This window comes from Urocitellus parryii, chromosome 13 (assembly GCF_045843805.1).
Source record: "Urocitellus parryii isolate mUroPar1 chromosome 13, mUroPar1.hap1, whole genome shotgun sequence".
NCBI classification, from domain to species: Eukaryota; Metazoa; Chordata; class Mammalia; order Rodentia; family Sciuridae; genus Urocitellus; species Urocitellus parryii.
In genome coordinates, this window is record NC_135543.1 from 63,191,039 (window position 1) to 63,659,400 (window position 468,362).

Consider the following 468,362-nt stretch of genomic DNA (forward strand, 5'->3'; position numbering starts at 1 on the left):
TCAGGAAAACATTACATAATTTGAATGGCAAATTCAACAAAGGAAGCCTCCAAGATCTATGGGACACCACTAAGTTAACAAATATTTACATTATAGGTGTTAAAAAGGAGAAAAAATGAAAAGGCGGAGAATACCTACTTAACAAAATAATAACTGAAAACTTCCCAATTTTGTGTATTACTTCATTTCCTCCTGCTGATAACACATAGTACAGACTAGCTAATTTATAAGGAAAAGGTTTAATTTGGCTTACAGTTCTGGAAGGGCAAGATCAACAAACTGCACCTGGTGTGGGACCTCATGATGGCAGGGTCAGGCCATCCAGGGCATCACATGGCAAGAGGCAGGGAGTGCATATGTGTATGTGTGTCCGGGCTCCTTCCCTTTTCTTATGAAGTCACCAGAATTCAAACATGAGGGCTTTATCCTAACGACCTCATGTAATCCTTTCCAAAGTTGCTGTCTCTAAACACCACAGGTTGATTAAGTTTCCACCCCTTTCATTCCTGAGGCTTCAGGAAACATTCAACCATATCCAAAGCATAGCATCAACATCCAAATCCATGAATCTCATAAACCTCAGTTAGATTCAATGCAAAAGGGTCCTTTCCAAGGCACATTGTAGTCAAACTATCAAAGTAAGAATTCTAAAAGCACTAAGAGACCAACATCAAGTCTTATGGAAGGAATCACCGTTAGAGTAACAGCATAATTCTCAACAGAAACCTTGAAAGCCAGAAGAGAGTGGAATGATATATTCCAAAGTACTGGCAGGAAAAAAAAAAAAAAACTTCCAAGAATATACTGAGCAAAGCTATTCTCCAGAAGTGAAGAAGAAATAAAGCCTTTCCCAGATAAGCAAAACCTGAAGGAGTTTATCATCACTAGACCAAACTTGCAAGAAATTCTTAAGGGATTTTTACATCTAAGAGCAAAAGGACAAATACCACCATGAAAACACAGGAAAGTATAAAACGTAGTAATAGAGAAGATGTACAAATGAGAAAGAGAAATATAATCATATCATTGCAGAAAACCACCAATCTTAAAGATAATCAATGATAAAGGAAGAAACAAAGGATACACAAAACAATGAGAAAATAACAAAATGGCAAGTGAAAGTTCTCACCTGTCAATAATAATAATCTTGAATTTAAATGAATTAAATACTCTAAGTAAAAGAGACTGGCTGGTCAAAAAAGAAGACCCCACTAAGTTGCCTATTTGAAAATCATATCACCAATGAAGACTCACACAGGCTGAAAAGAAAGGGAGGAAAAAGATGTTCTGCACAAGTAGAAACCAAACAGGAGCAGAAGTGGATATACTGACATCACATAAAATGGATGTGAATCCAAAAACATAAAGAGAGACAAGGTCTTGCTGCGAATTCTTTTAGCATTTGTTTATCATGAAAGATTTTAAAAGCAATTCTAAGCAGGAAGTGTGAATCTGGAGGTATAGCGATACCAGAGTTCAAACTGTACTACAAAGCAATAGTAACAAAAACAGCATGGTACTGGTACCAAAACAGGCGGGTGGACCAATGGTACAGAATAGAGGACACAGAGACTAATCCACAAAGTTACAACTATCTTATATTTGATAAAGGGGCTAAAAACATGCAATGGAGGAAGGATAGCATCTTCAACAAATGGTGCTGGGAAAATTGGAAATCCATATGCAACAAAATGAAATTGAATCCCTTTCTCTCACCAGCCACAAAAGTTAACTCAAAATGGATCAAGGAGCTAGATATCAAACCAGAGACACTGCGTCTGATAGAAGAAAAAGTTGGCTATGATCTACATATTGTGGGGTCGGGCTCCAAATTCCTTAATAGGACTCCCATAGCCCAAGAGTTAACAACAAGAATAAACAAATGGGACTTACTTAAACTAAAAAGTTTTTTCTCAGCAAGAGAAACAATAAAAGAGGTAAATAGAGAGCCTACATCCTGGGAACAAATTTTTACCCCCCACACATCAGATAGAGCCCTAATATCCAGAATGTACAAAGAACTCAAAAAATTAAATAATAAGATAACAAATAATCCAATCAACAAATGGGCCAAGGACCTGAACAGACATTTCTCAGAGGAGGACATACAATCAATCAACAAGTACATGAAAAAATGCTCACCATCATTAGCAATCAGAGAAATGCAAATCAAAACCACCCTAAGATACTATCTCACTCCAGTAAGAATGGCAGCCATTATGAAGTCAAACAACAATAACTGTTGGCGAGGATGTGGGGAAAAGGGTACACTTGTACACTGCTGGTGGGACTGCAAATTGGTGCGGCCAATTTGGAAAGCAGTATGGAGATTCCTGGGAAAGCTGGGAATGGAACCACCATTTGACCCAGCTATAGCCCTTCTCGGACTATTCCCTGAGGACCTTAAAAGAGCGCACTATAGGGATACGGCCACATCAATGATTATAGTGGCACAATTCACAATAGCTAGACTGTGGAACCAACCTAGATGCCCTTCAATAGATGAATGGATAAAAAAAAATGTGGCATCTATATACAATGGAGTATTATGCAGCACTAAGAAATGACAAAATCATAGAATTTGGAGGGAAATGGATGGCATTAGAGCAGATTATGCTAAGTGAAGCTAGCCAAGCCCTGAAAAACAAATGCCAAATGTCCCCTTTGATATAAAGAGAGCAACTAAGAACAAAACAGGAAGGAAGAGCATGAGGAAAAGACTAACTGTAAACAAAGACAAATGGGGGGAGAGAAAGGGAGAGAGAAGGGAAAGGATATGCAAATGGTAGGAGACCTTCAATGATACACAAAAGTATAAGAGGTTATGATGGGCAAGGGGGAGGGGGGGAAAAGGGAGAGAACTGAACAACAGCAGAGGAGGCAGAGAGGGAAGGTGGGAGGGGAGGGGAGGGGGGATAGTAGGGGTTAGGAAAGGTAGCAGATCAAGACAGTCACTAATATGCCATTATGTAAAACTGTGAGTATGTAACAGATGTGATTCTGCTATCTGTATTTGGGGTAGAAATGGGAGTTCAAAACCCAATAGAGTCAAATGTATGAAAGATGATTTATCAAGAGCTCTGTAATGTTTGGAACAATCAATAAAAAAAAATTAAAAAAAAGAGAGACAAGGTCATTAGACAATAATAAGGGGATCAATTCAGCAAGAGGACTATATAAAAATTATACAGAAAAAAAATATATATATAATTATTTTGGCCCACCAAATATTATTAGATTTAAAGAGAGAAAGACTCCAAAACAATAATAATTGGGGACTTCAACAATCCACTTTTAACAATAGAGATATGAGCCCTCCAGGAAAAAAAAATCATATTTTTAATATATTGTTTTAGTTGTAGTTGGACACAATATCTTTATTTTGTTTTTATGTAGTGCTGAGGATTGAACCCAGGCAGGGCCTTGCACATGCTAGGTGAGCACTCTACTGCTGAGCCACAATCCCAGCGGCCCAAAAATCATATTTAAGCTATACTATAGATCAAATTGACCTAACAGACATTCACAAAACATTTTATCCAAACAGCTAAAGAAAATACATCTTCTTACTATCACACAGAACATTCTTCAGGACAAACCATATGTTAGGCCTAAAAAAAAAAGAAAAACTCTCAACAAAACTTGAAATCATTTATCTTCTCTGAACACAGTGGAATAAAACTAGAAATCAATAATTAGAACTTTAGAAACTGTACAAATGCATGGAAATTAAGCAACAGGCTCCTCAACCTGGGGGAAAAAATTTAAAGTTGAAAATTTTCTTGAAACAAATGAGAATGGAAACACAATATAGCAAAACCTATGGATACAGCAGAAACAGTATTGTGAGCAAGATTCATAGCAATAAATGCCCTACATTGAAAAGCCAAAACCATTTCAAATAATGTCTTAATGATGCACCTCAAGAAACTAGAAAAGCAGGAACAAACCAAGCTTAAAATTAGTAGAAGGAAAGAAAAAACAAAAGTCAGAAAGAAAAGAAATGAAATTGAGACTTTAAAAAATACCAAAAATATCAACAAAAGAAAAGTTAGGTTTAAAAAAAATCAAATCAAAATTAAAATAAATTTAAAAAATCAAATCTACAAACTTTTAGCCAGCCCAAGAAAAAAAGAGAAAATAAATAAATAAAATCAGATATTAAAAAGATGAAATTACAACAGATAACACAGAAATACAAAGGATCATTGGAGTTATATAAACCAATAAATGCCAATAAATTAGAAAACCTAAAAGAAATGGGTAAATTCCTGGACATATGCAACCTACTAAGATGAAAGCATGAAGGAACAAAAAACTCAAACAAACTAAGAGCAAGTAACGAGATTGAATCAGTAGTAAGTGTTCCACAAACCAACGCCCAGGACCTGGAGGTTTTACTGTTGAATTCTCCCTTTAGGGAAGAAAGAACACCAACACTCCTCACACTATTCCAGAAAAGTAAAGGAAAAGAAATTCTGCCAAACTCATTCAAGGGGCCAGCATTAGCCTGATACCAAAACCATATAAGAACACACAGACACAAACACAAGGAAACTATAGACAAATATCCCTGATTAACACAGATGCAAAAATTCTCAAAAAAAAAATTAGTAATCCAAATTCAACAATAAAACAAAAAGATTATACACCATGATCAACAGGGACTTTTACCAAGGACATAAGGATGGCTCGACATACACAAATCAATAAACAAGATATACTGCATTAACTGAACAAAGAGCAAAAATCATGATCATCTCAACAGATGCAGAAAATAGCATTTGATAAAATCAGCATCCCTTCATGATTAAAAACTCTCAGCAAATTAGACAGATTGTACCTCAACCCAATAAAAGTTATACATGACCAACCCACAGCGAACATACTAAATGGGGAAAAGTTGAAAGCATTTCCTCTAAGACATGGAACAAGAGAAAGAAACTAGATATCCATCCATATGCAGAAGGATGAAACTAGAACTTTATTTTTCACCATATACAAAAATCCACTCAAAATGGACTAAAGACTTAAATGCAAGACCTGAAACTATGAAACTACTAGAAAAAAACATTCTGTGATTCTGCAGTACCACGGAAGGTCATTGCTATGAGGGCAGGCATAGAAGTCATTCACAGGTTTACGGTCAGTAGTTAGCAAAGGACAAACAGGAACGTCTGTGGTCTCTCCTCATGCTGGAAACATTTGTAGGTTTGAAGAGGGAAGGTGCCCAAGAAGACTTGCTCAATGGTTGGTCATATGTGCTAGTTGGCTTCCTGCAGATGGCTTCTGATTTCTCATGGGCCAGCAGCGAGCAGCCTTGCCAAGCCCAGGGCAGCGGGTGGGACTCCAGATCCCCAAGGTCCCCTTCAGCACAGACAAGAATGTCTACACCATGTGACAAGCACTCAGGGTCTGAACACCCAAACTCTATGCACAGGCTTTCCCTCCCAGAGCCTGACCTGGGAACACGTCTGTTTCCAGGACCAGTCAGTGTCCCAAGACCCCAGGGCTCTCAGTGCAGGGGGGGGACAACCCTAGAAGACCCTTCCTGCTCTGTTTCTCAATGACATAGCTTTTTTTTTTTTTTTCCTTTTTCATTTCTTGTGCTTTCTGATTACACAGAGTGGCACTGAGCCATAGCCAATTGCAGAATGTTTTTCTCACCTACCACAGCTTGGCCGTCTTTCCATCTTTGTATTTACAGACTGTGATGGGATTAATTTTTTTTTTGGTCAACTTAGCCAGGTTATGGTGCCCAGATCTTTGGCAGAATACCAGTCTAGAGGTTGCCATGAGGTTACTGTACACATGTGATTAACATGTACAATCAATTAGCTTGAAGCAAGGACCTTATTCTTGGTAATGTGACAGGCTTCCTCCAGTTAGTTGAAGGCCTTAAGAATAAAACTGGGGTTTCCTGGGGAAGGATTTCTACCTGGGGAGTGTAACCTGGAAGTCCTGACCGAGTCCCCTGTCCACCCCATTCATTTCTTTGGAGAACACTGATGGACACACAGACCCACCTTCCAGATCCACCATCCAAACCCATCCACCGTCTCCCATTTTTCCTTCATAACTTCCTCATGTTTTCTCTCCTCCTTGAAGAAAATAGGAGGTGATCAGATGCCATTAGGTGAAAATAAAGCCCGAGGGTAAAGAACACACTGACACACTGTCATCAGATTAGAAGGGACTAAAAGGCCTTAGGGTACCAGCCAGTAGACTTCTTTCTTTCGGTATTTATATATTTTGATGTCGAGAATGCCTTTGTATAAAAATACAGAAGGTATTTCCATATTCATAAGAGACTGGCGTGGGTTTATAATTTATTCAAGCTGCTGCGTGGTTTTCCCAATATCAACTCTCTCCCTCCTGGTGGACGTTTAAATTATTCTTATCTTTTTGCTATTACCAACTGTATCAATCAACTTTTCACCGCTGTGACCAAAATACCTGGCAAGAACAACTTGGGAGAGAAAATGTCTATTTTTCTCATTTCCTAGGTCTCAGTCCACAGGTGGCCGACTCCATCACTTTGGGCCCAAGATGAGGCAAAACATCATGGCGGGAGGGCACCAGAGAGGATCGCTGCTCGGCTCATGGCAGGTTCAGGGAGCAGAGAGGGCAAGGGGCAGGCGCTGTAAGGAAGCTGACCCCTCCAGGCAGCCCCCAGTGACCCACCTCCTCCAGCCATGCTTCACCTGCCCCCAGTTACCACCCAGTTTTAGTGCATTCAAACTAGGCTGGGCTGACTGGGTTACAGCTCTCACAATCCAATCGTTTCACCTCCTGCATCAACAGGAGCTTTGGGGAACACCTCATGTCCACACCATAACACCCCATAGTACTTCATTTTAAAAGACCACCATAGATTGGGTGCTAAACACCCCTCAAAGGGCCCTGGGTTAAAGGCCTGATTCCCACAGCAGCACAGGGTACAGAGACATCTTTTCATGATGTCTTCCCATTTTTTATATCTGAGAGTCCCACTCACCTCAGGAGAAGACACTGTGTGCAAGTTTCAAGCCAATCCAGACAAATTGTGTTGTGCATGTGTGAGGGGTGCTGCCGGGGATTGAACCCAGGGACTTCCACGTGCTAAGCACATGCTTGACCACTGAGCTACAGCCATTGCAAGACAAATGCTTAACTCATCTGTGTCGTTTTTACCCTCCAGAAGTGGCTGCTGGCTACTTGGGTTGATGGACTTTAAATGACACCCCTGTGTGTTATTGTTCGTGACAGAAGACAAGTGCAAGGTCATCCCTTTCACAGGCCAGTTTTTATTTTCAGCCCTTTCTATGAACCACAGAATGCCCTGGGACTTCTGACCCTGCCTTTAGCAATGGGCTGTGGCTCTTCTGAATGTGACTCGTGGGTTTGCCTCTTTCTCATCACCACCGTCCCAAGTATCACTCCCAGGGTCCTCAGTACAAGATACAGGACACGTAAAAGAGGGCTCGTGAGGCCAGATTCACTACCTGCCTGCCTGGTTTTTCTGTACACAGGTGAGATATTCCTGCACATCATCTGGGGATCCCAAAATGAGGGGGACTCGTTGGTGGATACTCTCAGGCTTCACATCCAGTACAGGCTGGGTGCCTGTGGTGGCCACGCCTCCTGCCTGCTCGATGATATAGGCCACGGGATTGCACTCATATAAGAGCCGGAGCTAGGGAGAAACAGACCAGTTAGACAAGCTTTGTGAGCAGCCAGACATCCCAAGTCACATCCCTGAATCTTAAAGAGGAATTCGAACCAATGAGCTTCTATGTAGCTCACCTCTGGCCAGGTGGCTGACCCGGGTATCCACCTATCTGGTGACCTTGGTGCCTATAAGAGACTTGTCTCTCGATTTGGAAATATAAGATTTAGGGCCCACTTCTTGCTCTCGGTGGCAAACTGATCGTGCGCATGTAGTTAGAAGCCTCTCCATGTGAGGACTCATAGCTGGTAAGATGTCAAGCTTGGGTGAATTTTAAGGTCACTAGAAAGTGCAAGGTGACCTCTCTGCAGACGATCACAGTGGCTGGGGCGGTACTGCAGGAACTCTGCATCTGGAGTGTAGATTAGATGGACAGCCTACTGGAGCTCACACGGTCTTTTCTTTTGGACCCTGAACTAAGGGAAATTCTGTTGCTCACGCTCTGATAGCGCCCTGCACCTCCCTCATCACAATGAGGTGTGCTGAACCCGACTGCTCCCCACACTGCCCACCCTGAGGGCAAGGATGGCCTCTGCCGTGGCTGGTCATTGTGGTATCTCCATTCCCAGCAGTGCCTGATGCACAGAAAGTGCCCAAGCAGGCTACTGGCCATCCTGCATGATGGTTCCCAGCTGGGGACAGAACTGGGGGTTAAAATCAGCCTGCACCCTGCTTGCTAAGTTCTGCACAGGAACCTGGGGCTGAACTTATTTGGAGGAAGGTGTGCCTTCTACTCTGTCCACAGGCATCCTGAAAATTAGCTGGTTCCTACCTTGTGTCCCGTAAATAGATGGGGAATTGAATTGATTGAGGTTGGATCAAATGTCCTCTTTTGTTCCATTTCTGTGATTCTGTTGTAACCCCAACCACCACTAGACACATACACACACACACACACACACACACACACACACACACACTCTGCATTAGATTCTGTGTGACGTTCTAGCTGGAATCCCTGCTACCATGCCCCCACTCAGTGTCCTAATATCTTCTCCTTCCTTCTCCTTATTGATGCAAAATATGTAATTTACAAAAAAGAAGAAAAAGTTCATTTCTGTAATCAGCTTGCAAAATGTTGACCTGGCTCTCTGTAGCTCTTTTCTTCTTCATTCTTTTCTTCAAAGAAAAAACCACTTTAAGAAATATGTCTTGTGCTGATGATTATTGCTATTATTATTATCATTATCATTATCATTACTGCTTCAAAGGAGAGAAACAAATTATTTTAGTCAGGACTGGAGGGCCAAGCATTCAAGAGACAGAAGGTTAAGACTCAGAGGGCATTTGCTGCCATTTTGGTCAAACAGTGCCCTTACCTTAGGCCTCTGCCCTTAGAGTAGAGGGCACTGGGCAGGACCTGGAGAAGCCCTGGTACAGGTGGGTGCACCCAGTTGGGCCAGTTTTGTTCCTGATCAGGGACACTGGAGGCCATGTTGTCTCACAGACAGTCTGGGCAGGGACACTCTTACCTTGGCGGCTTGCAGAGCTTGGCTTTTTCCTCCCCTTTCCTTTGCCCTGGGGACTTGAGGGCAGGGGAAATTTGGGGTGTCAGACAAGAAAGTCTCAGACTTTCAACTCGCCTGTTGAGTCACATACTTAAGAATAAATAAATAAAGGCCCAGCATTGGCATATAATGTACTTGTCTGGGGGCCAAGTTAATTTTGCCCTGTCCTCAGATGCCCCTGTTGTAGTTGACCAGTCTTAAGAGCAAGAAATGCCCAGGACTTCATGGTACGTTGCCCTGTGGGCCACACAGTCTACTCATTTTCAGCAATTAAAATCTACATGGCTACACAGAGACAAGCACACATGAAAGAAACACATGTGCATGCGAGTGCACACACACATGGACGTGATCTAAGAGAAACATGAAGATCTCAGAAAGATGAGACAGGGAGATCAAGAACCAATGGTGGGGACTGGGGTTGGGGCTCAGTGGAAGAGCGCTTGCCTAGCATGTGTGAGGCCCTGGGTTCGATCCTCAGCACCGCATATGAATAAACAAATAAAGTAAAAAATCCATTGACAACTAAAACAAAAATTAAAAAAAAAAAAGAACCAATGGTAGGGCTGGGTGTGGTGGTATGCACCTGTAATCCCAGCAGCTCTCTGAAGGCTGAGGCAGGAGGATCACGAGTTCAAAGCCAGCCTCAGCAAAAGCAAGGTGCTAAGCAACTCAGTGAGACCCTATCTCTAAATAAAAATACAAAACAGGGCTGGGGATGTGGCTCAGTGGTCAAGTGCCCCTGAATTCAATCCCTGGTACTAAAAAAAAAAAAAAAAGAACCAATGGAGTGTCAGGGGTTGTGGCTCAGTGGTGAATGCCCGCCTAACACAGGTGAGGCCCTGGGTTCGATCTTCAGCACCACATAAAAATAAAATCACTGTGTCCATCTACAACTAAAACAATTTATTTTTTAAAAAAAGAGTCAATGGTCCCTCCAGTATGGCAATGGTCCTAGGGCAACGGGTATAGGTAAACACAGGGGATGACACGTGCTCACAGGACTCCTTCATGTAATTCTGCGTGGGTATTTTCTGACTCATGTAGAATCATTTTAATACTCAGTAGTAATAACTCTTCATGCTTTCTCTCCTGGATCTGAATATGCGGCAAGAGTGGCTGTGTTTCAGAATTTCCACATCTGCTGCTTGGTCTCGCTTCCTCTCCACTGCACTTCTCTGTCCTTGGGCACCTCTCGTGCAGACTTCTCTGTGCCTCTGAGTTCAGCTAAACACTAAACACTCTCACAAAGAAAAATGCCCAATACACCGACCTGCACATTAAAATCTCAGTCTCACGTGCTACGCTGGATTTCTTACAATGGCTTTGAGTCTGGCATTCCACTCACTCCAACCTCAACGGCCAATCAGAATGGCACACAGGTGAGTGGCCAGCTGTTTGTGTGACAGAGGGAAATTTGCGTCTTCATGTGATTGACCAGTTCCTGGTGATTTCTGTGACTTGCTAAAATTCAGAACCATTTCCACAGAAGGTTCTATTATAGATAAATTTGGGCCATCAGATATGATTCTCACTGGGGAACGTATTTTCAAGATTGTATCATAAAATTCCAGCTACCCTGCTAGAAATACTGAGTGAGTTTGAGCCAAAATTTTTATTCTGAAGCCTGGGAGCTCCCTAAAAGTTTCTTGGGTAGACTTCAGGGCATCTGTGAACCCCCCAAAAGTGAATGTGAAGTGTGTGATTATGTGTACTTTTTCTGGGAAGCAGGTTGATGGGGTTCACTAGATTCTTTAAGGGGTCAGCAATCGCCAAGTCAGCTGGCACTGCCACTAGAAATGAGACCCGGCCTGTAGAAAGTGGGAGATGAACACAGGGGACTCACGGCAAATGACCCAGAGGCAGGCTGAGACACAGAAGCCCAGGAGCAGCACCAAGCCCTAGCAGTTCACTGACAGCACACAGGAGAGTTACCTTGCCCTTGGGGCTCTTCTGGTTGGCTGGGTACAAGAAGATCCCTCCATAGACCAGGGTTCGGTGCACATCGGCCACCATGGAGCCCACATACCTGGCCCCATAGGGAGCACTGCCATCCTGGAAGGCAGAAAGAGACAAGATCCAGAGGGTTTAGCAACTAGCTTGCCCCATTCCCAGGCCCTGAGTCCTGCTGGCACAGCTCGGCCACCCTTCCCTTAGCTTAGGACTTAGCAGAGGACTTAGGGAGACTGAGCACTTCAGTCATGGAGAGCTCTGCAAACCTCAGCCAAAGACTGAACCCATTAAATGTAGGGCTACTTAAAGTAAGTGTCCTGCAGCAATCTTAACTGAACAGCTAACCTGAAGGAGCACCATCAGTCCTATTCATTCCCATTTCCCCACCAACAGGTTGCACTTACTTCAGATGGGAAACATTTTTTTAATTGCATCTGTACTGAACATATATGGACTTTTTTCTTGACATTATTCCCTAAACAATAACAGCATAATAACTATTTACATTATATTAGCTATCATAAGTAATCTAGAGATTATGTAAACTATATGGAAGATGTGCATAGGTTCATGCAAATACCATGCTGTTTAATACAAGGGTCTTGAGCATCCAAGGATTTTGGTATCTGAGGCGGGTCCTGGAATCAAACAGATGCTGAAGGACAACTGGATTTCCAACAACTGCTGTGTGGTTGTTGACTCCCTATAGTTCACGGTACTTCCGGTTTCCAAGAACCAGATCTCCTTGAACAATGGCAATGATAACTTCTGTACTTCCTGCAAGCAGTCTTTCTCCACTGGACAAATCTTAAACACCTCTAGAAACTGTTTAAAGATACCATCTAACAATGTATTTGTAAACCTCAATTTCATTATTGACATGTCATGAAAGGAACGTTCATGCAGAGAGAAGTAAGTCAAAGATCGTGATTTTTCTCAAAGAAGCACATAACAGCAAAGCATGGCATGTGATTAAATCCTTCCTTTGAGTGGATTTATTTCTTCCCAACCAGACTCCACCTATGATTTCTTTGATCTAAGGAGTCTCTGGCAGTGTCACGGGGCAGCCAATTCTCCAGTGAGGTGCCCAGGGCAGCCTCACACCTTGTGCACCCCAGCAAAGCTGGGGATCAACTCAGCAGGGTAGTAATGGTGAGTGATGCCAAGCTGCCTTCAAAACAAGTACTTGTCAAAGACGTACAGACTTTAAAGACGTGAACACAAGCCAGAGTGAGTCCTGGGTCAAGGCTGCACTAGAAAACAGAAAGGGAACCGCTGTCAGGAATTTCCTGCGGATGGTTCTCACTGAATGCCTACATTAATCCTTTGAGTTAGGAGCTGCCAGGATCCATCGCTTCGCAGCCTGGAGACAGGCGCACAGAAAAGGAAGATCCTGGTGAAGCTTGGAGATGGCAGCCACATGGCAGCTTCTGTTTCTCTTTCCCAAAGTTATTTCCATCATCCTTTTTCTGCAAACAGAGTTCCACTGTGACCACACTACACTGTTCCATCAAGCAGCTCCTCTTTATCTGAGCACAGCGCAGACTCTGGAATAATTACCGTATTTACCTCTCCCGTGCTGTGTGACTCAGGGCTCCTCCCCACCCCCACTCGCTGGACCCCTGTGGTCTGGACACTCAGTTACTTCCTGTCCTTCATTAGGAAGAAAGGGTCTAAACAACAGGACTGCCTCCAGATCAGCAACTACACCAGGCCAGACCAGAGGGCCATGTTTTCATATGCCGCCTTCTAGATTTACACCATGCAGTACAGTAGATGCAGCCCTCATGTGGACTTTTAATGTTTTTATTTATTTATTTGTTTGTTTATTTATTTATTTTTATTTATTTTTGGTACCAGGAATTTAACTCAGGGTGCTTAGTCACTGAGCTACATCCCTAATCCTTTTTATTCTTTATTTTGAGACCCACTTTTGCTAAGTTGCTTAAGGCCTCACTAAATTCCTGAGACTAGCTTTGAACTTGGGATCCTCCCTAGCCATGGGATTAGAAGCATGTACCACTGTGCCCAGCTTAATTTTAAATTTCAAATAATTAAGATTAAGAAAGATTAAATTTTGGTTCTTCAGTCAGATGAACCACATTCCAAGCCCACATGTGGCCAGTGGCCATTATAGTGGACAACACGGATACAGGATGTTTCTCTCATTGCAGAAAGGTGTTCTAGACATCACTGATGTCAATTATGAGATTCGAGAGCTTCAGCATCAGAGTTGGGATCTGCAGCCCCGGGTCTGCCTCCAGAGCCCACACACCTGACTTCTGTTCCCTTCAGATGCCTTGGCTTCCAACCAGTTGCAGTGCCAAACGGGGCTTCCTGGGTACACAGCCCGCCTTACTGCCCTGCCCTCTGTCCACAGTCTTAGGGGATCCCAGCACTGTATCAAGAACATCCCCTGTTTATCTAACGCCAGAATTTCTTCTTGTATCTATAGATGGAGCTTCTCAGATCCAAGGATGTATTTCTGGGCTTCCATCGAATCTCTTCTTATCAGAGTCAGAATTGGGCCTTCACAGGGCTTCTAGGCCCTCGGTCAAAACTGGCTTTGCATCGATAAGAAAAACCTCTCCCAGGACTCTCAGGCATTGCCCGTGGGAATTAGTAAGCATTCATACAAGTCCTTCAGGGTCAGATCCAACTGATCTGTGGTCATAGGTCTGTGGAACTTTTAAAACAAGTGAAACCAAAATCTACAGAAAAAACAATTCCTATGTTAGAGCCAGATTAACATTAAACCTACAACTCCATGTTAAGTGACAACCAGAGAATTTTAGAGCCTTAATTTATGTTAGGGAATTAGCTAACTTGCTTTGTTGTTTAGAATTTCTTTTATTAATAAGACTGGCAAAATGCTTAAATTAATACCAACATATTGATTCATATATTAGGCTTATAGGCTAATATTTTTACAACTTAAGTGATGACCAGACTTCCTGTTTTCTAAGAGTGACCAGAGAGTCCGGGGGCTGGGGGGAGGGCTTTCAGTTGGCAACCTGGAGTTACTCCATGCAGACAGATTTTTAAGAAGGAAAAGGAGATTAAAACAACCTGCTTTTTAGACTGTCACTACACAAGAGCCCCCTATTCAGTATACTGATCACATGCACATGTCAGCCACACCATCCGTTCCAGCTAACCTCTTCTGTACCCAAGGAATATATGGCCCATGGTTTTAGTTTACTGCTTCTACTCAGAATATCTAGATTAATTTTAAGATCTGGTGGAATGTCTAAGACACTAAGGTAACACTTATTCACACTGGATGGAAATCCACTAATAAAATGGAACCTATACAAAGGGAATAGGTTGAACTGGAACAGAATAGAATGGAAACAGAATAAATGCAATAAAGGAATGAATAGAATAGAATAGGTATTTAGGACTCATGGAGAAACAGGAAACTTAACTTGATTGAGTTGTGTTTGTGTGTGCGTGTATATGCACGCGTGTGTGCATTTACATGTGTATACGTGTTCTAGATGTATAATATATTTCTTAAGAGTGATCACAGTTGAAAGTTTGAAGAATGCTGGCCGCTAGACTCTGATTATTCCTTGGCATCTCTTGGAAAACTCTGCAGATGCTGATCTGCTTAAGGCACCTTCTCGGCTATGTAAAGCTGCAAAGTGCAACTTCATTCTAGAACTTGAGTGTCCTTCTAGCCTTGTCAAAATATTTAGGCTGGGCTGTGAGAAAGGATACAAGAGAAAAATTGTTGAAAGAGCAGAAAGTTTAATTTGGTTGTTTTAAGTATCTCCTAGGGACTCCAACTTTACAGAAGAGTTCTTATTGGCACAATTTGTTTCTAGAAAAGGCTGGAACCCAAATCCCCCAGGACTCTTTCTACTGGGATAATGGACTATGTGCAGAGCTGGGAAAATCTCCCTGGGGAATCCTGAGCCAGGAGGATCCACCTTTATTCTCAAGTCCATGGAAATTCATGTGTTAAGGAAACTGGAGATGAGAACAAGGTGAAAAGAGAAAGGAGACTTCTTTTGCAAAACGGAATGATCAAAATAACACATGATCACTGCCCGTAGCACAGTCAGACCACACAAAGAAAGTAAACTACCCTCTGTGTGTCCAAAACCACTATTAACAAGTTGACTCATCTCTGAAGACTACGGACATACTCACACACATACATACACATGTGTCTATATAAATACATAAACATAGATGCTGTGAGATCACAGTGAGTTCTATAACCCACACATTTCACTCAATATTTTGTAGGCACGTTCCACTATCAATAAATGAAGATGGGCTTGGCTTTGTTGCTGGGGTTGTCTGGAACCAGGGGTGGAGTTCAGCACACCTTGTGCGGTTAAGCATGCTCTTTATACCAAGGCTCCATCCCTGGCTCTGGATTTACTGTATAATGAAGACCAGGTGCGTGGCACAGTATTTCACTGTGTGAACATCCATGATACCTTAACCAGCCCTTACCAAAGGATGCTTCAGTGTTCCTTCATTGACATCATAAACAATGCAGTGATGGCCTATCTTTGTACACTTATCTTTTTTTTTATTTCTTTGACCGATGAGCTCCTTAGGATAAATTCTAAGGGGAATTCGGGATAGACTGCTGAGTCAGAAGATAGGAATATTTAATATTTGAAACCATATGGCGAGACGGCCATTTGAGAAGCCTGCCACCTCCTGCTTTCTCTAACCATTTATAAGAGGCTTTTCTTCTCACACCCGAACGCTGTGCTACTCAATATTCCAATCTTTGCCGTTCTCATGTGCGGACGTGAGGCAGCAGCGCTGTTTTAACTTGCATTTCTTTCTTCACCAGCCCCCTTCATGCTGACCAGTCACATGCACTTCCTCTGTGACTTGTGTGGTTACTGCCTGGGTTCCTGGCTGGGGACTCAACAGCATCCTATTGAGTTATAAAGCATCACCACGTAGCGAGACTATGCACCCACCAGTAGTCACATCAGCAGTAAGTAATGTCCCCTGGCTTTCGACTTATCCTCCTAAACATTCATTTTGTGCAGAAGTTGCATTGGTTTAGTGGTAAAATAGATCTCTTCTTCCACGTGTTCCCGAGGGGACAGTTTTTAGCCTACAAGTGGAACCACTGTGAAGCCATCTTCAAGATCGGGCTCCAGGTGGAAGTACTGAGACTTCACCAACCCTCACAGGTCCTAGCTTGTTCCTTTTGCTTCGAGGCGTCTGACAGGTTTGGGTGAGGGAATAACATCCTACAAAGGAGCAGAACAGGAGACTGCACCTATGGGAATTTTGCTTAATTAATTAAAAAGAGAGAGAAAGAAAACTCCCAAAGCCTCCACCTGAGTCAGCACAGGCATCCTTGAGAGAGTGCCACCTGCTACCATGAAGTCTGGGCTCTTGTCCTGGGATTCCATCTGCCTCCTGGGACGCCAGGCCTAACATGTCACATCGTTGCTTTTGCACCCCACCCCCCAGGACTGGCAAGGAAGGACCCACCCCCAGATGGGCATCACTCTGCTTCCAACCTGGGCTCCGCCTCACACCTGGCCTGGGCGTTCCTCGATTCCAGCACACAGCTGTACCATAGATGTCCTTAACGGACTGTCCAGCTGGTCGTCGTCGGTGACATCCAGAGCTCAGTGATCAGGTGGAGAGCACAGCGCTGCCTGAGACTTGGGCTCAAGGCAAAGCTTGGCCAGTACAGCCTGCCAATGCGACTTTCAAGTGTAGTTATTCCGTCTAAAAGCAAAGATAGCTGAATAGCCACAACTTACAGGTGGCAGCTCAGCAAGTGAGTGCCTGGGAAGAGACTCTGGCCTGAACCTCTAAATACTGCCAATGTGGCCCTGCTTTCTTTATTAACAACTGCTCCTGGAGAGACTCCACTGAGGAGTGTTCCTTTAATAGGAGAATGTCATTGACAAACGAGACTGATTGCTTATGAAGAATGCAGAGGCCACCAGACTCACACAGACCAGAGCCACTAACAGTGGTGCCACCCTCTTTCACCAAGGCCCCCCAAAGCCCCATCCAAACAGGACCCCGTTGGGACAGCTGCTCCCTGCTCCAGGGGCCTCGGCCTCCCTCACTCACCTCGGGGAATTTCTTCTTCTGCACATACTCTGTGGTGGCAGCGTCAAAATACTTGGCATAGCCCTCGTTGAGGCTGTAAATCTTCCCTTTCTTCTTAATCCTGACATCCTTGTCCACAAGCACGAATTCCCCAAGAGCCTAGAGAGGTGATAAGAGACATCAGGGAAGAAGAGAGATACCAGGAAACAGAAGACAACAGCGCAGCTCACCACCATCAGGGGCAGGAGGACCCAGGGGTCAGCTGTGGGCACACTAGAGCTGGCCTGTGGTGCTTTCATGAGTACTACAAAGAAGAGCCCTGAGATTGAGCCTGCCCTGGAAGCTCTAGCAGTAATAGACTAAGAGGTCAAACAATCCCAAGGAAATGCGGCCCCCGGCCTTCTCTCTTTACCTTGGTGTCTCTAACGTCAGCTAATTTTCAAGGAGTCTCGTTGCATTTACCCCCAAGTTCTCATCCCTGGTTTAATGTCTGCAGGAAGATTTGAGCCACCAACAACAAGAGACAGAAGTTACAGACACAGGTAGGGGTGCAGCTTGGTGATAACCTGTGCTTTAGCCATTCTGCTCATCTTCATGAGTCTCTCTTGGAAACCATTAAAGGCTCCTAATAACCCAAACACTGCTGTCTGAAGAAGGCCTTCCTTCCATGAGATCCTGCATTCACTCCGCATAAAGAAACAGGTAAGCACACATTCCAAGAGGCCTCAGAGTTACTAATAAGATGGTGCCCGTGGCCCCATGGGTCCCCGTGGCCACCGGGGTCAACATCTGCAGGGCGTCCCTCAGGCAGCTCCACCTAGCTCTGCCCCCATCGATCCCTGTGGAATGAGATCGTCCTGATGGAGATACCATCTTAAACGCTCACGTCTAAGGTGCTAGGAGGAAAACCAGGGCCTGGAAACCAGCCCATTTGGGTGCGTCTTGAGAGTGAGAATGTGGAAAGCTGAAATGTAGCCCACAGCTGGCCGCTGGACTAGGGATGTCCAAGGAACATCGACTTCATTCCTAGAATAGAGAAACAAGGCCACACTGAGCCACCTCATGAGGCAGGGTTGTTTTCTCTCTTGCTTATCTGCAAAGAGCTCAGTAGACACAATTTTTTCTCCAAACCAGGATGTTCATGAGTCAGGGGAGGAGCAGAGCAAGTGCTGCGGGAGGTGAACTTGCTTCTCTGGCCCTGGGCCTGGGGCTGGGGACTCTCAGGTCTCTGCCGTGTTGTTCCCTAGTGTGGGGCAGATGTGTTTGTGAAGCCTCTCCACAACCCATTACTCACATGGCCTCAGAGGCACCGAGATACGAGAGTTCCTGACAGCAGGGCACCAGGTCCTTGTCACCCTGACATGGAGTGATTTCTAAATGACTCCCTGATGTGCAGTTTAGCCCCACAATTGAGAGTCTGGTTAAAATGCGGTTGTCCCTCTGTGCCTGAGCAACCTGGGTCCTCCAACACAATTAAATCGACGGCCCTGCAAATCCCCACCCCCCATCAGACAGGCTCTGGCTGACCCAGGAGGGAATTCTGTCCCCTCAGGTTCCTACCTCAGTCACTGCTGACACTCTCCACAGCTCCTTCAAGTTCACACCCTCACAGTCCCAGAACTTCCTACACCAGGATTTTGCTTAAACGTCACTTTTAGAGAACTAAAAGTCAACACACTATGGAGATGCGGGCACATCAACGTTTACAGCAGTGCAGTTCACTGTAGCCCAGTCAAGGGACCGGCCCAGGTGCCCGTCCACAGGTGAATGGATGAAGAAACGGGGGTATAATACACAACGAAATCTTACTCAGCCATGAAGAAAAATGAAACGATGGCATTTGCTGGTAAATGGCTAGAACTGGAGAATATCACGCTAAGTGAAATATGCCAGACTCATCAGAAAGCCAAAGGTTGAATGTTTTCTCTCATATACAGAAACTCTAGCAAAATAAGGGAGAAAGTGACTGAGGAGGAGCCCATGAAAGAGAAGGGAGATCCGTGGAGTAGAGGAAGGGGGTGGAGGGGCTGGGAAGAGGGATGGAAAGGGGGGATCTGTGGAGTGAATTGACCAAGTTATGTGATGGGCATTTATGAATAATCCACAGTGAGTCCCACCTTGATGTGCATCTAGAGAGCCCCCGTTTAAAAAATCAATCAATCAATAGAAGGAAGACCAGGAGAGGACGGGGAACAGGGGGAGGGTAGAGGAGGAGGAAAGGAGAGGTGCTGGAGCACATTACATTCCACACGTGCGCGATTATGTCCAGATGAGCTCCTCGGATTGTGGATGATTATAATGCAAGAATGGTAACTGCTTTCGAGTTTCACTTCTAGCAGGGTGATGTGACCCAAAAGGTTTCAGGCTAATAAAGAGAGATGGGGAAAGATTACGGTGTTGTTTGTCTCTCCTTCTGACACGTAGACAAGCTTCCCTATCCAAGCTGCGCCTTCTGTTGTGACTGGAGGCACAGAGCAGAGGCCCCCAGTCGGATCCCGAGGCCAACGTGCCTCAGAGGCCTTCAGAACCTCTTCAGAACGCCTGGGGACTGCTCTGCCTGCAGCCAGCTTTTTTCAAGGTTCTGTCTGGCTCAGCACTGCTCCTGACGCCAGGGTCACCAGCATGACCCTGGGCAGGTCACCTGCTGTCACTCACTCCCTGGGCCTCACTAGGAAGTGGGAGAGACTAATAGGAGCAGGGCCCCCGTGTATGTGCACCTGTGGGCATGAATGGCTTGGCAGGACTACCCACATTTCCCTGGCACTATCTGCAGCTGTTACTCCAGAGGCAGAGTTAATGTCTGATGGTCATATTTGTGTCCCACAGGATTTCTCAGGCTTTGCCTGCTTCTTTGAAAATAAAGGGAAATTTGGGCATTGATAAACGGACACAGCAAGGGCCTGGTGTAATGAGTCTATTTAGGTAGGTGACTGGGCTTCCACACTGCAAAAGCTGTGCTATTAGCTAACTCTATTCTGTTTAGAACTGTGACAGCTCCCTCCTTCCACATAAAAGCACTGACAGGAGAGCTCCACCAGGGCTGAAGTGTTTGTGTGATCAGTGCTGTATTGCTGCTGCCCGGAACAGTACTTGGGATATAGTAGATGCTCAGTAAGCACTTGTAAGTCTGAATTAAACTGAAGTGCTGAATTTTCCCCTGAGTGAATGCTGCAGGCTTTGAAATGGCCTTTAGTCAAAACTGCTTTGTTTTCCACAAGACCTGATGGTATCTTGCAAAGCAGTTCATAAGTGACGGGCAAAGCATCCAGAATTTAAAGAAAACGTTTTACAATTTAGAAATAGGTTTGCAAAATTTCTCCTTAGCATTTTTAAGTACACATGCTGTGAAGGCTGAGCCTTATTTTTTAAGCTCTCCTTCCGGTATCCAGCTATTTCTTCCCTCGGTGAGGCTCGCTCTGTGACACCGTTCATCTGCCCAGAGGTTCCCCTCTCCCTCTTCTATCACTGAGCATTTTCTCAGTGTGCAAAGTGTGGAGAAGAACAGAACCTGATAGAAGAGTATTCTACCAGTCGCTCCCACCACGGGGAAGCACGTGCACATCAGTAGAGTCCTCCAAGCCTGTGTTGCCCACTGCAGTGGCCCCTGGTCACCTGTGGCTATTGACATGAACAGAATGAAATAAAATGTAAAAGGCCCAGTCACCCTGGCCACGCCTCCAGGGTCAGCAGTGACAGGAAGCTGGTGGTACCTGTCCTGGGCAGCTCAGGTGACAGAGTCCACCCATCACCAGAGCCTTCTGTTGGTCAGTGACGTCCAAGAATCCATGACTCAGTCTGGAAACTTGGTCCTCAGGGACAGTGTCCCAGGAACCGGAGGGTATACACACTTTTGGAAAATAAACTCCTTTGGAAAAGCCAGACAAAAGGAGCTCGAAATGTTTTCATCATCAAGAAATCATCCATGTTTGGGGGAACAGATGTGTTCAACCTGATTTCAACACGACACGGAATACCCACATGGGACCCCACAAGCAGGTACAACTTGTATGTTTTTATGAATCAGCTTGAAATAAATTAATAACAAAAAGAAGAAGAAGAAAGGAAGCTCCTCGGGGAGTTGATCCACCTGATTCTACAGGACCCCCCACGGATGCCTGGCGTGCACAGGGGTCCTTACTGCTTTTCATGGTGATCTCGGGTCTCCAAACGAGGCTCCCTGACCCCAAAAACAAGGATCGGGAATTCTCCCAGGGGAGGGAATCCAAAGACAGACCCACGATGTCCCCACACACAGAGGCCTCGGTGTTTGGTACTCACGGGGTCCAGCATGAAGAGGTCCACACCTTGCCCCGTGGAAAGTGCCACCAGAGTGGCGCTGCCGTAGAGCGCGTAGCCCGCAGCCACGATGTTGCGGCCAGGCTGCAGGGCGTCCTTTTCTGAGGGCTCCCCCTCTGTGGTCTGGAGAAGAGAGAAACGAAACGTACCATCTTGTGGTCACCCGAGGGCACCCTCCACCGGGGACCCAGGCTTCTGATCTCTCAGAGCAATAGCAGAAGCGAATTCTCACGTGGGAACCTGAGAACCTGCCTCACCTGCTCTCTGCTGACCTCCAGTCCCCTCCACCTGTGAACATCCCCAAGTCCCCTCCCTGGGGAGGCAGACTGGAAACTGGCCCTCCGGTCTCCACACGCTCAGCCACCTCATGAATACACTTCATCCTTTGCAGGAATCCTCTGTGCAGCAGGATAACAGGCCTGGTGGAGTAACAATTTCCAGCAGGTGTATCCGGAGGAAATGAGCCGCCAGGTTGGTGCCCAGTTCCCGCTGAGCCACTCTATTAAATGACAGCCAACAGCCATCAAGCAAAGCATTCTCCACTTGCTTTCTCCCTGACTTCCAAGCCTAGGTGTCTACATTCGGCCAGGGACAGCCCTCCGGGATGCTAAGGCCACATTCCTTGGCACTGTCCTGAGCCATGCTTCTAAACCATAATGACAACCAAGACCGCTGAGCTCTGGTTCTGGGCAGTACCTTCTTCCACAGCCTCACCAGCCCTCTGAGACAGCAATCGGGTGACGGACGGGAAACCTGAACAATTAGACAACTCGTCCAACATCAGGAAGCCATGGAGCTAGAATATGCTGGTGGAGGTGAACCTAGAAGCCTTGTAAACTAGAATGTTCCATACCCAGCCTTTTGACCACACAGATTGGTGACATAAACATTCAGTGCTGAGTTTCAGAAAATGCCAGCATATTTTCATAAATGTGCTTGACATCTGACTCTTCTTCAGAAATATTATTAGAGGAAATTCCAGGTTATTTGGGCTTCCCTGTAAAGCCTGTGCTTTATTTAAATTTGAAGGCAGAAATCTCTGCTCAAGTTCGCCTAAACTCAGGGGTTGGTAGCCTATACTGTGATAAGAACATTCCTCTTTGTTTTCAGACCAGTTGGCCTTAGGAAGAGATTACAAACTTCCAGGAGGGAGTCAGAGGGAAGTCAGCCACTTCAACTCCCGTGCCGTCATTTGGTGTGCGTTCAGCCAAACCAATTACCTTCTCTGTACTCCTACTTTGCCTCAGTCAAAAAGCGGCAATGATATCTGCACCTGCCTCCCGGGCAGAGGTGAGGACCAGCCCAGGGCTGAGAGCCCCAGAGACGAGCTCAGCCTGGGCCTCAGAGAGTCAGCCAAAAAGGACACTGAGGTTCAAAGCCACCCAAAGATACCACCAGCGTCTTTCTTCAGAATTGCATGGACATGACACTGCTTCTTGATTTTTGGAGACAATCTTCTCTCCTCACTTCAGTTTGGCTTAATCCTTCAGCTTTCCCAGACATCAAAGTGCCTGTGTCATTCCCTCCTGTCTCCCCCAGCAAAAGTCTCCTTCTCCCTCTGCATAAGAAAGAGAGAGACAGAGACCAACAGGGAAAGCAAAGCCCCCTTGCAGTCTCGTCCTGTGCAAGCTGGTGGGGCCTCCGTTCTGTCCCAAGCATCAGCAGGACCCCACATGGTCACACTAATGTGAGTATCTGTAGCCCATTCATCAGGCCAGTGACCTGGGCCACAGCCAACCCTCCACCGGGCTTGCCATCTGGAAGAGACACTCAGGGGAAGTTCATGACAGCAATATCCCTTCTCCACGGGTTTCAGTCACCCACAGTCAGCTGTGGTCTGAAAATGTCATCACGGCTCCAAGACCCAAGCTCACCCCAAGCAGGTAATCATTCTCCTGGGGTCCAATGGAAGGTCAGCCGTAGCCTGACCCTATATCAGAATGCTTATGCCATTCACCTCATTTCTTGTCACATGGGCATGGGGTCATCTCACATCACCACAAGAAGGATGAGCACAGCAATTAGACGACCCAAGAGAAAGAGACTGCATCGACATAACTCTGCCACTGTTATCTTGTTCAATTTTAATATTAATTATTGTTGTTGATATCTTCCTGTACCTAGCTCGTAAACTTCATTGTAGTTATGTATAGAAAGGGTCTGGTACGACCCCCAACTACAGGCATCCCCAGATGTCTTAGAACGTGTCCCCAGAGGGTGAGGGGGAATGACTCTGTAGAACCATTATGTTACTGGTGCCAAGTTGGTAGTACAGAAAGCAGAGGCATCTCCACACGTGTGATCATAGACGGTTAAGTGGAAAATGAGTGTTTGCAGCCAGAGAGATCAGTCTCTAGAACCAGTTCCAGGGCAGGTCACCCACTAAAAGGCCATGATGCTCCCCAGCACCCGTGGTCTCCTCCTGCCTGAGTGCTGCAGGGGACGAGGCCCAGCCTTCATGGCTACAGCAAGAACTGAACCCCAGCGAGGCCCCGCCAAGTGCTCAGTGGGGATTACGTGGTCTGGAGTGGAGTTTCTGGTCACGCAGGATGGTCACAAACCAACCTCTGAGATCCTCTCTGTTGCGACGTTTATGGGGTAGGCAGAGCAGCCCCCAAAGATATCCTAATCCCCAGAACCTGCAGATATATTGCCCTACGTAGCTAAAAAGGACGTGGCAGATCTAAGATGGGTTTAAAATAGGGAGACTTTCCTGGGTTGTCCCGATTTGATTTGCACAATCTAATGAAATGGCCTCCAAACAGCACATAACTTCCTGTGGCTAGAGGCAGGGGAGACGAGGCGAAGGCTGGGGGGGGGGGCACTGTTCCAGAGAGCAACAAGGCCTTGGCCAACCTTTGCTGGCTTTGAAAACAAAGAGGTCACCAGCCAAAGAACAGAGGCAGCCTCCAGGGGCTCGAAAGGACCCCCAGCCATCTTCCTGCAGAGGGAGAAGACCTCCATCCTACAGAATGGAACCCAGTTCCTTCCATAGCCTAAAGGAGTCGGGAAGCAAATACTCCCCACCCCTAGTCCCCAGCCTCGTAGTAAAAGGTCAGACTGGCTGTCACCTTGACTTTGGATTTACCAGACCCCTATAAGCAGAGAACCCGGCCAAGCCTGCTCAACTTCTGATCTACAGAGCCGGGAGGCCAGCAATGGGAGAAGTTTTAAGTCTCTAAATATGTGGTATATTGTCAGGGCAATGACAGAAAACTAATAGGGTAGGGTTGGGATGCACAAAGGAGAGAGAGAGGGTGCACCTCGAACCTAACATGGTAAGCATCTCTTATCCAAGTCTAAAATCTAAAATCCTCCAAAATGTGAGACATTTTGAGGGCCAACAAGATATCATGTGTGGAAAATTCCACACCTGAACTCCCGTGACAGGCCTCAACCAAAACAGTACACAAAAGCCCTGATCACACTGAGGCCCTGTGTACAGGGCGTACATGAAGCAGAAGGAAACTTGGTGTTCAGATTGGGGTCCCATCCCCAAAATACCTCCTTATACAAACGCAAATATTCCAGAATCTAAAAAAAAAAAAAAAAACAAATCTGAAATCTGAAACACGTCTGGTCCAAGGCATCTGGATAACCGGCCATCAAATGCACCACATCTGACATTTGTGTTCCGCCCAGACCTTCAGAGCCAGGTGACTCCCAGGAATGCTGGGAGGGAGGTAGAAGAAGAGCCATGTGAGGAGCCTGAGGCAGAGAGAGCTCCCAGTGTGCCTTCAACCGTGTGTCTGGTTAGTGGGGAGTTGAAAGTTAAGACTCCAGACTCAAAGCTCTCGGCCAGGAACCTTCTGGAAACCGCCCCAGGGAGGAAGCAGGAAAAGTCAGCCATCTACTCACCTTTCTATAGATGGCAAAGATGGTCCCGATGGAGGCCAGGCAGTCGATGTTGGAAGATCCATCCAGGGGGTCAAAGCAGACGACGTACTTCCCCTAAATCACAGAGGGAAGAGCCCCCCATCAGCACGTCCTACCAGCTCCAGGGCTCTATGTCAGGGCTGGGTGGGGCAGACGAGTCTACACCAAAAAGGGATGGAGAGCCACGGGCGCATCCTCAACAAAGAGGCCATCACTTGTGGAGGACAGAGGGGACCTGCGTGACTCCCACAGCTCATGCCAACTCTGCCCTATACAGATTTAAGGGGCACACAGCCCAGGACAGCCCACCCACCCCAAGTGGCTCTCTTTCTGCTTGCTCCTAGCTTGCCCTCCCCTCCCATCTGGGTCCCCAGGGCTAAGAAGTGGCTATGATGTGACAGGAATCCAGGTTTGAAACTGCCCCTTGCAAGAGCAGAGCGGAACACGACCTGCTGCCGGGTTTCCCAGGGCCATCTCCACTCACGTCCACCGAAAGGGCAGTTCTGGGATCACACTTTCCGGGTCTCTCTTTCTGTTTTGTTTATCTGGCATCATTTTTGACAAAAGAGTTCAGAAAAATCTCCAAACAACATTCCCATGGCCTCTTGGTTTGTCTTACTGGTCGACAGGCCCAGATCCATCAGGAGAATAAAAATGGATACAGTGCACCTGTCCCAGGTACAGACCAGGAGATAGAATGAGCGAGTGGGGTCTTGAGAGCCAGGGTACCCCAACATTCCATACAAGGAGAGCCCTCGATATGTCATACAGGCCTCCCAGGTGCACAGCACCGAGAGCCCTTAGTGACAGGTTTGGGTCTCTGGCTAATTAAACATCAGTCGCAAAACATCCAATAAAATAGGAGTTATCTGGAACTCCCCGGGCCTCCCTGGGAGTGATCCTGCCTCTCCCACTTACTCTCACACTCAAGAGATAATTGCTGAAAACATCCAAGGAGGTGGGTTTGGGGGCAGGATCATCAGCAGGCACCAATTCACGCCCTGTGTTCCCCACATTCCAGTGGAAAACAGAACCTTTTTACGCACATTCATGGGGGTATTATGGTTTGGACACGAAGTGTCCCTCAAAAAGATCATGTGCTAATGCAGGAATGTTCAGAGGTAAAATGATTTGATTATGAGAACTACAGCCTCATAAGCAGGTTATTCCACTTGATGGATTAATAATTTGAATGGGCTACTGGGTGGTAACTGTTGGTAGGTGGGGTGTGGCTAGAGGTATGTGCCCTTGAGGATCAAATCTTGTCCTCTGCTCTCTCTCTCTCTCTCTCTCTCTCTCTCTACCTCTCTCTCCTCGCTGCCTGGCCACCATCAACTGAGCAGCCTTCCTTCACCAGGCCCTTCTGCCATTAATGTTCTACACACAGCAATGGATTCATCTGACCTTGGACTGAACCTCTGAAACCATGAGCCAAAATAAACTTCTACTCCTCTAAGTTGTTCTTGCCATGTATTGTGGTCACAGTGACAAAAAGTTGACTAATAGGTGTGGTAAGTGTTCTAAAGAAAATCTAAGCAGGGTTGGGGTTATAGAGTGGGCAAGGAGACGACATTTCATGAGGAATATTCAATGAAGAAATACAGGCACATGGAAGACAGAGATCAGCAAGTGCTCCTGGCCTGGACAGCAGGCATGTAGAACTTTCCAGAACTAGCATGTAGACCCATGGAGCTCAAGCCAACTGGGGAAGACAATGGTAGATTAGACCGGAGAGTAAAACAAAGGTTATATTCATTGATATTGAATATTACAAATAATAGGTATGAGCTTAATTTATGTGAGACAAAAGCAAAAGTTGCATATAACTGTACAATACCTGGCATGCAGTGTTTAATAAATTTGGCTTTCCTTATCTGCTCTATATTCTGTCCTTCCTGCTCATCATAAAGAAACAGCCCCTCATTACCAATTTCTAATGTATAAAACCAGGGCCAATAGTCCCAGCATCTATCTTATATTATTACACAGAAGCAGAGCATTGGTTGAGACTTTTGGCCACGAGAAAACCTCACTGTCTAATAAATGTGAACTAAGTGACTCAGACCGTCTCCAGCCAGGCCCGGTGCTAACCAACCGTACCATTACATTAAGGCGAGAGCACAGGGTCTGTATGACTTATTTTCTGGGTTAGTCTAATAGTTTGTCAGGCACCAAAACAGCTCTGCTGAAACCATCACCCTATGAGGAATTGTGGGGTTGAGGGCAGAGAGGAGAAGCAAAGTAAGGAGGAACCACAGGCTGTACTGTACAGCGCTTCCCAGAAGGAAGAAAACTTCCCCCAATGTAACCTCTGCTTTTTACTGGACTTTACAAGTTCAAGTCCCCAAGGGTACCCTGCTGTCACCCGCCTGCTAAGGCACATCAGGAAATCACCCTGATTTATCTCACTGCCCTGTTACAGAGGTTTATTTCACCAGGCAGCCTAGGATTTCCAAGGGCTGGGGATGTGGCTCCGAGGTAGAGCACTTGCCTGACATGCCTGAGCCCTGGGTTCGATATTCTGCTAAACAATTGCTAAGAAATAGAAGAAAATCCCTGCAACTCAAGAGGCGGGAGAAGCCTCCCGCCCAGCGGCGCCCCCTACTGGTCAGCAGGGCCCAGTGCCGGGCCGGACGCACCCGCCTCTCCTTGGCCGTGATGATGGCGTCCTTATTCTCCTCGGAGACCAGGACGCACGTGCTGTAGGACGACTGAAGCATGTTGATCACCAGGGAGTTGGACAACACGTCCAGCTTCTTCACCTCGTCTCCAGTCACATTCACGCTGCCTGCGATGCCGTACCTAAGAGGACAAGAGGCCGACTGAGGTCACTGGGCGAGCCCGGATGGCAGCAAAGAACCCCCCAGCCAGAGCCAGCGCACCCCCACTTCCTCGCATCTCTGCGGCCTCAGGTTCTGCACACTCAGGAGCACACGACGCCTCGTGGCAGCGCCTCTCGGCCTTGCCTCCTTTGCATCTTGGGCACATGGTCATGTTTCCTTGGTCTCCCCGGGAGACAACCTAGGCTCAGCACCAGGGGGTGGGGAGGATGGGGGAGCCCCAGAGTCAGGCACAGTGCCATACTCCAGGCCTCCAAGAAGTCAGGGCTTGGCTTCCGGCACTGAAACTCCACGACTGGGGTGATCCTCCACTAGCTCCTACTGGGTTGAAATAAAATGGCCCTGTGGGAGCTACTTGAACTAAGGAGGAAATTTGGGGACAGACTTACTTAATTTAATTTGCTTCTCCACGACTTTCCCAAGCACTACAAGAAATATCACTGCTGTAAAAATCTATCTAGGGGCCCTGGGGATAGCTCAGTGGTAGAGCAATTGCCTAGCAGGAAGGAGGCTCACAATTGCATCCCATCACCACCAAAAAAGAAAAGAAAGTCTATCTCAGGGCTTTGGTTTTAGAGTATTAAAAGGCAAAGCTCTCCCCACTCCTGCCCTCTCCCCTCTAAGCAAAAGAAGTCTTTCTGAAATGCCAGGCACATCACTCCCCTCACCCAGAGGCAAAGACAAGAGCCCAGGGGAGAGTCAGGCACACATGTTCCCACACTGGCGTGGCCTCCTGTCCCTCTTGTCTCCTTTCAGCCAGTCTCTGCCTCCTCTGGAACCTACCAGGCATGCAGCTGCCCTGGCCAACTGACAAGTGGCCTGGCTGCCCCCCTCACCTTAGCATAGCCCTCCAGGAGCCACATGGCTGTCACCCAGTTCCAGCCTTGACCCACAGCTCATTTCTCAGTGAGGCTTTCCCTGACCACCAGCTAAACCAGCAACTCCCAACCCCAACATCTTTATTGATTTCTTCCTCTCCTTAGCCCTGACCACCATCTAGCATTGGTTTAATTAATTTAGAATGCATCTTTTTTTCTCTGTTTGGATGGCAGCTGTTCTTAGTCTGGCCACCCGCCCACCACTGCAGTGAGTCACATGCTGCATGGATTGCTGGCCTTCCACCAGCCTCAAATGTCCTGTGGCCTCAGCCCCAGCAAGCCTCTGCCCTTTCACCTCTGCTCCTGGTGCGAGCCACATGGCAATGCCTACTGCCCAGCCTCCTGACACCCTCCAGGAGACCTCCTGGTTCTCTGACGAGTCCCCACCATACAATAGCATATCCTGTCATTCTCCCACAGCAGCTCAGTCTGTTCCTGGGACACCCTCCCTGCTGGATTATCTGCTTGCTGGGACAAGAACCGTGCCTTGCTCTCTGGCTTTCCGCCATGCTCAGCACAGAGGAAATGCTCAAATTACGTTCCCCAAGTTATGAAGAAAGGATGGCAAGAAAGCAATGTTTCATCTCATCCTTCTCATCCTTTAATTCCATTGATGTGTGAAAAAAATCCTCAGGTGGTCCTAAGAGGCAGCCAGAGTTGAGAACCACTGATTACCCTAAGCCAGGAACAAACACATCACCCACCCTCCTGCCTGACTGACAACTTCTCTCCCTTCCACGCTCCCCACCCCCCGCCACTCATCACTGGATGTTTGCTATGATAAGGCAGCTGGCAGTCTGACCAGAAACCCTGACTTCCTGGTTCAAGACAAAAACAAGCAAAAGAAATAACAGCAACAATCAAAATAGGTGATTTTTGCATGGGCATTTAAAGGGACCACATGCCCAATCCTCTTGTTTAATATGGACTATTGAGCTGCTGTTGTGGCATGAACAGCTGGAGCATCCAAGGCCTGTGTGGGCAGAGGTGAGAAGCAGGCTCTGCCCATCCTGTGCTTTGCAAATTCCCTCAACCTGTCCTGTGCACCCTCCCTCCATGCCCTGTGCAACACCTCTCCTTCCAGAAAGACGAGGAATTCACAACCAGTCCTGTTTCAACTTAGGTCAGGCAGGAACAGTACCTTCCAACCCACAGGGCAGTATCTTTTAGCATTTTAACTAGCTCTGGAGCTCACTGACAACTTCTAAATGGGATGGTCTACCGTGTGGGCACAAAAAGTCAAGGAGAGACTTCTAGGATAGCACTCCAGCATCCTCCTTTCCATAGTAAAGAGAGGAGAAAATATAAAGGGGGAAAATAATAACCTCTAATAACTTATCAATTGCATTGATGGATCCTGTGCCTAGAAATGTCTTCCCAAGGGGGAAGCAAAGGAATGAGGGGCTTGAGTTCCCCTGAGTGGGACAGTGGAAGGAACATGGCCCAGTCTTTTTTTTTTTTTTAAAGAGAGAGTGAGAGAGGAGAGAGAGAGAGAGAGAATTTTTAATATTTATTTTATTTTTTTTTTAGTTCTCGGCGGACACAACATCTTTGTTGGTATGTGGTGCTGAGGATCGAACCCGGGCCGCACGCATGCCAGGCGAGCGCGCTACCGCTTGAGCCACATCCCCAGCCCACATGGCCCAGTCTTACAGGCATTAGAGTGGCTGCTCTTCTAACAGAGGGTAAGGTTTCTGCTTTAGGTCCCCTGAGATGCTGCCATTGTAGGGATCCAGGCCCTCCTTCACAGCAGCAAAAAAAATCATTGAAATCCTGACACTTTTTCTAGGGCTGTGCCTGCCACCTAGTGGTCAATTGGCTACATAGGCTAGCTGGCAAATTTCTCCAGATCTGCACTTGCAACCTGCTGGAGCGTTTAGGGAGCATTTATTATGGGGCTGGCACTGTAGAAATCTTCAGCACATGGACCTACCAACCCTTATCACAAGCCTATGAGTTAGGGGTAATTAGTATCCTCTCCGTTTTACAAATGAAGAAACTGAGTTCCAACAAGAGAAAACCATTGCCTGTGATCACATGGTAGCAAAAGCCAAGTTAAATAATCATCCTGATTCTCCAGTTCCTAGAACCTGTTTGTCTTGACACTAAACTACCAGCAAGCAGATAAATAAGAACTCAGCCAAGGCAGCCTCAGACCAGCAGAGTCCTGCAGTGAGGAGGAACCCCACTAGTGTGGACAAATAGTGTCACTGAGGTGGGGTGTCACTGAGGGCATCGCTCGAGTATAGCAAGCAGGCCTTGTGTGTGGGGAGAGACAAAGGTGCTATCCAGTGTCATTCAGGAGGGCCCATCACCTGGCAGTAGCAGGATAGGGGACCTCACGTTTGAGAAGGCCTTTAGAGGAAGAGGTTGGCCATTATTGCCAAATGAGATGATAATGCAGTTATAGTGACTCACAGGGGAAAACAAATGGATCCTAATGTTTCTTTAAGTAGGGTCCTATTACTGGGTCCCAAATCCTTACTTAAATAAAGTCTGTTATAATATTATCATAATTACATCTTGTAATATAATGCTATTGTTGTAGGGACAGACAGGCAAGGTACCGAAGATAGCAGGAAACAGTTTTATTTGGCTGCAGCCAGGTTCAGAGGGCACAGCTTTTGCTGTAATCAATCAATCCCCTGAACCCCAAGTTCAGATTTTATACCCAGCATGTAAGGGGAGGGACTCACAAGTTCACAGTCTGCAGAAGTTCACATAAAGCAGCTTTTTCTTTCACTGTTCTGGGCAAGTTAACCCTTCAAGGACAGCACCCGAGAAGGGGAGAGCTTCTCCTCCCCTTTCTTCCCTCCCCTGCCAGCTGTTACCATGGAGCCCAACTAGTAACTTATCTTATCTTAGAAATGTAGTCATCTCTGTGAAGTGAAGCTCAAGGCCAGGGGCCTTGCTTACACATTTCTACAAACTACTGTACTAGATACGTGTTTGTGAAAAACTAGTAAGGGGGTGTCCAGCACCTGGAGTGCTGATTTCTTCTTGGCCAGTGGCCAACTAAAACAGGGCAACACAAAACTAGGAAGTTAATCCACATTGAACTCTTTTGTGGAGACTCTCTTGCTGACAGTCCTAAAATCAGCCATGGGGAAGATTTCTGGAGAAGCCCAGTTAAGACTTTCTGTGGAAGGGCGGGGGGGGGGGGGTGCCACTACATTATCACACTTTTTTCATCTTAAAATTTCTACATTATTAATAAGAAATATTTGAAATAATTAGACTTTGTTAGCTTTTCATTTGGGGTTTGCTCTCACCCCAAAAAAGCAGGTCCCTCAACTTCTAAGAGGACCTCTCCTGGAATCATGACAAAGAAAGCGAAGCCCCAACAAAAGATGGATTCTTTTCATCAAAGATTTGCATCGGACATTTGGCCATGACCCTCAGCAGCCTTAGCATGAACTTGGCCTCATTCTGCACTTGGAAAAAATCCTTAGCAAGAACCAAGGGAAGAGAACCCCTCAGTCACCTCCCAGGCCAAGCACCCCCCACCTTCCTGCACGCCAAGTGGAGACAAAGACAGAGAGTCACAGAGAAGACATTTGAAAACATTGCCTGCAAAGACTCCTTCTATGGTGAGGGGAGAGGTGAAGGACTGGGAGCTGTGGAGTTTTCTATTTCGTGAATGATTTCTAGCTCCTGGCTGTCCACCAGGGTCATGACAAACCCTCAGATCTGCAAATGATGTGGAGAGCTGTTTCAGGCTGCCTGTGAGAATCCCCTTCTGCAGACACAAGTCCTGAGAATTCAATATGCTCTGCAGCAAGCCCCTGCCTGCGTTATTGTTGTAAGTAGTAACTGGAGAGATTTTATCTATTTTTCCCTGCAGGGCCTCAGAGTCCTTCATTCCTTTGTTGAAACACTTTAAAGCCTCCTTTAACAAAGCATGCAATTTGATACACAACTTCCTTCTGGAGCACATGAAGCAAGCAAAACCCGATTTCCAGCCCAGGCACCTGCAGGACGGCACCCACTGGCCTGCTCCGCGCATGCGCCCCGACTCACAGGTGGGCCAGGCCGGCCTTGCGCACGGCCGAGGAGATGGCCTTGATGGCGGTGAGCATGGAGTTCAGCAGCTGGGTGAGCTCCCCGGTGCCTTTGGCCTGCCGCCCCCTTTCCATCACGTAGCGGGTCAGGGTGAGCATGTCGGTTTCGAAGGGGCTTCTGTCCGTCATGGTGGCCGAGGGTGCTTCCCACCTTCCTCCCTGCGGTCCCTGGCTTACCCCGAGGGGCTGCGGCTCTGCAGTGTGGACGCTGATGCGGAACCCGCGGTGGCAGTGCCAGCACCTTTAAGGCAAAGGGCCCCGACCCACGTGACAGAAATGACTGGACAAGCCCTCAAGGAAACCTCTTGGCCTCCCGGGTGGCAACAGCTGCCAAAGCGCCACCTGCAAGCTGTAAATAGAACTGGGCTGCGCGGAAACCCAGGCCGCTTCCCTTCCCGAGCTCCCCTCTTCCAAGATCCTTAGATGCAACCATAAAGTAATGGGAGTGGGGTGAGATCCAGCTAATCAAGAATGACCCATCAAAGCCTCTTATTCAAGAAGACAAGGGATTCCTCACTGGGACAGTGCAGAGCCTGATTCCCCCCATGGTTAGGGCTGGCAGATTGGCAGAGATCTTATCTGGGGCATAGGTCACATACTAACATAATGCCAATTTCGGGATCTCCTTAGCCAGCTTCTTTCAGATAAATGGGCTTCCAGAACTCGTGTGTGAACTGACTGAATGGAGACCTAGACTCCATATCCAAATCTGGAAGAAAAAAAAATCATATTCCTAGCATAGCACCTAGCTCCAGTCTTACTCTACCAATTTTTCAGGATTGGTGTTTTGAGAACAAAAATAATACTCATTCGAAATTATACTTGCTAAAGAACTGTATAAAGACTCCTCACCGACATTCTCTGACCCCTCATCCCACTCCCTAGAAATAATTGTGCGGGAAGCTGCTGGGGGTCAGTGTGGCTGACAGGCACTGTGGTGATCCCAGGTGCTGGCCAGAGCTCTATGTCTAGGGACAGACCTGGCTCAGAGTACCAAGCTACTTTTCTGCTAGTTGTACAGTTTGAAATGTTACTTAACCCCTTGAAACTTCAGTGAGCTCACTTGTGAATGTGTTTAACACAAAATACCCACCTGAGAGAAAGAGGATTAAAAATGACAAGATGTAGCTGGGCAGGGTGGCACTGGCCTGTAATGTTAGCCACTCAGGAGGCTGAGGCAGGAGGATTGCAAGTTCAAAGCCAGCCTCAGCAACTTATCCAGGCCCTAAGCAACTCAGCAAGACTCTAAATAAAATATAAAAAAGGGCTGGGGATGTGGCTCAGTGGTTAAGTGCCCAAGTTTAATCCCTGGTACCCCCTCCAAAAAAAATGGTAAGTTGCACTCAATACTTTGTTAGCAATCTTTCCTCCTCCGGTGTTTCAGTGTGCCTATAACAATATATATACAGACATAACTAAGAATTTACACATTGCTCTTCAGTTTGATATTTTCTGCTTGACACTTATTTAGAATGTTTTTAGCTGCAAGTAATAGAAAACACAGAGCAAGCTACACACAGGTTTGCTTGGTTTTTTTTGTTTGTTTGTTTTTTCTCATAGTGCACTTGCTAGGCAGTGGCTGTGGCATGCTTTCAGCTCTTCAGAGGTCCTGTTGGGAACCCCTCTCTGTCCCTTCTCTGTCATCCTGGGTCTGCTGGCATCTGTCTGCCTGCTTGTCACCTTGTGGTCACAAAGTGGCCATCACTCTGACTACTTAGCCCACACTGAAGACTCAAAGGGGCAGAAAATAAAAAGGAAATGTTAGTTCCCTTTTATTAAGAAAGAAAAATCCTCCCCCAACCCATCCATCCACCCCCAGGAGATTTCCACCTTACAGAGCATGGCCAGATTCATGTCCTACGTGGACGCCTGAGGTGGGAGTTGGCCACTGGTATTGGATCAACTAATCCAAAGTGTCCGCCTCAACCAAACATCCTGGGGATACATCTGGAGTCAGTCACAGAGACTTCCTGTGGAAGAGTTTGTTCTTCAAACACGCCCAAGCAGTGTCCTCATATTTGCTGCAAGAGCTTCAGTAAGACACGGGCCTCGAGGAGGAACTGCTGGGTCAGAACATTTCAGTGTTGATATCACCAGGATCCTGGGAGCTTCTGGGGACTGAGGACCACAGAAGGGAGCCTTCTCTGATCCTCACAGGCCACTTTGCCGGTAACAAATAACTGTGTTTTGCCTTTCACTTGAGAAGACTGACTGTGATTCTGACATAATTATAGAAAAAGCAGTGGATGGATTTTTGGAGCTCTGGGCCCAGTTGATGACTGAAAGATGAAGAGAGAAACCTTTGAGTGGTCTTCAGGTTTCCTTTGCAATCGGACATTGTCCTCTGAGGATTTCCTGGGTGATGGTGCAAAATAACACCTCTCAAGGGGACCATCACATCCACCCTAGAAAAGGGAAATGTGTCCTCACACCAACAGCCCTGTGGAGATGTTTACCTCAGCTCTATTTTTAACATTCAGGAACTGCAAACACTCAAAGGCTCCTCAGCAGCAGATGGGTAAACCCACTGGTAGATCCTTGGAATGGAATACTGCTCCGCAAGGCAAAGAACTGTTGTCACATGGATCTCAACAGCATTGTGCTGAGTGAAAGAAGCCAGTCTCAAAGGGCTTCATAGGCATGATTCCATGTGTATGATGTTCCCAAAAGGACAACATGACAGCAGTGGTTGCCAAGGTTTCCAGAGTTGCTGGAGGGGGAGGTGAGGGTGCAGGAAGGGCATCAGCCAACTGAGAGTCTTGCATGACCAAATTGTTCTGCATCCTGATTATGGAGCGATTTGCCTAAATCTGCATGTTGTGTCAAATTCACTCTGTATTTTTCTCAAAAGTCTGTTTTACTTTCGAAATACAAAGTAGATCATAGACAGTTCTGCAAACCCTATTGGTCTACTAGTGGATCCGTGGAAAAATTAGAAATGACTATAGCAATTTTTCCACATTATTATGTTTGTTCTGATTATATTTATTAAGATGTAATTTAACTGTAACGATGAGTGCCATTCAAATTTAAGAAAAGTTACAATCTAATATTATTTTTATGTATTTCTTTTTCATGTCATTTTTCCAGTAATTCTTTTTACCATTTAGATCTGGGGGGTGGGTGAGGGAGTGCTGGGGATGAACCCAGGACCTCAAGCATTAACCACTTGTAAGTGCCCAATTCAGTGGCATGAGCACATACATCCACACGGTTGGACAACCAGCCCCACCATCCATCTCCAGAACTTCTTCAGCTTCCAGAGATGAAACTCCATCCCCATTAAACATGAACTTTTCCATGCCCCCCACCCCAGCCTCTGGCAGCCACTTTTATACTTTCTGTCTCTACGAATTTGGCTACTCCAGGTACCTTGCATAAATGCAACCCTACAACATCTGTTCCTTTGTGACTGCCTTATTTCACTTAGCATAGTATTCTCAGGGTCATGCACAATGAAGGCTGTGTCAGAATTTTTCTCCTCTTTAAGGCTCAATAATATTCCACTGCACGCATATACCACATTTTGTTTATCCATTCATTGGTCAGTGGACATCTGGGTTGATGGCACTTTAGGGCTGTTGTGAAAAATGCTGCTTGAGCAATTATCTGTTAAGTCTCTGATTTTAGTTCTTTGGAGCATATATCCAAAATAGAATTTGCTGAAGCACGTGATAACGTCATTTAATTTCTTGGGATGCTGCTGTTCCATTTTCTGCCAGGGCCACACCGTTGCACATTCCTATCAGCCATGATCAAAGTTCCAGTGTCTCTGTATTTTCACCTACACTTGTTGTTTCCTTTTTCCTATAACAGCCATCCCAGCTGGTTTGCAGTGGTGTCTCGTTGTAGCTTAGAATGGCATTTCCCCTGTGATTTGCAATTTGGAGCATCTTTTCATACGCCTATTGGCCATTCCAGTAATTCTTTTTATTATGTTTCATAAATGTAACTATTCACAACAGATTAGCAATGAGACAGGGAAACCAACAAGCCAGCATTTCACAGAGAGCTGCAGAGCACCGGCGGCTGGGCACTCTGCTATGTCAGGAATGAGAAGTTTGGGTAATTCAGGGTTCAGGGGGAGAAACATTGGCTTGTGCCATTTATAAGCAGTCAACTACTGCCCTGTAAAGAGTGAGGGAGGCCTGCTATCTTGCCAGCCTCTAGCCCAGGCTGACATCAGGCGTGACAGTCATACCCTTTGCAGCTACATTTAAATGTTACAAGTTCAAGTTACCCACATGGCCTGAAAGTGCAGCTGCTGACCTTTCAGCAAATGCCAAAGTTCTTCCAGGGCAGGCGCACAGAACAGAGGGGAGATAGAGCAACTGGTGAAAGCCCGAGGGGTGCAGGGGGGCTGCATTCCCTCACCGTGATTTCAGTGCCACTCATCCATGGGTGACCACAGAGCTATTTATGACCTGCTGGACTTGGTGAAAGATGCTCACCAGTGCATCAGGACATTCAGACCCTCCGGGATCCTCCCAAAGACCAGAAATGTGACTCCAGAGTTTTAACTGGGAGATCATTCTTTGCTGGCAAAACCCTGCCAAGAAGCTCTGGTGCACCCTCTCGTGTGGTTCCAAACATGCTCTTTCATGAAAGTCAGCATTCCTGCCTGGAACATGGTAGACAACTTTGGGATATGCCCTATTCATGGCCACATTTATCTTAAGTGACTATGGTTTCTGGCCACAGCTGATTGGACCAGAGGTGGACACTTGACACATGCTGAGCCAATCAGATTTTTTTTCTCCTAGAAACTTAGGTGGGACACAGAGATGTCAGTGAATTGGATGAGGATAATGGAACTAAAAGAAATGTGACCTCGCAGGTAGGAAAGCAAAAGATTCCGAGTTTCACAAGATCCCCCTGAGATTCTCCAGCAAATTCCCTTTCTAATTTAGCCCTAATGAGTGGGTTTCTGTTACTTACAGTGAACCTGGCCTTGACTATAACAATAGCTATTACAATTAATATAGCAGAGCATGTTATCACAACCAACATTTGCAAAAGAAGAGACTGAGGCTCAGTGAGGTTAAAAAGCATCACCAAGCTCAGCCTTAGTCAGTACAGCCGAGGTGGTGGTACAGTGGCATGGCACAGCCAAGAAAGGTTCATTCCTCCTTCATCTCACAGTCTGAAATAGACTGCGGCTCAGGCTGCTGCCATGTTGCACCACCATCATTAAAACACACAGCTTCAGAGGTGGCCAGGAAGGAAAGAGAGAGGCGGAGCCATCCTGCACTGCTGGCCAACCTCTCCACCCCCATCTCACTGGCCAAAACCCTGTCACATGGCCCTCATCTAAATGCAAGGGACGCTGGGAAATGTAGTCTTCTTGGGGGGGGAGTCCTTCTTTGGCTCACACAGCTGGTAAACGGAGACCCAAAACTTGAGCCTGCATCACCCTGACCCCAGCATAAAGGATCTCAAGGTCATCCCGGGGGCACACTGCCTTCTCTGCAGCTTGCCAGGACACCCAGCAGGGTCCCAGTTCACCCCCATCTCCACCCTCACCAGCCGGTATGTGGAGTCACAGGGAGTCCCTGCAGCTTGCGGCTTCAGGGAAACCAAAAAGAGCATCTCAATGAAAGGGAAGGCCACTCTGGGTTTAATCCTTCAAATTCCCAGAGTGGTGTCACAACAGCCCGTGCGCCCAGCACCTATTTGCTGAGAATGGCCACGTGAAGGAAGAGCGTTCCCTGTCGCATGAGGGACCCTGAATTACACTCCTTGGGGAACATGAATAGGAGATGTTTTCTAGGACTACCACAAAGCAGACTGATCAACACCAGAAGCCTGAAATTAAGGCAGTGACAAAGCCACCCTCCCTCTGGAGTTAGGGTCCTTCGACACCTCTTCCAGCTTTGGGGGGTGTCCTTGGTTGCCTGGGCTTTGGGCACATCACTCCAACCTCTGTCTCAATCTTCACATTGCCTTCTCCTTTGGGTGTGTCTTGGAAGGACCCCTATTGGATTGAGGACCCACCCAGGTCTTCTAGGATGAGCTCATCTCAAAATCATTTCTTTGATTACATCTGCAAATACCCTTTTGCCGGAAGAGTTCACATTCACAGGGCAGAGAGATTTGGGCATGGACGTGTCTTTGTGGGGGACGCCATTCAACCCACCATAGGCATCTTGAAATAATTCCCGACTCTGAAGTTGGGGCCCAGGCCACAGTCACTGTGGCGTTTTGGGAACCAATGAACTTTCGCCTCTGTCCCCACCTGGGCATAAGCCATGTCTAACCTGCCCACAGTGGCAAATCCAGGGCATATGTGGCTTCATGTCACAATGGAAGGACATTCTCTTCACTTTTAGCAAAAGACCCAAGCAGCAAGTATGCTCTTGTGGAGAAACCCTCTGGCTGATTTGTATTAAAATACTTAGAATGTAGGCTGCAGGCCAACGGTGACCTTGGAAGTTGAGAGTTATGCTTATGAGACAAACCTCCAGCAAAAATCAGACCTAAGAGTAGGAAAGGGGAAGAGGGGCCAAATCCTGCTAATGGCAAAGCTGAGAAAGTCGAGAGACTTAGCAGCCAACTATTTGCATCGTGAGAGGAGGCACTTTCCTTCATGAGGGAACATTATGCGTTTGATCAGGAGGAGAAAGAGTCTCCCATTTTAGGAGCAGTGTGACACCATGGAGCCCAGTGTTCTGTGCATCTCTGTGTGACTCTCCTGTAAGTGTGACCCTTCGTAGCCTCTGTCCAAGGGCAGCAGCCAAGAATCTCTGAGGTCGCATCCAACTCTGAGATTCTAAGGGTCATCAGTGGAGAATCACTATTTCTCCGTGTCCGTGTCCGTCTTTCTCAGAGCAGATATGGGGAGATGTGGGCACGCCCACAATAGGATGCAAATAAGCATCCATTGAAAATATCCCATAACTCAATCGAAAGACACCACACAGAACATGACAGGGGAAATGGGTCTTCTAATTATTTTGCTCGGCTTCCTCATGGCACCAGGGTGGGGAAGAATTGTTTCCAGACAGCTGTCACTAGCATAGGAAGGGGCCCCCAGACTGCTACATGTCCTCCAAAGCTTTGAGAACCCGGCACCAACTGAGCTCGAGGGTTAAAACTCAAAGGTGCTTTGTGAGTCCAAGGACTTTCCTGAGCAGGCCAGCCACAGCTGGAGTCAGGGAAATGCTCGGATTGGGGTCCAAGCAGAATGAATTAGGAGTGTTTGAAGGGCAAGAAGCAGGATTTACACAGACACATATTTTAAGTTCACAAGTGAAAAACTACATATTTTATGCACACACACACACACACATACACACACACACACTTAAATCTAGAGCTCAAGAAAGGCCACCAGTATTACTTGATACCTGATATAAGTGGCCATGATTTTGAACTTCTGGTCCAGAAAGACCCAAGCTTAGCTAAGGGGTGGACTGTTCATAGAGGAAGATTGGTGCAATACACTCTCGCTTGCCCTAACTTGCATTTCCTTAAATCTGGATCTTATGACAAGTGCTTTTCCTTATGGTAACTGGACCCTTGGAATTATTGGACTCTATTAGTTTAATAAAGTATTTATAAAACACTCTTATAGAAAATCACCACTGAATAGCAAGGCACACCTCCCCTGGTGACTCAGGCAGCTATGCCCATGGTGGAGGAAGCCAAGCCTACACAGTTACCCCCATACACAGCTCCTGAAGAGTGCTCTCATTTCTCGTTCTGGTGGGTTGGGACTTCATGGGACAATACATAGGAGAAGCAAGATACTTAAACCCAGGTTTTAGTGTCCAGAATATCTGGGTTCACATCCCAGCTCTGCCACTCACTGGCTGAGTGACAGCTCAGTCTCCACTCACTGGAGACCTTGGGCAGACTTCAGCTCTTGATTCTCCATCATCCCCTGTAAAGTGGGTCACTCCCGTGTTTATGCACAAGTCAGTGTGAAGACTGAGTCACCTAAGGTTGTGTGCATGTTGCTGTCACCATCGTCCTAACTTGACACAAAACAATGAAGAAAGGAAGGAAGAGAAGTTTATTTCTCCTCTTTCCACTCGGAATCGGGCTCGCCCACGGGGTTAGGTGAAGGTGTCCCGTGCTTTCTGTGTGCTGCCTGGGAACGCACAATCAGGCAGGGTGGGGACAGTGCGGAGAGGGAGGCCATTCCTCCAGGTGAGGGCAAGGCGGGCTCCTCACTTGGCGGAGTGCTTCTTATAGATCTCCAGGAACTCGGTCACGTCGTCGGGGGACCCCAGGATGACCGGCGCCCTCTGGTGGATGTCGGTGGGAACGATGTCTAACACAGCTTCCTTCCCCGTGGTGGCCAGTCCCCCTGCCTTCTCCATGACGAAGGCCATCGGGTTGCATTCATAGAGTAGTCGCAGCTGAAAAACAAGAACCCGACACTGGCGTCCTCACACCAGAAGGCACTGAACAGAGAGGGGGCTTATTGCCCAGCCCAACGGGGCCGAGCTGCGGGGAGGTCCCAAGGTAACCCATACTCTTCCCCTCCTCCGGGTTGCAAAACTTCCCTCCCACCCCTGGTTGCTACGGAGACAAAACCGCCAACCATGTGGTTAAATGGAACCAAGGGCCAGCAACAGACGACCCGAAGCAACTTTGAGGCCGACCACCTGGAGCCAGGACAAAATGACATTTTGGCAGCACTGATGGCCCCCTCCTCTTTATAGCACAGAAACTGGACTTAATGACTGATTCTCTGTGTGTTTGGGATGGAGCTTTGCCGAATCTAAAAGCATTTTTAAAAATCCACAGTAGTGTCTGGCTGCAGACATCTGGAGAACAGACCGGCTCCTCCAAACAGTGTGACATTGTTTGCAATTCTGTGTTTCCTTTTACGATCCTCCCATGGCTCCAGGGCTGGGGTTTAATGTGTTACACATCTTGGCAATTATTTTTAAATATGAACTTTTTTTTTTCTAATATGTATTTTCTTGCAGTCTGCCTTCTGAGCAGACAGCTCTGTGCAGATGTCTCCTGACTTGATTCCCATACATGTGTCAGCTCCAGACTCAAAAAATGGAAAAAGAGGAGGAGCTTCTATGTTTGTGTTCAAGAGCAATTTTTGAGGCATTAGAGCCAAGTGCTAGAAAGCAGGCTAATCACACAGGCTGGAGTGCACCTGTGGCCCCAGAAGGCTGGGGTTTCAAGTAAAGAAGAATGCCGTCGGGTAACTGGCCGCCCAGTGCCATACACAGAGATGTGAATATCGCAATTGCTAACTATCCTAAGGGGATCTTTCTTGCTATTCATTATTGCACATTAAAAGAAAAAAGAGGGAGCTGGGGCTGTGGCTCAGTGGTAGAGCGTTTGCCCTGCATGCATGAGGCACTGCATTTTTATTTATATATCTATATAAATAAATAAAGGTCCATTAACAACTAATTTTTAAAAATGTTTTAAAAATAAGAGGACATAATCCTGGGGAAGGAAGCCATTGTCACTTTGTGTAGAGAAAGGGGTATTCCTTGGCCAGCATAAGAAAGCCTGGCCCACCCCATGTCTCGTTAGTACCAGTAAAGTCCTGGGAAAAGCTCCATGTTCTCCAGAGAGTCTATTCTTCCCTAAAAGTTCTCGTATTTAAGGCAGCAAATGTCCGGCTCACTGGTTATTTCTATTTTATGCCTTTTGACATCGATCAAAGACCTCTGATATATATTTGATTTGCTTCCTGGGTAATGAGACTGGACCATTTTGCTTCACTTTATGAGTGAAACTCATTTTGTCCAAGCCAAACCATGTACCCACCAGAAGCTCCAAGCCCTTTCAGTCCCCTCCTGACCAGAACTCCATCAATTTTATTTTTATTATTGTTATTTAGTTGAAAATGGACACAATATCTTTATTTTTATTTGTTTATTTTTATGTGGTGCTGAGGATGGAACCCAGTGCCTCACACTTGCAAGGCAAGCGCTCTACGGCTGAGCTACAGCCCAGCCCCATCAAATCTCTTTTGCTGTAGCCCTGGAAGGGCTCTCGAGAGAGTGTTTGTGTGTGTAGTTGGTGTCATCTGGCTTTACCTTGAATCTAGTAAAGAATGTGCCACAGACGTTTTCAGCAGCAACCAGAGGACCTCGATCTGTCTGAATCTTTCTTTCTTTCACATGAAGTCGAATACCCCAGGCTAAAAATGAGATCTACTCCTTCTTGATCACTTTTTGGGGAATTTTCTCACCTTTCCATTAGGGCTTTTCTTGTTCGCAGGGTACAAAAAGATCCCTCCATAGACCAGTGTGCGGTGAACATCGGCCACCATGGAGCCCACGTACCGGGCGCCATAGGGCGCTGAATTATCCTACAAAGAGAGAACAACAGTAACCAGGGGTGCAGAAAATTAAGGCCATTCTCTTTATGTCTCTTATGCATATTTGACTCCAATCATTTATGGAGCCGCTATGGAGCTGTGCTAAGAAATGCAATGAAAAATCCTGTTCCCAAGAAGCAGAAAATGGAATAACAGAAACAGCCTCCCATCCATCTCCCCACAGGTCAAATTACAGGAAGAAGCCCCCAAGTGAGTGTGGTTCCTTCTGACCAAGGTGTTGGAGCAAGCATCACAAAAACTGTTCCATTGAGCAGCACCTCAAGGTCGGGAAGGATGTGAGCAGGCTAAGGAGCTGGGCAGGGCCACACTGTATGTTTCATGGCAGGAGAATTTGTACAGCTCTCTGCAAAGACCAGCCACCCAGGGCCTGGGGGAGTGTGCAAGCCAGGGCTGGGCACCAGAGGGCATCAAGGAGGGTACAGAGAAAGGGGAGAAAGCCTGGAGCCGCTCTGAGGACCCTGAATGTCATGCTGATGACATTAGGGTTTCATCCTGAGAAAATAGCAGTTGTCAATGGCTTTCAACCAAGTACCACAAGTTCAATCCCCAGTACCACAAGATGAGCGATGCCCACATGGAGCCCGCTGTATGGCCTGCCCTCCTTCTCCTCTTATTCACCAACTGTAAGCTCTTTAGAGAGATGCCAGGAAGCACACACTCTGTCTTGGAATGACAGAAAGAAGCCCATCTCAGACATGGGCCTGGAGGACCCACCACGTGGCAGGTGCCTGGGTGGAAATACCACATTTTGTACCCTCTGTACCCACAGGTAGAAATGCTTTGTCACCTGAAACACATTCATCTGGTTGACATTATAATTATCCTGATTTTCTTCAAAGAGCAAGTGGCAAAGGCTGAAATAACACTCCAATTCTGACATCTCAGGGCAAGAACTCCAGCTCCCAGCACCCAGGTGAGAGAGCCTAATCACAGATCAGCACAGACTGAAAGCCAGTTTGCTTCTGAACCTGCCTCCTTTTGCACCAAGCAGGGTAAGTCATGAATCAGTAGGTTTCCACATAAATCAAGAGTCCCAAATAAGATCCGGGGCCCTTCTCAATCCCAGAGGTCACTTTTTTTCTTCTCAGGGGACACCCCTCCCCCAAGAGCTGCCCCTGGTGCCAAAGGCCCCAACACTGTCGCAGCCCCACCCCTTGCCCCTTACTTACAGGCGGGAACTTTTTCCTCTGGACGTACTCAGTGACGGCAGGGTCGAAGTCCTTGGCGTAGCCTTCATTGAGACTGTAGATGTTACCTTTCTTTTTGATCTTCACATTCTTGTCCACCAAAATGAATTCTCCAATGGCCTTTGAAACAAGAAAGGAAAGGTAGAGAGCCTTCAAGCAGCCTCCCCCTGGAAGATCCAGGTGTAAAGTGGCCAGGCCGGGCTGAACGGGGAGGTGCGTGGCCTATGGTCATACCTCATCCCTAGGCTACCAGGGACTCCTGCCAAATGCCCCCAAGAACTGCAGGCAGGGTGAGAGAAGAGAGAGTGGTGAGAATGAGTGAAAAGAAAATGGGATCCCAGTGACCGGGGAGGCTGAGGCAGGAGGGTTGCAAGCTCAAGGTCAGCCTGGGCGAATGAGCCAGACCCTGCCTCAAAATAAAATAAAAAGGGCTGAGAATGTACTTCATCAGCAGAGCAGCATGGTTTCAATCCCCAGTACTGCAAAAAAAATAAAATAAAATAAAAAGTCAGGCACACACCTGTGACCCCAGTGCTAGGGAGGCTAAGGCAGGAGGATTGCAAGTTCAAAGCCAGCCTCAGCAAGTTAGCAAGGCCCTGAGCAACTTAGCAAGACCCTGTCTCAAAATAAAATGTAAAAAGGGCTGGGTATGTGGCTCAGGGGTTGAACACCCCTGGGTTCAATCCCCGGGAACCAAAAAAGTAAAATAAAATAAAACGAGAGGGAAGGCAAAGGGTTGCTACAGAAGTCAACAGGGTGGTAAACAGGGCTTCTGACTGTTTGCAAATGATTTCCGTAAAATAAGAAAGAAGCCATGCAGACACAGGGCAAGCAGAAATATGTAAAACAGCAGCAAACCTTGAGAAAGAGGAAGAATTGTGTGTCCAAAGCAATATCAGATATGCCTTTGTACCCACTGCACTTGAGCTGTCTCAGAGGGCAGCTGGGATTCAGGAAGACAGACAACAGCAGAACCACAGTCTCTGAGCTGGCATTTCATTCTGTCTTGGCTGTCTGTGTGTTTCTATTGAACAAAGTGGAACCCTGAGTTTTGAGTCCCAGAATATGCAACTTCGGGCACCTTTGCTCACTGAGGTGCAAAATTTATCTCAGACACCTCCTCCCACATGCCCGGCACTGAGCAGATGCCTCTGGGGTTTTGGTTCTTCAAAGGAGACCTGAACTGGGTTGGGGGAGTGCCCATAACTCCTGCTGCTCTGGATAAGGATTGTTATGGACGCCTATGTGGGAGAAGATGACCCGGGGAAGGAGGGGGGCGGGGCTCTGCCCACTTGGAGAGCAGGTGCTCTATTGAGGTGAGTTAAGAAGCGAGGCCAGCCATTTATTCCCATAACAAAGATTGGTTCCTGTTAAAACTAGAAGGAAGGGAGGGAGAATTCACAGTGGTCATTGATAGTATCACTACAGATGACTCTTCCTTTTTACTTTTTTTTTCTTTTTTACTTTTCCACTTCCAAAAATTTTGACCATAAATATATAGGAACATTCTTTTATAATCAATAAAGCAAAATAAGTAAACAAATATCTTTTTTTAAAAAAGCATCTAGAAAAGGAAGCACGACAGGCAATAGGTGCTGCGTGCAAAGCTCAGTCACCCTGTCCTAGATCTAGGCTGAGGAACCAGGGTGCCAAGGAGCGGGAAACTCCCAGGAATGGAGACCAGAGACACAAAAGCTCCTCAAAAGTCAAAGCCTGCTAGGAATGCAGTGGTTTTAGCAGAAACCCTCAGCCTGTCCTTGCAGCAAGTCAAAACAGGTGGGCAGCTTGCCCTCCTCAGGCAACAGTGAGAGGAAGAGTACAAATCAGGTCGCAGGTGGCAGCCAGCAGTACACTCTCACAACAACCCACCCTGTTCCTGCAAACCTTCAGACCTAAGGAGGGAAAAGACCATCAGATACACGGAAGCCTACTCCTGGAGACCCCATCTGCAATCAGGAAGCAAGAAGAGATTTGATTTCCCTACATGTCCAGGACTCAAAGGTAACAGAGAGAGCACCAGAAAGACACGTGGGGAAGCCGTGGATGCTGGCCAGGCGAGACGAGAGCTGGGTCCTGGACACGGACTGAACTCTGCTCTGGTTCCGCCACAAATTCCCCCTGACGTCATCTCATTTGTTAACTGGTGCTATCGCCCTGCCCTTGTTTATTTATTAAGTGCCATGCTTCCAAGGAGGTGAAAGTCCAGTTCTGTTAAGAGTGCATGGATCAAAGATGGCCCTGTTCTGGTTAATACCACCTGCCACACCCACCCAGACACTACCCCCATGGGCCTCCCTATCAACAACGGGACCCACAGAGGTTTCCAGTTTGCACTTCATACCTTGTTTTTAGTGTGTCAACACAAAACACACTAAATGTCACAGGAAGACATTTCTAAAATTAAAAGAAACTTATAAATCCAATTTTCCCCCCTGGCACCCTAGACCAAGTGCATAGTGAATATGTCAATGCATGGACAAGCAGTCCTGTGAGTGCAGGGTTCAGTGGTGGGCTTGGTGGCACCAAATACTTAGAGATTCCTTTCCCTAATTTTATCAGTCCTGTTAAAAGTATCATCTACTTGACTGAATAAATGATGGGCAAATTTATGGACACGTAGAAGCAACTGTCCATAAATTAAAGCTATGAGTGAACATTTTTCAGAGCTGCACCCTGGCCTCTCTATAATGTAACTTTTCTCTGTGTGGTAGACAAAGGGGTTATCTTCATTCTCTTCATTTATTTTCATTTCCTTGAGTTCATCAAAGTCTTATCAAAACTGCAAGGGTGAACTGAGATTTGGTACACATACACACACACACACACACACACACACACACATATACAAAACCAACTCCATTTGGGAACTGCTGTCCCCCCCCCCCTTTTCACAGGACGGGGGATCAAACCTGAAGCCTCACACCTGCTAGGCAACCAGTTTACCACTGAGCTACACCCCCAGCCATTTTTATTTTTTATTTTGAGACAGCATCTCACTAAGTTGCCCGGGGTGGCCCTGAACTTGCGATCCTCCCTGATGGCTATTTTCGAAGAAGCTATTTTGAAGAAGGGGTATCCCTCTGTTACATGACACTGTGGGGTACCGCTTCCCCTCATGAATTCCCCTCCCGGTGAATGAGGTAGAAATACTAGCAGTGGATATGGTGGGTGGCCCACAGACCCTCCACAGGCCCCACCTGTCCTCCCTTGTGTTTGGGTTGGCTGGTGCAGTGTTTACACATCTAGAAACATGACACTTTTTCAAAATCCAGTGTTCCTTGAAAAATTGTACAATTTGGCAAGACCCGGGGCTCTGTTCCCAAATAGTTACAATTGCTGTTGGACCTCTCCAGTCCACCCCAGTCCCTACCACTGCCCCTCACCCGCCCTCCCCTGCACACTTCACTGGTTTATCTGACCTTCCTGGGCACGGCGGGCTTTTGAGTCATTGGAATAATGGAGCAGTGGCCGTTTGAAAGACTTCATCCTGGAACAAAGACCCTGCTTGTGCTCTGGACAGACACCATTTCGCACCTCCATAATGTTCCCGTGTTCATCTCCTTCCCCTTCCCACCCCACCCTACCCTCTCCATCCCTCTGGCCCACACACAGTGTACACCAACTTGCAGCCACGACCCAGCACCCAGCCTCCCCCACACCCTCTCACCGGGTCCAGCATGAAGCAGTTGACCCCACTCTCGGTGGCCAAGACCAACATGGTGGCACTGCCATAGAGCGCGTAGCCAGCTGCCACCAGGTTCCGGCCTGGCTGCAGAGCATCCTTCTCGGAAGGCTCACCGGAGGATTGCTAGAGAAAAAAAAAAAACACACATGTTTTTGTTTGGTTTTATGGATCTTTTCTCTGGATCCACCATTAGCAGGATGCATTGTCCAGGTATTCTCCTAATGAAGCAGGCCTCTTCCCAGAGGGACCTTCCTCCACATCAGTCACATCCTTATTACATTACCACGGCAGCCTTCCCACCAGACCCTGAATTTCCTGCATCTGGATGCTTCTTTCCAATCAGGGGCCTCCTCCCATTCTTCTAATTTGATAATCCTTCATCTCTCCATTATCACTTCCAAAAAACAGCATGCTTCTTGCCAGCTCCCTCTAATGTAATCTGATTATGGGCATCAATGTCCTTCACCTGCCTACTCCATCTTTATTTAAACCAATTAACACCAGGCTGCAGGGCAGGGAGTCTGGGAGGAAATCAATTTCAAGAGCTCTTGCCAGTCACAGCACAGGCTGTGTGGTCATATCATCTCGTGTCCAAGAAATACTCAGAGTTTGCAAAACCTCCCCAGAGTCACTGCAGGGAAGGCAGGTGCTGCCCAGCTTTTGACCATGACCCACAGTAAAAAAAAAAAAAAAAAAAAAAAAAAAAAAAAAAATTTTAAAGCTGATCTCATAGAGGTTGAGAGTGGGTAGTGGTTACCAGAGGCTGGAGAGGAGGGGAAAGGAGAGCAAGACAGGTTAGGCAGTGATACCGTCCCAGTTAGACAGGAGAGGCAAGCCTCCTGTTCTCCTGCACGGTAGGGTGACTACAGATCATGATAATGGACTGTATATTCCAGAAAAGCCAGCAGAAAGGATTGTGAATGTTCTCACCACAAATAAATGTCAAATGAGGAGAAAGACACCCTTGCCCTGCTTTAAACATTACACAATGTGTGCATGTAGCAGGCATCACATGATATCCCAAAGTAATTGTGGTCAGTTTTGAAAGAAAAAAGAAACACATTTTACATCAGGAACCAGTACAGCCCACATGCATATACCAACAATACCTACACTTAGAATGTGACATAGACTCTATTTTTTTTATTCAAAGCACTGAGTCATGTGACTCAGTTTATCTAATAATAAGAAAGGGAATGACTTAAAAGGAGGCTTCTAATCTGTGATTTCTTATTGATAATTATGTTCCGTCCTCAAAATAGCCCTAAACAAACTAAGTTTGATGCTCTCTGCCTGAACTTTTTTAAAAAAATTTAAAATGGCCAATTTCCTCCAATTTCCTTTACTCCTTCAGCAGCTGGAGATCCCAGAAGCTGAGAGTGTCTCTGCCAAGGAGCTGAAGAGCAAGGCTCCCAGCAGACACAGTCCAGGTCATTTCTTCCTAGAGCTTTTTAATGTGTGGCCCCTGGACCATCTGCATCAGAATCACCTGAGATGCTTGTGAAAAACGCATTCTCTGCGGCTATAGCCCAGACTTACCAGGCCAACTTGTCTAGGCTGGGTCCTGGGATCTGCATTTTATTACATGCCATAGGGGACTCTTGAACCAACTACTCAGATAAAAGGAAAAAATAAAAACAATCCTCTCCGTCAGTTCTGCCCATGGTTTTCACCTGGGTGGGGTTGGTTGGTTAACGGGTCCAGTTACTTGATTTAATTTGGTTTGTATTCACCAGATAGTGCAGACTCAACCCAGGATCCAAAATTTGAGTTGTTTTCCCTAAATGGCAAGTGTTGCCAATATCCCACCTTGAAAAAAAGAGATTAATGGTTTTGTCAATGTGGACCACCTGTCTGAGGTCAGAGGTTAACAAATAACTGCTTCCCTTGAATCAGTGACACAGTGGAAGGACCCGGGCCTCTAACTATCCTCTCCTTCCATTCAGGTTGAGTCCTCTGGAGAGTCCCCTGGCCCAGAACCCCCATGTCTTCCTGCAGTAAAGAGGCAAACATAAACAACCAATTCCCCAAAACACTGTCACCGAACACTCTCCCACGGGGCCTTCCTTGGAGGGACTAAGGAACCCAAACACTTGTCTATGACACCCACATACCCAAAAGAAAGAGGAAATAAACACATGGAATCCTAGTTTGGGAGGAATTCTCTTCTAGCCCATCACCCTTCCCAGAGCATGAATTTGCTCCTCCAAAGCCAAGCACGGCATGTCTTTCTTGTGTAGTCCATCCCCTTGCAGATGCCTGGGGAAGAGGGTAATGGGCACAAAGTACTTGTAAAAATTATAAAGTTTTAGTCCCTACCATTGTCTACCCAAGGTTCCATCTGCTGTAGATGTTATCTCCCATAAAGAGTACAGGGGAATCTCAGCGGCTCTGGAGGCTGAGGCAGGAGGATCACAAGTTCAAAAAAGCCATCCTCAGCAATTTAGCGAAGCCCTGAGCAATTCCCTGTTTCTAAATAAAATACAAAAAAAAGGGGGGGGCTGGGGAAATGTGGCTCAGTGGTTAAGTGCCCTTGGGTTCCATCCCTGATACCAAAAATAAATAAAGAGCACAGGGAAGACGCCTGAGGTGGCGAAGGAGAAAGGCAGAAATGGGTGGGGGTAGGGACTGTCAAAGGTGTCTTTCCTCATAGTGAAAACCACTAAGGCCTCCTTTGGAAGCTCTGCTTTCAGTTGTGGGGACTGAATAGTTTCAAGGTATGTTGCCAATTTGGGTGTCCAGGAGCGGGTGCAGGCTAGAGGGAGATCGAAATCGCCTCCAATAGAAAGATGAAAGGTGTTTAACTCAAAGAAGGAAAAAAAAAGGCAGGTAGGAAAGCTGTTTCCAGACACATAAAAGAATCTCATGTGATGCTCCGAAAAGCCAAATGAGCAATCACGAGACAGACAACTCAGTATTTGGACAAATATTCTAGCTGTAGTGTGGCCTGACACCTTGAGAGAATTTGTCCTGTGCACATGTCTCCAGCCAGAAGCAGGGTGAGCTAGAACAGCTAGAACCTTGGGCCACATGCTGTCAAGGTCCTTTTGAGCCTCTTTCCAGTCATCACGTGGACAAGGCCTGATCCCAGCTATGGGTGCTCTCCACTGAGCATGTGCACCAAGGAGCTGAGTCCCAGCAAGAGCCACCTCTGCAGAAAGCAGGATAGGTCTCCCTGAATTCTCAATCACCAACCACAGGTCTTCCTGCACGTGGAAGAGCTGCAGCAAACCTCTCCTGCTAAGGTACAGACCTGGTGCCCCGCAGGGAAAAATCTCATCTCTCCGTGTCTGATACTGAAGTGCACCTGGCTGTCACCCAGGGCAAAGGAAAACTCATCCAGTGACCCATGACGACTGTCCCACGGTGCTGCTACCTTCCACGTGGACGGAACGGGAAGCCATGGGCAACAGTGGACAATGAGTCACTTTGAGAAGCAGAGGGGACTCTGGGTCTCACGACTAAGCTCCAGCCTTCATTACCTAAAATATGGCTCAGCGGAATGAACCACGTCATCCACGGAGATGAAGAAACCGGATGGCACAGCTGCCACCTGTGAACCGTCCTATTTCTAAATAGATAAGAGCTGGGCGGGGGCACAGCTCAGCGGCAGAGCACTTGCCTAGCACACAACTAGCCCTGAGTTCTGCCCCCCACACTGCAAAACTGAGAAATAAATAAGACTGAAACCAAGAGGGCTTGTGGCCCATTTTATACTGTCTTACAGTGGCCACACAAACACTCTTCCTATGCTTCACTTTCTCTATACTTGAGCATGCTCTCTTCCCCCCTTCTCTCCTCTATCTATCTCTCTCTCTCTCTCCTCTCTCTCTCTTTCATATACACACAGACTCTAAAGAAAAAGAAGGAGAGAGGCTCTTGGAGGTGGAGTGACTGCCCAGATCAGGCAGTTCCAAGACTCAGGGAGGGACCCGTCCTGTGCTGCACACTGTGCCCTCCAGGACCACAGCAGGGGGAGCAAGCCCTTCCTACAGACAGAGGAAATAGTTCAGGCTCTACAGGTCACCCAGCCTCTGTCACTGCCACTGCCCCCTCAGTATGCCCAAAAGTCAGCCAAAGACAATATGTAAATAAATGTGCCGATGCCAATTAAACCTTGTGAATGGTGGAAAGTAAATATCATGTGAATTTCATGGACCAATGAAACAATATTCTTTAGATTTTTTTTCAACCCTTTAAAAAATGTAAAATGGTTATTCTTTGGTCATAGGCCATATAATTTCAGCAGTGATTTACAGGACTTAAAGGATGATTTTTACATAAATAATCTCAGTTGCTGTCAGACTCTCAATTCCCAATTCACACAGTATCACCATGAAACTTTTTTTAAAAAATGTAATTTTCTAACATAAAAGAAAGATATAGGTAAAAGAGTGAAATATCTTTCTGATCCAACTCACATTTTACTATTATATTTTTTAGAAAACAACTTCATGGATTTTTATTATCCAATTAATGTTGAAAAGCTAGAAGGTGACTTGCTAATCAACTCAGGCCCCAGACTTTCATCCTGTAAATTCTAGATGCTTCCCCTAGTGAAACAGGATCAGATTCTCCACCTTAATTTTTTTTTTAATCTAAAACCAGGGGCTTAATAGATCTCATTTTACCTTTCTGTAGATGCCAAAAATGGTTCCAATGGATACGAGGCAGTCAATGTTTGAAGAGCCATCAAGGGGATCAAAACAGACCACATATTTACCCTGAGCAGAGAATAAAGATAAACAATTAAAATAATAATGATAAATAATAATAATAAATAAAAAGAAATACTTTTTAAATACTGTAACAAAATTGGGAATTTACACCAAGCAGTCAAAATGGGCCTGTAGATCAAGCTTAAGAAATGGGAATCATTTATTTTTACTCTGTCAAGGAAGACATGAGAGGAGAGAGAGAGAATTCAAAAGAGAAGGTACCATTTAGAATAGGAAGTACACAGGGAGGCCATAGACTACAAATAAAGAAGTCATAATTTCCTACGTCATGGATAGAGTTTAATTATGATTTTGGATTGAGAGTCCTGGTAGCCACAGAAAAAGAGAAGCAAGATTAGAAATAATTTCTTATTTGTAAGGGGGAAAAAACAATTTTTTAGGTGAAACAAAGACTTTCCTAGCATTCAGATCTATAAGAAACTTCCCATGCAGATCTCAAAATGCCATGTGAGGTTGCAGTTGTCAACAATATCCCTAGTGTAACTCCCAAGGGAGATGACCCTCTGTTGTAATGGGACCACCAAAGATTTATTCTTTGAATGGGATTTTCAGTGGTATGCTGGAGCTGACTGGTATGGGCTCTCAAGAGCTAACTGTGCACATCTAATTCTGCTTTCAATGATGTCATGGTGGTAGCTTAAAGTCGGTCTATGATTAATGTATTTATATCATTGACTAGTAAACATTACAAATCAGATTTTTTTTTGAGAGACAGCCAGTTTATCAGCACATCACTGGGAATTTTCCTTCTTCAAATTAGCCTCCTTAAATGTGGTTTTTAAATGTCCTGCACCGGATTAAGACAATTTCCTGGCCTCTTGCTCTTCACAAATCACCTCCTGCTAGTGGGAGAAACTGGGAAATGGAAATGTGTCCCCTGTGGCAGCCAGAGAAGCTTGGGGTGACTGATGGAGAAGGTTCAAAAATGAATTCAATCCATATGCCCCAAACTGCCAAAGTCCATCAGAGAAAACACCAACTGAGACTCTGACATGTAGTGCTGTTTTAGGAATGATGGAAAGCCAGTTAATAAGACGTGTCCTCCACCCTCTTAATAAAACGGAGACAGGCAGTCTCTTTATCTTCTGATTTCCTTTTCTAGTTCTACTCCATGTTCCCAGTCATCTGGGGGCTTGGGGGCAAGGTAATAAGTCCATACAACTGTACGTCTGGTCCCCAGGGTCTTTTTCATCATAATCACTATTGTGTTGTCAAAGCTGGATTTACTCTTTCATTCCACAATCTTTTCCATCAGTCATTTGGCACTGACCCCCTGCTAGGTGGCAGGCCTCGGGACAGATGCTGGGATACAGAGAATATGATTTGTTCCCTCCCTTGACCAGTAGGCATCCCATGATTCATTCCAATGCACAGATCAGTGAGGGAAATTCGGAGGGGGTTGCGTTGGCAGGAGGGTCAGGAGAGAAGGCTGGGGATTGGATGCACGGAGATTCCCAGAAGAGGCAGTGAACAGAAGCCAGACTTGGAAGAGCTTGAACCTGCCCTGGAGAAGTGAGGACCAAGGGCAAGTCCATGGGAGAGAAGAACCCACATGATCATAGGACGAGTGCACATGGGTGAGGGAGGGTGGGCCTGAGATTGGCAGTAAGGTGGAATGGGTGAAAAGACCACAGGAAGGAGCTAGAGTGGTTCCTGAGGGTCCAGTCTGAATAAACAGGTAGTCGTTTGTGCAGCTCAGAAGAAAATTGGCTTCATTCCATCCCTGAGCAGGAGGTTCCAGACCCACCCTTTTCTCTGGCTCTACGATTATGGCGTGTTTGTCTTCTTCGGACACAAGAACACACGTGGAAAAGGACGACTTTAGCACGTTCATAACCAGGTCATTGGAGAGGACATCCAGCTTCTTAACTTGGTCACCTGTCACGTTGGTAGAGCCAGCGATGCCATAGCTAGAGGGAAGAAAGCCACAAAAAAATAAACCACAGCCACCAGAATCCGAAGATGTATCCACACACCCACTGAAAGGGAGCGTATAGCAAGATTTAGAAGAAAGAAAAGAAGATAGATGCACGGTGTGGAAGAGCCAATCCAGGACAGATGGGAGCCCCAGAATGACTCCGGGTCCGATGACCATCATTCTCAAGACCAACTCCCTGTCACCCACCCTGCACACCTTTGTGGTCAGATCCACATGCTTCCATCTTTTCTTTACTCACATCGGGTTGCCCATAAGGAGCCTTTTAAAACATTTTTTCCTGATCGCACTCCCCCATGAAATACTAATTTTAATAATATAGAGGTGCATCCATTTATTACTCTATGTGTATCTATGTATTATAACAGAAAAGGCTGGAGGTTTTTGTACTTTTGTTTTATCCAAGAACCCATTTTTATCCCCACCTGCACAGGTTAAAGGAATCAGCAGAGAGACACAACAAGCAGGAAGCCTGGCTCAGAGTGACCCAAGGTGTCTGCTGACCAAGAGGTTCTACAGCTGCACAACAAATAAGGTCCTGGAAGACAGTGGACATCGACTGGTTTCACCGCCTCATTTTTTACACCACCAAACAGATTCTGAGGCAAGTATAGGTCCCTCCAGACCACCCAGCCAGAGCAGAGGAGGGTCATTCCCTCTGGCTTGCAGCCTGGGTGCCCTTGGTGGCCCCTGTGGCCCCAGAAGGCGTCCTAGGGGATAAGGGAGCCCAGAGCTTTTGCTTTATTTTTAAACTACCTGCAAGCCAGTAACTGTAGACTTCCCAGAATCCAAGGGGCTTGTCCCAAGTGCAGCCTGGCTGGTTAGCATGAGAGAAGACGCAGGTTGTCATGGCCTGAGATTGAACCCAGAAGGAGGCAGAGAAGAGACAGGAGCCTGGGTGAGCAAAGACAAAGAGAAAGATGAAGAGAAGCAGCACTGAAGATGCCCAGCAGCTGCACATGGAGGTCAGGGTCCAACTGCACCCTTGGGGGATCAGGAACAATTGTCATACTCCTGTGACTTCGACTGCTTCCTCTCCTGAAGACACATTTTCCCAAAAGATAACTTGCTTGTGTCTGGCTTGGCAAAATGAAGTCCACCCTGAAAACCATCCAAACCCAAATGCCCAGCCTGGGTGACGGTCTCCAGGGGGTTTCCCCAGTGGTCTCATCAATCCCCTTATCAGTGTCCTCCACTTTCGGCATCTTTCCAGCCTGGAAGCAGCGTCCACCCTGGCCCCTACTGGCCTCCTCTCCTCTCTTTTCACCTGTCGCTCTGTGTCAGGAGCAAAAGACCCAGTGTTCTTGCCGCGTGTCTCTGGGCTCTGTTTTTCTTTCCACATTATTTCTTTCTGAACTCGATTGTGAAGCCAACGGTGGTGGAACAGAGCAGCCCAAGTCTGGGTGGACCAGAGGGGCTGTGCCAGAGCCACCAACCCAAATACCTCCCCCTCGCTGGCCCCACTAGTGACAACCCCCACCCCCCGGCCAGCCTGGATTTCCACCCTAACGTCACTGTTGATTCAGAAGGGCAGACAGTGCTGACCGACGAGCACATGGGCCTGAGGGCAGAGAGGGGTCCAGACCTCAGATCCGCAGGTCACTTTCCTGTACTCTTTCAGAGGGTTTCTTAATGCCAGGGCTCACTGGGACGGCCCTCCAGCCACGCGTCCTAGGAAAGTTACACAGTGAATGACTTTTGAGCTTGAGGGGCTCAGACTAATCTATCTCCAGAAAGCTCTCTCCGTGGGTACAGAACAGAGACACTTACTGGGGGAAAAGGGTTCTGAAGAAAGCTGGAAGAACCGGCCTCTCACATTGGCCACATTAACACTTCATCACCCAGTGGTGCCGGGGAAACCCTAAAGGCAGAGGACCTGAAGAAGCAGCTGGTTGTTGGCCGTGTTTGGTGAAGAGCCACTTCCATGAAGCCTGTGGTGAGGGTCCCATAAGTTGCTGGTGACTGGTGTCTCTTGTGGCTCACATGACTGCCATCGTCGACAGGTTGGCCACCCTCTGGGACCCTCCGTGGCCTCTCTCTGTGGGTAGGAGCCCTCTCAGGATCTTGGAGCAGCAGTGAGCAAACCTGGCCCATGTCCCCTTCCCCAACACTGAGCATGACCTTCTGTAGCCCAGGGAAAGACACAGGAGAGACTTTTCTGGAAATAAATTAGTCTGAGCCCCTCAAGCTCAAAAGTCATTCACTGTGTAACTTTCTAGGACGTGTGGCTGGAAGGACCTTCCCAGTGGGCCTTGGCATTAAGAAACCCTCTGAAAGAGCCCAGGAAAGTGACATGAAGGCAGGAACAGGGCTCAGGAGGGTGAACTGCTACACTGCCAACCAAAAATGCTGCCACGTGGGTAGGAATGACGTCTGGGTTTGTGTCACGATTTTTGGACACTCTGTGACTCACATCTCAGCATTTGAGGGCGACGGTGAGCTGAGCTTCTCGTTTCCCTCACTGAGCTCCATTCGTCTGATCAGGGAGCCACGGCCACATGGCAGCTGTGGTTGGATGAATGCTCACCCCAGCTTCCCCCCCTACATCTCAGTGGGACCCTCAAAGGGACTGCAAGAAGTCTCCAAGGCAATGCTCGTCCTCGTCAATAGAAAGCTGAAGCAGGTGAGGCTTTTGCGACTTAGCAAAGAGGGAAAGCCCTTAGAAATATCTTCCAGGAACTCCTAAACTGAAGGGCACATGGAGTTATCCCCTTAGAAATAATCCAATTGTGCAGGTTGATCAGTCATCATTCCTCAAGGGTCCTGAAGGATAGATTTGCAAGGGCCTCCTCTCCACATCCTAATGACCACATGGACAGAGCCAGAGGAGTTGCCTACAGAGTCAACAGCAGGTACGGCCTAGGCTCACACCTAGCGACAACCTCCAGGGCTCTGCCTGACCCACTGAGCCAGGGCTTTACGGACAAAGCAGCTATGTACCCCAAATGGAAGTTCTAGGCAGACTCAAGAGGCCAAGAGCCAGTCTTGGTTTGGAAGGAGTTTCCATGCCAGCCGTGAACCCCAGATGAGAGGAAGCCGTCTTCACGCCACCTGGGTCTCTTTCAGGTCAGTTCTTTGGGGCCAGAATGAGGCAGCAAATGGGGCTGCAGGGATCTGGGGAACCCTGAGCAAACGATCTTTCCCTAGGGCCAACCGTGCCTTAACAACTGGTGGAGAAAGAGAAAGAAGCTGTAACAGTGAAGGAGCAGGTGGACCTCAGTACACTGTGCACCCCTGGGATCCGCCACCTCTCCAACCCCCACCCAGAAACGCGGTCTGTAGCAGTTGATCCCACTGCACGGTGGCATCAGCCACAGGAGTTTGTCCTAGATGGGAGTTATTATGGCAGGGAGAGACCACATCGTGAGCTTCTCTTCCTTGGGCCTTTAAGCAGAAATGTCAGAGTTTGAGAGATGGAAGAAGAAAAACTACTTGTGGCCTCCCGCAAGGTGCAATGAGAAGCAAGCAAGAGAATCGGGGAGCAGCCAAGGCCCAAGAGCCTCTGACCACTTCTGCAGGCCATGGAATTAAATGTCCTACACACCACAGCACAAGGAAACCAGCTGAGCACCCAGGGCCCTGAACCAGGGTACAATGTCACAAGATTCAGCTATTCAGGCATGTGCGGCTCACAGCTGGCTTTCAAAGCTTGAAACATCTGGGGCATGCGTTTAAATTGCATTATCCCAGAAGGCCCAGGATACTCGCTTCCCAGGTATCCTCATCAAAGTGATTGGAAGAGAGAACAGTGGACGGCGCTGAGCAGGTAGTGATGGATGTATTTTGGAAACTCTCTCTGTTGGATTTCGATTGAAGTTTATAAGATGAATACATAATTCCACATCATCTTTTGGGTAATTTTAATTAAAGGGGTTTTGAAAATAGAAAGAGCAGAGCTGATTGACGAGGGACCTATTCTTGCTCCTGATATGTATGCGGTAAGTTAATAGGTACAACTGTGGGGTGGAGGAAACTTCTGGAAGCAGCAGGGAGGGGTTCATCCACTTCTCTGGTGTTTGCCTTGAAAATGGAAACCTGTTCGTGTAGGTGGGTGGTCAGCACGGACCACCAAAAAGGTGCGGACGGACAACCACTCGAGGATCCCAGACTGACACTGAGGACCCCCGGCTCCAGGAGTGTCTCCCTGATGTCAGGAGTCTGGTGACATCTCCAGGAGTGGGCCACCAGCATCAGGGACAGCACATGACCGCCCCCCAAGCATGTTAGGGCGAGAGGGCCTCTTCTCCACCCCACCTCCCCCAGTCAGAGAGGACCCAGAGAAGCCACAGGCTGGGAGGAGCGATCTCTGGTGCATTGGTCTCATGGCCTACGAGAGCCCCTAGGAGCGGGGGAAAGATTGGCTGCCAGTCCTGGAAGCGCCGTCCTAACCCCGATTGCAGAGGATGTGGCCAACCTGCATGGGGCTGCCAGGGGGCAAGGCCTCCGGCTCTGGCGCTCCCGCTGGGCCAGTCTCAGGACGTTCTCTCCCACACACAGCTCTCTGCTTGGGGATGGGCACAGGGGCTCCTGAGATCACTGTTTTCATTTATTTGGTTTATTTTCTGGTGAGGCCTAAACCTGAAGCCCAGGCACCAGGTGAATGATCTCTGAGGACAGAAACTCTCTCCCAGAAATGGTACATTTGAAGGGGCCTCTGGGAGAAGAAAGGCCTTCCAGTTCCTGAGCCTGGAAAAGAGAATATTTTGCTCACTGTGTATCCTTAGCACCTGGAACAATGCCCACACATAGTAAGTGCTCCATAAACTCTTCTGGAATGAATGGATTAATTTAGAGAATAATGCGGGATCCAAGGACATCTAAGGTTGCAAACTCCATTCAACCCAATGGCATCGTCAAAACCTACCATCCAAGACCCCCCATCTCTGACACAACCACTGCAGATTAACACACCTCCTGATAAAAGGCAGGCAAGTGGCCCTTCCCTCCGGCCAGTGCACCAGGAGACGGCAGGACACGGCAGTCAAGGCCATGTGCAGCCTGGGACTAGACAATGGGAGGTTCAAATCCCAGCTCTGTCACATGCTTGGCAGCCCTGTGCAGATCACTCTGCACCCCTGACCTTTGGTGCTTCCTCTGTCACATGGAATATGGTGCATCTGCTTCGTGCTTTTAGAGAGAAGTGCATGAGTTGACAGAGGTCAAAGTGTAGGTAAGTGTGAAAGAAATACTACTGTTCCATGGCCATGCCCAGTTCCCTCAGCATTAACACACCCACAATGAGAAGCAAGGTAGGATCCTAGCAAGACGCAGCACCCCAAAGGTCTATGTTCAGATTCTGCCTTTCCCTCTTCCCGATTATGGGACCTCCACCAAGTTGTCCAAACCGTCCGACTGACGGCTTCTGGCCAGATTTGTAGGCCTGATGGATAACACCTGCAATGCCCCTGGCTCAGAGAAGCACTTCCTCCCTAAAGTGGCATCCACCATTGCTCTCAAACCTCCCAGGCTCTGCTGAGGAAGTGATGGGAGTGACACCCCCCAAACCAGTTTCTAGGCAACTTCTGGGGTGACAGCCAGTGCAGAGCTGTTGTCACAAGTAATTGACAAAAAAAACAAGTGTGCCAAGTTTACGTACAAGCTCTCACTGAGAATAATATTTCATTTGAGATGTTTGTGACATTTCACTTCCATTTTATTCAAATTAGTTGGCACTATAGCCCAACTAGTTAAAGTGGGGAAAGTCCCCTCAGGAGTCAAGCTTCTATGTCATGACCTTTCCCTTTCAAATTCCTAGAGACAAATTTAAAAAAAATCTCTTCCTGGAACTTTAGGGGCCAAAATTCAATTTGAGAAGCAGTCCTTAATATCTCATCTTCTACTTTCTCTGTAAACTTCACCAAAAAACTTGAAAAAGTACTATAAGTCACTGAAATTCATAGAATAGGGAATTTCTTGAAGCCTAATTTGCTCAGTATTTTGAAATCCTTGGAAATTTGGATTAAATGTTAGCATTGATTATTGCATATGGTTTCTACAATAGGATGTGCTGTTTCTGGGCCATGAAAATCTGTGAAGCTTCACAGGTGATTTCTGATGACCAAGGAAAGCTGCCTTTCACAGCAATCCTGAAGACAGTACTGGACATGTGGACCAGAGCCAGGGCCTGCCTCACCTTGAGACAAGCTCTGCAGGACTTCCTTGGTTGGTGCACGGACTGAGGACCATTTCCTCCTGATGTCCACAGGACAACGTAAGCAGCAGCAGCTTAGACAGTGAGCACAAGAACCAAGCTCATCTTCAGAATTCCCAATCCAGGAAAAAGCAAGGCTTATGATTTAATCCTTATCACTAAAGTCCAATGTAACACTGGTTTATTATTGATTGCTTCCATGGTAAATGACCAACCACTCACCCAGCCAGGAGCATCCAAGGGTTAGTTCAGAAATACGTTGAAGAGGTGCCGACCAAGCAGCTTTCAAGGTCATCAAAACAACCTTTGCTTGTGTTCACGGAGGCTGAAAATGGGCAAACAGGACAACGTGGGGCTGGCTGTACTTTCATGGAAAGGAAGTCATAGTTCACTCTCTGGTTATGTGCAGAAGATAAGCCAAGAAAGAGAAAATAAATCTGATAAGGTCTCCACTAGTTTAATGTCATCAACACTGCAGGTGTGAAGGCAAGCTTAAGCATGTATAAGCTGGCCTGTAATTCCAAAATTAAAATGAAATTTCATAGTATCTTCTTCTCTCACCTGAAGAAGACCCTGCATGCAAATGTAACTTGTGAACCCAACAAAAACATGATAGGAAAACATTTCCTATTGCAAATTTGTTTTCCCACTTGGTGCTCTAGCCTGTATCCCTACTGCTAAGAAATGAAAAGCAATATATAGAGAACAGTCCTCCCCCCAAGAAAAAAATAGCCTTCAGGAAAATAGTTATAACATTGGTATCTGATTATAAGCTCACCTTCACACAACTCCCTGAGTTTGAAAACACAGCTGTCCCAATCTCACAAGTGGGGAAACTGAGGCTCAGGAATGCTATATCGACTGCCCGTATTCTCAGAGGAATCAAGGGCCAGGAATGTGAGAAATGCACTCCCAAGTTCCTGCTGTGCTAACTCCAGTCCTGATCTCCTTTCTTCTCTGCCTCAGAGAAAGTGTGCCAAAATCCAGTGGCCAAATCTTTAGTAGGCACTTCTTGTCCAATTGGCACATCTGACTGTGGGCTGGACATATCCAATGGCATAGCTCTCCAATACCTCAAGTTCGACATTTTCAAAATGTCAAAACCATCTTTTCACCCTTCCCCAGATCTAAAAGCAGCTCTGCCTTGAAGGAGCTTGTGTTTTTATATAGTTGGGTCTTGTCGTCTGTATGGCTTTGTTTTGTTGTTTTACTTTGTTTTGTTTTGGGGAGGTGGGCACCAGGGATTGAACTCAGGAGCACTTGGCCACTGAACAACATCCTCAGCCCTACTTTGTATTTTATTCAGAGACAGGGTCTCACTGAGTTGCTTTGTGCTCGCCGTTGCTGAGGCTGGCTTTGAACTCATGATCCTCCTGCCTCAGCCTCCTGAGCTGCTGGGATGACAGACGTGCATCCCTGCACCCAGCTGCTTTGGTTTTTTGATGGTGCAACTCTGCTCTCAATTGCCAGAACCAGCTCTTTGATACCCCCTCCCTGCCCTTCTCATCTGTCCATGCTCAGACCTCACCTTCATGTGCGTTCTCCCGGCCCCTCCAATGCCACAGCTCTCATGGCCTCTTACACGAACCCCCTTTCTCACTGGTTTTCCAAATGTCTCATCTGCCAACACCATCCTTATAGCCCTCTTCTCCCTAGATTAATCTCCAATAATGCCACTGCCCAACTCAAAAACCTCTGCCCTCTCCCTTTCCATAATCTCCCAAATGTGTAAAGAGGCCACTCTTGTCACTGGATGCTCCTCCAGGACACCCCCAATTTCACACCACAAATGCCCCAGCCTGTGTACTCCAGGCCCTGGTCAAACTGAATGAGCAGCTTTCCCAGCAACACTCTCCCCACTCAGGACCTTTCCTCACCTGACCGCCCAGTCTAACTGCTCCACAGCCATCCAGCCTGTGGCTGCCCTTACTGTCCTCACAGAAGCCCACCTTGATGCTCCCCAATCCCTCATGCCTGAATCATGGTCCTGGCCCCTCTGTGAAAGCATCTCTCAGAAGTCCTCCTATGTTCTACAACAAATTCTTGGCTTGGCTTGTTCTTCTGGTGGTAAGATCTGTGCTGTTACATCTCTCCATCTCTTCTTGAGCTTTGTCCTTTGTGGGTGTGCAACAGCAGTATGTTAAATGAAGTGGAGCCCAGGAATTCTTCAGGTGGTGATTTGGAAACATGTTCAAAGGGAAACCAACAACATCCGTGCCACAAAGCCACAAAGCTTAAGGCTGTGGAGGACCACTTTCTCCCCAGGAATGCAAACAAAGAAGTGGGACAACAGTGACTTTGTCACTTGAGCCATGAATTCACCAGCTCTTCTTACAGGTTACTGTGAAGGACAGAAGGCTCGCCACCTCCTGCACAGATCTGTATGCACTCTCCCCTCAGGTGGGTGGAGAGGAGCAGAAGTGTACAGATAGATAAGGCTTCAAGGCCATGCTTGCCAAAGGACGGTGGCTCCTTGGGATATAATTCTTAATTCACATCAAAGGTGGGATGAATGAATGAGATTTAGAATTGGGTGAGCTTTAACTTTTTAACTTTTTTTAAAAAAACTATTTTTTAGTTGTCAATGGATCTTTATTTTATTTATTTACATGCGGTGCTGAGAATCGAACCCAGTGCCCCGCACAGGCCAGGCAGGTGCTCTACCACTGAGCCACCACCCCATCCCCACTTTTTAACTCTTGTTTTGTTTTGTCTGGGTTTGGTTTTTGGTGGTGCTGGGGTCTGAAATCAGGGCCTTGTACATGCTAGGCAAGTGCTCTAACATGGAGCTACACCCCAGTCAATCTTTAATGGTTTCTTTAAAAATAAACAAATAAAGCATATGGTATACAAGAAGATCCCCATGCTGGGTTCTGGGAGACCTGGGCCACAAGCCAAGTCAACTCACCTTCCTGGCCTTGGGGTCCTCAGCTATACAGAAGGGAACTGGACTAGGCAGCTCATGAGTCTCCTTCAGTTCAAAACTCTCTTACTGGGAGCAATGAACCTGACTTCACTGGCAAACTCAGGTTGGCACAGAGGAAGAGCATGTGGCCATCAGGCTCCAACCTTACACTCCTGATGATTCCTAATGGGTTGTTATCGTGAGTGAGTCCACAAACTGTGCCCGTGCGTGCACCCACTCCCTTGAGCATATGACCTTCTAGAGCAAATCTTCAGCACTAATAAGCTCTTTGAGGGCTTGCTGGCTCCCCACCTAACACATCAGAGCCTCTGATGAATGTAATTTGGAAACCTGGCTGGAGATCTTGTCGTATTTTTACCGGTCTGACCACATGTCATCCTGAGCACAAACTTATTTTCCCACATCGTGTCGAATGAAAAGGCAAACTGGACACATATGTTAAGAATGATCCCGTTGTGTTTGATATTTGCATATAGAAATATGTAAACATGTGTTCATGCGTAAATCTGTATGAGTGTAAAGAAGTATCTGGAAAATACTAGGGAAACTGTCAACAGTGGATACCCCAGGAAATGGATATGGGGTAGTTTCACTTTTTCCTTTGTGTTCTTTTGAATGGTTTGATTTTTTTTTTTGTATAAATTAGTGCAACTTACTAAGTAGTTTATAACAACAGTGATTTAAAAAAAAAAACTCGTGTTCACATCTATCAAGTCTGAAGTACACATCTTACGTAGTCATAATTAGCAACCCTTTCCCCAGGTACTGTTATCTGAGGTTGCTTAAAAGGTAGGACACCTCAAAGCAGATCTTGTGCTCCTGAGTCTCTCTTGGGTTGTAAAGGGTACTGACATGTTTTTAAAACAAGATAAAAAAAAAATGGAACTGCTATTTCTTACAAATCACCCTAGTCCTTAAAAAGGGCTAAAGCCTTGAGGCCACCTACACTTGTCTTAAATTCAATCTGTTTGCTAAAGCAAAGAATCCTTAGAAACACATTATTAGGAGGGGCTGAGAGTACAATAATAACAGAGTAGTCACCTTTCTTAACATACCTGGCCCTGTCTCTCCTACAAGGAAGGCCTGGCCCTGCCTGACTTCGGAAAATAAATGTGACCATTCGCTTCTTTCTTAAGAATTGGCTCAACCAACCCATTCTGTGGGACCAGAGCTTGCCAGAAAACAGAAGCCAGGTCACACTGCTGGGGAGCTGTAACAAATCTAGGGAGGCATTCCAAAGTAGCAGGATCGGCTATGGGCATCCTGTGTCATTTTGTAGTGTTCACAGGTGTGGGAAAAGTCAGGAAGGGGTATGGACAATCTGAAAATCCAGCTATCCTTCAGGGGAAGTAAGAACCCATGAGATTTAAAATACTTGTGCACACCAGAACAAATCAAAGGGTGTTGTGTGGCTTACCAAAAGGGTTGCAAGGAGGTACCCCTGAGTCCCCATGTTCCCTGACTCCTCACCACTCATAATGGTGATCAGCAACCCCCACCACAGGAGGACTACTTGGAAATGCAGAATCCGGGGCCTCACCCCAGACCTACTGCAAGAAGGGCCACCTCTGAACAAGATCCACAAAGGACTCCTGTGCACACTGAAGTCTGAAAAACACTTCCTAGCTCATTCGAAACCATTCTACTGATATACATTTTTAAAACTATTCACTAACCCAGAAAGGGCCTTACACACCATTATTGTAAATGGGTAGAGATTTTGAAGCTCACCGGGTGAATTTTTTCTGCTTATGAGACAATGTGGCAATTGCCCTAGACAGGGGTGGGCCAGTGGAGCACGGGACACACCAGGGAAAACTTCCCAGAGAAAGTGATAGTTGTGTTCTTAGGACCTGGGCAGACAGGCTTCCTCCCAGCCTGCCAGGACTTTTGGGGTCTAGGAGATACTGGATTGGGACCCCGTTCCAAAGGGAGTGAAGGAGGCCAAGGAGAAGAAGGGAAGGAAGCCCTGAGCTAGCACTTTCCTGAGTCCCTGGGGTTTCACTAGGACGTTGAGCGCTGAGGCAGGTTCCTTCTGCCAGAGGAGAGAGGTGCAGGGTGCGCCTGGGAAAGAGGCCCCAGGTGGCCACCTCTAAGGCCAACAGACAGGGGAGGGCTGTGTGCATCGGGGCAAGCTTCTGGAGAGGGAAAGAGATGCTCAGATGTCAGAGTGGCAGAACAGCAGGAGGACCCGAGGGCCAAAGGCGGGATTGCCAGGCAGATCCCCAGGAGGACAGACAGACAGGACGCGGCCCCAGGCCTGAAGCCCAACTCACAGATGCGCGATGCCCGCCTTGCGCACCGCGGAGGAGATGGCTTTGATGGCGGTGCAGAGCGAGTTGAGCAGCTGGGTCATCTCGCCCGTGCCGCGAGCCTTCCTGCCCTCCTCCATGACGAAGCGGGTCACGGTGCTGATGTCCGTGTCGAAGGGCGCCCGGTCGGCCATGCTTGCCTCTCGCTGGGCGGCAGGTGCAGGTGACAGGTGCAGGCGGCAGGTGCTGGTGACAGGCACAATCGGCCACACGCAGCAGGACGACGCGCCGATCCACAGATTGACCTCAACGTGTCCGCAAGTCTCGCGGGTTAGCTGGCCGGGGCCGAGTCCCCTGGGAGCCTTTAGGCGCCGGGTCCCGCCCCGCCCCGCCCCGCCCCGGGAACACCTCCGCGCTGCGCAACCGTCGCCCGCTGCGCTCCGCCCGCGGGAACTTTGCTGCAGGGTCCGGATCCTCCTCCTCGCGATTTTCCTGCCTCCTGTCTGCTTGCAGCCCCCACGCACCGCACCGCGCCGCGCCACCACCTCGACTTCCCCCACTGTCGCCACCTGCTTTGTGGGGCATTACTCTGGGCGACATGTACAATCTCCTACAGTCCCACGACAACCCCACCCAGGAAGAAGGCGTGATTCAACCCCGCCCCCTAAAATAGAAAACAGAAGTTCAGCAAGGTCACGACTGACCAGTCAGTCGGAGACACCCACACTCCAGCCCACCGTGGCCTAGTTTCAGCACTGGGATTGCCCGCTTGGCATCATTGCCTGTCCTCTGCTGTGGTCTTCTGCCCACCCTGTCACCTGACTCTTCTGACCTACATCAGGAGAAGTGCTTTCCCGGTCCCTCACTCCTCTGGCCTCCCAGGTCTTGATCCTTAATCTGAAGCCTCCTCTTGTCAGGACTCCTAGAACTGAAAAGCTGGGGGTGAGTGGATTTGGTTTCCAGTAGGTGTGTTTTGCAGGGAAAATAGTTGCAGACGCAAAGAAGAGTCTCCTGGGGCCTGGAGGCTCCACTAGCCTCCTCCTGACCCATTTGTGGCCAGGACACTGCTGTTTCTCATGCTGATTTATGGAACTATGGTTATTGCATGCCAGACCCCATCCTCCACTCCAGAGATAGAGTCTGAAAACACAAAACTCCTGCCCTCCTTAAGCTTACATTTTAACAGACGACTTAAAGAAATTAATAATAGACCCATTCATTACATAAGCCTCAGTGCTATAGAGAAAATGAAATAGACAGAGAGAGAGAGAGAGTGTCCCCATGGGGGCAAGGAGGGGCAGGAAGCAGAGGAGCTCAGGAAAACTTCCCCGAGAAAGTGATGGTTGTGCACAGAACTGAAGATGTGAGCGAGGAACGGGTGGGAAGGAGGAGAGTGGAGAGGTTGGAGCTGTGGCAGCCCAGGCAGGGGAAGCTGAATTAGAGCAGGTACGGAGGGAGGCAGAGGATGTAAGGCCCAGGAGGGGAGGAGAGGCAGGCTCAGGTGTAGAGCCTGGAGGCCCAGCAGGGCTTGACCCTGGCTGGAGAGACCTCTGCAGAGTGTCTAATGGATGCCGCATGATCTGCCCTGAGCTTTCACACTCTGGCTGCTGACTTAGGATGAGACTGGACAAGGAGGACAGGTGCTTGGAAAGCCACTCAGAGTGACGAGCCACAGTGACCCGTGGGGGTGATGAGGAGTTGCTGGAGCAGGTCGTTTTTGAAGGTCCACATACAGACAGGATGTGCGAGAGACAGGAGTTTGGAGAGATTCAGGTTTGAGGTTTGAGAAACTGGGAGGATAGGGTTGCCCTCCACTGCAATGGGGAGGACCAGGGAGGAGTCTGATGCCGGCAGGACTGAGAATAAGGGGCTAATTCAGGACTGGCTGCTGGGCATCCTACTGACACTCAGGGAATGTCCAGGAGATGGTCAGATGTAGGTGTCTGCAGTGGAGAGGAGAAGACCCTGATGGACGCATAGATAAACTGAATCTCACTGAAGAATGGCTTTTCCAGCCACGAGTGGACGAGGTTGCCACAGACGGGTCAGCTGAAAGCCAACAGGTATGACCTGCAGCGTCCAAGTGCACGTGATTGGTCAAACAGGGGTGACTGCGTGCCACAGGCTACAGACAGGCAGGCAAGATGAGATTTCAAAGTGATGATGGGGTTCCATTGTGGGGACCTGGGTGGTGACTGGGGTGGTAGGTGGGGGAGGTCTGAATGTGGAAAAGTGGCAATGCCACCAGGGAAAATGGGGACTATCTCCTTGATGCTAGAGATGAGGTGCAGATGCCACAGCAGAGAGCAGATGCTGTCTGCACTTAGCCTTTGCTCCTTGGGTAACTTTTTAAGAAGAACAATGCAGTGCGTTAAAAAGAAAATAAATAAATAAAAGCAAGAGAAGAGATGAGAGACATATCCTAAATAATAAGTCCTGAGATGTGTTGCCCAATGTTTGGGCCCACCAGTGACTATCAGAGAGTTCCCATCAGACTTTCAGTCTCTCGGAACGTTGGATTGGCCAGGACCATAAAAGTCATCTAGTCCAACGTGTCCTTGGTAAGTCCCCACCTTTCCAACACCAGGCCTGATACGAGGTGAAGAGCTCGAGACTCGTTGGGCAGACCTGTCTGAGTCTCAGCTCCCAGCCTGAGAACTCAGGCCAGATTCCTGATCTCTCTAAGCCCAGTTGGTTCATCTACAACGTGGGACAAGTGTTCTATCTGGGTGGCCCCATGAGAATCACGTGAGATGGCATTAGCAGGTCCTTAGCTCAGAGCCTTCTTCTCCCTTCCCCTCCTGGGTCTTTCCTCCCTGTCCTCGCCTCTGACTTACTCTCTTTCACTCCACCAGGCTGGGCCACCACACGCCCTCCCACCTCAGGCCTTTGCACCTGCTCAGGGGCTGAACCTCACCCAGCAGACATTTGCTCACCTGTAAATCGGGGCTAATGGTTGTAGCCATCACAGGGTGGCTGGGAGAGTGACACAGGTGATGCAGCTGTTTAAGGACAGCGCCCGGCATGACATGGGCTTCATCCTATGGATGGTGTTAACTTGCTACCATTGGAACAGAAAGGAGAAAGTTCTCTGGCCATCCAAAGGGGCTTCAGGGACATGGGACCGGGTAGCCTCAGCTGATATTTGCCTGCTGTGCAGTTATGCCCTCTCCATCGTGGTGGCCAACTGTGACTAGCTCTGAATCCTGTGAGGGAACAGCAGTCCCCCACTTCCTCATCTGGTTCCCACAGCCCAGGTCAGCTCTGGTTTAAGTCAGAGACAGGAAGTTTGAAGGAACAGTCTGGAAGGCAGCTCACCACCCCCGCCACCAACCAGAACCCAGAGTACTACTGCTTACTTTGCCCCCTAGGAGAGCAGTCGGTTTGTGTCTCGGGGAAATAAAAGCCAAGGGGTGCTCATGAGAGGGGAACTTTGGCAGCATGGCCTTTTCCCAAGTGAGTCCCCAGCTCTTGCAACCTCGGGACCTCAAGCGGATAGTAGAAACAGAACCTGTAATCTCCTGAGAAACAGAAACGAAACAGTCACACTGTGCAAGGGACACCAACTTAGCACTTGCTAAGTGCCCCCACACTTACCAAGGGCTTCAAAGGCAACATTTAATCAGCCCAGCACCCTGATAGAGTGGCTTCTACTCAAACATATATTTATAGATGAGGAAACTGGGCTTTTCAAGGTCAAATAGCTTGTCTGAGGCCTGTGGTCAGCCAGGAAGCAGCAGAACCAAGATTCAAATGCTGCCTTGTCTGAATCCAAACACAGTCCAGCATTGCCATGGACTTCAGGGGCCTGCAGAGGGGCAGGCCCGGCCCTAAGTGTACCTCCGGGGACCACAGGGCTCACCTACTACAGCTTTGAAACTCCACTGTCCACGTTTCCCATTAGCTCCAGGCCCTTGCGCAATCATTCTTTCACTCAGCGAATAGGTGTTGGGCACCTGCTTGTTACATGCCAAGTCTGGAGCACGCAGCTGGGGTTACCATGGTTACAGGACAAATACATGTCCGTCGTCTCGTCGTCTCAAGGTTTGTGCTCTTTGTGGGGAAGACAGGAAATAAAATCACATAATCAACAACAGAATCATTTTGGGGAGCCAAGGAGCTATGAAGACCATAAAACAGGGTAATGAGATAGAAATGACCTTTGTTCCAACACTGAACAGCACAAAGCATGGAGCAAATGAAGGGATTACAGAAGATCATATGGAACAAGGAGCAAAGGGTACAGCAGGTGCAAGGGCCCTGAAGGGGCTGGTATATTCAAGGAACAGCAAGAAGGCCGGTGTGGCTGGAAGGCAGGGCAGGGGAACAGCCCTAGGAAGTAAAGCTAGAAAAGGATCAAGGACAAGAGGCCTGGCAGGTCCCAGCAAGATGCTTCTGTTCTATTCCCAGTACCGTGAGAAGCCATGGGAGGGTTCAAAGCTGGAGAGTGACTGCTTGATCTAAATGGTATGAGGGTGGATTGTAGAAGGTCAAGAGCAGAAGCCAGGAGACCCAGCAGAACAAGTTTCATGCAGCCTTTGCGTGATCGCCTGACCAGAGATGAAGGCTGCTGTGATAGTCCTTGAGAATCTATATTTTTTTTAGACCCAGGGGCATTTAACCACTGAGCCACATCCCCAGTCCTTTTTATTTTTTATTTTGAGACAGGGTCTCGCTAAGTCGTTTAGGGCCAGGCTAAGTTGCTGAGGCTGGCCTCAAGCTCACAATCCTCCTGTCTCTACCTCTGAGTCACTGAAGTTGAGGCCTTCTGCCGCAGCACCTGGCGTAAATCTGACTTCTTCACCTCACTTTTCAGTCCCCTCCACTGTCCCTCGTGGCCTGGGTTTGAAGCTCTTCCCCCACTGTGGAGGACCCACTGCCCACCCACACCATGCTGTTTCTAGGACTCCTCCTCTTTACCCACCTGCTCCCCCCATTGCCCCAATGGTCCATTCTCCTAAGAAATTAGCTTCATTTTCTTGCCTCTGCAGATATTTCCCTAGCCCTGATTATTGCAGCAGCAGTAAGGGACAAAGAGAGGTGTTCCGCCTTTGCGATAAAGACCTCAGATGGTCTTGTGGGAGCTCTGAGGCTGTGACGACATTCCGGAGCTGTCCTGAGCGGGGCCGAGGAAGGCAGGCTGCTATACCCCCAGGTGAGCCTGTCATCAGCTCCTGGCTGCCCTGGAAAGGCTGTGACATGGGGGAGGTGGCATTCTTCACAGAGGCAATCCCAGAGAGGGCTGACAACTGAGTGCTGCCCACCGCAGCAGTCCCAAAAGCTGGGGGAGAAGTTCTCTGTCCTCTGTGAGGACCCGGGTGGCATCTCACACATCCCCTGTCATCACAAGGAAGACGGGGCTGTGGAGAGAGGCTGGGGCCTGTCTCTGCATCTCTTGGCCTCCCTCTCCTCCACATCATTGCTGTCACACTCTCTCCCTTCGTGTGGCAGGCATGGCAGCTCAGCTGCTGGTACTGTGGGCCCTCCCCACATTTCGAGCCACTTCTCTGACCTCTCCTGTGTGCCACCTGCCCTGCCCAATGTTCCAAAGTCACATCCCCTACACTTTGTCTGCCTTCCTCTGCAGCTCATCCTGTGATGATGAATTTGTCCCTGTTGAGTTAGACAAATGCTCCAAGTCTGCTTGCTGCTGTTTAATCCGCTTTTGGTATTGTGGGTGCATGGAGCTCTCTATTTCTGTTTGAGTCAGCTTTTCACTGCCATAACCAAAAGTCAACTTTAGAGAACGACTTTGGAGGAGGAAAGGTTTATTTGGGGCTTAGGGTTTCAGAGGTCTCAGTCCAGAGATGGCCAGTTCCATTGCTCTGGGCCCAAGATGAGGCAGAACATCGTGGCGGAAGGGTGTGGTGGAGGGAAGCAGCTCAGAACATGGCCACCAGGAAGCAGAGGAAGCGAGTTCCCCACAACAAGGACAAAACATCAGCTCCAACAGCACACCCAGCAACCCACCTTCTTCAGCCCACATCTTACCTGCCAACAGTTACCACCAGTTTATCCATTCAGCACTGATTGGGTTAAAGCTCTCATAACCCAATCACTTCACCTCTAAATTTTCTTGCATTGTCTCCCACATGAGCATTGGGAGACACCCCACCCCTAAACATAACAGTTGCCATGCACCATGGGAGTTGTCTGCTCCCAGTGCAGAGAAATCTTGACCATTTCACTAAAGGTCTAAGTGCTTGCCTGTGGCCTTGCTTCTGAGTGATGCTTCATTTTGAGATTGTGTCTTAGAAAACAACAGGAAGTTTAAGGGAAATGGTGGTATAAGGCTGGCAAGTGCCTACGCGGGGTTTCCTGCACCTACCTGTCCTTACTGGCTTTCATCTAATGTAATGGCTGTAACAACCTATTGAGGAAGCTTTTAGCTCCATTCACAGCAGAGAAAGCCAAAAATTAACGCAGTTTCCTCTTGTGCATGATGACATAGCAGGAAGAGGCAGAGTCGGGGTGAACTCAGGACTCTGACTCCAAAATCTGCTTGTAGGCACTAAGTACATTGCCTCTGTATCATCAGAAGAGACTGGGCAAGAGAACACACGATTCCAGGACAGGCTTTGCTGAAATCCTGATTGCCCTGGGGACGTTGCTTGAATCTCTTTGGTTTCCCATATTCATATATGAATTCACCACCCATGGAGCTCCACACCAGGTACAACCACAGGAATGAGATCCTAACTAGTATAAGTTATACCCATGAAGGTATATGTGTCAATATACACTCTACTGTCATGTATATCTAAAAAGAATGCATGAATAAATAAATAAATAAATCTATATCTATCTCTTTGGGCTGAGTTTCTTATTCTGTAAAATAAGAAGGTAGAACTAAACGTCTTGGCAAAATTCCTTACTTGTCTCACTATTTGTAATAATCGTAGCAGCTCATATGCGCCTAACCTGGTGCTAACACACGTTGAAACACGTCATCACATCCCTGTCATTGAGGGCAGTTAGGATTCATTCCCCCCTTGACAAATGGGCAACCTGTGGTTTGGAGAAACCTGGAACCTTCCCCAGGAAGCCAGGGTAGGACACAGGAACTTGGACTTGCTGACTCTGGAGTCCGTGTCTCAGCCTGTCTGGCTTCCAGGGTCTCAGAGGCCGGTCTTGCTGGGTTCCTACCTGAAACAGCCAGGTGCTCTCCTGGGGTCCTGAGTAGTTCCTGGCAGGTCTTGAGATGCCCAGCTCCCCAGCACTGGGCCAGCCACCTGCTGTGGCTAAGGCCGCCCCCAGACACACATTCCTGCCCATGACTTTCCTGCCCTTTGTGTTCCGTGGGTGTAAACTCCACAGAAGCAGGGAGCTCCCCCGTGGCCCCAGGGCACAGAACAGCACAGCATTGTGGAAGGGAAACCTTTTCACTCAGAGCAGCACTTGCCAAAGAAACACCAGAACGGAATGCCAGACCCACGCTGCAGGCTTTGTGGTCCCAGAACAACGGGACTTTCAAACACCGGCCTTACAGACTCCACCTGTCGGACCCAACCTGCGTGGTCACCCTTAATACCAAGAAACTATTTTTTCCCCTAATTCTTTAAATAAAAAAAAACAACAGCAAAAAAAAAAAAAAAACAGATGACAATAACCAAAGAAATAAAACTTGAGCTTTTTTTCCTCCCAGCAAACCTGTCACTGGGTTTCTTCACTGTCCTGTTCCCCTGCCTGGCAGGGAAATAAACTCAGCATCCTTATTGTCCCTGTGGTTGTGTGCACGTATGTACAGTTCTGATGACATTGGTTTTGTTCTGTGACTGTATACAGCAAGCTCACTAAACATTTGTCAAGTATCATCAACAATTTAAAGGATGACACTCCCATATAGATGCCAGCAGGAAAGCACTGTCACTCCTCAAGGTCAGCGGGAGGCTCCAGGGGAGGATAAAGTCAGGTTTGGTGTCATCCTTCACCTTTGTCCTAATCCCTCGGCCCTCTCTGTCCCACCCTCCTTGCCAGTATAGATCCCATAAGGTGTCCTTCAGTGGTTGTCTTGACAATGCCCTCAGATCCCTGCCCTTTGCCTTTTTAACACCCCCAGGATAGTTTTTGATCTTCTCCCTCCCTGTCTGTACAAGCACCACAGGGCATGGCCGCACAGAGTGACCGCACCGTCGAACAGGACTCACCGTAGATTCAGGAAGCCACAATTTGCCCTCGACACTGTTGGGCATTTCTCCAATCAGCTCACTCACTGATTCTTCTCAAATCACCACCTTCCTCCTACTTCACTGATTAAATAAAAGCCACAGGTAGGAGCCCTTCCCCTGCTGCTGCTGCTTGGCTGGAGATCCTCCTCAGCCAGTCACTGAGACCACCCACTTGCTTTCTCACACCCACTGTGTGCCTGCCTCCTTCTTGGAAATTCACCTACCTCCTCTCAGCTGGATCTGCTTCAGGAACAGTCAAATACATTTAAATCCTTCACATCCTAAAAGAAAAACAAAAAATGCCCTTCTCTTGGCCCCTTTATTCCTCTTCTCCATTTCACAGTCAAATCAATTGAGAAAACAGGGAAGGGGGTAGTCATTGAGTATAAATCCTTGCATTTCCTCATGGCACTCCAAGTTGGCTTTGACCCTGACATGCCCACTGACATGGCTCTCCCCGGGGTCACCAAGGACTTCCATACTCTAAATTCTAAGACATTTTTCAGTTCTCTTGACCTCTCAGGAACAGGACACATGGTCAACTGCTCCCTTTTTCTTGCAACATTCTCTTTGTCCCCTCGCTCTACTTTGCTTTTAACCCTTCTGGAAGTCTTCATTGACCTTCTCTGTAGGCTGTCCCCCAGGTCTTTAATTACCATCTGCTTTCCTATGGCCACTACACTCCAATCTCCAGCTCAGATCTCTCCCTGTAGTTCCAGACCCGTGCATCTAATCGCTTCTTGATTTTTCCATCTAGATGTCTCAAAAGGATACATCAGACTTAAAACTGAACTCATGGTGTTCCCCACACCGTCCACACCAAATCCATCTTCTATAAGCATTTCATTTCTAGGGAGATACTATCATCAAACAGCCAAAATCCTGGGCTTCTTTTCTCCCACTCTCTCATCCTCTATGTCACCCCCAACGTTCTTGTTCTTTTTTAAATTTATTTACTGAGTATTGAACTCAAGAGTACTTTTACCACTAAGCTACATCACCAGCCCTTTGTTTATTTTGAGACAGGGGCTCACTAAGTTACTTAGGGCCTCACTAAGTTGCTGAGACTGGTCTTAAATTTACAATCCACCTGCCTCAGTCCCCTGAGTCGCTGGAATTACAGGCAGGTGCCACCATGCCTGATTTCATTTTTTATGAAATTTCATTTTTTTATTTTCTTAACACATTAAGTCCTAAGCATTCAATTCTACAAATATTTCAATGAAATGGTTACAGGTGCATTAAAATAGGTTGGCAATCATAATCATGATGTTAGTTAATATTATCATATTATATACTTGTACTATTGTCATCATTATGTATCATATGCTGTATTTAACTTTTTCTATGTGTTCCCCATCTGGGAAGATGGAACAATGGGTCAGTGTCTTTTGGACTGTTCCAGTTCCCCCCATCTCCTCTGCCACATTCTTGCCCAAGCCTATTTTTGGCTCAGATTTTTGTCAAAGACCTTCTAAGTGGTGCTCTCTATCCTAAGGATTCTATTCCATTTTCTGTTGCAGCCAGTGTCACTTTCAAACCTTGAAATCGCCATGAACTCCCCTTCCATTTTAACCATTTTGACTTTGTAGCACAGGCCTGTGCCATCTGGCCCCCGCCACCCCTCCATGGCCATGTCCCCTATCTCCACCACCCAACCCCTCCTTCCCTCTTCTGCTCCCTCTGCTGTTGCTTCCTCCCTCCGCGGGCCTTCGCCCATGACCTCTCTGCCTACCCTCCACCAAGCCCAGGTCTACTCATCCTTTCATCTAGCACTGTGTCCTCTGCAAAGCATCTCCTGATCCTGACGAAGACCGAGTGCTCTTCGTCCCGAGCCCTTACATCAGTGAGCAGACACACCTCTATGGTGCAGCAACATGATTGATGTCTCTCTCCTCCAATAGCCTCTTCACTCTCTGAAAGCAGGGGTATGTCTATTTTCCTCACTATTTTAAGCCCAGATATTGTTAACATGACCCCCCAGAAGACTGTGGGCTCTCAGGAAACACTCATCAAATGATGATGGAAGGTGGAGAAAAGAGAAGAAATGAAGCTTCTGGTGGCCCAGTCTCCCAAGGAATGGACTGTGTTGAATTTGCCAACACACCTTTGACACCTGGGAAATGGCTGGCTTTGTACCTCACCCATAACTAGGCCTTAATAAATATTGGTAGGCTCTGACCAGCTCCACCTTGAAATACGTCTTGAGCTATCACTTGCTGAGCACATAACTGTGTGCTCATGGTGCTGAATGCTTCTTGTGTGCTACACCATTTCATCCTGAACACATCATGAGACAGGCATGTTTCAACTTTTATAAATGAAGGAAGTCCATGGGTCAGGGACCCTGTGGGAAACAGTTGACACACTTGAATAGTATGGTTTCAAGAGAATTGCACAAAGAACCCTTGACAAAGCTATAGGTGGAAAGAAGTCAGTACAAGGGAAAAGGCTCATCCAGGGCCAGTCGGACTGCTCAGGGCCTCATCACTATTCACAGGCCTGAAGAAATTTGCCAGAATGTTTCCACAAAGAGGACGGGGTGGAGGGACTACTGCCAGGACAGTGGAGTAGGTGGCCAGCCACTGTGATCCTGAGGGACCCAGGAGACACTGCCCAGCTGTCAATTTCCTCCATATCTCGGAAGCTTTGCATTGGGAGTCTTTGATGCTATCCCACAGGCTGGAAACCCAGGGACTTGAGCAGGTAGGGGAGGATGTAAGAAGGACCTGGAGGAGCACATTAAAGACCAGTAGGAGTCCCCAGTGCACAGTCCTGAGAGCCAGAACTCCCCTGCAAGGTCCAAGCTGCTCCCTCCGCGGCCTTCAAGGTGTTCAGGCTATCACATACCCCCTTCTCGGAACAGAAATCAGAGAGTCCATGTTCTGGAGCAAGAGGAGCAGGTACAGAGTGGTACAGAGAACACAGAAAGGACAGAGGGGAACACACCAGTGTCATCACCAGCACAGTGACTCCTCGTCACCCATGGCATGAAGGATCCAGCACTAGGGAGGGAGGAGAGTCTGTCCTGGCCCTCTTAGTCCACAGTCTGGTGGTGATGGGGAAGCCGGGCACTCGTGGCTCATGCTTATGGGCCTAATTCTGAGCTTTAAAACAGATCATCTGAATCAGGCCATCTCACCAAAGGTCCATCTCATCCTGAATTAAATATGGTGACTGTGTCTCTGATGACCCTAAAACATTCGGCTACAGGCACTCTTCCCCTAAGGACAGCATGGAATGAGGATGAGTGACATGGACACATCCCAGCACTGGCATGATTTTAATAACCCTCTGCAAAGCATCATGATGATCTTAGTGGACAGGTTCCTGGGAGCATGATGAGCTATTGTTGTCTACTGTGAGCATCTTCCTCCTATCCTCAGCTGCAGCTTCTTAGACTAGCAGCTAAAGGAGGAATCCAAAAGTCACTCACCAGGGACACTGATTCTGGCAAACTCAGTAGTGACAATTACTCCCCCAGCCCCCGGCTTTCTTAATAACTAAACCCCACTCCTTGCCAGACAGACCTTTTGTTTTGTTTTAGTGACTTAGGCTGCTTGAATTTTTCCTTTCTTTGTGTAGTTTTGCAAAAATTTGTCGCCAATAAGTTTACATCCCAAGAATGACTATTTCTTCCACTGTAGCAAAATATTGAATGTATTTTTGAGATGAAGAAACATATATCCCAGGCAAGATGAGATTGTCAGACTTGGTCAGTGCTATTACACCCCTCAGTGTATAAATCCATCTATCTGAAGTTTGTATCAAACAGTAACATCTAGAACAAAATATTTAAAAATATTACAACACTGGAACCGAAGGGTCCGTAGTAGGTTAAATGGCAAACACACAGCATGCCACCCAGAACCTACGAGTGTGGCCTTCTTTTGGAAAAGGGTCTTTGCAGATGTAATTAAGTTAAGGATGTAGATGAGACCATCCTGGACTAATGGAGCGAGTCCTGAGCCCATTGACAAGCATCCTTTTAAAAGCAAGGCAGAAGGACACTTGGGACTCCCCCAGCAGGAGGTGATAGAGGACCAGATGCAGAGACTGGTTGACACGTGTCATTCTCCCAGTGGAGCAGAGACAACAGAATGTGCATATAATTGTAAAGGGGGCTTATTAGATAGGTTTGCACAACAGTATCCATCTGCAAACTAGAGAGAATGAAAACCAGCAGCCGCTCAGACCAAGCAGCTGGAGCCTCAGAATAGGAGTGACAGATGCAGCCCCAAACCCAGGAGAAGGCCTGGAAGCCCCCTGAGGGGCGCTGGTGTGAGTCTGAGTTTAAAAGAATGAGGAATCTGGAGTCTGATGTCTGCTGGTGTTAGCAACAGCAAAAAAAAAAAAGACCCACTCAGGAAGAGGCAAGACTGCGGTGTGCGTGAGCCCCCACCCTTGGCTTCTGGTTGCATCCAGATCCCCAGCCTGTTGGGTGACACTGCCCACATTCAGGGCAGGCCCCCTCACTTGGTCAATGATCTCTGGAAACACCCTCAACAGACACTCCCTGAAGGGTGCTTTACAAGTTGACAACCAAGGTTAGATGTCACAGTGTGGCCTCAAGCCCAGGATAGTCCCCAGCCCTAAGAGCTGTCGGAGGGAGAGCAGGCCTGCCACGCCTTGATTTCAGACGTGGCCTCCAGACTGTGAGCGAATGAGTTCCCGTTGCTCTGAGCCAGCCAGTGTGTGTGCCTTGTCAGGGCAGGAACAGGACACTGACAGGGACCAAGCACATCCCCTGATTGAAGTCCTTCATTCCTCAGATGAAACAGCATTGCAAGTGACGTGTGACTTATGAAAGGTTTGCACGCAGGTGACTATGTTCAGCCCTCATAGTGACTCTGCAAAACAACTCCTGCCCAAGAGGAGGACCCTGAAGCCAGAACCGTGGCAGCAGATGGCTCCTTCTTGCAAAGTCCATGGTTCTCCCACCACATCTCTGCAGTTCAGAGAAGTCCAGCAGTGCATCCTCCACTGATGAGAAATAAGCTCGAATTCAGCTGTTTTGTCTGCCCAGGCAGGCTTTAGGGCTCTGCCCAAGTACAGCAGACTCGTCTCAAGGTCAGAACTGCTGAAGATTACAGATGAGTTCAACAGGATGACTTCAAACTTCATAACCTCCATTCTGAAGCTAACTAAAACTGAGTCTCTAAGTAGAGGGCTATTAACTTGCAGGTAATTTGAATGAGCAGCACTCACTATTTATTTGCTTACAGACTGTGCTTTAATATTCTCCAAACACCCAGAAAGCCAAGATGATCAACAGCTCTCTCAGGCCATGTTAGTTTGAGGACCCTCCAAAGCCAATCTATCTTGTAAAATACCATAATTTATGTGCTGTAAGGGGCACTACATTAAAGTCCCAATGGCTCTAGTGGTAATGAGAGAATAATCCAGTTGAGCAAGTAATCAAAGAACAATAACAATTGTTCTCCAGACACCCACCACCCCCCCACACAGTTTGCAATTACTTAGCAGTTTAAATTCCCTTCATTTGGAAGACTGCCTCTGAGGCAGACTGAGGCTCCCATTTAGAGGCTAATTAGATTAAATTAGGAGTGACACAGGCGCTGGGGTTATTTGCAGCTTTAATTATGATCCACACACAGCTAGAGCCAGCCTTTGGAGCCTTAGCTTGTCTCAGCAGACGCAGCAGGTGACGGTGACGGTGACGGGTGACGGGACTCCTGGGAGTGGTGTGTGTGGCCCAGGGAACCACCCAAGGCTGCCCTAGGCTCATTCTCCCAGATGCAGTGGGAGAGTAACAGGATGATAATGTGAGGAATCCAAACATGGGCTTCCTTTTTTAAAAAACAGCTTTATCAAAGTATAAATAATAGACACTAAACTGCTCAAATTCAAAATAGACAATTTGATAAGTTTCGACATGTCTGTAATTGGAACTAACACCACAACCAGAATCATACACAGCTCCATGCCCCCAAGTTTCCTCGCGCCTTTCCTTCTACGCCTTCCCTCTCGTATATACAGGGCAGCCTAGACTGCTTTCCATCACTATAGATTAGTTGGTATTTTCTAGAATTTTATATAAATGCAAATAATACAAAATGTGTTTTATTTATTTTTTTCTTGCATTACAACATAATTGTTTTGAGATGCATTCATGTTGTTGTGAGTTATCAATAATTAATCCCTTTTATGGCAAAATAGGCTTTATCATATGGCTATATCACATCCTCCTTATCTATTTAGCTGTTGAGAAATTTGGATGGCTCTAATTAGCATTATTTCAAATAAAGCTGCTACAAACAGCTGTGGGCAGGCTTTGGGACTCCTGCTTTCATTTCTTTGGGAATAATACTTAGGAGTGGAGTGACTGGTCATATCATCCGGACAAGAGTAACTTTCGGAAACTGCCCAGCTATTTTCCAAAGCTATTGTGTTTTGATTATTGTGGCTTTAAAATAAGTCATGAAATCAATTAATGTTAATCCTCCAGGTTACTTTCTTCTAGAAGTTTTTTTGAACTATTCTAGATTCTTGCATTGCTGTCTGAACATTAGAGTCAGTTCATCAATGTACTATCTGGCAAGAATTTTGATTGACATTTGACCCATGAATAAGTACAAGCCTCAACTTACTTAGGTATTCTATTATTTCTCTCAGTGATGTTTGTGCTTTTATGACATACCTGCCTTGATTGTCTTCTGTTAAATCTGATCCCCAGCATTCCATATTTCCTGTGCTATGGCATGCTTTCTTGTTATTTCAACCCATGCTCACTCATTACTAGAACATAGAGAAATATTGGCTTTTATATTGAACTTGTATCCAGCCACCTTATTTTTTGTTTTTTATTTTTATTTTCTGCTTGTCTCGGGTGAAAAGATAAACCCACCAACGTTGGCTGGAGGCCAAGTCCCACCTCTTTGGGAAAGTTCCTAATGAGAACACTCCTTCCTTCCCCTTCATGACTTCACCTCTCTCCTAGCACCTGAGCGCCTTTTTCCTATTCAGTGGTCCTATTACAACTATCACGATTATGATCATTATTAAGCATTTAAATGTGTTCTAATTTCTCACCTGCTGTAACTACCTCCTACAGCCAGGGCTGATGATAAGCAATGAGAAAAAATTGTCAAACCCAGAAAGAGGTTTAGTTTTCTTTTGTTTTATTTCTCTTCTTATGGAAATTTTCTTTAAGTTTTTTTTTTTTCAAAGTTCTGGTATGCATCAGAGCTACCAGTATTCTAAAAACATAGATTCCCAGCACACCCTCTGCCCAACCCATTGAATCAGAATCCAGGAAGTCAGAAGTGTGTTTTTAAGCCACTAGGCAGCACATCTGGACATATACCAAAATTTAGAGGCTTCTGTTGTGGAGAATTCTCACAGAGCACGCAGTTCAGGCACTGGGAGTGACTGAATTGTCAAAGTCCCTTCCTCAGAATCCCCATTCTTCCTTCTTCCCCTACTCAAGCTCCTAGGCTCCTCAGTTCTCTTCCTAGCAAAGCAGACTTTCAAATTTTATTTCCAAATGTTCTCCTAGGTAAATCACATTTGCACTTTCCTTCCGGGAAGAATTACACAGTCAGCAGCCCCTCCTGCCAAGGAGGCCCTGTGACACTGCCCAGCTGGCCCCAGCCTCAGCTCGTGGGTTCAGGTGCAGAGAGCCCACACTTAGGCTGGAGCTGGCCCAGGCACACCAAGCAGTGGCTGCAGGGTGCTCCCCACAAGAGCAGTGTGCACGCTGGGCCCGTGGGATTCCCACATGCTAGGTGGGACATGCAGAATAGGTAATTATGTGAATTTCTCCTCAACTAAAGGATGAGAAGGTAGGAAACTGAGGCTGCAGTGCCTGTGAAGCCCTAAGAGCCCCCCAGAGGAGCCTGATCTGCAGGGAGCCTCAGGAACACAGCCTCTGCAGGTAGGGCTGAGGCTGCGAGAGGACGTCACTGCTCTGGGCTCACTGAGAGCTGTGGGGGACGACAGAGTCTTGAAGCAGTGGAGGCTGGATACTGGCACCAGAGGTGAGAGGCAGGAAGGGCGAGGTCCTATAGTACAGGCAGGTCTGTTTCTCTTGATAAGAGTCAGAGAGTAAATATTTTTGTCTTTGCATGCCAGACTGTCTCTGTGGCAATAGTCAAACGTGGCCATCCTGGGGTGAGAACAGCCAGCGACAGAACCAGGGAAAGTGACGTGCGGGGGTGGGCTCCCCTCATGGCCAGCCACCTCTGGGCACAGCTAATGGCCAAAATGAAAGGTTTGGACTTTATTCCATTTGCAAGAAAGCTAGCACCAGGTCATTATAAATTGGGGAGATATAGAATTTTATTGAATTTCAAAACTTATAATTTCCAAGCTATTACAATACCATGATACTAAAGAAATACTTTAATCACTATGGAAGAAAGTCAAATTGTAAGCTCTTGGGTTCTACCAGGGTAACTTCCAACACATATCTCCACCATCCTCCTCCCAGGCAAGGATGAGATGGTCATTCTAGCATCTTACTGTGGAATTGTAAAAAATAATTAAAAAAAAAAAAAAAAACCACAGCTTAGTGAAGGCCTCAAGAGATCACCTAGTCTAACCACCAGGCTCCAAATAGGTCCATCTCTCAATCATCTCAGAGAGATAAAACCCAAATTACATGCCAGTCTTGGACACTGGTTCTGGCAACACTCATCACTACTCTGATGAAAGGGTTGAAAATAATTATGTTTTTGTTGTTGTTTGGTTGGTTGGCTTTTTGTTTTGTTTGTTTTTGTTGATGTTGTTGTTTTGTTTGTTTTTGAGGATTGAACCATATCCCGAGCCTTTTTTTATTTTTATTTTGAGGCAGGGTCTTGCTAAGTTGATTAGGACCTCCCTAAATTTGCTGAGGCTGGTCTCCAACGTGCAATCCTCTTGCCTCAGCCTCCCAGTTGCAGGGATTATAGGTGCGCCACCACACCCAGATTAAATCTGGTTTTTCCAAAGAGATTGCACAACAAGAAACAAACAAAACCCAACAAATTAGGAAAAACTTGAATGGCTTTAGATATTCAGAATGTACAATCGGCCTGAATTCCAACTCTGCCTGTTCAGATTCGCCATTTGCCTTCTTCCATACAATGCATCAATTCAAGTCCCATCCACAAAGGTTGCTAGAGAAGTTAGCAACTCACAGCAGTCCTATGAGTGCTGAGGGGAGTTACCCAAATGAAGATCTGCAAATGGAAAATTCGGCCTCTTAGGAATCACATCAAAGGAAACACCATCACTCTATATAGCTAAGTGAAAATAGTAATGCTCTGTCTGATCATAATTTTTTTGCCAAATAAAATAAGAGAGAGATTGGAATGATCTTGAAGTTAAAGATTTAAATGCAAACAAAAAAAAATCAAGATGTATGAGATGTACTACAATATGTGCAGCATTCTCCAATTTGTGCTTTAAAAAAACGGTGTTTAAGTGATCAGAAAATCAAATCACAGGCCATATTCTAGCAAACATAAGGGCACTTGCTGTATCAAGAAATGGCCATATGGTAACAAAGAGTGAGACCCCAAAAATTAAAATAAAAAGGGAAGCCGGTCTGTGGGGACAGAAAGACTGAGGATAATCTTGCACGATGCACCTCATCCTGTCCTTCTGTTGGATTTACAAATGTCGTCCCAGCAGCTTGGCCATCTCAGTGGCACATTGACAAATGCTGCTAATGGGACCCTTTCAAAGCAATAGTACTCTGCGGAATCCAGCCAGCTTTTAAGTGTGGTTCCATTACGGGATTACAAGGCGCCACCGAGTCCAATACCCAAGAAGAGAGGATGGGAAATGTGACCCAAGGAGCCCAGGCGAAATGACAAAGGAGACAGTTCGGATTCTGTGGCAGCTGATAACGCCTTTCTCCTTCCAAAGAACCACAAAGCTTTTTAAAAAGCAAACGGAATTAGGGTCCCTCCCTGGTATAAACGGAGTGGAAGAAAGAAAATGAAAAGCAGGTGAGTGGCCTGAGAAAAGGCAGACCCGTGGAAAACACCAACATTCAGGAGTTCACGATGGGCCACGCTTCACAAATGAGAGATGAGAAATCGGAAATGCTCCTTTAGTGGAGGCTGCGCAAACAATTCTTTCCCCAGTGGCAATGAGAGGGAAACGAGCGACTTTAAACGCTGGCAATTATGCAGATGGCAGGAAAAAATAAAGCCGAAATTTCATTCCCCGCGTAATCAGGGAGCCCATTAGGGAGACAAAAAACGCAATCTGGAGTGTTTACAGCTTGGGCGAGCCCGCAGCCCCGCGCGCATTCAGAACCTGTTAGCTGAGCTCCGTAAAATCACCCTCAGAAATCACGGAAATTAATCAAGAAGTTAAACATTTATTAACAGCGAGCTGAGCCCGGCAACCGCGGAGTCAGCGAGTTTGTGCTCCGCGAGGCGCGCCGCGTTGGCCCGGGAGCGCAAGGTTCAGGTTCAGGCGCAGAGCGCGGCTGGGGGGCCCCGCGGCGAGGCGGGGCGCCGGGGAAGTAGCTGCCGGCGCCAGGGGTTCTTGCGAAAAACCCTTGGAGCAAGTCCTGAACGATCGGGGGACCCTTGACCCCTCCATGACGTCGGTACCCAGCTCGGATACTTGGGCAACATGTAAAATTAAACACAGTCCCCAGTTGTTCCGCCCGGTTGCCAAGGTCTAGACTCCAATGTCCAAGCACACCCAGGGCTTCGCTGTGAGCTGCTGCGGGGTTCTGCCCCTCCCCCTTGTCACACAGGGCAGGAAACTGGAGTCTGCCTACGTCTGTCTGAGAGTCACATGGGCTACTTTGGGAGGGTTAAGGTGGAAAGAGAGGCTTCTCCTGAGGATGCTGAGCTTGGACCACAGGTTCTTCTGTTGTGTGGGGCAGGCGTTCGACTCAGCAAGCATCACATCCTGAGGAACTTCACCAAAACCTGGACCCAGAATCTCAGGGGATCAAGAGGATAAAATGAAAAGGAAAGCGGCCTTTCCTATCTTGGTCGAATTCACCTTTTCGAGAGTAGCCATTACTGGTCCCTTTTCTTAGAATGTCTTAATTCCATGAATTAATGAAATCAGACATGCATAAACATTTCACAGGACCAACACTTTCACACAAAAAAAGAAATGATATTTTTAAAGAGCCAAGCCCTTAGCATCCTCTGGTGACCCTAGAATTGTCAGTAAACATCCTAAATTTCTTAAGCCGGCATGAAATCCTACCGTCCGACTTTCTCATGTGGATACTCAGCGGGAGAAATAAAGATGGCCTGGTTAGGAGATTCGGAGTCAAAAAGGTGTGCATTCAAATGCCAGCCTTGTCACTCACTAGCTGTGTGATGCTGGGCAAGAGGCTTCATCTCACTGACTCTGGGTTTCATCCCCTGCAAGATGGAAATGGCGTCTACCTTACAGGAACATTGGATTCTGTAGGGCATGTGAGATATTGCACTCAACAAAGGGATTGCGGCATTGAAAGAGTTCAATAGATAGAAGTTATTATTTATTATTATTATTATTATTATTTATTTTTAAACAAGAATTCTGAAATAAATTTTGTCTCTGCATGTTAACTTTAAACCTTTGTGTGAGTTTTAACATGGACCACTTTCTGGGCCCAAAGTGCCACATGAATGAACACAAGCCATCCTGTGGTGAAGTTAGAAATTAGCCAGCATTAGAGTTCCTGAGTACAAACATGAAGAAGAAATAGGAAGACTTTCCTTCCTCCAGTAACATTTGCAGTCAGGCTTGTTTGATCCTCCAAAAGCACCTCTGTTTGGAATTGAACGGTACCTGGGCATTTTTCCTGATGCCTCGAGTTTGGAGGTATGGCAGCGTTTCCAGTCTAATATCCTGCAGTTCAGGAAGCTTAGAAGATAACGTAGGTAAATACCAAAATAAGAGCACGTTGTGAAAAGCATCTGTGTTTCAGATACTGTGCACTAGCACTCAGTGAGAGCAGGCTAGGGGGAATGCTCTTCACAGAGCTCCTCTGAACTCATCGTTTATTGTACACTTAGGCCTCCCACTTAGGAGGATGCAATGTATACCCAGTCAGGGTTTAAGAGCAGAAAACAAAGTTCCCTAGATGTTTTAAGCAGAAAGGGATTTAATCCTGTGAGTTCCATGACTACAAAATCAAAGCAAGTGTAAGAGGAGCAGATGCTGCTGTCTCGCCCTGGTCACACGGAGATGAGAGATGAAGTTCAGAACCACATCTCATGTCCTGCATCTGCATCATACAAAAAACTGATTCCTTCTGTGACTCTTGACACCCATAGTCCATCTCTATGGCCAGGGTTGCTCACTTCCACCCTCAAACAGCCTGGAACCAACCCAAATAGCCTCCATAATTCTAACTAACATAGGAGAGTCTGGAAAAGGAGATTTCTGCTTGTGAAGGAAGTGAAGGAGATAAAGGAGGTGCAGGAGGTGAAGGAGGCAAAGGAGGTGAAGGAAGTGCAGGAGATGAAGGAGGCAAAGGAGGTGAAGGAGGTGCAGAAGGTGAAGGAGGTGAAAGAAGTGCAGGAGGTGCAGGAGATGCAGGAGGAGCAGGAGGTAGAGGAGGTGAAGGAAGAGGAGGAGGTGAAGGAGGTGGAGGAGATGAAGAAGGCAAAAGAGGTTCAGGAGATGAAGGAGGTGAAGGAGTATAGAAGGTGCAGGAGATGCAGGAGGTAAAGGAGGTTAAGGAGGTGCAGGAGGTGGAGGAGGTGCAGAAGTGGAGGAGGTGAAGGAGGTGCAAGAGGTAGAGGAAGTGGAGGAGGTGGAGGAAGTGTGGGAGATGCAGGAGCACACTGGAAGGAGCTGGAAGTACCCTCCATCATGGCCCCTTGTGCAGTGAGGGAAGCACTGGGTTTAAAGCTGAAGACCTGCATCTGACCCCGAAGCTGCCACTTGCTACATGAATGTGCTCAACGCTCTTCAGTGTCTCCTGTGAAACAGGATGCTCAGCACCATCCTCTCTAAGGAGTTTGCTGAAACAGAAAGATCTTCCTATATAAAGCAAGACAAAGGAGCATCTCCCACAGCACCCTACTGGCCCCCCACCTCCCAGAGGTGTCCCATATTGTCTCATGGCCATTGTCCTTTTTCAGATTACTCCACCTACATGGCAACCGGGTTATGGCTCTTCTCAACTTAGAGGATCTCCTTCCACGCCCCCAACCTGGCCCCATGGAACTTCAGAACACACTGGAATGGCTGCATTAGAAGTAAGAGCAGGACAAGGAAAGTTGGTAAATCTAAATTCTCTGGTTCCCCCATCAAAACTTCTAAAGAGACAGGTGTGGTGGTGCACACCTGTCCCAAAGACCTGGGAGGCTGATGTAGGAGGATGGCAAGTTCACCACCAACCTAGGCAACTTAGCAAAACCCTGTATCAAAATAAAAAAGGGTGGGGATGTGGCTCAGTGGTAAAGCACCCCTGGGTTCAATCTCCAGTACAGAAAAAAAAAATACTCTAAAAGAGCCATGGACAGAGTCTACTGTCAGCCAGTCTTCACTGAGCCACTTTTGTGAGCATGAATGAGCTGGAAAACCTGTCTTGTGGCTGATACATGGAACTCATCCACACCCTAAGAAAATCTTTCTTCCTAAGAAATCTTCAAGCAGTGCCTCTCAAGCTGTACTGGGCACATGGGTTCCTAGGGATTCTGTTGAAATGCAGGCCCAGGATCAGTGGGCATGAGATTCCACGTGGCTAACACTCAGGTGCTGCTCTTGCTACCTCTTGGACCATCCTGACAGTGGCAAGATCTACACTGGCTCACACCTCAGTTCTGCCCGGCTTCACCCTAAGTGGGTGGATTAAGCACAAATGGCTATGGTAGAATTTCCAAAGTCAAGGATTCCTACAACAAGGGAATCACAGGTCTACTTTTGTTTTGTTTTTTTTTTGTTTTGTTTTCAATAAATATTAAGTTCCCATCCTGGCACTTCCAACGTATGTATGCTCAGAGAGACAGACTGCCAACAGGACTGATATATGGGACTTCTCCCCCTCACATACCAGCCCTGTTTCCTCACTCACTCCTTCTGAAACAGGCTTTTTGGATGTGGGCTGGTTTCCTCAAGTGTATAAAACAGGGATAGAAGTATCTACCCATGGCATTGCTCAGAGGAAAGAATGAGATTCTGCAGGTGTCCTACCCCAGCTTGGGCCTGTTACTTGCTTCCTAGGCCATCATCATAATCTCGGCTGCTCCACCCTGCTCTACCCAGATGCCCCTTCCTTTGGTGGCCACGGTGTAGGGGGGTACTATTCACATGTTCTTCCTTTGTCTCCATCTCAGGAATCCCTGCTGTCCACCCTTGAAGAGAAGTGGGGCATATGGAATGATGACGGGAAGAACTTTAAAAGCTTGCTAGTCTCTATGCTACAACGGCACCCCGTTCATTAGTAGAACTGTTGGGCACAAATGATGATAAGATAAACAAAGTAGGCGACCAAAAAATATGAAGAAATGGAGCAAGTAATCCAAAAAGTGGTCACACTTAAGTTGCAAACAGCCTAAGGGCCTGACATTCTAGATTGAGGGAGTTAAAGCAGGCACTCTGATGCGTGGAATATTCTGGAGCCTTCAAATGCTTTGTTTAGATTTTTAGTGGCATGAGGAATACTTAAGGCATGATGTTTAGAGTTAAAAATCAAGCTACAAATTGCTAGGTAGGGAATTGATGTATACAGAACAAAAAACCCAGGAAGAGGACACGCCACAGTGGAGACAGGGGCTACACCGAGTGGCTGCCTTCCGTACCCTTGAATCCTGCAGAATAATACATTACACGCACAGGTCGGGGCCAGGCTTGCTTTGCAAGTGCTAGCTGATGATCATGTCATCACTAGCACTCACTCATATCATAAAAGAAAAGAGTAGAAACCGAGGAAGAGATGGAAGATCAGAGGAAAGCGCTTGTAGATGTATTAGGATGAGACTTGTTTGAAATTAACATTTTATTTTGAACTCATTTCAGATTTACAGAGACGTGGCAAAGACAGATCAGAAGGTCCCCATATGCACCCCTCTCTCAGTTTCTCCTGCTGCTGGCATCACCTCAGCACACGTGTCAAAGCCACCAGGGGGACACTGGTGCATTCCCATCAACCCCAGACGTTATTGGAGTTCACCAGTTTTTTTGTTTGTGTACTTTTTCTATTCTGGGAGGATGAGATTTTTTAATGTTGACGAATGTCTCATTTTTTTAACATTTTTATTATGAAACATATATAGAAGTTCATGAAACCAAAATGAATGGTTTGAAAGGAAACAGTAAGTTTGACCAATCGACTGTCACAGTTCCTTACCATCCCTCCCCCACTTCTCCTGCCCCCAAGTTATTGTCACCTTGACACTTAGGCATCGAATTCTTGCTTTGCTTTGTGGTGTTTCTATCTGCCTTCTGATGTCCCCAGTGAGATGGCTCCACCTGCCCTTGACCTTGGAGTGCATGGATTCACACTGCAGGCCTTCGCTATCAGTCTCTGTGTTGCTCTTCCGCATTGCCACACAGGTTTCAACAGATGTCCCTGAGGCTGCCTCCTGCTCCCTGCCCTCCCCTGACTAAATCCACCCCTGCTTCCATGCCCCAGGCTGGCAACAGAACAATGGAAGACCAGGCTGAATCGCTGTGATTATTATTTCAAAGTAAGACCCACAATGATTTCAAGCTTAAACAAGGGATTAATAACAGGCTTTCCCAGCCCCCTCTCCAACAGTACTTTAGACCAAAGACCGCCCTGCATGCAGTAGGATACTTAGCAGCACCCTGCATTCTATCTGCTAGACAACCAAGAGCATTCATGGTCCCTTGGCTGTAATGGTCAAAAAAAGGTCTTCAGACATGCCAAATACCCTCAGGGCCAAAATCACTACCATGGGATTTAGGAGAAGGAGTACAGTACCAATATGAATTATTTCAATCACAAGAAAATTCTCCAGATGAGACATTGAGTCCTAATGGAACATAAAGCATGAGCTGTTAGATAATACCTATAAGAAGAGCTCCTGTGTCAGTCAGCTTCCCATGACTATAACAAAGTACCTGAGATAAGCAGCTTAAAATGAGGGAAGGTTTATTTTGGCTCACAGTTTTGGAGGTCTCAGACTGGTTGATCTGAAAACCAGTTGGTCCCATTGCTTTTGGGTCTGAAGTGAGGAGCACCTCATGGAATGAGTGTGTTCACCTCATAGCCAGGAAAAGAGAGGAAGAGACCCAGGTTCCACCATCTCCTTCAAGGGTGCACCCCTAATTACCAAAGACCTCCCATGAGGCCCCACCTCCTAAGGCTCCACCACCTTCCAGTGGCACCATTTGGCCAATCCTTTAACACATGGACCTTTGGCGAACATTCCAGATCCAAATCCTACCCCAGCCCAGGGCCAAACCCTGGTGTTCGGGGTGAAGTGACAGAAGCTTGGTGCTGGTTGGGGACCCCAAATGGAAGAAACACATGATCCTCGTGCCAAGGGAGAGCCCAGGGTCCCCTGTGCCCAGAGACCTGGGACAGCCATGCTTTGTTTACACAGACGGATTCAAGACAGCCTGAGCAGAGTCCCTCCCAGCCAGAGCAAACTGAGAGCTCCTGCATGTCGGGTGAGCCTCTGGGGCACGGGCAACATGGCACCCGGCCAGGGAGGACACGTGACCTCTGTGTACCGGTGGACGCAGGGAAATGAGAGCAAGTGAGCATGATGGCGCACCAAGGACCAGGCACCACCCTCCCTCCCTGACCCTAGAAAACTAGTCACAAGTCCAGGAAAAGCAGGGCAGAGCCCAGGGGACCAATGATTGTGATTCTGTGGCTTGGCAGGATGAGACCTTTAAATTTATCAATCAAAAACACCAGGACAATTGCCAAGAAAAAGAAAATAAAAGGTATCCAGATTGGTAAGAAAGAAGCAAATTCATCTGTATGTTCCAATGTCATGATTTTGTGTATAGAAAATCCTAAGGAACATAGAGATCAAAAGTACCCATTACAACCCATGAACGAGTACAGCAAGTTTTCAGGATGCAGAATCAATGTACAAAAATCAATTCACTTTTTAATACTAAAATGGGTTTATGCAGAAAACAGCACAGCAAAAGGATATCTAAGAACACTAAGTATCATAAGTTTCAATCATACTTATTTTTTTTTTGTATGGCTTAGTGTTAGTATTTTTCTTCTACTTTTAATTTATTTGTTCTTTTTGGATATATATGACAGTGTATTTTTGACATATTATACATACATGGAATATAACTTATCCTAATTAATACCCCATTCTTGCATACAAAAATCACTTCTGTTCTAAACACTAGTAATGAAGAATACAAAACTGGATTAGGATCCCATTTAAAATGTCCAGAATAGGCAAATTCATATGGAAAGAAGTAGCTTCATAGTTTCCAGGGCCAAAGACACAAAGAAAGGAGTGATTCCTCATGGATATGGAATTTTTCCTTGGGGAGAGGAAAATACTCAAGAATTAGACAGTGATGATATTTGCACAACTTGGTGACCACACTAAAAACTGCTGGCTGTACATTTTATTTGTTTTTGTTTCTTTCTTTTTTTTTTTTTTCAGTTTATTGCTTTGAGATGGAGGTCTCACGCTATTGCCTAGGCTGGCCTCCAACTCACAATCCTCCTGCCTCATCTTCCCAAATGGTTGGGATCACAGGGGTGCACCACCACTTGACTATACACTTTAACAGGTAAATGTTACTGTATGCAAGTCACATTTCAATTATTCTTTTCTCAAAGTAAGCATTAATATTGATTTTCTCACCCTCAGCATCACATAAAAATAAAAAAAAATAATATTAGTTTTCTCAAAGTCAGATGAGTAAATAAGGCACAAAAACAAAAGAGACATAAACAAATACATCACACTTGAGTTTATAATCTCAATCCCAGGCTGGCTAAATCTATACTTGTTACCTATTGCATGTCTATTTTCATTTTTGAAGTTGCTCTCTCAGTGGGCTGAGCACTACTGCCCAGCCCCAAGGTTCATGTACTGACCATTCTCTTCCACCTCCATCTCTGGGCTTCCCTCAAAAAGCACAATATGCAAAAAGCACATTGAGAATGACATGTACCCTGTCCCCTAGTTCTGAACTGCATGCATTGTGGTATTTTTGTATCAAGACAGACTCTTTTTAGCCTTCTTGTGAAAAAAACAAACAAACAAACAAAAAAACCAACCCTTTCTACTCATCTCTCTAAATCTGTATTTTCACCCCAGCCATGGAGCTGAACTCTTGTCTGTAACTGCCCACCGCAGCCTTCAATGAGGCCCTCTCCTACCACTTCACATGCAGACACACTTTCTAGACTTTATTTATTTATTTTTTTTATTGGTCATTCATAACATTACATAGTTCTTAATACATCATATTACACAGTTGATTCACGTGGATTATGAACTCCCGCTTTTACCCCGTATACAAATTGCTGTATCACATCAGTTTCCCTTCCATTGATTGACATATTGCCTTTCTAGTGTCTGATGTATTCTGCTGTCTGTCCTATTCTCTACTATCCCCCCTCCCCTCCCCTCCCCTCCCCTCCCCTTTTCTCTCTCTACCCCTTCTACTGTAAATCATTTCTTCCATTTGTATTATCTTGTCTTGCCCCTCCTTTCCTCTTATATGACATTTTGTATAACCCTGAGGATCGCCTTCCATTTCCATGCAATTTCCCTTCTCACTCCCTTTCCCTCCCACTTCTCATCCCTATTTAATGTAAATCTTCTTCTCAAGCTCTTCGTCCCTACCCTGTCCTTGTTTACTCCCCTTATATCAAAGGAGTCATTTGGTATTTGTTTTTTAAAGATTGACTAGCTTCACTTAGCATAATCTGCTCTAATGCCATCCATTTCCCTCCAAATTCTATGATTTTGTCATTTTTTAATGCAGAGTAATACTCCATAGTATATAAATGCCACATTTTTTTTATCCATTCATCTATTGAAGGGCATCTAGGCTGGTTCCACAGTCTTGCTATCGTGAATTGAGCTGCTATGAACATCGATGTAGCAGTGTCCCTGTAGCATGCTCTTGTTAGGGCTTTAGGGAATAGACCGAGAAGGGGAATAGCTGGGTCAAATGGTGGTTCCATTCCCAGCTTTCCAAGAAATCTCCATACTGCTTTCCAAATTGGCTGCACCAATTTGCAGTCCCACCAGCAATGAACAAGAGTGCCCTTTTCCCCGCATCCTCTCCAGCACTTATTGTTGTTTGACTTCCTAATGGCTGCCAGTCTTACTGGAGTGAGATGGTATCTTAGGGTAGTTTTGATTTGCATTTCTCTGACTGCTAGCGATGGTGAGCATTTTTTCATGTACTTATTGATTGATTGTATGTCCTCCTCTGAGAAGTGTCTGTTCAGGTCCTTGGCCCATTTATTGATTGGGTTATTTGTTATCTTATTGTCTAATTTTTTGAGTTCTTTGTATATTCTGGTTATTAGGGCTCTATCTGAAGTGTGTGGAGTAAAGATTTGTTCCCAGGATGTAGGCTCCCTGTTTATCTCTCTTATTGTTTCTTTTGCTGAGAAAAAACTTTTTAGTTTGAGTAAGTCCCATTTGTTGATTCTATTTGTTAACTCTAGCGCTATGGGTGTCCTATTGAGGAATTTGGAGCCCGATCCCACAGCGTGTAGATCATAACCAACTTTTTCTTCTATCAGATGCCATGTCTCTGATTTAATATCAAGCTCCTTGATCCATTTTGAGTTAACTTTTGTGCACGGCGAGAGATAGGGATTCAGATTCATTTTGGTGCAAATGGATTTCCAGTTTTCCCAGCACCATTTGTTGAAGATGCTATCCTTCCTCCATTGCATGCTTTTAGCCCCTTTATCAAAAATAAGATAGTTGTAGTTTTGTGGATTGGTTACTGTGTCCTCTATTCTGTACCATTGGTCCACCCGCCTGTTTTGGTACCAGTACCATGCTGTTTTTGTTACTATTGCTCTGTAGTATAGTTTGAAGTCTGGTATCGCTATACCGCCTGATTCACACTTCCTGCTTAGTATTGTTTTTGCTATTCTGGGTCTTTTATTATTCCATATGAATTTCATGATTCTTTTATCGATTTCTACAAGATATGCTGTTGGGATTTTGATTGGCATTGCATTGAACTTATATAGGACTTTTGGTAATATCGCCATTTTGATGATGTTAGTTCTGCCTATCCAAGAGAAGGGTATATTTTTCCATCTTCTAAGGTCTTCTTCTATGTCTTTCTTTAGGGTTCTGTAATTTTCATTGTATAAATCTTTCACCTCTTTTGTTAGGTTGATTCCCAAGTATTTTATTTTTTGGGGGGATATTGTGAATGGAGTAGTTGTCCTCATTTCCGTTTCAGAGGATTTGTCGCTGATATACAGGAATGCCCTTGATTTATGCGTGTTGATCTTATATCCTGCCACTTTGCTGAATTCATTTATTAGCTCTAATAGCTTCTTTGTAGACCCTTTTGGGTCTGCTAGGTATAGAATCATATCATCTGCAAATAGTGATAATTTAAGTTCTTCTTTTCCTATTTTTATGCCTTTAATTTATTTCGTCTGCCTAATTGCTCTGGCCAGTGTTTCGAGGACTATGTTGAACAGAAGTGGTGAGAGAGGGCATCCCTGTCTTGTACCAGATCTTAGAGGGAATGCCTTCAATTTTTCTCCATTCAGAATGATGCTGGCCTGTGGCTTATCATAGATTGCTTTTACAATGTTGAGGTATGATCCAGTTATCCCTAATTTTTCTAGAGTTTTGAACATAAAGGGATGCTGTACTTTGTCGAAAGCTTTTTCTGCATCTATGGAGATGATCATATGGTTCTTATTTTTAAGTCTATTGATGTGGTGGATAACATTTATTGATTTCTGTATATTGAACCAACCTTGCATACCAGGGATGAATCCTACTTGATCATGGTGTATAATTTTTTTGATATGTATTTGAATCCGATTCGCCAGAATTTTATTGAGGATTTTTGCATCAAGGTTCATTAGAGATATTGGTCTGTAGTTTTCTTTCTTTGAAGTGTCTTTGTCTGGTTTCGGAATCAGGGTGATGTTGGCCTCGTAGAACGAATTTGGAAGTTCTCCCTCTTTTTCTATTTCCTAAAATAGCTTGAAAAGTATTGGTGTTAGTTCCTCTTTAAAGGTTTTGTAAAACTCTGCTGTATACCCATCCGGTCCTGGGCTTTTCTTAGTTGGTAGTCTTTTGATGGTTTCTTCTATTTCCTCTATTGTTATTGGTCTGTTTAGGTTGTCTATGTCCTCCTGACTCAGTCTGGGCAGATCATAAGACTTAAGGAATTTATCTATGCCTTCACTATCTTCTATTTTATTGGAGTATAAGGATTCAAAATAATTTCTGATTATCATCTGTATTTCTGAAGTGTCTGTTGTGATATTGCCTTTTTCATCCCGTATGCTAGTAATTTGGGTTCTCTCTCTTCTTCTCTTCGTTAGCATGGCTAAGGGTCTGTCAATTTTATTTATTTTTTCAAAAAACCAACTTTTAGTTTTGTCGATTTTTTCAATTGTTTCTTTTGTTTCAATTTCATTAATTTCAGCTCTGATTTTAATTATTTCTTGCCTTCTACTTCTTTTGCTGTTGTTTTGCTCTTCTTTTTCTAGGATTTTGAGATGAAGTATGAGATCATTTATTTGTTGGTTTTTTCTTTTTTTGAGGAATGAACTCCAAGCAATGAATTTTCCTCTTAGAACTGCTTTCAATGTGTCCCATAGATTCCGATATGTTGTGTCTGTGTTTTCATTTGACTCTAGGAATTTTTTAATTTCCTCCTTAATGTCTTCTAGAACCCATTGATCATTCAGCAACCTATTGTTCATTCTCCAGGTGATGCTTGATTTTTCCTTCCTTCTTTTATCATTGATTTTCAGTTTCATTCCATTATGATCAGATAAGATGCATGGTATTATCTCTACCCCTTTGTATTGTCTAAGAGTTGCCCTGTGACATAATATATGGTCTATTTTTGAGAAGGTTCCATGTGCTGCTGAGAAAAAAGTGTAATTAATTGATGTTGGGTGGTATAGTCTATATATGTCAATTAAGTCTAGGTTATTAATTATGTTATTGAGTTCTATAGTTTCCTTATTTAACTTTTGTTTGGAAGATCTGTCCAGTGGTGAGAGAGGTGTATTAAAGTCTCCCATGATTATTGTATGGTGGTCTATTAGACTCTTGAACTTGAGAAGAGTTTGCTTGATGAACATAGCAGCACCGTTGTTTGGGGCATATATATTTATGATTGTTATGTCTTGTTGGTGTATGGTTCCCTTGAGCAGTATGAAGTGTCCTTCTTTATCCCTTTTGATTAACTTTGGCTTGAAATCTATTTTATTAGATATGAGTATGGACACTCCTGCTTGTTTCCGCAGTCCATATGAGTGGTATGATTTTTCCCACCCTTTCACCTTCAGTCTATGAATATCTTTTCCTATCAGATGCGTCTCCTGTAGGCAGCATATTGTTGGGTCTTGTTTTGTGATCCATTCTACTAGCCTGTGTCTCTTAATTGGTGAGTTTAAGCCATTAACATTTAAGGTTATTATTGAGATATGATTTGTTCTTCCAGCCATATTTGTTTATTGATGTTACTAAACCTGATTTGTTATCCTCTTTGACTACTTTCCCCCCTTTACTGTCCTACCTCCCATTGTTGGTTTTCAATGTTATTTTCCATTTCTTCTTCCTGTAATGTTTTGCCAAGGATTTTTTGAAGAGATGGTTTTCTAGCTGCGAATTCTTTTAACTTTTGTTTATCATGGAAGGTTTTAAATTCATCTTCTATCCTGAAGCTTAATTTCGCCGGATACACGATTCTTGGTTGGAACCCATTTTCTTTCAGTGTTTGAAATATGTTATTCCAGGATCTTCTAGCTTTCAGAGTCTGTGTTGAGAGATCAGCTGTTATCCTGATTGGTTTACCCCTAAATGTAATCTGCTTTCTTTCTCTTGCAGCTTTTAAAATTCTCTCCTTATTCTGTATGTTGGACATCTTCATTATAATGTGTCTAGGTGTGGATCTCTTATGATTTTGCACCATCGGCGTCCTGTAGGCTTCTAGGATTTGGGATTCTGTCACATTCTTCATGTCTGGGAAGTTTTCTTGTATTATTTCACTGAATAGATTGCTTAATCCTTTGGTTTGGAGCTCTGTGCCTTCCTGTATCCCAATGACTCTTAAGTTTGGTCTTTTGATATTATCCCATAGCTCTTTAATGTTCTGCTCATGGTTTCTTAGTAGACTTGCTGAGCTATCTATGTTCTTTTCAAGTTGAAATACTCTGTCTTCATTGTCTGATGTTCTATCTTCTAAGTGATCCACTCTGCTGGTAGTATTCTCAATTGAGTTTTTAAGTTGGTTTATTGTTTCCTGCATTTCTAGTATTTCTATTTGTTTGTTTTTTATTACCTCTATCTCCCTGTGAAATTGATCTTTTACTTCCTGGATTTGTTTGTCAATGTGATCTTTCATTGTCTGATTTTGCTGTCTCATGTCTTCCTTGAGACTCCAGATCATCTGAAGCATATATATCCTGAACTCTTTATCTGATATTCCATCTGTTGCAGCTATTACCTCTTCTAAAGTTGAGTTGACCTGCATTGCTTGTGATCCTTTCTTTCCTTGTCTTTTCATACTGCACGCGCTTCTTTCTGCTTGGTGCAACTGTTGTGTTTTTGAAATTTACTAGCCTGAAATCACCTCTTCCGTAACTGAATGAGCTGTGATCAGTAGAACATGGGGATGATTACATCATCTCTTTGAAATGGCGGCTGCTGTCCTCCTCTGTGGTCCGACCAGTGTCTGGAACCAAACTGGACTGCTTCTCTCCTCTGTCTCAAAGCTGAAACTCAGCCCTAAGCGCTGCCAAAGTCCTAGCGCCAATCCGCTAGAGGCCGTTCACAGACTCAGGCCTGCGGGGCCCAGTCCAGCCGCCTCAGTGGCTGGCGGGATTGTGTCCCTGCTCCGCGTTGCTCCAGACCGGCTAGAGGGGGGTGGGGTGGTAGGAGTGTGGATCCTAACGCTGAACCACCAGAGGCAGTTCGCAGACTCAGCCCTGCAGGGCCCAGATCAGCCGCAGCCGTGACCGGCGGGATTGTGTCCCTGATCCGCGTCGCTCCGAACCTGCTGGAGGGGGGTGGGGTGGTAGGAGTGTGGATCCTAGCGCTGAACCGCCTGAGGCCGATCCCAGACTCAGCCCTGCAGGGCCCAGATCAGCCACCGCCATGACCGGCGGGATTGTGTCCCTGATCCAGTCATGATCCAGTCTCTCTGTGGCCTCTATTTCTATCATTAGCGACAACTTGTATTTTCACAGCTTCTCATAGTTGAGGTTGATATTATTTCATTGAAGTCAATATTATTTCATTGAAGAGTTTGTGCATTCCTTTAGTGTGAATCTCTGTGCCTTCCTCTATCCCAATAATTCTTAGATTTGGTCTTTTGATGCTGTCCCATAATTCTTGGAGGTTCTGCTCATGGTTTCTGACCATCTTCGCTGTGTGGTCAACTTTATTTTCAAGATTGTATATTTTGTCTTCATTGTCTGACATTCTGTCTTCCAAGTGATCTAGTCTGTTGGTGATGTTTTCTATTGAGTTTTTTATTCGGTTTATTGTTTCCTTGTTTTCAAGGATTTCTGATTTTTTTTCCGGAATCAATCAATCTCTCTCTCTCTCTCTCTCTCTCTCTCTCTCTCTCTCTCTCTCTCTCTCTTTTTAATATTTATTTATATTTTTAGTTATCGGCGGACACAACATCTTTGTTTGTATGTGGTGCTGAGGATCGAACTTGGGTTGCACGCAGGCCAGGCGAGCGCACTACTGCTTGAGCCACATCCCCAGCCCCAGAATCTCTCTTTCTTGAAGTAATCTTTTGGTACCTGCATTTGCTCCCTTATCTCTTTGTTGGTGGTATCAATGGTTGCCTGTAATTGCTCTCCTATCTCTTTTTTTTTTTTTTTTGAGCAATCGATTTTTGCATGTATTTGCTCATTTAGGTCTTTCTTTAATTCACAGATCATTTTAATCATGTACATTCTGAACTCCTTCTCTGACATTTTATGAACGGCACTGTCCATAGATTCTATTATTGTAGTATCCTGGTTTTAGCGGGGGACACTTTCTTTCCTTGTCTTTTCGTGTTGTCTATGTGATTTCCTTTCTTGCAGTGCAGATATGCATCTGAGGTATTATAGTTTCTACCTTATAATCTTATAGGGTCTGTGCAAATTATCTGCACCTCACTTTGGTGTTGGGCTTCCAGACCCTGCTGGTGTCCCGCAATGGATGCTACTTCAACTAAAGATGGTAGTGGTGAGGTAAATCGAGATAACAGTGGGGATGTCCCAAGATGGATACAACCACTTTCAGAGATGTTGCTGAAAGGGTGGGCCTTACAGTGGCTTTGGCCTTACTTTGGCCTGTTCCAAGATGCAGCTGCTTCTAGGCCCTGTTGTCTCAAGGTGGAGGCTACTGTGTGGGGAGGGCTGGTGCTGGGCCTGACCAGGGGGTGGTGCTTGGCCTGACCTTGGCCTGGGCTCCTGCATGGGCGGTGGAGGTAGTTCACTCAACTGCTTCTTTTTTTAATATTTATTTCTTAGTTATAGATGGACACATATCTTTATTTTTTATTTTTATGTGGTGCTGAGGATCGAACTCAATGCCTCACGCATGCTAGGCAAGCATTCTACCTCTGAGCCACAATCCCAGCCCCTCAACTGCTTCTTTATCTCACGAATACCCCTGAACCTTATCCTTGGGCAGACAGAATTGAAACTGGTTTCCTGTCTCCACATTTGGTCACCTCATGAAAAAACTCCTTCTCTTTTGCAAAACTCATCATATTTACTATTGGCACATTGTGTAGCAGACAAAGAGTCCATTAGGATTGTGCTAAACCCTTCAAATTATTGTCTCAGTCCTCACACTAGCCTCACAAAATAGCCATTCTTAACATCCCAATTTGTATAGGTGAAAATTGACCCTGGGTAGGTTGAATTAGTTGCCTAAGGTCAGAGTGTTTGTTACTGATGGATAAGGACTTGAACTCAGGAAGAAGTTTCAGGCCAAACTGTGAGGCACCCCACCTGTTATGCAGGAAGAGTGCAAAGAGAAAGGAGATTCAGTTCTCAGACCCACAGCCTGGCTGGGGAGGAAGCCGGGACCACCATGCAACGGTGGAGAACGGGTGACCTGTGGCACAGCTTGCAGGGCCAGGCATGGGGGTAGGAGCAAAGACTGGTGGTTTTCCAGGTGTGGCCCCAGGACCAGCAGCAACAGGGTCACCTGGGACTTTCTAAGAATGCATATTCTCGGTTCTTACCCCAGACCTACTGAAACACCCCAGGAGTTGGGTCAGTGCCTGTTGAGAGCCACAGCCGAAGGGGCCCCAGCAAACTTCCAGCTGCCAGCAAACTTCCAGCTGCCGGCTGATGATTGGCTCACAGTGGCCCCAGCAACATCTAGCTGATTGGCTCCTCTGTGGTGATGCTCATTGGAGATGCTCATTGAGCTGTTTCCCTGCCCTTCAGACTGCCAGCTGATGATTGGCTCACAGCGGCCCCAGCAACATCTAGCTGATTGGCTCCTCTGTGGTAATGCTCATTGGGCTGTTTCCCTGCCCTTTCAGACCACGGAGCTGCTCATTGGGGGCCTTCTTTGGCTCCGCCCACGCGACCCAGCCAATCGGCCTCAAGAGCAGGAGGATTGTGGGAGTGGGAGAGGCTTGTGTGTTTGTGAGAGAGGCTTGTGGGAAGCCGGTGGTGGTATTTGGGCTCTGAGGGTTTTTCCTGAGGAGCTGTTTTGTTTGGCCTGTGAGGTTCTAAAAATAAAGTTCATTTCTTTTGACAAGTGGCTCCTGAATCGTGCCCAGCCAGACTGCGGCAAGTGCCCATTCACAGGCCCTCCAGGTGCCACTAAGGCTGGAAAGTCACCTAGTAATGGCTGTAGAAATGGAAATTGCCAGCTGCTAATTTGACCAAAGAAGAATTAATGGAAGACCCTATCAGTGGTCAACATTTATCAGCCCAGCCCTCAGGCTCACAGCCTTGGAGACTGGTTGTCTATGTGGGAATAGAAGAAAGGGAGGAATCAGCATTTCCCCAGTGGTTTTGGGTCTAGAGTAATGAGGACAAGGACGGTCCCATGTTCATCAGTTGGCCCCTGGTTTAGTGCTGGATCTGTCACATCCTGGCTGCATTACTTCACCTCTTTGAGGCTCAGTTTCCTCATCTGTAAAATGGAAATAGAAATAACAGCAGTGCCACAAAGATCTCATGGAAGTGAAATGAGATGGTGTGAAAAAAAATGACAACAGATCTACACCAAGGCACATTATAATGAAAATGCCTCATATATAGAATAAGGATAGAATCTTAAAGGCCGCAAGAGAGAGGAATCAGATCACATATAGGGAGAGAGCAATTTGTATCTTAGCAGATTTTTCAACCCAGATCCTCAAAGCCAGCTCTGAAAAAAAATGGATGCCAATCAAAAATCTTATATCCAGCAAAATTAAGCTTGAGATATGATGATGAAATAAAAACCGTTTATGATAAATAAAAGTTAAAAGAATTTACAGCCAGAAAGCCTGCTCTACAGAACATCCTTAGCAAAATATTCCAGGAGGAGGAAATGAAAAACAACAATGAAAATCAGCAAAGGGAGGAACTACGCTAAAGGAAAGGCCAATCAAAGGAGAAACCAAGTCAAGTTAAAAACCAAAAATAACCAAAATGTAAAAATTATATTGCAATAATAACTCTGAATTGAATGGCCTACACTCACCAGTTAAAAGACATAGATTGACAGATTGGATTTTAAAAAACCAAACAATATGTTAATACCTTGAAGTGATTTATCTCACAGGAAAAGACATCCACAGAGTGAAGGTGAAAAGATGAGGAAAAAACATACAATCACATGGTCCATCCTCATATCAGGTAAAGTGGACTTCAAACCAAAGCTAGTGAAAAGGGACAAAGAAGGACATTTCATACTGCTTAAGGGAATCACACATCAACAAGACATAACAATCATAAACTCTATGGCTCAAACAATGGGACACCTATGTATGTCAAACAAACTCTTCTCAAGTACAAAAACCAAATAGAACACAATACAATAATACTGGGTGACTTTAGTACACCTCTCTCCCTGCTGGATAGATCTCCCAAACAAAAACTCAACAAAGAAACTATACAACTCAATAATACAATCTGTTGAGAGTCACAGCACCAGCCGCCAGCTGATGATTAGCCGCCCACAGCGGCCCCAGTAAACTTCTAGCTGCCAACTGATTGGCTCCTCTTCGGTGATGCTCATTGGGCTGTTTCCCCGCCCTTTCAGACCACGGAGCTGCTCTTTGGGGGACTCTTTTTGGCTCCGCCCACACGACCCAGCCAATCGGCCTCAAGAGCAGGAGGAGTGGAGGAGGTTGAGAGGCTTGTGGGAAGCTGGTGGTGGCAGTTGGGCTCTGAGGGTTTTCCTGAAGAGCTGTGTGGTGTGGTGTGTGTAGTTCTAAAAATAAAGTTCGTTTCTTTTGACAAGTGGCTCCTGAATTGTGCCCAGTCAGACTGCGGCAACAATCAATAATTTGAACTTAACAAACATATATAGACTATTCCACCCATCAACAAGCAAATATACTTTCTTCTCAGGAGCACATGGATCGTTCTCCAAAATGTTATGCCACAAAATAAAAAAATAGAGATGCCACCCTGCATTCTAACTGATCATAATAGAATAAAATTAGAAATCAATGATAAAAGTAAAAAGAGAAGTTACTTCAACACCTGGAGACTAAACAATATGCTATTGAATGACACATGAATAACAGAAGACATCAGGGAGGCGATAAAAAAATTCTTAGAGGTCCATGAGAACTCTGATACAACTTATCAAAATCTCCGGGACACTATGAAGGCAGTGCTAAGAGGAAAGTTCATTGCATTAAGCTTATTTATTAAAAGAAGAAAAAAGCCAACAAATAAAAGACCTGATGTTTCATCTCAAAGCCTTAGAAAAAGAAGAACAAACCAACACCAAAAGTAATAGAAGACAGGAAATAATTAAAATCGGGGCAGAAATCAATAAAATTGAAACAAAAGAAACAATTGAAAAACTGACAAAACAAAAAACTGGCTCTTTGAAAAAAATAAATAAAATTGAAAAACCCTTAGGCACCCTAATAAAAAGAAAGAGGGAGAAAACTCAAAATACTAAAATTTGTAATGAAAAAGGAAGTATTGGGACAGACACTATTGAAATGCAGAAGACAATTAGGAACTATTTTGAAAATTTATATGCCAGTAAAATAGAAAACCTCAAAGACACCAACAAATTTCTAGAGGCATATGATCAAACCAAACTGAGTCAAGAGGACATACACAGTTTAAACAGATCAATTTCAAACAAAGAAATAGAAGATGCCATCAAAAGCCTACTAACCAAGAAAATCCTGGGACCAGATGGATTCACAGCTGAGTTCTACAAGACCTAAAAGAAGAAGAATTAATACCAATACTCCTCAAATTATTCCATGAAATAGAATAGGAAGGAACCCTTACAACCTCATTCTACAAAGCTAGTATCATCCTGATACCAAAACCAGGCAGAGACACATCAAGGAAAGAAAATTTCAGACCAATATCCCTGATGAACATTAATGCAAAATTCTCAATAACATTTTGGCAAATTGCATACAAAAACATATTTTAAAAGTAGCACACCATGATCAAATGGGGTTCATTTCTGGGATGCAAGTTTGGTTTCAACATACAGAAATAAATAAATATAATTCATCACATCAATAGACGTAAAGATAAGAATCATATGATTATATCAGTTGATGCAGAGGAAAGCATCAATTGACAAAATACAGCACACTTTCATGTTCAAAACACTAGAAACACTAGGGATAATAGGAACATACCTCAACATTGTAAAAGCTATCTATACTAAACCCAAGGCCAACATCATCCTAAATGGAGAAAAACTGGAAGCATTCTGTCTAAAAACTGGAACAAAACAAGGATTTTCTCTTTCACCACTTCTATTCAACATAGTCCTTGAAACTCTAGCTAGAGAAATTAGACAGATGAAAGAAATTAAATGGTTATGAATAGGAAAAGAAGAACTCAAACTATCATTATTTGCTGACGACATGATTCTATACTTAGAGGATCCAAAAAAACTCCACCAGAAAACTTCTAGAACTAATAAGTGAATTCAGCAGAGTAGCAGGAAATAAAATCAATACCCACAAATCAAATGCATTTCTATACAAAAGTGATGAATCCTCTGAAAGAGAAATTAGAAAAACTACCCCATTCACAATAGCCTAAAAATAAAATAAAATACTGGGGAATCAATTTAACAAAAGATGTGGAAGACCTCTACAGTAAAAACCACAGAACAATAAAGAAAGAAATTGAAGAAGACCTTAGAAGATGGAAAGATTGGGGCTGGGGTTGTGGCTCAGTGGTAGAGTGCTCACCTAGCACATGTGGGGTGCTGGGTTCAATCCTCAGCACCACATAAAAATAAAATAAAGGTATTGTGTCTAACTACTACTAAAAATATTTTTTTAAAAAAGAAGATGGAAAGATCTCCCATGCTCTCAGATAGGCAGAATTAATATTGTCAAAATGACCATACTAGTCAAAACACTATACAGATCCAATTCGATTCCAATTAAAATCCCATCATCATTCCTTACAGAAATAGAAAAAATAATCACAAAATTCATTTGGAAAAATAAGAGACCCAGAATATCCAAAGCAGTCCTTAGCAAGAAGTCTGAAGCAAGAGGTTTCACAACACCAGACCTTAAACTATATTACAAAGCTATAGTAACAAAAACTGCATGGTATTGGCACCAAAATAGACATGTAGACCAGTGGTACAAAATAGAAGACACAGAGACAAACCCACATAAATTCTCATACTACATAAAAGCACCAAAATATACAGTTGGGAAAAGATAGCCTCTTCAACAAATAGTGCTGAGAGAACTGGAAATCCATACGCAGCAAAATGAAAATAAACCCCTATCTCTCACCAAACACAAAACTCAACTAAAAGTGGATCAAGGACCTAGGAATTAGAGCAGAGACCCTTTGCTTAATAGAAGAAAAAGTAGGCCTAATCATGTCTGATTAGGCCCCAACTTCTTTAACAAGACTCATAAAGTGCACAAGAATCAATAAATAGGATGGATTCAAACTAAAAAACTTCTTCTCAGCAAAAGAAACAATCACTGAGATGAACAGACTACAGTTTGGGAGCAAATTTTGTGCACATCAGATACAGCACTAATCTCCAGGATATATAAAGAACTCAAAGAACTTAACAACAAAAAGGCAAGTAACCCAATCAATAAATGGGCTAAGAAGCTGAACAGACACTTCTCAGAAGAAGAAATTCAATAGATCAACACATATATGGGAAAATGTTCAACACCTCTAGTAATTAGAGAAATACAAATCAAAACTAGTATAAGATTTCATCTCATGCCAGTCAGAATGGCAGTCATCAAGAGTACAGGCAACAATAAGTTTTGGTGAAGATGTGGGGAGAAAGGCACACTCATACATTGCTGGTGGGACTGCAAATTGGGGCAACCATTCTGGAAAGCAGTATGGAGATTCCTTAGAAAATCTGGAATGGAACCATCTTTGACCCAGCTATCCCACTCCTTGGTCTATACCCAAAGGATTTAAAATCATCATACTGTAGTAACACAGCCACGTCAATGTTTATAGAGACTCAATTCACAATGGCTAAACTGTGGAGCCAACCTAGATGCCCTTAAATAGATGAATGGATAAAGAAAATGTGGTATATATACACAATGGAATATTATTCAGCATTAAAAGAGAATAATATTATGGAATTTACAGGTAAATGGATGAAGTTGGAGAATATAGTGCTAAGGGAAGTAAGCCAATCCCAAAAAACCAAAGGCAGAACGTTCTCTATGATAACTGGATGCTGATCCATAATGGGGGTGGGGGGCCTGGGAAAAATGGAGGAAATTTGATAGGGCAAAGGGGAGGGAGGGGTGGGGAGGGGAGCTGGAGGCAGGAAAGATGGTGGAATGAGATGGACATCATTACCCTAGGTACATGTATGATAGCACATATGGTGCAATGCTACATCATGTACAACCAGAGAAATGAAAAGTTGTGCTGCAATTGTGTATAATTATTCAAGATGCATTCTGCTATCATATATACCTAATTTTAATTAATTAATTAATTAAAAAGCAGTTGACTTAAGGTGAAGGGAAAAGCAACGAGATAATCAACCAGCGGCCTACCCACACGTGATCAAACTTCATGGCTCCTCATAGGATGCATGTTGGGAAAATGGTGGAATTAGCATGATCTGAGGGTGGAACTTTCAGATCCCCTAAAATGAAAAGGGCACATTGAACACCTGTGCAGGCCCAAGGGAAGAGTCAGTTTGTTGTTGAAACAAAAGCAGACCTCAAGTCCCCAAAGAGTAACTGAGGCATCCATCATCTACAGCAAACCTAGAAGGAGACTAATGCTCTATTGGTAGGCTGCATGATCTCCCAAATTAGCAATTTTTAAAATCAACTGAAAGCAAGTACCTGAAAGCAAATTAAGCTACAGGGTTCATACAGGTTTTCTTCTAGTTCCGCTCTCAGCCCCTTTCAAAATCCACCTCTGGTCTCCACCTCCTTTGGATTGTCCACTTATGCCCCCCTTTTCTCTCTTTCTTAGACTTGGAGACCTTGGCCATCTCTATCAGTCATTCACCAGAACCACAGACTTCCGTATAACAGGCAGCATTAGTTAATACTGTCACTTATTTTTAACCAAATTGTAAGGTCATTGAGCACAGGAAGCTCACAGAAGGCTTGCATATTAACATCCATGTCCCCATCTCAGATCTCAAGGAATAGTTGTGAGCACAAGATTGTGTCCTTAAGAGATTCACAAGAGAATTAAGGTATTCAGTTGCCATAAAGGAGTAACAAGCAGTGTGAGAACATTTTTAAATGCCTTGGCTTGGGAGTTTAGCTTGGCTGTGTTAACATTGGATCTGTTTTCAAAATGGTTTGGGATGTTTTTCCTTCAGCGTGAATTTCTTGGCTGAAAGGCATAAGTGGGGTTGCCACTCTGTCGTGAAACATGTAACTATACCACTCAAAATATGAGATCTCCTTGGAGAGCGAGTTGGGAACCAGATCTTGGATCTATGATTTTCTTACCTCCCAGATTTGAAGGAGTAACTTGCTCCACTGAGACAACAGATGGAGATGTGAACTTTTGCTCTTGGTCTACAAAGTTGCACCACCACCCACCCCAAGGTAGAAATAAGGTGGAATACATTCTCTGAATTCCTGGGAGACTGTTGCAATAGATATTTTCCTGAGGAGGCCAAGATAAGTCATTGTATTTGGCCATTACTGGAGTTGGTGTTTCCCCCCTAGTGTTATTTAAATTTGGCTTATTATCATTACTGCAAAATCGGTTTTTAGATCCCATGTTTTCTATCCACCCTCATGAATATGGTTGAAAAAACTGCATGTGACTATTAGACAAGCTTCCAAATCTGGCATCACACTCAGATGTCCCCACTGTTTCTTTGTGGTCGATCCTGAGTCCCTCCTTATTTCATAGATAAAGAGGCACCCTCTGGCCCATCACAGAGCACCTAGAACACCTTTCATCTTTTCCTTCAGCAATCATTCACTTGAATACCAGAAATTGATAGGATTTTAAATTCATCATTCTCCTTTAATCCTCAAAACACCCCATCAGGGAGGTCACATCATTATGCTCATTTAGCAGAGGAAAGAAATGAGACTTAGAAGCCACCAGGGGTGAGAAGCACTTGGCTTTCTAGGGGTGCATATGGACCATTGGGACCCAGGAGACAGGAAGGACAAAAAGGAAGTATTTGCTGCTGGCCTGGAGTCACAGCCCTTCTGGAGGGAGCCCCCTTGTGGAGTGGATGTCCAACTGCACACTGCTGATGCTCTGGGTGGCTCTTTGGGCTACTGTCTTGTGGATTTGCAAATCTCTCTGCCTGCAGTTTTCTCCTTCTGCCTCACTGCCCTTGGTTTTCACCTCCCAAATAAAATACCAGTGCTTTAACCTTTGACTCAGGATCTGCTTTCTGGAAGACTTGAATTAAGACAGTTATTGTAGGGCTGGACTGTGGCTCAGTGGCAGAGCCCTTGCCTACCACATGTGAGGTACTGGGTTCCATCCTCAGCACCACATAAAAATAAACAAATAATATAAAGGCACTCTATCTGTCTACCACTACAAACATTTGTTTTAAAAAAGTCAGTTATTTTGTTTTACAACTTGAAAATTTTGGTTATTGTGTAAAAAAATGGCTCATGGAGCCATGAAGAGAAATACAAGCATAATAACATAAACTATAATTTAGAAAAATGTTCAAACGTGAGCCATGACGGAAATCTCTTATGAATACAGAATATGGGTCTGTGTGAGTCAAAAAAGTGATTATTTCACATAAGAAACAAAAAGAAAAGTCAAGTTGGGTGCAGATGTCTGTGCCTTTTCTTCTGTGAAACTTTGTCAAACTTTTGCTTTACTACACACACACACACACACACACAAACCCTCAACAACAATTGAACTTTTCACAGATAAGCACAAAAGAATTCTTTGCACTGTGCAATCTGGTTGCCAAGACCACAGAGCCATTCTTCAAACTCCCACGCTTTATACTAAAAACAGGTAGTTTGCCCTGCTGCCAAGAATCTCATAAAACCAACCCCAAATTTACAAATGTTATGCCTGGAGAAAAAGCAGAAAAGTTTATTCACAAAATTTCTTTACAAAACATCTCTGTGTGGACATCACGTAAAATACCATGGCTCTGAATGTGGAAGAGCCTTTGTTATCACACTGGTACAAGCAGACGTTGTAACTTATGGGTGGAAACATGGCCTGGGTCCAAAGTATGAGCTGACTTGGGGCCATGTGTAAGTCATGCTTGGCCAGGCAGCATGGAACAACAGGCCTCGAGTCAGAGTTTTTTCAAGTCTGAGGCAGCTGGGTGATTCTCTTTCCACGAGAGCTCAGCCACATAGAACAAATGTCCCCAGGTCACTGCAGCATGGGAAGAGGTGGAGGAGGAACGCCAGTTCTTAAATAGCTTAGCATGGAATGGCACTCTGAAGCAATGGGGGGGACAACGTCACATCATCTTTACCATGTGTCTTGGTCAGCTTTTCATCACTATGACCAAAGCACCTGACAACAACTTAGAGGAGGAAATGTTCTTTGGGGGCCCATAGTTTCAGAAGTTCAGTCCATGGTTAGCTGACACCATAACTCTGGACCCAAGGTGAGGCAGAACATCATGGTGGAAGGGTACAGCAAAAGAAAGCCACTCCGCTCATGACCACCAGAAAGCAAAGAGGGAGAGGGGGAAAGAAAGGGGAGGGAGGGAGAGCACACACGCTTGAGGAGCCAGAGATAAGATACAATCCCCAAGGACACGCCATCAGTGACCTAATTCCTTCAGCCATTGCCCACCCGCCTACAGTCACCACCCAGTAACTGAGTTGGAATCAGATTAATTCATCAAGTGGATTAATCCATGGTTGAATTTACAGCTCTCATAATCTAATAATTTCAAATCTGAGTCTTCCTACATTGCCTAACACATGAGCTTTTGGGGAGAGACCTCATATCCAATCCCTAACACCATGTCACTTGTATAAGGAAGAAGTATTAATGGCTTTGTCATTTCTGACTGTCAAAAAGAACCCACATATGAGACAATGATTTGTGCATGCTTGATTAAACAGCAAGAAACCTGAGTGCAGTGACACAAGCCTGTAGTTTCAGCTGTTGGGGAGGATGAGGTAGGAGGCTCGGTTGAGCCCAAGAATTTGGGACCAGCTGGAGCAACATAGCGAGACCTCATCTCAAAAGGGGAAACATGTAGCTAGGGAAATGAGGTGTGTGCCAGATGAACACTTATGGGATGTGTGCACAAGGGGGCGTTGCTGGGTAAATCAAAGCCGAACCATCTGCACATCCATGCTTATCCTGCATTATCCTCAGGAAACAGCCAATGGTCAAGAGCATGTTCCCCTCTTGATTCAGAATTTAAGAAATGAAGAAAATCACATGCACTACCAACGAATGTCCTTCTCTTCAATGTGTTGTGACAAGAAACTACGACAAATACAAGAGTTTCCAAAATGAATTAAATGAGCTGTCCCAGTACAGGGCTCGCAGGAAATGAAGTGTGATCATTTCAGTGACCACAGTGAGGACTGCAGGAGGTCTGTTCACGTGGCACCTCTCAGTGAACCACTCAGTGCCTTGAAAGACCTACAGTCAGTTGGGGCCCAAACCATAAGAATTCTTAGCGATGACAAGGGCTCTCCACCTCTCTTAAGATGGCCACACGGTACTGGGAAGGGCTCAAGCCCCAAGAGCTGGACCCTTCCCAGCCCTAGGTGATTTCCTTTGTGCATTGGTGAAATAGATCAATGGCATGTTGTTGGGAAGATTTACAAAATCATGCCAGATGGTGCAGCAGAGCATGAAGAAATTGTTTCCAGGGATATATGCAGCCCAGGAATAGACCAGCCCCATATGCCTTCCCCACCGGCTCCCAGGATGGACCACTCCCTCGCTCAGCTGTGGAGCAAAAGCCATCAACGTCACAACAGACTAGATGCCAGGAGGGGTCCTGAGAAGAAAGCTCCCCAGAGTTACTTCCAAAGTCACCAAGTACGTGTCACGCCCAATGCCCTGAGCCCTCGAGGTGGACTGCTCAAACTAGAAACAAGAAAATAAATGAGTGACACAATCATGCAACGATCCATTTGCTCTCTAGCCAGATATACATACCTCGGTAAAATTTAACAACACCAAAAAAAAAAATCATCCCTATCATTAGTATGAAATAGATGGCCCCAGATTTATGGAGGTTTGACTTGCAATTTTTCCACTTCATTGTGGTTCTGAGGCAGTGATGGTAAAAACCTGACTTAGAGGATGATGTGTGTTCAGAGGAACCGTATATTTTTACTTATGATATTTTCAATTCACAACGGGCTCATTGGGATGGACGAACCCCCATTGTCAGATAAGGAGTGTTTTAACTAAGGTTGATCAAAATGTTAAACACATACTTTTTTAAAATATTTATTTTTAGTTGTCAATGGACCTTATTTATATGCAGTGCTGAGAACCAAACCCAGTGCATCACATATGCTAGGCAAGAGCTCTGCCACTGAGCCCCAGCCTCATACTTTTATTTAAAATTGTGAGAATGTTTTCCTGCAATTACCTGAGTGTGCACCATACACCATTAAGAGGTACATAAATGAAACAAATTTTCTAGAAACACCCTTTCTTTTCCTTTAAACAGGCTTTGAGGAGTCAGTAGAATTGTGGGGGTGCAGATCTCCTGGCTTCTATTAGCTTCTAGGCCCAGGGAAGACTCAGACAAGGGGAGCCGAGCACCCGTACAGTCCTGGAGCCCCCCTGGCCCCTCTCCTTGCTTGAGCTCCTTTTCACCTTAGTTTTCAGCTGGGAGCCAAAGGGGACATTGTCAGGTCCATCAAGGAGGCTGCATCTTGGGGTCTACATGGCAGATTTCCATCCAAATGGGAAGCAGTCATTAATCAAGGGTCTGGAGGACAGTGGCCACAAAGAGGCCTCCACTCCATTGCCCACGTCCCCCAGAGGAGAAATGAAAGAACAATCAAGGCTTGCCCATTTATTGAGGAACAGCTCTGCATATTTATAGAGCCAGGGCCAGGGGTGGTCTGACAGTTGGCATGGGGTGCTTTTTGATTGGTGGGTAAGGATCATGTGAGCCAGCAGGGCTAGTCTGATTGGTGGGTAAGGATCAGGTGAGCCAGCAGGGCTAGTCTGATTGGTGGGTAAGGATCAGGTGAACCAGCAGGGCTAGTCTGATTGGTGGATAAGGATCATGTGAGCCAGCAGGGCTCACCATTGGATGGCAGGATCATGTGAGCCAGCAGGGCTCACCATTGGACAGCTCTTCTTGGAGGATGGGGAAGTTAGTCTTTGGAGCCGAGGCGACTCCCAACAAGAAATGTCTTACTGATGATTCCCCCTAATATCATAGTATTTCTCATATTTTTCCCCAGCAATTCTCCATCAGAAATATATTTTATTAAAAAAAAAGGACACACACTACATCTACATTTACAAATAATAGAACAAAAGTTTCCCAATTGTATTTTCCCTGCTTTGAAATGCACTTTGGTGTTTTCTCTTATGCTTCATTCTTCTCTATTCTTCTTCTTCTTCTTTTTTTAAGGGTGCTCAGTTCGAGAATAGATCTGTAGATTCCAGGCATTCTGGACAGGATGAGGAGGATATCTCTTTGGCAAGGGAAGAGTTGTGTATCTTGATTGTGGAAGAGGTGGTTGTGAATCTATGCATGTGATGGGATTTTAAACACACATGAAAGTGTGTATGTTGAAACCGGAGGAATCCAAGTCAAGTCTGTGGTCTGTAGTAGTGAAATGTTTATCTCAAATTCCTGATGTTGATCATGTAGATACATAATGTGTTCCCCCTGGGGGATCCTGGGTGATGATACATGGACCTTTCTGCACCATACTTGCAACTTCTCATGCATTTATAATTTTTTGAGGTTTTTAAACCATTGCTTAAGACTGCTATGCCAACATAATAAAGACACGACCAATAGTTTCCATCTCACCAGGGATGGGCACGGGGCCAACCAGCAGTTCTGACTACAGGAGCTGATTGTTCTGCAGAGGTTGCCTCCATAGACCAGCACCTGAGCCTGCTGAAACTCTGTGACCTCAGCCCCTGCTAACCACTCTGCAAGGCTGGACTGCAGGAGAACTGCATGGAGTGGACAGGCTTGCGGCCCATTGTGCTTGTGTGCTGCCCTTCGAATACCCTGTCCTAGCCAACCACCCATTTTCAAAAGGACGCAGTTTCTCCTCATTCCGCCACTCAAGGCACCAGAGCGCGGCTTCCCAGATCATGTTCCTGGGGGCCCCTGAGTTACAAAGAACATTGCTGAAATTGCAAGTTTCCTTAGATTCTTGGGAGGTGGAGTTTAGAAATTAACATTTTAAACAAGCTCCCTAGAAATTTTCATACTTAGAAACTCGGAAAAGCTTGCTAAACTCCGATGCGTGAAAACGTGAGGTGTCAATGGCAAAAGCCACTGGAAGTGAACCTGAGTTGAAAAGTTCCTCTGTTGTGAGAATACAATTTCAGAGGGGGACTTTCTTTCCAACTTACAGGCTCCTTTAGCAATAACATTTTCAATGTTGACATAAGCCAAGTTTCCTGCCTTTTATAGCAAAAACATTGGTGACTCAGTTTCTCCATGCATGAGGACAAAAATTCCAGTAATCTCCCTTAATTGGTAGCACTTCCGTAGATAATGGCTGTTTGTTCTCAGATGGAAGTAATTTCATTAACATAAATGGATGCATATTTTGTAAACACGGGCGCATGTGTTTCATATTCCACTCATATTTATTTACACGTTCTGTAAACACATGTGTACACAAAGCCACACGGACATTTTTAGGGGAGCACAGGGAACACTGTGCACATGTAAATACCACAGCTGTTGCCTCAGGGTGTTTGGTGGTGAATTGGGCACCACTCAGAGCTTTTGCTGACCTCCTTAATCTACCTTTCTGGGGGGGGGGGGAATATGCCCTGCAATGAGTTGGGCTCTGGAATTTTCCTCAACCTCCTTCCTCTCCTTAGAATGTCCTTCCCTCAAAGGACACTCTGATTTGTTGGAAATATAAATTTTACCGGTGATTGAACCTAGGGGCTAACCACTGAGCCACATCCTGGGCCCTTTTTTATATTTTATTTTGAGACAGGGTCTCACTGAGTTGTTGAGGGCCTTACTAAGTTTCCCAGGCTGGCCTTGAACTTGGGATCCTCCTGCCTCAGTCTCCTGAGCCACTGGGATTACAGGGGTATCACACCGCGCCTGACAGTGTTCATGATTTCTAATAAGTTAATATTACAGCCTTCTCAGATGCCATATCCCTATGTCCCCGGTATCAGAACTTAATGAAGGGCAGTGAAATCAGGTTGTTGAGGTTGCTGCTTCTGCCAGGTGGATCTGATGTCCCCCTCTGTTGATGCTGGAGAACTTGGACGCTCTTGAGGTCACGTCAAAGTGAGCCTGATTCTGGAAGTCAGACCTGCAGAGTGGGGAGGGGGTGGGAAAGCAGGAGACAGATGGGCTGACATTTAAACTAGAATATCTCTTTGTGCCTCCCCTTGAAACAGACAGAGACCCAAATATCCTCTCTTGTATATGAGACCATCAGTTAGCTACAACCTAGTTTCTCCTGAGCTAAACTGCATTTTTTTTAAGCAAGTGCTCAATATAATGTGAGAAGGAAAAGAATGTCAGGTAGCAATTATTCTCCCCACTGTTCTCTTTATTTAAATAGTCTGTTTTGATCCAGGGACTGTGTGATCCTTTTTTCTCTCTTTAAACTTTTTTTTTCCCTAAGAGTAAAAGCAAAAATAATAGCTGGCTTCTGCTGGATTCCCTCCCCTGCACCAGGCACCTGCTAAGGACTTACATGAATCTTTACAAAAGGCCCATGGGGCTGTGTTCTTGTCCTCACTTTAGATGAGAAGACAGGCGGTCAGGGTCGATCAATAGCCGGCTTAGGGCTCAACAGCCAACGAGCGACTAAGCCAAGATCTGAACCCACAGCCCAGGCACTGGGTCGTGCTCCTCAAATGCTCTAAGAACCTCAGAATGGGGCCTTCTTTGGAAACAGAGTCATCACAAACATAAATCGTTAAATGAGGTCACAGCTGAGCAGGGTGGGCCCTAATCCACTTGGAAGAGTGTCCTTGAAGAGGAGGATTCACAGACAAACTGAAGCAGGCCACCTACTGTTGGAGGAGGCAGAGATTGGAGTGCTGAGGGCCATTGAGAAGGCCCAGAGAAAGTCCCTCTCTGAAATTGTACAAGGTACCCAGGATCCTGTGGTCTGGAACGGGTCACTATGGTCTCCTTTGCTTCGCCTTGAGCGGCCGGCCTCTTGGTGTATTTTCTTCCCTTCTGTTGTTCCATCGGCTCTGTTCTTTGTGGGATGTGTTCTCAAGGCAGTGAGAAGGTCTGCAAACCCCAGCATCCTCTGTGCTGTGCCACCCCCAGCGTCCCCACTATCCATCAAATAGGTGCACCTGAGACCGAAGACCCATCTTTGGTTTGAAGCTGAAAAATGGAACAGCGGACGGAGTCGCCATCCCCAGAAGAGGGCAGTGTGGCTCACAAAACCGCGCAGTCTGCGACTCCTTCCAGCACCGCCCAAGCCCCAGGGCTCCTGGGCCTTTGTGGAGGGTCCTGGAAACAGCAGCCAGACCGGGCACTGCACTAAGAACACTTGGGGTGATCGTTTTCCAACTTTGCAAGGTCCCTTCTTCTGGTTTAAGAGGGAAAAATCCTATTTCTGAGCTCTTCATCTGAAGGAGTTTACAGTTCAGACCGATTTTCGTTACAGATATGGCAACATCTCAACTCGAATCTCTGCATATTGTGCCCTTCCAATCTCTGGATTTCAGACAGGCATTTCGGCTCCAGTGTGCATCGATTATGGATAAAACAGGAAGGGGTGGAATGGAGACAGCTCAGAAGTAGCAACAAAACAAAGCACCTGGATCTACTCACTTAATGTGTGGTCCTGGGGTGCTCCCTCGACCTCTGACTCCATGCATCCTGTGGGTTTTGTTTTATTTTTCTTGAGTATCATATCTGCTGTGTTGATCCTGCACTGTCGTAGTGCAGCTCTAGTAGAAAATAGGGCTTGGGCTGGGGCTCAGGGGTAGATCACTTGCCTAGCAAGTGGGAGGCACTGGGTTCGATCCTCAGCACCACATAAAAATAAATAAATAAAATAAATGTATTGTGTCCATCTCCAACTAAAATATATATAAAAACTACAAAATAGCATTTCTGTGATGAAATATTTTCATGAATAGTCTAGCAATGATTCTCAAACACTGGCTTAGTGCAAAATTACCTGGAGGGCTTATCAAAAAAAAAAAAAAAAAGTGGATTGCTGGGCCCATCCCAGAGCTTCCGTTCAGTAAGTCTGGAATCGGGGCAGAGAATTTGCAGTCCGGTCAGCTTCCCAGGTGCAGCTAGGGCCAGAACCTCTCTTCTAAATACTACAAAAAGGTGGTTGTGAGGGAGGTCCTTGCTGGATTGCAGCCCTTTACCCAGTTCCATTTTTTCCCCTCCAGTACTCAACACCTCCTCACATATTATTTTCTTGGTTTTTAGGTTCTTGTGTACTGTCTGTCTAAGCCCATTTTCCTTTGCTATAACAAAATACCTGAGACCAAGTAATTTATAAAGTGTAGAGGTTCGTTTAGCTGGTGACTTTAAAGCTGGGAAGTTCAAGAGCACTGGCTCAACATCTGGTTAGGGTGATCATTTTCCAACTTCGCAATTGGAAATGGTGGGAGTCTCCTCAGTATCCCACAGAGGTACAGGGTATCACACAGCAAGACAGAGTCAGTCTGTCAGCTAAGGTTTCTCTCTTTATAAAGCTAGTAATTGTATAATGTGCACTGTACCCTCCTGGCCTCATATTATCCCAATTACCCGCTAAAGGCTCCACCTCCAAATGCCATTCACACGTAACTTTGGGGGATTGAGTTTCCAGTATAAGAAATTTACAAGGGGCACATGCAAACTACAGCATCCCTATCTTTTTCTGCTCCTGGCAAATATAAAGACCAGGGTGTTTCATTCATTTTAATGTTGCAAGAACAGTGTCTGTCAGTCAAATAATGGGCACACAGGCACGCTGTTGAATACATGGAGAATGACCATGGTACACTTGCTTCTTGCCAACCACTTCAGATTTTGTGAAGTGCATGCATTTGAGAGGACTCAACACCTTCCAGAACAGTATGAGGAACACCACAGCATCTCAGTAAAACACACACTGACCAAAACGAACGATAAAACTCAGGTATTTGGGGAGGAGGTTCCAAATCCCTGACCATATCTTCGACCAATCAAATCACATAATTCCATCCAGGGTAAACAATCTCCATGAACATGGAATTGTAGAACCAAAGAAGCCAGTGCTGGATGAAACCCAGGGCTGGCCTCAGTCCCATACTCGGCACAGGAAACAGTCCCTCCCGGCTCCCATGCTTGGCCGGGGATCAGAAGAGGAGTAGCGAGTGAGAGACTGGGTCTTCTCTGGTACGCCAGAAGCTCAGGACCTGAGGAAAATAGGTGTGGACCCCCCAAGAAGTGCTTTAAAGACCATACCCCTTAGAAGGCTGGCAGCATTGCCACCAGCCAAGGGCTTCACCCTCAGTCACCCCCCCCCAACCAAGTACATACTAGGCAGAGCCACACAAAAGTGCATTTTCTAAGTCAAAAGTGGATTCATAATAATATCATTTGCCTCAAACTAAAAGTTATCATTGCCATTCTGTAGGTAAGAAACCTGAGCCTTGGAGTGGATCTATTTGGCTAGAAGATAGTGAAGTAGGAGATTTTGAAGCAAATCTCATTCTCTTTCCCCTACACCATAGGGCTGGAAAAATGCTTAAGCACAGGAAAAACCATGAGCAAACAGTGTTTGTGTTGTGCTAGCAAAGATTTCTTTTAATAACTTATAGTTCTTTATGGTCATAAATAATGCACTGAAAAAAAAAAACAAAACTAAGTACTAGCTTGAAGGAGCCCTAAGTACCGAAAGAACCACAAATGGCTGCTTGCAGGTTATCAAATTTTAATAGCACTATTTTGTTACAGTATGCAGCTATCCTTTTAAAGAGGACATTCCAAGAACTCATTATGTGATTTTAAAATAATAAGACATTTCACAGAGCAAGGGACAAAGGACTGTCCTTTCTTCTAGCCACACTCAGCAGACCCGAATTTTTTAAGATCCTGAGCAGGCAGCTGGACTTTTCAAGCAGGAACAGGTAAGGAAGGAAACAGAACATGGCTCAAAACTGCTCTGACACGTGACAGTCCTAACAATATCCCCGTGTGATATTGGTGTGATAAAGGTTGGTGGTTCCAAATGCAACAGTGATGAAGATGACCTCAGATGACCTCTCCAGACGACCAGGTTGAACCTGAGACTCTCTCCCTCTCGCACTCTGTCATTGTTCCAGGATCTCTGTTGACAGGTTTGCCCCTGACATGGCTGTTCCATACCAAAGGCATACACCTCCTTGGCACTTAGTGGAAGCTTCATAAATACGAGACAAATGAGTGATAATAAAAGACCAAAGTCTTTGGATCCTTTCAGCAGATGGGAGAGTCAGCGCTATGCTGAACACTCCGCCTCACCAGGTGGGGACAATGTGGTAGTTGGACGTGATCTTGTAACAAGACTTCTGCAATCTGACACCGATTGGTGGGTGAAGTAGGGACAAGAGAGAAGCAGCTTTGGATGCCAAGAGCTCTGGGTGCTGTAGCATTAACCGGTGAAAACGCAAGGGGATATGGGTTTAGGTTTCCTCTCCTGCAAACAATGGGTGGGAGACGCAGCCATGTCCACAATCCCAACAGCTACTGTCCAACTAACTGGCTTTCTCCAAGGATGGCAGGTTGTGACAAAACACAGCGTAGGCATACAAGAGGCCAGCTGGAGGTTTGAATCTGTAAAGAATGGGGACTTCTCGTTCGTTCGTTGGATTAGACAAAGGGGAACGAGGGGCAGGGAGGAGGATGGGAATGGGAAAGACAGTAGAATGAGTGGAACGTCACTCTCCTATGTTCATATATGAATACACGAACAGTGAGACTCCACATGCACAACACATGAATGGGAAGTTATACTTACTTCATGTATGAATGAGATGTCAAAAAACATTCTACTGTCATGTATAACTAAAAAGAACAGATAAAAAAATTAAAAAAAAAAAAAAGAATGAGGACTTCTTATGCACAACTTTGTTTAGTTAAGGGCTTGGATCAGAATGCAAAAAAGAGGGTGCTTCCTTGCTGCTGGTGCTTGGCTTCTGGGTTGAGTGACTCCTGGGCCCCCACTCTCCTAGGAAGGTGTCACTTCCGGGGCACCTCCCACCATTGTGTGAGGTCTAATTGCCCTGAAGGATCCCATACTCCAGAACCCCTGCTGGTTCTGTTATCTCAACTGGACCTTGACGGAAACAGCAGCCACTTAATTTGTCATCATTTTTTTTTATTTTAGCACATTCTCATAATTTAAAAAATCAGGCAATTCAGAAAAGTACAATGAGAAAAACAAACAAACAAACAAATCCTCTCCATCCCCCACCCTGCAAATCCCACTTCCTAGGTCTCACCAGATAAAGACTTTTTTTTTTTCCCCCTAATCTTCCACATATTGACCTTTGGGATTCAAGACGTATTGAAGCTACTCACAGAAAGGAGGAGAAAAGGAGTAAAATAATTCAATAGTTGTTATTTAATTAGGATTAAAGTTACTGGGTAAACAATTACATTTTGTATCTCTGCTACCTGGGTTCTGTCTGTGGGTGTTTTGTTTTGTTTCCCAGTGCTGGGGATCAAACCCAGGGCCTTGAGTGAGTCCAAGCCTCTACCATTGAACTACATCCCCAGCCCTGGATTATCTTTCAAATTTAAAAATAGGTTTATTTCCAATTTCATAAAACTCCATATTCATAGGCAGGTATGTTAATGAGAATTTTCAGTGGCATTTCTCCCTCATTTTAATTAGGACCCATAGAAAATATGTTTGCTTTGGTAAGAACTGGAACCTCACACACCTCCCTGTCTTGACCCAAAGACACGGCTGGGAGCCCTTTGTGGCTGCTCCATTTCCAACTCCAGCATCGACACATTTTTTCCCAGAAGAGCAATCTCTTGGGGGAAGAGTCGGGATACTTTGGGCAAGATGTCATAGCAACTGCTTCAGTGGAGAGGGATAGCGGGAATACGTCTTTCCAACTTTCCAAACCCAGACTGCTCCATTCATGCTGTTAGGCATGAAAAAACCCAAATATGACATGAAAAATGAGGATAGCTTTTTTTTTTCTTTAAAAGCATCCCCTAAGTTCACGTCTTGAAGACATTTTTTAAAAGAAAATTTTTTACCTTTTGCCCTTTGCCCTAGGTAGGTACAAGACCTTCCAGATCCTCAGGTTCTCCACGATGTGCCTTCATAACAGAATATCAGTGGCTGGGCTCACCCACCAGCCAAGGGGCTCCCTCCTCAGACCAGCCCTCCAGAACTGGGGATTCTGGGTGGTGATCAGAGGGTCAGATTCCTGCATTGGTTGAAGTCCTCAAATAGCTGAAAGTTCAGCTACTGAATCTGTAAAAACTAGGCATAAGGCTTGGGGGTGTGGCTCGGAGGTAGAGTGTTTGCCTGGCATGTGTGAGGCCCTGGGTCAGATCCTCAGCACCACATAGAAATCAATCAAATAAAAGATCCATTGACAACTAGAAAGTTGGAAAGATGTATTCCCGCTATTTATTTAAAAAAAAAAAAAAAAACTAGGCATAAAGTAGTCCCGTATTTGACTTCCAGTCTGAAGTGTCAAGCTCAGCCCTGGCCTTGCCCCTTATGTGATTTTGGGGGGAAATGACCTAACCTCTCTGTAGCACGGGTGAAGAAAAAAATGACATCATGTTAGTGAAAATGTTTGGCCGATTGTAAGAGCCACATGAATGAACCATATCACAGCAACCCAAGTGACCCATCTCACAAGGGACCGTGTTAACACCAAAGCATCAAGTTTCCCAGCTACTCCCAGGACCCTGTTTTCTCAGGGTCATCCCTGGTCCTCTCCTTCTGCTTCCAGTGAATTCCATTTCTGTGTCATCTCAGAAAGCGGACCATGCTCCTTAATATGTCAACCTAAGTGTGGCATGTGTGCCCTCTCCCCCGGTTTTCCTCTGCCCCCCCCCCAAAATAACTTCATCTAAGGCCTGTTCAGCTGGGAAACTTGGCTAAGGATTTTTGAGGAAACAGGACAAATGACTTTGAAAAAAAAGCTTACAGCTGGATTTGAGACCCATCTTCTCGGACAAATCCTTTGGCATTTCTGCCCTCTGAGTAGGTCCCCTCACTGCCACTATTTACTTGTCTAAAGCCCTCACTGTAGCATGGCTATCATGAAGCCCATGAAGGTCCCACCCCAGCACTCTGCTCCAGGAGAAACCCAGGGTTTCTGTTGCCAGCACAAGCCCTCAGCACCGGAGAGATTTCTCTTAGCTTCGGGCAATGGGCCATTAAGTGCCAGGAAGCTAATGTTCCCAGGGAGCAGCTCTCAGCCAGTGATGGATGGGAATTGAAGGATAAATTCTCCATCTTCCTCACCCCTGGGGAGGTGGAGGAGTGGAGAGAGAATAACTTGAAGATGTTTTTCTATTTTATCTGCCAGATTTTCTCAGCGGAATTGACTCCTATTGCCCACAGTAGCAATCTGCTTCATAATGTACATTATTTTGGCTTCTTTACCTTTTTTCTCTCTCTCTTCCTGTTCCTCCACACCCCCTACCCCCACCAGACCTTCCTAGAATCACCCCTCAAGTTAATTACTGCTCCTCAAATCTTTGTGTTTGAGCTATTGCTGTAGGTGCAAATGTACCCCGACCACTCCCCCAATAGGTGAAATCCTAATTCCTGGCACCTGTGAATATGACCTTACGTGGAAAGAGAGTCTTTATGGATAGAATCGAGTTAAGAAGAGATCCCACTGGATTAGGGTGGGTGGGTCCTCATCTGCTATGGCTGGTGTCATTTGAAGAAGAGTAGAGAGAACCTACCATGTGGACAGACCACGGGCCATGTGACAACAGAAGCCTGTTGAAGTGACATGTCTCCAAGCCTATGCATAACAAGGATTGTGGGTCACTTGAGAAGCTAAGAGAAAAAGGCATGGGGAAAATTCTCCCTGGAGCCAGCACCTTGATTTCAGCCTCTGCCCTCTGGAACCAGGAGAATGCAGTTCTGCTGTTCTAAGGCACCTTGTTGGTGGCACTGTTTTCTGAGCCCCAGAGAACGAATCCAGTTCTCTACCACCATACATGGCAACTTCTTCACAGCAGGGACAGAACAAACATTGTCTTTTCTCCCAGCTTCCTGGGTCAGGAACGTGGTGGGCAGGGCTCACCTGGGCAATTCTTCTGTCCCATGTCGTGTCAACTGAAGTTTATCAGTAGGGTTCAGCTGACAGCTGGGCAAGTGTAGAGGACCCAGGACAGCTTGGTTCGTTGTCTGACACCCTGGCTGGGTAGCAGAGATGGCTAGAAGGTGGAACTCACCTGGACCAGCACCCAGAGAGCCGACATGTGGCCTCTCCAACATGGCAGACTTAGGACAGTGGGAGCTCTTCCATGGTAGTTAGGACTCCCAGAGGGATGTTCCAGGAAACTCCTAGGCTTCTTGTAGCTGAGTCTCACAAGTTCCAAAATGTCCCACCTTATTGGCCTAGCAGGTTGGGACCAGCAGGTTGGGAGTAGGACTCCCCCTCCCAAGGGGACAGCAACAATGAGCTGTCACTTTGCCTCAGGGTCAGCTTCTGGGGACACTTAACCTAAGACTGTGGATGGAGGACACTCCAGGATCTGTCTGTGCCTGTCCCTGGCACTTCACAGGAGCATTCACCTATGATGCCCGGTAAACAAGCTCCTTGCTGTTTTTCTAACATTCCATGCTCCATTTTGCTTCCAGTCTGTATTTCATTTCTTCATTACTTACAAAGGCAAAAATAATTACACAGGAGGTGCTACGTTAGAGACATGCATGCTCTTCTCCTCCTAGAATGCACTTCACCTTGATCCTCGGCTACCTGGCAGGGGAGTCCATCCTTTCCGACCTCTATGGGGCTCCAATTCTCAAAATCATTTGTTCCCCTCCCCCTGCTTCTGCTACCTAGACTTCTGTTTACTTGTCAGTCAATTCCTTGGGAGAATTCCTCACTGTGTTCTCGAGCCTGTGGATGGATGAATGAATTATCTGGCTCTAAGAACCTCAAGGACAAAATCTAATCAATAAAGCAAACTGATACATTTTTACCTCACTGTCCTTCTGCCATTTGGGGGTGATTTTCTTAATATCAACAAACTCAGGGTACAAGCTGATAGATTAGCATACTGTTGTGAAGCAAAACAAAAAAAAATTAGAAAAATATTATTCAAAGAATAGTGACATTTATGGGCTGGGGTTGTGGCTCCGCGGTAGAGCGTTTACCTAGCATGTGTGAGGTCCTGGGTTCAATCCTCAGGGCCACATAAAAATAAATAAATAAAGGTATTGTGTCCAATCACAACTAAAAAATAAATATTAAAAAAATAATAATGACATTTATTTGGGAATAGCATTGAAGGGGAGTGTGCCATAGTCAACTATGAGCATATTCAAAGAAGTCAAGGCAAGGGCAAGTTCTTAAAGGTAAAAATGAGGAAGATTACATAATATATCTTGATACAATAATCTCTGGCTACAATAATCTCTGGCTTATGCATTTTGATACAATAATCTTTCAATATAATAAATTTCTCCAGAAAGTCTGTAACACCCTCCAGGGGACATCTGAAAATGTGCAAAGGTAGTTCTGGTCAACCGGTGATCTCCCAGGAATGGATTTTCCAGAATGACACATATTGTGCAATTTACAAAATAGACCCACAGGATGAAAACATGCCCTGACCAGGCACCAGTGATGTCCCCCTGAGAAGCACTGCTGTCGAGGCACACTGGTGTCCCTGTGCTGTTGGAATGGGGAGAGGAGACACAGCCCCATTACCTTTAACTCCTCATTTCATCTCAAAGATGTTTGCAAAAGTCACTCATCACACAAAAACCTTTCATGCAGCTGGGCATGGTGGTGCATCCCGTCATCCCAGCGGCTCAGGAGGCTGAGGCAGGAGGATGGCAAGTTCAAGACCAGTCTTAGCTGAGGCCCTAACTTAGTGAGACTCTGTCTCAAAATAAAAAATAAAAAGGGCTGGGAATGTGGTTCAGAGGTTAAGCACCCCTGTGTTCAATCCCTGGTACCAAAAACAAAACAAAATCTTTCATAGGCAAATGTTAGAATACATTGTTCTTGCTACCAATTTGTCCTCAACAATGGCTCCTGAGTGTAATGTCCTTTAAAAAATAAATAAATGAGATGTACCGAATGTGCCGAGACGTGCACGAATCTTCAGGGACAGCTCAATGGCACGTGTGAACATGGCACCTCCCAGATTGAGATGCAGGGTGTTGGCCTCACCCTAAATTCTCTTTCAGGCACCTCCCTGTCACAGGGGCCTCCCAGGGGCCAGCTCTGCTCGGAACCCTTCATGGGTCAGTGATGGCTGCTCCTGGACTTCCTGTCATGAAGCTTCCAGAGGATTCCATGCAGTGTCTGTGTGGGTCGGTTTCTCTTGCTAGACCTATTCTTGAGATTTGGTGGCACTGTCACTTGCACCAGCAGTTCATCCCTTTTTATTGCTGTGTCACAACATGTCGTCTTCCACGGGTGTAAGGGAATTTTTTTTTTTAATCTCACAATTATAGCAGCAGCCACCTAGAATCTCTCCACCGCTCGCGTGATGTCTGAGGCTGGTCCCTTTCCCAGCCTCTCTCCCACGATTGGGGAATTACAAAGTCAATTAGCTTTCAGCTGCGCTGGGTTAGGACCAGCCTGTCATTCCTAACAAGGACGAGGTCTTTGTGGGGGAAAAGGCTTCTGTTAGCTTAACATTTATTAGTCTACTTATCTGCTCTTCAAATCGAAATTCTGCTGGCTTCATGCTTAACCCTTCTATTTACCTAGAAAGTAGAAAGACTGAAGTGCAGAGAGGCTTTTCAACATGGGGGCGCGGATGGCGCTTTAAGACAAAAGCACACTCTCTGCCGGGGAGACGGTGTGGGTGCAGTGGAAAACTCCGCTGAGTGCTTTCCTGGCCTCCTGCCACCCCGTGAATACTTCACCATGCATATATTTTTAAAGGCAACTGTTCTCACATTCAGGCCAATTTTTCTTTTGCTAATACGGTCTTTTCTTGCCTTCGATCCAAAACATATTGAGAAGGGAGAAAGACAGAGTCTCCCCACAGTTCTATTTCACCAGTCCTCTGCTCATTTCAACTAGCGACAACCATTTACAGGTCTTTAAATATTAGTGTTGGTGCCAAAACACACAAAGCAAACGCACTGTTCGAAGCCCCAGATTGATTCAGAGTTCCTAGGAGGTGCGGGCCAAGGGGAAGTGGCTTCATGTTGGTGGAATTAGTCTGGGGACGTCCACGGCTGGAGGTGCCCGGGGAGGGAACAGTGTCGACAGTCTGTAGGTTTAGGAATATGGTCAGGCAAGTGCCTCAAATGCTTTCTTTCGTTGTCAGTGGGGCTGCATGAAGCGGATTCTGAGCTTTCTTAGAAAATGGAAAGAAATTCATGGAGGAATGATTGTACCAGCTCCCTTGATTCATCACATCTCAAACATGTTCACCATTATCTGTCAACCTTAGCATCCCACATGCTCAGCCTTGCCCACTGCTGCCCCTGAGCTCACCCCTGTTTGGTTCTTAGATTTGCCCAGGAGGTGGTCAAGGTCACGGCCACTCTGAAGCAGAAGAGGGAGTGGAGCAGCCCCACCGCCTTGACCTATGTCTCCAGGTCACACACACAGCCTGCTGCTCTAGGAAACGCACCAACATAGGCCCTCTGGGATGCTCTGCGCAGGTTAATTAAAAGTTGGAGGGTCTGATATAATTAAAGGCTTATCCATAGAAACAGAAGATAATTGCATCGTTGTCCCAGAGGATTGACTAGAAATGACCAGATTATTGTGGCTTTTTGTCGGTCTTCCTCCTTCCTCCTGCTTTAGAACCAAAGTCCTGTGTAGGGCCAGGACTAGGTCTGTGCAGGGCCCTTACCTCCTCGCACCCAGGCCGGGGCCCGGCCCCCAGGAGGCAGCCTGTAAACACCTGCGGAAATAATGAGGGATGAAGAGTGGAGGAAGGAGGGAAGGGAAGGACGCAGGTCAGGAGATGGTAGAGGGGATGCTGAAGCCACACAGCCTGGGTGACCCTGGGCTCTGGTGTGACTGGTCTGAAGGACTTCTGCTTTACCAAATTGCTTCACTTTTCTCTTCATTTCCTCTGGCAGCATTCACTGTCCTCATGGGATGAGGGCAGGGTGTGAAGAAGTCACCATTTTTCTAGAGGTGTGCTTAAGTCACCTGTCCCTCAAGAGGGAGAGAGCCAGCATGCTGCCCTAGGTGAGAGGCGGGTGGCTGGCTGGCCCACCGTTGCACACAGATCACAACCCGTCAGAGGCTGTGTCAAGGCGGGAGGCGACCCTGACTGAAAGGAAAGGGAGGAACCAGGGGACAGTGAGCAGGAAATGAGACGGAGCCCAGGCAGAGATCCGCAGAGGTTATCTGTCAGAGCTGACAAATCAAGGCCATCTCTCCATAGACAGAGTGGGCAACACAGGCTTGGGGTCCACTTGAATGGGGGCAGGGGCAGGGATTAGAGCTGGGTGGGTCCTAAGGCGGGAGGTGAAGGGTGGGATTGGTAGGAGGGAGCGGTGGGCCCTTCTCAGAAAGGCCCTTGGGCAGGAAAGTGAAAACTTTTCTTAAGATGGCAGCTATCACTTAAGATGGCCATCCAGATGCTAAGCAAGGACCTTATATTCCTCCCTTTTTTTTTTTTTTTTGTTTGTTTGTTATTGGGCCCCTTAAGGGACAGGGCTATAGATCCATCTTCTGTAGCTTCTTCCTGCTGGGAAGGGGCGGCATCTGGATCCTTGTTAGGGGCACAGGGTGTCATGGAGGCAATGGTGAGGGTCAGGAAGTGCTGGGCGATGCTGAGTCTGGACAGTCCAATTTGGGTGAGGGGTTGGAGGTCATGCAATAGAAGCTGGTTCACGGTTTGGTTAGAGAGCCTTTGATTCTGATCTTGGATAAATCTAGTGAGCAGGGGGCAAGCATTAGCAAAAGGCCTAGGACAAGGAGAGGGGTCAGGAAAGGAAGTGCCCACTGCAGAAGGGGGTTACTTAGTGGCCATCCTTCAGTTCTAGTGGCAGTGGGAAGCGCTGAGGCCCAAATGAGGCCAGAGTGTGGATGAAGAAGAAGAGCCTAGGTGAACGGAAGAAGGTGTCGTCATTGTCCTGGGCCCTCAGGCCAGGGTCAGTGGAAGGAAAGTGGCCCAGGACGAGTCACACACACCCCTGGGGTAAGAAGCGGGTTTATTGCCAGGAGCCCCACAAGGCTGCTCTGCAGAAGGAGAGGGATGGCAGCAGCAAGGGGGGACAGCAGGGACTGTGACTGGGCAGAAAAGGGAGGAGGCTTGAGACGGATGTGAATGGGCTCCTGGTGTGAGGCGACAGAGGACTTGAAACACCCCAGGCAGTAGGGTCCACCTCGGAGCCGGTAATGGGAAGGCACTGGCAGACGGAATAGGGGATGGCCCTAAGGTAAGGGTCAGGATCAGGGGAGCGGCAGGTGAGCCTGGATGGGAGCGTATAGGAGGGGAAACGGAAAGCATGACCCCCAACTTGGTAAGAACGTCCCTTCGCATCAGGGGAACAGGGCCCTATGGAATGACCAACAGGAGTGGGTGAAAACTAGAGAGCCAAAGGCGCCAACAGGGCTAGTGTCTGTAAGGGTTGGCAGTAGGCCCCCAGAACTCCTTGAGGACTGAACGTGTAGCCCCGGGTCTAGGAGGAAGGAGGCAAGCCCACCTGAACTCCGCAGTTACCCTGGGATCCCACAGAGTGATGGTAGTGGTCGGGTGAAGGGGACCTGGGCCTCTTCAGTCCTCCACAGCCAGTCTTAAGAGTTGGAAAGGGGAACCAGAAGGGTCAGATGGCAGAGGGCGCAATGGGCTTGGGGACAGTCAACGACCCAGTATCTCTCCTGATGGCATTTAGGACAAGGGCCTGGAGGTTTGCAAGGTTTGGGACATGTACAAGCCCAGTGACCCATCTGACCACATTTAAAACAGGGTCTGGGGGGTCCTGAGGGACCCTTCCATGGGCCAGTGGAACCAGGGACAGATGCCGAGGCTGGACGGATGGCTTGAGCGAGCATCTGGTATTTCTGCTTCCGGGCCTTTTCTTTTCTCCTGTTATATACCTTAAAGGCCACTCCCAGAACCTCAGCTTGGGGAGTTAGGGGCCCCCTCTCAAGGCACCTTAGTTTGGCCTTAATATTGGAGAAACTCTGGGAGAAAAAGTAGGTCATTAGTAGTGGTCTCCCATCTGGAGACTCGGGGTCCAGATTAGTATATTGTAATAAAGCCTTGGTCAGGCGGTCTAAAAATGCTGATGATTTCCTGGAGCTTTTCATAATTGATAGCCTTATGGGCTGCCTTTCCAAGTCCTTCCGTGAGACAAGTACTAGTTACTCCTCCAGGAGAATTCTAATCCCAATTGGGGTCCTGATCAGGGACCGCTTCAGGGCCAATTGGATGGGCAGCATAATTTCTAGCTTGCTCCCAAACTCACCTGTGCTCCTCGGACAGGAGGGGGTTGACAAGATCATATGGACATCATGGAAGGTCAAATCATATGATGGAGTCAGGTATTGAAACTCTTTGATATCGGTGGTGGGACTTGAGGTATAGGGGTCAATCCACTTTTCTATCTGTGAAAGATCTGAAAAAGAAAAAGTCACATGAACCCAGATTACATCATCACCCCAGCCACCTCGTGTAGAGGACACAGAGAGGTGGGTTGGGCAATGGCAGCCCGTGAGCATGTGGCAGGAGGAGAGAAGGGTGGAGGGGCCGTGGGGACAGTTGCTACGGAGGCTTCATTAGAAAGAGAATTGTGGTGTGGCAGGGGCTCATCCACTGGGCCAAGGGAGGGGATAGGGTCTTCTGTCCCTTTGGAAGCAGGCACAGGGGAGGGTAAGAGCTAAGAGGACTTGTGTGGGAGACCCAGAGTTGCAGAGAGAGGGTTTAGAATGTAGAAAGGAGAAGGGCTGAACATTGATATGATATCTCTCTCCATTTTCCCAAACGTTCACAGCTCACAATAGTTGAAAAGATCTCTGATAATATTGGGATCTAGAGTGCCATTAGGCAGCCATTTACAGTCCAAAGGATATTGAGGCCATATCTGATTGCACAAATAGATAAGTTTTGGGATTTCAGATCAGGGTAAGAGAGAATGAGACCTAGGTTAGCCAGCAGGCAGCCTAGGGGACCATGGGAGGGAATGGATGAGGAGCTGCCCGTGGTGAGACGAAGGAGGTGAGTTTAGAGGTGGGGCATCCCCCAGTCTCTAGTATCTTCCGGTCGAGAGGACGGTTATGCTCCGGGGTCGTTATCACCACTGGGTAAGCATCCGAGGCAGGGCCTGGAGAGGCACTTGGGCCCCTGGCTGGGGCTCCACAGGGAAAAAGCCATAGAGATTAACCCAAGGCAGAGAGGTCTCACCAGGAACAGCTCCCAGTCACCCTCGGTGGTTTTTCTCAAAATCCAGGACCCAAATAAAAGACCACCTATAGATCCGGTAAACACTAGGGATCAGCTATAGCTGTAAAAGCTATGGCTAGGGGTGCCCCTGACCACACGGTAACCCTGGGAGTGCCAGATGATCGACAGTCACTTCACGGGACCCATAGGTCATTTAGGTCCACTGGAGACAGGGGTCTTACCTGGAATGTCCAGTGTTGGGTGCAGAGAAGGCGTTTGGCAGAATGAAGGGCCTGGTCCCACAATAGAATTCAGATCAGGCCCAGGGATGCTCAGTGACCCTCGAAGAGGGGAGTGGGCACACCAGGGAACCTGATCCCAGGTTTCGGCACCCATGAAAGGAAAGCAAGGAACCAGGAGATGGGCAAGCGAGAAATGAGAGACGGAGCCCAGGCAGAGATCCACACGAGGCTTTATCTATCAGAGCTGACAAATAAAGGCCATCTCTCTGTAGGAGAGAGAGGCAACACAGGCTTGGGTTCCAGGACTTCCGTGGGTCAGGCTCAGGAATCAGAGCCGGCCAGGTCCTCATGCAGGCAGTTAGGGGTCGGGTTGGTATGAGGGAGTGGTGAGTGAGCCCTGAGAAGAAACACCCTTGGGAGGGAAAGCAAAAATTTTTCTTAAGATGGTGGCTGTTACTTAAGATGGCCATCCAGAGCTAAGCAAAGCCCTAACACTGACCCCACCCAGGGTCACCTCTCCTCAGAGCTCCACCTCAAGCCTACTTTTTAAAAAGTTACATCCCCTAAGGTGACATCCCCTCTTGTGCATCACAAGGCATGCCCCTGGAAAAGGTAAAGCTGATGCGGCTGCTCTTTTTCCTCATGCTCAGAGCAGACTCCATAAATATATCTGCTCATGAATATGCAAATAATCTATTTAAAGCCCAAGTGACTTGTAAGAAAAGTCTTGAATCACCTCTTGATGTTCTAGGAATTCAGTATTTCTCAGTGCAAATATCAAACTCCTACTCAGATGTACCAGATGGGGACTTGACTGCTTTTGAAGCATCTATTTACTCAGAAGATTGAACCCCACACTCAGCAAAAAAGGGACCTGATCCTATCAGATGTTCCAAAGGCCTGTTCCTATAAAAGTTATTCAGCAGGGATGTCACTGTAGACAGTGCACCCTTGTAGTGAGGAGTAGGCCCAACTGAGCTCCATGTTCCTTATGTATATTCCACAAAGTTGGAAAGTTTATAGCAAGAACAGAGGAAAACCAGTGTAGAAGGAGCTCTGGGAAAAACCAAGATGGTGGATGGTACCATGTAAGTATATTCTAATTCTTGTTGGGAAACGTGTGTGTCCCTTCCTTTCTCCTTGGAGCCTGTTATTTTGAAGATAGAGAGTCCACTGCAGCCTTAACAGTTTTTCTACTAGTAGAAAACTTGCAGGAACCCCGTGTACCTGCTGAAAGCTTGTAATATTCCTGGCCAGCCGTCCCTTTCATTACGTTAAGAACAGAGACTAATTAAAGTAATTGGGGCTACAGTGGGCCAAATTGGATTTTTCTTCTAGCCTCCCCTTCATCTCACAGAGTGATGTCATTAAATGTTCCGGCTGTGAAATGCTAAGCACAGCCTGTTTCCACTGTAATAGGGTCATGGAAGAATGCAAGGGAAACACCACAAAATGTCATAAAAGCTTTAAAGATTCACATGTCGTGGAGGCCAGGCTGAATGTAGGCTTCCTTTTTCCTCTTTGTACACAGACTCCATGCAGCTGGTGGGAAGAGGTGAGGGAGACCATGACATGACAGCATCTCCAACTCACCTGCCGGCTGCTCAGTCAGGGGATTCTCTTGAATAGCCAGTCATCACTTGGAGGCTCCTCGTAGGGCTGGGCACTGGGGCCACCAAATTGTGCCCCTGCTTGGCAGACTTATTGGGACACAGGCATCTTTGGAGTCACAGGACTATATTATATGGCTACCTGATACCTGCTTGTGATTGAGAAAGCTCCCTGGCCAAATAAGTCAATTTCATTTGTTTCCATGAGTCCTGGGATCTGAAGAGTTAGGAGGTTTCAGGCCACTCACCAGCTTTGTTTCACAAAGAGGTGGTTTTCTTACAGCAACATAGGCCCATGGATCCTCAAGTGAAAAATACGTAGCCAGACCCTCCCTCTGGTCTGTTTTCACGTGCCTAAGTTGAACTGGAGTCCCTACCCTCACCCGGACGTAACCATTAGTGTTGGCAGAAGCATTGCTGTTGCTAACCTCCCCACATGCAGTCCTAACACCTAGGTGGAGGGCATGGTCTAGGTGGTATGAGATAGACAAGATCTTCAAGCTGTGAACCTGCTCTCAGAAAGATAAGCCGAATGCATATGAAAGTGGTTAACAACCCAAGATGGTCTAGGGAAAGGGTAAGAAAGTACAGCAGTGATACTAGTTGGAAGAAGATTTTGGAGAGAAACAGAAATAGAGCTTGGAAAGATCAGGGAAGATGTAAAACACAGATCAAGGAAAAGCAGAATTTCAGAGAGTGACCTTTAATTTTTTTTTTTCAGTGCTGGGGATTGAACCTCGGGCCTCATGCATGCTGTACAAGCACCCCACCACTGAGCCACATCCCCAGCCCGAAGAGAGTGACCTGTAAGCAGAGATAAGCAGTAAACAGGGATAAGACAGTGGGAGAGTTTGACTAGGATATGAAAGGTTCCTGTGTTCCTCTTGTGTACTGTCTCAAATGCCACGCTATGGAAATTAACTGTTTTAATTTAAAAAAAAAAACTTTATTGAGGTATGAATGACATATAAAAAGCTGCATATACTTAATGTATACATTTCAGTGAGTTGGGACACAAGTATACCTGCAAAGCCATTGCTACAATCAAGGCCATAAACATTCCATAAACTTGTTTTTATAGACAACAGGGATATAAAGATTTTCCACATGGGACCTACATCATTCAGGGTTATCTGTCATAAGGAACACAGTATCCAACTTGACCTGACAATACAGTGAGTTTCTTCACTTATGTAATGAAAATATCATATCAAGCAGTACAAAGAAGGATACAGAAAGTGGGGAGTCCAGGCCCTGGTTCCTCTCTTGTCTCAGCTTTGTCCTCAGATACCACATTGCTCCTCCTTCCCATCGCTGTCTTCACCTAGGCAACTCCAGGCTCTCCACTCGTGGTGGCAAAAAGGCTGCAGCAGCACCAGGCCACTGGTCTCCTCTCTACACCTTCCAGAGGAAAAAGTGAGCATTTTAAAATTTTCTGGTAGCACATGCGGAAGATGGTGGAGACTTGTTTTTGTGAGAGGTTCCAAAAGGCCCCAGCACCTCTAGAGTCTAACTGGGTTACTGGTTGACCTGGGAACAGTGGAAGAGGCAGTACTAGGTAGATGGGAAAAGCTGGGGGGTTTAGGTCAACCAGAGTCTACCCCAAGAGCAAGGGATGGGGCCAGGCCCTCCCAAGCCACAGGGCAAGGATGAGAAGGAAGGTTTTTCTGCAGGGATTTCCACGTACTCTTTTTAAAATAACTTCATTTTTATTTATTTTTTGTGTGATGCTGAGGAGGGAACCCAGCCCCTCACCTGGGCTGGGCACGTGCTCTACCATTGAGCCACACCCTGGCCTCCAAGTACTCTTAGGAAGGAAGAGCTGCCACTGGGCGGCCAAACTGTAGCAAATGTCCACTAGAGGGAAGAGCATGATAAAAGAAGGTCTGTGTAAAAGTCAGTTATCAAGCCCTGAAACTGGAATGTGAGCTACCTACCCAGTCACCTCCCCAGCCTCCACCTGGCCCCAGGTGCTGGCCTCACCCCGGGTCAGAGTCCTTGGCAGGCATCTTCTTGTTCTACACAGACCCAGGGATGATCTTCTCAAACAGAAAAATTCTTAATTTTTTAATTTACAAATAAAGAAATTCTGTTTCTGAAGATGCTAGCACTTTTCAGAAATCGTGTTCAGAGATTCCAAATTCATTCTGTACACTGATCAGCCAGGAGACGGCAGCAAGCATTCAGAATTCATGAGAAAAGTATGCTTGGCCTAGAAGAAGACTGTGTGTGTGCGTGGTTGCATGGTGTGTGTGTGTGTGTGTATGTGTGTGTGTGTTCTTTTTTTTTTTTTAATTGTTTGGCTCCACCCTTTGGCTCCTGCAAAAGCTAACTTGATGTTGACTTCAATGGGAAGAAGGAAGAAGGGTTTTCAATAGAAGGGCCTCTTTTTCTTTGTCTGGCTCCAATCCCTAAGGCCAGAGCCCATTGTGAACTACAAAGCTCTCTGCACAAATTAGGAGCACACCCACCAGGCCTTACCAGCTGTTTTGCCTTCTCCAATGAAGTCACAACTGTCTTTACCACCAGAGTTCAATGCCACAGAAACAATTGTGAAGGGCTGAGTGTCTGTACTGCTCAGTCTGTGGAGACAGGGAGAGAGGCAGGTGTCCTCCACCTGGATTCTAAAGTAGGGGGCTTGCACTGGCCGCTTCCCCCCCACCACACAGCAACCCTTTAGCCAGTGCCCTTGCAAATGAACGCGGCCCTGGGATGGCGTGGAACTAGGCAAAGATGGAGGACATCCTTGAAGAGGGAGGGTAGGCTCAAGAAAAGACGTGGGTTCAGAAGAAGATACCGCGCTTGACGTGACTCCCTGACCCTGGCAAGGCCTCCTTTGTGCTCAGAAAGCTGTTAGTTCTCAGGAGCAGGCTGGGCCATCGCAACTCTTGATTGGGAAGGAAAATGCACTTTCAGGTTGGAAAGAGAGCAAAACAGGTCTCCTAGCCTCAGCGTGCATGGTTTGTATGCAGCTAAAGTTGCACCATGAGAGATGTGCTCTCGGTCCTGGCTGGCAGGGGACTTCCTCAGCATGAGCAATTTTGATGGGTGCTGAAACCAAAGCTCCAGGTTTAAATACAGACATTACCCTGTCTCTTGACCCACGCAGATGCCATGGACCCACCAAAGCTAACATAGCAGGCTTGGAAAAACCTAATTCAGTGGAAAGTGAAGTGAAATGAAAAATAGTAGATGGTTTAGTGTTGGATAAACAAGTCCTGTGGCGAGAGAGAGGCAGGGAATAGGAACTGCAGGAAGCCAGGAAGATCTAGAGGACCTGAAAGGTGACAGCATATTTCTTCTTATGTAACTAGTACTTAGGTTAGTACTTAGTACTCAGTACTAATGCTCTTGGCATTTAAACCTAGGAGGACTGATGGCCTCAGGAAAGTTGTCTTGGACCTATTTTCTTTCTTCTCTTCCTCTGGTTCCCTCTCCTAAAAATTGTCCTTTGCTTAGTGGTTTGAATTTTTCCAAGTCATTTCTAAGGTCCTTGAAACACAAAGTAGTTGTAAACAATTCCAAGTCAATTTTCTGAAAGCTCACCAAACAAATAGTACTGAGGATACTGCTCCCTTTTCCTGAAGAGAGGAATCTGGCCGGGTCTCTGTATCACGATAGCACTGTCTTTCTATGGATTTCTTGTTTTTGAAATCAAGCTAATCTCTGCACATCACAGGCTAATCCTCAGAACATCTACTGAGACTCCTGAAGAAACCAGCAGCCTTCCCCGCTCCCCTCTCCCATATCTGTTCCTAAAGTTAAATATGTCTAGGGTTGGGAGAGTGGCTGGGGGAAGGATTTGGATTTTCCCAGCATGCATTAAAAAAAAAAAAAAAAGCCTGTACTTAGTCTTTCTTAGTCTTTCTGGTGGTTTCCATCACATCACTAATTTAAATTTCTCTATTTCTTGACTGAACTTCAGATTGTTTGCCAACTCTGGTAAGAAAAGTGGTGTTTTAGTTTACTTCTGTGTATCCTATTTCTTTGTCCACCTTCCACCTCTCCTCAGTTAAATGAGAATTTAAGATCTTCTACTGATTATCTTTGCAATTATAAATAATATAGAGTTGGCCCTCCATAACCGTGGGTTTTAGATCTATGGGTTCAAATAACTGTGAATAAAACATTTTCAGAAAAAAAAAAACAACCCAAACTGCATCAATATTGAACATGTACAGAATATTTTTCTTGTCGTCATTCCCTACACGATACAGAATGACAGCTATTTGCATAGTATTTACATGTAGTAGGTATTGTGGGGACTCTAGAGATGATTTAAAGTATGCAGGGAGATGCATCTAGGTCTATGCAAATACTAAACCATTTTTATCAGGGACTTGAGCATCCATGAAGTTTTCTGTCCTCAGGAGGATCCTGGAACCAATCCCCCTCAAAATGGAGGGACCACTGTCCCATCCTAGAATATTATTATAGTATCATGAACAATATCACGGACCCCTGAGTTCTGCTTTTGGAACTCCACCTCTGCCAGATGAGGATACTGGCCACTGGGGCTCGACTCCACCTTCCTCCCACCTTCCTGCCCCCACCCTTCACTCCTGTTCTTACCACTACCTGGTCCCTAGATGCTGTCCTGCACCTCGGTCACATCAAATCTGTGCATTTTCGGATGAGCCTGTTTCTAAAAGTTCAGACCCAGCACCCCACTCGGTCACTCCCGGTTACCAAAACCAAAGGCACAGCAGAGGCACGTGAACACCGCAGAGGTGCCTGGAATTGAGAGATGGCAGTCCTGGCAGAGGGACTGGCAGTCTTCTCCCCTGCCCAAGAGGCTGAAGATCTGTAGAACTTCTTTGAACCTTGCTGTTTCCATCATTGTGTTGGCGTAATTAGCACCATTTAATCTATGAAAAAAATTTTTGTTTTTTTAGCAAATTTTTTGGGTGCAGAGAACAAAGAGTTGAACTAACTACAAAAGCTCAGAACCATATGGCAGGCAAATGCCCCATTCTGACTGTTAATGGTTTAAAAGTGTGTGGATCAATACTGATGATGCCACTGGAGAGAGTTTCTTAACAGGGAGGACTCCAAGACATTAGTCACAGATCTAAATGCGACTCCCCGTCAATTGGAAAATAAATTTGCCTTTTAAAATATAAGCTGAAAGGTTCTCATTGCAACCGGACATTTCCTGATAATTGATAGAAAACAATCCTTGTATTTTACTTAAAATAAGTTCAGAAGTATAGCAATTGAAAACTTTTTTCTTTTTTAGCGTTTATTTTTTAGTTGGACACAATATCTTTATTTATTTTTATGTGGTGCTGAGGATCGAACCCAGGGCCTCGAATGTGCTAGGCGAGCGCTCTACCTTTGAGCCACAACCCCAGCCCCTGCAAACTTTTTCTAAGTAGACACAAAGGAACCAACTATCCTAGCTGGCCTGAATAATTGTTTCCAGTTTTAGTACTGCAAGACTCATCTGATACCTTCTTGGTCCAGGATAAACCTCGATGACTGGTTTCCCTACATTTGACAGTACGGGGACAGTAATATTATTTGTCCCATGTGTCTGGGCACTATGCCAACTGATTCAGCTAGGTTTTGTTTTACATTTAATCTTCCTCCTCCTACTCCTCCTCCTCCTCATCATAATACAAAGTAGGTATTATAATGTCCATTTTAGAGTTGGGAAAGTTACCTTCCCAAAGTTCACCTAACCCAAAAGTGGCTAAACAAAGATTCAAATCCAGTTGTCTGACTCCACATTTTCTCCTGTATCAAAACAAATTCCATTACATTTTGCTTTGAGGTTGTCAGATAAAATTCGGGGGCACCCGGTTCAATTTGAATTGCAGATAAGTAGTGAATGATTTTTTAGTGGACCTCCCAAATATTGCACGAGACATACTGACACTGAAAAAAAATATTATCTATCTGAAATTCAAATTAAACGGGCCATCTTATATTTTTATTTGCTAAATCTGACAACTCTAATTTGGAGCACTCACTTTTTTCCAATAAAAAGAAATTTTTTTTTTTGAATGTTTTGTGTGACGAGTGTATTCATGGGCCAGTGAGATGGAGAGAAACTCAGCATTCCTATTAAAGGAAGTCAAGTAAATTATAGAAAAAAAAATACCATTCACATGTGGTTTTATTTGAGAAACCTGGTTGACCTCCATAGACTCTTTCTGGAAACATCTCTCTAATCGTTATATCTTTGGGAATAGGGGACATTCATCCGTACATCCATTCATGTGTACTCAGTAGCTACTGGGTGGTAGGTATTTCCGTGGGTATTCCATTACAGGCACACAGAACAAAGTCCTGCCCCTCATGGAGCTTCTAGTCTCTAGGAGGAAAGGGGACAGTGAATGAAGCAGCAGATGACATAGTTTCTGAGAGTGGTAAAGCTATGAAAGAGGAGTCCACAGTGTGGGCAATAAAACAAAGGCAGTGTCATTTGAGCCGGGAATAGTCAGGAAAGGTATTCGGCGAGAAGCAAAATCCCAAATGCAGGGAGCAAAGCCACACGTGTATCTGGAAGAGAAATTCTAAGCAGAGTGGAACTTCCAGTGGGTACAAAGAGAGACTGGAACGTGGCTGGCGTGTCCGAGGCACAGAGTAAGTTGCAGAGTCAGAGCAACGAGGCCGGGGGAAAGAGATCCTTGTCAGGATCCTGGGTTTTATTCTAAGTGTGACAGGAAGCCAATGAGGGATTGAGAACAAGGCAATAAGTGGTCCGATTTATGCCTCAAAGATTCACTGTTTACAGAGGCGGGTGTTGCTTCTGAGATCAGTTCAGACGGTGGAGCCTAGGCTAATGTGACATTGACACCCACCGAAGGTGATTTCAGTGCATCCCCAAGATGAAGGTGCTCCACTGCTTTAAGTCATAGTCGGTGATTTGGACCATTAGTTCAGTGCTTCTCAACTTTGGCCGCACTTTGGAACCACCAAAAGGACTTTTAAAAAAATGTTGATGCTTTGGTTCCACTCTTAGAGACTCTAGGAGTGCAGCCTGTGCAGGGGAACTTTTAAAATCTCCTTTGGTGATTTGTCCATGTGGCCATGATTTCTGGCCTTGAGAACAGAACAGTGAAAGTCCTGGTATATACGGTGGGTGATATTTCAGGGCAAAGAGGATCCTGTCTTAGTCTATCTTGTGTTGCTATTAAAAAATACCTGAGACTAGATACTTTATAAAAAAAAAAAAAAAAAAAAAAGAGGTTTCTTTGGCTCACAATTCTGGTAAATGGAAAGTCCAAACAGCATGGTCTTGCAAGAGTCCCTGGGTGTGTATTGCAACGTGGCAGACAGGTGGGTGCCTGCAGGAGAGGGAAGTCACGTGATCAGAGAGGAAGAGAAAGAGCTGGGAGAAGCCAGCCTCATTCTTCTATCCCCTTCTTGGAAATAAACTCACTCCTGTGAGACCCAATCCATTGGATGAGACCAGCACCCATCCCCTTCAAGAAGGTGGGTGGCCTTCACCGAACCATCTTCCACTAGGGCCTGTCTCTTAATGGTGCCACCACCTCTGAGCACTGTGACACCTGGGGACCCAGCTTCCAGCTCACGAACCTTTGGGCCAAATCTACAAAATCCAACAAGGTCTAAGAACCCAGTGGCCATGCCTGCTTCTAAGGCCAGTCCTACTGAGAAAACTTAGGCCTGACCGTCCACGCTCTGGGTGCCCAGGGCCTCTGGGGCTGGCGCAGGAGAGGAGGATGGTGAGCCCAGCTTTCTGCCGCCCTCGAGCAGAACTGATCATCAGCGGCCACCTCATGCGGAAGGCCAGCTTCTGAAGCCTACCCCGGTCACAAGGGTGACCTGACTTTCGACGGTCACCTCCCTCACCCGTTTTTCTCTGCACCGACTTTATTTCCAAGGGACATGAAAGTCGTGGAGACTGCAGGATAAGAGAGGAGGTGACCAGACAGTGGTTTGCTTTGGTTCCCGTCCTCAGAAGCCATCTGGCAACCCTTCTCCGGTGCTCTCAGGAGCAGCCCTGAAATTCCCTTTCAATTGACGGGAAAATGCAAGCAAAAAATCAAAGTCATAATCAATGTCACTTAGTGAATTAGTGATGGAGACAGGAACAGAATCCAGGCCTTCTAACTTGGAGAGCCCCGCTTTTAAGTCTAAATGGCTCTTTTTATTTTAATCCAGCTGTGCTGTGTTAAGAAGGCTTTGACGAGATCCAGCTCTGTATTCTGGAGAGTTAACAGATTGGATATTTACCTCGGCTATTTGTTGTCTGTTTAATAAGTTGTGTTTGTCATCCCAGATGCACGTTATTTGGCAGTGTATGATCACATACAATTGTTTACACCATTTACCGTTTGCTTTCAAGTCTTGCCGAGAAGGACTTGGCGTAAACTAGCTGTCTGCGACAGCCACACTAAGCTAAGCCTTTAAAAGGTCTATTCAGGCCTATATAAATAAACACGACGATATGGAAAATGACTCTATAGACATTTGCTGCACTGCTGGTCGGCTGGGAAGTACAGGGACCTTCTCTCCTATGGAAGAGTGAGGATTAAATGTTCGCCCAGCAGTCAGCATCATGATTACAAAGGGATATCAAACTTTCCATCTAAAGGCCCATCTACCCCTATCTGTCCCCCCCACGCACCAGAAAAATCCTCTCCGTGGCAATCAGTTTCAATCCCGAGGCTATCGAAGCCTCACTCTGGCGTTTATTTTTGAAGAAAATGGTCAGTGAAGTAAATTTGTGAGCAGCTCATTATAAGATAGCTCATGATACCCGCAGAAACATAGGCTTCACACCTTCCAGACAAAAGTGATCTGCAATCATTCGCCAAATTAACTGCTTAGACCTGGCACGGTGGCACACACCTGTAATCCCCATGGCTCCAGAGGCTGAGACAGGAGGATCATGTGTTCAAAGCCAGCCTCAGGAACTTAGTGAGGCTGTAAGCAACCTAGTGAGACCCTGTCTGAAAATTAAAAAAAATAAAAAAGGGATGGGATGTAGCTCAGTGACTAAGTGCTCTTGGTTTGTCTCCTAAGTACAAAAAAAAAAAAAAATTAACTGCTTAGGTGCAGGAAAGAAACTAAAGCAATAGGAAAGCAGAATCTTCTCTGAAATGTTTAGCACAACCCCTCCCAGGAAGGGGACTCACTGCTCACCTCCTCCTGGTGGGAGCTACAGGGTTCTGTGGCAGAGTCTTTGTAGATGAAGATACAGTACCATGTAGGAGGTTTAGGACTGGCTGAGACTTAATAGTAATAAGAACTTGAGTTAAAAGTGAACTTTACCTTCATTTCTCTGATAGATGCAGATTACCTGTCTTATCCACAACTGTGCAAGTGTCAGGGGCCAGGGCAGGAGATTAACCAAAATATGAAAGGCCTAGTCTTTGCTCTTGAAGAATAAATGATTGAGGGTATTTGTCTTCTTTATGCCTTTGTTCATGAGGACTCCTCCAGCAACATGCCCTCTACCTGAGTGTAGACAGAGGTATTTTCAAATTCTTTTCAACTGGTAATTCTACCTGGATCCTTACTTGCGGATAAATTCTGTTTTGAGTCCACTTAAACCTGTTCATTGTTAGAGTTGTTAGGGCAAAGAGCCAGTCTTACTGATCTTTGGATCCTGCACTTAGCAAGATCCATATCCAATAAACATCTGTTGATTCCACAAATGAATGAGCAAACAATACTTATATTTATTTGAAAAATGGCAAGGTATTTTCACAAACTATGGAGTTTTGAATTTAGTTCTGAAAGGGTACAGTGTTTAATTAACACCAGAAAGGTTTGGGTTGGCTAAAATCCTGTGAGGTCATTTTTGTTTCATGTAGTAAATTTTATTTAAAATGCCTTCTTGGGGAATTATTGTTGATTTTGGAGTATGTGTGTTTGAGGGTATTACAGTTATGTTTAAAGGACAGAGTCCTTGAATGTTAGAAATACAGACTGAAATATTTAGAGATGAAGTTAGATGATGTCTGGAATTTGCTTCAAAATAACCCCAGAGAGTTAAGGAGGAGTGGACATGAAACAAGCATGACCATGAGCTGACTGTTTTTGAAGTTGGGTGATCAGGACATGGAGGTTCATTACATTATCCCCTGTACTTTTTCCTGTTTAAAATTTTCCATACTAATACTAAGAATTTATTTGCACTTACAGAAGACTCTAATGCAAAAGCCACAACTGAACAATAAATACAAAACCATGGGCTCGAGTTTCTCCTGTTCAGGACTCCTACAACACTGCACATTTTGGACCAAGTCAAAGTAAGAGGGATGCACATTTGCTCCCCCTGATCTCTTTCTTAGCCCTTAGAAATTGTTCATTATTTAGCCAGGTGGGTGGCGCAGGCCTGTAATCCCAGAGGCTCAGGAGGCTAAGGCAGGAGGAGCATGGGTTGAAAGCCAGCCTCAGCAACTTAGCGAGGCCCTAAGCAACTTAGCAAGACCCTGTCTCAAAGTAAAAAATAAAAGGGTTGGGATGTGGCTCAGGGGTTAAGCACCCCTCAGTTCAATTCATGGTACTAAAAAAAAAAAAAATGTTCATTATCTTCCTGGAGGCCACAATTCATTTTCCAGGATGCAACTTGACCATTTTCTGTTGCAGATACATTGGCCATAACTGTTGAGGGCATTCTTGGGGGAGTGGAGTGGACAAGAGTGGCGTGATACCAGGATCTCACTCTAGAAGTATTTTCATGAGTCCTAGTATTTCTTGGGTAGGGTTGCTGTAAAAAATACAGGGTGCAAGTTAAATTTGAATTTCACACAATGCATACTTTTTTTTTCAGTTTGCCTCAAATATTGCAGGGAATATAACTTTAATTTTTATTTGGTAAATCTGGCAACTCTATTCTTGGGGTTATGTGATATTTTCCAACCGTTAGATTAGTTGAGTAACTAAAGGGTTATTTTTCATATTTAGTTGATTTGATCATCTTGAAAGCCTCATGCAGCTGTCTTTCACTAGACTGTTGAGCTAAATAAGGCTCAACTTTATTAAAAAAAAAAAAGAAACCTGCTATTAGAATACCTGTATTTTCAAGTCTAATTTTTTTTTTATTTCAAGCAAAATAAATTACATGTTGTTAAAATAAAAGCAAATAATCCTGGAAGGCTGACAATAAAAAACAGCTGCTATGCCCCCTCCTCACCTTTAGGTCCACCCAATACTGACAGCCACTTAGTGAGTAGAGACTGCCCTGGAGCTAGCAACCTTCATATCATTAAAACATAGTTTGCTACAATTTTTGACATTACATATTGAGTTTCTTTGGATAGATGGAGATTTCGTTCTTTAAACGAGTCTCATGCTCCCTTTCAAGTTTTATTACTGTTTTTAGTGAAGATGATATTCTCGTGTTTGCATCACGACCATACATATGCTCACCAAGGAACTGCATGGTGCACTATGATTCCATTTCCTTTCTTTTATTCATTTTTTAGGAATTAAGAATTCCATTATTTTTTCATTTGCATGAAATTTGCTATTCACATAGCCTTAATTATTTGCATGTGTTCAATTACAGTGCAATTCAAAGTCTGCCAAAAAAAACCAGTATCACCTGGGAGCTTATTAGAAATGCCAGAATAATTGGATACCCACATACCAGGAAAAAAATCCTCAAATTTCAACCCATTCCTCACACCTTTCACAGAATTTACTTCAGATGTGGAGTGGGTTGTAGAGGCCCCAGACCATGATTAGTAGAGCAGGTCACTAATCATAGTCTGGGGCCTAGGTTCAATCCCAAACATCCTCCCAAAAAACCTAACTTCATAGATCCAAATGTAATACTTAAAGCCATAACAATTCCAGAAGAAGGCATAGGAGAAAATCTTTGTGACCATGGGTTAGACAAAGCCTCCTTAGATATAACCTCAAAATGGTTCAAAAATGAAAAAGAAGAAGAAGAAGAAGAAGAACAACAACAACAACAACAAATTGGACTTTACCAGAATTAAGAACTTAGACTTTTTTTGTGGGGGTCAGGGTGCCAGGGATTGAACCCAGGTGTGCTTAACCACTGAGCCACATCCCACACCCTTTTATATTTTTATTTTGAGACAAGGTCTCACTAAGTTGCTTAGGGTCTCACTAAATTGCTGAGACTGGCTTTGAACTTGTGATTCTTCTGTCTGAGCTTCCTGAGTTGCTGGGATTACAGATGTGCACCATGGTGCCTGGCAAGAATTTAGGCTTTTTGGAAAACATTTTAAAATAAGGAAAATACAAGTCATGTACTAGGGAAATATTTTCAAAGTACATATGTGATAAAAGACTTGAACATAAATAAAGAATGCTTAAAACTCAATGATAAGAAAGCAACCCAATAGAAAACAGAGAAAAAATTTCAACAGATACTTCACCAAAGATCTATGGATTGCAAATAAGCACATGAAAAGATACTAGATATTATTAGTCATTAGGGACATGCATATTAAACACAATACCCCTTATAAGCTTATTAAAATGACTAAAATTTAAAAGACAGAGTGTACTAAATACTGGTAAGAATGTGGAGGAAGTGGGAAATCAAACTCTTATGTGATGTTGGGGGGCATTTACAAGGGAATGACCCCTATGGATAGCAGTCTGGCAATTCTTTAAAAAGCTAACCATGTAATTTAGTCCTTCAACTCCTAGGAATTTACCCAAGAACAATGAAAGCATATGTCCCCCAAAACACTTACACATAAATCTTCTTGGCAGCATTATTTGCGATAGCACATACAAAAAAAATATATATATAGGAAACTCAAATATCCTTTAGTAGGTGAATGGACAAACAAACTATGGTGTGTATCCATATAGTGTAATTCTTACTGAACCATGAAAATGAATGAATGATGGGCCGGGGAATGTGGCTGGAGGGTAGAGCACTCACCTAGCATGTGTGTGGCACTGGGCTCGATCCTCAGCACCACATACAAATAAATAAATAAAATAAAGGTATTGTGCCCAACTTTAACTAAAAAAATATTTTAAAAAAAATTTTTAATGAATGAATGACTGCTACACCCTTCCACCTGGATGGATCTCAAAGTAGGTATGCTATCAAAAAAAGCCAGACTGAAAAGAGAAAATATCATAGGATTCCATTTATATGAAATTCTTGAACAGTTAGGATTTGGATAAGTGTCCCCCAAAAGCTCATGTGTGAAGCAATGCAAGAAGGTTCAGAGATGCAATGATCAGATTATGAGAGTTGTAACCAATCCAGTGGATTAATCCATCAATATGAATTAAATGGGTGGTAGCTATAGGTAGGTAGATTGTGGCTAGAGGAATCAGGTCACTGGGGGTGTGTCTTGAGGGTTCATTTTGTCCCTGGTGAGCAGAGTCCTCTCTCTGCTTCCTGGCTATGGTGTCCTGAGCTGGTTTCCCCTGCCATGACCTTTCACCGTGATTTTTTGCATCATTTCCAGCTCAGAACTATGCATTTGGCCAGTTGTGGACTGAACCTCCAAAATCATGAGCCAAAATAAGGTTTTCCTCCTTTAAGTCCTTCTTGTCAAGTCTTTTGGTAACAATGATACAAAAGCTGCCTAAAACCATAGGATGTTACAGGCATATACAATGTCAAAAAATCAAATTTTACACTCAGAGTGTGTACAGTTTATTGTCTGTCACTTATACCTTGGTAAAGCTATTAAAACATTAAAAGAGAGATTCATAAGCCTGGGTCACATGGGCGGAGGGCACAGGAAGTAGGTAAATCCTATCTCAGGCAAGTTCACAGTGGAGGGGAGGGTGGATTGTTTTTCTAACTATAAGAAGCATGGTTGCATTGTCAGAAGAGTAAAATACCAAACAAAGTTCATGGAAAGAGCAATGTACATTGAGAAATGTTAGTTGCTAGTTTATTTGGTCTATGGCAATTTAAAAGTTGCAAATTTTTCATCAGGATAGAGAGAGAGAACTTGGGGCTCTTTGTGTGTTCAGTGGGTGGTGACAGTCTTTGCTGGCAGCTAGCCCTGGTTCCACACTCCCTCGTTCGGCTTCTTCGGTGCATGTTGCCACCTATGTAGACTTTCATCACCCTGTGCAAAGTTATTAATTCTTCTGTAGTTCTGGAACTTGAACTACAATCAGTTGTAGCTTCTTTCCCCGAAGCGTCTCTCCATTGAATGTGACGTCAACAGCCAATCTTTCCTTGCTTCACTCAATGCCTCTCTCTCTCTCACAAGCATCTCCATAAATTGTTCTTGCCTATCTTCCTTCTAGTCACTACCTCTTGCCTGCAATGATCTGGGCTTTCCAGAAGAGGTTGTGTAGCCGGGTTCAGGGCCACTGATTTTGTGCCCCTTGTCCCACACACCATGCTATGACCCTTGTTATGCCCCCAGAATGTCCTGTTTAGCCCCATGTTGCTGATTCCAGGAGACTCTCCCCAGGATCCTCATGGGGCACTAAACTTTCCAGAGTCTGCCTTACAATTGGTATTTTGGGGTAGTTTGAGAGGACAATAGTTTCCCTTCACTTCTGAGTGCCCCAAACCCTGCCCTGTTATCTTATGAGAATTCTAGTGAATTGCACATAAGAACTGATGACGATATTCTGAACATTCTAGAGTTCGGTATGTTCACACACAGACCAAATCACACAGATACAGTTCTAATTAATGCTAGGGGGTTTATTTCAACAAAGCTTAGAAATCAGTGGAAATTAAGGGCTATCATAGCCTAAATGTCCTCAATTAACTATGAAGTAAACTCTACTTCTTTCTGGAATTTGGCCTGTGTCTTTATCTGTTTTCTGTGACTATAACAAAATACCCCAGATTGGGTAATTTATAAGGGAATTTCACTTTTTTATCACAGTTCTGGAAGCTAGGAAGTCCAAGAGAAAGACACTGGCATCTTTTTAGCATCTGGTGAGGGTCTCTCGCTGTTTGTAATATGGTGGTAAGGCAGAAGGGGCCACGTGGTGAGAGAGGAAGCAAAAGAGAGCAGAGGAGTCCATATTTGCTTTCAAGACAACCTCCCCATATTGCCTCTCACAAGAACTCACTCCCAGAGAATGACATTAATCCCTGCTTGGGGAGGGACCCCCAAGGCACCAACACACCTTTAAGGTCCCACCACCCCTCAACACTGTTACATTGGGGACCACATTTCAACCTGAGTTCTTTGGGGGACAATCCACATCTAAACCAGGGCAGCACGGCTCAGGGCCAAGCTACCTGGCATTCCCTTAGGACCACAAGCTACACTCAATGCACCTGGAAAAGCAAAGTATTCTTGCAAACCATATGAAAGATTCAGGTAGAAATGTACATTTTGTTATCAGACTTAGTTGTTTTTTTTTTTTTAAGCCATGGTATGTACGCTGCTTTTAAAGATGAGAATTTGTGCTCAAAATGTAACTTGAGGCATAAAGTCCAACCACGGTGAGTTTGCCAATATTATGGCCTTTTAAACTGAAAATGTGAAATGAAAGATGTTGAAATTATTTATGACTATAGCTAGAGATTTGGCAAGCTTTACTTCATATCTTGATAAATCATCCAAACACTGAACAGCATTTGTGTTCAACTAAGATAGAACTGGAATTAATGGGGTAATGTCATCCAAAAGTGTGTATTACTAATTCTTAATGGCATGGCATTATTTTCCCTGACAGAGACATTTAATATCCTGGAAGAGTAATATATTAGGAAATAAGTGCTATTGCTCCATCATACCCCTGGAAAGGGCCACCTACATACAATACTGTCATCTTTCCCTGTCACTTATTCTTGTTTCCCTCTTTGGAGTTGCCACCTTTTGTCCAAAGTAATGGACCCAAAAGGTGTTGTAAGTGGCTCCTTTGTTCTTGCTGGTACAGGGCCATGTACCCATTAAATGCTCATTAAACAGATCTGATAACAGGGAATATTCTGGAAATTTTCCAACCTCTACAAAAAGAGGCAATAGACTCTATTGGTTAAGAGCTTTCTTAGTTTGGGCTCCCCTGAAAGCAGCCCCTGAAACAAAGATTTAGATGGAAATAATTTATGTAGAAGCTGATGGCAGGAAGCACTCGGGAGGAGTCGGGGGTCTGGGACGCAGAAGGGAGAAAAGTCAATAAGAAGTAAATTAATGACCAGGTTACCTCTGTGGGCCACCGAGCCTCGAACCTGCTGGGGACCCTGCAGGAGGCTTTATGAAGCATACCTCAGAATCAATTTGGTGGGGGGCCAGGATGTGGGACTCTGTTTCCCATCTCTTGCCCTCATTGATTAGTGTCACTTCTATGAGGTTAAATCCCTGTGTGTAGGTCAAACAGATGCCAGCAGCCAGAGAAGGGCTTTGTGGGCATGTAGTGAGACTCTGCAAGTGGCCTCTTGTGTGGGAAATGGGTAGAACATGAACTGCGACTGCCCTGGGGACCCCGACTCTAATCAAGGAGACCTCACTCTGAAGCTCGCTAGCCGTCTAATCCTAGTCAAATTACTTAATCTCTGCCTTGGTTTCTTTGTGTGGGTGAACAATAACAGTACTCCATACCCTGTGGCTGCCCTGTACCCAAGGCTGTTAGAAGGCTGCACTTTAGGGCTGGCCTAGAGCACATTTCCACAGGAAGCACACCGCTCTTTTTGTCTCATAAAGTGTACACTTACTTGGGGTGGCTGAAGGAGATTGCAGGGATGCTGAATTTCCCCCAGGCTATCTTCATGAGGCCATCACGGTGCCTACACTGCATTATAGAACTGGTACAGGCGGTAGTTCTTTATAACTTATGAAAATAAAATGTCTCGCTCCTCTGCTTGAACCATCGCTTTTGGGGAAAAGTCCAACATCTTTAACACCAGGTACAAGACCCCGGAAAATCCAGCCCCACTGTAGTGTCAAAATTTCTTTCCTGCAGGTACAGAGGTGCACGTCTGTAATTCCAGTGGCTCGGGAGGCTGAAGCAAGAGGAACATGAATTCAAAGCCAGCCTCAGCAACTTAGTGAGGCCCTAAGCAACTCAGTGAGACCCTGTCTCTAAATAAAATATTTTTTGAAAGGGTTGGGGATGTGGCTCCGTGGTTGAGTGCCTCTGGGGGTTCAATTCCCACTACCCCCCCCAAATAAATAAATAAATAAATTCTTACTCTGTAAGTTCCTCATACATGTCATCCATCTGTCTGCCACAGGATCTTTGCTTTTGCAAAGAGAATGCTCCTCAATCCTGCCTACAAAGGTGAATCTGGCCTTCCACCCCAGGAGTACCCTTCTGCAGGATAAGATTCCCCTCTTGTCCCTGTTTGGGCCAACACTGCATCCACCCACTGTCATTCCCACCTGCCCACCACCTGTGACCCTTCCCAAGTGGTAGGAAAACCAATTTCTAGGCACCAACATAAAGCCATTCCTACATTAGGAGGTGAAAATGCAGACTATGAAGTCTTCTCTGGACAGAGAAAGAAAACTGCTCACATTGAGCCCTGCAGTAGTAGGAACAACCACAAATGAATATTCTTCCAGTTATCCACCAAAAGTTGGTTATCTTATCCTTATCCATTATCCATTCACAGTTAGCATAGATAGGAGTTTATCCCTTACATTTCTGCTTACATGTGTTATCTTTAGATCACAGTCTTACTACCTTTATGACAGGTGACTACACATCCCCTCCAATTAAAATGTCATCGTCACTGTATGTCTTGGCCACAGTCTTCTCTGGGTGCACTTCAATCAACGATTTAATAATCTCTCTCTTGTTTAAATTTATTCAGAAGAAAATATAGAACAGTGCCAACAGTTTCTCTTAATGAAACCGAAAACACTGATGGAAAACAGGAGACATTTTGGGTTGTTGTTTTTTTCTGTGATAAAAGAATCTCCCAAGACCTCCACGGTGAGCCTCCTGCTCTTTAAAACTCAGCTGGAGAGAGTGAGCTGTGTGATTTTTAGAAGTAATGTTGATGCTGTCCCACGTGCCCCCTTCATGGTAGTCTTCTTCCTCCAAAAAGGCTGCAGGTAAATAGAGAACGATTAGGATTCTCCTTGTCTGATTCCATCCTTTCCGTACTTAAAAGCAAAAACTGTGTTTCGCTCAAATTAGGTTTTAATGACTCAAAAGAAACTGAATTCATGAGAAAGAACATCCCAGGTGCTCTGACTCTGCAGCCACCATGGATCTCCTGGAGTAATTAATCACACTGACTTTCTGGCAAGAGCAGGGCTCAGTACAAGGAACCTTCCTGGAACTATTCTGTCAGTCATTCTTAACTAGATGCCACAGCTATGCACATTCTAGGAATATGCAGGCATTGAACTTGGGGATCTCATCTGTTCATCTGCAGATTTTAATTACACTTTTCCAGGGTTGCAGGAAAGCGTCAGAGGCAGCAGTGCCTTTGAGCTGCCAACATTGATCTTTGTCATCTCCGCAAGCCAGCATTCTCATGTGGCCGTGTGCCCTGCCACCAATAACCCAGAAATCTTGCATCGTTAGCATGGGAGTTTGCTCCATCTGCTGGATGGGTATTTCCACACTCCTGTCATCAAAATAGTAGACTCAGGAATCATCCCTTTTCCCAGCCCCTTCCAAAGAAGGGCACTCAGCAACCAAAATCATGTCATCTGACCTGCCTCCTGATCACAGCTGAGTGGATTCAGGGTTCACACTTGAGCTAAACTGGTCTTCATCATATTCCTTCTCTTGGTGATTTGGAATTGGAATCAAGAAATCTGGTTGGTATCTCTTAGAAGGAGGAGATAGAAACTTGAGTATTCCGAGCTGATTGTCTTTGCCTATTGCTTGGCTAGAAGTTCAGAGAATGTAAATGTAGTAAGAAAGAGTCAAGCAGAAATGCTTGAAAACAAGAGATGGGAGGACAAGAGAGAGTCCTAAAGGCTTCCCAGGGCTCTTTGGACTCAGCTACCTTCCTGCCCTTAGGGTCTGCATTTTTATCCTCGACTCCTATTTGAAACCAGAGTTCCAGCTCATATGAGCATCCAGCCAGTGGAAGCCTTTAGTCACGTTTATCAGTCCTGGAAGTGTTTGTACATTAAGTAGATATAAAGTCAGAATCTTTAAAACGTTGTTAATGGCAGTGATGGAATTGGAAAAGGTCAGGGACTTTTGAAAGGCTGAATCCTGCAGTATCTCAGCAGTAATGTCTTTCCAGGTTGTGACAAATAGCAAGTTTTTGCTGCTGCTTATTAAGTCACTGGGGTTTTGGAGGATAAAAGGACAACAATTCTTCCTGTTTCCAACACCATCCTCAGTGGTCAGTGAGATGAGCTTTCATCCACATAAACATCTGCATGTTGGTAGAAGGAGTCTTCCTACAGGGTGACTGCTCTGGTGGCTGGGATTCTGGTACATTATGAGGGGGCCCATCAATAAGAGCTTTGCTGGCACCTTCTCAAAGTTATGCCATTGGGTCTGCAGTTGGGTGAAAGTCTTTGTTGAGCTCAACCTCTGAATGTAGCCAGAACACGTGACCCCTCAGTCCTACTCATGGGAAATAAATATATTTTCATGCGACTACTTTTATCCCTCTCAAAACCATGGAAACAAAATCATATACAGTCTTATCTTTCATTCAGCTGTTTTTTAATAAATTAATAAATATGCACCAAGCTCCTTCAAGAAGCCAGTCTCAAGACTGGCTGCCCTATAATAATCCAAGGCTATCAAGTCCCTTAGCCTCTCCAGTCTGCCAACCAGAAAGGCTACCCTGGGAATACCAGACCATCTCCTTTGACCTCTTCCACCCCACCTTGTCTTCACCTTTGTTTCCAACACCCACCTCACTTATCCCTGGCTTTGCTATTTGGTCCCATGTTCAGAGCTCTGATCCCTTTTGTAATAGGCCACTTTCATCTCCACAGTAGACTGCAAGTTCTTTGAAGTCAGGAACATATTTTTTCATCTTTGTATCCCCAGAGCCCAGATGTGTATCTAACAAATGGCAGCACCCAGTCAATGCTGCTGAAAGAAAAAAAAATGAATGAGCATATGACACACCTTTAATTAGCAGGAATATATTAATGTTCCGTTCTGCACGTCTCTATTCCTGTTGAATATGCTTGACAGAGCTCACTCGTGTTACAGAAGAGAAACTAGAGATAGCAGTAGAGGGAGTGACCCTCTTCTCTGGGAGCCGGAGGCTCTGCACTGACCAGGGCTGAACACCTTCTGTGTTGACTTTCACCGGGATCCTTTGAAAGCCATTGTTGCCAGGTTCCCTGGTTCCAGTGACTATTTTATCACGAATGCCACTTTTGTTTCTTTTGGGTATCCACCTCCCAGCCTCTTCTGTAACAACACCTTGAATTCTGCTCATGTCTCTTATTTTCTACTCCTTGGTAAAAAGAGCATCATTTTCAGCTCCGGGGTCCTTGGCAAAGACTTCCTGTTGGAGCCAGAGTCTCCTTCCTCTTTATTTCTGGCATGAGCCACTAGTACGCTCCCCAGTGATAAGACCAGGAGCCTAACCTGACATGCAGCTCTATATGAACCCTACCGTGACCCTCCGACCCACATTGACCAAGTCACGGAGATGACGTGTAGCTCATGATTGTAAAGCAATTGTCACAGTCATCTTTCATCTCCACCTCTCCTCCTCGAGTAGGATTTTCTCCAGAATCTTGCAAATATTTCAAATCCTGCATTTTTATTGTGACATAATCATCCCTCTTGTCTCTCAGCAACCCACAGTGAGTTTTAGATTTTGCTTTTTCTTTTCTTTTCTTTTTTTTTTTTTTGCCACTGCTCTCACCTTAGGAGATAGCTATGCAAACCTAATCTGAGTTTTGACATGTTCACTGCCTTTGGTATGAAGTGTGGGTGGCCTTTGCTGACATTAAGTGGGTCAGAGACATGGTAGGCAAGCTTTAGACTAATTTTCTTATTTTTTTCTTAAATATTTATTTTTTAGTTATAGTTGGACACAATATCTTTATTTTATTTGTTTATATGAGGTGCTGAGGATCGAACCTAGGGCCTCACACATGCTAGGCGAGCGCTGTACCGCTGAGCCACAATCCCAGCCCCTAATTTTCTTATTTTTTTAATATTTATTTTTTAGTTATAGGTGGACACAATATCTTTATTTTACTTTATGTGGTGCTGAGGATCGAACCCAGTGCCTCACACATGCTAGACAAGTGCTCTACCTTTGAGTCACAACACCAGCACCTAATTTTCTTATTTTAAAGGAAAATTTGCTAAGAGCTTAAGGGTTTATGTGACTATATTTTACATCTGGGGGTAGTCAGAACTGTAAAAATTTGAAAATTGTCTCCCCCCAAATCCCATAAAATGACATATTGATTGTACGAATGAGAAAAATACACAAGCTTGGAGAAGTTGTGTGGGCTGCTGGGGCCATGTCAATAATAGAATAGTGAGGAATTATTTTGTTACTTCCTTTAGTGGGTGGAGATTTGGTGGCCCACAGCCACCCAGAAATTCCAGTGCCTCTATAACAGCTTCTATTGAACATAAATATCCCTTTCCTGTCTGTGAACTCTTTATAGTTCAACCTAAAAGAGTGGGACTAGCATACCAAAAAACATATTGGGATTAGAGGTATGCAAAAAAGTTATTTTAAAGATAGTTTAAATCCTGTTTACAGTACAGCAAATCATGGTAAGAGTCTCTTTAGCCCATCCATAAGACAGTAGCCACAACGGAAACAAGAACAGGAGGAACAGTAGGAGCACCAGCAATTTCTATTTAAGCATGGAAAACAAGGCTCGATATGGAAAATAGTGAAGAGGGAAATCTGCCTTCCACTTTCCCCCAAATTCTGGAATTCTCTTAAAGTCATAAATAGCAGCAACAAAAAAATTATTTCAAGCATCAACTACCAAAAGCCCTACTAAGAGGGGCTCAGACTGGGGCCTGGCTTAGTGGCTTAACTATGTGAGCAGTGACTCAGACTGTCCCTCACCTTCTCCTTCCTTTGCTTGTTGACTGTCCCCCTCCCACCCATCAGCTTTGCTCACAGGATGGCTGCTGGGCACTAGGAGCATGGCTGCTCCGTGCCGGAATCGCAGCAATAAAGAAAGGAGCAAATACTGCCAGAAAACAAAGGCCTGTGGGATACTTAGGACCATCTTTTCATAAGGAGAACACATCAGAATCCCATAGGCACCTCTCCTTCTGGCTCAGTGGCCAGATTTGGCCATGTGGCCACCATCAGTTGTAAGAGAGCTAGGACCATGAACATGGAGTAGTGGGGAATGGGATTTCATAACCGAGTTCAATTTATTATGATTTATCCACTGGGCTGGAGAAGGGCCTATCTTCTCTGAGGTCAATGGGTTTTCTTCATTGAATCAGGGTTCTGTTAGTAGGGAAACGTGGGGATACCGGGGAGGCTCTGATGGATGGGTCTAGAAATGGTCAAGTGTTTGCATTATTAAGAAACTGAATTTAGGAGTTACTGCCTCAGGCAATCTTTCTTATAGGCCAATCAATGTGTGTCTCTATCTCCTTCAAGAGAACCCTGTTTCTTCCTATCAGGTCTGCATAAAAGCTGCAAATGCTTTTCCTGTTTTTTTTTGGGGGGGGGGTGTGGGATGCCTAATCTTTATATCAGTTAGATTTAGATTTGATGGAAGAAACAGACCCCAAAAAAGTGACTTCAATAAAAGAGCAGCTTATTTCTTTTGGAAAATACAAAGGCAGATAATTCAAAATTGGTATGGTAGCTGTTGTAGTTTGGATGTGAGGTGTCCTTCAAAAGCTATATGGGAGACATGCAAGAAGGTTCTGAGGAGAAATGATTGGGTTCTGAGAGTCTTAGCCCAATCAGTGAATTAATCCCCTGATGGGATTAAGGAGTAGTAACTGAAGTGGTGAGGTGTGATCAGAGGATGTGGGAATTGCGGGTGTGCCTTACGCCATGTGGTTCAGCCTCATCTTGAGCTCCAAGGCATGGAGTCTGCCGTCTGTGGATTGAGACCTCTGAAACCATGAGCCCCCAAATAAACTTTTCCTCCTCTGTAGTTGTTCTGGTTGGATCCTTTAGTCACAGCAGTGAAAAAGCTGACTTAAACAGTGACCCTATTCAAAAAATCCTCAGGGACATACTTATTTCATTTAATGGAATGAAGTGTTGTCTGATCCTAGAATTCAAAGACAAAGTCTTTTTCAAAAATTTTTTTAATTATATATGGACACAATATCTTTATTTGGTTTATTTATTTTTATGTGGTGCTAAGGATCGAACCCAGGGTCTCTCACATTCGAGGGGAGTGCTCTACCACTGAGCCACAACCCCATCCCCAAAGACAAAATCTTTAAAAAATTTTTTTTAATTGAAGATGGACACAATACCTTTATTTATTTTTTATGTGGTGCTGAAGATCAAACCCAGTGCCTCATACATACTAGGCAAGTGCTCTACCACTGAGTTACAATCCCAGCTTGTCAAAATCTTTAAACAAAACAAAACAAAAGTCCTCAGAGACTAGATTTTTATCTCTCCCATAAAGCTCTGAAAGATGGCATATGATCCATGAAGTTGACATACAGCTTTAGAAGTAGCTGGCACATCTGCATCCCAATCAAAGGAAGGAGGACGAGAAGAGAAACTGATGTTTTTTAAAGATAGTCATCATGACTTGCCACATTTCTTTTACAGCCATTAGTCAGATCTTCGTCAAAGGGCCACAGCTCAAAAAAATGTTTTTCTTCTGGATATACGACAAGCTAAAATAAGGCCCTTCCATTACTTAAAGTTGGAGGTTTGCTACTAGGAAGAAGAGACTGGATATTGAGGGACAGTCAATGAGCTTTGTCACTCACTCCTCTAGTGGACTCATTCACCTGAGCCACATCAGAAATTCTTTTCAAATGAAATCCAATCCACCAAATCACAGGGGGGGTGGGATATCAAGTCCAATCTTTCCAGTCATTCTAGTCACAATATCCTTGGCAATGTCATGGATGGAGAAAGACCTCCTCAAATTCTAGGCAACTATTCTGATATATTTGGTGACTTAATTAAGCAGAATTTTACAAATGGATCAGATCTTAGGAATGATCTAGTTCAATTCTCTCATTATAAATGAGAAAACGAAGCGTAAGGAAGTCAAGGAACTCACCCCAAGAAAGGTGTGAAAAGGGCAGGGGTTAACAAGGACAGAGGTGCAGGACAGATGCCATAAATATGGGATGGACTGTGGACGAGCGGTAAGAGTCTGGGATGACCCTGGATTTCAGAATGGGCACTGGGTGGGTACTGAGGAACTGAGAGAATAAATGAGGCATGGGAAGAGGATAATTCAACTTTTCAAATGTCAACTAGACCTCTAAGTGGAACTGGGGTATTTGAATAAAAATTTTTTAGAAAGCTTTGGGTGGAGTGAGTTGAGAGTTGTCAGCTTCCTGGAATCCTCACAAAAGAACAAAGTTATCACTCTGGAAAACTATCCATTGAGAGGCAAAGTTGTAGCCTGCAGGCTTCATCTGGCCAGCAGATGTGTTTTGCTTCATCCACAACAAAAGTTTAACAAAATTTGAGTTACTGAGAAAAGTTTAAAATTTGAAAGATTTCATGTAGATCTCTTTATAATCATTTCTCTTAAAAAATTAGAAGACCCAACATCACTGGGCTGGTATTCCTGGTTGGCAAAAGTCAACTAGAGGTGAGGAGATCAAGAGCTTCAATTCTTCTGTCTCCATCCATAGGCTTTGTTCCTTCAGGCTAACCTCAAGGCTGCTGAAGGATTTTGATTTATAGGCTCTGATTAGCATAATACCAAGGGGGAAAAGTGTTAAGGGAAAGAAACTGAGGGAGATGGTCAGAGGTAAGAGGAGAAGGAGGCAAAGGAATTAGGGTTGAAAGGAGGAACAAATCTTGTCTGTATTGTATGATATCGCTATTTTGCTCATCCCAGAATTTAGGAGTCATTTCTGACGCCTTCCTTTTCTTGATCACCTTCATCTAATCCATCTCGAGCCGGTCATATATACCTATTCCAAATTATTCCTTAAACTTGTCCATCTCTCTCAATGGCATCTTTCCTGATCTTGGCAAAAGCAACTTTTCTTCACCAATCATTGCCTCCCAGCAGGTCACCAGACACACACACTCAGCAGATAGTCTTATAATGCTAGATCCTGTCCCTCTCACATCACTAGCTTCCTGCTACATCTGAAATAGATGCATGCTCCTTACAACAGCCCAGAACGTCTCTGCATGATGAGGCCTCTCCTCGCCTTGTTGATCTCATCCTCTGTTCTTCCCTAACTTCTTTCAGAGGCACCGACTGAAGGTGGCCTCCTCCCCATACTTAACACACACAGATCCTTCTGATGGCTGCTCTTCCCTCAGATCTTCGCAGAGCTGGTTCCTTCTCATCCCACTTTAAGGAGCCTCTTTAGAAGGCTCAGATTAAAGAGGCAGCCGCTCTCCTTCAGCTTCTGCGCAATTCACTTTTCCTGGCACCCAATTATCTCTAAGAACGCATAAATAGAGCAAAAATACTGCAGCCACTGAAAGTCGGCTTCCTCAACTAGAAGATAATCTCCGTGTTCTGTCTCGAACCCCTCCGTGTCCCCGTGATCTCTAACAGTGCTTGCGGGCACACTGTGGGGCTCAACTGCCCTGGAGCGCGCGAGCGTGCACCACCACTGCACGCGGCGGAGGTGACCAAGGATTAAGAAGTGCACACGAGTATTTAAATAGCGTTTTTTTCTTAAGTGCTCAGGAGATCCTGCGGTCAGGAGCAGCCAGGCTACAGGGGACTCCGACGCCCTGAAGCACCCAGATCAGCCCGCACAGTCCGAGCGCTAGGCCGCTCTGCGCCTGCGCGGACTCCGGTAGTGCTCCGCCTAGCCCCGCGCTTCCCGGGGGGCGGGCCGGGCGCGCGCGGATGACGTCACGCGGCGCGTGCCGGGTCGCCCGTGGTAACCCCGGGACCGCGGAAGTGGAGGCCGGCGGGCAGGCGGTCGAGCCAGGTAACCTGTGCGCCCGGGTTGGGTCCCCGCCTTTCTCTCGTCCTCGCCGGCGATAGCAGCGCCCTGTCCTGCTGGCGGCCGGACGCCTGCCCCTGCGTCGCCTTTGCTCTGGCAGCAGAAACCCCCTTCCCCTCAGCTCCCGGGACTCTGGGGGCGGTAACCCGCCCTGGGCACCCCAGCGGACCCCGCTTTCCCGCCGCCTCAGCCTCATCTGCGGCCGCCTCCTCTCCCCGCGGGCCCGCGTCCCCCGTCCCGCGCGTCCCCAGCCTGGGCTGAGCAGACCGGCGGGTCCAAGTCGGTTCCTGCCACCTGCGGCGAAGCACGCCCTCCCGCCGCCCCGGGACCCGGGTCGGAAGCGCCGAGTTGCGAGTTGGGTGTCGCCGAAGAGCGCGCCTTCCCTGGCAGTCTGGAGCTGGCGCCCTCGCGCACGTCTTCGCGGGGGCCGGGGGCCTGGCGGTGGCGGCGGTGGCGCAGTACTGTGCACGTCTATTGTGACAATGATCCACATGGGAGCCAATCAGCTGCCGAGGTGCATGAACAGTAAACAGCATTTCATTAAAATGCTCCTTGCCTCTGGGTTTCCTTTTGGTTTTCAAGCAATGAGGACAGTTACCTTGCAAAGGTAGCCCCCGAAAGAGTGACAGACTCTCTAGGAATGTTTAGATGGTAACCACGGGATTCATATTGCTCGACAGGAATAATATAGGCTATTACAAAACCAACCGGAGTAGGTGTTGGGTTAATGAAGTAAGAAGCAGAATTCTGCTATTCTTGGGCTCCTTGATGGTTTTGTTTTCTAGTACCCTCTGTATGTTCCATTTTTGAAAGGAGTGTATCGTACTTCTTAGCATTCTGAGAAGTCTGCCAATGATTTGCTGATAGGTAAAATTAGATTCTTCTAATATTTGGGGCACAAAGTAGAATAAGGCAGAGAATAATAGTTCTTGTTCATTGTCGGACCATCTGCTGTTTCCCAGGGACTGTGTCCATCACTTTGTGTGTGTTTTCTCTTTAGCTCCCACAAAAGCTTTGCGAGTTAGGAATTTTTATCCCCAATTTACAGAGGGAAAAAAAAATCTGTGAAATTGACTTGTTGAATATTTACAGCAACTAAATAGCAGAGCCAACATTAAAATTTAGGTCTACTTATGACTTAAAGGATTTTTTCCCCTTTTGATAAAAGGATTTTTTTCCCCTTTTGATACCTGGGATTGAACCCAGGGGAGCTCAACTACTAAGGCGCACCCCCAGCCCGTTTTTGTATTTTATTTAGCCCGTTTTTGTATTTTGTATTTTATTCATGGTCTCACTGAATTCTTTAAAGCGTCCCGAAGTTTCTAGGCTGGCTTTGAACTCACAATCCTGCTGCCACAGCCTCCTGAGGCACTGTGATTACAGGCATGTGCCACTGTTCACTTTTTTTTTTTTTTAAAGAAACTCTAATAGTGATCAAACACTAGATTCTGTGTAGTGTTTTTTTTTAAAATAATAGTCACACACAATTCTATGAGTTTATTCACTCAAATATCCGAATGATTTGACACTTTCTAGTATCTTTTATTAAGTTCTCATATTCCTGGAATTAAAACACCTGGATAGTTTAATTGGTGAACCTTCTGTGCATGCATATGCAACACACACACACACACACACACACACACACACAGACACACACAATGGCAACCTTGGTGGCACATGGTTGAGTGACTGGGATGCTGAAGCAGGAGGATGACAAGTTGAAAACCAGCCTGGGCAACTTAGACCCTGTTTCAAAACCAAAAATAGAAAGGGCTGGGATGTCTCTCAGTTGGTAGAGTGCTTATCTTCCACATGTGAGCTCTGGGTTTAATTCTCAGTACTGCAAAAAACAGACAAACAAACCCTGGGATAAAGGGTGAAAAAGATTGCTTAGTAAATACCTTTTGTATTTACCTTTTGTGTAGAAGTGAAAATCATTGGCTTTTGGCTACATTTTTGTTTTTTAAAGTGCTAAACAGTTTCTTGTCTTAGACATTAAGTGTACTGCACAGACTTCACCTTCCTTTATGCAGTCACGAACATCATGTGTTACCCTGTGTGGCAATCTGGTGGTTTCTTTAGGACTTTTATTGTATTTGACCCCCAAACTGCCTTGTATTTTGAGTTTGCTTATACTTGTGATCCATCCCTTATTATTGTCATCAAGAGATAATGAATAAGTGGTTAAAATACACATGGCAGAACCACACTTCTAGATTTTTATGTTCTGGTTCTCTCTCGTTACTAGCAGCTCAGTGAGCCCATGCAAGGTATATGTCCCATGTATACCTGACCCTTATACCTCAGTTTCATCATTTGTAAAATAGGAATGAGAAGAATACTTAGAAGATGAGTTGATTATATATAAAAAGCTTATAGGCTGGGATCGTGGCTCAGCGGTAGAGTGCTCACCTAACATGGGCGGGACCCGGGTTCGATTCTCAGCATCACATAAAAAGAAAAATAAAGGCATTGTGTTGTGTCCATCTACCAAAAAAAAAAAAAAAAAAAAAGATATTCCCTCCCCCCCCTCTTTAAAAAAAGCTTAGAATAAAGCTAAGCATATTTAAAGGCTAGATGAGTGCTGCTTTTATTATCAGGCTGGTCTTGCCTTTAGGTCTTTGGAATTTACATTCTAGTTCTTTGAAAATTATTGTTCTTTGAATGATATTTGATATGGTAATTACCAGTTTATTATATAGTTAAATTATCCTAACTATAATCCTTCATTCCAAGCCATTCTGGATAGATGTTAATTTATTAAATTCACTTTTATTGTGTCTTTGTTATCTTACTTGAGGTATTTGAAGTGGAGCTTTATATTGGCCTTGTGTAAACACGGTGTCCTCAATATAGTTCTCCTTCCCTTTCTACCTTTAAGGAGCTAAAAGGGTTACCTAATCAACAAAGTGAAATAATGTTCCATATGAAAATTTCAGGGTATGTACTCATCTTTAGGTGTGTACTTTAAACCAAGGTCAGTTAAGAGTTGATATTGACTCCTTTTGGTGTCCTTAGTTAGGAACTTAAGGATGAGTAGTTTGTCCTTTATATTAATACCATTAAGGCTCATATGTGTTTTATGTGCTGTACATTTTTAATGATTCTTTTTATTGTAAAATATACACATCGAAATGTACAGTTTTAGCCATTTCCTAAGAATACAGTTCAGAGGTATTAAGCATATTCACAGTGTTGTGCAATCATCATCATCCATTTCCAGAACATTTTCATCATCCCAAACAGAAACTCTGTCCTTGCTGGGCATGGTGGTACACACCTGTAATCCCAGCAATTTTTGAGACTGAGGCAGGAACATTGCAAGTTCAATGCCTGTCTCAGCAGTTTAGCGAGATTGTCTCAAAATAAAAAATACAAAGTAGCTCAGTGGTTAAGCTTGCCTGGATTCAATCCCCAGTACCATTTTAAAAAAAAGAAAGAGGAAAAAAAAAAAAAGAGGGCTGGGATTGTGGCTCAGTGGTAGAGTGCTTGCCTCGCATGTGTGAGGCACTGGTTTGTATCCTCAGCCCCACATAAACAAATAAATAAAGGTATTGTCCATCTACAACTAAAAACAATATTTAAAGAAAAAAAAAGGTCACTTAAAAAAGAAAGAAAGAAATTTTGCACCTAGTAAGCATTAAACAGTTAATTCTCATTTTCCTCTTCTCTCCTCCTCTGGCAAGCTCCATTCTGCCTTAAGTTTCTGAGTTTGCCTATTCTAGGTACCTCATGTAGTTAAAGTAGTGTGATGATATTTGTTTATCTGTGACTGGCTGCTTTCACTTAGCATAATTTTTTCAAAGTTAATTTGTGTTGTAACATGTGAGAACTATATTCCTTTTAAAGGCTGAATAATTTTCCAATGTATAGATAAACTGTATATTGAATTATGCTTCTTTATAGTTCTCATCTTCTATGATATGGTCTTGGTGATTTGATTACAAGCTCCTAGAGGATCCAAGTGGGAGATATCAGCTGAAATGATATCATTTTTGAACTATGAACAAAATTCCCGGTGTCCAATGTTAGACTGGAGTCTGGGCATATGCTGTAATTTTCCCTCTCACGTAATATACAGTCCAAAACTAGTAAAGAAACTAACACTACTGATAGCACTCCTTGACATCTCTATAGTGTTTACAATGAGTCAGGATTGTCCAGCCCACTTTACATAGGAAGTTGGTACTGTTTTGTTTCTGTTATACAGAATGAGGAAAATGAAACATAGGTAAATTAAGTGAACTATTAAAATGACAAGATTGGTAAGTGGTGAAAGTGAAATTTGAACTTGGGGTCTCTGGCTCCAGAGCTCATTTATCCCTAGGGTTTGTCAGTATCAACTTTGTAGTATAACTTGTTTTGCCTGACACTCTCTTCTTATACCTTCTCCTTTTATACCTGCTTTAAAATTGAGAATTACTTCAAGCTTAGTAGACAATGAAAGAACTGAACTCAAACTGTCAAAAGAGTAACAGGTGCCTCTCATTTGATTGGGATGATAGTATTCAAGTGGAATTCAGACTGCATTTTTACAGCTTAGTTCTTATCCTTCTCTGAGAACCTGATCTTTGAAGAGCAGACCCTGAATCTTTTTATGATCTCGTATTGCATATATATTGTGCTGTATTTGACTTTCACGCTATGGGAATTCTCTGGTAGGAAGAGCTGTTTTCATAATGTTAGTGACTGTCAGAATGGTTTATGGCACTTCATTTTACTACTAACTCATTACTCTGTGTTACTTGATTCCTGATGAAATTATTTTGAAATAGCATACACACACACACACACACACACACACACAATCAATTTCATCATGATTTTTCTTGGCTTTTGTTTTTTTTGCTTACATTTTATTTCTTTGACATTTGCAATTGAAGGTTTCCTTTTTGAAAGTGATGGAAACCAGGATATGCCTGATATATTTTGGCATCAAAGGAGACAAATCAGCCTGTGCCTTTTGGCACCAATAATATCTTGCATATGTCACAAGTATAGCATATATTTAGAGGTATGAACTATCTGTAATGTCTGTTAGAAATAAAATCACAAAATGAATGTTATGGCTCTCAGGTCCTTTTATTTATCTCTTTTACTCTTTATTGGGTAGTTGGGAATCCCAAGCCTGGCTGATTAAATGATCTGTCTAAATTCTTTTGGTATAAGAATTCATTCTTTAAAAATGAATTCCAGGGTTCTGTGTTCCTTTGAATCCTATGTCATTGTATTTGTGTAGCATTCTTGCTTATAAAAGGAACCTCCAGTTTTTTTACTCATGTGTATTTATCATTCTTCTTAGATGTTCTGGATGGGAGATAATGACCTGTATTAGGCAGGTTGCAGAGAGAATGATCTGATAGGTCAGATCCCAGATACATGGATTATAAACTAACATGACTTGGTTGTATGTGTGAGAGTAAGAAATCTGGGAAGGTTGCAGTATTCTGGGAAGGGGGTGGTGTCATTGGCTAGGAAAACTTGGTTAAAAGAGGTCAGGATTGGGGATTGGATTTGAAGCTACTGGAGCATGGATTGCACAGTCTAGTCATGAGATTTGAAGCCAGGCCTGCAGGACACCATCATCTAAGAACTGGGAGAAGGACTAAAGGGGAGCATGTAACCACAAATAGTAAATGAGAGAATCTTAGAGAGGGCTTGGCAATCTGCATTAAAGCTCCAAAATCAAGGATGGAAGAACCCAGAGTTGACTAACAAGAAGTCATTTGCCTCTGCTGTGGAGTTCTACTAAGCAGCGGGCAGTGGACCAAAAGTGGTGTGGAGTAAGGAGCAAGAGTGAGGGGGAGGAGGAATTAGGGGAGGCTTTGTTCATTCGTGGGCTTTTTGCCCCAGGAGGAGTTTGGAACATTTACTTACTGCTCAGGTGAAAAGGGCTGGCAAGAGGAGGAAGTGGAGGTAGAGGGTGATTGATGAGGCAGGGACCCAGAGGAGGCCAAGGGAGGATATCCAGAGGATATCCTCCATGGTCAGGTCTATACGGGGACATGGGGGACACTTCTACTCTCCTGGGAGGGCTGCGCAGAAGGGTGGGGATAGACAGATGAATTTGTAGGATGGTGGAGAAATGTGTGGAAGATCTTGTCTGATGGAAGCAAAAGTTCTTAAATGAAGGAAATGAGTTTGCTGACGCCGAGTGTTGGTTCTGTTGGGCAGGGATTGAGGGAAGTACTACAGTTTAGAATAATCATTGAGGAGAGCAGATAGGAGTTGAGGGGAAGACTGGAGAGGCACATAAAGGGTTACCTGTCTGGTGATGTTAAGAGTCCCACCAAAGTTGGAATTTGAATATATAGAGGCAGCCATTCTTGTGGCTGGGTGATTTATTTATTTAGCTTTTGTTGAACTTAGTAGGCCAAATTGAGAAGTAGAAAATTTGGATGAGTCAGTTGATTGAGGTTTTGGTTTTATGGAACATTTTTGTCAGAAAGATGAAAAGACAGTAGAACTAAGGTTAAACTGTTCCAAGAGTCACTGAACAAAGAGACCATGTTATAGAAGAAGGCCGTGTGGAGCAGGGCTTCTCAACGTCCAGAGCATTTGTAATTCTTGCCTGTGAGGGAGCCAGCCTGTGCACTGTGGGATGTTCTGCAACACGTCTGGCCTCTACCTTCTAGATGCTGGTAGCAGCCTCCTCCAGTTGTGAGCATCAAAAATGTCTCCAGACATCACCAACTGTCTTTGGAGAGGCAAAGTCACCCTAGCTGAGAACCACAGTCCTGGAGTCAGGGAGCAGATGAATGGGTACAGTGGAGAAGCTCAGGGATCAGAGTCTTCAGTGGAGTACATGTCGGTAGGTAAGCAGGAGATGAAGAGGGAGACAGGAGGTCTTGTCTGAAGTTGGACTGTTGAAGTGGAATATTTCAGAGGTGGAGCTGTTCCAGGTAATGAAGATGTCAGGGGCAGTCTAATGGCCTTCCCTCTGTTTTTCGTTTTATAAATAGAGTCTACCAGTTTCCTCGAGATTGCAGAGCAGCAGCCTGGGCCCAACAGCAGTCCTGTCCACTTCCAGGCACACTGACCACTGTTGTCTGGCCTCCATGAACTTGCTGAATAATTCTGTTGAAAAGAGTTATGTTTTTTACTTCTTGACTCAAAGTATTGTTAACCTACATGCTGTTTGAGAATAAACCTCTATTTTTTACTGAGATTCTATACCAAATGGTGAAATACAGTATCTCCCTTTTTCTCTCTGGACAGAATGAGAATGAAACACTTTTTTTTTTTTTTTTAATTCTTAAGTAAGATTTTTAAAAAAAAACAATTAAAAGGGTAAAATAACTACTCATTTAAATGGCATAACTCAAACATTTCAAAAGCCAATTTTTAAAAAATTTTTTAGTTATAGATGGATACAGTGTCTTTATTTATTTTTATGTGGTGCTGAGGATCGAACCCAGTGCCTCACACGTGCGAGGCAGGCGCTCTACCACTGAGCTACTGCTCTACCACTGAGCTATAGCCCCAGCCCTCAAAAAACAGTTTTTAACCTCAGATTCATCTATATGGGGAAATTCATATATTAATAAACCACGTATCTTCTAAGGTTGAAAAAAAAAAGGAGCATTGGTTTGCTGAGTGGCTGAGTGGAGTGAAGGTGAAGAGTGTTGGTGCCAAGTAGGTCATTTTGAGGGTCATTTACCAACTGGGTAGTTATAGAGCAAGTGGACATGGTTGATGGGACAGCCTGAGTTTCTGAAGTAAGACTGAGCTGACGCTGCTCTCCATCCTGGAAGAGCTTCAAAGCTCTTTTCTGACATAGGCCTTTTCTTTAACTCGCACCCCCCTCCTATAGGGTTTTAAAAGCTATGAAATTTATTCAGCATGTTTTTAATAGCAATTTCTAGGTAAGTAGTTCTTTTTATTTTTTCAATATTTTCTTTCTCTGATCTTTTGCCTCTAACTATAATACTTTTCAAAAAGCCCTGGTTCCTGTGCTGGATGACCTAGTTTCAGAGCATTTCTTTTGAATTTGGGTATCAGATGATGAAGTCTGTTCTCCTTGGTGGAAGTGTTAACATATCCTTAAATCTTACAACTCTTAGAAGCTTTTCTCTTTCCTCTGCCTTGTACTCATTATTTTGTTGCCTTTTGCTCCTTATTGTTTCATATTTATTTTTATCATGTACTTATATGTATGTGCAATGTTGGTTGAGAACCAGTTACAGTGGATTCAGTAAACAGGTTATAAGCAACTGATAGAATCTGTGTTTAATGATCTTTCCTAAGTTCATACTTCCAGTAAACTTGTTTTTGTTTTTTGATTTTGTTTTTTCCTAATGAGCTTAGCTGGCATTATTCATCAAGAAAGAATGGGTACTAACTTCTACTTCTTTTAGCAAAGCATTAAAAACAAGACCCAAAATGTTTCACACAGACACAAGCTCACATAGGTTTTGTTATGGTGTCATTAATGTTCATTGCAAAATAGGAAGTAACTAGGTGGTATTACAAGCCTTGACATTTTAACTAGATGCTCATCAAGGTGATTTTTATGGAAGTTGATCTGTTTGATACAGTTTAAAAGGTGGCTTCTATAAAGAATTTTCTATGTTAGGTAAATGTCATATGTATTTCCTACTAATGATTAATGGTGATTTTTATAACCTTATTTCCATACTTAAATATGATAATTTATTTTCTTTTCTCTCTCTCCTTTCCTTCCTTCTCAGTACTGGGGATTAGGCCCGGGCCTTGCACGTGCTAGTCAAATGCTCTCTCACATCCTCAGTCTGTAAAAAATTAAAAAGTTTTCTTGAGACAGAGTTGTTCACGCTGTCCTCAAACTTACCATCTTCCTGCCTTAGCCTCCCAAGTAGCTGTGATTGCAGACATGTACCACTGCTCCCAGCTCAAATGTGACCATTTCTAAAAGAAAAGTTGACTTATTACCTTGATAAAGAGTAGTGAACAATGTTTCACACAGACCTTTCTTCTTCTTCTTTCCATGCCTCACCCTGTTCCCCTTCCTCTACTCTACTGGTCTTCCTTCTATGTAAGTGTTTTTAATTGGTGCCTTATAGATGCACATAAAGGTAGAACTCACTGTGGCATATTCATTATGTCAGTTTCCTTCTGTAGTTCCTCCGTTTCCTCAAACCCCTCTTCCTCTGCTGATCTCACCTCTATTTTTATGGATTCACCTGCTCACCCTTCCCTCCCCCCTTATTTTGCTCTAGCTTCCGCATATGAGAGAAAACATTTGACTTTTGACTTTCTGAGTCTGGCTTATTTCACTTAGCATGATGTTCTCCAGCTCCATCCATTTGCTAGCCTATGCCATAATTTCATTCTTCTTTATGGATGAGTAAAATAGCACATTTTCTTTATCCATTCATCTGTTGATGGGTATCCAGACTGGTTCCATAATTTGGCTATTGTGAATTCCACTACTATAAACATTGCTGTTCCTGTATCACTATAGTATGCTAATTTTAGTTCTTTTGGATAAATACCAAGGAGTGGTATAGCTGGGTCATTTAGTGGTTTTATTTGTAGTCTTTTGAGGAATCTGCATGCTTCTTTCCAAAGTGGTTGAACTAATTTGTAGTCCCTTCGACAATGTATGAAATAAAACCAAGAATCAATAAGTGGGATGGCATTACATTAAAAAGCCTCTGTACAGCAAAGGAAACAGTTAAGAGTGTAAAGACAGAGCCAAAGAATGAGAAAATCTGTGTCAACTACTCCTCTGACAGGGGTTAGAAATATCTAGGATATATGAAGAACTCAAAACTTAGCACCACAAAAACTAAAAAACAACCCAGTCAATAAATGGACAAAAGCACTAAACAGATATTTCTCAAAAGAAGACCTGATTTATTTTTATGTTTAATATTTAGCACCTCAAAAGAGAAATGGATTGTTCTTTCCAGACCATGGAAATGAACATTCATACTGAATACAGAATATAGACATGAAAGCAGGCAGAAGATGATGTTTTGCACTTTAAAAAGCAGCAGGATTACATCTCAGCGGTTGCTCTCTAGTGGCAGATGACACAGAGCAGTCTGTGTGCCCTCTGCAACCATGCTCAGTGTTTGGCCAAATCTAAGATCAGTGGTCACATTTGAGCAAATGGATACCGAAGGACTTTGTTGGAAGGACTTTTTTGTTTGTGACAAATTGTTTTGATTTGGAGTATTGCTTAACATCTTCTCAAATGAAGAGGGCATTTCAGGTTCTGGAAAACACTATGGTTAGAGTATTTGTTGTGAATAGTCATTTTTTTAAACAATAATTGTAAAAAGCCATATTTTTATACTACATGGTAAATTATAATGTTAATGTAGTTTTTACAAAATTTAACCAGCTTATTGCCGACACTTTAAAAAACATTCTTAAGTTCCTTCCATTTTGGTGTAATTCTATATTTATTCTCCAGGTTTACACTTTTTTCTTAAGCATATGTATCTTAGCCTATATAAGGAATGGAATTTAAAAGGAAAATAAACTTACTTTAAAAGTAATAAATAAAATAAAACTTCCTAAATAGTTTTAGCATGGTCCCTGAATTAAGTATCAGCTGTATGTTTAAATTTAAAAGACGATTGAACTCCTGAAGATCTTCCAAAGATGTTTAAACTGTAGCAAATACATTTTCTTACCTTGCTCCTGAGAACTTTTTACTTTCTAGAAACTGCTTGTCTTGGAAAGGATGAACTGAACCCATGTTCAGTTTGTCAGTTACAACCTGATGCTGGGAATGTATATTTAAATCTTGATGAAATGGAGTCAAAGCTACTTCAAGAGAACAGGGTACCCTTTTGCAGTGTGTAAATTCTAAATCTACCTCTGAATGGGAAATCTGTGTTATAGAGTACATTTATTCCCTCAAAGAACCAGACTGTAAATATTGAGATCTGAGGGATTCTGATATTCTAGAGACTCTTGAGTTTACCCTTGACCTCGTTTTGCTCCTGGGTGCATTACTCACTGCTGACTCCATCTGTACAGCTGCAGTCCTGTGATGTGATCACCAAATAAATTTCTAGGTGTGGGGAACATGTCTTGCTTTCTGGCCAAGAAAGTGCAGTTCCGTAGGACAGGAACAGAGGGACCTTCTGCCCTTCCTATGGCTTTCCTGCTTTAGGAAGTACACAAATAGGACAGAAAGACTGAGGGTGCAGGGTAGGTAGGGGCTGTAGGGTCAGAAAGAGGACAGGAATTGGGGGAGGAACAGGAAGGGTCCTAATTCCTTGAGTTGCCAAGAAAGGACTTGCTTATCACATTTTTTTTTTTTTTAATTTGAAGAACTTAATCCATGTATTCAGCATTAGGAGTCCTACATGAGAAGCCCTACAGCAAGTGGCTGGAGCATTGCTAGGTGAAAGTATTTGAAATTTACAGTGATTGAAATTTATAGTGAATTCCAAATTATGTTGGCTGGAGCATTGCTAGGTGAAAACATTTGAAAAATTTACAGTGAATTCTAAATTATGTTGGCTGGGAGGAGACTAGCATTAGATTAAACCAGTGGTTCTCAAAGTCTCATCTCTGGACCAAGTGTTACCAGTATCTCCTGGGACTTGTTAGAATGCAGATTATTAGAGCCCAGTAGCCTTTGTTTTAAACAAGATCTTCAGCAGTCCCAAGCACACAACCAAGTTGGAGAACTACTGGCCCAACCAATTCAACCTGATTGTAGTGTCAAAGACCCAGCATTGAAAAATAATGAGTGAGAAGTTACACTAGAATACCCTTTAATCTTTGTGTAGGGATGGCATTCCTCTTACAGAGGGTGCTGTATTTTAAGGTGAAGGTCAGAAAAGATTGCTTCATTTTAGGTACAGTAATAGGTAGCATTGTACTTGAGGTGGAGAGTGTCCCCTCATGGCTACAGTTCAACCTAGAATCATACTTCAGCCAGAGGCTAATGGAAGAGAGCCTTTTATCTTGCATCCTTATCTTAAATATTTATTCCTTGATTTTTTTTAATTAACTTTAGCTATACAACGACCTATGAGAGTCCTGTTTTCATGGCGTTATGGTGGGAAGAATTGGTTCAAGTAGTGCAGAAGCGGCATTAGGTACTTAGGAATTGTTTGGAGATTTATTTAAAATGTGGATTACTGGCCACCACTCCCAGAAATTCTGACCTAGTCAGTGTCACATAGTGCATTTCAAACTCCACTCTTGCCAGCCCACTGCTGTCTCCCTACATCATTTCTAGTGCATGCAGCCCTCCCACCACACTTTGAGAAACACTCTGCTAGATTTCCAAGGAGAGGTGTTGTATCTGATTATAATTTTGGCTTGTATTCTGAGAGACAAATGTTTTCATGAATTTCTGAGAATATTAATTAAGATATTAATCTTAATTGCTAGTAATGAAGTTACCCGATTGTTTAATATTCACTGGAAAACTATATAGAGATGCTAGGAATAAAATTATTTGAAAGTCATGAGTCATGAAGTTAAAACAATACCCCTGGAGATTGGTTTTGTCATACTATTCCACTGTCAAAGCAATCAGCTCTTCACAGGGTCTCCAGGCCTGGTGCCCAGGCCTGAGTTGTGGGGAATGGTGGAAAATGCTGTTTGATGAGCCCCAGGCTAGAGCCCGGGGTCCCTGTCCGGGCAAGGCGTACGTTAAATCTGAGGTGATTTACATTTCATTTTTCTGCATAGAATTGTCAAAAGAAAATTGTTATATCTAGCTTTCAGGAAAATGATGAATGGGCAAGAAAGGGGCAGGAAATGACACCCTCCGCCATCTCCATTCTCTGCCTTCCTCCACCAGGAGGCAATTACAAGTGCTTAGTGGGGAGATTAAAGACAGGTGTGTTCTCTCACCGCCGGAGTGGGTTCTTGCTGGCAGGAGAGGGATCCCCTTTGCAGTGTGGAAAGGAGGTAGGAAGGAGGGGAGTCCAGACTCCAGTGTGCACCGTGGGGGTGTCTTGTGCAATGCCGTATGCCCGACTAGGAACGCCTGGGAACCCACCCCTGCACTATGACTTCTGAATGAGGCCAGCCAGCTTCAGGGGCCGTCAGTCGGTGTACTTGTGACTGGTGTTGGCCGGAGGGGCGTAGGGGCCAGGCAGAACCCTGCTCGCCACGCCACATCAGCCTCTTCCGGGCTCTGTGCTGTTTGATGTGCAGAACGTGGCAGTAGCAACTGTCCTCTGGAACTTGTAGAGACCCACACCCCTCTTCCTCAGCTGTCCCTCTTCAAGGCCTGCCGCCTACCACTGTCCTTTACCATTCACTCTTCTTTTATCCCCACATGCTTTGTCCTGTTGCTCCCACTGAATGTGGGCTTCACTTTAGGGACCAGAATAGTCCTAAATGTTGCTGAACAGTGGTTTCCTGAGCATTCTAACTTTCCTGTGACACTTTTAAAAGTAATAGATATGTTACCAGGTGTGCAGTTTTTAAAAACAATGTTTTTCAAGTTGTAGATAAATTGATTAAAGTGTTTACACACACACACACACACACACATACGTACACATATATACACACTGTATATTACATTTATTAAAATATTCCAAATTTATTTTTAGATTTATTAAGGTTTATTTTAGTATATGGTGAAAAATAAGTTAACACATCGAACTAATAATTTTATGCACCTTATTGCCTAAGATGAGGTTAAAAAAAAAAAAAAAAAGGTAAGTCAGTGGTGGTGGGTTTAGGAGAAATCCTCAGCAACAGTGCAGCCTGAGGGTGGCAGAGATGCTGGAGGTGGTGCCTGTAGGCTCATGTTTGGGAACTGCTGTTCTAAACACACACTCAGGGCTGACGGGTTTTGAAATAGTCTTTAAAGTAACATACAAAATAACTTATAAAGTGGAAGTGCTCCACTGCATTGGAAGGAGATGTGACTTGGCAAAATGTGACTCTTCAACTGCAAATGTCCTTTCAAGCAGTATGTATCTCTTTTAAAAATCCTTTTGAAGTACTGAACTTGTAACAATCCTTGCTAATATCCTTTGTATGCTTTTACTGAGTCTTTTGTTCCAAATTTAGTAATATTTTCTACCTTCTGTAGATCATTTGTTAAAAAAAAATCACTGTAGAACTTTGTGTAAGTGGTTTGCTAGCCCTTATTCTCAGCTTTATTGACACATATGTGCAGACCGTAAGATTCACCCTCTGAGTATGAAGTTCAGTGGGGTTTAGTATATTCCCAGAATCGTACACCCATCACCACTATCTTATTTTAGAATATTTTCATCACTGCAAAAGGAATCTTGTGCCCTTAGTATCATTCCCCATTTTCCCTTTTCCTTGGTCCCTGGGACCTGCTTATCTACCTTCTGCCCCTGTAGCTTTCCTACTCTGGGTATTTCATGTAAATGGAATTACATAACATTTGGCCTTTTTTATCTTTGTTCTTCACTGAGAATAATGTTTTCAAGGTTCATACATTTTCCCTTGAGCCACATATCCAGCCTCCTCCCGCTTTTTTAGAAACAAGGTGTTCGTAATTTGCTGGGGCTGGCTTTGAACTTGCAAGCCTCCTGCCTCAGTCTCATGAGCTGCTGGGATGAATACCACCAGATGAGTACCACCATGCTTGACAATATTTCATTCCTTTTTATGGCAGAATAATATTCCAACATGTGGATAGACCACATTTTGCCCATCATTTGATGGGTATTTGGGTGATTTGGTTGGTGTGTTTTTTGAACAATATCAAATACATCTAGAGCTTTTTAAATAGTCACTGGATGACTTTGTGAATGTGTTTTATTTTTATTTATTTTTTTGAGAATTTTAATGTTTATTGTTTTTTAGTTATTGGCAGACACAACATCTTTTGTTTGTATGTGGTGCTGAGGATCGAACCTGGGCAGCATGCATGCCAGGCGAGCGAGCTACCGCTTGAGCCACATCCCCAGCCCAGTGAATGTGTTTTAGAGGGGATTTATGTTGTGATTGGGAATTGGATTTAGAAACCCTTCTAACGGTGCTTTGAGGAATCTATATCTTTAGTTTCCTTTTGCAAGTAAAATACATTTTCCTAAGAACCTGAGTAGCTACTGTTTCTTCATAGAAAAACATTTGTTTTTGGTATGGGAAATATTTTCACATCTTTAAGGACTGAATTTCAAAAATAGTTTTTATTAAGTAGCTTTCTTCGACATTTTTAGCAGAGGAAATATCTGAAAAGCCAATATTTTTATCCATATTTTCCCAATCCTTTTATTTTTGCCCTATTGAACTCTGTAACCCAGTTCTATTAATTTATGTCCTGTTTGCAGTTCGAATATTTATAGACAATAATAAATTAGTTTTTCTAATGGGTTTTAAATGTTTTGTTAAATTTTATCCTGATATAACAGAAATTACTGGGTGGTCTGGTAAATCTTTAAATGTTAAGCCAGTTCTTTTTTATTTTTAAAAGCTGCATTAATTGAATTATATCTACAAAAGTGTTCAGCAGTTATTTTTCTTGGCCCAGCCTTGGTGTACAAAGCACGTCATGGAATAATGGACCTGCCTTTGGCATCTGCTCTTGTCATACTTTATTTCAACCCTTGTACTCCAAACCTGGGCCCACCACTGTGCCCTGGGGATTTTGACTGAACTTGACTTGGATTTTGAAGACTTTAGAATTCATGTGATGAGAGAATGGGGTGAGAGAACTGAGGCGGTTCAGCTGTGGAGGACAAGACGTCACAGCAGCCCTCTCAGCTGGTCGGACTATACAGAAGTTTATTCTTGTCCAGGTTGTTGTGGGGAGAAATTCCAGGGAAACACATGTCAGCAAGGTACCTACTTTGTTGGGTTCTGAGGAGGCCTACAGCAGGGTTGGTTTTGTAGCTTCCATGCTTCTACACCTAGTGCTTCTATATTCCCCATTGCCTAGTGTGTGGTGCTAAGAATGACTTCTGGTTTGTATTTTGCCCATTTAGGATGTATATAGTGTTGCATTATGACATTGTTCTGTCATTATTAATGCCTGATTCTAATTTAACCAATAAGTTTAACAGGTGAAGTACTATTTGCTATTTTGTAATTTCCCATGTAGTTAAGTTTTATTAGATCAGGATTAAAATATCCCTTCCATTTGATGTAATGTGTAAGGTTTTGTCAGTTCCTAAAATGTAGGACCTGCAGTGTGGTGTAGCTTGATTGGCTAATAAGCAGCAGAGTGGTGCTGTTTGAGAGGTGGTGGGGGGACTCTGGTGCTCGTGCTTAGAGTATTCGAGTCATTGGTAGAAGGGTTAGGTGCAAGGATATACTCAGTGTCCTAGACTGTTCCATATTAGATGTTAGATGCAGTTCTGGTTTGTTAATACTGGTGTATAAAGGTCAAGTGCCTTTCCAGAGGTCTCTGAATAGGCAGAAGGAGTTTCAAATTCACTGAACTCCTGAAGGGGAAGGACCGGTCTACCTGGTCTCCCGAAGGGTTGTAGATTCATGTTACCTTCTCAGGACCTTACATCTCTGGAAGTTTTGAATGAATGGGATTTTTTGGCCCTTCATCATCTGGACCTGTTCCTGCTTTGTTCCCCGAGCCTCTGAAATGTGAGATGCCCTTGTGGTGTGTACGATTTTTTCAGAGGAGCATGACTGAATGTGTAGATATTCTGTTGGGACAGTAGTATGTCAGAGAAAATTTGCACCACTTGTGCTATAGGAGAAAGTTATAGCACTGAGAGAGATTTTGAAGAGAACAAGAAGAAAATACATGAAATGGATGAGATGACAAACTGAACTGTAGCTGAATTCCTCTGAGTATTGTATGCATTTAGTTTCATATGATTGAGGAACCCATTCAAAAAGTGTCTGGTAGCCATTCATTCCTGCTGGTCAGCTCTGTCTAGGAGGGGCGTCAGGAACCCGCAGCCACTATCGAGACTGCTTCTCCCCCAGGTCTGCATCCTCATGTCTTCTTCCTTGCTCGGCTCATCCTCTTTTTCTCTACTTATCCAGCCTTCTCTTGGAATTCTGTTTTCCCCAAGTCCCCGCATTTTTCTTAACGTCTGCCTTTCCTTGTTGTCCCAGTGGTTGTCTGCTGAGGGCCATTGCCAAGTAGGATTGACACATCGAAATTTCCTTGCCAGCATACCCCATGTTGCTTAGAGGACATTCGCTGGGACATTGCATGTATGCTTTAGTAAGGTAACCTTGCTCAAGGACCAGGGCGGATCCGGGTTTAGAGCTGATCAGGTTTAGGGAGTATCCAGTCCTTGGGTTTAAGGCGTTCCCGGTTTAAGACAAGTTTAGGGTGTTCCCGGTTTAAGACAATATGGGTTTTAGGGAAGTTGGAGGTTGAAGATTATTGCTGCTGGGAATAGGGCGTTCCTGCTGCCTGAGTTCCCGCTGAGTTCTCGTGGAATTGAGAAAGTATTTGGGACGTGAATTGTGCGGGCAGATTTGAGATTTCCCCTGAACGTGTGTAGAGGCCGGTGTGAGTTTGGGAATAAAGAATTGCTGTTTGAATCTACAAAGCTGTGAGTGGCTCGTGATCTTGTGCCCAGCCAAGACTGCGGCAGTTGTCTTTAGACTCTTTCCTGATTAAGCTTTCACTGTTGAGCCTTGCTGGAGAATGTAGAAGTAGGCTAACAAAGGCAGATTTGGAAGGTTTCCTTCCTGTCCAATTCCCAGCTAAGATAGCAACTACTAAAGTTGTCACTGGAAGGCAAGAGCACCAGGTTCACAAAACGCACTCTGTTCAGCAGGGCTTGCCTCTGCCCTCCTGGAAGTCCTTTGTCCCACTGGTGGAGATTGATGGAATCAGAAAGTCACAAGAGTCCTCCCCATGGTGAGTGTGTGGTTTGCGTTGCCAGAGACCTCTAGGTAGGATGATGCTCTTCTTTAATTACACTTTGAATTCATTTTAATCAGGTATGGCGAGCCGGTGAACACAGACAAGCTCCTGTGAAAGAGGTTTACTGTTTAGAGTTCCCAAGAAGAGGGGGCAGGCTTGCCACACAGTCCACACACAGGGAGCACCAGGGCTGGGCAGAGGCAGGAGAGGGAGGGAAAGCACAGGCAGGCAGCAGCTCTTGTGGCTTCTGTGAGAAAGGCCAGGCTAGGCAGGGTAAGCACTGTAAGGTTGGCTACTTACAATAATTCTGGAGGGCTCTGGGCAATAGGGGCAGTTTCTACTTATGTGACACCTGGCTCTGGGGTGATTTAGGGCCTAGGAAACATTGGTTTGGTGTGTGAGAGTTAGACAGGGAGGTGGCTGGGGGTGTGGACTATGGATTGTTTGGTTTGTACATGAAAAGTGTGTTTTTTGGCAAATTGTTTGCTAGCCCTGGGACGGGACAGTCTCTTCAGGATCAGCAGTGCCCAAGATGTCAAAGCTTCAGAAAATAAAATATGTGACTAATACATGCCTTTTCCAAGAGAACTGTGCTTATTACAGAAGTGGTTGTGTGGATAGCATTTTTTCAGTGAGGGCTTCCAGCACCCCTGAAGTCTAGTTTAGTAGGTAGGGTCTGCATGCCTCCAGCAGTGACCAGCCATGCAGGACACAAGATCATGTGCCAGCAAGATTGGCCAAGGGTAATGGAAGTTCAGGGAAAGGACAGAGGAGCATGTCGGGAAGCAGCAGAGGGCAGCGGTTAAGAAGGGAGCCTCTCAAACTGTACTACGGAGCAATAGTGACAAAAACAGCGTGGTACTGGTACCAAAACAGGCGGGTGGACCAATGGTACAGAATAGAGGACACAGAGACCAATCCACAAAATTACAACTTTCTTATATTTGATAAAGGGGCTAAAAGCATGCAATGGAGAAAGGATAGCATCTTCAACAAATGGTGCTGGGAAAACTGGAAATCCATATGCAACAAAATGAAGCTGAACCCCTTTCTCTCGCCATGCACAAAAGTTAACTCAAAATGGATCAAATCAGAGACTCTGCGCCTGATAGAAGAAAAAGTTGGCTCCGATCTACATATTGTGGGGTCAGGCTCCAAATTCCTTAATAGGACGCCCATAGCCCAAGAGTTAAATACAAGAATAAACAAATGGGACTTACTTAAACTAAAAAGTTTTTTCTCAGCAAGAGAAACAATAAGAGAGGTAAATAGGGAACCTACATCCTGGGAACAAAGTTTTACTCCTCACACCTCAGATAGAGCCCTAATATCCAGAATATACAAAGAACTCAAAAAATTAAACAATAAGATAACAAACAACCCTATCAACAAATGGGCCAAGGACCTGAACAGACACTTCTCAGAGGAGGACATACAATCAATCAGTAAGTACATGAAAAAATGCTCACCATCTCTAGCAGTCAGAGAAATGCAAATCAAAACCACCTTAAGATACCATCTCACTCCAGTAAGATTGGCAGCCATTATGAAGTCAAGCAACAATAAGTGCTGGCGAGGATGTGGGGAAAAGGGTACACTTGTACATTGCTGGTGGGACTGCAAATTGGTGCGGCCAATATGGAAAGCAGTATGGAGGTTCCTAGGAAAGCTGGGAATTGGACCACCATTTGACCCAGCTATTGCCCTTCTCCGTCTATTCCCTGAGGACCTTAAAAGAGCATACTATAGGGATACTGCCACATCAATGATCATAGCAGCACAATTCACAATAGCTAGACTTTGGAATCAACTTAGATGCCCTTCAATAGATGAATGGATTAAAAAACTGTGGCATTTATACACAATGGAGTATTACGCAGCACTAAAAAACGACAAAATCATGGATTTTGCAGGGAAATGGATGGCACTAGAGCAGATTATGCTAAGTGAAGCTAGCCAATCCTTAAAAAACAATTGCCAAATGTCTTCTTTGATATAAAGAGAGCAACTAAGATCAGAACAGGGAAGAAGAGCATGAGGAAAAGATTAACATTAAACAGAGACGAGTGGGGGGAGAGAAAGGGAGAGAGAAGGGAAACTGTATGGAAATGGAAGGAGACCCTCAGTGTTACACAAAATTACATATAAGAGGTTGTGAGGGGAAAGGGGGGGAAACAAGGGAGAGAATTAAACAACAGCAGATGGGGTAGAGAGGGAAGATGAGAGGGAAGGGGAGGGGGGATAGTAGGGGATAGGAAAGGCAGCAGAATACAACAGTCACTAATATGGCATTATGTGAAAATGTGGATGTGTAACCGATGTGATGCTGCAGCTTGTATTTGGGGTAAAAATGGGAGTTCATAACCCACTTGAATCAAATGTATGGAAGATGATATGTCATGAGCTTTGAAATGTTTTGAACAACCCATAAAAAATTAAAAAAAAAAGGGAGCCTCTGGGGGCAGACTCTGGGGTTCACTTCTGGCTTTGTCAATTACTGGCCCTATAACCTTGAGCAGGCTGTGTAATCCCTTGGTTTCAGTTTTTTCATCTGTGAAACAAGCTTCATAACACTAATAGTTGTAGAGCCCATGTCATGATGTTATTGTGACGGCTTTGTGAGTTCGTGAGTCAGAGTGCTTGGTACATAGTAAGCATTCAGTGTCAGCTGGTGTTAGCTGGCCATTTTGGCAATGTTGATTCTTCTAATCCGTTAACATCCCAGTCTTTCCATCTTCTAATGTTGCCTTCAGTTTCTTTGATCATTGTTTCATAATTTTTATTGTTGAGGTCTTTCCTTTTTATGGTTAGGTTTATTCCTAGATTTTTGTTTTTGTTTTTTTAAAGGTATTATGAATAGGATTGTTCTCTTGATTTCTTTCTGAGCAAGTTCATTATTGGTCTACAGGAAAGCTACTGATTTTTCTATGTTAATATTATATCTTTCTACTTTGCTGAATTTGTTTATCAGTTCCCTTTCATCTTTAATATCTGTTCTAATATTCCCTTTCATCATCTAAATTACCCTTTCAATATGTTTAGGATTTTGTAGGTACAGAGGTATATCATCTGAAAATGGGTGATTTGACTTCTTCCTTTTCTATTTGTTTCCCTTTTATTTTTTTTTCTTGCATGATTTTTCTGGCTAAAATTTTGAGTATTATATTGAATAAGAGTGGTGAGAGTAGACATCCTTGTCCCATTCTTGATTTTAAAGAAATAATTTCAGTTTTTCCCCATTTAGTATGATGTTAGGAATGGATTTGTGGTATAGCCTTTATTATGTATGATCCTCTGTAACCTTATTCAGGGATTTTTTTTTTAAGTCATGAAGGGAAGTTGAATTTTTCTGAAGGCTTTTTCTGCCTACTGAGATGATCCTGTGATTTTTACGTTCTTGATTCTATGTATGTGATATATTGCGTTAATTGACTTGTGTATGTTGAACCTGCTTTGCATCCGTGGAATGATGCTCGTAGTGTATGATCTTCTTAACATGACAATGAGTTCAGTTTTACTGGGAATTTTTGCTTCTGTGTTCATCAACAATATTGGTCTATAGTTTTTCTTGTAGTCATGTCTTTTTCAGGTTTTGGTAACAGGGTAATGTTGGCTTTGTAGAATTGGAACAGTTATTTCTCTTTATATTTGATGGAATAGTCTGAGAAGCATTAGTATTAGTTCTTCTTTAAATGTTTGGTAAAATGCAGCTGTGAACCTGCCTTGTCATTTTGCCTTTACTCTGTTGGGAGACATTTTGTTGTTGCTTCAGTCTTATCGCTTGGTATTGATCAATATAGTTTTTTTTGAAATATACTGTTGGTTCAATTTTGGTACATCATATGTGTCTGGAAATTTCTCCATTTTTCCCCTAGATTTTTAGATCTGTTGGTGTATAATTTTTCAAAATTCCCCTAATGATCCTCTGAACAGTGGTATCTGATTTAATATTCCCTTTCATCTCTAATTTTATTTATTTGGATCTTTTCTGTCTTTCTTTTGGTTAGTTTGGCTAAGGGTTTTCAAAGATCTGGCTCTTTGTTTCATTGATACTTTGTATTGTATTGTCAGGAAATGACATTTTTAAAAAATTATTTCTTTCCTTTTACTGTTTTGTTAGGCTTGTTCTTGATCTTGAGATGTGTCAATAGATTATTTGAGATTTCTCTGTTTTTCTACTATGGGGAAGTGTAGCTATAAATGTTCTTCTTAAAACTGCTATCACTGTGTCACACAGGTTCTGGTAGTTTATGTTTCCATTTTCATTTAATTCTATGAATTTTGCTCCTACCCCAATTTCTTGAATGACTCACTGCTTTTTCAAAAGTGTATTGTTCAATCTCCATGTTTGTGTAATTTATGCAATTTCTCTTGCTGTTGATTTCTGGTATCGTTCCATTATGGCCTGAAATAAAACGCAAGAAATTATCTTAGGCTTTTTTTTTTTTTGTATTTGCTAATATTTGCATTAGGGCCTAAAATATGGATTGCTTTGAAGGAAGTTCCCTGTATTAATGAAAAGATTGTATTCTGTTAACTGTTAACTATCTTTAGATAGCTGTTCATGTTAAATCCACTTGATCTTTAGTGTAATTTAACTCTGATATTTCTTTGCTGATCCTTTGTCAGGAAGATCAATTTGTTGGCAAAAGTGAGGTATTGCTATCACTCACTGTTAATGTTTGGGGCTTATCATTTCCTTTATGTCCTGTAGTGTTTGTTTTATGAAAGTGAGTGCTCTGAAGCTCTTTGCATATATATGTATATTTATAATGGTTATATCTTCTTGATGAATTGTCCCATCTATCAAAATGTACCCTCTTTGTCTTTTCTGATTGATATTGGCCTGAAATTTATTTTGTTAGATATTAGTATAGCTATTCCTGCTTGCTTTTAGATTCCATGTGTTTAGAATATCGCTGTCCTTCATTTCACTTTCAGTCTGTATGTCTTTTCCAATGAGATGAGTTTCCTGCAGAAGGCAAACAGTTGGGTCTTCTTTATTAATCCAGTCAGCTAGTCTGCGTATTTTAATTGGGAGAATGCAGATAATTTGCATTCAGAGTTTATTATCAAAAGAAATGTACTAGTCTTTGTCATTGTGTTGTTTTTCTTTTAATGGTTATGAATATTCTGTGCTTGTTTTCTCTCATTCATCATAGACGTTTGATAGTGTACTAAAATAATCGTGTTTGTTTCTTTCCTACTTATCATTTGCTTCACTACTTTTCGAATGGGGTTTCTTCTTTCCTGTGCTCTAGTGGTTGTGTTTATCTTGGGTTTAGGGTTCCTTTGAGTATCTTCTGTAATGCTGGTTTACTGGTTATTAATTCTTTTACTTTATTCTTATATTGGAAGATCTTTTTTCTTCTTTGCTGGATAATAGTAATCTAGGTTGGCAGTTATTTTCTTTTAGGTCTTGACATGCATCATTCCATGCTCTCCTTGTATTGAATGCTTATGCTGAAAAATCTGCTGTTATTCTGATGACCTTTACCTTTATATGCGATTGGGTACTTCTCTCTTTCAGCTTTTCATATTCTTTCTTTGTTTTGTACTTTTGGCAGTTGGGATGTAAATGCCTCCAGTACCTGGATGTCCATATTATTCCTAAGATTAGGGAAGTTTTTCAGTGAATAGATTTTCTATGCCATTAGTCTATAGTTTGACTCCCTCTTCTTATCCTAATATTCAAATGTTTGGTCTTTTAATGTTATCTCTGAGATCCTGTATGTTCTGTTCATAGCTTCTTATTTTTTTCTTTTTTATTGTCTGAATGTAACAGTTCATCCATCCTTTCTTCAAGTCATGATGATATTCCTTCTTCTGCTTGGTCTAGTTTATTGGTGAGAATTTCAGCTGAGTTGTTTGACTTATTGATCTTTTCATTTCCAAGATTTCTATTTTTCTTTTTCAGAATCTCTCTTTATTGAATTTCCCTTTTACATCCTGCATTGTCTTCCTTAATTCATTCCACGTTTTATTGGCATCTTTTAAAATTAATTGATCATTTAAATATTTTTTTGAATGCTTAGACATTTCATCCACTTTGATATCTTTGGTCACAGATACCAGGGAATATTTGGAGGAGTCAGGTTGCCTTGTTTTTTCATGTTTCTTGTGTTTCTTTGCTGAGATTTCTGCATCTGTTGGGCCGGATCTCTCTTCACTTCTGTGTGAGGGCCGTCTCTGATGATGTATACCAGAATATTGATTTGTTGTGTAGTGTCGAGTTTAATTCCAAGTTGTCTTCATGTTGTTTCCCTGTGGCTTCTTAGGGTGCAGTAGGTGGACCTTAACTCTGCATGTTGTGTTGGAACCTGAGGAACTCTGTAGCGCCAGTGTGAGGGCCCTCTGATAGTTAATCTAGGTGTGCTGTAGGCAGTGGAGTATATGAAGTGTGCCTACTGGGTAACCTCCAGACTTATCTGCCATAGGTTTTATGAAAGTGTGTGAAAGCAGCCTGAGTTAAGGCCTCTTGTGGGTGGAGTGATCTCAACAGTCATGTCGTTTCTCTCTGTTTTTGCTAAGCGGGGTGAGTATCCGGTGTATGTCTTCAAGTACCCTAGTCTGCGCCTTCTTGGGGCCAGGTCATCAGCTAGATGGCTTTTGTTACCCCTGTTCTTTTAGTTGCAGCATCTACTGAAGTTTGAACAAGACTAGGTTGTGGATGGAATAAGGTACAAGTTCTCTCATCTGAGCTGGGGGGGGGGCGTAGCTCAGCAGCAAGCCCCCCCCCCCACTCCCCCACAACCTGGTCATGGGCTCAATCCCTAGCACTACTTTGAGAGGAAGAAATAACCATGAGTCACAGCAACTTAAAAGTCAGCCAGAACCAGGCGCACTGTTGACATCCCAGCTCCTGGAAGGTGGAGGCGAAGCAGGGAGTCCCTATCTCAAAATAAGAAATGAAAAGGGAGGGGTGTGGAGCTTAGTGGTAGAATGCCTCCGTGTTAGTCCCAGTACTTCAACAGAAAAAAAAAAAATGCAAATCAGAAATAGACATACAATAAAAACCTTTTAAAAACAACAACTAGGGCTGGGGTTGTGGTTCAGAGGTAGAGCACCTGCCTAGCATGTGTGAGGCACTGGGTTCGATCCTCAGCACCTCATAAAGTAAAATGAAGACATTGTGTCGCCTATAACTAAAAAATAAATATTTAAAAAAAGAAATATTAACAAAGAACATAGATTAAAAATTAAATGTTAATGAAAGTAAAATTAATGATACATTTCAAAAGGGAGAAGGCAAGAAGAGAATGAAAAGAAAAAAAGGGAAATAAAGATGAAAGAAGAAAAACATCAAGAATTAAAAAATATGTAAAATTAGGTGTAAGTATGAAAAAATAACAAGGAAAAACAAAATAAACAGCACAGAATAAAGCAAGCAAAAGCAGTCAACAATTCCCCGGGTCCCAGGTTTGTGAAAGGGAGCGGATGCCTTTCAGACCTCAGATTTTGGAACCTGTCAGCCAAGCAGGCCGAGCCCACCCGCCTCTCGCATCAGCAGGGGCTTCATGCAGTGGTGGTGGCAGGGCTATGTCCCCTGGAGGCCTCTGCATGTGCATGGGTGGACTGGATGTGGCAACAGTAGGAGGCCCTGCCGGCCCCTCTGCCCCGTGGAGCCTGTGGATGGTCGGATTGCGCTCCTGGACCTCCAGTCGTGCATGGGCCGAGTTACTAAGCCTGGCATGTACCCTGAGGGCCTCTGAGCAGCTGGAGGAAGGACTCTGTCCTGCCCTCTGCACTGGAGGGGAGCTGAGAGACCCCAGCCCGCCTGGCTGCCGTGCTGTGGGGGGCCGCCTTGGAGAGAATCCACACTCAGTTGGCCTCCTGCTCCCAGAGCTCGGGGTCTCTTACCAGTTTTGCATGGCAGCACCTTCTGCTTCCCTTGACTGGCGACCTGGTGTCCCACCCAGAAAGTTCTCAGCAGCTTTGTGTCACAACCAGTTCCTTAGGCCCAAACTGTCTGCTGAGAAGAGAAGAATCTGTTGGGTCTTGGGGATGTAAAGTGCTGGGGCTTTTTAATTTCGCCAGCAGTAAGCCCAGACCAGGGGACCCTTCTTGGCACCATCTGTCTATGCTGGGAAGCACTGAGAAGTGCCAACCCACTGCAGATGCCAAGGCTCCTGTCTGCTTATGTCGTATTTACCTGGTGCTGGATTCAGGACTTGCTAAGGGTGCTAGGACTTGCTCATCTACAGCCTGGGTAAAGGGTACTTCTCCAGCAGGCTACCAAAGTACTTAATATTGGGTGCTTGTTCCCCTATTTCTAATAACCAGTATTTCTGGGTTGTTACCTGCTCAGACTATGATTGTACTCCAGAATTTATCTATGACACCCCTCCCCCATGCAGCCATACCTTGTTGCCGTGGTTTAATCTAGTGCAGAAGCCCGGGAGTGCTGAGTGCCTCTAATCCACCATCTTCCTCATCTCTCAATGCACTAAAACAAACAAACAAACAACAACAACTGACAAATCAAGTTTTTTTGTCCCTGGATGATGGATGGGGAGTTGGCTGTATATGCATTGAATAAAATGACAAGAAGTGATAAAGGAATCATCTACAAAGTTAGTCTTGATGGGGGAAATGTACCTGTAATAGGCCATGCCGAGATTTGCTTTGCTGTGTTCTATGGACATATTTTTAACAATTTTAATGCAGAAGGATTATTTTTTAGTTTAAAACATAAGCATTTCCAGCATAGATGTCCATTAACAGATGAATGGGTAAAGAAAATGTGGTATATATACACAGTGGAGTTTTATTCAGCCATAAAGAAAAATGAATATGTCATTTGCAGGAAAATGAGTGGAACTTGAGATCATTATGTTAAGCAAAATGAGCCAGCCTCAGAAGGTCATATGCTTTCTCTCATATGGGGAAGATAAAGAGGAAGAAGGGAAAAAAAGGAGGAGGTCAGGGATTTCATGCAAATCAAAAGGATATCAGTCAAGGAAAGGGACCAGAGGGTGGGAGGTGGAGAGGGAGGGGGAAAATGTTGGGGAGTGATATTGGCCAAATTATATTGTTTTATTGTGTGCATACATGAATATATAATGAAAAATCCCATCATTATGTAGAATTATAAGGTACTAGAAAAAAATGTGGAAAGAGGGAAAAAAATAGGTATTTCATGTGAAATTTTTAATTGATAGTGCCAGGAAACAATCAATGTTGATTAAGACATATCTCCTAAGGAGGAATCAGGCATTGAAGTTCAGTAGGTGCATGACCTGAAGTTCAGCCCCTTGATTGGTCAGGTATAACTTCTTTGAAAATGGAGTCGAAATTTCACTTAACTGAAATGAGTTCTCCCAGGAATCCTTTTCTGAACAGTCTGTTGTAATTTAGTCTAAGTGGCACTCTTTAGGGAACTGAAACATGCTTTACTTTGCAAGTATGTAGCAATCAGAAGAAGAAATTCTTTTTCTTTGAAATAGAGAAATCACTTCCAGTCTGATCTTTGCATCCCCATGCCTGCTGATAATGTGAGCATGAACACATTAAGCATGAAAGAGAATGGCATGTGTGCTCAGTTGTGATCAGGAGCGCTAGAGAACACACAAGCTAACACCAAGGTAGGTGCAGTCCATCCTGTCACATCGTGCTTACACAGAGTTCAGAGTAGGCTGACACTGGTGTGATTTCCAGTGTTCTCAGGGTAGACCTCTCCCTCCCCTAGTCTAGTTATCATGTGTAAATCAAGCTGCAGATGACGGGATTTGCTTTCTTTATCCTGGAAAAGGTCTTTGAGTCAGACTCTGCTTTGGCCTCACTGTGTTGATCTTCATCACAAGCACTTTTATAATTCCCACATTTTTTTCTTCTTTTCATACATATATCTCAATAGGGTCTTTCATTACATGATTACAAATTGTATGCTTCGTGAAAGCAGTAAATTTAAAGAAAGATTATTTAAAATCTGAGGCCAGAGAGCATGGTTTCTCTTACTACTTACAGTTTGGCTTAAAGATTGGTATTTAAGTTGGTATCATTCCACATGTGGTAATCCTGCAAAGTGCTACAAATTTTTATTTATAGTTAAGGGAATAAACCCAAATCCACTCTTCATTATGTTGTCTTGCATTATTTGCTCAGTGATAAATGACATTGATGTGTGGGTGCGAGTTTTGCAATGAAAGACCCTATTGTAGCCTATGGGGCTGGGGCTGGGGTCCAGTCAACATCACGTTTTTAGAGGGATTTAAAATCAGAATGTCCTGGTCCTTGCAATTTAAACATATAGCTTTATGTTGTTTTAACACTGTATTTTTACTCAAAGTAAAATAAAAAGGAATGAACAAAGAGGGAAAACTTAAGGTTGTAATGTTAGAAACCAAATAAAATGACTGAAGGCATATCCTAAACCCAAAGATTAAAATTGTACCAGAGATAATAGCAATCCTTTGAGTGGCCTGTTTCTGCTATTTAGAAATGACTTCTGCTTTGAAAATTTATTAACTGTTGGATGCCAGAGAACCAAATTAGAGAGATCTGAAGACAGGCTGAAAGAAAAATTCTGAGGGGCAGGGAAGTTGAATAGCTGCCTCAGCCTTTGAGGAAAAAGTAGTTCCATGTCATGTCAGTTTATCCAAACCAGTGTTCAGGAGAGTTTTTGAAGAAGGAAAGAGGTGGATATTTTGGAGGGTGGATTAGTCTTAGATTATTATATTTGTTTTGTTTTGAAATAGAAACATAATAAATAAGAGGGAATTTCAGTTTTGAATCAAGTAGTTCAGTCTCCACTCATCAGAAGTTTGGATAATTAAATCAGGAATCTACTAAAATGCCATTTTGCTAAGTACAAATGAGGGATCTTCTAAAAAGTTAATAATTAAGTAAGATTTTAGGGGTAATATATCTGAAGCAAATGTGCCCTCCTTTCCCATTCATTCAGAACTGAAAAGAAAATCATTCCACAATTTTCTGGGTCCTTCATCATTTCTGATGAGAAGCCAGATGTCACTCTGACAGGAAGACAACTTTCAAATGTGCTGTTGTTCCACGTATGTACTGTGTCATTTTATTGTGGCTGCTTTTAAGATTTTTTTAAATCTTTGGTTTTCAGCAGTTTGATAATGGCGTACATAGATATGATTTCCTTTGTATTTATCCTGCTTGAGCTTGCTCAGATTCTTGAGTCTTCAAATTTATAACTTACCAAATTTGGAGAATTTCAGCTATTTTAAAAATAATCTGTCTCTTTTGGGATACTTTCAGAGGTTGCCGAGTTAGTATAGGGAGTTCCTTACACACTCATCGCCCGGCTTCCCCCAAGATTCACATATTATGTAATTAAGATGTACTTGTTAAACTACAAAAGTAATGATGGTACAATGCTATGAACTACAGTTTTTCTACCGATGTCCTCCTCTTTTTTTTTTCTTCCTGTTTTAGAATCCCATCTAGGATACCATATTGCATTTTATCATCGTATCTCCATTCTGTAAGTCTTTCAGACTTCACTTACTATTCACAGCCCTGACATTGTTGATGGGTGCTGAGCAGATGTTTTTCAGAATGTCCTTCAGTGTGAACTTGTCTGATATTTTCTCAGGTTTACATTGATTTAGGGACTATTATGGAGGCAAGGTGCCTTTCTCACTGCATCATATCTGGGGTAATGATAGCAATATGACTTATTTTTGGTGCTATTAAGCTTGATAATTTGGTTAAGTTTATGTGTACCAGATTTCTGAACTATAAAATGAGTATTTTTTTCTATTCCCTATTTGTTGGAATCAAATCATTAAATCCAGCCAATACTCAAGGGGAGGAAGATTAATCCCTACCTCTTAGAAGAAGTAACATCTACATATATTATTTGAAAATTTTCCATAAGAAGATATATCTCCCAATTTACTATATGATCATTTGTTTATATCACAATAGACTCATAGACATGTGTCTTATTCTTTGGGTTCTAACCCAGTACTACCATTATTTGTTTGCTTGCTGAGGCCAAACTCGCCATTAGCAGCTTTCCAGGCTGGTGCCTGTGGTCTTTCGAGGTGCCCTGTTCTTCCCCACTCTTTGCCTCTGTGATGCTCTAGGCTCTTCTTGTATTTTCCCTGCCCTAGTCCTATGGTCCGCCATTTTTCCAAGGGGGCCTGGTTCCTTTATTGGAAAATGGTATTTAGAAATCAAGACTTGGTGCTGGTTGTGCTCACTGCTGCTTCTTGCCTTTTTTTTTTTTTTTTATTGGTATACTTTGCTACCTCATTCTTTTTGAACTGTTCTTTTTGGACTCCAGTTACATTCACATTAAATTTTTTGATTTTGTTCCAAAAATACCTGGGGTGCTTCATTCCTTTCAACATTTTTTTTTTCTGGTTTTCATACTGGATAATTTCTGTATAACTATTTTCAAGTTCAGTTGCTCTTTCTTCTGTGATCTCTAGTCTACTATTGAAAACTACCAGTGAATTTTTAAATTTCATATATATATATATATATATATATATAGTTTTCAGTGGACACAGCATCTTTATTTTTATTTTTATGTGGTGCTGAGGATCGAACCCAGCGCCCCGCGCATGCCAGGCAAGCACGCTACCGCTTGAGCCACATCCCCAGCCCAAATTTGATATATATTATTCTTCAATTGAGAATTTATTTTGCTTTTTTATTTTTAGTAATTCTGTTTCTCTTTTAAGTTTTCTTTTAGTTCATTTTATCATAGCGTTTATGTCCTTAATTTATAATAGTAATCACTGCTTTAAAATCCTTGTTTGCTTATTCAACTCAAGTTGGTCTTCATTGATTGCTTTTTCTCTGAGTATGGTTTATATTTTCTTGTTTCCTTTTATGCTTAATATTAGGATTGTGATCCATACTAGTAGAAACTCTGGGTTCTGTTCCTCGTAGGGACATAATGTTTTGCAGGTGATTAACTTTAATGAATTTGAACTTCTAGTAGTGCCTCGTCTATAGTGGGAAGCGATCAGAATCCCAGTTTAATTGGGTTTAATTGGGCTGTTTGGCTACCTCATACATGCATAGCTTGGGGGTCAAAAAGAGATACCAAAATACAGTACAGTAATGTATTCAAAGTGCTAGGTAAAAAATAACTCTACACTTAGTTAAGTAATCACTTAATAGTGAGAATTTAATGAAAGCATTGCAGACATGCAAGTGTTGGAAGAATTCACTCTTGTTGCTTCTGAAAGAAATGCTAAAGTGAAGAGGAAATTGAGGCATATGGTATTTTCCAAACATGGCCATAGCAATATCTCCCATCTCCCATGCTTTTCTACTCTGTGACTTACCACTTGCCCATCAAAAGGGGAGTCTCTTCCCGTCTCCTTGAATCTTCATTGCCTCGTGATAGATTGTAGTGGAATTGATAACCACATTGACTTTCAAGGCCAGGCAAGAAGAGGCCATGCAGCTTTCAACTGTTGTTTTAGGGATGCTTCCTCTGGGGGATGCCAGCTTCTATATCAGATGTCCAACTATTCTGAGATCCCCATATTGGAGAGGCTTTGTGTAGCCAATCTGGTCGTCAGAGTCTCTGGATAAGCCTGTCTTCTCATTGATTACGGGGGGAGTGACATGGATGAATCCCCAAGCTATAGAAGAGTGGTGCCAGCTGAGTGTTGCCAGAATAGAACAAAATGGTTTCAGTTTAAAGCCACAAGTTACCGACCCAGAAGGAAGGAGTGGACGTGTGACCCAGTTGTAAGGAAGCTGATGAACATATTTGTAAATACATATAAATAAGTTATACTTGTAAATATTGGCTTTTTTTTGGAGGGGGGGTACCGGGGATTGAACTCAGGGGCACTCGACCACTGAGCCACATCCCAGCCCTATTTTGCATTTTATTTAAAGACAGGGTCTGAGTTGGTTAGCGCCTCGCTTTTGCTGAGGCTGGCTTTAAACTCAAGATCATCCTGTCTCAGCCTCCTGGGATTATAGGCATGCACCACTGCACACAGCTTAAAATATTGGCTTTTAAAAAATGCTGTATGGGGCTTCTTAAAAATAATGTGATACTAAGACATTAGCAACAGGAATATAGAAGTTGGTATGGAGTAAGGAGAAGAAAAACTGTTGATTAGTCTTTCTAAGGTGCTTATAGTTTTTTGGAAGGCTTTTAGAGATTGACTTTAAGTAAGTATGTTAAAGAAAATAAATAGATTTTATAACTAACACTAGAAGGTAAAACAGGTGTGCAGTAAAAATTTCAACAAAAATCAGAAAAGTAAAACCTTAAGAAAGAAGCAAAGAAAATCATGTAAATAGAAAACACAAAATAAGCTAGACGTGGTGGTCCATGCCTGTGATCTCAGCTACTCAGGATGCTGAGGTAGGAGGATTGCAAGGTTGAGGCCATCCTAAGCAACTTAGTGAGACCCTTTCTCAAAAAAAAAAAAAAAAAAGGTTAAGATGAGTGTCATTATAACTGTAATTGTGATAAATGTAGACAAATGAGTTTCAGTCAATAAATGTGATACTTATGTTAAAAATCCAGCCAGTGCTGGGGATGTGGCTCAAGCGGTAGCGCGCTCGCCTGGCACGCTCGGGGTGCTGGGTTTGATCCTCAGCACCACATAAAAATAAAATAAAGATGTTGTGCCCACTGAAAAACTAAAGGGTAAATATTTAAAAAATTCTCTCTCTCTCTCTCTCTTAAAAAAAAAAATCCAGCCAGATGTTATCTTTAAAAGGTAGTCTAGGCAAAACAACCCAGAAGGTTAAAAATAAAGGGTTAGAAAAGATGTACGGGGGGGGGGGGGGGGGTAAAAAAAAAACCTGAAAGAAAGTAGGCGTGACAACAATAATATCAGGTAAAATGGAATTTTTACGTCTTTTACCCACAGAAGTTGCACATGTGAACTGGGAGATGTGTACAAGGATGTTCAATGCAGCATTGTTTGTAATAATGAAAATTTTAAGAGAAATACCTTATCAATAGGTAAATAATAATATTGATAGATGGTAGAATATTCACATGGGACACTAAACAGCAGTTAAAGAAACAAACTACGTCTGTATGCATCAACATGGGTTTATTTCAATACTATTGACTAAGTTGCATAATAATGTCAATGTGATGTTTCTAAACCCAAAACAACAAATTTGGACTAAATTTCCTTTTAATCCTGAAGTTATTTTACTGAAATTATTTGATCACAGCAGTGAGCTGTGTTCCTGTGACTGTATGCAGGTGAATTTCTGAGGAACTGTGCCCAGAAACAGTATATTCCAGCAAGTAAACTGGTTATGTCCAAGAGTATTTGATGTGTCCTAAAGAATGCACACACTTGATATAGAGAAAGCTGTCGCCTCTGATCAAATAAATAGTCTGTAGAATAAAATATTTAGTAATTACTCAAAGTGTGTTCAGAGCTATAGAATAAGCGTATATGCAAAAATTTCTCTTCCCCAAGTTGCTTAGGAGAAAAAAGACGTAGAATAAAATGGTATAGGTGTATCCTGAGAAGAAGAAAGGAGTGATCTGGAGGAAGGTGTTTGGTAAATAGTAAATTTCTACCAGACTGTAGAAATGACCCAGCCAGACGTGTTACATAAGAGATGTTAAGGTCACAGATGTCTTCAGATGTCAATTTCATGGGTAGTTATTGAGAACCTACTGTGTACGGAGTACTCTGCTTAGCATGGTTGTGAACACAAAATTGAATTGGGGGGGGGCCCAAGGAGTTCCTGGATCGATGAAGGGTGGGGCAGCTCTGAATTGAGGCAGATGAGTTAAGGGCCAGGAGGATGACATGCGTTGCTTCGTAAGCTGGAAGCAAGGGAAATTGTTTCTTAGAATGATTGGGATGTTTTCACAGAGGCTGCTTCAGTCTGGGGGCTTGAATGTGGCAGAGTAGTTTCTTTTCTGAGCCATAGCTCTGTTTATTATTTGATCCTCCCCCAACCCGTTAAGAAAAATGTTGCTGTACATTAATCCTTTCAAAGCATTTTAATGGTGTTGCTGAGACAATCACGTAAGCCTTTAAAAGACACACCACATAGCACACTTGTTTTAGAGGCTGCGGTGGTTAGCCACTGGAACACTAACCATTGGTTTTGATAAAGGGGGGAGGGATTTTATATGTTATAGCTTATGACAGAGAATGGAAAAATGCTTCAGTGAGACACGCTGGCATTTTAAATTGGAGCACAATAATAGCCAAAAGTGCTGAAGTCAACGGACTGCTTAGAAATATGGTTACCATTTGCTGAGAGAGGCCTTTCAAGGTGGCCACAGACATGTGTTTGCAACCACAGTCAGTTCAGTTTTGCCCTAAATGTGGGACTGTGACCCTGATTGACGCCAGTGAGAGCTATGTACTTCCAGAGATAGGGGATTTAGGTTTCCAGAAATCCAAGACAAGTAGGAAATAGGTGAATAAGCCACATAATATACAAACCATAATGTAGGTTGGAAACCAGGCAGCAGTGACTGCTCTTCAAGTCTTCTGGGGCTGGATTAAAAAAATCCTCCTTTTCCTCCCAAAGTTGAATTCTTCACGAGAAAAATTGATTACTAGTCTGCACAAATTGAAGAAAACAAAGAAGGTAGAATGCGAACATGCAAGGGTATCTTAGAGGTAACATCTGATTTATGACTTAGACGATATGAAGAGATAACCATGAAATCTAGAAGATGAAAATTCCAAGGAAGAGCATCAGCTAGAGGGAAAAGTTCTATTCCTCACAAACAGAAAGAGATGGGGTGACCTTGGGCACAGCGCTTTCCTTCTCTGGACTTCTTTGTTTTAAGTTGTAGAGGAGAGCTGCATGAGTGAGCCTGAAAATTTGTCCAGCTCCAAAGTTTAATGATATAAAGACTAGTTAAAATGGAAAGCAGAGGGATGGAAATGTAGTTCAGTGGTAGAACACTTGTCTAGCAAGTGTGTGATCCTGAGTTTGATCCTCACTGTCTCAAAATGTATAGATGAATAAATAAGCAAGCTACAGTGCCAAATGTAGCCTTTGTTTTTAAAGATGGTAACCCGAAGGCTGGGGGTGTAGTTCAATGGTAGAACTCTTCTTGCCTAGCAAGTAGGAGTTCAATCCCCAGCACCCCCCCCCCCAAAAAAAAAAAAAAGGTTGGTCTTTGAATAGAATGGAATGGTGGAGAGAGAAAAATGTTAGCAAGAGAAAAAAAAATCAAATAAAACAAGATTGTCAATTTGTAAGTTTAGTAAGTGGAAGGTGATGGTGTTGGGGGAATGGTTCTTTCCTGTTTCGGTCATTTCCTTCCGTGTTGAGGGAGTTCAATTAGAGTGATACTCCTGGTTTTGTGTCTTTATCTCACAAGGTGGCTTAATTTAATAAACTTGGGCATGTTCTAATCATCTCCTCCCCTTTGATTTTTAGGTAGCAATCCTTTCCACAGAGAGCTGTTCTCCTGTACAATTTCAGCCCTTAAGTCTTACTTGGGGCAGTGGGGGGCGGTGATCTTTCCTCTCCTTGGAGCTCTGACCTGACCCAGATTGTCTGAAACCATCTGGGAACAGGGGATGCAATTTCCTGGTATCTTTGGGTCTTGCAGTAAGCCATGTTCTCCGGTTCAGCTTTCATCAGTAGTGATGGTGATATTTTGGTCTCCCATCACTACTGATGCCATGTCTTTACTATATTTCTTGGTATGTTTGGAATTTGGTGGGAAGGGAGAGTGTTGTTTATTTGGCTCTCTCAAGACTCCAAAATTGGGTTCAGAGGGCAAGATTGGCTTGATGCAGAAGGGATGCTGTTCCTTCCAAATTAGGAGAAGGCAGTAGTTATGAACAACTTGAGATGCTTTGAGGTACAATGAAGTTTCAGAGATCATCTCAGTAAAGATCAAATAATCACCTGAGAACCAGTCAGCAAGCATGGAGCTGAAAAATGAGCAGAAGGAAAGACTCAGAATGGCCACAGTGAAGCACGTAGCCAAGAATCTGCTAAGAGGACCAAAGAATAGCCAGTCACGGTAACAAGGGCTGAATTGTTTAAAATACACTCCAGAGCTGGGCATGATGGTGTGTGCCTGCAGTCCTAGCCACTGCAGACACTGAGACAGGAGGGTCACTGGAGCCCAGGAGTTTGGGGCCAGCCTGGGCAACTTGGCAAGACTCTTTCTCTCATAAATCAAAACAAAACAAAAACAAAAACCACGCCACATAGCACACTTATTTTAGAGGCAGCAGTGGTTAGCCACTGGATAATGACAGGTTTTGGTCACAGTGGGTTTGATAACAGCCTGGAAAGGATAGGCTTTAAGACAGCGTCACAGCATTGTTCTCTGCACCCAGGCACAAAAGCAGCAAACATTGTTCTGTGAAATATATTTTATTCTTAAAGTATATAAACTTTCAGAAATAAATGAAGGATCTAAAAGGGTTAGACAATGAATATTTACATCTATATTGGTATCAGTGCTAACCTAGTTTTCTTCAAATGTGATAAGTTTAGACAGCCACTAAGGTTATGTGTGTGTATTTTCAGGCTTTTTAAAAAGTATATGTTTAAAAAAAAAACTAGTCAACAGCTGTATATTAGCAATTCCAAACACCAGCAGGATGAAGTTTGAACATCATTGTTTCTCATTGCATGGATATAGTCATTGGCTTTATCAGAGGTTGTTATTAATTAATGGCAATTCAGTCACTTTCATTCAGAAAACAATATACCCTAGCTTATCCCCTGTGCCTGTTGACCCTTCTAGCACTAAGAGAAGTACCAGTTTTTTCCATAAATAAACTTCAAACTGTTCTTTTTTTGTGCGGGCGGGATCTGGGGGTTGCACTTAGGGGCACTCGACCACTGAGCCACATCCCCAGCTCAATTTTGTATTCTATTTAGAGACAAGGTCTCACTGAGTTGCTTAACTCCTTGCTGTTGCTGAGGGTGGCTTTGAACTTGCAATCCTCCTGCTTCAGCCTCTCGAGCCGCTGGGATTACAGACGTGCGCCACTGCACCTGGCTCAAACTGTTCTTCACTTCCCTGACTTCTCTGTACTCCTTTCGTGTTTAACATCATTACTGCATGCAGTTTGGTAGAGGAGCCGGTGGGGTCAGTGAAGGATTCTGAGAGGCGGTTGCACTTGAACCAGGGTGTGGAAGGAGAACAGAATTTGGCAGATGGGATCCAGGAGCACTTCAGTTGCTTCTCAGTGCCAAGGTCTGGCAGGGCTGGAGTTCTTTAGGGATCGGAATCTTAAGCAGGCCCTTTGGTTGGAGAACAGGGTGCAACGGGAGTGTCATCCCCGTAACTGGAGAAGTAGCTTTAGTTAGATCATATCAGGCCACAGGAGGCTCCACTTTTTAAAGTTAAGTGAGATTTTAGTGAGGAAATGTCTTTGTGAGAGGTAAAACCTAAAAATTCAATAGGGTTGTTTGCTGAAATGAGATTCTAGAAGGAAGGGAAATAAAAAGATTTAGTAGAGAGGCAGATAAAGTCAGAAGGGAAGTGAGGAGGAGTTAAAACAGAAGGGGGGGCACTGCAATTTGCTTGAAAGGTCAATGCAAGTAGTGTTGTTTTGTAGTTCACAGAAGAATGCCTCTTGATATTTAGAAATATAAAAATTGTTTTAAATATATCTACTCTGTCAGAATTTTCTTTTCTCCTGCCATTTTATTTTCATTTTTGGTAAAAGAATAAAAAAAGAACAGCTTACGCTAAAAGAAATTAGGTACACATCAGGGACTGAATAATTTCAAATAATTTCTCTTTCAGCTGCATTGCTATTATATAATAAGAATACATTTTGATTCAGAACTTTTATGAAGAACTTGTACACTTTATTGCAACATCTGTTTCTGTGTTTTAATTTCTCTCCTTCCTTTTATAGGTATTTGCATACTATTTTTTTTCAAATGAGAAGACCTTTTGTTTGCCACAAAAAGGCTATTATCCAGAATGTTAATGGGTTTTCAGCTATTAAGATGTAATGATATACCTTGAGTATTTAACTATAAATTTGAAAAATCTCCATGAACAATCTCAAAGGAATACTTAGAATGCACTCCTGGTAAATTGGCTCATTTTCCCGTAATTTACTGGAAGTGCTGATATGAGAGCAGTCCTAATGTGAAAAGTACATTAATCCCTGGAGTTACATTGTATGTATTAAATTATTACTCTCAAAGAATAAAATGTATGAGTCCATTTAGCCCTCATTCACACTTGTTACTTAGAATCACAGTAGAGAAACAATCACTTATCTTTTGATGCACAAAATTAGAAATGATACATTTAATATATTCTAAAACAAGAAGCACAGTGATCAGTTATGATTTTGCATAACAATTGCACTTTTTCAAAACAAGGATCTTTTAGTGAGGAACACAATTCTTTCAGCTTTGTGGAGGCCCATTTCATTCCATTGGTAATTGAAATATTTTTAGAAATCCATAGCGCAGCTTCTTTCATGTCAGTCAAAAAGCTTAGTGTGCCTTCTAGCCATGAGTACCTGCCACGCTGGGGGATTGTTAGGGATGGTAGTCAACTCGCAGGAGCAGCGGTTTGCAGAAGCGTTTAGGATCTTATTTGGAATTTTACCTTATTGTCTTTTTCTTCTTTGCCAGGAGACTGAAAGTTGTGGAAGCATAACTTGTGGCATAGGTGTTTTTTGAGGAAGCAGCCATTTATGATTCTGGAAGATTAAGGCAAGAGAGGAAGCCCCATCTGAGATTTTAACCAACCTTTCAAACAGCAGACTACACCATGGACACGAAGCTGGACCCTTCCAGAGATGATCTGCCTCTTATGGCCAACACCAGCCACATGCTTGTGAAGCACTATGTGCTGGATTTAGACGTGAACTTTGAAAGTCAGACCATTGAGGGCACCATAGTGCTTTTCTTTGAGGATGGAAACCAAGTCAAGAAACAAACTAGTTCCACCAAGGAAACCTGCCAATTGGAGTCAAATGAAGCCTGCACATTTAGGACACCTGAGCCCTGCCATATTCCTGCAACAAATGCAAGGACCGTCTCATCTAAATTGGGATATAATGATTTTGCAATCTGTGATAAAGGTGAAAAAGATACTTTTGATAAAGATGGTAACCATGACAACCAGGAACAGGCTTCTGGTATCTCTAGCTCAGAGTACTGCTGTGACACAAGGAACCATGGGAGAGAGGATTTTTTGCTGGTGTTGGACTGCTGCGATTTGTCTGTGTTAAAGGTTGAGGAGGTGGATGTTGCTGCTGTGCCAGGTATTGAAAAATTTACAAGGTCTTCCAAGCTCTCGGTTATTTCTGAGGAGCTCAGGAATGAGGTTGTTGGTGAACTTGTGACTCTGCCTGCCGATCGTTGGAGGGAGCAGCTGGATTATTATGCTCGCTGTGGCCAGGCTCCTGGCTGTGGGGAACTGTTCTTTGACACTGATACTTGGAGCTTACAGATCCGGAAGCCAGGGGCTCTGACGGCTTCTGAGTTCCCTCATGCCATCAGGATATGGTACAAGACCAAACCCGAGGGGCAATCAGTTGCTTGGACCTCAGACCAGAGTGGCAGGTAGGTTATCTGAGCACTCCACAGTCACAGTAATCTCGCACACTTCAGGGGTGCTCTCAGACAAGGGACCAGTTCTGTGGAGATGCTCTCGCTTCTTCTGTGACATTACCCAGGTAGCCGCAAATCCTAGACACACAGAAAAGCAAGTAAATTCTCAGGTAAACTGAACTCTTAATAGGATTACCTCCTATAAGTCAGAATGAAAAGATTACTTTATTAAGCTCTGGCATTTTGGAATAAGGCGATTGAAAGGCAAGCTTAATGATGAGACTCTGAGCCTACCTCCTGGTTGAGATCACTGTGACTCTCAGTGGAGTCGATGGGAATGAGTCTCCGAGCAAGTATTTTTTCAAAATTCCTTCACAGTGCCCCTAAGAGAATATAGATGGCTGTGAAATTGGGTTGGTGCAAAGCTGGGCAAAGTGCTGTCCAATAAAACCAGCTCTGCTTTGTGACTCTCATACTGTACCTCTCCTTGGGCAGCCGTGCCTCCCTGGACTCTGTCAGTTGTCCTTTGATGTGAGCCCCCAAAGAACTTGAAAGATCTGTTTCTGAGGAGTGAAATAGTCTGTCCTGCTGAGGCAGGGTTCTGCCTCTCTGGCGCCATTCCTGGTATTTGGCACGAGGAAGCTCCCTATTCTTTGGTGCAGGGAAAGGCTTGATGCAGCTTCCTTTTCCAGGGGAGGCATTTAGGCAGCCATTTGTTCTTTTCTTATGGCTCTTTCTCCAATATCCTCTAAATTTTAGAATTAAGAATGTCTAAATCAAACTTAGATTCCTCATTATTTTACCTATTTTTTTTTTGCTAATGTACTGCCAATCATTGCAGAGCTTGGGAGGAGGGATGCCGAGTTTGAGAGCCGCCTTTACAGTTTTGGGAGCAGGGCTCTCCTGCCATTGTTTACATCGCTCCTCAGCTTCCCTCCAGCCCTCTCATACTTCTTAGATTTTTTTTTTTTTTTTAAGTATTACTTTGACTTTGAGCTATAATTATCCCATTCTTTGCCTCTAATCTTACCTCCTGCTCTGGTTCCTAGCCCTCTGAGAATGAGTTCACTTCCTGTCTCGTTTCTAGTCTGAGACAGCCTTTGGGAAATTGCAGAGTTGAGACAAACTTACATCAGTACCAATCATAGTGATTGATTTATGGAATAAGTTATTGGATTTTCTTTGGAGACCAGGAGGGAAAGAAAAGAAGTAGGTGTTCAGATTTGTTTGAAATTATTAGAATTGTGATTTTCAGTAAGATTTAAGTACATACATCTTTGAATATTTAATTAGGAAATTGTAGTTTTTACACTCAGGTATTTTTGAGAAAAGCATTAGAGAAATCGCAACTGAGGGACATTTGACTCGGTATCTGATCGTATTCTTCAACACTATCAAGAGCAGCTTGAACAAGCAAAGTCTAAGAACTTGTCAGTCTGGAGGAGCCTGAGGAGAAGTGATGATCAGAAGTGCTCGAGTGTCCTGAGATGGCAAAGAGCAGACAGGGAAGACAGAGGAGGTCTGAATGCAGCATGCACTCCAGTCACCAGTCATGTCCACTCTTGTGGCAACTAAGACACTAATGACAGGAGAAACTGGGTATTATCTTAAAAAACATCTAATGCTGTTCCAAAACAAAGTTTATTAAAAAAAACAAACCCTCAGATTTAGAAAAGTCACCATCTTTCTCCCCAGAGACCCCCTTTGTAAGATCTGTCCTCCCACTTTTATCATTAAGTGCAGCGTTCTCTGGAGAAGAATCATTATGTTTAAAATTATAAAAGAGCAGTTATCCTCTAAGAAATTATCAATAATTTTTCTTCCCCGTTATTATTCTAGCTATAAAATGAAGTACCTGGAAGTAGTGCACTCCGTCTGCCTGTCTTGGTCTAACCACTTTGCAGTTGTGCCAGCTCTTGAACCTCAAGGTCCCTTCTTGCCTCTGTCCTCAGATCCTGGATTGTAGGTGACATTTGAGTGACTGGCAGAGGAAACATGGATAACAATCTGCTACAACACACTTCTTGGAAAAGGTGTTTACTTTTATGTGCTCTGTGGACTTGTGTGTCCTTTAAAAATATTGTGAAGAAAGCAAGAACAGGGTCAGGAGTATGTAAAGATGTTCTTGCAGAGCTAGAAAGGAACAGGACTTAATATCTTTTTTATTCTGATTTCTAAATACACCCAAGAAAATATTTTTAAAATGGAAATTACTGAGTTCATGTGTTTTCTTCATTTTCGTTGCATTTCTTACATTTTCCCCATTTCACTGAATAAAATGGTATTTGTTTTTAATTATTTTAAATTTAATACCTTTATTTTATTTATTTATTCTTATGTGGTGCTGAAGATCAAACCCAGTGCCTCACACATGCTAGGCAAGCGCTCTGCCACTGAGCTCAACTGCAGACCCTAAAATGGTATTTAAAACCAAAGCCTTCTTTCCATAACCCACTCCCTTTCCCCTTAGGATCTTGAGGGTGGTTGGGGAAGCGCCTCATAGTCTAGTAGGTCTGGGCTTAGCTGATGACATCAGTGAATGAGGGTCAAATAGAAGGGAATTGGGCTCAATCTAGGAAATCTATAAGGGAAAGTACAATTATTTGAATTGCCTTGCAGGATAAGAAAACTAACTGGGGAAGCACATTATAAAGTAAAAGTAATATTAAAATTTAAACTTTTCTAAAGCACCGTGGTATTCTTGATTTAAACTAGGCCAGCCAGGATGAAGTTGGCAAAATACGACTTTTTTCTTTGTTATATTTATTGCTTAGCCATTGGAACAAGGAAGCAGTACACTTTTGTAGTATTTTTAGTTTGACATCAAAAACAGATGTTAAACATGCCCCCTCCCCCACACACTGTGAATTACCTTCATTATTTTGTATCTCACTGTAAAGGAAAGTTTTAGAATTAAAAAAAATGAGCAGAAGAGGCTTCCAAAGAAATTTCAGGTATAAAGGAAGTGTTTCTACAATTAGTGCCTTTTTTTTTTTCTTGCTTCAAGAAACCAATACAAAATTCATGAGAACTAAAGTGGAAATACAGGTTAATTCTGTGATATTATCATATAATTGCAAAGAAGGAGTTAGTAATTCCAAACTTGAAAATGTTTGAAGGGGCTCATGTTTGGCCTCCTTCTCCCACGTCCTCTACGTATAGCTGCATAGCCCAGAATCCTAGGCCCTAAGGAGAAAAGATGGCAAGGGACTATCTTAGCTAAACAGAGTGCCCCAACATCAAACGGGCAGTTGAACAGCAGATGATGATAACAGGCAGCGGCATGCTTGACCAGGAGTGGAGGGTGCTGAAGAGACCTGGGACGTGAGAGCGTAGCTCAGGACTTGAGACATGTCACTTTTCATCCCAGAGCCTACTTTCCTCGAATATAAAATGAGACGGTTCCAGGAAAGGATCTCCAAGTGTTTTCTGCGTATATGATCCTATGAGAGCTACTGTAGATGCAAAGCTGGATCCCTGCTGATGAAGGGGCTTCCAGGTGACAAATACAATCTTTGCCTTTATAGGCAGCTTGCCTGTCTTGTACCCTAAACACCTCCATAAAGAAGTGGTTGAATTCTGGCTTAGAGCCATTCCAGTCCTGTCCATATCAAAGTCGCGTCCTCTGTGGACCTACTATAGAGTCAGTATGATGGGTGAATTCTGATTTTTGTGTTTGTGCCATGAAGTAGAAAGATAATAAGGAAAGGGTGTGGGTGTCGGGGGGGGGGGTGGAGAGAGAGAGTGTGTGTCATAGTTGACTTGTCCTATCCCAGTATTTTTGGCTTCTTGGTTTTTGTGGCATAAAAAAGCAAGAAGTTTTTACTTACCTTCAGTGGAGACTGTAACCTAGTTTGAATGAGAACATGGGGTTGTAAAAAAGATTGGGCACAAATAGAACAAATTGAAAAAGACTGGAGAAGGCCTGAGACTTCGTAATCCTGGGAAGCTTTTAAAAGATTCTGACTGATTTGCCCTGTATGTGGCTCCTGGCCAGGCCCCAGAGACCAGGCCTCACTTTTGGAAGGATCCCATCAAGCCCCACAACACACATGGACCCTGCAGGCTCATCACCCCCTACTGCTTCTCCCAGCAGCCTGTCCCCGGTACTTGAACTGTGATCACCAGCCTCTGAAAAAGGGGTGTCTCGATGGAAAGTAGTGGAACTTAACAACTGTTTTGAACTTTTCTCCTGACTGCAAAAAGACAAATGCACATAACTGTCAACTGAAAAGAAAGAAAATAATGTGCTTCGAATGACTCCCCTACAGGCTCCTTTCTAGCAGGGTCCTTAGGATCGCTTACCTTGGAGGCACTGTCAGTGTGGCTGGGTTTCCTTTGGCCACTAGGTGAACACAGGCATTTAACAAGAAGCTGAAGCAATTGTTATTGTACAGGTTCTTTCAGGTTAGAAGTTCTTTAATGGCAGCAAGCCATGGACCTGCCTCTCTAGCCATCTTACCATGTTTCCCTCTTCTTTATGATTTCCACTGTCCTTATTCCCAACTGCAGTGAACCTGGGCTGCCCAGGTGGTCTCCCTCATGTGTGGATTTCCCAGGGCATGTGAGATGAGCCCTGGTGAGAGAGCATTTTCCTTTGCGTGCTAGAAGGAGTTATTCGGTCTGGAAATAATGACGTTAGAAGCATCAGAGAATTCCAGGCTGGCGCCTGCACATCTCTCCCACAAGCCTTTTAGCAACAGAGCCGAGGTGCAAGGCTGTGCATGTTGAATAAACACAGCTGCATTTATTTCAGTGATTACACATTCAGATACTGTGTAGCCTGTTTATAAATGCACATTGATTTTCCTCCCCTCTGGGTGAGGGGCCAGGGAAGCAGGGAATCAGCTTGCATATGCAGTGGGTCTCATTTGAATGTGTGCATGATGGAAGCCATCTTTCCTCTGGAGTCACTACATAGGATGTATAATCGCGTGACTCTGTGAAGACCCCATGTTTACCTATCCTCTGTCTGCTGGCAGTTGCCCCAAATTCCGCCAGGATTTATCCACAGGATGAAGCTTTCATCTCTGTTAAAAGAGAGTTACCTAACTTTAAATTGTTTTCAGTATTTGCACTATGACGTGAGACATGCAGAAGGATACCAGGCTGTAAAAGATCAAAGGCTTTTGGTTATAAAGAATCTAAGCCCTGGCACTTGGTTTGGGCATGTTGGGAAGGGAGGAGTGAGCCTGTAGCCGAGAAGGAGGGAAAGGCCTGGGAAGGAGGAGGCTGGGATCACAAAGAGACTGCCTTTTCAAGAAGCCAGTGCCTAGGGCCTCCCTCTATCTGTGAAAACATTCCAACAAAAAGCGATTGAGTCTTACTTTAGACATGGGTGTGTTTGTGGGTGTGGCTTTTAAGACTTGTGGCTGGATCTACAGTTTCAGAGCTGTAGCTCTGGATACCAAGTGGGAAGCCAGAAAGAAAACACTTTGACTTTTAACAGAAACGGACTCCAGCAGTGTAAAGGGTAGGATAGGAAAAGAGAATTGTGAGGATGAGGAGTTGTTGGAGGCAGTGCTTCCTTAGGGCCTGACCGGGTCACTAACCCCTTGACAGGAGAGTTTAGTTACCCAGGCAACAAAATGGCTGAAAGAGCCTTCACGAGAATGACAGAAGAAATCTGGACAAAATTCTAGAACAAAGTGTTCTGAACTAGATTGCGAGAGGGGACATAATTCAAAATTGGGAAGGGAAGAACGTGGGCAGCATGTGGGTTTTCAATCTACACTATGAAAGGATCCCCCCCATCCTTGCTGGCACATGACTTGGCACGGATGGTGCGCTGCATGAGTGTCATTCCTAGACTCTCTGGGTTAGGTCTGAGTGTAGACACTTGGTCCCATTTTTGGACACCCCACTGTTTGGGATTAACAACACGTAGTCTCCACATCCATAAATTGACCTCTGCTGGGGTGTGTGTAAAGCCCTTTGTAAACAGATTATAGAATGAGGTACCCTTTATCTTTTCCCTCCCTGCCCCTTCCTGAGTTCCCGTGTTTAGTAGCTTTACCATCCATCTCATCACTTGGACCAGAAACCTCAGAACCTTCTGTGCTTATTATAACTGCATAATGAATCGTTCCAAAATTGATCAGCCTGAAACAGCCAACATTGCTGTCTTAATTAGTGTCTGAGGAGCCTAGTGTCTGTCCTGGAGCAGGCTAACTGGTGCTTCTAGCTCAAGCCCTCCTACAAGGCTGCAGAGAGTGGTCAGATGGGCCTGCAGGCATCTCAAGGCCTGAGCAAGATGGGAAATTCTCTTCCACGTTCAGTCACATGGTCGTTGCAGGCTCAGTTTCTGACTGTTGACCAGAGGTCTCCATTCCTCTCACCATGTGAGCCCCTCCCCTTGGCTGCCTGAGTGTCCTCAGGACTTGGCAACCAGATTCCCACAGGGCAGATGGTGAGAGGGAGAGAGAGAAAAGAGAACCCCAAAGACAAAAGCCACTTATCTCAGCAATAAGATGAGATGGCCATCACTTCTGCCATATCCTATTGGTCTCAGAGCTACCAAATCCTTCCCTTCCTTCTGTGCAGTAGTCCTCAGATGTGACTCATCTCAGATCTGATGGCTTCTTCACGGAAGAGGTGTGGAGGGCGCTGGAGCCTGCGGCACAGGTGGAGTGTAGGGTGTGCCCAGGCCTGGCCTGCCAGCCTCCTGGGGAGGAAAAGAACAATGTGTTGGCAGGCCAGTCTCGGGGAGGGTTTGTTCCCAGTGCAGGGCAGAGAGTCACCCAGGTACGGAGAGCCCAGATGCTTTCAGACTGGGCCTACTAAGCACCTTGGGACTTCAGCCTACCAGGTGGTGGGGTCAGGCCTCTTCGTGCATGAGGCTGAGATGGTCTTAGGAGAGCCCTAGGCAAGGGTGCTTCACTTCTCTGTGACTGCACAGGACTCACTCCACAAGGGTACGGAGACCGGAAGGGGCTTCCTAGAACTCTTGAACCAGAAATGGTAGGGGTCCATTCTGCTTCTGTGAGAAAGAAGGCCCTGTTTCTCAGTGTCTGCTGCTGTCAGAGGACACAGGAGTTGTACAGCCACTTGGCCATGGTGATACGTCCCCTCTTCACTGCTCATTCTTCTCCTTCTGGGGACCCTTCTCTCGTGGGCTTTTGAGGAAAAAGAAAACACCTAATAAGCAGAGTTCTCCAAATGAGGTATGCCTGGACACCACCTACCTGAGCTGCTCTGGGATCCCTCCTCCTTTTACTGCCCTACTTGGGAGGAGGTGAGAACTAACAGCTTCTCTTATTAGGATCTTAAACAGCCTGAGGCTGGACAGTTAACTAAGGTTAAGCCAATTAACCAAGGACCCAAGGGGACAAGAGTGGGAACTCAGAACTCGCTGAAATTGATGGGAGAATCTGGGGCCTTAAATGAAAATTTGCTCCTTATTCTTGGAACAATAAACTTGAGATCAAGAATTATATTCTTACTAGCCAGAATAGATGATCAAGGTCACCTGCCTGCCCTCCCCTTCCTCATTTTACCCATGACAGAGAGGTGAAGGGACCTGCCTGCAGTCTCGTAGTACATTGGCCAGCTAACCTGGATGGACGTTTTCTGACTGCCTTTGGAACTGCGTGTCTGGTGTGCACACCTGTGGGAAAGCGCACGCATACTGCATCTCCTGCTCACTCTTGAGACCACTTTCTGCTCTCAGTGGGATCGTCCCTGGATGAAGGGACTTCATTTCCCAGGCTCTTCTCTTCTGGCTTCCTGCAAGGTTTGGCCAATGAGGAGCACTGGTAGAAGATTTAAGAGCTGGAGTTGGCAAGTAACTTGCCATCTCTTCCTTTCTCCCTGCTTCCGTGTGACCATGTCTCCTCTGTGGTCCTGGCTCCCACTGGACAGTCTAACTTTGGCTTCTGCCATGTGCCCCTGTTGCTGTGGCCTGGTGACATAGCTCCCCCACGCAGAGGAAGAGTCACTGCTGCTCACCGCTGGAGCTGGTCTCAGGCTTGCTTTGCTGTGCCTGGTGGCTTCTCAGCCCTGGTGTCATCTGTGGGTCCAATTTCTTATATTGTTATCTCTCTTTAGGAGGATCCAGCAAGGTTCTCTTGTCCTTACTGGATCCTGACCCACAGAGTAGGGCCATCATTCCGTGTGTTCCTGTGCATTGTGGGAACGGGCAAGTGTCCAATGATAATGTTGTTAATGGAAAGAAAACCAGTTTATCAAAAAGAAGTTGTGCTGTTTCCTCTCTGTTCACTCACACCATAAATTAAACTAGTTAAAACAGCATCATATTTGTCATAAATTCTGAAAAACAAAAAGTGGTCGTATTTTCCTAAGGTGGTTTTCCCAAGGAGTCAATCTTGTACTTTCTGCTCTGCCATTTAAAAAAATGAATTCCTTTGATGCTGTAGGTCCTTTCCACCGCTCAGCCATGGAAGGGCCCTTCTCGGTTTGGGCGGGTTTCTGTTTTTTTGGTTGTAGCAGAGTCTTGCCTTCATCCGTTGGTTTCACACGCTTGCTGGTCACAGCTCTGTACACTTGGCCTTCCCATCACAAGCCTGGTGATCAGGACCCGCAGTCCTGTTTACATGCCAGCCCCTGTTCTTGGCCTTCCCACAAGGATTCCCACAAGGCTTCCATTGGAGAAGGTGGTTTCTAAGGTTGGGTTATCTGCCCGCCAGCACTGGATTTGAGACCACCAGCTTGTTTTTCCAAGCATTAATATCTCGGTGATCTCCAAACATATTTTCTTTTCCAGAACATTTTCCAAAAAGTGTGTAAGAATGTTGGTAAAACTTTTTTCTTTTGAAGGCATAAGAGCCTAAGGAGAGGGGCAAGGGTATGTGTACTTGGCAGACTTGCATCTAAAACTGTTTCCAAAAAATATTTTCTCCTTAAAAAAATCCTCTTTACATATTTAAGTAATTCATTTGGGAGAAATAACCACTCAGCTATTCACATGGCCAGCCCCTTGGCAGCTTCAGTTCAGTGTGCTTTGAAACCAGTCAGCTACAAAGCCTCAAATGTTTTCACTTTGAAAGCTCAACTTAACCTTCACTACCATGGTAGTGAGAAAAATGACAACTCATTTTGAAGATTCTCCCCTTTGTGTCTTTGTCTTTATTCTGCAGGCCATGTGTTTATACTGTGGGATCTCCCATAAACAACAGGGCCCTTTTTCCGTGCCAGGAGCCACCCGTTGCCATGTCAACATGGCAGGCTACGGTTCGAGCAGCTGCATCTTTTGTTGTTTTAATGAGTGGGGAAAATTCTGCCAAGCCAGCACAGCTTCGGGAAGGTACTGTACATGTGTTCTTTGCTTATTTATGTATTGCACACATGCTGGACCCAGGAACCCAATAAGCAGTGTTTTTCTAAACTTTAAAGAGCTGCTTTATTAGTTGAGTTGGAAATGAACATACCATAAAACATCCTGCCAGAGAAAACAAGCAGGGGCTGGGGAGGGGTGCTTGAGAGTCTGGGTTTGAGATTTGGGGCTCTTCATGCCAGAGTTATCAATTCAGGGATTATTTCAGCAGTTGCTTTCACCTAGTGGCTTGTGGGCCATAAGTGGGTGGTCTTGGGCAGACTCTGGGCAGGCAAGTGTGTCATGGCAACACCATTACGGTTGAGTTCTCTGTGGTTTGGACCTGGTTTTTCATAGGTCAAGAGATAGTGCTACTATTGGCTGGCCCGCCGGGGTAGTCCTGGTAGAGGTCCATTCTATACAGCTCTCCTTCGTGAAGTTCTGAACCAAAGGCGTATTACAAAGCTGAAAGGCAAGGGCTAATGCATTCTTCAGGTTTTTATCTGTGAATTACTTGCTTTTCCAGAACTAATCTGTTAGTTCAAACCCTGAGCATATTGATGCAAGGTAGTTGTATTATTTATTTAAATTATGGCATCTCTTCTCACATACTTATTATAGAAACTTTTAAAATACTCAAAAAAGTAAGAAAAATAAAGTTAAATAATTTTAGAGAAAAATGATTGCTAAAGTTTGGTTGCATTTTCCTTCAGATTTAAAATCTATGTGGATAAGAATAATTCAAAATTGTTGTTATAGCATATAGCAGTGTTTATTCTGCTTCTTTTATTCACAGTGATTGTTGAATATTTTTCAGGTTATTGAGTGTTTTTAAATATAATTTTATGTTGGCGTGAAATTTTGTTGCGTGAATTCACGCAACAAAATTTCACGCCAACATCAAATTATATCAGAATTTATTTAACACTCCCATGTCAGATATTTTGATTGTTTCCACATTTTCTCTCCTATCACAAAGTTCCTGAGGAGACATTTTATATGAAGTGGAAGTTGCCAAGCCTGAGGTATGAGCGTGTGTAAAGCTTGTGGTGCACATCCCGTGTTGCTCTCCAGGGGCTGTGCCAGCTTACATACCCCTCAGCCATTGTGAGGTCATGGCTTTCTTGAATTTTGCTCATCAGATATGCAAGGGGGAGTGGCTCTTGAATTTGGGTCACTTTGGTTGTGATTTTCACATGTTCCTATCTGTTTTTTAACCATTTTCATTCCTATCTGTCTGTTCATTTCCTTTGTCCACTTTTATACTGAGGACATGTGAGATTTTCAATAAGTATGTCGTGTTTTAAAATTTGATTAGCTCTTGGCCTGGGGTTGTGGCTGAGCGGTAGAGCACTTGCATAGCACGTGTGAGGAGGCCCTGGGCTCGACCCTCAGCGTCACATAAAAATAAATAAATAAAATAAAGGTATTGTGTCCAACAGCAACTAAAAAATAAATATTAAAAAAAATTGATTAGCTCTTTAAAAAATTAAGGATATTATACCTTTAATTTTACATGAGGTTTCTTACTACAAGTTATTTTAATGTTTGTGAAATCAAATTTATCAGATTTCTTTGGAAAGTCTTTCTTTGTACTCAGATTTACCTGTTTTGTTTATAGCTTAATTTTTATAATTTACTTTTTATTCTATGTATATTGTTTTCAACAGAATTGTGAAATGAGGACTAAGTAATTATCTTTTTCCAACTAGAAAACCAGTTGCTCTAAGTGCACTTACTGTATCTTTTCTGATTTGTGATGCCTTTAAAAAAAAATGTTTAGTTGTAATTGGACACAATACCTTTATTTTATTTATTTTTATGTCATGTTGAGGATCCAACTCAGGGCCTCGCACATGGTAGGTAAGCGCTCTACCATTGAGCCACAACCCCAGCCCCTGTGATGTCTTTTTTATCATAAGCTAGATTTACAAATATGTACTGAAGTCTTCAGTGAATATTTACTTGATTCTTAAAGTAAAGGCAAAACAAAGTAAATAATACATTTAAAATTTTTGTTAAAGTAGATGATATTTACAAATGAAAAGTAGACAACATATTTCAATAAAGTCTCCCTCCTCTTCTTTTTTCCTAGCTGCCCAGTAACCCTTTCCCAGGGCAACCCAGGTTACTAATTTTGCTTGTGTAATGTTCTTTCTCTTTTGTTGCATAAATAGTGGCATGCTATATACGTGAATAGCATTTCTCCCTTTAGAAGAAATTGATCTCATAGATATTTCATGTCAAATCAGAAAGAGCTTTTTTTAATTATCATTATTTTTAAGACTACAGATGTTTCATTAATGGATGCTTCATAGCTTAATTAACTAGAGGCTCTGGACTCCATTCTGTATCCAATAAGGAGTTTGGTGGGTATTCACTTCTAGTGCTTTTCTTCCCCTGTGTCCCCCAGTGCTTGTCTCAGGTCTGTGTTCTGGTTTTTGTATTACAGCCTCTTTTCTAGCAATAACTTTCTTCATTCTTGAGCTCTTAAGTTTGATTTGTCTTTTGGCTGGGAAAAGGCTTTAATTTTTTTTTTTTTTTTCCTGTGAAGGTGGGTGTACAACCTATTTTCTGAGGTCTCTTTCCTATTTAAGTTGACTTTTAATTGTATTCATTTATGAACAGTTCTTGGCTGGATATAGACTTCTTGAGTCAATTTTTTCCCCTTCTTAAATGACTATAAATATTATTACAATCGTCTCTTATTTAGTATTTCTGGAGAGAAATCTGGCAACACATTTTTTTATTCTTTGAAAGTAGTCTGGTTTTGCTGCCTAGATGCTCAGAAAAAAAAATTAAAAAATTTTTGTAATTAAAAACTTCAGAACAAATCTAGATGTGCTGCCTTTCTTTTGAATCAACTTAACTAAAGTTTAATTTACATATAATCAATGCATACATTTAAAATGTATCACTCAGTGAGATTTGACAGATGTCTACACCTTTGTGATTAATCAGCACCTCTGTGATGACCCGGAGCATTCCCATCACCCCAGCAATCCCCTGTGGCCTGTACTCAGTCCTCCCTGCCTGACTCTGTTCAACCACTGAGCTACTTTACATCTCTATAGAGGGGTTTTAGCTTTTCCAAAAATCCCTCTCAGTGCATTTGTTCAGTATGGGTTCTGACATCTGACTGCTTTCACTCTGTGTGGTGTTTGTGAGATTCATCCACATCGATGCAGATGTCAGTAAGTTATTCTGTTTTAATTGATGAATTAGCCATCCATTGTGTGAATAAATCCCAATTTATCCACTTGTTTGTTGGTGGGCATGTGGATTCTTTTGGTCATTTTGAAAAATACGCTGTGATGTTCATGTGTAAGACTTTTGTGGACATGTTTTTCACTTCTCTTGAGCAAGTACGTAAGAGTGGATTTGCTAGACCATATTAAAAGTATATGTGTAAGTTTCTAAACTTATGATTTGGCGCTTGCCAAACTAGGTCCAAAGTGGTTGTGTCCTTTTGTATTCCCACCAGCAATGTGTGAGAGTTCTGGTTGCTACTCATCACCCTAAGCACCCGGCAGTGTCAATCCATGGATTGTTGGCCTTCTGACTGAGGGTGAATACCGTCTCATTGTGCTTTTAGTTTGCATTTCATTTATTAGATGTACTTATGTTCTTCTTTGAAAAGCATCTCTTCCAAGTATTAAGAATACTTTTCTATAATACTCTAGACGTAAACCTTTTGCCGGATATATGTATTACAAAAATATACTCCCAGTCGGTGTGGCTTACCTTTTCATTTATTATTTACACTCTATTCCACTGCTTTTCTGTAGTGACATTTGTTCTTTATTAACTCCACTCTATATGTAAATTATTTCACTGTAACATATCAATCCTTCTTTAAAAAAAACTTCATTTTTTTTTTATGTCAGTCTGGTACCACTTACACCTCAGCCTATCTTCTTCTCGTGGCTTTTTACTATTATTTCGTAGAAGTTATATCTTCTTGTCTCATAATGACAAGACCGGTTTCCTAAACTGGTTTTGGTTTCTGTAGCAGATTGATTCCCCAGACCTGTTCTTGCTGAGTCCAAGGATGATGTCTTTTTTCGCTTGGATTCTGCCAGTTTGGTTTGATTTTCTTCCACAGCCTTCATGGCTTTCTTCTCTCCTGTGACCCAACAGACGGGATAAAGTATGTCACTTTCCTGTGCTACCTTCATTGTCCCCTGTGTTTGCTGAACTCCTTCTCAGTCCAGTAAGCAGAGCCAACCTGATAAGCCTCACTCCTCTGCCCAGGCTCTGTTGTCCTGTTGGCCGTTTCTGGTCAAGTTCTGCTAGACATGCCTGGCCCTTTCTTTGCCCTCTCTGTTTGGTTCCCTGCCATGCTAAAACAAGAGAGTGTGTTTTGAAACACTGCTGTGTTGAGCAGGCACTGATACCAGAGTCTTCCAGCCCACTGAGTTTTCCTTGTGGTTACTGCACTTCCCAGGATGCCATGTGGTCATCCCCTGTGGTATCTCCCCACTGCCCATGGACTTTCTCATTCATGGTTTGGCCCTGTGGTTCAGATGGAAGGCTTTGTATTTGGCCTTGCTTCACAAATTTAAGCATTATTTTTCTTTTTAGATAGAAAAAAAATAATAATCTCATGATTTACCAAGGTTGATGTAAATTATTGATATCAGAATGATATTTTCAAAACTACCAACCTAACACTAAATATAAACTCTGTATGCTTGGAATTCTTGCACATCTGTGAAGCCAAAATAAAATTATAAAACAGATCAAACTCCTAAATCTTAACATTTAGATTAACAATTTAAAATTGGTATAAAGATTAATATTTTGCTGGCATAAAATTGCCTTTTACAATACAAATGTGGAACTGAGGGCTCCCTGTATTTTTTGTTTGTTCGTTTGTTTTTGTGATGATCCACCTTTCCATCACTTTAGCTTACACACATGTGGTGACATCATCTGGCCTTTACTTGGGCAAAAGCATCAGCCTTATGTTCTTTTCGGATTATCTCTCAGTAGTGGTGGTCATCCCCACATGCCTGTTCAGTCGCACAAGCTAAGGCAGACATGAACTCTGAAGTCATCTGGCAACACTCACCCATACCTGCATGCTTTCAGGGGCCAGCAACCCTCAGGTCATTGGCCAGATCCAGCCCACAGCCTGTCCTTGTAAATAGGGTTATTGGATCCAGGGCCATTGTCTAGGGCTTCTTATGTGCTACAACAGCACAGTTGACTATTTGTAAGAAAGACCCACAAAACCTACAATGTTTCCTTCCTGGTCCTTTACAGAAAAAAGTTTTCTGACCTCTGACTTCTACCATATCTGTCTGTTGTTGATCTATCTATTTGAAGATTATCATAGAAAAATTAAAATAAGAATTAACTTTAAAATTTTCATGGAAAACTTTGATACTTCCAGGAATATGTCTGTGGACATTTTTTCCCCCCAACATTACCAGTTGAGAGCAGAGTTATAATAAAGTAGATGTTCACTGGGATTTGCTTGTTCTCACACTACTTACACCTCGTATGATATCACACAATAGATTTTACCAGTTCACACTGAGGAAGGCCTGAGCGAGACAGGGAGAAAGACGTCTACAGGCCACACTGCAGTGTCTCCTGCAGCCGCAGCTGGGGGTGAGCAGAGGGCAGCCAGAGTGCTAATAAAGCTCTTTGCCACAACCAAAAACAGCTGTTCTGAGGATGGAATAATGTCTACAAATGTATCACACCCCCTGGAGAAAAAGGTAAGCGGATATAATGTGATATTATTTCCTCTCCGAGTCGTGTTTTCTAGATTGGCAGATTGGTCTCATAGGACCTCTACTCTGTGGTGCACCATGCCCTTGAAAACTACGAGCTGCCCTGAAAACATGAGTGGCCAAACGTGGCCCAGCAAGTCTCCATTTCCATCACATAGACACATCATCAGCCTGATTAGCACATTCACCGGGCGCCAGCTGATTTCCCGGAAGGAGGAAAAGTACCTGGGGGCAGATAACAGCAGCAGAGATGACAGCAGCCCTTGGGCAGGGACCTCAGAGTCTTTGCTCCATGAGGGAAATCAATCCTCCTAACTCTTTTTAAAAAGAAAGCTAATGATTTGGGCTGTAGGATAATGACCATCGTAAGACTGTTATTAGCTGAATAGTCATTATATTTTTTCAAGAAGGCTAAGTCAAGGCCATAGATTTAGATTAACTTGTTTGACTCATTTATTATTCAGTTTCCTCAGCATGAAGCTATTTGGGCCGCAGGGTTATCCTGTGTGTTATTGTCGCCTGTATTTCCTGCCCCAGTATAGCCAAACTATTGAGTATAGAAACCCAGTGCCCAGTACAATGCTTTGTATATAATAAGTGCTCAAATATTTATTCGATGAGTTCATGTGGCCTGTGTAGTCAGGCAAAAGTAATATGTTCATGGAAGGAACATTTAAACCCTCTGTCCATAGTGACAAAAGTGATTTCAAGGTCATTTCTTTTGTTGTGCTGCTAATTTGAGTTTATGCCTTTTTTCCAGCCTCTATAAATTTTAGAAGAATAAAAATTTGTCTGAGTATGTTATTATTTTTCTCTGGTAATTTTTTGTTTAGTTTACTGAGTCTAATTTAGCATATTCCTACTTCCTAAAAAAAATCCTCTGCCTGTTTTTCATGGGAAGCCTCAAGAAAGATAAGTAAGACTATCGAAGCTCCTTCCAAATGAAGGAGAAGAAAACATGTGAGTAAGTGAAAGGTGTTAAAAACGACATGTGCCTTTGCTTGGGATCTGATTTTATTTTTCTTTGCAAAAGTAAGACTGTAGACATTACTTCATTCTGGACAAAATGCCTGCCCAATCCACCAGCTCTCTGACATTCTCTTTCTCTTGACTGTGTGGGAAATTCCAGGAAAAAGCCAAGATTTCAGGGTCCAGACCCTCCTGTGTGCAGTTGAAAGCCAACTTTTCTTCCCTCTTGATGGCTCAAAATGAGCAATTCTATTTAGACTGCTCCCACAGTATGCAACTAGGAATTACGTACAAGGAAATGGTAAATTAAAAGGCATTTAGGAATGGTTATGATTAAGTGTGTTCCCCACAAAGAGAAATTGCAAAGTAGAGAAAGCTTCTTGTTTCTAGACTTGGAAACTTGATTAATTCTGAGGTGATACCCATACCTACAACAAGGGGCTGGAATGCAGGGCAAATGTGTTCATGTTTTCCATTGGAAGGCTGCTGGTGAGCCAGGGCTGTGTCCCACACAGTGCTGTTGTGTTTTTAAGTCTTTGTCAGTTAGCTCTTTACTTTTGTGATTCATATCTACTGACTCTTGCCTGCATTCCTCACCCTGCACATACGCAGCGCATGCAGAAGTACTTATGGCCTCTTTCAGATCACTGTGATGCTGAAGGCATGTATGTGCCACTTGTTACTGCTTGTGGAATTTTGTCTGGGACTTGACATTCATAATTCTCATGTGAATATAAAATACTGAAGTTAACCCGAGATTATCTGGAGCAGTACAGCTTGGTGTCCAGTCCACTGGTTCCATGTGTACTGAAGTAGAAGGTGAACTGGTCATCTGCATCGTTGATCAGACCTTCCAGGGAGACTTGGGATGACAAGCCTGGTGCCTTGTCTTCCTGTAGGAATGCCCCCAGCCAGAATGTCCCCAGTCTGCAAGGAAAGCCTCCCCACATGTAATAGTGCTTGTGTTCTTACTTCAGTAGGTGGCGCTCTTTTACCTAGTTCACCCGAAGCTCTCCAAGGTCATTCTCTCCTGGGCCTCCTGGGCCTGAGGCCCTACCCCATTTCAGGGAAGGAAACCCAAAGCCCTGCCGCTCCTGTGGCCTGCCCTGGCACATCGCCCTGGTTAGGCAGTGCTGGTGCTCACCAACCCAGGGCCTTACTGTCTCCTTTGTTCTGGTGCCAGTTACAACCTTTGAGCAATAATGGAGGAAAACTAATGAAAGACAGTCACACCATGGGTATTCAGGAGGGTGGTACTAAGCTCATAAAACCAGAATGTGTAGACTTGGCATCTGCAAAGTAGTGACACCAAGAAAGCTGGGATTTGCTGAAAGACCTAAGCACTGGAGAAGCCGGCCAAGAGGGGAAGGGCAGCCAAAATGGGGAGCTTTCCCTCCTTTTTATGCATATAGTACACAATGTGTGGATAATGCATACTTTGAAGGGAAATAATATATACATTGTATGTGGTATTTCTATATATGCTTATAAATACATTCCTATACATATTGTTAAGCATCTTTAATTTGTGATACAAAGTTGTTACAAAATAATCTTTAACATATGGAATAGTTTGGGGAAACTGAAAGAAGGGATTGTGGCTGGAGAAAGAAAAGGTCTTGGGGTAGGAAGTGAGGAGGGCTGTGTTAAAGCTGAGGAGAGAACCTGATATGCTAAATGAAAGCATGCATCGATTTGACGTTCCCACAGGCTTCCTGCTGTCCGTGTAACTATGGTGGAAAGGTTTAAAAGGTACATGGATGCTTTTATGTGATTTATGTGCCTGTTTTAATTTTCAGTGAAAACAATAGCTCTTTAAATATAAGTTCTGAGATGCTTAGTATGCAAAGACACTCTGAAGAAGCAGGGTGGCGTCTGTGTGGTGTGGCTCTTCGTCCAAGAGCAGAGGACTTGACTTTCCATATGGCTCCTGTTTAGTGTACTGGTTGTGATGGGCATGACTGAAAGAAGTGGGTAAAAAGGACCGTGTTTTGATTTTTCTTCTTTCAGTGTTTCTTTTGTGAAAACTATTTTCTCAAATAATTAGCAGAGTTGTTGTGAAGTTCAGGATGCAGAGTCCCGACCTCTCCGTTGCATTCTCCCTCTCCCCTCTTTACTGGAAGGTGGGATCGTCATGACTATTCAAAGGATCGTTTCTAGTAGTTGAAAAAAAAATAGTTAAAGTAATTGTTTTAATACTCTTTAGTTATGATGTTTATAGCTTTTTCTGTTTTTTGGGGGGGCGGGGGTGGGTAGGGGTGGTTGGGGATTGAATCCAGGGTGCTTTACCATTGAGTTCCATCCCCAGTCCTTTTTATTTTTCATTTGAGACATGCTTTTGCTAATTGCTGAAGCTGGCTTCATGATACTTATTTTCAAAGTTAATTTTTTTTCTTCTTCCTGTGCTCCATTGGTTTTCCTACTGTTTTTTTATTATTTTTTAATTGGTGCTTTATAGATATACATAAAGATGCCAGAATTAAATTTTAAACTGCCTCTTGTGATTTGAAAATCAGCATATTTCAAATCCTATTGTTGGAAAAAACACAATCATCTTTAAGGAAATTTTCAGTCCCATTTTGGAGATGAAAATATATAATTGAGTCTTGTAGCAGCTGCTATTGTGATTATAAGAACAGTATCTCTGGGGCTGAGGTTGTGGCTTATAGGGGTAGAGCGCTTGCCTAGCATGTGTGAGGCCCTGGGTTTGATCCTCAGCACCACATAAAAATAAAAATAAAGGTATTGTGTCCAAGTACAACTAAAAAATAAATACTAAAAAAAGAACAATATCTCCTGTGACAGATCTGCCTTGCTGGTGAGACAACTGAAGTGAGTTTTTCCCCTCTGAATACGTTGCAGATTGAGAAAGTGGTATAGGGGTGTTAAGGAACTTTGGAGGGATCTCTGGAGGACTTCAGAAGCCCACCTTTGCACCTTTGCAGAATCTGTCCAGAAGGGAGGGTGAGCTGGAGGCTGCTGGCGCCTGCAGTTAGGGAGTGCCCCTTCCTGTCATCCCCCTCTTGTTAGCCTTACTAATGAATCCAGGCCTGGCTGTGCAGTCATCCAGGGGTGTGATGATCTTCAGGCTTTTGCAGAGGAAAAACTCTCGGTTTTTCAAGTGTGGCATGTTCTCTTTGTTTTGCAACTGGTGTAGCAAAGCAGTCTAGTGCAAGTGGGTTGAATCAAAAAAAGAAAATGAGGGCATTCACTGTTTTATCGAGGATGGCTCATTTAAAGTAAACACCATTTAAATAGTCTCCAAATGGTCCATTCTATGTGAAGTCACACGGGATGCCCCCTCTGGGCTGTCATTCTCCTTTAAATGGATCGCTCTGTGTGCACTGTGTTTAATGCCATTCAACCTTAAACCCCATATGTGGGCCCCTTCAGGTCACGGGTTTTGGTGCACATGTGGCAGCCATACCTCCAAATATCCCTCGCCTCTGCTTCCAGAAAGTCAGCCAGAGCGCCCGGGAGAGGCAGCTGTGAAGATGAGAGCTTGCAGATGATGCGAGTGACGACAACAGTGACGATGATGAGGATGGCACTGGATCTGAGTACTGTGCCCAGTGGTTTCTATTCGTATTACCTGACTGAATCCTCCAGAACCCTATGAGACAAAGGCTGTGATCATTCCCCTGTAATACACTGCGACACTGGTGCCTACTGAGATCGAGCAGTGTGCCCACACTTTGCTTGTGGAGCCCCGGCTTCTGGAGCGGGAATTAACCCATGGACACGCACCAGAATAGACTCCCATCAGTTCCCTTTGTCTATCACAAACAGCAGCCTATCCAGAAATGATTTCTCTTTGTCTTTGGAATGAAAGCTCTGTTTTCTGAGGCAGTATTTACATCTTGTTATTCATATTTTTTTGTAGTTATATAAGGGACAAGGTAGGTGTTTCCTGTGGCAGCGAACAGTCTTCATGTAAGATGGGCCGAGTGGAGACATCTCGGAAGATACTCTATTACCAAGCAACCCTGGAAATGTCCTCGAAGTAATGAGCTAACGAAAACAGTTTCTAGTGTGTGGAAGGGTTCTGTGATGTCACCACCGGCTCTAGCTTTCACGTAAGATCTGGACAAGAAGCTCAGGGCCAGACTCTTCTTCCTGAGAAACATCTCGGGTCAACCACAGTCCTTGGGAATTGGGTTCCTGGCTGGTTCCTAGTGGCCCAGTCTGCTGATCTGCCCCTGTTTGTCAGTCACTTGGTAGCTCCCAAAAAGGTTTCGTTTTAAAAGCTTGCACTATGAAGCAGTTTGTTCCGAATGAGCCCCGATAGAAAAGGGACTTAGGAATCTAAGAAAGTAAAAAGCTGTGGGATGTATAGAGGGGCATCCTCTTTAACATTCAGAATCTTTCTTTTCATTATTTAACTTTGCAGCCACATTTGAGGGAGGAGTGATGCGAGTGACGACAACAGTTCTAAAGCGTTCTCGTCAGACTCAGTTCAGGTTCTGTTATCACTGTGGCTACCTCACTCCCCAATTCTGGGTTATTTAAGATATTGGCAATTTTTTTTTGTGGCTCATCTCATTCTTCCTCTTACTACATCCCTTCATGGCTCCTAGTGCCCTCCCCGTGTTACCTCGAAGGTACACACGCTTTCTGACAGTGGTGCTGGGGTGTGATGTCACTAGGAGCTCTGGATTTTTGGTGCCCTTGTGCAGGGATCTCGTGATTACCTCCTATTTCCTTAGCAGTGATTTCTTTTGGAAGCAGTTTCAGTTCAGTTCTTGTGGTTTCCACAAGTCCCACCTTGCCTAGGCCTTAGATGGTACCAAGAACTAGACTTGTAGCAAAAAAATTGGATCAAAACTTCAGCACAGAACATAGAAACCATTGTGCTCAGCGCTTGCTTCGTTCCTAAGAGGGTTTCCCGATGGAGCAGCGCCTGCACCTTCTCTGTGGCCGGCCCTTCCTTCCAGCTGTATTTCATCATTTTGATAGTATTTCAGGGTCAAAGATGCTGCTGTTTTTCTGATAAGTTTACCTTTTGATCAATTGATTAGTTGGTTTTGTTTTGAATTATTTTACATTAAAAATGCAATATTTAGAGTTAAACAATTCTCTGGGTTTCTTACACTCACTCCCTGTGTTCACCTGCTCTGGTTTCTTGTCAGTGTTCACCGTGTCCCACCGGTGAAAATTTAGTTCTTTCTCCTCCCTGCTTCCTTCCCCACATCCTGTCTTCCCAATGTGACTCATGTCACAGCATTGATTAAGTCAACATTCTTTGTATTTTATCTTTGTCATTGAGAGCTGAGTCTCATAATGAAATTATGATTACATTATGATTTCTGTACGTGTGGGTTTTTCTTGGAGTCAATAGTGGTGTTTTGTTTGCCCCCCCCCCCATTTTCTTGGTTTAGACTCTTTTTTTTTTTTTTGAGAGAGAGAGAGAGAGAAAGAGAGAATTTTTTAATATTTATTTTTTAGTTCTCAGTGGACACAACATCTTTGTTTGTATGTGGTGCTGAGGATCTGAGGATCGAACCCGGGCCGCACGGATGCCAGGTGAGCGCACTACCGCTTGAGCCACATCCCCAGCCCCAAGCCTAGACTCTTTGAAAGCCATTCAGAACTCCTTTTAAGGTGATCACCCACATCTTCTTTTCTCCCGGGTTTCCTTCTGAAGCAGTCTCCTGGGGACCCTTGGCTGCCTGGCGGGCATGGTGTCCCCTCTTCTGTCTGCCCATCTCTGTCCTTCTGCAGGCGACCTCTGTTTCTCTCCTGCACTGGCTCCTTTGTCTTCCTTAATGGCTTACTACCTCTGTTCGAAGCATTCTTTATATAGTCTAGTCCCTTCCAGAGATGTGGTGCGTAGGAGGTGAGTTTTTGAGACTCTGCATGTCTGAAAATGTCCTTATGATATGTATACATTCCTCCCCTGTGCGGCACCCCTTTCTCTTTCTGGAAGCTTGTGGGATCTTATCTTCATTCCCAAGCTTCTAAATTCTATAATGATGTATTTTAATGTGGGGTCAAGGGACCTAGTAGTGCTTTGGGTGCTTTGAGTCCTTTAAGTCTGGAAATCCTTGTTCTCTCCAGGTTGGGGCAATGCTTCTGGATTCCTTAAACTGGCAGCTTCCCCCTCTGTCCCTCCGTCACCTCCTTCTGGAACTCCTGCTGCCTGGACGTGGGCCTCTGGAACTCATCCCCACCGCCCCTCATCTCTTTTGTCTTTACTTTTTTATTCAGTTTTTGCTCTGCTTTCTGGTGGATTTCCTTGCCTTTATGATTTCATCCCATTCCTTTCATTGAATTTTCCTTCCAATGTATTTTTCATTTCATTGCTGCAGAATGCCCTTTTCTGATACTCTACTGCATTTGTGTCAAGACTGCAGTAAATTCCCTCGATTCTGGGTGTTTGTGTGTGTGATGTTGTGTGAGTTTCCATCTCCGTGAGTGGTTGCTGTCCTCCAGGTTGCTTGTTTGGTCTATTTTGGTCTCTCTTGCATGAGTGGCTTTCTGAAGGTGCCTGGAGGTCCTTGGTTTGTCTCTGTGCATCAGGAAGAGGGAAGCACCAAGTGCCCATGGAGATCGTGCCAGCTGCGAGCCTCACCACCGGCTTGTCACGGAGTCCTCCGGTGTTCCTGTCATTGGGCTCTGCCCGTGGTGGAGTAGCTTTCTTCAGTCTCCTGCCTGGAGGGTGAAAGCTTGGCCACTGGCATTCTGGGAGATGGCTGGTGCTCTCGGGGTCCTGCACGCACATCCCGTTCACTTTCTTCACCTGTGCCATTTCTTCCCCTCTTCCCACACCCCTGTGGCACAGAGAGCCCTGTCTTCTGTTTGGAAAACGTCCTTTGCCAGGTTGGTGGGATGGGCACAGCCCAGGCGTGCAGAATGGAGAGGCTGTCACGGCTCTCATCACTGCTCAGGTTAACCTTTCTCCACCCAGCAGCCTTTTGGGCTTCTGGAGGGTGAAACTGGGTGCGTCTTCTCTTTCTCCACCACCGACTTAGGGTGTGGTTCTGCCATCACTTGTCTCTGCCGTCTGCGTTCTAGCTTCAAGTGTTTGCAGCTGTCTCCTAGATTAGTCTCCCTGTTCTCATGGTTTATGACTTAAAAAAAAACTCCTTTCACTGTTCTTTAAAAAGGGGCTTGGGAGGAAGTGAAGATGGCCTTATGCATTCAAGCTTCCATTTTTTATCTGGACACCTCACCATTGCTGCTGATTTATCCAGCCTCGAAGGGTTTGACTTTTTAAGATTCAACCTGGATCCACAGTTAACACTCAAAAATAATTTAGAAAAATAATGACTGGCCAGAGCTCTCTGATTAAGAAATGTGTTCGTTCAGAATATTTAACCGGGGCCTTCTTTCCTCCTCTTTCATTTCTACTCCATCTCCTACCTGCTCTCTTGGCTTTGTGCAAACTAAAGTTCTCCATGGAGCATCAGGAGGCATCAGGTTGCAGGGAGTGAGGGGCCAACAGAGGCCGACACTGAGGTAGACATGGAGCAGCTACCAGGCCAGCTCCATGCCGGGCTCTCCCAAGACTTCTGTGACTGTTACCCTCTTCCCACTGACTGGGGCTGGAGATAATGGTTCTCTCTAAGGCTGTGGAAGCGATGTAAATCATGGGTTGGCTTTAGAATCGTTGGACTTGATTGTCTCTTTAACAAAGGGCATGCTTCCGCTTCTTGGTCAGCTGAGAAAAAGGGATCTCGATAATGGCTACCCTGGCTCTAGAAGCAGGGTGAAACTCACGCAGGCTGAGAGAATGACTGCCTCTGTGCTGGGTTCCCAGCAGCCCTGGGCATGCCCTCTGTGCCCCTCTCTCAGGTGTCTCCTCCAGGGCTTCCAGGCTTGGATTGCACCAGGAATCATACATGTTCTTAGGCCTTTGCTTCCTACATAAAATTCTGTTGTTCATTAGAGAAATTCCATAACATATTTCTTTGAATTTAAGTTGGCAGAGTTTGAAAGGTAATAAAGACCCTTCCTGTGTTCAGAATCAGTAGATGAAGGAGCCAACCACATGGAGATCAAAATCTAACTGGATGGGGAAATTCACACCATTTGGAATCAGAGTGTCACCCCACTGACCACACACAGGACTACTCCCTCGGCTCAGCTCTTGGGAAATGTCATGTTAGGGCCAATGTGGGCATGTCAATATTTCAACCCAGAATTTGACATCTTATCTGCTTACTCACCAAGTTGGACAATCACAGGCTGTTCCATGAGTGTGTAACCCTATAACATTTAAAGCAGCGAAAATAGCTCTTGTACGTGGGCTGACAGAGAGGTGTTACTCCAGTGGAAATTCCCCTCGTGGAAACATGAGGAATGGAGGAATGGGCTTCATGATATAAGGTGATATTAGCATCTGTTTAGAGCGCGTGCATCAGCAATGCTGTGCTAAATCATGCAGATTTCAGAGTCATGTCATTTTCCCATCTAAGGCAAATGCAGTGGTAGTTAACAGTCACTTGTCCCTTTGACCAAAGCTTCCCTAAGGTTTGAACTACATAGAGAGGACACCCTCACCTGGGGTTGAGACGCCTCTTGGGAACTAGTTGGGCGTCATGGATCTGGGGAAGTCTCTACTCGTGTTTTTCATCTGCTCATCGAGCAGTGGGAGGATCATCTGAATGGAATAGCAGGATAGGGGCTAAGCCATGAACTTCTGTGGCTAATTTATTTCAGTATTAGGACTGAAACCCAGGAGTTCCCCTTCCTCTGTGTCATGTATTTTGTATGGTGTGCATTTTAGCTCGACTTATTTTATTTAGGAAGAATCATTTATTATTTTTTTAAAAATATTTTTATTGGTTGTTGACGGACCTTTATTTTATTTATTTATATGTGGTGCTGAGAATCGAACCCAGTGCCTCACACATGCCAGGCAAGTGCGCTACCACTGAGCCACCACCCCAGCCCCAAGGAAGAATCATTTAGTTTCAGGACAGAAACGATCATTCATTCCTTCAGGAGATATCAGCTGTGCTTTCGAACGAGCGAGACGTGTTCTTGTCTCTGCAGGCGTGTGTTGTGAGTGACCACCTCGCACCTCATTTTGCTCAGCCTCACTGTGAGGCCTCAGAATGACAGCTGGAAGAGCCCAGACCTCCTTGCCTGCCTTGAAACATCCCCTCTCTGCTTTCCCAGAGACCTGGGGTCTGCTGGGGTGACCTGCCCTGGGCTCTTCTTGTATCTCAAGAAATAGAGGAGGGCCGGGAGCCTTCCACAGCCTCACTGTGCTGCTTCTTTCTTCACAGGGTGCTCAAGCTGGCATTACTACGTAACCATGCCAATGCCCGCTGCCACCCTCACGATTGCGGTGGGATGCTGGACAGAAATAAAGCTGGAGAAGGATCTGGTGACAGAACGACCCTTCTCATCTTCCGAGGCCAACTTCAGGTTTGTGTTTGGGAACTTGCTGAAAAACAAACCCTGGAGGGAGCAGGATGATGCGTTCCTTCCAGGCTCTGGGAAAGTGAGTCATCCCTGCCGAGAACCTCACCCAAAATAGGATTCAGACAGCAGGGAGAGGCCTGCTGGGAAGGAAGGAGAGAGGCAGAAGTGTGGGCGTGCTGTTGTGCAGGGAGAGCGAGAGGAGTGAGTGTGCAGTCCTCTGAGTGCAGTTGAAACATTTGTATGTGTGAAGGGAGGAACCCTCAGGCCAACCCCACCTCTTCCTGCACCTTTCAACTGGTTTTTAGTGCTTGTCTGCTCAAAAACACGACTTACTAACGAGACGGAGCTCGCCTACTGGATCACTTTGTAAGCCACTTGCCTTTCTGTGCGGTGGCTGCCATGGATGGCCTCCTCAGTGGAGCTTATTGGCCTCTTAGAAGTGCAGGAAGCTGTCCCGAAGCCAGTGGGCTAAGGGAATCCGACGGGGTCGGGGCCTTGCTCACCTCAGTACTTACTTTCTGTGTGGAATAGGTCAGAAAATCACTGTGCTGTTTCTACACATTGGGGCGGGCCGTTGGCTTTCCCTTGTGGCCTCCCCGGGTGCCCACCTGATTGTAGCTCTGGAGCCAACAGGGGTCTGCACAGGATGGGTACAGACTCGTGCTTCATGCTCCGTTCCCAGCCTGCTACTTGTTGCTCGGCTGAACCATTTTTCTTTCTGGCAGAGAGCTACCAGGTCAGTTTCTCAGGGTGGTGAACATCCGAGCAGTGGGGCAGCTGGTTCGGCCCACCTCGAGGACAGTCAGGGCGACTCCTGGCACACAGTCCTCGTAGGGTTTCTCTTGCAGGCTGTGCTTTCTTGCCATGGTGACTGCAGGGGTTGGTCTTTTAGGAGATGAAGCCATGTGTTCTGTCTTCTGACACACATGTCTTATTGCCTGTGTTTTGCTTTTTTGGCAGAAGGGAGCAATTTCCACTTGTTGGTCAGTAAGTTATATGCCTATTTTGAAGTGTTTCCTGAGCTGTGTAGAATATTCTTGCTTATTAGATTTCACTTATGTCTGCTTGAGGGAAGAAGAGAATTGTGTACAGCAGGGACAAAACCCCCTCTCATGTGGGAGCATTTAATTGCCTGTGAGACCCTACAGTGCCCTCCTCCCCTGCACTGGGGCCATAGAGGAGGCTTCATTTTGCAGCTGTGGGCAAGCCTAAATTTCTGAGTGAGGAGAACAGGTGCCCTAGAGTGTCAGTGGATCCACAGTGGAGTTGGTATGAGCAGGAAATAAACTTTCTTTTTTTTTTTTTTTTTTTTTAGAGAGAGGGAGAGAGAGAGAGAGAGAGAGAGAGAGAGAGAGAGAGAGAGAGAGAGAGAGAATTTTAATATTTATTTTTTAATTTTCGGCAGACATAACATCTTTGTTTGTATGTGGTACTGAAGATCGAACCCAGGCCGCATGCATGCCAGGCGAGCGCGCTACCGCTTGAGCCACATCCCCAGCCCAGGAAATAAACTTTCTTATGTTGAGCTGCTGAAATGCTGGGGTGGGTTGTTATTGTAGCATATCTTAGCCTATCCTGAATCGATACAGAAGCCATTGGTGGTTTAAAGTCAGAGAAAGTCTTGATCTAAATATTGTCTCATTCAGTCCTGAGGATAAACCTGTAAGATAGATTGATATTGATAAATGAGGACACTGAGGCTGAGACAGTAACTCATTTATGTTCTTTAGTCAACAATACCTAGATTCACACCCAGGCTTGACTCTCTGCAGGGGTGATTTATAATTTTACCTGGAGACTTAAAAAAATATCCAGAATATATCAAAATATCAGAATCCACATTCACCTGGATTCTGAGTGATGACCTTACAGGAGAGTCCTTGCCATGATCAAGCCACTGTTACTGACTGGAATGTGTCATCTTAGGACAGAAAAGACAAGTGGGGAGCCTAGGAGCTGGAAGGAGCCATTCACACTGGTTGAATTTGAATGTGGGCAGAGCCACACTTCTGCAGAATGCAGACTTGGTGCATGAGTTCTCAAAATCTTCACTGGGAAGGAGCCGTGAAGGCTGCACCTAAAGCCTCAGGGTTCCATGATAAGGAGGTGCATTGTTGAAAAATGTGTGAAAGATTTAGAGAAGGCAAAGAAAGAAATTTGCTATTTTGACTTTCTAGCCATGTTCCCAGGAGACCTGGGGCCAAGAGTGGGTAGTAGCCATTCCCTGTGTGTGCTCTCTTTCCTGCCCAGAAACAGCCACAATGACCTCTCACTGGTCTGGCACCCTTCATTCTTAAAGACAGAGATGGCCAGACCAAAGGGGCTCTAGGAAGAGATGATGCTTAAAATTCCTGTTGGGGTTTGGAGAATGGGATAGATACTATTCCTCTCTTGTCCTTCTACATTTAAAACCAGTTGAGGAATGAGAGAAGGAGATTAAAATAAAGGTTTTGTCATTGACAAGAGCTGAGCCGAGGGAGTGCCCCCGTGTGTGGTCAGTGGGGTGATACTCCAATCCAAATGGCGGGAATTTCTCCACCTAGTTGCCGACCCACTAGATTGCTGCAGTCTCTGTGACACAGGTGCTCATCCCACCTACTGCAAGACAGAGAGCAGGCCCGAAAGTACCCTCTCTGTGAGCACGAAGGTCCCAAAAGGCCAAGTCCCCAGTGGCTGAGACAGTCAGGGAAGCTGGGGAAGAGGGCAGTGTGTCCTTCATGGGAGGTTGCCCTTTCATGGAAGTGGAGGCCTGCAGAGTGGGCCCTGCCCCTTGTAGACCATGCCTGTGGCCTCCCTTCACTCAGCAGCATGCTTGTGCAGCAGAGGAGTACTGCTGATTAAACAGCAACTGCCCTGGCTTTGGCATGCCTGGGTGCCACCGCTCGTTAGCTGGAGGTGGCTCTGTGTTTACTCATGACATCTCTCTCTCTCTGCTCGGCTGGCCAGCAGAGCTGCTCTCCAATCCTAGGGTGTTTCTGGTTATGTTCACATCTGGTCCCCCTTGTCTTCCCCAACCCCCTTTCTACTTCAAACCCTTGAGACCCCCAATTCAATTTGTGGAAATCTAGCTTTTACAGGGGCCTTATAGACTACAGGTTTTCATTTGCCTAAAGTGTTCATCTGGGTTCCAGAAATTTGGCCAGAGGATTGGTCACTGAACTTTTGATCACTGTTCATGTGGGCTAAATTATAGGAAGAACACTCCCTCTTCCAGCTCCAGTTCCACACACTCAGCCCACTCTGGGTGAGCACTGCAGTAATGCATTAGCTGTAAGGCACTGAGATAAACTGTCAAAAGCTTATTAATTTTATTCTGCTCCAGCCACAGAGGACTCTGGTGTTATGTTTAACCTCTCTAGGCTTCTGTTGGGACCATGCAGCTTAAGCACGGCACGGAAACTTGGATGAAGTCCAGAGGAGCTCAGCAAAAATGATTAAAGGCACTGAAAATGGGCAGTTCCTTCTGAAGGAGAGCAGGCCTGGTGGGGAGGGGCGTTCTGTACAGGTGTGGAGAGTGAAGAGTTGCCTGAGCGGAAAGAGAACATCTCCACATGGCCATGGAGTCTCTGCGAGGCTTGACGATTCAGTGCAAATTCAGCAGCATCCCCTGAGTTCTCCAGAGGCAGCCTGGATGTACAGACGGGCTCACACAGCAATTGTCACGGAGTCATGGTGCAAGAAGAAACCTCAGAGATCATTTCATTTCTCATTGTTGTTTTGGTTGCAGATGGACCCAGACCTTTATTTTATTTATTATTATGTAGTGCTGAGGATCAAATCTAGTGCCTTACATGTGCTAGGCAAGGCTCTACCACTGAACCACACCCGCAGCTCCAGTTTTTTCATTTTAATTAAAGCGTAGTTAGCGTACAGTGCAATGCGCAAGTCTTACTTGGCTTGCTGAGTTTCTGACACTATATATACATTGTAAGCCAGTTAGAGAGCACTCACTCTGGGAAGTTCTTTCACACCCCTTTCCAATCACTTCCATCCCTCCTTCAGCAGCCACTTTGCAGAGAGATGAAGGTAAAGAGGTCCCAGATACCACCTTGCCTGCCTCCGGTCACAGCTGGTCTCTGAGCGGCCGCTGAAACCCAGGTTTTCTGGTCTCTCTGTTTTAGTCAGCTTTGTAGCTGCCTGTGACTAAAAGACCCGACAAGAACAATTAAAGGAGGAAAAGTTTATTTAGGGGCACAGGGTTTCAGAGGTCTTGGTCTATAGACAGCCAGCCTCCATTCCTTGGGGCTCGAAGTGAGGCAGAACATCATGGCAGAGGAAAGCAGCTCACATGGTGATCAGCAGCACAGAGAGACTCCACTCACCAGATACAAAAAATATACCCCAAGGCCACGGCCCCAGTTCCCACCTCCAGCCACACCCCACCATTTCAGTCACCATTCAGTTAATCCCTTCAGTGGATCATTTTGCTGATTGGGCTAAGGTTCTGATAATCCAGTCATTTCTTGTCTAAATCTTGCATGGTATCACACGTGAGCTTTTGGGGGTACCTCACCTCACATCCACACCATAGCACCATGTAGGACTGTGCGAGTTACCTCCCTCATGGCATTTCCATTTTTGTTAGGAGCCTTACTGGTCTCACTTGTCTATGGTTTGATGGCTGTATACTCCTGCATTTTCTCTCAGACTATGATTATGGAAAATAGTGCCCAGTCACGCACTTGGAATCATTTCCATCAGCTAGGCTAGTGCCATATGTTTCCCAAGAGACTCTCAATCACATTTTCCCTTGAACAAGTGGGGTTTTTTGGCGTATCTCTGGCTACCTCAATCTATTCTCTGCCCTTTGGTGTTCTTGTCTATAAGAAATAAACCTGCCTAGTGGAAACAGGCTGTATGTTCCTAGATGAAGGGCCTCTTTGCAGTGTTGTACTGTGGTTTGTGGAATTTATCCAGAAGATGCCTGTACATCTCCAGCATCTCCATTGCTAACACGCTCTGATAGCTTTTCAACCGGGAGTGTGAGTTTAAATGACTGTAGCTCATCATATGCCTGTGTAAATACAGTAGGAAAAGGTGTGGTGGTGGTTCATTTCCACTTTGTGAGACCTTTGATTGAACTAATGCCCCGAACGGTTCTTGCCATTAGGTGGACACGTTGGCCTTTCAGTTAAGTGCTTACCAACAGGCACCTTGGCTGACTCTCCAATGCGAGGTTATCAATCCAGGGACTGCGGCTAGAGTTCAATGGCAGTAATTATATTCTTTCTACTGCTTTATTCTGCTGAAGTTTCTGTAGCTCTCCTTCCATTTTTCTTACCCCCAACCACGATGAAGCATCATCAGGGCCGGAGGCCGGGCTCCTTGAGTCACACAGAGGGGAGAGCACCGCTGTATGGATCTCCTGAGAGCTGGCCTTGCTTGGGGGGAAGGGCACTTCATAAATTGGAACAGGAATTGTCATTGAAACCTGCCCATATTGGGACAGGCCCGTGTTTAAAAATTTTTTAGTGTTCACTGTGAATCAAACAAGCACCTACTACTACTGTCATACTCATAATTTGTAATACAAAGTAAAGAGGCTGCACATTGTGCTTGCATAAAGGACATGTTAGCAGGTGAGAAGACAGACTTCCCTTTGAAGTCAGTTTTGGTGGGTAGATAGCTGTCCTGAGACTGCAAGTCAGGTTCTATGAATTCTCTTCAGCTGCACCTTTGACGGGGTAACTGGTAGTGGTCAGATGGTACTGAGTGGGCTTCAGATAGTTACTTAAAAGGACAATTCCTTTAAATTTGTGTTGACAGTAGCCTGCGGGACTATTGCCTCAGAAAACCAGTGGGTCCTCAGCAGCTGCTCTGGATGGGCTTTGTGAAGAACCCCCAGACCGCTTGTCAGTCAAAGGGACTGTGTCCTTTTGAAAAGTTTGTACCTGCAACTGTCATTTGGCTTGTTCTCCTACCTTAGTATGAGTCTCTCATTCTAGAAAATTTCCACAATTTTTATCTTAAGCTTGGCTGTACTTTCCCCTCCTTTCAGAGTTACAATTCGTCCCTGATTTGGAGATTTTCCCATGATGATATTTAAAAGCACGTTACTGAGGGAAGAAATTGTTTTTATTTGGGTGGGAGGTAGTTTTATTCTGAGTTTGGATCCCATCCCCTCAGTTTATTCTAAAACAAGATTTGACTGCTTTTTTATCACTTAGATTGAACTGCTCCATGAACTCAAGCACATCTGTTTTATTTTATTTATTTTTTGTAGTTGTACATCGACAGCATGCCTTTATTTTCTTTATTTTTGTATGTGGTGCTAAGGATGGAACCCAGTGTCTCACACATGCTAGGCAAGCACTCTGCCCTGAGCCCGAGCCCCAGCCCCTCAGTAAGTGTTTTGATCTGTAATCTTTCATTGCTATTCACTTGAACAGAGAACTGTCTTTGCTCATGAGCCTGTTGGAACTTCTGTCTCCTGTAAGCGGTCCATTGTTGAAGAGTTCCACCCCTCCACAGCAGGAGTGGACACGGTTTACCAGTAAGCGCATCTGCTTTTCTCCTGTCATCCCCAGGTGTGCTGGTGTTTGTGGTCACGTGGAATACCCCTGCCGTTTCCAGAATGCCTCTGCCACTGCCCAGGAGGTCATTCCTCACCGAGTCTTTGCCCCGATGTGCCTCCGGGATGTCTGCCAAGAGACCCTTCTGCCTCTGATCCCTCCTTGCCTATCAGCTGCGCACTCTGTCCTAGGAACACACCCATTCTCCCGGCTGGATATACTCATTGTCCCTGCTAACTTTTCAAGTCTGGGGATGGCCAGGTATGTCATTCCCTTGTGTCACTTGGAGCACATGCTCTGGAAATTCTTAGACTATTTCTTGCTTTTCTTGAGCTGTCTTAAAGCCGTCATTTGATTTGGAGGCAAGGGACACGTAGCTCATCCTTGGACATCTTATTGCTCCTTTGAGGGTCAGTGTTTAAGCCCTTGTGAGCCTGTGGGTGTCATGGCCTCAATTCAAACTGCCTTGAGAATGAAAAGCCCACGCTGTTGCTGGGGTTGCCCAGGGTGATGTATGTTGTTCAGAGCTGATCAGGGCTGTTAGTGTGGGTGATGAGAGCATAATGCGAATGAGTTCAAGGTCAAAGCGTGAGCTCTGGGCACAGTAACATGACCTGGTCCCAGGGCCATGGGCTGTTTGCCTAATCCTGACCAGCTGTCTCATCCATCCTTACCACCAGTCCCAAGGCAACGACTTGAGAGCCCCTGTGTCAGAGAGACTGTGGACAGATCAGTGGAAATCAATCCTCACTGCTGGACAAACAGCTCAAGAGCACATGGCCTGCCGCAGGGTGGGGCGGGTGGTACTCACGGCGCTACTATTTTTTAATACAATCAGTGCATTATTCTTACCGTGTCTAGGTTTGGTTCCTACAGAAAGTTGAACCTTTCCCCGATGTATCTTTTACAGGTAAACTCCCTTCATTAACTCCATTCTTTATTCTGCCATGGGTAGTGGTGTTCCACTGAAAAAGGACAGAGAGTATACTCAGGGTTTCCCTTGGTTATATTTCTGTTTGCAAATCTTAATCATTAACAGTGAATATTCTTGGCTAAGGATGGGAAAAATAAGCTCATCAAAACATGTGACTTTAAGTTTTTCCCCATTAGTCAAGGAAATTCCTGCTGCCAATTAATTTCCGTGCTTTTGAACAGCTGTCATTTGTGGTGTTTTCCCTGAAAACTGTGCACATTCTTAGTAAAACCCATGAGTAGAAAAGAACTGACCAGAACGTTTGCTTTTGATCTTTACTACATACATATACTTTTTAAAGGCTGGCTGACTTGACTTAATCCATGAGGAGGTCTGAGAAAGTCATTTAGACTGATTTTTATCCTATATTTATAAAGATAATGGGAATGTAGGAACTAGGATAATTATATATATTTGGTTACATGCATCATGTAATTGTCTTGGATGTCTATATATAGAATTTGTCTTAACAAAGGGGCTTCTTTGGTCCCTTTGAAGAGTCTCCTGGACTTAATTTAAGCAGAGTTATTGGTGAAGAAATGTTGTTCATTAAATGTTTCTCATTTGTATACAGTTTTGAGGGGGCATATTTATTTGGGAGTGTTTAGCACTTTACGAGAGCTGTAGCTTCTCAGAGCATGTTCACTAACAGGACCAGGTTCTGGCCTGAGGGAACCAAGGGTAGAGTGGTTTCAGAGGCAGGACCTTATTTTCTATAGCTCTTTCCTGACATTAGCTGCCAAAACCAGAATTTTGTTGACCTGCGGCCATTCTATAAAGCCTTGCTTTTCAAGTTTGCGTGCCCAAGCAGGTACACTGCTGCTTTTTGAGATATTTAAAGTGGTTTAAACACACTTAACTCTGTACTTTTAAAGTAATACCCGAAGGCCAAGTGTTACAAATGTCAAACCATGGGATGATGATGATGACTTAGCAGCAGCAAGACTGCCTCTGTGCTTAAAAATAGGAGACCGGACATTCAGAAATTTGTGGTTGGTTGTCATGTATCTTTTTTATCCATTTGAGACTGTGGAAATAAAGTCTGCCCTCGTCTAGATGTCTTCCTGGACTGCATGGCTGTCCCCAGAGTTTGGGCTGTGGAGGGGGATTGTGGCATCTTCCACAGCCAGTGGGAAGGGGCAGGGGAAAGAAGGGGGGACTCTTGTTTTTTTCAAACTCTGACTTAAATGGATTCCACTTGCTTGGCTTGACTCTCCTGGGACCCCAATACCTTGAGCCACATGTGGCCAAGTGGGGTTTATGACTTTATATTTAGAGTTAAGGCTTTGCCTACCTGAGGCTCTGTCAATCAAAGCTGAAACAAAAATGACAGCCTCGTAGGTCAACTCTGCACCCCAAATAGGGGAAAGAATCCCCAAGGCTAGAAGGAGCCATCCCAAAGGACCTCCACCCTGTAACTCTCCACTGTTCTGTGAGTTATAATATGCTGAGAGATCAAAGGATTTCTCGGTTCATTAACTGGTTCTTTCCCAATTCCGTGTTTTATAAACATGCATGCAAGATCATCAGTTCCATACCTCTGAACTTCTTTAGTGATTAGGTCGTAATTATAACGAGTACCACTTTATACCATTTTAGTATTCTTTTTTTGTGAAAAGGCATTCACTTCTGCTTGTGACCTAAAACAGGTCATTAACAACTGTGTTAAAGAATTGCTTTAAAAAATTTGGGGTTGTATCCATAAAGATTTCACTGTGTTTTAAATATTATACATTATAATTTGTGTAAGCTTAAAACTCTCCACTCTGATTCTGTTTTTGAGCCTAATCTGATATTTTAGCTAAGTAGAGGAAAAAAATAAAACCTCATTTGTACAGCTTGAATGTGTGGTAATGACAAATCAGTGTATAAGAAGGTGACGACTACCCAGTGTTTTCGGATTTGGAATGTTTTTCATAATAGCAGTAACTAGAGTATTTACCAGTGCTACATTTCGTGATTCTTGTCTCCTTTTGAAATAACCAGAGTCATTATTTATTGACCCCCACCTCCACCCTAACCCTTCCCAGGACCACTGTTCAGGGGAGAGGTGCTTTTCTTCTTTCTGATCTGGAGGAGAATCACTAATTTGCTTTGAAGACACTGTGGATTGTTCCCTCCCCACACGGGTCTCACTCGGTGGGTATGGGCTTGCTGTTTTGGTTTCACAAAGACACAATCTGCTGTGTCGGGAGCTGTGAAGGAACGTTTCTTGGATTGAGTACTTGGATACCTCTGTGAAGACAAAGGCATTGTAATCGAGTCCTCGATGGGTGGACAGCTCTTCCTGTTTGGATAGTTAACATTCTGCTGTTTTCCTCTTGACTTCTCGCATTCTCTGTGTCTCAGGAACCTACTAACCAGCCCACTTTCTAGTACCGAAGCAGGACGGGAGAGGAGCTTATCGCACTGGCACTGTTAGCAGTGCAGTTGATGGAGTAGCACCTGGAGCCAGGTTTATGACAGCTGCTTGAAAGTGGACACCCACCTCTGTCTTACCTCTGTATGTTTGGAATAAATGCTTTGTTCCAGCATTTGCCCTTCAGCAGTTCACAATTACATATCACCACACATAATTAGACTGGCAAAACCACCTCGCTGACATCTAGACCCTCCACCCCCGTATTTGAATTTCAAGAATCTCCTGTGGTTTTTTGTTTGGTGCCAAAATCAAAATGCCACCTAGCTCTGCTCACCAGTCCCGCCATCCACATGTGGTTTCACCCCTGAGGAACAAAATTGCCTCAGAGTGGCTACTGATAGGTGACCAATTCTGCTTTGAGCTCTTTTCCATGGCACTATGACAGGGTTTGGTTTTTTTTTTTTTTTTTTTTTTTTTTTTTTTGCCCCTTTGGCGTTGTTTGTTCACTTACAAGGGTGAACAAGGTTGATGAGTTCTCTGTCTTCATGGACTTGATGTAATTAGGGGATGAAAATTTTATTCATGAAAAGAAACTAAGATGTGTGTGATGAAGAAAATAAAACCAAGTAAATGATAAAGGAGGAGAAATGGGTGACCATCTGAGCTACTCATGCATCATGTAAGTAAGAGCAGAGAGACACAAACAACTGGCAGTGGTTGGATCAGGATCCATCATTCCAGGCGGTCAGGGTTGTGGAGAGAGAGCTGCAAGTGAGGCCCAGTTTTGTCTTGGTTTTCTTGGAACCCCAGATGCGCTGCCCCTCACTGGTTAGTTAGAACCCAAGTGGCCTACAGCTGCTGACCTTGAACAGAGTTCTCCAGTGCTGGGACTCAGGCTGGCATTACCATGTTTTTGTGTGGCTGGTGACAGATTCCTTGCAAACTTTTTGACACAATAGATCAAAAGGAGGGAAGCTGTGTTTATGTTTGCTCATCCTAGTTTTTAAGTTTTTTTTAAAAAGATTTATCACAAATAGAATGGATAAATACTTTAGATAGTTATCGATTGTTTACATATCTTAGAACACTTTTACAGTGGAGAAGTACTCTAGAGCTCCCAGTTACACATGACTGGTTCTTGAAAGACTGGATTGTGCAGTCAAGGCTTGCTGATCCTTCTTCCTGACTATTGCATGCACAGTTGTCTTAAGACCTCAATTTGCAATCGAACGGTGTGCACCCCTACATGCCCAGGAATGCTCGGAACAGGCTTTTCCCTCCACCCCTCCTGCTGGGTTAGACTGGGTGTTGTCCTGTTTATTTTCATCTCCCAGCCAATGCATAAGAGAATAAGCTAAACACGACATGCTGGTACAAAGGGCCCGTTGTTCTCAGCCTTCTAATTGTGCTCCTTTCTGCCGAGGAAGGAAGCAGTCATAAATTTGTGTCATTATCTTAAGTAGCTAGGTTTCACAGCCTCGGAAATTTTTCTTCGCTTGTTCTTTGTTAGCTTCTATTTGAATTTTTGATCCCCTAAACCAAAACTGTCATACTTCTAAACAGTCCTACTTTAAATTTTAAGGGCTTTGACACACACACACACACACACACACACACACACACACACCCTGTTTCAAGACAGGATGCAATCATAGTGATTCTTTCTCTTAGGAATCAGATTTTGAGCCTTAAATTAGTGTGCATTTCAATTCATCACTCTGCTATCCTCTGGATTTTGGGTTTGCATGTTTCTTTTTTCTTTTTTGGTTGTTGATATTTGTTACTCATATTTTAACAAATTCTCAAGTTTCTCTCTTTATGGATTATTTTAGAGAATATTCTGAGGGCTGTGGATGTAGCTCAGTGATAGAGCACCTGCCTAGCATATATATCTTACATATTTTAAGTGGGCTTTTTCTTCCCTGTTATTTTTCAGTGTAGCTTTTCTCTGTTTGTTTGTTTGTTTTTTGTTTTTTTGAGCAGGTGGGTGTGAATGATTGAAAGATCCTCAGTTCCATCCTCTTTTCCCCTCTCTATGGCGTTTCAATTCCTTGTTTTCTGGCGAGCTTGCCATTGCTGTCGAGGTGAACACAGCATGAGTGGAGAGTGAGGCAGTGTGCTGTGTAGTCTGTGTGCCCTCTTAGACACCCCCCTTAGTTGCTTTGTGTTCAGTTTCTCCACTCTGTCTCTTTCTCTCTTTTTGTTTTGCTTCTTGAGAAAGTGATTTACTTTGTGTTCTTCTTATAAGAAGGGGTTTTCTCCTTCTAATGTGTTTTAGTCCTTTAATTTTTCTTTCCTAAAATAGTAATTGGTGTTCATAGAATGATGTTCTTCTCAGATTCTGAAAACCCTTGGCTGTGATGATTTTGTTGTTCTTGACAGTCCCAGTTCGACTAAGTAGAGTAAGTCTTGTGGATCTGGGGGTTCCAACATGGGCAAGGCTGATCTGTACCTGTCTCTGAGATCATGTATACAGGCTTCATGATTTCCCGTGGGAAGCTGAGTGGCACTGTGGTGGAAGGTGTGTTTGAAGGTCAGCATTCCCTGAGGCCTGGTTCTAAAGCAGCCATAGAGTCTGGGTATCAGACAGAGCCGTGGGTGCTATGGGCACGTGGAGCCAGGCTCTCTCATTTCTGTTGAGTAACAGGCAGGCTCATCATCTTGCCATCAGGCAGCTCTGCTGCTTGTCAGATCCAGAAGTAGCATTTGATCATCATCAGCCATGACTCCTCACCCTGAACGACTGCGCTCAAGTATTGTGTGTCTTTTGAACTGTTCTCCACGCACTGATTGACAGACCTACCTTCAGAGAACACTGTAGGGCTGTCTTTCAAGGGAAGCTGGCAGGCTTTGAAAGGCCTTCCCGAAGCAACTGTCCCTCCACCTGCATGTGTAGTCTTCCCTCTCTGTTGATGTCACCATGGGCAGCCAGTCTCTTCCAGTCCTTGAGCTTGGCACGGGCAGCTGGCACCACCTGGCCATTTTTCCATTGCAGAGGAAAGGCTTTTCCCTTCCCATTCATCTCTCCACAGAAGCCTCAGGAGCATAATCCCGGACAGAACACACACACCCTGGGTGAAAAAGGACCATGTACGTCAATGTAGAAAGTGCCTAAATTGAAATATTCCTCATCTTGTAGGCTTTTACTCCTAGACCATGACGCTAAGCAAGCGAGGGCGGCCAGCTTTGGGGCTGGCTTCTGACCGGTGTGTGGAGGTTTTTGTGTGGAGTTGTGTGTTTCCTTCCGGGATGGACTCCTTTTGGGGCGGAACCCAGCTCCAGAAACCGTCCTTCAGCCGGGCCTGATGCTTGAGCAGCTCTACTGTGCAGGAGCAAGGCCTGTGTGTGCTGTGGTGCAGCCACCGTGCAGCTAGAACAGACTGGCTCGGTCCCTGCCACAGAGGCCCGTTTGCATAAAATGGATGAGGAATTCCTTGATGCTTCATCCTACCCCTAATATGAATTGAGCAAGTATCTCAGATACCTTTTCTTAAAAAGAAGTTTTCACTTGTTTATAGTAAAAGGCCGCAGATGTAAGGAAAGGCTCCTTTTAAAAATGGTTGATTACTATGTGGAATTTGAGGGTACAATGCCAAAATCCACCCTGATTTAACTCCAAAGTGGAGCTCAGAGTAGAACATGTTCTGTTTCTTGGTTAACTAACCATACTATTTATAGAGGTGACTCCTCAGAAAGCTTAGACATTTCTCCCAGAAGATAGAATGTCAAATCCATAGTCATTGAAGAACCCAGAGCTGCCCTTCACCTTCCCAGTTAGCATGCTGAAAATAACCTCCTCCCCGTTTCTCACCAGAAAGTAGGAATCTTGGAACTTCATTTCAGAAGAGTGTGGGTGGCACAGTTGGGTTCCCCTGCCAAGACTTGGGACAGCAAGGAGGAGGGGTGCCCTTGAAAGCCTGGTGACGGACTCTTGAGCCTTTGTGCCTCCGAGGCCACCTGGCTCAGTTGTTGGGAACCATGGGTGGCAGATCCTAGTTTTTAACTGTGTCCTTTAAGAGACTGCCCTGAGAGCCCAAGGATGGTGCCTTCCTTTATGAGTCAGCTGCAGTTTCTGTTTTTTTTTTTTTTTTTTTTTTTCATACCTGTGCCATTTCTGAATGTGCCTTGAAAGCTGGCAGTGGGGACAGGATGGATGGGCACAGCAAGTTCGTTCAGTGGATGTACACCGTGCCCAGGTGTGATGCATGCTGGTGAAGCCGTGGCCACAGAAAGTGTGAGCCCTTCAGCCTCAGTCAGGAAAGTATGGAGTGGGTTGCAAGGGAGACTAGTTTTGTGGAATGTTAATAATGTGGGGGCAAAGAACTGGGGGTTAATTAGTTTCGGAAATGAATGAATTAAACAAAGTTAAAAGAGGTTCTTGACTGGAGGGCTTCTGAGAAAGCTTTTAATATTTTTATTATCTGATTTAATATCCTGGTATATCTGTGCCTCTCGGAGCCAGAGCCAGACATTCCCCCAGCTAAGCTGTATTTCCCCAACTGTTTTGCCCAGGGATCCCCGCTTTATGATGAAGGTTTCATGGGGTGGGGGAACCTCATCAGATCACATTTTGGGAAATGATTCTGTTCAGAACTCCCTGGGAGTGCACTGTGGAACTGGCCATGGGGTTCCCTTCTCCTGCTGTCAGTGGCGACCAAGGACCTCTGTGGGTAAAAGGCTCAAGGAAGCCATCACAGGCCTTTTCTTAGGAGACTCCCAGCTCAGCTCAGGGAGCCCCTGGCTTCTCTGGTTGCGCATGCCTTTTTAATAATGGCTTGCTCTGTGTATCCATACTTATTTATGTGTAAGTTGTATGACTTTAGTTTGGTGTTAATGTATTAGGTACACTAAAAACACAAAAATAGAAAATTTAAAAAGGAGAAAAATAATTACACAAATAAATTTTGTCACTTCCTTCCTTTATTCCAGTAAATTGTTTTGTGCCTTGGGATTCCTGCAATTGCCTAGGTCCCACTGTGGTAACTCCTGGTTGAGTGGATTTGGGGTGGGGTCTTGGCATCTAGAGTAACAGCCCATCTCTAGGCAATCCTGCTCAGAGATTGGATTGCGTGGTATTAGGTGGGACATGTGCAGGGTGTCTCTGTCAGGGAAGGACCAACTGGAAAGCTTCCCAGACCCCACACACTGCCACCTTCTCTCAGGTGAGGAGAGAGGCTGAGGTGCACTAGTGAGTGGGGGAGGGAAGCTGCCTGGCTGTGCTTCCTGCCCGCTGCTGTGCTCCGGGACCTGCGCCCCATCACAGCTAAGGGCTCCCTGGAAAGCTGCTGGGCCTCCCTGTCCTAAGCAAAGGGTTAATTTAGTGTCCTAGAGCCCTCACATTCTTTGATTTAATTTTTTGTTTTGTACAGCGGGGGGTGATTCAATTTTGTTCAGCAATTTAACATACTCATATATTTTCTTTTTGATGCAAGAGCTAGTTAGATGATGAGGCTGAGATTCTCTCTACTCCATCAGCACCTAGGCATCAGTAGGCATTTAAATGTTAGGCCCCCAAGCAGAAGTTTTAGAAGGGGCCTCTCTTACCTCTCTAGTTAATGCAAAATAAACATCTCAAAGGCAGGGCTCCTTCCTTTCACAATAATCCTGCCTCTGCTCTGCGCACCGCACCCTCGGTGCAAAACTGCATTCTCAGGTAGTCACTGGGAGCAGGTCTTCTTCCTTCAGCCCAGCAATTTATGGCTCATACCCCTCCTGTGACTGCCTAGCCAGTGACTAACCTGTCGGCTCCCTGCTTCTCTGGCTCTTAGCCTCCAGATATTCTCCATTTGTGCACTAATAAGTTGCACGTACACGTGTTTGAGCAGTTGTCAGGCTTGTCTGCAGTTCAAACTGTGCTTTGGTTTAAAACAAACAACAACCGAGAACCAGGAGGGGGGGTGGGATGGATGAAGACCTTTCAGTTGTGCCTGCAGGTGGTGTTGTTTTGACCTTGACAGTCAGTTTTAAACGACCTGTCAAGCACCTCTGTGCTTCTGGGCACACCCACCTGGAAGATATTATATCCCTTAAGCTTTCTGTGCCCCAGCAGGTCCCTGGGCTTTGTTTTCATTGATGGAGGGTTAATGCATGCATGGCAGGACTTTACCGAGAGGGGCCTAGCTACAAATGCTGTTTTCATTTAATTCTGATTTCTCTCCTTACTTGGCCTTACCATCCCTTCCCCCACACCCTTTATCTGCAATCCCTCCCTTTGCTCCTTCCACTCCTGATGAGCCCTCCCTGCTCTACCCCACCCGTTCTATTTGGCTTTACACTAAACTTTGTTCCTGGCCTTGATACCTCCTTGCAGACCTGCAAGCAATGTGGAGATTTTGGGCCCCAGAGCTTAACAGGGTGCAGTGCCTGGTAGGGGGCTTAGGCTCTAGTCCTCTGGGCAGTGCACAAAGTTGGGCCCAGAAAGCCTACCTTGACCCTTGTGCCTGTTCCCCTAAAGTGGCACTTTTTCATCTTGAGTGTTGTCTGGGGAGACATCTTCAGGGCTTATTCTGACTACTCCTTTGAGGTTCAGGATTATGTCATTTGCATATGTTTGAATTTGCGGTCTTGAACTTAGTCTTTCCCTGGCTCTTAGTGACTATTATGGTGTTGAAGGCTTAGTCCCCAGTGCAGAGGTGGGACCTATGGAAAGTGACTGGATCATAAGGGCTCTAACCTCATCAGTGGGTTAATCCATTCATAGCTGAATGGACTCCTGGGAGGTGCTGGAAACTGTAAGCAGGTAGGGCGTGGTTGGAGGAAGTAGGTCATCAATGAAAGGCCAGTGACTCACCTGAGATTGAAATTCAACCAAGAGATTTTATTGGGGGGCTGCCCGAAGGGGAAGAAAAGAAGAGGCAGAGAGCATCAGTGTGAGCCTGCAAGCTTCAGCTTAGGAAGGGTTGTTTTGGACCTGGCGGGTGCTGATTGGCAGGGTGACTCAGGAATGGGCCAGTGGACACTGTGTCCTGTGGGGATTAGTTGAGAAAACTTTTGACTTTGGCGCCCTCGCCCTTCGGCTTGGCGCCCTTTGGAGAGGAGGGGAGTGGGTAAGGGATTACGTGATGTTCTTCTCAGGAGATGGAAACTTAACTTCAGCAGGGAGAAACCTGATGGGGGAGATAAAACCAAAAGGCAAGGTCTCCCCCACACCCAATAATTGGGGGTATTCTTTGGGTACCATATCTTGTCCCTGGCTCCTTCCTCTATTTCCTTCTCTGCTTCCTGGCTGTCATGAGCTGAGCAGATTTCCTCCGCCATGATGTTCTGCCTCACCTCAGGTCCAGAGCAAAATTAGAGCCAGCCAACCAGGTCCTGAAACCTCTGAAACCATGAACCAAAATAAGTCTTTCCTCCTGTAAGTTGTTCTCAGGTAATTGTCATATGAATGAAAAGCTGACTACTGTGTGCTTGTGCCAGGAAGTTGGGGTGGGGAAAAATTAATGGATGGATGAAAGAAACTTGCTGATTTAGCCTGGTACCTACCAGTGCCCGGGTAGTTTCAAGTTATTTGAGGATACAAATGATGACTTTATCCAGGGGACGCTTACTTCCTTCTGGACCTCTGTGTTTAAGGCCCTAATCTGTTGAAGAAGCCCTGTACTGTATTTCTAAAGGTAGAGATGAGAAGGTGCTTGTTCTCAAAACCGAATGTCTATTTCTCGTTCTGTAATTCTTCCTCCAGAGTCAGAGACATTGGCTCAGATCGGTATACTTACCTTTCCAGTGGGCGCCACCACCACCAGCATTGTGACCGTTATTCAGTCAACTCACAGAAGCCACGTGAGGGAGACTGTCCCTGCCTGGTCCCTAGGCATCTTGCAGAGATTTGACTCGGGGGAAGATCAGTGCTTTTCAGCCCGCTCTCCCCAGAGCCCGAGAACCTTCTCAGGCCACGGCAGTGCATCCCTTCTCCCTGAAAGGGATGCAAACCACTTACCTTTTATACCCACCTGCCCTTGGAATCACCTCTGTCTTGGAAACTTATTGTGTGACTTTTGGCACAAGCTCTTCCTGGGATTTGCAGGTGGGAGGAGGAGCAGAGGAGGCTGATACTGTGGTATGAGGACTGGACTGTTCCTGCTGCCTGGAAGATTCTGGTCTCAGGGAATGTAGAAGAGCAGAAATGAGGGAGAGAAGTGGTCTTCTCTTGTGTGCTCCTGCCCTTCCCAAGGCCTTGGAGCCTTCAAACAAGGACTCTGGCCCAGAAAATGAATGGGGAAAATGATTGCATCAGGTTTCTTGCTGTTCTTTATACCCACAGTCTTGACTAATTTACAAGGGGCACTTCTTTTTCCCTTCTACAAACAAAAGTGTCAATTAAATTTTAGGACTGGCAACCCAAGTTGGTGGCCTTGGTTAAATCAGACAATGCCTGGCTCTTTTTCCTTCTGGCCTTCAGATACTTTAATGATGCGATCACCTGCAGTTTTCTGAATGTTCTGGATAGATGTGCTCTCGTTTGATCCTCACAAACAAACCCCAGGTCTTCTGTGGCCCAATGTCAAAGGTTCCCTGCAGCTGCTTTTTCTTCTTCTTCTTTTTTTTTTTTTTAAGATTTATTTTTAAATTTTTTTCTTAGTTGTAGATAGAAACAATACCTTTGTTTTATTTATTTTATGTGGTGCTGAGGATTGAACCCAGTGCCTCACACTTGCTAGGCAAATGGTCTACCACTGAGCCACAGCCCTAGCTTCCCCCTGCAGCTTCTTTGAAGGCAAGCTTTGGCTAGGTTCTGGCCACTTGTGTTGAGATCAGGAATCCCTGCTGCCCAGAGAGGTCTCTCTGCCCTGCCCTGCCATAATTTTCCACCCGCCACGAAGGGCAGCTTTGCTTTTTTGCTCAGCTGCTTATCACATGGGTGGCGTCCCAGCAGGAGCTAACAGAGAGTTCAGGGCCTGAGCTTCTTAACTCTTGGCTGCCAAGGTGCAGAGCAGGTGGGTCCTAATGTGGTTTGAGCTCCTGGCAGAGACACAGGCCCACTCACAGGTTGTGATCTCGGCCAGGGTGTGCCCCAGGCAACCAAGCACACCTGCACCCCTTAGGACACAGCCTGAAGTGCAGACTGGAAAGACCAGGGTCTATACTGGTTCTGCCTTTGCCTGTGGTGAACCCTGGGTTCAGTCCCTTGCTTGTAAACTGCTACTCACCTGCTCACCTCTGGACTTCTATGTGCAGCAGATGTGTCTGGATGGCTACATGTCAAGTCCTTAGCAAGTATTGGTTCTTTAATCTGGTAGGCTAAGAGAAATTTGATAGTTTCATAGGTCAAAACCTATAACATTTGTTGCTTATTAGCATGAATCACCAACTCTACAGTCTTTACCAACCCAGAATGCCCACAGTTCTCTAAAACTATAGCTCTGGGGAGAAATAAGATAAGTTTGATGAGTTACTGTTTAAAAAGACAATGAGAAGGGCTTGTCACAAAGAATCGAGTCCAGATTACGCAGATCATTCAAAAAGGATTTCTCACTTCACCAAAGGAGCTTTTTAAGGAAGCAGCATGTATAATTTTTTAGTCTTCCTTCAAGGCTGAAGCTTGAACTTTAATTATTTAAATACTTACGTTAAATTTTCTTCCCCAGAAAATAATGAAAGCTGTAGAATAAAACCACCAGATGGTCTCTGATTCAGGTCAAAATGCATTTCTTGAGGTCCCCCCCATACACATCTAATAACAATAGAAGTCTGATCTTCCAGGGATCTTGCTAATTTTAACAACTATAAAGTTGTGTTCATCCTATTCTCATTAATTTTGAAAATTTAAAAAGGATCTCTCTCTCTTTTAAATAAACCAGTATATCTGACATGTAATATCAGCATTAAGAAGTGCTATTTTATACTGTTAAGACCGTTGGTTTTATTTATTTAGGTGGTGCCCTGGTTTTGAGGGAGTTGAGCTGACTGGTATAAGGCCTGCAGTCTCAGAAGTGAGCTGGAGGTGCCCAGGGCCCCAGCCAGAAGACCAGCCACCAGGCTTCCGAAACAAAGGGGAAGGCTAATGCTGTTTCTTTTCTTAAATGGAGGATGTTGAGAAGACTGCGACTTTGATGGTTTTAATCTTTAGACTTGGGCAGAAACCCAAGTGTGATCTGAATGAAGAAAAAGTTCATGAAATGCCAGAAAGGGAAGTGGAAAGTAGTGGTTATGGAAACAACTAACTGTGTCTGAATTTCCAGACTCCTTGATGAATGAATGGACTGAGATGGGGCCGTGTTGCTGAAATGTGTTTTAAAGACTCAGTTGAGCATCCTAATGCCACCTCCTGTGCAATTCTAGAATAGATCAGCTAAAATTCAATTTTAAACAGTAGGCAGAGCCTAAGCTGCTACCCCATTATGGTTTCACATTGGCCAGACTAATCTAATTTTTTTTCAGTGACATCAATGGGAGGCAAGCAATAGATATGATTTATCTCAACCATAATGAGGCATGACACTAAGGAACTAATTCAGAAAATGTTCTTTACCAGCATAGCAAATTATTATTATTATTTTTAATCTCTAAAGGGCAGCCATTTTGTATATACAGAATTACCATGAGCCATAGGACCCTGTACTGTGTGTGTACAACACACACACACACAGCATTCAGCTATTTGCTACGGACACACAGAGAATGTAGTGATCCCCACACTGGTCTGGCAGGGTGCTTGCCACAAAGAGGAAGCCAGACAAAGCTCAGTGAGGGGAGTGGCCCCCATATCCTGGAAGGAACTGGGGCCTTTAAGATATGGTACTGCCGTTAGAAGCTGCAGCAGCTGGAAGGCCATCCCTGTTGTGCGTTCAAGTGGAACAGGAGTCCCTAGGAATCAGACTTGGGCTTGTCTGGCCTCTAAAACCAGGAAAAATGACTTTTTACAAGGGGAAGAAAGTTCTCTTTTATGGCTAACCCTGCTCCTCTTGTAGCAAAAAGCTCCTTCCTTCTCTGCCTGATTCCAGCAGCAGAATAGCTGATGGCCCCATGCTGAATAATGCATTTTTGTTTATTTGCTTTATTATTAAACCTTTCAGCTTTTTCTTTTCTGGGCTAGATAAACTCATTAGTTTGGGGTTCCTTTTTTTGTAGCTTCTTTTGCTGATTGTGTAGTCATCTTATTTGCTTTCTGCTAGGTCACTTTCTAATTCTCTTCACTGCATAGAAGTTGAAAAGCCCAAAACCAGACCCAGGAAGCCGAAAGAGGTCTCCTTCCTAGTCACTGCAGAAGCCACTGCATTGAACTCTGGACGCTGGGCCTGGCATTGTGCTGGGTGCACTTCATGTGTTGGTCCATTTAAAGCCAGTCAGTCTCTACAGTAGAGGCCATTATTGTGGGCATCCTGCAGAGGAGGAAACTGAGAAAAGAATGCTTCTGTATCTCGCCAGGTTCTAGCTGAAGCTGGGCCCAGGTTGCCTCTGACTGTGAAGCTGTGGTCTGAGCTACTCAGCTCTGGGGCTGTGATCTCATTCACCTATCACTGAATCGTGGTGTGTTAACCCTCACAGCTGTGCTGGGCAGCTGACTTGCTTTCTGTTAAAAGATCATGTTAGCTCTCTAGACCCTTGCACCACCAAGTTATCACAACTTAAGGCTGGTCAGTGTGTGTTCCTGGAAATTAATCTTTTTTTTTTTTTTTAATTTTAATTTATTTTTTTAGTTTTTTGGCAGACACAACATCTTTGTTTGTATGTGGTGCTGAGGATCGAACCCTGGCCGCACACATGCCAGGCGAGCGCGCTACCGCTTGAGCCACATCCCCAGCCCCTGGAAATTAATCTTATTAAACTGCTTTTCAGAATTCTCAGAGTCTCTTTGTATTCTAGTTCAGCCCCTCAGGAGCCTCCTGTCTTGATTGGAGGATCTGCTGAGGTCTCTTAACTGGTGAGATGCTGGGTGTTTGGGCCCTGGGACCCTCTGCAGGATCGTGGCCACGGTTCCCTTGGTTTTCCCCTGGGTTTCCATGCCAGGCTGAAGGGAAGGGAGGGGAGGTTCAGAGTGAACAGCAGGTCCCGCTGTCTAGGAAAGTGAACTTTTAGGTAGGATCCATTTTTCCAAATTCGAAGGATTCACCAGGATTTCACAATAACTTCAGTCCTACAGAAACCCAACCTGGATTTTGATTCAAGTTCAGGGCTATCATGTGCTCGTTGCTATCATTGAGAATCTGGGAGATGTCAGTTAGTGGAAGCCATACCTTTGGAACAAAACCAGCACTGCCTCTGAAAGATACTCATACGAATCTGAAGTGTGTGTCAGCCAGCTATGGCATAGTCCCTGATGTGAGAAGACACTGTGTATTGAATGGAAGAAAGAAAGGTTAAAGCAAAGCAATGGAGAGTGAAATTTATTTCACTTTTTGCCAAAGATATCTCATTGATTTCTCCAGATCACAGTTTCATCAAAATTAAAATGGCAGTTAGGAAAAACCCTCTCACAACACATTTTTTAGCGGTAAAACAACAACAAAATTAATGTTCCATAATCTCTTCAAACTCCTCAAAAGAGGGTTTCAAGAGTCTTGGTCTTTAACTTTCCTTCTGTCTTTCTCTGGTTTTTTGATTGCTTTGTGGCAGCACAGCCCCTTCCTTTTGGATACCCAGAGATGTCCTCGTCAGCCAAGGATGGTCTCGGAGGCTTGCTGGAGGGACTGTAGCCATCCTCATACATGGAGCTTGATGTGCACTGTCCTCAGCACTCTAGAGGCCTTGGAAACACTGCTGGGAACAGAGATGCAGCTAGAAGAGAAAAATTCTGCTCAAAATTATTCCCACTCCCCACAACCCCCTTGCTGTGCAGCTCCGTTAATCTGTAAACCAGGGGAGTGTGTTATTGAGAGCATTTGCAGAAGGGCGGAATCAGGAGCTGGTGGCCCAAGCACAAAAAACGTCTTGTTACTGTTATTTACAGAACAGGGTGGGTCTGTGTCTCCTGGAGGGAATCAGGGTTGCATTTTTTTTTTTTTTTTTTTTTGCCTTAATGGAGGGCAAGAGTTAGAGGAAGCAGGCCTTCTTCCTCCTCCTCCAGTCCTGCTCTCTAGTCTCCTGCGCAGCCGTTCTCCAGCCATTCTCCAGTCTGCAAAATACAACTGCTTCCCATTTGGTAAGAGTTTTTTTTTTTTTTTTTTTTCATTTCTTTTCCATTTGGCAACAGCATTTTCCTGTGTTTTTAATGGCACCAAAATTAACATGGCTGTTTTTATTTAACAGGAACAACTTCAAGTTTTATATTACACACCCAGCCAAAGAATCTTTGGTTTTTGCCCTGGCGTTTCCCAAGATGTTAGCGTGGCTTTGGAAACAGGGCTGTGGCCCTGCTGTGGCCCACTGAAGGGGCTGCCTTGCAGATAGGAGGGAGAAGTGGGAGAGGAGGGGGCTGGCTTCCCCAGGTTACTATTTTTAGAATTCGCTTTCCTACTGAATGGCTCAGTTTATGAGTCCTGCTGGATCTCATTTGGACCCTCCTCAGCTCCTTCCCGCTGACAGCATGATGGAGGCGTCCTAGGACACCAGCCATTTGTCTAGCCTGGCCCTTCTGGCCCTTCTGAAGCAAATACCCTCTCTGGAGCATCAGTCCCTCCCTGCCCTGGAGAGAAGAGGGCGGCAGAACCGTCTGTGGGGATTCCTCAGGAGGTGGGATCTCAGATCCCAATTAGAAACACTCCAGGAAACACACGTCTTTATTTGTTAAACAAGTAGTTTGTCCCTCCCCCTGCCCATGCTGGGGATGGAACCCAGGGCCTCAAGCTGGATGGGCAGCACCCTACCACTGTGCCCCATCCCCAGCCCAAACAAACAGTCCTGTGTGAGCCTGGCCAAGAGGGCGCTTACTTTAAATAGTGAAGTAAACACTGTTCAGAGGCGGGCCCGCCTGCACTTGGAAGCCCAGTTCAGGTTCTGAAGTTGGAGCATGCAGGGTTCTTTTGTTCTTGGCATGAGTTCTAGAGAATGTTGTTTCCTGGGTTAGTAATTGGAGAGTTAATGGGGTTCTTTGTGATGCTACCTTAGAAGAGAGACTGTTTTATTCGATTCGGGGAATGTAATTAAAGTGGCGCCCACTGGTGTGGCTAGAGTTAAGGCTGCTTCAGCTTTTCCAGTATAAACTCATATTTCAGGGGTTTATAACTAGCTATAAAAATGTGCTTCTAGCTATAGACCCATGCCAGGTCTATAGCTCTAGACCCAGGAATAACCTTTAGTTTTTAAAAAGTCTTTTTTTTTTAAAGAGAATAATTAAAAATTCAGTTTAGCTGTGTATAATTTGTTAAGTTACAAGGATGCAAGAAAATAAAAGTAACTGCTTTTTGGAGCAAAAACTTGTGACCCTTATTATTTTAATGTGGACAAGGTCATTAGATATTTTTATGTCTTCAGAGGAAAATGCAGCAACACGCCTGTGGGAGCCATTCTAAAAGGATATGGTTGCAGCTTTCCTATGGCAACAGGCCTCAGATGCCCAGCAGATGCTTCCCCTTGGCCTCCCCAGACCTGAGCCTCCTGCGGACTGTTGGCAGAGGTGCTTTGCCAGTGGGTTTCAAGTTCTTTGTCACAAAACTGCTGGCCACAAAGTGCTCTGCAGCCTCTAGCCAGACTGAGGTATGGCCAGCCCCTCCTCCTGAGGCCATGGCTGCCCTCCTGCCTCACTGGGCCTTTGCCCTTTGGCCCTACGTGCTGGGACCCACTTGAGCTGTATAAGAGACCCACTTGGGAGTCGCGGGGTGGGGGTGTCTTCTTCCAACCCTTGTTTTGTGTCCCTTCTTTGGATCCACATAGGTAGGAAAGATCTGGGAGGGAGTTTGCCTTTCGAGGAGTCTTTCCAGTTCAACGCTGTTAGCTGGGGCTTCTGGGACACGCCGAGATGGGTGTGACACAGTTTACACAGGTGATTTCAAAGTTCTGCAAATAAAACCTTCCCTGAGGCCTCTTGCTAGGCACATTACCCTTTAGCCACTCTCTCCCAGTGGCCGGGCTCTTACAGATGCTGTGATGATGGGATGGTGGGGGTGGGTGAGACAGCAAGGGAGGGAGAAGCCCTGCTGGTCCTGATGTTACTAGTGAAGGTGGTGCGGGAGAACCAACCCTGGGGGTGGCGGGGGCTGTCGGGGGTGGCAGCAGTGTGGGCTACACACTTCTCTGTCCCTGAGCTCTTCGCAGAAGCCATCCTTCACCTTGTTGAAGTCAGCGGCTTGGGGAGTCTGCTCTTACCCCTGACCTATACCCAGCATGCCCACTGGAGCTTACAAGTGGCTTTTGGTAGATCTTGCTTGTTGATGGATGGTGGATTTGGTTTGTAGAAGAGATAGGGATGGACCTGTTCAGAGCCAGGTCTCCATTTTATACCCAGAAAATAACTTTTCTTCTTTTCTGTGGTTTCCGGTTTAGGAGCAAGAAACTCGGTGACCTGAAGCTCTGGAACTCCATTAGTATAGAGAGAATGCCATGTACTCAGTGCTTCGTGTCCTAGGGACTGTGCCCTGAGCTTTGCCTGTGTGGTGTCAGAACTCTGTAGCCTAGGTTTTTATGATCTTGATTTTATTGATTAGGAGAGTGAGGCTTGGCTTATAGGTAGCAAAACTGGGATTTGAAAACCCTGGTCTGTGAAACTTTAAACCCTTTACTCTTTTCCTCCACTGCAGCCATCACTAATTATATAATTGATATCAGATAACTAATTCAGCCCTCTAGAACACTATAGAAGGTTTCTTAGGTGAGGGTTTGAGAAGAGACTTATAAGAGAAGAATCTATATTTGCTTTTCTTCTCTAACTTAGGGAGTCTTTTCTCCCTATATACTCCTTTACCCTGGTGGTGGACTCAGATGACCCTTTATAATTTCTATGGGAACTGTTTGGAGGCCCTTCCCGCATGTTTTCAAGGCTGGAACTGTGGAGTGATCTTTTCCTGACCTGGCTGGTATTGGGCCAAATAGGACATTGAGCAAGCCAGAAACCAGGCCCAACAGCAGAAAGCAAATGGAGATAAATATTTATCCTCATCCCAGTGGGATGCCTAGGTTTGCAGGATCAAAAGCCTACTTTGTGTGTGTGCCTGTTGGTAAGCCTTGGACAAGTGCAGAGGCGGGCAGCCTGCAGCAGAGTGAAGACTGGTACCCAGGCTCCCGAACCCTCAGACAAATTCCCTAGTGATTTTAAGAAGAAAAAAAAAAAAGCAAAATGGAAATGAGTCCCATTTATAAAAATATAAGTTGTATTTCCTAGAATAAAAAAGAGGAGAAACAGAAGTAGGAACAAACACAAAAGAGGGAAGAGGAGGAGAAACAACAGAAGAAAGGACCAGAGCCAAAAGCAAGGGAAGGGGGCCGAAGAACAGGGGTGGCGTTGGCACCCAGAGTATTTGTGGTAGGAAGAAAGAGGGCAGGTGCAAGATGAGGCTCATTCCGCCCTTCTGTGTGTCGGCCTTCCATTTCCTGATAGTATGCTTTGGAGCACCAAAGGGTTTATTTTTGATGGAGTACAATTTGTCTGTTTTTTTGTTTGTTTGTTTGTTTGTTTTGTTTTTGGTATCATGTCTAGGAATCCATTGCCTAATCCAAAGTCACAGAGATTTTTCACTCAAGTTTTCTTCTGGGAGTTTTGTAGTTTTCATTCTTCTGTTTAGGTCTTCTATGCATTTTGAATTGATTTTTCTGATAGTGTGAGGTAGGTGTCTTTTGCTTGTGGATATCCACTTGTCTCAAATTTTTATTTTAATTTAACAAATGAGCATGATTTTGTATCAGGCGTTGTGCTGGATGCCAGGGATAGAACAGTCAATAGAACGGTCATTGACATCACAGTGTCTCAGAACTTGGGGGCAAAAAAAGTGAAGAAATTTGAGAAATAAGGTAGATTTTTTGGAGGAGTCAGATTCTTTAGCTGGGCTTATCAAAGTATAATATGAGGAAATCTTCACTAGTATTACCTGGATTGCTTATTTAAAAAGCAAGCAGTTTATATATTAGTTTGTAGGTATATATATGAATAAATTATATTTGTTTATTATATATATTTCTTATATTAGTACAGTATGAAAATTATTGCTTTATATATTGGATGTTAGCTAGGCCTGGTAATTTCCTTAGATTTTTATCAAATATTTGAATATCATCTATTTACTTTTTCAGTATGAAAGCAGTCAGTTCCTTTCTGTGGCCTTATTTTGAGATCCAAAGAAGTGAGGACATTGTCCAACCACATACCAGTTGCAGTTGTGGAAGCCATTCATTCTTCCAAAGCCTGCTTGTTAAGAAATGTCTTAGATGGGAAACATGATATCTCTGGAAAGAGAAGCAAAAGGCTGTTTCCTCGTTCCTAAATTGGATGCACTTCATAAAGCAGGCCCTGCCCAACATGCTGGGGCTCTGGGCAGAGTTTCCCTGCACCACTGGCCACAGCTGCCATTTCAACCAAAATTCTTCTCTCCCATTAAAGGACCCACAAAACATATTTTTGAGTCTCCTCAGCTCACCTTGGCCACTGGCAGATGGGGTTTGATTCTGGGGACAATCCTTCCCACTTTGTACCTGTATTTCCTTTGCTGTTTGCTCACTGAACAGAGAGGGAGTAGAATGGCTTGACTCTAGCTCTCTTGGCATTTGGCACTCGTGGTATCTTGGATACCATTTGACCTTGGGACTGCAGGTGGCACAGGTGGGCTCCATAAGGAAAAGCATGATGGCACCTTTACGAATGTCTCTGTGCATTGCCTGCCTGGTTCATCTATGTGGAAGACCAGGGTTCGGAGGCCCACTGCATTTCAACTTTTAAAATGGGAGATAGCTGTTTCCACCCTGTGAGCCTGATGGATGTTTGTGAGTCCTTTAAAGAGGAACTGAGGGGGAGAAGGGGACATCATTAAAATGTTGTGTGGAGTCCTAGAGAGAACATGGGTGAATTCATTTTTAACCAGAGAGTAGAGAAAACTGCTGGTTTCGAACCCCAGAACCAGTAGAAGGAAGATTGGTCCATTATACCACATGAAATACAAAATACTTGTGCATGTTAAAAAAAAGTAAGCAAAGCAAACAACTCATTGGGGGAAAAAATATAACTGTAATTTATACCTCAGGCATTTAAAGAGCTTCTAAAATCAGAAAAGAAAAAAAAAATGACCATATAGAAAAATGGGCTACAGATATGAAGAAACAGTTCACAGGGAGAGATGGGAATGTCCCTCAAACCTAGGAAAAGGGGCTGGACTCTGCACATCGCAGGAGAACACAAGCTAGGCTGTACTGAGGTGCCAGTTTTTACCCGTCAGTCAGATGAGCAAGACCCAGGAGTTCAGCACCGTGCTCCCGTGGCGGAGCCGCAGGGACAGAGGCACTCCATGGTGTCTACCTTCTGGGAGGGAATTTACAGAATCTAGCCATAGAAGAGATCTCCGACTCCAAGTTCTAGGAGTTTATTCTAAAGGTACATCAGCAAAAATATGAATGATGGATGTGCGCCATGGACTAGAAGCCACCCAAATGTTCATTAGTTTGGGCCAACTTAAGTAAACTGTGGAATAGTGGAGCGCTACAGAGCTGTGAAGAGGGATGCGCCCCATATTGTCAAGTGAAAAGAGCAACGTCAAGGAAGCATGTAGAGATATTTAGCAAAAACGATGGAAATATATATGGCAAAAAATTAAAAAAAAATACCTCAAGTAGAAGGGGGAAATAGTGTGGAGGATAGAAGAGGGTGGCCACACTTTCCTAACCATACCTTGTTTTATACATTTGATTTTGGAACCAAGTAAATATGGATCATGATTATAAAACTAGTTATTTTTAAAGTAGCCCCAAAAGTTTAAAGCAAAACGAAACAAACAAACTATTTCAGGATGATGGCATAATGACACAGTAACAATTCCAAGTGAGGAAATACAGATATAAAACTAATGAGATTCGGCTGTGTAAAAACTCTGCAGTCATGACTTTGACTGGGAGGTGTTGAGTGAACTCATCAGGTAGCCTTCCTGCCACTTACGAGACTCTTATTGTTGTGGTGCTAGGGATGGAACCCAGGGTCTTGTGCACGTAAGGTGGGCCCTCTGCCAGCGAGCCACACACCCTTCCTGCCACAACTGAGAGGCAGAGGAGAAGTGATAACTCCGTTTGTCGTTTCTAATCACCATTTCTTACCAAAAAGAACCATGACGCCTTGTAGAAATTATTGTTTTCAAACAGGAAAGCACTACTTGTGCCTGGAGTTTTTTGTCATGCTAGCAAGCAAAGAAGCCATCAAAGATGACTAGAGCTACAGCCCAGGACCCAGAAAGCACACTGAAGAGGTTCCCAGTGGCACAGTTTGACGTCAATAAGATGATAACTGCAGTGGCTCAGAACACATTAAATATGTTTAAACCTGTGATTTCAGAGTAATGAAAATAAACCTTTCACCACCTTTTAAGGGTATCAGGGAATTAATTCATTATTTTGAAAACTAATAAGTAGAATGAAGCATTTAGCCTGTCTTTTCTATGTATGCTGCATCTCATGTAATCAAACTGTTGAGAAGGGGAATTTTTCTTTATAGAAGAATTTTAGCAATAAATTAAGAAGTGATGATAAAATAAGATTATTAATATTTTTATAACCCCTAATTAATTAATAAATCTAGGCAATGATCATTTTGTGCCTCCAAAGGGGCATACATAACCTCTGTTGAAATGTTCTTTCCCAACTCAAATCCACTTGAACCTGATCAAGCCTCTAGATCTGATTGCCAACTTAGAGGAAGTGCAGAGGACAGAGAAACAATAGAAACGATGCTGTAGGGCCACAGAGCAGGGGGACATCTGGTGGGCAGTGGGGAATCAGGCCTATCTGATTGCTGCTTACAGGAAGCACAGAGGAACAAATCGAAGGACACCATGGGCACGGAATGAACAAAGTCCACGCAGTCTGGAACTGCTGAAGACAGTTTCCTTCAGTGAACAAATTGCAAAGAAAGAGAAAGGAGGAGGAAAACTTTGAAGACACTTAGCAAGATGTGGACCTGCTTCATAAGTCCTTTGGCCAAGGACTTATGAACACTGACTGGATAGTCAATCATATTCAGGAGTCATTAAATTATTTCAGGCATAATAATGGCACTGTATGTTGTTCTAGAAAGAGTCCTTACATTTTAGAGCTATGTACTGAAATATTTATTTGAGGGAGATAAGTTGCTAGATTGAGTACTTTGTCATAATGGGGAATTCATACTCCATGTGTCAGGCAGCGAGATGTCACTTGGGCTCTTGAGAAGGAAGAGGACCAACAAAATGATGGGGAGTCCTGGAGGAGACCCTAGAAATGCCAAGTTAAGGGCTGGGGTAGAGGGCCTGCCTAGCATGTGCGAGGCCCAGCCTGGGTTCCATCCTCAGAATCACATGAAAATAAATAAATAAAATAAAAGGTATTGTGTCCAAATACAACTAATATATATATATATATATATATATATATATATATATATATATATATATATATATAGGTGTGTGTGTGTATATGTGTGTATATATGTGTGTGTGTGTGTGTATATATATATATAAATTTTTTTTTAAAGAAGTGCCAAGTTAATTTGTAGGGGTGGGATGGTCTTTTCAACAAACATCCTGGATGACTTGTCTTCTCCCCCATTAGTGTATTATATTGTATGTAAGTGAGTAGTCAGAATAGAGTGGCTGGACCAGAGTCCAACCAAGAAGCTGCCACCACAGGCCACACAGGAGGAAGTTTCCCACACAGTGAATACTTTATTTTCTAAGGATTAGTGTGGTCAGGGTTTTGCTTTGGCTCACCTGCTGTCCCAGCTGTGGTCAGCCCTGGACTGTGCCTTCACAACCTTGGCCAGTGTTTCCTATCACTCTGAACAACACTGGAGAGGAGCTGGTAATTGATGGAAAAGAACGTGGAATATTTTCAACCATTAAATAGTCACCTCTGTTTGTGTCTCCTTTAAAAGAAGTCTAAGTGGTTCTTAGGGTCTCAAGTTAGTTCCCTGCTTATCCCGGTGGCTTGACTTAGAAGTACAAGGCCTTGCTGAGAAATGCATTGAGATTCCTGTTTATGTAAAAATTTTGTTCTCTTTCTGTTTAAACTAGACCAGAGAAAGACTTTAACAGAGTTCAGAGGTAAGTGTCTGAGCTGGTTTCTTTTTGCTTCATTTGAAGTGGTATCCATGTAACATTCCAAAGAGAAAGGCAGTGAAGCAGGAAGGCAATTCTTTATTTATGTCTGTGCCCAGTGTCTCTTCCAGAGGACAGTTTCAAAGACTCCTTTGATCAGTTGATTGATGTGTCAGTGGATTTTCTAGATTCTTTTATTGTTTTTTGTTCTATACCCCTCTCCCTCAAATTAGTCAATCCCAGAGCAGGGGATCTTGGGGTCAGAGATGGGTTGGTACAGGGTGGGTGTGGGCCTAGGGATATTTATCTATAGGAGAAGATGTATTGATGAGATTGCCTGCATTTGGGTTGATTTCTTTTCTCTCTGTGTCTCTTTTTTTTTTTTCTGCTAGGTTGGTGTGTGTGTGTGTGTGTGTGTGTGTGTGTGTGTGTGTGTGTGTAATTGCCAGGTAAGTTAAGATATGCATGGGGCTCCTAGACACATTCATGTTTAGGTTTTTTTTTGTGAATTTAAATTTTCATTTACCTGGAGTAAAGAGCTAGGAGAGGGATTGCTGCTGGGTCATCTGATATGTGCTTAACTTTATAAGAAATTTCCTATTTTGCAAACCAGTTTTGCATTGTTATGTGTCATCAGGGAACTAGAGCCCCTTGCTCTGCCTCCTGGCCAGCACTTGGAGTTGTCACTTTTAAACTTTTAGTCATCCTCTTAGATACGTACCAGTCCCTCACTGTGGTTTTCTCATTACATTTCCCTAATATTACTGATGCTGATCATTTCTTCATATGCTTATTTTCTTTGATTCAGATCTTTTCCCCATCCTTAGTTGGTTGTTTTCTTGCCCTTGAGTTTTGAGAGTTCACTTTCTATTTTCAGTGCATGTCCTTTGTCAGATATGTGATTTGCAAATATTTTCTCCCAGACTATAGCTTTGTCTTCATTCTTTTAACAGCATCTTTCACTGAGCAGATGATTTTAATTTTGTTAAAATCCAGTTTATTTGGGGCTGGGGATGGTGCTCAAGCGGTAGCGCGCTCGCCTGGCATGCGTGCGGCCCGGGTTCGATCCTCAGCACCAATACAAACAAAGATGTTGTGTCCACCGAAAAACTGAAAAATAAATATTAAAAAAAATTATCTCTCTCTTTCTTTCTTTTTCTCTCTCTCTAAAAATAAAAAATCCAGTTTATTAATCTTTCATAGACTGTTTTTTAATGTCATATGTAGAAATTCTTTGCCCAACCACAGGTCCATAGATATTTTTCTACTATGTTTTTGAAAATGCTATAGTTTTATGCTTTATATTTAGATCGTCGTCATTTTGAAATAAATATTTAGAAAAGTATAAAGGTTAGGTCAAGGTCATTGTTTTGTCTAATGATCTTATGACATTGTTTATTGAAACACTATTCTTTCTCTGTTGAATTGACTTTGTACCTTCATCAAAAACCAGACCATGTTTGTGTGTCGGGGATACTGCACCTAGCAAGAAGGAAGTGGTTCTTTTTCTTGGTGCTGGGATGGAAACCAGGGCCTCATATGTGTAGGACAAGTGCTCTACCGGTGAGATATACCCCTTTTGTTTAGTCTGGTTCTTGATTTCCCCTATAAATTTTATAAATAAATTATCTCTATCTACAAAATGTTATGTTGACATTTGGATTGGATTTGTCAGAAACAGATGACAATCTACTGAATCTTACTTTGAGTTTTCCAATCCATAGGTCTTCTTTGATTTCTTTTTAAAAATTTTTTTTTAGTTGTCGATGGACACAATAACTTTTTATTTATTTTTATTTATTTATTTACCTATTTATTTACTTATTTATTTTTATGTGGTGCTGAGGATCAACCCCAGTGCCTCACACATGCTAGGCTAGTTCTCTACCACTGAACCAGAACCCCAGGCCCATTCTTTAACTTCTTTCATCAATGTTTTGTAGCTTACAAAAGACAAATCCTACGTATACTTTATTACAGCAATACCAGAATATTGTGATTTGGTTGGAGTTACTATAACTAGTATTCTTCTTAAATTTTGGTTTCTGTTTTTCATAACTACTGTGTAGGAATACGATTCATTTTTTAATCTTCTTAAAATTTGTTTTAGTTAGTTATACATGACAGAGAGTGCATTTTGACACGTCATATGTAAATGGAATATAATTTCCCATTCTTCTGGTTGTATATGATGTAGAATCATGTCTGTCATGTAGTTATATATGTACATAGGATAATAATATCAAGATTCATTCTACTATCCTTCCTGCCCCCATAATCCTCCCCTCCCTTCACTCTCCAAATTGAATCCAAAGTAACTTATTCTTCCCTAGCTCCCACCACCATTGTGAATTATCATCTGCGAATCAGAGAAAACATTTGGCCTTTGGCTTTTGTGATTGGCTTATTTCACTTAGCATGGTATCTCCACCTCCATCCATTTACTGGCAAATGCTGCAATTTCATTCTTTAAGGCTGTGTAATATTCCATTGTGTATATGTACCACATTTTCTTTATCCATTCATCTGTTGAAGGATACCTACATTGGTTTCATAGTTTAGCTATTGTGAATTGAGCTACTATAAACATTGTGGCTATGTCACTGTATTATGCTAATTTTAAGTCCCTTGGGTATAAACGTGAGGAATGGGATAGCTGGGTCAAATGGTGGTTCCATTCCAAGTTTTCTGAGGAATCTTCATATCCCTTTTTATAACAGTTGTGGCCGATATCTTATTATTTGTTTCTCATTTTTCTGGTTCTAGGAGTCATCAAATAGGGATAGTTATATATCTTCCTTTTTTTCTTGAAACATAATTGAACATATTTATTGGGTACAGTGGCATTCTGAAACAGTGTGTAGTGATCAAATCAGGGTAATTAGTAAATCTATCACCTCAGTTCTTTGTGTTAGCAAATCTATCTCCCTTCTTAGCTATTTTGAAATATACAACAAATTACTATTATTATTATTTTTACTGTAGTCACTCTAGAGTACCACAGAAATGTAGAACTTAATCCTCCTACCTGAGTATAGTTTTGTACTCACTAACCAAACCATTTTTATATCCTACACTTTTCTATTCTTTGAAACCTCTGGTAAACACTGTGCTACTCTATATTTCTATGAGATCAACTTTTTTTAGCCTGGCTTATTTTACGGAAAATACTGTCCTCCAAGCCCATCCACATAGGGTAGGATTTCATTCTTATGGCCAAATACTATTCCCTTGGGTATATATGCCACACCACCCCCACCCCCACCCTGTGGTCCTAGGGATCTCACCAAGAGCCTCCCACATGCTAGGTAAGTGCTCTACTGCTGAGCGGTACCCAGGCTCTTTCTGTTTTACTTTGGATAAGGTCTCCCTGAGTCCCTGAGGCTGGCCTTGAGCTTGTGCTCCTCTGCCTCAGCATCCTAGGTAGCTGGGATCACAGGCGTGGACCGGCCACAGCTTCTTTACATATTCATCAGTCAGGCACACCTCCGCTGGCTGTGCACCCAGTAGTGGGGTTGCTGGATCCTGTGGCAGTTCTGTTTCTTGTTTTTTGAGGAACTTCTGTGCCATTTTTCACAATGGCTGTCCTTTAACTTCTCCTTTCTAATAGGTCTGACTCTCCTTTCTTCCTCTTGCCTTGCTCAGCTCTGGGGGTTCTTGGGTGTCCAGTGAGCCTGTCTCCTTCCGGACCTCTCACTGTTAAGTAGGTTGTCAGCTGTAGGTTTTGTGGGTGCCCTTTCCAGGTTGAGGACACTCCCTTCTATTCCAATTTACTGACGAGTTTCATCATGGTGAAGCCATCTTAGGTGTTGAATTTTGCCAAATGCTTTTTCTGTACTAATTGTTATGATCCTGTGGATTTTTTCTTCTTTAGATTGTCAGTACAGTGGCTTATACCAGTTGATTTTCAGATATTGAAAATAGCCCTTCTTTGCCAGGGTGAGACACAGTTTGTTGTGGTCTGTTCGGCCTCTGTGCTCCATTTGCTCACATTTTGTTGGGGACCTTTGCATCTGTGCTCTTGGTGGCTTTGGCCAGCAGCCTTCTTTTCTTACCCTCCTGTCTGCTCTTGACATGAGGGTGATTCTGGTGTGATAAGGCAAGGTGGGAAGTGTTCCTCTCTTCTGCCTTCTGTCGATTGACACTAGATGGAATCATTAGTGAAACCTGGGTCTGGATTTTCTTCTCAGAAGGGTTTTAGATGCACATTTAATTTCATTGTTGCTAACCGACTATTGGGGCTGTCTGTGTCATCTTGGGAGAGTTTGCAGTTTTCCTATAGCTGTTTTCTTTCATTTAAGTCATTGAGCTTATGGTGTAGCGTTGTTCATTGTATTCCCGTATTATCTTTTTTAATGTCTTTAGGGTCTGTAGTGATAATTTCTTCTCTCATGTTGGTAATTCGTTTCTTTCCTTTGTTTAGCTGGCTAGAAGTTTATCAAAGAATCAACTTTTGGGTTTCATTGATTTTTCTTTGTTGTTTTTCTGTTTATAATTGAATGATTTCTGCTCTTATTTTTGTTATTTCCTTCCTCAGCCTGCTTTGGATTTATTTTGCTTTCCCTTTTCTAGCTTCTTACAACAGGTGATTTTATCGATCTTGGACCTCCCTTCCTTCCCTTCACTGATGGTGTGGACGTCCCTGCACCACTGCTTTCGCTGTGTCCCACAGATTAGGTTTCTATTTCTGCTCATTTTACTATTTGCTATTTTACTCTGAGATTTTTTTTTTGAAGTCTCTGTATTATTTAGATGTGTGTTGCTTGATTTCCAAGGTTTGGAAACTGTCTTATCTCTCTGTTATTGATTTCTAGTTAACTCAATTATTGTCAAAGGATATATATTTTTGTGATTTCTTTTTTTTAAAATTTAGGGTTTTTATGACTCCAGATAGGTTGCGTCTTGGAGAATGTCTGTTCTGCTGTTAAGTGGTTCTTCTACCCACAGGCCCCTTCCCATCTGCCTTTGCTCTTGTCTTGCAGTTGTCTTATGTATTCTCTTTATAAAGATTGAGAATCTCATCAGACCTGCTAGCTTTGCCTTTGCTTGTCAAGAATATTTTAAAGAACAGAATAAGAAGCTGGACCTGATGGTGTACCCCAGCAGCCCCAGCAACTTGGGATGCTGAGGCAGCAGGATCCCAAGTTTGAGGCCAGCCTTGGCAACTTAGCGAGAAAGAACTGGGGATGCAGCTCAGTGGCAGAACGCCCCTGGATTCCATTCCCAGCACCACACACACACACACACACACACACGCACACACACCAAAAAAAAAAAAAGTTTATTATACTTACACCATTTCTATTCCTCTTCCTTTATTCCTGACATTTCAGTTTCCTTCCAGTTTCATTTTCTTGTGTTTAAATAACTTCCCGTAGGGATTCTCTTAGAGCACATCTACTAAATAAAAAAAAATAAAATAAAATAAATTTTTAATTTACCCTCCCTGATGAGTGTCTTTATTTTACCTTCATTCTTTAAAGGATATTTTCATATAATTCTTGGTAAATAGTGTTTTTCTTTCTTTTAAAATACTGTGTTACATCCTTCTGGCCTCTAAGGTTTTTGATGAGTAATTCATCATTGAAAACAGTTCTTTTATGAGTAATACAAGAATTTCTCTGGATGTTTTCAGGAATTTTTTCTTTGTCTTTAGTTTTCCATGTTTGGTTATGACTTGTCTTGGAGTTGAATTCTTTCAGTATTTCCTGTATGAACTTTGTTCATCTTGGATCTGTAGGTTTATGTCTTTTGCCAAATTTATGGTATTTTCAGCCATTATATCTTCCATGTTTTTTCTGACGGTAACCTTTCTTTTCTCTTTCTCTCTGAGACTCCAGGGACCTTTCAGTTTTGCTTCACAGGTTACCAAGGATTTCAGCATTTTTTTTTCCTTTTTTCTTCTTCCCTTCTCCTATTCAGAGTGGATTCTTCTGCTAAGTCTTCAAGTTCACTGACTCCTGTTATTTACCAAGTCTACCCAATGAGGTGGTGTTTCTTTTTAAAATCTTGTTATCTTTGTTTTGGGCCTGTTTTAGTTATTTATTTTTTGAGACATCTCACTCACATTACTCAAACTTGAGATATTCCTCTTGCCTCAACTTCCTGAGTTGCTGAGAATTATAGGAACATGCCACCATGCTCAGCTAATTTAGTTATTTTATTCTTAAAGTTTTTATTTGGTTCTGCTTTATTTTTTCTATTTCTTTGCTGAGATTTTCCATCTTTTTACTTATTTCAAGAGAGTTGACCCTGCTTCCTTGAGCATTTTTACAGTAACTACTTTAAAATGTTCGTCAGGTAATTTCAATATCTATCATCTCTACATTGTCATCTGTTGTCTTTTCTCATATGAGTTGAGATTTTTATGATTCTTTGTGTGCTTTGTAATTTTATGTTGCATTTTGGAAATTTTAAATATGTTAAAGAGACTTGGGGTCTTGTTTAAATCTATGGATAATTTTTTTTTAAGCAGTAATTGATGGCATTTGGTTTAGGCTGCAAATTTTGACTGGCCTTCTTCTATGATTTCAATGTCTGTTCTTCTTAAAGTCCTTGCAGTGCTGTTTGGTTCTATGTCACATGTGTCCCACCCAACTGCCAATCTGGGATGTGGTGGTGGTTTGTCCTTTAGTGCCGTTTCCAAAGGCTTTAGAACTGGTAGTACTTTGATCTCTTCCTTCTCTGCTTGAGGATGAACTTGGGAACCTAAAAGCATCTTTAATGGGGCTCTGGGCCTTCCTTCCCTCTTGGGTATCTTCTGGTGTCCTGAGCCTCCAGGTCTTCTGGCAGGAAACCCGAGGCTTTAATTCCTATGGCACTCTGCCCGCAACAGGGCCCACCCACGTCAGGACTGAGCAGGAGGGGTGTTGACACAGAAGGAGAAACCATGGGTGTTTGCCCCAGCCTCCTAGACCACAGCTCCCCCGAGTGTTAGGGGGTCTCTCCCTCCTAACTTCCACAACTTCCACTGCGTGTCATCGTGGCCACTCAGGACTGACTGGGGCTAGGGCATGAGCAAACGAGAATGGGACGAGGGCATGGAGAATTTCTCCTACATTCTCTCTGAGCTGTAGGTGCTCTTCCTCCCCTTCTGGTCCCCTACCACCACCTTCATATTAGAGAACTTCTCCTGGAGCTTCCTATCCATGCCCTGCTGCCTAACCTTGGATTTCAGGCTGCCAAGAATCCAGTCCCAGGGATACTGGAGGAGAAAGGGGAATTTCCACACTGGTTCAGTGGTTTTTTGCACTCTGATCTTTCCTCTATGACCTCCTACTGTGTACTTTTCAGAGGCTTCATATATTGCTCCATGGCAAAGTTCTAGAGTCATATTCATTTGGAAAAGAGAGCAAAGTAGACCTTTTGACTTTAGGTACTATGTTAAGTCAGATTTACATCCCTATAATGAAACACCTGAGGTAATCAACTTATTAAGAAAAAAGGTTTCTTTGGACTCACTATTTTGGAGGTTCCATGTACAATTGATCCCTTTGCTTTGGGCCTCTGGTGAGGCAACACATTGTGGCAGAAGCACATGATGAAGCAGAGTTGCTCATCTTGTGGCCCAAAACGCAAAAGAGAGGTGGGTGGGGAGCCCAGGCCCCTTGAGTCCCGTAGTCTGTTTGAGGGCACAATGCCAATGACCTGAAGACCTCCCACAAGGTCCCACCCCTCAGCATTCCTGCACCTCCCAAGAGCTCTACCCTGGGGATCAGACCCTTAACAGATGAGCCCCTGGGGACACTCATCTTCCCGAGGGCTGCAGGTACTCTTCATTTTTGCCTGTAGTCTGTTTTATAATAAGCCACCAAAGGCTTGTTGGGATTGATTGTGGTAGTGGTAGTTTAAAAGATCAAAACATACTATTTTATTTACCAAAACTGAATAAATCTAAGAATCTTTTCAAGTTAGAATTCGAACATTTATCTGACATGGAAGTGATAGTCAAGAAGAAACAAACAATAAGAAAATGTCAAAGTCTTCAGAAGTACCCAAGCTGTCCCCCAAGACTCATTCAAGTGCCAGTAAACGTGTTCTATTTGGAGGTTGTGGGGTGTGGGGTGCCAAGTGCACCCCACAGTTCCTATTAGCAGTCGGGGTCACCTCTGCTTTATTTAGTGTGGCCTTTGCGTCACAGTTCAGGGAGGCTGTGCCCTGCCGCAGGCCCTGGGTTTCTCCATGAGGCTGGGTGCCAGGGCGCTCATACTGCTCTCCCCAGGCCCAGGCTGACTCCAGGAAGCAGACACCGTGCAGCCTGTCCCCCTGTCTTGATGAGTGGCACTGCCCTTCTTCTTTCAGTGACTTAGGTGAACCCAAAGTCAGCGTCACCTCTCCTTTGCTGCACCAGCCAGTCACCAGCCGCGTCTCCCTGAACTGAGCCTCTCCTTGCCCTTCTCGGGTGCCTCCCGATCGGAGGCCCTGCCCCTGGCCCTGGAGCTCACGCACTCCTGACAGGATCACCCTTCTCCCTGCAGACCTGATTGGCCTGCCTGAAAGCCACCAGAATTGTCTTCTTGGGTCAGCAGGGTGCCCAGGCCCTTCCCACTCTGCCTCCCAGCGCCTGCTGTGCTTCACTAGCAGAGATACCATCTTCCCCCAGTTCACAACTTGGCCAGCTCCTGCTCACCCTGGAAAGCCCATTTCAGGAATGTCCTCCTCTGCGGCCAGTCTTTGTTGACCCCGTGAGGTGACTGACTTCCAGCCTCCACCCAGGGTGCTTCTCTGAGTTGACGTTATTCACCTTCTCATACCCAGGTTCTCACGAAGCTCAGGTTGACGGGTCACAGGGTCTGGCACCTATGGGCTTGATCAGAGGCTGGAAGGCTAGTCTGTCATCATCAGTTTGGCTTCTTTAGTGTCCTGGGTGGGTTGGGTATCAGAGGGGACAGCTGTGAGCCCTTGAAACCACGTTTCAAAAATGGGTATTCCAGACAAAGCTAAATTTAACTAAAACTCTTTCCTTCTTATCTGACTTTACTAGAACGATCGTGGCTCTTGGACACTCCATTAATTTTCAGAGAGGAAGAGATTACATTATTTCCTTGGTTTTTCTCTCATAATCCAAGCTGTGGTAGTTGCACCTGACTTTCATTTTCCTTCAAATATACCTTCTCGTGTTCTTAGGTGTGAACACGTAAGTAAGCATGTGTCCAGTGTTGTTTTAGTCAGTTACTGCTGTCTTTTTGTTAGTAAGATCTATGCTACAGAAACAGTGCCTGGATAAAGCTGGAAAAAGTCACCACTTCCTTCAGCTATGTCTTTTCTATTTTTTTCTTTCATGGAGTTGCTCAGTCATACCTGGTATATTAAACACACAGGTGTGTATGTGTGTATTTGTTTTTTACTTAATTTTCTTTTTTTAATATACCAGGGATTGAGCCTAGGACACTTAACTGCTGAGCCATATCCCCAACCCTTTCTTGACAGGGTCTTGCCGAGTTGCTGGGACTGGCCTCAAACTTGTGATTCTCCTGCTCAGCCTTCTGATTTGCTGGGATTACAGATGTGTGCCACCATACCTGGCCCACAGATGTGAATTTAATGCCACTGCGTGCCAGAATCTGTTGTCACTGGGATGCAAGACAAATCCACAGTCTGTGCCTGGAAGAACCCATGACTGTGATGATCAGATGAGTCTGCTTAGGTCTCAACTGCCGTGAGGCTGGAACAGGCCAGATGGGGGCTGGTCCTGAGAGTGGAGTTCCAGAGGGATGGGGTGCAGCCCAGGAGGCCAGCGCAGAAGGTCCCGGAGGCAGTCAGGGAGTTATGTAGAAACAGAAAAGTGGCCATTTCAGGGGAAAAAATAAACAGGTGCAAGAATTTAATTCATTTAATCTGGCAACACCTACAATATGCCACATACTATTCCGATGCTTGGAACAGACAGAGTCCATCCCAGTATGGAGTTTAAGCTCATTGGAGGAGGCCAGAAGCGATCCATGATTGCTGTAAGGTGAAGGTGCTGTGAGCAAATGCAGCCGGTCCAGGATAGGTGAAGCCGGGAAGGAGGGCCAGGGCAGCAGAGCCCATGCCAGCAATGACTCAGCAGGTAGAACAGCTGCCAGACAGACAGGTGCTGGTGCTGAATGAGCCAGAGAGGTGAGATTAGAGCAGGTCATGCAGGGCCTTTTATGCGGAGCAGTTTGTGGGAGCCATTTGCATGCTTTGTGCATGGAGGGGCATGACTGGAATCATACCTATCAAGTGGGATGGACTCTCGACTTGGGGGAAGAGAAAGAAGGTAGGTCAGGGGAGAATGAGGTGTATGGAGTGGTAAAGAGGCCCCAGGTGAGGTGATGGTAGCTTGGGGTGGGTACACAGCAGTGAATGGTGAACAAGTGTTCAGATTGGGATACAGATTTGGGATATGTTGAATAGGTAGGACTGTTGAGATTTTGGAATGGATTATAGGTCAGATTTGAGAGAATGAGGAATTAAGAACAAGTTCAAGTTTTGGAGCTGAACAAAATGTTGGTGCCATTTTGTTGATATGGGGATGCCAGGGAAAGAATAAGTTTAAAGGAGAAAATCAAGGTTGGTTTTAAGTTTGTTTGGAATATCCAAGTGGAAATGTAAGTGGACTTCAAGAGGAAGCCCAGAGCTAGGGATATAAACGGGGGCCAGGGTTTGGTCTTTAGGATACAGATATTATTTAAAGTCTCGGTACTGGAGGAGCATATTGTGGAAGAAGTGAGAGACGATAAGAAGAGTGAGGAGTGCATAGTGGCAGTGTATGCCAGCTGCTGGGTGGAATGTATGAGGACCGAGGCTGGAAGACGGTTTTGTTTGAGTGGGGGTCGCTGGTGCCCTGGAAAAGAGCCATTGTGATAGAATAATGAGAGAGAAGGTGTCATTGCAGTGGGTTAGGAGAGAATGTGGGTAAGAGCATTAAGATACCAGATACAGGAAGCTCCTGCAAGGAACCCTGCCCTAGAGACAGCAGGCTGAAGGGAGATTGCTGGAGGAGGTGTGGAGTCAGATGGGGATGTCTCAGGGTGCAGAACATCAGCACCTTTGTCTGTGATGAGAACGGTCTGGGTGAAGTGGAAGAGAGGACTGGGGCCGCTGTCAGGAGAGCATCCATGGAGTGGGCACAGGGAGGTTGGTGAACTTGGTAGTGGAAGAGTCAGGCAGGTCCATTTACTGCGTCCTGCTGCCTCTGCCTCCCTCTCCCTCTTCTTTCTTCCTGTCCCCTCCCTATACTTTTCCCTTCCTTCTCCCTCTCCTTCACACACACCCCATACCCCAGGCTGGCAGGAACCACCAAGCTCTGTATCTGCTATAGCCCATCCCGTTTTCCAGAAAGGGGCCAGGCTGTGGTCCTCAGGCCCGAGGCCTTTTCCCTCACGTTTACGATCCCAGTCCTCAGACAGTGCAGAGCAGATATCATGGCAGATGCAGAAGAGCTGGCTGTGCCTGGTGCTCACGGTGGGAGGAGGAGAGATGGAACCTGGGGCTGCAGCTGTGGGTGGCTGATGGTGGAGAGTTGGGAGTTGGAGTCTCACTTTGTGGTCACAGGGGAGCCACTGACAGAGAGTGAGTGGGAGGAACTGATGTGGCTTGTGGGGCAGGAGAGTGAGAGGCTTTGCCACGGATCATGTGAACTTGGCTTCTGCTGCTGAGTTTTAACATCTACCTTTCTTGAAACTGAAGATATTCTTACAGAAGATTGAGGAAAATGAAATTAATTCAAGAAGTAATGAAGCAGAACCATGGTAGCTGCCAGGCAAGTAGCTGATTTCCTTAATAAGCTGAGTCATTAACGGGGTGGGAGATCGGGGCCTTCGTGTGTGGTAAAGGAGGAAACAGATACGGGTGGGAGAAAGCGTGAGCTGTTGGGACCGAAACAATCTCATTAGTTACTTTTAATATCCATAGGCCTTCTGCGGGGACAGTGATGACTTTTAACAGATGAAGGAGAGCCCAGGGCGTTTCAGTCACTGCCCACAGCACCCAGCAAATCAGTGCTGTACACCAGGATTGAAGTGGCATCTCTGAACTTCCAGTTTATTACTTGGTCCTTGGAATGAAGCAAAGTGATAAATCTTGACTATAAACCAACTGCAGGATTGGGGACATCTCACTTAGTCTCCAACATTCAGGCCCAAACTGTCCCAAACTGACCTACAATTTAAAATGAGAATTCCTTGACTCCCAGCCACCAGAGGAAGCATAATAATGCATGTGGTCCCCGTGTTCCCATGTGAAGGCCCTCCATAACGGCAGCGCCTCCTCAGCATGGACTTGGTCAGCGAGGAGAGCGTGGAACCTGACCCCAAGATGGCTGGAAGGGCTGCCATTCCTGGCTCCTGTGAGTGGCCACCCAAGGTGACCGCACCCTGAGGAGCGGGGGACGACAGTACTCAAATGTGGGCAGGGTTGTAGGATCTACCCTGAGTTTAGAGGCGTTAAAATAGGGGCGGGTGGAGGGGTAGGAAGGGGAGAAAACCTGGCTTAGAACTAAGACCTGAGTAGCTCTGGTTTTCATTTAATACTAGATTGTGGAAAACTCTACAGTTTAAACAACAAACCCGTGTCTTATTTGAGTTTAGTTTTAAGTGTTTTGCTGATAAATGTGACTCCACAGCTTAGTTTTAGGATTCAGTGAGATAATGCAAGTAAGGTATTTATAGCAGTTCCAGCACACATTAACAGCTCAGCAAGTGTTCACTGTAGATAATAATGATTATCTTTCTTCTCTTTTAGTTTCCAGGGGCAAGAGATTTTTTTTTTAAGCATTTCCAATTGTAAAATGTTATCTTTTTGCGCAGTAAATTTTTTGTTGATGTTGTTGTACTGGGGAAGGAACCCAGTGCCTCATGCATGCTAAGCAAGTTCTCTATCATTGAGCTCCACCCACTACCCAGTAAGTTTTTTATTATTTTTTTGCAGTAATGTCTTCAATACCTTGAAAGTATTTCTAATTGCAGAGTGTTACCTATAGTAACATCTTTTTGCTAGCAATAAGAAGCCGTGGACTTTCAATTAAGTTATTAATATGCAGAAAGACAAATAAACTTACCGAATGCCTGAGTACAGTGCTAATCAGAGAGATCCTCTCTTGTCCACAGGTCTATTATTTGATATTTGTTTTGTTATTATTACTTTTGGTACCAGGGATTGAACCCAGAGGCATTTAGCCACATCCTTTTTTTTTGGAGACAGAGTCTCACTAAGTTGCTTTGGGCCTTGCTAAATTGTTGAGGCTGACTTTGAACTTGTGAGTCTCTTCTAAGGACTACATGTAATCCTGATTTAATCCTTCCAGCGACCCTCTGAGTTGGGAACTCTTATTTATTATCCTTGTTTTGGTCAGAAGAAAACTGAAGCTCACACACCCCTTAGTAAGTGGTAAGGGGATTGGAGCCCACCACCTGACTCAGGACGTGTGCCCTCCTTCCTCACGGTGCTCTCTAGCAGCCCCTCCTGGTGGCCTGCCCAACCGCAGTCCCACTTCCCCCCTTGCTTGAAGAGTTCCTGAGTGTCTCAGGGAAGAGGCATCCTGTCCATATCTCCCCAGGTCTTCCTGCTCCGTCTAAGCTGATCATGGTGTCCCATTTCCCCGTATGAGGAATTTGGCTTGGTGAGGATACTTGACAAGACTCTGGCCAAAGGACTATGAGGAGAAACTTTGTTTAGGCTTCAGGGGCAGCTTTTGTCACCAAGAGAAATAAGACACACAAGGACAGCTCTCTTCCTCTTTAGACCTTATCACATTTGGACATGGTATCTAGCGGTGTGCGGCCATCTTGCCACCACCCTAAAGAGGAGGCCAATACCCAGGACAGGCACAGCCAAGAAGATGGCAGAGAAGCAGAGGCAGGCCTTGACAGTCTGGACGCGGGCCATTCAGTCGTGCACTTTTTGTCTTATGGGACATTGAGACCCCTTGTTATTCAAACCAGTTTGAGTTGACTTTTCGTTACTAGCAGCCCAGTGAATCCTTACTTGGTACCTCCTCCAGGTGTGCCTTGGCATGCTGTTGTCATGCACACGGGTGACAGGTATGCTGAGATCCAGAGGCCCTCCATTCTTAGGAGGCCAAGAGGGATGGGGCAGTCAGTGTCCCAGGCCTATTACCTCCAGCCACAGGGAGCCTTAGTGTTTAATCAGGATGGATAGATTTGTGTGTGTATCATTTCATTTAAATGTCCTAATTGTCAGTGTGTCCATAAATAAGAATATTTATATATATGTGTGTGTGTATGTGTATATGTATATGTATACCCAGGGGCACTCGACCACTGAGCCACATCCCAGCCCTTTTTATATTTTTTTAAATATTTATTTTTTAGTTATAGTTGGTTGGACACAATGCCTTTATTTTATTTATTTTTGTGTGGTGCTGAGGATTGAACCCAGAGACTCGCATATGCTAGGCGAGCACTCTACCGCTGAGCCATAACCCCAGCCCCCGCTTTTATATTTTATTTAGAGACAGGTCTCACTGAGTTGCTTAGCACCTCGCTTTTGCCGAGGCTGGCTTTAAACTCACAGTCACCCTTCGGAGCTGCTAGGATTATAGGCATGCGCTACCACACCCAGCCCATAAATGAGAATGTTTTAAAGAGCAAGTAGATGTTTCTAAGAAAGCCTTTGCTCTTCGCTCTAGGATGAGCAGTCCCTCCGACCTCATTCTGGTGTGCTTTCTTCTCGGGTGCCTTCCCCAGTTTCATAGGCTGTTGAGTGTTCCCTCCTCAGTGCCCTGTGGAAGATTTTAAATATTTCTGTTACATTGCTCTAACTGGTGGGTTTTCTGACTGTCTCTGCCAGTGGACCTTAAGCTCTTGAGGAAGGATGTTCCTCATTAGAAGGACTCAGGAAGCTCAGAACCGTGCTCCATAGTTGGAGCCCAGTCTGCTAGCTGTGGTGGTCCTGCTAGACACTGCAACCCCTCGAGTATTGATTTTCAGTCTTCTGCTTTTTAGCAACACTGATGCTTGTTTCCTGTCCCTAGAGGTAATGGTTTACTTGATGGGGGGCACAGCCCAGACATTGATAAAGCCCCAAGGATTCCAACATACAGTTAAATTGAGAGCCTCTGTCTTAGAGGGAAGGGTGTGACAGAGACCATTTCAAGAACATGATGACGGGAGAGGTGAAAAGAACCAGTATCAGTAGGCACCACTAGATTCAAAGAATCCAAGAAGGAGCTTGTCCCAGCAGCCCTCGGAGAGATGATGCACTCAGAGCTGGGTAGTCCCAGCAGACACAGCGTTGAGTAGCTACTCAATGCCTTATGGCAGAGCCTCCTTATGACAGTGATCCTCATCCAGCCTCCCAAGCGCTGGGATTGTGGGCCTCTACTATAGGCACAGCATTGAGTAGCTACTCTGGGAGTTGCCTTATGGCAGAGCCTCCTTATGACAGTGATCCTCATCCAGCTTCCCAAGCACTAGGATTGCGGCTCTACCTGTGCTTTAGAATCACCAGGGAGTACTTGCTGGGCGTGGTGGCGCATATCTGTAATCCCAAAGGCTTGGGAGGCTAAGGCAGGAGATTGTGAGTTCAAAGCCAGCCTCAGCAAAAGTGAGGTGCTAAGCAACTCAGACCCTGTCTCTAAATAAATGCAAAGTAGGGCTGGAGATGTGGGTCAGTGGGTGAGCACCCCTGAGTTCAATCCCTGGTACCCCCCCAAAAAAAGGTAGAAGTACTTGAGCCCTGCCCCCCAGACTCTGGTTAAATTGGTCTTGGGTGGAACTTAGGCAGCAGAGCTTTTTAAGTTTTAAAAGCTTTTAAGGTCATTCTAGTGCGTCTCCAAGGCGGAGGCCTGCCTGATGAGCACAGCAGTGCCCTCGCCCCGTCCGTCAGTGTTAGAAGTCTGGCACAGGCCGTCCAGGCTCTCCGATCTCTGAGTCATCGAGGAGAAGTTGGGGAAGACCAGGGTGGCGAGAGTGGTCGCTGGAGGCGGGGTGGAGGGTGTAAAGGAGGAGGAGGTGGAGGTGACACTTCTGTACGCAGTTCAGTTGGAGCTGGAGAAGTCTTGACAGCCCCTGGCTGCGCATTACACAGTCTGTGGCAAACGGGAAAACTGGGGGCACAGATTTACAGTGTGGCCTGCAGGTGGCTGGGGAGCCCTTCCAAGTCTGTCAGGTGATCTGCAGGTGCCTTGGCAGCTTCAGGGGAAAAATCAAGTCATTTTATTCAGACATATTTTACTAATGAACATTAATTTTGAATTTCACTGGAATCTTGTTCTTAGTAATCTTTATCTTCTTCAGGATTGCATTTGTGCTGGAAAAACTGTCTTGGCTAGGATTTGGCCAGCTGAGGGCAGTTTGTCTCATCTAACATTTTGTTGTTATCTGCCATTATTCATGTAAATGCATTTATTTTATTTTATACAGTTCAAAAGACAACGGCTTGATGGTGAGGGTGAAAATAGAGATAGAGGACCAGGCAAGGTGGCAGTGCAAGTAATACAAGCAGCTTGGGAGGCTGAGGCAGGAGGATGTCAAGTTCAAGGCCTCAACAATTTAGCAAGGCCTTAAGCAACTTAGCCAGACCCTGTCTCAAAATAAAGCATAAATAGGACTGGGGTGTGGCTCAGTGGTTCCATCCCCAGAATCCCCCTCACCAAAAAAAGTAGAAATAGAATGAATCAGGGAAACATTAACACTCATAAAAACATTGGAGCTGTAAATAGTGAATGGGATTCCAGAGCAAGTATAAAGTGTGTATTTGTAATGATGCCACCAGTGATTCCTCAAGTAGAATGACTTACCTCAAGGGGCCAGAAAGGAAAGAAGATCGGTAAGTGTCTGAAATTAGATTGATGGACTAGTAGTCCATTCAACCCTACTGCACTGTATACTGTCCATTCTCTGCTATTTTTAAACACAACCTAGGTCAACCTGTTAATCCAAAATTGTGCTTCTCAAGGTGAGATTGATGAATTAATTCTACAGTGAAATGAGAAAAGAGGCCCAAAGCACAGAAATGATATCCAGAACTCTGCTTCTCACAGAGCAAACAGGGTTCCTGAAAGCTCATGACAGGTGTGTTGCTCAGAGAAATCAAAATGGGGTGTTGGCAAAGTTTCTTCAGTGGGTGGATGTTGTGTGATTCTCTGGTACAGTGTGGAAAGCAGTTGCTTTGAGATGTTTGTGCTTGCAGATCTTTTACTTCACATCTGGGCAGAACAGTGATGTGGAGTTTATTAATCAGCTGTTTCCAATGGGTGGTACTTGTCTGATATTGGATTGCTTGATGAGGTTTTGCTCAAAGAAAGTCCATGTTGTAAGAGAAGAATGTTTAACGTTTGGTTAGGGATTATATTGTGAGCCATGAAGGAGAATGAAAAAGGTGTGTTGGGATCATTTGTAACAGAAGAAAGGACAGAGGACATTGCTACATGAACAAAAGGGTTGCACTAGAATGTGACTGGACCACAGTTGGTGGTCTGCACTCTCTCCTGACCCTGACAGTAGTTGAAAGAAATAGTGAAAAGTGTGACAATGTCTACTGAAATGAAGAAAATGGGCAGTGATGTCCTGGAGGTGAAGGTGCCTCAGAAGATTTTGGAAGATGGTATCTGAGTTTAAAACCTATCTTCATGGGGCTGGGATGTGTATAGCTCAGTGGTAGAGTGCTTGCCTTGCACGATAAAATAAAACCTATCTTCATGACACTGCTTAGTGTCTGTAAAAGCCATTTTTGTCATTTAGGTGACCTTCTCAAATCATATGCTATTTCAGGGCTGAGGATTAAGCTACTTAATAATAAGTACAAGAAATTGTAGTGTCTCCTAGGTCTGTCCCTGTCTTCTGTATTAGTCAGCTTTTGCTGCTGTAGTGAAGTTGTTGAAGCAGGCTACTTACGTAGAAAAGAGGCTTATTTGCCTCACAATTTTGGGGATTCAAGGACATGACACCTACATCAGCCCAGTTGGGATGAAGGCCCTCTTGGCTACATGACATCATGGCAGATGGTGATGCCAGGAATGTGTGTGGGAGCAAGCGATTAATCCTTAAGAAGCAGCGAAAGAGCTGGGTTGGGCCAGGCTCAGGCTTGAAAACCACCCTTTGGAATCCCTTCCGTGGGCAGGGTGCTCAGTGACTTGAGCCTCTCCCTCCAGCCCCACCTCCTAGAGGTTCTGTCAGCTCCACGTCTTCCCAAGGGGACCAAGCCTCCAACACATGCACTCCTCGGGAGCAAACCACATTGAGACGGTGGCATTATTTCCAGCTATAGTCCTGGTGCCTTGCAGTGTCACAAAGAGCTAACAACATTTTCTGAATGAGTAGACTTTTATTCATTAGAGAAAGAATTATAGGTTATGTTTTAAAACCATATCCAAGTGCTGTAGAATGCTTGCCAAATACAACCCAAAAGTAGAATGGGCATCTATTTATTGCCCTCCTCTCCAATGGAGCATTTAGCCTAATCTTCCAGCTCTCAAATTTAATGTGTACGCTGATTTATTTTAACAAGCATTGAAAGAGATCTTGGTGAAAATCAGTCCCTAATTTCTAGGATCATGTTGAATCTCAACCCCCAGATACATCTGAGAGGTGCCAAGTACGTGGGGCTCCTCTGGTGATGTCTGTGTGAGTTAGGATTTTCCAATTTAGAAGAAATACATAGTAAGAAAAGAAACTACCTGGGGAGTCAGCTCAGACTGCTAGTCATTATGTCTCCAATAACACATCGTTTGCCGTCGTGTGTAGAGTGTCCGATGTGCAGTAGCTGAGTACTCTGAACAGTGCTCACCCTCCTCAGTGATAAAGTATCATGTTTAGTTTATCACTTAACCTTCTGAGGAATTTGGTTTTGAATTTGCCTGTAACTGGTGGTTGCTATGGGGTCAGATGCCCGTTAGGTTTGATAAATGATGGCCTAGAGATAGACAAAACATGTTCTCAAATTATTCTTACATAAAAAACATTATACAAAGTCACAGATGTCCTTTTCTTGGATTCTGGGATGTGGTTCAAAAATATATATATGACAAAGGACAGATGTGCTCTTGTCATCAGATGTCACTGTTGAGGAAGCGTTAGAATAAGAACCTCAGCTCTGGGGTCTGCACATTGAACAGGTTCCATGCCAGGGGCTGCCGCGCTCTGTCTGCCAAAGGCCAAGAAGCAAGCCCTGGCTGGGTAGCCAGCCCCTCTGGGCCCCAGCTCTGGGGTGGGGACATAGCAGCAGAAAGCTTAATGTCCCTGAGTATGAATGGCTGGGCATGGGCCATGAGCCTGTGGCCCAGCACCCCTGTGCCCACAGCTGCATCCACCCAGCAGAAGTTCAGTGGCCACACAGCCTGTGTTTTTCAGGGTGGCTGGTAGGAGCTCAGACATAAACTGGATAGCTTTACTGCAAACCATTTGACCAGACATCTGTCTTCCACCAAAGATCAAAAGAAGGAAGGAGGAGCAGGAAGGTGATGGGTATTGTGTCTCTTTGAATGTCATTTTGAGAAGAACTGGTTAAAAGCAGTTTTAATTTATTTGCCTTCAAGAAATGAAAGCTACCTTATAATTATTTCAGCTGGTAGACACACCTAATGTCTGAAGTAAACTCGAAGAGGTGACGGTCCATTCATAGCCCAGGTGGTAGCACCAGAAGAGGTCTAAGAGGCCCCAGTGTGAGCCCCAGCTTGGCCACCCAGCAGCTTGGGGGAGTGACCTAACCCTGGCATCTTGACCTCAGTTTCTTATTTATAAAATGAGTCAATTGAACTTAATAATTCCGTCCTTCTCTCCACATAGTATGATAAATGAAGTGCTTTTCAGTTTTCCTAACTGCGTCCCAAATCTGCTCTGGGTTCTCTGAGAAACATCTTCATCCAGAAGATTTTCTTACATTAAAATATCCTCCCCCTCCTGCCTCTCCCTGCCATGACTGTCACTTCACCTGATTTACTCTCCTCCTCACCTCATCTGGAGTTATGAACTCTTATGGCTGTTCTTTTTTTTTTTTTTTTCTTTTTTTTTTTATTGTTGGTCGTTCAAAACATTACATAGTTCTTAATACATCATATTTCACAGTTTGATTCAAGTGGGTTATGAACTCCCAATTTTACCCCGTATATAGATTGCTGTATCACATCAGTTACCCTTCCATTGATTGACATATTGCCTTTCTAGTGTCTGATGTATTCTGCTGTCTGTCTTATTCTCTACTGTTCTTAAAACGGTGATTTCTTCAACTATATTTTAAGTGCTGTGAATTCACCCTGTGTGTGTTCTTAAACTGCACAGCCATATTGACAATGGCTTTGGAAATTTCTGATTTCCTTTGGCAGGATTAACCTCCAACAACTTAATATCCCTTTGCCATCTGGGAACTCTGAATAGAGCAGCAAGGTGACAGCTCCACAGGAGGCCCCCTGCCCTGGGGTCACTGAGTGTTAAGCACATTTCGTCACAGCCTGTCTTGTCTCACAACTTCCTATGATGTGAAAACAAGTCATGGAAAATTTCTAAGGCATCTTCTCTTTAAAACTACAGATGATCTTAGAAGCAGAGTGAGTTATCAGTCTGCCAGGTCCAAACACTAGTGTACGAGACAGAATCATAGACCAGAATTAGTCTGAAAGATGAACTTGAGAGCACAAGGTTTCTAATTTCATGAAATATGATTCTTTAGCTATTTTAGAGCAGTTGTTGACTATCATTTATTTATTGTATTACAAAAGTGAAGACAGCAGATCTCTGTGGATCCAGTAACATTTTGGAAGCAAAGTTAAAACATTGTTTACTTTGGCTTTCACAAAAGTCCTGAGCTTAGAAACATTTTGAGCCCTAGAAAAAATTTTTTTGTTTTAGTCATAATTAAAAAAAAATAGCCCTAGTCATTTGTTATAGTGTTGAACCTCTTAATTTTCTGGTTTCTCTTTTCAGATTCTTTATTGAGAGATTGTACAGTAGAGAAGGTGCTAAGAGATGAGGCGCTGTGCTTCTCGGTGACTGGGCTGGGCGTGGGCACGGGCAGTGTGTGGGGAGGGGGAGCCTCCTCCCCAGGTGCACACCCCTGGTAGCAAAGTCATATTATGGATTCTGCACCAGCTTTCTGCATCTTCTGTAAAAAAATTACCTCAAATTTGGTGGCTTTAAACAGTAGAAATTGTCTCTGATTCCTCTGGAGGCCAGACATCTGAAGTCAGGGTGTGGGGAGGCCCATGCTTCCCCGCAAAGCTCTTGGGGACAGTCTTGTTCCTGACCTGTTCCAGCTTCTGGTGGCAGCTGGTGTGCCTTGGTTTGTGGCTGTGTCACACCAAGTCTCAAGGCCGGCATCTTTGCTAGGAAGTCTGGGGGTGTTAGGAGGTGGGGCATTTAGCTCACGGGGGGTGGGGGGGGCCTTTAATGAATTAGTGCTTTATGAAAAGACTCAGAACCACTCGTTTCCCCTCCCTCTCTGCTCTCTACCATGTGAAGATACAAGAAGAAGGTAACCAGCTATCACCAGGAAGAGGGCTTTAATAACAACCCCCCCCCGTGTTGCTCTAGACTGCTAGGCACCAGAATCGAGAGAACAAACTTCTGTTGTTTGTGGTACTTTGTCCTACCAGCCTGAATTAAGACAGTCTTCACCTCTCTCTGCCCTGTCATTACATCTCTGTTAGTCAGCTCTCCCTTGGCCACTCTTATGTGGACATTTGCAATTGCATTTAGGTTCCACCCTGATAAATCCAGAACTATTTATCCAATCCAAGATCCTCAAATTAATCACATCTGCAAAGGCCCCTCCCCTCTCCCTTATTTTTCCTTCCCTCCCTTATTTTCCCTCCCCTTCCTTCATTTTTGGTCATTTCTAGGCTCCAGGAGTTAGGATGTGGATGACTTTTAGGGGCCAAGTTTTAGCTTCTCACAGACTCCATTTATTCCAAATGAGTCAAATAAATATCAAAACTTACTATCTCTCTGGGCTAAGTGGCTCTCGCATCTTCTCAGCCTGCTCCATTTCTGATATAATCTGATAATGTTAAGAATAAGGCCTTTGGGCTCAGGCAACCTGTGTTGGAATCCCTCGTATGCTCCTACTGGTTCCAGGACTAGGGCAGGTTGCTTAAGCTCTTCATGCTTTTGTTTGCTCATCTACAAATGGCAGATAATATTATACTTGAGTTTTCAGTAAACTAAAGAATTCAATAAGTATTAGGATGTATTATGTGCATGACACTTAATAACTATAATGATGAACAAATGAGTGTGGTCCTGGTCCTCATGGACACGTAGTCTGGTTGGAGAAATGGTTATTAGTCAAATATTCTCCAAAATATAATACCACACACTGGTAAATGCTGCACAGGAGAGGTTCCCAGCAGAGTCTTAGGAAAAGTGCGCCCAAGGAATTGATGTGGAAGCTGAGGTCTGAAGGGTTGTGTGCAGAGAGAGAGCCTGTGGGTTGGAAAGGGCTTGCAACTTTGTGGGAATTAAAAGAAGTGTTTGTAGAATTTAGTGATCTGTGGGAAGATTGGGATGAAATAAGATTGGTGACATTATCAGGGATCAGGTGAGACTGGGCCTTCTAGAATCTGAGCTTTGTCCCAAGAGTATTGGGAAGATCAGTGGGTTTAAGAAGTGTGTGTGTGTGTGTGTGTGTGTGTGTGTGTGTGTGTGTGTGTGTTTTGAGGGGGGCATGAGGTGATCTGATTTGTTTTTACAGGCTTGCCCTGGTCGCTGGTTGGGGAATGGATGGACAGAGAAAGGACTCAGTGGCAGTAGAATGGTGAGATCAGAGTTGCGGCCTCAGTCCAGGCCAGAGGCCAATGTGGATTGAAGAGTGTGCTCGTGCAGATGAGTGGAAAGACATAAGGCGTGCTCTGAATGCGGGGTGAGATGTCATGAGTGGGGAGCTGCTGAGGAAGAGAGATGTCCAGGACAACTCGCAAATTTGTGGCGTAAACAGCTAGATGGATGGGGGCCCATTGGCTAAGGTGGGGACAGGAAGAGGGGCAGATCTGAAGGAAAGATTCTGAGTTCAAGTTGGTGTATGTGAGGTTCAGGAAGCCACTTAGCCCAGTGCCTGGCACAGGGCACACCATAAACAGTAGCTTCTATCTCAGTAGCTTCTAACTCCATCTGTTTCACAATCCCACTGACTGCTGAGTCCGGGACTTGGGTTCTGGTGCTGGCTGGGCCGTGTTAGGTGAATGAGTGTTTCACGGTACCATAGCCTTGTCTATAACTTGGAGGCAATCAAACTAGATTCTTTTTGCCGTCCACTCCCTCTCAGCTTTTGTGTGCTGGGGTGCTTTGACATTCTTGGTGTTGACCACCTGGGACTGCTCTGGCCAGCTGGATCTGCTTCAGAGAGACTAATGAACTAGAACTGTGCATATGGGTGGCAGTTTCTGGTAGAAGCTGACGTTGGGGGAATCTCTGGCCAAGGCAAATTGTGGCCAGCAAGGAGGCCTCATGACGAAGGGAAAGATGTGGTTTGGGGAGAGTTGCAGCTGCTGCTGTCACCAGAGAAGCATGAAATTCGCCAAGCTTTGGAGGAGACTGCAACTGAGGCTGGCTGCTTATTAATTGGCAAATTAGCATGATTTGGGGCATATGGAGAAATGGCCATGGGAAGAAAAGACGTAGAAAGGAACACATACCCCCTCTGTCTCGTGTGTCATCTGTCAAGGGTGTAGGGTCGTGGTCGGAGCCCCGAGAGTCCAGGGGCAGAGCATCTCCAGTCAAGCTCCTGTAATTTACAGATGAAGAAAACCAAATCCACACCGAGTTCCCTGGTGGCAGAGCCAAACCACAGTACTCAGTGTCCTCACACCTGGACCACATGGTCCTGCTCCTCCAGGCCTCCAGGAGCAGTGTCACTGTGGCTCTTTGTTTACTCACTTATGAAGTGGGGAGAAAACTTACAGGACAGTGCCTGTAACTTGACACCTCTGAAGAGTTTATATCTGAGCATGTCTGTATTAAGGTTTTATTTATATAATATAAATGCACGTTTTCAGGAGCCATTTACTTAAACATGTAAAGGCCATTGAGAAAAGTGTTGTCAGCCATTTTAGGCCCAGTTTTGGAAAAAGTCAAGTTTGATTTCATGTGTCTAAGATTAGACCCCAGAGATCTTACTCATTGCTTCTGAGGCCCTGTTATAAAACTGATGTGATTGGTTATACTTCCAGCCGTCTCATAAGTCAGCGCTTCATTTCTCAACAGTAGGCCTGGTCCTGCCTGGATTCCACAGTGGCTCTTCTACTTAACTCGCCTTATATGGGCTCCTGGGTGCTCTGACAGTTTCTGAGCTTCTGAAGAAGCTCCCTGGGTGAAGACAGTGCCCAAGGTTTTTGTTAGACTGGATGGTGTTCTTTTCCTCAAAGGTGTTTGGTGGGGTTTTAAAAACCTCAGCAATGGTTTTGTTGACCAGAAGCAGCTGAAAGGCAACTTACTCAGCAGGTTGCTTCCTTATCCTGTGATTGTGGCTTGTGAGTAACTGCATTCCCTGGCTGCTACCTTGGAAGCAGCCACTGGTCATTCTCCTGCTTTATGATTCCTCCACAGCGCAGGAGGCAGAGCACACCACCTCCCCCTGACAGCTGAATTTCAAACATCTCATCAGAGTGTGTAATGAGGCTTCAGATGTGCCTGTTGGGTATCGAGAAGCACGCTTCTCTCCCTCACTGTGGGCTGTCTGAGCAGGATCCCTAAAGGAAAGGAGGGGCCAGGTGTGCCTCGGGGTGAGGCTCAGCAAGGTCGTCAGCAGCATCAAGTATATATATGGTGGGGATAATCTGGAGCAAAGATTCACCTCTTAAGTGGGGGGTGAGTGGGGAGGTAAGCCATCCCTTATGGGGACTGTTTTCAAGGCAGAGAGACCATGTTCTGGGAAAGTGGGGGGTTATCTGCTGTCCTCCTCCCAGGCTCCTTGAACATGGTGTGCTGTTACTGAAGCAGGGGTTCCCCACAGCTGCGCCCTACTCTGGAGATACCCTACCAGTTTCCACTGCCTTTCCGGGCTCTGCTCCCCTGCAGGGCCCCCTCAAGGCCAGCTCCCCCCGGAACCTTCCCCAGAACCCCAGTCTTCTCACTGAATTCTCCCACAGATACAGTCTCAGTGTGCAGTTTTGCACTTTGTTCCTTTGTGTTGTTACCTGTGGGTGGGTGTTTGGGGGAGAGGGTGGGTGGTTCACATGTCCGTTTTCACTGAGTTATTAACTTCTTACAGACAAGAACTCATTTTGAATTTCCTTATATTCTCCCATAGTATCAGCTTAGTTCTGGGGACAAAGTATTGTGCTTATAAGTATTTGCCCCCTTTGGAAAGAGTTCCTGGTGTGTTTATTAAATAATAAATTTTTAAAGTTGTGTAAAATCTACATGGGCCTCTTTCAAATTATTTTTTTAAAAATGTAACTGTAAGATTTGGTTTGTTTACCTGTGAGAGGAAACTCAAAATAATAATGACTTAAGTGAGATAGTTTGTTTCTTTCCCTGGGTAAAAGAAGAGTGAAGTCTGCAATAGAAGGAACCCAGGCCTTTCTCTCTTGCCGCTCTCCGTTCAAGCTAATGATTTCCCTTCTCAAGGCCAACTAACTCAGTCCACAATGACTGTTCAAACTCCAGCAATTACATGCACATCTCAGGCAGCTGGAAAGAGGAAGGCAGGAAGAGGGGCGAAGGGCCACACTAGCTGTCTTTCAAGGGACTTTCCCACAAGGTGCTGCAAAGTACTTTCCCTTGCCTCTTATTAGTTCAAACCTAGCCGGCACTTAGTTGCAAGGGAGGCTGGGAAATGTCTGTATTCCTGTGCAAATCATGTGTTAAGTGGAAATGTGGGAGTACTGAGGAAGAAGGGGGACAGCAGCTAGACTTGCAGACACATGGGCCAGTTTGGAATAATGGAGTCTTATTAACAAATTCCTAAATGGGTAGCTTTTTTTGTGTCTACTATGTGCTTGGTGCTATGCTAAGTATTAGACCAGAGGACCCAACACAGTGGTTTTTACTCTCAGGAAGATTACAGTGCAAGGAGGTGAGACAGACAATATATAGGAGAGTAAACAAATAACAAGACAGTGAGGGGATATTAGTAAGGACTACAGAGTCAGTCACGTGGGCTTAGTTGGTCTCAAAAACTGTCCCTCTATTGGGTAGCACTTAGCATTGCTTATTGCATGAATGGGGTATTCAGCTTTCATCGAAGCTGTTTTGGTTTCTCTTTTTGGACGGTGCCTGTAAATCTCTGAGCTTTTTAGGCGGAAAAATGCGTTAAAAATTGCTTTGCTGGACCATTCATAAGACGATTTATTTAGACTGGAAAGTTTTAAGCTGACATTTCTAAAGAGTTTATATCTGGGCATGTTTATATTACGGTTTTATTTATATTATATAAACGCACATTTTCAGGAGCCATTTATTTAAACACGTAAAGGCCATTAAGAAAAGTGTTGTCAGTAATAGAAGAGATTTCTAACGGTATGTGCTTAATAAAGCAGCATAATTTATAAAATACTTAGAAAAATGTGAATGTTTTATACTTCTTTCCCAAGGGAGGAATTTTTATTTCCCTACGTTTCACACACAATGGTGGGATTCAGTTATTCTAATTGTGTAATAGGTTGCTGTTGAAGTCAGGTCTTTGCAGAGGAGTTTTCTTCCCCCTGCATAAGTGAATAAAACAAAGAGCCACCACCAACACGTGTGTGGCTCAGGCTTGGCCTATTTTGTAGCAGTCCACAGTTGATTCCTGGAATCTTGTAGTAAAACTACTTAGGATTAAAAAGAGGTTTCATGCTACCTTCTTTTTATGACCTCTTCATTAACCCATACTTTAGCAATTTGCCAGTGTCTCATACTAATTTTCAGCTCTTTAGGTTCATGGCTTATCATCATTTAAGTATGCTGAAGACCACAGACTGAAGAAGCAAGGGAAAATCCACATTGTTTGGAATATCTTTAAATAAGAAGTCCTGGAGAACTGTTCTGGATTTTACATGTAGAAACGTTAATCAACAGCAGTAAACTGTGCACTAACAACATGTTTTAAACAAACCAGTGCTTAGGGACAAACAGGAAATTTGACCAAACAACTGTTCCTAGTAACAGGTTTTGTGTGTCTTTGTTAAGATCATCACAGTGTTTTTTAGTTCTTTTTTTTTTTTTAACTTCCTTTCCAAAATTTGCTATTATATTTCTTTGCAGTTTTACATACAGCTTTCATTTGATAAATATTTTTCACTTCAGGCAAGCTGGATTGCTATGATATGAGGGATTACAAATGAAAGGAATCCATAGGTGCATTGGTGTTACAAAGGGCTAATTAATGCTCATTTTGCTAGGAGGTGCTTTGTCAGCCTCCAAGTCTACCTTTAACTGGTAACATTATTGGCATTTTGTGCTGTGGGAATGCCATTTGCATACTGTTCTTGTATTCCTTAACTTTAAACTTGACCCTTTGTTGTCACCGTAATGCAAGAGACCATTCCTGTTTCATCTGGGACAGCTGCACGTCCCATTAGAGACTAGATGCCCAGGTTCTCACAGAAATCTGACCTGAGATGGACAGATGTTGGAACTCCTATGCAAAAATCTATTCTAAACAATCGGGACTACTGCTAGACAGGAATGCCAAACATTTCCAGCCACAATTATCCTTGATAATAACCACCTTGATAGCAGAAAGCAGCACCCCCAGCTTTATTACATCATCTGGGGGAACATAACAGGCCTGGGGCATTTTAGCTTGGATTTGCTACATTTACAGAAGATTAGGGCCAGTGTAATTGCATCACTGTGAAAGTTAGAAGTTACTGATTCACATACAGACGTCGGACATCTTCATACTTCTTCCCCGTGTAAGGAGACCATAGCAGGGGACTGTTGCCTGTGAGCTGGGGGAGCCCGGAACAGGCGAGCTGAGCACACAAAGGGGAAATGGACACGCGTTCCCTTTGAAAGTTTCCAGAAGCCATGTATCCTCAAAGAGTTGTTCAAATAAGCTCACTAGTGTGTTTTATTTTGTCAAATGTGGAGCATGCCCGTTATGAAATGGGGAACCCTGAAATGTGATACGTCCATCTTAACCAGCTCAGGGTTTATTCAATTCTTCAAGCTTTAATCCTATTAACTCTCAAGCACAAAGGAAATGCAGGGCTGCTCTCTCATGATTCTGCCCAGGCTCCACGGCATTTGTAAACTGACTTTTAAATTTTACAAATAAAGCTTATTGGTTCACTACAAATGTAACAGGCCTTGGTGAAGCCACTTTTCAAAAAGCATTTTAGATTTTTTACTTTAAGAGAAGGTTTTCAAAGATGTTGATAATTTCAAATTAATCAGTTCATCGAATTTAAGGATTTTTAAAAAGCAACTCATTTGAATAAACAAGTTTTTGATGTGAAGTACATCAAACATATGGCTTTTTAAAATCAAATCTTTGGTTTTTTGAATTTCATTGGTCAAATTAAAAAAAATGTAAGCAATATCATTGTAACCACTGTTCAAATTGGATTTTTTGGACTATGTATTTAAGAGTTTGATGGTTTATAGTCAGTTTAGAAAATGAGAGGATTTTTTAGAAGTTGCATTGCTTAAATCATTCAAAATGTTGATGCGAAATGCATTAAACTTATCCCTAACTATATGTCCCTTGTACATAGATCTAACCCAGCAAAATTCCAAAATCTGATTATGATGCTATTGGAAGCTAATCTCATTGTCGTGAGCATGAGCTAATGACACATTAGTCTGTATTACATTATATACTTTTCAGTCTGCTGCCTGCAGTTTTGATTACATTTAGTTCCTACCATTTAGATTTGAAATAGCAAAATCTTCCTGTTACTACCTATCAAATTTATAAGGCTTTTCTCTAAAATTTTTAAGTATTTTAAATCTCCATTACTTACAAAATTTCACCCAACCCTCACTGAAAAGTCAGGCAGGATTTGCTTGCTTGCCCTTTCTCTTCTGAAGGGCTCACCACCTCCAGGTGCCAGGCTGTCAACACAGCCCTCTCTGTGCTGCGGTGGCCGGGAATGTCTAGTCATTGCAGTTTACATAACAGTTTGGGGTGTTTGCTTTCAGAGGTCACTTCAATGTCAGCCCCAGCAGTCCACACACAGGTCTGCCTGTTCCACGCTGTTTGCGGAAGAAAAGAACATACTGTGTTGTGGGCACTCGGCTGCTTTCCTTACCCCGGACTCTTTGCATGAGTGTGACAGGAGTGATGCCATCAGCTCATGTGCGTCCCAGTCCATTTGTTTTTCTGTTGGGTTTCCTATTCCGACTCTTCCTGCCGGGCAGACACCTGGCGCTTTAGGCAGGACAGCTGAGTGCTGCCCGTCCCAACACTTGGCCTGAAGTTAGGAATGACACCGGAGGCAGCAACTCTTGTCATCCTCCAGAAAGTCTCCCAGCTCTGATAGGATCTGTTCTGATGGGGAACAGCAAGGAGCATTCCCTTGGTGCATGAGCCTGGCTTCTTACGTGCTCGTGTAGCAGCTTCCATGGAGCTGGGTAATTTAAGCCAATTGTCTTTCTTTTCAACCATGTCAGAGAATCAAGTAAAATTGTAACATCAGACCAGCCAGGAAAATGAGCAGCTGGACAGTAACATGTTTATAATATAAATCCTTCCTGTTTTCCCAACCCATGCTTCCCTGGCTGTTTTGCATTCTGACAGGCAGAACACTCTGGTGGTTTGCCTGTGGGCAGTGGCCACCAATTTAAGGATTTGTTGATTATTTATTAAGGAAAGTTCCAAAACTGCAAACAGATAAACCCGGTGCTAGGTAAAATAAGTTGACCAGCATCACTAATTCCCAAGATTTGTTGGCATAAGTTATCTTAAGAACCAGGACTAGCTGGCCTTGCTAGTCACTCATTTTCCCAGTAAAACATTTGGAAGCTGCAGGTGATTTCATGTTCCTTCCAGACTGAGATGTGCCAGACGCAGCACAGCTCTCCAGAGTGGGGAGGGCAGTGGCTGAAGGTAGGACTGCCCAGAGTCTCTTCGTCTCAAGCACTGTGCTCTCTAACTTTGGAGAAAATCTGTTTTAAACTTTGATTTTTCAGTCATTACAGTTTCACATCATGTGTCTCTTAGGCTTTTGAGCCGTTTGAGGAATGTTTATGAAATGCCTTAAGTAGGATAAGTAAAGGTAAAACCAGAGGCCTTCGTTCCCGACGGGGAGCCCTGGGAGGAGCCCTCAGGAAGTCCTGGCAGCCCAGATCTAGGCTTCAGAGGGAGCTGTGGTTCCACTGTACATTCCCCACAGTGAGTGTGTAGCATGGAAACACCTACACAGATTCTTGCAAGTTTATTCAAGATATTTTTGCAAAATTATAACCATATATACTTATTGATGTATAGAGAAAAGGTGGGCTTGGGAAAGAATGCTGTTAACATTGCCAGAGAACATTAGAAAAGGAAGTCAATATTTCTCATTCAATTCCCTCCCCATCTTCAAAATGGCATGGGCTTGTCATTTTTTTCTTTCTTTTCCAAGCATACAGACAAAACTACATTCTCCAGGATGCTGGTGAGGAGATCACCTACAGCGGGCTCTGCAGAGACGACAGTGTGCTCCTCCTGATTCCAAAGCAGGGGAAGTGTCTTTAAAGTTACCCATGTGCCTTTCCTCCTCAGGCTCTCAACTTCTCGTGTCATGTCTTGTTTGCTATTTTATACTGTCCTAAGAAAAGAAAAAATGAAATTATGAAAATGAATTTTTACCATTCATCTCTTTGTTGTGCAAAGCCAATTTTATATATCAATATAAGGATATTTTACTCATGTACAGAGTCATTGAAATGACACAGTTCTTCAAAAATCAGGCAGTTTTGTGTTACCACTGGAAAAGGCCAGGCAGCTAACTTTTAAAGAGAAAAGGTTTATTTAGCTCCCAGTTTGGGAGGTTCAGGAATATGGTGCCTGGATCAGTTCATTTGTGGTGCCTGGCCGTGATGGGAGGGTGTGGCAGAGTGAGGGATCTCTGGAGCAGAGAGAGAGAGACACACAGGGTGGGCTAGGCTTGTTCCTTTTGTGGTAGCCCTCTCCCGAGAGTGATCAAGGAAGTCCAGAGAGCTATCTTTTGAGGAAGCCCAGTGACCTAAGGGCCTCCCTCTAGTTTCCACCACCCAAAAGTCCCAGTGCCTCTCTGGGACCAGGCCTTTAATGACAGTGGACTCCCGGGAGACACAATCCATGTTCAATCCCTTGTACTCATATGACTTTTTGGTTTTGTTTTCCCCCAGAACCATGGAAAGGCTGCACAAAACTAATTAAACTGTTTTTATTTCAATTTTTTTTCGGAATTAGGGCTTGAACCCAGGGCCATGGGCATGCTGAACCAGTGCCCTGCCACTGAGTTGCACCCGCCACCCTTTATTTGTATTGTAAGACCGCATCTAAGCTGCCTAGGCTGGCTTCAAATGTGCAATCCTCCTGCCTGCAGCCTCCTGAGTCACTGGCATCCGGGCCACCACACTGGGCCACCACACCCGACTTCTGTTTCACTTCTTGGGACAGGAACTTTCTCCCAATGCTTCCTATATTTGACTTACTAATGAGTAAAGAAACATTACAAAGGAGAACAACTCTGGGTTGCCTTATCTTTCTTTTTTCTTTATGCTGTCATTTTTTGGCATAGTGGTTAGCTTATGGGAATTAACAGGAATAAGCAATTCCATGATGAGTTTTATTAGTTGTTAGTATTTCTTAGAATATTTTTGCCTTCCTTGTGCATTTGAAAAAAAAGAGCTGGTGTGAAGGGATAGCAGAGCCTTCCCAGAGGCCCTGCCAGAGGCACCCGAGTTCTTGGTTCAGAGGCGTTTCAACTGCTGTATGTGGCTGGGGTGGCGAGGAGTGATGGCAGACTCGAGGAGTGACCATGACGCCTTCCCTCACGCATGCCCCATTGCTCTCCTGCGCTACTTACTGACCTGAGTTCAGAGATGACACTGACAGCATCAGCAGAGACATCAACCAAGAGTAGGGCACACTGGGCCTTGTGACGACACAGGTCCACGTGATAGGAGCTCCCTCTTACCATCCCTGTTTCAGTCCCGCCCTGCTCTTCCCCAGAAACCACTGTTATCTTTGTGTTCTCATGTTTTGTCTTTATTATTTTTTACTTCATATACATAGATTCTTAATTTGTGTTCAATGTTGCTAGCACTTTTTTTTTTTTTGGCACCAGGGTTAGAGCCACATCCCCAGCCCCTTTTATTTTGAGACAGGGTCTCGAAACATTGCTCAGGGCCTCCCTAAGTTGCTGAGTGAGGCTGACTTTGAACTTGTGATCCTCCTGCCTCAGCCCCCTGAGCCGCTGGGATTATAGGTGTGCACCACTGCACCCAGCTCTGCTTGGCACATTTTTAAAACGTAGTGTGAACAGAGTCATTTGTTTGTAACCTGCAGCTTGTTTTCACTCTCAAAACATTTGCTATATGTTTTTTAAATTTGTCCATGTTGCTGTGGCAATAGCTTTTGTGTTCTGTTTGTGTGCCCAGGATCCTGTGTTTTCGATCCTGCAGGGCATTGTTGATTGTAGTGAGTGTCCTGTTTCTAACTGGGGTGCTCTGCATCTAGTGATTAGCCTTTGAGGCTGTATTTAACTAGAAATTTATTTTGAAACATGAGTCATCAGACCTTATCTGTTTCATTCAATTTCCACTCAGCCCATTGTCTGGGCAAAATGCTAGTTGGAAAAGTTGACTAGTGTCTCTTGGCACTCGTATGCCGTGGGGTGGCAGAGCCATGAAGAAAGAGGTGGGTCGTGTTTTCTTGGTTACACCAGTTGCCTTCAAGTTAGATTGAATTAGCATAAAAAGAAGCATGTAGAGCTGTAGCAGCAAAGCCAGATGAGGCTCGTCTTACTCAGAAGGAGAAGGAATGATACTTAGCTTGAAAATGTGCTATAAGGACGACCTACCTACTGGGGGTTCTCACTCCCCAAATTATTCCTTTATGTAATCATTTCCCAATCCTGTCATCCACATTGCTGTTTAGAGTTTGGAATATGAAGTGTGACCCTTTTGTTTCAGTGGCATTATCAACTTGATTTCTCTCCTAACGGGCAAGATGGAGCATGATGAGGCCTTTGGTACTTGGGTAGGGAAAAAGATTTGAAGGTTTTTCAAAGGGAGAGGAATGGGCTGAGAATGCAGCTCAGTGGTAAGGCGCTTGCCTACTATGCATGGTCTGACCTCCAGTATGTAGAGCAAAGAAGAGGAGAGGAGGCAGTAGTCCAAACAGGATATGTATGTATGTATGTATGTATGTATGTATGTATGTTTTAAAGGAGAAGACAACTGAGAATGAATGATAACCACTTCCAGTTCTAGACTACAATCACATGCCCTGTATGTGAGAGCTTTATATGTATTAAACCCCATACGATTCTTTCAGCACTCCTGCATGATAGGTATTTAAATGTTTTATCACTTTAGGTGAAAAAATTCAGAGATGTTACAATAGTGCCCTCAAGGTACCAGAACTGGTGAGGAAGAGCTGGGATTTGAACTTAGTGGTGGCCACAGATGTGGGGCCATTTACACATGCCAGTAAACCAAGCTTGATGATGGCACAGTTGAGCAGAGCCCTGCCCCCCCCACCCAAAGCAAGGGGCACCACTGGTGGTGGCTAGAGCTGTGACTTGGTGGATGGCGATTGTATAAGTTGGAAGGGGGTCCGCCAAATGGGAGAGAAAGTGGGATGTAAGTGGTACCAAGAAGAGCCAGGAAAACTAAGAAGTCTCCGTCATTGGGTTTTCACACACCCACCTTTGGCCTTAGAGGTTCACTGCCCTAATGAAATCTGCGGTGGCTCACTGGCCTTGGAGTTGTGGTTAGCTGTCACCTGCCTCTCTGCCTCGATGGGCCTAGGCCAGAGTCCTCCTGTCCGCTCAGAAGTAGTGCCAGTTTCCAGTGTCTCTCGCTGCTTGTCCCTCTCTCCATCCTCTCAGCCGTTTCCCCAGGTCTTCGTCACACGGGCGTCACTCCCAGTTCCTTTCTCTGAAAGGTCTGTGCCCTGGGCTGCATCCCGGGGCCCCACCCCAGCCCCCTATTTCTGAGCCTGTGTCAGTGACCTCTCTGCTCACTGTCATCTAGCCTCTCCATATGACCTTGATTCATCCGCTATCTTTAGCTTGGCGCTCTTCCCGCAGGGGCAGGTGCTGCCGCTGCTCAAGGGCTTGTTTCTCTCCCCGCCAGGCTGCTTTCAGCCTTTCTGTCCTAAACGTATGCTTTATTTATCATCTACCCAGGAACCTCTCTGGGTTGATCACATAATTTCAGACTTTCTGACGTCTGAATGCTGCACACACATACCCTCCTTAATAGTGGCTGGTTTTCATCTTCTTGGCCACCATAAATCTGACACATACCTCAAGCCAGTGGCATGTGGGCCTTGATATTTTGATCCCCTTTCCTTTGCCACAGAGATTGCCTGATTTAAGAAAGTGGCTCTGGCATGTGCTGTTTTACTAATGTTGGAGAGGTGATTGGTGTTCCCCACACTAGAACTTTTAGGTCAATCCCTATCAACCTGATCATTCCAGACTTGAAAGTATTTTGCCTGTGTCATGTTTTCTGGTACTGAAGTTCAGTTAGGTTTTCTCTATCCTGTCCACTCATAAAGTAATAAGAAAAAGAAAAACAGGTTGAAGATCTTTCCGACTAGCGTTTTACAGTCTAATAAAGTGCCTGTAGGAAGTCAGTGGCTGGGATTCCGTGTCATGTTTCTTTTCTTATTTTGGGATGGCATTTATTTGAATACATAAATATGTGACCCTCCAAGTGGGCTGTGTTCAAAATGGATGGAGGGCAGGGTGAACAATCACGCCCTGGTGAAGATCTAACAGAGGGTACAGATGACTCTTCAGTCTTGTTTTTGTTTTGTTTGGTTGGTTTTTAAAGGTCGTCTGTCTAACCGCCTCATTTATGGAGGTGGAAACTAAAGCCAAGTAAGATTGACTTACGTGGCAACTCCGAAAATTCATAGCAGAAATGGTCAAACTCAGGGCACATGTTTCATTTACTCCAAATCCCTAGGAGAGATTTTCAAGTCAAACTTTCACATAATATTGGATTATCAGCTGATGAAGCAACAGAAATGCTGCTTTAAGGCAGAAGTTCTTGTTCCGTTAGTGAGAAGTTCTGAGATCCATTCTTAACCCGTGTGTCTCCCTATCTTCTTGGTTAAGGAGCTGAAATCTGAAATTCATTTAATCTTGAATTCTGTTATCCCCAAGTGAGGCTCTAACTCTCTGTCATGAGATACAGGCCTCATCCCAGTCCATCCATTGGCTGTTTGTCCAGTTTATACAAACGCTGAGGTTTCTAAGAGCTATTCCCTGTCCTCAGAGTAGCTGTCTCCTCATTGGAAAGAAAAGATGTGAAAGATTAAGGAACAGCAATTGAGTCTGATTGTGTGGTTCTAATCCTTGGTGACTTAGGACTTTAAGGGAAATGGAAATCACCAGCAGTTGGGACCCTGGGGGGAGGCCTGAGAGCTGTGCCCTGTGAGGTGGTTAAGGTCTTCGAAGCCAAGTCCAGGAGGGAGGCCAGAGGATTTGTCAGAGAGAAGCCCAGGGGCCAGGAGGGGCAGGAGAGGGGACAGACCCGAGGGCGCTGAGTCATGACTCAAGTAGGTCAAGGAGGAGAGCAGAGCATGGAGCCACAGGAGGGTGGGGTAGGATCCAGGAGAAATGGAAATGAACCACCTAATCACTGGGTGGGAAGGCTCACTGCGGGGTTTTCAGGGACACTCTTCCTAGTCCAATTATCTGTCCAAAATGCTTTGGCTGGGCAGCCAAAGAGAAGCATCCCTGTTAAAGCCCTTGAATGCGTCCTCCAAACCTCCATTTTTCTTTCTCTTATTTGAAAGGACATGAAAAACACTATTATACCTTTGGACCAAGAATAGAATTTAAAGTCTTGATTCAAGAGTTCTTTGAAATTAACTCACGTGGTATCTTCTTTATTTCATCACTTTGGGAAGCACCTGACTCTTTGGAGCCAGAGCATAGGTTGCTTAACAAATCATAACTGTAGGGACTGTCAGGAGGAAACCCTTAAGAGAGAGCGGGGAACTTTGTCCAAGCCCAGGTAGAAAGACAGAACAAGTAGAGCCATGCGCTGTCTCTGGCACACCTACCACCCAGCCACTGGGGAGGCTGAGGCAGGAGGACAGCTCCTTCAGGGCCAGCCGGGGCAACTGACCACCACCCTACCTCAAAATAAAAATAAAAAAGGCCTGAGGTATATCCCAGTGGTAGAGCAGCCCTGGGTTCAGTCCCCCCCACACACATACACACATACACACACATACATACACATGCATACACATGTACACATACACATATACACTGGACTTGGTTTCAGACAGAATGAGATTCTAGAAGGACATTGCATGATTTCCTACATCTAGATACACATATACACATGCACACACACACACACACACACACACACACACACACACACACACAGAAGGAACAAGTGGAAAGGAGGAACAAGTGCTGCCTTCGCATTACTTCTCTCTTCATATCTGATGTGCTCCCAGGATGTAGTTCGTTAGTCTGAAGAATCTGAGCTGTGTTCGTGGGCCTTAGATAATAAACTTTAGTTTCCCTTGGTCTATTAATTATACCTACATTTTTAATGAATTAATTTATTAAAGAATTAGACAATGCTTCATATATTTTTTCAAGCAACTTCTTTGAAATAATAATATCTTATTCTGTTTCATCAGAATGCTATGAAAAAGTTTCAGATATTAAATGACATATTTCCAACGTAATTTAGTCTCATTAAAGTCATTGCACACAGGGAAGTGAGGAGGAGATTATATGTTTGTCCTTGAAGGAGGGTCACTCAACTGTTAGGAGTTGATGGAGTCTGCTCCTCCTTCAGTGCCCCTGGACTGGAGCACAGCGTCTCTTCAAAAACAGGAGGAAGGACTGGGAGCATGCACAATAGATGAGAGAGAATTGTGTTTTACTTTGTAATCCTGGAAAAATAATGGATTTCCTTTAATATTAAGCCGAAATGAAAAACAAAAAATGTGACGGGAAAGTTAAGTCATTAAATCTGATGGTAACAGAATTTGAAAGTGCACTAACACTCCTTGACTGGTACATTCCAGGCAGCGCCTTGAGCATTCTCAAAGGCATTCCTCAGCACCTACTCCCCTGTCTGAATCCAAGACAAATGCTAATGATTTAATATTCATCTATAGGGACATCCAGCTTTGGAGGAGTTTTATTATTTTTTTGAAGAAAAAAATTGGTCTCAAACAGCAACCAAAAGAACATTTCTTTAAAAAACCACCACAGGAAAATTGAGTTATTTTTATAATGATAATACTTTATTCAGATCTGTGGTCTTTCATCTGAGAACTTATAAGTACTTTTCAAATGTTGACTCATCAATCCATGACACACTTAGAAGATTGGGCAGTAATTCTGCTTCCATTTGGTTTCAAAGAACTCACTGTGTCCTAAGACATGTGGGCTCTTTTTTTTTTTTTTTTTTTTTTTGGTCTTTTTTTGTTTTTTTGCTAAAGGCCAGAAGAAATATGGCTTGGCCCCAACCCGCTAGAACTCACTGTGATGAAGGAAGGAGCCCTGGAAAGCTCTTCAGATTCCCATAACACACGCTAGGACTTAAAACCAGAGGCGGAAACGTCTGCATAGTTTTGAAGGGTCCAGAAAGCATTCAGAAGATTTTGAGCCCTAAGTTATTCCAAGGTACAGAAGGCAGACTTGCTTTGCTGAATTGACATTTTAATCAGTATTTTCTTATTTATTTTTTAACAGGGAAACTATGTTATTTATAATACCTCTGCCAAATGTGGATTTATGCCTTTACCTGTGAGTGGAAAGAACCTTAAGGATAGATTCTGGGCCAAGAATTCCTCTGCAAATATTTCCCAGGCCAAGGGTGGAGAGATAGGATGCTGGTAATTGGAAGGTTTTTGAAGTATCCGTGAAGATTGTATTTATTGATCATCTTAAGATTTAACCTTTATTATCTTACTGATTTCCTTTGAGGGATAAAGTTCAGAAGCTTTTCTAGCTTCCCTTTGAGCTGGTAAAATATGGAGCTGTGTCAGGGATTATTTTTTAAATCCAGGTCTCTGTTGTTTCACCCATGTGCTTTTTAATTACTTCACTGCCAGTTTGAGAATGGTGTGAAAATATGGTTTATGAGTGGGGATCATTGTGTGTGGGAATAATGAACTTAAAAGAGGAAGGTAATTATTTCTAAATATCAGGAAAAATATATTTTTCTCTTTCATCTGTTTATCTAGCATACATTTACTCCCATGAAACGGTTTGGGTTGATGTTAGAAGACATTAGTTAAAGTGAGTTGAGAACGAGGTAGAGATTGGAGACAGAGAATCTGATGTGCCGAACACCGTGTGGAGAAGGCAGATGAGCGCACTGGGGAGAATGGTGGGTGTCCTGGGACCTCCGTCCCCGCCAGAGCTTCTGAAAACTGGACCTGGGCAAGCTTCTAGCCACCATTTCATTCCCCAGGGCTAGATCCCAAGATGCCACCACTCGAGGATTGCTTCCACTTTGGAATTCCACGGGGAGCATCCTCCCCCTTGCTCTGCCCTGTGGACCTCTGCCCTCCACAGAACCAAGCAAGCCCACAGCCGCAGCCTTCCATCCTGGTCTGAGAGAGAGGGCAGAGGAAGGAGCCACGAGTTACCCTTTAATAACCCTGTTTACTTGTTCCTTGCTCTCAGATTGTCCCTAAATATCAGCAGAGAAAACTGTTCTAAGATGCTTAATTGAGACTTAGAAATCCAAGCCCAAGGTTGCTGTTTTTCTAACTAACGAGTTTATGAGGAGTTGGCCTCTGGTGTCCTAACCAAACTCCTAGGAAAGCTGAAGACAAGATTCTCTTAGCTAGTAAGGACTTCCTGGCTAAACACATATTTAGGCTAACTTGAGAGAATCCCGACTTCTGAGCACACATTACTGCCTGGAAGGAATGAATGTAATGGAGGCAGTGCAGCCGAGAGCACAGACTGCAGCAGGGCTGCAGGGCTCCTGCCCAGCTTGGCCACTCGTTAGCTGTGTGATCTTGGGTCAGTTGTTAACCTCTCTGCGCTGCACTTTCGCATCTGAAAAATGGGGACGATTTACTCTAGTGCTTACCTCTTAGAATGGTTAGATGAGGTTGACAGTGCTTAAATTTGTTGCTGACATTATTACTACCATTTTGTACTAAAAAAAATTAAAATTTCCTATATTAGCTATCAACTGACATGCACATGGTCAAAGAGTTTGAAAAAACATCATTGAGGACTGCACATGGAAGTCTGCATGAGCCAGGCCTGGTGGTAGCTAACTTCACTCTTACTTTCATTCCTGAGCTAGAGTGCAGTCACATTGTGAAGCCTAATTGCAAGGGACTCTGAAAAATATAGCCTTGTCCTAATAGTCTAGGAACAAGAGGATTTTGCCAAACAGAAGTCTTTGTCAGCTCTTAAAACCAACACATAAGTCACCAGATGGTCCTGTAATCTGCAGTTAAGAACCACTAGAATAGAGAACTCAAATAGGTAAAATACATGTACACGAATTATGTTTTGCTAACCCAAAATTGAAATGTGTGACCTAAAATTTTATTTCTGATTTTTGAAAGTTTTTTCATATGGAAAGTTTCAAAATCATAAAAATTAAAATAATTTGGTTGTCTGTTTTAAGAGTTGCCTTTATTGGAAAGGATATGAGCATTTGAAATCAGGACAGTGTTGGAAGATCTGAAACACATTCTGTGTTCAGGAACAAACAACTGACCCATCCCTATAAAGTCCTCGCTCACTTCATTGGCCAGGGTCGGCTTTAGTGTGAACAAGATTAGTAGAGTTGAAGCCAAAAATTGTTGGTGGAAATTAAAACTGCAGAGCACTGTGGGAAATTGAGAGGTAGGGATGGAACCCAAGAGTCAGAGCAAAAGAGCCTTGTCTTATGAAGAAGTACCCAAGAGGGAGGCAGAAGCAATGTGCATCTGTCAGGTGGCAGACAGTGGATTTTTACTGGCACCTCTTAAAGAACACAAACAAAATACAGCAAGCTGCCAGTTGTGCTTTGCTAAATGTATAAACATTCCGAGAAGATGTCCATAAACTAATTTTATAAAAGCCCCCATTTAATGCTTTAGAAAAGATACCTATGTAATCGGGCCTTACAGAATATTCTTTATATTAATATGGTTTATGAGCTGCTACAGTTTGAATATGGTTAAATTTTGTACCCCCCCCCAAAGGTTCTCGCTATTGGGAGGTTGTGGAACCTTTAAGAATGGTGCCTAGTAGGGGATCCTGAGGTCACTGAGGGCATGAGGTCATCCTTGTGCAACCCCTGGGCAGTTCTCCTGCAACCCCAGGAAGCCTTGCAAGAGAATCATTATAAAAGGAGCAAGCTTAGTCCCTTCCTTCTCTCTGCTCCTGGCTTTGGAAGTAATCACTTAAGAGTTCTTATTATTACCATCTGTAGACTTATTTCCTACCAGAGTTTTCTGTTATTTTGTATTACTGAATTTATTGTGGAACAGTGGAGTCACATTTTATGTAAAATTGTACAATATTTTATATTAAGCAACTAAGTCTAAAAGCCCAGTAGTTTTAGGTGTCCTTAAAGTACTTTGAAGTACCCACAAAAATATAGTCTGTGTAGATTCGTTTATAGAAATCTGTAGTTTAGAGCTGGGGATATATATAGTTCAGTTGGTAAAGTGCTTTCCCTGCATGCACAAGGCCCTGGGTTCAATCCCCAGTGCCACACACACACACACACACACACAAAAAAAAAAAAAAAAAAAGAAGAAGAAGAAGAAAAGAAATCTGTAGTTTAACATGACCATATAATATAAATTAAATTATATTCTATGATGAAGTATACATGTCAAATGTTTCACAGTACTATTCAAACTGTATCCATTTTACTATTATGACTGATTGTGGTTTAGTTTATGTAAGTCAGATTCATACAAAGTGGAATTCCATGGTATAATGGAACAGGCACTGGACTTAAATTGGAAGTCCTAGTATTTTTTGACTTTTCTTTTACTGCATAAGTTGTACTAAAGATCAAAAGATCAAATGAAATGATGTAAATCCTAAAGTGTAGACTCTAGCAAGAGGCTCCTACTAGACAGAGTTTTGGGATGGTCGGAACCAGGTCAGTCTTGCTGCTATGGAATTGTCATGAGTTTCTGTTGGAAGTCGCATTGGAAGAGCAAGTCAAGGATTTAGTTGAGTCCTGTGTTTCCTGTCTGTCTGGGGCAGACACTCTGGGATGGACCTGTGCACAGAAGGCTGTCTACTGACCTGTAGGTAACAGAGGCAAGCTGGGATCTTTGCTTAAACTTCAGAGAAGTGAGAGACGTGCATGTTTACATGAAATAAGATCAGATAGAGAGCCAGCGTAAACACTGGAGTTTCCCTCGTTAGGGAGTGAGCAGTGGGTTTTGGTGAAAAAGGATTTGCATGCTGAAGTTTTCTAATTATAACAGCAGTGTTTGCTTTGACTGACTATTGAAGATATATGTCTGTGCACTAAATTTTCACCTTCTTTTCAATACTACATTTTAAAAGAATATTATTTTAATTACAGTAGCTCATAGCCACTTTAATTAATGACAAATTGAGGAGTAAAAATAAAAATGAGCAAGATCCACCTATAACATTTGAGGAGACTCTATCAACTGATTGGAGTTTTAGTCTTTTTCATAAATGAGACTTTAAACATTTTTGGCCCCAGTGCTCATATAATGCTAGTCCATCAGAGAAGAAACAGATGAAATCCTGGGGAATTGTACCGTATTTGTGTATGTGCCTGTGTTTACTTTTTATTCTGTGTGATTATGGAGTCCCAGGAAGTTGCTAAGAAGTGTGCATGGAGATTCCATGCACCTGTGACCTAGCTTCCCCAGTGTTCACACCTTGGTTTGGTGGTGTGTATAGTTAAGTATCCAAACAGGAAATGGACATTGGTATAATCCACCAGTTATTCAGATTCCACTAGTTGAACATGCATCCCTTTCTCTGCATTCTGTGTGTGTGTGTGTGTATGTGAGTGTGTATATGAGTGCTGAGGATATATATATAGCTCAGTTGTACATACATGAACATACATGAACAATTCTGTGCAATTCAATTGTGTGTGGCGGCCACCACCATGTGTCACCACCACATGGTTCAGATCCTTATTTGGACACCACCACAAGGCTCCCTGTCCCTACCCCCTACAGTTGTACCTGCCTTTCTTCCAGGCCTTACCTTTTGCAGACACTAATCTGCTCTCCTTTTCTAGATATGGTTTCACCAGTGCTGTATTTGTAGAATTATGCAGTTGCATCGTTTTGAAATTAGTTTTTTTTCACTCAGTGTAGTTTTTTTGTTGATTCCTCCAAGCTTTCGTGTTTATTAATAGTTTGTTCTTTTTTAATTGCTAAGTAGAATTCCATGGTAAGGATGTACTGCTGTGGAATTCTACTTAGATTATCCATTCACCACTGAATGGCATTGGGTAGTTATATATAAAACTACTCTGAGTATTCACATACAGGTTTCTGCATGAAAATAAGTTTTCATTTTTCTGGATAAATATACAGGATGGTATAATTGCCAAGGTGTATATTTTTTTAAGTTTAAATATTAAAACTATTTCCCTAGGGAGGCTGTCTCATTTTATATTTCTATTGACGTTGTATGAGTGATCCAGTTTATCAAAGTCTTCACTAGCATTTAATTTTATCACTTTTCAAAAATTTAGCCAATCTGATAGGTTTATGGTGATCTTGCATTGTGGTTTTAATTCACATTTCTCAAATGGCTATTTACATTTTTTTTTTAATGTGCTTTTGTGTTATCCTTACTCTCAAAGGAAGTGACTATGCATGTCTTTCACCTGTTTTATAATTGAATCATTGGATTTTTAATGTTGAATTTTGAGAGTTTTAAGTTTTATTGATTTATGTTCTTTAGAATTTGCTTCCTTCTATTTGTGGTAGATTTGTTTGTTCATTTGTTTACGGTACTACAGACCAAACCCAGGGCTGCTTGCATGTTAGGATGTTAGGAAAATGCTGTATCACTGAGCTTTATTCTCGGCCCTAGGTTTATTTTGGTCTCGTTGTTGTTTGTTTATATTTTCTACTTTCTTGAGGCACTTATTGATTTGAGATTTTTATTTTCTGCAGTAAGCAGATAGTGCTATAAATTTGCCGCTCAGCACTGCTCTGGTTGCATCCTAAAACCTTTGATATTTTCACTCAGATTTTTGTATTTTTACATTTTTCTTTGAGATTTCTTCTTTGATTTATGCTATTTAAAAGGACATGTTTACTTTCCAAGTGTTTGGTAATTTTCTGGTATTAAGGTCTAGTTTCATTCTATTATGATCATAGAACATACTCTGTGTGATCTTAATTCTTTAAAATACACACACACACACACACACACACACACACACACACACACACACCCCCAGCATCTACTGTGGCCAATGTTTTTTCGATGCTTGAATATGTTTTCTGCTATCATTAGGCAGAGGGATCTGTAAATGCCAATCAGATGTTGGCTGATGATGTTTGGTTCTTCCAGATCCTTGTTGATTTTCTCTTTACTGACAGTGAGGTATTAAAGTAGCCAACTGTAGTTACAAATTTGCCCATTTCTCCTTTCAGCTCAATCAGTTTCTGCTTCATGGACTTTAACCTTTGGTATTCAGCACATATACATTTAGGATGGTTCTGTCATCTTGGCAAAGTAACCTTCTTTGTTCCTGTGCTTTTCTTTTTTCTGACATCTGCTTTATCTGATGTTAATGTAGTCACTCCTGCTTTTTTGCACTACTATTTGTGTGATATATCTTTTACCATCCTTTCACTTTTAACTTCCCTATGTCGTTATGTTTGAAGTGAATTGTTTTTTAGACAGATTCTTTTGTACTTGAGTTTGGGTTTGTCTTTTAGTTATCACATGTAGATCATTTATAGTTAATGTAATTATTATTTGCTTTATGTGTGTATCTCTTATTATTCTTTTGATTTCTATGTGAATTATTTACATTTTTTAGTGTACTACATTTCTTAGTAGTTTCTCTACGTAACACTGTGTGTGTTCAACCTTTCACAGCCTACTCGTATTGACATTTTACCTTATTAGGTGAACAGTAAAACCTTACATTTAGATCCCTTTACTCTCCCCACTTAAAAAATACATTTGGCCTTGTATTTCCTCTGGGTAAATCGTCACATTAGGTGGTATTATAGCTTTTTATTCACTCATATAATGTCTGCAGGGTATAGGAAGTGAAGGGTAGTTTGTTTAGCTCTAGTTTACCTGTTCTCTTCTTTCTTTCCTGAATATCACAGCTACCTTCTGTGATTTTTATTTTTTTCAAACCAGAACTTTTAGCCATTCTTTCAGGGTAGTTTTACTAGCAACAAATTCTCTTACTTTTTCTTCATCTGAGACTGTCTTTATTCCTCCTTTATTCCTGAAAGATAATCACGCTGCATACAGGATTCAGGATAGACATTTCTTTTAGCACTTAAAAAATTGTGTGCTACTCACTTCCCTTTGGCCCCCTGATTTCAAACAGACTACTGCCATTTGAATTGGTGTTCCTTTGTAGGTAATGTATCATTTCTCTGTGCTTTCAAGATTTTTCTCAGTTTTTCAGAAGTTAAATCATGATGTATTTTGGCACAGATTTTTTTTGGGGGGATGGGGTTTCAACCTTTAAGGGACTTGCCCATCCTCTTGAAACTGCAGCTTTCTTTTGTCAGATTTGGGGAGTTTTCAGTCACTATTCTTTGAATACTTTTTCAGTCTTACAGTCTTCTTCCTCGATTTCTGAGAATTTGATGGTATGGATTTAGATTTCATTATTTTCCCACAGAGTCCTGTTCATTTTTTAGAAATCTATATTCTTACTTTTTTTCAAATTAAGTAAATGCTATTAATCTGCTTTTAAATTCATTGATAATATCATCATTTCTTCTATATTATCAAGTCTATCCAGTGAGTTTTATTTCAGTTACTGAATTTTCAGCTCTAATTTCCACTTGTTTGGGTTTTAGAAAACAACTTTTGTTTCTTTGATGTGATTTTCTTTCTTTTTTAAAAAAATTTTTTTCTAGAAGATTTGATATTGATTATTGAAAGCTTTAAAAATGATAGTTGGGTGCCAGGCATGATAGCACACAACCGTAATCCCAGCTACTTGGAGGCTGAGACAGGGAGATTGCTATTTCGAGGCCAGGCTTGGCAACATGGTGAGACCTGTCTCAAAAAAACGCAAACGGGCTGGGGATGTGGCTCAAGCGGTAGCGCACTCGCCTAGCATGCATGCGGCCCGGGTTCGATCCTCAGCACCACATACAAAGATGTTGTGTCCACCGAAAACTAAAAAGTAAATATTAAAAAAAATTTAAAAAACAAACAAAAAAAACCCGCAAAGGATTGGAGTACAGCTCAGTAGGAAAGCTGCCCAGGTTCAGTCCTCAGTACTAAAAATAAAAAAGATGGTTGGGGGGATTGGGATATAACATAGTGGCAGATCACTATTTGCCCATGAGAAAGGCCCTGGGTTTGATCCCTGGTACTGCAAAATAAATAAAAATTTTAAAATGAAAAAGTAACATGATAGTTGGTTTAAAATCCTTGCAAGATAACCCCAGCATCTCTTCTTTTCAATTGGCTGCACTGAAGGAAAAATACTGATCCCAGCCTCAGAACATTGTGACTTAGTGGCAAACTGAATCAGACTTAACCTTCCACAAAACCAGCCTGTTGTTTGGTTGTACTGACTTAGCCTGACCAAAAAAGAGGGCATACCTTTCCTGGGGTAAATATTATCTGCTTAATCTCTACTTTTCTATTATCTACCCCAAATGTTAAGTAATAAGTAATGATAATGATAATAGTGATAATAATAAATAAGGAAAAAGATGGAAAAGTAGGAGCATGTTGCCCAAAATCAAGAGACAAATCAGTTACTAGAAGCAGACTGGATAACCAAGATGCTGGAATTAGCAGATAAGCACTTTAAAATAACTATAACAAAATTAAAGGATTTAATAGGAAAGGTAAACAATATGCATGAATGGGAAATAACAGGGAAAAAAGGAAACTATAAGAAAGAATTTATAAGTGCAAAATAAAAATGATCATAAATGACAAATTCATATGGTTGCATAAATAAGACCCAGCAAAAGACCCCGCAAAAGAAAGGATCAGTGAACTTGAAGACAAGTCGGTAGAATTAATTAGAAATAAACTGAAGCATAGAGGAAAAACAAACAAACAAAAAGATTGAAAGTACTCAACAGAGCATAGAAGAATTATAGAACATTATCAAATGATCTGGGACTTAATTGGAATCTCAGAGGAAAGAGAGATTATAGAGTACTTGAAAGATGGTCGCCAAAACCTTTGTAAAGATTTACCAAATAAATTGACCCAAGAAAGGAGGGGAGGGAGGGAAGGAGGGATGGAGGAAGGAAGGAAGGAAGGAAGGAAGGAAGGAAGGAAGGAAGGAAGGAAGGAAGGAAGGAAGAAAGGAATTGACCCACACATATTGATCCACACATATTGCTCAGTGACCCCCAAACAAGAAAACATATTTCTAAGTATGTCATGTCAAAATGTTGAATATCATAGATGAATAAAAAATTCATTCAGATTAAAAAGGCATACTACAATCCTGGGGCAATATGAAAGATGATGTGGCTCTCTCAGAAATGATGGAAGCCAAACAGAGTAGTATTGCCAGAAGAATGACAGATCAGGGGACTAAAGCAGCATCTAGAAACTGACTCGTCCAGTCCACATGTAATCAACTGGGCTTTCACAGAGACACCAAGGAAATTCCATGGGGAGAATGGGAGTGAAAAAATGAGCGGCCTCTGTGAAAACAAATGACCCTCGACCTCTGCCCTACTCTATAAAGAAAAACTAAAGATGGACATGAGCTTTGGCTAGGGTAAAAAAAATATTTTATGGCCTTGGGTAATACACAGTTCTTAGAACATGAAAAGCATTATAAGAACATAAGTGAGGCCTGGGGATGTGGCTCAAGTGGTATCGTGCTCGCCTGGCAGGCGTGCGGCCAGGGTTCAATCCTCAGCACCACATACAAACAACGATGTTGTGTCCGCCGAGAAATGGAAAATAAATATTAAAAAATTCTCTCTCTCTCTCTCTCTCTCTCTAAAAAAAAAAAAAAAACATAAGTGATAAAATTAGTAAATTTAAAATTCTGGTCTAAGGGGGCTGGGGATATAGCTCAGCTGGTAGAGTGCTTGCCTTGCATGCACAAGGCCCTGGGTTCTATCCCCAGCGCCGCCAAAAAAATTCTGGTCTTGAATTTTCATGAATAGATTAGCTACAGATTGGAACAGAATGTTCATATTACATACAAGTGACAGAGGGCTTCTATTCAAAATATGGAAAGAACATGTAACCCATTTTTACAGATGACAGTAGATCTGTAATCCCATCTACTTTGGAGGCTGAGGAAGGAGGATCACAATTTATAGGCTAGCCTCGTCAACTTACTGAGACCCCATCTCAAAATTTTAAAAACACAAAAGGGCTGGGGATGTGGCTCAGTGGGAGAGTGCCCCTGGGTGCCATTTTCAGGATCCTGCTATTGGAAGGTGGGAGGAACTTTAAGATAAGAGGTGGTACCCCTGAGAGTGCCTTCGGGTCACTGAGGACAGGTCTTTGAAGGGCATAGTGGAGACCTAGCCCTTCCTCTTCCTCTTTTGAGCTTCCAGACCTTGAGGTAAGCAGGTTTGCTCCACCACATACTCCCAGCATGAGCTGCTGCCTCACCACAGGCCCAAAGACAATGGGGCCAGCCAGCCATGGGCTGGCCCTCAGACTCTTAGCCTTTTAAAGTGAAACTTTTCTCTTTATTATTTTTTTACCTCAGCTATTTATTATAGTGACAGAAAGCTGATTAACACAATAATATATAATAACAGATAGAAAATGAATCTAGTCTGACTCCCTAGCAGTTCTAAAGGCATTTCTGAAGAGGATACTAAAATATTTCCAGTCCTTTATCATATAGTTCTGGAAATGACATGGAGAATTAATTATGATTGATAAATGGAGCCAACACAGAGATACAATAAGCAGTTAATCTTACACTGTAGGAAGATGAATCTGGTGGTATATGATAGACTTGATCTTAGAGAAACTGGTTAGTTGTGAAGCAATTAGAGTGGTCCAGTTAGAGGGGATAAGGCAAGCATGGGTAACAATGTTTGGTAACAGTGCTTAGTAGGGTGGAGTGAAGACAAGGAGCCAGCCTAGCACCCGAAGGCTAATACCTGAAGGTGGTTGGTTGCATGGAGCTGTTTGGGAAGAGTGGACCTAGAAGGGGACAGGTTTGAGAGGCAGACCTGCTGGCCATAGTGATTGAGTGAGTGGATCTGAAAGGAGGAATGAGAGCTGAGGATGGCCTCTTTGGGAGGGCCATGTTGAAGGGTGGAGGAGGAGACTGTGGAGCAGGTGGGTACTGACCTCCCATCCTCTGATGGTGCTATTGTCGTTTGCCAGCTGAAATGTGGTCTACCATTTTCTCCATGTGGTTGCATCTCCCTATTGGAGTCAGGTTTGACAAACTGCCACATTTCTTAAGCCTTAAAATGGCGTTAGTGTGCTCTTATAGAAAACTTTGGCTCACACATGTGAAATTGGGTGTCTGAGGTCACAGGAAGATGAAGTCAGTGGGCACTTATTGACACTCCTAGCTGTTTTTCCTGTTGCTATAGCAGATACTTATTGATACTCTTTTAGATACATTGCAGGATACAGAGGAGCTTAGAATTCTCAAGTTGGTTACAGTTTTACCAAGAAGATAAGAGACATCCAAACAGCTGGAGAATAAGAGATATTTTTTTGAACTTATGCCAAAATGACTTGGGAAATGAGAGTCACAAGAGTAGAGAAAGGGGAGAGCCAGGGAACCCAGACAGCTTTGTTTCTTGGGTAAGTCGGGATGTGAGCCTTGATGAGCAGAAAAGTGAGAAATTCTACCCCATATATGTCTGATCTATCAAAGTGCATAAATGCATTCTGCTATCATAAATGCATTCTGCTATCATGTATAATGCATTAAAACAAAAAATTTTCAAAAAAAGATAAGTATAATGAAGAGATGAGAAGACACTTGAGAAAAAGAGGAGTGTCTACAATGGATTTCAATCCTGTTTTAACTTTCTTATTCACTGATTTTGCCATAGCACTCTATGAAATGGGTGACTTAGTCATCTGTCAGTCTTGTGCTGGTCGGGAAGAGACTATAACAGCCAGTTAACCTCAGAAAAATAAATCCACTGGACATAGACAGTATCACTCATTCCACATCCTTTTCCTGAACAGCAGCTGTGTACCAAGAATGGCACTAGATAGTAGACACAAATGTGAACAAAATGGGTCTCCTGCTCTTAGGAAAGCCAGTAATGCAAAAACAGCTTTACCCAGTTACTAGAAAGAAGAGTGCTAAGTGTATAATGGTCTGCTTTAAGGAAGTGTTCATTGAAAAAAAATAATATATATATATATATATATATATATATATATATATAAATTACATCTAAAGATTTATTAAAAATGTCAATCAGTTCTTCAGAGTAGAAATCAGACTATCTCTGGCCACATTACAACAAAATAATAATATTAGGAAATAATACAAGAGGAATAAAACTCCCTCTCAACTTTTGAGTCAAGGAAGAAATTAAACCCAAACTGCCGAATATCTGGAAAATAACATAAGTGAAAGCATCCTATGGCTCAGGTCTGTGGGATGCCACTGAAATTGTTGATGATGGACAATCCACGGCTCAACATAACTTCTCAGGAGGTTAGAAAACAATACAATTATCTTAAGCAATGCAGAAGAAATAAAGATCAAAACAGGCATGATTACTGAGCATGAAAAAGAAATCTAGAATTGATAGATGCAGCCAAAAGTTGAGTTTTCCCCCAAAATAAAAAAAAAATAGAGCTAACATTGGCTAGCTTAATTAAGAGGAGGAAAGGAAGAACTTACAGAGATGAGAAGTGGAAAGTGGCAAACAACAACAGATGCAGAGGGAATTAAAAGAATCTTAACGAGTACTTTGTGAACTTCTCAGCAAATCATTTTGACAATCTGGCTGAAATTAATGATTTTTCTAAGAACACATGAATCACCAAAAGTGGATACCAGAAGAACCACTGCCAGACAACCAAAATAAACAGTACCCATGGAAGAAAGAGAGTTACCAAAGAGTTTTCCTTGGAATTTCCTACATGATAAAGAGGCATTCAAATCAGTGAGAAAGATTCATTGATCACTTAAGTTTTGTGACAACCAGCTAGCAATTTGGAAATTTAGTTGCATACCATATTTCTTCCACCAGATAAAATATTAAACATTAAGAAACACACCAAATCACAGTAGAAAACATAAAATATGAATATATTTATTTATATTCAATGTGTGGAAAACCTTACAGACTATAAAATCCAGAAGCCATAAAGAGAAACAATGATAAACATATTTACATAAAAATTTAAGCTTCTTCATTGGAATAAAATACTATAAACAACACCAAAGACAGGAGTACACACATGCGGGGGGATTATATTTACAACACATGACAAATAAAGGGCTAAATTTTTTATTTTATCAAATGTTCCAACAGTTTCTTTTTGTAATTCTTTCTCTCCAAAATAAAAATATAGTATAATGCAATAAAAAAGTGGGCGCAAAAGAAACTAGCATTAATATCAGTATGGAGATTCCTCAGAAAACTTGGAATGGAACCATCATTTGACCCAGCTAGCCCACTCCTCAGCATATACCCAAAGGATTAAAATCAGCATTCTATACTGATGTGGTCACATCAATGCTCATAGCAGTTCAATTCACAATAGCTAAGCTATGGAACCAACCTAGATGCCCTTCAACAGATGAATGGATTAAAAAAAAAAGTGGTACATATACACCATGGAATATTAGTCATAAAGAAGAATGAAATTATAGCATTTATCAGTAAATGGATGGAACTGGAGACTGTCATGCTAAGTGAAATAAGCCAACCCCAAAAAACCCAAAGGCCAAATGTTCTCTCTGACATGTGGATGCTAACACACAATAAGAGGAGGGAGAAGAACAGAAGTTCATTGGATTAGACAAAGAGGACTGAAGGGCAGGGGCAGGGTTGGGAATAGGAAAGACAGTGGAATGAATGGGACATTAAGTCACCTGTGTTCATGTAGGAACACACGGCCAGTGTCAGTGCCACATCATGTACAACTGCAGTAATCAGAAGTTGTACTCCATGTATGTATGATATGTCCAAATACACTCTACTATCATGTATACCTAGAAAGAACATTTTTTTTAAAGTTAAAAAGGAAAAGAAACTAGCATTGTGGGGGTGTATATTCTTTGAGGACAATTTGACAAAAGCACAAAAGTTTCAAAAGCACATTTTCTTTAATTCAGCACTTACACTGCTAAAATCTCACCCAAGTACAGTGGGTCAGTGGGCAAGAATGTTCATTCAGCTTTGTTGGCAAAACGAACCTCTAGAAGCCATGAATGTACGCCACCAGTCAGGCCAAGATGAAGGAGTGCACTCTGCTGCCCACGTGGCGGGATGTTGGACAGCCTTGAAAAGGCAAGTAGAGCAGCCTGGAGAAGCTCCAAGGCACAGTGTCAACACAGAAGCCAGTGGTGTCCGTCCATCATGTGCTTCTGCTCAACCTCCTGAGAATGGTTTCTGGAATGATTCATGATGGGCTTCCAACAGTGGTTACCTTCCTTACCTTCCTGAGGAAAGACAGCGTGGACCACTGATGAGAAAAGAATTTTCTCCTCCTTTGCCCATTTATTACTGTGCTCATTGTTACTTATTAATTATTAATAAAATTCACAAAACCTAGAAATAGGAACCAAATACAGCCTTTTTCAGTAAGCACTGCAAAAATTCAACTTACATTGCTAGAATTCCAACTCATTGTCTTTGTGACTAGAATTAACACACCCTTAGATTTACTTTGGTTAATCTGTGTTGCCTTTTCCCCAGCAAATGTTTAGATTGACTTGCGCATAGCTCGTGGCTTGCCATAGACTGGGAGGACTTGAAGGGGTCATTTAGGAACCTGGGTGGTTTATGCTGCTGCTGACCACTGGCCACCACCACTTAGCTAGCTGTGTGACTTCAGCAAGTCCCTTCTGTAAATTGAGACTGTTGGAGAAAAGATGACAAAAGACCCTTCTAAAAACAAAAATCTGTGGTTTATGGACATTCTAATCTTTAAACTTTCAGTGACACCAAAACTGTAAACATTATTCTTCAAATTACTAAAACAGTTTTGTTCCGGGTTCCGATGCTTTCTCATTGACGGGGTTCCTCACCCTGCGGAGGTGCGAACAGAGCTGCTGTTCTCACGCTGTGAACCTTCCCTTTACCTCTTTTTGGGCAGCACTGGGGATGATGCCCAGGGCCCTACTTGCTAGGCATTCACTCTGCCACTCAACTGCACCCTGGCCCCTCTTTGATCCAGCACATACTCCCTGTGCACCACTTCAGGAGGGTCACTTGCTGCGTCATCTTCTTCCCCACTTATCCCCACATGTGCTCTATGATGCACCAGGAAAGTGTTTTATGGTGCACTGGTAGATTTCAAGACAAGCCACCTCTCCTCTTCGAATGCTATCCAGTAGCAACAATTCTTTGAAACATTTTCCTCCACACATCTGTCACTTAGTCAACTTTCAGTTCTCTCCCTACATGAGGAGACTGAAGTGTGTAGATAATCCAAATGTCATCTATATTTGGCTTTAGAACATGTTTTGTACTTAGCTTTGAATTCTGGATATATCTGAGGTTCTAGAAACTGACTTTAAACAAAATCATGAAGCTTTGCAGTGAAGATGCATTTGAGTCACGAGGAAGTAGGACACTCTCAGGGGCCCATTGGTTAGCCCTTGCTTGACTCTTTCCTATAATAACTCCATTGGATTTGCCCACTTTTCTCTTAGACCTTGGCAAAGCTCACCATTCCAGTATTCCCTAATGTCAAGAAGAGGTCGCCATTTGAGTTTTCTATTTCTAATTCATGTAAAGTTGAGTAAATAAACACGAAACATCAGTTCCCTAAGTGGTTAGGTGGGGGACATTATCTAAACAATTAAGTAGAATGTGGTCCCCTGTCAATAAGCAGAAAATAAACATTTCATGTCTAACTCATGTGGAGTTGGCACATCTATTCTACCTTTCACCTTTCAATGAAGAATGACAAAAAATCAGAGTATTCCAAGTTTGCTCAAATTAAAACAGAACCAGTTATTTCCCCTGTGTCCACTCCCCCCAGTGCGTTCTCTCATTGTAGCAATTTGAGTAACTTAGCACAGTATGATGAACTGGTTTTTTTATTGGTACCTCATACATAGTAGTGAGATTCATTATGCCATGTCTGAACGTGCACATAACATAATTTGATCAATTTCAGTCCCCAGCACCTTCCCTTTCCCTCCCCAGTCGCTTGCTCAACTCTGCTCACCCCCTTCTGTCATTACTGTTGTAGTGAGTGCATGGTCATTCTGTGTAGGTCTGGATTCCCAGGGATATGTGCACACATGGACATAGCCTGGTTGGGTCGTTTTAGTTCCCAGTTGGAGTGAATGCTTCATGTGGGAGGACAGGCTCTGTTTTTACTCACCCTGAGTCCCCTCCACCTGGCCCAGGTTCCACAGTTGGTCAGTGTTCATCTGATAGTTGATAAGTTGGGGTTTGTGTCTTGAGTGTGGGATTCACCCCTGAGATCCCAGGACCTCCCCTGCGTCTCAGTGTACACTACCCGTGAAAGACAGAAAAGGAAAAAGCTGCTCCTCCAACCCCTGGGACTTAAAGTGCACATACTTTTATAAAGTGCTAAGAAAAAAACACTTTAACGTACATGTAACCCGCTGGGGATCTTGTTAAAATGCAGATTCTGATCCAGGCCATACTGTGTATATAATGCTCAGGTGTGTGATTAATTGCGTGTTTAAGCAAGGTGGAAGGGTATGTGTAGTTTCTTAGTAAAGGTGTCATTTAGTATTTCTTGCACATGGTATAGAAGGGGGTGACGAAGTTCTGTGTGGATGGTGTTCGGAAGGTGGTGAAGGAAACTCAGAGGCTGCTGCGTCTTGCTCTCTGTGCTGCACCCCAGCTCGGGCGTGCAGATCCAGGGAGGGGGAGGGTGCAGGACAGCTGTTAAAACAGGTTATTGGGGGAGAGTTGAGTCAGTGGCTGTTTAATGTCTTCCTCAGCATCACACCCCTCTGAGACTGGAAGCATGGGAATGTTATGTATCCCAAATAAACAGACAGGAGTGGCATTTTAGGCAGGTATGTGGCAGTTGCCCAATTGGGAATTTACCTAAGTCATCAGCTGTGGTGATTTGTGTGACTTATCTTCTACAAATATGTACTTATCTCCCCTTTTGGCCATAATTTAGGTACATTTTCTGGTCCTTCATTTTCTGGAATTTTCTTAAATAGATTTTCTGTGCATGTATCTGTCATTGGAAAGAAGAAAATGCAGAGCTCATTATCTTTCCTGCTAGCTATTTGCATTTCAGACTCCTTGAAGTAGCTTGCTGTTTATTTCTATTTGAAAGATTGTGCCAAGGTAGCAGACCCTGTTATGGGGCAGCTGGTATTAAAAGGATGTGGAGTCCCACCCAATGGGACTTACTGTGCCTTCTACAGCAATGAGTTGGTTGAAGATACACAAAAATCCAAGTAGATGCACTTTTTAAAATATCATTAAAACATTTGTGACTCTCTGCCATAACTACTCAGCTTAGCCTCCGCTGGTCCAAAGTGGTGCTGTCTGCTGCATCTTCATAGAGCTGCCATCAGCCCAATCAAAAGAACAGAGGGAAATCTGACCGAGGCCTTCAGGCATCAAAGAGACAATGAGAGAGCCATTGTGTACCGGGCACTGGGAATCCTTGTAGCTTCCTTGCAAGGTGGTTGTGATTTTCATTTTCTTTTCAGATAGGAAATTGAGGCCCAAGAGGTAGAGAACTTAGCCTGCGTCACACAGTTATCGTTAACTGGAGTCAGGATTTGAACTCAGTTAGTTTTAGGACCAGCTAGGTCTCTGACAGTTATTCTGTGAGTCCTCTTGAGTGCTGGGTGCCATTACAAGCAGTATTTAAAAAAATAAATAAATAAATTAAAAAACCCAAAACCAAACACAGAGCAGCACCATGGCTGCAGCAGGCCCACCCTGCTATTCCCTTCGGGCCTTCTCAGAAGTTTTCCTGGGCTGAGGACCGCAGTGCCTCACCTGCCTAACGAACCTGAGGCCCTGGGTTTGTTCCTCAGCGCCACAAAATTTAATTTTATTCTAGTTGGTCTTCACTGGTCAAGTTTGTCCTGAGTCTTCTCTAGGACTTCATTGCTGCATTTGGAGTCTCTTTCCCACCCAGAATCCACCGACTTGTGTCATTCCAGACACCTAGTAGACATAGGTGTCTTTCAAACTTTCCCCCAGTTTGAAAGTTAAATGCAGTCAGATCTTAGCACGCATTTCAGCGGCACTGCCAGCATCCGAGCTGAGGGGAGTGTATTGTTCCAGTTTTAGTCATTATCATACAGTCCTGTTTAATATTGCATGATCTGTGGGTTGCCATAAACTTGGTACAAATTGGAGTGCTGATATAACATGGGCTGAAACGCCTTGTCTGAATGATGCTTTTGTTTTGCATTTAACAAATTAGTATGTTGACATTTGTCACTGATGGATTTCATTATTTGCTGAAAGGGTTTTAGGGGGTTTGACAGCATGAATGGTTTGTCCTACAGACTTTTGAGAATTGATAAAAGCATCTTTGTTCTTTGTACAAAAGCACAACAGATATCTTATTGATGGACACATTAAAAGGGATGGCTTGTGTAGCTGCAACATAAAATAAACCAAGAAAATAATTTTTGAGTTGCTACTTATGCTTTTGTGTGATTTCTCCCTCTCATCTTTTTTCTTTCTGATTAAAGAATGTGTTTCATTTATCTCAATAACAAGCTGAAGATCAGTCAGTGATCTTTTAGTAAATTTAAAATATAGGTTTCTTTATACCCCATGTGCATGTTTTTGAGACAGGTGATTTTAACACATTGTAAACTCCGCTGCTGTGTGGGCGTTGCATGACCAACTGTTCCACACCCCAGCTCACAGAGAGGTAGCAAGGGAGAGCTGGCCTGTGGGGCCAAGTACTAGAATTGTGCATGGGGGAAAAAGTGAAAATTTCAATTTACAATTCTGGTTTACTCAAAACAGTAAAGATATGTGCTCTTCTGTCATTTCTTTCCTCTAGTTGTATTAGAGGGACAACCTTGCCAATCAAATGTACCTCCATGCTACATGTCATGGAGTCCTTTTTAGAAAACTGCTCACTTCGCACTTTAACCCCAACCCTATTAAAACCTACCATAAAGTATAGTCTGGAAAACACACACACACACACACACACACACACACACATATCACACAGGACTTCCAGTAAAAGTCATGATAGAAAGCTGCATATAATGCAATCTATCAGTGATCAGATAATAACGCCCATCACTAACAACTGCCAGCACTCAGACCAAAGCAGTCAGACACCGCGAGGAACCATCCATCATCCCTGTCATCTCTGCAGGGAGGGGCAGACTGTGAGGGGTGCTACAGAGGACAGGAGTGAGCAGAGCAGCTGTGGTAGGATATAGCCCCAAACAGAGCCCCTGGGTCTACTGTGAAAATCAGGGACTGACAAAGAGAAAGAAGTGAGTCCTGTAATAAAAAAGTGAAGAAGTTTGCTTTTTGAATAGCCTTCTGGACTGTGAGGACCCCTGTCCACATCCCTTTGGTTTATTGTGTATCCTGAGCCTCTAGCACAGGCCCGACACTTAGTAGGCCTTTAGTAAATGTTTGCTGGATGAATGGATGGTCAGTCCCGCCCCCACCTGCCGTGTCCTGACTCTTCTGCTCGGTCTTGGACTCCCTGAGCACAGTTACCTTGAAAACCACAGACCGAGTGCACACACCCAGGGGTGGTAGAAAGCAGGGCTGGGCTCTGCTGCCTGCGAGCTGCCAGCTGAGCCAGTCTTATCCTCTTGGTAAGACTCTGTTTTCTTACTTGAAGGGGGAAAAACACAACAGCTCACAAAGCTATTGAGGTTTGGTTACAGAGAGAGGGAGAAAAGATGGATGTGAGGGCCTTCAGAAATCCCACAGTGCCATTGTTCACTTTATTGATGTGGGGATCTCCCCTCTGGGAGGTCACGGGTGGGAGAGGTCACTTCCTAAGGAGAGCTAAGCAGCTTTGAGTGACCACAGGATTTTAAAATCAGGCACCTTTGTTTCCCCAGAGACTCAGCAGAGTACAGCTGCCAGGTGTGGATGGAGTGGCCGCTCCTGCTTGTGGTCACCATTTCTCAGGTATCTCCTTACCAGCACCCTGGGGTCCTTTCTGCAGAAGAGAAACCTGAAAAGCAGCAATACCCACCCCTGGCCCTGTGCAGGCAGGGCTGCTGGTTTTTAGGAGTGCCCCTTTTGTCTGGGACAGCGTTGGGCAGGACACAGGAAGACACTGAGAGGAGAAGCCATACTGCTGCCGAGGTAGCCTTCTGTGGGAAAAGGTGTGCGAGAGAGTGCAAATGCATAAGCACACACCATCCCCCAGACTGCCTCCTAGGGTGTCAGCACACAGCTCCCTGTGGCACCAGCCTGTGGAAAGCAGCCCCTCTGAAGAGGGGAACGTAGGACACCTTCTCCCCTGAGCCACTGACCAGGGCGCAGATGGTTGGCTTTGTGCAGACAGGGTGGCAGAGAGGTGGGCGCCCTGGACTCTGCAGGCCAAGCCAAGTCCCCGAGTTCTCCCAGCCTCTGTTCCTTGTTTGCTCTTTGGAGGTGGAGGCTGCTTTGATTGACCTCCGGGTTCCTTTCTAGCTCTAAGCCTTTGAACTCCAGGTTTCTTCCTTTCCAACTTATGGAAATTATTTCCCCCACTTTCCTGCTAGGGGAAGTGTAGGACACCAGGCTGCCTCTGAAGGTTGCCAAAGTGGCTGCTTTTTAATGGAAAGTCCGCTTCCTTCGCAGGTTGCTGAACATGGAAGAAGCTTCTACAGAACAGAGAAGCCTAATGTTTCCTTCTAGTTTTTTTGACGTCATTTGCCTGTGGGTGGGTTCCTGTCCTCTGCCACCTCTCCAACCACACAGAATTTTATTGCACAGTTTTTAAAAACACCTTGGCATGGCAGGCCACCTAAAGAAGCAGTTTAGCCCAGGAACCCTGCTGCAAGGCTGGGGCAGAGTGAGCTTTGGTTCAGCCTGGGCTCCCTCAGGATCACAGCTGCAGGCCATACTGCCTCCTCACCCCTGCCAATGAAAACGGAATGTTCACTTTGCACCTCATGGGGGATTTGAGGAATCAATTCTAAACTCTAACCTGAAAGCACTTATCAACCTAAGTGAGAGTGTGAGAAGTGGGGAAGAGAGAAGGGCACGGGCCTTTGTGGTCTGTTTAGGGCTGGGTGCTTGGCTGTCATTGAACTCAGCTGTATACTCATCGCACACAAAACTGTCCAACAGTTAGTTTTTAAGGCTTCTCAGGGAGACAGTGGCCAAGCAGAAGGAGAGAACAGGAGAACTGACCTGCCAGTCTCCAGCAGGTGTGTGACACACTTAATGCCATCTACACAAAGTTTAACCATCCTGTCCTTTCAATGTATAAACGTGAGGTGTTGGAAATATGCTTGTTAATGGGAATATTTGGTCCTTTTGGTGCCTTCCCACGTCAGAGTTCAGCTGAGTGTTGCAAGTGTAGCTGTTGATAAATAACAGAGATGTTAATCTTATTCCAATATTTTTCTTTCTAAGTAAAAAATAATTTTGCCATCTCTCCTAGTACGTTTTTAGGTGATTAGTCTTAAAATGCGTAATAGGTGGTAAATTCAGGAGAACTCAACCTGGCCGCCAAAATAAGCAGCATGCTCCATGACGTTATGGAATACAAACCCAAACCTGGTCTGGCCTCGCCTGCTCTGAGGCGTCCATCCGTCGCCTTGCAGCGTGAGCTGCGTTTGCTTGCTACAGAGTGCGTGTGGAACCAGCCACGCCAGAGCTGACTCAGGGCTGTTCTCAGAAGAACTGAGGTAATGGCTATTAATATTTTATTTCATACATTATAGTGTTTGCAGAAGCAAACATGCCGTCGTTAAGGTTACCCATGTTGGCACCTCGCTTACCGGTTTCTCTGGATGGCCTACATTTCATCCATAGTTGTGTTCAAGTCCAGATGAATTTTTGGACCCCTCACAAAAACAATGAATGAAAGAGCAAGAGAAAAAATTGAAAATAATTAGGTAAACCGTTGTCGTTACAGAACTTTAAAAAATAGGACACCTTTTGTGCTTAGGAAACAGTATATGGAATGCTTTTCTTTTTTGTTTCCCTCCCACATGAAACCTGTCAACACCACCAAAAAACAAAACAACATAAAGACACCCCTGAAACCCTCCTTATCAAGGAGCAGCCCTGTGGGGAGAAAACCAGGCCGAGTCTCCACAGCGTCCACGTCCTGATGATCAGCTGCTGTGACCCGCGCAGCATCCGTCTCAGAAGCAGTGGCCATAGAGGGCGTTACACACTTGAATGCCACATGCGTCTAGCTTTCACTGAGCCTCCAGTTTCAGGCCGAAGGTCCCTGGTGGCACTGATGGGATTGGGGTTTGTAGAAGAGTTTTGGACAGAGTGTTTTGCAGGTTGGGGGCTGGGCCACCCCGCCCTGTCGCAGAAGGATGCCTCTCGTTCAGCCTTTGTCTTCTCACAAGAGTGGGGAGGAATGGGGCCCCTGCAGCCCTGGTGGGTAGTGTGCCCGGGGATACCAGAGCCAGCCCACCCTTCCCTGCCTCCCAGCCAGCTCGTCCCTGCCCCAGCCCTCCCGCAGGCCATCACTCCCAGGTTTCTTCTTCTCCCCTGGACTCCTTTCCTTCTCCCCAAAGCATTCCCTGTGCTCTTCTCTCCTCCCCAGCGCTAGGCCACCTCAGCCCCAGCCTGTGAGGTGCCAGTGCTGGTCTCTTCACCTGTGCTGCATAGCTCTGAAACAGTGCTCTTCCACTGAGCTCTTCCCTTTGGGACAGAAGGGTGAGTGCGCCTGCAGCCCACTGCTTAGCTGGACTCCTACTAGTCCAGGAGGATCCCACCTCCTGCCCTCTGGCCTGTAGGTGCAGGGGCGGAGCTCTGGTGGCCTTGCCGCATGTGGCCAGCACCAGGCTGCAGGTCCTGTCAGCCCCCATCAAAGATTAGGCCAGTGGCTTTCCAGTTTCCTTGCTCTGCCCCTCCTCTGCTTTTGACCTTGACTTGAGGATGTGCTTTTTTTTTTTTTCCTGTACTGGTATTGAATCCGGGGGTGTTCTACCACTGAACTGTCTGCAGCTGTTTTTATTTTATTTTCAGACAGGGTCTCACCAAGTTGCAGAGGCTGGCCTTGAATTTGTGATCCTTCTGCCTCAGCATCCCAAGTCGCTGGCCCCTGCACCACCTCCTCCAGCCTGAGGATGTGCTTTTAACTTAAGGCACATGGAGCAAGCCCAGGACAGAAAGGGAACTGTGCTTTCTGAGGATGGCAGAACATCATTTGCCCAGGTCCTGTCCTTTGCACTTCTGTCTGAGGAGGTGGAGCAGCATCTCTTATTCTCTGTTGCTAGAGAAATATGGGCCCTTTCCTCCAACTCACAGCAGCTCCGGCCTTTCTGCAGAAAAGGGGGTGGGGGCTGGAGCAGTCTATCAGGAGGGTCCCATGAAGTTGCTCATCTTGTAAAGCTGGCAGTGGTCAAGTATTAGCAATTTCTTAAGGTCCAACCTAGATGTTGGAGTTGGAGGAGGGTCAGGGCCTTGTCACCGTGCTGTGTTTACCTGATAAGCTGCTGATTTCATGTCTAGAGTATCGTGTTGCCCGGCATCAGCAGTCTATGAGGGAAGTGGTGCTATAGATACTGTTATCACTACTGTTGTGCTTTTATTATGACGCGTACTCGTTGAGGTTTCTAGAAATAACTGGTATAGGTTGGGGGATGCTAACCCACCCCTGGGGCCACCATGGCCCTGGCCCTGGACCTTGGTCTCCCCCTTTAACACCTATGACTTAAAATGAGCTCTCTCTTGATCCTCAGCCCCTGCTTTGAAACAGGACATCCATGGCCTGCTTAGTTTCAGAGGGAAGAGATGTTGAGCCATCAGTGACCTCAGATGATGTAGTTGTCATGGGTTCATTTTTTAAATGACATATCAAGAAGAAACGTTTATCAATAAAGAGGGTGGTATTCATTGCCCAGTGATTCAGCTCTTTGTTGTCATGGCCTCGCCCAGACTCCTCCGAGCAGGGCTGGGTCCCTGTGGCAACTGAATGATGTCGTGCAGTCCGAGGGGAACTTTGAGCTGGCCAGGATGGTAAAGGAGTGCGTCACCATGGCATGCTTCTGAACGTAACTGAAGCGCACCGGGCTGTGGGACGGTGTCTGAGCTGTTCTTACAGGTGTGTCTGAAGGGTGCAGGGTATTAAGTATGACTTAATGTACTCAGTGGGTACATTCAACTGGAAGGACTGGGTGGCAGGTCACTCTGCTGACAGGGTTCCTTGCCCCGGGTCCTCCATGGACCAGACAGAGACCTCCTGGGTGTTTTGCTGCCTGTCTCTTTTGACTGTTGGCTGAAGTGTGTGCAGGTAGGAGAGAGCACGCCTTCAGTGTGCAGCTGCTGCATGTTCACACACTTGAACACACTGCTGCAACCAGCTCCCTGCCTGAGAAGCTCAAGGTGCCCCCTTCCAGGCAACTCCCCACAACACACACACACACACACACACACACACACACACACACACAAGCCAAGAGCAGAAATTGAGGATGGATGTGCTAGGAAGAGTGTTGCTTTCCTGATGGGAGGGGTCAGTCTTGCTGTCATAGCACTCCCACTTTTCTCCTGTGCCAAAGATGGCGCTTGGAGCTGTGGTGGTGAGCTCTCGACCACAAGGTGCTGATATAAGGACGAAGGGAGCGTGGTAAGGAGAGAGAATGGGAAGATGGGCGCCCAGCTGTGAGGGCAGTGGTGGGATTCTGACCCACCGGTCCCCACTCTCCTCTGAGGTCCTCTGAGGTCCTGTTCCCAGAAGGGAGAAGACCTTTCCTGAGTATGCCAGGGTGGTTGTTTTCTGTTACCTTCTGTTACTTGCTGCTGAACACTTTCCAAATGTAACGTGTCTGGGTCCCTTTGAGATCACAAGAGGACAACCAGCCAGAATGGGGGCGACGTGGGCAGGGGGGCTTATTTAGAAGGAAGGAATTCCTGTGATCCTCTCCCACACTCTCACCATGCCAAGCACATCCAAGTGAGGAGGAATCAAGGGAACCTTCCAGAGAAATGGGATTAGCTCTAGATAGCCAGTAAGCCTAATTCATTCCATCTGGGGAGAAGAAATGTAGGGCTTGTAATTCTAAATGAAAAGGTTAGTTAAAACCAGGAGAGTTTGGAGAGCAAACCTTTTGTTTATTTTTGTTCTGGTGAGGTTTACTACCTTTTAAAGGGAAGTGCTGTTAAGTTGACTACCTCTGAGAACGACCATCTGCCCCCTACTTTCCAGGACCACCCTGGAAAATACACGGCATGATTTCCTTGGGTCTCTTTGAGCAGGCTGTGTTGTTCTGTCCACGGAGTCACAGTTTGAGGTTTGAAAACATGGATCAATTGTTTATGAACCCCAGTAGCCAGGTGATCCCTTGCCTTATGGCACTTCTTGATGCAGATGAGTACTTTCAAAATTAAGAGATCCGTTCACTTTATAAGCGGCTACTAAGAAGCTAAGAAGATCTCTGATGGGATAAAGATAGCTCCACAGGCTAATCCTTTTAACAAAGGTGCTGATATATATTGTGGCAGCTGAATGCTCCTTTATAGCCAAGGGAGAACAATCAGTGAATTCATTCATTTAATTCAGGAATTTTTTTCTGTTTACACTTTAAACAAACATGTCAGTTGTTTGCTTAGTTAACAAGCACTGCCTTCATTATAAGCCATTAGTGGCTAGTAATAATTGAAACTGTGTTTGGGTTTCAAAAATACAATAAACCTAATTAATTCCATCCTGAGTGACATGGAACTTTAGTGACTGACCTGATCTAGGCTGAGATGTAGGGCTTTTCCCTCTCGTGAAGCAGGACTTTGCTCAGTCATTTTATGGCATACCCAAAATAAAGGTGAGAGTAGAATTTTTTTTTTTTAGAAAAACTAAACAGAGGTTAAATCCAAATGCCTATAAAAAGAGGCAGGCAGCAGATGTCAGTGAGGAGTGGAAAGGAACCCTTGGTTGTCTCTGCCTACTTTGCTGAAGACATGGGTAGAGGGAATAATTCACTTTTCTCTTTTTTTCTTTAAATTTATTTTTAATAGATACATAAAAACTGTATGTATCAAAGGGGTAATATGGTATTTCTGCACATTACAGGATGTAATTTCTAACAGTATATCATGTAATGTTTAATGAGGTTAAATGTTGCATAAGTGCTATAAGAAAAACACACACACACACGTGATAAGTGACAGGTGTGCTCAGAGACAGCTGGGCACTCAGTGGTGGGGACCTCAGCAAACTGGAGTGCCCTGGCCCTCGGCCCTCTGTATGGAGGCCAGCTACTATTTAGTTGTGGTTGCTACATAAGAATGTGGGCCTAGTGTGGCCAAATCTTTCAGATTTCCAGTATAATTTTAAAATTGGGATTTTTAGGTAGAATCTGCCCACATAAAAATTTTGGCAATGGATTTTTTTTTTTTTTAAAGTTCTCTTTAGCCACCACTATGTAGATCAGTAGCTCTTGGTGAGATCCCTGGACCACTAACACCAGCATCATCTGGGAATTTCATCAGATGCACATTGTCCGGCCCAGCTTGGTTCTTTAGAACCAGACTCTGCGCTGAGGCCTGGCAGTTGGTTGCAGAGCCCTCCAGGCAGAGCTAGCAGGGTTAGTACTATTACACGAATGCAGATCAAAAGTTGCTATTTGTCATTTGCCTGAAGTTCAAATCTAACTGATTGCCTTGTCTTTCACCCAGCGGCTCTGACCTCAGGTGATTTGGGGGTACGCTGATGTCAGTCAGGCAAAATAAGTACATGTACCAGGCAGCTTGTGTTTGCATCAGCTCTGACTGTGGTGTAACTTCTCTGTGGCTTAATCTGTGTCTTCGAAAAACAGGGAAACAACAGCCGGATCTCCCTCAGTGGTGTCGTTAGATCTGGGTGAGTTCATGAGCACTAAGTGCCAGTGTGTTACTCTTGAGACCAGAAACTGTGTCTTAAGTGTTGACGACCTCCATTTTTTACCTCCTCCACCACCGTCTTTATCACAGAACATTTGGACTTGTCTTCTTGGATGTTTCTTCTACTTAGTCACAAAACTGATGGCCACTCCCTAAGGCAGCGCTGGTGCGTCTTCCTACCTAAAGTGGCCTCGTGCTTTGAAATTTAGCTGACAGTATGACCACATGGCTGGTAGGGGGAACCTGTATTCTCCCATCCACATTCTGTTTTCAGCGCTCTCTGTGAGTCTGCAGTGTCTTTGCTGCATGAGGGCCTCTTGCTCTGTGGACTGGCCCTTCTCCTCCAGCCAGTGAGGCTCATGCATATCTTTCTGATGGCAGTAGAGTTCCAGAGAGCCTGTCCAGGGTTCGGCCGCTTGCTCTCCTTGGTAACAACTGATGGCTCACTCACCAGTTCAGTTTTGAAGGGCTCCTTGGGAAATGCCTGCACCTGCTTTCTCTAGACAAGGAGCTCCGGGAGGCCTGATTTGTGGATACAAGGAGTACATCTCAAAGGAAACCAGTAACCAAACTGCTCTGATTGAGGGTGGTTCCAAGGTGCCCAGACATGTCCCATTATGAAGCATTTTTCCAAGCTTCCACATGGCCACAAACGATGGACTCTTATACATGAGTGAAAACCAACTGGATGAGCAATTATGGCTCTCAGTTGTACCAATTTATTGCTGTTCTGGGATTGAAGCAAAATGCATTATTTTATTAAAAAAAGATTTCCCCTGTATCACAGCAGAGGTTAATTTTATTAGCTCTTTTTATGGGAACAAACATCCTCGCCCTGGTTGGGAGGACAAGGGTGGGGAGAGTGGGGCAGAGAAAATTGCATTTTGTCATGCATGTGCTCCTGTGCAGGAGGCTGCCAACATGTTCTAGCTGGTAATTACTGACTTACAAGAGAGTTCTTTAGATTCTGTAAAAAAGGAACAGCTTTCAGTTCTGAGTCATTTAGAAGCAATTCAGAAGGCTCGATCGACTACAATAAATATGTGTCCATACAGTATGGGTATGGGTGGGTCCCTGGTACCCAAGACATATAGTTATTAGGATGTTCAGTAACCTCCAAAAAAGTTATTTCTCTGCTTCACCTGTGCGAACCGAGAGACTTCTTAGGCAGAGCATGTTTTTTAAGATTCAGAGAAGAAAAGTCATCCAAATGGAGTTAGAAATTCAAATAATTGTTTTGCCTCCATTCTTCAGAGTTAAAATAGGAGACATTCACATGCAGCTCCATTGAGCTTTTCAGAGGAGTGTGATATCAGGCACATACCCTGCTCCTCCTGGGCAGGGCCCACAGCGGATCACAGGATGCACCCAGGCTGCGTCCTCTCTGTTCAGCCTGCAGAGCTGCTGCCTGGCTCAGGTGGTCGCCATGTCCTGGAGCCAGGTGGCCTCTGTCCTGTCATTGCCGTGCTGCTGTTCGGTTAGCAGCAGGCCAAGGCTTATGCGAAACCATATTATGAGGCTAGGGACAGTGATTTGGTATCCCTGGCCTCCTCTGCCTTCCCTCAAGCCTCTCTGGGAGCCCCTCTCTCCTTGCCAGTGCCCTCTGTTCTCTAGTTGGGAGCCTTTTTCTTCCCCCATGAGTGCCCATCTCCGACCCCGACAGGACCCAGGCATGGGTCCTTCAGCCTTCCATGTGGAATGAAGCCGTAAACTGCTTCTCCTGGGGTGGCCCAGGAGGTAAGCGGGGCAGGACAGCGAGATTGTGGGCAAGGAGTGCCTAAGCCACAGCCTGGTGTTTTCAACATCATGGGTGCTTGTTCATATTGTCCGCCCTGCTCCTGCAGTCGCCTGCTGTCTCACGTTGTCACTTCTACTTCCCGGGTCTTGTTGGATCTCCTCATGTCCTTCTTCCTTCCTTCCCTGGCCTGCCTCCCCCATCTTGTCTGCCTCCCTCAGCTTGTTTCGCTTCTCTCCTCGGCTTCCTTGTTCCCTTGCCTCCTTCCTTCATCCCATTGTCCGCTTCCCGCTCGGGGCTGCTCGCCCCGTTCCAGGCTGCTTGCCCCGTTCCAGGCTGCTTCCTCGCCTCCTCCTCTTCCCCACCTCCGTTCCATGGCCGCACGTTGCTGCCTTCATGGCTGCTGCAGCCCCCTGGGCTTTGGGCTGCTTTAGAGCAGATTCTCACACTTCTGTTGACACTGGTGGAGGCAGGGGCCAGGGGGGCAGGCTGGCCTGTCGCCCTTCCAGGACCTGAGCCACACACCAGTGACGATCTCACACTCTCGCACGTGTTGGTCTGAAGGGTTCTCTCGGAGTCCTGCTAGGGACTCCATAGTAATTGTACTAATGTACAATCCCACCAGCTGTAAAGGCCTTCCTTTCCCTCTACATCCTCTCTTGCACTTATCATTACTTGTGTTCTTGAGGGCTGCCATTTTGACTGGTGTGAGACGAAATCTTAAGAGTATGGTTTTGATTTGCATTTCCCTAATTGCTAATGATTTTGAACATTTTTTCATGTTTTATTGGCCATTTGTATTTCTTCTTTGATAAGTATCTGGTCAATTCATTTGCTCACTTACCAAATGGGTTATCTAATTATCTGGTGTCTTTTGAGTTTTTTATGTATTCTGGATATTAATCCTCGGTCAGAAGAGTAGCTAGCAAAGATTTTCTCCCATTCTGTGGGTTCTCTCTTCACATTCCTAATTGTTTCCTTTGCTGCGCAGAAGCTTTTTAACTTGATGCTGTCCCATGTATTAACTCTTATAAGCCTTTAGTTTAAAGATTATACCTTGTGGCTCTGGCGGGACAGCAGATGAGGAAAGTGGGAGGTGACTGTTCCCTGTGTGGTCTCAGAGCTGGAGGAAGAAGGGTCCTGAGCTCATTAGACCTGAGCCAGGAGATGGAAACTAAAGTGTTGTATTCAGAGACAAGGGTAGGGGTTGATTTGTAGATGCCCTAGCTCAAGTGCCAGCGTGTGTCACTGACACATGGTGAAGGAAAGAGAGAACCTGTTGTGAGCCTAAGGGCAGGGGATGGAGAATTTGTCCCCCATTTCAGGTTGCTCAAAACTACTGTGAAGGTCCATTTCATTGCTTCCAGTTCTTTTAGCAAGTCATCAAATTATACCAGCAAAAGTCGTGTTCTCCTGATCCCAAGACCCAGAGAACTACCCAGTGGGACTCTGGCGGGAAAGGAGCTGGTTTCCCTGTTCCTTGGTTCTTTCTTCCTCTCCGTCACAGGATGGTGGAGTCCATATGTTGTTGAAACTGAAAGATGTTAAACTCTCAAGAAGGTCAAGCTGGGAAATATGTCCTTGAGATGCCACCAAGGCTCTGTAGAAGAAGTGAATTTGCTCTCTGTGAGGGTGTGGGGATCTGCTCTGGTGAAGGGGAGGGGTGGCCTGGGGCAGTTCTGCCGGGGCTGCCTCTCCGGCCTGTGGCTGCAGCAGCTCTTGCTGGAGCACACAGTGCCTTATTGCTCCCTGAGCAGCAGGACTGGCCATGCTGGCCAGGTCTCCCTGGAAAAAGCAGAAATAAATCAAACACCAGCTCCTACTTCACATCTGATGAAATTCTCCATTTCCGCTCCAAATTGAATTCCTCCCGGAGGATGTGAGCAGCTCAGGGAGTAATGAAGGCGCTCCTTCCTCCTCTGCTTGAAGCATGTTTTAGATTAAGGGAGGCAGCATTCTAATCTGGGTGGGGAGGTGGCGTTAAGGGGCAGTCTTGAGAACCTCTTCAGACCAGACATGATCTTCTTAGTCTCAAGGGGCAGGCAGCAGGCATGCAGTTGGCTCTGCAGAAAGCAACCTCTGCCAGGCTGGTGGTCTCCTGGGGAAGAAGGGCAGCAGTGGCCTGCCTGCTGTGGCTGCCCACCACCCCTGCCTGCCCACCCGCCACCAGATGGTGGAGAAAGCGAGCAGGAGGTGTGCGCTCCCGAGATGCATGGCATCACTTTTCTATTCACTAGTGACTCAAGAGAAAAAAAGAAAGGAATACGTTTTAGGACGAAGATGTTATTGAAGGCATTATCTTCCATCCTTTGTAGTGGGACACAGTGGGGACAGTTTGGCATTTGCAGAGGCAGTTGACACAGACTCTTTTGGGGGGAAGAGACCCCATTTCCCAGTGGGCCTTGTCAGAGTGAAGACTGATCACAGCAGGTTGATGGGACCCTGAGTCTGATGCTGAGGACACAGGCGGTGGGACAGGCCTGGAGTGAACTGCAAAGGTCAAGGCCAAGGTGGTACTAGAAACTCTACAGGTGTGTTCTGGGTTGAAGATGGACTTGAGGTATTTTATTCATCAGTGAAGGAATAGGCAGTATTGCCCTTGAAGTGGGCTTAAGAGCATGGTTTCACTTTTCTTCAATTGCTGTTAAAGAAAAGCAGTTTTTTTGGGGAAAAAAAAGATAGTGGTTTTAAAAGTCTGCTTACCTTAAGAAATTCTGACAGGGTCAAAAGGGAAGGAACTTCTCCCTGAAAGAATATTCAGTTGATCCTTTTATGTTGGAATTTTGTTCATACCCTTGAGACAGGTTGTCAAAACTTCACTCTGTTTTTATTTTAATTTTAAGAAAGAAGCCATCTCCTTCTGAGGGAAATAGCCCCAGAAGACGCAGTAGGTAAAATCCAACCTTAGAGGACAAACTAGGCTGCTGGAGGCAGGAGAGTCGGGGTCCCAACAAGAAAATTGCCTTTTAGGGAGGGGCTATGTTTCCACTGATAACAGGGTCATTTATATCAAGTCTAGGGCCCATCTGGGAGGATGTTTAAACTTCAGTCTCCTCAGAAGACAGTAGAAAATACATTTGTCCCAGACTGGAAGAAAGGATGATGGTGGAAGTGGGAATTCATGTCTAATTCAGTAATGTCAGGATCTGCCCCAAGGCGCCCAGGCCTGGGTGGTGCCTCCAGTGTGCGGAAGGGTGGGGGAGGAAGTCTGGTGGAGACTCAGGACTGTGCAAGGGGAAAAAATGCAAGGGCAGGAAGGTGAAATGCCACCCCCAGCTGCTTTCCTGCATTCCTTCAGGCCCTAACAGAGGGTTATTTGCCTAAGTGGGCCTTAGCTGGGCTTCCCCTGGGACAAGGCAGCAGGCAGTCCCTCTAGACGGCAGAGGCCTTTTCTTCCTGAATGGTTTTGTTGGTGTTTCAGTCATCATGTAGAACCTTCCTGGCCTGAGTGGATGGTCAGCTGTCAGGTCTCTGAACCAACATGCCCATTCCCTGGCTGGGAGACCCTTCCCAAGCCTTCCCAAGTACGCTCATTTCTGAGCCTGTGTTATAAGGCCTCAAGTTGCTTCTGTTTTGTTTTAGCCAAAAGGGTGAAATGCTGCCAGCAGTATGTCTGGAATGTTATTTACTTGGTACATTTCTGTGGCTTTTCTTGTAGCATTGCACATGCCAGAGCTTGGGGTCATTTACTTGAAAATGCCAGGTTGCACAGTCTGTCTTCTCAACAGGGTAACTTTCTCAGTAAGGGGAAGCCAGCTCCTGTGCCTCTCAGTTCCTCCCTCTGCCTCCCTCTCTCCCTCCCTCCCTCCCTCCCTCCCTTCTTTCCTTTCTTCTTTCCCTCCTTTCCTCCCTCTTTTCTTCTCCCTTCACATCTTCATATATACATGTGTACACACACACACACACACACACACACACACACACACACACGTTTTTCTGAGTTAGTGGTCTCACTGTGGAATCGCACCCCTTTGTCCTCAGTGCCTCCACTCTAAGTTGGCTTTCTGGTGACTCTAGAGAGCTCAGCAGAGGCCCTTGCATTTGTGTGCCTTGTCTGTTACTACTGCACGTGAACGTTGTCAGCTTTGGCAGACTGAGTCCTGCAATTGCCCTGAGCCTGCTGGGCTGAATGGGTGATGTTGTGCAAGAGAGATCTGGGTGGGGTCTCTCCAGTGGTGGCCTTGGGGGCGGATGAGAAATCAGCAAGGAGTCTTGGCTTGCTCAGAGCTGACATGATGGCAAACAAATGGCTTTTGAAAGAAAGAACCAGCGTGTGCAGTTTCTTAATTTTAAAGGTTTCACAACTGGTTTTGTTCAATTGATGAAGAAGAGATTTTTAAGAAGGAATTCTTTATTAGGAAGACTGTAAACAATTCCGAGATGAAGGATGATGCTGGGTAGAAGCCGAGGAGGAGGAGTTCTGTTTGCCGCTTCTTTCCGCAGCCCCCTCCCTCCCCTTCATTCATCTATGCAATTTTAATCATGGTATTTGGGGTTTTAAAACAAGGTATGGAAAATGAGATTAGATAAATCTCCCCATCTGGTGCCAGCCCTGGGGCCGTTTGCACACCTGGGTGGGTTAACTCCCTACCTCCCCCATTTTTTCCTTAGGTCATGTGAGTCTGTTAGTGCCTACAGATTCCACTGAAAATCTTTGTTTTCCAAAGGCTCAGACCTTATCTGGGTCTCTTGGAAACCTCCCACACCCGGGGCACCTGTTGGGTTGTTAACTTCCACCAGGCCCAGTGAGCAATGGAAAATTTGGGGTCCCATTCTGTTTTGCCTTTTCCTGTCCTTCTGCATGACTTCCCGATTTGCCTGTGAGCTGCTGGGATTGGGCTGCAGGGTCTCCTTTGATCACTCTCCTGACAGCAGGGCTTCACATTCCCACACCTGCTCTTCTTTTACAGTCCAGATTTCAGAGTAAACGCTTCCATTGCCTTGTAATTTTTTCAGTATAAAACTTTGGTGCAGGTTACTTATTACAGGTAATAGCCGCTTGATGACGGAGACAACTGCTGGCAGAAACGGCAACCTGAACTGCTGCCAGAAACGTAAACTGCCACTTTATTTAGGTCTGAAAGCGTCTCGCTCCAGTCGAGCAGTCATGATCTAGCATGCACACCATAATAACAGGCTCGCCTCGCCGGGCTAGAAAGCCACCCCGTGGGGTGGCCCTGAGGACAGGCTGTAACAGGACTGCACGTGTTTTCTCTCCACAGCCCACACATCATCTTCCTCTCTCAGAGCACCTTGACAGGCATGAACCACCTCTGTGGAACGCGTCTCTGCCATGAAATTGCTCATGCCTGGTTTGGCCTTGCCATCGGGGCCCGGGACTGGACAGAGGAGTGGCTCAGCGAAGGCTTCGCCACTCACTTGGAAGATGTGTTCTGGACCAAAGCGCAGCAGGTGGGCTTAAAGTGACCCTAAGTATTTCCCTGCCCAGGGTCGAGTTCCACGTGCAGTCATTTACTTGTTCAGTGGGTACATACTGAGTACATGGGGCATTGTTTTTGCTGGGAAGATGTCCGTGTATATCAAAGAGGCAAGACCCTGCTCCCCCTGGGTCCAGAGATGAAAAACAGAACAGACAAACAAATGAAGTGGCAGCATGCTGGTGGTGAGAGGACTATGGGAAAGACCGGCCCCATAGAGAGTGGGGGCAGGGGTGCTCTCTCGAAGGTGGTCAGAGAAGGCTTCTGGTAAGGAGATGCTTGGGCCGAGATGTGCAGGAAAGGTCATGTGAGCATTCCTTTGTGATTATGGTGACATTGACCGAGTGTTTCAAAGAATCAGCTTAAGATGTAAATCAGAAGTCATAATCTCAGATGTCTGCTGGCAAATGATGAAGGAAGAACAAAGCAGCTGGTGCTGTACATTAGGGAGCGCTGAGGACTATGGCAGATTCGCAACTCCTACCAGCTCCAGCCAACCGGATGTTGAAGGAGGGGCTTGATACAGCCTAGACTTGTAGTTTTTTAAGGAAATCCATAAACCTGAATTTTTATGTGAAGTTTACTAATTTTAAAAATATTATACGAATCAGTAGATGGAGATGTGTAACTCAGTGGGAGAGCATGTGCTTAGCATATGTAAGGCCTTGGGTTCAATCCTCAATGCCAAAAGCAAAAAAATATGTATGCAAATCAGGCATACCTAGTGACCAGAGCTGGTTGACATGCATCCACTGCAACCTCCACTTTAAAGAATTGGCCATCAGTTCTGGTGAGGATATGGCAGCTGACCTGCTTCCTGAATACTTCTCAGTTTCTAATGTTTGGGTCCCTTACACATTGGACTATGTGGCATTTTCTAAGTCCCAAGTGTGTGCATACCTGTATGATTTTGTTCAAGGTAGTTCTGCCCACTGACATCTCTTTGTATTTCACTAACCAACTTGAGGCTCGTTCTTGGGATAGCCCATGTCCACCCACAATTCTCAGCACTGCCTGTACTAGTCAGCTTTTCTTGCTATGACCAAAATACCCCACAGAAAACAGTGGAGGGAAAGTGTATTTTCGCTCAGTTTCAGAGGTCCAGTTCATGGTGGGCCAACTCCATTGCTTTGCACCAGAAACAAGGCAGCACCTCATGGCAGAAGGGCACAGCAAAGGAGAGCTGCTCCTCCATGAAGCAAAGAGAGAGAGACAGGAAGTGAGGAAAGGCCTCTGGGAAGAAGCCCCCTTCCAGGGCATGCCCAACTCCTCAGACCCATCCCACCTGCCTACAGTTACCATGATGAGGCCACTCAGACTGGGGTGGGCTGCTGAGATCGCAGCTCTCTCGATCTAGTCATTCCACCTTTGAATGTCCTTCTATTGATGAGAGCCTTTGGGGACACTTCACGTCCAACCATAACACTGCTCTCCTATTAACTTTGAACTCCTGTGGTGCTTTGCTCTTTACTCTTTTGCTCATTTTTTCCTTCTTCCTTTTACTGTGTGATTTTCTCATCCTCACAGCTTGGGCTACACTCTTTTCCACAGTGAACCTGCATCTCACGTGTCCTATCCTCTTTGACCACGGTTATAGAGCTAGTGGAGTACACACATGTAGAGGCCACCTGCTAGATGGGGGGATGGGGCAGGTTCTGAGATAGACCAGGCTTTGTGTCCCAGCTTGGCTGTTCACTGGCTTTCTGAGTATAAGCATAAGTGTAGCCCTGGTGAGCCTCCGTTTCCCCATTTGTAGAATGGACGGGAGGAGGCAGACCCTCACAGAGTGAGTGGGGTATGTGTGAATGAGCTTAGCAGTATCAGACACATGCAAGAAGTGTGCGTTCTCTTCCTCTGATTTCCCACCACCCTGCTCGTAAGTGGATGTCCAGCAAGGGTTTGATATAAACACACTGGCATGATCTCTTTCTTCCCTGGGGGCTTCCAGTCTAGGCAGTCAGATTGGTGCTTTGGCAGCTGTGTGCTTCAGGTCTCTGATGGTGGTGCCTCTATCATTTACCACGTGCACTTCAGGTGGTCCCTCCTTTGTCTCCTTGCTTGTTCCTGCATGTAACTACCCTGAGTATGTCCCTGCCCCTGACAGAAGCGGGCTGGGCTGCGTCTCACAGGCACCTTCTGTGCCCACCCTGTGCTCCATCCGTGGGTGTAGAAGAGTGAGGATAAGAAGAGCTGTTAGTGGAAGGAAGAGGGAAATGAGGCAGAGAGGGAGATAGCATCCCTTGGAGTGTCCCAAGCTGGAGAGGCCAGGTCCCAGTGCATCAGGAAAGCCTCTGTGGAGGAATGGCTTCTGCCATGGGCCTCTGGGAAGAGAGGCTGCCATTCTCCAGCCCCTCACCCCTGAACCTGCCCCAGGGGTCACCCACCACATAGCAGTAAGTGCTTGGTAGCTCTTCAGGGAGTGACAACGCTCCTGGCACTGGTGTGCACCTGCAGGCCCAGGGACTCAGAGGCTGAGACCAGGCTCAGTTAGAGACCAGCCTTAGCAACCTCCTGATAGGCTCTCAAAATAAGAAACAAAAGGGATGGGATATAGCTCAGCGGTCAATTCTAGCACCATAAAGAAAAAAAGGTGAAAACCGAACACCCCTCAGGCAACAGGCCATTATCCAGATTCCAGCAGGAACTTTGGAAATGTTTTCAGAGCACATCATTGCTCTGAGCGCTGCTCTTCTGGCCACGCTGAGCCGATATCTCGGGGGCGCCCACATCAGACGTTGCAAGCAGTGAGGAGCACGTGGGTGGGGAGGGGCAGTGCCATCCCTGGAACTCTCCTGCTGGAGAAGCTGGGAGCAGACACTGGTGGCTGTGGTCTCTTGCCACCCTGGAGACTACTTTGTGGCACAGCAAAGAGAGGAGTGAGAACCACTGAATAAAGAGACGGACCGTGGTGTTCCCCGCAGAGTGGCATACACAGGGACAAGTGGGTTGAGTTGCAAGACTTCTGAACCACACGACTCACCAACAACTAGATAAAGCCTGGACTGCTCCACTGGTGTGTCGGTGCACAGCCACCCCCTGCCCTCATCAGGTTCTGCAGACCTTGGGTTTCAAGCGATAGGCGTTTTTCCTCGCCCATTTCTAGAGACTGGCAGTCCCAGGGGAAGCTGCCCTCAGGGTGGTTTTTGGTGAGGACTCTTCTGGTGGGCCAGTGGCCACGTTCTTGCTTGATCCTCTCATGGCCTTTCTTCCATGCTTGAGGAGAGGGAGCAAGTCTCTTCCTTTTTTTAATTAGCCTAAGTCCTACTGCATGAGGACCCCTCTTATGGCCTCATTTAACCTTAGTCACCTCCTTAAATGCTCTGTCCCCAAATGCAGCCACATTGGGGTCAGGCCTTGAGAACATGCTGAATGAGCAATCTGGCCTGCAGCAGGTCATCCTCCGCCCCAGCTGGCCTCTTGCACCCTCTTGCTGGGGGCGGCTGTCTGCCCCCAAGCACAGTGTGCTTTTTCCAGGCCCCACAAACCTTGCGCATGCTCTCCTGCCCACTGAGACCTGCTCCCTGATGATTCCTGTCCTCCCCAAGGAGAGCTCAGGTACCTCCTCCTCCACAGGAAGCCTCTGACCCCCCCTGGTTGGCAAGGGGCACCTGGGTTTTTCCTTACCTCAATGTCACCTGTTAGTGTCCTGTCCAGACTCCTCATGGTAGAGGCTCTATCCACAGTGTCTCTGGGCCCTATAGGAGACTCAGTAAAATATCTGTTGAATAAGTTTTTAGGGAACTTTGATTTCTAGAGAGGCCTGTAGATCCTGCACATTCTCCCTCCGTGGTGGGGATCATTTGGCCCACCTCAGAAAGATTAGGGCCATGTGGCCTCAAGAGCACTTTCACGTGACAGCAGCCGATTCTGACCCAGTGGGCAGAGTGTGAAGGCCTCCCCCTCCACTGAGTCTAAGCAGTGTACTTCTTTTCTGTTTATGTGCAAATGGTCATCTGGGTTCCATTAGCGGACACCACTGTAAACAGTCCTGGACGAAACTGGGGACTGAGAAGAGTTGGAGGTGAATAGACACCCACAGCCCCCCACCCTCCTGTGCAGAAAGACAAGCAGGAAAGTGGGCTGGATGGGATCAAATTGGAAATGCTCCTACGGAAGCCCCCTCTCTCCAGGCCAGGTGTGTGTCCAGGGAGTGGAAGGCTCCAGGCCCAGGCTCTGCCTGCCAGCATGGTGGAGCGCGCAGCTGGGTCTTCCCTTGAGGAGCCAAGGGGTTCCTTGGGTGCTGGCTTTTCTGAATGGGAAAAAGGTGGAAGCAGGGGTCGGGTCTGACCAGCACAGTGACTCTTGTGCATGTGTCTGTGTCTGGCCCAGCAGCTGTCATCCCACGAGGCCCAGGAGCAACAGGAGCTGAGAGCCTGCCTGCGCTGGCGTCGCCTCCAGGACGAGCTGCGGAACTCCCCGGAGGAGATGCAGGTGTTGAGGTAAAGCACCAAGAGCCTGTGCCTGTCCTCTCTCCCCTCCCCGCCGTTCCTTCCCGGCTCCTCCAGGCCATCTGACGAAATCTACCCTGTTTCCCTTTTAAACCAAACCAGGCTGGGTTGTTCACCCTCCCAGGGATGAGCATGTTGTGTGTTAAGTCTTTCAGGGTGTGGGTTTCAGTCTGCCTTTTGACATTTTCCTGGTATCTTTATTCAGGAAAAAGCTAGCATGAGGCCATTTCCGGGACCAAATTCTCCGTTTGAAGTTCTAATAGTCACTTTATGTGGTGGCTGCAGACATGGAGAAGGTTGGGGTTTGGCAGCCTGGCAGACAGTAACCCTTTAAAGCCAAAGGAAAAAAATCTTTAGGAAAATATTGATTCCTAAGTGTTTAGTAGGAACAGATGTGCACGTCAATGGGGCTTTTTGTTTCAGATGCAGCCCAGCAGGAAGCCTGTGCCCTCTCTCTGGGGCACTAGGAGGAGGCCACTCCCAGCTCCTGAGTTTTGTTTTTAGAGTGTGGCTGTGGCACTTGTAGGATTAATTTTTGCCGTTTTTCCACTGTTGCCCCTTTCTGTTTTGCTCCTTTTCTGTAGTCCTCTAAATAGTTGTTTATCTGAAGCCCTGTGACCAGGCCCCTCCCCAGGAGTGCTAGGTTGCTATGGCAACAGTAGCTTCCCAGGGCCCCATCTTGACTAGAGTCCAGTGTTTGGAGTCTGTGGAGTCTGCAGTCACACGGGTGGGAAGGATGGCCTTCCAGGTGTCCTTGTTCCTTGTTCATTTTAGATGGCCTCCCTGAAGGCCAGTCTCCTCCCTGTGCATAGGCAGCCTTGGATGGTGCTGCTGTTGTGTTTTTAAATTGCCACCCCAGCCCCTCCTGAGTGTAGCTGAGATGCCCCAGGAGGCAGAAGCCTGATGGAAACTCCCTGAACTGGCGGGACCCCAGGGAACAAGGCTGGCCGGCTTTTGTGCAGGACCGCGCCCTTCCCACGGTGGAGTTCCGTGTGTTTGCACGCTACTCATGGCCTCCCAAGCTGACTTGTCCATTGTTTAGGAGAGACAGCTGGGCAGTGGTGGGCACATGGCTGGGAGCTAGGATACCCATGATGCATCTGCTCCCTCAGCCAGTTTTTCATGAGCTGGCAGGATGGCTGTCCCCATGCCAGGGCAGACCTGGTCCCGTGTCTACTTAGCAGGCATGCAGCACGGCTGAGCTGCTCACAGGCTGTGAGCAGTAAGGGAAAGGATGGTGCTGTGGTTCTGAACTCACTGCAGAGCTTCAAGAATGAGTGGCCGTGTGCCCAGCCCCACAGAGGAAGGTACACAGGCCTTGAGGCAGCAAAGCTTGGGTGTGCTCTGGATAGCAAGGAGGACCGGACTATGAGAGGCAGGAGCCACGGCACAAGACCTCGTCCCAAGTTCTGTAGAACTGCTGTGGGGTCTTCCTCAGGGAAGGAGAGGATCTGCAGGGGTCCTTCCTTTGCTGTTCTGTGTGGTGGTGCAGGATGGGCCTCAGGTAGCAGGCAAAGACCGGGAGGGGTGCGGTGGCAGGAGAACTGGCAGGGCAGGGTGTGTGGTGGCAGGAGAACTGGCAGGTCTTTGTTCAGTTGAACGTGGAGAAGAGGGCAGGGAGGGGGTCCAGAATGACTTCGGTTCTCAAGTTGGCAGATGGGTGGATGGTGATGGCATTTATTGAGATGGCAAAATCTTTGGGAGGAACGAGCTTTGGAGGGAACAAGAAAAGATTTTGGTTTTGCGTGTGCTTTGAGATTTCAGATAGATGTTCAACATCAAGAACTCAGTGGGCATGCAAGGCAGGCACTCGTTGGTGAGATGGAACATTCAGCCACAAAACACTTAAAATTCTGAGCATGTAGAGACCGTGAGGCAGAGAAGAAAGCAGGAGAAGAGGTGGTGAGGAAGGTGAGCCAGGGGATCCTGGGGACACAGTATGTGTGGGAAACAAGGGCACTGGGGTCATGGAGGAAAGCGAAGCCAGCGAGCATGGCCGGTGTTGGGTGCTGCTGAGGGTGTGGAAGGAAAGAGAGAAGAGACCCTTGTCAGCACTGAAGGAAAAGCATTCGTGACCTTGACATCGCATGTGCTTATTTATGAGTGGTGGAGAGGAAGCCAGACTGAGGTGGACAGAGAGCGAATAAAGAGTCGGGAAGTGGAGCCAGTGAGTGTCACTTGGCGAGGGACGGAGGTTGTGCTGGCGAGGGAAGCCACATTGGGAAGGGGGCAGAGGGAGGCGAGGGGGGGGATGGACCCAGGTGCGTGCTAAAGTGTGAGCCCTGTGACTACAGATCTTCTCCTTTCAGATGCAGTTTCCCCAATTAAGAGATCATTCCCCTCTCCGTGTCTCAGCCCCTGCGATGCCTCTGTTCTGTGTGACCTTAGTTCTTTGACTGGGAGCATCATAACGAATATTAGAGGAATGTGCTTCCAAGTCATAAGCAAGGTGGGCAGCCCCTTGGAAAGTCAGTCACAGGCAAGGAAATCTTATCTCTGGCTTCCGTGGGGCTGGGGTGGACCCAGCTTTGGGTGGCTGTGTTCTTTTCCTTTGTGTGTGGAGTTGGGCAGAAGAATACAATATTTTTAGACCTTTGTACCAGAAAACTTATCATGACGCTTGTTTTCCTTTGTCTTAATATTCAGAAATTGCGTTTGCCTAAACACAGGCTAACGATGAAACAATTGGATCTGAAGGGTTTTGTGAACATCAGCAGGGAAAATATTCTTATCAGATGTGTTTATACAAGGAGGAAATGATCCCAAACCTGCCCCAAATTGCACAATCTAGATTTAGCTTACACCCATCCCCAGGAATTCTCCCTTAAATGGGCACAGAAAACCTAGAAATTATTGAAAGTAAAAGAGCCAGGAGTGGTGGTGCATGCCTGTAATCCCAGCAATGTGGGAGGCTGAGACAGGAGGATTGCAAATTTGAGAAAGCCCCAGCATCTTAGAGAAACATTGTCTCAAAATAAAAAGAAAAAGGTCTGGGGGGGTAGCTCAGTGGTAGAGCACCCTGAATTCAACCCTTAGTACTGTAAAAAGAAAAAAGGAAAAAAAGAAAAGGAAGAACTGGAATCCTAGAAATCCATCCTCAGGTTTTATTTTAATATGCAAATGAATCTGACAAAGACGTTCTTTAAAATAGTCCAGTGGTGGAAGATACTTCTTCCTCCCTCCCTCCCTCTTTCCTTTCTTCTTCATGTCAAGATGCACCGTGGTCTTGAAGTGATGGACCAACAACTGTGTGAGGTCTTGGTGTTGTCCCCTCAGACTGCTCTGCCCTGACAGCTGCCCTGAAGGCTTCTCTATGGTCCGACTTCAACATGGCTGGCCACGTCTTTCTTCCAAGAACGCTTTCTTCTCTCTGCTCCTGCGTGTCCCAGCTTCCTAGATTGCCTACACTCTACTGACCCGTCCTGTCCCACCTGCTTTGCTGGCAGTTGGATATCATCATTCAAATGACTTTAGACTCAAGAAGACTGAATACTGCATCCAGCATTGCACATGTGGTAAGAGCGGAGCAGGCAGTTAGGCATGGGACCGGAACTCACCTCTTTCCCTGTCCTACATCCTGCCTTCGAAGAGCTCAGCATGGCATTTATGTGCCAGGTGTCTTGAACTCTGGAAGAACATACAGGTCAGAGTGACATGTGCATCTTTGTCTCTTAACACTTGAAATCTTTCAAAAAATTTCAAAAGATATTTCAAAAGTTAAAAGAAAACTCTGCATTCTATTGGTTATAGATACAGAATTAGTAGCAAAGTGAGAAGAGGAAAACTCAAAGTTTGTTTTAGCTTCGACTCACTGATTTCAGTGATTTACAGGAACCGTTTTCCATTTGTACCTCTCATACATCCAGTGTGGAGTCCGGGCCTCCCCAGACGTGTCTTAGAGTGGCTCCTTGCCATCTCAGCCTCCTGGGATTGCTCAGAGCCGCAGGATGCTGCAGGTCACATTAATGGCTCCTGCCTTTTCTCATTTGTTAATTATTAAAGATGCCTTTCCACACAGGAGCCCGCAGTGGCTCCCTCCAGACCCTCCCTCCCTCCCTCTCCACCAGCCCTGGCAGGAGGCCCCTGGGAGAAGTCTGACTCTGTGGTGCTTCCTGCCAGGCCAGTGCTGCTGGGCTGTCTCCTCTTGTGGCTCCTTGGCTGCAGGCTCCTTCCTTGACCAGTGCAGCAGTGTGGCTCTTGCCAGAGAAGGTGCCGGGGGCTTCTCAGGGCCTCCGTCTCTGGTCTCTAGGGTACAGCTGAATTCCAGCAGCTTCTCTCGGGGCTTTCAGTTAGCATTTCTGACAGGCTCCTGGGAGGGAAGAGCTACAAGGGCAGGGTCAGGAAAAATCTCTGTTGGTTTTTATTGTTTGTGATTTATTATCGCTTCCCCCTTTTTCTGGATTCATTGGTAAAGTCAAGCTCACACTGAGAAAAAGATTAAAATAGATCACATTCAGGAGGCGCTGACAGGCAGGAGTTGGATGTAGCTCTCCCCTGTCTACTGTCTCCATGGCTGATACTGCCAGGTAGTGCAGACATCTTCCCCTGCTCCTTGAGAGTGCCTCGCCTGTGGCCACAGCCACGTCCACGTCTTTCCCTGGTTCCACCCTTTCCACCTCCACGACCAGCATCTCCGTTCAGCGCTCTTCCACCTTGCCAGCACCGGCCCTAGTCTAGGTAAAACAAACTTTGAGTTTTCCTCTTCTCACTTTGCTACTAATTCTGTATCTCTAACCAATAGAATGCAGAGTTTTTCTGCCTCTAGTTTTGCCCTGCCTCATTGCCACCAGAGACTCTTCACAACACCTCAGGATTCTGGCACCTCCTTCCCTCAGACTCTCTGAAAGCATCCCCACATGACCTCAGTTCTGTTTCCCCGTCTCATCTTTAGACATTCTTTGCTTTCCCCTCCACCTGCCCAGGGAGCCCTCAGAACCTTCTGGGTTTGTGCATGCTGCTGTGGCGGGACGCTGAAGACCCCATGGTTTAAACAGCAGAGTTGCTTCCTTGCCCTTCTGCAGCTCCAAGGTCAAGGCTTGGCCTGGGAGGTTTGTGTGAGGCCTTCCCCTGGCCCGCAGGGCCTCCTCCTGCCGTGTGCTCATGTGGTTCTCTCTATCCCTGCGCCTCTCTCTGAAGGACACCAGTGGATCAGGGACTGCCCTGGCAGCCTTGTGTTGACCTAATCGTGCCCTGAAAGGCCCCTCTCCGAGTGTAGCCCTATTGTGAGGTACTAGGGTTTGGGATCTGCATGCAAGTTCCAGGGGTGAACATTCAGCCCCTAACCCTGCCATCGCCTTCCGAAAAGGCTCAGTCCTACCCTAAGATATCCTGCGTCCTTCCTCCGTATGTACCTCCTAGAGGCTCTTGTGGCGTCTCCATCCCTGATCTTACTACGCTATTTGATAATTATCTTTATATTTAGGGTAAGCCTATTAAATGGACAATATTTGATCATTTCTGGCCTACAAATGCCAAAATTTCATTTGGTCTAGCAGAGCACATCTCTCTTCTGACCCGTCAGCCTTGTGTCTTCGGGTGCTGTTGACCTCTGTGTACCAAGCACTTGGGCCTGAGTGAGCACTCAAATGTTGAAGAAACGGATGTTGCAGACGTCATCCCTGTTGCTGAGAGTCTTTGTGTATTGAAATATTGATCACAAGACTGCATCCCCAAGCTCTGAGAGTGAGATTTAATCCTTGGAGACTGGGTTAGAAGGTTGCGGGAAGTGTGAGTGGATTGAGCTGCAGTGGCTGGAAGGGATGGCCCTGAGCATGGCGGAGTGGGGGATGGGAGCTCAAAGAACAAAGCCTAGCAGCTCAGAATGAGTCCATGTGCAAATGGACATTCCAGTGAGGACAGCTTACTGGCAGGAATGGCCTCACAGGACCCCGGGAGACCAAAGGTGGACAGGCTAGGCAGTGGAGTTCTTTAGATGCCAAATCAAGACTTTTGCGTGTGACCTCCCTGACAATGGGGAGCTATTTTAAGTTTGAAGAATGACAAGATGAAAATGGAGTTCTGGGAAGATCACCCGGCCCTTGAGAGAGTGCATGATCAAAGAGACAGTCAGAGGCGGACGGAATTAGGTGGCTACTTCAGGAATGGAGGCTGAGTTCAGAAGAGCCTGCTGCCTGAGGCTCTGAGTGAGTGGCTGGTTGGGCGCTATTCAAAATAGATCGGAATGTCAACCCGCTTCAGAGAAGGCTGCTAATAATAGAACGTTAAGCTGTCTGTGACTGCATGTAGGATGGACCCACTAATGGAGCTGGTTAAGTCCATGGGCCGCAGAAACTTGTGTACGACTTCTAAGAGGGTGGAATGCACCCCTGCTTCACTCCTTGCCATGGTGTAGTCATCCTGCCCCACTGTGAAGACATGGCCTGAGAACCGAGGCCTGAGCGCCGCGACAGTTTAGGTCTCCACCCAGGACAGCAGCATGGGGCCCTGGAGTACACCTGGGAGCACCCTCTCCTCACCTGTGTCCACACTCTGCCACCTCCCTGCAGCCTTGACTTAGTCTCTGGGGCTGTGAAACCGGCTAAGAGCAGTCTGGTTTCTACCTCCTGGGCAGGGTGAGGGACAAATGCAGCAGCAGGCACGCATGGATCATTTGAAACACAGACTGGTTTCAGTCATAGGACACCTCTGAACATTGGCCATCTCCTGTGGTTCAGATGAACACTCGGCCCTTACTGGATACTGTGCCTTCTGGAACCTGGTGGATGTGTGTCAAACAAGATTCAGAAGTGCAAGGATGCCCGGCTACCACTGAAGAGGGGACCTGAAGGTCAACAGGGAGCCTGAGGAGAGCACTGCCTTGGCAACACTTCCAGGACCAGCGGGAGCCTCAGACCTTCCCAGAACCTGCTTCTGGCCTAATTTCGCAGAAGGACCACCCTGGTATCCCTCTGGTTCTGCCCCATGAAGCTCCCTAGCCTCTGTGCTTAGTCTCACTATGGTCCTGAGAAGAAAAAGTTCTGCCTTCGGGGCCTTCAAGAATCCTGCCTGAGCCAGGTGCAGTGGTGCACACCTACAATCCCAGCAACTTGGGAGGCTGAGACAGGAAGGCTGTAAGTTTGAGGCCAGCCTCAGCAACTTAGCAAGAACCTATCTTAAAATAAAAACTAAAGCTTTGTAATGTTTTGAACAACTAATAATAATAATAGTAAAAAAATAAAAAATAAAAAGTACTGGGGGGTGTGATTCAGTGGTAAAGCACCCCTGGGTTAGGTCCCCAGTAGCAAAAAACAAAAACACAAAAAACAACAGAGTCCTGCCTGTGCTGAGGATCTGTACGTCAGCCTTAGAATTCCTGTCCACACCCTGCATCCCTCTGGCCCTCCACCCCTTTCTCCCATCCAGTTTCCTCTCTTTGAATCGCATACCCTGGCAAGCTAGCTGTGCAGACTGTTTCTACTCCATGATGGGAGGGTGCTGTGCTTAAGCTAGCATTTTCTGAAAATGTTAGGGCTCGCAGCCAGAGACAGACTCTGCCCTTTCCTGTTGCAGAGGCCAGCTCCGCCCCCTGAGCTGCCCACTCAGCTTCTGTTTCCTGTGGGATGGACACCCTCAATGTGTAGCTCTTTTAAACACCAAAGATGATAGATGTGATCTGAATGATTGAACTCAAATAACCCTCCTTCATTTTTCTAGACTATTCCTGGGTTACTCATCATTCAGGTGTTTCTAAGGAAGGGTTAGACTCTTCATAGGCGTCTGATACTTACCCTACATGATATTTCATTTTTTGCAATAACATTTAATAGATTTTCCTTAAATACAGAAAAACACAACAAAAAAGTAAAACAATTCCTAATTATTTCTTAGTTAACCCATGATTCTTCCCTCTCCCCAAGCAACAAAAGTACCTAAAAGGGTAATCCTACAGCTTAGAAAAGTATACAACTCTGTCCTCAGCACTGTACTCCCAATCCTAAGATGAGTACTGCCAATGTTTTCTTATGCATTTTCAGAAAATAAAACTTACAAATATATACGCATGCTTCTGTATTGCTGCCCGGTGTTGCACTGATGCATCAAAACACTATTTGCCTATGAAATAGAAAAATAACTCTATACATGTAAAAATCCACAATAGTTCACTCGTATTCTGCCCATTTTGAGTATATCTTTTGCATTCAGCCAATCGGAGGAGGCGCTACATATATTACATTCTTGGGGAATGAGTGTTAGTTTTCCATTCAGAAAAATTCTCACCCAGTGGGCGTGATTTCTCCTGTAACCCTGGGTGTTTATGGAGTACTTGCTTCCTCGCTGTGCCCGTCTTCCTATCAGTCAGGGTCTGTTAGTTAGGTAAGAGAGTGAAATAAAAGGCATGCAACTTGAAAAGGAAGAAGTAAAACATCCTATTTGTAGATGATACAATCTTATATATATAGAAAATCCTGTGGGATCCTAAAAAAAAAAAATACTAGAACTAATAAACAAGTTGAGTATGGTTGCAGGATGTGAGAGCAATGTGAAAATCAGCTATTCCTATAAACCAGCTATGATTAATCAAAAAATGAAGCTAGGGAAAATTTGTTTACAGTAGCATCAAAAACAGTGTAATATTTGGGAATAAACAAAAGTACACAGCACTTACATACTGGAAACTATAGGACACCACTGAAAGAAATTAGACCCCAAATTAATGGAAAAACATCTTGTATTCATGAACTGAAAGACTTAAAACTGATAAGACGGCGATACTTTCTAACATGATCTATGGATCCAATGTAATCTTTGTCAAAATTTCAGTTGTTGTTTGCAAAAATAGACAAGCTGATCGTATAATTCATACATAGATGCAGGGAACCCAGAATCATCAAAACAGCCTTGAAAAAGGAAAACAAAGTTGGAGGGTTCACACTTGTAGATTTCAAACTTACTACAAATCACAACAGTGATCACAACATACAGACGTGCAGGTCAGTGAAATAAGACGGAGAGTCCAGAAACACACCTGTACACTATGGTCCGTGGGTGTTTGTCAAGGGTCCAAGCTCACTCACTGGGGGAAAGAATGGGCTTTTCAACAGATTATGCTGTGATGACTGCATATTCACATGCATGAGAATGAAATTAGACTCCCTACTGCATATCACTACAAAATCTAACTCATAGTGGGTCAAAGGCTAAGATTTAAAACCTCAAACTATAAAACTAATAGAAAAATATAGATGTGAATGTTCTTGCACTTGGACTAGGCAGCAGTCTTAGATACAATACCTAGAACAAGCAACTGAAGGGGGAAATGTAAGTAAATTGGACTTCATTAAATTAAAAACTTTTGTACTTCAAAGGACTCCATCAATGGGCTGGGGATGTGGCTCAAGCGGTAGCGCGCTCGCCTGGCATGCGTGCGGCCCGGGTTTGATCCTCAGCACCACATACCAACAAAGATGTTGTGTCCGCCGAGAACTAAAAAATAAATATTAAAAATTCTCTCTCTCTCTCTCTCTCTCCTCTCTCAAAAAAAAAAAAAAAAAAAAAAGGACTCCATCAAGAATCAGAAGACAACCTTGGGCCAGGTGTAGTGTGGTGGTAGAGTGTTTGCTTAGTATGTGCTGGGCCCTGGGTTTGGGTCCCAGCACTGCACCCCAAAAGACAACTTATATTATGAAAAATAATATTTGTAAATCACATATGACAAGGGAATATTTAAAGAATGTATAAAATACATAAAGAATCTATAAAGGATTCTTATAGCTCCACAAAAAAAGATAGCCCATTAAAACAGTCAAGTGATCTAAATACAATATCTCCAAACAAGGTCTCCAAGGTGTGGTCCAAAAAAGGAGAAACGTGAAAAGATGCTCTATTGACATTATTAGCCATTAGAGAAATGCAGTCAAAACCACAATGAGCCAATCTCTAAATAAAAAGGGCTGGGGCTGGGGCTCAGTGATGGAGTTGTTGACTGGATTCAGTCCCTGGTACCAAAAACGAAATAAAACAACAACAAACTAAACAACAGCAGCAGCACAGTGAACTACCACTCCCCACCTCCTGGGATGGCTGTGATGGAGAAGGCCCGGAAGAGCAGGTGTTAGGGGTGGAGAAACTGCAGCCCTTCCCTGGCCATGGGGATATGAGACTGCACCTGCCTCACCTAGCTCGCTGCAGTTTCACTCCTCCACCGGTACTGAAGGGAAGGTGGAACCTCAGTCCATGAAAAACTTGTACTCCAGTGTTTGCAGAAGCCTTATTCCCAGTAGCCAAAAAATAGAAACAACCCAAATGTCCACCAGCAGATAAATGCATTAACCGATTTGTTGCATCCATTCAATGGAGTCACTCTGCCGCTGAACCGCATCCCTAGGCCTTTTTCTCTTTTGAGACAGGTCTCACTAAGTTGCTTAGGACCTTGCTAAGCTGCTAAGGCTGGCCTCAAACTTGTGATCCTCCAGCCTTACCCTCCGAGTCACTAGAATGACAGGCATGTGTCACTGTGCCTGGCTCCAACGGATATAGGTAGCACTAAAAAGGAAGGGAGCAGTGATCCATGCTATGAGGTGGGACCTGGAACATAGCATACTGAATGACAGAAGCCAGACACAAAGGCCACGTCTAATTCTGTGTGTTTGAACTGTCTAAATAAGCAAATCCACTGAGGCAAGAAGGAGATCAATGGTGTCAGATGCTTCAGGAAGTGGGGAGGAGACTTGAAAGTGACTGTCAGAGGGTGGGGCTTCCTTCCAGGATGATGAAAATGTTCTGGAAATAGGTACCTGTGACAGTTGTACAATTTTATGAATATACAAAACAAAAAAAGAAAACACCACTGAACTACACACTGAACTCCACATTTTTTGAATGGTGAATTTTATAGTGAAATATATCTCAATTTTTTAGGCAGATGGAAATCAGTTGATATTCTCTAGTCTCATAGCATGTCTCCAGCCTGGGAGTGCTGACCAGCAATTGTCTGAAAGAGAAATTAGGGCTTGAGGCCATAAATGACCTTGGGATTGAATGATACTCTTCTGGTGTTGGGTGCTAGGAAGCCGTCTCCCAGGGTCTTTGGTTTAACAGCCCCACGTGGTGAGGAGTTCCCTCTGAGAAAGTGTCGGTCAAGGACAGGTGTGCACACACAGATGCTGTGTGCTTATTTCCCACCCCATTCCTCTTAATGTAATCCTGGCCATTTCTCTACTGTCCTTTTTTGTTTTTTTAACTTCTGCAATATGCATGTTCTAACAAATGCACCGAACATTTGTTAACCTCTGAACATTTGGGCAATTTCTAGGTCTTTTGCTCTCACAAGCGATGGTGTGGTGAATGGTCTCACTATTAGTGCACATGGATAAAATTTAAAACCTAAATAGGGTGCAGTTGCCAGCAAGCATGAGAAAAGAGCTGCTCTGCTGCTGCCCAGCGCACCCTGCTGCGCGTGCGTCCCAGGGGTGTGAGCCTGGAGACCAGGCCAGCCCTCCACCCACTGCGCCCCCCAGAACATATGCTTCTCGTCGTTTGCTAAGTGCTCATGACCTATCTGTTGAATCGCCCGGTCGTAAATCTGCCTCCCCCACTGCTCCCTCCTTCTGCAAATCAAATGGTGTTTATCCGCCTCCACCAGCCCCTTCCTGCTGTCTCCTGAGTCCATCCCCCGAGATCTGTGATCACAGTGAGGCCCTCAGGACTGTATCCTGTCTCTCCCATGGCCTGGCCAGGGAACTCCTTTGAAGGATGGAGGAGCCCTCACCACGGGGGCCAGGTAGCAGTCCCCAAAAGCAGTGCTTGTCCTGCCATGGCCATCTGGGAAGTCGTTCTCTGCAGCAGGAAGGTCCACGCCAAGTGGGGGGCAAGTGGTCCTGCCATCTCCTCGCGTGGCCTTCCTGGTCCTCCCAACCTATTATCCCAGGCATTCTCCTGTTTCCTCCCTTCCTTCCTTCCATCCCCCCCCCCCCCCTCCGGGTACTAGGGATTGAACCCAGGGCACTTTGAGACAGAGTCTTGATAAATTTCTGAGGCTGGCATTGAACTTGCTCTCTTCCTGCCTCAGCCTCCTGAGTCACTGGGATTCCAGGTGTGCACCACTATGCCAGACTCATCCTAACTTTTTTTTTTTTTTGGACACAGTACCTTTATTTTATTTATTTGTGTGTGGTGCTATTTTTTGACACAATACCTTTATTTTATTTATTTGTGTGTGGTGCTATTTTTTGACACAATACCTTTATTTTATTTATTTGTGTGTGGTGCTATTTTTTGACACAATACCTTTATTTTATTTATTTGTGTGTGGTGCTAAGGATCAAACCCAGTGCCTCACACATGCCAGGCAAGTGCCCTACCACTGAGCTATAACTCCAGCCCCTCATCCTGGCAACAATTTTCTAACTTCCTAGCTCTCTCAAATTTAGTTTGGATATTTTTTAAACCAATTTTTAACCCCAAAGGCTAGGTATTTACCCCCTTGGAATCATGGAACCAATAACAAGATCTGAGACTGATTGAGTAGTGAAGGAGAAGTGGGAAATAAACTCATGAATTCCCCCTTTCAGGGTCAGGATATCGGGTGAAAGAAATGAGGGGAGGGCAGGTTCACAGAGAGGCTTTCTGGAATGGGGGCTCCAGGAATAAGGGCAGCACCTCTCTGTGCTCCCTCCATGGTTCTTTCTGGTGTCACCGTGGCAGTCCATTTTTGTCATGGGGCTGGGTATGTGTCCCTTAGCACACAGATGGGACTGTCATGCATTGGGGTGACTGGTGGCCATGTTGGATCCAGCACTTTGTCAGCCAGCCCGGTTGGAGAGGGACCTTGTCTTCCTAGGTAGGCTGGAGTATGGTGGGAGTCACCCGGGCAGTGCAGGGTCAGGGCAGCATAACAGGCCACAGCACCCCCCTCCCCTGTCGTCTTTCATGTGTGTCCTCTGAAAATCCCCCGTCAACCTCCCGCCCCGCCTTTGCTCTCCCTTCCTCTCTGTCTCCTTTGAAACCTACCCAGATCCTCTCTCCTGTGTTCAGTGAGGCGATAAACTGCTTCCAACATTCACCCCTCTCTTCTCCTGTGTGGGGCTCTGTTTCTCAGGAGTCTCTGACTTATGGCCCTCAAAACTGGAGGGCATTTCTGGTTTGGCATTGGTTGCTCATTGCTTTTCTGAGTTTTGTCTTTTACATTCCAAATCTGTTTATCAAAATTGGTGGAATTCTTTGGTGTTTTCCACAGCTCTGTTCAGTACATCCTGACCTGTCACTTTCTTTACCTGTTCACCTCTCTTGTAGGTGCCCACTGGCTCCTTCCATTTAGGGGGACACACTCTACCTTCATTTTCCCATGAGCCTTGTCTTAAATCATGTTAGCAGTTGTCACTTTTAACACTGGAATGCTGTGCACCCGCCCCCATGTCTCCTGTGGGGAAGGCCCTTCACGCACGGTTGCCAGGAAACCCTCCTGGAAAGCGCAAGGGCAGTCAGGTGTGCCAAGGACCAGTGGCTGTGGTACAATACAAATCCATGAGGGTGTTTCGGCCTTTTGTCCAGTTCTCTTTGGTGGCACTGCTCACTATGTACCCTTTATAGATGGACACATTGTTGCAAAATAAAAGTTCCTCTATGTCACTTACTCCACCTCCACTTTGTTACCCAGAGTTTTAGTGTCTTTTTCTGAGATGGATGTAGACTGAGAGGTGAGTGTGTAGGGATGTGCCCAGGTCTAGCACTAAAACCCACGGCCACACTTGGAGTGTGTTTCCTTATTTGTTTTCTGCTGAGGAGGTGACAATAGCAAACCTAAAGAGCAGCCCTTAAAGGATTTGTGCTCACAAGGGAGGACATATGGCTTCATATGCACGCAATGTCTTTAAGAGAGAGAGAGAGAGAGAGAAAAGAAAGAAAAAAGAAAGCTCTTTATTTTGGAATAGTTTTAGGCTCTCAAGAAGTTGCCCCAGCCAGGCATAGTGACTCATGCCTGTGATCCCAGTGACTCAGCAAGCTGAGACAGGAGGATCCCAAGTCCAAGGCCATCATCCTCAGAAACTTAGTGAGGCTCTAAGCAACTTAGTGAGACCCCGTCTCAAAATTTTAAAAACTTAAATAGAAAGAGCTGGGGCTGTACCTCAGTGTTTAAGCACCGCTGGGTTAATTCCCAGGTACTGCTCCCCCCCACCCTGCAAAAGAGTTGTTGCCCTAGTGATAGAGTCCCTGTGTCCCCTTCCCTGCTGGCTCCTGATAACACCCCACCTGTGAGCCACTTTCTCATCTTTTCAAGGTCTTTTCCCAGCACAGGAAGGTTTAGCTGCTGCTTCTGAGCCTGGGAAGGATGCACAGTCCTGTGATAACAATGCGTACACAGTGCTTCCCCAGTGCTGGCAAGAGCTCTGGCTCAGTGCTCTCAGACACCGCACAGCCCCTGGAGGTTCTGAAGAAACTCCCACTTGCCCCTTTTACAGAGGAAGGAACTGGGCCCATGGGGTGGCAAGATTCATGCCCAGGCTCTTAGCCAGCATGTTATGCCGCTTCCTTGGTCATTTGCGGCCGGGTAGACACTACGGGACTAGTTTCATGGGAGGGTAGGTGAGTAAGGCTCTGCCCACTCTTGGGGCAGCCATCGGGCAGCAGGGAGGTTGAGATGCTGATGAATTCCCTTCTTTCCTGTAAGTAGGCTACTCAGTCCTGGCTCAAGCAGGGCGCTTGTGAGTGTAGAGGCAGAGGTCTGGTGGCTCTCACACCAGCTGTCAGGAGTGTGGAAGAGCATGATGGCAGACGGCCTATCTGGGTTGGGCAGTGTCCTGGGTGTTCAGAGCCAGCTGACAGGTCTGTGCACCTTTCAGAGGCATTTTCCCACACTCCACCCTTGGCGATGATCCTGCAGGGTTGGTGCTCTTGTCGAAAGGCTTGGTTCCAAATCAAATCAGTGTGTCCCCAATACTATTACCACCTGCCTGCTCTTTAAAGGTCCACATGCTTCTGTGCTTGCAGCAGGGAAGCATGGCTGGAGAGAGGGGATCATGTCTCTCAGGCCTTGCCTCTGGCACTTCAAAAGCCCAGGGCACTGAAGTCCCCATGACCTTGGTAACTTGACCTCCCACATTGCATTGTGTAGATTCCAGCCAATGGAGTAAGGACAGAGTCCAGTTCCCAGAGTTAACCCACCGCTGCCTTTACATAATGCTTCCGTAGTGCCTGAGCCCCGTCCTAGACTTACAGATGAAGAAATGGCTTTAGAGAGGTGACAGTTCCTCACAGGCTCTCCACTTGGTATTTGGCATGGCCACAATGGGGTCCCATTTCTTGGGGAGGCCCCAGAGTACACATGCCCTTTGGTGGCCTGTGGACTTGGCTTCCCTCTTGATATTCTGCCACTAGCCAGCTCTGGAGTCTTCTATAGGTTCTCAGTTTCTTCAACTTATGGCCGTCGTCACATCCTTGCCTTAACAGGCCCTTGTGAAGTGGAGAACATGATTCTTAGGAAGCGTACTGGCAGGGAGATGCCTCAGAACCGGGGGCTGTTAGTGCGCACCCAGGTTTCCATCTATTAGGAATGAATGTGGCTTCAGTTAGTGGAATAGGAAAGCAGTGTTGATGTAAACGAATGGTGTTTATCATTCTCATAGTAAGAAGTAAAGAGCAGGCAGTCGTGGGCTGGACGGGAGCTGAACGCACCATGCTCCTCTCTTTCATCCCCTTTTATCCTCCCCAGCATGCTGGTTTGCCTCTTTGTGGTCTCAAAATGGCGGCTAAGTTCCATCCCTCATGTCTGGGGAGAAGAAGAGCAGTAGTAGTCACCTTTTCCTCTTTTATAAGATGAAGAACAACTTTTCCAGACCCCACCTCCAGCCACTGCAGATAACAGCTTTTGTCTCTGACTTGGGCTGTGTCTTCTGGCTTCTGAGGGGCACTCAGAAAATGAGTGTTCAGCTTTTCAGAATCATTTGTACTGGTGGTGAGGAAGAAGGCAGAAGACTGGAGTAGATTCTGAGACAATTAGAATTGCCACAGTCCTTCCTACCTCTCACGTTATCATTTTTAAAAATATTTCATCAGTTGGGTGTGGTGGTGTACACCTGTCATCTCAGCTACTTGGGAGGCTAAGGCAGGAGCATCAAAGTTTGAGGCCAGCCTAGGCAACTTAGAAAGACTTGTCTCAAAAAAGAGAATGTGCTGGGGACATAGCTCAGTGGTGGAGCACCCGGCCACGGGTGGGAGAGTCCCCGTCCTCGGTGTGCAGAGTCCTGTGTTTCAGACACAGCAGCGAAGCCTTTTCCAGGCTGATTTCCCTCTGGTCTCACAGAATATGCCACTTTAGGTGTATCTACTTTTTAATTGAAATTCAACCTCCATACACCAAGGTGCAGAAAGCTTTCCTAGGTAGTTGAAAGGATCTGTACTATTTATACGCATAAAGCCCACTGAAGAGTAAGTAGTCTGCAGAGCAGCCCAGCAGCCCAGGAACCCCCTCTCCCTGCCAGTCCTCCTGCCCAAAGGCAGCCACTGTGCCCGTCTGTGTCACCATAGGTCAGTCTTGCCCATTCTTGAACTTCATCAAAATGGATCGTACATTTTTGTGTGCTCTTTGCGGGTCTGACTTTTGTCACTCGTCTGTGAGGTTCATGTATGTTATTGAGTGGGGTCGTGGGTCATGGGTCTCCTGCATTCTCCAGGCTGACTCTGCATGGACCTAGGGTAAGTAGTGTCCTGAGAACCCAGGGAGAGTTTCCTGTTTCTAGCGTGGATTTTCTTCTCACAAACCACCCTTTGGTCTCACAGAGCGCGCCTGTGCACTGCTCGCTCAGCTCCCAGTCTACTTTAAAAGGAGACTCTGGGGCACTTTTTCCTTGGTGCTGTCAGCATAAAAGAATTTCCTTGAGCACATCTTCATTTGGAGAGGGTGGGGAGAGAGGGTGGGAGAGGAAGGCAGGCATTGGGGAAGGACATTTTTAGGCAAAGGAAAAACAGCCACTCAGGCGTCCTGGGGAACTGGAGCCTGGAGCCTGCCTGCAGCCTGCCTGGAGCAGAGCGCTCTGGTCTTGATCCCTCCCCTCCAGCAGCCTCAGTTCAGAGCTGCAGGGCAGAAGAACTCAGCCCCGCCTCTCTTGGAGCTGGGCAACCAGATTCAAATTCAGGTTGACTCTTATTTTTTTTCAGTACTGGAGATGGAACTCAGAAGTGTTCTACCACTGAGCCACATCCCCAACCCTTTTTATTTTTCATTTGAGACAAGGTCTTGCTAAGTTGCCCAGGCTGGCCTTGAACTGGCCTTGAGGCTGTTCTTGCTTCAGCCTCTGGGAGGAGTGGGCTGTGCATGTAGTCTTTGTGGTCTGACTTCTGTTACTTAGCTGACAGTGGCATGTGCCACCATGCCTGGCTCCAGGTTTGGACTCTCGAGAAGCCACCCTTCCCTGATTGCAGGTGATGGGCTCCTGTGAGAACTGGGGTGGCTTTCTTCATGACACTGCTCCAACGCAGGGCGCACTTGGTGTGGGGAAGAGCTGCTGTGTGTCGGCCGTCTCAGGTGCGGTACAGGCACTCGCTGTCCCTACAGGTGTGCTGCAGATGCTACAGCTCTGTAGTGACTCAAGGGACCCGTCCTCTTCATCTTCATTTTGTCATCTGCTGGTTTTGAGCCATGTATCTTCCAGGATAATTTTCTGGAACATTCAGCTAAGACTCAATGATGAGAATCTTTGTGCTAAAGCAGTTACAATATTTTATTGAATTTATTGAGTAATCCCTGGCCCTTGCTAGAGACTTTGTAATATATTATTTCCACAGAACCTGGGAAGGAAGGTAGGATCATTTCATTTTACTGGTGAGTAAACAGGGGTTAGAGAATTTGAATAACCTGCTAGCAACTAACCGTTCGTAAGAAGAAGGCTGATTTTAAAAGTAGGACTTTTATATTCCAAAGGCCTTGTATCTTGTACCAAGTAAGCCTGCCTTTTTAAAATAACCTCCCTTCTTTCTGCTGTGCCAGTCCTCTTCATCTCTTCCCAACCCCAGCCTCAAAACACCCCTCAGTATTTATCCAGTCGGTGACTGGGCTCAGAACAGCCGAGAGCTGCATGTGCCTTGTCACTAACTTGGAGTTTACCTGGCTACTGAAGCTTAACTCTAACACAGTGCACAAGTATTTATTAGATGTCCCAAAGGGCCTGTCATATTTCATTAAAGGAATTTTTAAAAAAATATTTAACACCAAGAGCACAGTGGTAAAGAGCCTGCTGGGTCATAAGTGATGCTGACCCCAGGCCTTGGCAAATCCAAACAAACCTGAGACTTCTGTTTGCCTCAGTTTCCTTCCTTGGCGAAATGAGGGGTTGAAGCGTGTGATTACTAATGTCTCCATCACTTCAAAAACCAGGAACTTCTTTGACCTTTAAAAAGTTCTAAAATGGGTTCAGAATGCAAATATTTCTTAAAGGAGCCTTAATTATTAAATACAGACCTAGAGACATTGATAAACATTGAGACTTTCAGAAACAAATTTTAAAAATATATTTGAATACATATTTAAAATATATTTTAATTACCCAGTTCATCATTCCCACCAAGAAAGGGCATCTTAAATAATTCATATTGAAGCTTGGATTCTTTGAGGGTCTGGCACATTTTATCTTGGATAGGATGACATAAAATACTGCCAATAGCCAACCTCAGGTTGCCAACCTTAAATATAAGTCCCACCTTGTTCACTATTCAAATTTATAATATAAACTCTTTTAAATTATACTATTGAATTGAATTAAAACTCTTTTGAGCAACTCTGGAGATAGGAATAGGATGATTTTATTGTTTAATTAGTTACAGATGTATATATATACTTAAAGAAATTGTTACTGTTATCATTTTAGACCCAGTAAAGAGAAAACTGGCCAGGTGAGCGACTCGGGAGCATCTGTGGTCAAACATGGACTCAACCCTGAGAAGATCTTCATGCAGGTTCATTATCTAAAGGTGAGTGCAGCTAGTGGCTCAAGCCAGTTATTCTGGGGCAGCATTATTTAGGTTATACAGTTGAATAATGATGATTAGTTACATGATTGAGCAAAAGCAGAAAAATTATGAATGTTGTAATGCCGTCTGTCTGGGTAGCATCCGAATGTCCTCTAATTAAAGCACTTACTACCGCTGAACAAGGGGGCATAAATCAAAGGAAGCTAGGAGAGTCCCTGCCCCGGACCTCTTCTCCCTGGCTTCCAGTTAGCCTTGAAGAATAGAACCTTCCATTTGCTCTCAGGTTCCAACCAGAGGAGGAGCAGTAAGGAAAACTTCCAAGTTGGAAAGACCATGCTGGGAGCTGAGGTGGGGAGGAGCTGGACCTCTGCCCTTGCAGGTGACGAGGGACGCTCAAGTGCCACCTGAACCGAGTCAGAACAAACAGTGAAACGTTGAGGAAGGAGTTGAGGACTCAGCAGTGCATCCTCCTGGTCAGAATATAAAGGGCAGCCTGGGACAGTGAGGTGGCACCTGCTAGGTGCACATGGGCTCCGGGGCTAAGTGACAGTGGCAATTCTGTGAAGGGCCCATCATGGACATCTTGTTTTCTCTCTTCTTTCTTTCTTGTAGGGCTACTTTCTTCTTCGGTTCCTTGCCAAAAGACTTGGAAATGAAACCTATTTTTCATTTTTAAGAAAATTTGTACACACGTTTCATGGACAGTTGATTCTCTCCCAGGTAACTGATGGGTTCTTGGGAGCTCATGATATGCAACTGAAGGGGATGCAGCATGTGGAGATTGGATTATGCCAGCATTCAAAGAGGGGAAAAGATTGACTATTTCATTCAGGGTGGAAATTATGAACACAGTGGACACAAGGAAGGTGTTTTCGGGGAGGGTGAGCTCCTTGCAACTGGGGGACAGACCCACCTGAAGCCGTCTGAGCACAGTGATGCAAATGGCTGTCCCCTGAGTGATCTTAACAACAAAACAAGCATTCCTTCTTCCTGGAGTCGTCTTTGCGGGGTTCATTATCGAAATCTTACCCTTCAGTCTGCACTTGATGCCAGGACTTCAGAGCCACCCTAGCTGAGCAGATGTCATCAGCCCGCTTCTCTTTTGTTGCCCTTAATGTCATTCCCATTATCTGTATTGTATTTTCATGACAGCACTGTCTCTTGTCTGTTCCTTCTCTTTATGTATGAGCTCATGTAGTCCAACATGTATTTAGTACAGTCTGGCACACAGTAGGTATGCTGTAAATCTTTAATAAACAGATTAAAAGGAAGACACCCTGAAGCATCAGACAGCCTGGCCCCAAGACAGTTGGAAAAAGACCCTGTCCACTCCCGTGGGTGTGGGGTGAGCGGCACCTGGCAAGGAAGCTAACGGTGAGAGCTCTGAAAACAGTGCTCATGTTGGCAGGGGTTGGACAGAGGGTGTCTTTGATCGTTGTGTTCAGACACGGCTGTGAGTCGCATCATCCGCAGCATGAGAGGGAAAGGGTGTGTGACTATAACCTGACACACCGAGGAGAGCAAGGCTGATGTCCAAGCCCTGTGCTCTTTTAATCTTTTTGGTGTCTTGAGGAGGCGATTCTCCCGTAGTTAGGAAGGCAGTTCAAAACAGATTTAGACTCCTCGCATGCTTGGTTGGCTCTGATGGGTCCAGGTCCTGCGGCTTCAGCCATTTCTCACCAAGATGCTCCCACCGTGTGTGGGACTTCCTGTGACCACAGAGGTTCTGGCTTATTTTCCATGAACTCCTGCTGCTCTCTCAACCAGCTCATTCAGTTTTTCTTTTATCTCTTTTGAATAACTTTGTTTTTCCATAACAACTTTATTGAGATAAAATTCACATGCCATAAAATTTTCCCTTTAGAAATGTGCAAGCTTGTGATTGTGCAGCCCTCAGCATGATCTAATTTTAGAACATTTTCATCAACCCCGAAAGAAATCATCAGCACTCGCTTCCCCGTCCACCCTTCCTGCCGACGCTATCTGCTCTGTCTCTGGGGATTGGTCTTTTCTGGACATTTCATAGAAATGAACCACGTGGTCTTGGGTGTCTGACTTTAGTTCGTGCAGCATGTTTTCAGGGGTTGTGTAGCATGTACCAGGACATCACTCCTGTTTGGTTTTGTTTGTTTTCTTTTTTTGAGATGGGGCCTTACTCTGTTGTTCAGGCTGGTCTTGAACTCCTGGAATCAAGTGATCCCTCCTGCCTCTGCCTTCCAAGAAGTTGCCTAGTTTTAATTGTGTTAATTGTGGTAATGCACATAAAACTTATCATTTTAGCCATTTTAAGTGAATGATTCAGTGGAATTAAGTGCATTCCCTTTTTTTTCCCCAATGATCACCATCATCCCTCTCCATCTTCATCTTCCCAAACTGAAGCTCTGAACCCATTGAACAGTGCCTCCCTGCTCTTCCCAGCCCCAGGCTCTGGCAACCACCATTCTTTTTTCTGTTTCTATGAATTTGATTACTGTAGGTGCTTCATGTAAGAAGAACTGACCATCAGGTGTCCTTGGTGTCTGGCTTACTCCCCTAGCGTCATGTCTTCAGGGCCACCTACATTGTAGCAGGCAGAACTTCCTCTCAGTTCTTTGGAGCATATACACAGAAGTGGGATTGGTGGACCACGTGGTAGTTCTCTGTTTGGGTTTTTGAGGAGCTGCTAGATCATTTCCACAGAGACTAGGGCGTTTTACATTCCACCTGCTGAGGGTTCTGGTTTCTCCACGCTTGTCAATGCTGGTCGCCTTCCGTCTTTTGATAATGGGTCTGAAATTATGTCTTCCCTATGGGTCTGAAATTATCTCCCGATAGCTTTGATGTGCGTTTCTCTCATGGCTTAATGATGTCAAGCGTTCTTTATGTGTTTATCGACCACTCGTGTCTATTTTGGAAAAATGTCGGTTCATATCCTTTGACCATTCCTTATTTGGGTTGTATTTTATTATTGAGTTATAAGAATAGTTCATATGTTCCGAACAGAAGTCCCTTATCAGATATGATTTGCAAACGTTTTCTGTTTTTTTAAAATATTTATTTTTTTTAGTTTTAGGTAGACACAATATATTTATTTTATTTTTATGTGGTACTAAGAATTGAACCCAGAGCCTCATGTATGTTCCGTGAGCACTCTATCACTGAGCCACAAACCCAGCCCCAGTATTTTCTGTTTTTATGCATTGTATTTTTGCTTTCTTGATAGTGTTCTTTACAGCAAAGAGTTTTTAATTTTGACAAGTCAAATTTTCTATTTTCTCTTTGATTGCTTGGGTTTTGGGTGTGTCGTATCTTAAGAAACTACTGTTTGATTGAAGTTTGTGAAGATCTACTTCTGTTTTCTTCTAAGTTTCTTGGTTTTAGCTCTTAGGTTTAGGGCTCTGATTTTTGTATAAGTTGTGAAGATGATGTCCAACTTCATTGTTTTGCATGTATCTAGTTGTCCCCTACCATTTCATGAAAAGGCCATCCTTTCCCTCCATTGAATTATCTTAGAACCTTTGCAAAAACCCTTTGACCGTTAATGTAAGGGTTTGTTTCTGTACTCTAATTCAGTTCCACTTATCACTATTTCTGTCTTCATGCCAGTACCACAGTGCCTAAATTACTGTATCTTTGTATTAAATTTGGAAATACTGCTTTTACAACATACTCACTATAGAAATTCAAGCAATACAGAAAGGTACAAAGGAGATCAGTCATCCTTAAAATTCCCACCACCCAGAAATGCCTACAATTGATATTATGTTACTACCATTTTAGAAGCCATACTGTTTCTCTCTGTATCTGCTCTATGTGAGGTATGTATACACCTGGAAGATTGTATATATGTGTGTTATATGTTTATGTACACGTGGATAGGAATTGTTCAAAATAATTTTATAACAGTAGGAATATATATGTATATGTATGCATATGTATGGATATTTCCCCACCCAGTACTGGGGATAAACCCAGGGCCTCACCCACACTAGGCAAGCATTCTACCACTGTGTTACATCCCTAGTCCCTGTATATATTTTTTAATGAACTGTTTCAAATTTCTCTCTAAAACTTGGTAAATGAAAAAGAAACTAAAGGGAAGGTAAAGAACTTTCTAAAATTCAGATTAATGTAAGAGAGATCATTTCCTCAAAGATTCTTCTATGGTTAAGAAACATTACTACAGAAAAAATTTGTTAAAAGGTTGAAATTGTTATTTTCCCCTTATGTATTTCATCTTATAGAGCATCAGCTTATTCACTATTATGAAAGTTAAGGAAATCAGCAGTTATAAACTTCCACTACTTCTCCTAGTTCTAAATTTTTCTTAATTATTATTATAGAGTGAGGTTTATAGTTTATTCACAGTATACACTGTAACCATACTTTTCACAGTTGTGTAGCTTTTGGTTTATTTGGTTTTGAGGGAGTATCTTGCTAAGATGGTCAGGCTAGCCTCGGACTTGTGATCCTCCTGCCTCAGCCTCCCAAGTTGCGGGGAATACAGGCAGGCACCACAGTGTACAGCCAATTATATAGTTTCAGCTCTGTGAGTAAAGGATTTCAGTGTTTGTCACCAGTCATTTTACTGTGCTTCTATATTCATGAGTATTTTATTTTGATTCAACTCTTTGTTGACCAAATTTCAATAATAACTTGGTGTTCAAGTTGCCATCTCCCAGCCTGTGTGACTTCTGGGTTCTTCCTGCTTGAGGATGCTGGCGTGTTGGCTATATTTGAATTACAAACTGGTTTCATATTCTGGGACACATTTCCATTCTGCAGAACTTCAGACATTGCTCCACTGCCTTCTGGTATTAATGCTGTAGAAACCATTGAAATTAACCTACTTTTCTCCTTGTAGACCACTTAGATGGCAGAAGAACTCATTATCTTTGAAGTTTAGTAGTTTATTGAGAAAATAGGTTGGTGCCCATGGTTTTGGGTTGTTCCCCTTCCCTCCACCCACCAAAAACAGCTACATTTTTAAACCATAGTTCTATCCTTTATTGAAATTGTCTTAATTTTATCTCTGAATGTGATTGTCCGCCTACAGGTTCTGAATTCCAGACTTGCCAGTTGTCCCTGTGTCGTGTCTTCTTTGTCCTCCATGCCTATTATTTATGAATTGCTTCTGATCTTTTTCTCCTGGACAGCCTGGGCTCCTCTCGAGCTGCCCCTTTTATTATTAGCACTGTCTTCTCGGTGCTGTTCTTTTCATCGCCATTCCTACTTCATTAATGTCTCACACTGATGGGATTTTGGTCCTTAATTTATTTCCTTTGTTTTGGAACCTCTCTTTTCTTCACCCTTTGTTGTTTTGTCATCTTTCTGCTTTCATTTTACTGAGCTTATTTTGGGTTTTTGTTAATTTATTTTATAGTGTTAAGCATTCATGGAACATTTTCTTCTTTTCCTTGGGCCACGTTTTCGTGAAGCCTAGATTCTTGGTCTCTTAGGTGTGTTGCTTCTGTGTGTCTCTTTGGTGGGTTGTCATGCTAGTTCACACAGTTGCAGGACCTTTCCTGTGAATTCTCATGTATAGGGAACATGATCCTTGCCTCCTTTCCCCACTCTTCCTGGGCTGGCTTTTCTTCCCCTCTGAGCTGCAGTTTGAGCGTCGGCCTCTGTGCGTGGAGGAGGGCGGAGGCGGACTCTGCTGTGGCCCCAGCCCGCCTTTGTTGGAGAACCGGCCCTGTGTCTCCTGCAGATGTATTAAGTGTCCCCTCGCCAAGAGTCTCGTGACCTGATAGGGCATGGCCTCCCGTCGCAGGCTTCTCTGGGTGGTGCTTGTTCCTCGGCTCCATTGGAGCTTGGAGCTCCGCTGCTCATGGGGTCCTCCTCAGAGGTCGGTGGCCCACGTTTTGCTCCTCTCTCCAGCACGCATTTCCAGTCCCTCCACAGTCAAAAGAGAGGAAAGGTGACGTTATTCCTGCTTCTTTCCAAACGTGGCATGAACACTGGTGAAGTCTGCCAGGTGTGGTCAGCGCAGTGCTGCGCAGTGCAGTGGGAGGCTGCAGGAGGGGCAGAGGGGGAGTGGGCGGTGGGGCCAGAGCCCTGGCTCCTGCCTTCCTGGCACTTGGAGCCCATGCTGGGAGCTTGTACTATTTTCTTTGTTGGGATGCTGCTGATCCTCTATTTGCTACTTTCAGAAGTTTCCTTTTTTTCTGTGTGTGTGTGTGTGTGTGTGTGTGTGTGTGTGTGTGTTTTAGACAGGGTCTTGCTACTTGCCCCTGGCAGGTCTCAAACTCCTGAACTCACATAATCCTCCTGCCTCAGCGTCCAGAGTGCTAGGACTACAGGTGCATGCCACCACACCACGCTTTTTTTTTTTCTTTTTAGTTATACATGACAGTAGATTATATTTGACTTATCATACATACACGGAGTACAACTTGCCATTCTTATGGTCATACATGATGTGGAGTTACACTGGTCGTGTATTCATATATGAACATAGGAAAGTGATGTGTCCCGTTCATTCAACTGTCTTTTCCATTCCCGTTCCCCATCCCTTTCCCCCATTCCCCCCACATTCAATCCATTGAACCCACACACCACCACCCCCATGCCAGTTATGAGTCAGCAGCATCCTCATATCAGAGAGAATTTTTGGCCTTTGTTTTTTGGGGGACTGGCTTATTTTACTTAGCATGATAATCTCTAGTTCTATCCATTTACCAGCAAATACCATAATTTCATTCTTCTTTATGGCTGAGTAATATTCCATTGTGGATATATATATATATATATATACCACATTTTCTTTATCCACTCATCTGTTGAAGGTCACCTAGCTGCTATTGTGAATTGAGCTACTGTGAACATGGATGCAGCTGCATCACTATAGATGCCAAGCTTTTCAAATACGTATTTTTAAAGGATTGTATCTTAATTTACATTGCTTGTTAGTTATTGGTAAGGAAGAATTGTGATCCAGTTTCCTTATGCAGAAGCCCCTCAGTTTCTTCCTCTTTTGCCTTACTTCTTCCTTCCCCTTCTATGACCCGCACCTGCCAGCATTTCAGTTTGACCACCCTTCTAGCTGCCACTGAATCCCTCGTAAGCATGACAGTGACTGATTCCTCTCGATCTTGTTTCTTCTCTGACTCTGCCAATCCTGTCCTTGCTTCAGCATTTTGATTATTTGCTTTGCCTTTCTTGCCCACCCATGACCATAGTAATCATTCATAAAACATTGTTAGGGGTTATTAATCCTGTGTACTTGTCAAGCCAGTGTCAGTTCATCCAGTAGAATCTATATGTGCCTGCTTTTTATTGAATACTTTCACCAGAACTAAAAAATAATTACCAAATTAGCCATGTGCCAAAATCAGTGTTAGTTTTCTAAAAATTGTAATGCTTAATTTAGTGTTGTTAGGTGTTAATCAAAACAAGCTGTCTGGGACTGATCTAATTAGCATATAGATTATAGGGAGAGTAGGGTTTGAAAACCGAAATTTCAAGGAATGTGTTATTTCTAACTGTGGCCTGGGCTTGGAACCATTGCCTTGGACTCAGATTCAGTTTCAACTCATGTCCCTCTCCAGTGACAGAGGTGTTTATTCTCAGGCGTGCTGCAGAGGTGACCCACTGGGACCCTCCTATTTGTTGCTAACTGACTTGCCTGGTGGTGCTAGAATGAGCTGTGAGGGACAGCCCTCCTTCTCCAATTAGATCTCGAAGTTGCTTTCAGAAAACTGCCAGCCACTGAAGGTGAGAGTGGGGAGAGATGAAAGAACTGAAGAGAAGCAGCAAGGGAAATCAATCTTAAGAGGCACAATTCTGTTTATTTCATAGTGTTTTGGTGAAAGAAGAGTCTACTCCAGGGTGTACGCAGTTTTACAAGAGGAAGCAGAAAAACCAGTGTTTTGTGTTTAAATTTTGGGTCTCGGGAAGGAGTAAGAAGGACTGGCTGGGCCGATTCTGTGGATAGATGCACAGGACTGCCTACCTGAGAACCGAGAGCCTTGTAGAGCCATGGCCTGCCTGCAGGATGGAGGACCATCCAGCTCTGCAGCCGGGATGTTCCCACAGATGCCAGGGGGTGGGTGTGTGACCCCGGCAGTCACTGGCAGCCTCTGGCCAGCTGCTGTGTTGCCTGCAGACCTCACCTTGGAGGCAGGAAGCGGCAGATTCTCTAGAAGGGTGGCCTGCCAGGAGCAGGAAAACCATCTTTCTTTAAAAGTGGAGCAGGGCTTCCAGGGAACGTCCTGTGTTCCCACGGAATTCAGGATTGTTGCACTTCACATTCCTGCACAGACAGGGCCCAGCTATAATTGGAAAATGCAAAAGGGCAGAACTAAGGTTAACTCTGAAAATTTCCTGCTTCTCATGCAATTAAATTCTCCCCCTTGTTAAGTTAATGGAATTTTTCCCACATAATTGAGTAAAAATTGCCAGGCAAATATGGGGTAAGCCGGTGTGGGCTATAGGAGATGATGACGTCATTAGTAAAAAAGTTATCATTGCAGTATTTGGATTTTTAAAAATCAAAAGTCCTGCCAAGGGCTGGGGTTGTAGCTCAGTGATAGAACGCTTGCCTTGCACGCGTGAGGCCCTGGGTCTCATTAATTTCTAATTGGATGCTTTACAAAATAATTTTTTAAATAATAAAAATAATCACTTTTAGGACTTTGAGCAAAACAGATTTTTGCATACCAAATCCTGCTCTTGTTTCCCTTGGCATTCTTCTCCAAGTATCCCTGGTAGGTGCCTTTGTAAGGCATTAATTAATTTGGAATTCTATCCCCCTTCACTTTTATGACATGATCTGTACTTTAAATATTTTGTGTTCATTACTCCAAGTGAAGGAGCAATAGAAAAGGAAAGTCTTAGAAGAGAAGAGAACTTGCAAGGAATAAATCTTTTTTTTAGTACCTTAATAAGGAGACCTTGCCTCTGATAGAAGTGGACTGTGACCTCCTAGGAACGTGTACAGGTGGGACAGCTGGCTGTCCAGTGTAGCCGTGACCGCACTTCAGTGTGAGATTAGGGAAAGAACCCCTCACCCTACAGATCGCAGGTTCCTCCTGCCCTGCGAGTCCTTCCGTTTCCTGGTGGGGAGAGCAGCAGCACAGTCAGAGCACTGGGTGGACTTTGGTCAGGAGGGACTCTCATTTGCCACATGCATAGTGGGTCACCTGGACTGACTCTTTCAAGGACCCATTTAAAAAGATTATTTTCTATTTGTTAAAAACTCCTAGTGTAGATCTTCTTTGTTGTTCAATATTATCAGGTTTCCAGAAAGTTAAATATTGTTCTTTGTTTCATGTTTATAGTTCTCTAAAATGTATCTTGTTCAGCATTCAGATGATGAAAGTGGACCCTAGGGTTGCCCACATAGCAGATAAAAGTACAGAATAGAAAAAATATAGCCAAATTTGAGTTTCAGTAAATATATAAAAATATATTTTTTTGCATATTTATGCCCCCAGTTTAACTGGGCATTCTGTATTTTATCTAACACCACCAATCAAGATTAAATCAAATTCTAAGAGAGATGGGCTGAGAAGTTGGGTTACAATACACAAGGTACAAATTAAATATAAACAATCGTTCATATTTGAATTGTGTAGGCCTTATGTTTTAAAAGAGTCCTTAACTTTTAGAGATATTTAGTAGAACATATGTTGATACAATTATGTAATATTTGGGATTTGCTTATGAATGCAGGAGGCAGGGAAGTCAGGGGGCAGGACTGGCTGTGGGTTGGTGAATGTGAAGGCTACTTATCCTATTCTGCATACTCTTTTATTGTGTTTGAAATTTTCACATAAAAAAATGAGACAGAGGGAGACAGTCATCAGTCTTGCCTTAGGTTAAGGAATTCTATCATGTAAGCATCTCAGATGTCCAGCAACTGAGGTTTGTGCAGTGATAGGAGAAGAGGCTGTGGATGGAGACCAGAGCTTCTCCAGTGTGTTCAGAATTGTGGACATCTTTGTTCCTTGATCGACATGTTTATCAACTTGACTTTTGTTATCTTTCCTCGGAACAATGCAGGCGAGTTGCAAGTTAGTTTCCAGCCTCTGCAAGCGTAGGTTGTTCACGGGTTATCCAGGAAAGCTCCTGAGGAGAGGACATGGGTGAGTAGGGAGGGAGGACACTTGATACCCTGGCAGCTTTTGAAAGCATTAAACACCAAATAAACTGTCGGGGGTAGGTCAGAATAACAAGCACTATGTTTTTCAGCTCGGTTATGGTTTTTAAAAAACTAATCTCTCTAAGTGACTGGACTGAAGTGCTGGGAAGTCAGTAAATTGAGTCTACAGTCTGATGAGTTGCCTAGTCTTGCTGGGCTAGCAGGTGAGCTCTCAGCAGCTGGGAAGGCTCAGTCTCTGGCGTGGTTCTGGCAGTTACTTACTGATGGACATCTTTAATGGTTTACTTTTTTCTTATTCCAGGATTTCCTTCAAATGCTGCTGGAGAGCATCCCAGAAGAAAAAAGGTAAGGTCCAACTTAGGAATTAAGAGCCCAGTTTTACTTTTACTGTTAAGAATGACCCTACCATTGTTTGGCTTGTTACTTCCTAGAAGTTCAGTTTTCCTCTCTTACCAAGGCCCTGGCTCAACCAGTGGAGTCACTGGATAGACAGTCATACTTGGGGATAGGCCCAAGTGGACAGTGGAGGCCAGTGTGTCCACCTGAGATTCCCAGAGTTGGAGTCCCAAAAGTGTTTTAGGAGGCAAACAAAGACCATCTGTGGTCTCAACTGCTGTGGAAAAGAACAGTGGAGAAGAAAGTTTTGAAAATGGGGGTGCCTCCAGTAATGTGGCCTACTAAAGGGGACCCTTGAGTTGGAGGTGGGTGGTGAAGTCAGGCCCTGGTAGGTTCTAAACCAGGTCTGCTGTTCCTCCTGTGAAGCTTGGAGTGGGTCACTTCCTCCCTCCACGTCTGTTCTCCACCTTCACTGCTGAGGCTTGTCAGTGACCAACATGGTCACCATATCCTCACTTTAAGAGCATCCAGAGGCGGTGTGTACAGAGACCACTCGACCCTTGGCACTCTTCACTGACATCACCATCCAGGGGTGGTGAGAAGCCGGCATTTATTGGGAGTTTATTTCATGAAGATAGCCATTTAATCCTCAAAACAACACTCTTTGGTAATTGTGTATTTATCCCAGTTTTACCAAGAAGAGGACAGGGTACCAAGCCTGAATTTCATGGCAGTCTGTGGCAGGGCTGGGATCTGAGCCCAAGCATCTGGCTCTAGAGTCTGTCCTCTTACCCACTATATTGCCAGTGGGGAAACTGGGGCTCCGGGATGAAGTGGCTTTTCCACACTCCCTTAGCGGGCGAGATAGCACAGCCTGGAGCTGGGTCTGTGTCATTCTCACTCCCTCTCCTCTGTGTGCTGCTCAGTACGAGCCCACTGTCCTGAAGGGAGGAGATTCTCATCCTTGCAAGTGTTCAGTTGTAGGCTGCCAACCTCCCACGGGGTTTGTAGAGGAGGTTTCAGACCCATGTTTTAGGTAGACTATATTCATTCCAATTTTTACTTCTTATATTTTTTATCTTAACTTGGACCCTGCAAGTAAATACCCTGAAACTGTTTCCAGTAGCAAGATTGATATTCAGACATTAAAGAGGGACATCTTGAGAAATTAAGTGTCTCTTTAAAAAAGAGCTGACATTACTCTCCTCCTTTCTGACCTGCAGATTTAACTGTGTTTTTATGCACATAACAGATTTCCAATTGTGGAAATGAATTCTTTAACACAGATGAGTCAGATTCATGCAGGACGAGTCACCTACATGTTGATGAGCTGCTTTTACATGCTTTCTAAATTGGGTGTCTCAGGGTAAGGTGTCTGGGCTTATGCTGTCAGACTGGGTGCAGGCAATGACATGAAAAGTCAGGAGAGGACCCAGGCCCATGCAGATGTGGAGATTTTTTTCCGAATATTGGATTTTTGCCTGGCCTATTTTTGTTTAAACTCCCCCTTATTCCACCTTCCGTTAAGGAAGACTCCAAACTCATTCCTCAGCAGGTGAAAGGGTTATTATGAGTCCTTTTCTTTTTTTAACAGTAGAAACACACATAAAGGAAGCCAGTGCACCACAGAGTTAACGTGTCCGTCCTATTTGGTGACTTCCTTGTCTCTGCAGCTCCATTTGCAGCTGGTGGAGCTTGCAGGAGGCCTTAGTCATTGGCCAAGACACTCAGTGGCTCAGGATGCTGCTGGAGATCCATGCCTTGTTTTGGAAGGTCTTAAATGTTTCAGATTTGCCATCCTTTTTTTTTTTTTTTTTTTTAAGTAGACATATGGGCTTTTCTTCATGCAAAAATCACATCAGATGTGGCCAGTATTCTTAAGATCAAGAATAACCTGCAAAATGTATATCCTCCTCTCCCCCATTTTTTTTTTGTACCTACCCCAAAATAACTTTTTCAGGTTCTATAATAGAATGGAGCAGTTTTCTTTAAAAAGGAAAAGAAAAGAAAATTCACAGGCATGGTGTCTTACCTCCTTGGGCTGTTACCAGACTCTGTTCTGTGTGATAACCACACATTCTTTCAGAACTTCTTAGAGCATAAATATAGCAATTTTCACTGAAGCAACAAAGTGCATTTTTAGTTTGGGAGGTCTCTCTTTTAATCTTCTTCATAATAAGGTTATGGAGTTCATTTGGATGGCCCCTGAGCCCTCTGGCTCTGGGACCTGGATTTTATCTTGTGAATATTTATTGAGTCAACACATGGGGCCCACAAAGAGATTTTGGTTGTAATTGTGGAAGTTAAGAGCAGCGTCCCTGTCTCAATGTGGCCACCGACCACATGGCCTTTGCTGGGCTACCTCTCCTACTTTTGTGTTTTCCCTAGCATGTTTAGGCCTCTTTCTAAAAACTCTCCTTAAAAGTTAAGGTGATTTCATTTCTACCATGAATCTACGTTAGCCAGTATACTGGAATATATTTTTAAGACTTAAACATCATTTTGCTTGCTAACTAATCTCAGAATCTAGTTCAGCTATTAAAACTGACTGTTTATCCTATTACCTATGCAACATATTGTACCAATTTTATCTAGGTCTCCAAAGGCCCCACACCTACCCCCTGGAGCCTCTAATCTTTGGCTCCGGTTGCAAACTGATCCTTGTGCACATCTGTTAGGCACGTGAGCTGCTCTGAACAGAACAAGGCTTTTCAGCTCAGACTAGTCAGCTAGTGTCTCTGTGTCACAGCCCTGTGTTGTTCTCTTGCTTCCATTTATTTAACATTCTCTATTGAGTGTCTCTCATCCCAGGTTTTAGGCGGGATGCTGGGAAACGGAGAAGAACAAATCCCAGGCCCGGGCCCAGCTCCCAGGAAGCTCGTAGCCAATTACTGGGGCAAAACAGGCCATTAGGAGCAGCGCAGGCTGTGAGGTTCTGGGTCCTGAGGGCGCAGAGAAAGGTCTCCCCTGTCCTAGCCTCAAGCTGCAGGCAGAGGCCCCCCCCAGGCTGTCAATGGAGGAGTGCCATCCGCAGGTTGGAAGATACCCTGGGAAGGCAGTGTGGAGGGTAGATTAGACACCTGGAGATCTTGAGATGGAGAAGTAACGGCCGAGGTGGTGACAGTGGCAGTGGTGTTGAACATAATCAACAGACGTGAGGAATATTTGAGTGGTGCCATCCATGCAGCCTGGTTGGTTAGTTGTGAGGGTTGAATAGAGGAGTCAAGCATGAGCCCCACCTTTCTTGACCACTAAATTCCACCACGAAGTGACTTTGTACAGATAGTGGGGCAGCTGTTAGGTTTCTACACCTTGGAATCAGCATGGAGCAGAGGGTGTGGAAGGGCAGAGAATTTGAAGATGGCAGTGAGGAGATAAGGTGAGAAAAACCGGGAGTGCTCAGAAGGAGATCCAAATGCTAGGTGCCATTCTCCCCGGCAGGGGAGCAGCACCCTGGGGAGTCGTTGCCCAGTGTTCCTGGCCACCTCGTGTTCCTGTGTTGTCAGCGGCTGCCTGTGCTCTCTTTGCCCATCAGTCATTGTGTGTGTGTGTGGGGGGGGTGTTGATTTAGTACACCCACCCCCATCCAGAGCTAGGGAGCACTCTTGCTGTAAATGTCTCATCGGCAGTCATGGCGTGCCCAAGCGCAAACGCCTTGTTTTCATCAAGAAAATAAGCAACTGTGTGCAAAAGCTCTGAGACGCACACTATTTGCAACCATTGTGTATAGAGGGGACTTAAAAATGTAGATGACTAAAACCTTAAAATCCATGTAGGGTGTGGGTTGCGTCTTAGCACTAGGTCCTGTCCCATTTCAGGCCCGAGCTCCAAAGCCCTGCACTTTCAGAGTTGCTTCCGTGGGTCTTGGAGTGCTTGCGAAAGTGGCCAGGGCTCTGTGCTTCCCTGAAGAGATGCTGGCAGAATGGGATGTTTATTTTTATTTTTTACTTTTTTTGGTACTAGGGATTAAACCCAGGGGTGCTTTACCACTGAGCCACATCCCCAGCCTTTTTACTCTTTATTTTGAGACAGGGTCTCACTGCATTGCTTGGGGCCTCGCTAAGTTTTGAGCTTGCAATCCTTCTGAGTCAGCCTCCCCAACTGCTGACGTCATTAGTAAAAAGTTATCATTGCAGTATTTGGATTTTTAAGAATCAAAAGTCCTGCCAAGGGCTGGGGCTGTAGCTCAGTGGTAGAGCGCTTGCCTTATTATAGGTGTGGGGCACCACACCAGGCAGAATGTGATCTTTAGGATCTCAGGAGGTTGAAGGCAGGAGAGCAAGGAGTGAAAAAGGCACTTCACTTGCTCAGCAGCAGGTTGACTGTCACACGTAGCAGATGTGCCTAATAATCAGCTCCCCATCCTTGTCACCCCAGCCTCAGAACTCAACCGAACCAGCTCATACGGGCATGTACAGTACCATTTTCAGGCAAGCCAATGTTTATTTCTGTTTACTTTAACATCATGAAGAGAACAACTGGACACTCTGTGTGCTTTAAACACAGCTTATTTTTCTAACCAGGATCCTGCCAGGATGGCTAGCATATCCTCTCCCCCGCTGTGTTAACTAAGTGTGATGCATTGGTAGCCCCAAGGGATTGGTGGTCAGACCTTGAGACTCAGAGTTGCCCCCTAGGATGTAGGAGTACAGCAGGGAGCCAGCCAGTCAGCAGGCAAAACCACCTGCAGCTCCAGACACCCTGGAGGCCCAGGAGCGGGTGTGGCCAGTCTCAGGCTGCAGTGGGAAGTGCTGATGGAGGACTGGCCGTCTGGGGTCTGCGTACTTCTAGCTATCTGTGTAAAATCAATTTCCATAGTGATCAGACATGCAGAAGAGTAATTTCCTGTAAGTCCTGGGTCCTGGCGAGGTGGAAATGCTTCTGCTCCTCTATTGTGATTATCTAAGCCACATGATCTCAGAGGGAAAGACTTTACCCTTGGCCTGGACTCCAAATGTCCAGAAGTGTAGAAGTCGATTTTTGACCTCAGCACTGCTGTCTACAAGCCGACTTAAGTACTCTCAGCAGTTCTCGCCAGTTCCCCAGGAGGTTAGGCCACTTCCACAGCCTTTCCATAGGGCTGTGGTTTTAAGCAGCGGGAGTGAATGCTTACCCCACCTTAGCAGCCCCAGGCGAGCTTGGTGCTGGGCCTGCCTGCCCCAAGCCTGTGAGCTGAGGAGCCTGTCGCTGCTGACTCCAGAATCCTCCTGTGCTGCCTGTGCTTCTCCATCTGCTTGGGAAACACCACACAACAATGGACGGCACCTCTCAGGGATGTTATGAGGAGGGGCGTGATGCTGGGTGTAAGATGCTTCACAGCTTCCCAAAAGAAAGTGATCTGAGCAAACATACCCTTTTCATCGGGGGCAGCACTCCTGCCCTCCCACTGCCCTTCCACGGCTCTCTCCCCTCTCCTAAACGGTAGTGGGAGGACTGGCACCAGCACAGCTACTGCAGGAGCGCGACAGGGAGAAGCTGGGGTGCTGGGTGGCTCTGCTCTCCTGCAGGATTGTCTGCCTACGCAGGACCAGCACATGCTGAGGCCTAAGTTTAGAGCAGAAGGAGTTGCCAGGGCTTCACAGCCAGCCTAGGTTTGAATCCCGGCCGGGCAGATGCTACCTGCATGCCCTTGGACATGTTCCCTAACCTCTCAGAACCTGTATTTGGTCAGCTTTTAAAATGGAAACGGTATTGTTGGTCTTGCAGTTATTGGAAGTTTAGATGAAATTTGTCTGGTGCGCAGTAGATGTTCAGTAAATAGTAGCTGCTACTTCTGTGCCTTTATGTGGAAGTGGAATATAATTCCTTCTAATCAGTCCCAAGTACTTTCCTTTGCCCTCCCCTCCACCATACCTCTTTTCCCTTTTTTCTACTCTATTTATTTATAATTTCTTCTATTTATTTGTAGTTTTTAAAAAATTAGTGCCTTGTGGATATGCATAAAGGTGTGATTCACTGTGGTATACTCCTGTCTCTAATAGGAAAGTTAGGTCAGATTCATTCCACCATTCTTCCCTTTTCCTGTCCCTCCTTCCTCCCCACCATCCTCCTTCCTCTACTGCAGATGTATCCATCCCACCCAAGAAACATTCCACCCTTGGCTTTCTGAGTTTGGCTTATCTCATTTGGCATGGTGTTCTCCAATTCCATCCATTTACCAGCAAAATTCATAATTTCATCTGTCTTTATGGCTGAGTAAAACCTCATTGTGTATATGCACCACCTTATCTTTATCATTCCGTCTGTTGATGGGCACCTAAATTGGTTCCCCAGCTTGGCTGTTGTGAACTGCACTGCTATAAACATTGATGTGCCCTGTAGCGTGCTGATTTAAATCTTTTGGATTTAGCTGAGGAGTGGAATAGTGGGGTCATATGGTGGTCTCATCCCTAGTCTTTGAGGAGGTAGAGGAGTTTTTGTTTGCTTTGTTTTTAGTGCTGCTATGTAACAATGTCTGAATGTGCACAAGCACCAGATATGGGAAAGCGGAATTCTCCTTAGCACTCATCAATGAACAGAGCCTCAGAGGTGACAGGACCGAGGCATGGACAGATTGTGGAGGGTCGTCCTGCTGAGATGGATGGGGCCCAGGATGCCACACTGTCTCCCAGGCCTCCAACAGGACCGTTTGGATGCCACCTTCCACTCTACCCCGACACATCACATCCAGTTCACCTCTCACTGCCTCCTGTTGAAATAGTAGCAGCCTCCCCTGCGGTCTCCCTGCCTCCAGCCTCTTCTCCCTCAAGTACTCTTCCTTGTCTCCCTGCTCTCCTGTCATTCATTCTACAGCCACTTCATAGCCTCCATGGCAGGCCCAGGGCTCAGCCGCGGGGCCTCCAAAGTCCTCACAGGACACCCTGATTCATTTCTGCCTGAGCTGGGCTGAGTGGAGCCTGGCCCTCCCTATCTGTGCATCCCTTCCCTTCCTGCCCTGGGCAGGACAGACAGCACTGCCTCCCGCCAGGACACACTTCCGGCACTGTCGCCTTTCAGAATCTCTGCGGTGCTCCTCCCACCGTCCTCCTTCCCTGTCCCACAGAGGCAGGTGGACCCTTTCCACAGCAGTTGAGCCCCAGCTTTGCAAGAACTGCTGGCCTGCAGACGGGTGTCTGTCACATGTCTCTCAGTCGCTTGCTGGGTTTTCCATCCCAGCTCTCCGCAGAACCTAGGCCCAGTGGACCTTCATCGAGTGTCCACCACTCGGAGACGTTCTCCTGCCCTCCTCCCGCTCTGGCGAGGGCTTCGGGCCTTTCTCAGTGACATTCCAGCCCTCCACTGCAGCCCGTTCTCCAGGCCGCTTAGAGAAGTGTCCGTAAGTGAAAATTCCTCACGGAGACTCCCGTCCTGTCCTCATGTCCAACCTCCATAGTGCTGCTCAGCAGCTGTTCGCTGTCTTTTGCAAAGTCACTCGAACGTGGCCATCAAGTCGCCTCCCAAATGTCTTTCTTCAGGACATTTGATCCCAGTTCCCTTGACCTCCCTCCTGGACCCAGGGCACCTGCCCTTGAATCATCCTTCCTGCCCTTTCCACATCCTTTCCGAAGCCTGCTTCTTGTTCTTGGTGTTGGAGGTTCTGAGGAGACCCCTTTCCCAAGATGCCACGTGCAGCTCAGCTCAGCTCAGCTCAGCTCAGGAGCAGGCCCCTCACTCCGGCTTCTTCAGTGTCAAGAAGATGGGGGACAGAGGTTTTGCCCCAGAAGGTCAGGCGCGGTATCTCCTCTGTGGCTGGAAACAGTGTCAGTGAAGGGCATTGTCCTACCTGTGTCTAAGGAAAGTTGTTGTCCTTTTATTTCCTAGTGAAATGTGTGAGACTGGCAGAAAAGAGTAATTTTTATCACTTATGTGGTAGCAAGACTGCTAAACTGAAGACCTTTTCACGTTTAGAATGGCTGCAGGGACCCCACCTTGCCTGCCTCCACATGTGCCCCTGGGAGGATCCTTCATTTGGTGAAGGAGTCAAGTTCCCGCCCTTACCCCTGAGCAGCCCTGGGCTTTGAGCTGTTGCAGAGGCTCCGGTGGGAACTCGAGCTTGCCTGCCCACATCTGGGGTCAGAGCCCCAGTTTCTCTCTGACCTTTTCAGTGTTGCTGCTCCCTAAGTGTCCAGCCAGCCACATTCTCCTTTCCTGGCCAATCAGTCATTGCTCGTGGCACTGGGTTTCCTGGGAGGCATGTCCAGGGATGACCTAGAGAGGTGGTGTCATCCCTCTGTCCTCTTGTATCCTATCCTCTCTCTTCTGCCTGGTAGTCCCACAGAGGGACCTCATCGTCCATGTGTATCCTGACCCCTTTCTCTACATAGTCTTCTTTCCCTCCCTGCATTTTTTCTGTTTTGAAATAGCGGGGGTTGCCTTCTTGAGCATCCTTAACTTTTTACTGGGACAGGGAAGACAGGGGGCACCAGTGATCAGTGGGAAAAAGAAAAGGAAGACAGAATTAGTTATCCCTTCTTTTTCCAGCCCCTTCCTGCTTTCCTTCCTCCACACTGCCCATGAGGCAGGGGGGCAGGGCTTGGCCCTCCAGCACCTTAACATTGCAGAAAACACCATCTTTCCATAACTGCTTCCACAATTCCAAAAGCAAGGGAGGAAATGTACAGGTGCACATGCATGTGTACGTCTGCAAAATTTTAAAAGATACAGAGCTTAACAACTTGGAACATCTTGCTGGGAAAGGTGAATATTCTCTTTAAAAGAAATCATATTTATTGAGTTAACAGTGAAAATGTGTCTTTATTCATTCAAGGAAAAAAAATCTATATAGGAATTCTTTTGTACACCAGGGACTGTTTTAAGTGCTGGGTTAGCTCCCGAGAGTTTCGTTGTTGGGAGGAAACAGTGAAAGTCAAGTGATTGAGTGACTGTCAGTTGCCAACTGGGCTGAATGCTGTGACATGGAGGATAGGGAGCACAGTGTGTGCACAGGGGAGGGCTTGTTTCAGTCTCTGAGAAGTCCAGGAAGGCCTCTCTGTAAGCAGAGAGTCTGGGCATGAGTAGGAATTATCTAGAAGAGGGAAGAAGGGAATGGGTTTGCTTTAAACTTCATTAGCCAGGGAAGACTGGAAGATATAACCTCGGAGCTGTCCTTCCTAAATATATACTTAGTAATTTTAAGGAGTAGACAAGTCAGCAGGGCATGAAAGCAAAAAAAAAAAAAAAAATTCAGTTGATGTAACAGGCAATCTTCAAATTGAGCCAATTTGATGTTGGCCTACTTGAAAATTAGATAGTGGAAGCTATACAAATTCCATATACCTAAGCCTCTCTGTGGCCTGATAATGGTGTGCATTATTTTTGCTTGTTGCAGTAAAAATCGTTATTATAAAGTTTGTTACAATGAAGTTTATATTTGAAGCACTAAGTGCTTTACTCTTCAGTTTTCACTTTCCTCCACTGCTCTCTAGGAAGCACTCCTGACTAATGTGTCCTAGGAGTATGCCTTACCCTCCTAAATTGACTTTCCCAGCCAAAAGGTTTCTTTTTCTTTTCCCCTCTCTCTCTCTCTCTCTCTCTCTCTCTCTCTCTCTCTCTCTCTCTCTCGGTGAGGGGGACTCAACTTAACCACTGAGCCACATCTCCAGTGCTTTTTATGTTTTGAGACAGGGTCTCACTGAATTGCTTAGGGCCTTACTAAGTTGCTCAGGCAGGCCTCAAACTTGCAATCCTCATGTCTCAGCCTCTGGGTTTCTGGGATTATAGGCATGTGCCACCAGCCTGGCCCCAGAAGTTTTCTTTGAAAGCATGAAAACCCACTACTATGGTGTGCTTGTGGTTCTTTCATTTCCACATGCAGTTAATGTGCTTGATGGGAGAGAACTGATTTGATCAGGTTTCCTCTCACATTTAAACCCAGGGTAGCATTGCTCATTTTCCAAAGAAAATCTCCTTCTGGAAGAACAATGCTGGGACGTGCCTGAGTATTGAGAGGGAAGCATTCTGTGTAGTAAGCGCTGTCACTTTTTAATCCCTTACTTTTTGTTGTTTTCTCAAAGGCAGGATCTATCTGTTGAAAACATCTTCCGAGACTGGCTTGAGAGTTCTGGAATGCCAAAGGTATGCTCAAGATAACTGCTTCAGGAGTCTGTGGAGAGCAGACTGCTCAGCCCACCAATCATGACTATGGTTTTTAGTACATGTACATAAACGTCATGATCTTGCTGAGGTGGAGTGTCCCTAAGTCAGGAAAACACTGCACTTCAGTGTGCCATTTGGGGGCACTCCTATGGCTACTGTATCAATTTTTGGGGTGCTATGGGTGGATGTCAGTCGGCTTTTGTGACAGGTAACCAAAATACCTGTCAAGAACAACTTAAAGGAGGAAAGGTTTATTTGGGGGCTCAGGGTTCTGGGTTCACAGATGGCTGAGTGCATTGTTCTGGCCCACGCGAGGCAGCACATCTCGGCGGAAGGGTGGGGTAGAGGAGTGCTGCTCCATTCGTAGCTGACCAGGAGACAAACAGAGAGGGAAGTGGCCACAGGGGAGATGCGTCCTTCCAGGGCACGTCCCCAGTGACTCATCTCCTCCAGACACACCCCACCTCCAGTTACCACCAAGGCCCTTCAAAGTAGGACGGACTGATTAGGTTCCAGCTCTCACAGTCAATCACTTAACCTCCAAACAGTCCTGCATTAACAACGGAGCTTTTGGGGGTACCTCATGTCCAAACCAGAACAGTAGACATGATGCTATCCTCTGCACTGTGTGTTAAATGGGTTCTTACAGAGCATGGGGCATATTTTGGGTAGTGTCACCAGGCAACAGTTTCATGCCCCCAGGGTTGGGCAGCTGACCTCTAGCTCTACTCTTTGGATGTAGCCAAATAGGCAGACAGCTTTCATTTCACCTGTGATACTTACATCTCCTTCCCTTATTTCTCCAGTACACCTGCCTCTCAGCCTCCCTCCCCGGTATGCAAGAGCCTCCTGCTTCAGGCTGGCCTCACCTGTGTTATCTGCTTAGAGTCATTTCTCTGTTTTGGGGGCTGGGGCTCACTCTTAGTCAAGATTTTCTCCTTCCCTTTCAGTCCATGAGCGGTTCTGAGGGAGATGCCTTTTCCTGACCAGCCCTAGTCCCATCTGAGTCACCTGACCTGAAACCTCCTCTTCCCCACCCCTCATCTGGGTCCTGAGCTTCCTAGAGCCTGTTGGGCAGCCCAGGCCCCTCACCAACCCAAAAGCTGACTCGAGCAAGAGACTGGGCCCTGGGGAATCTGAGGGTGTCATCCCAGACAAGGTAGTCAAAGGACGCTTTGGCCTGGAGCTTTCCCTGTTTGGGTGAGGGCGGCTGCACACCACTGTGGTGGGCTTTAGTGGCTGAGGGTGGACTCCCATGGCAGTGAGAAGCTCTGCCCCAGCTCAAGCAGCCCCTGTGACCTACTTGTTTCTGGTTTCATGGCTGGTTATGTGAGCTTCCCCTTGGGAGTGTCTGAGTGTCAATCAATGTCTGTGATCCATGAAATGAAGGAGCTGGGGGCAGGGTGTCTCCATTACCTTTTCGTCCCTCAATTCACTTCTCTATTCTTTCCTATCCCTTGGGAAAATTGTCTGCCACCAGCCATCATTAGCTTGTTCCTAAAAAAGGACTTTCTGCCTTTAGTTCAGGAGTGCATGTCACCTGTTAAAAGTTATTTATTTGGCCCAATCCTCTGGGAATAAACGAGAATTAACAATAGAACAAAATGGAGTTGAGCAAGGCAGCTCCGGGGCCCTTCAGTTTCTAAGAAGGTGACTTATAGACCAGGCCACCCCCATGCAGAATATCCTGGGAGAGCGGGTTCAGGTTCCTCTGGTCAGAACTGCAGCCCGGCCGTTCATCCTTTAGATGAGGTCGGAGACAGTCTGAAGCCCTTTGCCTACGGATGTCTTCCTAAGCCAGAGCGTTGTAAGGGTGTCCAGACTTCCCGGCCTGGGACAACAAGGCAGCTACTTGCAGCAGTTAGCCCAGAGGGATGGAAAAAGAAAATGTTCTTAATCTCACACCCAGAGCTGGCATGTCCCACTTGGGTTGTGGGTCTGTACCTTCCCCTGGAGAGGAGGAGTTTGCCAGGACCAGGAGGCTGTTGTTTTTCATTAAAGGGGGAAGGGAGGTGGCAGGGAGAGAGATGCCTGTGAGCCTAGTGCTCTTTCCAAGGTCCGGTTGCATGAGCGACAGCTTGCCTTGTGAGCCCTAAGAATCCCTGCTATGAACTGATGCCCTGCTGTCAAAACAGCCAGGTGCGAAGAGGCCAGCTGGCTGTAGATTGTCTTTAAGACATAACTGCTATTTCCTTGGGTCCTGAACTCCTTAGTAAAAACTCAGCAGCAGACAGAAGGACCCTGATTTGGTGCACAGTGTCCTGTCGCTGGGTGACCAGGTGGCGCACCTTTTCATCTCCTCTTCCCTTTCTGTGGCTGCTGGTCATTGGTCTGCTCTCAGCCCTTCCAGACTCCTGGAAAGTTTCTTTTTGTTTCCACTTGAGCAAAAGGCGTGGCGAGGACCTGAGACCTCAGGCTGCAGAAGCTTTCAGGTGCACGGGAGGCCTTGTCCTTCGTCCCCATGGTGATGATATAAAGTTCCTAGCATGCCTGCCCTGGAATGGCGCCTGGGTAGTGAGACTCCTCCGTGCTCTTTGTTCTCCAACATTTCTGGCCCCCAGCAGCTGAAGTCATTCATGACAGAAGTCACGTTTTCCTGCTCAGGTTTTCACCCCGCGGTTACAGAGGCTTTTTGTCTTAGGAAGGCTGGCTTTGTGGTTGGCCTTGATTTTCCTTTTTTTGCCACGTTGATTGGAAGTCATTAAAAAAAATAATAAAATAGCCACAGCAACAACAGAGGTGAGCATGAGCGTCTCACAAGTAAAAGAAATTGGATCAACATCTCTAAAGAGCATCTCACCCTATGACTTTTGATCTTCCAGAGAGACTTAAATCGTGCCCTCAGTGGGGTAAATTACTCACTTTGTGACATTTTTCTGACTGTAGAAATATTAAACATTTATGTTAGAATATTTTAAAAATTTATAAATAAAAATAAAAATGACCCAGAGATCTCATGAAAATGGGAGGAGACCAAGAGATTAGAGGAAGGGATCGAGAGCAGGGAGTTGTGGGGAAAGAAGGTAACAGAATCAGCTGTCTATGTGGACGGCTGCACCACAATGAGGCCCGCTTATATGGCATTGTATGTGCTAATTTAAAATAGTAAAAGGGGATAGGGAGGGGTGGGCTGGGGAATAGAGGTATGGGGGAATGAGATGATCAAATTATGTTATGTACATGTATGAGTATGTCACTGTTACGTGTATCAGTAAGAACCATAGGGCTGAGGATGTCGCTCAGTGGCAAGCACAAGGCCCTGGCACAATTCCCAGCACTAAAAACAAAAAAAAAACACACATCACAAAAAATTAAAAGATAAATAAAAATATAACAACACACAAAAAATGACCAAGAGATTATTTTTTACACATATCCTTTTAGTCATTATTCTAAATATCCCAATACATATTTTACCCTTTTCTCTTTATTCATTCATATATATATATATATATATATATATATATATATATATATGAATGAATCTTCCACTGAGCTATACTCCAACCCTTTTCATTTGTTTTTGGAACAGGGTATCACTATAATACCCAAGCTGGCCTCAAACTTGTGATCCTCCTGCCCCAACCTCTTGAGTGGCTGGGATTACAGACATGTGCCACCATACCCTGCTTATCTGCTTTTTTAAAAGTAAAAACAATGTGCTTTCTATAGCAAGTTGAAATAATAGCAGAATATGAGATGTAAACAACCCTGAACCCCTCAGTCGTACTCCCCAGGATAACCATGCTCCGTGTACATCCTCTCACATCCTCCCTGCTGTGCCCTTTTTAAATAAAATTGGAATTTTATCATCCAAACTTTATTTTTTTAAGACTATGTCATGAGCAGTTATCCTTAATACATTTCAAGAGCAATATTTTTATTGGTACATTTTAATTATACATAATGGTAGGATTCATTGGTATTGTATAAGCACATAAGATAATTTGATCAATCTCATTTCCTAGTAACTCCCCCTTCCTCCCCAGAGTTCCTCCCTCTACCCTTCTGGTCTCCCTTCTATTTTCATAAGATTCCTCTTTTTTTTTTTTCTCTCTCTAGCCATATAAGAGAAAATATATAAGCTTTGACTTTGAGTCTGCCTTATTTCAAAGAGCAATATATTTTTAATAGCTGCGTTGCTTCTTAATGCATAGTATCATAACTGAATTTTCTCAATAGTATGCAGTCGTTTCTTAGTATGTGTAGGGATTGGTTCCAAGGCCTGGTGTGGGTATCCAAATCTTTGGATGGCCAAGTCCCATATGTAACGTGGTAGGATATCTGCACATAACCTACATCTCTCTTCCCAGATCCTTTGAGTTACTCTGTATTACTTATCATACCTAATACAATGCAGAGGCTCCATCAACAGCTGTTACACAATACTGTTTAGGAAAAATGTGTGTGTTCAATACAGATGTAATTTGTTGTAGTTGTTGTTGTTTAATACTTTTGATCCTTGGTTGAATCCAGGGATGTAGAGTCTGTGGATATGGAAAGCCAACTGCACATAATTATTATTAAGAAAGTTGCACATTTTACTAATTTGTCACCTCTATAAATAGACTTCTGTTCCTTTTCTTGTTCACTGTAAGGTTCCTCCTCATCCAAGGTGCACATATGTATTTTAATCTCCCCCCGACCCCAGGGATGAACTCAAGGGCACTTGACCACTGAGCCACATCCCCAGCCCTATTTTGTATTTTATTTAGAGATAGGGTCTCACTGAGTTGCTTAGCACCTCATTGTTTGCTGAGGCTGGCTTTGAACTTGCAGTCCTCCTGCCTCAGCCTCCTGAGCAACTAGGATTACAGGCCTGTGCCACTACAACCAGCTATGTTAATCATTTTTGTTTGCAGATTTATTCGGATACCTTTTTTCCATCTAATCTTTCTTCAGCACTACTTATTTTAATTGCTAAAGAACTATCCAGAGTGGGGCTGGGGTTGTGGCTCAGTGGTAGAGCGTTTACCTAGCATATTTTAGGCACTGGGTTCTATCCTCAGCACCACATAAAAATAAATAAAGGTAAAAAGAAGAAGAATTAAGACTCAACCTGAGTTAAAAAAAAAAAAAAAAATCAGACTCCTCCGCCCTTCTTAGATTTCCTCCCTTCATTGCCAGTCCGGAGATCCTTAAGTACATACTTGATCATATTTTCCCCTTTCCTCTCCTAGCACCTCCACCATTTTCTCGACATGTTTTGCTTGGCCTAGTGTAGTGGCTGACTGGTCTTTTAGCCACCAAGTTCTTCCCCTTTCCATGCATCATCCACAGAATGCCAAGTAAGGCTTCCAAAACAGCTCAAACCCACTCTCACCAGAAACTTCCTCCCCATTGACAATGCGCTTAGAATGCTCTTTGGCCTATTGATGGATGCTGTCCACAGTATTGCCCCAAACTACCTTTTTAAACCTTATTTCCACCATTCCAGGTATATGCTCAACCAGAACTATCAGTCTGCAAATATTTGTAAACTTCACCACTAGCCTCTTTTCCGTGCTCTTCTCTCCTTGGAACGTCTCCTTCTCTCTGCATTAGTGTGCAGCACAAGCTGTCTCACACTCTTGCTAGTGTGCGTGTGTCTCACACCATCCCTCTCAGCCCCAGAAACAGGTGATACCTGGCTTGTCCTTACAGTTCCTGAGGTGACACTTCCCTGCCATGACCATGACACGTAGTAGTACCCGGGGATCACAGTCCAGGACAGCAGCTACCAGCTTCACGTGGCTGTCAAGCCCTGGAAGTGTACCTGGTGCACCTGAGGAGCTGGATTTTAATTTAATCTTTATTAGATTTGTCTAAAAATCCAATAAATCTGTTATTGTTTCGAACAACATGGATATTGAAAAAAATCTACTTTTTCAACCATAGATCTTATGAAATATGAAGAGAAACCAAGGATTTCTGATTAAGATTTAGAATCTGAATTGAGATGGAATGTTAAAATTCATACATAGAATACTTTTTACAAAAAAAATGAAAGAAAGCTATTTCATGTTTTTAAAAATATCATTGCATGTTGAATTGGTGTTTTGTGTGTTTTGCAACCCAACACACATACAGTTGGCCTCTGTACCTGCAAGTTCCACATCCATAGATTCAACTTTGGATCAAAAATATTTTTTAAATTGCTTCTGCATTGAATATTTACAGATTTTTTTTTCCCTTTTGGTATCAGGGATTGAACCCAGAGCACTCAATTACTGAGCCACATCCCCAGCCCTTTTAATATTTTTGTTTTTGAGACAGGGTCTCGCTGTGTTGCGTAGGGCCTTGCTAAATTGCTAAAGCTGACCTTGAACTTGGGATCCCCCTGCCTCAGCCTCCTGAGCTGCTGGAATCACAGATGTGCACCGCCACACCTGGCATAGGCTTTTTTCCTTATTATTCTCTAAACAGTGCTGTAAAACAACCGTTTCCATTGCGTTTCCATTGTATTAGGTCTCACAGGCCGTCTGGAGGTGCCTGGAGGACGGGTGTAGGTGTGATGCACTCGCTGCCCCCTTTCATCTAAGGGACTTGAGGATCAGATTCTGGTACCTGGGAGTTTCCTGGTGCCAGTCCTCCACAACTGTAAACCCAGTAAACCAGATTATTAGATTGATTTTACCTGTTATTTATTACATTTTTTAAATGTGGAGACTAGACTATTTAAGATGATAGCTGAGGCCTGTTTTGAAGGCTGTTGATTGCATTGAAATCTGAGTGCATAATGCCTTATCATCACCCACAGCATCGATATGATTGAAGGCGTCTGCATTTTTGTGAGTCATGTGAGTAAAGACAGCCGGCTAATCCACAGATGGCCTTGGTTTGCCATGACAGCAGGAATGAGTCCCACCCGTAGGTAAAGTGACAGAGTGTCGTGTTCACAACAGGCGTTCAGGGGGCACGAAGGAATTCCCAGCCTGGCTGCAGTCCCAGTTTCAACTGCCGGTGGACTTGTGTGTTGAGGTCCGAACACAGCGGCACCCCCGCGTAGGTGCACCTCAGGACCCTTCTGTGCCTCCATCTCTTTGGAGCAATCATTGGCAGCAGTGGCAGCAGGAAGGAGAGAAGATGGCTGATGGCCCACCACATGGTGTGCCCCAGAAACAGGCAGGAATCAGCTCAAGTTCCCAGGCTTGTTCTTGGATCCTAGAATTTAGAACCACACATTATTTTGTCATCTTGGGAAAATGCCTCCTCTTCCCAAGCAAATACCTGCCAAAGGCCACACAAGCAAATGATAAAAAATGTTGTCTTATAAGAAAAATGCTGCAGTCACCAGAATTGAGGAAACTCGATAAGACCTCATGCAGGAGCCTTTGTGTCATTGTAGCCCAGGGTATGCTCTTTAGCATAGAGAAAAACAGCTAGCTCATTAGGAGAATAATTTGTAGGCTTCCTTTACACATATTATGTAATACTCTCAACATAATTCTTAATCTCCATGGTGTCTCATAAGAATGCTGCACTTAATGGTCAGTCAAGGAAACCGAGACTGGTTATTTTTCAAATTCCAGAGAAAGTGTATTTTTCAAATTATATGCACTGGTTCTTTGCGACAGTACTTGCCATACTGTGGTACACTCTGGGGGCTCTTGATAATTTCATTGTCATTTACGTTCAGTAGCTTAACTCACATTTTCTAAGTGACTGAACATCTTGTTGAGGATCTCAGAGATAAGTTGAATAGGTCTCTGGCCTCATGTAGGGCAGCATCCAAAGCTCTGAGGCTCTACAGTCACTTACAGTTCCTCAGAGTACCTGGCCCTTAACAGGCTCTTCCAGGTGCTGGACTGCTCAACTGGGGTGCAAGAGAATTTATCAAAATCCTTTCATTGTGAGCTTCACTGCCCTTATTTTGGGCCCCTGGGGCTCAGCGTTCACATTAGTTTGCTGGGGCTGGCATAACTGAATGCTGTAACTGAATGGGTGACTTAATACAGATTTGTTCTTCATGATTCTGAAGACTGCAAGTCCAAGATCAAGGTGGTGGCAGGTTTGCTTTATCCTAAGACTGACTCCATAGCTTGCAGATACATGGTCAATTTCTCACTGTGTTCTCCCAGGGTCTTTTTGTGTGTCCAATATTTCTATCTTTATCTCTTTTTATAAGGTCCCTAGTTAGGGAACCACACATATGACTTTATTTTACCTTAATGGGTTTGTTTCTAATATATTCACATTCTGAGGTACTAAAGGCAAGGACTTAAACATATGAAGGGACACAGTTTAGTCCATACCAATGCTTAGTCCCCCTTTTCTATTTTTCTGACTAAACCTAGGGCCTTGTGCATGCTAGGCACATGCTTTGTTCACTATTTCTAGTGAATTCCTTTTAAAATGGCCTATAAAATTCACTCAAGACATACTTTGCTTTATTTTATTCCTCTATAGAGAAATATGCTTCAGACATATTTTTGAAACCCAAGTGATGTTATTTATCCAGTCCACAAAAACTAAACATCACTAGGCGCAGTGGCGCATGCCTGTAATCCCAGTGCTTAGGGAGGTGGAGGCAGGAGGATCATGAGTTCAAAGCCAGCCTCAGCAAAAGCGAGGCACTAAGCAGCTCAGTGAGACCCTGTGTCTAAATAAAATATAAAATAGGGCTGGGGATGTGACTCAGTGGTCGAGTGCCCCTGAGGTCAATCCCTGGTACCAAGAACAAAACAAATCAAAAAACTAAGCGTCATGTCTGGTGATACAAGAGAAATGTAGGAAGGGTCCATTGTCCCACAGAGACCAAATCACAGAAGATCCATGCTGGGTGTTGTTTGTTGGGGCATCTGATTCAATATTGTCCAGATATATTGACCTCTTCTAAGGGAAAAAAAAAAAAAACCCAAAAACAAACAAACAAAAAACAACTTTTAGAATTCAGAAAAAAACAGGTCATTTCCATTGTGGAAGAATAATTGAGGTGTCATTTGAAGCTATTCTTACAGGGCAGATAAGAGTGTGGCAGGGAGATACTGGGGAAAAGGCCATCATCTGCAGGGAGGGCCACATAATCCATGTTTGGTGCTAGAAAACAGAGTTTGAGCCACATCGGGCAGTCAAGTCTCAGTGATGGGGGTGGGGGGGCTGAGTGAACCATGGGAGGAGATTTCGCAGCTGGAGCAGTGGGCAAAGAGCCCCTCCCAGCAGCCTCACTCTCAGGTCCCTCCCAACACCTGTTCCCTGCAGCACTCAAACCAAGGCCGTCTACCCCTGAAGATCTAGGAGGGTGACTGCATTTTTAAAACAGGGAAGAAATCCAGCAAAAGAATGAGTTTTGATTAGTATTAGAGAAGCGATCTTCTCCCTTTCTGTCCTTGTTGTTAGGAACAAGTTTATGGTTTCTTGTTTTACATGGAAAGCAAGGTCGCAGAGGGGGCTGTTTGGTGAGGTGACATAGCCGGAGTGCATAGCAACTTGAATGTGGTGGTCCTAGAGAGTGCCCGCGACATCCCAGAGCCACTTCTTCAGGCTCTAGAAGAAGTGACCAACTGGAGCTGCAGCTTTCTGATGGGGTTGGGTGGCCCAGCAGCCTTCCCTGGCAGACAGCTCCCTGGGCAGAAGGTCCAGCTTCTCCGCTCCGGGAAGGGCGGAGGTGACCCGACAGAGAGAAAGAGTTAGACTGACTTTTTACTCCTTGGTTTTCAACTTTGAATTTTCTTGTCCAGAGCTATTCATATACTTGGATTCATTTTGAAAAACAGCACTGACTAGATGGCCAGTGCAGATGGCCAGTGGCATCTGTCAGAGAGCAGGTGCAGGGGCTGGGGGTCATCTATCCTACAGGTGCCCTCAAAGGAGAAAGTGTGAAGCCACATGAAACAAGCCCAACGTGCCATACTGCAGACCATGTGCCCACTCCCTGCCAGTGACAAGGGAGCACCCTGGGGAAGGTGGGGGGGTGGCCCCGGCCGTGACCTTTAGTAGCTCACATTGGAGGTGTGTGTGTGGTGCTGGGGATTAAACCCAGGGCCTTGCACATGCTAAGCACGTGCTTTATCACCGAGCTACTCACCCTCAGCCCTGGACATGTACTTTTAAAGTGAGCTCAGAGAAAGTCATATGAGGGTGGCTTCCTTGATTTAGATAAAGAGCATTTGAAAACTTTTTCCTTTAAAAAGAATGAAAATTCTGCAGGGCTGGAGTTGTGGCTCAGTGGTAGAGTGTTCATCTAGTGTGGGTGAGACACTGGGTTCGAACCTCAGCATCACATAAAAATAAATAAAATAAAGATATTGTGTTCAACTAAAAAAATATTTTTTAAAAAAAGAATGAAAATTCTGAACAGGCCCAGTTGGACACAGACACTTTCAGGCATGTGATACTATGGACAGAAATCAAATATACTTGTTTGGTGGACTAAGGATAAATTTGTTCTGCCCTTTGAACCAGAAGGAAAAGGAAGCAGGAGCCGCTAGCTTTGAAAAGACTGTTTGGCTCAGTCCATTTCATGGAGACAGTTGGCAGTGGTTTGTGTGCCTGTGGGTTTCAAGAAAGAGTTAGAGCAGGGTTCTTGCAAGAAGTATGGGTCTGACTTGGGTTAGAGACGCTCTGGGGGTCTGGATATCAGCAGCGTCCAAGAGCCCATTTAAAGTTATAGATCTCAGGCTGTCACTCCTTATCTATAAAGCAGAATCTGCATAGTTATAGCTGGGACTGGTTGATGAGCTCTATAATTGTGTTATATTCCAGGATATACGCTGTCAGAAGTTTGTCTTCCAAGTACACTCTAAACTCTTAGAATCCTTCAATTGTATACTCTTCCTGATTGGTTCAAATACTTGGCTTTAAGGTTTAGTTTATTTGTTGAAGGAATATGCCAAGCATTGCATGTACAGAGTTGAGAGGGCACATGCCCTGCCATGAGCTCAGGATCTGTGGGGTATCTGCAAACCAATCATGATTCTGTAATGCACAAGAGGAATCTGCCCCAGAGTTGGAGACTGGGCGGGACTGTGGGAGAGGTTGACTTTCCTGCATCTGCCTTGTTCAGCAGGAGGCTAAGTCTCTAAGAAAACAAAAAACTTGCTGGGTTAGCTTTTAAGCTGCAACTCAGTCACCATCAGCCAGCTCATTGTGTAAGTGAGCCAAGTCACTGTCCTCAAGGTGCAGTCTGGTGGCTGTGTTTGAACATACGAGCATTACCTGTTTTTCAGGCTTGTAAATACTGTGCACCAGAGAGATTCACTTAAGGAAAGACTACTACATCTTTCGCAGTTGAGCACTACCACTTAGTAGGATTTCACTGTAGTGATGCTTTATTTCATCTAGAGAGTTCTTGAGAAGGAAGGAGCCATATAAACTCAAAGAATTAGGGCAAAGATATCTGCTTTAGATTATAAACTTCAGTCAGTGGAAAAAATTGATTCTGCTTGTTAAGAAGAACTACCCCATCCTCTCTTCATCAGGCTGAGGACATACTCTGGCAGAGTCTTCATTAAAACAGATGGTTTTAGGCCAGGCATGCTGGAATCCCAGAGGCTGAGACAGGAGGATCACAAGTTCAAGGTCAGCCTGGGCAACTTAGTGAGACCATCTCAAAATAAAATAAAAAGTGCTGAGACTGTGGCTCAGTATTGAAGTACTTGTCTAGCAGGTGAAAGGCCCTGGGTTTAATTCCTAGTTCCACCAAAAAGCAAAACAAAACACCCAACAGATAATTTAATGTTCATATTATTCCTATCTCCGACCTGAGGAGCAACAGCTCAGTGGGTTATATACATGGGTGTATACACCTGCTCAGGTCTTTGGCTGTGTGACATTGCACATTCTGAGTTAATATTGGCATCTGGGCCTTTGAGGCAGTGGCTCTCACAATGAGCTTCCACAGTGCTCACAGAGACGTGTACTAGCTCCTACCACCAGAGCACCCTGCTGTTAAGGATCGTCCTCAGCGACAGGGGCTGCTGATAAGCCCAGTGCTGCTCTTCCTCCTTCTCTTCTGTGGAGACCATGATAACAGTACCAGGTAGAGGTGCAGTGGATGTCTGTGTGGCTTAATACTCTTGGGTGTGACTGGTCTTTTCTGGTCTTGCATGACTTTCAGGCTGCTTTAGAACCTCAGGCTGGGGACAAGGCCTGAACAATGTGTCCTTTTCCACCATGGGAAGATGAGCCCATGAGAGCTGCCATCACCTGCCCAAGCTCAGAGCTCTAGTTAGTGGCAGAGCCAAGCTCAAATCCAGGAATCTCAGGTCTCAGCCCATGGATGAGGTCTTTTGTATTTTTAGTAGAGCTTAATCCAACTCAGCTGATCCAGTCTTTGCCTTAGTCTTCATAAAGATGTGTGAATAGTTAATAAAGGAATCGCAGAGGGCCCCAGGCAGTGATGATTTGAAATGTAATAAATGACTGCTTTTTTCCCCCCGAAACTGTTTTTCCCTTTTCTTTCGTGGATGCAGAATGCAGATCTCACATCCTAGGTGCCATAGATAGGTACACACACCCTTCTTCCACTAGCCCTTTCTAAAGCAGGCCCTGAGTACCTGGACTGAGTGTCTTGCATAAGAAATGTTCATATTCACTGCATGAGAATGCTGGTGTGTTCTTGGTGTGAGTGAATTGAGTGTTGGTAGAGAGCAGCTTAGGTCTTTGTCTTTGGAAAGATACAGGCAGTCCTCCTATGAGATGGAAACTAAATTAGATAATAAATACCAGCTCACCAAAATAAATGAGAAAAAGCAAATTGCCAAACAAAAAGTGTCTTTATGTGTCTGCTAATACACTAGAGGGATGTTTTTTGTATACTCTTTTTTTGCTTTGAAAAGCAAACCCACAACTCAAGTCCAAGGCTTTTGTCCTTTGTCATGGTTAACAAATAAGCGTGGAGTTTGGGTGCAGGAAGAGAGTAGTTGTGTTATATCCCATTTGATGTCTTCCTAGAGCACATTACAGTGAAGGTTGTTTAGCACAGCTAACCCTATATTGGAGGGAGAAGGTGACTAATACATTAAATATAGCTCTGGAGTCAGCTTTTTTGCCACTGGACAGTGTTCCCTGAGCAAGCTTCTCTTGAGACTGCTTCGTTTTGCTTTTTAGGGGAATGAGGTGCACTGGCCTGGAGGACGGACACCTCCTCTGAGCCTTGCCCAGGTACCACTCTGAGTCCATTGAGCGGAAAAGCCTTTAATTTTTGTGTCTTCCTTTCCATCTCTGGCATCTTGAATTGGCTTCATATTTAAAGCTCATTCTTAGGTTGGGTAGTGTTGGGATAACTTTATGTCTTATCCTCATGTTGTTTTACAAACTTATAGAGAAACCTAGTTTGTGTCCTTCTTCTTCCACTGGAAAATTCCTACTCGAACAGTTATGAGGGTGAGGGGATCTGAAGTGACAATTGGTGTGCAAGAGCATTGACACTGGCTGCTCACTGAAGAGTAGGCACTTGCTTCTGATCCAGATCAGTTATTCACAGATATTAACCTATTGAGCCAACAGATGAGAAAACTTTTCCTGGGCTCATTCGTCTCAAAATTCCTGCAGATCAGTCATAATTGCAGGTCACTTTTTTCTGTGGAAAGTGGCAACTGTTATTTCTAAGATACATTTTGAGATAAGCAAATTAAATATTCATTTATGCCTGTTGCCTAAATATCCTTTGGGAGAAGGTCTAGTGAGCACCGGCTGCTGTTTGAAGCATAGGAAGACATGGGGTCCAAATGCTTCAGAAGAAACCTCATTTTTATGTTGCTTTATATTTAAATCATTATTTACTGCATAAAAAAACTAAACCAACAAACAGGACCAGTAATGAAATGTTTATGAGAAAATGTCACAGTGATTGCTGCATATTTTATAGCAAAGTGTTGTAGTGTTCCTTATATTGAGAAAGTAGGACCTATTTGGAGTTGGGATGATCAAACCCAGATGCTTTCCTAAAATTATATTTTCAGTGCATTTATATGTCTGTTACAAAGTGTGCTATGTGCTAAAAATATTTTCCTTTGTAGGCCAAAGGAAATTTCAAACCACATTGAGGGATACATATATCAGATGGTTTTTCTTAAGTGCGTTAAGGGCATCCTGGTTGTTATTAGCCCTGACTTTACAATATGACATTATTTATGCCAAAAAGCTTCACAATTCAATTCTTCTTTAATTTCAGCAACTTTATTGGCATGGAAATGCATGGAGGGGAGGCCAAAGTCAGTATATAAGAATTTCGTACCAAGACTCCAGGGCAACCCGTGATAATGGGATTCGGCTGGAGTAACTCCATGCCTGGGACCAGGACATGGCTCCCGCGTCAGGGGACTTTGCCTGCCTTTTCTCCAAGTACTCATCTCGAGTTTCCTCTCTCCTCCCTTCCTGTTCCCTCAGTGGTGCATGGAGTTGTTCTTCTTACTCCACACAGCCCAGCAAAGATGCGTTTCTTTTTAAGACTCTTCTTGATTGTGTTTTTCACAAAGTCAATTTCTCCAGAATTCTCACTGTCGTTTCTCCTCACACCCTAGTTTTTTAGTCACTGTCATTGATTTTGTGATTGAAAGGCATCTGCCTGGGTTTTGCATAAATGCTTCAAGAAGCTGCAGATGAAGGAAACAAATATATAGGTTTTTCACTCCCTAAAATTGTATTTTTCCTCCTCCACTCGTATCTCTTTTTACATACTTGAATGTCCAGAATGGAAAAAAGCTTACCAGGTTTGTGAGTAGACGCTCCACTAAGGGTAGTACTCCTAAGTTATTTACCCCTCCTATTCACAGCTCCACACGATGAACATGATTATCATGCCAGCTTTATAGAGGAGGAAACTGAAAATCAAATGTTGTCCAACTTAGAAGCCCAGATTCATTCTACAGGGGAAGGTTGCACATGTTTTCACATCTCACTCCTGGTCCTGCTGGTACATTCATAGAGCAATGTAGAAATATCACATTTCATGTTATGATGGTTTTGTAACAATGGTTGGCTTATTATTGTGAATGACGCAGGACCAGAAATAAAATTATTAATTCTCCTTTATAATGAGGCACATGAAAAAGAGAGCTTACTTCCTGGAGTCCACCATTTGTTCTGGGGGCAGTGCTTGCTTGCAGCGCCTCAGATGGGCCATGTCTCCACAGGCGCCACCCCAGGGCTTCAAGACTGTGTGGTTGTCAGGTCAGGCTTTTTATGATGATGCCACAATTCAGTTATTTTGAGACCTTTGAAAGTTTACTCAGGTTCAAAATACAAAACAGGCTTTTGTCTGTGAGGAGAAGAGGGGATTCCCATTTCGCATTCTGCCTCGTGCTTCTTGCTCTGTGAGTCCTCCTACCCCTCCTCACCCTGGTGTGCGTCCATCTCCTTGACTCAGTTGTGTGGCCTGTGTGCCCGGCTGCATAATTTCCTCACAGCAAAGACAGAGGGGGCTGAGTTCTAAGTTCTCTGTGGCATATTTCCCATAACACTGAGGAAGCCATATTTGGAGGATGGACTTATTTGATTCTTAGCCTGCATTCCAGTGACCTTGAACCTCAGAAAACCAGGCAGTGAAGAAAAGAAAGGTTCATGTAAAGGCAAAGCTAAAGCAGACCTTAATATGTGCACTGTAAATTAAATGTCTAATTATGAAAACAGGGCTGGGGCATGGCTCAGTGGTGGAGCACTTGCCTAGCATGTATGAGGCTCTGGGTTCCATCCCCAGTGCTGAAAAACTAAAACAAGAAATTGTAGAAGATAGTTAGATTGAAGAGAGTTTAATATACCTAATATTAACATAAATATAAATTAACTGATGGATTCTTCAATCTCAACAATGAGGAGGTATTTATGATGTTAATAAAACTCTAATGTTCCTTGCATCTCCTTTCGTCTATCATACTGGTGAGCACAAAGGTTGTTATGTGCATAGTGGCTGGCTTTATCCCTAGGACAAAGGAGTTATGTTTGGTATCTAAAGAACAATGAGCGTTTGCTGCTTGACTGATCAATGCTGGATCAAGTTCACATTCCCCAGCTCCCACTCTCCCACCTCCACACGCGGTGGGTGGGAGCAGAGCAAAGGGGGAGGGTCCTTTTTCCACGAAGACTTGAGCCTGGGCTTTCCTAATATGGACACAGCTGGGGCCTTAAACGTTGATTTAATCCACTGCTGGAGAAAACATCCTATGAAAAGGAAAGAGATTAGCAGCCAAATTAATTCTGACCCCTCCCATTGTTTTCCTAGAACACCTCCTTGTAGGGAGCTAAGAGTTTGGTGAACAAACATTGTGGAAAATGGCTTTTCCTCAGATTATTTGTACTTGGGACAGTTGCCCCACCTCCAAAATGTGGTGAATTTTACTTTTCTCTGTGTGTGCGTGTGCGTGCGCGCGTGTGCGTGTGTGCTTTTACTTCTTGATACAGGGAGTAGGAGTCAGGCCCCTTCCCTTTGTTTGTATATTTTGACTTCATGGAATTTCTTTTGGAGGCCAGGTGACAAGCTATTGGGACTGAGGGCCACAGCTCTTACAAATAGTCATGCTAAAGCCACACACCTCCTCCTTCAAAGGCACCACGGAGTCCATGTGTACACACTTCTAGGTACCATACTCCCTCCATCTTAGGGAATAATGGGGAATACCTAGACACTGGTGTTTGCTTTCAAGCTAGTGAAATAATCAGTATATGCTGTGTTTTTATGCCTAATTAATGACTATCCCTTCAGAAGACACTTTATCAGAATGATTCTCCTGCTGGCTCCCGTGGCTGTGCGCATCTTTCCTAGACACAGGAGCCCATTTGACTAGGGCAGGCTCGTGGACGTTCCAGAAATCCGCCCGGGTTGCCCCAGTGCTGCTGGCACACTGCAGGGGTCTTTTCCATGGGCACATGCTGTTCCCTTACTCCCTGTGTGTGCCTGTATACGTGCAGTACTAGAGATTGAACCCACAGATGATGTAGCACTGAGCTGCACCCCCAACCCTTTGTTATTTATTTTTTTTATCTTGAGACAGGACCCGTGTTGCTTGAACTTGGCCTCCCTTGTTGTTGGGATTACAGGTGTGCACCACTAGGCCCAGCTGCTCTTCTCTAATTCTATCCAGCAGCCCTTCAAATGCAAAATGTTTGTCTGGAGGGAATGGGTGGCAGCCATCACATAATTAGAATATTGTTAGTACTACTTCATATTGACAGTATTGCCCACCAGTGCTAAAATCAGGTCCCATCTAAAGTCTTTCTACTCAGGATCCAGAACTGAATCAACAATGAACCTAGAAAAACAATCACTAAAAAGTCAAATATCCTTTCCTTCTTACATCCCTTTTGGATGGAACGTAGAAACCTTTCACTTCCTTTTTAGTCTTTGGGTGTGCTGGAAGGATCTTGTTGAGGAAAGCTACTTGGGTTGGCCCACAGCCCATCATGCCCAGGATTGTGTCCACATCTACCTAAAGGGATTTATCATCATAGAGCATGGTATAGGGTCATCCTGTGTGTCACTGACTTTGAATTGTCTTTATAGTCACCTATTAGAGCATCACTGAGACAGTCTGGACCAGTGGTTCTCTAGAGTCATAGGGTAGAGACTTAGAAATGGCTGGTGCCTGGTCCTACTCCCAGAGATGGGAATCTGCCTGGTCACCTGGGCGCCTTGGGGTTTGTAAGCCCCCCTCCCCTGCCACCACAGTGATTCCAATAAGTCAGGCTGGGAACCCCAGATCTACAAGCCAACCCTACATAATGTTACATTTTACCTGTGAAAATTCTCTAAGGTTGTAATGCCATGATGTCAAAGTCCTGTGAAGAACAGCAGTCATACAGGTGTTTAAGGCAATATGCTGTTATCTGTTTTCTAAATTATCTCTTTCAGGAGACTTTTATGGCATGGGATTGTATTTTGTGGGCTGTTTTGAGCCAAGCTTGCTCTGATCACATAATAAATTTTTTAAAGTGACAGTCCATATTATGCTGGAGTAGAAAGAGCACTACATTTCCAATCTGAGGATATCTGGGGGCCAAGCAATGAAATTCCCTGACGCTCAGCTTCTCCATCCTTAAGATGGTGCTGTGTGAGGCACAGGTAGAAGAGCTGTATGCGGAAGCACCTGGTGAAGTTTCCCCTCTGCACAGAGCCTAGCTGTTCTCATTCTTTCTACCAGTTCTAAGATTCTGTGATCTCTGAAGTGTATGGAGCTTCAGTATCATTTTGTCTTAAAGTCTCTTCCTCTGGCTTCTAGTAATGTTAAATTGCTTCTTGATTTTAAAAGTCTAGAACTTGATACTTCACTGATTTCTGTCCTAAGCACATTACCTATGTCATCTGATCTTCACACCTCTATGAGAAAGGAGGCTTAGAGTGGACACACAGCTGACACAGGTCCAAGCCCGAGCTGTCCACACATTCCATATACCAGGCCTCACCCTGAGATTTGCTGAGGTCAGGGGTGGTGTCCAAGCCTCATTGTGTTCACCAGCTCTGCTGCTGTTCTGCAGTGGGGTCTGCACTGCGTTGGTTAAGGGAACCCCCGTCCCTATGTCTGATTTACATTCTTCCTGCAATCTAAGTTCTTTCCTCGGGTTTTGATATCAAAAGGGATAAAATATTTGGTTGGTTAACATTTTTATTAGTCCTGTGTAATGTTTGTTTAGTATTATGGTTTTCAAAATTTTTTAAATAGTTTTTTTCCTTAAATTTTTTAAAGAGTACAATCATGTGATCTTAACTTACATACTTTACTTTCAAATGTTGTTAATGGAGGGAAGTATTAGAACCATAAAATCTTTCCTGATCCCCACTTTCTCCCCTCCAAAAAGAAACGGGAAATTAAAGAAAAAAGATAACAATAAACCCAGAACACTATTCAAACCCCTCCTTGTCCAAAGTGAACTTAAGGCAGCATTCAAAGCAGACAAGTGTAGCATGAGAGAAATAAATTAAAATAAGTAAAGTGACTTGAAAATAATGGTAGGAAAATGGGATGAGGCCAAGAATTAACTAAGTGCATAGTAAGTACACACTGAAGTTCCAGCCTGGCTGAAGCAGGGTCCCAGGAGCACCTTGCTTTCTAGAAGAGGGGAAGGGATAAATTGCAATGTGGGTGAGGTCAAAATAAACCAATTGCCTCAGCTCCACCATTCCTGATGTGAATCCAGGGAGAAGGTTTTGCTGTGGCCCTCACGAAAATCACCATCTAATGTAATAAACAGCCCTCTAAACCCGCCCTTCCAGTAAACACTGAGATGGGTTTTATGGGGCTGTTTCTTATAATGCACCTCAATAAAGGTTGATGGCTTCTTCCCAGAACTAAATGTGATAAGAGAACTTTCACAAAGTACCTGAAAGACGAAGTCCAGGGTCAGCTTTATGGTGGTCTGTTTCAATCCAGGAGCGGATTTTGTAGTATCCAGGAGAGGAGTTAGGGTGTCAATGAATCTGCCAATGTCCTGAAAATTCTGTGTGTGTTTGTGTATGCATGTGCAAGTGCTAAAGGTGTATTTTTCCCCCCTAGGGAGCTGATAGCATGTAACCTTCATCAGATTCACAAAGAGGGTGGAATAATGCAAGAACTTGAGGTTGGGATGTGCTCCGTGGTGAGCACTTGCCTGGTGTGTGCAGAGCCATGCATTTCATTCCCAGAACTGAAGTGGGGAGAGTATGAAGAGCTGAGCATTTGAAATGTGTTCCCCTCAGTCAGGCTCTGCAAAAGCCTTTGAGCAACAGTGAGATCAGGGCTGTGGTCAGAGAGGGAGAAGTTCTGTGAGCTGGCTCCCTGCACAGCCACAGGTTCAGCAGTTGCTAGGCCCAGCAAGGGACTGATTTCCTTTTTTTAAAAAATATACTTTATAAGGACTTCCACTGAGAGGTCCATGTGGCAGGGCCAAAATTCTTTTCAGAAAGAAACGAGGCCTTCTTTCTACCATGGACAAAATAAGCAGTAATATAAATTATGTATAATTCTTCCACAAGCCAACATTAAAGGAATATCACATTTGAAAACAACAGAACCAAATTTAAAATCATAAACATTTGATAACTACTCCTAATCCTTACTTGTTATTACGATAGCTTAATCTACCTTGATTTTATTTTCAGTCCTGTGCAGACTCCTACTTTGTAATTAACCTTGAATATATGTTGGCAGTAGAGCCCTTCAGAAACCCACAGAAGCTTCTGAAACCCTCTACCTTGTTTGGTATTCAAAGGTACTTTGGCTTCTTTCAGTGGATAGTTTGCCCTGTGCTTTGCCCAAAGGAGTGTAATTTACCATCTGAGCTGTGGGGTAATTAGAGGGCTCCACTTGCTCGCCCTGTAGGCCTTCCGGGGCCTAGGAAGGCGCCTTCTCCTGCTGCGGGCTGTGCCTCCTTCAGGAGCAGGAAGAGAGCAGTGCCCTCATTAGCAGTATGAAATGGGTATCACTGTCTTCTTCCAGTGAAAGGAGTAACTTCCTCTTCTACTTAAAAACAAAAACAAAAACAAAAAAAAGGAGAAGAAGGAAAAAAGAAAAGATAACTGGAAGAGGCTTTCCCTCTAGGGCAGTCTCCACGGCCACATTAAGGGATGCTTTTATTTTAAAGCAGTGGCATTTCTTCCAGCCTCTGAAATTGTCTTCAGCTTTTATAAACTGCTTTCACAAGAAAGTTTCTTGAAACAACTTCCTTTCTAAACTTGCCTCTCTACTAGCTGAGGCATTTTAAAAGATATAATTCAAATAGAGAACATCTGTTTTAAAGTGCTTTTACCACATTCTGAAAGATAGGTATTAGACTATCCGTCCCCCACTATAGAATTCCAGTTTTTAAAAGTGTCTTCCTCCAGTTTCTCCACAGCCTGCCATCATTGGTGTAAACACCAGAACAGAGAGTTTTACGTAGACAACAAGAAAATACATTCAGGTTGTGATACAAATATTTTTCCAGTGTCATGCAATGTTATTTTTTTTTCTAGATTAAATTCAGCTCCCAGCACGATTCTGTAATGCAATTTTTAAGTGATTAACATTTGAGAACCTTTGTCATTTTTTATTTTTAGGTTTTTAAAGTCATTTTAGAAATACTTTGGCACTGTAATTGATGTCTTTCTTAAAATTCACAATTCTATGCTCTTTACAAGAAGGCATTTTATTTTAGTTGCTACCCTGGGAATTGAACCCAGGAGTGCTCTACCACTGAGCTATATCCCCAGCCCTTTTTATTTTGAGACTGTGCCTCACTAAGTTGCTGAAGCTGGCCTTGAAGTTGTAATTCTCTTGACTTAGTTTCCAAATCACTGGGATTATAGGTATGTGCCACTGTGTTCAGCTTAAATTAAGATATTTTAGTGGTGAAATAAACAGAAGTTAGAGAAATCTTCATCTCAAAACTTCTCCCCCATGAAATTTCATGTGCTATTCCTTCATTTGTTCCTTTATACTTCCATTCTTGTTTAACATGTTTATTGAGCATCTGTTCTATGTGAGGTACTGTTTTTAATAACTGGATGAATACCAGGAACAAAAGACAGGATCTCTTTCTTCCTGGAACCTAAAGTCCAGTTAGGGAGATAAATATTCAGTAAATTAGCAAGAAATAGCTACAACAAAGAACACACCCTGATGAAAGCTATAGAATTTAATTAATAATAGTGTATCAGTACTGATTCTTCAACCTTAATGAATGTTGTGTCAATAGTAGGGAGAACTGTGGAGGTGAGGGGATATGCAAATCCTGTGCTTCTTTACTTGATTTTTCTCTATACCTAAAACTACTCTAAAAATACTTTCTTAATTAAAAATAAAATTCAGTGGGCTGAGGTTGTGACTCTGTAGTAGAGCATGCTTGAGGCATGGAGTTTGATCCTCAGCACCACATAAATGCAAAATAAAGATACTGCATCCACTTAAAACTAAATAATAAAATAAATATAAAAAATAAAATTCAAAATAGCTATAAAAAACAATCACTCAAAAGAATATAAAGAGGATGCTGTTAGAAAGAACAGGAGAATAACATAATTTGGGTCGAGAGTGAAGAAAGACCTTTGAGAAGTGTTAAGACCAGAACTAGAGGATAAGAAAGAACTAGCCAAGCAAAGCAGCCTCCATAAAGCCAAGAGAAACCATTAGAATTACCTTTGGAAATATGATTTTGGCTTCTCTGTGGAGAATATATTATGGGGTGGGGCAAGAGAACAAACTAGGAAAAAGTTGGGAGAAGCTTAGAATGGACCCCAGCTTTTGCTTCCCACTCAATGAGGCACTAGAGGAGGAGAGCAACAGACTAAGTCTCACTGTTCAGCTTATGCCAGAAACAGATGCTCTAAGAACTGAGTGCTAGGGAGAGAGGAGACTGCGTCCTCCCAAGATCTGTCCAGTAACTCAGTAGGATACACAGAATTTAAAAACAATCTTGGTTTTTGTTTCTTCAAAGTCTATATGTTGAAATTATTTTTTTTTACAAGTCACTAAAAAAGTAACCTTTTAAAAGGTTGGTGTAAGTTAGGCACATCAGTATTGAGTGGTTCCTATCAAAATTCCTAGGGGCAGTGAACTTCCAAGGAAGAAAATAATGCTGGATAAAAGGAAGCATCTGCCAGGATGGATTTCTGCTGGTTCTGGAATTAGTAGTATAGAAGAAGCTTGGATAGTTCATAGTTCTCTTTGCATTTAAAATTAAGCAGCTCCATGTAATCCACTTCTCCATTTCTAATTTTTTATCTGCTTATGTGTATGTGCACACAAAATTTCCAAAGCATTAACTATTTTGTCCATTTCCTTTATAGTAGAAAAATTGCATATGATGGCTGTATACAAATGTATAAGAAAATTAGATAATATGTTGAAAATGAGGTTGCATTTCATAGCACTTATCTACTAATGATACAGAATGGTTAATGCATCTATTTATACTTCTCTCTAGAGTTAAGATTTTTTTTTTTCTTTTGTATTCCCGGAAACACAAACACTAAGGAAGATTCCTCCACTTGAGCAGATTTGTTGTTTATTTTAGGAAATAAATGTGTATCATTAATGTAAGTTTAAGTAGTCCAGTTATGAATATGGAATAAAGAGACCCAATGAAGTTCCCCACTCTGATGTCTCCATTAAGAAGCTCCTCTTTGTATAAAATACTCCATAGCAAAGTTGCTTCTATTTAAAGTACTGAGTTTGATCTTGGCTTTGATCTAAACCTTTTGATCTTGAAAGAGGGATGGAGTCGCAATAAAGAGAGGGCAAGGCAGATTTTCTTTAAAGAAATGCGATAAACTTGAAGGGTGGTCAAAATCAGCAAACGACCCTACTCTCCTGCCCGGCTCTCACTAGCAGTCTGGTCCCACTAGCTTCTGAAGCTGATGGAAAACCTTTTGGTGGTTACCTGAAAACTTGGGGGTAGCGAACACTTTTGTAAACGAAGAGTAAACTTTCTCCCTAATTATGAAAACAGATTAAGCTCCTTTTAATTCCACCAGTGACTTTGGAGCTGCAGGGCTGTGCGCCCACGCTGTCGGGGCGAGTGCCGCGCAGGCTGAGCATCGCTAGAGCGCGGCGGCTCCCGCGATGCGCCGGCAGAACTGGGGGCTAGGTTTTTCTGCACTCCAGGCTTCTCTCTCTGGAGGTCACCTGCCACCTCCAGACCCAGAGGAACACTGAAAAGCGTCTACTTAATTGCGCGGTAATCTATTCGCGAACAGTGCATTTGGAAAGTTCCTTTCCCTTCACTAAAGCTATTGGACACTTAGCTTCTGACCGGAGGAGCAAGCACTGGCTCCTCGCGGGGCTGCGGGAAGCATCTCTGCAAAAGCCTTTGACTGCGAGCAGGCAGCATTTCGTGTGCTCCAACCTCTGAGAAAGCCTTTTGCGGGTACCTAGGGCCCGGGGTCTGAAGGCTGCATAGGTGAAGCAGGCGCGCCCGGGGTCTGTCCACGCGTGGGGGGCGCCGCTGCGCGAGCTCGGGCAGGAGCCCAGGAGAGGAAGAAAAACATTTGCAAGACGAACAATAAAATAGCGGGCTCGTGGGGCTGGGGCGGGGGCGGGGAGACCTGCGGGAGGGGCGGCGCGGCGGCCTATACCTTTAAGGCAGGCCCCGCCCCGCGCCGCGCCCGCCCGTCCGCCGCCCGCGCCCGCCGGCCCCGCGCAGCCCGCGCTGCGCTGCGCTGCGCGCTCGGTGCTGCGGGCCCGCGCCGCGCTCTGGGCCCGCGGGGCGGCTGGGTTCTGGCGCCGCCGCCTCCGTCCTCACCTGCGGCAGGCGAGGTGCGAGGCTGCGCGCCGGGTGGGCAGGGCTCGGGGAGGGAGGCGAGGCCGCCCCCGGGGGTGAACTTGACCCTGTCCCTTTCCCCGCAGCCTCTGCAGAGCCAGCGCCAGGCCGGGGCGGAGTGCGGGCTCGCGCGGCAGGTGAGCGCCGAGGTGAGTGCGCGGGCGGAGCGGGCGCCGGGGCGGCGGGTGCGGCCTGCGGGCGGAGGTCGCAGCCCGGGGCCCTGCGCCCGGCGGCCTGCGGGCTCGAGCGCAGCGGAGCGCTTTCCGCCGGCCAGCGGCCCTCGGCACCCGGCCACCTCTTTAAAATGCTCTGTGGTTCTTGAACTTCAGGTGACAAAATGGATTCGAGTGAACCGCAGACCCCGAAAACGGCGGCGAAGGGAGAAAAACGAGGTGTTTGAAAAGGTAGGGATCCTTGAGAGAGGACCGGAGAGGGTCTCTGTAAATCGCCGCTTCCCGAAGCCCCGGGACCCGGTCACGACAATTAGAATAGCATTTTTAAAAGTTTCTATTACATTTCCAGTAAGCCGTAGCTGTGATTTCTGTGAATAATTCTATGGAAATATTGTCGATAATCGTAATGAGCATCACATGCGACGTTCTCGTGAGTGGTTGGTGCAGATCTGTTTCGTGCTCATTAAATAGAGCAACAGGACCCAAGCGGTGTCCTTCTTAGACCAGCAGTGCCGAGGTGCCTCTGAACCCGAAAGTGCATCTCCTGCAGGCTTCTGTGGTGGGACGGAGGCAGTGGCCCAGCACTCGCCTGCACTCAGGTTGGAGTTTTCTGAGAATGGAGAGACAGCAAAGAAATGGATTGCTTTCAAAACGCTAAGAGGGATTTTTATTGTAAAGCAAATGAGGAATTTATTTTTCTAAATTTAGAAATAAAATGTTACTTTGTAGAAGTTAGAACTGTTTCCTCCTGAAATAGTGTGAGGTTAAAACTTGATTCATCACTGAAATAAATATTTTGAAATAAGGTAAGTGGTCTGTAATTTTCTGAGTTACTTACCGAAAACTCTTGAAAGGGAACAATATTTGTACAGGTAGATATGCTTTCTACAGCAGATATGCTTTTTGTTGCTTTTACTTAGTTATATTTTACTATCTTTTTTTTTTTGTTCTTGGTAGCACGGAGGGATTAAAATAGTGAGGAGTTGTTTTTCTGCTGTTAGAATGTATGACGAATCACTCTTAATTCTGCAGCCACATTCCTGCTGATAGTATTGCTGCCAACTTCTGTAATGTGTTGCCTTAGTATGGGCATCGCAGTGTCTGAGAACTTGCACAAAGTACACCAGAATGAAGGTGATACCAAAGTCTCCAAGTGCATTTAAGGATACCGGGCAGCTTCTGAGATAGTTGGAAAGAGAACTGGCCTGGGAGCATGGCAATTTGTAGTTAGACATTCTGTATGTGCAGAGTGGTACCCTGACCCCTTCCTCTTTTAAACAATGAGTCAGAGATGTCACTTCAGTTAAACAGTAATAGAAAAGTCTTTTGAAACAGATTTGGGGACCATACCTCAGCATGCTATGGTAGGTTATGTTGATTTTTTAAAAAATATAGCACAGTGACAGTTGAGAGCATAAAGTATCTAAAGACAGAAAAGAATTGTGGTGTGCCTCATACTTTACCAAAAAAGTTTGCAGTGATTATTTTTTAAACAAAAAATAAGATTACTTAAATGCACAGTATATCATCCAAATACGAAAAGCCATTACGCTTATGGATTTCTAGACATCTGACTACCAAAACCTAATTGAGGAGTGACTTTATATGTGATAGCTGTGTTCCCACCATTGTGTCTTCTGAGAGTCAGGGGGACTAGAGAGTGATTGCAGATTTTACCTTCCAAAAGAATGGAAATTCTCCACTTGACTATTCCTTGATGAGAGTCTGTTGTGTTGAAACTTGCAGGAAGAACGCACTTTTGGCTCTTCCTCCTAGGAAATCAGGGCTGCAGTTTTAAAGGGAGCATGAAGATGAACTAGTCTTGGACCAACATGGAGAACTTCCTTTCAAGGAGTGAAATTTAGAACTGACTATTCCCCAGGGTAGAGGTGGGGCGGCAAGAGGATGGGACATATCAGAGTTAGAGCAGAATACATTCATCATTGGTGTCCCCAGTCTTTCCTCTGGTTCTGGGTAGCACCACCCAGCCTTTGCCTACTGTTTAGCCTCTGCAGCACCTGAGAGAAGGTTTGGAGTGGGCTGAAGCAAAGCATGCAGTGTTTCCAAGGGCCAGGTGGAAAGAAGTAAGGTCAGGGGCCCAAGGACCTTGGAACAAGTCCTGAAGGGTCCGGAAGCCATCCTGCAGCTGTAGGTGAGGTGTGTCACTGTTTTGAAATACAGATTGAACTCTGGTAATGAGTGTTCCAGTCCGAGGTCATGTGTTAACCTTTAGCTAGGAACAAAGTCGTTCACTTACTGTTGATTCTAAAAAGTCATTTAAAAAATATCTGCACTGCCACAAGAAGCAGCAGATTACTCAAAGCGTCCTTTTCTTGTGCATCCACTATATTTTTCATGTACATTAAATAAAATGGTGTTTTCCTGCTTTCATTCACTTGATATTACTGTAAAATAAGGAAGTATGTTGCCATCATTCCATAGGGGTCCACATGTTGAGGGTAGCCCATGTCAATTTGCCTACTTTGTCTTCCTTGCCCTCACTCCTCTCCCCTCCTCCCCCTGCCCTGCCTTCATTCCCCAAGTGCCTCTGCAATCTCAGGCCTCTCAGGATTCAGCCTGGTTGAGTGGCCTGCATTAACTCTGCTCCTGTGATGGGAGGGTGCAGCCCTCACTGTTTGTGGAGGGCAGGAGGGCAGGAGCTGCAGGTATGTTTGTTTTCCCCCTTAAAGAAGTTCTCCATGGTGCCAAGTGATAGGCACAGCCTGATGGAAATGCTGGCTGAGGTTTTCCGTGATTTCAGAAGAGGAAGCAAAATAAACTGCCTGTGCTCAGCTGAGGGTTAAAATAATGAATAATGAAATAAAGTCAATTGGGTGAGAGAGGTGCACCACCCAGATAAGTGATTTACAGCTCTCCTGGCCTTTCTGTCCTCTGGTCCCTGCTGCTTCTTGTCATTCCCACCTGCAGGAGAGCTGCCGGCCTTTGTCTGCTGTCTTAACAGGTTTCACTTCGTGTTCTCTCAAGATGCAGCATTTTTTCTCCTGCGTCTTCTAATACTTTTCTCTGACGTTTATTTCCAATATATTTTAGCTTCATATTGTGGCTTTTGTTCCCTCGTTCGACAGAATCCTTTTGTACTGTGTTTTGTTTTCTTCATTTAAAATAACAAACTTGCCTCTCTTCTGCTTCTGGTCCTAGGGTGTTTTCTCCTTCCATTCTGATATTCTTCCTTTTTCATTATTTCAAGCTCTTATTGTTTGGTTTGAGTGATTTCTATAATGAAAAGCAAGAACATAAGGGACCGGACAGAGAACAGCTAGGATGGAAGGGTGAGCAGCTCTTCAAGGGGCAGGGGAAGCTTCGTGGTTGCAACAGTAAATCGAATGTGAGCGTTTTACAAATAACATTTTACCAGATGGCCGTTGGCTTTAGAAGAACACATTTTTTCCTGTTTTTACCTTTGTCCGATTCAAAAATAAATGCAAATTATGTATTACAATAAAAATTAAGGGATAATGTTTTTATAAACATAGACATGTGAAGTAATATGAGTTTTGATAATTTTTCAGTGTTGAAAAAGTGATACAGTAATATTTATGGAATAAAGTGTTTTAAGAAAAGTACATGAATGGGTTATGATTGACTTCTCTAAAGGAAGAAAATTTCAATTTTCAGATTCAAAAGAACTGTCCTTCCTCTATGTCTGAATATGCAAAAGACAAATTTTATGTTACTCATTTCTGGTCACCACTAAAGTATATATCATGGTATTGGAAGTGTTTCATTGGCTTACTTTTAAACATGGAAAACTGAATAGGCACTGTAGCTCACAAGTAATGCTTTATGTGTGCTGTGTTTCCGCAGAGTGTGCAGGGCCAGACTGGCCTTTGTTACAGTTGGTCGGGACTCGCCCAAAGTGCAGAGGGTTTCCAGCTGCAGCACCCGTTAAAGTTACCTTAATGGGTAACCTAATTATTTTCTGCTTGAACCTGAAAAGCAGTACTTGATGAAGTTTTCATTGAAATAATGCAGATTGAAACTTTAAAATCTAAAAAAGATGGTGGTGAAAAATATGGTCTTTGTTGTATTTAGTGGCTGTTTTAATTGGAGCCAAATGATAAGTTCTCTTATTTGAGCATGAGAAAAAAATATTAAAACTATTTTTCTTTGTGATAATGGTCCTTCCTGAATTACGGAACATTTTGCTCTACTTTTATTTGTCCTTTCTAGATACTTGATTCTGAATTACAACCAATGTTAACCTAAGTTGGAATGTTAATTCACAGGTTTTAAAATTGTTTGTAAAAATCCAGCTTGGTTTATGCATTTTCAGCCTTTATAGGTCCTTTTAAAATTTTATATATTGTAAGAAATACTTTTATTACAGTTATAATATTGAAATATTCAAAATAAGAAAGGTAGGTACAAAATTTAAACTATGTAACAAAGTGTAGTACTGCTCTGTTTGCCTTTTGTGACAAAAGTCTTGTTTTATGTTTAGTTATGGTTTCTGGAAACCAATATTTAAGACAAATTAAAATTATTTAGCTTTTTCTTGAACCCATAGAGCAGACAGTGAGTTAAGCCTGACTCCAGAGCCATCAATACACAGAGCTTCGCCAAATGGCCCAGAGTGACTTGGGAGAGTGCTGAAGAGAGAGTCCCTTTACTTTGCAGGAGGCATCCTCCACCAGCAGAAGGGTGGGCTCTGGCCTGCAGGCCATGCAGCTAAGGCGGTTCCCAGGCACAGTGCCCCTGCATTTTTGAGGGTGCTGCTGTCCTGTGAAGAATTCATAACTAGCTGGCATTTATGTGGCCCCTCTTCCTTTACCAGGCCTAGGCTGATCCTGATTTCCATAGAAAAGCTTTGTGGATCCTAATGAGTCACAGCTGGGGCACCACCTCCCAGACCCTCCCTCCAGCCCTGTCTGTGAGTGGCTCTGAACTGAGTGCTGATTGTGCCTCTGGATGACAACTTACTTTAGTGATGGGGGGAGGCAGAGCAATTTATTAAAAGTAATTACAAAGAAGCCAAACAAAAGAGGTAATTTCAGTGCCCCTAATTATTGCTGCTGTACTTAGACCTGTGAGTACTTTGGTCTTCTTTGAGGGGTCTCCCCATTTTTTTCCCTTATAAATTCTTAACAGATACATAATGTAGTAAATCCTCTGTACCCAGATCTCAGGTTAGATCTGGTTTCACAGAATCTTGCTCCCCACCCCCCAAAAAACTGAACCAGGGAATGAATAATTGCTGATAAAATGTGTTTTTGGTAGCCTTAGGAAGGAATTTTATACCATTAAATTTTCATCTGTTCTGTAGATTTTTTTTAAAGGATCTGTAGTTTTAAGAAAATGTTCTGAGAATTCTAAGTGTACTAAATTTACTTCCCATATCAACTAATGCAACAGGCAAAATTAAAATACAGTCACCCACTTACCCTCACATACTTATTCACATATTTTAGAACGAGCAAATCTCTGAATGGAACCGTTAATAAGAGCTAACACTTGCAGTATGTCAGGCCCTGACTAAGTGCTTTACATGTGGCAGCTGATGTGAATGTACCATTAAAGTAGTGTCACAACCAGCATTGTGACATTAGGATGTTGTAGACTACATCAAACATTTGGTGGAAGTAGGTGAGGTTTAAACAAGTCAAATAATTGCTATAGGAAAGAATGCTTTGGGCAAGATTTTAAAATTCTTTGTTGTCAGGTTTTTGACAGTCCTAGACCACCAGCATAAAGTACATATTTCTAAATTAGGAAAATCCCAACCAGCACGTATTTTGAAAACAGTTGAAAGTGTGCAGATAATTACACTCTTGTTGATTCTAGCATGTTTGATGCCAGCGGCCATCAACTCTTCCATGTCATGAAAAATGAAAGCCATTTTCATATAAACCATAAGAGTTCTCCTGGAAAGAGAGTCAGGCAGAGAAAAATTTCATGGTTTTTAGTTACTTTTATAGGTTCATTTCTGTGACTGAAGGCTTTACTTGGCAGTCATTCTCATCTTAGGTATTTTAATGAGCTGCTATTTTATGTCTAGTCTCATGTGCCTCTAATAAGATGCATTATTTTTAGGAGCATCTACTGGTATCTTTTTTGGGGGGAGGGGGGCGCTAGGGATCATTGAACCCATGGCCTGCTAATATCTTAAGTCCAGCCAACATTTATCTCATGTATGTTTCTGGCTCTCTGCACACAGGAAAAGTGATACTCAACCTCAAATCCCTACCTCTTAGAAAAGGACCTGTACCATGCAGCCTCAATAAGTATTTGTTGAATGAAGTAGATGAATGAATCCTACAAATGATGCTTATTTTTATAATATTTTTATAAACTCATACCTGGCTATTACATTTAAATTTTTTTTTTTACTACTTAACAATAACTTTTTTTTTTTTTTCTGCTCTTTAGTGATATCGGTTTTCATTGATGTGTATTTGGTTGAGTTTCTTGGCTTCCCTGTTGGGTGTTCTTGTTTACCTCTAGAAAGGAGCTTGTGGAGAAGATGACTACCCCTTGGTTATATGAGTCCTGGGAGCGCATCACCTGATTCTCACTTTCCTCTGAGAATCCTTTGATCTAATAGGCCTTAGTTGATAAAATCACTGTTTAGCCTTAATTTTTTCATATAATTTTATGATTTTTTGGACCTTTTTTTGGTGTTTAGGGGCTTATATTTTTGTTCTAATAGTTATTTTCACATAAAATTTTCTCTTTTTTTCCTTTTTCTTGCTTGTTGATACCCTGCTGCGAGCAATAGGGAAATTAGATATTAACTTTGTCCTGCCCCTCCGTTCTATGTCTTCCGTTGTGTGGCTTGAAGTGGTATCTTTCAAACAAATGCTTGTGAGCCCTTATCAAGCTGCTGTGTTCTTCGCATAATCTCCCATTTCTCCTTCTCTGGTGGCTGCCTGCAGTGTCAGTACGCAGCCACCACGGGTACGGTGTTGGTGCTTCAGAAACCACAGTTCTAGTTTTGCAAGTATGTCTCAGGCTGATGTCTTCTGTGTCATTTCAAAGTGACTTCTTGGGCAGATGTCTCAGAGACAGCTTGGGCAACTGGATTGGCTGAATTCTTGCATGTTGATAGTTTTGTCTTTATACCTGAAGGTCAATTCCACTATGTATAAAATCCTTGACTTATATTTTATTTTAATTTAAATTTTCTCTGAATATATTTTTCTTGTGTTAAGTCTGATGCTTGTATCATTTCTTTTTCTCCTTGGAGTGACCTGTTCTTTTATCCTGGATGCCCAGATTTTTTTTCCTTAAATTCCACTAATTTAACTCTAATGTGTCTCATTGTGGTTCACTCTTCCCAGTTGACATTTGACTTGTAAGCTTTTTTTTTTCCTTATTTGTAAAATGAGAATTAACTGTTTATTTTTCACTTCTCATAGAGTAGATTTGAAACTGAGTAAGATAGTGTATACAAAGGGCTTTCAATTTATTGTTTTGCTATCTTGTTACCCTTGAAAGTCAATATTGTTAGAACTTTGAAATGTACACATTTTCTAGACAAACGGGACTGAGTTGACTCTGTGTGTGACATGGGCAGTGGGAATTCAGTGGGTTTCACATGGTGAGTAGGCTATTCGGGTAGCTCCTGGATTTTACTGGTCAATAGCAGAGGCACCTAGGAAAACCCATCTCCACTGGGTTCTTCTCACACTCTTGCCCATTGTCTGAGCTTTGGATTTACATGCTATGTGCATAGAAAGATACACAGAAAAAAATTTAATCTTATTTTTCAGATAGTGAGGATTGCTGAAAACTCAGGTCATCCTAATCACCTAGCATGTTTTCCTGAATTTGTTGTCCATGAGGCCATATGTAAGAAGCTGCTGGGAAATACCAAGGAGACAAGATGCCATTTCCGGCAATGGGAAGATAAAACACAGTGTATCAAAGATCACTTAGGAATCACCTGTAATCCTAGCACGCATGCGCATGGGACAAATCCAAGTCAGTGTAGCAGAAGCTCTGCCATGAGTGTTCAAGGCTGTGTGCCCTCTGCCCTGGGGTTTCCAGGCCTGGCCTTGTTTGGGTAATGCAGCTGTTTACACATGCAGTCTGCAAATTACAGTGGGATATTGGGTAACTAAATTAGCCAAATCCATTTAATGCTTTTACTTGGTTTGTAAGCACGATAGGGGCTTGATTAATCTGTACATAAATACTGTTGGTGTCTCTGTTTGAATATGTGATTTTTAAAAATAAATTCATCCATGTTTTGCAAGTGAGGCTGGAACCCATTACAGGTTCTGATGACCCATAGGGATCAGGTTGACTTTGAAACTCAAGGTCAGAAATGTATCTATAATTCTGTGCATAGCGTGTTTCTTATCATATTCTGTGTTTAGGCAGTGTATATACTAATTAATTATAGTTCATATCCACAACAAAGTCCTGAGTAAGGGGTAAACTGCAGTGCACAGAAAGGGGTAGAAAACAGCCCTCAAAGAGTTGCAGATGTAAGAATCTGGAAAAGAAGGCAGATTGAGTAGATGTATGTCAGAGGCGCACAGTGCAGTAGCTGTCCAGAGCAGTTGGCTCTGAGGAAGGAGGTCATGTCACTTTGAGCTGTTGTCATTGTTCACAGTCCTGACCTGGGCTGATGCAAGTACAGATTTTTATTTCAGTTCATTCAACTTTTGTTATATTGTAGACTTGATGGTATCGTGATTTCAAAACTTAGGTTGTCTTTATGAGCATGTAGTCACACTGTGAAGTTAGTGTTTGTCTTCTGCTCATTACTGTGAAGTGCTGCAGTGAGTTTGGCTGTCTTTGTACTTGGGGACATAAGATTTTCAGTCCGTTTCACTGTCACTCTACTTTTTCCCCTTTTGTTTTCATTGATTGTGTATTCTGTTTTTTTTTTTTTTTTTAAGAGAGAGTGAGAGAGGAGAGAGAGTGAGAGAGAGAGAATTTTTAATATTTATTTTTTAGTTCTCGGTGGACACAACATCTTTGTTGGTATGTGGTGCTGAGGATCGAACCCGGGCCGCAGGCATGCCAGGCGAGCGCGCTACCGCTTGAGCCACATCCCCAGCCCAGTGTATTCTGTCTTCTAAACATTTGGTTTCAAGTTCCAGGGGTTTTTCAGAGGTTCAGTCTCTTATGGTTTTTGGATATTCTGTTCTGTCATTCAGAAAGCATCCCAAATGTTTTCAGCACCACAACCATAGCATGATCCCCCACCTTTTTATAGGTCTTTAAAAAAAAAAAAAAGTTATCTTTCTGTTGATGCCGAACAAATTGAGATGTAAACACATTTCCATGACATTTAACACTTTACGTATCTTTTTTTTTTTTTAGTTGTAGGTGGACACAATACCTTTATTTAATTTATTTATTTTTATGTGGTGCTAAGGATCGAACCCAGTGCCTTGTGCATGCTAGGCAAGCGCTTTACTACTGAGCTACAACCCCAGCCCCCATTTTATGTATCTTTCTATAAATCAAGAAGTGCTGGTTTTCCAGAGCTTGATTTTTAAACTATATATCTGGGAAACTTCAGGTTTTTATTCATGTGAAAGAAAGGAAACAAACTGATTTGCAAAATTAATACCAAAGAAACCATGTGAAACAAGAAAAAAAAAAGTCAATATATGTTTTTACATTTCTACATTTTTATAGACAAGAAAGAAAACAGTAATTTTATGTGGCCTCACTTATATAACTACAGGTCATAAAGCTCATGCTGAAGTTTTAACTTTCTGTGGCAATTTTTTGCAGTTAGTTGGGTGTCCAAGAAGAGACAAAGATGGTAAAGGCATGAGAGCCAGTAAACAGAAACAGTGGAGAGAACTGGGAGAGAAGCAGGCATACCTCTGCATTCTGTTTGCGTGCAAGTTGTCTTTTTTCCCCCTTCCTTAACACACACACACACACACACACACACACACACACACACACACTCTCCCTCCCTCCCTCCCTCCCCCTCTCTCTCTCTCTCTCTCTCTCTCTCTCTCTCTCTTTAAATTCCAGTGCTGAATGAGGTTACACCTTCAGCATTGACTCCTAATGATGAAGGTGAATGCTGAGCACCCATGGCCAATGGAAGCTGGTGGTTCAGAGTCTCTCTCAATGACTTTATTGAGCTGTATATATTTTATGTGCTATAAAATTCACCCATATACAGTTTTTTCACCCATATGCAGTTTGTTGAGTTTGTAAAGTCATACAGCAACTGTCACCATAGTTGTTTTTTTTTTTTTTTTTTTTTTTTTGTGTGTGTGTGTGTGTTTTGTTTGTTTTTTGGCGGTGCTGGGATGGAACCCAGGGCCTGGTGCATGCTAGGCAAACCTTCTATCATTGAGCTACATCCCCAGCCCCACAATTCAGTTTTAGAATATTTCCGTCACCCAAAGAGTTCTCTTGTGTCCATTTATAGTCAGTTCTCATTCCTAGTCCCAGTTCCAGGCAACTACTAATCTGCTTTGTGACTGTACCGTTTGCCTTTTCTAGAAATTTCACATAAATTGAATCATATACAATTTAGTCTTTTGGATATGGTTCTTTTGTTTAAAGTCCAGCAGTTTGCACGTATCAGTACTTTGTTCCTTTTTGTTATAAAGTATTTTTTCGTTGGATGGATAAAGTACATTTTGTTTAGACATTTACTGGTTGTTGTTAGGTGTTTGGATTTTTTTTTTTTTTGGCACCACTTTTGGCTCTTATGAATAATGCTTCTGTGAACATGGGTCTGATTGTCTTTGAGTTGACATATGTGTTCTTTTCTCAAGTGGAGACCTAGGGCTGGAGTGGCTTGGCCCTGTGGCTTGTAGGTGTGTGGTTACCAGGTAAAGATCCTCTACCAGAGTAGCTGCACCATTTTACATTCCCACCTGCAGTGGTGAAGGTTTCCAGTTTCTCCATCTCCTCCTCAGCACTGGGTATTTTCAGATTTCTTTTTGTTAGCCATTCTGGTGGGTGTTAAAGCATACTTTTTAATATTTAGTGCTCCTATTTCTTGAGAGCATTTGAGAGTATCCAGACACCCTGATAACACTTTTGTCCTCTGTTTCACAGGTCCAGAGGCTGTGGCCTCCTGGGTGGAATCTCAGTGTCTCTCCGGAATCCCCAGTGAGTCACTGAATCTTGAACTCTCCCACACTGGGTGGGGTTGTAGCAACCTGTTTTTTTCCTGACTCTCAGCTCCTGTGACTCAGAGCCCTCTGTGTCCTTATAGCATTGTTAGGTGTGGTTTCTCTCTCTCCTGGAAATGATTGCTCTAATCCTCTCTGGAATTGTGTCCATGAAGTGTGATGTGTTTTCTGCAGAAGTGCTGGTGCCTGGGGGCGGTCTCCTCTGCTCCTTTGTTGTCATGCTCAGGCCCCAGGCTGCCAGACCTGGCCACAGGGGCTAGTTCCACAGCTGTGCAGCCATATATCATCCTGTAGGAGGGTCAGCATGTGCCCCCTCAGGGCCTGGTGAGAGCAAGGTGGTCACCTTGGTGCTTACTGAGTTCTTGCTGCACCTCACGGGTGTGTCTTTTGGAAAGCTCAGGAGAGGCTGATCACCTAATGGTGTGTGCACAGTAGTGCCATTTTCTTTTTCTCCTCCATGACAGTAAGACAGGAAAACACTCTCAAATTTATTTATGGACTAAAACAAACAAAAGTTAGCCTTGGTTTCTTCCTGTAACTGTTTTTTAGCCACCAGCAAATATAGCAATGGTACTTTTACAAGTTTCTATGTTTGGCCCCATATTTTGGTTTTATTACAGAAAATCAGTTGTGTTTCTCGGAGACACTGTATCATTCCCTTTGTGTTTCTCTTCAATTTGTCCATTATAGTAAAACAAATTGTCATTGTTTCTCTTCTAAATTAGAAGTTGTCAAAGGATTTTTCAGGCTGTTGATGAGATTTGTATTCTAGCACACTTCTATTTTAGAATATTCTGTAATCATTTTTGTTCTCAGTATTATCATTGCTTTTTGATTTTGATGTGAAGTTCCTCTCCTAGGCTCTTGGAGCTTGAGGAAAGGCTCTTAATCCCGACTCTTAATCTCAGACTCTTCCTTCATCATCATTTTACAGTTTCCTCCATAAGAGAAGGCTTTACCTGTTACCTTTAGTTAAATGGGGTTGCAGTATTCTAACTTATTTTATGACAGAGAGTGAACTCTACTTTCTCTGAAATGTTGTATTTTCTGAAGTGATTCCTGGTCGTGTTGAGTTTCTAGATGTTAGAGGAGACGTGAGTGTGCTGGGCCTGTGGAAATCACATCTTGGCTGCAGACCACATCAGGAAGAGCTGAAAAGTTGACACAGCCTCACCAAATAAAATCACTACCAGCAAGAAGCTGTCCGGAATAACTGGGAAAACTGTCAGTCAGGCAGCTGGAGGAGTATGGTGGTGACGGTGTTATAAAAGCTGTGCAAGGTCTGAAATAGTTTCCAGTACTAGGCCTTAAGAGAGGGATTGCCACAGGAAAACCAACACCTGCAGATTCAGTTGAGAGCCTCTCTTGGGAAGCTGTAAGCGTGGGGAAGGGCCTTCTAGGTGTCTCCAGTTCAAACCCTTGTTTCCATTGTGAAAACACGAAGGTCCTGAGGTTTTCACTCATAGGCCACCTGCTGGTGGGACCAGACCTGCATCCCCTGTCCCAATGTTTGCTCTGTTTGCGTGGGCCTGGCACCGAGCAGCTTTGGGTTCCAGGAGAGGAGAGACATGTCACGCTGGATTTGTGAGTCACAGACTCTGAGGAAAGCAGGGGAAGGAGTATGGGGGACTCAAGGTGACACCCCATAAGGGAGAGCCTTTTCCAAGTTCATTGAGGGCCCCCCCCTCTCATTTTTGCTTGCCTAGGCGCATGCTGGGTCAAACTGTGAGAGCTCAGGTATTCCAGAGAGCAGGCCGAGATGCTCCTGCTGGCACAGCTGGGTGTCTGCAAGGGTTGACATGTTCAATTAGTGAATTACACAAAGCACAGATTATTTGAAGTTTTGTGATGTTTGTCACAGAGCAGGCAACTGTGACATTAAAATACTGTTTGTGTATTTTAAATCAGACATAAGTGTGGCCAGATGCCTAGACATTTTATTTCAGAATGTAAAGATACTCTTCCAAATGCCCTTTTGTCAGTCTGCACAGGTACATTTTAACATTTGTTACCGGTTTGTTCCTGAGATGCCAGCTGCTTTCCATGGTTATGCATAACCATGCCTTGATGTATGCAAATTTAGAGTTAAGTGAATTTTTTATAGTTTAGCTTGGCTATTTGTTTATAGGCTAAATTAACCTCCCCACCCCCAAAACAGTACTGTGAGTTTGGATCATAAAGAGTTCATCCCCAGAACTCTCTGGGCTACTACAGGGCAAAGTGTGTGGCTTGAAGAAAAGCTGCTGATATTTTTTGTGCAGTGTAACTGGCAAGGGAACAAAGCAGGTAGTTACTGAGCTGACTCACATGCATAGAAGACCTCCTCTCCCTCCTTTATTCCTCCCTGCCAGCAAAAAGAAAGGTGCTAGGAAAAAGTCACCAGGTGATATTCCTGCCCTGACAATCCTGGCACACTTTGGTCTTTGTTAGAGATTAAGTCAATGACTTGGTCAACAATAGCATTACCTAATCATAGAGAACTGTGCTTATCATGAGGCAAATCTAAATGATGCTGAAATATTTTCCAGCAGAGGATTAGTAGTGTACCAGTGTGTGGGGGATGGCGTGTGTGCTTGCAGGCGTGCATGCACAGGCATGGTGTGCATACAACTTAACTTGCCTTTGGCCTCAGAATACAGGAGGTTTGAGCCAAGGCCTGTAGTGTGACCACAGTCTCCCATCTTGGATGGAAGCTACCAGCATTCTTTCCAGAGCTGGTGCTATTTGCACCTGACTTGACTCATAGGCTGACCAGCACCTTTACTCAGAGATAGTTTCTTTGAATATGATGCAAAGTCATTATCATCCTGAGCCATCCCAGGGAGAGGCTCAGTGGAACAAGTAAAGGTAGAGTAAACCAGTCTCCCAAACAGAAGGCAGATCATAATCATTTCCTCTCCTTCAGAGTCACCTTGTTTTGAATTTGTATTGGAGTTCACGGTAATGAGAAATCAGATTTGTTTCTACAGAAGTCTCGCCCTTTGTTCAAGTTTTTAAATAGGAGGAAAAAGGAGAATGAACAGTCAATCATAGTGATTGCTATAGATTTTGAACATGTATTCATAACTTGTCAATTTTTAACTATTCCTCAAACCTGTTTGGAGATTATGTGCTGTCAGGGAAGGGAGAGGTGTATTATAAATATGTCTGGATTTTGGAATTCCATTACTTGTCTTCACATTGATGTTCTGGGCATCTAGAAGGTGAATCATGTCACTTATGTAAAGATTAAGAATAAAGAAGAGGGTATTTGTATGGATTTCCTGGGCTTTTTGCTATGAAAAACTTACCAGCATATTTGGAAAAACTTCCTTATTTTGTTTTAGTTAAGACAGTTCATTATATCTTACTATCATATTAGAAATAAGTCAGAATTAAAGTGAAGTAGCTATTTTAACCAAAACTCAGTAAAAAGCGTTCATTAGTGGAAGACATTTTATTTGGCAAGCAGTCTTCCGACTGCACTCCCTCAGTAGGAGTTAACCTATGTGGAAGGACACTCTTCTTCCCCTTCCCCAAATGTGTGCCTTTCCTCTCTCCACAGACCCAAAGCTGCAGGTCATCCGTGCTGTTAGAATTATATCAAAACCTAAAGTGCTTTTCTTCTCTTTATAGTCCCTAATGACATGGAACTTGTCATCAGACAGGCGGATTGAAATTCAATCTTCACCCTGTCCTAGCTCTTTACCCTGGACAGACTAGCCCTTATAAGCCTCAGTGTCCTCGTTGGCAAAGTGCTGCCCCTGCCTGGCTCATTGCTCACAGAAGATGCCTGCTCTTGCTAGTACTGCTGAGCTTCCCTACCAGCATTCCCAGGCTTTGAAGTCACCTGTCCATGCTGTGTTATGAGAACAGAAGGATCCTTGAGGACCAAGACGACTGACCAGGAAATGTAGCCACAGAAGCATGGCCATGGGGTGGGAGGCAAGTTGAAAGCATCACTGTGGTATCATGGGCCAGCTTGACGTCCCCGGCCTGAGCACGCAGGCAGCAGTCCAGTCCCTTCTCAGCATCTCCTAGCCACAGGAAGCAGAGGTATAAGGGGTCCACTGTCTCCCAGGCTGACCTACAGGCTGCCCTGGGGTTGGCATCAGTGTGCCTGCCAACTCCTAGGGAGTTTTAGTTGAAGTCATCTGAACAGCTGGACTGATTTTGGGTGAGGCCTTAGCTCTTTTTACAGAAGTCTGATCATCCCGAACACAAGTGCTTGCCACCATGGTACTGGTGTCCTGGGCATTGAAGAATTCCCAGAAACCTTAAAAGCAAGTGTGGAGATACCCACCCCCATCCAGCCAGCAGCTAGCGGGCTTAGAGCAGTACTGAATCAGCTCCCAGTGGGTAACAAGTGTCCCCGGGTGCTGACTTAATAACAGAAACCCACTTAAGGCACTGGAGAAATGGTCCAGTGTGTTGTCTCAGCTGTGAGTAATGGCTTATGCATGATTTAAAAAGGCTTCTCAGAATGACCTTGCTTATGTAATCAAGGATCAATATTTTTTAGAAAGAAGTTTTTATAGGTAAGCCATAACATGACTTGATAATCAGACCTCATTTTCAAGTAGTTAAAAGGGTCACTGGACAAAGCCCAGTGGACTGACACAGGCTTCCTAATGGCGAGGACTGAAACTCCACGTGCCTTCTCAGTTATGAGCAGGCTTGAATATTTTATGGGGGAAGGAATTACTCTTTTATGTAGGATAATTTTCATGTCAAATGTTATATTAGCCAGTCAGCTCTATCAGCTTAGGCAGGGCACCACTTCTCACTGGATCCCTAATTTTCCCAGTAAAGTGTACTTTAAATACAGAGTAAGGAATGAGAACGTGGGATGGGAATGGGGAATGAATCATGAGAAAATGCCACCACCATTTTCTTAGTCCTTGGCATTCTTGGAATATTCTGTCTTCTGTTGACAGAGGGCAGAAGCTTAGCGGTAGGCCTGTGTGCAGGGAGGGCCAGCTTGGAGCCTCTGGAACATTCTCAATTCTCTCCCAGGTGGTGGGCTTCCCCTCTGATGGCAGTGAGAGAACCAAGGACTTGATCAGCCACAGCAGTTTCCAGATGTGGTGTTGGAGTGGCCCTGTTGAATACTGTGCCCTGGCTGGAGCAGGTGGCCCACCATGCCAGTGAGGCCAACCGGCCAAGCTGTTTGCCCGACCGTAGAACCTTGATAGGCAAAGCAGTTTTATTGCTTTTTTTCTCAAAATAGAAGAAATACTCCAGGGGCTGGTGGGAGAGGAGGAGATAAATATAGCGCTTCCCATTTCCTGCCTGTCCCACTCCTTTCCACAGCATTTCATATTTCATGAGATGGACTTTTTGCCCTATCAGCTTCAACTAAAAATAATTCCATACCATTTCTAGATGGGCCTTCTTATTGCTCACATACTCTTTACTGTTTTGTTTTTCTCTTCTTTGGTTTCAAGAGTTGTAAAGTTGGGCTGGGGCTATAGCTCAGTGGTGAAGCGCTTGCCTTGCATGTGTGAGGCACTGGGTTCAATCCTTAGAACCACATAAAATAAATAAAGATACTGTGTGTTCATCTACAACTGAAAATATATATGTATATCAGGATTGTAAAGTTGTCCTAAGTGACTCGTCTTCTGCATGTAGCACCGGCATCGAGGCTTCTGGCTGGGACCTCCTGTGAGTAGATGGTCGGGCAGCTGAGGAGTCCTGGCTGTGGGGGGTCAGAAAACTCCAGAGACTGACCAGCTTGTCCTTGCTCTTACTTCCCTCATGACTGTTTCCCCTGTGCTTGACTCTCGTGCGCCTTCCGGCCTCCACAAGTCAGTGCCGTCAGCCATGGCCACTGTGCAGGGAACCCAGAGCTGCTGCTCTGTCCTCAGCAGAGTGCTGGTGCTGTCCTTCCCCTTGGCACATGGAAGGGCTTGGATGAGCCTTCGTCCCAGAGATGGCGTAGAGGCTGACAGGCCTCTCTGGCAGAGTGCAGCAGTGCACTTAGTAGGTGCTTGCAAAAGCTAATCATCAGGAAAGGGAGGGAAAGGCAAGATAGATTGTCCCAGGTCACTGTGCACACCCTTGTCTGCTTACCACATTGATGTTTTCATTATGTGTAATTATTAAGCTGGTATTGATTCTAACAAGTAAAACTAATTTTGAGGACTGGGAGGTAAGGGATTTGTGCTAGATTTTAGCACAAATGAGCTATACATGAGGATTTCACTAGTTTCTCATTTCCAAACATTTGGAGCATCTGTTATCATCTCTGGCCTAGGTGTCCTGTCCCGGGCCCACTACAGAAGTCCTGTATTTGTAGCGCAGTGGTCGTGATCCTTAGTGGGCTCTGCCTGTTCTGCAGCACTGCCCCCTGGCAGCACTCAGTAGTAACTAAGCTCTGCATGGTTACAGTCTAATAGGGCTGTGACCCTGGTTGAACTCTGTAATGAGGAAAGAGCAGATTTATTTGCTCCCCCTGCATGCCTCGTCTCCCCCGTGCTCCTTTATTATCTTTAAGAGGAAATTGAATAGCAGAATTCTGCATTCTCATAATGCTGATGGACTGAGGTCATCTTTTCCACTCTCAAGTCAGGAGAAGCACAACCAAAACACAGTTTTAGCTTTTTGATTTGATTTGAGGGGTTTTTTGGTTTTTTTTTTTTTTTTTTTTTTTTTTTGTGTGTGTGTGTGTGTGTGTGTGTGTGTGTGTGGTTACTGGGGATCTAACCCAGGAGTGCTTTACCACTGAGCTATATCACCAGCTCTTTTTATTTTTTGAGACAGGGTCTCACTGAGTTGCTGAGGGCCTTGCTAAGTTGCTGAGGCTGGCATTGAACTTGCCATCCTCCTGTCTCTGCCTCCCAAATTTCTGGGATTATAAGTGTGCACGCCACCACACTCAGCTTAAAACCCAGTTTTAACACTGCATAGCTTTGGCCATAGCATCTGTGTGTGCCTATATGTGTTTTGGAAATTTTGAGGTATAATTTATATACCATAAAAAGTCCACTGATTTTTAGTAAATTAACTAAGTTGTACCATGATTGCCACAGTTCAGTTTTAGAATATTCCTATCATCTCAGAAAAATTCCCCAATGCCCATTTAGTAGTCACTTCCCATTTGTTTCCCTCTTCCCAGCCCTAGGAAGCTAGTAATCTTTTTGTTTCTGTAGATTTTCATTTTATGGACTTTACCTATCAATGTAATTATACAATATTTGGTCTTATGCACTTGTTTTTTCACTTAGCATGTTTTTAAAGTTTCATCCATGTTGTATCAGTTTGTTCCTTTTTATCCCTGAGTAGTAGTCCATCATATGGACATACCACATTTTGCCTAGCTGTTTACCAGTTGACACTCATTTGAGTTGTTTCCTGCTTAAGGCTATCATGAATAATGCTGCTAGGAGACCCATATGTATTATTGTATGGACATGTGTTTTCAGTTCTCTTGGTACACTCTTAGTAGTCAAAAGTAAATTTATTGACTTAAAAAATTGCCACATTGTTTTCCAGAGTGGAAAATATTACATTCCCATCCTTTATGCATGACTGTTTGAATTTCTCTACATCTTTGCTGAAGGCTAAATTTAAGAAATAACCGCAAGGTTCTTTCATGTTTTATATTTTTAGGGACAAAAGAAAGCTAGAACCTATTTCTAAGCTTTTCCGAATTTTTCAAACATTGTTGACACACGTTAACTAAAATTGTAGTCTTTGTTGCCCTATGCTCTATGAGCTGGTTTCTGCCACCATTCATGCCCTCAGTAGTTTGACAAAATACTACTTAGTTACATTGTTTCTTTGGACTTGATAGAAAGTATGGAGAGTGTGTGGGTATGTGATATTGTCTAAACAGTAAATTAGTTTACACTGAGGAAGGATTTTTTCCCCTGTGATTCAAACCAGTGTTTTTAAGTTTATATTCTTGATTATACACATTGATTTAATATACACTAGACACATGTGGATGTAAAGAGCCATGGTTTAATGATGTGTTTAGATAATTAGTTTCTAACTTTTAAGGATGCTTTATTAAAAGTACAGCTATTAATTGTATGAATATGGACTATTTCCAAAACCCTTGCAAGAGTTGGTAGGCACATTATTTATGACATGACAAGATAATAATGTGGCAGGGCCTGGTGTGTGTTTTTAGGACCTAGTGGCTGGAGTTGCTGGTTATTCTGACTTACCCAGGGTGCACTAGTTACGTAAACCTTACTCAGCAGTGCACTAGTTAAGTAAACCTGTTCTTCTGAGTAAGTCATAATAGAGCATTCGCGTACAGTAGCCCTTTCATCATGGTGACGCCTGTGGAGCAGAGGCAGAAGCCTCAACACGGTCATGGCCTCTGCTCTTTTGAATCCGTGCTCATCCACAGTGGGTTTTGGCAGTGACTAGGCAAAGAACATTCTGAAGGGAACCTGGAACCTAGCTGAAGGCATGGACGCTGGGATGCGGTCAGGTGCTCGGGCAGCTCTGAGGCTCCAAAGTCCACTGGCAGGAGCGAGGGAGCTGGCTTTCAGAGCCTAATGTCTGAATAAACAGCTGCAGTGGACCCGATGTGCATGAATGACTGTGACCGCCAGAGGCACCTTGTCACACAAGGTCTACTTGATATAAAAGGGTGGTTCTTACTGTGGGCAGAGCCCGACTTATGAGGTGACATGGGTGTCACAGTGATTGAGGGTTCCCCCGGCACGTGTGGGTGGGGTCCTGGAGCAGGGTGCCTCCCACGCCCAGCATGTGCTGGCAGGGTGGAGAATGACGGCGATTTGCACTCTCTGCAAGCCCCTGCTGCCGTTGTACAGGTGAGGATGTACAGTATTTGGGCTTAGAGCCTGTTTTACATGCACAGTTTACCCAGGTTTCTAGAAATGTGACCAGAAGGTAATCTGGGAAGATTTGTGTTGTTTAATTTTTTAAATAATACTTGCCATTTCAGCAAAGCTCCACAGCACTGGGGTACTTGGAAGGTATCTGAGGGGCCACATGGAGCACTTGCTGTGGATTGTGTTGTAGCAACTTGTTGTTTGTGGGGATTCTTCTGAACTCCCAACCTGTGTCTTGGAGGGCTCTCAGGCTTCTGTGTGTCGGCACGGAAGTCCATATGAGTGTCACAGCCTGCTTTCAGTCTAATTTTCCTTTGTTATAGATGAGGCATGTCGTTGAGGCTCCTCTCCACATTGTGTGTGTTATGTGTATCACATAGAACTTCATCTTGGCGTTTCTGGTACTATGAGAGCTGTTGGCTCCTGGTTCCCACAGGTTTGGGGCATGTATTACTGAAGTGCAAAGTTAGCAGGTAGGCAGAAGAAGTGACAGAGCTGACAGGAGACAGTAGCAGCCCCTGGATTCCAGGGGCTTTGCAGGAGCCAAACCTCCAAGTAGTGGTGAGGGAGGCTGCCTCATTTTCTGTAAGTTGATTCTCTGATGGACTCTAGTATTCCCCCAGACTTGGGCCTGCCTCTGTACTTTTCCAACGGAAATTCTTCTCCATTTCCATGCAGTTTCTCTTGGGAAACCAGAGCTGTCAAGAGGCCAGGCAGACGTTTCTGAGAAGAGAGATATCCGAAAGACTTAAGGCAGAGATGTGAGGGAAGAATCAGACTGTCGGGCCCCGTGGGGACATCACCCTTTTCCTTGTGGGCAAGGCATAGATATAGTCAGTTTTCTGGCCTCCATCGCCCTGGCCTTTGCCCTTCTGTCTGCAGGTGTCCCTGATGAGGAGCTGCACTCCTATTACATTGGAAAGATTCCCTCCAGCGCCTGTGTTTCACAGCCAGCTAGAGTTACCCAGAACCCTGGACATACGTGCCCTTTTTTTGTGAGTGTGCTGCTTGCCCCTCCTAGGCTTGATTCCTGCCTTCCATTCATCTTTCAGGCTATCCGATGCCATCCCAGGTACTCCATCATCCTGGAATTTGAGAGCCACTGTGTTTTACTAGCTCTTAATGATTTCAGCACTGATGGAAGGAAGATGGTGGGTTTTCCAATCATAAATGTTTACTTCTTCCTTTGTTACTGGTATTTTGGTCATTTCAGTGTGTTTGGTTTGGTTTTAGAGAGTTTTGGATTTGTGTATACGTGTGCCAGGGATTGAAAACCAGGGCACTTAACCACTGAGTCACATCCCCAGCCCCAACTCTTTGTATAGTTTGAGACAGGGTCTTGTTAAGTTGCTTAGGGCCTTGCTCAATTTCTGAAGCTGGGTTTGAATTTTCAATCCTCATGCCTCAGCCTCCCAAGCCACTGGATTAACTTTACAGTGTTAATTCTAAGCACCGCCTCCAGCAGCTCATCAGGGACTTAGTGAGGAAGAAGAAAGAAAACTCAGCAATATCTTGAAGGCTCCTGAGAAAGGTTACTTTAGGGTAGGAGGCAGAAATTTGTGTTAATTTAGTTAAACCAAGTCCATTAATGATGTAGAAACTTGAATTTCCCCCAGGCCTTTGCACAGACCTTTGAGAGCCCTTTGGGGAACTCCAAGGGATGATGCAGCTGTCTCCTCTCTCGTGTCCTTGTCCTGGCAACCAGGGTGACAGTGATTGCTGGGGGCTCCTGTTGCTCAGGGTGTTGCAGTTAGATCAGTGCTTGGTGGCTGAGTGGCAGTGTGGCATTCCTGGTTTCTGCATGAAATAACTGGCTGTATTTTCTGATGTGATGCCTTTCCTGGATCTTTAAATTTCAATTCAGCTTGTACTGTTCAAGGAACCAATCCAAGGTAAGAAATTTAACTGTGAGTGTGCGTGTGTGTGTGTGTGTGTGTGTGTGTGTGTGTGTTAGAGAGAGAGAGAGATTATCAAAGTAGTTCTTTCTGTTAGAGAAAAAAAAGGGGGGTTTCAAAAAGAAATTTTTAAATTACTGGTAATTCAGTCATTTAGAAAGCTATTTTCTCTTGATATTTTGGTGTTCTTCCTTTAAGTCTTTTAAGAAAATTAATTATTGAAAAAGAATGGTAGTATGTTTTATATTTGTGACGTCAGAATCATTTCAGCCAATTTTTACTTTTAAATTAATTGAATTCAATTATTTTGAAATTCTGCTTTAATGGAAAGATTTGTTCTGTATCTTTTTCATAAAAAGTAACTTGATTGACCATGAAGACTGGAATCCAGCATTTAACTGCAGTGGGAGTACTGGGCATGTAAACCTTAACTGTGTCACCTGAAACCACCTGTGTGCTGGAGAAAGCATTTTTGGATGCAGTCACGGCAGCTGAGTCGTGACCAGATTGTATGTGTGGGATAGGGGTCTTGTGGATTCCTCTTTTTTGCCTTTGACTTTCTGCGTGTAACCACCAGTATCCAGAGTGGCAGTATTGTCCTGTGTTTCCTCATCCTCTCTGAATGTGAATGACACTGAGAGCCACAGTAAGATCTGAGGGTGTGCCACCAGCTCACCCTTGTGATGGGTGTGTTTACTTTGTAGTTATAACAGAAATTCTGGAAGATGAGCCCTTGATCAGCAATTAACTGCAGGACTATTTCTGTTCTACTTTGAGGGTTATTGAAATGGATACTCCCGTCTTATTTCTAAGAAATATGCAGTTACACAGCCATCCCTGCTTTCTGGCTTTTATTAAAATGCAAATAGCCTGAACTTCAAAGTGTCATGATGGAATCCTGACAGCAGCATAACTGATCCTTCGCCTCTCCTCTGGTATTTGTCCTTTTTCATCTGGCCTGGCTGGCCTTTCTGCCAGTCTTGCTCTGACTTGGTGAAAGCCTCTTGAGTAGGCTTGACCCAGGGCTAGCGGGAAGTGTGGTGCTGGCACTGCTGGGGTGCACGGGCACACCCCCACCCTGCGGGCTCTGGCAATGTTAACAACAGAAAGTCCAAGCTAAATACAAATATGTAGGGGTGGAAAATGATCATTATTTTGACACTTAGTAGGTGCCCCAGCACTGACCGGCATGTGCTTAGTGAGTGAAGCCAGTGACTTGCTCTTCGCTCCTCAGGCATCTGCTCTTTTTTAAAAAGAATGTCCTGAAACATAAGCAGGCCCTCTCCTCTCCCAGACATTCAAGGGTGGAACGTTCTGGTTGAGCCTCGAATTACCCAGAGTGCCAGGCCACGATGTCACGTAGGTCTTCATCTTAGCATGAAAGAAAGCCAGGTTCTCCCAGCAGCAATTTACAGGTAACGATTCCTGACCGCAGTTTGGCCATCTGTGAGACCATGGGAGCCCAGCTCTGTGGAGACACCCTGGCATGGCCACTGGTGGAGTATGAGATCACGGTTGCACTCTTGTCAAGATGAAGGGGCCAAGAGGTTTCGCTCCATGGGGAACTGCTAGGGCTCACCTGTACACCTGAGGTGGGGTGTCATAAGCTTCATAATCTGTGGCTGAGACATGTTGTTTTATGTTCCCTTTTGCAAGAAATGTATCCCAGTTCCAACAGTGAGCATGATCCTCCCCCATCTCTGACTTGTCCCAGCTATCTGAGGATTATCCTGTTTGCGGACCATGGGCCACAGCTGAGGGGCTTTGATGTTGCAGAGTCCCTGCCCCTTCTTTGATTACATGTGTTTCTGCTAAAGATGTCTTTTTCTAGTGCTTACATGGGGCATGAGTAAGTTGCCTGGTCCCCTGTAGCCTTTTGTTCTCTGTGGTTTCTCTCATCCTGTTACATTAACCATAGCACGGAAAGGGGTGTGATCAGAAGACACATGTCCCAGGAACCAAACTAACTGTGGGGCCCAGAAACACTCCGGCATGACTCAGAGTGGGCCTGGAGACACTATGTCCTGTATGTCCACTTGCCCTGACCAGCCACGGCTGGCTGCTTCTGGTAGCATGCCCTTCTTGTGAGCTGCTGGGGCTGGGCAGGTGTTCCACAGGTGCCGGGAGCTGTTGTGGGCCAGGCAGCTGGTCAGAAAGTCTGTCTCATCAGGACTAGAGAGGGCTCCCTTCCAGGGCCATGGCGTGGGCACCCAGCATTGGTATTCAACTGTGCCTCTCAGTCCCATGCCCCACTAAGTACCTCTGCCTTTCAGAGATGCACTGAAACAGGAGCCTTGGGGTGAAATCTGGACACGGTTTCCTCTGCCTAGTGGTGGGCAGGGAATGTGATGGTCACATTCACTGCCAGAGCATCCTTTACTTGGGATACCGGCGATACTGGCCAGAGAACATGTGCCCTAAAGAGCCGATGCTCTTTCAGCTGACAGTGTGTTCACTCAGGAGTTGGCTTCTAGGCACAGGACCTCATTCTGACCCATTTCAGTGGCAGCAGAGATGGGTTTATAACTAGTAAGTAATAGGTATTAGGAATGATGATCAGAACAAGCAGGTAAGTGCACAGCTGGGTCGGGTAGAGCCAGGGTCACTTATAGTGGTTCCCTCCTCTGTGCTTTCTGATAAAACAGCCTTATCGCTGACTTTATATAAGATGTACTGTCCTTGAAGGTCACCTAAAGGTCATCAGTGAGTTGGTGTGTGTGCATTAGCATGCACAACAGGGATCAGGATTTTCCTAATACTGTGCCAAGTGCTAGAGCATAAGAGTTCATTTTAGAACAGCTGTTTTGAAAGTAACCACGTACCTTCCAAAGAGATTTCCTTGGAAATAGTACAGTTGAAGGCACACCTGACTGGTCGGCGAAGGTGCCTGCAACTTCAGCCAACCCTGATGGCTAAGAATAGCTCCTCTGAGGGTGCTGCTAATCTCCGGGCAGTTCTCCACCACCAGGTCATGGAGCCTCGAGGCTGGCGAGACTGAGGTAAGCCCAGCATGTCCTCGCTTCACCTCTTCTGTGGAGACCTTTGTTCCTCCTTCCCATGCTGCCCCCCGCCCCCGCTCCATGTCCATTCAGAGGCCTCAGGCCCTCAATGCCCACTGTGCCTCCTACACTCAAAGAGTGACCCCTTGCTTCCACCAACACTGACTCCTGCCTCCCCCGCTGTGTGTCCCTGCCTTTCTTTGACAGGTGATGGGACAGACCAGTACAATTGAAAGGCTTGTGTGTCTGTGGTGTCGTCATTAGTCAGCGATTCCTCATGTTGAGAGAAGTTCCCAGAAGGTACACTTCCCAGCCCAAAGCATCCTCCTTCTAAACGATGAAATATTAGATTAATTGTGTGACACTGTAATGAACAATAAACTTACCCTACTTAATGTGCCTTTCACCAAAAAGGTCACGTGGGAAGTTTTTGACATTTAGAAATATGACCTTTAAGTTGAATCTTCAGCAAGACTCAGCAAATCACAATACAGTTTTTTGTATTTACTTTATTTTGGGACATTAGACATGGGAGTAGAGTATGAAATTCAGAATGCTCTACATATAGAAAATAGCAAAATCATGTTGCATATTCACAAGTTAAATGCCAGAAATTCCATGTGTGAGCACTTAAATTTGGCAGTATGGTAAATAGACATTTACAATATCAAATTACATTGTTTGCTTAATCCAGTGGGGATTTTAAAATGTTGTATGTTGTTCTCTGTCCCTGTTTTGCTGTTAGCTCTTAGTGAAGGCTTTGAAAATGAGAGAGTTGCTTTCTGAGTGACATGATGAGGACATATCCCTGCTTTGTGTTCTGTTGGAAGTCTGATTGTGAGTCCTGACAGACCTGTTGCTTTGTTCTCCAGGGCACATGTGCAAGAGCAAGGAAATTTCCAGTTATATTTGAAACCTAAGCTTGTTCTTATTTCTTGCTCAAAACCAACACATGACTAGTGATTGCCTTAACTTTATTTTTATTATATTTTTAGGTAGCTTGTACAACTGTCTTCATAAAGGGAATCCTTAATAAAAGAGACTGAGACATTTGATAAAACTCTCCTTACCCCATGTTTCTCATTCCTAGCCCTGAAGGTCAATATGGTAGAGTAGCATCATGATTTTAAAGGACATTGGAAACTGGCAAATACAGATTGAGTCCTAATACAAGTTACATGGAGAATTTAAGGCTGTGTTCCTTAACGTCTGAGAGTCACAAGTGGCAGGAATGGCACAGGAGCTGAGGTTGAAGCAGTGTGAAAGTAACTGTAAGGTAGTTTTCAAACTTAACTTGTTCATTCGTTTTTCCTAACTTATGCACTATGCTCGCCAGTCCTCATCTGGCTACAGGCACTGGTTTGTAAGCTGCTGGAGTTTGTAAGTAAGCTCCCTCATTCTTCATAGGGAGAGCAGCAGCAGCAGTGGTGTGTAATTCTGTTTAACAGTCTCAGGTTGCATATGAGCCTCCCTGAGAGAACAGAGACTCTCTGATGATTATAATGAAGATCTCTGAGAAGAGGGTGGAGGACGGCCTTGCTGACACTTCTTTAGGCCTGCATTGGATTGCTTGTTAGGATTTTGGTGGGGTTATTTTTTTTTTTTTTGTATTTTTTTTTTTTAATCAGAGAAAAGTGTAGGAGTGCATCCTATACACCTAGCATTTTGCCTAGGAAAGAAAAACAATATTTTCTTAGGAAGAAAAACATTTTTTGAACTGATCACACACTATTTTCCTCCTGAAGTTGGGTATTAATGGTTGGGATGTTTGAAAAGGCTGCCCCTGTTATGCACCCTTTCAGAGCAGCCAGTAGCCAGAGCCAGCAGCTGGGATTGCAATTCAGGATCAGCTGGAACATATCGAAGATGGAGAGTTGATGTCTAAGGTGGGTCGTAAATAGTGCAAGGAATTTCCTTTAGCTTATGATTTGATATTTTTTAAAGAATTCCCTGTGTGGCACAGCTGGCTATTAGTATGTACAGCAGGTCGGTCATTCATCCTTCCAGATTTGCTGCCTGCTGCAGGTGTTTCAGATGCCTCACTGGGAGATTGGGTCCGAGAGCATGGATCACAGACCACAGAGAGTGGATCCCATGACAGGAGTCACATTGAGCTGCTTGAACTCAAAGGATTCTACGTAGATTTGTGTTTTAAGTCTTCCCAGATTTTCACTGTCTGCAGTAGCGGAGAGCTGCAAGAGCTCCTGCAGCGTTGAGGGCTTCTCAATGCTGGGGACATCCCTCAGCATGAGGATGGCCTAAATCTCCCACTGGCCTTGCTTGCTTTTTGTAAGATTGCTTGGGCCTGGCATGGTGGCACACACCTGTAGTCCCATCTACTCAGGAGGCTCAATAACTTAACAAGACCCTGTCTCAAAATTTAAAATGAAAAGGGCTGGAGATATAGCTCAGTGGTAGCGTGTCCCTGGGTTCCATCACCATTACCAGAGAGAGAGAGAGAGAGAGAGAGACAGAGAGAGAGAGAGATTTTTCAGAGGGACATTTAAAAATTGTAATTGTTTAAAATATGAAAATAAAATCTTTTGATTTTACTTTTTAAGGTTGTAGTTCTGAAGACAGAATTTATCTGGTAAGCCCTATGTGCTTTTAATCTTTGCCTATGAAACAACATCCTAGATTTTGAATAAATTCCTAAGAGTTACCACCTTAAAATGACGAGTCATAATGAGATTTGGGGAGAGGTCTTTCATACCTTTGAAATATGTTTAATCTTTTAAAAAAGCTTTTTCACTTAATCATGTAAAATATTTGTAATAAAGTACAATATGTATTTATTTATTCTTAAAAAGGAAATATTGCATTTCATTGCTTTCAGCAAATGTCAGAATAGTTGGACTCTGTTTTGAAGGCCTTTAAAAAGGAGTGAAAACTATAGCTTGTTCCAGATGTCCCCCAGCAGGGGACAGTGTAGAGGGGCTTAAAAGCTAGGCAGGACCACCAGGGCTTGACAACACCACGGGGCCTGTGGGTTCCAGAGCCCTGTGACCTTGCAACCTGGCCACATGCTGGCCTTGGTTGGCAGTATCCATGTGCCATCTCTTGAAGTGCCTGTCACAGGACCCTGTGCCCTGAGCTTTGGCAGGTCACACGTTCTGGACGTGCTCATTTCAGGAGGTGGCACCGTCTCTTTAACCTTTTGGTGCAGAGCCAGTGAGTCAGCTTGGACCTCACATGAATGAGATGAGGTGTCTTCTACCTGAGAGGAGGTGTGGGGTCACCCAAAGTCCATAAATAGGATTTTTCAGGGTTGGTCTGGTTTGTTTTGTTGTTCCCCCTACAAAGGCCTGAGAGCAGTGTGTGTGTTTTTGTGTTTCTGGGGATTGAAGCACCAGGGGCACTCTGCCACTGAGCTACATCCCCAGAAGCTTTTGAATTTTTAATTCTGAGGCAAAATGTTGCTGAATTGGCCAGGCTGACCTTGAACTTGCCATCCTCCTGCCTCAGCCTGTTAAGTTACTGGGATTTCAGGTGTGTGCCACAGTGCCTGGCATTAGCTTGGTTTAAATAACTGTTTCAGGTTGTTTCAGAAGTAACACATTTTTGGTTTGTTAGCCTTTATTGTGATCTTTTTAAAGGAATGGGAAGTTTGCCTTAACAAACTATAACCACTGCATCTTGAGAATTCTTTCTGAAGTCATCTTTTTATTTTAACCAGAAAGCTGACTAGAGTTCACTGTTAAAAATGATAAGCTATAAAAATAACCATAAAAAATATTTTTGTCCTTGGCTCCTAGAAGTTGTCAAAAATACTGACTCAGCCATAGAGCATGTGTAGGATTTTGTCATTTGAGATTATGTTGTACACTAACAGCATCCTAGACACCAGTGCTCAGTGAACTTAGGTGTTTTCCAGGAAATTTATCTTGCAAATCTCCCCTGAGATAAATGCATACACATGTGATTTTGTAGAGGAAATAAAATAAAATATAACCTTTGACTGGGCTTAGTTTGCTCTAGGAGATGGAAGGATTTGGGAAAAAGCATGTTAGGAGCAGGAAAGGGGCCTGGAGCTTTGCTCACTTGTCAGGGCTGCCTGTGGGCTCTCACAGCTCCTGAAGAAGGGAAGCACGTGGTCCTAATGAACTGGCAGCATTTGAAGGGATTTCTCTAAGTCATGGATCCCATTACCCATTGGAGCAAGCTCAGATGTTCCTAGGGAGATGCATGGCCTCACTTCCTGATTCACCCCAGCTTTCTACCTTCAGCCCCCACTCACAAATTCAGACCATGAGTGTGATGATGTGGTAGGGGCTGTTGGCACCTTGGACATACACAAGGTGCACAGAGCTCTTTAGATGAAAAATCACTCAGTGTGGGAAATGCTTTAGTGTGACATACTGTTCATCCAGCTGACTGTCCATCCATGTTCCTTGCAACAAATTCCCTGCCACTAATGTCCTGACATAGGGGAAAGGAACATGAATTTCCTAAGGAATAAAGTGCATTTAAGAAGGGTGAGGGAAAATATTCATTTCTTTCTAGTAGTAGTATAACTAAAGCGAACTCCTGGAGAACTGGGCACCGTCAAACTGGAATGAAAGGATCAATAGGGACGAATCAGCCCAGAATATAGTAGGGGAACAAGCTGTTTCTAGCAGCTACAATTTAATATGCATCAGGCTGTGAATTGTTTTGCACTCTGGTTTCTAGGCAACTTGCTCAAATTTCAAATCTGAATATAGACCCCCTCATCCCCCAAAATGAATAAAATGATAAAAAGCAGAAAGATGTAAGCCGTTTGCCATAACCCTTCCTAACTACAGCAAACAGATTCTAGGCCACTGCCTGGCTGTGTAGCGATTCTGTTGGTTAGACCCAGTCAATGAAGACAGAGCAGCTATAAATAAGCCATTGTTGCAAAGTTCCATAGTGCAAGCACATCATGCACACTCTGTCTCTAAGGTACCCTGGTAAGAGGGGGACCCCCTCAAGGGAACGGGTTTTACCATTACGGGAAATTTCTTTTCCTGTTCTTTCAATTAGTTGTACATTGCGATCCTCAGAAGTTGTACATCTTATAATTTCCAGCAGCATATTCCCCCTGTGAAGGGACACTAGCTGCTTTCCTGAATAGGAGTTATTGTCTTTCCCACTCCGGTTGTCTAGTAGCAGCTCTCAGGACTCCTCCTTAAGGTCCATGTTAATTCTGGGCGAGCAGGTCCTACCCAAAGGGTGCTATTCCTCAGTGCCTCCACTGCAGCTAGGAGGAAATGATACGAGCAGTCCTGGAGGTGGTTTCGTATGTCCATTGGAGATTTGGACTTGAAGATGACCTTGTGAGTTTATGGGTGGAGGAGGGTTTGACAGGATTACCAGTAAATTTGGCAATCTAAAATGAACTTGTTAGAGCAGGCACAGCTTAGAATCCTGTGAAGAATTGACCAATTCTGTGTTTGAAAGAAAGGTCATTTTGGACTTCCTGGATGGACAGAAGTCCAGTGGAACACATATGGGTATGGGTCAATGCCTTTAAATACTTAATAATGTGATAGCAGGAAGGATAGGCATGAGGTTCGCAGGCCACTTTATATGCTGTGGAAGTCTGGATCCCAGGCCATGCAGATCAGTTAAGAGGTGTCCGAGAAGTAATGTTATAGTCCTGAAAAATAAGATGTGACAAACATTTTTAAAACATTGAATTTGTTCAGTCTAGAACAGCAACTTCAGGGATCTGAGGATAAGCTGGCCCAGCAACAAGAGCTGGTACCAGGGTTCTAACCTTTGTGCCCCTAGAAAAGTTCTGCAGGGCCATTCAATTTATAAACCCTCCTTCAATGAGAAAGTTAGATATCTACTCTATTTATGTTTAGTTCTATAATCAAAGAAGTATTCCCAAGTTGCTCTGTTTCTTATGGCACAAAAATGTAGGAAATTGCATTGGCAGGTTTAAGAATGGTATTTTTGCAAATAATAAATCGCTTTCCTCAGTTTGTTACCCACAGTCAACCTCAGTCAGAAAATATTAAATGGAATATTTCAGACATAAACAGTTTGTTGTTGACATACCTTTCTTCCTGGTGTGGTAACATCTCGTGGCACCTGCTCTGGAGCTGGGTAGTCCTTCAGTCCAGTCTATCCATGGTGTATATGCAGCCTGTCAGACTACTTAGCAGACGAAAAGCCAAGGAATCACAGTGCTTCTGCAGAGCTCTGGTGTCAGGCTCTGTATCAGGCACCCTTGGGTGGAAGGTGTCTTGGGGTATATCCTGTGGATCGAGGGGATACAGTAATAATAGTATACCAAGTTACTAGTAGAGATAATGAATAAATTCATGTTTTTGTATGGCTTTCTTCAGTTCTCATTGTTTGTTGCTTCATCAAAAGCTGGATTACAGTTCCAAGTAATTTCTGGCCTACAATTAAGCCCAACATTTACTTAGGAAATATTTTTCTCAAAAGCTTTAGGCAGGTTGTATTAACAACTTGAGCAGCATAAGAGTTTGCAGTTTGTTTATGCCTTCTATACGCTGTTTATCCTTGTTTATTCAGGCATTCATCTACTTCTCATGTTATTAATTTTAAGAAGTCTTTAAAATAGTCACCGGCATTATTTACTGTCCATGATTTATGACGGCAGACTAAATAAGATTACTGACATTATTCCATATTCTTCAGAGTCTATAAAAACAGTTTTCAGGATGTTAACTTTTCATAGTTATTGCAAGATTGATTTATTTCCTTTTCCCACAGAATTAAAAGTGTATCAAAGATGCAATTTGGAGTTAATTTAATTCTGGGAACATAGTAAGAATAGCATTGGGACAGTTAAGTGGAATTAAAAGGAACTCGAAGACCTCCAATCCTGCCTGATACCTAAACAGCAAGACATGGTAGAATGCTTCTCTGCAGTCCCAGAGACCTCGGTAGGTGTGGTGGGAAAGGTCCGTGGTCACAGGCCTCTGTAGCAAGCCCCTCCCCACACCCTGCGCCTGCACTGAGAGGAACAATTGCACACACAAAATCAAAGGGATGTGTGTCTTTCTTGTCTTTTGTACAGTGTTCTGTAATTTCCCCCACCCCTTAGAATTCTATTGGCTCTAGGAACAGTCCTGAGAGCTCTTGGAAGGAGGGCTGTGTATTCTGGGGTGCAGTCCTGCTAATAAAACAGGTGATTGTACACAAAGCCAAAGTTAGCATCCAGCCTGAGAACACAGCAGAGCCACACAGTGACCACCTGTTCATGAAGGGATAGTGTAGAGGCTCACGCCAAGTGCATTTTCTCTTGGGCTGCCTTTCCTGCCCAAACTTCCCTGGTTTCTAGCTCTTTTTCAGAACCTGTCTTCATCTCTGCTGCTCGGAGAGGATCATAGTGGACTCATCTCCCTCCCTGCTCCTCTTCTCCTCCATGTCTTTCTTTTTTGTTTGTTTATGGGTTTTTTTGGGTATGTGTGTGTGGAGGGGGTATTCCTGGAGATTTAACCCAGAGGTACTGTACCACCACTGGGCCACATCCCCAACCCTTTTTATTCTATATTTTGAGACAGGGTCTTACTAAGTCGCTTAGGGCCTCACTAGATTGCTGAGGCTGGCCTTGAACTTGGGATCCTCCTGTCTCAGCCCTCCTAGCCCCTGAGATTACAGGAGTGCGCTGCCACACCCAACTCCTCTATGTCTTTCTGACCAAGTACTTCAAGGATGACTGCTGGAGGCAGGCCAGGCCTTCCTGATTCCATCCTGGCCCAGCTTACTGTAAGTAGGGCACACATGACAAGGACCAGATCCACCTCCCTCTTGCAGTGGCACAGGGTTTGAATTTTGGATTATCCTAGCTCTTCCCATGTTTATTTAGCTCTGCAGACAGTAAAACTAAATGATAGCCAGAGACAAAAGACTGATCAAAAGCAAAATGAGCTGAAAAACATTGCTTTTTTGATTAAAAAAAAAAAGGTAAAGAATTGCATTTCATTTTTTATCAAAGAGTTTACATGGAAACATGGCTGGTTAACTGATTCCCTTTGGGAAAATGTACCAGCAAGAGCTTTAGAAAACCTCATAATCAGGCATCTCCATGACAGAATCACCACATCATGAGAAAGGAGTGTGTAATGGCATTCACCTTGTGGCTATGAGAATTGTGGTAATAGGCTCTGCCCTTTTACTCATTCCTTTTACTGCTTAGATTGTTTGTCCATCTTCTCAAACCAAAATGCTTGTGCTATTCAGGAGCTTAACCAGGTTTAACAAACATGAGTGAAACTTCTAGGGGCAAAGGATAGACCCTGTTCGCAGCAGTGCCTTATGCTGTGAACACTGTAGGAACAGCCTCACAAGAAGAGGGATTTATGCTAGGAAAATAGTAAGAGAAACTATTCAGGAATAAGACCACTTTTTAACAAAAGAAATGAACTATACACATGTGAAATTCTGATTCTGCCAGATGGCAATTGTGTATTGTATACTCGGAGTCCTTGGGTGTGTGTGCTTGCTGGGGCAGGATTGGGGGCGATGCTTAAGTAAAGTACAATAAACAGGGCTGTGATCTCACCATATGTGTTGAATTGAACACAACTCTTCTGCATTTAATGAAGATTTTAGCCTTTAGGGGTAAATAAAACATCACTAACCCGGGATGGCCTGAATACTTCTTACTGGCTGTAATAATTAAAACCATGAAAAAGGTGGTGGGGTTATGTTACTTATTAACTCGAATCACTGTTAGATTTGATCAAGACGCGGTTGCCTATGGCACTTTGTTTCATGTTTGTCCTTTGTTTCATTGACATGCTGTGCCCTTGCCTCGGTGGCACCGTAAAAGCAGCCAGGCAGAGTAAGCACCAGACCTAGAAGGCTTGTAGACCTCCTAACCAGCCGCTTTCTGTCTCAGCCCAGCAAACTTTCCAGCCACTAGGATTGGGCCTGAAATCACCTATAAAGCTGCATACTTGGGGATCACAGGAAAGTCCAGAAGAAATCTTTCCCTCTAAGAAGGATGCTGCTGAGTCTGGGAATAGCTGAGAGCTTTTCAAGGATGTTTTTATTTTCCTCACATGTTGATCCAGACAGGTTAAGAAGGTTGATAAGAGCAACTTAGAACTTAGATGCATAGGTATCTGATTGTTGCTATAAAAAATGACAATAAATTTAGCAGCTTTAAAAAAAGGACAAATTTATTATCTTGCAGTATCTGAAGGTCAGAAAGTCCAAAATCGGCCTCACTGGGCCCAAGTCTGGGTGTCAGCAGGGCTTACCTTCTTCCTGTAGGCTCTGGAGGAAAAACCACATCTTGCCTTTTCCAGCTTTTAGAGGCCATCTGTGTGCCTCGGCCCATGGCCCCTTCCTCTGTCTTCAGAGCCAGTGCTGCCTGGCTGCAAACTCGGTTCCCTCCTGCCTGCCTTCGCTTATCCTTGTGGGACTTCATTGGCCCACCTGGGTGATGCAGAGCACATGCATCTCCTGGATGAGTTTGCTGATTAGCGACTTTATCCTACTACCTCTAACTTTAATTCCCCTTTGCCGCGTAATCACTCACATCTCACTTCAGGGATTGCAGCATGGCCGTTATCCTTCCTGTCACACCAGAGGATGTTGATCATCAGAAAGGGGTGAATTGGGCAGTTCATAGGGCTAGGTAGTCAACAAGCAGGGTGTGGGGTTAGAAATGGGCTTTGAGTGGCTTGGTAGCTTCTTATAATTACTGCCAGCATAGTAATATATGTATGTATGTGTGCTGTAACAATAGAAAATAATTTTTAGCTTAAATGGGAATTCTCTTTTACTGTAGTATCTGTCATTCCAGTTATTAATACAAAGTGATATTTTAAATGTGACATATGTCTAATTTTTAATTTTGGTTTTGGGGAAACTGGTATTTCTATTCAAAAAATAATCCAATTATAGCCTTAATGACTTATAAATTATTGAATTAATCATTTGCTTTTGTGCTATAGTTTGTTTTTATTAATACTTTAGAGGAAAACCTTTAAAAATGATACTCTATTTTTACACAAAAGCGTCCTTTTAGTGCACACACCTGAAACATTTTTGCATAGTTTTAAGTGCTGTGAACATGCCCTTGTGTGTGAAGTGGCTTGGCTTTTCTGCATCCCCTTCTCCTTACAAGGCACCACTTGTAAGGCCTGGGGTCTTCTAAGTCCCTGCCCACAAGGCCATAGCAAAGTCAAGGGACATAACAGATGCAGGAAAGTCTCTGGAAGAAAAGAACCATCTCCATTTGCATAAAGAAGAGCTGCAGTGTTGAGGCTATCAACAGCTTCTAAGTGAAAATGTCCCTGAAATAGATATGACATTAACCTGTAATGACTGTGAAATTATAGTGAATGGCTTTTTTAAAAAAGTGTATGGTGATTGAGTTTCTCTTTTAAAGTTATACCTATCTTAACAAATTTGCGTCATTTAGTTGCTAGGAATCACTGTTAATGGGCACGAGATTGAAACTTTGATCCTACCACAAGACAGGTTCCATTAACTCCAAACTACCAGTGCTGGGTCAGTGTGAGCATGAGGGTGGGCTATACCAAAGAAAAGATATTCCAGGTTTGCAAGGAGCTCAGAAATTCCAGCGTTATACACAATAGCCCTGTAATCATTCTGTTATGTGGCAACTAGGATAACAGTCTATGTGGAAATGAATGCGGATAAAAATGAAGAAAGCAAAACCTGTCTGGAAGGGTTGGTGAGAGTTCTTGAACAAGGTGGCCCTTGAGGAGTGATTCCCCAGAGGATATTCCAGGCAGAAGAACTGGTACAAGCCATTAACTTGGGGATTGTGCTCTGGCAAACCCACCTACCTACCTGCTTGGTAGGCAGGCCTGGTAAGGCCTGGAAAGGCCCTAGGGCTGCTCTGCAGGGGGCTGGCAGTGCACAGGGGAGGCCTGGAGTTTTGGCAGCTGGCTTAGCTTTGGTGGTGCCCCCCCCCCTTCCTTGGCACAGTTGTGGATGGTGGGCCTTAGTAAATACAAGCCTACAAGCCCTGGGGCAAATCGGATCTTTAGACTGGGCGAGCCATTGGCGGTCCTAGATATTTCCATACACCCTTGAAAGCTGAATCGTGTAGCAGAGTTTGTGCCTAGTTAGTGAGCCGCTGATGAGATCTCGCTAGCCTCCACTCCAGTGCCTACTAGCATTGTCCAGACAAGGACTGCAGGTTTTCTAAAGGGGAGTTCTATCACTTGCCTCAAGTAAGACCCTAGTCCCGGAGGGAAGAGGATGCAAGCTCCTTTCGGGTTGCCAGGCAGAGGGGAGGCCAGGGCTCCCGGAGCCAGCAGCTTCTGAGCTGGGTGGGACCTGGCCCCCGGCCCCCAAGCCTCCCACTCTCACCCCCGCCACGGAGCTCCGGAGCTCCGCCGCTGCTGCCGCTGCAGCCTCTGCTCCAGGGTCCCTGCCTTGAGCCTTGAGATAGGTCAGGCCACGGTCCAGGGGCAGCGAGGTTTGGGTAAGACGTCCGTGTGTTGGGTGTGCTCCGGGCTTTGAACCAGGTTTCTGGGAGCGCCCGAGATTCCCCCAAAGACTCTCCATCCCTGCCGACCCCGGCATCGCTCCCGGGTAAGGACTCGCAGTGCGTGCACCGGCCACCGCGGTGGAACTCCGAAGAGATCTCCGCTGGAAGAGATCTCCGCTCGGCTGGAGGATTGCTGCACTGCGGGTGTCCTCGCCTAGACAGGTATTTTAATTTTTCTCCTTCCGTAACTACTGGCCTCCTGCTTCCACATTTGAGTCATTATTTGCTTTCAGACAAATGCTCCGGGACAGATGTCAGTGTAGCTCGCGGTGCCATTGACCTCCTGAGGTTAGTCGTGAGCCGGGAGGAAGGCGAACGTTGGCAGGGCGGCCTGGCTGGGACTCACTTCCAAAGTGCCCGAGAAGGTGTCGCCGCCCACTTCGGTGGGACCACGTGCTGGTGGGAATAGAAGACGACTCCTACTGAGAAAGGGGAGGGGGTATTTCATGGAGTAGGGCCATTTCTGAAAAAGGGAATCTAAATTATAAAAGTAACTTGAACAAATGGACTTGGAGTCATTGAGAAATGAAATCTATGGTGTTGGTGAAAAGTGTTTATACGCAGTAGAGACACACTGAAGGCGGTGGCGATCTAGGGCTTACTGTGTCTGCCTTTCAGCTAAAGTGAAATTACAAACTTGACCTACAGTTTGATCAGCAGTAGATTTTTGATTTTACAAGCAAATGCTAAAATAGGTCTGTTTGAATGATGAGACTGGCAACATGGGTGCCTGGCTGTTGGTAGTCACTTTTGTAAGAACATTTTGGAGTATTTTGTGAAAAGTTTTTTTATTCCTGTCTCATTGTAGTGTAGTTGTTATTTATGTTCTGAAGGTAGATGTCATGAATTTTTCAAACTGAAAAATACTTTTGAGGATTTATATTTAATGATTTTAATTTCTTATATATTCAAGGACATTTATAAAGCTTAACATTTGGAGAAAGGGATTCTGTCTTGTTCAAAAAGAGATTAATTTAGCTAAAAAAAAAAAACACTTCCATTTTCTGAATCTTAACTCTTGGAATTTTTGAAAATGGAAGTTTGCAGGGGGATGTTATATTTTCTCTGAAGGTACTTTTTCCCTGTGTTCTTAGTTGCTCCCCATGTTTATTCCATCTGCAGAACAAGTGTTCTGGAATTCTATCTGTATTTTTATTTCCCAAGCTCCTGATTTTCCTGGTTTAATAATTTTTAAATGTCATCTTCTTTTTGAGACATTAAGGTTTTTCAGTTCATACACATTAGCATTGGATTTGCCTTTGTTTTAATTGTTTCTACTTGTTTTAACTTGAAATTTGCTGATTTTCTTGTTAAAAGAGATTTACTTTTGAAATGGTTACTACAGTTAAACTTTGTGTTCAGCCAAGAGGCAAACATAGCTGCTAAACAACAAAAAAAAAAAAAGTCACTTTATAAGAAAATAAGACGCTAAACTAGTTTTCCATTCTTCATTTAAAAATGGAGAAATTTTAGAGCATGTCCTAGTAAATGCCTGGAATAAGACTGAAAACCATACTTAGAAAACTCTAACATCTTAAAATCTTTGCGGGGGAGGGGAGAAACATACTGAAAAAGAGGACTTAAATAATCTATTTTGTGCAAAAGTTTATGTAGTAGTTGTTTGTGTTATTTCTTTAATTTTTCCATTCATTGCCTAGGACTTAAAAAAAAACTTTCACATAAATGTGACCTATGAATTCAGTAATTCTTCTAAATGGGTATAGAGGGTACAGATTAAAGATCCATCTATTACTGGCAAATAAAATGTGAGGAGGTTTTGTTTTTAATGTTTTATTTTTCCAAGCACATGTTTTATTGGTATAGTTTTATTCATCTTCAAAATTCCACTGTGCATTTAAAACTTGAGTGAAGAGTTTAATACTTAGAACTTGTGAATGGACTATTGTAATTTTCTGGGGGAAGCAGGCCTGATTATTTCCCTTCCCGAGATGTGTCTTTCTAGTTTTGTTGTGGAATGTATCTTCAAGAAATGTCTGCCTCTCACTTAAATCCTGATACCTAACTTGTCTCATAATTCTTCAAGTAGTTATTGTAGTCCATATAGTGCTTGGAGTTTTTTATTTTGTTGCTAGGATCTGTTGTTTATCTCCTGGGATTGCTGTTAGATTGGAAATAAGACTTGCGTCTTGTACACTATAGGAATGTTGCAGTTATTTAGGGTGAAAATGCAAGATTCATTGATCATTAAAGCTATCTTTGTACCTAGGAACCACTGGCCTACTGCATTTTCCTCTTTGCACTTTTAGATAGCCAGTCATCTATTTTAGTACGAACCATTAGCAACCTTTACCACCACTAATTAAGAATCATGCTGATTGTTTACTAGAAAAATGGGTGGTTTGTTACCCTTTTATTCACATGGCCTATAAACTGTAGGGAAACAGTCCTCCTGCGTCTCTGTACATCTTGCATATTGCTACTAGGTGATCCAGAAACATTTGTTCTGCAGGAGGAATCAAACTCAGCTTGCTTTTTCCCTCTGTTTCTGACTGTCCACGTGTGCGTGACTCACACACTCTCTCACTCGTGTGTGTGTGTGTGTGTGTGTGTGTGTGTGTGTGTGTGTGTTTCAACAGTTTTCCTATTTTCTTTGTTCCTTGTAGCCCACAGGGTCTGGTGTTTTTCAACAGAAATGCTAATGTCCCTGTGAAATGGCATGTACATTAGAGGCTTAAATTTTTTTAAAAAAAAATACCATGTGTAACAAGAGAAAGTCCTCACCTTCTGTAAATTAGAGGAGAAATTGCTACAGCTATGACTGCTTTTGTTCTCATAGTTGTTTGAATTTCAGGCCTTGTTGGGACTGGTTTGTACATTGTCTAAGTGTTAGGATGAGAACTTCTAATTAGAGTAATTGCCGGGTGGGAGCTGGCGGTCCGGGCGGGGCCGAGATTGGCAGGGCAGAAGGGTGGGGCGCGGGAGCAGCAGCCGGGCAGGATTGGCTCAGGGCAGAGGGGCGGGGCGGGACTGCCTGGCGTGATTGGTCCTGGGAGGCGGGGCGGGGCGGCGCGGCCTGGGGATATCTGTGGCACAGCCGGTCAGGTGGAGGACGCCGCCGCCCCGACCCGAGCGTGGAGCGAGGTGAGTGAGACCTTGCTCTTCCGAGAGCCGACAGCCGGGTTCTGAGGACATTTGGAGCGGATTCTTCACCTTCTCTCCTGCAGGCTTCCACCGCAGGAGCTCTGGCAAGCTCGGAAAGGTGGACCTTTGCCCGTGCTGCTCCTGTGTGCTCGCGGACCCGTTCCACGGAGTGTGCTTCCCAGGACTCGGCCGTAGCCTTCAGCGTGAATGTGATTTCCGTTTGCCTTCAAAATTCTGTAGATGTTGGCTATTGCTTTTGTTCACTGGTGTTTATCGTGCCGGCGGCTAGGCTAAACGTTTTCCACTCTTCAACTGCCTTCAAGGGTACTGGCTTTGGGATTGTAATTCTTTCTTGTGTTGTTGGCCAAGCCTTCAAGTCAAAAAGATCTGCAAACAAATCCATTTTGTGGGGCACTCAATACATCTCATTTAAAGAAGGAATCCAGGAGGAAAATAGTAACATAAATTACTGATTCAGGCCTGAGGTGGTTTTTTTGTTTTTTCTTGTAGGAAATGTTCCATAGGTTAACTTTGTTTTAGAGAACTGTTGTTTTTACTCTTGTGTCTAGGGTGTGTATTTGGATAGATGTATGTATGTTTGTACAAATGTGCGTGCAGCTGATTTAGAGGTGTTTTGGTCTTTGCTATCAATTCCCAGCAAATATTCTTAGATGGAAACTTAGGCCAAATACCAGGCTGCTAACCATGGCAATAAAAGAAACGCTTTTTCAGCTTTGACTCTGAAGAAATTTAGATTGCCCTACAGGTGGGCAGCATGTTCATACCCCTCACCCCCATCTCAATATTTGCCATTATTTTCTATTCTGACTTGAGAACCTAAATCTTGCAATCAGGAGAAAACAAGGGTTCTCAACTTATGACGTTGAGTTTAGTAGTTTTAAACTCTTGTGTGTCTGCTTTTCACATTTGGGCATCTTTGGTCATCGATTTTTCAAGTTTCGTTTTATGTTGTTTTTAACTTATACATCATAATTTTTCATATTTACAGGGTACGGTGACTTATTGATATGTATATACATTGTGTAAACAAATTAATTCATTTTATATGAGTCAAGCTTCACCTTGGAATATGTGTAGATTATAATTGGTATGTTTGTAACTTCCATGTGCTAGTAGCAGAGTGAAGTAGAAACTAATGTGGGATGTGGAAAGTAAGCAATTAGTGATCAGAGAAAGTTTTAAAGTTTTTCTTCTTTTTCATTTTAATTACATAAGAAAAATATCTTTTAAAGTCCAGTTAAAGAAAACTGTATTCTCTCTCTCTCTCTCTCTCTCTCTCTCTCTCTCTCTCTCTCTAAGATAAACTCTGGATTAATTTATACAGATAGATTTGAATGCTGAAGAGAGAAAAAGTGGTTTTCCATAGAATGTTTTTTAATTAGAAAACTTAACAATGTGTTAACATTTCCTAAAATTTCCAAAAATTGTTCTATGTTGGAAAAAAATGTATTATTCTAGTAAAATAATATTGAATTTTCTTAAATGAACACCTCATAAGGAAGATGTAAAAAAGACTAGAAATGCCAAACCTCAACTCTTGGAAAATTTATTTTGGAGTCTATTAGGAACAACTTGGATGTGATTGAGAGTTTAGATTGCTGCTAGAGAGAACATCTTGAGTTTAATCTTCATGCCAACACTTGTGAAAAGGCCACCCAGGGCTTCTAAATCCCAAGTTAGCTACCACTTGTGAGTATCCATTGTGCATTCTAGAAGGCTCTGTTGATGAAATTTCAAGTGTTGGAAGTCACAGAAGAGAGCATTTCCGTGGCAGTAAGCGAGGTTGCATTTCATATTCGCTGCTCCTCTATCAGCTTCAGGCTGCTTTTGGTGCTAGATTCAAGCTGGGACTCACAGTAGATCTCAGATTATACTATTTGAATCATCATAGTAGTCACATGGACATTTTGCACTATTTCAGACAACCTGTTTAGTTACGAATAGTTTCTTTCATGATGGGAAGCACATTGGTTTATGAATTTTCAGCCACTTCTGCATGATGAAATTTAGGGGTGAACAAACTTGGCTGTGCTCCTGCCACGTGATTCTGTGGTCCTGCCTTCTTTGATGATCTGCATCCAGAAAACACAAGTTTCTCTTTGATACAGAATGCTGGCTCACTCAGAGCTTTCCTTCCCCCCAGGTGAGCTGATGTGGAGTGGAAAAGAGAAAAGAAGTTAAAAGTTAAGTAAAACACTTCCTGAAAGTTTGAACTTTCTTTTCCCTTTCTTTTTCCTAAAATTGAGTACATTTTCCCCAGTAATATGAATTTCCCTAAGTGTTGAAGAGACCCTTAAGAAATTGATTCTTTGCTCTGTTCCTCATAAAACTTTTTCAGAGTTAATCCCAGGTATAAAATGTCCAGACTGGAATCCAAAAGTATTCAGAAATTGAGTGAAATATGACTCCTCTGCCTGAGAGACATTAAATCATTCTGTGAAATAAAACTGAAATGCTTGATAGTAGATGGTGCAGTAGTGCTCCCTCCACATCTTTATTAAATAACAGCGACTCTAGTCCCTTATTTTTCCAGCAGTAATTTGTGTAGTTCAACTCACCACCCTCTTCTACCTCCTCTACCATTCCTCTGTAGCCCTGGGTGGGTATGTTCAAGGACATGCCTTTTTGTCAACATCTTTGGCAGAAATCACCTGGCAAATTGTAGACATGTGGCTAAAATTTATGCTTAGTCTGAATTTGGTAGGAAAGACAGAAAATATTACAAAATAAGGTCTGACCAAAAAATGTTCTTGACTGTGCCTCTGTGAAGAAGAAAGAATAGGAACTGGGAGTAGTGGAATGTTAGTGTTCTGTGCCTCAGTGTAAACACCAGGGGTGAAATTTATTTATAAATTTTGTTCTCTGCTTCCATATCTGAATTGCTTGTCTAGCATGTGGATCCGAGGAGTTGGCGTGTTTTCTGTTTGCTTCTCTTGCTTTCCTTTTTTTCCACCTTGCAACTCCTGTTATCATCATTTGTTCTAAAATGTTCATGTGACTTGCTTGCTTTCTTCTTTAAGCTATTAATCTTATTAACAAGTTTTAACAGTGAGACAATGGAGAGCAAAAGGACAGATGTCTCTAAGAGATGCTATTTAGTTTTTGCACACAGAACAAAATAGGCTCTTAGGACTCCTCATACAATGGAGTCACCATTACATTACATTAATGTACTTCTGATATCTTACCATTACTTTTTTAAATATGAAAAACTATCAACCAGCTCGGTTACTGTACAAAATTATTTATAAAACTTTTTAAGTTGATATTTTGAATTTTATGTTTTGTTCTAGTTTAGAAGTAAGAATCACTTTGGGTCTGAATTTTGATGTGCAGCTCTGTAAAATTGCTTTAGATAGATTCATGTAAACCACAAGTGTGTGCTGACACTGTCCTTGCAGTTATTGCCACATGTCACTCCCTTCAGTTTGTAAGCATTTGACTGTCGAAAGTGGGGTGATGGCACATTATGAGCAAGACCCCCTTTCAGGTTGCAAGGAGCTTTAAGACATAGCTTCTTTTTAGAAGTTAAAGTATAATTTTATTTGAGTTCAGTTATTCCTATTTAAATTGGAGGATCCTAGTTTTTCTTGATTCTGAAGATGGTATTTTCTTTGAGCTTAGTTCCCCCCCCCCCCATTTGGTAACACATGCAATTTGGAGGGGCGGGCTTTTCAGACTGATTATACATCCCCTGCTTATGCATATATATAAAGAGTAATTTTGTGTGTGGGTTCTATTACTTTTCACCAGGAACTTGAGGCTATATAAAATAAATTGAACCAAATGTTAGAACAATAAGGTGTTGATACAATTATTTAGTAAAAGTAGTAAATTTATAATCAATAGTCTTGTACAAATTATCTGCTTTTGACATGTGGAATAACTAAAAGCTAGAGAAAAATGGGAAGAACTTCTGGGCTTGAACAAAATTGCAGTTACTATATTTTCCCTTAGAAAATATGAAAATATTTGATAGTTGATGTTATGTGAAGGTCAATGAAAAACTGAGCATGTGACCGGTGCTAGGCTTTGTATAGATCAACAAGGCATTTGGAAAATTTAATATGCTCCCAGATTTTAGTGTTGATTGCACAGAACTAATTTTTATATTTTAGTAGTATTGGCATTCATCTTTGTGGAGACATATTGAAACAGAACTTTCGAGGTGTGTGTTACTTTTAAATGCAGATATGACTGAGGATAGGGAGATCCTGAGAGGTTTTTGGTGCACATGATGCTGGAATATCTATCTACCTATTAACTAACTGGACCTGCTTCAGAGAAGCCCCTGGTTCCCAGATCGGTAGCTCGGCACTTCCGTTAGCCATTTCTGTGCCCTGAGATTAGCTTGCCAGTAATAAACGTCTTCATAAAGTAAATCTTTTCTCTTCCATTAAGTAAATTATTAGGAAATATTTGTAGCAGTAATTAAGAAAAATGTTTATCTGTTTAAACTGGGGGCAGAAAAAAGAAAAGAACCAGGCGACTTGTGGTTGACTCAGGAAATTTAACTCAAAAGAGTTCCCTGATTTTTCTGTCTTCAGAAAGTTGTTTACACAAGTCTGCATTCTGTTCTGGAACCTCTCACCTCACCAGGGACACTTCTTGCTGCCTTGCCCTATTACAGAAGCAACCCCGATCCATTCTTCTCTGTGGCTGCATGCTGTTCTGCTTTGTGACTATTTACCATTTCTCACTCAGAACCAACAGACAGTTTTTACAATGATAGTATTTTCATGTGTCATTATAAAATTATAAAAATTTCCATATATCTATTATGTAGAGTTTGAAATGTCATTTTATAAATTAGAAACTCAGATTTGCAAAAAAATACATGCTTATTCAAAATAAATACATAAGGTTTGAAGTATACCATCAATGTAGGTAAAAGTATTATTCTCAGGAAATTTGAAAGCAGATTTTGGTGGAAAAAACTGCAAATACAAGAAAAGTTAGAAGTGTTCTCTGGCACTTCAAAGTGTTATGACTCTTTGGAAATCCTTAAATAAGTATTATTTTGAACATGCCATTGTTGTCAGGGTAGAGTGAATAGCCTGAGGCACTTAGGAACTTGCCATTTCTTTTTCATGAGTGATGATTTTCTTGAGACCCATAAAATTCAGATCAGGAATGTTCTCCTGTGGCCCCATTGTAATTGGTCTGGCAGATTGCAGGAGGGTAGGCGGGCGTGAGAATGCCAGGCGTCTCTTACAGAGTGCTTGGAAATGCTCAGTTTGAGTGTTTGCAATGCTTTCCTTTCAAAAATGTGTAATAAAATAAAATATTAGCATACTCATGGTTTACAAGAGAGCCAGTTACACGAGCATTCCATTTTATATAGTTTAAATAATATGCTTGTGTCAGATTACATACAGTTTGGGTGATACTTTCAGCAAAAGTTAAGAAAATAGTAGCACATGAAAATTTGACTCTTGAAGTCTGGAAACATGAGAATGATCTGTGCCAATAAATTATTTCAGATGCTGTTTGCTAATGTTGCTGTCTGTTTTAATCCATGTGGTGCCAGTTTTGGAAGCACTCTGACCAAATCATGGCTCAAAAATGTAGTAGTCTTTTTTAAACTGAGCTATTATAAAAATTTCCAGAAATATAATATGCTTTTTTTCCTGTATGACATGAATTATATGAGTATTTACTGCTGCCTTAATTTTATTTCTGAAATCTGACCATGGACATACTTGCTACTGTTTGGTAAATTAAAGATAACTTATTCTGCTGTGATGATTTATGCCTATTGATTGCTTTCTTTATTTTGAAGAAAATTATTCTATTCAGTGACCTTCATTTGTTGGCAGATCCAATTTTGTGCTCCTGAAATTATGTGAACAGTGTAGTTTTCTAATTTTCCATTTTGGCAGTTCTTTAAAGTGTGCTTTTTGCATCAACATGTAAAGTACGCTTTTCTTTTGTAAATTTTGTTTTCAGTAGCAGTTGAAGCCAGTTTGTTTTTTTCTTCTTTGCAAGATACTAATACAGACTGAGACATGTGAATTCTGCCATGTACCCTGGTTGGCAGTGGCTCCTAAGCAGGCGGGTGCCTGTGTGCACGGTATTGGATTATCTGTTTTTGTTACTTAGAAATGTTCATTCAGAAATTATAGAAACAGAAGAAGAGCACCTTGGACATCATGAAGACGGTGGCTACTCATGGGCTCACATTGTGGTTTTGGGGGGCTGGGGGGAGTTATAAGGAAGGAGAACTCTTCTGTTTTTGTTTTTAGGAACTTATATCTGAATTTTTATGACCCACTGGCAAAAATTGCTGTGTGAAAATTCAGTGCAGAGGTTGTTACTTGCTTTATTTGGTTCAGAGCAACAAAGGAAGGATGATTTGGTTTCTTAAGTACTGTCTACTGTCCTGAGAAGCACTTCCTTGCCACTTTAATGAGGGTACTATGGGATGGAGGCTGCTTTTCCTGCACCTGTGGACAATGGGGGTGGCCTGAGGGTCTGCTAGAGGGGCCGGTGTGCTTTCTGGGAAGTGACAAGGAATTTAATTGAATTTAGGGGAGCCTTTTAAAAACAAAAGACATTGTATTTCTTCAAGATCACCTTCTTAATCCAAGGGGCAAAGCAAATCTCCATTGCACCCTTTTATTCCGAAGGTCTTGTGCATGTGACATTCAAAGGTCAGCTACTTTCATTCTTGTTTGGCCCCTGCTTGTGTTGAATTTCAGCCAGCAAGCCTCCAGCATACAGGAGAATTTGAGATTTTTCTCCCTCCCCCATTTCTTCTGTTTTTGTTCCATGTAAACAGTTTCTGCTGTAGTAACATAGACAAATATAGCAGAGAATGCTTTTCTGGGAGATAGACGCTCCCTAAGCATTTTTTAACCATTTTTGGGAAGAATTGATCTTTCTCTGTGTTTCAGACAGACTAAAAGAGGGGGAGGCTGTCGCTATAAATTGAAGTGACATCATATGTGTTGCCCCCATTGATCTGCATTTAGTCTCCAGCCAGGATAAAAGGAAATAGCATCAGGGAGGAAGCATGCTTCATTTAGGCACAGATCCCAGAGTGATAATGGGGTAATAATAGAACTCACGCCACCGTCAATCGACGGCTGCATTAGTCCTGAGCTCATTCTCTCTGGGAGCGGCACAGCGCCTGGCCTCGAGTGTGTGCAGCTGTGGTGCACCAGCTGGGCCGCAGAGGAGGTGCCCTCGGCTTTCAACGGGGTACAGGCTGTGGGGCTAGGATTGTGGTGTGAGCTGGTCCCTCTTTACAGACCTTGCCTATGGAAGCTCAGTTCTGAGGTGTGTCCGTGGAGTGTCTGACCCAGGAGGTGAGCTGGCCTGCGTGTGGTGCTAATGGAAGAGCCGTGGAGGGCCTCAGTTGTGTGGGTGGTCTACTGGGAGCTGGGATGAGTGACGCCCCATGACAGCGGTGAGAGGCTTCTGGAAGAGTCAGGATTTGTTTTCTTTGTATTGCTTGTAGGTTAAGAGGGTGGGGTTGGAAAATTCATATTTTCTTTCCAAGAGTCTATAAAAACTTTTTAAAACTATTCAAAGTTGTGCAGCTTGTCTCAACTTTTAAGTTGACTGGGAAAAATAGAAGTCGACGTTTTTGTCTGTGCACGTCTCAGTAATTAACAACTGTGAAATCTTCCGTGTTTACGGCAAGAATACAGACTTCTGAAATCCTTAACAAGTAGCATTTGTACTTGACTGACCGCCTTTAGCAGTTTGCTTCGTGCATTCATCTGAGTGAGTTTTACAGTCCTGTGTAGTTCTCTTTCAAGTACCCACATGACTTGGGCACCCCATAGTCTTATTTTGTCTAAGTTTCCATGGCAGATGCATTTTTAAAATACTGAGCTGGTCTCCATATGGAAAAGATAATCACCCCATCATGAATTCCTTGTTTGTGCAGAGAAAGGAAGGACCTTTATTTTTGTCACTGTTGAACTTGGGCTCAAACACTGTTAGTTCTCCAGAAATAAAGCCAGGTTCATTCCATAATGTCTAACGGCCCTGCTTTCTTAGGAGATAATGCTGAGACTTACTTTATTTTTCTCCATCCCACTGTGCAGTTAGAGCTGTGTCCGTCTCCTGGAGTACTGCTGTACTCAAACCCAGTTGGCCTAGAAGTCATGTGAGACTGAATTTGATTTCTGCGTGGGTGGGAGTGGAATAAGCCACATAGCATTTCCCTTGCCCCTGTGCCAGCTGCCAGGGTGGGTCCCTCCCAGGACTGCCTCTGAGCACAGATGCTGGTGTGTGAGATCTTCCAGTTGCTTTGCAAACATTTTGGCTTTTTCATGCTCATCCCTTTTCAACGTTGGGTGGCTTTATGGGGAGCAAATGTTTATTTTAGAAAAAGAAATTTACTGTATTAAAATGTAGCTAGTTAACCCATTTTTGCATTAAAGTGAATGTTAAAAATCCTCTTTTCAAGGTCTGTAAAAAAAAAAAAAAGTGATGTCATTTTTACTTGTGAATGAAAGAAGCTGAATTGGTTTTATTGACAGGGGTCTAAAACAGCTTTAGATCATCAGTTGTCTACTTTTTCCATTGTTTAGAAGCCACATTTCCCTGCAAATTAGTAACAGTTGAGAACCGGGTTGTTTATAAGTGAGTCATTTCTGCAGGTGAGTGGGGGCTGCAGTCCCGGGAGGGCGGTGTGGGGCAGGCATTGTGGAGGCTGCTTCCCAAGCCTGGGCCGTTCCTGCAGCATTCTGAACACGCTGGCTCTTGCAGCAGTGTGCCTTGGCGCCTTATTGAAGGACAAGCAGACACCCGAAGAGGGTGTCACCCTTGTTCTGTTCCTCCCTCCAGTTAGTCAGTCCAGCTGCAGTCAAACCCTGCAGGTGTGGGGGTGTGGGTCCTCCTCCCTTCCGCTTTAAGTCAGGAGGCATAGCTTTAAATACTTCCATGGCACAGAATTTGGATTCAAAAGCTTCCAGTGACCCTTTCATTTCTATTTCAGTGCACAGGTGTGTGAACTTTGTGCTTGGAGGGAAACTGCGAGATACCAGAGTGTGAATCCAGGCATTTTGATGGATTTGTATATGAGCAGTCCTTTGATTTTTAAACTGGAGTTGTGTTACTGGTTGAACTTAGTTGGAGTAAGTCAAGGCCAGTTGTCTTACTCAGGGACTCTTTTCTTCTGTGGGTCTTGAGTTTAAACCAAGTCCCAAATTGAGCTCTAACAATAGACCTCATTGTAATCACAGGCACATAATAGGGAGATGCTTTTCTGCTCTTTCCTTCTCTGTAATTCTGCAAATTGGCAGGGCTGGTTCCTGCTGTATTTAGTTAGCAAACACCGCCAGATCCCAGTGATGGGTGTTCTCTGCCGGATCAGGCCTGTTAGTGCCGAGAGCTGATCCTGTGGGCTGGCCCCTTCCCAGGGTCCTGCCTGTGTGTCTGGGGAGGCCTTAACACCCAGCACTCTCCCTCTCAGTGGCTGCCTTTGGAAATGCTGCTTATTGGCTGTGGCAGTGGCTGTCAGGTGCAGGCAGGCTGGGCCTCTTTCATTCACTCTGGCTTTCTCTGGCCCCCTTACCTCCAGCCTTTGCATAGGGAGGTGGGCTGCTTCTCTAAGGGGTCTTAGGCCAGGCCACAGTGGGACACTTCAACGACAGAACCAGACGCCATGGAGTGAGTTGAGGAGGGCCTCACAGGGGAGAAAGGGAGGCTTTGCAGAGGGTGCGCTGCAGGAAGGCTGGGGCCTGGCCTCCGGAGGACAGCCCCGACCCCACCCCAGCCAGGGCTGAAGGTCCAGGTTCTGGTTCAGCCTCCTGTTGGATATGGAAAGTTGCTGTCGGGTTTGGTGGGTGCGGGGAGGAGAGGAGAGCCGAGGGCTATGCTAGAGGATCTGGAGCCCCAACAGGAAGGAAGGAGAAGCCAGGCAGAGAACAGCACCAGCTGGGCTCCGGGGCGGGGAGGCGAGGCTTCCTCGCAGGCTTCTTTTGATATTACAGAAGTAGCCTGTTATCTAAGCCTATAGGAAATGGCAGGCTGATGTTCGTGTTATTAGGAGTTATGCAGTAACTTAATCGTTAAAGCATCTTACAGGCGTGTGAATTCTCAAGAAAGGAAGTGCTAGTCCTTCTTGGAGTCCTTGTGTTGGACCTCACAGGTCAGTGCTCATCATAATGTGGTTTTGCCAAAGACACCTGACTTCCCCGTCGTAGCCCATGGCACGGTGATGGATGGAGTGGTCTCCCAAAGCCAGTACCCTTGGGGGCAGAGGACGGTGCCTCTGCTGCCCTCTGTGGGGAATGGAGTCATTAGAACTTAGACGGGTGGGGAGAGGAAGTGCTGGAAACGACTTTCTTTGTGAAATGATGTGCTGATCCTCCGTGCGTGCTTCATACTTGCCTGCTCATTTTAGGAGAGAGCGAGTGTGCTTGTGTGAGAGGGTGGGGAGGGCAGAGTGCACACTTAGGGACAAGAAGAAAACGAGGGGTGGAGAGAGAAACAAGTGATTTTTAAAAATTTCTTTTGAGTAATAGAAAGTGACATTTAAAATCCAGGTGTTCTTATGAATATTCTCTGATCTAGTAGTGGCTTCCACGTTTGTAAATTTTGGCTTGTTAACAGGATTTTGTGGGCACAAGCAGGGGTTGGAGAGAAGCTCAAAGTGTGGAGAGTAGTGGATTCATGGTGGTGACTTAAGCCTTGATTTTAGAATAAGCATTTTCAGTTCCTGCAAGGTGTACCTGCTGCTTGTTGGTTTTTCTCCCTCGGTGCGTGCCGGGCCCATCCAGTGGTGCCCACAGGTGCTGTCTCACACACTCAGCTTGCAGGTTCCCCAAGTTTTCTTTTTTTAACCTCATAAAGACTGCATCCTCTTTCACCCTTACTGGGATGCTCGCCGGCCTGTCCTGCGGGAAAATTCAGGAACGGGGTGATTTTGTGTGCATGTGCATCACTGTGTGCAGCCTTTAAAAAAATGTTGTATGTTATGAATGTAGAGTTTTATAATGCAGGGATTATGAGATGCTGTGATTGTTTTTATCATATGCTCTTTATTTCTCAGTGTGCACCAGGTATGTTTGCAGAGTTTATATGGCTCAAAAGGAAATCTGAAACTGCTTCTTATTTCTGTTAAGCTTCCATGTGTTCGCCTCACGTTCTTCTTGAGTCTCTTTCTGGGCTGAATGACATGTTGTTGGCATATGCTTGCCATAAATACACAGATCTCATAAAACAAAATCATATTTTATTAAGATAACTTTTTCCCTTTTGGGGGGCGTGTCACTGGGGATTGAACTCAGGGGTGCTCCACCATTGAGCTACATCATCCTCAGTTCTTTTTCTTTATTTATTTTTAAAGATAGGATCTTGCTAAGTTGTGGAGGCTAGCCTGGAACTTAAAATCCACTTGCCTCGGTCTTCTGAATAGCTGGAATCACATGTGTACAGAATAGCACCCAGCTGATAAGTATCGTTTTGATGGACTCTAAGTCTGTACCTGAAATGAAAAGCCACCAAAACATGGCTTTGTTAGACCTCAGAGTGCATTGTCTTAGGGGATGCAGATGAGTAAGCTTTGAGGTTTGACCAGAGTCAGTCCCACCGTCTTCCTGAGTTTCAGACACAGGCTGAGAGTACTGCCATCCTTGTTCTGAGCATGGGGTTTGATATATTGTTGGTGGAATGGCATGTTCATAGTCTGTTCTGTTTTGCCCTCAGCTCCTTCCGGACCAGCTGGTCTTGCTTCTAGAGCATCTCTTGGAGCAGAAGACTTTGAAGCCCCAAACTCTGCAGAGCCTCCAGAGGACATACCGCCTCCAGGAGCAGGATGCAGAGGTAACCAGAGATTTCAACAGCAGATCCCTGCTGGTGGGGATGGAGGGTGCCAACCTCATGGCAGTCAGTCCCAAGCCATTGAAGGCACCATTTCGTCAGCAGGGGGAAGAACAGGGGCCTGAAGCCAAGAGGAACTGCCCCCGCACTGTGCTTGTTGCAGCAGGACCCTCTGGTCATGCTCGTGCCTATCGCCAAAGTATTTTGCAGTCCTAGGTTTCCCTCCCTACTTATTAAATAATAAAAGTGGACATAAGTCTTAAAAGAATGAGCAGGCAGGGTGGGGTGTTTTTGAATCTGAGCTAGACGGGTCATCTTGTGTACTGATGGTGGCGCCGTCCTGTTGCACATTAAGGAAACTTGGCTCAGATGTGTCCAAGTGTCTTGCTTGTGTTCAGTTAGGACAGGAAAAGAGCCATGTGGAAAGGAAATGAAAACTGAATCTAGCAGCCATGATTTAAAAAGTAAATTGGATGCTTGTGGGAAAGCAGTGTGATGTGGTCCTTAAAATCTTTTAGCTCAATGGGAAGAATGCAATAGGAATCCTAAGATGAATTCCAGGTTTTAAAAATATAAAATAAATATTCTTTGTGCGTAGTCATCTGAAGTGAAACACAGATCTCAAAGAGAAGAGCTCTTCTCTGTAAAATTCTAAATGCAGAAAATGCAAGCAAATTTGGTTTGCATTCAGTTGGAAATAACTGAACTTCAGCACCCTGCAGTTCAGAACACCTGTGGCCCTTGAGCTGGAAATGTAGCTGTTTTGAGATTTGTTGTAACTATAAGATATTGAAGACATGGTATGAAAAGCAGAATATCTCATTTTCTCCGTATTTGTTACAGTGTATTTCTTGGAATGATATTTTAGATATGTTGGGTTGAATGGAATGTTAACATTATATTTCATTAAAATGGAACAGATTGATACTCCCCAGTTCTTACTAATTCAAAGGTCAGATGGACATCCTCCTTGTGCATTTTAAAGCTCCATAAATTTAGGAGTAATTGCAAGACTGCAAAGAAGAGGTGTCGGCAGCTTTTTACCCACCTGAGGATAGGTCAGAAGTGCAACTGTTGCTGTTTATTTCAGCTCTAGAGTTTTGTTTATAGGAGTGTCTAAATGCCAGGCTGTTATTTTTAATTAGTGTTTAAAAGACCTTCCTATTTATAGGCATTAGACTGTGTTTTAATGGGAGTTGAATACCAGTGGAATGTCAGACTCCTGCGCAGGCCTGCAGAGACAGGGGCACAAGGGCCAGACAGCCGTTGGGCACCTGTCCCTCCATGCCCGGAAGCCACGAGGTGCTAGACCCTATTTTCCCTCTTCCTTTTGGCATGAGACACATCCTGCTCTTAACTTACCACCCAATTTAGTTGTTATATATAACCTCTTAAACCCTTGAGAAGGACAACAGGTTTTATCTAGTCGCTTGTTTTACATCTCACAAACTATATCATGTTGCCCAAAGATGGAGCTGTCTCTTACTTAGATCCCTGGTTCCAAGAGACAGGTCTGGGTGCAGCGTGGCTCAGTGTGTGACTCGCTTGGTCCATGCTTGTGTAGCTCACACGTGTTCTCTAGGAACAGGAACAGAGCAGTTTGTGCACAGGTGAGGCGCTTGAAATTCCTCTGACTTCCCAGAGTGAACAGGGGGTGCACAGGTGAAGTTGGGCCAGGTTTCTCTAGACAGTGCTCAGGAAAGGACACTCAGAGATGACATCAAGCCAGGACCTAAATAAGAAGGAGCTCTGGTAAAGGACTAGGTAGTTGATATTTCAGGCCATAGATTTCTACCAAACCTGCCAAACCTGCTGTAGCTGCTCAGGCCCCTCCTCATATGCTGGTGTTGCATGAGAGCGGTTTAAACAATGTAAGCAAACAGATATGGCTTTGTGCCAATTAAACTATAGACCCACAAGATCATCACATCCAAATGGCTGTTAGTTTTCTCCCCTTCTTATTTTTTAAAGCTATTTGAAAACATAATATCTCTATCCACTCTTCCTGGCTGAGGACCGAGTTGGCCTGTGTGTTGAACCACATGCCAGGGCCTGCACAGTCGAGGTCAGGGACCTTGTGGCCACTGGGTGCATTTGGGGTCTCACTCTACCAGGGCCTCCAGCCCAGGCCCTTGGTCCTGGCACATAGTCAGTTGCATGGACACTTATCTTACTGTGAAGTCTCCATGCAGTGTCACTCGAACAAGAAAAGCAACAAGATTTTGGATATCCACAGTGTTTTGTGGGAATTTTATTAGCTAAATGGATCTTTCATGACGCTCAGTAGCAGGAAATAGTTACCCAGTCAGCTGCCTTTATCTTAAGGGATAGACATCTCAGGAGAGACAGACTTGTTCCTTGGTGGAGCAGCCAGGAGAATTCTGACTGGCACTTCCCACTTAGTAAGCAGGGGTGGTCCTGTGAAGGGCTACCAGGGCTTTTAAAGGTGGACTAGGTAGCAGCATGTGAAAGATGGCCCGAGAGATGGGCACATCAGGCTGTGTTCTGGATGTCCCTGTGGGGGGCTTCCTGAGGAGTTTCCAGCAGGACCGGGGCCTGGAGAGCCCTGACACTCTGCCTGGGGTGCCGCCACAGGACCATCGCGTTGAATGAGCCCTCCCCCCCCCCCAGAGAGGTCACCCTGATGAAGGGTCTCTCAAAGCAGGGGTGCTGTGACCCAGGAGCACTGCTCTCCCTACTCGGACTGGGCATGTCCCTGTTCCTAAGATGTGTGGAAAGGCTCCCTGCCCTTCCTCCGGCCACTGCACTGTAGCTGCCCAGGCCCCTCCTCGCAGAGCACGTGGTTCTCCTGCTGGTCCCCAGGCTGTCCTTCAGGTGGTGTGCTCTTGCCTGGACTGGGAGACCGGCCTGATGCCCTAGGCTAGTCGGGGCTCTGAGGTAGAGGCTGCTTGGCTGCCCCTCCCTCCTCCTGGGTTGGGGAGCGGTGTGGGCCCATGAGAAGCTTATTCTGAGCTCCTTGTGCAGTCCTAGTATTGGGTTGCCCCTGTCCCAGTCATCGTCACAGAATAAGAATTCCTGGGAGTCCCACCGAGGCAGATGCTGCTATGTCGGGGCCGGGGAAATACTGTCTCAGGGTACACACCCTGCCCTGCCCTCCCTGTGCCCGCATCCTGTGTGGTGTGAATACGCAGTCAGCTCTGAGGAGGTGACCCTGTGTGTCCAGAACTGTGAAGGAACAGCCCCAAGGGCTGATGTGAGGAGGAGGGTGGAGGAACAGGCTGCTGGGACACCTTGCCCCTGCAGGTGGGACACAGGCAGGGCACCTTTGCATTTCTCCGTCTGGAAAGTGCAGGTGAGGATGGGAGTCAACCGCGTGTTGCATGATGGAGTCACAGAACTGACAGTCTCCTTCCAGGTTCCTTTGGAAGGACCATGGGTCAAAGGGAAATTTACTCCGTAGAAGTGCCTTGTCTGCAGTTATTTAATGCACTGCTCAAATAAAGATTAAAAATATACTCGGCTGGATCAAAAAGTGTTTTTCAAGATCCCTTTTTAAATAGTGAATTTTCTATCTGTTTTATCAAGTCTTTTAAGCTGAAACCACGGTAGTGAGTTCCGTGGAGTTTTCTATGACTTCTTCCCCCCGTAGGGTTCCGCCCAACTGTCACGTACTCATTGTGGCTCCACAGACTGTACTGAGCACCTCAAACTGGGGGGATGCCTTATGCAATGGCATCTGCCAGCATTGTTTTTGAAGAGGCAGCAGTTCACCATCTTGTCTGGGCTAAATAGAAGGTAGCCACTAGTCATGAAGATCCACACACTGTTTCAGAAAATTAATTTTGGGGAGAGGCCACCTGGAGTAGATGGGAGTAAGAGGGTTCTAGTTTCCCTTCATGGCCCCACAGGGAGGGGAGGATGGTTCTGCTCCTGTGTACTTAGTCTCCAGACTCGCACGTCATGCACCTGCTGCTGGCTGACAGCTGGGCTCTGCAGTGAGCTAGGCTTGGGCCCCAGAGCCCACCGTAGGCAGCACAGACACATAGCCCCTCCCAGTCCTGCTCCCTCCACAGCACACCAGTGCCTCAACCTTGCTCACAAGATTTGGTGGGGGTTTGTTTTTTACCACTGCCAACTGAAAAAATTTCATGAACTATCTTTTTTTTTTAATTTTTTTGTTTTGTCCTGTTTCATTTTCTTTTAAAAATCTACATTGTGACATAAGTTGAGTTTATGGTTCCTGATGGATCACAGGCCACAGTTTGGAAAATGCTATATGGGATGACTTCAGGGTTTTTACTGCTCTCCTAATCCCCGCCCTTGGGGACTCTGGGCGAGGTTCCTGTGCCTTGATTTCCTCAGGATTAAGATGGAGCTGTGAGTACCTCTTCACAGGACTGTTAACACCAGACGAGAACGCGTCTAGGCGGGCGCTAAGGACACGTGGGTGCTCGTGTTTTGTTTCTGTGTTTTTTAGGCGGGTAGCCTCCGCTGGGAATGAACCCAGGGCCTCTCCTGTGCTCTGCTCCTGCTCTTCTGAGCCACACCTCCAGCTGACATACCCCTGGTTTCCGTGACATTTTCTCATCTGGTCTGAAACGATAGTTTGTGATGTAACTGAAACAACACTGATGTCAGCTCTATTGTGCCTTTTAAGTGAGGACGAGCCTAGAGTAAGAGGGAGGAAAAACCATACGCCCAGTTGTTAGCTATGGCTTCTGTCCACAGTTACTCCTAATAGCGACCCTGCTGTTGGAGTCACTCTGCATGTGGCCTCAGAATTCCTGGTCTGGGGCTTAGTGGCTAAATCCAGGTTTTCCACTTCAGCATTGTTGACATCTGGGACTGGGTGAATCTTCACGGAGGGCCGTTCTGGGCACTGGTCAGCGCTCCTGGCTTCTCTGCCCATGAACTGCCAGTAGCAGGTCCCTCCCTTCCCCCGCTGGGGCACTTGGAAGTGTCTCTAGGTGTTGCCAATGCCCTTTGGGTGGGCAGAGTCTCCCAGTTAGAACCACTGCCCATTGTGAAGCCGCGGATTGGGAAATTTCTAAAACTCTCCTCTAACAGTGGGCCTGACGGTTGGCTACAGTGAGTGGCGTGATTGCAGAGGTGGCGGACAACATGGAAGGCCATCTTGAGCCCACTGCAGCTCTTACAGGGTCCCGGGAAGCTAACCTTGGGAGAGGAGGAGAGAGCAGTAGTAAGTCCGCCCAGGGAGCAGCTTGGCAGAGAAGGACAAACCAGTTTTACCAGTAGTGCAGAGGAACCCCGCCAGCACCTGTCTGCATTCTTGTCTGAAAAGGACACTTCAAGGTTGACTGGGAATGGACAGACACCAGCTCACAGGCCCTTTCCCACACGGCTGTGGCTGAAGAGCCCTTGCTGGCTTTCTCAGCGGCCCTGCCCTCTGCCTCCTGTGGCCTGCAGGGTGGTTGTGCTTTAATACGTGGAGAGAACTCACTGTTTGTCTGGAAAGCAGGTGCCACAGCGGGGAGGACTCGCGGCCCAGGGTCTGACGGCACTCCTGCTTCCTCTTGGATTGCATCTGGGCCAGAGTGTACTTCCTGTGAATCAGTGCACTTGACCAGCAGACTTCTAGAAGCATGGCAGAAGGTTCCAGAACCATCTCTAGTTGGGACTCTGTGCATGCCTTTCAGTGCTGGGCTCCCTGCCGTCCTTCCCTCCCGTCGGTGCTGGGCCCCCTTCCCTCCTCCCCTCCCTTCAGTGCTGGGCCTCCTGCCCTCCTTGGGGCTGCGGGGTGCTGGGAGGGTCAGTCCTGACAGCCCCACGGCTCCTGTTTCCCTTTCTTCCCTGTCACCTTTTCCTGCCACCCTGGCTGTGAACAGGAAGTTTCTGCCTTACTCAGTGGGAGGCTCGAGGCTTGAGCCTGTTTCCAGCTCAGAATGTTCTGCAGTGGGCTGACCTCAGACTTGCTTCCTCTTCCATCTGCCTTAGTGCAGAACCTGAATGGCCTCAGGAGGAAGGCAGAAGCTACAGCTCTGTGACGGACGGAGGCTCAGTGCCCACTGTGTCCCCCGCTGCAGTCCTTTCAGTAGGAACAGTGCAGAGCCCCGGCCCATCTCTCATCCCCAGAGACCCACAGCTGCCACCCTCTTCCTCTGCCTCCTCTCTCCTGCTGGCCGCCCTGGGTCCCGTGGGCCAGGCCTCGCCACCAAGCCAGCTAGCTCATGTTACCAGCACCATCACAGAATGAAGCCCCTTGAATCAGGTTTTCACCTTGAGCAGAAACACAGAGACCATGGAGGAGAGTCACAGTGTGGAGTGACACTTAGTGGAGTGGCTTTCCAGGGTTCAGTCTCAGGGGCCAGCTCTCAGGAAGCTCCCGGAAGGCAGGTTGACACTTGCCTCTTGAACCTGACAGCTCCCAGATCAGAGCCCCTCTGCAGGTACAAGCATCTCTGCTTCTGGACCCCTGTGGAGTCAGGTTGAGGCTCAGACCAAGAGGCCCAGTGCCAACTCTGAATTTCAGAATGGGGCTAGAGATAGTATGACTTCATATCCGTTCTGAAGAACGCCAAGGTAGGGCAGGGGTGTCTCTCGGTGGCAGAACACTTACTTACACGTTGCGGCTGTTGTTCCAGCCCCAGCAGCACCCAGAGCCAGGAGGGCACCTGCAGGGCTCCGGCCGTCTCTGACGCGGCCTCACACCTCCTGTTCTGGAGGGTCAGTGGGTGGGGGTGGAGCTGTGCTCCTGAGCTGCTGTGGACCCATCTTCCTCTTAAACCATGGGGGGGAAGGAACAGAGTTCTTAGGTAATTCTTTAGTTATGTTTGTGTATTTTTTCTTGGTGTTATTTGGTTGATGAGACATCTAATCAGTCTTCTGCAACATTCCCCCTCTCAGCGTCTTCCTTTTTTCTTTGATGCCCAGTTCCATGCCCTTGGAACTTTGTTGTGGAAAATCCATAGCAAGTAGAGCCACCCAGTCACATTGCAAGAAGGGGATTTTGTGGGTTTTTTTAAGGCTCATCTAAAATAACAAAGGTAAAAAAATTAACATCTTTTAGATTATTATTTCTCTGTCATACCTGAGGCAAGGGACTGTTTTATTAACCAAGAGTTGTCACAGTGTGTCGTGGCTAATGAAATTGTTAAATGATGAAGATAAAGAACAGAACGAGCCATAGGCAACACAATCTGGTTTATTTTTCTTGAAAGAGCCTTTCACATCATGATTGTAGGACTTGGTAAGAAAGAGGCAGCGGCTGATGAGTGCCTCACTGCAGGGTCCTCAGGCCCAGCCAGGGTTTGCACCTCCTGTCCTGGTCACTTAGGTAGTGACCTGCTCCTTGCTTCCTTCACAGTATTTAGCAGCTACTTCAATCTTACAGATAATTTCAGGACATTATCTACTCTTTCTCTATATGTACCCCCCACCTTGTCTGAGCAGTTTTTCTGAAAAAAAAAAATGGGGAGGTTTGCACTGCCCTGGTTTGTTTCTTGCAAGGCAGCAGGAAGCCAGCTTATCTCGCATTGGTTTTATTTCCAGAAGTCTCCAGCGTGATCAGGGCACGGTTTCTGGTGGTGGTGGTGGTGGTGGTGGTGGTGGTGGTGGTGCTGCTGCTGCTGCTGCTGCTGGGTTCTTTAGGGCTCAGTCGTTTACATTGTTTAATTTTATTAGATTTCTGTTCAGAGATCCACACCAAAAACCACACAGTTGACGGTTAGTACTTCTGTCTTCCTTCACAATTCTAAGTTGAGTTATATTCAAATGTAAAGTGGACTTTAAATGCCCTAAAACAGAGGCTCACATCACCAACAGTTCCCCACATGTCTTTCTGGTTCTTGGTGCCTTTCCTGGCTCTGTGGGACCATGGCAGCCTGGCACGTGAGGGTGGGCGTGGGGACCTTGCGGCACAGCTAGAGAGCGAGCCGTGCCCATGCACAGGCAGCCCCAGCAGGAGCAGTGTGCTGAATGGAGCCCTCCGTGCCTGGGCTGCTGGCAGAGGCTGGGGTGGGGGGTGCACCAGAAACGGGTTTGGGGCCACTTAGGCTGCCTGTTACTTCTGCCCAACTTGGAACTGCATGGAGCTGTGCTCCGTGGACCATCTGGTGGTGCCCGTCTCTGGGTGGAAGCAGATGCCAGGCACAGCAAACCCCCAGGCACTGGGCAACCCTCAGCCAGAAGCCCACCCCCCAGAGCTGGGCCTTCCTGCTGCCTGGCTCTCTGGGGTGCCTTTTCAGGAAGAGATTGTGTAGAAGAGCACCCCTTGCCCAAAAGCCTGCCTCATTTTTTGAGATGCAATTCAGACCATGTAGCTCACCCATTTGAAGTGTGTAATTGAGTGGTTTTAGTCACAGAGTTGTGCAACCATCGCCAGTCAGTTTGGCAGAACATTTTCACCATTCCATAAAGAAACCCAGCACCCTGTAGCTGTCCTCCCAGCTCCCCTCGCCTCCCGTCTTTCCACACTGTCGATTTTCCAGATCCAGATCTCCACACGCATGGAACCGCATACAGTGTGTGGCTTCCTTTCACGTAGCACCCTGTTCTCAGGGATCACAGTCTTTTGTAGTACACATTAGTACTCCTACCCCCTATGGGTGCTGGGAGCCAAACCCTACCACGGAGCTGCACCCCAGACCCCAGATAATTTTTATCACGGTGACCAACTTTGTTTATCCACTCTGAATCAGTTGGCAGACGTTTGTTTAGGTTGTTCCCACTGTTCAGACGCTGCGTGTGATGCTGCTGCTGTGGGCACGTGTGCAGGAGCCCGTGTGGACACGCGTCCTCCCTGCTCAGTGTGCTCCCGAGAGTGGAGTTGCCGGGTCATGTGGTCACGTGGGCACTCCAGCCCTTGTGAGGAACGACTTTCCCCCATGGCCGTCCGCAGTGTGCCCTCACCAACACTGGCTGCAGTCAGCTCCCCTTTCTCCACGTCCTTGTCAACACTGCCTAGTGTCTCTGTTTTATTCCAGGTGTCCTCTGGGACGTGAACGACACTTGATTGTGGTTTTCATTTGCCTTTTCCTGTTGACTAATGGGGCGGAACATGTTCCAGGGTACTTGTTAACCATCTGTGCATCTTCTTTAAAGAATGTCTGGTCAGACCTTCGGCTCATTTTTAAATTGTTTATTGTTGCATTAAAATAGGAAATCCAGGTAGAAGTCCCTTATCTGCTGTGATTTGCTTTAGAATCATCTTCTCGCTCTGTGGGTCATCTCTGCACTTTCCCGTTAGTGTCCTGAACTTCTGACTTGTCAGCGAGTCTGGTTTACTTTTTCTTCTGATGCTTGTGCTTTTTGGTGTCAAATCTAAGGAAACTATCGCCTTGCCCAAGGTCATGACGACTTTCGCTGTATTTTCTTCTAAGGGTTTTACAGTTGTAGCTCTTAGTCTTGTTTTGCTTTGTTTCCACAGTGTTTTTATTCCTTACCCACAATCCCTGTTTCACGGTCGGGAGCACAGGTCCCTGCAGATCTCCCTGGAACTCGGTACAGAGAAGCCCTTGACAGTTCACGTTGCGCCGCCTTCCTCACCTCCTCAGAATCTTCTGTGACCCTCATTTCTGTAGCAGTCAGCATCTTCTTCTTTCTTGATGCGGCCCCAGGAGACGGGCTGCCCCGACAGGTGAGGCTGCAGGTGCTGGGTGTCTGAAGTGGCAGAGCACTGAGAGCCAGGGCAGTTATTGTCCACAGCATGTGTGTGTGTGTGTGTGTGTTTTTTTTAAAGATAGAGAGAGAGAGAGAATTTTTTAATATTTATTTTTTAGTTCTCGGCAGACACAACATCTTTGTTGGTATGTGGTGCTGAGGATCGAACCCGGGCCGCACGCATGCCAGGCGAGCGCGCTACCGCTGAGCCACATCCCCAACCTGGTCTTGTGTTTTTAAGGGTCTATTTCTCTGGCTGCTGTAGAGCAAGGTATTGGAGGAAGTAGCCCTTAAAAGAGAGGAAGGAGGGTGAGCCGCTGCGTGGGCACGTGGGTCTGGAGGAGTGTGGCAGACCCCCCCGATGGCTGGCTTCTTTTCCCCTGCAGACCTCACTTCACACGGCCCCTTCGTGGTTGTCTGCTCTGACCACGTCCCTCCTTGCACCATTAGGTCCTTTCATGTTGTCGGGGCACTGTCACCAGCACACAGGTCCAGCTGTTTTTTACTGTTTTTTTCTCCTACTTTCTGTGGATCCTTGAGAGGAGGCAAGGGCTGGTCTGTCTGTCCAGCTCTTTGTCCCCTGCGCCCAGTTCTTCCTTGCTGTGGAATGACTTTTCCTGACCTAGCCTGACCTGTGCAGGAGGGGGTGTGCCTTCCGGGAGGCCTTGTCACGGTGGGGGGGCATAGGTCACAGCTGCCTTTTCTGGCAAGAGTGTGGCGTATCAGGAGAGGTGGCCACGCTCGCTGTTTCTGCCAGTAGCCACAGTCCTTCTCAGCTAAGGCCTCTTGTCTGCATGTTGACACAATAAGAGAAGGGCCTAGTGGCCCTTCGGCCGGCAGCTGGGTAGAGGAGAAAGGCAGGCTGCCGCATCTCAGCGGGGAGCCCCCACGTTGGCTCCAGAATTGGACTTTTTGTGGCCAGTTGCTTTTAGTAGCGCTAATGTCATTAAGTAAAATAGCCTGGCTTAGGGAAAGGAGGAGGGCTAGGGTCTGCCCGGCCCCCACCTCGTTCCTGTGTGCCCGTGGAGTGGGGTGGACCTGTGGCCGTCAAGACGCCCTCTGCTCCTTGCTGCAGCTCAGCCTCTTCCACTGAAGGTGCAGACCAGTGGGAGCCCCAGTGGTTCCCCGACTCTGGCCCAGGGGCCGGCCCACCCCGCTTCACAGCAGTAAATGAAGTCAGGTTTAATTCCCTTTATTAAAAACAAGTTGAGGTGGCAGCCCTGTGAGGAGAGAGGGAAGTGGAGGAGTGGCAGGACCCACACAGAGGTGCTGACAGGATTTCACGACAGACAGCTCTCGCTCTCGCTCTTGGGTCTTCCCTCATGACAGTGAGCAAGATGACGCCCCCACCACGCCGGGCCCTGCATATGGCTCCTCACTAGGAATTCCACGTCCCTGCCACTCTGCAGAGGCTGCCCCACTCACCAGCAGTAAACCCACTTTAAAGCCAAGTAAATCTAATTTAAGGACACAAATTGAAAAAGCAGGTTTGTTTATTGCAGTGTAGACTTATTAACTTAAAAAGCCATGAGCCTTGGTCTTCTGTTTACAGATATAAAATGGAACTCCAAACGAGACTTAATGGGCTTCCCAGATCATGTTCCCTGGACAGATTTTTTCCCCTTCAGCAGTAAATTTAAAAATCAAAAGGACTGAGAAGAAGGGGGAGTGGGTCCTGTGGTGGATAGGGCGGGCTGGCGGGCTGGCGGCACTCTTCAGAGCACCTCGTGGCTCCCAGCTGTGCGCCATAGTCTCCAAGGCTGGAGAGCACTCTGAGTGTGGGAGAGCGGATCCAGCAGGCGCTGTGTGCTGCGTACTGAGGTGGGCCCCTGATCCTCTGAACCACATGGGGTGCGAATGCGCGTGTGAGAGCAGCCAGGAAGGCCTGGACCCTGTGAGAGCAGGAGGAGGAGCCGTGAGAGCCAGCTCTGGGGCACTGAGGTCGGCAAGGGGAGTTGGGGGTGGGACCTGTCAGGCCATCCAGGGAGCATGGTGGCTGGAGGGGCCACAGCAGTGCCATCCAGTGTCACAGCACACATCCTGGTCCCACCTGCTGCCAGCCTCAGCGTAGCCTTCCTGTTGCAGAGCTGGAGGCTGTTTCTGGAGTCGTCAGAAGGCTGGTAGGAAGACTTGAGGTGCCCTCTGGTCTGGCTCTGTGCTGGGTTTCAGGTAACGTTTCTCTCCCAGCACTGGGGCTGATACTCGGGGCCTCTCACGTGCTAGGAAAGGCCCTACCATGAGCCACATCCCCAGCCCTTTTTAAAGGTGGTGGTGGTTGTTGTTTGAGACAGTGTCTCACTACGTTGCCCAAGCCGGCCTTGAACTTGAACTTGTCGGCCTTCTGCCTCAGTCCCCTGAGTAACTGGGATTATAGGCATGCACCATTGTTCCAGGCTCTGGTAACATTTTTCTTAAAAAGACTTATATTTACAAGCTTGAAAAGCACTTTGGAAAATCAGTCTAAGATAATAAACAGGTTATGGGAAGGATTCTCATTTAAAGATTTCTTTTTTTTGCGCCCACTGCTCTTGATCAAAATCAGGGCCTCTCGTGTGCTAGAAAAGCACTCTTTATTAGTGAGCTGTATCCCTAGCCCTGAGAAGTTTTATTCTTTGAAGCAGCTTCAAGGAAAAGAGTGACATTGAAGTCTCAAAAAATCTGAGGTGATATATGTGTGTGAGCTTTCTGTCACATTCTGTTTTTATTAATGTTTTTTAATTGTCGATGGGCCCAGTATCCTTATCCATTATCCCATGTGGTGCTGAGGGTGGAACCCAGTGCCTCACACCTGCAAGGAAGGCGCGCTACCCCTGAGCCCCAGCCCCAGGCTTCTGTCACTCTAACAATACTAAGATGAGGTGATCCGCTTAGAAAAGGTTTATTTTGGGGTCACAGTTTCAGAGGTTCCATGATTAGTTGGTCCTGGCTTTGGGCCTGCCCCCAGTGACCTGAAGACCTCCACTGGTTCCCACCTCTTCGAGTGTCCACCGCACCCAAGGCCAGGTTGGGAGCAGGCCTTCTGCACAAACCTTTGAGGGCCCCTTCAGCTGTGAAGGACCACCGAGCGCTGCCAACGAAGATGCTGGTGTGGAGCTGAGGGCTGGTGGGTGGCCTCGCCCGTGTGGGTCACAGGGCAGTGCCGCGTGGCAGAGCAGCTGGGAGCCAGGGGCACCTGGCAGGCGGGTTTGGAGGGCGACTTTCCCCGAAGGCTGCATTTCTCAGCGCCGTGCCCATCCCACACCTGGCCACACCTGCATCTGAGCCCTCCCCAGGGCTTAGGTGGGGGCCAGAGACAGACTTGCCACCCATTTCAGAAAGGACGCGGAGCCGTGCTCTTGTACGGCAGGAAGTGCACCCACAGAGGGCGAACCAGGCCCCGCATTCAGAGAGATCCTGGCTTTCCTGGTGGAGCACCCTGAAGCATCCCACTCCTAGGAACCCCACCTCTGTGTTTGGTGACACCATGGTGACAGGTTTAGGGGTGGCAAACAGTTACTACCTCACCACTGCCTCTGTCGCACCCTGGCACCCGCAGACGATCTGTGTTCTCGAGCCTGTGGGCCAGCACAGCCCTCAGCCTCTTTTTGAAAATAACATTTTATCCAGAATGTCCTTGCTTGTACCCGTTCACTCAGGTGTTGTCCAGGGCGGCCTCTGCCACCCAGGGGTAAATGGTCCAAAAAGCCAAAAGTACCTTCAACATAAAACAGGTGACACCCTCACCCCAGAGTGTGGTCGGACCCTGGTTCAGAGCACATTGAAGGGCCTGGGTGGAGCATGTCGGGTGATGGGCTGTGCTCCAGGACAGAGCGGTCACCTGTCACAGGCTGTGCCGCTTGGTCGTGGGACCTGGGCCCTGAGTCTGCGTTTAGGGATATGAACGACCAGCTCGGCGGCCCTATGTTCTGATCTCTGCTGGGAGTAGAAGAGCTGGCCTGTGCCGAGCTTCAGCCACTAGCAGTCAGCCCCGTGCAGCCTTCTGGGTCTTTATAAGTACCTTAAAAGGACAGAAATTCCGTACGGCTGGCTGTGCCGGGACAGGCTCAGTGAGCGCTCTTTGCAGTTGGTTGGAGAAACTGCAGGTGCTCAGGCCCCGAGGCACTCCCTGGGGCGTGGCTTGACAGTGCCATCCCCTGCCGGCCTCACCACCCCCCCAGAGGCTCCAGGTCCTCCAGTCCTCAGCCTGCCCTCTTCTGCTAGGGACTTCGGGCTCCCAGGCTCCCCCTCAGCTGCATAGCTGCACCCTTACCTCCTGGCACCTAGCCCTGTCGGTCCCCCCCACAAGTCACCAGCCCCCTCAACAAGAGCAGCCGGCCATTTCATCAGCTACCAGACGTCCTGGGAGTCCCTGCTCGTAAATCCTGTAGAACCAGCACCTAGTGGACCTTGTGAAGCAGGAAAGAGCCACAAATACCGCTGTGGGTGGCACTGCCTGTGGGGCCACTGTCCCTCCCGCGGTGGGGTCTGAGTGACTTGGGGGCCTTGGTCACCGTGTGAGCGTTGCATCTCCAGCTCTGCTGATGACTGGAGAACGATAAAGCGTGCACATTTACAGTGTACAGTCTGGTGGGTCTGGACGTGTGCACACCCCATGAGATGCAGCCATAAGGAGAAAAAGACCTCGGCTCCACACGGTCAGGAACGCAGGCAGCGCCACCGCGAGCACACTGGAGAAGAAGGTTGGCACAGGGGAGAGAATGTTTGCAGTTCAAGCAAAGCCGAGAGCCAAGTTCCCCCACGTTCAAAAGCACATGAGCAGCTGTGGAGAGGATTCCACACCATGGAGAAGGTCCACCACGCTCTTGGTTGAAGGGCCTCCTCGTTCCCCCTCTGTTCTAGAAGCAGCTCCCACCCCTCAGCCAGTGGAGCCCTGACCTCAGCTGCCTCCAGCTCTGGGAATAGCCCCTTCTTAGACTCTGGCTTTGAGGGCAGCAAACACCTCCACCGGCGCAGTGTTCACTGTCCCCGAGCTCGGTGACCCAGTGTGGTGGTCAGCCACGGAGACAGGGGTGTACGTTGCTCCACCTCATGAAGCCCCTTGCTCTCTGTCGGAGGGAGAGGTCTGCCTGGTTTGCTCTGGAGACCCCACCTCAGGAGAGGAGCCCGCAGAGCCCCTCGGAGCGCCCTGTGCCCTGGTCTGAATGGCACTGCAGTTGTTTTTAGTCTTTGTTGTCACAGATGTCCACTGGGTCTGCTAAGTTACACTGCAGGAGAAAACCCAGCACCGTTGCTCTCTCTACTCCTGGAACGGTCAGTCAAGACATTCTGTAAACTCACTTTTAGTGATAGTGTGAACCAGTGCATTGCACGCTGTCGTCTGTCTGTGTTGTGTGTGGAGCGGGTATGGTGGCCGCTCACAGGAAGGACCAGGGGCTGAGTGGGCACAGGGGTAGGAAGAACATCTACTTAGAATGTGTTTTATTTTCATCTAGAAACAATCCCAGGGTGCACAGGTCAGAAACAGGTTGACTTTAGGGTCTTGGTGTCAAACAGTGCGGTGCCCCCCAGCCCCACTCCCCGTCTCTGCCGCCGGCTGGGCTTCCTCCAGCCTTGCAGGGGCGAGTCCTTAACATCACTGAGTGCAGTCCACAGCCCTCTCCGCCGTCCAGGTTGACGTTCAGCTCTTCTGCCTGGGTGTGGGCTTGTGGCCCGAGCAGCCTGCGGGGCGAGATGGTCCAACTTAGGTCTCCTTCCGCCTTTCCTGCAAGGGGTGGGCAGTGTCTCCACCTGGCCCTCACTGCTGCTGCTCTGTGCCCTCCAGGGCAGGCACCCCAGTGTCTCTCCCTGAGGAGTGCTGAGCCATCCGCTGCTCCAGCTCAGGGGACGAGGACAGCCGAGCATGCCGTCTCCTAGGTACACGACGGCACAGTGGCTAGTGGGGTGAGGCCGGCGGCCTCCCGCATGCCCTCAGCCTCTGAGTGAGCACGGCCTTCACCCTGGCCACACAGGGAGGGTTGCCGGGAGGCCTTTCTCCCCCAGGTGCTGCGGAGGGAGCCTGGGACCCAGGACGAGAGACCGTGGAAGACCCGCAGGGTGTCAGGTCTGCGTAGATGTGTGCAGGGTTCCTGTGGCTTATCCTTAATCTGACAGAGAAGTTAAAAAAAGACAAGTTGACCACCACCCCGTTACTTAATTGAGTCTTTCACTTAAAAAAGGCAGATGTGTGGGGGGACCTGGGTTTCTTATGGCCTGCTTCTGTGTGCGGTGTGATCTGTGCTTCCCTGTCCCCCACCCCGGCAGCGGGGCCTGCTCCCGCCAGCGCAGCGTCTCCAGGGCCAGGAGTCTCCCTGGGGTGCTTCTGGGAGTGTGTCGGGGGTGCTCCCAGTCCCCCTGGCAGGCAGTGGCCTGTGAGTTTGGAGAGAAGAATGAGGACTGCCCTTTGTCTCCCAGAGAAGCCCTGGGAAGGGCCAGATGCTGCCCAGCAGGCGCTGTCTGCTGGCCAGCTCGCCCCACACACTGTCGCCCTAGTGCGGAGCGCCGTGGGCTGACAGGAAGGCCGCTGCTGCTGCCTGGCCTTGTGGGGTGCCGCGTTGCCCTCTGGGGTCTCAGCAGACGCGGAAGCCAGGATTCACTGTGCTGTGGAGAGCCTCCCGAAGGAGGCCCACCCCCTTGTGACAGGTGACAGGCTGCCCCTGCCCACAGTGGGCCTAGCTCATGCCTTGTGGTTCCTGTATGTGCAAATCAGTCCAAGAAAACACGGAGAGGACAGTGAGGCTGAGCCCTCTGTCCCCGAGTCTGAAAACCAGTGCTGCACTCACCTGTCTGGCCAAGCACAGGTGGTCAGGTCACACCAGGACCCGTCATTAGTATGCCCCTCGTTCCCATTTGGCAGTCGAGAGAAGCAAGGCCCTTTCCCAAATCCCCAGGACAGGTGCAGAACAGGGACCCCCGGTCCGGGGCTGAGCATAGGCGTTGCCTGTACTGACCCGCCTGGGCCCTCCTCGGGGTTGTCTGCGGAGCGTGGAGGCACCATGGGGGGAGGCAGGGAAGGGGCAAGGCCTCTGAACTGGTGTGGCCCTGGATGGGCCCCGTGTCCCACTGGCTTCCAGGACTTGGGCACTGTGGTGAGCTGGCTCCTCTGTGCTTCGTCCACTTGCTCCTTCTGTGCAGAACATCTTGTGGGCTGCCCTTCCCGTGCGGCCTGCCGTGGGTTTCCCGGCTGTGGAGGAGAGCACGTTTTGTCCAAGGTGCAGAGATTTTGCTGCCCGACCTGCTTCCCCTGGGCTGTGAGGATCCAGGGCCGTCAGCTTGTCTCCCTGTGCCTCTGAAACTCCTCCAGGCCCAGGGGTTCTGCTCCAGAAGTTCAGGGGGTGGCGCTGGCCCAATTCCTGGTCTCGGAGTGCCCTGTAGCCTGGTGGAGTCTTCCTGAAAGCTTTCCTTCCTTCACCCCTTCTTAACCCTTAGCTGGTAAATCTGCTTATGGTAGAAGGAGGAGAGAGGAGCCAGGTCCGTGGGTGACAGTGTGGCCTGCAGGGCTCTAGCCACAATGCTGGTTCATTGCCACAACCGAATCACGAGGAAGTATCATGAGGGCACGGACCTAGAGGGGCTCAGGGGCAGAGCACCTGCCTGGCACGTGTGAGGCACTGGGTTCAATTCTCTGCACCACATAAAATAAAATAAAATGAAGGTCCACTCCCAGCAAGATGGAGGCAGAGATGTTAAACTTCATAGAAAGACCCCCACAGATCGTGTCCATTTCTGGCTGGTGCCAAAGCAGCAGGGGAGCAGAAGTCCCAGTGGCTGTGTGATGTGGAGGGCTCAGGCACGGAGAGCAGGGTGGCCCCACCTGCATCTTGGGGCGGGGCCACCACAGCACCTGCAGATTCCAGGGGCCCGTGGCCACGGCAGATTCCTGCAGATGTAACTGCAGTGTCACAGCTGTCACAGGAACAGCACCCGTTGGCTCACCCCTGCCCAGGGCAGCAGGCATGTGGGCAGCTCACGTTTGGGGCTTCCAGGTGGAGGGCGTCCTGCCCTGCTCCTTCCCCTGCACACAGAGGGGCCCTTGGCCTCTTGGGGACCTCAGAGAGCGGCGTCCTCCTCGCGGTTTGTGGTTACTGCTAGCAGCCGAGAACCAAGCCAACTGTGGGCAGGGAAGGGTGACCACGGGGAAGGGACAGTGCTCTGCGGGAGGCACCTGGCCGGCCCAGCGTGCGCCTCACGTCCCAGTCCTCCCTGGCGTCGTCAGCGTGCGGTGGGTCTGAAACGGCCAAGGACGTACCACCCGACACAGGCCCTGGCCCCCCTGGAGTTGACCAGCAGCCCCCCCCATCAGCAGGTGGATTTTTCCTTCTAAACATAAACTGGACCAACACAGAATGTACGTCAGCAGGTGTTGACCTTGCTGAGCCGCAGAGCCGCCCGGGCAGTGCGGAGGCTCTTCATCCTGGTCCACCTGTGGCTTACGGGTTTCTCTTGCTCCTTCAGGTCCGCCACCGGTGGTGCGAGCTCGTGGTGAAGCACAGGCACGCCCAGGCGCACAGGCACGTGGAGAGGTTCCTTCTGGAGGACCAGGTGAGGAGTGGGCCTGCCCGGCCTGTCCCGGCCACGCCCTCTGCACAGCGCCAGGGCTCCTCGCAGCTCTCACAGGCCCAGGCTTCAGGCCCAGGTGGCTCTGCGGCCTCTTTCACTTGCCCCGAAAGCCTGTCCCCTTGCAGTGCCTCTGAGGCAGGGAGGTACGCACCCTGAGTGCTCCTGGGGTCTGGCCTGCCATGGACCACTGACCTCTCTGCAGAGGAAGTGTACTGCAGGTCTCCTGGCCAGGGTCATGGCACTGCACTCGGGGGTCATGGGAAGTGTGTGCGCAAACGTGTTGGGCGATGGTCTCCCTGGCCACCTCTGATGTCCCCATAGAACACCCTGGGGATCACCACCCTGGGCACCTACTGGACCCTGTGCCCCTCCCACCCCCCAGCAGTGCCTCTGAACCAGCTGCCTGCTCAGTGCTGTGGGCTGCTGGGATGGAGCCGCTGTCCGTTGGGTGCAGAGTGGGCATGGTGTGGAGAAGAGGACCCTTTGGGGTCTCACCAGGGCACGGCCAGTGAGTGAGCAGCTCACCCCCTGAGAGCAGCATAAAACCTGTGGCAAAGAAATGTCACTCTTGCCCAGTGGAGCAGGAGTGCAGAAGGGCAGGTGTGCACGCACCTTGGCTCTTCCTGAAGGTGGCTCCGCGGAGCGTCCCAAGCCCACTCCTCAACACGCCAGGGCCTCCTGTCCGAGCCTCTCAGAAGTGCACCTTCCAGTCCCTGACCACTGGGTTTTTATCTGGTGCTGTCTGGCGGCCCTTCTTTTAATTTGCTCCAACAGAACGAATCCTGGGGTGACCAGGGGTGGGACGCACCCAGAGGCCCAGGGACCATCTTGCAGAAGCAGTTGGCAGCTGTAAGCGAGCGGGCGGTGCAGATGGGGTCTCCGCAGCACCGTCCTCAGAACAGGGCACCGGTGTCTGCTGCCGTGGGAAGTGGTCAGGCAGGCAAAGGGACAGGCACTGGGTCCTCCTGCCCATGGCTGCTGGGTGGTGTGCTCCTTGCTGCCCTGGTGGGTGACAGCCTTAAAGAGGAGTCACTCGGGACACTCCCTGAAGGATCCCTGTCTCTGGGACAGACCCCCTGTTCCCATGGAGGTTGTTGTGGGGACCCCGGCTCCGCCCCAGCCTTGCTGATGCCATCTCGCTGGCACCAGGGAAGCCACCAGGATCTGTTGACAGAGGCTACAGTAGGGGCTCATGGGGCCTTGGGGAGAACAGGGAGGAGCCAGGCGTCGTGGCTCTGAGTTACAGGACCGCTCCCAGGGCACGGGGCTGGCAGAGGAGTCTGACACTGTGGCTTCTGCCCACAGGCCATGGGCGTGTACCTGTACGGGGAGCTGATGGTGAGCGAGGATGCCCGGCAGCAGCAGCTGGCCCGCAGGTGCTTCGAGCTGGCCAAGGTGCAGATGGATGGACCCTCAGCCGACTTGGTGGCCCAGATGCTGTTCTAAAGGTGATTTTCTCCGTCTGTCCTGCGGTTTTGGGGACTGAACCCGGGTGCTCTGCCACGTGCCCCTCCTAGGACCCCAGCAAACCAGGGTGCCCCAGGGTTTCAGCAGCCTGCTGCCTTGCAGGGCGGCACTTCCAGCCGAGGCAGAGAGCCTGCTGGGGATGAGGCCAGGGTCCCTGAGCACCTCGTCTGCTGCATGGTCACAGCAAGCACAGGCACTGTGGTGGCCCCGTGGGCAGCCTGGCAGAGGCCCCGGTCCTCTCCAAGTCCACCGCCGTCCATCCTCTGCCTGCAGCGCTTCTCCTCCACGAGGCTCCCCGGTCCCCACAGCCTGCACCTCGCTCAGTGCCACCCTGTCTCCCTTCCCCTCACTGTGCTGCAGAGTTTCTGCTTAAGTGACTTCCCCGTTCCTTGTGCCTGGAGGTGGCCTGTGAGCTCTCCCTCCTGGCAGGCAGCCTCTAAACGTGGGTGTCATTCTTAAAGCGAGGGACCCGGGGCTGAGGGCGGCCCTGGTGCTCCGGTGTGCTCTTCCTCTAACGGTCAGAACCCTTTGTCTTCTTGGTTTTTCTTCAGAGTCTTAAATAATCTGCCTAATTTTGTGTCCTTTTTTAAAAACAGCACCAGATCTCAAGTGTCCGTCCTGTCCTAAGGCTTCTCTGTGGTTTAATGAGTATCTCAGGATCCGGCGTCTAGGTTCTTGGGGCTTTGCTGGACATTTAGTTTACTGTTTTGCTCTTACCAAACCCACTTCTGTGGACTGTTTAAATGTCTTATTTTCCTGTAAGAACTCTGGTCCTGAAGAGGAAGAGAGGTTTCTCAAGTGTGACTGTGCTCTTCCAGAAGACTCTGGGCCCTGTTTTCCAGGAGGAGGGAACAGTAGGAGTAACTGAGGGACGCACAGTGTCATGGTGGGACGTCAGATGCTCCGGCTCCCCAGGGCAGGGTAGGAGCTGAGCAGGAGCTGCTATGGGAGCCATGGCACCACACGGGAGGAGTTGCTGTGGCGTGGCCAGCTCTCCAGTGGCCCCCGATTTGGGGACTGAACCTGGTACTCTGCCACTGAGCTACATCCCCAGCCTTTTTGTTCTTTGAGGCAAGATTTGGCTGAGTTGCCTGGGCTCGCCCAGACCTTGTGGTTCTTCTGCCTCGGCCTCCTGAGCGACTCTTCAGTCCTCCGAGTGCCAGCTCCTTGTGACTTCATTGTTATCGTCGTTTATTTTTGTCCCTAAGAGGCCGAGGAGTCGTCCTGCTCCAGAGCTGCCACCCTTCGTGCAGTCTTTGTTCCCGTCCCTGCTCTTGTAGCCAAACCCAGGGACCACAGCAGACGCCTGTGCCCCTGCTGAGCCAGGGCTGCTCCCGAGTGGCACCCTCAGCGGGAAGCCCTTGCTGCCCTGGGAGAGGCCCCCAGAGATGTCCCGGGCAGGCCACTTAGATCCGAGGCGGGAAAGCACATGTCTCCGAGAATCAGAAGCAGGAGGCTGAGAGCCGGGCAGCTGGCCGATGGGCACCCACCTCCTATTCCAGAGCTGCCCTGGCCTTCCGGGTCCTCTGGGTGCCGAGCTGGGTGGCGCGAACCCCTGGGCGTCTGGATGGCACTGTTGGCCGGTGCGCCTGCCCAGGGAGCGCCCGCACCGCGCTGCTCTCGAGTGCCCTGGCTGCTTGGGTTCCTGGCATGCTGATTTGTGACTTAAGATTAAAATCACATTGCCAGGGATTACCACGCAACCACGACCTTGGCTGCGCCCCAACCTGTAGTTGCCCTCAGTCTGCCGCGTGGAGAACAGAGGCACCCCGTGGCCCTTGGAGACCAAAGACGCCCACGGCCAGGAAGACGCTCGCCGGCCCTTTACCTTTGCCCGCGGTGACCTCTCTGACGAGGTGCAGAGCTTAGCTGATGGTGAACAGTGATTGGTTTCCGCCTTGTTCACAGTGGCTAAGTTCTGCACCTGAAGAGAAGGTGAGACGGGTGGCTGAGTCGGAGCCACTGTGCAAGGCCTGGCCGACGGGGACGGTGCTGCCGAGCGCCCGGCCAGTGTGGAGCACGACCCTGGAGGAGACCCCTGCCCCGGGCGCTCTGCCCGCTGCCAGGGCTGCGGCAGAGCCCCGGCTGCCCAGTCTCCTGCAGACCAGGCTGCCCACTCACTAGGCTGTCTGCAAGGGTCAGGTACCAAAGGTCGCAGGCGCTGTCCTTCTAGAACTGCGTGCAGTGAAGCCACGTTGTGACTGTCACATTTGTGGGGGGCTCTGTTGTCACTTCGCAGGCGCCGTGAACTCTCTCTTGTGTTTGCAGCCGCTGGTGGACATGGCGCGAGCTCCAGCCAAGGCACTGCTTCTCCGGGCTGTCAGTTGGACCCGCCCTCCGGTGCCTACTGAGCTGATATCAGTTCTCATTTTACACACTGGCTCAGTTCAGCAGGAACAGGAGTCGAGCCCTTGAGCAAAAGCCTTCCTGTTTGTAAGTGCCCGCAGCTCACACCAGGTGGGACGTCCACTCACACGGACACGGGCCTGAGCGGCCAGCAGCAGACCCCAGCGGCCAGCGTGGTGTCCATCTGTATGTGCTCCCATGGTGTGGGGGTTTGTAGATCGTGGAGCTGGCGACCCCCAGGATTGCGCTCCCACTCCTCAGGGCAGATGGGCTGGTGCCAGGGCCTGTGACCGCCCCGGTGTGTGAGGGAGGCAGGACCACCTCTCGCCAGGCGGCTTAGGCTTCCCAAAGCCTCTGGTGGACACGGGTCTGAGGGGAGCGCTCTTCCTGGGGTCCGCCTGGTAGAGGAAGCCTCCGGGCACGGACCACAGGGTTTCACAGCCAGGTGTGAGGGCAGGGGTGGCCACAGTGCCACCGTGAGCCACTCCCGGGGCGAAAGATGGGGCCTGGCCTCATCCTGTCCTCCGGACGCAGAGCCGAGGCCCACAAAGGTGCTCTTTAGCAGGAATCCCTCCCTGGGACCAGGTAATAAACTTCACTGCTGTTTCTTTTGCAGGAAAGATCACAGGTTCTCTGACATGTCTCCCCCCAGCCCTGGTGGGACCAGGATCGCCTTGACCCTGGACGTCAAAGGAGGGGCTGGGGGCTGCTAAAGCCATCAGTCGACAACACCGTGCATCTCGCCGCACCCTCTGTCAAGAGCAGGGCTCTGCTGAGTCCGTGCAGCGGAGGGTCCTTTCGGACACAGTCCCCACCTTCGAGGTGTGGAGTCTGCGTGGCAGTGCTGGGTCTCGGGGCCTCTTGCCTTCCGGCCGCGGAGGGTCTGGGACACACGGCAGAGCTGATGCCAACCTCTCTGCCGGTGGCTGCGCCCAGAGGTTCCTGTGATTCCCGAGAGGCACATCTTCCGCATGCGGGCCTGGCCAGCACCCCTGGCTTCCTCTCCTGGGCGAGTCCCAGAAGATTCTGCAGATCATTTTGTCGATGTGTCTAGTATTTAGATTTTTGAAAAATTTTCATACTTTTTTGTAAAAATGCAGGATAAGAATCTTAGGCATATTAATAAAATGTGAAGGATTTGGTCTTTGTGTTCCTCTTTCTTCTGAATCTGATACTGTTTAAAAATAAAAACACATTGACAAGAAAAAGGAGTTCCGCATGCTCTTCTGGGCCTTCCCACCGCAGCTGGTCCCAGCTGTTTCCAGGGCAGGAGCCTGAGGGTGAAAGGACCGTGCCCTGCCCACGCCGCTCCCAGGCTGTGCTGCAGTGTCTGGGGTCCACCGAGGCACCCAGGGCTCTGTGGTGGTGTCCTTTCTCGTCCCCACAGGGTTCAGGTTTAAAGGGCAAGCTGGAGAGCGAGCTTCTTGGTGCCCTCAGAGAAGGATGGCTTTTTAGAAGCTGCTTTGGTTGTGGTCATGTGATCCTGGGCTGGGCTGGCTGGTTCTGCTTGGTTCTGCCCCACCCAGCGGGACTGGGGGTCCTGCCAGGAGGCCTTGGTCCTCAGATCCCACCCTTCTGCACCAGTGACCCTTGTCCTTGAAGCTGCTCGGGACTTGCTCTTGGCTCTTCCGTGTGCTCTGCATGTCGATGGCACCTGCTGTGTGCCATCACTGAGCCTGAGTCGGCATAAGAGCACGGCTTCGCGTGGAGACTGAGAGGAGGTGGTGCTGGGACGCTGGGAACCCCGAGTGTTGGTCGGCCTCTGAGGCAGAGCTGAGGGGACCCCAGGAGAGCAGCCCATGGCACCTTGCAGCCTGCGCCAGGTGGGTGCACTGCCCACCTGCAGCCCACTGTGGAGACCCACAGCCCAGTGACTTGGTCTTGTCTCCCAGAAGCCACGGAGGCAAAGCTGAGCTGCAGCAAAGGCCGTGGGTCCCTCTCCCCGGGTCACGGAGGCCCGCCAAGTGCTGTGACTGCTTGGGCTCCGCAGGCTGCACTCGGTGGACACTAGCACTGGGGTAGAGCTGGTCTCCGCACCCCCAGGCATGGGCACCCAGCCTGCGGCCACCTCCCCATGGTGCTGTCCCTGCTCCCACTTGCCCGTCCACCCGTCTCGCAGGTAGTGGGAGGGGCCCTCCCCGCTGCCCCTAGCATCGGCTCCAGCCTGGAGAGCCGCAGGGCAGGGCCTGGCAGAGGCTCTGGAGCAGAGGGTGGCGCCCCTTCAGTCATGGCCAGTGAGACCCTCGACGGCGACAGGAGGACCCAGCGGGGGCTTCCAGCAGCCGGCCTTCACTCTGGTGGCAGGCCGCTCTCTGTCTGGTCAGAAGCATGGGTGTGTGCCAGGGACCCTGAGTGAGATGGACCCATCCCCAAAGTCACTGTCCAAGTCACAGCCAGATTTGGGCATGCATCCGTGGGGCTCGGGGTTTGTCCCTCTGCACTGCTCTGTGCAGTGACATGTGGAGGCCTCAGTGTCCAGCGCTCCTAGGCACCCCAGCTTGCGCTCAGCTGCCGAGCGCGAGTCCAGCCTGAGGCCGGGAGC

At 45.0% G+C, this 468,362-nt stretch overlaps 3 protein-coding genes and 2 long non-coding RNA genes across 5 annotated transcripts; 2 read left to right on the forward strand and 3 right to left on the reverse strand.

Moving 5' to 3' along the window:
* Positions 1–7,266: 7,266 nt before the first annotated feature.
* Positions 7,267–33,424, reverse strand: Fbp2 (fructose-bisphosphatase 2). Its single transcript, XM_026401987.2, has 7 exons — positions 33,137–33,424; positions 28,038–28,200; positions 25,381–25,473; positions 21,505–21,645; positions 17,248–17,385; positions 11,152–11,271; positions 7,267–7,675 (listed from the first exon to the last, which is right to left on the reverse strand). Exons 1-7 carry the CDS (start codon positions 33,304–33,306, stop codon positions 7,481–7,483), a joined length of 1,020 nt encoding a protein of 339 aa, XP_026257772.1. The 5' UTR covers positions 33,307–33,424; the 3' UTR covers positions 7,267–7,480.
* Positions 12,916–17,233, reverse strand: LOC144249985 (uncharacterized). The gene is made up of 2 exons (XR_013342357.1): positions 16,698–17,233; positions 12,916–16,432 (listed from the first exon to the last, which is right to left on the reverse strand). It is a non-coding gene; the product is annotated as an uncharacterized LOC144249985 (long non-coding RNA).
* Positions 33,425–41,173: 7,749 nt separating the features above from the next.
* On the reverse strand, positions 41,174–66,907 carry Fbp1 (fructose-bisphosphatase 1). Its single transcript, XM_026401989.2, has 7 exons — positions 66,402–66,907; positions 54,860–55,022; positions 53,005–53,097; positions 48,356–48,496; positions 44,671–44,808; positions 43,352–43,471; positions 41,174–41,540 (listed from the first exon to the last, which is right to left on the reverse strand). The coding sequence occupies exons 1-7, from the start codon at positions 66,569–66,571 to the stop codon at positions 41,349–41,351; spliced, it is 1,017 nt and encodes a 338-aa protein (XP_026257774.1). The 5' UTR covers positions 66,572–66,907; the 3' UTR covers positions 41,174–41,348.
* A 90,682-nt stretch (positions 66,908–157,589) lies between these two features.
* Aopep (aminopeptidase O (putative)) lies at positions 157,590–466,962 on the forward strand. Its single transcript, XM_026401975.2, has 17 exons — positions 157,590–157,642; positions 195,936–196,871; positions 205,955–206,121; positions 222,077–222,218; positions 228,743–228,988; positions 324,378–324,567; positions 328,926–329,032; positions 347,839–347,941; positions 348,554–348,661; positions 358,327–358,370; positions 368,354–368,414; positions 392,648–392,710; positions 392,891–392,965; positions 443,780–443,896; positions 461,903–461,989; positions 463,313–463,455; positions 466,437–466,962. Exons 2-16 carry the CDS (start codon positions 196,075–196,077, stop codon positions 463,451–463,453), a joined length of 2,448 nt encoding a protein of 815 aa, XP_026257760.2. The 5' UTR covers positions 157,590–157,642; positions 195,936–196,074; the 3' UTR covers positions 463,454–463,455; positions 466,437–466,962.
* On the forward strand, positions 263,291–266,316 carry LOC144249938 (uncharacterized). Its single transcript, XR_013342349.1, has 3 exons — positions 263,291–263,376; positions 264,789–264,861; positions 265,014–266,316. It is a non-coding gene; the product is annotated as an uncharacterized LOC144249938 (long non-coding RNA).
* Positions 466,963–468,362: the final 1,400 nt, after the last annotated feature.

What these genes read in the sequence shown, in the direction of transcription:
- Fbp2 (XM_026401987.2), bottom strand. Translation starts at nt 33,306, where the DNA reads ATGACGGACAGAAGCCCCTTCGAAACCGACATGCTCACCCTGACCCGC. An exon ending in TCACGGCCAAGGAGAGGCGG is followed by an intron (nt 25,474 to 28,037) that starts GTGCGTCCGGCC and finishes TCTGTGATTTAG; the next exon opens with GGGAAGTACGTCGTCTGCTT. An exon ending in AGAAGAAGAAATTCCCCGAG is followed by an intron (nt 11,272 to 17,247) that starts GTGAGTGAGGGA and finishes TCTGCCTTCCAG; the next exon opens with GATGGCAGTGCTCCCTATGG.
- Aopep (XM_026401975.2), top strand. Translation starts at nt 196,075, where the DNA reads ATGGACACGAAGCTGGACCCTTCCAGAGATGATCTGCCTCTTATGGCC. An exon ending in TCTGGACCAAAGCGCAGCAG is followed by an intron (nt 324,568 to 328,925) that starts GTGGGCTTAAAG and finishes CTGGCCCAGCAG; the next exon opens with CTGTCATCCCACGAGGCCCA. An exon ending in AGCATCCCAGAAGAAAAAAG is followed by an intron (nt 358,371 to 368,353) that starts GTAAGGTCCAAC and finishes GTTTTCTCAAAG; the next exon opens with GCAGGATCTATCTGTTGAAA.
- Fbp1 (XM_026401989.2), bottom strand. Translation starts at nt 66,571, where the DNA reads ATGGCCGACCGGGCGCCCTTCGACACGGACATCAGCACCGTGACCCGC. An exon ending in AAGGCGGGCATCGCGCATCT is followed by an intron (nt 55,023 to 66,401) that starts GTGAGTTGGGCT and finishes TCTTCCCTCTAG; the next exon opens with CTATGGCATCGCTGGCTCTA. An exon ending in TCGTAGAGCCAGAGAAAAGG is followed by an intron (nt 53,098 to 54,859) that starts GTGGGTCTGGAA and finishes TTCTCTGCTCAG; the next exon opens with GGTAAATATGTGGTCTGTTT.